The 576,716-nt window shown below is 41.0% G+C and overlaps 3 protein-coding genes and 1 long non-coding RNA gene across 8 annotated transcripts in view; 2 read left to right on the plus strand and 2 right to left on the minus strand.

Annotated features, from left to right (window-relative positions):
• Positions 1 to 126,639: 126,639 nt before the first annotated feature.
• Positions 126,640 to 199,478, plus strand: LOC126248375 (uncharacterized). Of its 3 annotated transcripts, none has more exons than XM_049949308.1 (7): positions 126,640 to 127,037; positions 138,303 to 138,554; positions 138,735 to 138,964; positions 187,993 to 188,034; positions 188,113 to 188,256; positions 195,937 to 195,969; positions 199,178 to 199,478. In XM_049949308.1, the coding sequence occupies exons 2-6, from the start codon at positions 138,341 to 138,343 to the stop codon at positions 195,949 to 195,951; spliced, it is 645 nt and encodes a 214-aa protein (XP_049805265.1). In that variant the 5' UTR covers positions 126,640 to 127,037; positions 138,303 to 138,340; the 3' UTR covers positions 195,952 to 195,969; positions 199,178 to 199,478. The 3 variants fall into 3 exon arrangements, with proteins under 3 accessions (XP_049805265.1, XP_049805264.1, XP_049805262.1); XM_049949307.1 differs by lacking the exon at positions 195,937 to 195,969 and adding an exon at positions 137,300 to 137,477 and having other exon boundaries at positions 126,644 to 127,037; XM_049949305.1 differs by lacking the exon at positions 195,937 to 195,969 and having other exon boundaries at positions 126,646 to 127,037.
• On the minus strand, positions 199,370 to 394,033 carry LOC126248374 (transmembrane protein 39A). Of its 3 annotated transcripts, none has more exons than XM_049949302.1 (13): positions 393,740 to 394,033; positions 392,780 to 392,907; positions 360,919 to 360,966; positions 357,152 to 357,262; positions 338,215 to 338,416; positions 304,318 to 304,457; positions 280,483 to 280,581; positions 262,796 to 262,902; positions 257,992 to 258,146; positions 249,806 to 249,903; positions 218,687 to 218,773; positions 216,830 to 216,950; positions 199,370 to 199,748 (listed from the first exon to the last, which is right to left on the minus strand). In XM_049949302.1, exons 1-13 carry the CDS (start codon positions 393,965 to 393,967, stop codon positions 199,515 to 199,517), a joined length of 1,758 nt encoding a protein of 585 aa, XP_049805259.1. In that variant the 5' UTR covers positions 393,968 to 394,033; the 3' UTR covers positions 199,370 to 199,514. The 3 variants fall into 3 exon arrangements, with proteins under 3 accessions (XP_049805259.1, XP_049805261.1, XP_049805260.1); XM_049949304.1 differs by lacking the exon at positions 393,740 to 394,033 and adding an exon at positions 392,997 to 393,170; XM_049949303.1 differs by having other exon boundaries at positions 199,514 to 199,748; positions 216,837 to 216,950.
• A 148-nt stretch (positions 394,034 to 394,181) lies between these two features.
• Positions 394,182 to 480,860, plus strand: LOC126249623 (uncharacterized). The gene is made up of 3 exons (XR_007545632.1): positions 394,182 to 394,415; positions 414,909 to 415,034; positions 480,179 to 480,860. It is a non-coding gene; the product is annotated as an uncharacterized LOC126249623 (long non-coding RNA).
• An 82,082-nt stretch (positions 480,861 to 562,942) lies between these two features.
• The window catches only part of LOC126248376 (oxygen-dependent coproporphyrinogen-III oxidase), a 94,135-nt gene continuing 80,361 nt past the window's right edge, over positions 562,943 to 576,716 (minus strand). Inside the window, exons 7-8 of the mRNA XM_049949309.1 lie at positions 571,772 to 571,941; positions 562,943 to 563,306 (exon numbers count right to left, since the gene is read on the minus strand). Coding sequence (XP_049805266.1) covers positions 563,220 to 563,306; positions 571,772 to 571,941 — 257 coding nt within the window. The 3' untranslated portion in view covers positions 562,943 to 563,219. The remainder of the gene's footprint in view (positions 563,307 to 571,771; positions 571,942 to 576,716) is intronic.

The following is a 576,716-nucleotide window of genomic DNA, read 5'->3' on the forward strand; positions in this document are numbered from 1 at the left end:
TACCTCATCCAGAAACGCACCCTCTCGAAACCTGGACAGCAAGCTACACCGCGATACAGAGCGCCTCTCTTGCAGAGTCTGCCACTTGAGTTTGCTAAACATCTCCGTAACGCTATCACGCTTACCAAATAACCCTGTGACGAAACGCACCGCTCTTCTTTGGATCTTCTCTGTCTCCTCTGTCAACCTGACCTGGTACGGATCCCACACTGATGAGCAATACTCAAGTATAGGTCGAACGAGTGTTTTGTAAGCCACCTCCTTTGTTGATAGACTAAATTTTCTAAGGACTCTGCCAATGAATCTCAACCTGGCACCCGCCTTACCAACGATTAATTTTATATGATCGTTCCATACTCATACTCCCAGATATTTTACAGACGTAACTGCTACCAGTGTTTGTTCCGCTATCATATAATCATACAATAAAAGATCCTTCTTTCTATGTATTCGCAATACACTACATTTGTCTATGTTAAAGGTCAGTTGCCACTCCCCGCACCAAGTGCCTATCCGCTGCAGATATTCCTGCATTTCGCTGCAACTTTCTAATGCTGCAACTTCTCTGTATACTACAGCATCATCCGCGAAAAGCCGTATGGAACTTTCGACACTATCTACTAGGTCATTTATATATATATTGTGAAAAGAAATGGTCCCATAACACTCCCCTGTGGCACGCCAGAGGTTACTTTAACGTCTCTAGACGTCTCTCCATTGAGAACAACATGTGTGTTCTGTTTGCTAAAAACTCTTCAATCCAGCAACACTGCTGGTCTGATATTCCGTAAGCTCTTACTTTGTTTATCAGGCGACGGTGCGGAACTGTATCGAACTCCTTTCGGAAGTCAAGGTAAATGGCATATACCTGGGAGCCTGTATCTAATATTTTCTGGGTCTCATGAACACATAGAGCGAGTTGGGTCTCATGCGATCGCTGTTTCCGGAACCCATGTTGATTCCTACAGAGTAGATTCTGGGTTTCCAGAAATGACATGATACGCAAGAAAAAACATGTTCTAAAATTCTACCACAGATCGATGTCAGAGATATAGGCCTACAGTTTTGCGCATCTGCTCGACGACCCTTCTTGAGAACTGGAACTACCTGTGCTCTTTTCCAATCATTTGGAACCTTCCGTTCCTCTAGAGACTTGCGGTACACGGCTGTTAGAAGGGGCGCAAGTTCTTTCGCGTACTCTGTGTAGAATCGAATTGGCATCCCGCCAGGTCCAGTCGACTTTCCTCTGTTGAGTGATTTCAGTTGCTTTTCTATCCCTTGGACATTTATTTCGATGTCAGCCATTTTTTCGTTCGTGCGAGGATTAAGAGAAGGAACTGCAGTGCGGTCTTCCTCTGTGAAACAATTTGGAAAAAGGTGTTTAGTATTTCAGCTTTACACGTGTCATCCTCTGTTTCAATGCCATTATCATCCCAGAGTGTCTGGATATGCTGTTTCGCTCCACTTACTGATTTAACGTAAGACCAGAACTTCCTAGGATTTTCTGCCAAGTCGGTACATAGAATTTTACTTTCGAATTCACTGAACGCTTCACGCATAGCCCTCCTTACGCTAACTTTGACATCGTTTAGCTTCTGTTTGTCTGAGAGGTTTTAGCTGCGTTTAAATTTGCAGTGAAGCTCTCTTTGCTTTCGCAGTAGTTTCCTAACTTTGTTGTTGAACCACGGTGGGTTTTTCCCGTCCCTCACATTTTTACTCGGCATGTACCTGTCTAAAACGCATTTTACGATTGCCTTGAACTTTTTCCATAAACAGTCAACATTGTCAGTGTCGGAACAGAAATTTTCGTTTTGCTCTGATAGGTAGTCTGAAATCTGCTTCCTATTACTATTGCCAAACAGATAAACCTTCCTACCTTTTTTTATATTCCTATTTACTTCCATATTCAGGGATGCTGCAACGGCCTTATGATCACTGATTCCCTGTTCTGCGCTTACAGAGTCGAAAAGTTCGGGTCTGTTTGTTATCAGTAGGTCCAAGATGTTATCTCCATGAGTCGGTTCTCTGTTTAATCGCTCGAGGTAATTTTCGGATAGTGCACTCAGTATAATGTCACTCGATGCTCTGTCCCTACCACCCGTCCTAAACATCTGAGTGTCCCAGTCTACAACTGGTAAATTGAAATCTCCACCTAAGACTATAACATTCTGAGGAAATTTATGTGAAATGTATTCCAGATTTTCTCTCAGTTGTTCTGCCACTAATACTGCTGAGTCGGGAGGTCGGTAAAAGGAGCCAATTACTAACCTAGCTCGGTTGTTGAGTATAACCTCCACCCATAATAATTCACAGGAACTATCCACTTCTACTTCACTACAGGATAAACTACTACTAACAGCGACAAAAACGCCACCACCGGTTGCATGCAATCTATCCTTTCTAAACACCGTCTGTGCCTTTGTAAAAATTTCGGCAGAATTTATCTCTGTCTTCAGCCAGCTTTCCGTGCCTATAACGATTTCAGCTTCGGTGCTTTCTATCAGTGCTTGATCCGGTACTTTACCAACGCAGTTTCGACAGTTTACAATTACAATACCGATTGCTGCTTGGTCCCCGCATGTCCTGACTTTGCCCCGCACCCTTTGATGCTGTTGCCCTTTCTGTACTTGCCCGAGCCCATCTAACCTAAAAAACCGACCAGTCCACGCCACACAACCCCTGCTACCCGTGTAGCCGCCTGCTGTGTGTAGTGGACTCCTGACCTATCCAGCGGAACCCGAAACCCCACCACCCTATAGCGCAAGTCGAGAAATCTGTAGCCCACACGGTCGCAAAACCGTCTCAGCCTCTGATTCAGACACTCCACTCGGCTCTGTGCCAAAGGTCCGCAGTCAGTCCTGTCGACGATGCTGCAGATGGTGAGCTCTGCTTTCATCCCGCTAGCGAGACTGGCAGTCTGCACCAAATCAGATAGCCGCCGGAAGCCAGAGAGGATTTCCTCCAATCCGTAGCGACATACATCATTGGTGCCGACATGAGCGACCATCTGCAGATGGGTGCACCCTGTACCCTTCATGGCGTCCGGAAGGACCCTTTCCACATCTGGAATGACTCCCCCCGGTATGCACACGGAGTGCGATTGCAACAATAACAGAGGAAATGTTACAAAGAACTTGGAAAGAAATTGAATATAGACTCGATATTCTTCTTGCTACAAATGGTTCACATGTAGACGTGTATTGATTATAAATAAATAAATTCTCTGAGATGCTCTACAATGTGGTGCATTTTTCATTGTCGTATCTACTGTGTTTTTTTTTCCCTGGGTCTTTGAAATCAGGGAGGTTTGAGTGGGACACCCTGTAGTTTCAAGTTCAATAAGCGCTTCAATATCTGTTGATGTGATTAGTTTGGATTTGTTTAAATTTTTGTTAATGAGGGCTAATGCTGACTTTTCTCTGATATAGGCATACAGATTTGCAATATTCAAAAATGTTAGTGTAGTTTTCCAGGGTACCTGGAAGTCCTGGACTGCCTGTGTGAATTCTTACTTGTTCTTAATGGCTCTGCTCCTTTTAAAATTTATGTTCTCTTCAGGATGTTGAACAGTTTCTTGTGTAGCTAGAACGCTGAACTTTTTCTTGAATTTACTACAGGTATGAGCAGGTATGTACTTTGGGTTGGGCTCTTAAAACATATGCTTGTTATTTCAACATGATTATGTTTTTAGTTTCTTATATTGTGAAGAGGAAATTACTGCTCTTCATTGCAACTTTAATCTGTCTTTGGAAACACTGAGTGGAATCTTTCTTAATATCACTGATGTAATTTTAGACAAAACTCATCTGGTTTTTGTACATAGTCATCTATTTTCATTACAATAGTGGCATTGCCTTTAACTGCTTTAAGAGCTATGGCCTCATTTTCTTTCAGTTTTTGACTGTTATTACGAGCTGCTTTTCTCTCGTTAAATGTGATATTCTGTTGCTGTTGGTCTTCCTCAAGTGTTTTTTTCTTTTTTTTTTCAGATTTAACCTGGACTTTTCAGGCTCTATTGTCTGTTCTGTTGGATGTTCGATTCCAAAATTTGCAGTTCTAATAATGTCACTGATCAGGTGATTCAATGATTGTTTGTTAAACTTGTGCCTAATGTTGTGATTGTATCATTTCTCAAGCAAACGTATTTCACGCTTTTCAAAGTGTATGTTGTCTTAATGGCTGGAGGCTGAAACGTATGTGTGGGAGATTTTTCATGAAATGTTGCTGAATTTCGTTGTTTCGAGTGCCGTCAGTTTTTGGAAATATCCTTGAAAACGGAGTTTCAGAATAGCCTCAATTAATATATCCCTAACTTTATTTCTAATTAAGTAAAATTGCCTTATGTTGTTCTGCTCTCCATCTTTACTCTGATCAGTTACATTGTGTATGAGATTTTTCCTCTGTTCCTCTGTGACATTATCAATGAGATTCCACAAGATGGTTTCAAATGGGTTGCATATGATACACAGCATCCTTATAAGATATTTGTGACACACTTGAGCCATTTTCCACCCAACTGGTGGTCGTGACAGAGCATGTGCAATTACATTCTCTTTGTCTGGTAAGTAACAGACCGAAAAATTGAACTCCTGCGAGGCCAGCAACCATAGCAGTAGGGATCCAAGAGTGAGTAATGTCTTTGTAAAGAATTCCATCGCCTTGTAGTCTGTCCAGACGTATATGTGTACCGATCTAATAAGAAAAACCTCAACAATTGCTAATGCTTCGGGCTCCTTTATTTAATGCTTTCTGACACACTTATTCAGTATCTGACTCACAGACACAGTCGAACTGTGTTCCTGAGCCTTTGCATCTTCCCCTTCCAAATGGAGGACCATTTCTATTCACCAAGAGGAGCTGTCAGCTGGAAGATGGAATGGCAGTGAAAGATTGGGGTGAGCTAAATCTTTCGCATTTCCCAACTAGTCCTTAATTCTATGAGACTCTTGTTTACATTGCTCCGCCCACTTCTAAGACGCATTCTTCACAACAATAATAAAACAGGTGGCGTATTGAAGGCATGGTGACTGATAACATTGCTGTAGTATCCCACAGGCCCCATAAAAGCACGCAGTTGCTATGCAGTAGTGGGTATTGGGACGTCTCATATTGAACTGAGCTTATCTGGATTAGGTATTGTCCCCCCCCCCCTCCCCATCTGATTATATTAGCGAGGAATTTCATTTTCTCTTACTTAAATACAGACTTCTTTAAGGTCACGATAACTCTATCTCCTAAAGCTTCAAATACGTGTCCTAGTAACTGGTGGTGTTCCTGCCACATTTTGGCAGCAATCAGAAAGTCGTCTATGAAGACTGTGACCTTAGTGTCAAAGCTGTAGCCCAAGGTGTCGCCCAAAACCCTTACCATTGTAGCAGTGGAGACACTAGGCCCAGCGGGTAATCTTGTAAAGTGACAAGCCTTGCCCCAGTGTGAAAATGTACGCCTTATCAGAAAGACGGTGCTTAATTTGTCGATACCTGTCCACATGTAACATCTATGCTAGTGACCCTAATCACTCTCCTCTATCAAAATATGGTTCAGATTCTGAGTGTCACACTGTTCCATCTCTCTTGGAGACAACCGCTATTGGGTTATTGTAATGGCTTACTGCCAGTTCTACGATGCCTCCATCCAGCATGCATTGAACTTCTCTGTCTAATAAATCTCTCTTTGTTAGAGGGATCGGATATATTTTAGCATAAACAAGCATGTGAAGTTTTATTTGTTTTGTAAATAAAAAACGCCTTCTCTTGCTGTACTGTCTTTTATTCTCCCTGACGCGTTTCGCCTTTTTTTCACTTTAAGGCATCATGATTATGTCTTAAAGCGAAAAAAGACGAAACGTATCTGGGAGAATAAAAGACAGTGCAACAAGAGAAGGCGTCTTTATTTACGAAACAAATATTTTTGTGCTTGCTGCGAAGGATGGCCACGCAAACAAACTTGTTTATATGAAGTTTTACTTGAAACTCGTGTTCAAACTACGTAATTTCTCCAGAATGTGGCGGAAGCACATGTCAGTAATGATACAGCAACTATCTTAACTGATTTTCCTCCTGGTATGTTTATCTCTTCCAGTTCCGCGATGTTTGCTTCTGTTTCATTGCTGAAACTGTTGCGAGTTACTGCCCATTTTCTTGATGATTCTGCGTGCGCTGCTTCTGTTAGTGAACACTGACTGTTGTATGTTGAACACACTTACAGTACCTTGGGATCTTGGCACTGTCAAGCAATGCCCTCTCTTTAAATTCCACTGTTACCTGTCTTCCGTCAGACTTAGCCGTGAAGAGTCCTTTCTCTAAATCCAAACTGACTCGTGCACTTCATAGCCAGTCCTATCCCAGTAGGATCGGAATGCACAAATAGGGGATGAAAATCATGTTTTGTCTAAACATCTAACAGCTCGTCGCAGCGCCAGCCAAATTTGTTTCCTTAAAGAGATAATAACCTCTCCCTCTACATATATGATACTGACACCTGATAGTGGTAGTATCGGTAACGAACCCTTTTCTATTAGTAATAAATTATTACCTTCTGAAAAAGTAGACAGGTCGTCCACAATCCAGATCAGTAACTAATTCCATATCTTGAATCATAACAGGCACCACTGGTAGTGCTTTGTGCACCTCTTCGCAATAACTCACCATCTGAGTTTGGTGCAGCCCTTTTTGTATTCGCGTTCCTAATCAGACCCCTCTAGAAACTAGTCCCTGTTTCCTTTGTACTGTGGTGTAAGTTATTGCACCTCTTCCAACGAACTGGGACATTCTACCTAACTCGATAACTCACGTACATCCATGAGTAGGTTTATTTCATCCTCTTAACAATAGTGGACCAAGGCAGGCTTCAGAACAAAGAGGACATTGTTCTCTTATGTAAACAAACCTGCCACTTGCCCTAGCTCCCCTTATGTAAACAAACCTCTCACTTGGGCTCTTGTATATTTAGGATTAATTAATCGACAGTAACTGTCATTAGAGGCGCAATTAATGGTCTATAACTGTCATTATAATTACCATAATTTATGGGCAAGATGGCGGCAGATTAACGCACTTGTGCACATGTTTACTCGGGCGTTAGTTGATGGTCAAATGCTTTTAACGTAAAGTGACAACTGTCATCATAAGCATGTTGATTTATGACCCAAAATGGCATCTCTCCTGCCCCCACTGGTACAGTGTGCTCCTCTTGGTCCTTCTCCCACCACCAGTATTACAGTGTGCTTCCATTGGTCCTCCTTCCCCCCGCCCCCTCCACACCACCGCCCTCTTAGTATCTCCAGCATCCTGGGAGATGACTTGTCATTCTTAGTCTGTACCTCACTTGAGCAACAGCATAAAATGTCTGCAATATCCGGCGCAGTAATGCATCTCAATGCTATTTACTGATCTGTTAAATAGTACAGATGTAAATATGGAACTTAACGCATCAGTGCACCAAAATATGCTCTTGCTACCCTGCATGAGAATACGGGATCTAGCAACAAAAATGGTAGTGCATAACGTTTAACTAATGTCACGCTGTATCAATAAAAGATACACTCTTGCTACTCTAACACTATAGTAAGCAGAACCTAGCAACTAATATCATGTGTAAAAATGTTATCTAACATCACACTGCACCAAAAAATTTGCTCTTGCTGCTTTGGCACTATAATATCATAGCAAATAACACAGGGATGCATTAGCTATGCACCTTATTATATATCTTCCACGCACTGACACCACGCTTGTCCAGAGAAAGATGGGTGATGGGGACACAGCTTCACATAAAGCTAGGTGGCTACTGGATTGAGCCTTGGTAGACAACACAGACAGGGGACTGTTCGCTGTGGGTAGCCATCCAGCATGTCCCTCTTCGTTTTCAGGAACTTAAATAAATACACAAACGCAAGGTCTGCTGTCTGACAGCAGCAGTCTGTCTCGCAGCATCTTATTCAAAGTGCTTAAAGATGTGTTGCTGGTTTAGCAGAGTCAGTATGGAAAAGGAAGTGTCCCACAGGCCAACTGCTTCTGCTAAATTAGTAGCAAGTTTTCTATGAAAAATAAGAAGACATTAAAAAACCATTTATTTTATTCGATCTCTTTTTACAACCTTCTCGGCACAGTTTAATAGGAGGTGGGCCATCATCCTCGCAATCTCCATGCAACTGAAATGGCTTGTCACGAAAGTCATACTTGGAAACAAACTTATCACTCTGAAACACTGGCTGCAGCTTGTTAAATTTGTGTGTACTATTACACAAACCAGGCATCAGTTCTTTAGTGAACAGATAGTAATCTATTGCATTCAAGTTATAGCACCTGTTCGTAAGATTTTTACAGATTTAAGAATCACCTTACACACATTTTTAGATTCAAGCCATTTAAATGTGTAATATACATCAACACTCTCTGTCCTGTTGAATAAATAGTCTTCTAGCTGCACCATTATCAAGTATTGCAGTATAATTTATTCCAGAATATTTAGAATGGCTGGTTTTAGGAGGTCCCCTGAAAACACCAATCTCCAGCAAACGTCGTTTTCCGTTAACAGCATCTTAGAAGTCGACTGCAGAGTGTTGAAGGATGCTTTGATGCTGAGAACTTGCACTATACACTCGTTGCCTGCATGTAAATTAATGACTAATACCATTACTCTCTTCTTACCGCATTTAGTGTCTAATATCATGCCCCTATTTATTGAGTCATGCAATGAACTGACTGTGGAGCTCTCTGCGTGCTTTTATACACACACACACACACACACACACACACACACACACACACACACACACACACACTTGAAACCAAAGATGATATACATGTAGTTGAACCATACACTGCAGCTCGCCCCCTCCTCAATGAAGGCAGAAAGTAAGTATTAATTATGCTGCAGTTAGTAACTAATACATTTCTTCCTCCTCTCACTTTTCCCACAGGTGAGGTGAAGCCACCAAATGTTAGAATTATATCATATAACACCATCTACAGTTTGAATGTCAGTGACAGAAAACTTGTTAGTGTGGCGATATCTCGGATTACGAGTTCTACCCAGTGCTGGTTTTCAAAGATCCTTGACAGAGTGGTACCAAAGCCATAATATCCCTAGATGAGTGGATTTGCCTTGTGAAACTCCAATGCAGATTGCCACCATGTTCAGCGACCTTAGTCAGGCGCAATCAGTGATAGTGAGTGACCATGCAGTTGCCTCAAAAAACATTCCAAGCACAATTAAAATTTATGACAAAGAGGAATGCACTCATCTACAGGAACAGACATTTAAAATCTTATATATTGTCAATTATGCAATTCAGACAAGAGGCTAAGCTTACAACCATATGTGTACAGATTTTTCGAGAAAATGTGGATCAATTGGCAGAAATGATTGCTCAACCTTATGACCTACGCTTTCCATCAATATGTAGGAATATATATGAACCAACCACTCATGATGTGGGCACCAAACTATGAGCATATTTGGGCACATACAGAATATCTATCCTCACATAAGTAAAAATTTATAACTGAATAAAGATATAAGAGTAATAAGTGTTTTTCTTTATCTATAAAATCTCCTGCATTCTAACTTAAAACTGTAGTCATATTCATGGGTGAGTGGACGAAACATCCTAATCACAGGACTTCGAAGGACGTCTACAGAGATGTGTATGGGCAAATAGAAGAATAAGTGTTGAACAACTGACTGCCCAGATCAACCTCGGGGTTACCAATAATGTCGCCTCAATGACCATTCAGCGAACGTTGCTGCTTATGAGCCTCTGCGACAGACACCTTGTTCATGCACCCACGCTGACAGCTGTTCGTTGGTAAGGAAGACTGAAATGTGCACACCAATATCGCAACTTGACGTAGTCTTTTCAAACGAATCTAGTTTTATGCTCCATCGGGCAGATGGCCGGTGTCATACACAGTGTGAAACATCTGAAAACAAACACTGCGCAACCAGGAGGGAGAAACATGGTCTGGGGAATGGTTTCATGATATTCCCTAGGTTATGTCGTCATTCTGGAAGGTATAGTGGCTCAACACAAGTATGTGTCTCTCCTTGGAGACCATATCCACACTTAAACGCAGTTTGTTTTTCCTTGACATGATGGCATCTACCAGTAGGAAAATGCAACATTTCATGCAGCTCACAGTGTACCTGCGTGGTTTGAAGAGCACCAGGATGAGCTTACCGTACTCCACTGGCCACTATCTCCCCGGATTTAAACCCAATCGAGAATCTGTGGGATCACCTCGATCGGACTGTTCCCACCATTGATACTCAACGGAGAAACCTAGCACAGCTGGCCGCAGCATTGGAGTTGGCATGGTTCCACAATCCTGCCAATACCTTCCAGAACATCACTGACTATCTCCCTGCACGTATCATGTTGCAAAAGTTGGTTATTCAGGCTTTTGACAGGTGGTCATATTAATGTGCCTGGACAGTGTACTATCTCCGGGTTCTGCCCTACAGTAGGACAAGAATATACGATTGTTCAGGTTCCACAAAGCCCCATATGTCTTCCACGGACAGTCCAGGCATTAGACCATCTCAAGATTAATATTCTAGATCAGGATAGAAATTTATTTGATTTTCGTTGTGAGGATATAGTTATATGTCTCCACCTGAACCAACATGGGAGTGACGTGTAAAGCAAAATCACACAGCTGTCAAGTACACCACTTAGAACCTGAACGCAGTGCGTTAACATTGGAGAAATGCAAGTTTCTAAAGCAATAGATTTGAAACTACACATTCACATCGCTTGATATAACAGCTCCACTTCAACATAATGTAGGAATCATCCATCAGCAATATATTTCCCACAAACCTTTTGCTTCAGCAACGTTTAATAGTAACGATGATAAGCGAACTCTGGTTCAACACCAGGATATATTGACAGTTCCTAGTAACAGTTTCCTTTATATAGTAGGGCAGTTTTTAAAGAAGAATGGAGACCCTACATCAACTTCACAACTCACATTAGCATTTTTACGTTTCTGTTTCAAGGAATAGAATATGAACTAAATGGCATCGAAATCGACCACACCCTTAATATGAGAATCACATCAACCTCAAAACATATGTTTCCACATCTGCTTCAGACACGATTTGTCTGCAGAACGCAGGATGGTTCCTAGATAGAGCGGTTAAATCAACCACTTCAGTTTATGCTTACCACTTAAGATGCTTATGGGATTCTTTGAAGATATGCAACGAGTCATTGTGAACTCGAAACAAGAACTGATTTTAGTGATACGTGTGATGGATAATAACTCTTATGTTCAGGGAGAACCTAATCCCGAAGAGTATATAATAGTGCTGGGGAAGGTCACATGAAAGATGGAGCAGATTTCAGTATCAGGTGCCGTGCGGTTAAAGGCGCTGCTGTCTGGAACCGCAAGACCGCTACGGTCGCAGGTTCGAATCCTGCCTCGGGCGTGGATGTTTGTGATGTCCTTAGGTTAGTTAGGTTTAACTAGTTCTAAGTTCTAGGGGACTAATGACCTCAGCAGTTGAGTCCCATAGTGCTCAGAGCCATTTGAACCATTTGAACCAGTATCAGGTAAAGAGCACCTACGATTCCTGAATGTACTGAATTCCTCTGCTCTGCTGCCATTACCTTTCTTTTCATGGAAACTGCGTGAATATCCACCCCTTTGAACCACCTCACGTATGTCTTGGTCGGTTAAGACAAGTGTTCAGGTAGATAAATCTTGATTCATTATATTGGCGCTGCAGACCAAGAGGAAAGGAACTTGAAGACATATTTGAACGTATTCGATAACTGTAATCTAACAAATGCTAAGTTTTTTTTAAATGATGAAGTATACCCATAAAATAACCGACATCTGAACTGGAATAATACAGTATACAGTCTGTTATATGACATGTGTTTTGTCCCTCCTATTATGAAATGGACAATGGATCCAGATGTATACTGAGAGTTTTAAATAAGTAACGTCTATCACCTTTATAGACACCTCAAAGCAAATCGAGCTCATTAAGGGTGTTGTGTTGATGTTCATACAGAATCTGAATCATGGCACGACTTTGTTAAAAAAAACAACCACAGAAAAATTGTTATTGGATATTGGGAAGCTGAATTACTGTCCATTGATTGGAATAGTCCAAGAAGTAATATGAATTAACGAGCAATGCGTCACATCTGTGGAATTTCACGAAGGAATCTCAGAGTGCGAACATTATCGTTATGCACACATGGTTTTATGAACGAATTCAGACAGTTTGTGTTTAAAAATCTGGCCTTTAGTGCTTTTACGAACGTTGGATGTGAAATAGCTACATTCTTTGTGAAAGGACGCATGGGACCTGGCATACCTCTGGAACATTTGCTAATGACATTTCGGAATTTCGATCACATCGATAGTGTAGTTTACGTCAAAGGTGGTGAGAGGGTGGCTTGGACGAGAAGAGTATTTCAGTGCACTTCAATACATGATCTTGAGTCATATGGCTGCCCAGTTATCTGACAGCTCAAGAAGATGTACAGAGGAGAAGAAGTATGAAACAATGCTTTTATTTCTGTTTCAAATGATATGAAATTAGTTATAAGTTGGGTGTCCAATAAATCATTTTTTAAACTAAATTATACATTCGACTTATTCTCTTACCCCTCGTGCACCAATAGATGGCGAGTATGCAAATTCTGCCACACACCTCCCATGTGGTTACGTTCCAGAATAGGAGACAGAATCTCACACAGTTTTCGAATGCATTTTTCAAAGCAGTGTTGATCAAATGCATATGTCTCCCACTTTCTGGCACAAGCTGCTCGGTAAGCATATTAATTATTATTATTATTATTAAATTACTTATTTGGTGCCATTTACAAATGACCTGCGACCTTGTTACTAAGACAGGTCGTATTTTCACAATACAAGATTGTACATGTACAGAATGTGATACTTATTTGTTATTTCTTATTTTTAAAAAGTATTAATAATATTGCAGCTTTAAATACTTATAAACGTAAAAGTAATTAAGAAAAGAAAATCTTAAAATTAGCGTTTTATGAATGGAAGATAGGAATTTATGAAGATAGAGAAGAGGTTATGACGTATTACAACTTCCAGACATCTTATGATTTTCGAAAAATTTTCTAAAATAAACAAGATTTATAAATTTAAGATGGATAGATAAAAGATATTAAACATTTATGAAATCAACAAAATTTTGGAAAATCGAATTATAAACCATAACCATATTTTTAGGAAGAATAAAATCAGAACAAATGAAAGATGATAGTGGAAGAACGTCCCTTCAGCAAGTATGTATGACGGTGAGTGTCTTCGGATTGTCTATCAAGCCACCGACCGCCAATCACAGCCTTTTTTATTTAGGCTATTGTGTTGCTTATTTACGGTATTTCTTCATTTTCATTTACGGTCATGTTGGGATCAGTGTCATCACCTGATTCCATGTTGGAATCAGTGCTGTTTTCCAACCTGTTGATTGCTTCCTGTCTGGCTCCGACATACTCTCTATAGGTCACTTTGGGTATATCGTCAGCGAGTGTGTTTAACATGGTCCATTGGTATTCGTCTCTGAGTATTGCGTATAGGGTGTCTTGAATATTGTTGAGGTTTAAGTGTGCTGCGCGTCTGATGTTGGTGTAATGTCCGCAGAAAAAGACGATGTGTTCTGGAGAGCCTTCTTCCCCACATGTGCATGTTGGTGGCTGCCTCAGACTCATGCTCTTTAAGTGCGTGGGATAAGGACCGTGTCCTGTTAAGAAGTGGACTATACCGCGGCTGGGATTGATATGTTTGAGTTTTAGTCTCTCGCTTACATTGGGAAAGAACTGGTGTAGCCTACGGGCCTTATCACTTGTGTCTCACTCACCTTGCCAGGTATCGATCCTCCAATTTTTTAGTTGGCGTTTCGTGTCAATTGCTACTCCAGTGATCATTCGTCCTGGTCGTGCCTTCCCACCTAAGCCAGTACAAAGTAGCTCTTTATCTTATCGTAATGTCTATTTGGTAGCTTCCGAGCACCACACAGAGTGATTCTACTGAAGTGGTGCCGAAAGCTCCCAATAGTCTAAGTAAGCCACTCCTTTGCCATCGTCTGACGAGGGTCCAGCTTGTTAGGCTCAAGCTGTAAGCCCATGTGCTGGGGCGAAGCTAAGTACCGATTCGAAGAGAGCACAATGGTACGTCCGTGTAACTGACAAGGGGAATTTAAGATGTTCTGAATTTTGTCTTGCCACTTTGTGTAGTATTTTTTCTACTTCGTTTGTGAATATGCGCATATGTTCATGGAAATTTTGCTTTTAGTCTATGTGTACCCCAAGATAGAGTGTGGTGACTACTCTTTTAATGTTTGTATCCCCTATTTTTACATGCATATGACCAAGCAATCATTAGGTGAACTGCGTTGCTTTCTTCCGCAAACCTCACATGCGGTTTACGTGAGCTCATCGTCTGGCCATACAAATGCTTGGCTCGCGCTCCCCTCTGCTTACACCAGTGGCTCAGCCGTCCACCATAGTGGTGGCCCATGTGTTCTTAGGATGGCTGGCTGAGGGCGTACTGTTTATGAGAGGTGTACAGACTGCTGAGGTGCTTCAGGCACACTGACCACTACCCTCTCTGTGCGGTTCATTTTTTCTTTAATTTTCCACGTCTAGTTTGGCATAACCAAATCGAGAAGCAATATCCCAAGGACATGTAACGTGTCAGTGCATGAAATTAAAACATAAAAGTAATATCAGATAAAAACAAAATTTTTATGAACCCGAAAATGTCAGTCTGTAAGTTTAAGTAAATGCGATCAAAAATACAACAAGAATCAGCTTAATTTTGCAAGGAATTCCTTGACAGAATAGAAGTAGTGACCCATGGGGAATCTCTTCAGTTTCGATTTGAAAGCGCGTGGATTACTGCTAAGATTTTTGAATTCGAGAGGTAGTTTACTGAAAATGGATGCTGCAGTATACTGTACACCTTTATGCACAGGAGTTAAGGAAGTCCGATCCAAATGCAGGTTTGATTTCTGTCGAGTATTAACTGAGTGAAAGCTGCTTATTCTTGGGAATAAGCTATTACTGTTAACAAGAAATGACAGTATGGAATGTATATATATTGAGAGACTAATGTCAAAATACGCAGACTCGTGAACAGGGGTCGACAAGAGGTTCGCGAACTTACATTCCTTATTGCCTGAAATGCCCGTTTCTGAGCCAAAAATATTCGTTGAGAATGAGAAGAGTTACCCCAGAATATAATTTCATACGACATAAGCGAAGTAGACAACTTTTCGTGTCGAACTGTCACTTACTTCAGATACTGTTCGAATAGTTAGAAATTGTAAAAACTGAGTCTTACTGTGATTTAGCGTTAGTTTATTTTCTATAGCCATGAACTTGTGTCACGAACTGCACCACTTGAAACAGAGCCAATGTTGCACACAACATCCTTTACTAACCAGCTAGTGTCATCAGCAAACGGAAAACTTTAAGATTATCTATAATACCAGAGAACATATCATTTATATAAATAAGGAACAGGAGTGGCTCCAGCAGTGATACCTGGCCACCCCCCATTTGACAGTGCCCCACTGAGACCGCACATCACAGCCATTCTCAACACTGTGAATGACCTATTTCTCCCTGTTGTTAAAGACAGCTGTTCCCCATATTCCATAAGGGTCCAACGTCTGGAGCAATATTCTGTGATCAAAACAATCAAACATCTTAGTTAAATCAATAAAGATGCCTAGTGTTCGAAACCTTTTGTTTAATCCATCCAGTGCCTTACAGAGGAAAGACAATATAGCATTTTCAGTTGTTAAACCACTTCTAAAGCCGAACTGTGCATCTGATAGCAAATTATGTAAAATAAAATGATCAATTATCCTTACAGCCTTTTCAATAACTTTAGCAAACACTGATGGCATAGAACTAGGTCTAAAATGGTCTGCGTTATCCTTTTCTCCCTTTTTATAAAGGATACTTTAATGGTTCAGGAAGCTGACTATTCTTAAAGTAAAAATTACAAATATGGCTAATTGCAGGGCTAACATGTGCAGCACAGTACTTTCATAATCTGATAGGCACTCCATCATATCCGTGGGAGTCCTTAGTCTTCAGTGATTTAATTATTGACTCAATCTCCCCCTTGTCATTATCACAGAGGAGTTCTTCAGACACGAATTTCGGAAAGGCATTTTCCAAGAGTGTTATATGATACCCTGTAGAAACTAAGTTGTTATTTAAATCACCATCAATGCTCAGAAAATGACTGTTAAATACTGTACATGTATCTCACTTATCAGTAGCAGAAATATTGTTACTACGGACTGATTTTATATCGTCTGCCTTGTGCTGCTGACCAGACACTTCCTTTACAACTGACGATATGGTTTTAATTTTATCCTGTGAATTAACTATTCTATTTGCATACCACATACTCCTTGCCTTCCTAATAACATTTTAAAGCACCTTACAATACTGTTTGTAATGGGCTACTGTAGCTTGATTGTGACTACTTTTAACATTTTATTATAATTCCCACTTTGTTGTACATGATATCCTTATCCCACTAGTCAGCCACCCAGGCTATCTTTTACTGCTAGTACCCTGTTCAAGGTGTTTGCATTTCATTAAAGAGAGAGAGTCAGTCATAGTGAATAATGACAGCACTGACTTTATCATCTCCGACAGAACCGAGTGTAACCAGTGCATTCGTTACGTTCACAGGCACGGCAAAGCGTTAAAGAATGACCTGCCTTAAGCAGAACTTAGCGCTAAGATGCACAGTTGCATAAATAGAAGGGAGATACAGCAGCTTGCTCTATGTAGCTTTGTCTGCTCTGGCAGATGGTGTTTGTGATGATGATGTTTGGTTTGTGGGGCGCTCAGATGCGCGGTCATCAGCGCCCGTACACAGTCCCAATTTTGACACAGTCCAATTTTTACACAGACCAATCTAGCCAATGTCACGAATGATGATTATGGTGATGAAATGATGAGGACAACACAAACACCCAATCCCTGGACAGCTAAAATCCCCAATCCAACCGGGGATTGAACACAGGACCTCGTAATCCAGAGGAAGCAGAGATGGTGTTTGCGTCTGGCACAAAAATTAACTGGAGGACCTTCCTCTGCTTGTATCACTGTGCTCTGGCGGATCTTGTCTTCCACAAAATTTATTAAATATACAGCACAGGACTCAGCTCTGGAGGTGCGTCCGCTATGGCAAACATTATATGGCACACATGTTTACCATATAGCGTACAGAACTCTACTCTCCCGCCTGCTTCTGGTACACAAATTTATTATATGGAGCCGAGGACTTTACTGTGGAGCCGCTATGAAATTTATTGTATACAACACACAGAACACACTGTTTCAGCATCAGAGTCTCCTAGACAGTATTTGTTTGGTACAGGACCCGCACTGCGCTAGCAGGTCCGTGGTGGAAGACGGCTTATGCGTGAATCTGGTCTACGAGCATATTACGTTATCACCATATAGGAGCAGCTTTGGTCCTGTCTCAGCTTGCAATAGCGTAGACGTCCACCTGATAGGTCGATGAATACGACGTGAGCATCCTCTGTTCTCAATGGTTGAAAAACTATGATGTCAGCGTTCTCTGCTCATATTGGTTGAAAATATGGTGGTGGGGCACTCTATTGGTCAGGTCTGTTGCTAGCTACTCCCAACCAGCGGACTATTAACAGAACACATTGTGGGACCACACCTCAGTCCTGATCAGACAGCCGTCAGAACCACTTGGAGTAATGAAGCCTCAGTCATTGAACTTATTCTTCCTCTGATGGAGTGACGCGCAAGCTAGCTCGTACTGATGTTGGTATGTATCGTGAACTTTTTGTGTCCAAGTACTCATTCGTTGCTGTATAGCTGATAATTAATTATGATGAGTCTGTTGTTGTAGATGGCAGTATACTTTAGACATTATCGGGATGCGACAAGACTGATATCCTATTCGCTGATTGTCCTGAGGGGGAGCGAGGTGTTTGGGATTTGTGGTTCCAGAAGAGCTGATGGGAGATTTTTGTGGAGGTAAGTGCACATCCTTATACACAGGGTGATCAGAAACAGTTTGAAAAGCTTGTAAGGGTGTCTCAGGGTAGTTTGTGCTGAGAAATAATTATTAACAAAGAAATTCGACAAATTGCTCCGTTTATGATTTAATTAGCATTCAGGTTAGCGAGCCAGGCTGTTGCACACACATATTCAAGTGGCCCACCAGAGACAGCGTCGCCAAACGTGTTGTTCGTTTGGTTTCCTAAGAGCAAATAAGATAGCATACAAACAATGGATATGGGATGGTAGTAAGGATCGAACCTGAGCCAAAGGCCAAGCAGTCCTGTGCACTACCATCTACAGTCTACACTATGAGAACAAGTGATACTAATTGTATCTGGAGGGCTACAGAAATTTGTACGTGCAATGGCCTGATTGGCTATCTTCAATGCTGATTAACTCAGAACAGCGCAAAGTATCGAATTTTTTCTTAATAGTTACTTCTCAGCACAACCTACCCTGCAACACAAGCTTTTCAGAATGTCTATGACCACCCTGTATATCTGTGTGTGTGTGTGTGTGTGTGTGTGTGTGTGTGTGTGTGTGTGTGTGTGTGAATACTACTACGATTATCTGACGTACTTGTTCTTCTTTGTAGGTTTTTTTTTTATGTTGCAGGGGCGAATGTGTCCCAGATTGAGCTCGGCACTCTTACAGTTGTGCACTCCCAGCACATGCTCATCCAACATGCTGACGCCTGGGGTGCAGGCAGTCTGCTGGCTCCACTACACGGTGAGTGGCAACATAATCTTGCTTCTGTGTGTTTGAGTTTCTTTCTTGTGCATGGTATGTATATGATATCATCTGTTCTCTTTTCAGGTCTGCGTTTCCAAGGCTTGACTCAGCCTTTCAGTGAGTGCATATACATGTAGTGATATATATTTCTTCTAGATCTATTATTACAACGACATCTGCATGCATTACTTATGGGTTCTTCTTCTTCTTCGTCCTCTCTCTAGATGCCAATGATACTCAGAATGAACCATCTCAGAGCATGGCCCCATTTTCATCCATTTCCTCACAGGGAGGGGCTCCAATAATAGATGAACACATCTGTATGTAGTAATAATTCATACTTATTCTATAATAATAACAATTCACACTTGCTTTCATTGCTTACGGGATGTTCTTTCTGTTTCTAGGTGCTATAGGTAATGATGAAGCCATGAGGAATGGGTCGAAGGTAATGCAGTCGTAAGCGAGCTGTCTTAGCCCCTGAACCCATGAAGAGGAGACCATTAGCTTGCAGATATGGATCTGCCCTACTGTAGACGACCAGATACGTGAGTAATGCTTTTTCTGCTTCTGCAATAACTTTTTGTCACTCTTACATACAACACTTCCGACACTTTTGTTTCCTAGGTGTCCTCAGCAACAATAACGATGTGGTGATGATTTGGAGATGCTGCTAAGAGGTGGACCACAAGTAGACGACAACGATATGAGGGCTATATTCGATGCAAATGAACTTATGAGTAAATACGATTAGTCATTATTGTTGGCATATGATATACTGTTTTGTTTCTGAAATCGTTGCATGTACAATATACTTATCAGTGTCCTTTTCTTTCGTGCAGAATACTTGAGGGAGCCAACCAGAGGTGGACTTGAGGCATCAGTAGCACCACCTCCTAGCCCATCAGTGATGCATCTGGCGCCACCATCACCCCATCCAGGCTCCTCACGGATGCTACAATTCTATCCTTGCATGTGGGGGCATCTACGGTGATATCACCACATCCAGGCCTGTCATGGCTGCAGTTTCTATGTGTGGGGCTTTCATTGATAGACCCCCATGTGTGGTGCCACCATGGTTGCAGTCCCTGTCTATAATCCCATCTACAACACCGCCACCTCACCTGAGACCACCATGGCTGTGTTTCCTATCTACGACTCAGTCTACAGGGTCATCGTAGTGTTGCTCTCTATCTCATTTCCTGGGATCACCTAATTATAGTCAGCAGCCTGTTAGCAGCAGCTCCTTCGCCCATCCTACTGCACTGGGACTGGCCCAGGTCACTCACACACCAGCATTACACTACTCAATGATTGCAGGAATATTTACGGAGTGGATCTCAAATGCCCACATAGATAATTCCACTGTGGGCTACATAGACCTAGCTAATTCCTTAACACGCGTTTACCCATTCCACAAAGGGAACTGCCTAAAATCTCAATAGATCCTTTGTATTCCACCGTAAAATGCGACATTATATCTTGCTGCAGGCTAACGTTCCTCCAGAAAGAAGACGGTGATGTGGAGGCGAAAGCCACCATCTGTATTTGAGGGGGGGGGGGGGGGGGGGGGCACTGGTGTGATATTACAGGATGACTCAATCGCTGAGTGGTTCCATGATTTCATCCCGACTGTCATGTTAGCCCAGTTTCCCAAAACGAAGGAAAGGGGGTCTAGTAAGGCACTCAGCCGTTTGGATGTGCACACCGATGTTTCGACCCATTACATGGGGAATCTACCTACATCGAACTCCCGAGGAATATTGCTAAGAAAAGGGGATGTATCAATGTTCAAAATTTCGAAGACGAATTATGATTCGCATGGTCAATACTTTCTTGTGAAATAAATGGTACTAATAACCGCATCATCCATAAGAATATGGGACAACTAATGTTTGTGGATTTTTTAAAATTTGATGGCATCTGATTCCCTGTGACACTCCAGGATGTAGCTAAGTTTGAGATGTGGAACTTGCACTATTCAATTCATGTTTCTAGCCTGAGAAAGGAGGAAAGCAAACCAATAGAGTACGATGTAAAGGCAAGGGTAGAAGTCTAGCATAAAGTTATTGGACCCCTCTACCTTTCCAAAGCAGCCACTCAGATTGCACAACATGCAGATTTGCTGTTATCCTCCAAGGCAGAGAAACAGCACTACGTATGGGTCAAGAACACATCCCACTTATTTTCTATACAAAAGAGTAAAAAGAAAGCTGCATCTCATTATTGCTCTAGACACCTTAATTCTTTTAATATGTGTAAGGTTCTGGGGAAGCATCTGATCGATTATCCCAGCCAGGAACCGGTACGTTTCGAAATACCATCTGAGAAAAAAAGTTTCTGAAGTTTAAGAGTTTCCAGCACCAGGAGCATTGTCCTTTCGTAGTTTAGGCTGATTTCGAATGGCTACTCGCTCCTGTAGTATGCTGTGAGGGGGATCCCACTGCCCCGTATACATCTCTCACAGAGCGTCACATACAATATGCAGCTGCATATCAAATTGTATACTCATATGACTCAAGTGAAAATCGTTTCAGATCATAAATCGGGAATAATCCAGTGAGTTGGTAGCTCATTGAGGTCGAAATACTTGCGCGGTTTGTTGGTCGCATTTATGGCACCAACATTCCCATGACCATTTCGCTGGAGAATGATGCTTTGTACGAGAAAGCCATGAAATGTCATATTTGTGGGCTGTTGTTAGACAGAAAAGCGGAAAATCCACGTAGAGACCACGGTCACCAAACGGAGAAGTTCTGCAGTGCAGCACATAACGCACGCGACTTAAATTATTAAGTGCCATGAACATGCCCATCTTCTTCCACAATTTGAGTGGGTATGACGCTCATTTCACCATTAATTTTGTGACATATTACAAGTTCCTAATCAGGAGCGAATTATTGAGTTTCACCTGAGTGCTTCGGTAGCTAAGTTTTTGAATCTCTGCGTATTAATCTAATTTATTAGGCACAGTTCCTGCGTTTTCGTCAGGATCTACAGTAGAGTTGCGCAGCACGTACCGATAGTCCGTTTATCTGCATAGTTCAGTTTTCCACGGTCTTTAGTATGGACAGGGACTGCGATTGTTGTGTGCGGATGGGAGCCGAGTTGGTGGCACTTCGCTCTCAGCTTCAGGTTGTGATGGCTTCGGTTACACAGCCTGAGGCTGCAGTGGATGGGAACCACTGTTGTGGGCCGGCTGTGAAGATCCAACGGACGTCCAGCACGTCTGAGTCCTCCGATCGGTCCTCACCGGTCACAAAGGGTGCAGGCCGAACACAGGAAGAACGTAGATACAGGAACCATCGGTATAACAGTTGTAAATTGCCGTAGCTGTGTTGGGAAAATACCAGAGCTCCAAGCCCTAATAGAAACTACTGATGCTCAAATCGTTATAGGCACTGAAAGCTGGCTAAAGCCGGAGATAAGCTCAGCCGAAATTTTTGCGAAGAATCTAGTGTTCCTAAAGGATAGGCTAAACACGGTTGGGGGTGGCGTGTTTGCTGCTGTTAGAAGTGGTTTATCTTGTCGGAAATTGAAGTAGATAATTCCTGTGAGTTAGTATAGGCAGAGATCATTATTGGCAACCGAAATAAAATAATAATTGGATCCTTTTACCGACCTCCCAATTCAGATGATACAGTTGCTGAGAAGTTCAAAGAAAACATGAGTTTGATTTCAAACACGTACCTGACTCATGCGGTGACTTTAATTTACCCTCGATATGTTGGCGAAAATACATGTTTAATTCCGGAGGTACGAATATAACATCATCCGAAATTGTGCTAAACGCATTCTCTGAAAAATTTTCGAGCAGTTAGTTCATGAGCCCACGCGAATAGTAAACGGTTGTGAAAACACACTTGACCTCTTAGCAACAAATAATCCTGAGTTAATAACGAGCATCAAAACGGATACAGGGATTAGTGAACACAGGGCTGTCGTAGCGACATTGAATATTGTAATCCCCAAATCCTCCAGAAATAAACGAAAAATATACCTGTTCAAAAAAGCAGATAAAAATTCACTTGACGCCTTCGTGAGAGACAATCTCCACTCCTTCCAAATTGATAATATAAGTATAGATCAGTTGTGGCTTGAATTAAAAAAAATAGTATCGCTAGCAATTGAGAGGCTTATACCAAATAAATTAACAAACTACGGAGCTGATCCTCCTTGGTACACAAAATGAGTCAGAACACTATTGCAAAAACAACGGAACAAACATGCCAAACTTAAATAGACGCAAAATCCCCAAGATTGGCGATCTTTTACAGAAGCTCGAAATTTAGCGGGGACTTCAATGGAAGATGCGTATAACAGTTTCCACAACGAAGCTTTGTCTCGAAACCTGGCACAAAATCCAAAGAGGTTCTAGTCGTATGTGAAGTATGTTAGCGACAAGAAACAATCAATGCCTTCTCTGCGCCATAGCAATGGAGATACTATCGAAGACAGTGCTGCCAAAGCAGAGTTACTAAACACAGCCTTCCGAAATGCCTTCACAAAAGAAGACGAATTAAATATTCCAGAATTCGAGTCGAGAACAGCTGTCAACACGAGTAACGTAGAAGTAAATATCCTTGGAGTAGTGAAGCAACTTAAATCACTTAATAAAAGCAAGTCTTCTGGTCCTGGCTGTATACAAATTAGGTTCCTTTCAGAGTATGTTGATGCATTAGCTCCATACTTAACAATCATATACAACCGTTCGCTCGACCTTACCCAACGGCTGTAAAGTTGCACAGGTCACACCAATATTCAAGAAAGCTAGTAGGAGTAATCTACTTAATTATAGGCCCACATCTTTAATGTCGATATGCAGCAGGATTCTGGAACATATATTGTGTTCGAACATTATGAATTACCGCGAAGAAAACTGTCTATTGACACACAGTCAACATAGTTTTACAAAACATCGTTCTTGTGAAACACAACCTGCTCCTTTTTCGCAAGAAGTGTTGAGTGCCTTCCCGGCGGGGTCAGGGATTTTCTCTGCCTCGTGATGACTGGGTGTTGTGTGATGTCCTTAGGTTAGTTAGGTTTAAGTAGTTCTAAGTTCTAGGGGACTGATGACCATAGATGTTAAGTCCAATAGTGCTCAGAGCCATTTGAACCATTTGTTGAGTGCTATTGATTTCCGGAAGGCTTTTGACACTGTACTGCACAAGCGGTTTGTAGTGAAATTGCGTGCTTATGGAATATCGTCCCAGTTATATGACCGGATTTGTGACTTCCGGTCAGGGAGGTCACAGTTCGTAGTAATTGACGGAAAGTCACCGAGGAAACCAGAAGTGATGTCTGGCGTTCCCCAAGGTAGAGTTATAGGCCCTTTGCTGTTCCTTATCTATATAAACGATTTGGGAGACAATCTGAGCAGCCGTCTTAGGTTGTTTACAAATGACGCTGTCGTTTATCGACTAATAAAGTCATCAGAAGATCAAAACAAATTGCAAAACAATTTAGAAAAGATATCTAAATGGTGCGAAAATTGGCAGTTGACCCTAAATAATGAAAAGTTTGAGGTCATCAACATGAGTGCTAAAAGGAATTCGTTAAACTTCGGTTACACGATAAATCAGTCAAATCTAAAGGCGGTAAATTCAACCAAAAACCTAGGAATTACAATTACGAACAAAAAAATGGCTCTGAGCACTATGAGACGTAATTTCTGAGGTCATCAGTCTCCTAGAACTTAGAACTACCTAAACCTAATTAACCTAAGGACATCACACACATCCATGCCCGAGGCAGGATTCGAACCTGCGACCGTAGTGCAATTATGAACAACTTAAATTGGAAGTAACACGTAGAAAATGTTGTGGAGAAGCCTAACCAAAGACTGCGTTTTATTGGCAGAGCACTTAGAAAATGTGACAGATCTACTAAGGAGACTGCCTACATTAAGCTTGTCCGTCCTCTTTTAGAATACTGCTGCGCGGTGTGGGCCCCTTACCAAATAGGACTGACGGAGAACATCGAAAAAGTTCAAAGAAAGGCAGCACGTTTTGTATTGTCGCGAAACATGGGAGAGAGTGTCACTGAAGTGATACAGGATTTGGGCTGGACATCATTAAAAGAAAGGCGTTTTTTGTTACGACGGAATCTTCTAACGACATTCCAGTCACCAACTTTCTCCTCCGAATGCGAAAATATTTTGTCGACGCCGACCTACATAGGGATAAACGATCATAATAATAAACTAAGGGAAATCAGAGCTCGCACGGAAAGATTGGAATAATAGAGAACTGTGAATGTGGTTCGATGAACCCTCTGCCAGGCACTTAAATGTGATTTGCAGAGTATCCATGTAGATGTAGATGTAGATTGAGCACTTGTGTGATTTCGGTTTTCATAATAATCAGATCAGTGTCCTGTCTGAGAGCGTTGAGAGAGACATTTCATTCTCTAAGTGGATGACGCTTAACATTACCTTAGGCTTCCTGTACTCACTGCGACTTATGGAAGCGCTACTTCAGAAACTTGCCGAGACAATGCGTCAGGAGGACATGCATCTCACTAGAACTGTATTTCCCGATGATGTCAAGTTTCAGCTCGTGACAAAGAAGGGGGTCATTCCTTATGAATACCTGGATTCGATGGAGAGACTCAATGAAACCACACTGCCCGACATAACCGCATTCACCAGTAACCTCACAGGCAATGCCATAACGAATGCGGAGTATGAGTGGGTGACGAATGTTTGGCAGGAATTCGACGTCTCTGATTTAAGTAAGTATGCAAATATATATATGGACACGAATGTACGATTACTTGCAGATATTTTAGAGAAATTCCGGAGTGTACGCATGGCCACATACACTCTGGATTCTGCATTCTGTTACACCACAATGTTGGAAAGGACACATGTCGACATTGAATTATTAACCGATGTCGACATGCTGCTCCTTTTCGAATGTAGGACTCAAGGAGGACTTCGTCAGTGTGTGCATAGGCACGCCAGACGAATAACCCATATGAGGAGGAGAGTTACGTCATGTACCTAAGGTTTTGATAGATTTCACGTAACCTGCTTATGTTGCTATGTGTGTATATGGATCTTTCCAAACCCCGCACGTACCGATTTCACTATGGCTTTGAGAAGGCAAACTTCGCTGATCCAAAGTTACTTTATACAGACAGTTTCATCTACTGTGTGAATGTCTGTGATAATATGAAGCAACTGGGTGCAATCCCAAAGAGTTCGAGACATCTGGATATATGGTCAATAATGATTATATAGTATTATGCCTCAAAACTGGAATGTGATACTGCAGTGGCTGTGTTGTTCAGAATTGCGATGCAAGGTTCCTACAGACATGTAAACACGTTCGAAGGCGCTGTGGCGACTACGGTCACTATGAAATACGTGAAATGTATCCGCAGTTGCGAATGTGGAGAACCATCAGCTGTGTAGTGGAACGACAATAATGTACGTTTGTGCTGGACCAGGGCTTGATCCCAGATTTCCGACTTATTGCGAGCGGTCGCCTTACCATTTTTTTTATATATCTTGTGGAATCAAATTATGTTTTTGTAACATCAAGTGCATATAGCATACTTGGCTGGGAGTCCCACTCTAGCGAGTTTGGCCGCCTGGTGCAAATCTTTTTATTTCACGCCACCTTTTTGTGTTTTCTTATTACCTGCCTTCTTTTGTAATTTAAGCTGTGGTGTTTTTCTTCCCAAAAAGGAATGTTCATGGGGACGCAGGTTCATACATTATGTGTGATCATTACCAAAATAACAAACAGTTAAGATCACATAGGAAACCCTCCAGGAGAAAAATAATTATGTGGAATTAGCATCAATAACAAGCGAAACATAAATGGAATTAAAAACGCCCTCCTGGCGAAAAAAACAAAATGGCATCCGCACGCCGCCAAACTGTGGGTAAATGCACTCTGAATCCCAAGTCAATCAGGCATGTGTAGAATATTCCATTTTGCCAGTACAATGGTCCGAGTGCAGGTATTACACCCTCACATTGAAATCACCTTCTCATATCCGGGACACCCGAGCTTCAGGGGAGGGGAGGGGCCTCGAAGAATGCACTACACAAAAAGTTAGCATAGTATTGACGGTATCTCAGATTGTGCATGAGAAAAGTAAAGCGATCTTGCAGCGACGTCTAAAAATCAAGAACACTCTTATCTCCTTGACGGAACAAGTAAGAGATCGATAGGCCTTTTATCCAGTTCACCGCGTTAGTCTTCATATGTGGGAAATAAGTCTCATCTGGGAACAGAAGTGGCTTCGGTGCAATGGCATGAGAAGCCATACTAAGAAGAAAGGCAAGCATTTTCTGAATCACCTGCAGAAAATCCGCACATCAGTCGATATTCATCCGTATCAATCGTGTGACAATGGGGGCAAAGCAGCGACTCTGTCATGTTAATGGCGTGTAGACGAAGTTGTGTCATCTATTTCCCATTAACAGCCAGATACCAGATCGCACGAGCGTTCCTGTCGAGGAGGATATGGTGCACAGAACGCCAGACCACGGGCCATGCAATCGTAGGATATCGGATTCCTACATTACGAGTATGATTTCTCATCATTAGACAATAAATATCACGTACCGCATTAGAGTTTCTGGTAGAAAGCAATCCGGTATGAACATATTCGATGAAAAAGATCCTGATATGTGAGCAGTAGGCAGAGATACCCGCTAGTGCAACGCGTGCCACTCGGGACAGAGGGGCCATGCGATCGTAGGATATTGGCTTCCCACATCATGCCGAGTATGGTTGCTCATCATTAGCCAATAAATCTCATGTGTCATAGGGTTTCTGGTACAACGCAAGTCGGCATGGACATATTCGACGAAAAAGGTTCTGACATGTGAGCGGCAGGCAGAAATATGTGCTACTGCAACGGGTGCCACTCGGGAGGGAGGGACCAGTTCATTAATCAGGCTTCCTGTTAATCCGCTTCGGCAGCGTGTCCACGATTTAACCATTGCACTTACATAAAGAATAGCCGTTCTCACATGGACGTTGACCAAACTGAGGCCGCTGTTTCGAGGGGGAAGAGTTAGCTTGTCGTACCGGGCTTAGATGGTAACACCAGCACTTGCAAAGTAGCCAATCGCCGCCTGCAGTCGGTGTGCTATTGCCTTTGGCATCGGTAAAATCTTTGACAAATGGAGTAGTCATAAAGCCACGTCCTCAAACCACGTAAAAATGGCTCAAGGGCAACGGCATAAAAGATCATCGACAGCGGGCATCCCTGGCTGACCGACTGCATCATAGTAATAGGGCCTGCCACGCAACCATTGACCAGTACTCGTGAGGTGGCACCTTAGAGAAGTCGCAAGGCGATGTGTATAAATGTGGGGGGGAAGGCCATCTATCGCAGCACTCTCCCTAAAAGCCATGACTCACTTCATCAAAGGCATGGTCGAAGTCCACCGTGGCTAAGGCACCGTGAAAGCGGCAGGTCGCTGCCAGGGCTATGATGTCACAGTAATCGCTGACCGCTGTCTGAATGTTACTATCACCACCAAAGCACGTTTGATCCATAGATATGACTTGGGGGAGGACCCGAGGGAGTAAATAATCCGGTAAAGGTCCTGAAGTCACGATTTAACATGGTCAACGGCCCATACTGTCTAACTCCCCGATCACTAGACGGCTTGAGACTGGGATAAGCATACCTTCTACGAATTGTGGTGGTAGGGGAAGAGCAGGGTTCATCAGTTCTTGGTACACTGCAGTCCAGCATCAAGCCGTGATGTCGTGGAATGGGCGGTAAAACTCCAGCAGTAAGTAATCAGGACCTCTGTTTGCTCCACCCTTATGAAGAGCATCAGTGACTTCGTCAGCCGTAATCGTCGCTGTGAGAATCTCCACAGCAGCCCTGTCGAGGGTTTCTGTCAACGAGTGGAGGACATCATTCATTACTCTGGTGTTCTGGTCCACTGCTGCATGGAACTATTTGTAGTGATCCGCAAAGGCACCTGCAGTATCATTCTGGGACATCAATCGGTGATCATTTGGCATGTCAAGGGTACTGACCAGCTTTCTCAGACACCGCTGCTTCTATTGGATAATATGATGCACGGACGGGGTTTGTTCTCGTACCCACTCATGAAATCTTGCACGTATTATTGTGCCTTCAGGTTAGCAACGCATTATAGAAATTATCTTCGCCTCAATCCGTTGAATTTCAACTTGTTGTTGAACAAAGGAGGCATGAGAGTTCGAGGAGAATTGTGAAATGATATTCCATAGTATGTCGTTGACACAGCATTTCGTCGCGACCAGAATTCATGAACGAACGATGTAAAACAGTCTTGGTGCAGTCGAGTCACCACCAGAGTGTTGAAGGATACGCTGAAAGGCGCCTCACACAGTTGTTCCATGTCGCATCTATGACCTGCCTGTATTCTGGATCCTTGAGATGGGCGACATTCAACTTCTCGCACCACAACTTCTGCAGATGTAGGGAAACAATGCAGATCTAGGCGATATGATCGGAGAAGAGCTTAGGCCATAACTCAGAGTCAAGCATGGCAGTTGCGAGTCCTTGGGAAACATAGACACGGTCAAGACGACTCTCTGAATGGCTGGTGACATAATTACATCCATGCCAATCACCATACCTGCGGCCCCAAGTATCAGTGAGATACAGTTCATGCACTGGCAGCTTCAGTTCTTGGCATGTGCTCAAATGGAGATTTGTTCCTTCTGGGATAACACACAATTGAAGTCGCCGCCAAGAATAATATGGTCATAACGGCCCACAAACAAAGGAGCGACCACTTCCGAATGGAATCGCAACAATTCCCGTCCCTTAGCCATGCCCGAGGGAGTGTAAACATTGATGATTCAGACATTATGGAAGGTCACAGCAAGACCCCTAATCGATTTTAGGTAAGCCTCTTCGCCTACCTCAATGCGTTCTTTTAAAATCATAGCCGTCCCACTACCAGTGTCAGCACATGGCGTGAGGCAAGAAACATAACCACAATAGTAGGAAACGCCGCTAGGTGAACTTCCTGCAGCAGGGCAACATCGAGGTCCGACGCCTTCGGCATTTGGTGGAACAGTTGTAGTTTGACAGGGGTGATGGAGCCAATCCTGTAAGTTGTCGCGGAATTGTGAGAACTGGGACGCTCATTGAGGCAAGAAGAGCAGCAGGGAACAGGAATTCGACCCAGCAGGCTGCCCACCCCATCCAGTACCAATGTTGATAAGCAGTCGTTGGTTGGAGGAGCAGCATTCGCTGCTGTCGCAACGATGGATATTTCGTCTTCTACATCATCAGACTACGCAAAGGTGAACGGATGCTGTGCATCCAGTGGAGTGCATATCGAGTCCGAAGGCGTTGTTATGTCTGTGGTGCTGGCTCAGCTGCTGTTCAGCGTCAATACACACAATGCCTGGTGCTTGCGATGATGGTTGTACCTCCAACTTGGGACAGGCTGGTGCTTCCACCACGCAATCAACCATCAGGAAATCATCTTGGTATGTGTTGTCTTGAGATCGTATCCTACAGGTGTCAGACGGGGCGATCAGCCGTTTCCGACGTCCCTTTGGCGACCATTGCTTATGCACATGATCTTCAGTGTCTGAAGACGCCTGGGGATATTGATGGTCAGGCACAAAAGCATCTGTAGGCACAACCATAAAATCAAGAGCCATCCCCTGCGCCAGAGATTACTCACCACTGCACAACACAGAAGCAGGGGGCAAGGGCATAGGCATCGTTTCGTCCACAACACCGTGAGGCGCTACTGAAGACGCCGATGTTTCAGTAGTAGGAACCAGCAAGGACTGTGGTCGAAGGTCCTTTTGGAGAACCTCGACAAACGTTAGTGGGAGAGTCGTTGGGGGGGTTATGGCCTGTTGGGTCCCAGATGGCAACTGTGTGATTCTGGGTTGCATACAGCTGGAACGGAGGTGTCTTTCTTGGCCATAGCCCAAGCAGATTTTCGCCTGGCCATAATAAATTATAGTGGAATAGCATTCGCCAATATGTAAGTAGGATGACACGTGTTTGGTTAGCTCTATGTGGATCTGTTGTACTCAATTAGGAACCAAGTATGTGGTGAACTGAACCCACTTCTCAGCTCTATAGCTAATCACCTTCCCATACGGGCAGAATGCAGATACCACCACATCTGAAGGCACCTCGAAAGGAAGTTCAAATACACAGATCATCCGCAGTCCAAACCCCGCATGTTCCACAGTTATGTCACCGATGCGTCCATCAGAGTGACGGTATTTAAGACCACTTCTAGTTGAACGTAGAATTCTGTCACATACTTCTTCATTTATCAGTTTCACGTGTACCACACTGCTCCCTACAGGCAGGTGGATGCCAACAAGACCGTTGCACTCAATCTTCACTTCATCTCTGATAAACTGTTCGATTTCAAGTGCTTTTGATCGACCATATGAAGTGGAAAAGCTGATCTTCAGTGTCGATTTTCTGTGGACATAAGCCATTCTCTTTCTAGGAAAATACAGCGCACTAAGATGGTAGAATCACTTAATCACTTCTGCGAGCGAGCTGTGCGGTGAGGACGTAAACAAGGCGTCCATGCCGCTAGCCTGCCGAAGGGTGACTGCTCATTAGGCTATCTGAGCATGCTCCATGGCCAGACACAAACTTCCATATATCGTCAATCATGTGTCTACAACCTGCACTTGTACCTTCATTATGTATATTCCCATACAGGGGAGACTTTTCAATTGCAGTGCTTGTGTTGGTCAGAATTACGATGCAATGTTCCTTGGGACATATGTGCCACCCTAAGGCTGGCTAAAGGTGCGTGTCGCATAGCCTGAATGGCTCTCATGAGTGATGATTACTTGGAGTGCCTGCTATCTGGTGGGGATTCTTCTCCGCATATGGTACGTCAAGAGAGCTTTCAATCATGAGATGATGGCTGTATACCTTTTCTAAACTTAAAGGCGTCATAATTATGTAAATAAATGTGTATACATGCATGTTTGTGTTGGACTGGCTGTACATCATGTGTGCATGTAAACTGTACATAATCTGTGTGTTTCTGTGTACATGTTTAACATGTGTGTGTGTGTTTTGGATATATACATTTTTTCTTCTCCTGCGGCTAGCCATTCTGGTAATACTAGTGTATACAGGGTGGTCAGAAACAGTCTGGGAGGCTTGTAAGTGTATTTCAGGGGAGATTGTGCTGATATATAATTGTTAAGAAAAATATCCATAGGTTGCGCCGTTTCTGAGTTTTGCATTTAAATTAGCCCACCAGGTCGTTGCGATCCAATTCAAGCACTTGCACTAGTTAAAATGCGGTAATGCACAGACATGCGTGGGTCAGTGAATTAGCAGTTGCCCAAATGCTCATTACCATTTAAAATGTGCCTTTTTCTGAAGTGGTACATTTACACTTGGTGAGAAACTGCTACATTTGTTCAACTTGAGGAAACCAGACGAAGAATAAGTTTGGTGACAATGTCTCTGGCGGGCTACTTGAATTTGCACGAGCAACGACCTGACTGGCTAACTTCAATGTTAAATAACTTGGCAATGGCGCAATGGAGCAAATTTTTCTCAACAATCATTTCCCAGCACAATCTCCCCTAAAACACCTTTACAAGCTTTTCAAATTGTTTCTGACCATCCAGGATATTTATCATATGTCCCCCATTAAAAAAAAGAAGTACCGAGTCTATTGTCAAAGACGATAACTGCATTACGCAAAATCTCTAATATTGTTACAAAGCAGTATTCTATCTAATACTATATTATCAAAGGCGTTAAGCATTATACTAAAATTCTCTTTAATATTGTATCAAAACAAGAAGATGACATTTATTTTAAACTGCCACAAGAGTTGTAGCAGTAGAGTTAATAAAGTCTCTAGTCACATGAAATGTATCTCTGTAACAACTAGTCATTAAGACATCCACCAAAGGAAAGTGCATCTCTGTAGTGTCTAGTTACTGAGACATCTAAAAGAAAAATATATCTCTGTAGTTTCTACTCATTGAGGTGTCTGCCAAGAAAAATCCATCTCTGTAGTTTCCAGTCGATGCTATGTATCTCTGCACAAAAGAATTACTGTATATCTACTGAATAGATCAGAAAGTTTCCATGTGTAACTCTCTCTTGATCTTTTTATTTACAACAAAAACCTAACATATATCTTAAGGTAGTTCAACTGCATGTAAAAATGCATAGCCTTTGTTTACCTTAGAATCAGTTTGTAGTGGGGGCACACTCATTTTTTTCTATCAGTGCAAGTAAACTACTGACTGAGCTACAACAGCCCTACATCGTTACTTGAAATAAATAACAAAAGTTACTTTTAATAGATCATTTATTTTCTCTTTTAATTTTGGATAACGTTGTGGGGAAGAGAAACATATGTAAGTATGCATGCATTTCTTTGCATACCTCAGGTAGCAGTGGCACACCATAGATGCTGCGATCAGTATCATAGCACATATCAAAGTTTTTCTGAATTCGTCCTCAGAAGTGTTCTCGTTAGTCAGCTTTGGAAGAGCACTCCAAATAATGACAAAAATTTCGTAAACATAAACCAGCTGACATGGTCATCCACTACACACTGAATTACAGAACTGGCACACACCAAGTTTCTGAATGTCGCCTCCTATAAATGGGTATACTTTAACATACCCTCATAACTGATAATTTTAATAGTGACAACCCAATAACATAAGGGGTGCAGTTTTACTGTTGAACAGGGAAGCTACCTTTGGGAAATTCCTACGTAACTGTCACCATAAATGAAAGTATAATATTCTTACCTCTACGTTGGGGATTTTCAGCACTATTAGAGAACTGAACTCATGACCAGAGGGTATGTACACGATTATACGCTCAAGAGCCAAAGAAACTGGTACACCTCCCTTATATCGTGTAGGACCCACGCGAACACGCAGAAGTGCCACAACACGACATGGCATGGACTCGACCAATGTCTGAAGTACTGCTGGAGGGAACTGACACCATGAATCCTGCAGGGCTATCCATAAATCCGTAACAGTACGAGGGGGTGGAGGTATCTTCCGAACAGCACGTTACAAGACGTCCCAGATATGCTCAATAATGTTATGTCTGGGGAGTTTGGTGGCCAGCGGAAGTGTTTAAATTCAGGTGAGTGTTCACGGAGCCACTCTGTAGCAATTCTGGACGTGTGGAGTGTCGCATTGTCCTGCTGGAATTACCGAAGTCCGCCGGAATGCACAATGGACGTATGCAGGTGATCAGACAGAATGCGTGCGTATGTGTCACCTGTCAGAGTCTTATCTCCACGTATCAGGGGTCCCATATCACTCCAACTGTACACGCTCCACATTATTACAGAGCATCCATGAGCTTGAACAGTCCCCTGTTGACATACAGGGTCCACGGATTCATGACGTAGTCTCCGTACCCGTACACGACCATCCGCTGTTCACAATTTGAAACGAGACTCGTCCGACCAGGCAACATTTCCAGTCATCAACAATCCAATGACGGTGTTGATGGGCCTAAGCGAGGCGTAAAGTTTTGTGTCGTGCAATCATTAATGATATACGAGTGGGCCTTCGGCTCCGAAAGCCCATATCGACAATGTTTCGTTGAATGGTTCGCACGCTGACACTTGTTGATGGCCCAGCATTGAATTCTGCGTAATTTGCGGAAGGGTTGCACTTCTGTCACGTTGAATGATTCTCTTCAGTCGTCGTTGGTCCCGTTCTTACAGGATCATTTTCCGGCCGCAACGATGTCGTAGATCTGATGTTTCACCGGATTCCTGATATTCACGGTACAGTCCTGAGATGCTGTGTCCCATCGCTCGTGCGCCGACTATAGCTCCACGTTCGAACTCACTTAAATCTTCAAAACCTGCCATTGTGCAGCAGTAACCGATCTAACAACTTATATAGGCGTTGCCGACCGCAGCTCCGTCTTCTGCCTTCTTACATATCTCTGTATTTAAATATGCATTCCTATACCAGCTTCTTTGGCGCTTCAGTGTATGTTTATTACCACTCACGTTTAAAATGGACATAACTGTGGATAGGAACACTTTAATGCATGTGTTATATCACTGTAACCACAGGATGGTGGTGCAGACGTAAGTGACAGTGCTAACTCATGATCATAGAAGAGTAGTTCTTTTATATCGTCCTACGAAATACCGCTATTGGACCACTGCTGCTGCTCCAGCTGCTGCTGCTACTACGTTGGAGGCTCACAATTGGACGAAACTGGCTGTGGGAACCTCGTCCATTGCTCTTTAGTAGAAAGAAAGTATTACTAAATGACGAATAATAATAATAATAATGGAAGAGATGTAGGAATTAACACTTACGCCACTCCGGCCGGCTGCGAAGCAGTGCCAGCTGGGTGCAATACAGCAACAGCTAACGCTGCAATACGCTAGTGGAAGGGCGGAAGCCTTTCCTCAATTGCACCACAGAAGCTTTTGGAGTATGTGCCTCAAGCCCTAAACAAACAGTCTGGAGCATATAAGTACTCAGCCATTCATGTACTAAAATATTCTCATCTCAGTATCACAGCCTACACCACAAGTCTGTGACGCCCGGAGCGATATCCTGCAATGCAGTATGGGGACCACTGTTCGACTGCGGGACAGGGCAGGCTGTCCTGAGTCACAAAAGCAGCCGCCGTCAGAGCAGAGAGCCGCCCGCTTGAAGGAGGTCACGGCCGCCCCCGTGGAATAGTCAGCTGCGCTGCCACGCTGTCAACACGGTTCCAGCCGCAGATGTCACTGACAGTCGCATTCGAGTGACACCGTGCTTGGCCCCGCTCTTTGTGCTTTCAGAGCAATGCCGGACGTCTGTTGTTTCGCGTAAGAGGTAACTGCACGACTCCAACAAGCAGTTCCTGATGTACTACGGCCGAGGACTGGAATAAAGAAGTTAATTAAACCAAATCTACTGTCGTCCTGACATCTCAATACACTCATTTCAAAATCAAAGTGTTATCTAATAATATTGATGGCGTGGAGGCGGGATCCGTGACTTCTTTATCGATAACTACCAGGTACCATGTTGTTCGTGTTTGTGTGTCAAGGGTGGTATGGTGAATTGTCTGCCATATCATCAGCAAGTGGATTGTTGGGTGTCATGCTCCCACAGAGTTGGCGGGCCACCTGCTCGTGAACATTCGGTAGATGTTGCGCTGTCACTAGTCTGTTGACCGGTAGGCCTGCCAGTATGCATCGATCGATCGTCTTCCTCATCGCAAGAATCTGTGCGTATGAACGCCAAGTAGGTATTTATGTAGGTGACCCATTGAATCGCGTCTAAGGTGCACAAGATATTCGTTCTCACACCATTCTGGACAGCTTGGACCAACCTCTTGAAGTTGATCTCTGTCGTGCGTCATACATCATTTGTGAACATCATACCCAGAACTTTATACTGTCCTGTATCTGCAAGCGGCAAAGCAGTCAACAGGTAGTCCAGTACCAGTATTCAGGGCGATCGATTTGTCTACGTTCATTGGGCTACCCATAGCAGCACTGTATCTATTGAATCAATCCAATGCCGCATTTGCGTCGTTGCCAGTCTGCACCATCAGTAAGAGAATCCGCATATGCCTTGCACAGAAAAATGTGTCTATGTATCGTTAGTCCCATCAAATTCGAGGAAAAAAATCTCTTATGTGATGAAATGGTTGGGACATGTTCTTCACCATTACTGGTGCAATTCCAGAACCTGGTGTCACTTTGTCAAGAGTCCCGACATACTCGGCTTTTGTCTACCACACATTTTCATCATCCCGCCGAGATAAAGAGCCACTGTACGATCGTGAACGTGCATGAGCCCGAGGCCTCCTTTACCAATGGTTGGGGTCAAGGCATCATATCAGATCTTGATAATTAATCCCATGCTGACCAACCAACCAACTGCTGCCAGTATGCATCGATCGATCGTCTTCCTCATCGCAAGAATCTGTGCGTATGAACGCCAAGTAGGTATGTATGTAGGTGACCCATTGAATCGCGTCTAAGGTGCACAAGATATTCGTTCTCACACCATTCTGGACAGCTTGGACCAACCTCTTGAAGTTGATCTCTGTCGTGCGTCATACATCATTTGTGAACATCATACCCAGAACTTTATACTGTCCTGTATCTGCAAGCGGCAAAGCAGTCAACAGGTAGTCCAGTACCAGTATTCAGGGCGATCGATTTGTCTACGTTCATTGGGCTACCCATAGCAGCACTGTATCTATTGAATCAATCCAATGCCGCATTTGCGTCGTTGCCAGTCTGCACCATCAGTAAGAGAATCCACATATGCCTTGCACAGAAAAATGTGTCTATGTATCGTTAGTCCCATCAAATGTTGGCAAAGGCTGCTCAGCAGTGCTTCAAGGGTCAGTGATTATATGATTATGGATAAGGGATATCCTTGTCGGATTGATCTCGTAATAGCCCTTTAGAGGTGGCCCCGTGTAGTAACCGCATGAGCGTGGCGATATAGGGCTGCCAGAACTTCATTTGTGTCAACACGTCCGTAATGTAGGTATGGCTGACCCCGTCAAAGGCTCGATCGAAGTCTATGGATACCAAAACACCCCGAAGTCGGCATGCTTTCGCCAGTGCGATCGAATCGCTCTATTTGCCGAGTGCCGTCAGGCTGTTACTGCCGCCGCCTAGGGATGTTTGGTTAAGTGACACCACGCAGTGTGGTACTCTTGTAAGCCGTGCCGCCAACAGTCTGGTAAAAATCTTAAAATCACAGTTGAGTAGTGTTAGTGGGTGGTAGTCTCACACTTTCGTGCTGCCTGAAGGTTTAGGTACTGGGATGATCAGCCCCCCTACAAAGGTAGGTGAAAGAGCACGTCGGGAGACATTAGATAGCGCAAATTTCAGTCCAAAAGGGAGCCATGAACTGTTGGAAGGTACGATAAAACTCCAAGCGTATTCTTTCCGGCCTCGGCAGCTTATTGGGTGCCCCCTTAGCTGTAGCTTCTGCCACCTCATCCAGTAGTACGGACTCCGCCTCTTTATGGAGCGTCCCAAAGACATGTGAGTATCGTCTTGTAGGACCGTCCTGTCGTGCTCTTCTTCGGTATATAATCGATTATAATCGCCAGCGAAGAATTTGCTATGTTTGCTATGTTTGTTTGTGTCGTCAGATGTGTGCCGTCCTCTTTGTCAGTGGTATGTATTAGGGCTCAGCGGCGCCGCTTATGTTCATTAATGACGTGGTGCATCGATGGGTGTTAGCCTGTGACTCGATCTAGTGTCCTCGAGTGAACAGCTGCTCCTTCCAGATGGGAACGTTTAATAGCAATGATTTTTTACTTGTCGTACGCTATATCTGCCGACGTCCTTCACAAGACTGCCAATCTTCTTCAATAACTTGGTGACAGTCTGCAGCTTTAAGGTGGGTCACATTCATTTCCCATTGGCTGCGGCTTCGCCACACCTACTGTCTTCTGAGGGCGATCGTGCAGATATATACCATGTGGTCAGTGAAGGCCGCTGACCATAGTTCTGTGGCATGCATGTCAGTTTGGAGGCGGCGCTTGGCGTAGACGCGATCGATGCGGCTGGCGGAGTGGCTAGTTACATATGTACGTCCAGTTGTGTCTCCGTGGACATGTTCCCACGAGTATGACAGCTGTAGAGCTCGTACCAATATTCTCAATTCTGGGCACGAGTTATATCGTGGGAACTGATCTTTCGACGCCAGCACACAACTGAAGTCGACCCCGAGGAGGTAATGAGCATGCCGTCGTAGAAAGAGCGGGACTATTTCTTCCGCGAAGAAGCGTGATCGTTCTATTCGTTTTGTAAGTAGGCTGTTTAGGTTTTTTTTATTGGTAACGCCACCTCTGTATGAAAATCACTGGCTGTGCTGTGTGCAGTCTGTGGCTGCTTTGCATTGTTGTAATACTCGCCATTGTAGCGTTAGGCAGCTGGCTGTGAACAGCGCGTTGCGTTGCGCAGTTGGAGGTGAGCCGCCTGCAGTGGTGGATGTGGGGAGAGAGATGGCGGAGTTTTGAAATTTGTCATGAACTGCTATATATATTATGACTATTGAGGTAAATACATTGGTTGTTCTCTATCAAAATCTTTCATTTGCTAACTATGCCTATCAGTAGTTAGTGCCTTCAGTAGTTTGAATCTTTTATTTAGCTGGCAGTAGTGGCGCTCTCTTTATTGCAGTAGCTTGAGTAGCGAAGATTTTTGTGAGGTAAGTGATTTGTGAAAGGTATAGTTTAATGTTAGTCATGGCCATTCTTTTGTAGGGATTTTTTGAAAGTCAGATTGCGTTGCGCTAAAAATACTGTGTGTCAGATTAAGCACAGTCAGGTATAATTTTTCAAAAGGGGACGTTTCAGTTTGTCCGTGCCTGAAGGTGCATAGATATTGATAAGCCGGACTACAAGCACTGTCACAGCCATTTCGCGTGACACGATGATAGGTAGATGACGTCCTCCGTGATGATACCTTCCTTAAGGAGTATCATTAAGCCACTACTGGTTTCTGAAGCTGGTGCCATCAACTATAGAGGGAATGGAATTCATCGGTGTAAAAGAACCATATCCACACTGAAGAGGCATAGAAACTGGTACACCTGCCTAATATCGTGTAGGGCCACCGCGAGCACGCAGAAGTGCCGCAACAAGATGTGGCATGGACTCGACTAATGTCTGAAGTGGTGCTGGAGGGAACTGATACCATGAATCCTACAGGGCTGTCCACGAATCTGTAAAAGTACGAGGGGGTGGACATCTCTGCTAAACAGCGCGTTGCAAGGCATCCCAAATATCCTCAACAATGTTCACGTCTGGGGAGTTTGGTGACCAGCGGAAGTGTTTTAAACTCAGGAGGGTGTTCCTGGAACCACTCTGAAACAATTCTGGACGTATGGAGCGTCACATTGTCCTGCTGGAATTGTCCAAGTCCGTCGGAATGCACAATGGACATGAATGGATGCAGGTTATCAGACAGGATGCTTACATACGTGTCACTTGTCAGAGTTGCATCTAGACGGATCAGGGGTCCCATATCACTCCCATTGCTCACGCCCAACACCATTACAGAGTCTCCACCAGTTTTCACAGTCATCTGCTGATATACGGTGTCCATAGATTCATGAGGCTGTCTCCATACCCGTACACGTCCATCCGCTCGACACAATTTCAAACGAGACGTGTCTGACCAGCCAACATGTTTCCAGTTATCAATTGTCCAACGTCGGTGTTGACGGATCCGATCTAACAACTCCACCAGACACTTCTCTTATGTAGGCGTTGCCGAACGCAGCACCGTATTACGCCTGTTTACAAATCTCTGTATTTGAATGCGCAGGCCTATACCAGTTTCTTTGGCGCTTCAGTGTATATCTGCCTCATGCAGCATATCTTTATCCGTGATCTTATGGTATTAGTATTAAAGGATGCGATGCGGAACACCCGTTGACGTCCTACTTGTTGTGGGGCGAGCATGTTAGGTCACATAGTCTTTGTCGGTGCGGCCTCCGTCGATGGCGTCAGTGATTCGGAAATCGGCAGTTATAATGCGGCGTCATCATCGTCTGCCTGTTCGCGTTCATCTTCTCCCGCACGGAGAAAACAATCGTCCGATGGTGTGCGACGTCTTTTCTTTCTTCGTTTTGGTGACTTCCGTTTGCGCTGTCGTACATCTATCTCCATATCTGAACGCTGTTTGGAAGTCCCGTCTTCGGGAACGTCGGGTGCAAAATCGGTCGTCGGTACCACCAGCCGGCCGATTTCTATTCGTCTCCGTTCCTGCGACATCGGACATCTTTGGCAGCTGCTCAGCGGTACATTCCTCACCTGACATGTCGGACACGTTGCCATACACCTGTGTTGACTGTGGCATGCGAGCTTAGTACTCGGGAACGTGCAAGGTTTCCTCTTTCCGGAAGGCGTCAGCATACTAAAGAGGCATGATGCTGTCGAGGTAGGGGCACAGCTCCGACCGCTTTGGTCGCACTCTGAGCGGACGTGACCTTCCTTATCACAATCCGAGCAGGTCTTTGGCTGCACGTTGTAAATAATTATCTCTCCACAGCCACCGATAAGAAGGTAAGACGGTGCATGCCTTGTAAGCTCGATCATCACAAGCGGGCCCATGGACGTCATTAGGCTGGTATGGGCTGACAACACCAGCACAGTTTTCATCGTCACCATCGCCGTGAACCAGCCCGCCAATGTCAATGTCCTGGTATGGACTGTCAACACCAGCACATTTGTCATCACCAACATCACTGTGAGTGGGTCAGTCGAAGTCATCATTCATTTACTGCAGTCTGATCTATCATAGCCACATTTCCCGCACCCTGGACCATCTCACCGTCATCATCCTGGACATAGAAGCAGACCAGTGGTGCTCCCTGTTAATTGTCATGAGGTAAATCACAGACCTGCATTGGAATGCTCTGTGTGTGCAGGCTGGCGCTTTTGGAAATCGCATCTCACAAGCCTGCAAAGACAATTCTAAGGTGGGCTACTAAGACCCCATTACTTTCCTTAACACATGCCTATCTGTGTTGGAAAGTGAGTGGCCCAAAATCGTAAACAACCTTTACTGTCCCACCATCAACACATTTCTGTGCTGCTAACTCACCCACTCCCAAAGCAAGGTAGTGACGGTCTTGAGGATAAGTTCATTGTCTACATTCAGGCGAAAATTGCGGTGATATTGTGAGGTGACCCATTTGCAGATTGGTTTGGAACCAAAAGAGCACACTGCACAGAACAAAAAAGATGTAAAGTGCAGGGTGTTTCAAAAATGACCGGTATATTTGAAACGGCAATAAAAACTAAACGAGCAGCGATAGAAATACACCGTTTGTTGCAATATGCTTGGGACAACAGTACATTTTCAGGCAGACAAACTTTCGAAATTACAGTAGTTATAATTTTCAACAACAGATGGCGCTGCGGTCTGGGAAACTCTATAGTACGATATTTTCCACATATCCACCATGCGTAGCAATAATATGGCGTAGTCTCTGAATGAAATTACCCGAAACCTTTGACAACGTGTCTGGCGGAATGGCTTCACATGCATATGAGATGTACTGCTTCAGCTGTTCAATTGTTTCTGGATTCTGGCGGTACACCTGGTCTTTCAAGTGTCCCCACAGAAAGACGTCACAGGGGTTCATGTCTGGCGAATAGGGAGGCCAATCCACGCCGCCTCCTGTATGTTTCGGATAGCCCAAAGCAATCACACGATCATCGAAATATTCATTCAGGAAATTAAAGACGTCGGCCGTGCGATGTGGCCGGGCACCGTCTTGCATAAACCACGAGGTGTTCGCAGTGTCGTCTAAGGCAGTTTGTACCGCCACAAATTCACGAAGAATGTCCAGATAGCGTGATGCAGTAATCGTTTCGGATCTGAAAAATGGGCCAATGATTCCTTTGGAAGAAATGGCGGCCCAGACCAGTACTTTTTGAGGATGCAGGGACGATGGGACTGCAACATGGGGCTTTTCGGTTCCCCATATGCGCCAGTTCTGTTTATTGACGAAGCCGTCCAGGTAAAAATAAGCTTCGTCAGTAAATCAAATGCTGCCCACATGCATATCGCCGTCATCAATCCTGTGCACTATATCGTTAGCGAATGTCTCTCGTGCAGCAATGGTAGCGGCGCTGAGGGGTTGCCGCGTTTGAATTTTGTATGGATAGAGGTGTAAACTCTGGCGCATGAGACGATACGTGGACCTTGGCGTCATTTGGACCGCAGCTGCAACACGGCGAACGGAAACCCGAGGCCGCTGTTGGATCACCTGCTGCACTAGCTGCGCGTTGCCCTCTGTGGTTGCCGTACGCGGTCGCCCTACCTTTCCAGCACGTTCATCCGTCACGTTCCCAGTCCGTTGAAATTTTTCAAACAGATCCTTTATTGTATCGCTTTTCGGTCCTTTGGTTACATTAAACCTCCGTTGAAAACTTCGTCTTGTTGCAACAACACTGTGTTCTAGGCGGTGGAATTCCAACACCAGAAAAATCCTCTGTTCTGAGGAATAAACCATGTTGTCTACAGCACACTTGCACGTTGTGAACAGCACACGCTTACAGCAGAAAGACGACGTACAGAATGGCGCACCCACAGACTGCGTTGTCTTCTATATCTTTCACATCACTTGCAGCGCCATCTGTTGTTGAAAATTGTAACTACTGTAATTTCGAAAGTTTGTCCGCCTGAAAATGTACTGTTGTCCCAAGCATATTGCAACAAACGGTGTATTTCTATCGCTGCTCATTTAGTTTTTATTGCCGTTTCAAATATACCGGTCATTTTTGAAACACCCTGTATAAACTGGTTGGAAGCCTCTATTTCTCAGAGGTAGCTATTCAGCGTCCAAAACAGGTAGATCTGTTGCTAAGCTCCGAGTGTGAGATGCAACACTATGTCTGGATCAAAAATATATACTGCCTACTCTCCCTGCAATTGTCAGAATGTCATGGTACACGCCATTTTTGTTGTAGATGTCTAAACTCGTTCACTAAGAGTGAGTATCTAGAAAAGCATCTAACAGGCTGCACTAGCCTCGAACTGGTAATTGTGGAAATATCTACTGAGGTAAACAAGTTCTTAAAGTTTAAGAATGCCCACCACCAGAAGTGCTGCCCATTTGTCATTTATGTGGATTTTGAGTACCTACTATCTCCTGTTGTGCTCTGCAAAGGCGACCCCACTGCCTCTCATACTACCTTCACTGAACGATATGTACTTTATACAGCTGCATATCAAGTTGTATGCTCATATGACTCCAGTCTTAACCAATTTGTATCACATGTGGGGGATAATCCTGTGAGATGGTTTACTACTGAACTCGAAAAACTTGCAGAAAGACTGTTGATGAGATTTGTTTCATCAACATACCCATGACGAAATTCCAGAAGAATGATGCCTTTTACAAGCAGGCAGTTGACTGTCATGAAAGTCTCTTTGGGTTTGTTGCCGGATCCTAAAATCAACTCGATTCAATATTTCGGCGATCCAAATGTTCAGGAGAGCGCTGCTTCTGCTGCTGAAGCAGCAGATGATGGCTTCCTGAAGATGGTGAGCAGTTGGATCGCCGAAATATTGAATTGAGTTGATTTTAGGATCCGGCAGCAAACCTGAAGAGACTTTCAAGACTTATTGCGCTGGGAAGGTCTACGAAGTCACATTTGACTGCCACATTTGTGGACTGATGCTCGGTAGAAATGTGGAAACTCCATGTGGAGACCATTAAAATCTGGCAGAGAAATTCCACAGTACTGAACACAATGCAAATACCTACTGCCACAACATACAGCCATTTTCTTTCACATTCTGAGTGGGTGTGAGGCCCACTTCCTTGTTGAGCACTTGAGTGATTTCAGTTTGATAGGTGATAAGGTTGGTGTCTGCATGATAACGTCATACATTCCTGTGCAGTGGTTCCATCCCAAAGTTGATGACTGCGCTGGAAGGTAAAAAGAAATACATTATGCATCGCAGAAACCTCAAGTAGTGACACAGCTTGGGATTAAAATTTATTGTAGTCACCCTCACCATCTCCTTCAAATAGTCGTGCTGGTTGAAGGCGTATCTAGATTAATACAGAAAAGAGGGCTCTCTTGACCTATGATTTTGAAAACAATTCAGTTTTCATTAAAACTATGAAAGATTAGAGAAAGCGCCTTGAAATTCGTTAACTTTACCATTAGGGTTGGCTTTATGGTGTTAGAGATTACATTGTCAGGCCAAATATTAAATGGGCCGCTGTCTTCCATCAAGGATTAATCGCTCTGAAGATGGTTAATGTTTTGTTAGAGTACACAAACTCTGTCTGTATTGGTAGATGTATATTGGACCTTTTCTAACTCCACATGCACCACTTCCACTATGATTTTGCCTGATATGCATACAGATAGTTTCATCTATTGGGTTAAGGACTGCAATTCGTATAAAGTAATAATGTCCCATCAAAATGCATTCGACATATCCGGCTATGTAGCTGATAATCCTTATTACACCTCAAAACAAGAAGCTTATCATCCTGATGAAAGACAAGGCTAATGGGTCGCAGATTATGGAGTTTGTAGGGCTAAGATGAAAATGCGTGTATACCACAGACATACAAATGCCATCCAAAGAGGTGCTAAGGGCATGAATCTTATGGCCTCAATGGCTCTAACGATTGATTAATACAAGGAGCGTCTCCTAGACTATTTCAGCAGTGTCCCACCACAGACTTCACATGTGGTGCGACAAGTAGCTTTTTGATCTCAATGCTATGTAGCATATACTGTAATGCAGCTGAAAGTCAGTCTTTAGGGCTATGACAACAAATGGTTCATCTGTGATGAAGTGTTCGACACCCTCCCATTCTCACAAATTCACCTAGGTGATACTGATGAGAGGGTGCCTGTATTTATAGTATATATATATATATATATATATATATATATATATATATATATATATATATATATATATATATATAAGTACTGGGACAACCTATGTGCCAGGCCACACTGCATTGTTGCCAAATTTATTCAAGATGATGTCATCCAAGTTGGCGGCATGTAGACTTGGCAACATCGCATGACGTCATCCAAGATGGCGGCATGTAGACTTGGCAACATCGCATGACTTCATCCAAGATGGCGGCTTTTGGCGGGAGAATAGGCCAATTGTGCTACGTCCACTAACCTAACATCAAGAAAAAATGGCGGGAATTTTGAATTTTGGCGGGGAAAATAGGCCAATTGTGCTATGTACACTAACCTAAGCCACCAGAAGAAAAAATGGCGGGAAGTTTGAATTCCAACAGGATAATGGATGCAAAGACCGTACTTGTCTTTATTATTATTGATTATCATTTATTAACATTCATTATCATTTATTATTATTTATTATACCAGGGTTAACGTTCGAAAGTGGATCCGCCGTGTGTTATATCGGGAGCGGTGTTCAGATGCGTATGTTGAAAGCTGGAGAGGTAGGAGGTGGGGAGCGCATTCAGTATTATTTTGGTGAACAAGTTCTGTTAGGGTAAGAATTGTGGGGGGAGAGAAGTGCTGGGATGTATGCGGACGGTGTATGTGTGAACTCGCTCTCGGCTATTCTGACTGCCGGTCAGTGTGGCTGTGCGGTTCTAAGCGCTTCAGTCTGGAACCGCGTGACCGCTACGGTCGTAGGTTCGAATCCTGCCTCGGGCATGGATGTGTGTGATGTCCTTAGGTTAGTTAGGCTTAAGTAGTTCTAAGTTCTAGGGGACTGATGACCACAGATGTTAAGTCCCATAGTGCTCAGAGCCATTTGAACCTATTCTGACAACATACGTGCAGGTGGAGATGTGTCGCATATAGGCCGGCAAGCAATGGAATGCGGCCTTAACATGTGTGTTGGACCGCACTGAGTTAGGACGATGACAGATGACTCACGTGGCCTGGCTTGGATAGTCATGTTCGGCGTGTAGGTGATATGAATTTCTCAGGTGTTAGGTGTGAATGCGGCTGTTATCAAGTCATGTTTGAAGGGTCGAACAGAGGCCTTTGAGCGAATTGAGAGCTGTCGGACGTGTGACTTAGCGTGGGACAGGTTGATTGCGCGCGTCTGTTGAGTTACTTTTCTGTGCGTTATTTGAACAGATTACGAGTACTAATGGTGCTTACAGTTATGTGTGCTGCATTATTTAGGAGCAGTTTGATATTGTGCACTGAAATTAGGAGCTGTTTGCGTGTCTGCCGACTGTGCAACATAACACCAGGTATATCAGGGCGAGTGTTTTTTGTATGAGAGTGATAGGTATACTCGATGCGTAAATAAAATGTACGTTAAGTATTTGTGGGACGATATAGAATATGAGAGAGTTCGAGTTGGTTGTTATTTTTTCTACTTGGAGGGTTTGTTAGATCGAATTGCTGAGGGGAGTAGCTACGAGAGCGCGAGGGATGTGATTGCAGCATATCTCTGTCTCTCAGCAGTTAACTAAAGATGGGGCGAGCAATGTTCTCGGCTTAGGTACTGGGGGTGTGCTCTGACCATGTGCTAGGCAGTGTGGATTGAACAAAAGTATTAGGGTCACAGTTTAGCTAGAATATTTATAGAGGAGTATGTCTGACGCGAGTATAAAGGTCCAGACTGTGATGTGGGCGATCTCGCTCTCGTGGTGTGTGAGAGAGGTAAAGCAGACGATTTTGTGTCATCATAGGTGACTTAGGTTAGTGGCTTCGTTTGCCTCAATTTTCTTGTGTTTGGTAGCGAAACACGAACTGACCATCAGAATTGAAGCTTGGCTCATTTGTATAGACAGAATGTGAAATAAGTTAGTGTAGGTTAGTACACATTAGTGCACGTTAGTAAATGGAAGCAAGCATTAGTACATGTTAGCCAACGAACATGGGTCGGTAAAAGGACGTGGTGGTCGGTAGGGACTTTAACTATTTCATTTCAAGTCCAGGTGGGTGTGGCAGTGGCGAAAACTGATTCCAAGTCTAGGTGAACGTGGCAGTTTTCCGCATCAGAGAGGTTAATTAATTTAACAGATTAATTAAATAGTCATGCGGACTTTGTTACATTCACTTGCGGAGGTACTAAGCTAGGTGCGCGCGATGGTTCATGTGTACGGACGTGTGTTTTCGCCAAATTCCTGAATTAAATAATCGAAGCATGTGGGCTGAATAATGAGAATCAGGTGATCAGTTAACTTAGTGAGAACGTTCTTTGTCCGACAGAGCCATGTGGTCGATCGAGCGTTGTGACGTCAAAGAAGCTTCCAACTCGGTAGAAAAAACATTCCAGTTCGAGCGTGTCGGTTCCTGTCTATCGGTCTTGAATTGCAAAGTTTATGGGGATGAGGGCGTCCTTTGTGCTCCATTACATGTGCTGGTGGGGCGGTATGTGGCGTGAGGGTGGTTTGGACAGAGAAAGCGTGTCGGTTCCTGTCCGTCGGTGCTGAGAATTTGCGAACTTTAGGACCAATATAGCTTTTAGCGTGTCACGTGATAGAACTTTCCAAACATATCGGGCGGTTATGTGAGGTAGGTATCAGCAGGTTCGAACCTGTTCAGAAAAATAAATTTGGGGTGGAACGTGTCCTTTGTCCAGCACGTGGTCGACAGGTTCCGTCCTGTCCAGCATTAATTGCTCGTGGGCGCGGAAAGATGTTTACGTAGTCGGACTCTGAGGCGAACACGGCTGACCATTAGTGGCTGGATGCTGAGGCGCCGCTCACCGCCTACCTGGCGCGCTGGCCGTGGGGCTGTGCGGGCACCGCTGGTCGCTTGACGTCAGCCGGCCAGGGAGCTGCCGATGGAGCGGGCTCAGCCGGCCGTGCGTACGTCAGCTGCGCTCTGGAGTTTCGCTGTGTGAGCATGGAGAAGTAACTTGGGACACAGCTGCATGACAGTAATGTCTGAAACAAAAAGTCATTTTCCAGGTATTTACAGAAGACTATGTCCGTCGCGTGCATGGAGGGTGTATGGCGTAAGCGTGGCGGCGGCGCAGCGATTGTACAGTTATTACGCGCGCGCGAGAGCGAGTCAATTAGCGAGCCTTCTAGAGCGGACAAAACGTGCTGTTATATAGTCATGGTCGAGCAAACTTTGCCGCCAAAAGTGTAGCACTGCGTTCTTTGTCCGAGAAATACACCTGGTGGATGGCGAACGGCTGTGTGGGGTTGGTATCTGCAGGTTCGGACTTGCACAGGGAACGGTCGACCATTGTGTGATTCAGCTCCGAGGCAAACAATTTTGGCGGGAAACGTGCGGAGGCGATGAATTCACGTGGTGAGCGGGCAAGTGGCCGCTGTGACGTCAAACTCGGCAAGTTCCAGCGTGTCCAGCGAAAACATGTTTACTACGTGGGGGCGATTGCTGGGGCTCGCCCTCAGCGAGAGTGGCCGGCCGCCTCACGTGACAGGTGTCGGCAGTGTCCCCGCGCGCTGGCTAGGGGGTGGCGAGGATTTGAACTAATTCAGTTGGAGCGTGGACATCGTGGTGACTGTACTGCGATATCAAAGATGTGTGTGCTGACTGTGTTGGAGAACAAGTGATGACCGTACTGCTTGAAATATAGTCTACAGTCCTTTCCCCCCTGCAAAATCAAAGGACGTGACTTACGTTACTATAAGTGCAGTTTATTATTTGACGCGATTATGATACGCTACCAGTGAAAAAAAAGATAAGTGATGGAGAAAGCTCGTGTGTGTGATCAATTATGGTGTTAGGATTTGAACTTGTGATAGATTTTTGTTATGGATGTAAGGAAAATGGCTTTCTCGCCGATAAAATTGGACATCTTGAATAAATAATAAATGATAATAATAAATAGAAGTACAGTTTTCTAGACATTATCGTGTTGGAATTTGAATTTGATGCAATTTTCTAGTGGAGGTAGGCCTATAATAATAAATAATAATAATAATAAATCATAATGAATGATAATAAATGACAATGAATGATAATGAATGGTAATAAATGACAATGAATAATAATGAATGTTAATAAATGATAATGAATAATAATAAACAAAAGTAAGGTTTTTCAGCCATTATCGTGTTGGAATTTGAATTTGGATGGAATTTTCTAGTGGAGGCAGGTCAATAATAATAAATAATAATAAATGATAATAAATAATAATAAATGATAATGAATGTTAATAAATGACAATCGGTAATAATAAAGACAAGTACGGTCTTTGCATGCATTATTCTGTTGGAATTCAAACTTACCGCCATTTTTTCTTCTGGTGGCTTAGGTTAGTGGATGTTGCACAATTGGCCTATTTTCCCCACCAAAATTCAAAATTCCCGCCATTTTTTCTTGAGGTTAGGTTGGTGGACTTAGCACAATTGGCCTATTCTCCCGCCAAAAGCCGCCATCTTGGATGACGTCATGCGATGTTGCCAAATCTATATGCCGCCATCTTGGATGACGTCATAGCCGCCGTCGTGAATAAATTTGGCAACAATGCTGTGTGGCCTGGCACATAGTATATATATATATATATATATATATATATATATATATATATATACACTCCTGGAAATTGAAATAAGAACACCGTGAATTCATTGTCCCAGGAAGGGGAAACTTTATTGACACATTCCTGGGGTCAGATACATCACATGATCACACTGACAGAACCACAGGCACATAGACACAGGCAACAGAGCATGCACAATGTCGGCACTAGTACAGTGTATATCCACCTTTCGCAGCAATGCAGGCTGCTATTCTCCCATGGAGACGATCGTAGAGATGCTGGATGTAGTCCTGTGGAACGGCTTGCCATGCCATTTCCACCTGGCGCCTCAGTTGGACCAGCGTTCGTGTTGGACGTGCAGACCGCGTGAGACGACGTTTCATCCAGTCCCAAACATGCTCAATGGGGGACATATCCGGAGATCTTGCTGGCCAGGGTAGTTGACTTACACCTTCTAGAGCACGTTGGGTGGCACGGGATACATGCGGACGTGCATTGTCCTGTTGGAACAGCAAGTTCCCTTGCCGGTCTAGGAATGGTAGAACGATGGGTTCGATGACGGTTTGGATGTACCGTGCACTATTCAGTGTCCCCTCGACGATCACCAGTGGTGTACGGCCAGTGTAGGAGATCGCTCCCCACACCATGGAGCCGGGTGTTGGCCCTGTGTGCCTCGGTCGTATGCAGTCCTGATTGTGGCGCTCACCTGCACGGCGCCAAACACGCATACGACCATCATTGGCACCAAGGCAGAAGCGACTCTCATCGCTGAAGACGACACGTCTCCATTCGTCCCTCCATTCACGCCTGTCGCGACACCACTGGAGGCGGGCTGCACGATGTTGGGGCGTGAGCGGAAGACGGCCTAACGGTGTGCGGGACCGTAGCCCAGCTTCATGGAGACGGTTGCGAATGGTCCTCGCCGATACCCCAGGAGCAACAGTGTCCCTAATTTGCTGGGAAGTGGCGGTGCGGTCCCCTACGGCACTGCGTAGGATCCTACGGTCTTGGCGTGCATCCGTGCGTCGCTGCGGTCCGGTCCCAGGTCGACGGGCACGTGCACCTTCCGCCGACCACTGGCGACAACATCGATGTACTGTGGAGACCTCACGCCCCACGTGTTGAGCAATTCGGCGGTACGTCCACCCGGCCTCCCGCATGCCCACTATACGCCCTCGCTCAAAGTCCGTCAACTGCACATACGGTTCACGTCCACGCTGTCGCGGCATGCTACCAGTGTTAAAGACTGCGATGGAGCTCCGTATGCCACGGCAAACTGGCTGACACTGACGGCGGCGGTGCACAAATGCTGCGCAGCTAGCGCCATTCGACGGCCAACACCGCGGGTCCTGGTGTGTCCGCTGTGCCGTGCGTGTGATCATTGCTTGTACAGCCCTCTCGCAGTGTCTGGAGCAAGTATGGTGGGTCTGACACACCGGTGTCAATGTGTTCTTTTTTCCATTTCCAGGAGTGTATATATATATATATATATATATATATATATATATATATATATATATATAGGGTGAGTCACCTAACGTTACCACTGGATATATTTCGTAAACCACATTAAATACTGACGAACCGATTCCACAGACCGAACGTGAGGAGAGGGGCTAGTGTAATTGTTTAATACAAACCATACAAAAATGCACGGAAGTATGTTTTTTAACACAAACCTACGTTTTTTAAATGGAACCAACTTAGTTTTGTTAGCACATCTGAACATAGAAACAAACATGTAATCAGTGCCGTTTGTTGCATTGTAAAATGTTAATTACATCCGGAGATATTGTAACCTAAAGTTGACGCTTGAAACCTCCGACGTTCAGTTGCGTGTTGTAGCAAACACGGGCCACGGTCGGCGAGCAGCATTTGCAGGGACATGTTTACGATTACGACCGTGTTTACGAGTGTGGCTGTAGTGCACTGTTGTGGTTTGGTCTAGCTGTCGCAGTGTCCGCATGTAGCGCTTGCTGCTATTGTTATTCTGCATTCGTCTCCGCACGCAGACCAACTGTAGTACACCGTGTTACCAGACGTCTGTGATAGTGTAGTGTTGTAGGAACTGTGACCATGGTGTATTAGAACTCTGAAAAGGCGGAGATGATACTCATCTATGGCGAGTGTCGACGAAATGCAGCTGAAGCCTGCAGGGTGTATGCAGAACGGTACCCGGACAGAGAGCATCCAACGTGCCGCACATAGCAAAACATCTACCGCCAACTGTTTGCAACAGGTAAAGTCGTAGCACGCAAACGGGTCTGTAACAGGCCCGTCACAGGAGAAGCGGGTGCAGTTGGTGTGTTAGCTGCTGTTGCCATGAACCCACACATGAGTACACAGGACATTGCGAGAGCCGGTGGACTGAGTCAAAGTAGTGTCATGCGCATACTGCATCGTCACCGCCTTCACCCGTTTCATGTGTCGCTACATCAGCAATTACATGGTGATGACTTTAATCATCGAGTGCAATTCTGTCAACGGGCATTAACAGAGAATGCGTTGCAGTTCTACCTGTTTACCGATGAAGCGGGTTTCACAAACCACGAGGCAGTGAATCTACGGAACATGCATTACTGCTCCGTGAACAATCCTCGCTGGCTCAGACAGGTAGAGCGACAGCGACCGTGGACTGTAAATGTATGGTGCGGAATGATTGGCGACCACCTCATTGGTCCTCACTTCATTGCAGGGGCCGAAAGAGCTGCAACATACATCGCGTTTCTACAGAATGATCTGCCAACGTTGCTCGAAAATGTCCCACTGGAAACGCGTCGACGTATGTGGTTCAAATGGTTCAAATGGCTCTGAGCACTATGGGACTTAACATCTGAGGTCATCAGTCCCCTAGAACTTAGAACTACTTAAACCTAACTAACCTAAGGACATCACACACATCCATGCCCGAGGCAGGATTCGAACCTGCGACCGTAGCGGTCGCGCGGTTCCAGACTGAAGTGCCTAGAACCGCTCGGCCACTCCGGCCGGCGACGTATGTGGCATCAGCATGAAGGTGCACCTGCACATTCCGCAATTAACACTAGGCTGACCCTTGACAGGATGTTCGACGGGCGTTTCATAGGACGTGGAGGACGCATAAATTAGCCAGCCCGTTCTCCTGATCTTACACCTCTGGACTTCTTTCTGTGGGGTACGTTAAAGGAGAATGTGTACCGTGATGTGCCTATAACCCCAGAGGATATGAAACAACGTATTGTGGCAGCCTGCGGCGACATTACACCAGATGTACTGCGGCGTGTACGACGTTCATTACGCCAGAGATTGCAATTGTGTGCAGCAAATGATGGCCACCACATTGAACATCTATTGGCCTGACATGTCGGACACACTCTATTCCACTCCATAATTGAAAACGGAAACCACGTGTGTACGTGTACCTCACCCCTCATGGTAATGTACATGTGCGTCAGTGAAAAAGACCAATAAAAAGGTGTTAGCATGTGGACGTAATGTGCTGTTCCAGTCTCTTCTGTACCTAAGGTCCATCACCGTTCCCTTTGGATCCCTACGTAATTCGGTGCTCTCCGATACACACGATCGAACAGCGGAGGAGTGGTACTCAAGCGTCAACTTTAGGTTACAATATCTCCGGATGTAATTAACATTTTACAATGCAACAAACGGCACTGATTACGTATTTGTTTATATGTTCAGATGTGCTAACAAAACTAACGGGGTTCCATTTAAAAAAACCTAGGTTTGTGTTAAAAATATATACTTCCGTGCATTTTTTTATGGTTTGTGTTAACCAATTACACTAGCCCGTCTCCTCACGTTCGGTCTGCGGAATCGATTCGTCAGTATTTGATGTGATTTACGAAATATATCCAGCGGTAATGTTAGGTGACTCACCCTGTATACAGGGTGTTACAAAATGGTACTGCCAAACTTTCAAGAAACATTCCTCACACACAAAGAAAGAAAATATGTTATGTGGACATGTATCCGGAAACGCTTACTTTCCATGTTAGAGCTTATTTTATTACTTCTCTTCTAATCACATTAGTCATGGAATGGAAACACACAGCAACAGAACGTACCAGCGTGACTTCAAACACTTTGTTACAGGAAATGTTCAAAATGTCCTCCGTTAGCGAGGATACATGCATCCACCTTCCGTCGCATGGAATCCCTGATGCGCTGATGCAGCCCTGGAGAATGGCGTATTGTATCACAGCCGTCCACAATACGAGCACGAAGAGTCTCTACATTTGGTACCGGGGTTGCGTAGACAAGAGCTTTCAAATGCCCCCATAAATGAAAGTCAAGAGCGTTGAGGTCAGGAGAGCGTGGAGGCCATGGAATTGGTCCGCCTCTACCAATCCATCGGTCACTGAATCTGTTGTTGAGAAGCGTACGAACACTTCTACTGAAACGTGCAGGAGCTCCATCGTGCATGAACCACATGTGTCGTACTTGTGAAGGCACATGTTCTAGCAGCACAGGTAGAGTATCCCGTATGAAGTCATGATAACGTGCTCCATTGAGCGTAGGTGGAAGAACATGGGGCCCAATCGAGACATCACCAACAATGCCTGCCCAAACGTTCACAGAAAATCTGTGTTGATGACGTGATTGCACAATTGCGTGCGGATTCTCGTCAGCCCACACATATTGATGGTGAAAATTTACAATTTGATCACGTTGGAATGTAGCCTCATCCGTAAAGAGAACATTTGCACTGAAATGAGGATTGACACATTGTTGGATGAACCATTCGCAGAAGTGTACCTGTGGAGGCCAATCAGCTGCTGATAGTGCCTGCACACGGTGTACATGGTACGGAAACAACTGGTTCTCCCGTAGCACTCTCCATACAGTGACGTGGTCAACGTTACCTTGTACAGCAGCAACTTCTCTGACGCTGACATTAGGGTTATCGTCAACTGCACGAATAATTGCCTCGTCCATTGCAGGTGTCCTCGTCGTCCTAGGTCTTCCCCAGTCCGCGAGTCATAGGCTGGAATGTTCCGTGCTCCCTAAGACGCCGATCAATTGCTTCGAACGTCTTCCTGTCGGGACACCTTCGTTCTGGAAATCTGTCTCGATACAAACGTACCGCGCCACGGGTATTGCCCCGTGCTAATCCATACATCAAATGGGCATATGCCAACTCCGCATTTGTAAACATTGCACTGACTGCAAAACCACGTTCGTGATGAACACTAACCTGTTGATGCTACATACTGATGTGCTTGATGCTAGTACTGTAGAGCAATGAGTCGCATGTCAACACAAGCACCGAAGTCAACATTACATTTCTTCAATTGGGCCAACTGGCGGTGAATCGAGGAAGTACAGTACATACTGACGAAACGAAAATGAGCTCTAACATGGAAATTAAGCTTTTCCGGAAACATGTCCACATAACATATTTTCTTTATTTGTGTGTGAGGGATATTTCCTGAAAGTTTGGCCGTACCTTTTTGTAACACCCTATATATATATATATATATATATATATATATATATATATATATATATATATATATGTGTGTGTGTGTGTGTAATATTAGTAGTAGTAGTATAAGCCATTTGTCACAGGTGTGTGTATGTGTGTGCTATGTACACCTCTGTGTATGTGGTTGTGTGTGCTAGTTGTATCAGTTTGTCTTGTTTCCCATGTATAAGAAGGTATGTAAACAGTATCTGTGTGCTGTATTTTTATTTTTACTTAAGTTTTCTACTCAGTTACGAAAAAAATATTATAAAGTGCTACATCTCCCACAGGCAGATGTCTGGTAAGAAATAAGAAGACACATGTAAACAAGAACAAGGGTTTATTATGACCACAGTAGAAAGATTTAATAACAAAATAAAAGTCATCTCGATAAAAAAAATGCAACTTCTCAGACACTAACGGGCATACACCTGGAACACACAATGAATAAACGTAGTGGGGCATGAAGGCTACGCCACTGATAATGCCTAACAATGGAGGTTGAGCTTTCGGCATAGTTGGCCGACAGGTATGTCTCAGGCTTTCGCTGGAATGTCATAGGTCCTGCTATGGTGGCTTCCAACTGGGCTCTCACTGAAGGGCTGCTAAGAGCTGGTGAATGAATTGGCACATACTTTCAGTAATGGAAATGAGCGTTTGGCGTCATTGGCTGGAAGGCCCCTTGTGGGGCAGGTCCGGCCACCTTTGTGCAGGCCTTATTACGTTTGACGCCACACTGGGCGACCTGCGCGCCGGATGGGGATGAAATGATGATGAAGACAACACAACACCCAGTCCCTGAGCGGAAAAAATCCCCAACCCAGCCGGAATTCCAACCTGGGCCCTTTAGGACGACAGTCTGTTACGTTGACCACTCAGCTATTGGGACAAACACAGAGTTCCTGTGAAGCGAACTGACAGCTTGTGGGCTTGCACCTCCCTATATAACAAGGGCACAGAGGAATTAATGCTGATCCAGTTCCCGTGGAGTACCTCTCATGGCGCTTGTCCTACCATCTGTTGTTCTTGTTGTGATTGACACAGTCCAGGTAGGCAACGCCTTGTGCATGTGCAAAGCTCTGATGCCCCTCCCCCGCAAGAGGATAAGAGGGACAGTAGTTGATTTCGACGTCAGGGTCGATTTCAGCAGGGCCCCCCGGCAGCTATGGGTCCCGAGCACTCTGGTCGACTTCCATTGGTGTTGGACCAGGGATGGCTGCTGGAAGACCATGCTCCACAGGGGACGAACAAGAAGCCACTGGAGGTGGTGCCTGTGCAATTGTGTCGCACTGTGGTGTAGATGAATCTGGAATGAGGGAGAGCCCTGAGTCTGTATTGGTTTCCAACAACAGATTCCTGGGCTGGACTTGTCTCAGATGTTTGCGACAGCATGAATCGTCTGGGAGTTGCAATTCGACCATCACCCGTTCCAACAGCTGTGTTACTACTGCTGGAGTCCAGCAGTAGCCTTGTCAAGAGAACATCAGGGCCGAGACATCATAACAGATAGAAAAGCAGTGTGGACGACCTCATGATGGTGTCTTCTTTGGATTCCATGTATTGAGGGGGAGAAGCGATCACTGTGGCCGTACATGGAGTCGTTCAGCTGGACTGATCCCCTCCTGTGGTATCGATCGATAGGAGGCAAAAAAGGTGGAGAGTGCATCGTCCAGAGAGTGGTGATGGTGAAGCTTCGATAGCTGATCCTTAAGTGTTCTAATGAACTGCTCCATGAGATCATTCAACACTGGGTGGAAAAGTGCTGTGTGGACAAGAGCAATTCCAATGAAGAGCAGAAAGATGTGAACACTATGGACGTTAACTGAGGCCCATTGTTTGTGACGGTTGTTTCTGGCAGACCTTCAATCACGTATGATTCTAGGCTTTAATCACATGCTGAGATAACATAGAAGACATCCAGGAGATTTAAGGAAAATCTGATCCGACGTCGACCATGATGAATCATGAATAGCCGAGAAAAGAGCCCACAATCTCTAAGTGGAATCATGGCCACATTGTTGAAGTCTCCGACAGAAAACAGCGGCTTGGTGGGGCTGCTTGTTTGCTTTGACAAGATGTTCAGGTGGTAACCGAGGTGGCAATGTCACTGTCTATCCCTTTCCAATAAACATGTTGCTGTGAAATGCATTTTGTCAGTACAACGCGCCAATGACCTACGTGAAGCAGGCGTATAACCTGGCGTTGAAGAGAGGATGGGATGTACATTCAAGTCCGGCCATTTTCACCCTGAAGCAACAATACACCACTGAGGGCAAAGAATTCACACCAGTGATGCCAGTAACCCTGAACGTCTGGGTTGACTATTTGCTGGTGGTCTAATGGGCATTCTTCAGCAGAATGCTGGGCCACAAGCTTAGCATCGATAGAGAGCTAGGCAACAGCTGCTTCATCTTCAGTATCCAAGTGGCCACAGAGTTCCTAATCAGAATCAAAAGAGGAGTCCTGATCCTCCAGCAACCATGAAAGTAGATTGGCGTTGGCATGGTGAATGATAGAATATTACTGAATGTTGTAGGAATAACTGGCGTGATACAGTTCCCATCGTTGAAGGCGGCGAGTCAGTTTTGTGGGGATGCTGGCGTCGGCACGAAATAGTGACAACAATGGTTTGCTGTCGGTCAGTAGAGTAAAATGACAACCACAGACAAAGTCAGGGAATTTTTTTTTTAAGTAAAGACAATGGCCTGCGCTTCTTTTTCTATTTGTCCATAGTTGCTCTGAGCCAATGTCAGTGTCTTCAAGACGAAGGCCACTGGTCGTTCCACCCCATCGATAATATGTGAGAGGATGGCCTCAGCAGCTTAATCGGATGCATCCGCCGTGATGACCACAGGAAGTGATGCATCGTAAATCATCAGACAGGTGGGCTGAAGCAACGCCTGCTTAAGAGCCTGGAAAGCGCGGTCGCAAGTCGTGTATCAACTCCATGCCACGTTCTTGCGTAAGAGACAGTCCAGCAGAGCAACGTTAGTTACAGCATGGGAAATGAACTTACGATAGTAATTCACATGGCCCAGTACAGAATGAAGTTGCTTGACATTCGTCGGTGGTAGCAAATCCTGCATAGCCTGGACATATTTCGGCCTCAGCAGGATTCCTGGGGCAGAAAGGATATGTTCCAGATATTCCACTTGACGGACGAAAAACTGGCCCTTCTCCAAGTTACAATGAAGATTTACAGCTTGAAGGACAGAGAAAAGAGCGTCTAGGTTATCAGGCACGTCTTGTGCGGGCCATCTCGCAACGATGATGTCATCTAGGTAGTTGACTGCGCAGCACATACCACTTCAGGTGTTCCAAACATCGCTGAAATATCGTTGTTGCGCCCTCAATCCCAAATGGGAGGCCGTTGTAATGGAAGAGACCGAAAGTTGTGTTCAAATCGCTCTGAGCACTATGGGACTTAACTTCTGAGGTCATCAGTCCCCTAGAACTTAGAACTACTTAAACCGAACTAACCCAAGGACATCACACACATCCATGCCCGTGGCAGGATTCGAACCTGCGACCGTAGCGGTCGCGCTGTCCCAGACTGTAGCGCTTAGAACCGCTCGGCCACTTCGGTCGGCCTAAAGCTGTGTTCATCGGCAGCAAATCACGCGACGCCTCATCCAGTGGAAGCTGTAGGTATGCTTCTCTGAGGTCAATTTTAGCGAATATCTTGCCTCCAGTCACTCGAGTAAGAATCTCGTCCATCGTCGGGATAGGATAAGCACCCACAATGTATTGTGCATTAATCGTGTTCTTGAAATCGTCCCATATGCGGAGGGAGCCGTCCTGTTTGTCAACCAGCGCGTTGGGTGTTGCCCACAGACTATTGCAAACAGCCGTTAAGATGCCAGCGTCTTGCAAACATTGCAGCTCTACCCATCATAACTTATCCCTCAGGGTGAATAGGATGTTCCGAGCCTTGAAAAATCGGGGAGTGGTCATTTGGAGGTGGGTGATATGTGCTTCAAATTTCACGATGGTCGTAGCAGAAGGCTCAAACACTGAATGATACTTCTCGAGAAGACTGTGAAAGTAAGGATTGTCAGTGCCTGGCTGGGCGCTATCACTCGATTCGTGCACTTCTAGTTCCAGGTCGGTGACAAGGTCAAGACCTAATATGTCCATCGCTCGTGGGGTATCGACGACAAGAAGGTGCACTTCACAGGCCATGTCCTCACATCGGAATGGGGCTTTCAACTGTCCTTTGACTGCCACTATATCATTGCTGTAACTGCAGAGGCGCTGGGAGAACGGTTGCAGTGGAGGAGAGCCTAACCGCTGGTAGTTGTCCCACACAATGATCGAGGTGCTAGAATCGGTATCCATCTGGAAGTCGACAAAGTGATCACTGGTGAACACCTGGAGGGACATTTGTCGACGCTGGACAGGGAGACAGGCGTGGACACGAAGCATCTCTGGAGCCGTCGTGTGCGATTCCTCTGTCGGGAAAGTGTCCCCTTAAACCAAATCCATGGGTATCTTGATGGCTGCCCAGCAGACCTACGCTTTGTGACCTGTCTTGCCGCAGGAGACACATTTTTCACAGCGAAACTGGCACTGGTGCTGAGGATGCGTAATGAAACAGTCAGTGCAGAAGGGCAACTGCCGGCCGCCGTGGCCAAGCGGTTCTAGGCGCTTCAGTTCGGAACCGCGCGACCGCTACGGTCGCAGGTTCGAATCCTGCCTCGGGCATGGATGTGTGTGATGTCTTTAGGTTAGTTAGGTTTAAGTAGTTCTAAGTTCTAGGGGACTGATGACCTCAGATGTTAAGTCCCATAGTGCTCAGAGCCATTTAGAAGGGCAACTGTTAGTGGGGACGGGCAGGAGGTAACTGAAAGAAATACACAATGACACGAACAGAAATGACACTTTTATTCAAAGACAAAACATTGAAGTCAGTGCATTCGTTATGGTCCCCTGAACATTACAAAAGGCGCGACATGGTTCTAGATAGGGTGTGTATTCATCATGGATGGGAATGCACGTTTTACAGTGTGCTCCCATGCGACCACAAGATTGATAAGCAGTTCTTGTGGTAAACTGTTCCATTCCTCCACCAGCGCAGCATGTCGTGGACATGCTGCAATACGTCTGTTCCCATACATACTCCATAGCATTTAAGTCGGGGAATCGGTCAGGCCAGTGCATTTGCCGAATATCCTTTCGTTCCAAGAGCTCCTTCACCTTTTGGATAGTCGTTGGTGCATGGCGTCATCCTGCAATACGTCTCCCCAATGCATCCCTTGTGTGCTCAATGGGATTTCAGTTGAGGGAATCGGCAGACCAGTCCATTCGCCAAATATCCTTTCATTTCCAAGAGATCCTCCACCTGCACTGTTCGAATGAGGTCGTGCATTGTCATCGACAAAAGTGAAGTAAGGATCGAATTCTCTCTTGAAAAGACCTACATGGGAAAGGAGTACTGTGTCGCAATAATTTTGAGCACTGAACCTCAATGCAACATTATGTCTCCCCATGCCATAACACATGGACCATCAAAACGATGATGTTCGACAATGTTAGACGTACCGTTATAGGGAGAGAGGTGGGAACACATAATGCACCCAGGAATATTGTTAAACGTGACAGATGACCATTTCCCACCCTGACCACTTTATTTCCTCCTTCCCCTATAATCAACAGCTGTTGCATTCCAATCAGTTTACATTTACATGTCTACGTTATCAGAACATAACATTCCCAGTGGGATATGTGTCCTGGTATTGATTTTTTATGAATGGGCTTTAGAAACAAACTCAGATACATTAAGGCCAGATTACATTTACGTGTCTCCACTATCAGATTGTCAGATTCCTGATCAATCCAAACTTCACAAATTGACCTGTACATTGTCATGCTATACCAAAATTGTAATAAATTGCCTCATACATCGACATGTCACAGTAATATAATAACAAATTACTCCATACATAAGCATTGTAGAACTGTAGCAAACTGCTCCACACATCACCATGAGTAAGTGCACATGGAAAGTTAATACAGATTTTGTACAGGAAGATACGTAATTTTATTCACTACCCTATGAGATGTGGGCTGGTTTCTTTTCTACCTAACTGTGATTTGGATTCCTAGCCCAACCTAAGTTCTTGCAGGGGCACTTATTCCTCCAAATATTTACTCACGAAAACCTTCATGAACACGTTGCTAGCTATCAAAACAGGCCTTTATATGCACTCTGATAAATAGATTGTAGCAGAAGCAGTGTGCTTTACAATGTTTGTTACCACATTGTAGATAGTTGTATTGACTTTACCTACCTTAAATACAGCTTCATGCTTACTGATCCTTACAAAATCCATCTCCCTGACACCATCATTGCTCTGACAAAATCTCCACCTGACAAAGGTGATATCCAATTTACTTTCTGTTGATGACACAGAATAATGATCAGTCTCAGCCTATAGATCCTAGATAATGGCACTTTGTTCAAGTGATTGCGATGTCATAGCTATACCCCTAAATTTAAAATACTGCTATGTGCTGTCCCCTAGTTTCATGGAGTTAAAAAAATTGATACATAGTGTATATGTAGGCAAAATTAATAAATTTTTAAAACACAACATTATTTTTTTAATGTTTACTTTAATAAATATACAAACCTAAATTTCCCCTAAGTGGATGCTTTGGTGTACTGAGTAATAGTACGAATGTGAATCAACATGAAGGTTGCTTCTTATTATAATATACAAGAATAATTATAGATCTCTGAAAAAATTCACTCCTGCATCTAAAAATAAAAATTGTCTGCATTATTTAACAAAATACATATGATTTCGAGTACAGAACACACATATATCACTATTGTTGTAACTGAATTCTTCTACATTAATAAAAAATACAGAGTTTCATCCTTTATGTCAGAACACTTTTATATCTATCACACTGTAATAATATAAAAGCAATACAGGGAAATATAGTAACATTCTTGACTGAGAATTAAACATATGTTGTCACTTCTTTTAAAAATACTATTCTTATTACTTCCATATATGCAAACTTATTAATATATAGTTCCTCTTCTTTCAACACAACCATTTGACATATGGCAATATTTAGCAAATAACTCTCTTTTCACATGCAGCTGTGCAACCACCAAATTCAATGCTCACATGAACTTTATATCACACTATCCATTTGACAATCTTATTGAATGCATTTACACTATCGTTAAATTCATTATTCTGTCCATGGCGAAACACACTCCAACATATACACTCCATATGTTTGTAACACTTTGATTTTTTATACATATGCTATCCATAATCTTTTGATCTAATAGTTTCAGTCCCATACCATCAAATACTGTTACAATGGAGGAGGAAACATGACTGCTGCTGGAGGAAATGTTGATGTTGATCTCATGTGAGCTGCATTCAGGGTGAGTTGACACTTGCTGTGTGACAGGTTTTTGCACTAGTGTATACACTCATTTTGACTGAACCAAACATTTCTACATTGTTGCATATTCTCTAGTTTGATTATGATAGCAAATTCGATGTCTGGCGGTATTCCAATATTGGTGAAATTCAATCTGCAAGCAGACAAATAAAATGTACCTGTGAACAGCAACATTGCTTTGACAGCAAATTAGGTGGATGAACTGGTGAGCTTATATACAAATGTGACTCCCATCCTCCCCTGACCCCCATCCCTCAGCCCTAGTTGCTGTGTACTAATTAGAATAGCCTGCACCAGAAGGGAGTGGTGAGGAGGCCCTATTTTGAATTTCCTAGATCAGGGAATGGTAGGTCGTAGGCTAAAAGGAGAATTGAAAGTAGGTCACCTAAGCCACCAATCTTTGGTCACTACCCCCTGACTTACTTTACTATCTCTCATTGCAAGGAACTTGCTTGCAGATGATACTGAACTGTGTAGTGCTAGCCTAAATGTCCAAACAATATTACTCTTCAAGGGATAAAACAATGCTAATGGATTTTTTTTAATCCTGTGCAAGACCTTCCATGTGTATTAAATTCCTATGAACAGTGGTACTGTGTTTATGTACCTCTGCTAATACTTGCTGTCACCTGTCTGACAAATCTATAAGTCTCCTACGTTTTGGCATTAGCACCATCTGGGGACACTTTCCCAGCCATCAATGATTCCTGTATGGGAGACACATGTATGAGTGGCAGTGGAACCTGATGCATTCACTACTCCCTCCACACATATGTTTAGTTCCTAATTGTTGCAAAGAGTGTGGTAAAGAAATCCTCCTGTGGTTGTGCAGTTAATATTATTATAGAGGTATCAATTACAACAAAGTTGTGTACACTGTCCATTTGTTACACTTTTTTAGGTACAGCAACTGCCCAATGAATAACATTTGTAATTAGACTTGGTTTTCAGAAACATTCACCATCGTTCTTGGACTATTAGTGCTTGTTTAGCCTTTATTTCTTTTATTACTTGCCTGTCAATGTGAGTGAGTGCGTCGTATCTGTGGAGTTTTAATGGGAAATCTATCATGGTTGTGAATTTTGTATGTAGTTATAGCGGTTTACTTTCTCGTTATGGCAGTGGTCTACATATTGAGTGACAGGTTGAGGCTGAAACAGTTTTCTGTCAAGATGGTTCTGTCGCATCATGATAGTATTCCAACACAATCATCAAGAATATGATGCTAGACCTCTTCAAAAACAAAACACTTAAACGGCAAGTAATACCATTTATAATGCAGAGGTGAGATATCAGCCATGAATTGAATATGCAGATGTCACAAAACACCCAAAACAACTTGTGAACCAGACAATTTGTTGCAAAACCTGTGCACATGTCTTGCCCTTGTTGACATCCTACAATACTTCCTCTCATCAAGTTAACACATGATGGTATAATTAGATCTTGTCTGCATCCTGCAGGCTTTAACCTGTAATTTGTTAACCATGAAGACTTTCTTCTGTTTTGGGAATGAAATGTAATTAATGGGTTTGTTTATAAAATTAAGTTTTTTGATACTGCCAGTCAAGGTTTTCTTAAAAAAATATGGCATACACTTCGATCAGTAGACACATCTCATATAAATGTCCACTAACAGATGGCCAGATACTTTTTTCTCAGACAGCGACTGTATGTACAATGTAGATCACACAGCACACAACAAGCAACAAAAAGGGAGCAAGTTCATACATGCGAACTGCCCAAGTGGCAGGATATATACACTACCACCCAACCGAAAACTGATCTGAAAGTCAGCTTTATCAACCAATCCAATCTCGAATAGCAAGCTGAAAAACGATCAATGCATGTATTAAGCACCTAAATCTTTCCATACTCTGAAACGTCCCCTTAGAAAAATTATAAATGACTGTGCTTAAACTGACACACATTATTTTTAGCGCAACGCAATCTGACTTTCAAAAATCCCTACAAAATAATGGCCCTGACTAACAATAACCTATCCTTTCATGAATCACTTACCTCACAAAAATCTTCGTTACTCAAACTACTGCAATACAGCGTGCGCCAATACTGCCAGCTGAATAAAAGATTCTCTACTACTGAAGACAATAACTACTGATAGGCATAGTTAGCAAATGAAAGATTTTGATAGAGAACAAACAATGTATTGTCCATATCGTCCGCTCTTAAAATTCTGCCATCTCTCTCCCCACATCCACCACTGCTGGCGGCTCACCTCCAACTGTGCAACGCTACACGCTGTTAACAGCCAACTGCCCAACACTACAATAGCAAATTCCTACAACGCAAACCAGCCACAGACTGCACACAGCACAGTCAGTGATTTTCATATAGAGCGCTACATGGCGTTACCAACATAAAAACCTAAACAGCCTACTTACAACTCTTAAAGTAACTCTACATTCTGCTACCACCTCATGCGAAATTTGCTGGTCCATGGCCTGTGAGATGAGAGAGGCAAATATGCAGCATTGGCGTGGGGTGTTGTGTGGGATGGAGCATGCTGAATGAGGTAACACAGCCAGCAGCTGCCTGCCCTTGAGCAGCACATGTCCAACCAGTGAGCTGTACACATAATACGTGACCGCTAGAGTGTTTCTCACTTGGTCCACTATATTTAAATACTGCTACATAACAGGAGTAGACGACATTCCGTCAGACCTACTGATAGCCTTGGGAGAGCCAGCAGTGACAAAACTCGTCCATCTGGTGAGCAAGATACATGAGATGGGCGAAATACTCTCAGACTTCAAGAAGAATGTAGTAATTCCACTTCCAAAGAAAGTAGGTGCTTACGGGTGTGAATACCATCGAACTATCAGTTTAGTAAGTCATGGTTGTAAAATAATATCGTGGATTCTTTACAGAAGAATGAAAAAACTTGTAGAAGCCAACCTCAGGGGAGATCAGTTTAGATCCATAGAAATGTGGGCACACGCGAGACAATACTGACTCTATGACGTATCTTGGAAGATAGATCAAGAAAAGACAATCCTATGTTTATATCATTTGTAGAGTTAAAGAAAGCTTTTGACAATATTGACTGGAATATGCTCTTTGAAATTATGAAGGTAGCAGAGGTAAAATACAGGGAACGAAAAGCTATTTACAACTTGTGCAGAAACCAGATGGCAGTTCGAGGGGCATAAAAAGGAAACAGTGCTTGAGAAGAGAGTGAGGTAAGGTCGTAACCTATCCCTGATGTTATTCACTCTGTAAATTGAGTAAGTAGTAAAGGAAACCAATGAACAATTTGGAGAAGGAATTAAAGTTCAAGGAACACAAATAAAAACATGGGGTTTGTTGATGACGTTGTAATCCTATCAGAGGCAGCAGATGACTTGGAAGAGCAGGTGAACAGAACGGACATTGTCTTGCACAAGAGGGTATCATATGAACATCAACAACAGAAAAACAGGATAAAGAAATATTGTTGAATTAAATCAGGTGATCCTGAGGGAATTAGATCAAGAAACGAGACAGCTGAAGTAGAAGAAGAGTTTTGCTATTTAGGCAATAAAATAACTGATGATGGTCGAAGTACAGAAGATATAAAATGTAGACTGGCATTGGCAAGAAAAGCATTTCTGAAGAAAGGTTCAAATGGTTCAAATGGCTCTGAGCACTATGGGACTTAACATCTGAGGTCATCAGTCCCCTGGAATTTAGAACTACTTAAACCTAACTAACCTAAGGCCATCACACACATCCACGCCCGAGGCAGGATTTGAACCTGCGACCTTAGCAGTTGCGCAGTTCCGGACTGAAGCGCCTAGAACCGCACGGCCACCAGGTCCGACCTGAAGAAAGGAAATCTGTTAACATCGCACATAGATTTAAATGTCAGGAAGTCTTTTCTGAAAGTATTAGTATGGAGTGTAGCTATTTATGGAAGTGAAACATGGACGACACAAAGTTTAGCCAAGAAGAGAATAGAATCTTTTGACATGTGGTGCTACAGAAGACTGCTGAAGATTATCTAGCTCACATAACTAATAAGGAGGTACTGAATAAAGTTGGGGAGAAAGGAAATTTGTAGCACAAACTGACTACAAGAAGGGATCGGTTGATGGAACACATTATGACACATCAAGGTATCACCAATTTAGTACTGGAGAAAAGAACGCAAAGTAATAGCCTAGAGTACACTGATCTTCGCCACGTTTAAACCTAAGAACTCACGCCGCCTACGCATCACAAGCCAGGTATGGAACAACTGAGTTAAGACTGGAATGCTGGAAGCAACCCTCTCCCATCGCGCTATTTGCCGCTAAGCCTCATAACGCAACGTTAAAGATAAGAACAGCTGTTACTTATGTGAAGTATGGCGTTCTTGGAGTCCAAAAATTTTCTGTCTCAGTGTATCGTCTTACATGAGAATTATGTATATAAGTCATCGAAATGGAAAGGGAATTCTTTCTAACGTTGCGTATTCTGTGCGGCAAACCACATCCATCATTCCAGTCCCCCAGGGTAACTGGTCATGCGCGTCGATACAAAGTAGGGATAGGAAAGCTCTTGCGAGTGAACGAAGAACAATGCTAATACACACATCAAAAAAAGTTTTGCATCATCCCGGTTCCCAGAACTTCTGAAGATAGACGTTGACTGTGAATATTGTATCACAGACACAGTTCCTTTGACTGTTCAGAGATGTTACTAAACCCGCCCACAAATGTAAACGATCATGCATGAGTTGCGCCAATTAGACGGAGGGGGTCCGACAGCCGATCAGTTCCAGTCATTCTACCAGGAAGGAGGTACACGGCTCGTGTTGTCTGTAGTTCAACCATGCCTAGACGGTCAATACTACAGCTCGATCGCGGCCGCATTGTTACCTTGTGCCAGGAAGGGCTCTCAACAAGGGAAGTGTCCAGGCGTCCAGGAGTGAACTTCAGTGATGGTTTTTGGACATGGAGGAGATACAGATAGACGGGAACTGTCGGTGAGATGCCTCGCTCAGGCCACCCAAGGGCTACTACTGCAGTCGATGACCACTGCCTACATATTATGCCTCAGAGGAACCCTGACAGCAACGCCACCATCTTGAATAATGCTCTTCGTGCAGCCACAGGACGTCGTTTTACGATTCAAACTGTGTTCAATAGGCCGCATGATGCGCAACTTCACTCCCGACGTCCATGCCGAGGTCCATCTATGCAGTGCAGTACAGCGGGCCCAACAATATGCCGAATGGACCACTCAGGATTCGCATCACGTTCTCCATACTGATGAGTGATGCATATGCCTTCAACCAGACAATCGTCGGAGACGTCTTTGGAGGCAACCCGGTCAGGCTGAACGCCTTAGACACAATGTCCAGTGAGTGCAGCAAGGTGGAGGTTCCCTGCTGTTTTTGGGTGTCATTATGTGGGGCCGATGTACGCTGCTGGTGGCCATGGAAGGCGCTATAACGGCTGTACATACGTGAATGCCATCCTCTGACCAATAATGCAACCAGATCGGCAGCATATTGGCGAGGCATTCGTTTTCATGGACGACAATTCACAGTCCCCAATGTGTACACCTTGTGAATGACTTCCTTCAGGATAAGGGCATCGCTCGACTAGAGTGGCCAATAGTAGGACAAAGTTTGTGTCACCCCACTTTGCATTGTTGCCAAATTTATTCAAGATGGCGGCGGTAGATATGGCAATGTCGCAATGACGTCATGGCGGGAAGTTCAAATTTTGGCGGGAAAATAGGTAAATTGGGCTACCTCCACTAACCTAACCCCCTCCATTCCCCCTCCCCTCTCCCATAAAATGGCGAGAAGTTTAAATTTTGGTGTTTAAAAGGTCACTTCGGCTACCTCCACTAACCTAAGAAAATGGCGGGAAGATAGGTCACCTGGGCCACCTCCACTAACCTAAGTCATCTGACCGCCACCTCTTCCTAAGAATTGATGGAAAAAGGACTCAGTCTGTGCTGGATAGGATGGATGTAGGGTCTTTGTTTTTCATGCAGTGCTTATTTAAACAATTTGAGGCAATAGCTCCATCCAGTGTGTTCATCATGAGGTCTGGAGTCCAACTGACTTAGTACACAGTACTGCCACCAGAGGGTGCTGTCGTCCCTTCCGTGACGTAATCCAAGATTGCGGTCTGGGAGGGGGGATAAATGGCAGGAAAAGGACTCAGCCTGTGCTAGGCTGCTGGAGAGAGGAAGGAGTGTACTTTATTTATTTTGGAATAATTTATTTAGGTATGGATTTCACGTAGTTCATTTATTACACTCATACAAAACACTCGCCCTGACATGTTTGGGGTCACACTACGTAGGCTAAAGACCTGCAAATGTGAAAGGCTCTGCAAGCACTCTCACAACGCTTAAACAGGCGAAAATAACGCAGTGCACAATCACTTATTGTGCATAAAAAACGCTTTCAAACTATCGTCAACAGCAACATATCAGAGGCACCAATGCGCCGACGCCACAGCGCGCCATCACTGGACAGACGAATGCAGGGACATGATTTATTGCTCTCAGGCCGCTATCGAATGCAGCCAGTAGGTGAAAGTCGCGTTTATTTTCGGGTATACAGTTAGAATTCTTCGGGTGTTATACTGACGTCACATGTCTATGTATATAAAAGTCAAGTCTACCTCTCGGAAATAGCAAATTGCTTTGTAGGAGCTTTCATGATATCTCAGCTTGTTTGTATGGAAATTCTTGTCCTAACAGGAGCTGTTCACGAAAATAGCCCAGAATAACAAATGGTTCAAATGGCTCTGAGCACCATGGGACTTAACATCTGAGGTCATCAGTCACCTAGAACTTAGAACTATTTAAACCTAACTAACCTAAGGACATCACACTCATCCATGCCCGAGGCAGGATTCGAACCTGCGACCATAGCGGTCGCGGGGCTCCAGACAGCAGCGCCTAGAACTGCTCGGCTACTCCGGCCGGCCCAGAATAACACTAATTGCATTCTTCCTGATGGTCCTAACGAGACACCCCATCCGTCATGTGTTACCCTTCCTGGAAATCGCGACGTCCTGCATTCAACACTCATGTCAGAAATGGCAAACGTTCTCGCCACTGTGTAGAGAGACCTGCGTTCCAGCACAAAGGATGTCTTGCGAATGAATGGAGCATTATTTTAGGCTCTTACAGTGTGGAAGCACTGTCCACCTTTTTCTTTCTTTCTGCAGGCGAGACTTTCAGCGGCAAAACTATTTTGTACAGATCACCATATTGCACTGATTAAACCCTGCAAAAGTGGCCTGCAGATCGACAAATGCGGAAAGACACTTACTCAATTACACTGGTCTGCCACTGACAATGGAAGCTTGAATATTAGAGCGTGAAACCAATCTCTAACCAAACAATATGTCACCGCGTACCATGTCGACATAGTAAACATACAATTCGTATTCTGCGCCATACAAAATCGCCCTTTTGCATCATGCATATATCTATCGAACGCCAGACACTCGTACCTATACCGCGAAGACAGACACCATAAGCACATGCACCATAGGTATACTTCCTGCTGCACTAGATATTTCCCATGAGGTGGGGCAGTCATCGACTGCAGTCGATGGTCACAAGTTATCCACTCCCAACACGTGACCAGAGCACTCTCAGCAGACCGAAGTCATTCTCAGAACTGTTGTGCAAAGTCGGGGTCAGCACAAAGGCGTTACTGTTTCTGGCCCCGACCTGCTTGCTTGCTTGCTTGCTTTCTACACCCATCTCCAGACTCTGGGATTACAAGAACATATGTAATTTCACATGGTTTGCCAGAATATCATGCCATTTTCGGGAGACACTCGTACATATGCCATCAAGACTGTTGTACAAAGGCTGGGACGGTTCCCCTCAGTACAAAGGTGTCACTGTTTCTGGTCCCAACCTGCTTGCTTGCTTGTTTTCTACAACAAGCTCCAGACTCTTGGATTACAAGAACATATGTATTTTCACATGGTTTGCCTGAATGTTACACTATTTACGCGATACATCTCGATATCAAGCACATAGCAATATCGCTTGCATAGCAGTATCGCTTGCACAATATAATTCCAAAGATATAGACTGGAAATTATTTCTCTAGAAACCCGAAACTTAAGCGAGGTGGAGCGTGCTGTAAACCAATGAGTAACTAGAAACTTATCCTGTCTGTGAAGACCTTTACGTGAAAACTCGAAAAAATAGAGGAACCTGATATTTCCACTCACGAATACCGATGTTGGTGATGCAACAGATTCCAAATCGTCCCTATAATTTACAAAGTCAAGGTGTTTATCATGTCTAGAGAACTACCAAACGTGTCTTCCACCTGACTTTCACCTGCTAGATACGCAAACCACAATCGATGTTCTCTCAACTAAATAAAGACGGGAAATATGAAGAAGCAGTCAGCCAGACAGTTTACATGGGACAGGATAATGGTCCAGTGCAAACACATGTCCATATTGAATCTTCTCAAATTTCCACGCGACATTAACAGATTCTGATCCACTGCCTCTGGCAGAAGACTAGACGTCACATGGTGTAAATCATGTTGTTACTGCTGCTAACATAACACACCACACACACTTGATGATTTTAAATAAAAGACAGTTACAACATAAGGAAACTGGAAGAGTTTGGTAGCGTTGGGGAGCGTTTCAAAACTGCAGTCAGAAAGTGACTGACGATCTCTACATTAAAACTCATCTCTCAGTGATGGAATAGCTGATGTCTCTGCATTCCATTCGACTGATTCCTCATATTGCAGTCATGTACGCAATCACTGTTTCGCTGCTAGCCATCCCCAGAAGGTGTTGCCCCTCCACCAAAACTCTTTCTCCATCTCAAACAAGCGATGTCATTCAGTCATTATGTGGTGACCAACAGCGTACCTGTGGACGGATGGGATGGAAAAGACATCGTCGATGTACTGTAATAATAAGCATCACAGTTGATAGTGCCAACAATTTTAGCAATTTTACAGTAATTTCAACACCGACCAATGACCAATAATCGCTAAACTATCCCCTCTCTACTTTGCGAGTATCATTGCAAATGTAGATAGATGACTGTACAGTACGTCCATTCATTGTTAATTCTCTAACATATACATCATCAAAGTATACCAGAGAGTGCTCTACGTATTTCTAGTATGTCGAGCATAGTGCTTAATTTATGATCTATCTCTATGCGAATGGGAGTCACAGAGCATTCTTGCACTATTAGGATAAAATTAAAGAATGAAAGACCCCCTCGTACTGTCTTTGACTAGCCCATCCTGCAGGACCATTACCAATGTAATCTGCAGCCGAACAGAAGTAGACCGCTACATTCCGCGACTCGTGAATGACTGGAGCTCGCCAAGTCCTCACATATCCAAGTACACAAGATTTCTCGAGATGCGTCCATGTCGAGGAGGTTAGCACTCCTTATCGGTGTGTAGTAACAAGATTAGAAAGTGTTGTGATATAATAGCAGACGGTTAAGAAGAATAAGAAATGGGTGATTTTTATGCATGATGGAGCTCCAGATGGATGGAGTTCGAAGCATTTCACATAAATCAACTACGCTATCAATTTCAAAGTTTTGTTCTAGTGTCTGGGAATAGTACCAGGAGGGTATTGGTAAGAGAAAACATCAACACACGCACTCCTAAGGCTACACAGTTCTGCACTTAAAACAGGCTATAATGTTAGATCCCTTCAGTTTCTGACCTATCAGTCATGTGGAATGCAGGGCTGTTAATATTCCAATGTAAGAAATATATTTCTGGCGCATGATATAGATCCTTCTTGCAGGTTTCTCTAGGATAAACTATGGTAACAGACTGTAAAACGAAAGTACTACTTCTTTAAAACATAGGCTCTGTGTGACACATGCACAATGTAGCTTTCCAGAGATGTATAGCGTCCACTGCTCACATCCGATCATGGTTCAGAAATTATACTATGCCCACATCAGTCCTATACAAAATGATTGTTAGTAACGGAGAATACTGCTTACAAGGAAACATATTAACGATAGCATCAGCGTCCAACATGTGAAATTACAAGTCATGCTTCCACTAACTTTGTAAACAGCACATCTGTCAAACAGATGTATACACGGGGATTGCAGTGTCTCACAAACACCTAATTCTAACATAGAATCATCTTAGTTATGAAACTGAAGTCTCGATTTTACACCCAAGATGCGACAGGGGGATGGAGTACATCGTATAAATCTTCATTCATTTAGAGGAATGTGTCGAAACAGGATGGTCACGTTTCATCACACCTGAGATGGAAGTCCTCTGATAACCGAGAGGTTTGGCATTAATGATCACAAGTAGACAGTGCTCTAAATCTCATACAGAACACGTGGTTGAATACGAGTCAAACGCAAGCTATGTCACACGACTGATGTATCCTGACAGCACAGTGGAAAAAATGGTCAAATGACCTGCAACAACATCTCCCTCTCTAGAATGCATCATCAGTCTGCCATTAAATCATACCTCATTATAGCTCTATTGAAATATTTCTGGCTTAATCAGCCATCATATTAGGCTCCAAGAAGCTGTTCCCAGAGCAGTGGAGATGCAAGAAGTATATAGATGACGAAATGTGGTGTGAGGAACCTATGACAGATATTAGATTCGGTACCATTCCCGTGAGAAAGACCGCCGGCATAATCCTACTGCTCTGCGATTGGCTGCTGTGTTCGGAGCAAGGGCGCCAAAACGTTAAAGTATAGTTATTATTATTAGTTAAGCTACTCATTGGAATGACTTTACTTTTTAATATAAATATCTCTCAACAGCTGACTATAAATCAGTCATTTTAGAATTATTGAAAACAATTTAAATCAAAAACAAAAGACTGACGAAATTGCAGACGAAGCACATCGAAAGCGTTCGGGTCACGTCTTTTCTGGTATGGCGCGCGAAGTGTTTCGGGCTGTTCGTCACTCTGGATTCGGCAGTCGTTAAGGACAGACATGTTGTCTACCGTAGGATGTGTTTCCAATTTTTAATTAAGTTCGTGTTTGTCACTCTGGATTAGGCAGTCGAGATGTACAGTCATGTTGTCTGTAGCAGGATGTGTTTGTCAGCATTCAGTATTAAAAGATTCACTCCGGTAGTCATGAGGCACAGACACGTGTCACAAATAGAGTAAAGATACATTTTCGTAAACATCGTGTTTGATCATGTACTTTGCTGTATCAGAAGGTGTTGTGTTAAGATCATGTAGTCTTCTTGTGTTGCTATATTAAAATACGCGAGTGGCATCCCAAAGAAGTGATACATTATTTCAGAACAGAACCTCGCTAAAAGTCAGTTTCAGCCTCAAGATACAGAACCTACGACCTGCGTACTGTTTTCTGCGCTGGGGACATCAGCTTGAAGACAGCAGGTCAGTGAACTATAACAGAACCTTCGTATTCCACACAGTGCAGTGGAAATAACTAGGCGCCTCACGTGTACTGCATGCACAGAACAAATGTGCTCAGTGACACGTCATCTGCAGTAATGCAGAGGAGGTAAAGGACGATGATCGTTATTAACACCAACAGTCAATTCATTCTTCCTATCTTGCCGTACCATCTCAATCGATCACCCCTTCCACTCTCTGTTATCCTTTAACGTAGATGCATGTAAGTTTAGAGGCAGATGGTTCTCTGTCTTCCTGAAAAGCATCAAATACAGTAGTCAACTCGCGTGCATCACTGTTGTCTCAATAGACATATAGTAGAATGCTGCCTCGACAGAAAAAAAGTGACTGTTTCCCTGGTTCCCTTCGCTTCAATGTCGACGTTTTCTCGGATTCCTCTTGCTGTCACATACTTGTTCCCATGTACAAATTGTTCTGTTCCAACCAGAAGACACACAAGTACTTCCACAATTTCCCCGCATTTTGGTGTATAGTCCCTCAACTTATACGTATTTTTCCGTCATTTTTCGTAATTCTATCGATTTTATGTCAGTTCTACCCATGCGATCATGACATAACCTCTCGTTCTGTGTTCTGAAATTGCTTGTAAATGTAATACAGCTGCCAATACCTAGCGCAAATGCGCTATTTTTCTGATCAGGAGGAATAGTATAGTACTGTACTCGACTGCATCCAGTCGCCTCCACCCCACATATTCCACATTTGCTGAGCATGTGCTCTGTTTTCTGTACATCTGTGTGTGTGCATGTGCCAAGGATGTGGAGGTAGCCTAGTTGACTTATTTTCCCGACAAAATTTGAACTTCCCGCCATGAGGGCATTGCGGCATTGCCATATCTACCGCTGCCGTCTTGGCTCTGCCATCTTGAATAAAGTTGGCAACAATGCAGAGTGGGGTGACATGAACTTTGTCCTACTACTGTGGCCAGCATGTTCTCCAGACATGAACCCTATCGAATGTGACTGGGATATATTGAAAAGGGCTGTTTACGGACGATGTAACATACTAACTGCTCTGAGGGATCTACGCCGAATCACCGTTGAGGAGTGGGACAATGTGGACCTACAGTGACTTGATGAACTTGTGGATAGTATGCCACTACGAATACAGGCAGGCATTAATGCAAGAGGACGTGCTACTAGGTATTAGAGGTACCGGTGTGTACAGCAATCTGGACCACCACCCCTGAAGGTCTCGCTTATGGTAATACAACATGCAATGTGTGGTTTTCATGAGCAGTAATAATGGCGGCAATGATGCTTATGTTGATCTGTTTTCCAATTTTCTGTACAGGTTCCGGAACTCTCGGAACTGAGGTGATGCAAAACTTTTTTTGACGTGTGTAGTTATAATAACAACTAAGAATGAATGACGTTTATTGCGTTGCAATATAATGTTTACAATTAAAAATAAAAATAGGCTGATGTTCAGTTGGCCCAGTGCAAAGGTTTTCTTAGCGTTTTTTTACTGAATTCCGTTCTGGCTATTTCCAGAGAAACAAGAAAAAACTGAACAGATATACATCGGTCATCCAACGAGATCTGATCCAGCAACTGCCCTTGCCTTTGATCTCAAGATGATCATAGTGCCAAGGAGCGAACATGACATTGCTTCGTTTAGTTCTCTGCCACTGCTCCAGTGGTAGTCACTGCAGACACTTCACAATATTAAATAGAAAACCAGATGAAATTTAAGCTTGGAATTACTTTCGTGGGGTTGAAAAATTGAGTTTACGATCTCGAGTTCATATAAATGAAGAACACAAATAAGTTATACACTTATCCTGTTTGGCTTACAGCGAAAACTTATTTTAACACAACTAAAAAGGTGTGCAAAACGACCTTGCCCAAAATGTCAATAAACATAAGATTCTACGTACAGTTGACCTCAAATGAACTGTAATCTAGTGTCAAACACAACTAGAATATCAGGAATACCACCAAAATGTGGAGATATTATGGATAATAGAAAAACACATCGAAGTAATAAATCAAACTGTGGCTTCACAGGGAAAACTTGAACATATGCTTGCTGAAGCAGAAACAAAACAGGCAGATGTGCAGTTCTCCACTTTCATACCTACGTTAGCTCCAGATTGCCACAGGCAATACATATTAACAAGCTTTTTTATTGCTCCCATGATTTAGCCATTGTTGTTTGGAACCGAAATGATAAGAAAAATACAGATTCGTGTCACTGACAGTTGCTTCGAATCTGTTCAGACACTTTCTCTTGATTTGTTGATGACAAAGTGACATTCATGATGCAGTCGACTATGGCTATTCCTGCTGGGTTGCCTGGAGACATATGAAATGAAGTGTTAAGATTCGCCACTAAACTTGTGACGGTTAGCAGCTCAATTAGCGAAAGGAAGTGAGAAGATACAGCTTTTACAGAAAAATTAGGGATGATTTCGGAAGGAGCTACCGCTTTAGAAAGAGAGCAGTTTATAACTACACAGGCAAAAGAAGCATTGCTGGAGTGAACACACTCTCATTGTGGGGTTCGTTGCTGAAGTAGCTCGTTCGCAATGTGAAAGATGAGAGTAGGAACAGCTTACGCACGAAATGATCATTTTGGAATCAAAAATGTTTACTTTACTCAGTGTAATATATTCAAATGGTTCAAATGGCTCTGAGCACTATGGGACTTAACATCGATGGTCATCAGTCCCCTAGAACTTAGAACTACTTAAGCCTAACTAACCTAAGGACATCACACAACACCCAGCCATCACGAGGCAGAGAAAAGCCCTGACCCCGCCGGGAATCGAACCCAGGAACCCGGGCGTGGGAAGCGAGAACGCTACCGCACGACCACGAGATGCGGGCAGTGTAATATATTAAGTTATTCAGAATATTTCATCGTGATCACAAAGAAAAACCATCGACTTTAACAGGATCAGTTAGTGCCACACTCGCAGATCACTGTTAAGACAACAAGAGTTGTCAAACAATACGTACGGCACTGCAAAGTCTTTACTACGCTAGAGGCAAGAAGAATGCATTTTACTAACTGGAATCGTGCAAGATCGGCTAAGGACATCCAACCTAGCACGTGACACTGTGCTCTACAAATTTCAGATATTCTTTATTTTCGAATAGCTGCGTGGAGCATCTACCAACTTAAACAACTTGATGACATACAACAATGAAAAGCTTTCTGCATTAGGTTCTGACTGCCAGACGAATTAACTCTATCCGAAATCAACGAGGCAGGCAACAAAATTAGATGAAATGACGTTGATGAAACAAATTAAACATTTCGAGATGAAACCTAAATAATTTCTTCCCTAAGTATTTCTGTTTTGAAATCAATCCTACACCGCAAACAAACACCAAATACGTGTAATTGAAGATCTCTTCGAGTCGTTTTTAGCACTCTGGTAACTCTAGGTGGCAGTGGGAGGGTCTGCCAGCCGATACTGTCGCCATCCCAGTACTTTAGCGATGCCCTCTCCAACTAACATCCTACGATTTCGTAGAATAGCTCAGGAATGATATGGTTTCAGGAAGACAGTGGGAAAGAGTACACAAATTGTAGGAAATGAAACATATCAGTTTCGATGGAATCAGTACTGTTTAATCTTACTCCAACATGCCTAATTACGTCATAGTAGTGGTGAAAGATACAGGATGTGGCGATCAACTGCGACAGTATATTAGTTTCTAGAGACTGGCGTATGAGGCCCATAGTGATTGGTGCAGTAAAACTGCAAGAACTCCACGGATTAACATCAACAGATCCCTGAAACTGCCTCTTACAAGGAGGAGCTGCAATAGGCAGAGGAGTACACATTACGCCCGGCGCTGTGGCCGAGCGGTTCTAGGCGCTTCATGTTGGAAACGCGCTGCTGCTATGGTCGCAGGTTCGAATCCTGCCTCGGGCATGGATGTGTGTGACGTCCTTAGGTTAGTTAGGTGTACGTAGTTCTAAGTCTAGGGGACTGATGACCTCAGATGTTAAGTTCCACAATGCTTAGAGCCATTTGAACCATTTGAGTACACATTCCGCTTTTAACCTGTCCATGCTGGCCTTTTAGCCAGGCAGGCAAGCCGCCGCGCGTTATGAATAGAATGGGCACGCTGCTTCACTTCCATCCAAGCGCTATGCCCAACCCAAGCAGACTACAGGAGTCTTGCTTGCCTGCCCGTCTTCTCGCTGTGCTACGCTATGTAGCAGTTCCTCTGCATGCTCTCATAGTAGTTTTATAAGTAAGGTTCGAAAGTTGATGAAAAGTCTTTTTTTTTTTACTCGACTATCACAATACGAGGGTCAATGATGTGTGTATTCATTTTTGCTGACTGTAGGTCGGAAAATGGTGGATTGCATTTGTGTTTTCTTTTTCAGTTCGAACCAGTATCGCGTCACTTCCAATACAGGTACTCTATGGTAAGCAGAACCATCTCTGAAAGTCGAGATCCTTTGTACCCTAACAACCTGAAGATGTCTATTATACTGCAATGCCAACTAAAGCTTTTGGAAATCTAGTTTTGTAAAATTAGTGTGTTTCAGCGAAATATGCTATTTTAATTACTTTTTCCAGGACGTGTATAGCGCGTTCGGTGAATTCCTTCTAAGTCACCGAAATACACTCCTGGAAATGGAAAAAAGAACACATTGACACCGGTGTGTCAGACCCACCATACTTGCTCCGGACACTGCGAGAGGGCTGTACAAGCAATGATCACACGCACGGCACAGCGGACATACCAGGAACCGCGGTGTTGGCCGTCGAATGGCGCTAGCTGCGCAGCATTTGTGCACCGCCGCCGTCAGTGTCAGCCAGTTTGCCGTGGCATACGGAGCTCCATCGCAGTCTTTAACACTGGTAGCATGCCGCGACAGCGTGGACGTGAACCGTATGTGCAGTTGACGGACTTTGAGCGAGGGCGTATAGTGGGCATGCGGGAGGCCGGGTGGACGTACCGCCGAATTGCTCAACACGTGGGGCGTGAGGTCTCCACAGTACATCGATGTTGTCGCCAGTGGTCGGCGGAAGGTGCACGTGCCCGTCGACCTGGGACCGGACCGCAGCGACGCACGGATGCACGCCAAGACCGTAGGATCCTACGCAGTGCCGTAGGGGACCGCACCGCCACTTCCCAGCAAATTAGGGACACTGTTGCTCCTGGGGTGTCGGCGAGGACCATTCGCAACCGTCTCCATGAAGCTGGGCTACGGTCCCGCACACCGTTAGGCCGTCTTCCGCTCACGCCCCAACATCGTGCAGCCCGCCTCCAGTGGTGTCGCGACAGGCGTGAATGGAGGGACGAATGGAGACGTGTCGTCTTCAGCGATGAGAGTCGCTTCTGCCTTGGTGCCAATGATGGTCGTATGCGTGTTTGGCGCCGTGCAGGTGAGCGCCACAATCAGGACTGCATACGACCGAGGCACACAGGGCCAACACCCGGCATCATGGTGTGGGGAGCGATCTCCTACACTGGCCGTACACCACTGGTGATCGTCGAGGGGACACTGAATAGTGCACGGTACATCCAAACCGTCATCGAACCCATCGTTCTACCATTCCTAGACCGGCAAGGAAACTTGCTGTTCCAACAGGACAATGCACGTCCGCGTGTATCCCGTGCCACCCAACGTGCTCTAGAAGGTGTAAGTCAACTACCCTGGCCAGCAAGATCTCCGGATCTGTCCCCCATTGAGCATGTTTGGGACTGGATGAAGCGTCGTCTCACGCGGTCTGCACGTCCAGCACGAACACTGGTCCAACTGAGGCGCCAGGTGGAAATGGCATGGCAAGCCGTTCCACAGGACTACATCCAGCATCTCTACGATCGTCTCCATGGGAGAATAGCAGCCTGCATTGCTGCGAAAGGTGGATATACACTGTACTAGTGCCGACATTGTGCATGCTCTGTTGCCTGTGTCTATGTGCCTGTGGTTCTGTCAGTGTGATCATGTGATGTATCTGACCCCAGGAATGTGTCAATAAAGTTTCCCCTTCCTGGGACAATGAATTCACGGTGTTCTTATTTCAATTTCCAGCAGTGTAGTTCGTTCTAAATTCTCCAAACGCAATTTAGCAAACACGAAGTTCGTTTTTCATATAATGTTAATTTAAAAAGTACATGTCTGAAAGAAGAAGCTTTTCTTCCATAGTAAGTTTCCTTCACACTACATTGAGAGGCACCCACATGCCTTGCTCATACTGTGGCATCAAGCAGTCAGGCCTGCAAAATGAGTGGTCTGCCAAGCGAGTGGATTCATTCTTATTTATCGAGTAACATGAACTCTAGTACTCACACTTAAGTTACAAGTTATCCTCCTAAATGATTAATACGCAACGGAAACATGCATCTGACTATCAGTAATTTACAGAACTCTGACTGTACACTACGCACTGGCAATACCACATTATTTTTCTTTTTTATTTAACGGCTCTTGTCAACACGTGGCCACCGCACTGAATATGAATGGCGCACACATTATAAATTCGGGACATTATGACAACATACAATTCGAAGGAAAAGTCCACCAATCTTTTTCTTTTCACTATCTTATTTATTCCGATAAATTCTCTAACCTAAACACACAAATTCTATAACCTACAACAATAACACATGAGAAATTCCGCCCAGTGGGCATGGCTTTACATTGGTGAATCTCTATATTATGGTCTCGTAATTATTTAACGCTACAGTGCACTTTCTGGATAGGATGGTGGATCTTTTATTATACCTCACACTTTGACTCCCACAATCATCATCACGAAACTTTCCTCCAGACCGAACGGTACCGAAGGAACAGGCATAACCCACTAATCTTTTGAAACTACCTTGCTACTCTCCCATGCAAACCACACATACCCAAATTACATGACATACACCACACTACGATATGAAACACTACACAGAGAATAGTCACAACATTATCACTTTCAGCTTTCCCACTTCAATTAATATTTACCCCAGTTTCACACGACACTGCCCCACTTCGTAATTCTACTTTCCTACTATGAACTCTGGAGATATATGCACGTCTTCCTGTGCAATACAAGCCAAGTGGCGTTGCTGGATAGACGGCCGACTCACCTTGCTTCTCTCTCAGAGTTTGAATCTAGCGTCACACGGAATCATATCACGCAAAGTAATATTAAGAACATATTCATCACACACGCGAGTCCTCAACTGATACCATGGACGAGTACTTCTCTTTATCCTTTGTCTCATACACAGATTGAGACTCACACAGTACTCACCACGTGGAAGTACTCGTCTCTAATTTCAAGTCCTGCACACGCCATTTCTTAAATATTTCAACTTATGGTACACACGCTATTTCTTAAATATTTCAACTTATTGTACACATGCTAGTAATTCAGCTTAACTTAAGCACACGGAAGTATTTCAACTTATTGCTACATGTGGTTTCATTGTGACCGTTGGTCACTTCCGAAGATTACTACAATCCCATTAATATTACCTGCCTGACATTTAATTCTCCCCACAAAAGTTCCTGAAATAGACAAATTAATATTTCAAACTACTCTTAAATATTTCACATGCATACCATGTCTCCACTCTTTTGTCATTACGGAGCACAACTAAAACAGGTCTTAACAGCACAAGATCCAGCGGCAGAGTGCTGAAACATGGCCGTTCTCTAGGTCCTCTCGCACCTCTGCTGAAGTGGGGGAGCACCTTGCTACCATATTGGTCAGCCACATTTCAGGCGCTCATAGCTCAGGTAAATTTCATCTCTTTGGTCCCACTGAAAGTGGCCAAAGGATCGTCTCAAAGATGATGATATATTCACATTCACTATCTGCAGTTAGCAGACGACCATACATTCATTCATTTCACAGATCTCACCAAACAGGATGTAGGTATTTACTTTGTGGGAGTGCACATGTGATCAATTAAATAAATAAATTGTCATTCTTTCCCACACTGGTATCCGGCTTCGCTGTATTAATTGAAATTGAGTTATTTTACAAAAGAAAGTGTTGTTCTGACAAAAATAATGAAGTATGTTGTACCTATTTTCAATGTCGGGCGGTACTGTACCCTTTCACCACCGGCTACCCATGCAGAAAAAAATGGCACGGTACTATCCTTGCAATGCAAGGGTAGTTCTGAACATTTTTTTAAGAAAGCTGTATTAGAACAAACGTAGCAAGTCATCAAAATAACCAGGAGGAGACCTTAGCCCCTGGTGACCTCAAATAGACGACCAAATGCTGTTACTTTACCAAATTATTGACACAGTTGTTGCATTATTGTACTCTCCACAATCCGGTGTAACGTACACATACATAATTACAACAATCCAAATGACAAATAAAACATCACATCATACAAATAAAAAATAATAGTGAGATAAAAATTGGCTTAGTTACCTGGATCTCCGTTATTTTTAGGAATAATCCAAACTTCAATAATTCTAAAACAAATAAAAAATACTAATTGTACTCATGAAATTTTAAATAGCTCGCCGTCCAAACACAGAGCAAGTAATCTGACATTCATAAATTGCGGGGTAAAACCCTTTACACAGCAAAGTCTAAATACAAAACAAAATCAACAAAAGAAAAAGATTGCATACACTAGTTACGTGTAGAATGTCAGGCTCCATACCATTACTCTAAAATATACATCAAACCAACAGAGAAATAAAACTGAGAAGAAAAACAATGAAAGATACCACAAGTTACATACTGGTTACGTAATATAGTCAACCTAAGACATCATGTCATACCTCATTAACTATCATCACTTAAGCAATTTCCACCACTACTCGACTGTGAGTTTAACCTTATCCTTGTCCACCAGTACAAATACCTGCTGCTGAGCCAGTCAGTCCATCAACTTTGATCAATACACGCAGTAAATAGTTTAGTAATAAGTGCTTGAATCCACCAGTAGCTCTCGTATCTTACACTACTGCTCATTTCTCTGTTGTTACACGTTTGGACGACAAGAACTTGCATTTCGACTAGCCTTCGTTACACTTTAATGTGAAATATCACCGCTGTGATAATGCAAATAAGTGGCTTCAGTCAACACACCAACAAGATTATTACTGTCCACGACATCAAAATACATCAGTTAATTCCGATATTTGTTGTGCAATGCAAACTCTTGTCCCCTGTGATAACCTTACTGATCAATGCAACAAGAGCCGCTACGTTAGTATTACGCCACTGGTTAATAATTAAAGCATCATTGTACCAAATATTCTAATAAACATGCTACGTGAACTTGATACCCAGAACAAACAAAAAACAAACACTAACTATTCTAAACACAAATGTTAATGAAATACAATTACACTTGCTTTCCCTTCAGGAATGAAACATATAAAAAAACATTTACACAATTACAAATACATTATTCCCTATCTTGCGAGTCACACGGAAACATTTCATTCTGTGATTTTTCTTGGGGTCAAAAAATTGCTGATAGTTTTCCTAGAAACACTGTCTCGGTGTCAAAGCTCTCCCATGGTTACCAGGACGAAAGTCTTTAAGTCACTCAAATCGACATTTTGAACACGCACTGAACAGTAAACTGTATCTCACTTTAAACACAAATGTCATAGTCACTCTCAGAGTACCATCCACATGAATCTGGTCGTCCAAAAATGGCCCTACAACTACTATTACCCACGGTTCTGTCCTTTCAGTTCATGGTGTAATTAAAAGTCGTAAGTTCCAACAAACAGCACTTATTCCCGCACCAATTCAAGAAATGTCTCCTACTACAGACGCAAATGTCAATGTCCCACTCTAGTTTCTTGCGTTCATACAATAATTAGTCACCAAACGACAACTGTCCTCTTTTAAGTATACCAAGCGTCCCACATGCAATTCACAAAGCACACTTAACAAGTAACTGCCAAAAGTTTATGGGTCCCACCGTTCAGTGGTCAAGACAAAACAAAACGATCGTCCTGTCTGCTAAAGACAAAATCTTTTCCACCACTCACAATGTGGAAGCACCAGTCCTTCACTTTCCACCTTATGGAGACATACGAGCAGTCATCTTGTTTCACGGCTCCACAGTCCAGCACTAGTTAATAGTTGCTGTTAAAAAATGCCCGCCGGACTCTGCCCCGCGTCGTTCATTCTGCTGTCGCTCCGGCGTTGAGCAGAAGAAACCACCCGCTGTTGCCTCCGCGGGATACTTTCCCCAGTCGTAAGGGTGGCGGAACTTATGAATGGCCAGTGGTACGTGCGTGTCACCCCAGGCCGTTGACCTGCGGTAGCGGGTGCGTGGAGTGTACCCCGACCGGCAGTGGAGTTGGGAGTGCACCGGCTCTGTTGCCGACGTCTGCTTGGCTTATGTGGTACGGGCGTGTTCGGCGTAGCCCCTCAGCGCTACGACACACAATCAGTCAGACCCTTCCGTGCATCTCGCAACATTACAGACAAAAGGATATTCTTACAGTATTTAAATACTCATTGATTACATGTATGATCTATTAGATACATTGGTAATAAAAGAATCTTTGTTCTAAAAAAACATAAAATCATACACCCTAGTTTTCTACACATACAACATCAACACTTATCCCTTTTCTATATACAGCCCACACTTGTGCTATTGATTGTACCTGTCGTCCCTCATACATAACATGAAAGTGTAAAAAAAAAAAAAAAAAAGGAATAAGAAACAATCTATACAGCTCATAATTACAATATCAAATAGTAGATTACTCTAAACATCCTATCACAGTGAAAATATTAGAAAATGTTGTTTCTAAAACTACAATATACAGTGAACCTTTGTGCTTGTGACAGACTGAAATTAATACCCCTTGAAAGTGTTCTAACAAAAAAATAAGAAATAATCTACACAGCTCACAATTACCTACCACATGTTATTAAATAGTAAACTACTTTAACATCCTAACACAATAAACATTTTAGAAACTGGTGACTCTAAATCTACAACATACAATGCACCTTTGTGCTTGTGACAGACTGAAATTAGTATCTCTCCTGACCTGCCATCGAGGTTCATCTCAATCAAACAATAAAACACAATAATGATTTGGTTATGGATCGGTAGCATCCCCTTTACAGGAGTGTGCGCATTGATCACACTACTCTACGACTCTCACTCACCAGACATCACATTTTCCTTCTCATTCAACCCATTAATACACTAACAGAATAGGTCTAGAAGTCAGCTAACCTTAACACCACCACACTCACGACAACATACCATACCTTTGCTCCCTTATACTCATAACACCACCACTCTCACGACAACATACCATACCTTTGCTCCCTTATACTCAACCACATAACACATGAAGCTGTTTCGGAGATAGCATTCCAGTCTCCGAATTCGTCCTTTCACTCTGGCACCTCTCTCCATCGGCTTACCTCTGCATTCACTTTACCGATTATTCATCCTGCTAAATATCAACTTAGAATTGCGACATTTCATCTAAGAACAAAAAATACACGAATTATTCATCCTGCAAAATAACTGTACACATTCTTGGTACCGTTTTGATTAGTTATACTGGTACCAGGCTTCAACAACAACAACAACAAAAATAATTTTTTTTATATTGCAAATGTTATGGTAAGAATTAGATTTACACTTATATTACATCTTACGTCAGTATTCCACAACGTTCACCATCTGGATCTCATGCTCCCTTTATGTCGCTTCACGTTGTGCAGTTGTCCTCATCTCTTCATTCGTATTTTGGCTCTCCGTCCGTCGATTACTCCATCATTTCCTGGTCTTCCTTCGCCATTCGCATCAATCTCGATTGCAGCATACACAGGCCTCTCTGTAACATACCTCTAAGACATCTCCACATTATTAGTTCTACTCACCTTTATTTACCACTGTTTCATCACGTCGAATCTCTCTTTGTTAATCACACTGCTTCACGTCGCTTCTCTCCTTAAATATCACCTTTATCCACTACTATTTATCACGTCGCTTCTCTATCTACCATCTTTATCCACTCATTAATCGTCACGTCGTTTCTGCTTGATCCTTATTCATATGATAAAAAATACGTACATACACCACTCTGTCGACTCCTGTTCATGACTCATTCGACCAGTCTATTCCGTCATACTTCCTGACATCCCGCCTGAAAATTGTTATGTTCGATTTGACCCCGCACAACGTTACACCACAAATAAATACACTGACTATCTACCATAAATTGCCTACTTTCGATCTATCCTTAACTTTTCCATAATTTGATGTTAGAAATGTGATGAAGCCCACGAGATTGTTTTCCCTTGATCGTCTCAATCAATACAGCATTTTCATGGACAATCCGCCTCACTCTGAATGGTCCACTATACACCGTAAAGAATTTGCTAGTTAGGAATCTGTGCTTCTTTGATAATCGATGAGTTTTTATTAGAACCTTGTCTCCTACTGCCAATTCGATCTTACGGATCATTCCTTTCTGCTTCTCCTGCCTATCCTTAGCTGCTTTCTTAATACGCTCTATCGCAACCTTGACAATTTCTGTGTGCCTCTTCTTTCCTGATCGCGGAAAATCTACCAGCTCCCTGACTCGATCTGGTGGTGGTTCATTCTTTAGTACCGTAATTGGTGATAAACCAGTTGCTCCACGTGGTAGCTCATTGAGGATGTCCTGAAAATCTTTGAGAAAAATACTTCAACTTCTGTGTTGCCTATGGCAATAGATCTTACACAATTTTCCCAGTTCTTTTACCACTCTTTCACTGGGGTTACTTGCAGCATGGTATCGGGATATGAACACCGGTTTTATCCTTCTTCTCTTCAGTGTGGTTAGCCATTGTCTGGATCTACATTGTGGTCCATTGTCAGCTATGAACTTTTCTACAGTTCCTACTTCTCGCAAAAAGTTTTTTAACGATCGCTGCTGCCACTGTCCTTCCCGTCGCACGTTTCAATGCGGTAAAAGTCACATACTTGGACACCAATTCCACTGCTACTAAAACATATCTATATCCCTGCACTGACTTAGGTAGCGGGCCAAACAAATCTGTTGCTCCGAATTCCCTCAATCTACCTGGCACTATCGGAAAAAGCGGTTCTTTGCATGAGATAGTTAACGATTTTGCCTTCTGGCACAATTTGCAACTACCGAGCACGTTCTTGATCCTCCTCTCCATACTAATGAAATAAACTGATTCCCTTAACTTCTTACAGCATTTCCTTGCCCCGTAATGCCCGTAACTTAGGTGCGTGTACCAGATCAACTTGTTGACTATTTCATTTGGTATACACAACACCCAGTCCTGTGTGTTCGGATTTCTACGGTAGAAAATGACCCCGTTCTGAATTGTATAAAAGCGCGCTATATTGGCATCTAAGTTCGCTCTAACTCTGTCCTTCACCATTCTCCATGACGCGTTTTTATCCTGCTCTTTCGCGATATTTGTGAGTACCGCCCCTATGTATTTCTCGAACGGCACGCCCTGCATATACAATATATCATATCTGTTCTCGTTTACTTCCTCATCAAAGCATTGACCATGACCTACTGGGTTCCTTGACAACGCATCTGCCACTATATTCTGTGGCCCAGGAATATACACTCCTGGAAATGGAAAAAAGAACACATTGACACCGGTGTGTCAGACCCACCATACTTGCTCCGGACACTGCGAGAGGGCTGTACAAGCAATGATCACACGCACGGCACAGCGGACACACCAGGAACCGCGGTGTTGGCCGTCGAATGGCGCTAGCTGCGCAGCATTTGTGCACCGCCGCCGTCAGTGTCAGCCAGTTTGCCGTGGCATACGGAGCTCCATCGCAGTCTTTAACACTGGTAGCATGCCGCGACAGCGTGGACGTGAACCGTATGTGCAGTTGACGGACTTTGAGCGAGGGCGTATAGTGGGCATGCGGGAGGCCGGGTGGACGTACCGCCGAATTGCTCAACACGTGGGGCGTGAGGTCTCCACAGTACATCGATGTTGTCGCCAGTGGTCGGCGGAAGGTGCACGTGCCCGTCGACCTGGGACCGGACCGCAGCGACGCACGGATGCACGCCAAGACCGTAGGATCCTACGCAGTGCCGTAGGGGACCGCACCGCCACTTCCCAGCAAATTAGGGACACTGTTGCTCCTGGGGTGTCGGCGAGGACCATTCGCAACCGTCTCCATGAAGCTGGGCTACGGTCCCGCACACCGTTAGGCCGTCTTCCGCTCACGCCCCAACATCGTGCAGCCCGCCTCCAGTGGTGTCGCGACAGGCGTGAATGGAGGGACGAATGGAGACGTGTCGTCTTCAGCGATGAGAGTCGCTTCTGCCTTGGTGCCAATGATGGTCGTATGCGTGTTTGGCGCCGTGCAGGTGAGCGCCACAATCAGGACTGCATACGACCGAGGCACACAGGGCCAACACCCGGCATCATGGTGTGGGGAGCGATCTCCTACACTGGCCGTACACCACTGGTGATCGTCGAGGGGACACTGAATAGTGCACGGTACATCCAAACCGTCATCGAACCCATCGTTCTACCATTCCTAGACCGGCAAGGGAACTTGCTGTTCCAACAGGACAATGCACGTCCGCATGTATCCCGTGCCACCCAACGTGCTCTAGAAGGTGTAAGTCAACTACCCTGGCCAGCAAGATCTCCGGATCTGTCCCCCATTGAGCATGTTTGGGACTGGATGAAGCGTCGTCTCACGCGGTCTGCACGTCCAGCACGAACGCTGGTCCAACTGAGGCGCCAGGTGGAAATGGCATGGCAAGCCGTTCCACAGGACTACATCCAGCATCTCTACGATCGTCTCCATGGGAGAATAGCAGCCTGCATTGCTGCGAAAGGTGGATATACACTGTACTAGTGCCGACATTGTGCATGCTCTGTTGCCTGTGTCTATGTGCCTGTGATTCTGTCAGTGTGATCATGTGATGTATCTGACCCCAGGAATGTGTCAATAAAGTTTCCCCTTCCTGGGACAATGAATTCACGGTGTTCTTATTTCAATTTCCAGGAGTGTATATGACCGTAAACTGAAACTCCTGTAAATAGAGTGCCCACCTAGCGAGTCGTCTATGGTTAAGTTTGGCCGACATCAGAAACTGTAGTGACTTGTGGTCAGTATAGATTTTAGTATGCCTCCCATACAAATAGTATCTAAACTTACTAAAACCCCATACTATTGCCAAAGCTTCAAGCTCAGTTACCGTGTAATTTCTCTCAGCTTTGCTAAGCACTCGGCTCGCAAATGCAATAGGTTGTTGTATTACTTCTCCTCCTTGCTCTTGCTCTTGGAACAATGTTACCCCAAGTCCACTACGGGAACTGTCCGTGGCCATACAAAACTCTTTCCCTAGGTCTGGATGCCCGAGAAGAGGTGCCGATAGCAGTGCCTTCTGTAACGCCTCATACTCTTCCTGTGCGACAGGGTCCCAATTCCATACCGTTTTCTTTCCAGTCAGCTGACATAGTCTGGGTGTCGCTGCACCCCCAATCTTAATGAACCTCCTGTAAAAATTGATTAATCCTAAATAACCCCGTAGCTGACGTTTTGTTCTTGGCACCGGAAAATCTCTGACTGCTTCGAGTTTGTCTGGATTTGGTCTCATTCCCTCTGGTGTCACAATGTGACCAAAAAACTCGATTTCTTTTCGTCCAAATTCTGACTTTCCCAAATTCACGGTTACCCCATGTCTCTCCAATGCACCGAGCAATATGCTTAACGTTCTATTGTGGTCTTCCCAGTTTCTTTCGGCTATCAGGACATCATCCACGTACTGTGTTACCTTATCTTTTATTTCATTAGGAATGACAGTATTTGGCACTCTGATAAATGCCGCGGATGATACATTTAACCCAAATGGTAGTTTCCGGAATTGATACGATTTCCCGTAGCACAAGAAAGCAGTGTATTTTCTACACCTCCTATCTAACTCCACCTGCCAGAAACTCACTGAACGAGGTGGCGCAGTGGTTAGACACTGGACTCGCATTCGGGAGGACGACGGTTCAATCCCGCGTCCGGCCATCCTGATTTAGGTTTTCCGTGATTTCCCTAAATCGCTCCAGGCAAATGCCGGGATGGTTCCTTTCAAAGGGCACGGCCGACTTCCTTCCCCATCCTTCCCTAATCCGATGAGACCGATGACCTCGCTGTCTGGTCTCCTTCCCCAAACCAACCAACCAACCAGAAACTCATTCTCAAATCAACTGAGCTGAGAACTCTGATCCCGTGGAACTTTTGTAGTAATTCGTCAAGTGTCAGCGGCCGATCTGTCTCTGACTCTATTATCTTATTAATCCTTCTTGCGTCCAAAACTAATCTAATTGACCCATCCTTTTTTTCAACACAAACTAAAGGGCTGTTGTACGGACTGGATGCTGGTTCGATAATCCCTTGTTGTAGCATGCTTTCGATCTCAGCTTCCACTCTTTCTTTGTACACAACAGGTATCGGGTACACTTGGGCCCTAAACTGTTTATGAGGCTTGACTTTGAATATATACACAAAATTTCCTATTGTACCCGCAGCATGTTTAAATACCTTTCTATTCTCGTATAAAATTTTCTGCAATTCCCCGTAGACCGTGGTCCCTCGTAAATGCCAGATTTTCTCCCTGATCTCCTCCTCCAAACATTTATGAACTTCCTTCTTCTCTTGTTCGAACCCCGTATTCTGTGCCTCTCTACCGGACTTTACCGCCAGACATAATGCTAAGTGTGCGTTATCTTTAGCATATAAGCAATCGTCGAATCTTAATGTAATTTCCTCCGAATCTCGTTTCAACTCCATCGAACCGTTTCTCATGTTAACGACTGCTTTATATTGGTTCAAAAAAATTAACGCCTAATATCCCTTCAACAGTTAGAGATGACACAATCATGAACACTGTACTAAACCTCTTCGCCTGGCACACAAAGTCTACCTGCAATTGTAACTTCACCTCAATTCCCTTTCCTGTAATTGCCCCTCTCACTGTTGTCCTTTGCAATGGCAACGTTGGCCATGGTTTTGTAAGACTACAACACTTAAACACATCTTCCCTAAAAACACTCATTACACTGCCTGTGTCGATGACACAAGGTACGATTATATTTTTTATTTCTACGCTAATTATTGGGTGGACTTCACTCCCCACATCTCCTACCTCCTCTAACAGATTCTCCCTTAGTTTTCCGTAATCGATATACCTAATATTTACATCATTAATAGTCCTGGTTTGTACCCGTCTGTCATGTAGTCACCTTCTTGTCCCTCCGTCATTGTGACAGTGATCGTCCTGTCGTGAACCCAATGACTGCCTATCCTCTCTTCGCCCATCATTTTCATTTTCCCTTCTTCTTCCATCTCTGTCCCATCTTCTATTTTCCCGGTTTGCTGGTCGATATCCCCATGAATTCTGCCCCCTATTTCCTCGCCATGTTCCATTCCCGCCATTCCTCTGATTCCATGCTCCCCTGTCATTCTGATAGTTTCTACCGTTCCTATCCTCAACTCTGTCTGACCTATGAGTCATGTCGCCGTTCACAATGTTGCTCTCATTACCCAGTTCCTGTAAGAAGTGCTGAAATGACGCAGAATCGTCTAAGCCTCTGCCTGCTATCATTATATCTCTGCGCAATCTCACTGGCAACTTCGTTATACAGATCCTAATGAGCGCCCCAGTTTCGTATGGCACATCCAAATACCTATTTCGTCTCAGCATTTCCTGATAGCACGACACTGGATCTCTTATACCACCTTCGTTACAATTTGGCATCATCAATATGCTTTGCGTAACCTGGTCCTGCTTACTTTTCGACCAGAATTCATTTAAAAACTTGTCACAAAATATCTTGTAGCTACGACAGTCTTTAATAACTTCCTGCATTTTCGCTCTAGCCTCGTCCCTTAAATGGTTACACACAAACTTCATTTTGAGGAGCGGTCCCCACTATGAAGGTAATGAATCTTGAAATTGAGACAGCCACAGGCATGGATGTTGGTAATTATCAGGATCCAGAAAACAAGTGTACGTGTGTACCGACACGAAGTGCCTCCTACATTCTTCTTCCGCATTTATGTTTTCCGACCTTGGACTATACCCAGTTGGGTTTGCCACCTGTTTTATCCGACACAACCGTTCTTCTAACTCTCTGAGTTCGTCTTCCTCTTTCTGCCTATTTTCGTTTTTTGAATTTATCTCACTCTCCCTCTGCAGTCTACCTGGTGGTGTTTCACCTTCACTTCTGCACGCTAATTGCAACTGTGCAAGTTCTTCCCTATGTTTCCTATTTGTTTCTAATTGTGCCTCTTTAAACTGTAATAGTGATTGTATCTCCTCCTGGTCGGCATAAACCTCTCGCTGCGTACTGTCAGAGCCTGTTTCGCCTCTCATACCGATCTTTTCTACATCTGCGCTAATCGTATTCATTCTGACCACTACATCCGCGACTTCATCCCTGTGTTTACTTAGCGCCACTTCCTTCCGGGTGACTTGAGCTTTCACGCTGTCCAATGCCCCTTGTTTATCTGCAAGTAAGTCCTCCACTATCTCTTTGATTCGCTCATCCGGCAACACGTCCCTACGTTCTGTAATATCGCTCTCTATTGCACTTATTCGTACCTCCAAATTATTGGCTTTTTCTTTCACGGCATCACATACTTGCTTCAACGCATCCAGATTCTTCTCCCCCTCATCTAACCGATTATTAACTGCGGACAGACACTCATCGATAACTGTGTGTAGCTTCCTCATTGCCTCTTTATTTCCCTTATCCATTGCCTCCAATCTTTCCTTATTTGCTTCCAATCTTTCCTTAGTCTCCCTATCTATCTCCTTATTATCTCTATCCATCACTTCCAGTCTTTCCTTATTTGCTTCCAATCTTTCCTTATTCTCCCTATCCATCGCTTCCAATCTTTCCTTATTATCTCTATCCATCGCTTCCAATCTTTCCTTATTTGCTTCCAATCTTTCCTTATTTGCTTCAAATCTTTCCTTATTCTCCCTATCTCTCACCTTATTATCTCTACTCATCGCTTCTAATCTTTCCTTATTATCTTTATTCATCGCTTCCAATCTATCCTTATTATCTCTATCCATCCTCTGTAAAAACTGCAGTAGCACACTGTCATTTGCTACTTTCGGTACGCTCACCTCGTTCGCCTGAGAAACCGTAGCTTCGCTAAGGGTAGCTGCACTTTCACTGCATACCTGACCTAGTCCCGGCTCGCCCGCGTCGTCGGGAAAAGCCCCCGATTGTGAACAAAGCCCGCCGCTCAAAGGATCACCTAGCCGCGGTCCACTGAACAATTCAGCACCTTCCGAGTGTTTGCCGTTCCCGCTCATTAGCCCATGGTCGACACCTACTTCCTGCTGCACTGCTACGTTCACCCCAGAATCGCTATTCTCCATGGTGACTACACTTTTCGACTGTGACCTAGTTACTACGGACATTACGCAAAAAAATTATACAACGATCTTCCAGCCTTGGACGATATAGCAATTAATTACATAAAAAAAATAAAAGATCCTCACCAATCCAGAAAGAAATTGCAAACAGAAAAAATTTTACTTCTTAGCGGTATCACAATATATTCCATCAAAAAATAAAAAAAATCTTAACAGCATACCCTAACAGCAAAATCCTGGCAAACTAATCCTGGTAGGGTCGAAATTATGAGAGGCACCCACATGCCTTGCTCATACTGTGGCATCAAGCAGTCAGGCCTGCAAGATGAGTGGTCTGCCAAGCGAGTGGATTCATTCTTATTTATCGAGTAACATGAACTCTAGTACTCACACTTAAGTTACAAGTTATCCTCCTATATGATTAATACGCAACGGAAACATGCATCTGACTATCAGTAATTTACAGAACTCTGACTGTACACTACGCACTGGCAATACCACATTTTTTTTCTTTTTTATTTAACGGCTCTTGTCAACACGTGGCCACCGCACTGAATATGAATGGCGCACACATTATAAATTCGGGACATTATGACAACATACAATTCGAAGGAAAAGTCCACCAATCTTTTTCTTTTCACTATCTTATTTATTCCGATAAATTCTCTAACCTAAACACACAAATTCTATAACCTACAACAATAACACATGAGAAATTCCGCCCAGTGGGCATGGCTTTACATTGGTGAATCTCTATATTATGGTCTCGTAATTATTTAACGCTACAGTGCACTTTCTGGATAGGATGGTGGATCTTTTATTATACCTCACACTTTGACTCCCACAATCATCATCACGAAACTTTCCTCCAGACCGAACGGTACCGAAGGAACAGGCATAACCCACTAATCTTTTGAAACTACCTTGCTACTCTCCCATGCAAACCACACATACCCAAATTACATGACATACACCACACTACGATATGAAATACTACACAGACCGAGCGAGGTGGCGCAGTGGTTAGACACTGGACTCGCATTCGGGAGGACGACGGTTCAATCCCGCGTCCGGCCATCCTGATTTAGGTTTTCCGTGATTTCCCTAAATCACTCCAGGCAAATGCCGGGATGGTTCCTCGGAAAGGGCACGGCCGACTTCCTTCCCCGTCCTTCCCTAATCCGATGAGACCGATGACCCCGCTGTCTGGTCTCCTTCCCCAAACCAACCAACCAACTACACAGAGAATAGTCACAACATTATCACTTTCAGCTTTCCCACTTCAATTAATATTTACCCCAGTTTCACACGACACTGCCCCACTTCGTAATTCTACTTTCCTACTATGAACTCTGGAGATATATGCACGTCTTCCTGTGCAATGCAAGCCAAGTGGCGTTGCTGGATAGACGGCCGACTCACCTTGCTTCTCTCTCAGAGTTTGAATCTAGTGTCACACGGAATCATATCACGCAAAGTAATATTAAGAACATATTCATCACACACGCGAGTCCTCAACTGATACCATGGACGAGTACTTCTCTTTATCCTTTGTCTCATACACAGATTGAGACTCACACAGTACTCACCACGTGGAAGTACTCGACTTTAATTTCAAGTCCTGCACACGCCATTTCTTAAATATTTCAACTTATGGTACACACGCTATTTCTTAAATATTTCAACTTATTGTACACATGCTAGTAATTCAGCTTAACTTAAGCACACGGAAGTATTTCAACTTATTACTACATGTGGTTTCATTGTGACCATTGGTCACTTCCGAAGATTACTACAATCCCATTAATATTACCTGCCTGACATTTAATTCTCCCCACAAAAGTTCCTGAAATAGACAAATTAATATTTCAAACTACTCTTAAATATTCCACATGCATACCATGTCTCCACTCTTTTGTCATTACGGAGCACAACTAAAACAGGTCTTAACAGCACAAGATCCAGCGGCAGAGTGCTGAAACATGGCCGTTCTCTAGGTCCTCTCGCACCTCTGCTGAAGTGGGGGAGCACCTTGCTACCGTATTGGTCAGCCACATTTCAGGCGCTCAAAGCTCAGGTAAATTTCATCTCTTTGGTCCCACTGAAGGTGGCCAAAGGATCGTCTCAAAGATGATGATATATTCACATTCACTATCTGCGGTTAGCAGACGACCATACATTCATTCATTTCACAGATCTCACCAAACTGGATGTAGGTATTTACTTTGTGGGAGTGCACATGTGATCAATTAAATAAATAAATTGTCATTCTTTCCCACACTGGTATCTGGCTTCGCTGTATTAATTGAAATTGAGTTATTTTACAAAAAAAATGTGTTGTTCTGACAAAAATAATGAAGTATGTTGTACCTATTTTCAATGTCGGGCGGTACTGTACCCTTTCAACATCACATATCACCGGAATCTGGTTTTTGTTATCTTCTTATTTCAAGCAATGTTTGCCCTAAATTTAGAAAGGCTGTATACTGCTAAACTGTCTAGAGCAAAGTCTTTAGCACACATTTCCATACACTCATCAGCCAATAAGTCTTTGTCCTCTTTCAAAATATTTATGGCATAAAGAAACTGCTAACATAATTTACAAACGTGCCGTAACATACTTGTGGTTCCCAAATGAGGCTTAAGTAACTTTTTACCCAATTACCATTGCGACACACTTACCAATTGTTTTGAAGCTGCCTCATAAACACACGAAAACGATTCCCCTGTTAGCCCTGGGCTCTGTTTCGCGACTGGTATGTACTATATTCCCACATTCCTAATTTCTCCTCAATCGCCTGTAAGTTTGGTTCGTTCATTTTGCTGCTCCCAAAGTTATGGGAAATGAACGGCAGTGAAACTACCTACGTAAACATATATCTGGCTATTCTGTAGTCATGTTAGATTGATAGCAAGGCTTGTTGGCAGGCGCAACATGCTGAACGGATCCCATGAAGTTGACCTATTTTAACCGCTGTGCCTCACTACCCACCTACCCTTGCAGGTTGAGCTGCTTTCAGAGAGGACGAGTCACTCTCTCACTTAATTTCATATTCAATGCTACGCTTTAATATTGTTATTACACACTAGACTTGATTTTTGTGAGACGACAGGAAGTCATCAATATGAGCAGGCATTTATGGGAGCATGTGCATTGTTAATGCATGCACGATCTTTATGGTGGCTCTACATCGAATAGTATTTTCTGGAGTTGAGAACAAGCAGGCAGTTTGGCTATCTAACAGTAAATCTTGCAGTGAACGTTTGTGGCTTGGAAACCACGTGTGGCTATTAGGGAGAGGAACATCTAGGAGCACTTAATGGGGACAGGATGCTGGCTACCTGAATCTATCTGTTAGGCGCCTTTGGCCACAGCAGGGACAGAGACGCATGAGAGAAGTAGGTTTTCTGGCCAAGGCGTTTCGACCGTGTCATAAATTCCCACTGTGCATAGGGAGGTGGCCATAAAAATTCGCAAGTTTCCATGTTCACTGTGGACCAGACACTATCAATGGAGCCATTAGGTGGTGTCGTCCCTCCATCTGCCAAGTTATTTGGGAAACCTCAGGCCTTTGGAAGAATTTTAGAATGGGATGCAACATTTATGGTGGCTCTGAAATGGTACACAAGAGCACTTCTCTTGGTTTAGCCGAGGCCCCTGGTCGGACATGCTGTAACATACGGCTCGCCTAGATAATGGTCTCTGTGATAAATGAGTTGTTCACTTTAGGCCTAAATGGAGACTCAAAACACGCTGCCTCAAGTGGCCATGGGAAAAACAATATGGGAGCGTAACGTCTTCTCATCTCTATGTGGGAATTTACGAGTCAGGGATTGACTGCTTCTCCAGCTGGGAAAAGAATATTATTAACTTTGATTAAGATTGGCCAGTGAGTAAAGCAGACAAGTTAGAGGGGAGACATTGAGTTTGTAGAGTCTTGTGATTGGCACAAAGCCCATGTGTGGGTGGTTGCATGAGTGGCTTTTTGAGTTTTCCAAGGTTTTATGGGAAAGGAGGAGTGGAGAAATGTGGTCTTCTGATTCAGACGCTAGTGTGGAGAGGAGATTCTGGTCTTGACTCTTTTTATGAGTGGGTTGCCCTGGGGACACTCATCCTGAGCATGGCATTGCACTAGCATTAGTCTTTACAGGGGTGCCTGTGGTGATGTCTTAGCTGCACTGAGAGATTAGACCTGTCATCTCAGACAACTCACTGTGTCAAGGGCAGCCTTATTCGTATTATGGCTGCCACTTTCACATTTGATCTCCTTGTGCATTGCCGTATGAGTGCATCAAATTGATCCATGGTATGACCAGCGAATGGGAGTGTCACATGCTGGAATCTGCTGAGATTTCAGGGCTCCATCAGAAACTAATTGCGATCTGTCTAACAGATCGCGAGCCTGCGACTTTTCATATTTCGTGCCCACAATAACGAATTACAGGTATTGAACATTGCCACTGCAGACGCTTGCACCAGGACCATCACCTCAGACAGTGCTACACATCGAGAAAGGGGTATAGTATTGCTGCTCTGTCTTGTTAGGGCGAACAGAATCACAGTCTCGCCACTTGTTCTGAGCTGCAGCAACGTAGTACAACTTCTGTATAGAATAAATCCATCAAAGTCTATTCAACATTAGATAATTTCAGATTGTGTTATCCTTGTTTTGATCCAGAGCAAACAGATTAAACAGGTAAACATTACTCTTTTTCCAACCAGTCATCACCCAGTGGACTGATCACTATTTTTTGCATCTATTTGTGTTGTCTACAGTTCATGATTTATTTCTCATATCACTTAACTTGTGTTGTTGTCCTATTTTGAGATCATTAAACTTTTGCCATAACTTTTATAAGAAAATTAATCCCATGTCGATATATTAATCTCCGATCAATAATCGACTAGAATAATGAGAGGGCCACCATTTTATTAAATTATTTCAACATTCAACTTTTATGTAGGAGTTTGATAAAAGTGATACCGTCCAATGCAGGTTAGCAACAGCAACCGCTGTCAAAGGGCACAATCAGTTTAGCAGATGAATGACCAGATAGACAAGTGGAAAGCTTGCAAGCTAAAGTGATTGCTGTCAGGGGACAAACTTACTTCTTCTTCTTCTTTTCCTGGTGCCTTTGTCCAACAGTATCGCAGGGTCGGCATGGTTATGGTCAGATTTGGTAGGGTTTATTTAAGGGGTGGCTGGATGCCCTTCCTGTCGCCATCCCATTATGCGAATGATGATGAGGATGATGAAATGATGAGGACAAGACAAGGAAAACACAAACACCCAGTCCCTGGGCAGAGAAAATCCGCAACCTGGCTGGTAATCTAACCCAGCACCCCATGATCCAGAGGCAACAACGCTAGCCACTACACCATGAGCTGCAGACAGGGCACAAACTTACTGTAGTCTTTCAAATCAAATTGCAAGATCAGTTTTGTGTCTCAGCTTTAATGGTTGCTATAGAGATAGGGACAAGCAGACTGGAAGGAGAATTTGTACATCTCTGGCAGTAGGTCGCTCTCTGACTCAGTCGAAACTTTGCTTGCTAAAAGAAGGTCTAAAATAAATACACAGTTATTTTTTCTGAGGAGCCAACACTCCATAGTTTTATGGAAAGTGACAGTCAATGTTTTGGTGCTACTTCATCAGTTAGCACACATTGTGTTATACCAAGTGAGATAGCAGTATTATGGCTAACAGAACAGCTTCGAATTTTTGCTTTCCGTGTTCAAATTCAATCTAATGATGTTATTCTTTCCTTTTGCTCCCACAGAATTATGTGACATCAGTGACATCATTATTTTCATGACAGGGAGAAATATAATCGAAGTATTTACCCCAAAATTTCAAATATTATTAAAATTAGGTTTTACCACCACATTTATTATGTAACCTTAAGTACCAAGCAGTAACTGAAAATGAAAGCACATAAATTCTAGTACACCAATTCTTGCTTTTATTTTTGCTTTTATGCAACCAGTGTATTCCCACAGGATCATATCAATCACAAAAACATCCAGAGCATGAAAAATCGTAGCACCACCAGCAAATTGCAAAGGCACATGTGACACATTCATGTTCATTAATTGATCATCATTAGGAAAAGCAACTTTGTCAGTGTTCTAAATACCTCGCAATCTGGCGATAATTTTGCAGCAAACCAAGCATATCAAAGCATTTTCTCGAAAGCTGGAGCCTGGAACTGATCTAGATGTATATTTTATAAATTTCATTACACCTGCTTCTGATTTCCATTTGCTATGCGGTGAGAACTGAGCACTTTTACAAAGGCGAATTTAATTTTTCAGCTGCTAGTAAAAGTATACATCATACTGAAGACAGAACAAGCCAGTTCTAGCTAGGAATAAATGTTAAGAAACATAAAAAAGTCTGAAAGATTTAAATTGTTGTTGTTTTGGCCCTCAGTCCTAGGACTGGTTTGGTGCAAGCCTCTTCATCTCTGAGTAACTACTGCAACCACTGCAAGCTACATCCCTCTGAATCTACTTACTGTATTCATCTCTTGTTCTCCCTTTACTATTTTTATTCCCCTCCTCCACACTTCCCCACAGTACTAAACTGGTGATCTCTTGATGTTTGATGCAGCTCTGCATGCTACTCTATCCTGTGCAAGTCTCTTCATCTCTGAGTAACTACTGCAACCACTGCAACCTACATCCCTCTCAATCTGCTTACTGTATTCATCTCTTAGTCTCCCTCTACTATTTTTACTCCCTCTACCCCACACTTGCCCACAGTACTGAACTGGTGATCTCTTGATGTCTCAGAATGCATCCTAGCAACCCATCTCTTCTTCTAATCAGATACTTAAACAAATTTCTTTGCTCCTCAATAGTTTTGTGGTTTACCCATCTAATCTTCAGTATTCTCCTGTGGCACCACATATCAAAAGCTTCAATTCTCTTCTTGGCTAATCTGTTTATCGTTCATGTTTCACTTCCATACATGGCTACACTACATACAAATGCTTTCAGAAAAGACTTCCTGACATTTAGACCTATACTCAATGTCTACAAATTTCTCTTCTTCAGAAGTGCTTTACTTGCCACTGTCAGTCTACACTTTATATCCCTTCTATTCAGGCCATCATCAGTTATTTTACTGCCCAAATAGCAAAAATCATCTGTTACTTTAAGTGTCTCATTTCCTAATCTAATTCCCTTAGCATCGCCAGACTTGACTACATTTCATTATCCTCTTTTTGCGTTTGTTGACATTAATCTTATATCCTCCTTTCAAGACATTGTCCATTCCATTCATATGCTATTCCAAGTCATTTTCTATCTCTGACAGCGTTGCAATGTCAGCAGCAAACCTAAAAGTTTTTATTTCTGCTCCCTGGATTTTAATTCCTTCTCCAAATTATTCTTTTGTTTCCTTTACAGCTTGCTCATTGCACAGATTGAATAACATCAATGATAGGCTACAACTCTGTCTCACTCCCTTCTCAACCATTGCTTCCTGCCCATGCCCCTTCACCCTTATAACTGTCACCTGGTTTCTTTACAAGTTGTAAATATAATTTTGCTCCCTGTGTTTTACCCCTGCTACCCTCAGAATTTCAAAGGGAGCTTTCTAATCAAAGATTTAAACTAAAAACTCAGTAACATGAAATGCATTTTATTCATGCCATTTCTTCATTCCTTTACATCTCAGTTTAATATTTCCAGTTTCAAAATAATCAGAATCATAACAATTAATTGATCTGTAATATCTATGTGGCAAAATAATTTTAAATTCATTATTGAACTCCATACAAATGTATTCCTCAAGCCTAGTATTGAAATAGTCACATCCAGTGTTGTTACATGAAATATTTAGTTCTAACTCACTATTTTTAATGTGTTAGAATAGCTTGCATTCTTCAGCTTCTAAAGTAGAGGCTCCATTTATATATAGAAAGTTTAATACCAGATTTAAAAAGGATTCAGTATATATTTCTAATATAAGATATTTGTTATTGAACAAAACAACTATTTTGAATGAAAAAAATGAGTTAAATTCAGAAAAAAGTGCTAAACGAGTCCCACAATGTCCTACACACTGATTTTGTTATGGATTTCTCTGACTATATGTGCTACAGAAGACTAACTTGAGAATTAACTGAAGTGCTTCAATCATTTGGTCTATTATTCAGCACATAAGTGAGGTTGAAGACCAGTTTGCTAAATGGCTAGCTCTCTCTCTTCTGGATTAACTTCCAGTATGACCATTCCCTTTGGTCAGCATGTGTACAGGGATTGTCTGATGTTCAGAATCTAGTACCTTGTATATATACTTGGTTTGAGAACATTTAATATATTATAAAGTAATTAGGGTATTATGCTAAATAATGAAATACATATGGAAATATACAAGGCGTGATTCAGAAGCGCACAGACCGGATCTGCAAGGTGGGGGAATAGTGGGGGTCCTCAGGGAATGAACTGACACTGCTTCAGTTGCCTCCATAAACCTGGCGAGTGCGCATCGCTTGCAGTGTGAGTGCATATCATTGACCTCGGTCGAAAAGTCGAAGAAGCGAAAATAGAGCAGCACGGGGAGCAGCATTATGCGATTAAGTTTTGCATGTGGCTGACCAAAACCACCACAGAGACTCTCGGTATGATTCAAGAGGCCTTTAAGGAAGAAGCCATGCCCCATGCAATGGTTTTCATGTGGCACAAACGTTTCAAAGATGGCCGCTGGAATGTTGTAGACGACGTCCGCTCTGGGAGGCCATCATCAAGGTAAACAGATCAAAATGTGGAGAGAATGCGGGAACATTTAAACAATGACCATTGTCTTAGCATTAGATTGCCGATGAACTGGGACTCAGTCAGAGTACGGTGTGGAGCATTGTGATGGAGAATTTGATGATGTGAAAAGTGTGTGCCAAACTGGTGCCAAAAGTTTTATCAGTGGATCAGAAGAAACGGCGCATGACTCTTTGCCAGGAAATGCTGCAATGGTTGAATGTTGATCTGAACCTTCTGGAGAAAGTGGTAACTGATGATGAGACCTGTGTCTACAAGTACAATCCTGAGTCGAAGCGTCAAACGTCAAAGCTCAGAATGGCACCTTACTTCCTCGCCGAAGACCAAGAAAGCTTGCATGAGCAAGTCGTGTGTGAAGTGCGTGCTGATTGTTTATTTGATGGTAAAGGAGTGATTCACAAGGAGTTTTTTGCTCATGGACAGACTGTCACAGGTGACTTTTACGCTGGAGTGCTTCGCTACTTGAGGGATCGAGTTCGCCGCGGCCGCCCGACGATTGAGGGCGATCGTATTCTCCACCACGAGAACGCGCCCGCTCACACGTCGCGCGCTGCCGCCGAAGTTTTAGTCAAGTTCAACGTGACAATACTACTGCAGCCACCCTACAGTCCCGACTTGGCTCCAAATGACTTTTTCCTCTTCCCCGAGTCAAGACAGGCCTAAAAGGGAACCGATTCGACTCCATCGACGCCATCCAGCAGGCTTCGACGAGAGCTCTTGACAACACGCCTCCCAAGACTTTCCAGAAGGGCTACAAACAGTGGAAGAAGCGCTGGCAGCACTGTGTTGATGCTGAAGGATCACATTTTGAAGAATTTTAGTCCACTGTACTTAAATGTCCAATAAATTTTTAGGTCTGCCTTAAGTCTTGAAACTTTTGACTCACACCTTGTATCATTCTTACTGATTCTCCAGAAGTGCAATACATATTAATGATGAAAACGCCATAAATTAAGATAAAACTGAATCTATAGTGTATATTTAATTCTCTATTTAGCTACTAGCAGGCAATAACAAATGTTAATTTATACTTCTTTTCACATTTGGCACAGTTTAAGCTTAGGTTCTCTCACTCAAGGATTTCACAGGATAATTATGTAAGTGGGGTTGACTAGTTTAAGGTACTTCAAATAAGTTTTTGTTATAACTTTTTAATTTTTCAGACAAATGAGTTATAGTTGTATTTGTGGATAGGGCCAATGCGCCTGAAAAACCGCTAATCACAATGCACACAACTAAGTTGAGTAGCCTAATTGTCAGAGGGAAGGAGAAAAAACTTTTTGTTAATTACTCAACTAAATATTAACTGACTTTAAACACAGCTATCAAAAAATTATTAAGAATAAAAACAGAAATATTCTTCTAATTGTCATACTAAAATGTTATCTTAAAACTCTCAGTTAATATTCTATGTTGTACATCATACGGTAGAGTTTTCTTTCCATACATAATTATGTAAGCAAATATATCATTTGGTATTTCATCATAAAAGGTATCACATAATTTCATTGTAGATTTTTTGTCGCTAGATAATTTTTTCCGTATATTAGATTAATTACATAAATAGGATAATTTTTTATTAAGTTATGTGAATTTACATCAACATCTCCTTTTAATTGTGTAACACTTTTTAAATCATGAGATGAATCCAAAAACTTACCAATAATTATTTTGCAGATGTAAATTCCATATTTCTTGAGGAAAAACTTCATTTCTTCCATTTTTCAAATAGATATTCTGAAGTTTAACATTATTAAATCATGATGAGCGAATCAACTGGTCATTTTTGCAGTTAATTTGAAAGACAACAAATATAAAATAAGGTATATCAAATACTGCTAAATTATAATAATTTGTAATGTTGATTTCTGTCACTTAAACCAGTTGTTCCTATGGTTTGTAACTGATAGAAAGATATGGATACTTTAGGATTTTTAAGTCTTTCTTGCTCTCATTGAAGTTCATATTCAGTTTGAAGTTTTAGAAACAGCTATTCAAATTTCCTTTTTTCTACTGAAATTTTACTTTCCTTTGAGAGTATCTTTTATTTCAATTTCAGCATCATTGCAATCACTCCATCTAAGAATAGAAACGTTTGCTCCCAAGCTATAAGTAAAACAAACAGAAAGATCATCTTCCGATATAACTTCTTTATAATCTTTAAAAAAAATTGTTACATTATATCTGTTGGATATAGTACATCATTATTTTTACTCTTCACTATACCATTGTTAACCATATGTACTTCCAAGTGTATTTTATCACCAAGTGACAAAGTTGAATTTAATAAAACTGATGAGGAACTAAAAGGACGTCTATTCTAGATAAAATATTATTTCCTTTCTTTAAGGCAGCAAAATCAAATAGCTTTTCTTCATAGTTATCAATTAAGATTTTATTAGATTTTCCTTCATCTGTTTCATCAGCTGTAACAGTTTTAAAACTCAAAAACAGTTGAGCTTAATTTGGATGCACACAACCATGACCAATATGAGTGTTAATTTTTGTATCCTTATGAGGCATATTTGGGTTATTTTAAGCTTTCTCATTCACAGGAAGAGAATAAAAATGATAGCTATCGGTCATTTATGAAGGATGACTATTTAATGGCAATCAAAGTATCATTTTCATCAGTAACAGTTATTTCTACTTCCAGAATAGCATCGAAAATTGAAATAAATACTGTATAATGTGAGTCATGGATGACAGGAGCAGCACATTAAGTATTAGTCTTAAATGGAGCAATAATATTAGTTTCACTTGAAAATACACATAATATTTTATGAACATTCCATGCTAAATTAAAATTAATGATAATTAATTCAAATCTTATAATTTTATGAACATTATTAGTAATAGCTTTTTCATTAGCTGGAATGATTTGATTATTAAACCTTAACAGACTTCCAGTACTAACTTTAATATCCATACGCATTTTAATGTCATTCTCAATGACAACTCTATTTAAACTTTCATCTGCTTTGATTTATATATTAGGGCTTCAGATATGAATAAATATTTCTAAGCTTTTTAAACTATTACAAAATCATTAAGGCTCTCATGGCCACTTGTTAACAAACTGCCTGTTGGCTTCTGTCTCAGGTTCTTTGGCCAACGTTTGTTTCATGATTTTTGTGACATTTCGCCAGCATGAGCGGCTGGGATTGGTAAAGCTTCACCCTCCATTGGTGGTGAAGGACCTTCAAAAAAATCATGAAACAAAAAACGTTGGCCAAAGATCCCAAGACAGAAACCAACAGGCAGTTTTTACACTATATGGAGCAGGAGGGATTTCTATTGTTTCTCCATCATAATACAGATCATTATTTATTGATGTGGCATTTGGAGTTAAAGATGATGTATAAAAACAAATTAATCCAAAGTTTTTATAGCTATCACTTACAGGTACAGTTAATCTTTTCTTTAGAACTGCTGAATTACCACTGAGTTCAAATAATTTACTCATTTATTATTGATAAATTATTATTAATTAAATAAAAACATACTGAGACCCTAAGATTCCAATACAGAAACAGAAACATGAAACTGATAAATTTTCATCTACCTCCATTCAGTGTGCAATAATAGGGCCACCTGAATGTGGAAAAAACATTGATGACTGATAAATATATTTTAGTTCCATCATTGTTAAAAATGTGATAAAATAAATCATTTTTGTGTTTACTGTAAAAGTTTATAGCCGGCCGCAGTGGCCGAGCGGTTAAAGGCGCTACAGTCTGGAACCGCACGACCGCTACGGTCGCAGGTTCGAATCCTGCCTCGGGCATGGATGTGTGTGATGTCCTTAGGTTAGTTAGGTTTAAGAAGTTCTAAGTTCTAGGGGACTTATGACCACAGCAGTTGAGTCCCATAGTGCTCAGAGCCATTTTTTAAAAGTTTATATCAACCAAAATATCAGGAATTAATGAAAATTTGTAAAAAGGTCCAAGAGAATATTGCTATTTTTATTGATAATTATGATCAAATTATACCATTTATATAGCATCAAGAATTGTAGACATTCAACAAGTTTTTGTGGGCCTGCCACTATGTGACTCTACCTTCACTTAGTGCTGGGTGAGGAACATCCCAGTATATTTGCTTGTCGGATCCTACATAATATTAAGACCATGTATTTGAAAAGATTAAGATGAGATGAGTGAACTATGCTATCTGCATTGAAATATAAAACGTTGATATCCTTTAAAGCAATTATGAAACATCGGGCCATGTATTACAAGCAAATAAAATATACTGACAAAGATCGAAATACAGCTTAACATGCAAAAAAATCATCTACAGAGGCACATAACAATCAATAATACACACTAAAACATAGGAGATAAAAGATAATGTAATCTTCCCTATATACTTTGTAGCTGTTAATTGTCGGGAACTTTGAAAAACTTGCATCATGACTTTGCAGTCTTCCCTGAAAAGAGCTCTTTGCTCATTTCATTTGTGTGGAAGAAAAAGCAGTACTCATGAAGTAGAAAATTAATTTACCAGCAAGGACAAGTTTATGTTTTACAACATCCTAAATCACACATTCCTAAAACAATTTCGTCACTTCTGTCTAAATGCTCATAAAATATATCAGCCAATACATTTGAGAAGTACTTCAACCTGTAAAAGAATGCTGAAAATGCTTTTGGATGGGTAAGCCAATTAAGAAAGGCCATTTATTTAGCTTAAGTCCTTTATGGTGGTGACGGTTGCAACTTTTGTGTCAGACGGCATTTCATTCACAACTGTTTGAGCACAATTCACAGAGCTGCTATGTTTATTAGGCTTTTAGAAAATGTAACCTGCAGAGTGATAAACTAAAAATTGTTTTGAAATGTTGTCCTTATATGGAATAGGAAGACCATTCTCGAATTCCGCTGTCACCATTTTGTCCTTAATTTTGTACTCAGCAGATAACTTAATCTGTTTGTTTCGTACTTCTACTTCTTCAGCACATAAACGCATCTGAATTCGGTTCCCAGTTTCCAGATGCAGATATAGCAATCTTAACAGCACTGTAACATATGTAATTGCAGAAAATCTACGGTTGATGGATGGTTGTCACAACTTATAGACCTCAAAACTCAGAAATCACATTCCAGAAGGTCTTGTTGAATTTCCCTATCATTACGTACTTAAAGCCTTTGGACCATAAGTACTGAGAAACTTCCAGTGTACTCTTTAGTGTCACAGAGATTCCATTGTTCTGTTTTAAAAAGTGTGTTGTTTTCTGGGCAGATGGGTTTCATAAAAGTCAGTTAGTATTTTGTATGATGGAGAATCCTTGTAGAGCGAGTTATTTGGTATTCTAGAGACGAGCACATCTGATACATTATGGTATTCATATCTCTCATAAATAATGCCATGTTTTCATTCCTGCTAAAATTCTTGAGATTAGTTTTGCGGAAAAAGTCTACAAACACACACAAAAATATTACTCCATTCTTAATGTCAGATAAAAAAAATTCTTGTGCATTACGAAATGTAACTAAACAAAAGAATTATCCATGTGTCATACAAGGTGCTCTTTTAGAAATCTATCTGAGCTAACCACAAGTGACCACTTTGCAGTTTGTTGGTGTGCGCAGAAACTACTGTTATAAAACATTTCATGAACTATGAAGTAATGGCACTTCTCCATCTAAGCGCTATGCCATTGGATTCGTGTGAAAATAATTCATTTGTCTCATTTTCATAATTTCATTCTTGAAAATTAGGAAGTAGTTAGAGAATGTTTTAGTACATATACACTCCCGGAAATTGAAATAAGAACACCGTGAATTCATTGTCCCAGGAAGGGGAAACTTTATTGACACATTCCTGGGGTCAGATACATCACATGATCACACTGACAGAACCACAGGCACATAGACACAGGCAACAGAGCATGCACAATGTCGGCACTAGTACAGTGTATATCCACCTTTCGCAGCAATGCAGGCTGCTATTCTCCCATGGAGACGATCGTAGAGATGCTGGATGTAGTCCTGTGGAACGGCTTGCCATGCCATTTCCACCTGGCGCCTCAGTTGGACCAGCGTTCGTGCTGGACGTGCAGACCGCGTGAGACGACGCTTCATCCAGTCCCAAACATGCTCAATGGGGGACAGATCCGGAGATCTTGCTGGCCAGGGTAGTTGACTTACACCTTCTAGAGCACGTTGGGTGGCACGGGATACATGCGGACGTGCATTGTCCTGTTGGAACAGCAAGTTCCCTTGCCGGTCTAGGAATGGTAGAACGATGGGTTCGATGACGGTTTGGATGTACCGTGCACTATTCAGTGTCCCCTCGACGATCACCAGTGGTGTACGGCCAGTGTAGGAGATCGCTCCCCACACCATGATGCCGGGTGTTGGCCCTGTGTGCCTCGGTCGTATGCAGTCTTGATTGTGGCGCTCACCTGCACGGCGCCAAACACGCATACGACCATCATTGGCACCAAGGCAGAAGCGACTCTCATCGCTGAAGACGACACGTCTCCATTCGTCCCTCCATTCACGCCTGTCGCGACACCACTGGAGGCGGGCTGCACGATGTTGGGGCGTGAGCGGAAGACGGCCTAACGGTGTGCAGGACCGTAGCCCAGCTTCATGGAGACGGTTGCGAATGGTCCTCGCCGATACCCCAGGAGCAACAGTGTCCCTAATTTGCTGGGAAGTGGCGGTGCGGTCCCCTACGGCACTGCGTAGGATCCTACGGTCTTGGCGTGCATCCGTGCGTCGCTGCGGTCCGGTCCCAGGTCGACGGGCACGTGCACCTTCCGCCGACCACTGGCGACAACATCGATGTACTGTGGAGACCTCACGCCCCACGTGTTGAGCAATTCGGCGGTACGTCCACCCGGCCTCCCGCATGCCCACTATACGCCCTCGCTCAAAGTCCGTCAACTGCACATACGGTTCACGTCCACGCTGTCGCGGCATGCTACCAGTGTTAAAGACTGCGATGGAGCTCCGTATGCCACGGCAAACTGGCTGACACTGACGGCGGCGGTGCACAAATGCTGCGCAGCTAGCGCCATTCGATGGCCAACACCGCGGGTCCTGGTGTGTCTGCTGTGCCGTGTGTGTGATCATTGCTTGTACAGCCCTCTCGCAGCGTCCGGAGCAAGTATGGTGGGTCTGACACACCGGTGTCAATGTGTTCTTTTTTCCATTTCTGGGAGTGTAGATATATAGGAATTGATTGCTTTTTATTTAGCTCTAATACACTCAAAAATACCTAAATAATTAGTGAGAGATAATATAAACTTTTAAATATATTTAGACAGGATGATAGAAATTTAAATCATATTTACCATGAATTGGTTGGTGGACAAATAATTTTGGTGATTTTAAAGAAAATTGTTGTAAATGTTAAAATGATAATTAGTTAAGGTTTTTTGAGCATAGATACAGCAAGAAAAATTGAGGAGGGGAAATATTGATATAAAATTAAATATTTTTAGGAACATGAATATGAACATGCACATGAACATTAAACATAAACATAAATGTACACATTAAATATGAATGTGACAAACATTAAACATGTGCATTGCACATTTTGACCACATTCAGTATAAACAGAGATGTTAACATAAATATTAAAAATAATTTGTTAATGCCTTATATCATACTTAACTGTTTACAAAATAAAATGTGTATGATCCAGATGTTGTTAAAAAAAGGAAGAATTTAAAGAAGCATTTTGAAAATGGAAGAAACAACAAGGAACTGAACATTAAAAATATAAAACAGAGGGTTAACCTGCTATTGATATAACTGAACCAGTAAGACAAGAAACTGAAGGTTTAGCTGATAATGTGTTGAAAGCTATTTAAGAAAACAGAGAAGTTGAAGAACAAATGATTTCTTATCACCATTAAGACGAATTTAATGAATTGAATAAATACGATGAAGGGATTAAGAGCAGGAAAACTTTAAATTATAATGTTGAAAATTAAATATCGATGAATGAACGACAGAGTATATTAACCAAAGCGAATATCAAGTTTTTGAATTGAGGCCTGTTTATGTTGAACTACAGTGGCAATTTGGCAGTAAAATTTCAAGGAGATAAATTAACAATTGGTGCAGGACGATATGCAGGAACAGATGGATTATTGAATCTAGTGATTATTCATTTCTCAAATTATGCAAATCTATATTCACGTCAAGAGCATTGTATACTGATAGAAACCCAAATAAGATAAAATCAAGCAAAGGTAGTAATACAATAATTTCGTAAAGTAAACTGTAAAAATGACTTTTCCAAATTTAAGAAAAGTAAGTGTTTTACATAAAAATATTGAGTCTTCACAAAATGAGAAAACAGGTGAAGGATGAATAAAAAATAAATGGAAAACCAGTTGAGTATGTTCAGGTGAATTATGTACATGAATTATCAATAGATTAGCAGTAGTTCAAGGTGAAGAATTAGCTGGAAATAAAAGTTATTATAATGAAAAAGTTAATGTCAGAAATGTTAAATAGTAAATAATATTGTTGTCAGCAATCCAAAAGGTATATGTTATTGAATTAGATTTTTGACAAAATTCACCACATACATAAACTTTTTATTAATTTTTTGATCTATATAAATCAATAACTTCAGCAGCCACTATACTTTCCTACCTAATGGCAAAATTAAACTAAAAGCAGTTTTAAATGAAACTCAATAATAAACAGTTACATAGGACTGATAATTTTTTAACTGATGCAAAAAACATACAAAAACTGGTGGAAATCCTCTTACAACATTAGGTACACTAATTATGAAAAAGATTATTTACTATCTGAGAAAAAGGAAACAATGATGAGGATTTTATAAATTAGAAGAAGGTTTCCCTACAATTTTATTAGCAGAATTAGGTCCAATTTGTTCATTAGCATGCAGAGCAGCTGTAGCAAAATCAGTTCATGACAAACAAAAGTATGATGCAAAATCATCAGAAAAATATGATATAATTAAAGCATTAAAAAGAGAGTTCAAGTTTAAAAAACGATGCAAAAGAAAACCCCTCTGTAACTGAATGCATTAAGTGATTTTAATATAAGAATACTTGCTACAAAATTGAAAATTAAATACTTTAATGGTGTTTTTATGATTGATGAACTACCTAATAAACCAAATAATGTTGAATTCGCAATAGTAAACTTTGATATCTATGTCTGATTCATTTTGAGGAAATGTTCCTGAAGAATTAGTCAAAGTGAGTTTTACAGTAATAGACATCAGATACAATAGTGTAGTAATATGTGGTGACTTGTGTATATTTGTGCTAAAGTTGTTGCCAAAAAATTATAATTTTAATGTTATTTTGAATCTAAGAATGTACATTTTTGTAAATAAAATAAGCGCGCCTGTCTCTGGAAAAATAAAATGTAGGGACTTAGAATAAGTAAAAAAAATTAGATTAAAAGAGGTTCAATCAAATACAAAATATTAGTTAAAAATTTCATATGGAAAAATAACTAAAGGCTATACTGATAGTAACATCACAACATTAGTAAATGTAAAAGACCCAACTAAAAGCTACACTGAGTGTAACGCCACAAGATTAGTAAATGTAAAAGACCCAATTGCCAAAACTATGTAGTGACCAAAAGATATTTACAAAATTAATTAAATAATATTCTCACAAAATCTAGACGAACAAGTATTCAAATACGATTTAGTAACTATTATTTAATAAAAGAAACACCAATTACGATAATGCTATAGAAAATTATAACATGAATACATCTAGCATTAGATAGGTGTAGTGCATTAGAAAATAAGATATTGACAAACAAAAATTGAATTTATGTTTATGACTGGGAATAAACAAAAATTCATGGTTTTGAGTATAATTTTTGACTCAAAAGAATCGTTGTAACTGATGGATATGAACAAAGATTTGAAATGTAATGATTTCGTTATTACAGCAAGTGTAGTTGACAAGTTATATGAATTAAATAATAACAATCAATCAGTAGTAGTGCATTAATGAATGTTCATAACTGTAAGATTTAAAGCTACAGATAAAACTACATCAGTAGATGTAAAATTTATTTTGTGTGGTGAAATAATTCATCACCAGAAGATGGATTTGGAGCTTAATAGTTTACATTTTAATCTATTTAGATGGCGACCCAAATCTTGTGTTTGAAATATAAAACATTTAGTGAAACTCATCTTCCTCAAACGGTAATAACTAAAAATGAAAAAAAAAAAAACAGAGAAATGAAGGTATTTGCACAATTTGTAAAAATAAATATGGAAATATGTTAAAAATTGTAAATGTTCATGAAGAAATTATTAACAAATTACATAAACCAATGGAAATAATTTTAAAATAAGGTATCTTGTTTCTCTTGGTTTAGATGATTTATGATAAGCTCACTTACTTTAAATTGATTGTAGGAACTTAAAAGCAATTTTAAAGATAAATAAAGAATATAAATATTTATTAACTGTAATTAATGTTCTTTAAAAATTTGCTTGGCCTATTCCAGTTCAAGATAAAATAGGTAAAAATGTTTCAAAAATTTTTGAAAAAAAATTATGTTAAGAATTCTGAGAAATCTAAAGCAGATAATGCAAAAGACTTTTGCAATAATTAGTTTCACAAACCTTTAAAAACATAACATGTTAACCACTCATCAGCTTGTACAGAATTAAGGGCAACTCTTGTTGACAGATTTAACAGAATTTTGAAGGGAAAAAGGGGAGTAATTTGCTCCTCAAGATAAATATAAGTGGACTTGCTTAGTTACAAAACAGGTTGATGAATTTAATAATACAAACCATTCAACAATGAAGTTAAAATCTAAAGATGTAGATAAATTTTATTTAATTCAGACTAAAATTGTACATGATGATCATAATCCCAAATTTAAAATAGAAGACAAAGTCAAATAATCCAATTGAAAGGAAGTTTTGAAAAATGTTATATTGAAAACTGGTCAACAGAAATTTGTGAAACAGGATATTCACTTAAATACAAATTGAAAGATATCAAAGGAAATTTTTGTGAACAAGTCCTAAAAATCAAAATATCCAGATGTATATCTCATAGAAAAAGTTATAAGAGAGAAAGGCAATAAAGTTCATGGTAAATGTTTAGGTTTCTCATAGTAAACTTATGATGTTCAAACTTTCTTTTATTCTTTGGTATAAACTTACTGTATGATAACAACTAAGTGTTAATATTTATTCACAGTTTGGTTGTCTATCTCCCACATTCTTCAACAGTTTATGCAAAGTTCTTTTCTGTTGTAATGACATAGTACTAAAATGCACAGTTATCATAAAATAATCTTAAAATACAAAAACTGATCATAAATTTTGATTAATTGTTTGAGGTACAATATGCGGTAATAATCCATTTATTTCTTCGTTTCTTTCATGTAACATTTCTTTTTCATTTGGTGTACATTAATCTTTTAATCTGATGATGTCATCATTTAAATTATTTATTGCGTGTAATTGTTGTTTCCTCGATTTTATGGTTTATTTGAGTTTTATATGAATCTGCTACTTTTTTGCTAATATTATATTTTCCATATTCATGAACGATAGGAAACGTTCATGTGCAAAACATTTTCTGAACAGCATGACTTCTTCCTTTTTGATTACGAAATTAAAGTGTATAACCCAGGTTCATTGAGAAATATCGTATTTTTGTGTGTATTATAAGGGTCATCTCCAAGACACCACCTATAGTGCATTCAGGATTGACAGTTCGGAAGTAGCACAGGTAAGCACAGAACTGAGTTGCCAAATCCCGCACGGAACGCACACATAATCTTATGTTTCATTCAACTCGCTCACACATGATAACTATTAAATTTCACTATGTGATGGTTTCAGTTTTATTTTTTTTTAAATGCTATTTAGACAATATAATGACAGTTTTCAAGAAACAACTTTCTGACGACGTTATCAAATTTTCGACAGACAAGAAAGTTTTTTGTTATTGAAGTTAGGTGTACACATTATCAGAATGAAATGTCAAGAAAACATGTCGAAGATCTCTAACACGAGATACAGGACTGTAAATAATATGTCGCACAATCGTCTGCTTGCATACAGTAGCGATAGGCAACAGACCTCTATATTTGTAAGGACGTGATACATTTCTGATATGCATCCTTATTTCCAACACAACAAAAAATAAAATAATGCTTGTTTGGTATCTTAAATTGGGCAACATCTATTCTGAGAAACAAAAAAATACAAAAACAGCCAATGTAGTGCAGACATTATTATGTGTACTGTAATATGTATGCACAGATTGAATTCTAGAAATGTACTTTCTTTGGAATTAATGTTTGATAATGCCACCATAGTAAAATTTCGAAACTTCGTGTGAATTAAATCTGTTATGCCAGAACTTACAAGTGCAAACTGTGAACTCCAAACATGTAGCTGAATCCGTTTGTGCTGCATCTGTATGTGGATAAGGGTAAAACTCCACTGATGTCACTCTCGTCGCTATTACAGACACTTGAAGTTTCGCTGTCACTATTGTAATTTACAGAGATAATCATCTCTTCCACTGAAGTTTCCAAGGCACCTTCATCCTGCCATGCTCTTTCCATAATGTTATGTGTGTGTTTGACGGCTTTCTTCCAGTCTTCAGAGGTAACATGAGTAACAGCTTCTTTAGTGCGTACTTCTACTGCGGAGAGCGTAAATGTTTCATTGTTCCTGGCAATGTAACCTTTAATTTGGGCCCATATTAACTCTATAGTGTTGAAGTGGCAGTGATGTGGTGGCAGCCTGACGACTGTATGCCTATATTTTTTTCAAAGTTCGTCGATTTAATATTTTGGAAATTGCGGTTTATGGAAATTTATTTTTTCAATAAGCTCGACCTTCTTAAGGTCATCAGCTACATTTACATTACGATTCTCAAGCCAATTGATCATTTCCTCCTTTCGCTTTGCCATGGTAGGTGCTTTATCAACAACTGAATGATATGGAGCATTGTCTAAAACAATTGTTGACAGTTTATCTAGATTGGTATCTATGAACCACTTTGTGAATGTAATGTGATTCATATCTTCATGATAATCTCCTGTCTTTTTCGATTTATAGAGAAGGAGACAGTTTGGTACGAAACCTTGCAAGGTATCTGCATGCAGTAGAATCAATCTGCCCCCCTTACCAGATGGCATCTGCATTGTTCCTTTAATCATGTTCTCCGTCCACCCATTATTATCTACATGACCAGAATTAAACCATGTTTCATCGAGCCAAACCACTTCAATAACATTTATGCTACATATTTGTCTTAAAAATCGGGATCGCCATGCAGCAGTATCCTCATTTTCCATCAATAGCTTACAGTCGCAAAATTGTCCGTAGTGAAATCCTACATTGTGCAAAACTGTGAATAATGATGTTCCACTGCACTGAAAAAGTCATGATTCTCTAAGTGTCACCAATAACTCTGAGAGTGTGGGACGTTCCTTACTGTGATAATAATCGTAAACATGTCGACGAATTGCATCCTCCGCAAATGAATCTAAATTCGTAACACACTTATCCTTAGAACGTTTCTTCCTGGGAGTACCAGCTGTAGATGGTTCTCCAACTTCCTTTTCTGTCTCAAACAGTTCCTTCCCAATTTTTACTACAGCGTTTTTGTTGATATTCAGGGCTGCTTCCATTCTATCTACTACCTTGCTAATGGAGAGTACTGGGCCTCTATTAAGCTTTTCACTATCAAAGTAAGATCTTACTAAACAAACCATTTCTCTACACTGTCCTCGTAAAGCAATCACCTGTCCACGAGAGCGACGTCGAATTTTTCCACTTCTAACTTTCGATGTACTTCGTTCTGACATGTTAAATAAGATACAACAAATTATTGCCAAAGAAACAATATGATAACTCCTAAACTCCAACGAAACAAAGACAGCATGCATCGATCGCACAGACTCACTCACTGCAAATTGCGGCACAAGTGGAAGTGTTGTGTACTGAGATTTGGCAACTCAGCCCACTGGGCTGCAGCTGCAGCCATCACAGGATTGGCTGAATCCAAGCCATGCCTCCGGCACGGCCTTCTCCCTACCACTTTGGTCGCAGCTGTCAATACTAAAGTAATTTTGAATAGACTATAGATTCAATAGATTATTTAATATAATACAATCGTAATCATCAAAAATTTTTCTAATAGCTTGTTTAGTATCTTTAGATTCCAACATTTTAGTAACATCTTTAACTTTAAGTTATTTTTAGCTTTGAATTACATATTTCATCTGAACAGTGAAGAAATGAGTATTGTCTATGTTTATTACAAAAATTACATTTAAATTAATTTGTACTGAAACTTAATGTGTAGGTTCTTAGAAAATAATTATTGATGGATTCTCTATATGCTTTTTTCTCTTAGATTCGTATCCTTTAGTTTCACACACCTGTAATAAATTATTCTTCTGACATTAACTTTATCATCTATTACACTGTACACAGAAAAAAATTGTTTCGAGTTCTTCTCTGTTCATATTATCTAGTACAGGTGATTCTCGTTTTTGGTGTTTCCTCGATTAAAATCTGATGAAATTCTCTAGTAGACTCATTCAAATTTCATAATACGTATTTTTCTCTTATCATTTACTTCATCAAAAGTATTGCTCGATTGATCACATAATTTCAAAACAAAATAAGACAAACTATTGATGTGAATACTGTATATTTCTTTACTTTTACCTACTTTGTGTACATCTAGATAAACATTAAGGGTATACTCTGCTATACTATAGTCAGAACATTAATATGTTCTGTATAAAATATTTTATCATTTTTAGGTCTTCCACTGTTATAAGTTGATAGTCTTCCAGAAAGATGTTTTTAGCAATATACCACTAGTCTTAAAATAATTAGCCTTAGCATAATTTTTGATGTAGCAATATAAATAATTTGATTATTATTCACCTCTACTACGTCAGGTATTATATTTTAAGGTTTTAAATGCTCATTGTCTTTTTCTTGCAGTTATTCATCTTTTGCTTCTATTACATTGTCTTCGATTCTTAGTTTATTTTCAAACTCGATTGTTGATATTTATAGTCTAATGTATAATTTATAAAGTCTGCTAATATTTTTTTCAATAGTCAAAGAATAATTTCGTACCTAAAGTGTTTTGTATTAAAAGCCATTACTGATTCTGTAAAGCTATCAAATGTTAATGCAATCCATCTCTTTTGTTTAAGATTATTTTGTTTTAAGGCTTTGACCTGATTTTGAATGTATTATTATGCTAAAGCAAGTGGTTCCTTATTTTCTATTTCAGTGAATGGAATATCATTTCCTTTAAGAAATTTAAATACTCCAGCATGAAATTTTCACTCTGCAGCATGGTGTAAAACCATAAAATATTCTTAGTTAACAACAGATTTTGTTTCAAACAAAAGAAACCAAATAATTTTTAAAAAGTTCCTAAATTTAATTGACAGTTATCATTTTTAAAGAATGTTAATACATTTAACATAGCTGTTGATTCTGATTTTTTGTGGCTTGGATACACTCCATTTATATAATACTTCTTCTAATTATATTTTGAATATAGTAAATGAAATGCTGCTGCTTATTTGGTTCACGCAGTGATAAAATTTTTCTATGAGTGATGTATATGTTCTCACTATGAGCCATCACCTGCACATTTCAAACCTCCATTGAACTCTAGCATAACAAAGAGATGCAGGTAAATGAAACTAATATATAGTTAGAAAAATTAAATGACTTCAAATTACCTGAGGCTAGAGCATAATGATCTGTCTTGTTTTATATGTAGTTTGGATACACTCCATTTACACACTCTCTCTCTCTCTCTCTCTCTCACACACACACACACACACACACACACAAACACACACACACACACACACACACACACACACACACATATATATATATATATATATATATATATATATATATATATATATATATATGCCTTTTTTCCCACACAATATTATGAACTGTCCATCTGGCCAATGAAATATTTGTTCTCTTCCTTTATATATATATATATATATATATATATATATATATATATATATATATATATATATATATATATATGGCCAATGAAAATATTGTGTGGGAAAAAGGCATATATATATATATATATATATATATATATATATATATATATATATATATATATATATATGTGTGTGTGTGTGTGTGTGTGTGTGTGTGTGTGTGTGTGTGTGTGTGTGTGTGCGAGAGAGAGAGAGAGAGTGTGTGTGTGTGTAAATATATATATATATAAAGGAAGAGAACAAATATTTCATTGGCCAGATGGACAGTTCATAATGTTGTGTGGGAAAAAAGGCATGTGAGAAGTTTGAACATATATATATATATATAAATTTATAAGAAAATAAGAACCTTATATATATATATATATATATATATATATATATATATATATATATATATATATATATATAAGGTTCTTATTTTCTTATAAATTTTTATATTAAATAGATGTAACTAAAAAATTGTAAAACTTGTTATTTGGAGTAGCCATTTTATAACCATAATTGCCAGAAATATATAAAAGAAGGTCATAGCACAATATGTAGCAAATATTTAAATGGATATCAAAACATACAATGTTACAAATGAATTCTTTGTGTTTGTGGGAAATATGTTTTTAAATATTATTACAAGGAGCATTTAAGAACGACTTTCCAGTGATCAGAATTCTAAACTTAATTTATCGATGAATAATGATGATAAATAACCAACACTGTGTAAAAAATGTGTCAGCTGTCAAGAAATTAAAGATTTAGATTGTTATTATCCAAAGTCTGTCATGTAAAGACGAACATACAAGTAAATGTAAGAAATGGATCCCAGAACATATCAAAACTACCAAATGTGTAAAAAAATTTTAAAAATTTTCTTTGCATTCCATGCTGTTTTGCTCCAGTTACAAAATATCCAGCTAAATGAAAAAACTTTCACCATAACATAAATAATTTTCATGTCCTTTTTCTCAAAATTTATTATATTCTGTATATCGTTTACACATTATTTTGATAATTAATTAATATATATCCATTTTCAAATGTCCTAATTTTTTGTGAAAATGCTATCTAATTTTTCATTCTTTGATAACATAATGATGCTTTTGTAATTTATATCCTCTTAAATTTTGCTTCACCAGTTGTAACAATTTTAGTGATTCCATGATATTTATTATATGACAGTTTTAATTATCATAAAAAATTTTGGGGCATGTATGAATGTATATGAAGTCACTCCCAAGGAAATGATGAGAACAGTAGTTTGTCACATAAGCTGCAACAAATGAATGCACCAGTTTTCTCTGTGTTCTGTCAAAGCATATGTTTGTATCGTTTTTGAGCTTGCTTTCGGTTTTGGAAGTTTTGGCTCTGGAATTCCTTTGTTGTAACAGAGTTCACACTAGTTTATTTGTTGTTTTCATTTCTGTTAGACATCTATGTGGTATCTCACCTGCTCTCACTGTTCTTCACATTTACATGTGACAATGATGTATTCTTACAACATGACTCATATTCTATAACTAATGTATAGTATGACAACTATCGAGACTAAAGAAAGAGAACAGATATTTAATTGGCCAGATGGACAGTTCATAATGTTGTCTGAGAAAAAAAGGCATGTGAGAGGTTTGAACATGGTTTGCCCACTTCGTGGCCCAGTACCGTGACCACAAAACCATGGCACCATTGCTCTTGTAGGCTGCACAATGTTGCACTTGTTGTGCTTGGACTGTTCACTCTTTCTACTTCGCCTTTTTTCACAGTTCAGTAAACATTCCTGTTTTCATGCTTGATATGTGTTCAGTTTTTGATTGGCTGTCCTAAAACAGAGGGATGTCAATAGAGAGTTTCCCTTGTGAGTGATTCCGCCAAACTCTCGTAGTATTCTCTTTTCATACTGATGAAGTAATCTTAACAGTCATCTCATTTATATGAGATCCAGATCGCAAACTTAATCTTTCGACCATAGAAAAGTAATTCCATGCTTAAATTTCGACTGGTTTTGTATTTCGGTTTTATATTTTATGTTGTGAACTGTCTGCATTAACTATTACCAGAGCAGTGGCAGAGAACTAAACGAAGCACTGTCATGTTCCCTCCTTGGTGATATGCTCGTCTTGTGATCAAAGGCATGGGTAGTTGCTGAATCAAATCTCGTTGAACTATGGTTGTCCATCAGTTCAGTTTTTTATTTTTTCTCTGGAAAACCGAGCGAGGTGGTGCAGTGGTTAGACACTGGACTCGCATTCGGGAGGACGACGGTTCAATCCCGCATCCGGCCATCCTGATTTAGGTTTTCCGTGATTTCCCTAAATCGCTCCAGGCAAATGCCGGGATGATTCCTCTGAAAGGGCACAGCCGACTTCCTTCCCCATCCTTCCCTAATCCGATGAGACCGATGACCTAGCTGTCTGGTCTCCTTCCCCAAACAACCCAAACCAACCCCTTTCTCTGGAAATAGCCAGAATTGAATTAAGTAACAGAATGCTAAGGAAAACCTTGCATAGAGCGAACTGAACATCAGCCTATTTTATTTTTGTTTTTAACTGTCAGCATTCCTTGTAATGCAATAAATACCATTCATTATTAATTGTCATTGTTACTGTTACAACTGTTTTTCGTTCACTCGAAATATCTTTCCTATCCCTTCTTGCTACTGATACACATGACCAGTGAATCTGAAAGACTGGAACGTTGGATGTTTTGCCAGGCAGAATACGTGATGTTAGAAAGGCTTGCAGCTCCCCTTTGAGCACCCATATATGATGAATGTGACAAACATTTCGCTACATAGCTGTCCTTAACACAGCTGGAAAATGGCAACATCGCTGCTAATATTTGGCAACCTTGTGACAGGGCACTTACTCCCCAATGTGGTGCTGAATCTTTCTGGTAACTTCGCTTGGAATGCTCTTTTCATTTCAATGATGTCTACTACGTAATCCTCATGTAAGACAGAAAATGTACTTTTTTTACTCTAGGAATGCCATACTTCACATTAGTAACAAGTGTTTTCATTCTAAGCGTTGTGTTATGAAGATCGGCGGCAAATATTGAAATGAGACAGCCCTGATTGCAACAGTGTCTTGTTATCTCAATTTTTCGACACCTCTCTCATGATGGGAGGGCGATGTGAGTTCTTAGTTCTAATTGCGTCACAGAGCAGTGCACTCTAGGTTATTATTTTTCCTTTTATTTAATGCACTTACAAATTGGTAGAAGTAATTCTTCAACAAATTCTGAACAAAAGCTTTACACATTAAGTCTTCTCATAAGTTCGACTTAGTAAACTGTCTCAATGGTCATAGACATCTGTTTTATGAATACTAATCTTCTTCACAATAGAAATATCTCTGAAGAACTTCCACTCGACCGTCTAGCATATGAATTTGCGTTTTTTGTCACGTAGCACCGAAATGTGAGGAGAATAGTTATGAGATTAATACATACAGTTCCTCTGTACTGAATCTGTAAAAGAGCATTTATGCACCCATGAACATGTTTGCTGACAGCGATGCTGGCAACTCCATTCCACTTTGTGTAGCTTCAAAAATGGACAATTTTCTCGGTTTAAATCTGATTGAATACCATAAATTTTTCTATAAATCAATATATGGACCTCAGAATGTGTAGTGTACCAGCTTTGCCATAGATCATGCACTGCAAGATATTCACACAGATTATTGAATACATTTACAATAAGAAATCAAACCATGACAATAAAATTCCACAGTTACTGACTGTGGCTTCACAAAAACATATGACTTTCCAACAAAAAGTTGCATTAAGAATCGCTTGTAATAGGTAAAGAAACGAGGTCTAAAGCATTAAGAACAACATTAACCAATGTAGTAACGTAAAATATTGGGTCATACGCTATAAAATTAATTTTGAGGCGTACTCATGTATTGCATAATAGTGTAACACACTACTAATCACAAAAAAACACGTTGTCTGCTTCCCTTGCTATCGAGCTTCAAATGCAAAGACATTTCTTTGTGGAGTGTCACTGGGCAAAATAATGCATTTTATACTCTCCAAAGCAATGAGCGGTTGCTGACAGTATCGACAAACTGCAAGGGAGTGGAGCGCCGCCTTGGCAGCAGCAGGCGTGCACCAACAAATGGGCTGCAGAAAACCTTGATGCATGCGACTTTCAGAGGTAAACAGTCTCCCAAGAAATCTTTTGTAAAAATGTTATCGGATGTAACTGTTATTACCAAGTCTCACAAAGTGGAATACACTGTAGCTGTGCTACTATTACACTAAATACTTCACCATACACATGAAAATCGCTATAAAAATTTAGGCAACAATTGGTTTTGATCTCGAGACGTTGAGTTTAGGTTATGCGCTATTTATCACTTTACCAAAGGCGTAGACGCAGAAAAGCAACTCGAACTGAAGAAGGAACTGCCGAAGCTTAAGGCGGGTCCACACTGAGCGCGCCGCGCCGCGCCACACTGCGCAAAACGGCCTTGCGCGGCTCTGCGCGCTCAGTGTGGACGGTTAACCGCGCTGCGCCGCGTCGGGCCGCGCAGTTTTCCGGCTGTTATCGGTACATCACAGGAAGTTGCGCGTTTGCTCGCGCTCAGTTTTGACGGGGCTTCGGCTCGCCCCATCTTCAGACCATGCGCGCGCTCCAACTGGAACACAGTGCGCGCCTCGGAGCGGCGTGGCGGGGCGCGGACGGCGCACACCCCTCTGTTATTACAGCTGTGCGCGGGATGCAGCAGCGCGGCGCAGCACGGCGCTCAGTGTGGACCCGCCTTACAGTGTTGCAAGATTGTGGAGATAGTGGGACTTAGCCCATTATCTGCGTAGACAGTTAATATGTCCCATGCCGCGATCGGCGCGAACTTAGACTGTATGGCGGCCTGCTGTCAGTCAGGTTTTGTGTCAAAGAGTATACATGTCCAGATAATTCTTCAATTCGATAAGAGCAGTTTAGCTCAACAAATTAAGATGATGTGTAATGCCTGGTGGCTGAGCACAATGAACAAAGTTGTTTCATGTTGGTACATATTGTATTATGGAAGTTTAACTGTTAATTATACCTTGTTATATTTCACCTCTTATATGCAATTTTCTGTTTTTAGATATGAATATGGCTCATCAGTGAGCTGAAACAAGTTGTAAATAAAGATATTGTTGTGATCACCACCACCTAGGGTTTTTAATCCATACTTTTTAACATACCAGATCGTTTGTTTCCCTATGTGACACAGTCCAATTACAACTTCTGCATCTCTTGACGACTCTCTACCTGAGTTAATCAAAAAACCCTCAGTCCATCCACAAATTTCACTGATGCCCCATAAGATCATACTTTTGATAATAAGCATAGATGTGGTTCTGAGTCAAATAAGTTTTGTAAAATCAAGAAATACTGCATCTACCTGACTGCCTAGATCCAAAGCTTCAGCAAGTCATATGAGAAAAGCGAGATTTGAGTTTCACATGGTCGATGCTTTTGAAATCCATGCTGCTTGCCATGGATTAGGTCATTCTGTTCTAAACACCTCATTGTCCTTGATCTCAGAATATGTTCTAAGATTCTACAACAAGTCGATGCCAAGAAAATTGTACAGTAGTTTGTGATCACTTCTATCACCCTTCTTGTAAATGTGTGACCTGTGCTTTCTTCCAACTACTGGACATGGTTTCTGGTTTTAGGGGTCTACAATAGATTATAGTTAAAAGAGCGGCTAATTCAGCCACTAATTCAGTACAGAATCTGAATGAATTTCATCATACTCTGGAGCTTTGTGCTTTGTTCAGTTTTGACGATTACAGCTTCTTCTCAGTGCCACTGACACTAATGTCTACTTCGCTAATCTTTTCTGTGATATGAGAATTAAATTAGGGAAGCTCTCCTGTGTATTCCCATATAATGGAACATTTGAAAACGACGTTATAAATTTTTGGTTTGCTACTCTCACATTCAGTTCCTCTCATCTATGAGATAGTGAACTCAACGAGTGAAGCCTGCTCATTATCTTTTAATCCCTTATGAACTGAAGCAATTAGTACACAAAACGAGATTTCTATTAACGCAACAGAAAGAACGTCGTGCAAATTACTAATTTCCTAAAACTTTCTGAGATTGTAGTTGCTAAAGAAACTCGAAAATAGCCTTAATTTATGATAAATGTAGATAATGTACATTCCTCTTGAGAGAAAGGTAAACGTATCACAGTATTTTTGTTACAATATATGCTATAGTAACTAAAGACCAAACGCCATGATATCACATAACACATCATCGTTACATGATGCACCAAAGATGAGGCCCAATATCATACATTTCAGATGATCCAAAATGTTGTTTAGTGAAAACTGCATCATCAATTGGTGTTGTTATTTGTAGACAGTGTAACCTTTCTCATTGTAGTGTTATTGTACATCTTGAATCATTTTTCGCTCTCAGATACCTTGGTGCTCTCGTGGAAGAGCACTCAATGGAAAAAATATCCAAATTACATGGAACATTTGTAGTGTCTCACTAAAACAAAGAAAAATAATTAATTAAAGATTTAAGGTAGGTTCACATTTGATGACCGAGCGATGTGGCGCAGTGGTTAGCACACTGGACTCGCATTCGGGAGAACAACGGTTCGATCCCGCGCCCAGCCATCCTGATTTAAGTTTTCTGTGATTTCCCTAAATCGATCCAGGCAAATACCATGATGGTTCCTCTAAAAGGGCACGGCCGACTTACTTCCCCATCCTTCCCAAATCCGATGAGACCGATGAACTCGCTGTTTGGTCTTTTCCCCCAAACAACCCAACAGTTGATGAAAAGCGACAGAACGTCACGTCAAAACATTCCACAAAGCATTTCAAATGACAGCGTTCACACAGGCCATCAAAGGAAGAGAGCAGAACAGGACGGAACAGGATGTCATGGTTTCTAGGGAAGAATGTTTCGACGTTGACGCTGGTGTCGTTGATGGTGTCGTCGTCTCTTAATGGCAAACGTTAACCTAACATCACCGCGCTCACTTATATTATAGTCGTGGATATCGTGCTTTAACATCCTTAGTCTTTATTTTTTATTATTTTTCTTGTTTTTGTGCAAATGTTCCATGATGACTTGCATATTTTTTTTCCATTGAGTGTTCTTCTGCCGATGAGCTCAGATATCTGAAAGCAAAAAATAATTCAGTTTTAATAACAACTGAACAGAACTGATGGCTACACTGGGTGTGAATAAGAACATAAATTGATTATGCAATTTTCATTAACTCTCACAATACCAAGGATGGGGGGGGGGGCTGTACTTTATTCCCAGAATTTGAAAATATTGTAATCTAGTTAGTTACCCTATATTTTAAAACTTTGAAACAAAAATTATTTATTCTTTTAATGAACTCTGCTACTGGACTCCACAAATGGTTTAAATTTTTCACTTAAACTTAACCCAAAAATACTAGTAGTTCTCACTTTCGCCAGTGGTTGTCATATTCAATAATTTCAGGTTCAGGACCTTATTTACACATTAGTATCGCTTTAAAAATTATGTTGTTGGTAAAGGTCAACAACAATTTGGGAAATTTGCATTTTACATTTTTAAAAATTCTTTAGGGCTGCCATAAAGTGCTCACCCCCCCCCCCCCCCCCCCCCCCGGTAGTACATGTTACATGTTACTGAAAGCTTGTTGATGTTAAGCATGTGCTAAAAGATATTTTCATACTTTGGACCCTAGTAATACATCAGTATCTCTTTAAAAAGTATGTTATGAATATAAGTTAATAACGGTTGACGAAATTCTCTTTATTTTTTTAGGGGACATAAATTACCCACCCCCTGCTAATGCTAATGCAGGTTATGGGAATGCATTGCTAGGGTTAAATAACTTCCTCTTAAGTAAAACAATCAGCTCTATTGAAAGAGAAAACTACAGTTGTTTCTGACATTATTTGCTACAGGGGAAAAAACAATGGATAAGACAAAAAGACTATATGCATTCACTTAGAAATATTGTTTAATTTGTTTCTGTGTATATATTATCACCATCAAATGAATCTCAATGTTTTGAAATGTTGTTTCACTTCTCAGTAGTTCATCATACTAAATTGATAAAGAACTTCCATTATGAAATTTGGTTTGGCAATTTAAAATTAAGAAACTTTGTTATTGCTAGTATTATACTATGTTCTGATTTTTATATCACAAGTGGTACCTCTTAATCTCACTTTCACCGTTCGGTTCTGGGTCAAGCGATAATGTGAACACAACATTTGACGTTGGCGTTACCTGATATTCAGTTGAAGTTTCGTTATATCTTGTGTGAATCTGCCTTACGAAGACCGAAAGGTATGAAATCGAGGCGAAAATGGGTTAAGTTCATATCCAAGCAGACGACCATATCCTTTCTTCCTCATTGTCGACATCTAAGCTTGTTTCTTTAACAACCTTGGTCTTCACGTCCGGTACCGTTCCCTCGAGGGCCTGTGTGAATGTCGCTTTTCAAATGCATTGTAGAATGTTGTGACGTTAAATTCCGGTGTGCATCGATCTTAATTGAAACGTAACTCGTAGTCGAATGGTGCAAGTTCAGTCTCGCAAGACCTGTGGACTATCTTCCAATACAAATTCGTGGCGAGATGTTCAAATGTCCTGTTTTTGAAGTGTGGAGGTGTGGAATTAGTGGGAATATGTTAGTGAACGCTGTAGATCAGCTTGTATTGTGAAAATGAGAGGACACAGCTGAGGTGCAAAATTCATGAAACTACAAGCCGCGGCGACTAAATAATGCCATTACGTTGTTGCTAATATGTCAGTTCGTATTCAGTATGATTTCGGCTTGCCAGTGCACAAGTGTAGCAGAATAAAACGAGCAGGTACACGAGAGTCTCATATGCATTTCACGCACTGGAGAAAAAATAATGTTCGATAACATGATGCCCATTGGTAGTTAGCGTGAAACATATGTACTAAAAATTATTTCACTTTAACCCAGTGTATTTCAGTTCATGTTTAATATATTCTGCGTAAACGATTTGTGTTTCATTTAAAAGTTCCCCGTTCCCCACCAAGTGCCATAGAAAAACGGTGTCCCGAATTTTTGTTTTTGTCAGGGATAATGTTTTGTTTTGTGTGTCGGCCAATAAATGAGAACAGTTGATAATTGTTGTCGCGTGTGTGTTCAAAGGTTGTGTAGAACAAGCCATTTGCATCGTTGTGCAGATTAGGATGTGAAGGTTCAAGAAAAGCAATATTACCGATAACATTCGCAAATTATTGCCGTTGCAGGTCGATAGGAAATAGAGCTAAATTGAGCGTTAAAAAGTTGAGGGATCCCACCCTTCTTTAGCTACTGTTTGCCATTTCATAAATGTAGGTTGTGGTATAAAGCCCATACTGTTTACTTCTGGAAAGAACTTACCCTTGTATGCACTGTCAGTGTTTAAATTTAGTGATACACGCCCTTCCCAAGAAACAAATTTATTTTTGAACAACAAATTTCCAGTACAGCCTTTGTTGTTTGAGATTCGTAGCACCAGAACATGGTTAGATAAATTATTTCTCATGTAGGGATATTATGGAGGGTGATCACTTTTTTGAGAGATTGTTCTGGTAGCTTACCATTCTACTAACAATGGAATTATGGCCTCTAGGGTCATTCCATGTCAAGTCACCCAGGCCTTGACACCAACCATGTCAGATTTTGATGAAACTTGGTACAATTACTTCTTTTATCATCCTGAAAGCACTTGTAAAATTCTTTTGCTCTATCTCTTATAGTTTTTTTAATAAATTTTTGAAGTTTTTAGATTTTGCGTTGTTTCAGCGGTCGGAAACTGTAACTTAAACGTGTCCTCACAACTAAAAGAATTTGTATATTAAAGAATACTCAAGATATCAGTACGAAATTTTGGAATAAGTTTGTGTATTATATCTAAATGTTAAAAAAATTACCATAAAGATATATTAAATTTGTCCAAATGAAAAACAATTTTCAAGTTTTTTATTTATTTATTTTTTTTTTAGCTAACAGATGTTTAGTTTTATAAAAACTGCAATATCTAGAGTCTCAGACCTGATAGAAAGCTCAAATTTGTTTTAAAATACTCTTAATTGTATAGGCTATTAGATAAAAGAAAAATTATGTTGGGTTTTTAACCTGTTTAATAGTTATCTAATTTTTAAAATAATATTAATTATATTTTAAAAATAAAAAATACCAAGTGACTTAGACACCGAAAATAAGTTTTTGTCTTCTTGGAGTACCAATGTACACTTGGATTTTGTATTGTTACTCCTGTGTTTTGAAGTAAAAAATTATTACAGTGTTAAATAGTGCTTGGATAGTATTTTATTAAGTTTATTCGAACTCTCATTAAGTACTGTTACTTAGTTTACAGAGATTCTTTTCCAATATCCTATAAAAGTAACCAGAACAGTAATCAGACCAAAAGTGAAATCAGTATGTCAGATATTCAAACCTGCAGTGTAGGGTTATTTAAAAAATCTGACTGTTTCCAAACAACCTACACACCTTCAAAAAAGTTACAACCAGTATCAGAATTGAGTGAGGAAGAAAAAGATTTGATCCACTTACGATCTGGAATTAATCTGTGTGAATTTAAGAATATATGTTCACACCACAGCTACTACTTTTTAAATGTTTTTGAAAAGTATCAAACATCATGTGTAGACCCACTAAAAAAACACAAAAAGCCCATCAAAAACTCGTTGAGAAGTGTAGGCTTGGATCTTTCTAAACAATTACTGACAAAAAATATTAGCATAAAACCTGGAAAAAAGCTTTGCTCAACATTCCGTAACTTTTGTGAGGAAAAATTAAGAGTTGAAGTCAATGAAAGTGAAACAGATGATGAAGTCATGATTAAATTAGAATCATTGGAATCCAGAAATGAGTCCCTCGTACAAACAAACATTGCTCTTGATTATTTAGGTTTAACACCGATAAAGCTTCATGGCTTGTCAGAACAAAGTAAAGGGTCTTATTTTAAAAGGAAGGTTAGCAGTATTGAAAAGACTGCAAAAAAGGCGGTTTCAAAAGCATTAAAATATGATGCACCAAGTTCTGATGATGACGAAGAAGATAAAAGTGTGGTTGAGAAAGCAAAGGATTTTGATGTAATGATTTCTCTTATGAAAGAGAAGATTTCATCTGTTGGGAGGTCTAGAAAAATCCAGATTCTGACCTTGGCTCCAGATTCTTGGACTCGAAATAAAGTGATGAAAGAATTTAATGTAAGTGAGTACATGGTGCGACAAGCTAGAAAGCTAAAATCTGAAAAGGGTATTTTGGAAACTCATGGTCCAAAAAAAGGTAAAACTCTTTCTGAAAATACAGTAAGACTTGTAACAGATTTTTATGAAAAGGATGCAAGTTCCAGAGTGCTACCTGGAACAAAAGACAAAGTAAGTGTTCAAAAAAATGTGTACATGGAAAAAAGACTCATTTTGTGTAACTTGAGAGAACTCTTATTATTCTTTCAAATGGGAGAATCCCGAGGTTGAAGTAGGATTTTCAAAATTTTGTTTCTTGAGACCTAAATGGTGTATCTTTGCTGGTGCTGCAGGCACACACATTGTATGTGTATGCAGTATTCACCAGAATGTTAAACTATTACTGGATGCTGTGAAAATTGAAGAATCTTATAAAGACCTAATTAAGATGCTTGTGTGCAACACGGAAAACCAAAACTGCATGCTACATCATTGCGACAGCTGTCCTGCAAATACTGCACTGACTGAGTACTTGACTGAAAAACTAAGTGAAGATTATGATTTAGAAGAAGAAATTGTAATCAGTCAGTGGGTTAACACAGACAGGGCAGAAATGATCAAACAGTCTATCAGTGTTGAAGACTACATTTCTTTATTGGTTAGGTCATTGGAAAAGCTCACCCCGCACTCGTTCATAGCAAAATCCCAATCAGCAGCCTTTAAAAGATTGAAAGAAGACCCACCACCCAAAACAGCAATTATTGTGATGGATTTCAGTGAAAATTATTCCTTTGTTATACAAAATGAGATCCAAAGTTACCACTGGAATAGAGGTGGTTGTACTCTACACCCAGTTGGAGTTTTTCTAAGAAATGAGGAAAACAATGTTTTTGTTTCCAACCACTGTTTTATTAGTGATGACCAAGAACATGACACTGGTTTTGTTAACTTTGTACAAAAAGAAATTACAAAGTGGCTGTCATTACATCATACTGACATTGACTCAGTTCACTACTTTACTGATGGTTGTGCTGGGCAGTACAAAAATAGAAACAGTTGTAAAAATTTGACTGAACACTTTAGAGACTTTAATTTGAAGGCCCAACACTCTTTTTTTGCAACAAGTCATGGGAAGTCAATTTGTGATGGCCTAGGAGGAACTATTAAAAGAATTTTAAGGAAAGCCAGTCTACAGCTTTCAGACAAAGAACAAATAATGACAGCAATCGATGTGTATAAGTTTTGTGAAAAAAATATTGAGAACATTCATTTTCACTTTATTGACAAAAAAGAAGCTGATTTGCTACGGTTAAAACTAGAAAAACGTTTTTCAGCAACCCGAACCATTCCTGGAACTAGAAGTTTTCATAACTTCAAACCACTTCCAACAAACAACCTTGAAATTAGAAGGACTACAGATAGTGTAAAACCCTCCTTAGTCTTTTCTTTCCATTCTTCCTCTGATTGGGTTCGTGTTGAACCATCCATAAATTGCTATGTGGCTGCAAATTATGATGGTAACTGGTACTTTGGACTGGTAAAAACAATATTCAATGATGAAGAAGATGCAGAAATTCTATTTCTACATCCTTCAGGACCCGCTGCATCATTTTATTGGCCTGAAAGAGAAGATTCCTGCATAGTGCCTTTGGAGCACATAGTCTGTGTAGTAGACGCACCTCAATCAAGCGGCACTGGGAGAATGTATTACTTCAAAAAAGACTGTATCAAAAGAACTGAAAGATCTTGGATGAAGTGGAAAAACAGTTTGAATCAGCATTAATGTTTATTAAAAAGACAAAATTACTCAAAAAATTCAATGTTTCAAGCAATCAGTTGGGTTATACGTAAGTGTCGTAAGTAAACTATATTCGTACATAATTCTAATGTAATCTACTATAATTAATAAACATGTTAAAAAGCCATCATTATTTTTGTTTTATCAAGTAGCCTATATGTTTAAGAGTAAATTAAAACAAATTTGAGCATTCTATCAGGTCTGAGACTCTAGATATTGCAATTCTTATAAAACAAAACATCTGTAAAAAAAAAAAGAAAGAAAAAAATACATATATATATTTTTTTTCATAGAAAATATTAATATATTTTAATAGCATCATTTTTATCTTCAAATACGTATAATAAATAAACTTGCTGCAAAAATTCATGGTGTTATCTAAAAGAGTTTTTAAGATAAGCAAATTTAAAGTTTTGAATACAAATTAAATTGACCATTTCCGAAGGTTCAGAAAATGCAAAACATAAAAACTTTAAAAATTTATAAAAAAAACTGTAAGAGATACAGCAAAAAAAAAAATTGCAGGTGTTGTCAGGATGGTATTAGAACCATTTGAGCCAAATTTCATGAAAATCTAAGGAGGTGGGTGTAAAATTTATTTTTTATAGGGTGATTTGATATGGAATGACCCTCTAGGCAATAAGGATATTCCCAGAAATCCATATTGCTTACTCCTCCACAGCAAAAGTGGCACAAGTTATAGTTGTGAATGTGGTTACTTTGATGTGGTACAATACTTTGTTGAATTTAATCAACACACCTGCAAGCGAAGTTTTGATTGTGTTGCCGCAGAAAGCCTGAGGTGTAGGTTTGGTTGGAAAGTGACTATTGTGTTGAAAGGTTGCAAAGCCAATGAGTGTGAATGTGAAATAAAGTTTGTGGTAAGAGGCTGAAATGTAGCTGTGTCTGATGACTGTTTTCATGCCATGTTTAATACACATTTCCATATCTAGCTCAGTTTTTTCATTTATAAAAACTAAAATTGAACTGTAAATTCAGAAAACCTGTATTAGAGAGTAGTGTCTTGGTTTTTGATATATATAATGTATGTCATACATAAATTATGAACAATGAATAGGGGAGAGGGGGCATGGTGTTAATTTTACCAGCATTTCAGAAAAGAATTTGTATTGTGCAACAAACTGGAGTGTGGAGATGGAAGCAGCAGTGTGACATGTTTTTCTTTGCAAAAAGCATTTGATGCTTATCCGCTCACTTTTTCATGTGAGTTGTTACTAGAAGCCTGCTCAGATGTGCAATTTACTGAAGATTTGAAGCAGGGTGATGGAGCAGTTAAGTTACTGGACTTGGATGTTCGTCCAGAATGACACATTGCACATACATTTTTTTTAAGCCCCATTCCTTTATACCTTCTCTGACCATTTTGATATAGAGTTTATGTAGTTTCTGTAAATCAGTTCAAGCAAATGCCAAGATGAATCTTCAAAGGCTCGCAGCTGGATCCTTCATTGAACACCATGAGCTAACACTCAAGATCTAAAAATCTTGAGACAAGCAGTTTTTTGGTATGCAACCTTTCATTTTCACAAGGGATTTTTGTTAGCTAAATCCCAGTTTGTAGATAGGCTTGGGAAATTGCCACTGGAAAACAACATAACATTGGGTTTATCTTGAGAAAGCAACAGCAGAAATTATCACTGTAATATTACATTTAAGCTATAGCATTCCTCTATGGGGTAATTATCCAGGGACCAGGAAAATTTTTATTTGGCAAAAAAAACAAAGCCATCAGCATCATCTCCGGGGTTACCAAAAATACCATAAAATGTAGGCCTTATTTCAAAAATTTACAGATAATGAAAATCACATCTCTCTTTATGTACAACTGCCTTTTGTACCTTTAAACGTTAGACATCACGTATATAATCATAATGCTAATCACGCATTAAAGGTAGAAATACCTACACCTCAACTTAAAAACACAAGGCAGTTGCAAATGCATAGGAATAAAGCACACACACATTACGGGTGCAGGAACATGCTGGCGCTCATATCTCTAAAAAAAAAATAAGACCTAAAAATGGTTGAAAGACAGGGCTTCCTACACTCTTAAGGAACCTTAAAACTCTTTAAAAGTAGACATAATTGACTAAATAACTTGTAATACTGTTCGTCGCTACCTTCTTTATTTTCTTTTTTCTCTCCTGTGGGATCTTGTATTAGATCTATAACAAACGTGCAATTAATTAAATAATGTTCAGCTCTCATTTTACATTTAACCACCTTGGGAATTTTTGTGTATGTCCTCTATTCTTTTATTATGTGAAACTTAGTAAGTAACTTACGTGTTTAGGTCCGCATTTAACTATTAAACATGTGGAGAAATCTCTTGTGTATCACACATGTTTTATCATGTATGTTCTTTTATTGTGTACTTTAATTGTATGTAGTACCAGTATCATGGTGTGTCTTTAACATGTCAATCATACTTTATAATACCTCTTGTACATTACTCATGACAGTAGTGTTTGTGTGCCAATGCTTAAAGATGAATGTGTAAGTAAACAAACAAACATGTAGTGCACAAAATACACAAGCAACATATATCCAGACCCATGTAAAAAATTAAAAAAATCGTCTATGCCAAACCAATAAAATATGACGTTGCACTTCAAAGAGTATACCATTGACATGCATTGGGCACTGGTTTCAGGTTTTTCTGTTTGTAAAAAATGCCTCCTACCGTAGCCTAAAATAATTTACTACATTTCACGGTGCAAAGGGGGGGGGCAGCAACAAATGAGTCTGAAACTATACGATTATCTTGACAAATTATTGCCTTTAATATCTGCATGTACATATTGCAGACAGTGATATGTAGTAAGGTGTAGTCTCTTTCAAGAAAAGTTTATGTACTAGGGTGGTTTGTTAAGCCTGGTAAATTTCCCTGAAACAACAGAATGTTTTTGTTGTGCCTTCATGGTTGGTAAGCTTGATTATTGCAAGGATCATGTAAATGAATGCTGTCCAAATTTGTCAATGAGTTGACTTCAATTGAAAATAAAGAAAACAGTTTTGTGCTGTTACTAAACATTTTTATTTTAAGAGTTGGACTGCTGCACAAATCTAAACAGAATTGGATGAAGTTCATGCAAACAATGCACCATCATTGAAGACTGTTTACTTTGGGATTAATTACTTTAATCTTGGTCAGACAAGCACCAAAGGTGAAGCTGCTCTGCCCATCCAATTGAAGTCACCACAAAGGAAACCAGTGACAAAATCAATGATACAGTAGTGCAAGGTCACCAAATAAAACTTCATGAGATTGCTGGGACTGTAGGCATTGCAACTAGTAAGTGCATAGTATACTGCACAGAGAAATGGCTACGAAGAAGCCATGTGCAAGGTGGGTGTTGCAGCTGCTCACAGTTGACCAATAGTGCATCTGGTAAAACATTTCAGCACATTGTCTGGCGATGTGTAATCGCAATCTGCAAGACCTTTTGTGTCGATTTGTGACTGTTGATGTACCCTGGATTCATCATTACATATCAGTGAAAACTATGGACAAAGGCTTCTGAAAAAAAAATGGCATTTTGTCCAGCTGTGATGGCCACTGTGGATTGTTCCCCCCCCCCCCCCCCCCCAGTCCCCCAAAGAAATAATCATTATAGAGTACTTGGAGAAAGGCAGAATCATAACTAGACCCTATTGTGCTTCATTGTTGGATTGTCTGAAACCTGCATGGCCTGAAAAAAGACAAATGTTGGCATGTACAAAAGTGTTCTTTCACCAGGATAATGCACCATCTCACACATTGCGAAAGTGCATGAATTTGGCTTTGAATTGGTTCCTCATCCACCCTGTTCACCAGACTTAGCCTCACGTGACTTCTTCCTGTTGCCTGAGTTGAAGCTTTAGCTTGCTGCGAAGACATTTTCATCAAATGAGGAAGTGATAGTTGCAGTTGACAGGTGTTTTGCAGAGTTTGACAGAACCTACTTTTCCAATGGGGTGGAAAAGCTGCAGGATCACTGGACAAGAGTATATCCATCAAAGGAGACTATAGAGAAATAAGGTGCATTGTTTACAAAACAAACATTTTTTACCAGACTTATTGGACCACCCTTGTATTCTAGAAAGGATGCGGCAAATTAGTTGGTGCAGGTACTGGCAAATTATTGTAGGTCTAAGTGTATTACAACTGATGTATCACACATAAAAGGGGGGGAATCTTATTTCTCTTTTAAACAACGGTGTGAATCTGATGCTTTGCATGGAAACTGTTGGACAGGAGTTCATCATAAGCTTCATCTTTGAACAAATAGTGGTTTAAATGGGTCGACAGAAGCGTCCGATCCCACGCGTCGGCTTTGACCCATGACGTAAGGGTGTTGTCGTGTGTGACGTCATGACGGCGCGGAGTTTGGTTTGAGTGTGGCTGTCTCCAGTTCTATTTTATTTTATTTACTTTTCTGATCTGTTCGTTCTATCTCGTGAGATTTTTTTTTTAATTTAAAAACACTTATTACTTATTTTAATTATCTGTTTCCTCCAATTTCTGTTTTAGTTTATTTTATTTATCTTTCTGATCTGTTCGTTCTATCCCGTGAGATTTTTTTTAAAAAAAGACAAAAAACACTAATCAGCTACTGAAGCATCTTTATCTTATATGGGTTGCAGGGGTTACGACCCCTGGGGAGGTGGGTGGGTATTCATGCATGGCTGTCTTCACTTACACGTTGTAGCTATGCAAGGCGTCTAAATTTGTTTATATTTAGTTTGCCCCCCCCCCCCCCCAAAAAAAAAAACACCCCATTTCCCGCACTTATCCCGTTAGTGTCATTAGGCTTCTTGTGGAAAGTGTGTGTGTTTGTTTTTGTTTCCGCCATATTTGTGACGTCATGGGTTGAAGCAGACGGGCAGGATCGGACGCTTCCGTATTAACGTCTAAACGCCGGCCGTGTGGTTATAGGCGCTGCAGTCTGGAGCCGAGCGACCGCTACGGTCGCAGGTTCGAATCCTGCCTCAGGCATGGATGTGTGTGATGTCCTTAGGTTGGTTAGGTTTAATTAGTTCTAAGTTCTAGGCGACTGATGACCTCAGAAGTTAAGTCGCATAGCGCTCAGAGGCATTTGAACCCATAGTGGTTTCATATTTTTATGTGGCTCGTGGTTGAATATTGAATCATTTGTTTAGGACGCTTATTTGCTGAAGCTTGAAAAGAAGTATGAAACATTTAATTGGCTGTGTATTTTTCTGATTTTAGATGCTCAACTCTCTCCAGTGGGAATCTCTATACAAAACACCTTGTGTACCCCGACTAGGTGTTCTCAATATAAGTAGAGCATATCTTGATTTTGTGTTACTCCCCCCCCCCCCTCCCAAAAAAAAGAAGAAAAAACACACACACACACACACACAAATTAAAGTCTCTAGAGATGGAGCACAAGCCTAGGTTGGGGAAGTAAATTGGTTGTATCCTTTACAAAGGAACCATACCGACATTTGCATTAGCACTAAAGCCATGCATAAACTGAAATGTGGTTGGCCAGATGAGGATGAAAACTATCATCATCACCTAAATGAGAATGATATCTCTTACCACTGCAACATGTCACATAATAAAGTATAAGATCTTAACATGTATGAGGGATTGGTGGCCCATCCATTTATTAGTGCTGGGCACTAGAGCTACACGGTTGGTGGCTCACAGGAAGTGCAGGCAGGTCAGTTGCTATAAGAACACTATGTGGCTAGTGTTTGGGAAAATCTTCTGCAGCTGTCACAGGTAGAAGACGTACAGTGTATTTCTGGTATTTCATGCTAGAGACCAACTTCTTTCGATGTTTTTCTTGCCAGACTGGAGACCAGTCATTGGAAGAGCCCCCCACCTATTTTGACTGACAAAACTATTTCCCAACGGCAGCTATGTTTGTCAATTTGTTTACTAAACTAGAAAATGTCATTGACTGCAAATGTTGTGTATTGGGACAAGATCTTCTATCATGTTGAACTGTGTGTCAGCAGCTACTACTCACAGTAATTTCAACAACATCAGTTACTTTAGTGCTTTTGCCAAATAAAAATGGAAATAAAAAAACAAATCTTTATTCCTGTCCCTTAATTCTTCTTCCACAGAATTTGCTGTTTCAGCAGTACATCTACAGCAAACTGTTCTTTCTGAAAGAGGAACCATTTCGAAGAGATAATTTTCTGCTGGAATAGAATTGTTGTGACATTCACAACACGTTCTTTTATAAATTCTCTACCATTGAAAGGACACGCCGCTTTTGCTATTCCAAGAGTTATTTGACAGGTTAGCTTCATCACAACTTCATTGTATACCACAAGATTTTTCTTACTCTAAATATTTTGTGACTAATAGTAATTAAAAAATTGATATAGCCTACCTATTTACAGGAACACTTACTTCTTTGTTATGTCTTAGCTCAAAATTTCACTTTACTGTCTTCAGTATTCATATTGATGACTAATTTCATATGAAGCAGTTGGAAATGTCACTTCTCATAATACTTGTTTAAGGATTTATTAGATTCTTGATAGTCTTAACTATTACTGACCCATTTTCTTCCCACTAACTTTTTTGTTATTACTAAAAATGAAAACTTAACGGAAACAATACTAATGATGCAAGGTCAACACACTGTGCTGTTGTATTCGTGTTAGTTTGGAAGAATTGATGCTTGAAGTCTTACAGTGGGTGGAGAGGGGTTAACACTAGCTGACTGTGGGAGCATGTTGAAGCTGTGCTGTCCCTGTGTCTGTAGTACTGTTGCATTTGTCCATCCCTGATTTATTATGTAACTGATTACCCAGTCACAGTTACCTGAACTGTCTGGGTAAATACTTTTCACAAAACATTTTTACACTATGACTGAAATAGAAGTTTGTTTCTACATGCTCGATTTACTGTGTAAGTGTGATAAATTGGCATTTGTGTCACATTTTATACCAAAATTCTTTAAATTTTGAGTATTTTGACTACATTCATATCTTAATATGTCAGAGTGCCAATAACAACACTGTTGAATAGCCTAAATAACCCAAACAAATTATGTTCAACACTTTTTTACTACCATATGAGGTTATGAGGCTTTTAATGTGACATTTTTCTTTGCAGGTCATGTGCTGAAAGATTGATCTCCCACTGGTTTCAAAATGCCTTTCAGAAATCGTGAAATTTTTCAGCTTGGATTGTTATTTCTGTGTGTTCCTGTTCAGTACCTGTTTTCCTCATATTTAAGCAGTACAACAGGTAGAACACAAGCATTATTTGATATTATCAATGACTTTAAAGAAGTAACTGATTTACTGTTCAGTGCAGGAGCTTGGAAACAACGATGGGATGGTCTTGTTTCATCTCTTGTCCAAGGTATATCTCGTGATTTACATGTATGTGAATGTAATTCTTTGCCCTGTGAAAATAACTGATATTACACATTTAGAAAAATAAAAATGCCACATAATAGTAAATAGGGAAGTGACAAGAGCAGCACACTACAATAATTTTGTTTTCTTGTTTGTAAAAAAAAAAAATTTTTTTTCATTCCAGTTTATTTTCCGGAACTGAGCAGTTATACAAGAAGCTATGTCTACAATGAACACAATACATCCCCTGCAGTTGAAGTTATGCGGTATGATAGAAATGCGGGTTACTTTGGGATGGGCACAGAAATAAGATATGAGCGCCCTTCACATTTAAGATACAGGATTGGACAAGTTGTTCGTCATCGAAAGAGAGGTTATAGGGCTGTGATTGTAGGATGGGATCTTATTGCAAAGGTAAGAGAGAGAGAGAGAGAGAGAGAGAGAGAGAGAGAGAGAGAGAGAGAGGTTGTAGATGTAGGTTGTGATTTGGCAATACTTTGACAGTTTGTTGACTAATTTAGTCTATAAATATGCCTTGTGTGCAAGGTAACATGTAAGGTGTTAACTCTTTGATTACACAGTACTTTGAAATAAATTTGGTGGGAGTTCATTTCACATACATTAGCATTCATATAGTATAATCATATCCAATATAATTATATACATCACTTCTATCCGAGACTGGTAAATCTTATTGACACTGTTATATTCTAAAGAAACAAAACAGCTCAAAAAAAGGTCACAAGCACAATATCAGTACACAGATAGATGATAACTGCATTGAAAAACTTGTAGCTGAGTTGGAAAACACTCACATACAGCAAACTATAAATAAAATGAGTGAGTAACTTTGGTCTAACAAAAGCTAGTAAGCAATAAAATCAAAAACATAATGCAGATGAAAATAAACACTGGAAACCAAATTAATATACTCCATAACACTGACAAAACACAAAAAGGAACTACAGAAACATACCACAATCTTTACCAAAGCAGTTAAAGGAAACACAGTGTACACAAGAGTTCATCGCAAAATATAAAATTACGAAATTAAAATTAGATCCAACTATGGGTTCCAGAAAAAGTTGCGAAACACACTGAAAGGCATAGAAGACACAGAAGAAGAAAATGAAAAAAGAAAACTGTTGTAAACAAATACCAGTGCACAGCCCCAGTCAGACCTAGTACAGACTATAGAAGTGCTCCCACATACCCACTTGTGAGATACGTTTTGAAAGTGTGTTTTCAGAATTGCAAATTACAAGAGGATAGAACTACAAGAAGCGCTACACAATTGATTCAGTAAATGAGACATACAGACAGAACCTTCCTCCTTTCCTTTGATGTAGAGAACATGTATTCTATTATACCAGTAATACACAATAAATTTTATAGAAGAAAATCTTAAGATACACAGTAAACATCCACGTGAATACATTGAAGAAATAGTCAAGCTGCTAGAGACAGAAAAATATTATTTCCAGCTCAATAATGAATTCTATTTACAAATTAAAGGATTAACCAATGGAATCGGCAGTGTCTGAACCATACCAAACATAGTATGAACCTGTAGAACTGCTGATATTGAACAAAATAGTCCCAAAAAGGTATTACATCCTGTGCTGGATTATATATGTGCATGACATCCTGTTCCTGATAGATGAACCAAGCAGTAAAATTGACCAACTACATGCAGACTTGAATTCTGTTCATGGTAAGGTAGATTTTGCAGCAGGAAAAGAGCAAAGTAGACAGTTAAATTTCTTGGACTTAACCATAAAGTTTAAAAACAATATTTGATATGTACTGATAAAACACAACAGATACAATAATACATCAAATCGCCCAGAATTACACAAATAAACAGCACTTAGAAACATGCTCCACAAACTAAACACTGCCCACATCTCGTGGTCGTGCGGTAGCGTTCTCGCTTCCCACGCCCGGGTTCGATTCCCGGCGGGGTCAGGGATTTTCTCTGCCTCGTGATGGCTGGGTGTTGTGTGCTGTCCTTAGGTTAGTTAGGTTTAAGTAGTTCTAAGTTCTAGGGGACTTATGACCACAGCAGTTGAGTCCCATAGTGCTCAGAGCCATTTGAACCATTTTGAAACTAAACACTGTATCATTAGACACGAACAACTACAAAGTAGCAGTGAATACCATAGTAAAAATAGGCACGAACAGTGTATAGAAAGAAAACCTAGTAACAAAGCTGAACTGTAAAATAAAGAAACAGAAAAGAGCAAACCCCTGCTATCACCAACACAAATATAAACTCGCACATGAACATAAGACACCCAAGACCAGGAAAAACACTGTGAGAGAAAATAAAATAAAAGATGGTATACAGTGATATACAGTCATAAATACACACAAAAGATCTACTGTTTTCAGAAAACGTGGCATGAAAACAGCTCACCAAACCAGTAATTCATTTCAAAATTATTTTCAGAAAGCAGTGGAAAATACAGATTCATATCAGAAATACATCAACTAAAATGTAATACATGTAATGGAAGGTACATAGGTGAAACTAATAGAACATATGACACTAGATACAAAGAGAATGGATGTACAGGAGAAATCATTCGGCTTTTGCCAAACACACCGTCAACATAAAATTACTACCAAGGACACATGGAAATGATAAGAATAAACAATGAAAAACATCTTCTCACCCCGCAAGAAAACTGCCACATCCAGAAAATCAGAATAGAAAAGAAACAGCTTGTAAATCATCAGACAATCGCTCAAATCACACACTTTATAAACTATTAACCCACATATAGTTTGTTTAAAATAAGTTGTGGTGTTTGACATTTTTCTCACTGGAGGAGACATGACACAGTTGCGCAGGTAACACAAATGGTGGGCTGGCTTTTCCTACCATGCCATCAACAGTTCAGTTGGTAAAGGGCCCCTGTTGCCACACCATAGATAAATAGTACCACTTGATGTCCTGCATTAGATGCATCTATGTTTGTAAATAAATTATACACAGCTGCAACCAGTCACTTTTTTCATTAATAATGCTTTATTACATTAACCGGTTTTCGAACCCTTTCAGGTTCATCTTCAGATGATTTCGGGAGAATCCGGGAAGCTACATCATTATTGGTAGTAGCATAATGCTGGGTGCTGGTTCTATGGCAGAAAGATGGGTCACACTTTAATGTATCACCATGACTAAAGATTATCTGTCGATATGGGTGTGAATTTAGTTTTTACTTACTGCGACAGTATAGGCGGCTTTTTTCGTATCTGTCTGCATCCATTTTGAAGTCCAGAACACTTTCACACAAACTATATTAGTTCACACTTTAACAGTGACACTTCACCAGCATCCAGCATGCGCTTTACAACTGTTGCTTATAACAAAGATCTTGACAGAGAGATATGGCATAAGCCTACTTTGTACAGAGATGAAATTTGTTGTTCTTTACATGTGTTAAAGTCGATATAAGGGCAAGTTTTTTCATCAGAATGGTGATAACATGAGAGCACTAGAGAAACTAATAATAAATTACTACAAGAATAAATTTCGGTGATCTGTTATGTTATTTCTATTTGTATGTTACAGGCAGTTTTTTTTTTTTTATTAAAAAACATGAACAAAATTCTTTAGCTGTTGACTAATTTTATTCTAATATTAGAGTGATCTGGGATATTGGTAAAGGCAGCTTATGTTTGTTCCAGCTAGAATTAATATGTATAAAGTACTGATTTATGTTAGCAATGGGGGGCTTTAACATTTAGAGATATGGTACATGTCTTATTCTGTGGTAGTATATTACATTGACACCAGTGTGGTTAGGATGTAAGGAGAGGCAGGGGGGGGGGGGGGGAGCTGGTGTATGTTTTATTGGGTGGTTACTTGTTTTGAACTAGTAGATCTTCAAAGTTCTGAAGGAAAAATTTGTTTCTCAGTTCAGTTTGATCATTAAGTAGGCAGTCAGGTGCTGTATTTGTGTAGACAAATATTTCAATTTCTTCAAGAAGGTCAAGTATTGTGCCTTTGTTGGCAAAATGTAGTATTCGGAGATTCTGTTCTATGTTGTTTGCAGAATGATTGTGTTGGGCAAGATGTGAGGCAAAGCTGGACTTGTTCAGGTTGTTAAGACGGAGTGCATCCATGTGTTATTTATATCTTGTTGTGAAGCTTCTACCAGTTTGTCCAATGTAGAAGCTTGGACATGAGTTGCAAGTGAGCTTGTACACACCTGACTTTTGATATTTTTGTATAGTGGTTTTGGTGGTGTGTATGATTTGATTTTGTACTTTGTTGGTGGTGAAGAAACTTATTTTTATGTTGTATGTCTTGAAGAGGTTGGCAATTTGGTGAGAAATCTTCCCTAGGAAAGGCAGGCTAACAAATGTGGTTTTCTTGTTTGTGGGTGGTTGTTCAGCAGTTGGTTGATTTAGTTTTGCTGTATGGATTAGTTTATCTATTATTGCAGGGTTGTACCCATTGGTGGAGGCAATTGATTTAATAATTTCTGTTTCTTTTTGTCTTTCATTTGTGTCCATTGGGATTTTCAGCATGCGATTAACCATTGTTCTGAAGAATGCTTTTTTATGTTGGTCTGGATGGCAAGAGGATTTGTGTATGGTAACATTGGTGGTTGTTGGCTTTCTGAAAATTTGAAATTTATGCTTCTGATTTTTATTTGAGATTGTTAGATCAAGATAGTTAATGCCTTCTGGTGTTTCATGTTCTACTGTGAATTGGATTTTATTGTGTATTTTATTAAGTTCTTTGGCTAGATTATTTATTTCTTCTGTTGCTCCATTGAACAGAATGAGTGTCATCAACATAGCGTTTGTAATAAAGCAGCTTATCTTTTAGTTGTGTTTGGGACCTGAAAAAGTTATTTTCAAGGTTATTGATATATATGTCTGCTAGCAAGCCTGCAAGACTACTACCCATTGCCAGTCCGTCTTCCTGAATGTAAAACTTGTTGTTGAACAGGAAGTAGTTGTGTGACAATATGAGTTCCAGGATCTCTATGGTTCATAGATTTCAGCTCTCCCCATTGTCCCATGTTTCAGTAAGTTATTTCTTATTAAACTAATTGTTTCCTTGACGGGTATGTTTGTATATAGGTTTACCATGTCAAGAGATGCAAATTTAGCTGTGACTGGGATGGGGATATCTTTTATACTATTGATGAGCTCATAACTGTTTTTAATGGAGTAGTTATTTTCAAATACATATGCCTTGCGGATAATATCATTAAGTTTTTTGGTGATTTTATAGCTTGGGCTATTGATAGAGTTCACAATGGGACGTATCGGACATTCTGGTTTGTGGATCTTAGGCTGTGATCTCAGTTTTGGTGCTGAAGGGTTCATCACTATACAGTGCTTTGCTTCTAATGGTGTCAACAAGAAGTTGCAGTTTTTAAGTAACTTTTTAATTTTATCATGGAATTTGGGAGTAGGGTCATATGCTATTTCCTTTATATTATTATTTCTGAAGAATTCACAAGTTTTGCTAATATAGTCTAATTCATACATGACAACAGCTGTGTTACCTTTGTCTGCTCTGACAATGAGGGCATTTTGAACTGAAAGTTTCTTATTTATGTCACATAATATCTTATGTTCAGTATTCATCTTATTGTACATTTTGTTCTGGTGAATGTTTCTCATAATGATGTTGTTTGCCTTATGAGCTACAGCATTTTGTTCATTGTGTTTTAGTTTAGCTGCTGTACATGCAATTTTTGTGTTAACTATGAGGTCTTTAATGTTGCTTTTATTTAGTGAGGGGGCAATGTTGTGCTTAAGGCCTTTGTTTAACAGCTTTAATTCATTACTACTGAAGCATATTTCTGTAGTATTTATCACTTTATCAAAAAACTTATGTTCTGTTTCGGAAGAGATACTGGGGGACTTCACTGCATGTAATAAAGCATTATTAATGAAAAAAGTGACTGGTTGCAGTTGTGTATAATTTATTTACATTAATATACAGTCACGGTTCTAAAATATCCGTAATGGATAAGCAGCATCTACGTTTGTCAGTTCTCATTGTGAAGCGGTCTTCTTTTTGTGTTAGTGTCCTGCAGTTGTCAGGTCCTGTGAATAATTGTTTTGTATTGACATTGCATTAATAACAACAGAGCAGCATCTCTGAAAATGAAATTCACAATAGAAGAGGTTGTCTAAAAATAAGTTACTGGCTGCAAAGATATTGAGCATTGGAAGCAGAATTCTGATCCATGTGCTTACTTATTACCAATGCAAGAAATACTATGCTTCAAAGAAACTTCTTTTCAGCCTGAAAGAAGCAGAGCTGTTCAATGTGAGTAGGTTGTCACTTTGAAATTGTCTTCACAAGCTTGGTTTCCGGTACGAAAAGTTTTTGCCTCGGACATCTATCATTGACAGAAGAGACACAGTGTGCTGGAGATGCAGATATCTCCATTCCCGGATGAGCATGACATTTGAAGACATAGTGTGGCTGGATGAGATGTGCATTAATGTTTGTCACACATTAACAAAGGGGTGGACAGGTTGCATAACACAAGGAATAGTGAAAGCACAAGCAGGCAAGGGTGGCAGGACAGTCGTCCTTCGCCCTGGATCTGCTCATAGCTTCGTTCCGAACTGTTTATTGCTGTTCCATTCGAGGAAGCAAGGCATCTATCATGAGGAAATGAATGCCACAGTTTTCATGAGGTGGTTTTCTCATGATTTTCTGCAAAATATTTCTCCAAAATTGTGCAGTAGTGATGCACAATGCGCCATACCACTTTGTTGTGATGGATAACACTACAATAATGCAATGGGGGAAAGATTATATTTTGCTCTGGGTACAAAGAAATGATCCATTGGATAAAGTTGAGCCTGGCATGAAGGAGGAGTAGTTAGTAACACTGTGCAAGCCAAAAACTCCATGCTGCAGTGTCGACGAACAGGCTAATACTAACGGGCGTAGTGTTATCAGGCTTCCTCTGTATCGTGCTCATTTGTATCTGATTGAGCGTAAATGGGTCAGGGTGAAAGGTAATGTGGCAAGAAGTTTACATTCATTGATGTTGAAATGTTGACAAAAGAAGTAAATGAAAATATTATCCAATAAGGCAGTTCTTGAATTGTCAGCAAGAAGGTAGTTGAGGAGACATGTATTTGTGAAGGGGTGCTGCAAGAATCGATGTCAACAGTCACAACTTTTCATGTGTACTACAGTATAATATCAAATATAGATGTATGACCACACCTCTACATATGTCAACCGTTTATTACCTCCACCAACCACAGTGTTTGTTGCTACCTAAACAAGACCTTCAAGTTAAACTATGAAATCACACACTCCAGACGAGTATGTTAGCATCAACTCTACCTTTTGCAAAATTGATGCACTAAGACCGTTTTGGAAACCGAAAAAAATACCAGTCACTAAAACGTGTTATTGTGATTGAGCTGATGATAAATGAAATTACTGCAAATTAATTTTTAATTTCCTGTAAACAAAGAGTAAGCATCTTTCTTTCTTTTTTAAGTTGCAGAATAATGTATATGATATCTTAAACTGGAGGTGACAGAAAAAAGTGGTAACCCACATTGGAATTATTGTATGCTATGTTTCATCAAAGTCTAAGACAAGATCATCAGAAAGATAGAAGAACTTACATAGTAGACAATATTTTCTGATAGTACCACTGAAACTACTAATACCCAGCACGTGGTGCAGTGGTACATTTGGAAACGTAACAGATAACATCATCAGACTAATTCTTACTAAACTGGGGGCTAATACTTTCTTTTGCCAACCCCTTCAGATGTGCAAAGTTTTATTTACACTGATAGAAAGTTATTCTTGTAACACTGAAAAACAACCAAAATTGAAAAAATACAGTTTGTATATCTAAACAATTATGAAATTCAACTAAGGTAATTTGAAAACATAAGAGACTGTGGCAGTGCGAGGCTTCATTACACAATTAAAAAATGTGTACATGTGTGTGTTCACCTGCGCTTTTTTCCAGTCGCTCGGGACTTTACGTTGAGCAAGAGATTTTCGATAAATGCAAGCTAAGTAAAGAGCCAATGCAGTAGAGTACTGTCTGTAAATCCGAATTGGAATCCCATCAGGTCCTGGTGATTTATTTATTTTCAACCCATTCAGCTGCTTCACAACCCCAGGGATGTCTTATCACTATGTCCTCCATACGGGAATCTGTACGAGAATAAAACGGCGGTATGTTTGTACGATCCTCCTGCGTGAAAGATTTCTCAAATGCTAAATTTAAAATTTCAGCTTTCATTTTGCTGTCTTCCGATGCCAGGCCAGACTGATCAGTGAGTGACTGGATGGAAGCCTTCAACCCACTTATCGATTTTACGTAAGACCAGAATTTCCTTGGGTTTTGAGCAAAATCTTTTGTTAAGGTATGATGGTGGTAGTGGTTGAACGCGTCGTGCATCGCTCTTTTTACAGCAGCACGAATCTCTACTAACTTTTGCCTGTCGTCATTCTTCCGATCTTTCTTGTACCGCGAGTGCAACTGCCTTTGCTTCCTGAGCATTCTCCGAATTGCGCTGTTAAACCACGGTGGGTCTTTTCCATCCGTAACCCACTTTTTCGGCACACACTTGTCCAATGCATGATTTACAATGTGTTTAAAATTTGCCCATAATTCTTCCACGTCCATCGTACCGGAAGTAAATGAAATCGATTCATTTACTAAGTGGGATGCTAACAACTGCTTATCTGCTCTTTCTAGTAAGAATACTCTCCTAGCCTTCTTGACCGACTTTTTAACTTTCATAACCATAGTCTAATGACATCATCATGATCACTAATCCCTGTCTCAACACTGACACCGTCGATGAGGTCTGGTCTGTTCATGGCTACCAGATCCAAAATATTTCCATTATGCGTTGGCTGTCGATTTAGCTGCTCAAGACAGTTTTCGGAAAATGTGTTCAAAAGTAATTCACACGATGGCTTGTCTGTACCACCTGTAATGAATCCATAGACATCCCAGTCTATACTAGGTAGGATGAAGTCGCCTCCGACTAATATAGCATGATCCGGGTACTTCTGCCATACAGAATGTAGACTCCCTTTGAATGATTCTAGAACCTTCACGGTGGAACCTTGTGGCCGGTAATAACACCCAACAGTTAACTTTATTTCCTCTAGCCCTGTTAAATGTGTCCAGATAACGTCACAATCACACTCTACTTCGACCTCAGTAGACACAATATTTTTGTCAACTGCAATGAAGACACCACCTCCTACGGTGTCTAATCTGTCTTTCCGATACACTATCCAACCATCACTAAATATTTCAGAACTTCCTATCTCAGGGTTCAGCCAGGTCTCGGTCCCGAGAATAATTTGCACGCCACACGCTTCCTGGAGGGCAGTAAATTCAGGAACTTTATTCCGAACACTCTGAAAATTTACTGCTAATATCTTGATAGCTGAAGTGTCTTTACACAGAGTGCGCCCAGATTTCCCTGCCTGCACGTCGACTGGTGAGTGTTCATCAGGACACCTCGCACTACTGCCTAGCATAAAAAAACCGCATGTGCACGCCCCAAGTACTCTGCTACCCGAGTAGCTGCTTTCTTTATGTAGTGCACCCCTGACCTATCTAGGGGCGTCCTACAATTCCCCACCGAATAGCGCAAGTCTATAAATCTGCAACCAGGCCCGTCACAGTGTCAACAAAGCCTCTGGTTGAGACTCTCCACTCGGCTCCAAACCAAAGGACCCCGATCCACTCTGGGAACAATGCTGCAAACAGAGAGCTCTGCTTGCACCCCGCGTGCGAGGCCAGCGGTCTTCACCAAATCCGCCAGCTGCCTGTACGAACTGAGGATCGCCTCAGAACCCAAGCAACAGGCATCATTGGTGCCGACGTGAGCAACTACTTGCAGACGACGGCACCCCGTACGCTCGATAGCCGCAGGCAAGGTCGCCTCCACATCTTGGATGAGGTCCCCCGGCAGGCGAGGCAGACAAACCGAGTGCACGTTGGAATTCTTTCCAGCCCTGTACGCTATTTCCCTAAGGGGCTCCATCACCCGCCTAATGTTGGAGCGCCCAATAACCAGCAAGCCTTTGCCCCCGTGTGCCTGCTCGGGCCCTGCTGAAGGAGTGGCCACCTGCCCACTGACAGGATGAATGGGCGAGGCCAGCCGGATGGCCTCCACATTGACCCTCCGCCTCTAGCGTCGCGAACACGATGCAGCCCACCACTCACCCTGAGGTGAGGGCGGCCCCAACGCGCCGGGTACACTAGAAGGTGCCTCGGCGGCTGAGTCAGCAGACGCAGCAAGCGACACCTGGGGTGTCTCAAGCGATGCGCCAGACCCTCCGCCGTCGCTGCACCTTGAGGCAGCATCCTGGAGGCGGCTGACCGTGGCCAACAGCACGCTCAGCTGCTCGCAGACTGTGGCCAGTTCCTCCTGCGCCCGCACACAGCACGCACACACCCTATCCATCCTACTGCTAATATCTAACGACTCCGCAAATTTATACTCTACAGCTATCAATAAGTAATATTACTCCTCTCAAATACAAGAATACGCAAGGATTTTATGTAATTAAATATGCAAGTGCAGAAACACTCTGAAAGAAATTACGAATCAAACTACAAAACGAATATGAAAGCTATATATGCAACTCGCTACTGCACTGCTGCTGCACTGATATTTCACCAGCGGCTGCTCAAGGCTCACTTTCCCCTTAATGTTCCAGTACTGGACCTTGTGCGTCCCAAAAAACCATAAGCATGTTTCCTGCGGACAGTTGGGTCTTGAACTTTTTCTTGCACAGCGAATTTGGATGTTTCCATTTCATACTCTGCCGTTTACTCTCCGGCTCATAATGATGGACCCACCTTTCGTCACCAGTAATTATCCTGTCTAAGAAGTTGTCCCCTTCGTTACCATAGCGATCCAAATGTTTTTTGCAGATGTCCAATCATGTTTGTTTATGCAGCTGTATTAGTTGTTTTGGGGCCCATCTTGCACAAACTTTATGAAACGCAAGTCTGTTTTGGATGATTTCGTAGGCAGAACCGTGACTAATTTGCAGGCGATGTGCCACTTCATCAATAGTTAATTGTCCAAGAGAATCATTTCACGTGAACACTCAATGGTTTCTTCATTTGTGGTGGTAAATGGTCGTCTGGCTCCTTCATCGTGCATAACACTTGTGCGACCATTTCGGAATTTTTCAATCCATTCATAGACACTCCGTAGTAGCAAAACACTGTTCCCGTGTTTCAGCCCCTGATACAACTTCCGACCACAAAAAACAGATCACTGACTGTTGCTCTTCTTTGGTGCAAATAGACAGCGGAGCAGCCATGATTAACAGCATGGCAGTGATAACGAAACTAACCTAGCAGCTTGAAAATTGCAAAGATATAAGAGCAAATAAACAAAGCATGTGTCATCAATGTAAAATTACAATACTACCAAAATAAACAAAAATAGAACTAAATTGTGCGTAATAATTTACTTACCCCTCATATAGTAACCATTCTTTTTCCGACATGTGGTTTGAAGTGAACTGTAAACAATAAAACCAATAACTTGATTAGCAATAACTCTGTTACTGAATCTGCGAGCACAACCAAAATACATTCCAACATCAGTGCCTGCCTTTTGAGATCTCCTAAATATTACATTAAACAGCCCAGCATTGCACTAATAAAGAAAAATAATGGAGTATTCAGTCTGTATTACATTTGTAGAAATGTTGCACAGTCAGAAAGTAGCAATCCTCATAAGAAATGAATAGATCTAAAATAAAGGAATCTCATTTTCTTTTCCCATGTTCATTAAATGGGTGTAATGACTGATGCCAAACTCTCTTGATAGCTAATACATGGATAGAAAGTAAAAATTACTAACAGTGTATCAAATTTACATTTTTAATAGTGAAGTTTCTTTTACAAAAAGCTCTTACTCATTAACAGTGCAGTTCTCATTTGTGCTAATGGACAAAGCAGAATATGTAGATAAAGTAATAGATTTCATTCGTCAATGGTGTAATCAGATCCCACTGACAGATTTCAGAAGACACAATGAAACACACAAAAATAACATTTTCAGACAAATAAAAAGGAAGAATAACATAAGAATCCAAATGCAAGACATGTGAAGAAAAACACAAACATAGCATCCCTGTCAGACCAAAAGGCCCTTTCAGAGCAGCACCCACTCAGCACCTGGTCAAAGACATGGAAATATTTCTCACCCAAATCTGGAAGATGATATTGAGGCAAGGAGTGTTACATAGGTAATAACCTGGTGAATATCAGAAACCAAATATTTTTAAAATGCGTTCAGAATAACAGAGGCAATAAGGCAAGCCATTGCAAGAACACACACATATCTGCCCTCCCTCTTACCACCAATCACAGCAGCTGACACCTATTTTATAGATAGTAGATTATGTACGCTTTTTTCTTTTTAATATATGTCCTGCAAAACTTCAGTTTTCTTTTCTTTAACTCCTTGGACCATCTGCTATCTCCTGATTGCTAAGGCCATAGTAAATAAGGTCTGTCACGTGTTGACCCATTGAACTGTTCACCACGTGCTCGAACCTGTGCAAAATGTATACATTGTATGATGTATATTTTAATGTAACATAAGGAATTGTGAAATAATAAACAATGTTTGGGCACAACTAATAATTTTAAGATGTCTGAGAAGTACTGATCAATTCACTGGTGAATAAAATTGATTTACTTGCAAGTGAGTAATGTACCAGTAACAGTTTGTAAATAATACTTAGTGTAACTTAATTATTTGTTTGAGAACAATAGTAATTTCTAATCCTCAGCTGTGTGATATTTTTTGAAACAGTGAGGTACAAGTAACCAACTAGATAGTTTTTAAATTCCTATGTCATTTCACCCCATTTCTAATTTTTTGTACAGTCATTGCAAGTTCTCGTTGGATTATTTTTCTATGGCATGGCATCTATAAGTTTTGGAAAGTTACCCTAATGTTGAGCGTGTAGTCTCATTGGTATATTTCTGTTCACTAATTATCCTCGTCTTTTATAAACTTGTGATGGCAAGTTTTGTAATAATGCTTCTGCTATTATTTGAAGTCTGTACTTGAGCAATTCTGTTTCTTTGTCATATTAGTTTTTGTTGTAGAGAATATATGAATTATAAAGTGCCATATCAGACGTGTAAGGAAAAGCTATTTCATTACCCTTTCAAGTATTTCCTAATAACAGGGAAAGCCACCAATATCTGATCTTGGTGGTCAATACCATTCATTCTCCTGTTGTTATCAACAGTACATTTTGGTTTGAAAGTAGAGTTTTATTGACTTCTGTTTTTTTAATTTTTGCACTTTCGTGCTTCATAGAAGTAATATGGATTGTACAGATTCCTTTTCTTAAATTTTGCTGTAACAAAATCTCCCAGCATATTATATTTTTTCTATTAAATCTTACTGTCTCAACATTTGTTCAATTTTTCAACTAGTCACAAACAGTTTCAACAAAGAGTACAAATTATCCATACACATAGTGTCCTTTATTGAGAATTGACTTTGGTAGCTCCATCACAACAGTTTCTGATTCACTGTAATTAAGATCTGTTTTATCATTGTGTGAATATATTTAAAAATTATAGCAATAGCCAAATGCTGACTCTCACAGTTTATAAAATTTTATCCCAAATCTTGCACTCTTCACGAGATCAGATTGTTTAAAACATGTGCATACCTTAACCCTAGATACAAAGAATATTCATATAGTACATAAACACAAATCCCATAAATCGTAATACTTTTTATTATATTCGTAAAAACAAATACAGTAAATTTAAGATACAATAAAAACGGTGTAACTTAAAACAAAAACACCTCATTTAATTTTTATTTGTCTTCTACAGTTTTTATTGCTTCATTTACAGCAGTTTGTGCATGGGTTTACTCAATGTTCTTTGCAGTAAGTGTGATGACATTTTCTGCATTGTGCAACTGCTCTCCTCCTTTTTTTGGATGGGCAGTGGTAGGTTGTTCGTACCTTTGTAATGGTGACTCTTTTAGTTAGAACATCTTGTATGGCTACTCGAAGGTGTGTTTGTAGACTGAGAGTTTCTGGCCTCGTAGTCATCAGAGTTTTAGCGAGACTTCACTTTCAGCATATAAGAAAGTTTCCGTTTAGCAATTTGTTGGCTCACTGGTGCCATTAATTGTGGGTATGGATAACCCAAGCATTCACACACCCAATGTTTATCATGATATAAAACACACACTGTGGCTGTCTCCTGGTTTTCCAGGTACATAAATAGGTGCTGTTCATCTGATCCAACACATCTATTCCAAATCTTGTAGCATTGTAATCCTCTGTAATGTGTAGTTTTGTACTGACGCCACTGATAGTTGGCTGGCCATTTCTTTGTTTATCAAAGCAAAACAGAGACATACCTATATTTCCATATTTTGTGGATATTATGTAACATAACTGTATGTACCTGTGCAAATATGCCCTTTATAGGTGTGCCTCTGTCAAATCTGGCTGAAAAGTGGTTGTCTAAAGTAGACTGTTTTAAATCGTGTGTGTCATACCAGGTTTGCAGTCCAAACACTTTAATTGCACTTTGATGTTGAATAACCTACAGTTTATGGGCAGGTAGTCTCACTTAAAGTTTATGCACAGATAAACAATTAGCCACATACTATGCATGAAGTCCTACAACATGACTGTTAGAGTACAGTAACCTAAGACTGAAGTGACACAAAAGTTTGTGTGTGGCAAATGTATAACTAACACAGTCACTGAATAAAGTTTTTTAAATCACTGTCCTTGAAATCTGATAGTCAGATCATTACAAAAGTAAAGTGCAGAGTAAGTACTTATAATTTGGAAGTAACACAGTTCATGATCACTGCTATCATCACAGCAAACATTATTGAAGTTTGGCACAGTCCAATACACTAATTGTATATCCACTGTCCAATTAACCATTAAAACAGATTTTCCAAATAGATAATTAACTAAAAAAATATGAGTTTTTTTCTACATATGAAGTTTAAAATGTAACAGCTCATTCATTTTTTCATAAATTAAATAAATTCTAGAATTTCATACACCTGTAAGTATGGTTTGTATGCTGTGCAAAATTCATCGAAGAATTTCTCTTACTTGTGAAGAAAAGTGTACCTATAGCAACAAATGCGGTCAGAAGTAAGTGAAAAAATGATGAAATTTCACTTGTAAAAAAAATATTTTGTTATGTTTTCAAACTTCCACTGCTATGAGTGTGAATCCTGAATCCTTCCTGGTTATACTGACAAAGTTTTATGAATTTATTAGTAAAAGTATAGGCAGTGGAAATTAAAATGTCCTGTGGTGCCTCTCCTGCTCCAAGTCAGCCCATTTAACGTCCTACCCCCCCTTAAGGGAGGATGTAACGGAAAATGTAAACATTTATTTAAAAATTGTTACAGCCATATTTATTACTGTACAAATGTAAGATGTTGCATGTGTAAAGCAAAAGAGCTGTGTTTTAAGGGAAAAATAATATGCAGGTTTAATATTTTGCCAGAAATTTGAATTTTTAATTTTTTATTGTCTTTTGTATAAAAAGCCATCACTCAAATTCTAATCATGCAGTTAATGTGAAAATTTTATTGTAGTGTCCTGAGTAGGTAATAAGACTACTGAACTACAGTTATTAATTTATGGTACAAGTTATATCATTAACAGTGTTAATCAGAATGTAATTGCAGGATCTTGTATTTTTTAGTTCCAGGGAGACAGTAACACATTGTGAACAATTCCTGAAAATTTCATAGCATTAGCACACATATGTTTTTAGAAAAGGCTTCTAATAAGGTAAAAAATGTAAAACAGAGAAAATGAGATTCAAAGATTTTCTTCTCATACTTCTACATGTCATAAGCTTACCTCAATTTTAAAATCATCCATTCTGATACTCCTCATCCTCTGGGTTTCTCTTCTCTCCTCTTCGAATCTGTGTGGACTGTATTTGCAGGTAAGACACCGATCTGTTAGCTTTCTTGACGCTGCTCTCGTCTATAGTTTAAAATGCTTTTGTTGTAAACACACCAGGATCTATACCCACTCTCTTCAGCACTTCAGTTCTGCCATTATTTCCGTTATTGTAACATAAAACTGCATCACAGACACCTTGTTTTAGTACTTCCAAGTTCACAGAATGTCCTTTTTGAGCATCTGATCCAAATTAAATTATTGAGGCTATCATTTACATTTTGTGTCTTTCCATGAAGACGCTTCCTCAATAAATCAGGATTTTCAAGAAACCTGAATGTGGCCTTAATTGCATTCATAATGTGTGACCCATTTTCATCCTGGTCCCATCTACAGACACATACAGGTCAGTAACATGTGTAGGAGATTCACTGTTATGAATATCTACCCCAGGATCTATTTCTTTTTGGTTTATTTCCACCAATTCCTGCACTGCTTTCTTCATAGAAACTTTGGCAGTATTGCATACAGCATCAGATACTTTTTTTAGTCATTTGTTTTTTCAAACCTTGCACAAGGTGGAGGCATGTTCAGAAAACCACATAATAAATTACCTCCTTTCCTGCCCTGTCCAAAGTATCTCAGAGCATATGCTAACCTAAAATTGCTTTCATAGGTGTCGGTGTCTTTTGAGGAAAATGATAATTCATAGCCACATGAATTACAAATAAATTTAAAATCACAAGCTATTTCCACTCTTCTTTCTTCAACAACAATCATGCATTCCATATTTTTAGAGCTAGCACATGAAAATGAAAACTTTATAGCCTGGCAGAGAAGCTCTAAATCAATAAGTCTGAATCCAGTGGAATCCATCACCATCATCATCATCATCATCCATGCACCTGTACAGTTCTCCTGTTCCAAGTTTCAATGCTGGAGCTGAGAGCTTATATTATTCATTTCAAGCTGCTTCCTCTTTTTTTGTTGGTAAACTGATTTCCATGACATCTCCATTTCCTAAACACAGTTTTTCCACCACCCATTATGCATAAAACTTGACTTCCACATAAAGGTTTGCGAATTCAACCTTCCACCCACTAATGTGTGTTAATATTGTCAAAATGTAAATAAACCACATGCAAGAAAGTTTTCAGCCAGAGATACAGATATCCCACTAATGTGTGTTAATATTGTCAAAATGTAAATAAACCACATGCAAGAAAGTTTTCAGCCAGAGATACAGATATCAGCCAGAGATATAGATGTGAGCCAAAGATATCGAAAGAAAATAGCCTTCACACTGACAAGAATTCTGCTGAAGCAAGCAGTTTCCCAAATGTCGGAAAATGTGGGAGTGGACGTTAGTGCAGAGTTAATCAGTTTACCAATGTAAAGGCATTTCTAAAGCTGCTATCAGAATAAAATTCACACACAGCATGAATTAAACTGTGTAGATCAAGAAAAAAACATTTTTGAAAAATCACTTTTTTGGATCAAAATCTATTACACCCCCCCTTCAATGGACTACAGCAGGCTCTCTTATAAGATTTCAATAATTGAAATTGAATTTACCTGTTGTTTACTAACTTTTTACAAATTACAATTAAAGATTGAAGTTTCTGAGTAAATAAACAGCAGAATAGTATATTTCCGAATGAGAACTTTTAGGTAAAGCAATAATTTCTATTGAATTGTGTTGTATATTTTGCCAAAACATGAGATTCTATTTCAGTAACAGTGTTTTAATTAAGAATGCTAATTATGCTGGAATTAAAAGTGCTACAGTCCTTACATAGCTTTTCCATCTACTTTATCAGAAAGTTAGCATTCATGTATGAACAATGAGAACGAAGTTTTATATTACTGGTATTTCATAATTAGCACATCTTTTAGTAAACTAGTCACACTAATGGATTCAATTAACAAAACGAACAAAATAGATAATAAAGTTAAATTGGATAAACCCTCAGTTAATATTAAAGATTTTCGATGCCATGCACATGCCATATAAATGATCACATTGACAATATTTGCAAAAGGAAGGAAAAAAATTGGGTTGGGGGGGGGGGGGGGGGGGCACAACAGGAGGAAGGAATCCACCTGCTTTGTTACAAGTAGCTCAAGGGGTATATCAGATTTTCCGGAGTACGATAGTGCCAACCAGTTTGAGTTTAGTCTTAAAACGATTACCTACTAGTCGTGGTCATTTCCTTTACATGAAATCCACAAAGAGGCATTCCATTTGTCTGCGCGTTTTCCTAAATAGGGAGATGCGTTGACCATGCACTTTTCGAAGTAAGGAGATGCATCGACCATGTAATTTGTTTTTGTGTTACTGGCCTTTACTATTTTTATCCCATTTTATTTGCTATATACGTGCAGAAAGGACAGTGTCCACAAAAACTCATTAGTTGATCATCTACTGTAACAAATGGGTCTGGTTTATAACAGGTTCTGCAGTTACGAACAAACTGTTTCCCATATTTCATGTATTGGTGTGAAATAATTGTTTTTTCTTCTAGCTTGACAAGTTTCTTTGTTATCAAATCTCAAGCAAGACTGAAGAATACGAACTGTCCACAGCTCATTGTGGCATTGTATAGAGAACAGCATAAACCTGTATTGATCATTTCTCTTACAGACAGATGATTGTTTTTCAAAGCTGCTGTTATTACAGAGATTCCGAGAAGGGCTTTTATGTCTGCTATGCAAGTTTGATTTTGTGTGTGTTGTTGTTGCTTTGTATCTTTATCTCCTCAGTCTGTTTTTTCGTTGCTATATGCCACTACAGTGTTTATCATATCATCTGTGAAAAACAACAAACATGTCAGCTGATGAGTTGTCACTGCCTTAGCTGCCCAGTGGGCGCCTGAATTAAGTGGATTATGTTTCTGCTTGGAATGAACAACTAGGAACAACTGGCAGATACCTTGTAGCAGTGGTAATTATTGTTACAGTTTAGATCCTTTCTTGGTGGCAACAAAATATGTTTCTTTCTTAATGATGAGGAAATTCTATCACCACCTTCACTCTCAGGTGTGGATTCATTAGAATTTTCAGATATAAGCTGCTTTAGTTTCCATCCACATTGCCTAAGCCCAGGAGAGTCTCTGGGACTGCTCGAATATTTTGCCCTGGAATATCTTCACAATCTGTATCAGACATTATTATTTTGTCAGTGTCTTCATTCGAACTAAGCCCACTGTCAGATCTGTTTTCATCTAGTTTTTCTTCAAGCATTTTCATAAGCTTTTCTTCAAATCTTGGTCATCTCCGTGCAGAGTAAGGATCATAAATAATATAAAATAAAAATTCAAATATTTGCCAGCACATATTATTTGTGTTATACTATTGCATATGCTTATTGAACCAATATTATTTTTTAAAAAATAATTACTCTTGTTGCACTTACCATGTGTCATTCTGGATACATAAACACAAAGCCTCATAAAATTTGCAACATTGTGCTCAGTGCTGCTGAATGAAACAAACGAATTTCAACAGTGCACACTCACTGATCAACCACTTTGAAAGGTAGGAAGCTACCATGAAGTACAGGAGTGGGGCATGAAAACCATAACAGAAGTAATTGTGTTACCAACCATTCATCGTCAAAATGACTAGGCTTTGTGATTTAGGGTTAAATTTCATTAACAGTTCATTGGTCGCAATATATTCTCTTCCATTACATATCCTACTTTGAATTTTTTATTAAGATAGTTTATTACAGGTGTGACTTTACCTAATTTATCCATCTTGTCAGTCATATCATTATTTGCAAAATCTAAAAACTCAGTGATTTGCAAAAATCTTTAGTGGCATATGGGGTTGCCAGGTTTTCTAATAGAAAATACAGGAGATTCTGAAAATTGCCAATACATTATACACTGTAGGATGTAACACTGCACTATAGATGTTTTTCATAGTATTTCAGTTTTTAGCTTTGATGAGTGACGTTTTCACACAGGAAACGTAATACCACTATCGTTATGGGCAAGATCTATCAAATCACTGTCTGACCACTATTATTATTATTATTATTATTATTATTATTATTGTTGTTATTATTATGTAGTATTCTGCCTAATGGCAGGTCCATGTCTTTGTACGGAGAATTTCTGATTCCACTGTTCCCTGTCTTCAGCTTCTTCCTTCAGTCTGTTGTATCTCATTACATCTTTCATGTCGTCCAGATGTTGAATTCTTCTTCTTCCTCGTCCTGTGTTTACTCAGAGTTTCCCTTCGATTACATCATGTATGAGTCCCTTGTTCTAAGTACATGTCCAATCCAGTTGGCCTTTCTCTGAAGAATTGTATGCAGAATACTTCTCTTCTCTCCTACTCTTCGCCGTACATTGTTATTTTTTATGCGATCTTTCCACTTGATCTTTTCCATTCTCCTCCAGCACCACATTTCAAAGCTCTCTAAGTATTTTTTTCTCCTTCTTTCTCATGGTCCATGTCTCTGCTTCATACAGTGCAATGCTCCAAATGTAGCACTTTATCAGTTTTATCCTCAATGCCAAACTCAACTTGCTCGTCAGCAGAGTCCTCTTCTTGTTGAAAGCAGCTTTGGCCATGGCCATTCTTGCTCGGATTTCGTTGGTGCAGTGGGCATCCTTTGTGATAAAACTTCCCAGGTACTTGAACTGATTCACATTTTCCAGTTCCTGGTTGTCAACAGTTATCTTCAAGTGTTTCTCGTGTTTTTATATGTTTTTTTACTGACGTGATAGTTATATAGGTAGTTTAATTCCATTAGGGAATTATAATAGACGTGTGAACACAACGAAGGTGTACCTTTAACTGAAGTGGAAGACTGTTGAGAACCATTGACCCACGAGTCCAACCCTGTTGTTATTTTTTATTTGTGTTGTTGTCATTTGTTCCAAACGACATATCTTAAGCCAGGTTCATCTTACTTACATATGGTCTGCACAAAGTACCATGAGGCAGGCTCATGCTTACTGTTTACAGCCCAAGTTCCTGACCATGAGTATCAATTGTGGTTGTAGGCCAAGGGCTTAATAACATCTGCACCTCATCATTTTGTGTTTGGAAATAGTATTAAGCAAAATAATACTTGGCCATACAACAGATTTGTTCTTGAATATGAAACCAATGTTTTTTGCAGAAAAAATGGAAGAAGTACAGTGATGTGAAATCAGGTTGCCTCAGGAGAGTATAAAATGGCTTTGAAACCCACTTCAGTCAAATCAGTGCATGGATCCAGGACAGAGAGGGTGCATAGTGATATTGAGAAGTGGGCTCGTGCTGCCAAGTTTTTGTAAATTAGACTCAATTTTACAGTCGCACAGGTAACGTTATGTACACTTTCAACCTGTGAGGTTTCATTTTGTTTCCCCTTCCCCTTCCCCTTCTGAGTGCTTCAAGCTTTCGCCAGGCAGTGTATTTTTCATCTGGTGGCACAAAGAGGGTATTGTGTACTATAGACTGCTCCCCAATAATGTGTTCATTGTAAATGGCAGTTGTTGCCAACAACTGAGAAGCCTTTTGATCGTAGTATAAGAAGAATGACCAACACTGCATCAAGTGTTGCTACTGTATGAAAATGTCTACTGACACTGCTGAGATTATAAAACAAGTTATCTAGGAATTTGGGTGGGAAGTCATTCCTCTTGCACTCCTAGATACTGATCATTCGCAAACCTTGTCTTACAGCCATCAAAAAAATTCCCTTCTAGACCAAAATGTACTTTAGATGTGGTTAAAGTTAGATGTAGTGGGAATTAGTGAAGTTCAGTGGCACGAGGAACAAGACTTCTGGTCAGGTGAATGCAGGGTTATAAATACAAAATCAAATAGGGGTAACGCAGGAGTAGGTTTAATAATGAATAGGAAAATCGGAATGCGGGTAAGCTACTACGAACAGCATAGTGAACACATTATTGTGGCCAAGATAGATACGAAGCCCACGCCTACCACAATAGTACAAGTTTATATGCCAACTAGCTCCACATATGACGAAGAGATTGATGAAATGTATGATGAGATAAAAGAAATTATTCAGATAGTGAAGGGAGATGAAAATTTAATAGTCATGGGTCACTGGAATTCGATAGTAGGAAAAGGGAGACGAGGAAACGTAGTAGGTGAATATGAATTGGGGGGAAGAAATGAAAGAGGAGGCTGCCTGGTAGAATTTTGCACAGAGCATAACTTAATCATAGCTAACACTTGGTTCAAGAATCATGAAAGAAGGTTGTATAGATGGAAGAAGCCTGGAGATACTAGAAGGTATCAGATAGATTATATAATGGTAAGACAGAGATTCAGGAACCAGGTTTTAAATTGTAGGACATTATGAACTGTAGATTAAAATTGAAGAAAATGCAAAAGGGTTGGAATTTGAGGAGATGGGACCTGGATAAACTGAAAGAACCAGAGGTTGTACAGAGCTTCACGGAGAGCATTAGGGAATGATTGACTAGAATGGGGGGAAAGAAATACAGTAGAAGAAGAATGGGTAGCTTTGAGGGACGAAATAGTGAAGGTAACAGAGGACAGAGTAGGTAAAAAGATGAGGGCTAATAGAAATCCTTGGGTAACAGAAGAGATATTGAATTTAATTGACGAAAGGAGAAAATATAAAAATGCAGTAAATGAAGCATGTTGTTGTTGTGGTCTTCAGTCCTGAGACTGGTTTGATGCAACTCTCCATGCTACTCTATCCTGTGCAAGCTTCTTCATCTCCCAGTACCTACTGCAACCTACATCCTTCTGAATCTGCTTAGTGTATTGATCTCTTGGTCTCCCTCTACGATTTTTACCCTCCACGCTGCCCTCCAATACTAAATTTGTGATCCCTTGATGCCTTAAAACATGTCCTACCAACCGATCCCTTCTTCTAGTCAAGTTGTGCCACAAACTTCTCTTCTCCCCAATCCTATTCAATACCTCCTCATTAGTTACGTGATCTACCCACCTTATCTTCAGCATTCTTCTGTAGCACCACATTTCGAAAGCTTCTATTCTCTTCTTGTCCAAACTGGTTATCGTCCATGTTTCACTTCCATACATGGCTACACTCCATACAAATATTTTTAGAAACGACTTCCTGACACTTAAATCAATACTCGATGTTAACAAATTTCTCTTCTTCAGAAACGATTTCCTTGCCATTGCCAGTCTACATTTTATATCCTCTCTACTTCGACCATCATCAGTTATTTTACTCCCTAAATAGCAAAACTCCTTTACTACTTTAAGTGTCTCATTTCCTAATCTAATCCCCTCAGCATCACCCGATTTAATTTGACTACATTCCATTATCCTCGTTTTGCTTTTGTTGATATTCATCTTATATCCTCCTTTCAAGACACTGTCCATTCCGTTCAACTGCTCTTCCAAGTCCTTTGCTGTCTCTGACAGAATTACAATGTCATCGGCGAACCTCAAAGTTTTTACTTCTTCTCCATGAATTTTAATACCTACTCCGAATTTTTCTTTTGTTTCCTTTACTGCTTGCTCAGTATACAGATTGAATAACATTGGGGATAGGCCACAACCCTGTCTCACTCCCTTCCCAACCACTGCTTCTCTTTCATGTCCCTCGACTCTTGTAAATGCCATCTGGTTTCTGTACAAATTGTAAATAGCCTTTCGCTCCCTGTATTTTACCCCTGCCACCTTCAGAATTTGAAAGAGAGTATTCCAGTTAACGTTGTCAAAAGCTTTCTCTAAGTCTACAAATGCTAGAAATGTAGGTTTGCCTTTTCTTAATCTTTCTTCTAAGATAAGTCATAAGGTTAGTATTGCCTCTCGTGTTCCAATATTTCTACGGAATCCAAACTGATCTTCCCCGAGGTCCGCTTCTACCAGTTTTTCCATTCGTCTGTAAAGAATTCGCGTTAGTATTTTGCAGCTGTGACTTATTAAACTGATAGTTCGGTAATTTTCACATCTGTCAACACCTGCCTTCTTTGGGATTGGAATTATTATATTCTTCTTGAAGTCTGTGGGTATTTCGCCTGTCTCATACATCTTGCTCACCAGATGGTAGAGTTTTGTCATGACTGGCAAAAGGAATACAAACGTCTCAAAAATAAGATCGACAGGAAGTGCAAAATGGCTGAGCTTGGATGGCTAGAGGACAAATGTAAGGATGTAGAGGCATATATCACTAGGGGTAAGATAGATACTGCCTACAGGAAAATTAGAGAGACCTTTGGAGAAAAGAGAACCACCTGCATGAATATCACGAGCTCAGATGGAAACCCAGTTCTAAACAAAGAAGGGAAAGCAAAACGGTGGAAGGAGTATACAGAGGGTCTATACAAGGGCGATGTGCTTGAGGACAATATTATAGAAATGGAAGAGAATGTAGATGAAGGTGAAATAGGAGATATGATGCTGCGTGAAGAGTATGACAGAGCACTGAAAGACCTAAGTCGAAACAAGGCTCCGGGAGTAGATGACATTCCATTAGAACTACTGACAGCCTTGGGAGAGCCAGGCCTAACAAAACTCTACCATCTGGTGAGCAAGATGTATGAGACAGGCGAAATACCCTCAGACTTCAAGAAGAATATAATAATTCCAATCCCAAAGAAAGCAGGTGTTGGCAGGTATGAAAATTACCGAACTATCAGTTTAATAAGCAACTGCTGCAAAATACTAACACGAATTCTTTACAGACGAATGGAAAAACTGGTAGAAGCCGACCTCGGGGAAGATTAGTTTGGATTCGGTAGAAATGTTGGAACACGTGAGGCAATACTGACCCTACGACTTATCTTTGAAAATAGATTGAGGAAAGGCAAGCCTATGTTTCTAGCATTTGTAGACTTAGAGGAAGCTTTTGACAATGTTGACTGGAATACTCTCTTTCAAATTCTGAAGGTGGCAGGAGTAAAATAGAGGGAGCGAATGGCTATTTACAATTTGTACAGAAACCAGATGGTTGTTATAAGAGTCGAGGGGTATGAAAGGGAAGCAGTGGTTGGGAAGGGAGTGAGACAGGGTTGTAGCCTATCCCTGATGTTATTCAATCTGTATATTGAGCAAGCAGTAAAGGAAACAAAAGAAAAATTCAGAGTAGGAATTAAAATCCATGGAGAAGAAATAAAAACTTTGAGGTTCACCAATGACATTGTAATTCTGTCAGAGACAGCAAAGGACCTGGAATAGCAGCTGAACAGAATGGACAGGGTCTTGAAAGGAGGATATAAGATGAACATCAACAAAAGCAAAACGAGATAGATGAACATCAACGAAAGCAAAACGAGATTAGTAGAATTAAATCGGGTGATGCTGCGGGAATTAGATTAGGAAATGAGTCGCTTAAAGTAGTAAATGAGTTTTGCTATTTGGGGAGCAAAATAACTGATCATGGTCAAAATAGAGAGGATATAAAATGTAGACTGGCAATGGCAAGGGAAGCATTTCTGAAGAAGAGAAATTTGTTAACATCGAGTATAGATTTAAGTGTCAGGAAGTCGTTTCTGAAAGTATTTGTATGGAGTGTAGCCATGTATTGATGTGAAACGTGGATGATAAATAGTTTAGACAAGAAGAGAATAGAAGCTTTCGAAATGTGGTGCTACAGAAGAATGCTGAAGATAAGGTGGGTAGATCACATAACTAATGGGAGGTATTGAATAGAATTGGGGAGAAGAGATATTTGTGGCACAACTTGACTAGAAGAAGGGATCAGCTGGCAGGGCATATTCTGAGGCATCAGGGGATCACCAATTTAGTATTGGAGGGTAAAAATCGTAGAGGGAGACCAAGAGATGAATACACTAAGCAGATTCAGAAGGATGTAGGTTGCGGTAGGTACTGGGAGATGAAGAGGCTTGCACAGGATAGAGTAGCATGGAGAGCTGCATCAAACCAGTCTCAGTACTGAAGACTACAACAGCAACAACAACAACAACATGTGGTGTGACAATATCTTTAACTCTGAACTGGTTGGCTTTTGCAAGCGTGAAATCAGGGAAACTATATTTGCAGTGTTAGACTGTTTAGATAATGTTAGAGAAATGTCTCTCTATGCTTATCTGCTGCGCGCGTGCGTTTGTGTGTGTGTGTGTGTGTGTGTGTGTGTGCAAGGCCGATTTCCTCCCCCAATCCGATGGGACCAACAATCTCATGATTTGGTCCCCTCCCTCCAAACCAACTAACCAACAAAAAAAACCTTCTGTAAATATGTGCACTCTATTAACACAGATTAATTAAAACTTGTCGTGATAACTGTATGATGAAAGTCTATGTGAATAAAACAGAGTATCATTAACAAGAATATGGCCAAATCGAATTGATTTAATAGGATATTACACACTTCTCACATCTAAACAGTCAGTGTTTATGCGCAGTGCTGTGTCATATGCTCAAGTAGTATAGAAATGAGCCAGTGGGGGTATACACCAAAAGAAATGCAGTTACCAAATTATTCAGTTCCATATACATGAATAAAATTGTGTGTTCACAAACACTGAAAGCCCCAACGTTAAGTTGGAGAAGCAAGGAAATATATTAAAAATGTCATTTTGCAAAACTTTATGCAACTTATATTTTTGCAACTGATAATAATACCAATATCTTTCACTGAAATTAATACAGTTATAAAAGTTCTTTACAACAACAGCTCATATGGTGTTGATATAACTTGAAAGAGAATTCTGAAGATTTTGTCTATCTTGCTAGGTAATGAATGTCCTTAGTGATACACATAATGCATCACTGGCTCAAGGAATTTTTCCAGGCAGTTTACAATATCCCAGTGTTAAACTTCTTTATAAAAACGATGACAAAAGTACATAATTATTTATCATTTAATTTCCTTCTTGAAGGCTTTTTACAAAATATTCGAGGAAGTAAATCACTCCAAGGTAATGTTATTTAAATAGAAACAATTTACTAAGTGCATCACGGTTAGGGCTCCAGAAGGGTTGCTCGACTAAGAATACATTCACTGATCTAACATGAAAAGCCTTAAATAATAAAATATCATAAATTGGTAGTTTCTTGTGTTCTTTCTTAGGTGTTTGATTGCTTAGATAATAGTACTCTGTTAGAAAAGTTAATTTTTATGGAGTTGATGGCTTTACAAACAACTGGTTTGAATCATCCATAACAAACAGAACGGAAAAAGTTGTACTGAATAATTCAAACTCTGTTGGAAAGGAAGAAAATTTTAGTAAATGGGGAGAAATCAGGGAGGGAGTCCCACGGGGTTCAATTTAGTCTACTTCTATTTCTTATGTATGTGAAATACCATCCATTTAACTTTCGTCAGGCAGAATTGGCACTTTTTGCAGATAATAATAATGTAATAATAAAACCCTTTAGAGAGAAAGCAATGAAAAATTATTAATAACATTTTTCAAGGAATTTAGTGATTCTCTGAAAATGGATTCTCTCTTATTTTTGGGGAAAAAATGTATTTAGTAGTGAGCCGCAAACAGTGATCCAACAATTGATGTTGCACATGAACAGGAGTCATTAAGCAGGGTAGAATATGCCAACTTTTTGGGTGAACATATTGATGAAATTTGAACTGAAAAATCTGTAATATTGAGCTGCTCAAACAATTAAGTTTAAGAGTCAGGAATTTTAAATGCACCTTCACAGTATACCATATTTATCTTACTATAAGATGAAATAAAATAATGGAAACTCCATAGTAGAATATCGACAATATAAGGAGAAGGTAGATTGCTACTCTCCATAAAGATGACTTGTTGTGTTGCACACAAGCATAACAAAACGATACTTACACATTAGTTTTAGTTGTTCAGTGTGTGCTTGTATTATCAGCATTGTAAGAACTGTAAATTGGAACACTTGATAAACAAGGATTCAGTGTTCATATTTGGTTCAGGGAGACAGTATGACACTAATCTGAAGTTAATGGTGATTCATGAAGCAGAAGGCCACAAACAACTGTGCACCAGGAAGAAAATTTGCTGCCATAGAAGTGAATGTTTGTAAACAGTGTAAGGTGAAGAATAAATTACAGAACACCAGTCCTGTATCCCAGACCTTCAGGAGACTGGAGCAAGGATGGTTTCACGAATTGGAGCAGCAGCAGCTTGTTCTGTACATGCAAGAGAAATGCAGTGAAAGTTGTGTGATTACACAAGAAATTATAGAAGGGAAGGTGCTGGAGATAGAAGAATTTTCCAATTGTATGTGTTGCAGAATTCAAAGCAAGTACTGGCTTGTGTGTGATTATGATGAAGAGGGCAGGGATTAGCTCAGCGACTTACCATGGTGTTTAAAGAAAAACTTGTGTATCAGGAGGAGTGAAGAAAAAGTACTAGTGAGGTTTTCTACCCCTTTCCGTAAAACTCACCAGTTCTTTCCCTTCACTCGTCTTCCTTCCCCTTCAACCCTTCCGCCAGGAGGAGGAACAACTTGCTCCAAAACTTTAAAATTTAATACCTTTATATGTGTGTTCTCCTGCCACTGCTTGACGAGTAGATTTTTTATTGATCCATTTACATTATATTTTCAAAAATGGGTTATTTTCAGTGATATACTTGGGTATCAGCATCACGTAATCTAAGAAAACAGTATAACTATTTGCTAGGCCATATAGGAATGCTGATCACATGTCCATTTATTTTGACATGCCATGAAATGTTACTTTTGACATGGAGGGTGTTAAAATGTTACTATAAGAAGTTCTGGCAATTAAAAGGCAAGAATAACAGTAGCACTGGGTGCATTAGTTTTGATCATTTGCCCAATAAAGTAAGATGTCTGACAAGTTGCAAAGCAAGTTTTAAATATATCCTAACATCATTTCTTCTGGGCAACTCCTTCTGTTCCATAGATGAATTTTTATTTAAAAACTCTTTGCCAGTAGGAAATAAGTGTAAGTATTATAATTAATCATGTATACATTCATTAAAAACTGACTCATTCCACATCATTTGAGTAAAAAAGGAAAAAAAAAAAAAACACGAACTATGGAACATATAACTAAGAGAGAGAGACCTCGTTCAGAGCGCACAGCACCAAGGTGCAGTGAAAAGACCAAAGCTTTTAGCCAATGGCCATGAGGCTCTGGCAGTCTTTCAGACGAACTTGGATTCTTTGAGCAGATCATTATGACCCTAAGAACTTTACCTTTTTAGCTACATCGTGGAAGGAAAAGAGAACCAAGCGAACTGCAGAAACTTACTCCCCCCAGTTCCTCATTACCTCACGGACTGATGAAGGGTGTTTTCTATCTACTAAGCTGATGCCCTTTGTGGAGAATATTGCAGATATATTTAAGGAAATCTGTTTCCTTAGTAAATTATGAAACTGTTTCACCGCAATTAAAACAGTGAGACCTATCTGGTCTTGAACATTACTCTCTCATAAAAAACATTAAGTGTTGGACCTTTTGCAGTAACATTTCATAAGAACCTTTCACCAGGACTTCAGCCAGATGAGGAACCGTGCGAAAACTTGAAGTAGTGAGGAGTCTAATTTGTACATTGTGTATGTTGAGACATGCCAGACAACAGGATTAACACCGGGACATTCATCCTCACTTTTGATTGGGATTTGCTTCCTGGGAAAGTTAAAATCATGGGTACCGTTTTGATGTGAAGCCATATTCCCCGAAGTGTGCTACCCTAATTAATGAATGTTAATCCAGGAACATGAAGCTGCCTATCACCTCTCATATTTTGAAGCTTGGAAAAAGTATGTTCAGTGATACCTTGTCTCAGTTGTGTCCACTTCTGCCACTTCTGTGATAAGTCTTTGGCACTACCTTGAGTATTTACTCCCTCCATTCCCTCATTGCTGACTTCTGGTAGACATGCAAGTAAATCAGCCCATGAGGGAGCAAGGACATGACCTCTTGTTGTTCATGTACCACTGTCTTCAGGGTCCTCTAGTTCCAGCACCCAACTCGAGAAGCAGCATCCTTCTCCTCCGTTATGGAACCCTCTACCCAGAAATCAACAGACCAGTGATCCAACTAGCCAGTGGCTAAAGGAGCCACAGTCTATGGGTCCCAGAGCTGCCGACTCCTCTACAGTTCTTGGCAGTTAACCATCTGATTAGGTTGGAAACAATAATACAATGGGCCTTTTCTAAATGCCAACACCTTGTTCAAGGCTTTTTTCTATCTACATGAGGTGTACACTTTCACTGCTGAAGAAGCTATTGAAGACATGTTTGACGAAGTGGACTCTCTGAGTAAGGTTCAGTCACAGTTAAAACATCTGCCACCCAGTCTTTGGTCCATCATGCCTGTGACCATCTTGGTGACATCCTGGTAACCATTACTCATCGCCAGTCTTTGTATATGGCTCAGTGTGTCATTTTTCATAGGGACATCATCCTTCAAACTGATGAGGAACTCCGGGCATTCATTTTTTTTTTTTTTGGTGTGTTTGGAAGGGCCATCAGGACAACCACAATGATACTGGTGCGTTTATCCTGGGACTTGAGGGGGATACCCTGCAGGGAAGATCAAGGTTATGGTTTATTGGTGTGATGTGAAGCCGTATGTCCTGCCACCCATGAGGTGTTTCCATTGTTTGTGTTTCAGGCACGTCTACCTGCTGTACAGTGAACCCTCAGGATGGTGAATGTGGATGTCCCCTCCATGAGGAGAGTTCCTGTCTTTTTGCCACCTATGTGTGTGAATTATCATGACTGTAACTGTCCATGCTCGCAGGATTGCCCGGTTCATAAGATGGAAAAAAAGGTACAGGGGTATAAGTCTCTTGATAGTTTATCCTACTCTGAGGCACATCAGAAATACAATTATCTTCACCCTGTGCCTATCACATCTAACTTTGCCTCTTTCATTCTTTTCCCTCTTCTACCTCCTCCTTATCCCAATTGTGCCCCCTCTCCTCTCCCCCTCCCTTGTGGTTCCCATGCCCTTCACTGTGTGTATGCCCCCCCCCCCCCCCGCCCCCCCCCCCCCCATCTACCAGGCCAGAGAAGTTTCCTCCTCCTTCGTTTCGGCTTCTGCTGGTGATGGAGCCCCCTTCCGGTGCCACTGTCACTAGTGTCTATCAGTGGAGGTCTGCTGCCATACATTAGCTGCAGGACCCACAGTCTGTGCGCCTCCTCTCTCTACAGGTCTTCACCTCCTCGACCTTCAAAAGGAGGAGGAGGAGGAGGAAGAAGTCCAGAGACAAGGCCCCTCCGGTGGCCCTAGAGGTGCTGACTACTCCTTGCAACATCATATGGATGTAACCCTATCTTTGTTGATGACGATTGGTGACACGGTAGCATACCAGCTTTGACCCATTCACCTCCCATTTGGGTCTCTGTTCCATGTTTATTCAATGGAATTGTAATGGCTACTGCTATCATTTTCTGGAATTGCAATCCCTTATTTTCTTTTACTTCACAGCTTATGTTGTTCTACAGGACTCTCATTTTACTGATACTTACTCACCAACCCTTCATGGATGGTGTGCTGCTTTGGAACTGGGTCGACCCTTTGAGGGCTTCTGGTGGCGTTTGCACGTTGGTACATACAGCAGAAAGTGCTGTTGTCTAGGTCCACTTGGACTCTGCAGTCACAGTTTGCAATCTGTCTCTCCCTCCTGACAGGTCAAATATGCCCGCTACCCTAACAGCCCTCCTTTAACAACTTTCCCTCCCTTCCTGCCCCTTGTGGATTTCAATCAAGGTATGTAGAAAAGGATGTAGGCCATTCTGGCTGCTGATGAGCAATAAATTCCGAGATGTTATTGCACTCCTTGTCATCACTTTGAGGACACTCATGTCTATGCATCTGGCAGAACACAGAAGTGGTGGTGTGCATCCAAAGAAAATAACTCATTTCGAGTCAATCATGAGCAAAGCTCACTACAATTATGCTGTCTTACAATGTATTAATATTGCTTGAAATATGACAGATGTTATTTATCATAGTTTTCTAAAAAGATGAGCACTTGCAGCATGAATGGATAGTTTGATGCAAATGCAAAGACAAAGTGAATCTGAAAATTGCACGTGTGTATTCAGTTCATATTCAACTTGGAGATCATGAACGAAATTTGAGAAGCAAACTTTTAGGATCACCTTGAAGCTTTTGCTCCCAAATACTGTAGCATCATTTCTCATGGAATTAGCCAGTATTTTTTTTTTCTGTTATCAAGATGTGTTAACGATCTCTGTTTAAGAATATAGTATGACTGGCAACTGAGCTGTTATACCTGCACATTTGGCATGCTGCCCTAATGCCTCAACATTAACAGTGTAAGTCCCATTTGATAAGGCGTGTGGCTGAAATGATGAAGGCTATGAATTTGAAACCTGTCGACCACTTGATATTTTTATCAAAGTAAGCTATGGCAGCAATTTATGTCACCGATATTTATCATTTTTGTTTATTATTTATTTAATTATTAATGAGAAGTTAATGTGGTTGTGTAGTACTTAGTAAATAATTCCAGGAATAATAAAAGTAAATTAATTTCTTAGAGATCTGGAAGTCACGCACAACACTGGGAAACAAGAATTTTGCAGAAATGAGCCTTGATGACCTTAGAAACTGTCACTCAAAAAAAAGTTAAGGAACTGAGGACTGAGATTGAACTTTTTAAGAAAACTAAATGCACAGAAAGGAGCCACGCCAAAGAGATGTGATATTGTCTTATGAAGTAAAACAAATGCTCAAAACTATGTTCTCTCGCTAATGCAGAAAAAAGGACATATGACATGAAAGAAAAAAAGAAAAAAAAAATATTGACATGGAAGTGTGAACAATGTGTTTTCAAAACATTCTACACTGCCGCAAATACAATGTCTGTTGATCAAAAGCAAAAGAGTAAAGTGGAATTCAAAGGACATTACCCATGCATTGCTCAAACATCAAAAACAGATGCTTATTTGCAAAAGTGAAAAATGCCTTAGCTGTGCAGGCAACACTTCAGAAATGGACTAAGGAATTTAGATGCAGACCAGATCCTCTCAAAGATATCCTACGTTTATTGAAGGCTAAATCAAACACTTCTAGTACTCGAGAGGGACTAGTAGTGGTGATGTTCGCTTGTGTTAAGATTCATTTGAGGATGTTGTAGTTGGTCCACAAACGTTCAAGTTTGTGTGGGTTTTGTAAGCTGTGAAAGTAACCAGTTTATTATGACTTTGACACATATTGTAGCTGTGTCACGTTATATGGATGAAAAAAATAAAAAAGGTTGGAAGGAATTGTGTGTCGATACAGATAAAATAGACTTTTTAAACCCCTTAGACAATACCAGGAATGCATGGATTTTATTCAATGTATCACATCTGTTAAATTTATTGAGGCACCATTTCATTATGCTACCTAATAACTAAGGCAGCTATACAAGAAATTTTTAAACATGAAAAAGTGACCTAAAAACAACAAACCGCATTACCGAAGCACACTTAAATGTAACTTGATGAGTGCAGACACATTTTCACAACAAACAGCTTAGGCCTGGTAGTATGTACTTCACAAAGACATTAAAAGTAAGTTTATTGAACTTGTTAATGATGTCTTTGACATCTTGAACTTTAGAGTTCTGGAAGAAAAATGTTCATGTGGATTTGGAATGAATCTCACAGTTCAGGAGATTACACTAAAGAGATTCCCAGACATTATTTCAGCAGTGCAAGTTGGTGATTGAGACAGATTGTTGCCTTTCAAAAAGTGTTTCATGAAGTCAGCAAAATCTCTCTCTCATCTTTTCAAAAGTATGAAAGACACACCAAATAAAGATTGCTTGGATTTTTTTTCCCCTAGGATACAAGGCTTAGGTACATTGTATAATAACTGTACACCATTTGAAGAAAGGAACAGGATGTGTCTCATTACTCTGAGGGGGAAGGTAAACCAAGTGATATTTCTTTCTCTGGAAACATGCCAGTTACTGAAGAATTAAATGAAGAATCTTCTCTGAGTGAAGTCGGCTCAGATTCTGTGCCCCTAAGTTTCATTACCATTGAGCTCTGTGTTGATGATGAATTGTTAATATGAGAATTCCCAGATGCTGTGAATGTAGAAGAAAATTCATTAACAGATGCGGTAACAGTGTGTGATAACTCTGAAATCTCAGATGTTCTTCCAGTTGCGGTAAATGCATTGCACATTATATTGCATTTAGGTGCCAAAACATTGTTAAATCGTTAGGTTTTGCAGCAGCAAAAAGTGAAGCATCTGAATAAAAATTTGCTGCTTTTCGTGGAAATGGCTTGTGTACCCAAAAGTCATAAAGTCCCTGTGCTCTATTTTGAAACAATTTTTCCTGAATTTCATGACACAGTTATTTCTCATTACTTAAGAACAAAAACATTTATAAGGATTAGGTATCTGAATCAAGTGGCAAAGTTGAAAGCCATGAAGAAATGTCTGTTAAACAGCAGCAGAAACCTGGAACAGGACACATCAAAATATGCTTCTTCATCAAACAAGTGAGCTATTTTTCATCTTAATTATCATTTACTTGGTCCTAACGTGTAATGCATCTGACATGCCACTTGATTTGATTTATCCAACTGTGTACTGAATCAAACTAAAAGTAAAATGGATGATTAATCTGCCATAGCATCTCTGGTGAGGCACGTTTACCATATAATCGCACTGCTGCGTTGCAATAATGCAGCCTCAGCATGACGTCTGGGGCCTCCAGCCAATAGCAAGCATTTTTGCTAGAATGTCGCCCCCCCCCCCCCCCCCCGTCCCCAATTTTAATGCTCATTACCCCATGTGGGGCAGTGCTTCTGCATCTAGTTGAGGTCTCCTCATAGAAAAGTTTCTTGCAGACCGTGACCTGTGCCTTCTTAATTATGGTTCCTCTACCCATTGTAGTGCTGCTTATGACACTTTTTCTGCCATTGATATTTCTCTCACTTCCACTCCCCTTTTCCCTTAGTTACATGCCATCCAGGCACTTGGCGGGGCAGGGCCTTTGCCATCGAGCCTTGGAACACCTTACGTGGCACCCATCCTCTGCCAGACTCATTACTTTTAAACACCTTCATGCCTAAGCCCATTACTTAATCTAACAGAGCTATCAGGTGTGTTGGGAACACTTAGTCACCTGCCTAGGTTCTTCTGACCCTTCTTCACATGTGTGATGCCTACAGCTGTCTTCCATTGTGTCTCACACTCCCAGATGGCCTTCATGTGGAGCAGTTGGTTCTTGTGGAACGTCTTGTAACCCATTCTGCAACGGCTTCAGCATCAGCTCCCAACCCAGCTGCCTTCCTCTTCCAGAAACAGCAGGCTGAAGCTTACCCCTTGTCAGGTGGAATCCTACCGTGAACCTTGTACTGAATGGGAACTTCTTATGGCCCTGTCCTCTTCACACGATTCAGCCCCTGGCCCCAATTCCACCCATGACCAGTTGCGTCAATGACTCAATCCTCCACAACAATAATAATTCGTCCAGTTGTTTAACCGTATTTGGCTCCAAGTTGTGTTCCTCTCTTAATGGAGGGACAGTATTGTGGTTCCTGTCCTTAAACCCAATAAGGATCCATCGTTCCTCAGTAGTTACCAGCCAATCAGTCTGACCAACATACCTTGTAAGTTATTCGAGCGGCTGGTGGCTCATCAGCTGTGTTTGGTCCTCAAGTCTTTGGGGGCCTTTTGTCTCCTTATCAGTGTGGCTTTCAGGAGGGATGGTATCCAATCAATCATCTGCTTCAGTATGAAACCCAAGTTTGGCAGGGTTTTTCTCAGCATCGCCATCTTGTCACAGTTTCCTTCAACTTTTGTAATGCACATGACATGGCTTGGCACCATGACATCTTTCTTACACTTCATGAGTGTGGGTCTTCGGGGCCCTTCCCAATGTTTATTCACCAGTTCCTGTAACACTACAGTGTTTCCACAGGTTCTGGATATCAAGGAATTTCAGACACATAAGGGAAATCAGGGAAATGGTTTGTTTGCTGATATGTCGTGCATCGTCGCTGGCCGGGTGCAGCCGAGCACCTGCGCTGCTTCCCTACTCCCTCATTCTTACTGCTTCTCCTCTTTCTATCACTCCCATCAGCTTGCAGTCAGTGCTGCCACCACTTTTGCCACTAGAGTTGTGTCTGAGTGATTGTGTGAATGCGTGTGTGCGCTCATTTTCTGACAAAAGCTACAGCTGAAAATTTGGTTGTGAGTGTGTGATTGTCTTTCTCTACATGCCTGCCTGTGGCTCAGCAGTCATCTTAACAGTGAGTTGCTACCTATCCTCATTATTATGGATTCTCAAAGTATTTGAACAAGTTATCTGTTGCTTGATTGATTACCTTGGTCTCATTTCAACCACATGCTGTCTGTGGCTCATGAATAGCTGACCGTACGAGTGGATTTCCATGACAGGCCAAAACTGCAGGCCATTTCTGTGGGTATCTGTAATGGATCAGGCCTACTGATCTGAAGCCATTCGGTTCCCACTAATGTGCAGGCCCTGCCCATTCGATCTAGTCTCACTAACGTGCCTACAGGTTGGGTCTGTCTGTCTGGGTGTGGCATAATGTAGCGGATTTTCATTGTTTATCCTTGGACCCAGGACAGTGCTCCTCAGCAGACCAGAGGCCATGGGCGATGAATTTCAGGAATTGTGACTGTCGTGCCGCAAGTACATTGTACAGTGTGGAATTTATATACATGTTATTTGTTTTAGTACATTTTGGCATTTCAAAAGTAGTTTATATATGGAAAAGTATGGACAATAAGAAGAAAAAAATTGTGTCAGTTGCTGGCGGTTTGTACACTATGTACTCATATATTTCTCAAAAGAAAAATCACAAAATATGTGTAAAATAACAGATATACCACAACAGGTAATAACTGGCAATAACAAACATAGTAGGACCAACATTTTATTGGCGGTCATGTACAGTTTTGGTTTACACAATTCTTCGCCGCCTTATACTTCTTTCAGGAGGCCTGCTTTTTTCTGGGGTTATTTCCAAAATCAGTGAAGGTATTTAAAATCTGCCTTGCAACTTCATGGAAATGCATATTTTTGTCTCCAAACATGTTTTGTTTTGTTGAAATAAAATAATGTCAGTGGTCTTAATGAAACACATATTCCATTTGACTTGCTTTCTCCATCTGAAAACAGTTCATCACAAAACATGTGGATGCTGGTACTGAAGATTTTTTCTCACATCAGGAAATGCCATTTGCTCAGAAGTTTTTTTTTAGATATTTCCTTGTTTGCACTGCTGTTTCTTGTACTGTAACTGACAAGACAGATTGTCAACTTACGTTTTAACTTACCCTTGAGACCTCAAAATTTGTCAGGGAAAAATTCTAAAACTTATCTGGAAATCGGGGAATTTCACTTCTGGAAACTTGTGGCAACGCTGCACTATTCATTCAAAGCTCAGGTTGGAGCAATTCTCAGGTTTCCACACACTCGGGGGAATGATGTTCTGCAGGGTTCCGTATTAAGTGTCCTTCATCATTATTAGTGCGCTCTTGGCCTCCATTGGGCGATGTCAGCACCTGCTCTGTATGTGGATGATTTCTGCATCTGAATTAGTTCCTACTCGGTGGCCTTTGCAGGGTGCCATACTGTATACTTCTGTGTATAATCTCTCTCACAATTTTCAGTTCTCTCCCTTGAAATCATGGGTAGTGTATTTCTGTCACTGGACTATGGTTCGTCATGACCTGGAGCTCTACCTCGACACACAGTGTATGACCATTGTCCCACAGTTCTGTTTCTTGGGCCCTCTTTTTGACAACAAGCTTACTTCGATAACCTATATCCTCCTCCCAAAGATTGGCTATTTCCATAAACTCAATGTCCCTCACTTCCTTGCCCACACCTTTTGGGGTGCAGATCGTTCGACTCTTCTCTGCCTCTATCAGACGATAGTCCTGTATCATCTGGACTTCGGTTGTAAAGCTTGTGGCTCGGCTGCCCCTTTCACACTGCACCTCTTGTACCCAGTCTACCATCATAGTACCGTCATGGTATCCTTTTGGCCACCGGTGCCTTTCGCACTAGCCCTGTAGATATTCTTCTGTTAATGCTGGGATGCCCCCCCCCCCCCCCCCCCCCCCCCCCCGTGGTTCAACAGTCACAGCTCCAGATTTCCTATGCCATCACTATCTGCTCTTTCCCTGCTCACCCATCCCCCTTTTCCTGTCTGCCTTTCAGTGGGTTTACCAGTTGGGCTCCACCTTACTTCTCTTTGCCAAGATTTCCATCTTAGCTGTTAGACCTGTTCCCCACTTTCTTGACTGATGACCATAGCTGTTAAGTCCCATAGTGCTCAGAGCCATTTGAACCTTTGAACCCACTTTCTTTCCAGAATACCCTTCCTTGGTTAGTTCCTCGGCCCATGATTTGGATGGACCACTCCAGGTGTCCAAAACCCTGCATCTCTCTGACCATGTTCCATTGTTTGTTCCACTCACTTTTACAATAATTTTGGATACTATTTTTTTTACTCCAGTGGCTCTAAATCTGCCAGTTGTGTGGGCTATGCCTTCATGTCCTCTGTTGGCACAGAACACCATGTCTTGCTAGCCATGTGTGGGGTGGTGACTGCAGAAGTGACAGCTGTTTACCTGGCCCTTTGCTTCATTAAACGGTCCTCCCTCACCCGAGTTTTGTTGTGTATGGACTAGATGAGTATCCTTCAGGCTATTATGTGGTGGTTTTTGCTCCACCCCTTGGTCTCTGCCATCCATGGCCTTCTCACTGATCTTGACTGTGCTGCTTCTTCAGTTAATTTCCTGTGGGTTCCTGGCCACAAGGGTACACTGGGCTTGCTGATTGTCTGGCTGGAAGGGGGTGGGGGGGAGGCAGCCACCTATCCACCTTTCTCCGTGTCGAGGGGATGAAGTTGCGGTATCATGTCATTTTCCTTTGCACTCAGTCATGGGCCGACTCGTGGGGGCCACACCATCTAATAAACTTTGTGCAATTAAGGCGACTTCTATCCTGGTGGTAACCTACCATCCTCTGCCACTGTCTTATCAGCCATATCAGGTTAACCCATGTTTTTTACTTTTAATTAGTCCCCCCTCCTCCCCCTTTATAGTTGTGAGGCCCCACCTCACAGTGATCCATATTTTAGTGGACTACCCCTGCCATTTGGCTCTACATACTAAATATGTCCTCCCACTCTCCATGTCATGGGTGTTAGATGACCCTTGCATGGTTATGTCCATCCTCAGTTTCTTTTATGAAAGTGGTTTTTCCTCCCAGATTTAAGTTCTTGAAAATCCTGCTGGAATTGGAATCCCCCAGTTAGTATTGGCATTGGTTTCTTGTCTTGGCCAGATCATCCCCTCCCCCTTTTTCCTTATGCTTTGTTGGGTCTTTTGTGCCATTTTGTTCCCATTTTTATTGCATCTTCTTCCTCTGGTGTTGTCACCGTTTTGTCACAATCATGGTATGGTGTGAGGACTGGGAAAGGTTGGCAGTGCTGACGCCCCATCACACTTCCTGGTGCGCCCTTGCTCTTGCCCCTCCCCACCTCTTGCCCTCATACGCTTTACTCTTACTGCCTCCCTGACAATCCTTCTGTCTCTTTGTTTGCCCAATTTTCTTGCCTATCGACTGGAGACTGCTGTTGGTGTTGTTCCTCCCTTAATTTCTGTCAGTTTGGATCGTGGGACCATTGACCTCACTGTTTGATCCCCCCACCCAACCAGCCAACAAGGATCCTGGGGGAACACTCGATATCAAAAATGACCAGCTATCTACAAACTTGATGTTGTGGAGGACAGCTTGGTGACATAGGAAATTTCATAATGCATCGATCACCAACCAGCACATGCTTCCCAAAAGACAACCTGCGAAGTCAATGTGCACACTGCCCCAAGGTTGCTCCTGATTTTGTGCACAGGTCATGCAAACCCTTCCAAGGCGTTTGATGTTTTGATCAATTGCTGGCCAGTAGACGACCATAAGAGTCATACCCCAGTGTGACACATGCAGCAGCTGGTGTACGTAATGATGCAACACTGGAGGGACGAAAACTCAACAGCTTTGCTCTCCCATGGTGAGAATGAGCACTCCCTGGACAACATTGAGTTGATCACCTAGGCGAAGAGACTGATGACCTCAGAAGTTAAGTCCCATAGTGCTCAGAGCCATTTGAATGTAGGGGAAGAAATGTATGCCATGCTGAGTCCATCCTGAAAGACTGTTTCGGAAAAACAGGTCAGCGGCCGCAACCTCCCACGCCGTCAAAGTAAAATCCAGCCAGGTCTACAGTAAGACACTGTACAATGCGAAAATGGTCAGTCAAACTCTGAATCTGGTCCTACTGGCAATTGCTGTAGTGCATTTGTGTTTTCATGCTGATTGGTAGACCAGTACTGAATGACTGTCATAAGAATAGTTCCAGAATGAGATTTTTCACTCTGCAGTGGAGAGTGCGCTGATATGAAACTTCCTGGCAGATTAAAACTGTGTGCCAGACCAAGACTCGAACTCAGGACCTTTGCCTACCTAAGCACGACTCACGCCCCGTCCTCACAGCTTTATTTCTGCCAGTACCTCGTCTCCTATCTTACAAACTTTAAAGAAGCTCTACTGCGAACCTTGCAGAACTAGCAATCCTGAAAGAAAGGATATTGCAGAGACATGGCTTAGCCACAGCCTGAGGGATGTTTCCAGAATGGTTTGCAAGAGAGCTTCTGTAAAGTTTGGAAGGTAGGAGTCGAGGTACTGACAGAAGTAAAGCTGTGAGGATGGGGCATGAGTTGTGCTTGGGTAGCTCAGTTGGTAGAGCACTTGCCTGCGAAAGGCAAAGGTCCCGAGTTTGAGTCTCGGTCCGGCACACAGTTTTAATCTGCCAGGAAGTTTCATAAGAATAGTTACTGAGAAAAAGTACCCACCTGTGCCGTTGGTGAGCAGTGGTAGTTTGGAAAGCAAGCTAAATGAGAAAACCAGTAAGTTATGGTCAGTGATCAGTAGGAACTTCACCCCATACCAGAAAACGTGAAACTTTTTCTTTCTGAAATTGATAGACATACCTCCTTTTCCACCCGTGAATAATGACACTGTGCAGTGGAAAGAATCTTCGATGCGCATAAGCAGTGGGCTGCTCAGTGCCGTATGGGTTCGGATGCAACAGGACCACACCAAGGCCATACTGCATTGTGTCACAGGTCAGGATTAAAGGTTTATCAGGTGCAAAAGAATCCAATCAGGGAGCAGAACACAGACACTGCTTGAGGGACTAAAAAGCCCATTGACAATCTGCAGACCAGACAAATTTAACACCCTGTTGGCAAAGCTGGTTAAGAGGATGGCAGATGTGCGAGGCCTGATGAGTGAATTTGCCGTAATACGAAATCTTGCCCAAGAAGGACTTGGGCTCATTCTGGTTATTGGGTGCTGGGAGGCTGATTGATCACTAGTAGGGATGAGGCAATCTTTACCAAGCAAATGACCCAAAAAATGCACCTTTCAGGGGGGGGGGGGGGGGGAACTACATTTTTCTGATTTACAACAAAGGCCATTCTCCAGCAGACATTCGAAAACCCTGTGCAGATTTCACAGATGCTCCTCTCGCTTTGGAGCCCATGACCCAGATGTCATCAAGGTAGTTCATGCGACAAGGAATGTCGTGAGTCAGTCTCTCCAAATTTTGTTGATAAGTTCTGGGTATGGACAGGATTACAAACGGCAGGTGATTAAATTGATAAAGCCCAAAGAGGGTGATGAGCACTAAGAAACTCCAGGTATGCATCATGCAAGCGAATGCACGAGAATTACTGGCCCCCTCACAATTTTGCCAACAGCACTTCTGGCCAAGGGATGAGATACGGGTCTGAGCATTGATCGTCTGTTAAAAATTGCTGTAAAGGTGCATTGTGCCATCTGGCTTCCGAATCACCACCAAAGAAACAACGCCGAGGTCCTGCCAATTCCTCAATTTGACCTTGATCTTATCATGAATGGCGAAGGGAGTTGGTCGATGGTGACAAAATTTAGGTATTTTGTATGGCTTAAGGGAGATTTGTGCCTTGAAATTCTCTGGCCAACGAAGGTATTCTTGAATAGAGACTTGTACGACCATAGTAAAGAGTCAGCATCTTGGTCGAGGACTGACTGAGACACTAAATATACTTTGTCAGCTATCTGAAAGCCACAAACAGATAAAGCATCTAACCCAAAAATATTTTGAGCCAAAAGTGAATTAACCACTAATAATGTAAGCTTCCATTCCACATTCTTATAACATGCAGAGATAGAGAATTATCCCCTGAAAGGGATATATTGTTTACTATAAGGCAGAGACTGATAGTGGCTGTTGCAATGCAGGGCAGCCCAACAGCCAATATGTATCTAAATTAATTAGGCTCACCAATGCTGCTGTGTCTGTCTGAAATTCAGTTGGTTGCCTATCCACTACCAATGACAGCAGAATACATTGTAGCACTGTTTGTAAGATGTTGGAGACAGTCTCTGAGTCCAGGGAAAGCACTGGGGCCTCCGACATCTGCTCTGTGCCTTGCCATTTGTCACAAACTGTTGCTAAATGGCCTATTTTGTGACAGACCCCCCATATGATCTCTCTACATGTGAGCAGTTTTGTTGAACATGCACCAAAAGACAGTCGGGGCACAGCCACCAGCTTTCCCAATGATCAGAATGAGAGCAATACAAAGAATCCAAATAAAGTTACGAGTAGGGATTATGACACTTTGAATGACACGTACCCGCCCACGTAGGAGAAGGTAGGCAGCGCTGTGATGTCACTGCTCTAGAATCGGTATGGCGTCAGCACATGGCAGCTCACCGGAAGACAAGGTCGCCTTGCTCATTCCACAGGGCAGCAACAACTGTGTACCATGTGTGTCTGACTTTGACAGCTCTTAATTGTTGGCAAGCATGTCCCTTGCTGCTACTGTACAGAGTTCATTAAGGGTAAGTTTCTCAGGGTTGGTAGACTGCTTCAAATTCCGAACAATTTTGTAGAAACCCGCACTACTGAATACTATCAAGACAGCCTTATCAGCTGGAAAATTTTACCAGTAGTTGGCAGAAGCATCTTAACATGAATGGGGGTCTGCTACAAATGACAGATGGATCACAATATGATGACTATGGTTTGAGTTTCACATTGCACCAACCATACTGTACAGTGTGCTCGACTGCTCAAGTTCAGCTGTCAACTAGTTGTGGCACTGTTAGGTAAGCACATTCACCACGGTCAGGTTGTACGACATTGGAGGGGGAAATTGCTTTCTAATTGTCCTGAGACAAAAACCACATTTAAAAGCAAAATGGCATCATTTTTTAATTATTCTGAGGCAAAAAACTGCATAAAAAACAAAATGACATTGCTTTTTAATTGTCCTGGCGTCAAAAACCATATAAAAAGCAAAATGACATCAGTTTCTAATTGTCACGAGAGTGACGCAAGACATGTTCAATATGTTGTCCACTGTTCTGTGCCGCAAGTTGAAATAAAAAAACATTATGTTTCACAACAGATCGGAGTGTCTTGCGGGTCACGTTCAGAATGTGTTGTGCAGTGTGTGCCTTCAATTCAGATACATTCGTAAATGTAGCACTAAATACTTCTTTCAGATAAACCCACAGCCAGAAGTCACACAGAGTAAGACCAGGTGATCTGGATGGCCAGGCTGTAGGGAAATGATGGCAGATAATTATAGCATTTCCAAAATGCCTCTGCAATGCGCAGAGGAGTGCCGTCTTGCATAAAAATGATCCTACCCACACACCCATGGTGTCAAAGGGTTGTAATGATGTTTGTGCATGAAAAACTCTTAATAGCGTTTACCGGTGACAGTACAGGTAACAGGACCCCCCAAGACTCATCTCCACGAAATAATATTGCCTTACAATAAACGATGTGCCATCAACCCACACCACACAGTCACCTTTGCAGAATGAAGTGGTACCAGTTGATCTTCTGTTGCCCATGTTCTGCAACTCTGCATATTGACATGTTCTTGGAGATGGAAATTGGTTTTGTCTGTGCACAAAATGTACCATGGCCACACATTGTCCAATTCCATCGAGCAAGAAATTCCAGAGCAAACGTTTGTCTTGCTGGCAGGTCAAGCAGGTAGCAACTCCTGAACATAGGTGATTTTGTATGGGTAGCAGTGTAGGATGTTGCATAGGATTTTATGAAGCATGTCAAACGGTCAGCAATTCCCTGTGCACTGAATGATTTTACACCAAGGCTCAACCCCCCTTGCAATGCTGTGGCCACATCTTCGACAGATGTTGGATCAGTTGCTTTCCTCCTGTTGCATTGCACTTCAAAAGAACCTGTCTTTTTGAATTTTGTTATCATTTCTCCAGACCCTTAGCAGACATCGGAACAATTCAATTTTTCGTATCCTTCAGTGTCTGAAACTTCTGCAGCACTATTGGCGCGCAGTCACCATTCTTGTAAAGGAGCTGTACCAGCAGCATGCGATCCTTCATAGATACAGTCATTTGGGCATCTCAGTTGCAAACTGAAGAACAGCTGTGTGTCACACGTCTGTTTGTGTACATATAATATGCTGCTCAAATTTGGTGTCATTCTGAGCGGTGTTTCTCTTTCTACAGAGTTTCTAAATTGCTACTTTAATTATGGACACACTGTATATGCAATCACCCATTCAAAGTATCTATATACTGCCTCATTCAAAAGTATCAAGACACCTGTATGTGCAATTGACTGCTAGATATAATTAGACATGGATCCCTGTGAGTGTAAAAGGTGGTGGGGAGTGTTGTGTTGTGTTAGTAGAGAAGCAGTAACAGCAGAGTGTGTTAGGCAGGAGAGTTCAGTTGCTCTGAATATAGACTAGTCATTTGATGTCACCTGAATAACATATCCATCATAAACATTTCAATCTCTCTAAAGCTCCCCAAGTCGACTGTTGGTGATATGATTATGAAGTGAAATTTGGAGGAACCACTACAGCTAAACTAAGACCAGGCAGAGATCTAGTACTGATGAACAGGGGCTGTCTAGCATTATGGGGGGTAATTGTTAAAAATCATATGAAATCAGTGGAAAAGATCACACCTGAGTTTGAGCATTACCAGCAGTCCAGCTAGCACAATGACTTGTACTAAGGGAGTAAAAATAGTGGGGTAGAATGGCCGAGCAACTCCTCGTAAACCACATGTTTCTGTAGTCATTGCTAAGCGACACTTTATTTGGTGTAAAGAGCGAAGCCACCAGGCCATGGATGACTGGAAACGAGTGCTGAATCACTCTATACCCTGTGACAATCCAATGGAAGGGTTTGGCTTTAGCAAATGCATGGGGAGTGTTACCTGCCATCATGCGTAGTGCCAGCAGTGAAGTACAGAAGAGTTTATGTTACGATATGTGGGGGGTGTTTCTCAAGGTTAGGAAGTGATCCCCTTACTGTGCTTGGGAAAATGCTAAATGTGAGAGGATATGAACACACATTACAGCATTGTGTACTGCATACAGTAGAGGAACAGTTCAGAGACAGTGATCATTTGTATCAGCAGACAGTGTGTCCTATCAAAGCAGCATCTGTGAGGCTATGGCTTGTGGACAGTAATAATCCTGAAATGGATTGGTCTGTCCAGAGTCTCGACATGAACCCAATGGAACATTTTTGGGATGAGTTAGAGCATAGACTTCACTCCAGATTCCAGCATCCAATGTCACTTACCTTCTGTGGTTTCAGCTGTTGAGGAAGAATGGGCTGCCATTTCTCTGCGGACTTTCAGACACCTCATTGAAAGTGCCCCTGCAGAGTTCAAGTCATAATAAAAGTGAAGGGTGGACACACCACATATTAATATCTACTAATAGGTGTTCGAATACTTTTGATCAAGTAGTCTAAAGTCTCAGCACAAGTGGGAAATCTGAAAATAAGATACTCCTATAAAAATCATTGCTGGTGGTGGTGGTGGTGATGTTTATACTAACATATTACTTAATAAAGTGTTTTAAACATGACATATGGCTCTTCTAACACTGTGCTGATAGATGTTTAATACCACCAAGAAACTAGCATCATCAGTGTGAATTTATTTTAGTCTTGATTGGTCCCCCATTTTTCACTACTGACTCATGAATCAAGTTTTCTTCAGTGGGACTTAGTGATTCACTAATTTTACTGCAAGACCACTGAAAAACGTTCATCTTGAGCCAGCCTTAGGTTTTGCAGTTGGGGCAACTGGTCAACATTACTGTTAATTAATTACTGTAAGCTCTGAGAATGTTTCAGTGATCATCAGTATGTATGGTCATGAAATGTTGTGTGTTCATAGCACAGCAATCTTGTTTAACTGCATCAATTGACAGAATATGGTAAATACCCTGACATAAACAATATTTTTCCACTTCATTTAAAATGAGTTTTAGTTATGAGACATTTAGTGGATAGACTTAATTAATTTGTGATGAAAAAATTAAAATGCTAATGCAGAGCACAGATGTGTCCAAGTACAAATCCTGACCGATGTGAGGACGAGAGTGGGGTAGGAGCGCGTTTAAAAGTCACATTATTTTTCTTGAATATCTTGAAAACGGCTGCTTCTAGCGCAAAGAATTCTCAGCGTGAAATTAAACTATATTGAATCTCCTACAAAAGAGGTCCTATTCATTTTTTCTCTAGGACTAATAGTTTCCGTGTTGCAGGGATGGAAAAATCATTTATTATTAAGAATAGTCTTTCAGTGGTATAAAACTGATGTTTATTGTTAAATGAAGTGGATAAAGAAAAAAATATTGAATATGTGTACTACATGTAAGTGCTGTAGAACTATATTATGGGATAAATTGTGTTCCGGGATTGTGTCACTACATTAAATACAGATATGAGTTACTAATAGTATTTCAACATAGGAAAAGCACATATCAACAGATTCATCATTACTCTCTGCACACTATTCTATACTACTAGGGAGAAACTGATTCTTAGTCATCTAGTACAGCAGTTGTAGCGGTCCTCCAGAAAAGATGACTTGCTCCACTGTAAGGGCTGCTCAGTTTCTTGTTCACAGGCAGACTTTACCTCCCCTGCATTTCCTGTCCAGTTGTTTATGTAAATAAGCAGAATAACTTCACTGAACTCATATTTATATAGTTGAGATATTTACAGTTTATTATATAAGTACTCATTTTTAGTTGTTAGTGAGGTTATATGTAAAATATTTTCCTACAAGCAATTGGTGAGAACTGATTAATTTGTAAATGTGATGATGTCAGTTACCTATGTGGCGTTGGTGGGAAAGGGATTGGATTGGTAAATGCATCTTGCTGCCCTTTGCCGTTGGCAGCATGTTTTAAAGCCATGTAAGTGTGTTGTATTCATTTGGTGGTGAATTACTGAAAGACCAGAAAACTACTGCACATCTCTCACCATTGTGTTATTAGTAGGCTGCATAAATCTCTTTTATTCAGGGATACCTGGCACTTTGCAGAATGGGCTGCAATGAGTGAAGCCGCTTACCACACATCCACAGTGTATCTTGCAAGTTGAGTGTCAGTGTCTCTGATGGAATAGGGCTGATCATATTCAGATCTATAACAGTAATCTGCTGTAATGCATATCTTAAGTTTCATCTCAACTAGGTGACCTACCTCTGCTAAACAGGAAGCCAATTTAAGCCTTAGGGACTCTTCAGATTTTGGGAGAGCCTGGGCTGTGGTGATGCATTTGATGATACCAGTCATGTTGCAAAAAGTACTCCAGCCATTGATAGTGGAGAAATGGAAATCAAAATTGCTGAGTACATATTGCCAGAATGCTACACTTGGGCCAGTGGTATAAAGTTGACAGCTCCAGCTGTGGAGGCTTTTTACCAAATAGCTGACATAATAACTGCAAATAAGTGCTTACTTAGTAAACTAAAATTGATTCTGTCATATAAACATGAAATAAGTGAATTTATTTTGACTACCTTGCATGAGAGAACCGAACAAGAAATGTTAGGGAGGTGTAGTTTGTCTGTAAGCTCAAAAGTTAGCAGCCCTCGTGTTATTACTGGAAAAGCACAACAACTGCCTTACACAGTAACTAGGAATCTAGTAGTGTCGAAAACTGTGCAGAGAGTTTTGTAGATTTGTGTCCACATGGATTTCGTGAGTTAGTATTGTTAGTAACTCATATCTGTGTTCCGTGTAGTGTTAACGCACTTTTTGGAACACATCACCTAGCACACTGTGTTGTCAGTGATATATAAGATGAGCTGTGGAAAGGTCAATATAACTTCGTGAAACACACTGCAGTTGCATTTTTTGACCTAGTATGGTATAGAGAGTGGGGAATCGCCTGTTTACTCTTCGGTTTGCAGACCTATGAAGGAGGGAAGTTGGCAACCTATCTTTTCTCATGTTTCTAACATCAGTCCCTTCCCACCCCTGTTCCACCCTCTTGCACCCCCAGAATACCATTTATCCCTTAATATGGTTCTTCTGCACTTAGGCGTAGTAGACAAATTCAATATTTGCTTTTAACCCACTTCATTAACAATAAATATTGATTTATTCCGTTAACACAATTTTTAATAATCTGTGTGTTTGTCATCCCCTGCAACACAGAAACCATTAGTCCTACAGAAAAAAATTAATAGCATCTTTCTTGTAGGAAATTTAATGTAGTTTAATTTTTTTACTGCGAATCATTTTCAATAGAAGCTGCGGTTTTCAATATATTAAAGAGAAACATAAATTGACCTCTAAACTCACTCACACTCCACCATTCAGAATTTTAGTATTTTGTTTTATGACACTCCCTCCTGCCGCTGTACAAAAATTTGTGACTACTCAATTTTTTCCCTAATTTTCCTTCATTGATTGGAGTAATTATTGATACTTTATTTATAGTAAAGATTTATGTCCACAAATCCACATAGCATACATCATGAAGAATTGAACTTGTCGGTTTTAAGAAGAAAGTTCAAACGTTTCTGTTCTCAGGAAATTCCAACAGTATTAGTATAGTTTCAAATTTTCACAAATTTGTGTTTTTGGAATAGACTGCAGTTTCCATTTGTTCCATCGAAAGTTTTATGTCATTGTTGTATGCTATTTTCAGTTCTGCACAGTTCTTGGAGATAAAAGTATTTTAACTCTTTGTAACATTGAGTAATGGTTTTCAGTTGACAGTGATTCATGTAATGAATCAGCATCTGTGAACAAGATTTTCTCATGTTGGCAGAAACCTAATTTGGCCTCACAAAAACGGCCCCCAGATTTTAGTTACATAGTATATCTAATTCTGGCTAACTACATTGCATTATAATTTCCTGTTGAAACACAAATATGACTGGAATAAAATTACTGGATGCATAATGAACTCTATGAATTGCCTTTATGGCATTTTGTGAGATATCAAAGTCATTATTTGCCTTTCACTATACCCTGTAAACGACAGTGCTCTTTACCTTGATTGTAGCAGTGTACAAATGTTTACTTGCAAAAGTGCCTAAAATTTTGATGCTCATTCATATTTTAGGGCAACTTAAAATACTTTGGTAACTATTAGAAAGCTTGATGTGCCAAATAAAAATAGTGTGTTTTTATATTTGTGCATGTTTAGTCTATAGTTCATTATGAACTTAAATATTTTACATTTCAGGCTCCGCAAAGCTGGCTTAAGAAAATATATGGCGAAAGCATGGTAAGTACCTTAAACAGATTGGAGTTATTCTGTTTAAATGTGTTAAGAGTTTTAGACCAACGTGTAATTTGTTCATAGGTTATTAGAGACTGGCCTCATTATGCACTTCTCATTGACAACCAAGATGTTACGCTACTATATGAGGAGGATTATATAAGATTTTCCAATGTACCTACCACATATGTTGTACAGGAAGACCTGGAATTATTGAAAAGTACTGAAGTAAGTAGTGTGCACAAATTTCAAATACATATATGTGTGTGTGTGTAAACAACCGATTCATTACGATGAGAGGCAGCATGTTTATACCCCATATTTTCACTTAATATATGTATGATCTGTGTGTTTTAAACAATTCATAGTTCTGCTATTTCAGTGGAAATACACTATAGCTGGATCAATTGTCAGGCCTGCTGACCTAGTGGTAAAGCACATGGCTGGAAACTGAAATTTCATGGGATTGAATCCCAGTTCAACCAAGAAATGTTTATCTACCTGTTACATAGCCTTCACCTCTCAATGATGTGAAGATTCCCTAGGAACAAAATGTGGTTCAGATTCAGTGTTAAACTGTAAGGTTACTGGAGTAGTTAGGGCTCTGCTAGTCACTGAAGTGGCATTCAGTTGAAAGATTTATAGCAGGCTGTTGAGCCATGCACAGTTACTATTACTATTATTATTATTATTATTATTATTATATCAGTCAGCTTTAAATTTTCTTAATAAGAAAAAGCTGCAATATTATTATCAAAGTGCTTTGGCATGCAACAGGCGGGAGGTGTAAAAAAGACTTCATGACTCAATCACATTGTTCAGTACCACGCTGGTGAACTACACGATGGAATGTTGATCGAGATACACCAAGTTGCCTAGATGCTTCACGAATTGACTTACGTGGGCTTCTGAGAAACGTTTGTCTATGTCCTCCACTGTCTCTTCTGAAACTCCTTAACATGCACTGCCAGAATGTTCCAGAACATTTCCTGTTGCCAGAAACTTCCTATACCATTCCTTAATTGTTTTCACATCAGGTGGATCACATTCATACACAAAACGATAATTTCTTTGCACAGTAGTTAGCAATTTTGTTTCTGCAAACCACACTACTGCTTGCGCACACTGCTGTGGAGTCGCCATTTTCACTTCATCAACCATGCTGCACTCTGGCGACGATATTCGGTACTTCTGATGTGGGAATATAAATTCTTTGAGATGCACTACAGTGGGGTGCATTTTTCATTGTCATATCTACTGTGGTTTTTCTCTCCTGGGTCCTTGAAATCAGGGAGGTATGAGTGGGATACCCTGTATATTGATACGGGTTGAGGGGAAAGAGACCATTGAAGAAAACAAAGTCAAGTACAAATCAGATGCAACACAAGATGAAATTGATTTTTAGGAAACCACTACCACATAAATACAACATTCTGTCTCCATGTTTGATTCTCCACAAAGATTTGTGCTATGGAATACATTGTGGGGAGTCAGAGGTGGAGAGGAGAAGACAGAAAGCAATAAAGAAAGAAAGAAACCACTAATAAGTCTCATATTGAAATTGTATGATAAAGATTCTGTAAAATCTGCAAATCATTTGCAGCCCTAGAACAGTTAAAGCCCCAATTCTAACATTTTTGTCAACATATTGTATCATAGGATCATTGTTTGCATCATGTATAGAAAAGATGAGTCAGATATATAACAAGGCTAAAGCTGGCCGTTAAACACAAATTACCACCATGTACCACAGCACAATAATCATTTTATCAAGCTGCAGTATATGCAGACTGATATCTTAGGGTCTATATATTGTAATATTCCATCCTCTAGACCAGAGCCCAGCAAAGATTTTTTGTAAAAGACCAAACATTACAGATCTTGAAACTTCCTGGCAGATTAAAACTGTGTGCCCGACTGAGACTCGAACTCGAGTTCGAGTCTCGGTCGGGCACACAGTTTTAATCTGCCAGGAAGTTTCATATCAGTGCACACTCCGCTGCAGAGTGGAAATCTCATTCTGGAAACATCCCTCAGGCTGTGGCTAAGCCATGTCTCCGCAGTATCCTTTCTTTCAGGAGTGCTAGTTCTGCAAGTTTCGCAGGAGAGCTTCTGTAAAGTTTGGAAGGTAGGAGACGAGATACTGGCAGAAGTAAAGCTGTGAGGACCGGGCGTGAGTCGTGCTTCGGTAGCTCAGATGGTAGAGCACTTGCCCGCGAAAGGCAAAGGTCCCGAGTTCGAGTCTCGGTCGGGCACACAGTTTTAATCTGCCAGGAAGTTTCATATCAGCGTACACTCCGCTGCAGAGTGAAAATCTCATTCTGGATTACAGATTTTATACTCTGTAGGCCATACCCAAGTTTTTTTCAGGCAGCTCTACTAAAAACAGGTAAAACAAGTTTGCACAAAGAGAGTGATAAAAATCTAATACAATAAAAATACTTAGTAGACACAGTTGTTTGATACACAATTTTACTAGTGTGATTAATGAAGTGCCTAATATTTCAACAAATTGGGGGCAAAGTTAATGCAATCATAAAAACTGATTGCGATAAAAATACTCTATAGAAATAGTTGCTGTCATCTGAATACAACTTCACTAATGATACGAATAATTTTTTTGTATTTGTGGATAACATTTCACTAGATGGGATCAAAGTTAGTGCTCCCTGTCATCAAAATTGATTGCAAATTTTCATTTGTTAATGCTAATTTATATTATTATTTTACATATTTCATCTCTGAAAACGTTTTTTCACACAAATACGTACTTGATATAGAGATCAAACCCTGATCGTATGATCTTAGTTCACCATATTCATAACTTTGAAGACACTTACAGAATTCTGTTAAGATTCTGATCTTGAAATTTGCCCTCTAGCATGTTGTCACATTACAGGTTAAATTACTTCCATCTGAATGTTAGTTGGAAATTTCTCAGTGGTACAGTAAAATGGATTTTAAAATGTGGAAATGTCTTCTGAACTTACATCAAGATCTGAAAAACATTGCTGGAACTGTTGTTTGAGCCTGGAAAATATGCCACTTGCAACTTTGTGAGGGAATGGACAGTTCAACTCCTCTTGCAGTTTTTGACAGCATGGGAAATGCACGAAGTGCCAGTTGTCACCGAAATGCCTTAATTGCAGTATAGGTTTCACTTATTGGCACTGATTTGCTGTGTAATTTCAGAATGAATCCATTAAGAAATCCAACTATGTCTGCAGCAAAAGCTAATTTCCAGGGCCATTCTTTATTCAGTATGGTGGTTTAGGGCAGTTTTTCTCATGTAGTAAAATTCGCCTCTGCCCCGAGTTCAAAAAATCTTAATAAAACTTTGCTACTGCCAAGCCATTGAACTAGTGTATTATACGGCAAGTCACAAAATTCAGCTTCCCCTTCCAACAGGAAATCATAGAACTGATGGTGGATCAGTCCGCAAAGATAAATGTTCACCTTTAACACAAATGGTTGTATGTTACATGATACATTCAAATATATGCCAAAGAGTACCTGCTGATGAATAATGCAATGAATAACCATAGGCTTTGGACACCCTTTATTTTCACAAGCCTTGTAAATGTGTCCAACTAAGCTTTTGTCCATTCAACACACATTTTTACCACCACCAGTTGTGACACATCTTACCTGATCCCATTGCAGGTTGTACTTTGCTAATGTTTTCTCGACTTATTTGAAAATATTTTCACCTGTAGTTGTTCCACACAGATTACTCATACATGTTAATTCTTCATTCATTTCAACATTAACCTCGACTATTTGAACAAACAGCAGCAACTGAGCAATATCTGTGACATCTGTTGACTCATCAAGAGCCTAGGAAAACCACTCGAAATCATTTGCATTGTTAATTAATTGCTTACCAATGTTGCTGCCAGTATTCTCAACACTTTGAGCAACTGTTTTCAGGAACAGTGTGATTGAATTAAATAAATCCATTTTCTGAGGACACATTTCTTCAGCTGCTAGAATCAGACTTGATTTAATTAACGCACCATCAGTAAACAGTTTTCCCTCCTTAGCTAGCAAATGAGCAGTTTGGAAACTTACTTTCAAAGTTTTTAGTTTTTCCAGTTCTTTTCCAGTGAGTTGGGAATATTGGGCCGGCACATATTGTACTTCTTCAGTGCAGCTGTAGTGTCACTGCACAATATACACAATGCTTTGCCATCTGATTCAGTTACAAAATAATTGTCAGCTCACTCGCCTTAAAAGTAGGATGTTGAAAGTCCATTTTTCTTTTCTTTTGTGGTTTTTAAAGCAACATGATAGAAATACACTTGTATTAGAATCAAGAAGAGAATGTTGCACAACAGTGATCCACGTTACTGGTAGAACTGCATGTTACCACAGTGGCAGTGCAGAGGCCTGGTGTCCTCAGTTGGCTTCCTGCATGTAGAAATGCCACACAATTTTTCTTGCAGCTGCCAGCTCCCAGATCGACCGATAGAACTAGTTACCAGTCAGTGGCAATATGTATCCAAAAACGTAAGACCGACACTGAAATATCACTTTGCATAATTTTCACATTTTATTCAGTATTATCCCATTTACATTTTTTTAAGAATTTTGACATTTAAAATCCATTCTAAGCTTGCTGGCCATAGGAAAAAGAAGCAGCAGGCTGGATGTAGCACCCCCAGCTGTACTTTGCCAATGCCTGCTGTAGACCTTATTTGTCATGTAATTTGATTCAGTCTCTGATCAAATAGTTCACTGCACAAACTTAAACTTTATCTCTGTGGAAAGGGAAAAATAAAATTCCACACTGGATATACTTAATTTTTGTCTTAATGAATTTTGGCTTTTCAACATTCAGCCCATGAGAGTAAGATCTCTCTGCTTTCAGAGTGGCACATTGTGTCTGTTAACCACTCATTTCTTCTTTGAAAAAAGAAATGTGCTAATTTATCTCAGCTCGTTTAAGAGCTTTCCTTACTAAAGGCAGTGAGGGATTGATTTACACCTTCAGTATGTTCAAGTTCTATAACTATTGTATTTAACTGTTCAGATTCCAAGTAGTCACACCACAAACTCGGGAAGGCCCACATCATTGCCTTCCTCTTGAAGATGCCTAGAGATGGGTTTGGAATGAACAGGTTCATATCAACCTTTTGATGCAGTTGATTAGTAATTTGAATAAAGAAGCCTGGAATCATATTTGAGGGGAAGCACCAAATTTTTCACATCACACACAAATTGCATTTGTAAGCAGTCACTGGCTATAAGCCTGTTTTACAGTCATATGTTCGAATGTTAGCTGGTGCAGACAGTATAGTTTTATGAAGTTTGATTTCACTACATATGAGGGTGTGCGGAAAAGTAATGCCCCAGATTCTTTTATGTGCCTTTAAAATAAAACAAACATTATTAACATTCTGCATCTTTATTTTTCATGTCTACATATTTAGTCGTCTGCCACTAGAGGGCTCCAAAATTTAGTGTGTAACATGGCGGTGTGTAACGTAGCTCTGTTGGTGCATGAGAAACAGCATGCTGTAATCAAGATTCAAAGAGTTCATCCACACATGGAGCACCCTCTCCTTCAGCATGGCAGTGCCAGACCACACGTGAGTGTTGTCACATCTGACTGTTATCCTCCACACAGTCCCAACTTGGCAGAGGTGAGGTTATAGCTCTTTCAACAAAGCCCAAACCATATACAGCAGTGGTCGTCAAACTTTTGGGCAAGGGCCAAAACTAAAAATATGATGTGGCACCTTGGGTCACAGATTTCCAGGTCTTTTTATTAACTAGCAAACCACATAAATGGTGTGCTATGAACCTCCAATTGACTAGCCATAGTAAAGAAGCAAGAGGTTTACCACTGACTTTCTAGCACTTATCATTAAAGTCAATACCATTCGGACCATTACGTGTAGAATGTTCTGTTTCAGATTGTTGCCACCCTCAATGACCCATAAATTGTAACACTGTAATGGACTGACGAAATGTTGCTGCGGTGTCTTTGTGAACAGATGGTTAATAACAGCAAATTATTAAATGTATTATGTAACATGAGACACAATCACAACTGTTTTCTACAGGTTTTGAAAGTCATTTTTCTTCAACTCACTTGACTGAACAACAACAGCCTTAATTTTATTTCATACTAGATGAGGTACCTGGCATTGGCTAGATATGTATTTATTCCAATCTTACGTTAATCTGTCTCTTCCTTCCCTCACTCTCTGTCGTCCATCTCGAATTTCCCCTCTCTCACCATCTCTTAACCCCCTTTGTCTGTCCATTTCGCACTCCCCCTGTATGTGTCCATGTCCTTCTCCCCCCTCTCCCTCCACTTTACCATCCCCCGCCCCAATAAGACGTTGCCTTTGCGTACCCCACAATATTTCTTTACAGATTGAAAATAATGTGTGTATCAGTGTGGTTGAAATCGATCCAAGGGTTTAGGAGGAGAAGTGGAGGATAAACGCGCACACACACACACACATTCATTTTTAAGAGCTAATGACTAATTATTTCTTTTAACAAATATGTACCGCATATGACCGTCTCTATAATGCATATTCATGAATCCAATGCACTTTCATTTAAGGTTGATACAATAGCAGATAATTGGTATGAGGCACACACTTCCATTTGTTGTCAGCACTGAGAAACAAACAAGAAAACATTTCCATTATTACGTCCCCTCCCACCGCAATGACAAATCTATCTGCCCCTGTACCAAGTGGCACCTGTAAAGGTGATAGAACAACTTTATGTGCTCCTGCTTATGATTCTTCCGGTATATTTTTCATTTGACGAAGGAGACAGGTACAGCCGACATCTGCAAACCGTTTATTCTTTACCGGATTTGGATATATATCATTCATCGTTCTTCAGAAACTGTAAACATTAGCACCTGTTAAAATGAAATAGTGCTTTCGGAAACAAACCACTCACAACCATTGGATGTATGTGATTCCGCCAAATAACATTGCTATGCAGTTGCTGAAAACAATAAGCCATGTTTATGACACCGAAATTCTGCAATACATGGAAAAAGATTTTTAAATATTCATCCGCCGGTTTGACAACTATTAGATTATGAGGGATATATTCGTAGGAGACATAAGAGTTGTTGTTGTCACATTGTCAATAATTATATTTTTAGTCAGTCTTCACAGGAGTCGAGTGTTGAGACCGACCGGAATAATAACTGTGGTAGCATAAGTCAATGATGACGTGCCATTCACAGACTTTCACAGAATGACTGTCACCATGTTTACAAGTGCTGAAAACTGCATAAAATGCTGCTGATCAAATTTCAATAAACTGGTAAAAAGCATACAGTGCATCTGACAAATTCATTCCAGTTTAATTATCTCTGTGAAAATAAAATTCACATGACTTGCATAATCTTACAGTATTCATGTAGCTAGGCAGGAGCATATAAAGGGTGAAGGGAAGGAAGGGAATCATTAGTAATTTTGAGCCACTACCAAAAACAAATTTGGGATCAGTGTATCTTGTTCCTGAAATTTATTTTAAAGTACTTTCATGCAGTATGATATAGATGTATTATTAAAATATTATATTACATTATTCAAATTGCCACAAAAACTTCATTATAATTCCATTAATCTCAAACTTTCAAAAAATGTAGAAATAAATAAGAAATTTAAAAAATAAGAAAAGGGCAGATGCACTGCACATGCAACAGGCTATATAAGAAAGCTACAGGTCTCTTATTGAGTCTGGTTCTTATTCATTATAATTGCAAAACAAACATAAATACAAATATATAATTTTCCATTACTGTGACTTGTGATGTTGAACTTTTTTGGATATGTCGTCTATATCTGCATCGTGTGGGCTGCATGCAATCCTCATTGCGTCTTCTAAATGATTGGACAACCGATTATGATGTTTATTTTTCAGGTACTTCATTTTTGAAAATGAAGCTTCACAAAGGTAAGTTGAAGGAAATAGTGTTAAAATGAACTGTGCACAGTCTCATAAATTTTTATAATTGTTAGGTACACATTTCCAAAATCCAGTGTACTGTTGTGTTTCATGATGTTCTATAAACAGAGCTTTAAGTTGTGTGTCCTGCTGAAGTTCGATTATTTCATTTAGCAAATTAGTTTTAGGAAATCTAAATTTGCAGAATAATTTGAGATCATCATGTCCAACATGCCAGGGTTTTCTATGAGAATGAAACAGCTTCAAATATTTCTAACGTCTGCAAATCTGATAGTTAAGCCTGATCGGAACATAGGAACAGTTGGAAAATTAGACAGATCTTTTACTTAGAGTTCATTTATATATAATTGCAGTTTGGCTTCAAATGCAAGTATTTTGTTAGTCATTTGCCCAATTATCTTGTTTGGTCCTTGTAATTTTAAGTTAAGTGTGTTGAATTTTTGTGTAATATCGGTAAAAAAAGCTTTAAGTGTCCACCAATCATCATCATCAAGTTCCGGATAATTTTTGCCACTTTGTTGTAAGAATAAAATAATTTCAAATTGACAAACCGTTCCTTTGCTTAGCCATTTGACAGCAGTATGTAGGAGAACATCACTGTAACAAGCTTGCAATTCCTGCAGAATTTCTTTAAATGCTCGGTAATTAAATTCCAGGGACGAAAGAAATTTATAACACTTATAACTGTTTGCATAACATTCTTCAATTTGGTATTTGAAATTTGACATGCCAAACTTTCTTGATGCAGTAAGCAGTGAATGGAGAGTAAATTTGGCAAATTCCATTCCTCCTCAATCAGTGCTATCAAACCATTGTTGACGCCCGTCATTGATGGACAACCATCTGTACATACTGATATTAATTTGCTCATAGATAAGTCTTTCTTTTTTACAAATTCTTTAATTGCATCCACAAAGTCACATCCTTTTGTGTGACCTTTCATGACTATAATTGCTAAAAAATCTTCCTCTATTACCCCATCATTTGTGCAGTAACACACAAATAATGAAAACTGAGCCATCAAAGTGAAATCTGTACTGGAGTCACATGTGCAAGACTGAAGTATTTGCATAGTTTGACTTTATTAATTACTGCCTCAAACACATATTTTGAAATATCTTCAATACGACATTGACAAGGTAGATTCTGCAAGTGTGAGCTTATTTATTTCAGCTGATATTTGTTTACTGTTGGAGAAATTTTGAAACAAAGTTTCAGAAACAGTCCTCATACATTGCTTCACTAATTCAGCATCAGTGAAAGCTTTCATATTTTTTGCCAGACTACTACGTACTTGGTATGATACTCTTGTGACAGCCTCACTTTGACCAACTGCTGGTAACATAACATTTTGTTGACAACGAATGATAGATTTTAGATGAGCAATTTTTTCCTTTCTTTCTTTCTTTTGAATTTAAAGGAAAAGCTACTGTAAATGAATTTTGCTTACTTGTGTAGTGGTGAAATAAATTTTCTCTCTTCAGTCCCACAATTGTATCCTGGCATATTAAGCAAGTAGCAGTACCTTCTTTGTGTCCACTTATAAAACAAAACTCTTCTTCCCATATTTCTTGGAAACTTCTTTTCTCTTCACATATTTTCCTCTTAGTCACTGTTCTTGAGGGTACATCAGACATTATTTATTGCACTAATAATTATATCACCAAATATGAGCACAAATACACTCAATATGCGACGAATGCTCAGGGGCACCGAAACTTAGTTCACAACTGACACGACAAAGCTAACAATGAGGCGGCTGCAGGACAAACCCGCCGCCAACAAACGAGCAGCCGTGGGCATGCACGGCATGTTTGATGCACGGCTCACATTGTTGGCTAGCAGGCCACTCACGCCTCTAGCGCTGCAGAACACTGGCAAGTGGCGTTAAATGAATGTGGTGGATGGTTTTCAGTTACCTAATTACTACCCCAACTTTAATCAAAATTCTACGCAGTTTTCGTAAACAAAACGCTGCTATGCCAGACAAGTTGATAACTAATGCTACCTGTGCAAAGCCGAGGAGGGTCGCTGGCCACATGAAAACATGATCTGGGCCGCAGTTTGACGACCACTGGTCTACAGTTATTGTATAAGCAAACTGGTCTCTCGTTGGCAGAAATGTTCGTTGTCAGGATGGCTGTGTTGAGAAATAAATATGTAGACTAAAGATGTAGAATGTTAATACTTTGTTTTATTTGTAAAGCTTTAAGAGTTCTCCCATAAAAAAAATTTGGAGGCATTACTTTTCAATACGCCTTCATACATTATTTCCATGTTCTTCTGTATTACCTTTTGAGCTTTCACCTCATTTACACTTAATTTTGTAAATGTGATTATTTTTTCTTGACTCATTCACATATTTTTAAGCAGTGTAATCTTTGTAATGACCAGATAAAATCATGCTTACTTCACATGTATTGCTCAATTAATATTTCGACATTAATAATATATCACAGAAAGTACTTCAATCCATGGAATGCATCTGTAGCAAATGAATTAATGCATGACAAGCTATAAGATGCTACTATTAGCTTGCTTGAAATAAATGATATTGTAGTTTGTCAGTGTAAAGAAATGGAGAGAAAAATCTTAAAATACAAATAGTGCAGAGCTTGCAGACAATTATGGCTTTGTCATGTGTAAGGATTGTAGGGTGAAAGTCTATGAAAGAATGCATTTTTTGTGACTTGACAGTATGTCAGTAGGCGTGGTCTCTCTCATTTTGCAGTGACTGACTGTCGGTAACAATCTCAGGTGTCCAGAATAACGTGTTTTGTTGAATTAGGTAAGTATGACTCTTACCCATAGAATCATTTTCATAAATAATACTGATGCATGGCAGCCGGTGATTGGCGATAAATTCTTTAGAATACTGAAATTTGTAACATGAGCGAGATTTCTTAAAAATCCACAAATAGTGTTTTATTTCTATGTAACAATATTTACAGTGTCAGTAAATTTACCAACACATGCTATAGCAGTATATTACAAATACTGTGATGTTAAAATGTTAGAGGTAAAATTGAAACTTGGTGTATGTCTTGGTAAGACAGACCATGCAATCCAAAGTTGTATGGTCTGTGTTGAACTGAACTTGTGCACTTTGCTGAATTGTACATAGAGAATGTTAGATTAAGTACTTTAAGTTTTCCACTTTCTTGACTAATACTGCAAAATCTTTTATCTCTTGCAGATACAGAATGCAGATGTTGACAGTAAATTTGAGTATTTTGATGGAGCACAGTACATACCAGGGCCAAACTTAAAAGCTATCTATCCAAAGGATTAACATGGAGGCGTTCATTTCAGGCAGTGCTAAGTTATTGCTTGTAGTTTTACATTACATGTTTGTATTAAAAGGCTGTGTTTACATAACACATCAGTATAATTTTCTTATTCCATAGGAATAATATATTTTTTATAAAAATAGTGTTGTCTGTTGTTAAACACCTCACAATGTAAAAGGTGATAGAAATACAATTTTCTAAAGGAAGCATGAGATCATTATGAGATGATTCTGTTGACAAACGTCAACTTCCTAATTTATCCTGTATCATTTGTTCAGCCTTGTAAACTTTCCAACATACAAAATAGTCTCTTGCCAGTTTAAAAAGAGAATAGTAATTTGCAAATAACAAAAGTGCAAGTGACATAACTTGGTACCATTCTGAACACCTAATTAACACCATAAGTTGTATTGCAATAAGGAGTAGCTGAAGTCCCAACAGGATGCATAGAAGAACAGATGGGTTGTTGAATATGGCCTGTAACAATAACAAAATTCACTGTCAGTTCAAAACACATTCAGGTTTGTTTAAAGTTACTCTGCAAGTATTAGTTCAATTTGCTAAAGTACTGTTGCCTGATTATACACTATCATGCCAAAAATGTTCAGTCAATCATCTATGAGTCTTTTCAGCAAACTCAAATTATTTCAGATTTGAAAAAAAAACAATGATTTTTTTTCCTTCTAGATGTTTTATTATATCAATAGAATATTGATAACCTCTTTGTAGGTTATAGGTGTAGGTATGCCTAATGATGACAATAAGGCACTCATTGTCTGGGAGTGAATGGTTTTTTAAACATTCTTTTGACTGTGTTACCATAAGTATGGTGTGGATTAGTAGCTTTGTGATTACTTCTTTAATTACACTCCTAATCTCGCTTCATGTACACTATGTGTAAAAGGTATTCCAAATTCCAGCATCTGTGTTTTTTTTTTTTTTTTTTTTTTTTTTTTTTTTTTTTTTTTTTGCTTTGGAACTTGTTTATGAGGCAAATCACTTAAGAACATGCACCACAGACTGTACATGTTAATAGTTAAGGCAAGCACTCCTTGTTAATAGTTTGTGCTAACAATGATGGAATGTATCAGAAACATAATGTTCTGGCAAGAAGGAAATTTGATGTTTAATGTTTTGTGGGAATAAATTACTGCAACAATGTGAACATACATAGAAGGCTCCATAGGCTGCCCGCATGTGCTAGCCCTGTTCAGTATTGCAGTCACCTTGGCCAATTTCTGGGTGCAGGGAAGGGGGGGGGGGGGTGCTGTTCAGCCTAAACCTTGTAAATGAGTTGTGGCACCGGTCTTTTCGGTGGACTTATTACAGGGAGAGTAATTTCCCCATGATAGCCAATGTTTCCAACATCTGTTGCAGAAAAAGGTCTTAGTCTTGCAAGGAGGTAGCACCCTACAAAAATGCTGTAAGCAGGAGCAGGAAATGGCCAATGAAAATGTGTACATTCCACTCCTGATTCTGATTGGCCATGAGGCCTATAAGTTAAATAATTCCATGGAGTGATTGGCAGCTCATAAAGTTGAGAAGTTGCTCAGCAGCTCCCAAGTGGGGTTGAAGTGGAAAGTTGTGGGCCCTCTGGGGTGGAGTTTGATTTTAACCCTTAAGTGCATATTGTAAAATTATTTTGTGCTCAGTACGGAAATTTAATGAACATACGCAAAAAAGTTCTTAGAAAGTATCTGATACTAAACATGTAGTAGTTGGTTGCACTGTGTACTTCTGGTAACCTCTTTGGGTGAGTGCAGAGAAAGTCATGGAGGATGAATTTTACTTCATTTCACATTGTAACACAGTCAATGCCTTCATGGGAAAAAATGTTTGCACTTGCCTAGGGAACCATGATAGTACCTAGGAGTGCACCTCTTTGTCTGAAGCAAATTGATGGCCATGAATATCTTTCTTCAAGGCTTCAAAAAATATGTAAATCGCATGGAGAGAAAGAAATCAGGACAGTATGCAGAACATGTAAGAGCTTCCCAGCAATACTTCTGAATTGTAGTTGAAACAACATCTGGGCAAAAATATGACAAACTGTTACCATATTTGTCAGCAAGTACACCACAAAGGGTTGAGAATAAATGTTTCTTGTTATGTACACTACTAACTGACCACAACAGCAAAACCAATGACTGTGCTCACAAGCTGTTGCATAAGAATGGTGAACCTGAAAGTGCCAAAGCAACTAAACAAAAACAATCCCATGTACATGGAAAAGAAAATCTTTACGTCACTGAGGAATGAAAGAAATTTAAAGGAAACTTCAATAATTCAGATGAAAAAACAATTTTGGGCTGTTTTACCATTTGCTTCATCTTTCAAACATAAATTCTTGGATCCTTTAGCAAGGAAGCTGCACTGAAGGAGAAACCTTCTGAGCAACCCTTGTATCAGAAGCAGTTCAGAATCAAGATGGTGCATTGTCTTTGCAATTTAGCTATAAGATTCATCCAAAACTATAGATGATAAAGAACAAGTGTCTCAGCGTTATTGTCTCACCTCAAGATGTACCAAGTAACTCCACTGACTACTGGCCCAAGGGGAATGCCTAAAAAAATTCAATGCAAATATCCTGGGTGTGGTGGATGTACACATTTGTTTCAACAGAGACAAGAACCATTACACCAATTTCCACCAATGGCTAGAAAATTTATCTTAGTGTTCTTATTTTTATTAGAACATTGGTCAAAATTCAGACACAGAATTGGGAGTACACAGAATGGAAATTTGGCTGCAATCCATGCATCAAAAGTTAGTGCACATGTGCAAAGTCTGCCATATTGAAATGGAGAAAACAGCCGTGTCTGAAGCCAAAGGCAAATAGATGTGTGTTGTTTATTTTATTAATTGCACATTTTAACTGCTAGGCCTACCTACAAGTGACTAGTTGTTCGGTATACTGTCAAAGTTAGAAATATCTAATGAGCAGTAGTAAGAGGAGAGACCACACAGAAAATTAATGAGCAATTTGCACACAGCAGCGAATTGAAATATATGCAAAAAAATGTGTGTTCAGATTTTCTTACTGTAAAAAAAATACTGCATGTAATTTAAGCAAAGCTACATCAGTTCCTGGAGTAGATTTTCAGTAGAGGTTCTTGTTTTCCTTTAAAAAATTAAACTGACTTGTTTTGCATTTGTATGTTTTCTTTACAACTGTATATTAATAGCTCTCATTTGATGCTGAGGGAACTAATTGGGGCACAAAATTGAATTTCTTTCGTATCTTATAGTTTCGTATCGCAGCTCAATGGTGAAGTGTCTTTTTAATACTGATCACAGTTATACTTTATTTCCAGATATTCATTCATTTAGTGATATGGTCCTTTTTATGAAATGTTGTGAACACATCCCACTACAACATGGAGAAAATAGAATATTTTGTTAGAGTGCACTGGCGCCATGTGCAAGTAGCCTTCAGCTCAGCAGTGAACAGTTCGTGAAAGTACACACACGTTCTCAAATTAGTGATTGCAATTTGGTGTAAATATTGCTGGACAAAGACATTTCACACTAACAGACACATAATGGAAATGCTGAAACACATCTCATATTTAGGGCAAAGTTTGAAAAAAGTTTGTGACATTCATCAATCGTCACTTATTAAACGAATGATACGTTAGTGAACTTATGGGTCTGCACCTAACTCAAAATATTTGTATAAACAAAATTTTAATGCAGCCTACTGTTTAAGTTAAAGTAATACCTATGTGTTACTTTCAGGTTGAAAACATGAAAATTCCAGCACTGATACAAACATTGAAACTCCTGGACAGTATCCCCAAACTGCTGTTTCTGTTCGAAGTGAAGTTGATTTATCAGCTCGAAGTCCCAGAAAAGAAAAATTAAGAAGTAAAATTAAATTGCTGCAAGGAAAAAACACTATTTACAAAACAAAATAGCTCCATTGTCACCTGAAGCTTAAAGCAGTGGCATTTCACAACTTACACGTGTGAACAGTAATGAATTTAAAAGATTATGTGAGAAATTTTTAACTAAAGATTTATCACAACTTGTTTCATAAGCATTTCCTTTTGTGAAAGTTTTCATTTACAAAAGTTTCATAAGAATGTCCATTTCAAGCCATACTAGTAAGCTGCTGCTGTTCAATGTTCACTCAGTTTCAATAGGGCATCAAGTGCAACTCTTGACTTCATACAAATCAATAGAGCACCCCTGTGTTTTCCTTTCTCTATTCTGTGATATTACCATAGAATATTCATGAAAATGTCAAGAGTATATGCATGTGAGTTGATCTTAATAAATATCTTAGGAACAAAAATTACAACAGATTTTTTTCCATATAGCTATATGTGGTTTGGCAACTGTATATTTACACATCATGTTGCATGTGTGCGACACCTACAAGGTACCCTCTTTCTATGAACTGCTTAAGGACTTCAAAAATATAATTTCTAAAAAATAAAAAAGTAAGAGTTAAAGTGGATGTCATTTTGGAAGTCTGGAGTCCTGCTTAGGCACTTCACTATTTTTCTTCACAAGTGTTGCAGATCAGTGAGTGTAGACACCTTTGGTACAAAAAGACCTCTGAGCAGTTGGCTATCTGGAGATGGTACCACATAAATTTCATTTGTTTCTGTGGAAATTAGAGAGATGTTTTTGTGTGATTATTTTCCTACTGGTTTTGAATTATATCCCTGACCTTTTTTGCAATTATCAGCACGAGTCGCTAGTGGTCACTTTGAGGTGGCAAGTGAACTGTTAACATAGTACACTGTTCTGATCTTGGAATCTTTCTGAAAGTAGTTTGACTACTACGGTGTTTCAGTTAACGACTTTAGAGTTATGAGAAGTTTAACCCTGATCAGATAATGTGACAGTGCAGCAAATTAATCAGGGTCCGCCAATAAGCATTTCCAAATAAATCCACTGAGCATTATAGCATGTAGTTTCTCATGTGCTGCACATTGCCAAGAGTGTGTGAATTCTTGTTGTGGCCAAGTGTGACTTTGTGCAATGTCCCAGAAGCTCTGAGGAATGGATGAACATTTCAGGCTGAAAATTCAAAAATTTGATGCAGAAAACTATGTAGCTTACATTGTAAATAACTGAAAGTTTGATTATTCTGTAAGTCCTATTTATTCTACAAGTTTTAATGAGACCTACATCCATTTTTGAACCATGCCTCCTCCTAAAAATGTTACACCCACCTCAACTACTAATTTATTTATGACTCGATGCTTCTGGATGTGCCCTTTCAACCTATCCATTCTTTTAGTTAAGTTATCCCATAAATCTCCCCCCCCCCCACCCCAAAAAAAAAAAAAAATAAAATAAAATAAAATATTGGTATCTCCTCACTAGTTACCCAATCTGCAACATCCCATTTCATATCCACATGTTTTCTTCCTGTCTAAACAGTTCATCATCCATGTTTAACTCATAACAAATACTCCCTTACACTTACATTTATATTTTATGTTACCAAGTTTCTCTTTTTCATAAACAATTTTCTCAGTATTGTCAGCCTGCAATTTGTATCATCCGTTGTCAGTTATTTCACTGCCTAATAGCAACACTTCTGCTACTTTTTCATTTCTCATTCTATTTATCTCAGCATCGCCTCGTTGAATTAATCTTTCAAGACCTTTGTTGTCTCAGACAGAATTACTGGCCCATCATCAAACTTGACTCCAATTATTATGAGTGCAGTCTGGTTTCTGTACAAGTTTCGGAGTTTCAGAGTGTATTTTAATCAACATTACATGGTATAAAACTATCTACACTGTACAACAGAATTAAAGGATCACTTTTTCAAAACCCTGTACTTGCCTCCCATTGTGAAGCTCACCCTCGGGCTTAGCGATGCTTCAAACATCGTGTTGTCAACAAGTGAAAAAAGACAACAACTCAGAAGTTCATGTGAGCTGTAAGGTGGGTTTAATGATGTCACATTGACATCAAATTCACAATGCCAGTGGTGCCATATATGTGTCAATGATGAGAAGGCTGTTCTTACCCACACTTTGTGACCGAAAACAACAGTTCACAGTGTGGTGAGCGACAGGATGATGTTCTTGAACACCTTTGACATTGTTGACACCCTTGGAGGTTGCAACCCTTCTATAAGGATAATGTGGGGCTTCATCCCCATTGGACATGATCACACCCTTTAGAGTGCACTGTGACTGGAATTTTTGCTCTCATGTACACATTAGAACCAGAAGGGACCATTCAAAACCATTCAATGAAATTTGAATATGATCCAAAGCCGCAGAGGATACTGCTGCTTTTATGGCCCTCCTGTGGCGTGATCACACTGGAGTGCAACATTAACATGTGCTAGACTAAAACGGCAAAGGGTCGATCTAAGACCCTCAGTTCGCCAACACCCTTGGTGCCACCCACGCAACTTTGTTGAGCACATTACAAATGTACCTGTCGGAAACTTCGAAACCAGTACCGCCTGGCAGCCACTCTAGTGCTTGAAAACAGGCAAACCACACCCTTCGGGTGTTGAAGGAGTTCCCTAACGCCCAGTTGCTAGAGCAGCCGCCAGACAGAATTGGTGTCAAAATTTCTGAAAATAAATTTCCAATGTGCTCAACAAAGGTGCGTGGGTGACAGCGACAGTGTGCCGAACTGGGGGGTCATAGCTTGTGTCAGGGCTTGAAAAACCTTAAGTACCTTAAGCTGCTTTGGATCATGTTCAAATTTTGTCAATTTTGAATGGTTCCTAGTGGTTCCAACGTGTAAACAAGAGCAAAAACTGTGGTCGCGCTGCATTGTCAGCAGTGTCAAATGTTGTGAAGAAAATCTGCCGGTATCAACACCTCAGGAAAAGGGGTGGTGTAACTGACACGCTTCTTGCCATGTCAATTCCAAGTAGTGGTGTGTCTGAACTATTTTTCCCTCGGCTGTCCACAAGAAAACCTCATGATTTCAGCACTGAGTGTTGCAGTTTCTGACCTCCATTACAGACACATCAAAAGAAGAGGTGAAATGTGCATAAGTTGTCCTCATCATGTGACAAGGCTATGGTGGCACTGAACAGAATAATGGTGAAAATTTGTACCAATGTGACATCATTAACCCACCTTATAGTTCATATTCACTTCCAAAGCTGTGGCCTTTTATCACGTGTCAACACCTTGCTGTTTAAAGTATGGCCAAGCTCAAAGGTGATGTCATAGGGTGCCACGCTTTTGCACCATTATAGAGGAAGGTTGTTGGCACCTTTGAGCCAAATTTGGAACTTCAGCATCACAATGGGAGGTAAGTACAGGCTTTCAAAAATTAATCCTTCAATTCTGTTGCACAGTGTACAAATGCCATAAACTGGTTTATTCAGTCTATCTTCTAACATAGCCATAAGGTGAGTATTGCCTTTTGTGTACCTAAATTTCTCTGGAACACAAACTTATCTTCCCCAAGATCAGCTTCTACCAGTCGCTCCATCCTTACATAAAGAATTTGTCAGTATTTTAAAACACCAAGTTCTTATGGAATGTCGTCTACTCCGGGTGACTTGTTTTGACATAAGTCTTTCTGTGAAATATATCCTCTTCCTGTTTCTTAACAATGTCTAAAATTTGTTTCAATGGTACAGCTTTTTAATGTACTGCATCCACCTTTCTTTGCTCAGTACTGGCTTGCAATCTTCAGTTCTTAATATTTATAAAGCTGCTTTTCTTATATCCAAATGTTTCTTTAATTTTTCTGTAGGCAACATATATATTTCCTATAGTTACGTGTGTTTCTAGAGCTTTGTGTTTGTCCTCTAGCCATTCCTGATTTGCCATTTAGCATTTTCTGTCAGCCTCATTTTTTTAGACATCTGCATCCCATTCCTACATTTTTTCTCCTTTCCTCAATTAAATTCAATACCTTGTGTATTATCCAACGATTTCTACTGGGCCATTGCTATTTTCCTATTTGATCCTCTGCTCCCTTCACCATTCCATCTCACAATGCTACACATCATGTTGCAAAAGCAAACCTTTTCATTACTACGGATGGAAAATTGCATAAAATGTGTTGATATTAGGTTGGTGCATAAGCTCATAGCCTTTTCATTTTGCATGTTTGTATTCCAGTTGCTATGCATTTCTTTATTGATTGACATTTTTTATCTGTAAGTTCACTTTTGTCATTTGGAGATAGTGACTGGAGCTGTGGATGCTAGGAAATGGTATGTCAAGGGGAGAAATTGGAAAATTTCCAACATATTCTTTTGTTTGGAGTTTAGTAGAGGGACAACAGCAGTGGAGGCATCCAGAAACCTTTGCACTGTGTCTGGGGATAATGCCGTTGGACGGAACACGGCAGGAAAATGACTTTCTCATTTTAAGGAGGATCATTTTGACATTAGTGACTCCATGTTCAGGAAGACCTTTGATATTCGATGAAGATCATTTAAACATAGTAATCCACAATCATCCAAGTCAGTGACTTGATAACTGTCAAATGTGATGAACTGTGACATTTGCATGTGATGACAAGGTTCAAAAAATGAGTGTACGGGTACCACATGCTTTAAACCAAAATCCCAAAAATCTGTGGATAGCCATATGTGCATCTCTGCTTGCTCATCATCAATTGGCCCTTGAACAACACTGACCATTCGTATAGTTACCGGTGCCTATGCTAACATGAGGAAAACAAACGAATGGTTGAACCCAAACAAAGCAGCAACTCCCTGTACAAATACCTGCATGCATCCACAAAAGATAACTTTATGCATCTGGTGGAAGAGTGACAGTGTGGTGTACTACAAAGTGCTTCCCCGAGGGTTAACCATCCCTGCTGACATTTATTGTGAACAACTGAGACATCTTGCAGGCGCAATCTAAGAACAGTGACCAGGAAGACAGCATGAAGTGATGCTACTCCACAATAATGCCTGCTCGACTCACAAAGTGCACTATACAGGAGTTCTGTTGTGACGTCATTTCATACCCACTTTATTCACATGATGTTGCACTCTCAGATTTTCACCTTTTCTGCTCTCTATCAATCAATCTACAAGGAACTTCCTTTCTGAATGAAAATGTGCTCTGAAAATGGCTCAATGAGTTCTCAAAACCATGTGATTTCTATAGTAGTGGAATGGAAAAGTTGCCCCCAGCATTGGCAGACAGTTGTAAATGATGAAGGGCAATACATTATTGATGACCAAAGTCTCTTATGAGAAAATGCACCAACCCAATAGCCAAATTCTGGAATAAAAGTGTACCCTGCATGAGAAACACAGTCAAAATGAGATGACGCTCCACAAAGGAAGTATCAAAATGGGGCAGAAACCAGTAGATGTGACATACATGTACAGACAAATAATTGTAACTTCAGAAAAATGGGATGATTTATTTGAGAGAGAGAGCTTAATAAATTGAGCAGGGCAATAATATGTTCTCTCTTTATTATTAATCCAGCCTCGAAACTTTTTGGACTGGTGAGTTGTGCTACTAGTAACTTACACAGTTCACTCAAAAATTCTGTATGTATAATTATTTTCAGATATGCAAGTATTTCAGCTGTAAAATGTCAGTGTGAAAGAGACTTATTAAATAGTAGTAGCTGCCAACTATAAAATATAGCTCGTACTGCTAACAGGGTGAATTAAGATTCTTTTAATTTGTGTCCTTAATGTCTAATAGTTATAGACTTTTATTATTATTATTACTATTACACACTTTTTTGTCCGAAATTCAGTGGTACATTTTGAGGTCCCTACAAATGGTGCACATGATATTTACCATTAGGGTTGTTCAGAATTTTTATCCTTTTGTGACGCATAACGGAAATTAGTCCCAGTCCAAAAAGTTTCGAGGCTGGATTAATAATAAAGAGAGAACATATTATTGCCCTGCTCAATTATTGAGAGTTGACAAATTTTGTAGTAAGAGTGGGAGGGAAGAGAGGTGGGGGAGTACCATACAACTGGGATGCAAGATGATGACAAAACAAAGGTGAATTATCAGATAAAAGTGGATTCATATTACTTAAGCTTCTGAACCCAAAATTTCAAGATGCTGCTATCAGATTGTAACTGTTGCCTGCCCTGAAAATATTTTGAACTACTATTGTTTATTCAAAACACAATTGAAATAACATTTTGATATGGTAATGGTGGGTCCTAGGTGGAGTACAAGTAGTGGAAGGAGTGAAGGTAATTGCTCACCATAGTTAACTGTAACAAAACCACACAGCTACATTTTCCTGGCTGGCTACATTATCCTAATGCTGCAGCCTGACAGAGGGAGTGGGTGAGAGGAACAAAGGCTGATGGCTGGGAATGAGGGGCTACAAGGGTAAAGGGTAGGAATGTGGCACACAACTGAGACGATACCCCATAGGCCCGCAGCTTGATTAGAATCAACTTGAGATCCCCTCTCGATAGCAGCCATTACTTCGTGCGAATAAAGAGCTAACTGCGTTGCACAAGAACAATGTTTTCTGAAACCATGCTGATTACGAATCAATAGATCGTTCCCTTCGAGGTAATTCATAATGTTTGAATACAGTATATGCTCCAAAATCCTACTGCAAACCGACGTCAATGATATAGATCTGTAGTTCGATGGATTAGTCCTACTACCCTTCTTAAACACTGGTGCGACCTGCACAATTTTCCAATCTGTAGGTACAGATCTATCGGTGAGCGAGCGGTTGTATATGATTGCTAAGTAGGGAGCTACTGTATCAGCGTAATCTGAAAGGAACCTAATCGGTATACAATCTGGACCTAAAGACTTGCCCGTATCAAGCGATTTAAGTTGCTTCGCAACCCCTAATGTATCTACTTCTAAGAAACTCATGCTAGCAGCTGTTTGTATTTCAAATTCTGGAATATTCCATTCGTCTTCCCTGGTGAAGGAATTTCCGAAAACTGCGTTCAATAGCTCCGGTTTAGCGGCACAGTCGTCGGTAACAGTACCATCGGCACTGCACAGAGAAGGTATTGACTGCGTCTTGCCGCTTGTGTACTTTACATACGACCAGAATTTCTTTGGATTTTCTACCAAATTTCGAGACAATGTTTCGTTGTGGAACCTATTAAAGGCATCTCGCATTGAAGTCCGTGCCAAATTTCGCGCGTCGGTAATTTATGAGGTATGAATCTCTCGATTGATGTTGCTACTGTATCTTTGAATTTGAGCCACATCTCGTCTACATTTGCATAGTCGGTTCGGAAGGTATGGAGATTGTCTCTTAGGAAGGCTTCTAGTGACACTTTATCCACTTTTTTAAATAAAATTATTTTACGTTTGTTTCTGGTTGATTTGGAAGAAACGGTATTAGCTACAACGACCATGTGATCACTAATCCCTGTATCTGTCATGATGCTCTCTATTAGCTCTGGATTGTTTGTGGCTAAGAGGTCAAGTGTGTTTTCGTAACCATTTACAATTCGCGTGGGTTCGTGGACTAACTGCTCGAAATAATTTTCGAAGAAAGCATTTAGGACAATCTCGAAAGATGTTTTCTGCCTACCACCAGTTTTGAACAAGTATTTTTGCCAACATATCGAGGGAAGGTTGAAGTCCCCACCAACTATAACTGTATGAGTGGGGTATTTATTTGTTACGAAACTCAAATTTTCTATGAACTGTTCAGCAACTATATCATTGGAGTCAGGGGGTCGGTAGAAGGAGCCAATTATTAACTTAGTTCGGCTGTTAAGTATAACCTCCACCCATACCAATTCGCACAGAGTATCTACTTCGACTTCACTACAAGATAAACCACTGCTGACAGACACAAACACTCCACCACCAATTCTACCACTACTACTTCACAATAATCACCACCTCACATAAACATTTATGTAACCGCTGCAATTCTTAGTATGAGATTTGAAGTAGTGTTTATTTTTGTGATATCTTCCAGTGGAAGTATATCAGATTTATTTCTGAATGGAACACTAATGGTGAAATGTGGTGCAGCTGTCGTGGCATTATTTGCTATAATATAAAACTGCTACTATTATTTAAATTAATCCCTAGCTGTGAACCATTAAATGTATGGATGTTTCTGAGGGCTGTTCTCTTGTGCATTCCAAGTTCTGTTAATTGAAGTTTTACATGTGTTTCTCTCTCAGTCTTACTTGCCTGCAAAATTATACATGAACTGTGCACTGAAATGTTTTCCATGTAGTGGATATTAACTAAAACTATCTCTAACCCCCCTCCCCTACTCTTCCTATGAGGTATAAACTAAGTTTGTCTTTCAGATTTGCAATTTCCATGAAAGCGTATTTTTTAAACAACTGATACTTTCTTTACATCCATAAAACTAAACTAAACTCTGTCCAAATAGACCATGAAGGCCCAACAGTACCAACCAGCTGCTGCGTCATCCTCAGTCCACAGGCGTCACTGGATGCGGATACGGAGGGGCATGTGGTCAGCACAACCACTCTCCCGACCGTATGTCAGTTTACATCTTTACTTCCATGACTGCTTTTAATTATAGCAGTTTCTCACTGTGGAATGTAAAATATAAATGACAAGAAAGTAGTGTCTATCCATTTATACCATGAGATTGAAGTACACAAGTTCACCTTTCTGAAGAGTGACCACTGAATTTGTGCACCCCCCCCCCCTCCCCACCTTTTTAAGGAAATGACAGAAATTTACATGTCTAATAACTGTCCAATGTTAGATAGTCTCAACAAATTAAGCAACATAAACAAATTCTGAATTCTGCTCTCTCCTTGGAAATTTTTGCAGAGATTGTAAGACAGTACTTAGAATTTTGCTGTGACTGGAGACAGGTCCTCCTTTATTTCCAGTCTCCTTTTAATTTTGGCAAGTTTTTTGTGCCTCTGTATCTGTGAGGAGGGGAGTGGGAAGGTCATGGTCACTAAAGAATGATTTTTATGGATGGATTCAGCATGATTCCCATTGCACTTGTGGGGGAGGGGAGGAGAAGGGCAGCCTAATGATTTGTTTTGAGTTCAGTTACTCCCACAGCCATATCCTTAAAAAAGGTTGGAACACTACTACTGCAGAATATGCCAGTCTTATTAGGTACAGATTTTTTAACCCATCCACTGAAAGCACTAAAATATTGCTAGGCATGTTACTCGTCCAGTAATTAAACTTCTGATTACAGCAGTATCTATTTTTTTCTTCTTTTTTAAACATTCCTCAAGGATGAATTTAGACCTGTTGTATTATTACAGATCATGTGCATAATATTAACTTATTGCTCAGTTTATTTAATTCATTATGTTGTGGTTTTTATAAATTCACTAGTCCTATTCATTTAGAAGCTAATTTTGAATTGAATAATATCAGAACTTTTCCCGAAAAGGGTAAAACGTAAGTATTCTTAAGGACACAACTGACTGTTGGAAAGTTAAGCGTCAAACAAAATTAGATGGGAAGGCAAAACAGTTTTGTTTGTGTCTTTTAAAAGTATTTTTTTCCCAAATTTACTGCAAATATAGTTGGTGGTAATGTTTTGTGTCTGAATCTATTATGCTGAGGTTGCTTTGAGAGAAATTTCTGATTTTAATGTTGGGACGACTTGTACACCAATTGTAAATTGAACGGATCTGCTAGTTTACAGCCATTTCTTTGTCAGAACAGCAATGAATCACAACAACAGAATAATTAATATCAGTTCACTTAGTGATGTACATCATAGTGAAATATTCTGTGCTTGGTTAACTCATCTCAGTACACTTCTAGCCTGTACTGTGACTGGACACATCAATCAATAGTCTGCGAGTGTTGGCAAGGTAATTTTTGTGTCAGAATGGCACATTCAAAACTGGGCATAATTGTGGAGGCTCTCTTTAGAGATATTTCACAAGAATTACTTACGCTAACCAATTTTTAGTTGTCACTGTGAAATAAAGATCAGAGACCATGTAAGCACCCTATCATCACTCTATTGGAAGTTATGCACAAATATAGTTGAACACACACATAATCTGATTCACACAACATCTTATTCCAAAGATAAATACTTCACTGTTATAACAAGAGAGGAAGTGTTTGATCTGCAGGAACTTCCCCCACTCTAGCCAACTTCCAAAACCATGTCCTGGTGATCTCACTATTCCATCAGCATACACACTGAGAACCACTATTTGATTTATCTCTTTTCTGTGAAGCTGCCATTGGTCTCCTGACCTTTCACCTGGACTGGGCAACTTAAGTCTGCATATTTCAACTTCATTCCAGACATTGCTTCCCATATAGTCTTTTATCTCAGTATCATCTTCTTTGTGTCACCAAGAATCAGAAATAAGTCCACAATTTTAAATTACAGCTGTGGCAAGTTCTTGCAACACTGTGGATGCAGCAGATACTAGTAAATCACTTTCTAGTTTCTTTTTCATTTGTTGAGCAAAATTATAACTGCTCTCTTAAACATCTGCTTTGTTAGTCACAGATAATGCCTGAGCATTAAAGGCCGCTGCACCATAGTGTACACGACAGTTCTGCACAGGCCAAATGCACACTGGCAGAGTTGGCTAAGTGGCTTGCATGTCATAGGGCTGTCTGGTGGGTAGCCTATACTAGCTGCGCAGTGCCCAGCATAGTCTGTGCCCTATGGGGCAGCATTAAAATACAATTGGAACAGTATGTCTTCCACAGTCCTCCAATTTTCCATCAAATGGAGATGTCACTTACAAAGGAAAGAGAAAAAAAACCATAACAGTTGGCTAAACTTGAAAATTTGAAAAATAAATAAAATAACATTTTCCAGTAAGTTAACTTCATAACATGCTTATTCTGGAGACTACAACATCTTGTAAGCCCAAAGCTGGAGGTTGTGGATGTGTCAGCAGTATATTGTGCATTAAATTGGTATGCAAGTGTGAGACTGGAATCACCTGTTGTATTATTCAGCACAGTGCTGTAATTTAGTGTGTGAGGCCTGCAGTGCCTCACAGAATTTTTTTTTAAGAGAAATCACTGAGTCAAGCAATTTATGGAAAGGCAAAATAACTGTGGTAAAGAATTATTATACTTTCTGTGATGATCAGACATAAGAAGGAACAAGTATAATGTAACACACTTTCAATTTTGTTCCAAGAGAACTTTAATCCCAAAGGGAATGATCCTTAACTACAAGGCCAAGCAGAAGAAATGAATTAAAGTTTGTGCTGCGGCCGGGAATCAAACCTGGGTCTTCTTGCTTGCTAGGCAGAAATGCTAACCATTACACCACACAGCACGATGGTCAACATTGCTGCACAAACTACCCAAACTGAGTGCCCTCCCCAACACAAACTTCAATTCATATCTTCTGCTTATTTTCCCTTATTGTCACTACTGCCAGGGCGCTCTGACATTGGAATAGCACCCCAGCATTGGACGTAATGGGAAAGTCCTGTACCATAGGAGATCTTATAATTAAATGTTTCCCTAAGACATTTAAGTCTCTTCATTACCTACGATAATGATCGAAGCAGAAGAAATGAATTAAAATTTGTGCCTGTGGTACAGGACTTCCCCATTACGTCCAATGCTAGGGTGCTATTCCAATGTCGGAGAGCCCTGGCAATGTAAGGAAAAATAAGCAGAAGATATAAATTGAAGTTTGTGTTGGGGAGGGCATTCAACTTGGGTAGTTCGGTGCAGCAATGTTGTAGTGGTGTAATGGTTAGCATTTCTGCTTAGCAAGCAAGATGACCTGGGTTCAAGTCTCAGCCACAGCACAAATTTCAATTCATTTCCTCTGCTTCAATCATTATCGTAGATAATGAAGAGACTTAAATGTCTCGGGGAAACATTTAATTATAATATCTACAAGGGCAAGTGTCATTTGAAAAATGCAAGCTATGGTAAATATAATACTCTGGTTGTCTCTGTCAAACTCTGAAGTGAATTGTTCAAATTATTCATCAGATATTGGACACACAGTGTTCTGACAAGAGACAATTGATTTCAGTTTTCATGGTCATATTGTTGTCTAAGTCACCAATGACATTTGTTTTTGTGACATTGCCAAAGTAGTGTAAGCAATACCATTGATGTTTGGTGGAAGAAGGAAGATAGTGACATGAAACCATATTCACGAGAGAAATCAAACAATGGAAACTCCACCTAGGAATATCAACAATATAGGAGAAGACAGATTTCTGCTTACCGTATAGAAGACGAAGTTGCAGACAGACGCGATTAAAAGACACTCACAAATAGCTTTCAGTCACAGCCTTCATCAGTAAAGACAAAGACAGACACACACACACCTCCAGCTTCTCAGGCTGGAATGCAACATCGTGTGGGATGCAAGCAGCAATTTGGAGGGGGAAGGGATAGTAGTGTATGGGTGGGGAGAGAGACTAACACTGTCCAGTGGAGTGTGCAGGGACCAGACTGCGAACAGGTGCAGCGTCAGGAGGTTGTGGGGCAATGAGGTGTGTGTGCATGTGTGTTTCATGGTCGAAAGGAATACATGAGTCTTTTCATTGTGCCTGTCTTCAACTTGACATCTTTTCCTACATTATTCATATTGATGACACAGTCGTAAAAAATGTAGCACTAGCTCCAATTGGAAACTGTCAGAAGAAAATTGATCATATCCTTTGTAAAGAACAATTGTGGAATTTGCCTTTGGCAATACGTTCTGATGGGCTATCAAAATAGGTTTTACCGAGTGATTAATAATGGTATATGACATGGCACTAAAATGTGAAAGGCACTTAACGAAGTATGTTGCTCAAGTTGAACATGATTAGCTGAGGCTATTTTTGCTAGTTTGGACTTAGCCATTATTTTTTGTCCTTGTCTAAATGAAAGTGTGCCAACAATTTTGAAGGAAATTTCTCTACATTACTGTGATGGCACTTCAGTCTAAAAAATGAGAGCCATTACATTACTCTTTGAAATCTGAGTATCCCTCAAATGTCCAGATCTATTCACTCCAAATTTATAATATAGCACACAAACTGAAGTTAACACATAGTGGACAGATAAAACAATGAGAAGATAAAAACCACTAATAGTTTGTTGTATTTTTCCATATAACTTACTGAAGAGAGATAAACACTATGGCCTAAAAAAGTCTTCTCACCAAGTGTTGGCAGGAGAACATGAACCATGAACACGAACGCACGCACACACACACACACCACACGTACGTTTGGAAAAGTCACCCTGTACCCTGGGTCAGGAGAGACTTACCAGATGGGGTGAGAAAGAGAGACTGGTATCAGTCTTTCCTTCTCACCCCACCCAATAAGTCTCTCCTAATACTATAGTCTGATTAAAATTAATTGTTAGATGACACTTCACACTTTGAAACTTAAATCTTCCAATCAAAGCCCTCACGATCACATGCAAACTGTCATCCACTGCCAAAGTGCAACAACAAAGCATCAATTCACTATCACTTGCAGTGTTCAAGTTGTGATCTGTTCTTGTGCTCTGCTGGCAACCCATTTATTTGCGGCCTGCCACAGCAGGCAACAGCACATTCTGCTTGGTTTGGCAGTCTGCCGTACATTGTTCATCACAGGTGACAATGCTGTAGTGCCACATAACAAATGTCAAATAACACGTAGCTTTAATCAGAGTGTTGTTGCTTATTGTTTAGTTACTTTTCTGTATACATCTTACATAGAACCTTGCATGTGTCTGGTTTCCTGGTTCCGCTGCATTTGATATTCCATCAGCTCTGTAGATTTCTTTGCAATGTTTCACCAATGCCCCATGATGCCACACTGTTGACTCGGCCCATCTAAAAAACAAATTACCTCAAATCAATAATTTAGGCGCAAGTCAAAAAGTTGGATTTGCAAATACCATATACACCGCATTAAAACATCACACATTTCCATAGGTGTGTGCAGGGGGAGGGAGCAACCAAAATATATGAAATTCTACCAACAGAATGAATGTCAACAAAATACAAGAAGCTGGATGCCCGAAACTTAAGGCAGAAATAAAAGCCAAAAAGTGCATGCTAAATGTGAACTGAAACCGTATTTCATTAACAATGGTTATTAGTCTGTTATTTCTAGAAGCTCTTGTCTCTAAGATGAAAAAAGTATGCATATGAATGCAAAGAGCAGTTGCTGGAAATGGGGAATGAAACACACTACATACAATATTGTTATTCTATTACCACTCAAGAGAAAATGTGGAAATGCATAACTAACATCCCTCTTTAGTCAGTCTTACAATCATTCTGTAGCATATTCTTAATCGACAACAAACCCACATTTGTTCTTTAAAAAATTTATTGGACTTCAGTAATAACCATGAAAGTTACACTCAGGGGGGTTTCCTACATAAACGAAATCCTCATCAACCACAACAGAATGTATATTATTCCACTGACATCAAACAAAATAGCTAGGTCACATTCATTGTCTAAATAAAAATTTGACCACTTAAGGCTATAACTAAATGACACAAGCATTTAACACACTGACTGCCATGAGGCTGCCAGAGGTGACAGCAGAGCCTTAAACCTGACACCAAGGCCTGGCCTGACACTGAAACATCCATCATTATGTGTGCATCAGTCATAAATGACTTTTTTCTGGAAGTTCTATCCTCCTTGGATCCATCACATGCCCCAATAACACAGCAGTCTGACATCAAGCACGAAGGGATATAGGTGTCCTACAGTAATTTTCACACAGTGCACAGCAGTCCAGGTGCATTCAGTTACTGCTACCAGTCCACTGAAGCCCAGCCTGCATCTGTGGAACAGTGCACCATTCAAACAGCCATTTGCCCACAAACATTCACTTGGTGTCACAAGAAGTGCAATTTGTCTGACTATTCGGCATGTTTCCATTGATCAGTGGTCCAGTCTTGATGATCCTGTGGACACTGCTATCTTAGTTGAGGTCAATGTGGCAACACACAGGGGTTGTCTTTTCTGGAGCCCCGTGTTCCAACAATCTGCGCAGTAAGGTGTTCTCTGAAACATCTGTGTGTGCATCTGGATTCTACATTGTTGTCAGATCTCACACAGATCAGTGCTTATCTTGCTTTACTGACTGGGCAAGCCTCTGGCCACATCTTGTAATTAGACATGAATGTCCAGTCCCTTGTCACTTACTTGTGGTATCACTGTCCTTCAACCACTTTCCTTAGGTGTCACAAAAGCTTGTAAGCTGACCAGCTACATCATTTTCGAGACACTTGTCCCCATGCACTGTGCAACAATAATCCCACCCCCCTTTCTTTAAAGTCAGTAATATCAGTGGATTTTCCCAGCTGCAGCTCATATTGTCAATAGAATGAGTTCCCATTAGTCTCTGCTCTACTCACATACTTTCCTTACTGCATCATGTGTACTTTCCTTACTGCATCATGTGCTTGGTGGTTATAATGTTTTGGCACATTAGTGTATCATTTAGTTACACTGAACTTTAACTTATAGTAAACCCATTAATTAAATGTTCTCTCATATATGACTATCATTATTAATTATCATAAAAGTTGGCTAATTTCTCTTACACGTGTGTTGGTACATGAGTAGATCTCCCTTCAATCCTCGACCAGCATCCCAGGTGCAAGGCTGCACGATGCAGAATATCACAGTATCTGGAATAGTAACAGGATACAGCAACTAAACTGGCCACAAATGTCACAAACCAGTATCACAAGAAACTACCATTAGTCCATTGGCTGTTCTCCTATAAAAAGTAAAAGAAATAACCCAGTTTTAATGTTATATTTATGTATTATTTTTACAATAGTGCACAATATTATATTAAGATATGAGGGTTGTGCATTTTTAAATATTGGAAGAAACCAACCATGCTCTTCATTTCTGATGAAAATAAGTATCTTTTACATCTCATCAATTTTTGGTGGATTTTGTACTTAAGCTTTGGGTTTTCTTTATGTATAAGGAGCAGTCAAATGAAAACAAGACAGATGGAAAAAGTAAGTAAATTGTTCATTATTTCAATAGTAATCACCACAACTGTTAATATATTTCTCCCATTGTAAGTCAAGATGGTCAGTGCCTTCATGGAAAAATGTTTGCAGTTGCCTACAGAATCATGATCGCACCCAGGCATGCCCCTCTTCATCCTGAGCAAATTGATGGTCATGAATATATTTCTTCAGGGCTCAAAATAGATAGAAATCACGTGGAGGTACTGAAACAACTGGAGCAACATGTGGGCCCAAGGTGTTGCCAAGGTTGTTTCAGCTAAACTGCAGAAGTTTCACTGGGAAGCCCTTACACATACTCCCCATGCAATTTTCATATTTTTTGTGTCCTGAAGAAAGACATTCATGGCCATCAATTTGCTTCAAATAAAGAGGTGTGGATGGGTACAATTGCATCAAGTCAACCACTTAACCTTTGTGTGACATTTGCATTCAATAGCAAGGTTTAGATCTTGAGTATAGGAGTACTTGTTGCTCTAATTCTAACCAACAGAACTCCAAGGGGGGTGACTACTACTGCATTTTTGCTTGACTAACATCATCAGTTTATTCAGTGAGCATTCTTATGCAATACTGTTGCTGGTGATGAGCTGTGATGCCTTTATCGTACAAACTTATGTTTTAACTTCTTAATTAGTAATTAAGGGCTGAACCCAAGCAGAAAACTTGTTATTAAAAATTCGGCAGTGTAAACACATACTATTTAGCATTTGGCAGCAGAAAAATGGTATTGCGGACTATGAACTCCTTGCCAGAAAGGTGTCCATTAGAGCTCTGCTGGCTTTGTGGGTCTGTATGCAGCTGTGGTACATCAGACAGAGTGGATACACTTCGCATAACTTGGTGGAAGTTGCTGAATATGACCGATGCTCCCTCACCTAATAACTCAGTTGAGTGAACACTTAATGGCCACATGGATATAACACACTTGTTCACAGCCATGCAGATGCTTTGTACTCACACTCATTAGCACAGAGGCTGTGAGTTAGCAGTATGTGCATATGCGCTGAGCTTCCCTTACCTCCCAAAATCGGGCAAAATTTATTTGAATGAGGAATAACAAAAATATTTAGTCATGGCATTATTTATTATCATGAATAAAAACATTAGCCATTTGTGAATAAAAACACTATGAATAACAGATGAATTTGAAATCCAATGACAGTTTCACTGCTCCAGCTCTTTATCATTCATTAAACAAATGTACTTTTCGTTACTTTAGAATAAGTCCTCAGCAAACATCTCATCAGAACATTTGATTTTTGAAGATTTGTCATTGTAACACACTCAAGAAAATATATTCAGCACATGCAAAGGAGATACTGGTGTGTTATATCTCCAGAAATCACTTATTTCAGGATAATGATGTAAGACCTCTCTTCTGCAAAAATTGAGATATCATCAATTCTGCTGTATATTTTGAAAATATATTTCATTGTGATTCCATTTTAGTTTCAGCTCCCGAATCATGTTCAAAATAAATTTTCTGTTTGCGTCATAACATCATTTGAAACTAACAATTCAATTTCTTTGACATGCCTTGGGCTATTACAATTACGTCTGCAGTTTGTTGTAAGACTTCCCTTGGTTACGGACAGCAATACAGGAGAACTATATGTTTATAAATTGTGGGTAAGGCAGTGCTGCAGTAATTACAGTTGGTGTAGAAAGGCGAAAAAAAGTCTCCAAAAAGTCTCTTGACACTTTCTCGGTAACAATGTTGCAGTGTGCTGCAATATTATGATCTCTCTATGTTCTCAAACCCAGTGGGGCTGCAACAGCAGTGTACAGCTAATGCCGTCTCCCTATGAAGTATTTTTTTGTTGCAATGGTTACCCGCTGCAATGCACGTAAAGCTGTGCTCAACCCAAATGTTGCTCTGAACACTGCAGTGCTTCACTCGGCATCATGTGTGTACTTGCCTTCCTCCCACTTCTGAACAGACTTATACAGCCAGTCAGAGGGGGACCTACAGTTCAACATGTACTCCAAAACAATGTTTAACTTTACTTGGCATTTTTCTCATTGTTAAAGATGAAAGAAGTGATAAATAACATAAAAAAATTGTAGGAACAAAAGGGGCCTCCCTCCCTCTCCCTCTCTCTCCCGCCCTCCCTCCCTCTCCCTATAGCTCCTCTTAGTGTTCGATATGGTGACTTCATTGGCTAGCTTCTTTAGCTTTACAAACTGCAAGAATTTTCTTTGATGCTTGTGTGTCCACTGAGCTGCCAAGACACATTTCATACCAACCATTAAAAATTTATTTATCAAATATAAAGCACTGAGCCAAGGAACAAACACTAATTATAGAACAAACACTAATTATAGAAAGCTGTGCTCAACCCAAATGTTGCTCTGAACACTGCAGTGCTTCACTCGGCATCATGTGTGTACTTGCCTTCCTCCCACTTCTGAACAGACTTATACAGCCAGTCAGAGGGGGACCTACAGTTCAACATGTACTCCAAAACAATGTTTAACTTTACTTGGCATTTTTCTCATTGTTAAAGATGAAAGAAGTGATAAATAACATAAAAAAATTGTAGGAACAAAAGGGGCCTCCCTCCCTCTCCCTCTCTCTCCCGCCCTCCCTCCCTCTCCCTATAGCTCCTCTTAGTGTTCGATATGGTGACTTCATTGGCTAGCTTCTTTAGCTTTACAAACTGCAAGAATTTTCTTTGATGCTTGTGTGTCCACTGAGCTGCCAAGACACATTTCATACCAACCATTAAAAATTTATTTATCAAATATAAAGCACTGAGCCAAGGAACAAACACTAATTATAGAATCCTGTACAAGAAGTAAACAAAGAAAATGTGGTGGCATGCTACATTATTCGAAGTAACAAATAATTATTTGTATTCACAGTGAGTAGTAGTCGCTTTACTGGTGAATATTTTATTATTGAATGGATTTGGCAGAATGTATACTACTCGGATAATTATCCAGACAGAAATTCATTCCAATAATGCCCATCTTTGCTTACCACTACATAGTCCTATTAGATAAATTGCCCAATTGAGTCACCAAAGTCTACAATGTAGCTGGAGTGCTCATGAGATTTTCTACTTGCAATGTGGTCTAGACAGAGACAGAGAGAGAAATCAAAACAACAATAGATTCACCACACTGAGTGTGGTGCGGAATTTCTATGCAGCTCTCACATTGGCACTGAGTGATGTTAATATACTGGGTGGTTATAATTAAACTTTCTCTATTTAACATGTTATAAGACAGAAATTAATTACCGGACAAGTACTAAATGAGGTAGCATTAATGTCCAGAGTATGGGGTGCATGATTTCCATGTGTCACAGCACCAATGTCCAGTTCCATCTATGGCCACCAGGAGCCATGATCAGTCATCGTGATTCATACTCTCTCACACCTGACCAGTCACAGTGCACTTGTTGACATGTCAACATGAGATTGGACAGAAGGAGCAGGGCTTTATTAGCAAAACTCCATCATCAAAACAACAGTAATGCTGCAGCTACACTTCAAGAATATCAGTGGCTGAAAGGATTATGGAAGGGTCCGCTTTCTCCACATGCTGTGCGGAGCAAGATGAAGTGCAAATCAACTGGAGAACTGGGCGTCGCTCCAGGCGGAGGCCGATGGCTGGTTGAACCACAGGTGGTTGATGAAATCGCTGTTGCTATGGCAAACACCGCCGTGTGCAATTCCAGATCATCAGGCTGTGTGCATGCTGTGTCATGACAGTTGAACGTCCTGTGGTCTACTGTACAGAATGTGCTTCGAATCTGTCTCAAATGGTATCTGTACAAGATCCATATCATACAGCAACTTGCACCACAGGATGCACAACAACGTGTTGACTTCGCTTTCCACTTTCTCACTCGGATTGAAGTTGACGAAGCTTATTTTTCTCTGACAGGTAAGGTGAACACACAGAATTGCCGAGTGTGTGGATCTTCACCTCCAGTCACTGTGCATGAAGTTCCTCTGTATGGTGTGGCTTCATGGCTACGTTCATCATTGGAGCATTCTTTTTTGAAAAGACTGGCACTCAAGGACCAAAGATGTGCAGTGTGACTGGCCAGTGTTAATGCAATGTGCTTTGGCCCAACAGGAGAGAGATGCATTGAACTCAGAAGTTTTCATGCAAGATGGGGCCCCATTGCACATAACTTGTGAAGTTCACCTGCTTCTCCAGAATATATTTGGAAACGATTGAAGTATCAGCCGATCTTTTCCAAATGCTTGGTAGACATGTTCACCTGATCTCACTCCCTGTGATTTCAGGTTGTGGGGCTACCTGAAGGACAGAGTTCACCAGGGGAACATTCATCCATGTGCTGATCTGAAGCACAGCGTATCAAAAGAGGTAGCCAGCATACCTACAGACATGCTTCATTCTGCTGTGCACCATACTGAGTCCCTTTTGTAGCAGTATTGGTACCGGTATGTAGTACCTAGCAGCACATTAAAAATGTTTCAGTTGAATTGATTCTACACTATTTCCCTTCCCCATGTCCTTGACATTAATACTACCAAGTTTGGTACTTCATATGGTAATTAGTTTTCATGTTATAACGTGTCAAATAAGAAAAGTTATGATCACCTGGTAGTACCTCTAGCCTACCACCATAATCATATGAGAATTAAAAAGGTGGCTACCACTACATTATTTAGCTGTAGTCATCGTTATCCAGATTATAGCCAATACAATTTCTGCTTGTGGAAGAATTGCTCAATAGTGTGTGTGATTAGCATCCCACACACAACAGACCCATTACATGCCATTTAATCACAGCAAAATGCTCTATGCGTACATATTTATGCCAGTGACTTAATTTATTTTGCAGTATGTGTCACCTCATAGTGGAGGCTACAAAACTAGCAACAGTCTGTGACACCATCATTCACACCCATTCCTCATTGCCTCCACCTCCAAGCCTATTCCAATTCATCCCCACCCACTGTGGATGTCTCAAATTGTGACACTGTGCAGATTTATATGTACATTTCTGACATTTTGTTATCAGATTTATGGACTAGATATTCTGCTGTTGCCCCAAAGATGATTACTTAAGACAAATATGTCTATTCCGTATAGGGATCATCCGATATTTTGATTCGTCCAGCTCTACCATCCAAAAAGTAGTGACAATAGGTGACAGACAAGTGTGTATCAACTAGTAAATAATAATACAGTGCGATGGGGCGGAAAATAAAGAAGTAGTGCGGTTGCAGAGAGTTCACACGAATGTGTAAATACAAATGTTGCTTAAAAAATGTTATTGCAAATTTTGGCTCTCACATAAGTCTCAGGGGATCATTTCCACACTTGGTGCATTAGTACACTTCCACACCCGCGCATTTGTTATAATTTTTGAATTAATTATTCTCTCAGACATAAGTACAGTTTATGCTAGGGAACAAGAATTAGGCGATTATTATACTAAAATCACTTTTTCACGACACAGTTCAATCACTATTTATTGGCGTTGTCCTTTTCTTTCACACAATGAAATTAGCTCTGGTGAGACGGTTTACAGTTTTACTTTAATAATAATTTGACTCTGAGACCCCAATAGCAGTAATGTAGGCTGCTATAAACGAAAATTATTCAAATAATTCGAACAGAGCCACAAGTCCCACTGTCCTCTTTGTTCTAGAAGTTTTGGCGCGAAACCACAGATCGCCATATGTTCACTTACGCCAATGCATACCTCGTAATTGGCACTCTCGCACAAATAATCGTAGCACTTCCAGTTCACCAGATATATGCTTGCACTATTAAACAATACTCTTTGTCAGAATAAATCGGCGTGAGAAGAAATTCTCAAACGACCACTTGGGCCACCCTCAAGTGGGGCTTGCTCGCCACCCACCCTCCAAGACGACTGACCAATGACCTTTCTTCTTCTGCTCCCCCTCATTCCTTCCCCGTATGGGGGAAGGCAGGCGCATGGAGAGCCTAGTGCTCTTTGGTGCCTTAGCTTAGCTTATGTTGTTCTGTTTGGACACCATTTATTTGTTGAGATGGGGAAATTTCTTTTTAGTTTCCTGTTGATTCTTTTGTTTTCTGGTGAGAGGATGTGACAACCCTGGCATTTGCCCAAGTGCTAAAGCAAACCTCTCAAAAATCTTAGCAAGGGTCCTTGTGTTTGATGTTGTTATCTTCTGCCTTTGTTGTTCTACTTTTCTTTGAGTGTTAATCTTCTATGAGGTGGCTGATTAAGTTGGATCTGTTGTTATTGTCACTACTGTCTTCAGTGTATGCGATGCATTCTTTTATTGTTTTGGGTGGAAAAGCATATTTGTGTTCTGGAAAGTTGAATTCCATTGGTGTGTACTTAAGTAGTTCAGTCGTTAGTGTTCTGTTGGTTTCTCTGTTTTTTCCAATTTTTGCCATCAGTTGGATCCATCTCTCTTTTATTGGGGTACCTTCATGCTTTGGTAGACTGTGTTGTTGTCTGTTCTCCTGTCAAGTCTTCCTGCGATGCGAAGGATTTTCCTCTCTAGATCTTGTAGTTTCTGCGTGTTATTTTTGTTTGTCATCCAAACTGGGGTGGCATACTCGAGGACTGGCCATATAAACGCCTTATACGTGTGGATTAGAGTGTCGTTGTTGGCAACATTTGCTCTGCCCCTTACAAGTTTGATGATGAGATTACATCAGTTGTTTGCTTTATGGGTTATTTTATGAGTGTGCGGAATCCATGACATCGTGTAATCAAGGGTCGTTCCTAGGTACGTAGCTGTGCCTTGTGGTTGGATGGTCTCTCCACATAGTCTTATGTTGAGTTATTGTAGTAGTTGTTCTCTCCGTCTTGAGAATTGTTTGTGGTTGAATAATACCAGCTGCGTTTTTTGGGCGTTTGGTTTTATTCGCCATTTTCTTATCCATGTTTCTAGTTGGGTGATGTAATTGTTATTCTTCCGGTTGATCTGCTCTATCGTTTGTGCTTGGCACCAGTAGGCTGTATCATCAGCGTAGAGTGCCAGCCTTTCATTCCAACTTGTCGGGTGAGGTATATAGGCTGTATAGGAGAGACAACAGAATTGCTCCTTGTGGCACGCCTGCTTCTGGGAAATATGCTTGTGAGTGGGATTCGTTTACATATAATCGAGATGGCCTGTTGTCTAAGATGTGGGTCAGTAGCAAGGTTAGCTGGGTTGGCACCCCCATCTGGTGGAGTTTATAGTAAAGTCCCTTGTGCCACACTTTATCAAAAGCTCTTTCTATGTCTAAGAAGAGAGCTGAGGCATAGTTCGTCAGGTTTAAACCTTCTCTGATACTGCTGCAGATTCGGATTATAGGATCTATGGTTGAATGATGTTTCCTGAAACCTGCCTGGGTTTTCAGAATGATGTTTTTCTCAGCAAATTTGGAGAGCCTGTTGTTGATTATGTTTTCAAATCCTTTTCCTATTACCGACAGTAGTGTAACAGGCCTGTACGATTTAGGGTTGTTTGGTGATTTTCCTCGTTTCGGAATCATTATAATTTTGGCTTCCTTCCACATTGTCGGAATGGTTTGTAGTTTTAGGGCAGCATTGTAAATGATGTTAAGGCAGTCTAGTATTTGTTTTCGCGGTGCTAGCCGAAGTTGCTGTTGTGTGATTTTGTCAAGACCAGGTGCACTGTTTTTCGGTTTTAGTAGTGACTGTTCGATCTCTTCTTCAGTTACTGTGGCTGTGAGTTTGGATTCCTCCTGGCCAAGATAGCTGCTCGCTTATATAGGCTCAGATGTCCAACCCCCCTGGTTATTTAAGCACCAGTCACACCAGTTAAGGTTACAAATTTTGATACATACATCCCTCGACAGAAATAAGTACACCATCGGAACCGTGCTAAAAAGTACCTCTTATTTACTATGTTACATTAATTTATAGGATTATTCTATCGACCGTAAATCAAGTTTTAGTTTTTGCAAAATTTCGCCACTTAGCGCAAATTTGTTTGTTTACAGCTGTGCTGCAAAGTTTTAACATGGAACTGCATATAGCACTATTTTTAGGCGTAATCTATAGTGATTGCACTGCTCAAAATCTTCATATCTATAATAATTAATTATGGGTGATAAATGTTAATAATAGTTTGCAAACAATGAAAACTATTGCAAGTTACATGTATAGTATAACATAACGAGTTTAAAATACATGTGATGCCACCCCAAATATTATATAGTGTCGTTCTTTACGTCATGAATTTTCTATTGAATTTTATACACAATTTCCCCTCAAACTTCGTTTATTGCTCTTTACGGGCTTAATTATTTATGAATCTTAACATATGACTACGGCACTTGATCCACTATGACGAGACTTTTTAATGAGTGCTCGCTCATCCCTGTAAGTTGTTATTTACTATAATTGCGAGGGTTCTGCGGCCAGAGTCAGTCGACATAAAAGTTTTCTGGGTATGGTACCACGTCATAATGTAAAAACTACTGCTGCTGGAGAAAAACCAACATTTCGGCCACAATTGCAGCAGCCTTCTTCTGGGTCTAATGGTTATTTACTATTTTTATTAATTTTTCAGTATTCATGATATCACTCGATTTTGAGGTTACTATAACTTTTGCGTCTCACGACTTGAAATAAAGATCGATCTTTCAGAAGGTGCATGTTGCTGACCACAATCCACTGCCACATTGCTCTTCACCGTAAGTTACATGGTTTTCGCGTAATGCGCGAAAAACCAAACAATGCCCCAAGCTGCAGGCCACGTGGCCGCCGGAGACCATCCCACCGACCGTTGCAAATCTCGTGCGGGTGCGCCATGCACTTCCGTGAAACACGCACTATGTAGCGCGCTCCACAAAGCAATCCTTGCATACTATAAATATTCATCTAGTAACTGGGGTTTGTACCACCACAACAGTAATAATTACTGTAGTTTGGCTGGCAAATTCCATCAATCATGAAAAGCTTTTTTTTTTTTTTTTTTTTTTTGTCTACAAACTACTGCAGTATGAACTCTAGTGTTCCTTAGGATTCCATTACTTAAATTTTTTTGGTTGTTTTCCGTTACATGAGACAGAGAAAAAGCATCAGACCTCAAACATACTTTTACAGCCAGATTTGAATCCATGGCTACAACTGCCGTAACACACAGTTCACAGGTGATACCATAATTTGCATAACACATAAATTAGAACTAAGTAGCTTATGTGCACTTGAAAGTAGTACACAAGTAAATAAGTTCTCAGAAGGATATAATTAATTTTCCACTAGAGTGCTGGTTTTAGTATGGATTGAGGAAATAAATATTTTAAGATTTTTCAATATAGTGCAACACCAAATTCTTATCGTAGTCGGCATCAGGTACATTCCTATTCAAGGACTTGCTGAAACCGCGTTTATAAAGTAGAATGAGCCTTGTTATTTTACTAATTAAGATGTGGAGAACATGCAGCAAAGAAGAGTGAAGATATTTGTGTACAGGTGTATTCAGCACTGACTTACAAATTTTATGTGGCAGATAACATAACAGTCAGATAATTTCAGGAATCCTTTAGTAATTACTCAGGAAATCGACTGAAGCAAATTATTGTTGCTTTCAGAGTCATATTCAACCCCAAATGGATTAATACTTAAGATGGCAGCGCAGTCCAGCAATTACGCTTTGATAATTCCCATACAGATATCCTCACAGCCTGAAGGAGCAGTTACTGCATGAAACTATCAGGAACTAAATTAAGATCAAACTGGAAGAACTCAAGGAAATGCACAGAAGCTGTCCTTGACTTTGTTTGATAAACCTCTTATTACTACACTCCTGGAAATGGAAAAAAGAACACATTGACACCGGTGTGTCAGACCCACCATACTTGCTCCTGACACTGCGAGAGGGCTGTACAAGCAATGATCACACGCACGGCACAGCGGACACACCAGGAACCGTGGTGTTGGCCGTCGAATGGCGCTAGCTGCGCAGCATTTGTGCACCGCCGCCGTCAGTGTCAGCCAGTTTGCCGTGGCATACGGAGCTCCATCGCAGTCTTTAACACTGGTAGCATGCCGCGACAGCGTGGACGTGAACCGTATGTGCAGTTGATGGACTTTGAGCGAGGGCGTGTAGTGGGCATGCGGGAGGCCGGGTGGACGTACCGCCGAATTGCTCAACACGTGGGGCGTGAGGTTTCCACAGTACATCGATGTTGTCGCCAGTGGTCGGCGGACGGTGCACGTGCCCGTCGACCTGGGACCGGACCGCAGCGACGCACGGATGCACGCCAAGACCGTGGGATCCTACGCAGTGCCGTAGGGGACTGCACCGCCACTTCCCAGCAAATTAGGGACACTGTTGCTCCTGGGGTATCGGCGAGGACCATTCGCAACTGTCTCCATGAAGCTGGGCTACGGTCCCGCACACCGTTAGGCCGTCTTCCGCTCACGCCCCAACATCGTGCAGCCCGCCTCCAGTGGTGTCGCGACAGGCGTGAATGGAGGGATGAATGGAGACGTGTCGTCTTCAGCGATGAGAGTCGCTTCTGCCTTGGTGCCAATGATGGTCGTATGCGTGTTTGGCGCCGTGCAGGTGAGCGCCACAATCAGGACTGCATACGACCGAGGCACACAGGGCCAACACCCGGCATCATGGTGTGAGGAGCGATCTCCTACACTGGCCGTACACCACTGGTGATCGTCGAGGGGACGCTGAATAGTGCACGGTACATCCAAACCGTCATCGAACCCATCGTTCTACCATTCCTAGACCGGCAAGGGAACTTGCTGTTCCAACAGGACAATGCACGTCCACATGTATCCCGTGCCACCCAACGTGCTCTAGAAGGTGTAAGTCAACTACCCTGGCCAGCAAGATCTCCGGATCTGTCCCCCATTGAGCATATTTGGGACTGGATGAAGCGTCGTCTCACGCGGTCTGCACGTCCAGCACGAACGCTGGTCCAACTGAGGCGCCAGGTGGAAATGGCATGGCAAGCCGTTCCACAGGACTACATCCAGCATCTCTACGATCGTCTCCATGGGAGAATAGCAGCCTGCATTGCTGCGAAAGGTGGATATACACTGTACTAGTGCCGACATTGTGCATGCTCTGTTGCCTGTGTCTATGTGCCTGTGGTTCTGTCAGTGTGATCATGTGATGTATCTGACCCCAGGAATGTGTCAATAAAGTTTCCCCTTCCTGGGACAATGAATTCACGGTGTTCTTATTTCAATTTCCAGGAGTGTATTTTGGATTTTCTCTATTTTATGCACACTAGAAATACAAAATTTGATTCATGAGGCACATTTTGCTTTTCTTGGCAAAGCATCAGCAACAATTATAATGTAATCACTGTGTGTAGATTATACTAACTGTACGATCAAAATGGCACGGGTACTATGTGAATGATGTGTGTTATTCTGGCCAACTGCTCTGAATGAGGTTAATGGTAACACATTCAATCTAGTGCTGTCTACTTAAGTAAAGACAGCATGGTGGTGTCACTGCTTTTTATGAACAACAACTCTGACTGAACTCTACCCTCTTTCATCCTGCTCCACCAGCTAGTATCCACTATGCACCTGCCCTGTTACATCGCCTCATGCTTCTCTCAAGATTTCAAATGGCTCTGAGCACTATGGGACTTAACTTCTCAGGTCATCAGTCCCCTAGAACTTAGAACTACTTAAACCTAACTAACCTAAGGACATCACACACATCCATGCCCGAAGCAGGATTCGAACCTGCGACCGTAGCGGTCACGCGGTTCCAGACTGTAGCGCCTAGAACCGCTCGGCCACTCCGGCCGGCTTCTCTCAAGAACAAGAACAGACTGAAACAAAAGAACTCATAACACTTGAAGAGAAACACCTGTCGATCTGCTCAATGCAATACACAAATAATGTCTCATTAGCACCAAGCAGGCAAGGCACGTATGCTGCTCAAGATGGTGAGTTGCAATAAACTTCTTGAAGGAAGGGAAAAAGATATGAAAACTGAGTAAGCTACAAATAAATTTTTGTCTAACATGAACCATGCTGTGAATCGAACATACGCTTGAGTGCCATGACGTATTCCTTTTCAAATGAAATTGTTGTTTTTATTATGTTACAGCATGTGATTGCAAGGCAATGCCAAATGCCAGTTATATTCATCACCAACATTATTTATTTTTCCTCCACTGCCATTTAATGATTGTTTTGATATTATTGATGCAATATGTGTACTGTTATGAACAATTAAAAGCAAGCTTCTGTTTAAAAGAGTACAGTTAAATTTTTGGCTATAGCCCTGAGCTGTTTATCGCTTCTGGCAAATTGATAATCTATTATCACTACTATCCAACTTTCTGCCAAGTATACGTGTGAGTGTCATTTGACAGCTTTTACAAGTTGCCAAATGAATAATTATAGATACATGTATCACCTCTGTAATGACACAAACTTTTGTGTGTCAGTTTGCGAGAAACTGCAAAATAAAGTTTGTGTTACACTTTTACAAAGGGGTAATAGTAGAAAATAATAAAATTAAAGTTGTCTCATGTAGATGCAACACATTTTTACTGTAGGTTAATCAAAGGCATATTTATGGATCATAGCTGCAACTTTTCATGAAATAAGTAATTACTGAAATAATGCTACTCAACACAGCTTGCTTCACACTTCATTTTGCCGGTTTTAGCACTGCTTTAGCAATTTAATAAATCTTTAACGCACCTCATTTTGCAAAAAACATTTTTATGGACTGTATCACACATTAAATGTTGCTTACACTGCAGTTTGCCTCAAGATCGATTTGAAAAATGACTTTCTTCTATTTGACATCAATTTGAATAATCTGACTTAATGAACATAGCCCTCAATTCATGAGCTGCTAATGATACAAATATGATGAGAGAGTTCACTTTTGTGGTAATTACACTTGCTTAACATTATTATCATCTGCTAAGCAATTGAAATGACAGTCGCTACACAGGTTCTATACATTAAAGTTAGTTATGTAATAACCTCCATGCAATCCTACTTCCAATTATCTGAAATATTTTGTCAATTAGTTATTTGAATAAATAGCCACGGCCCTCTGATTCATCTTATTTCACATGGATTAGTGGGTCAACAGAAAAGAAAGGATACCATGAAGGTTCTACTAAACAGATAGTAAGACAGCTGTTAGCAAAAAATAATGTGTCATCTAGAAATTGGCAACTTTGTGGAGGTCAACTTACTTCCTGGACTGGAGCTGAATTACCCTACTACATTTAACAGGCATGTACTTGTAATATTGATGAGATATTCTGAACAATTCTTGTGTACTACAAGAGAGAGTGTATGAAAAAAAAAAATACTGTAAGGAGGTTATTTTAAGAGTAAATTACAATTTCTCTGATCTTTTACTTTGTGAGAAAACTGCCTCATTCTGCCTCAGCCACTACAACACCAAAGAGAGACTGTTCACACGATCGATGCCTCACTAGTTGTGTGATACTGCACCTGTAGCTGTAGATTTAAATATTGCTGGATGATTTTCCTCGTGTAATTGAAAACAACCACAAAAAAAGTTTGGTAATGCTATCCTAAGGAACACAAGAGTTCATACCGCAGTGTGCTGTGTAGACGAAAAAAGTAGCTTTTCATAATAGTCGAATGATAGATGGAATTTGTCAAACTACACTATTACTGTATTATTATTATTTACTAGTTGATACACACTTTCCTGTCACCTACTTTCACTACTTTTTGAATGGTGGAGCTGGAAGAATCAAGATATTGGATGTTCCCTACACAGAATACACACATTTATCTTAAGCATCAGCAGAATATCTAGTCCATAAAGCTGATAAACTGTCAGAAATGTAGGTATAAATCTGCATCTAGTGTCACAATTTGAGATATTCACAATGGGTAGGGGTGAACTGGAGTGGGGGTGGGGGTGGGGGGGGGGGCAGTGAGAAGTGGGTGGGAATGATGGTGTCACCTCCACAAAAAGGTGACACACTCCAGCAAAAGAAATTAAGCCACTGGCATAAATATGCAAGTACAGTGAGTGCATTTTGCTGTGATTAACTGGCATATAATGGGTCTGAGTTGTGTGTATAGTGTAGGGGTGTTAGTGGTAACCACACACTATTGAGCAATTCTTCCACAGGTAGAAATTGTCAGGGCTATAATCCAGCTAACTATGACTACAGCTAAATTACTGTACTGGTAGTTTGGCATCATGAATCAGCAGTGCATGGATAGTATCTTAAATTACAGAACCTTCAACTCACCTGTGCCATCACATTACACCTTGATATATCTAATATGAATAATTTGGTAGGCTAGAGGCGTTGTTTGTATGTAACAATAAATAATTAAATTAGCCCCCTGAATGGCAAGGTGACAGCCTATTACACGCACCTTGCCCCCTATCCCCTGCCCTACTGATGCCAGTACTGTCAGAGAGCTGATTCATCAGTACTCCATTTAGTTTCGTTTAGCCTATAAAATTCACCACTACATGGTGCTAGTGTGCTCAGTATTGATGCTTAATGTTTCAGTTGATGTTGTTGACTTTTGAGCACTGCTGCAGCGAAATATAGACAATCTGTAACTCTGATACTGTGTTGTTCGTTTGTTGACCTCATGCTTCATAGCACTTGTTTGCATTCTGTTATTTCAGCCTATGTCATTTTGTGCATATTGTTATTTAGTACTGCCTCTGTGCTATTTTTCTTTGTTTTTGTTTGCAGTTTCTGTATTTCATCTGCCTTTGTTTTTTTTTTTTTTTTTTTTTTTTTTGTTTTTTTTTTTTTTTTTTTTTTTTTTAATGAGTCCTAAATCTGGCCCAAGTAGAGGACTTGCTGACTATGAAATTGGCGAGTTATTCGAAAATAGTACTGATAGAGAATATTTTAGTGAAAGTAGTAACAATTCAGAAAGTGAAAGTGATGTTCTTGCTTATATATTGAATTAAGTGAAGACCAAATGGAAGAAGCACATTTCACAGGCTGCATGGACCAAAGCACATACTGTCAGTGGAATCTTCTGCAATTGATTATTAAATTTATTTTGCCCTGCAGCATTTCTTCAACTGACTGATTTAAATAGCTATGCAGGTTATATTGAAACAGGCTGCTACTTTCTCCAATTCATATGAAAAATGGAAGAAAGTCACAATAACTGAGAAAAGAACTTTTATATCATGCTTACTCAGGCACTCTACAAAAGACCTACAATGCTTTCATACTGGAACACAAAAACCATCCCAGGCATTTCCATGGTTTGGCAAAATATAATCTGCTCGCTGATTTAGACATCTTATGAAATTCTTTCATCTTGTTGACAGTGAGAAGTTTCCAGCACCAAGTCATCCTGATTAGGACCTGTGTATCAGACACCAGCCTTTGGTTGATTGTGCCAGTAATGTATTCATACATTACTCGCCACATGAAGAGCTTAGCACTGATGAAATGGTAGTTGATACTAAATGTCACATTACCCTTTTACAGAATTTGCAAACAAACAACACCACTGCTGAGGAATTAAATTCTGGATGCTTTGCGACTCCATAACACACTACTGTCTTGTGTTTGTGATTCAAAAGGTGGCTTAGGATTCTGTGTTGTTCAGAAGTTACTATGTTTAGGTATTTTTTTGAACAAAGGATATCATGTTTTTGTAGGTTACTTTTTTATTTTTTATGTCTGTACTACTTGTGAAAAGCCAAGCCTTTTCAAATTAATTAATTACTTGCACTTATGGAAAAAGAAAATTTTATCCACACAAATTTAAAAATAAATTTGGTGTTGGGAGAAAGATGCACTGCAGGTCAGGTCCAGTACTGCCCTGTGCATGCACAGAGAAAAACTCTAAGCAAACATCCTATCTTATCATTGTCTAGTACAGTTGCTATTGGTGATATTGAAGTCCAACATAAAAACAAAATAGGGAAAAAGGCACAAATAATACTCCAATACAAACAGTACATGGGTGTAATGGACCAACACACACATCTGATATGATGCTGAATGCTTATTTGGATGAGAGGAGATTACTCTGTTACTGGAAGAATGTAGCTGTCAACATTATGTCACGAATGGTGTTAAACTCATACCGTACAAAGAGCACAAAAAAGGAATAGAAACTTATTTCAAATATCTTTTTACTGTATTGGCAATCTAACCTTTGTCATCTGAAATGGTTTTTAGAGAGGGGTGAAAAAATAACGATGATGATGATGATGATTATTTGGGTTGAGGGGGCACTCGACATCATGGTCATCAGCACCCTGACGAAAAGTCAACATGAAATCTCATGGGTGGGGATGAAGGCTGTCCCCACATGCAGAGCACTTTATAACGTACTAAAGTCTTCCGCCCTTCCTCACCATTTTCGGGATGAGGCCTGACAGTTCACAAAATTTCACCACTCTTAACACTAGTATCGGTATCTGTGAGGATGGTGGGGCAGATCTCCAGCGTGACCGAGGGCTGCCCTAATATCAGTATATAGGACACACGTAGCCACAATATGCTGAACTGAAAGCGGCACGCCACAAACTTCACAGAATGATGGATCCTCCCACCAGAGGAGGAAGCCATGTGTGAAAGGGCTATGCCCGATGTGCAGTTTGGTAAGCAAAACCTCCTTCCAGCAGCGAGGCTGGGGGTGAAAAGAAACCACAACCAAAATGCAAATTGTGATCCTTATGGTTCTCCAGGTTTGAGAAAAACTTCCAGACAAGAGAGAGTCAAGATGCTGTGTGCGTACTACTGAAGGATAAACAGGTTGTATATACGGACAAGGAAAAAAAAAAAAAGAATCCCGTATTTTTCCCCGTTAAAAATACACGTTTTCCTGGGCAAAAATGCACTTTTTCCATGTTAAGGGACAGTATTCTTTCTCTCAGAGCTATAAAATTTATCAATGCTGTGAATGGTAAAGGCTTTATACACCAGAATAGAACTTCCCAGCACTTTTGGAGGGGGGGAAAAAAAATGTACAGCAACATGTACCGCGCACATTTTTGTATTATGAAAGTATAAATATGAATTCCATCATACACAGCATGTTAGTTTCTGAAGCACTGAAATCAAGATTGTTATGTGCTTTTGTCAGCCAATCATAGCTTACGTCACATTATCTCGCCAGCAAATGACAGCAGATATTCTGAGCATTGGACACATGATGTAATCAGCCAATACCGACATCACTGTTAAGTAGCGTGAACAAACAACTAGGAAAAGTTCATAGTTTAAATTAATATACACATAGCATAGCAACAAGAAAAGTTAAGCTTTCACATATAATACTGGTCTTTCTTTGCACGTGTTACAGTTTAAGATATCTCAAACACAAATGTGTCAGTAAACTTTTAAATGATGACATAAATGTCTTATCTACGAGGCCATAAGTTTTCTAAATGGTTCATTCTCAAAGTGTTAAGTTTTGAATAAGAGTCAAATGGTCTGTGATTTAAGAAATTTTCTCATATGTAACACAATTCATCTTGTGTAAAAGGAAATTTACTTTGAAAGTAACGCTTTTCAAACCACCATTTTCCCACGACGTGTTAGAGGTTCGTTTGGGAGCAGTTGCCAAACAGAGCAAGAACACAAGTGTTACTTTGCATGCGCAGCTACAATGATGTAGCAAGACTGTGCTCTTATACCTATTGTCACATGTGCTTTTGGAATTTAGTGTGTAGTGGAGTATCACATGACCATGTGTGGCAATGCAGTACGTTTTTCGGAGGGGACATAAAGCAGTTAATATACTTAGGGGCAACTGTTTTATCGTATCCTCAACAGGTAAGGAAGGCAAAATTAGGAAGCAGTTCTTGGCACAATATTTGTTTCAAAAGTTGACTCTACAACTCAAAGTACCCTAATATATTTCTTTCTTTCTTTCTTTCTCTTTTTTAACGTAGATTTTTTTATTCGTAGTCTGCAATACTGTTACGTAGCATTTCCCATCAAGTTTACATCCACACAGCAATGCAAAAAGCTAGTATGAAGGAATATAAATTTCTTGCAAAAAGAAAAAGAAATACCATCGTTTGTATATACCAGAACTAAGAAGAGTAAGCTTTTAATGACTTTTCAAACTGTATAAAAGTTAACAAGATACTGTACAACTGGCTGTTCATATTCTACTCCAGGAGTAAATATAAAGCCTTGTAAGAAGTTACATCAGGGTGTATATGCGGACAAGGAAAAAAAATTCCCGTATTTCTACCGGATTTTCCGGTTAAAAATACACTTTTTCCTGAGTGAAAAAATACTTTTTCCCTGTTAACTGACAGTATATTTTCTCTCGGAACTGTATAACTTATCAATCCTTTGAATGGTTATGGTTTTGTACACAGGTGTAGAATTTCCCGGCGCTTTAGAAAACCAAACACAGGGGAAAAAACACGTTTTGGAAAGATCTTTGATGAGCAGCAACATGTATGCTGCATATTTTCATATTACGAAAGTATAAATTCGATTACCACCAAACACCGCATGTCACTTTACGAAGCATTGAAACCAAGATTGCGATGCACTATTGTAAGCCAGGCATAGCTCATGTCACGTGATCTCGCCAGCCGATGACAGCGGGTATTCAGAGCTGAGGACACGTGATGTAGTCAGCCAATAGCAATGTAACTGTTAAGAAGCATGAACACACAAACAGAAAAAGCTAATGGTTTAAATTAATATACATAGCGTTGCTGCACGAAAAGCAAAGCTTTCACATATAATATTGGTCTATAAGATTAATACCCTGCAAGAGAAGCTAAGCTTTCACATATAATGTTGTGTCTTTTATGCGCATATTAAAATGTAAGATATATCATACAAATGTGCCAGTAAATTTTTAATAACGACATAAATGCTGATCTTCTGGGCTCGAAATTGATCTAAATGGCTGGCTCGTCATTAAAGAGTTGATTTTTAAATGAGAGTCAAATGCTCTGTGATTTAAGAAATTCATCGTACAGTCTTACACATAGTTCAACTTGCGTAAAAGGAAATTTACTTTGATAGCAACGCTTTTCAAACCACCATTTGGAATATTTTTCCGCGACCTGTTAGAAACACGTTCGTTTCAGCACTTGCCAGAGAGCACCAGATGACAGGCGAAACCGTGCTTGTGCAGCTACGATGTTGGAGGGAGCCCGTATGTTCGTACGTGTAAAACATTAAAAGATCTTACATTATGTCATAAAAGAAACAAGACATCAGAGGATACTCAAAGAGCATCGGAATTTCGTGAACCATACTAAAATGTGCACATTTAAAGTGCATATTTAAAGTGCACATTTGTATGTCCAGATTCCCAGTGAAGTAAGCCACGACCTGACATTAAGCTTTTCAATTTAGTGTTCAGGATGTAAATTTTCTTGGAATACCAGTACTATATTATCTCATGTTTGGTTCTTTTTATGGCATAATGCCATATGTGCTAGAAGCTGAAAACGTGCATTTGAAATGCAGCGAACAATGTGTGGAATTAAACACTTCGTTTCAAATATATTTCTGCATCAGCGGAAAAGATTAAAAAAAAAAATTCTTTACCAAACTGACAAAAATAACTTCATTGTTCTGCAAGGCAATTAATGCTTGACTGTCAGAAAAGTGGAATTAAGATAAAATCTGCAACTAACAACACATTTTAGCCTTCTGTAATTATGTGAATGTATTTTAATTCACTTGGTAGCCCTCGGCCACAGAAATCTGTTTTGTTTTCATTTGACATGACAGCAGTAAACAAAGAGGAAATAGTAAAATCACTAAATGTAAACATGGGTCACGTGGAGACTACTCACTTCTCCACTATAACTCAGACTGCTCTGCGCATCTACAATATTTCCGAACTGGGGCAATACCCCGCCACTCCCTCGAGCGTTTGAGATAAGACGTCAAAAATTAGAGAAAATCGAATTTTCAAAAATTTATTCATTTTGTAGTGCACATCTTTTTGAAGAGTCTATTGCATTAAACATGTGTGTTCAAGGAAATATAAGGCATGTTATTTGGTCGTAAGTCTGCCAAAATGCAGTGCCACATCTCTTCACACATCTTTCTCCTATCGTATGTCACTGTGTTTCACTCGGTGGAATTGAAACGTGTATATTTTGTAGTGGATGCCATCAAACCATATTCAAGACAGTGGAAATTAAAATGTCCTGTGGTGCCTCTCATGCTTACAGTTGGCCAGTTTGACATCCAGTCCTTTTTTTTTTAAAAAAATAACTCTTCAGAAAATTTGCACTTTTTATTCCCCATCAGATAACAACTTGCTGCTTTCTGCGACATAAAATTAAATGTAGGATACATAAAACCAGTAAAGACATGAGACAAGCAGGACAATACACATTTCTTCAATCCTTAGCTCCTAGAATGTTTTTCTCTCTAATCTTGCTACAGCTTTACATGGCGTGCTTTCCTTTCTGGGAAAGAATCTGTTACATCATCGAAGTTCGTCAAACGTTTTGCTATGTGAAAAATCGAAATGTCGTCATCTAATACTGAGAAAGCTGTTAATACAAATAGGACCCAAGACTGGTGTGGTTTCTCGATCTGATTATGTCTATTTTGTCACTCTCTGTAGATAAAACAAAATAGGCCTTTGTAACAATGCAACAATTGTAACACACATCAAATAAACGAGACTGCTTTGGCACAAAAGGCCTACTACAAGCAAAAAGCTTTACTTTAGGAAATAGTTTCACACTTCATTCATACACCCCAGTTTTTCAAGCATAAGATCGAAAAGTAGTAGTACGAAATTTTTATACAAACTTGGAATCGTCATATTGTTCCATAATTTGTGTGATGTCCCCGTTTCTTCTCCTTCATCGTTCTAACAAAGAGTCTTGCTATCACTAATTCTGTAACTATTCCTGTCAATGTCAAAGCTTATTTGCTGGTTAACTTCACTAACTCAGCCAGAATCACCGGTTTAGTTGTTCCGCGATTGTTCTCCGGTTAGGCGTTGTTACGTGATCGTACAACGCGTTTTGCGTGCTACTTCCAGAATAGAACTTAAAGTGGCTGCTAGCCAGGGACTGTACAACTGGCCCTTACTAGTATAGTGATCTGACCAAAACAATTTTGTCAAAATTAAATTTTCTTGGATACACCGAGAAGGTAATACGTAATCGTCGGCCGCAGTGGCAGACTGGTTCTAGGTGCTTCAGTCTGGAACCGCGGGACCCCTACGGTCGCAGGTTCGAATCCTGCCTCAGGTATGGATGTGTGTGATGTTCTTAGGTTAGTCAGGTTTAAGTAGTTCTAATTCTAGGGAGCTGGTGACTTCAGGTGTTAAGTCCCATAGTGTTCAGAGCCATTTTAATACGCGTAATCTTTCTTACCTGTTATTCGTTTATTTCTACTCTGGTAGTCTGAATCTATGGATTTCACTAGTAATTATAACAACCCTCATCATTCACAAACCCAATCAACCACACAGTCAGCAGTTTGCATTCATCCACTCGGCCTTACTCCGCTCAGCTCTTAAAACCCCTTTTGTCTGTAGGAAAGTTTTGTTTCTACATGCGACGAGGATTCCCCTGACAGAAGAGACATCATGTACACCAGGGCTTAACAACTGGCCGGTTTTGAGCGCGAGTACTCGCGTCTGCTCAGGCAGGTGCTCGCGAGCAGCTGCAAGGTCGTGGAGTATGGGGGAGGGGAAATGCGCGCGCACGTTTGAATAGGGCCGCAGCGTGCCTATTGAATTCGCGCCGACTGTGTAACGTTTAAAGTACTACGATCAGCTCTTAACAGTCACTTCGCTGGTTAAGAATCGTGTGAAGTCGCCGTTGTGTAACCCCAACCATGCTTTCGCAGTTCAACCCCCATTGAGAGAAATTGTATCTGTTTACTGAAAAAGATGGTGTTGCAAAATGTTTAGTATGTCACAAAACGCTGAATTCTTTTACGAAATTTAATTTGCAGCGACATTATATGTCGTACCACGCGAAAGACTACGGACGTGGAAAATGTGATTGACCAGATCGTGCACAGGAAGTTATTAAACATAAAAGGAAGCTATCCGAAGAAGATCTGGACGACGAAGAAAAATCAACTGAGGCAGCTCTCAGAGTGGGTTACAAAATTGCTTTGCTTTTAGCAAAATCCCTGCGCCCCTTAACTGATGGCGATTTAATAAAAGAATGTTTGGTAGTTGCAGCGGAACATTTGTGTCCATCTCAAGTTGAACAGTTTCGGATTGTGCCATTATCTAACATGACCATTATACGTCGCATACAGGACATGGCAGACGACGTCCAGAGCCAGCTTGCAAATATCTGTTAAGATTTTATGGCGTATTCTCTAGCTCTGGACGAAAGTGTTGATATCACTGGAACAGCGCAGCTTGCCATATTTATTAGAGGTGTTAACAGAGATCTTCAGGTGAGGGAAGAGCTCCTCATAGTAGTAGCCATGAAGAACACTACAACCGGAGGTGATATTTTAAGTAGTGTTGAAGAAAGTGTTGAAAATATAGGATTGTCGTGGAATTCTTTAGTTTCAGTGTCTACAGATGGTAGAGGCATACACTAAGCTAATAAAATTACGTGGCACGTGTACATTCTCCTTTATTTGTTTCATTTGTCGCAGTAATAATTCGTGAGTGATATCCCTGCAGGTGGCCGCGGATTTACATCGACTGGCGGCAGCTGTTGTGTACCCCACGTGACTCTCCCCACTCTCCGCTCTGGTCCGGTAGGAGGGGGGGGGGGGGGGGTACCGTGCTCGCACTGCTCCGTGCTCGCGCCTTGCTGCTCACAGCTTGGTCCGCGAGCACGTATGTTGTGAAGCCCTGATGTACACTATGCACGCATTCACAAATCAACTTACGATTCATTCAGAAATCAACTTAGAGTGTGTTCAAAAACCGACAGGGGTGCATTTCAAAGTCATATGAATAACCGATAGACTAACGTGCGCTGGATGCTAGGCGCTATGTGAAACAAGGTGTTTTTCCCCCGAAGAATATGAATACCCCCCCCCCCCCCCCGTCGATCTGAGCCTGCTGCACATGCATGAATCTGGCAGCATGGGTGCTCCAATAAAAATTTTCCCAGTAGCATCTAGCTGCTTGCTGTGACTGCTTACACAGCCAACAGCCACAGTTCTGTAGCGAGAAGCGGGCGAAGCTATTACTCAACTGGACATACTCATCATCCCGCTCGTAACTGCTAAAACGAACCTAATATAAACAGTTGTGATGTCACGCTCATTTGAGGCAATTTGTTGTTACGAAGCATTGCATAGTCTTCCTAAAGTCTTTGATATATTTTGCTGTTGGCAGACGGTTGTATGGGCACTGTGTTTTGTTGTTGTATATGGTTCAAATGGTTCAAATGGCTCTGAGCACTATGGGACTCAACTGCTGAGGTCATTAGTCCCCTAGAACTTAGAACTAGTTAAACCTAACTAACCTAAGGACATCACAAACATCCATGCCCGAGGCAGGATTCGAACCTGCGACCGTAGCAGTCTTGCGGTTCCAGACTGCAGCGCCTTTAACCGCACGGCCACTTCGGCCGGCTGTTGTATATGGCACGTTTCCTTTGCATATTAAGTTTTATTTTCGTTTTTTCTCTCGTTCATGTTTTATTGCTGCAGTATTACTCTGCAGTAGTGGGATACCCTACCCCCATGAACCATGGACCTTGCCGTTGGTGGGGAGGCTTGCATGCCTCAGCGATACAGATGGCCGTACCGTAGGTGCAACCACAACGGAGGGGTATCTGTTGAGAGGCCAGACAAATGTGTGGTTCCTGAAGAGGGGCAGCAGCCTTTTCAGTAGTTGCAGGGGCAACAGTCTGGATGATTGACTGATCTGGCCTTGCAACACTAACCAAAACGGCCTTGCTGTGCTGGTACTGCCAACGGCTGAAAGCAAGGGGAAACTACAGCCGTAATTTTTCCCGAGGGCATGCAGCTTTACTGTATGGTTAAATGATGATGGTGTCCTCTTGGGTAAAATATTCCGGAGGTAAAATAGTCCCCCATTCGGATCTCCAGGCGGGGACTACTCAAGAGGACGTCGTTATCAGGAGAAAGAAAACTGGCGTTCTACGGAATGGAGCGTGGAATGTCAGATCCCTTAATCGGGCAGGTAGGTTAGAAAATTTAAAAAGGGAAATGGATAGATTGAAGTTAGATATAGTGGGAATTAGTGAAGTTCGGTGGCAGGAGGAACAAGACTTCTGGTCAGGTGACTACAGGGTTATAAATACAAAATCAAATAGGGGTAATGCAGGAGTAGGTTTAATAATAAATAAAAAAGTAGGAGTGCGGGTAAGCTACTACCAACAGCATAGTGAACGCATTATTCTGCCCAAGATAGACACGAAGCCCATGCCTACTACAGTAGTACAAGTTTATATGCCAACTAGCTCTGCAGATGATGAAGAAATTGATGAAATGTATGATGAGATAAAAGAAATTATTCAGGTAGTGAAGGGAGACGAAAATTTAATAGTCATGGGTGACTGGGATTCGAGAGTAGGAAAAGGGAGAGAAGGAAACATAGTGGTTGAATATGGATTGGGGGAGAGAAATGAAAGACGAAGCCGTCTGGTAGAATTTTGCACAGAGCATAACTAAATCATAACTAACACTTGGTTCAAGAATCATAAAAGAAGATTGTATACATGGAAGAATCCTGGAGATACTAGAAGGTATCAGATAGATTCTATAATGGTAAGACAGAGATTTAGGAACCAGGTTTTAAATTGTAAGAAATTTCCAAGGGCAGATGTGGACTCTGACCACAATCTATTGGTTATGAACTGTAAATTAAAACTGAAGAAACTGCAAAAAAGTGGGAATTAAACGAGATGGGACCAGGGTAAACTGACTAAACCAGAGGTTTTACAGAGTTTCAGGTAGAGCATAAAGAAACAATTGACAGAAATTGGGGAAAGAAATACAGTAGAAGAAGAATGGGTAGCTTTGAGGGATGAAATAGTGAAGGCAGCAGAGGATCAAGTAGGTAAAAAGACGAGGGCTGGTAGAAATCCTTGGGTAACAGAAGAAATATTGAATTTAATTGATGAAAGGAGAAAATATAAAAATGCAGTAAATAAAGCAGGCAAAAGGGAATACAAACATCTCAAAAATGAGATCGACAGGAAGTGCAAAATGGCTAAGCAGGGATGGCTAGAGGACAAATGTAATGATTTTGAGGCTTATCTCACTAGGGGTAAGATAGATACTGCCTACAGGAAAATTAAAGAGACCTTTGGAGAAAAGAGAGCCACTTGTATGAATACCAAGAGCTCAGATGGAAACCCAGTTCTAAGCAAAGAGGGGAAAGCAGAAAGGTGGGAGGAGTATATAGAGGGTCTATACAAGGGTGATGTACTTGAGGACAATGTTATGGAAATGGAAGAGGATGTAGATGAAGATGAAATGGGAGATACGATACTGGGTGAAGAGTTTGACAGAGCACTGAAAGACCTGAGTCGAACAAGGCCCCGGGAGTAGACAACATTCCATTCGAACTACTGACGGCCTTGGGAGAGCCAGTCCTGACAAAACTCTACCATCTGGTGAGCAAGATGTATGAGACAGGCGAAATACCCTCAGACTTCAAGAAGAATGTAATAATTCCAATACCAAAGAAAGCAGGTGTTGACAGATGTGAAAATTACCGAACTATCAGTTTAAGAAGTCACAGCTGCAAAATGCTAACGCGAATTCTTTACAGACGAATGAAAAAACTGGTAGAAGCCGACCTCGGGGAAGATCAGTTGGATTCCGTACAAATGTTGGAACACGTGAGGCAATACTGACTTTACGACTTATCTTAGAAGAAAGATTAAGGAAAGGCAAACCTACATTTCTAGCATTTGTAGACTTAGAGAAAGCTTTTGACAATGTTGACTGGAAAATCTCTTTCAAATTATGAAGGTGACAGGGGTAAAATACATGGAGCGAAAGGCTATTTACAATTTGTACAGAAACCAGATAGTTGTTATAAGAGTCGAGGGACATGAAAGGGAAGCAGCAGTTGGGAATTCAATCTGTATATTGCGCAAGCAGTAAAGGAAACAAAAGAAAAATTCGGAGTAGGTATAAATACATGGAGAAGAAATAAAAACTTTGTGGTTCGCCGATGACATTGTAATTCTGTCAGAGACAGCAAAGGACTTGGAAGAGCAGTTGAACAGAATGGACAGTGTCTTGAAAGAAGGATATAAGATGAAAATCAACAAAAGCAAAACGAGGATAATGGAATGTAGTCAAATTAAATCGGGTGATGCTGAGGGAATTAGATTAGGAAATGAGACACTTAAAGTAGTGAAGGAGTTTTGCTATTTGGGGAGCAAAATAACTGATGATGGTCGAAGTAGAGAGGATATAAAATGTAGACTGGCAATGGCACGGAAAGCGTTTCTGAAGAAGAGAAATTTGTTAACATCGAGTATAGATTAAGTGTCAGGAAGTCGTTTCTGAAAGTATTTTTATGGAGTGTAGCCATGTATGGAAGTGAAACATGGACAATAAATTTCCGGGTTTTTCCCGGTTTTCTCCCGGATGAAAAAAGTCCCGGGTTTTTCCCAGATCTCCCGGTTGTCCCGGGTCGTATACACCCTGTACAATGATAAAACACCGGGTACTGCCAATCTATAATTTACTTAAGAATGGCGTTCTATAAATTTACGATGCAAAGAACACAAATTAAGAAATAATAGCAAGGGTAGAGGAAGTAGCAGACAAGTGTTGAAATATGTCTTGTGATCGAAAAACGTTGTTTCACAGACGGCAGATATGTAAAATTCTGCTAAAGCTTTTCAGTGTGGTTTCCAGTAACCCAATTTACTTGGTGTACTAGTACTGTATTATCTCACGTTGTGACATAATGCCATAGATGCCAGAAGATGAAAATATGCACTTGAAATTCAGTGGACTGTTGAAACTAGCTAATGGTGTGGAATAATACACTTCTTTTCAAATAAATTGACTGCTTCTGTGAAAAAGTTTAATAAAAGCCACATTTATTTAGCAAACTGACAAAAATAAATTCATTGTTCTGCAAAGCTATTAATGTACGATTGCCAATAACGTGGAAATAAAATAAAATCAGAAAACTGAAACTAACAACAATTTTAGTTTTCTGTAATTATGTGAATGTATTTCAATTCATTTGGTAGTTCCCAGCCACAAAAATCCATTTTGTTTTCATGTGGCATGAGAGCTGTAAACGAAGAGAGAACAGCAGAATCGTGAGATGTAAATCTGGGCCACGTGAAGGCTACACCCACTACAACTCCGACTGCTCTGCTCATACGCGAATCTGGCAGCTTGGGCATGCCAGAAACATTTTTCCAGATAGTATCTCGCTGTGTGTAGCTACTGTTTATACATCTAATAGCCACACTTCAAGGTAGCAAGAAGCAGGAGAAGACGCTACTCAGATGCAACTTTAGTACTGTGCATGCCCAAGAGCTCACTGGAAACTACCCAAACCAATCTAATAATCGTTTTGATGCCACACTCATCGAAAGCAGTTTGTTGTTACAAAGTATTGCATAGCCTTTGTCCAAAAGCCTTTGACACATTTTGCTGCAAGTGAATGCCTGTTTTCTTTGGAACTTAAATTTTATATAGGTGTTTTTCTCTTTTTTACATTTTGTTGCTAAAGCATTATTCTGCAGTAGTGGCTAAAGTAAAATTCTCTGTTAGAATGACGGTTTTTACCAATCAAAATTACAAAAATTTAGCTCAAAAAAAAAAAAAAAAAAAAAAAAAATGTCACATTTATCCTGGTTTTCTCCTACATGAAAAGAATTACGGGGTTTTCCCAGTTATCCCAGGGCATATAAATCTTGATAAAACACAAGGTTCAGATCTGTTTGTACAAGGTGTAACAAGGGGTTACATGGTGAATTTCTTCACTAAACGCAAATGTTAAGTAATACAGAACGGCATACATTGAACAGACTGTAATGTACTGTCTATTATTAATATTACCACCTCTGTAAATAATAATGAAAATTTCATTTTTCCTATGTTATTTTTCTCATAAATTGGTACAGATTTTATGGACACTAGTGAACTTTCATTAAATCATAAAAAATACTTTTTATTTGGTCACTCATACACAATATAAACTGAAAAAGTATTAAAATATGAAAAGCATAATAAACTACATGCTACTGTGGATAAGAGAAACTCATTTCTCATTTTTAAATTGAATACAGCACAATATATGGCAATTTAAATAGAACACTGCATGACGTACGACATTTTTAGCATTCTACACACACAATGGCTAACTGCAAATGGGTATTAAGACACTGTGCAGACTGTGCACAGAAAATCAGCACCATCCTCAGTGGTGACCCTATTGCTACTCTGGTTTCTCTTTGCCTTACACATATAGCAAGTAGAACAGCTTCTCAACACCTCTGCTTTTTGCTTTTATTGACAAAAAATTAACAGAGGTTGTAGATGACACTTATTGTTCATTCTGTATCTATACAATGAATGCCTATTGATTACTCTAGATATTACTGTCTACTTATCTCATCCACATCTGTCGAAACCTAGTAGCTCGGAGTTACAATGTCAGCAACCAGGTTTGAAAGTTCATTTTTGTCTGCAACAGGGCTTGCTTGACACTTTTCAATAAGGAGCATGAAAGATAAACATTTGAGACCCAGAAGAATAGGTGGGTGAAGGATGACTTCCAGGGGGGGAACCTCCTTGATAGTTGCATAATGCTGGTGGGCATTCTATGGAGTAGCAACACTTGATCCAGTTTTCTTCGTCATTCTTCTTACACTGTGACCAAAGATGTATTAGTTATTGGCAACAAATGCCAGCTGCAATGGACATCCCCTTTGGGAGTAGTTTGCAGTGCACAAAATACTTTTTGGGTCACCAGATGCAAAATATTATGTTCACATTGCGCAATGCTCGAAGAGATGTCTTTTGCTGGGGTCCAGCCATTACTTTCTTCCTAGGAATTTAACAATGGCATAATGACTCATTACTTGTAACAATGCTGTATACGAATGCTTACTAAGGAAGCAGGTGATGTTCAACCAAAAAATGTAACACTAGTCAACTAGTTGAGTTTTGTAGCTTTAAATTAGAATATGCAGTACTCCTATACCTGACTTCTGAACCTGGCCTCCTGAATGCAAACATCAGTAATTTGTGACAGAGCAATCTTTCTCAAAACAAGAAAATCCTATACTGATGCGAACTGTCTGATAGCGCTCACCCCACACACGATACATATGTTTTGAGCTGCCTTAAGGACAAAGCCAACAATATTTCACAAATGTTAAACCTTTTTCCACTTGTGGCTACTTTGTAACACTTTAACAACATTCATATGACTCAATTACGTTAAATCTAACATATATCTGCATGATAAGTATTAGAACCTCAAATAAGAAAGGACAGTAGATAAGTACACTCATAGCAGACTACACATGTTGTTACTGCGTGGTTTTCACTCAGTTTAGCGAAGTTATTTTGTTCCAAAAGCCAAACTACAATAATAAACAATTTTACAGTATCCAATGTGAGAGCAGAAACATGCCCACAGGGCACCGCACTGTAATAATGTGGACATTACTGGCATCAAGTGGTCAGATTACTGGCAAGTAAGAAAGTGAAGCAAATTACCTTTGAGGTTTCATCAGACTAACACGTTAGCAGACGGGAAATGTGATAATACACAAAGGAATGAACTCTGACTTGGCATCTACATTTCGTGATGTTTATCACTTGACCATGAGCAGATACATCTTTATAACAGCTCAAGTGGAAGGTAATATCTCCTCCAGAAAGTTTCACTCTATCAAATGTACAATTTTCTTCCATAGGCAAGCGCAGGTGGCGCAGCAACCTGCCAGATGGCCTGACTGTGTGCGTTCTGCACACAGGCAGCCTACTCAACCACCCCTGGCCACCTGAGCTCGACCAGTGGACTAAGATCATGCAAATTATGATACAGCTGCAAGACTGCCTGTGTGTCAGCCATTTGAGCACCCCTGCCTGCCCCGCTGCTCTCGGGTGTGTGCACAAACTGGAATGGTCTGACTTAGTGGATGAGTACAATATTTTTCATATTGTCAGCAAAATACAGAAACAACCACATCAAAAAATTAAAGAAGTAAAAATCTGATGTATATTTCAATTAATTCCTTCTGTCTTCTTATCGGTACTATAACTGTGAGTCTAAATTTGTTTCCAACTGGAAACCTGTTCTAGAATTTAAATTGTGTGGTTCAGTGTAATTAATGCCAACATGGGAATGATGCTGCATATTTCATACTCATGGCACAACAAGAAATCCCTTTGTAACAATCAGTTTTATGAATTGCTAAAGAATCACTAAAATGATTTCATTGCCCCCAGTTCAAGTGATTAATTTAACCATCAAACAACTTGCAATGTAAAATATCTGTATGAGGACAGACCACTACTCACACAATAAGAGAGGCACTGAGCAGCAGAAATGTCCACAGAAAAGTATTAAAGCTAGGAAAGCTCCACTTGCCCATCTGCTGCTTAACACCCCCTCCTATTATATGAGTGATGATCTATAATCAACCATTTTTGAAGTGCATCCGAAGTTTCCAGTGCACACAGCCAACAACACAAACACAACGTGAGATTTATCTTTCAGCAAATAATTAAACAAGCATTGGTAAGGAAATGTGTGCATAGATAAGGTTGAGCATACATTAAACTACATTGACACGTTGTACTAATATTACTCCAAATAATTGTGCATCTTACCTCACTGGATAGCAGTGTACAATATACATCATAAAGCACCCAAGCCAAACAAATGCTAGATGCTGTGTTGCCCAGTAGACATCGTAATAAAGGAAACTCTAAAATCACAGAGAAAAGTGGTTTTCAGGGTTTTCAAAATTTGTGCATTATATTATGCTAACTATTAATAATTTCAAACAGGTGTATGCCTGTTCTATCACAAAGGAAAACTAAGTGTCAGAATATGGCACTTGGTTTTTACAAACTGAAATGTGTTAGAAAAATTTAATACAATGCACAGTGTGCAGCGTTTTTTTTTTTTTTTTTTTTTTTTTTTTTTTTTTTTTTTTTTTTTTTTTTAACTATGTGCACACCAAAAGGACAGAGTAACAGGGCAAATTAAGTAATAAGACTGAATAATAGTTGTTGTTGTTGTTGTTGTTGTTGTTGTATGTAAAATGAAATAAAAAGCTGGACAAAGACAGGCTGAACTAAGATAGTGAAGGTGCTCAGAGTTCATCCCTCAGTCATCTGAAGGATTTGTAAGGGCATGTCCTATGTAAGAGACAGAAACGACCAACAGCATATGAAATCTGGATATGAGACACACCAGCTACAAGCGGCAGCATTGGGCGATATGCTCGGGTGTCCTGCGTGTGGACGGTGAACTCTTGCTACAAGATGGCTACTGTAGCTGACCAGCTGTTTCTACAAAACAGCAACCATAAACTGTAGAATATTGTATCTCAAGAGCAAGGCAGTAAAATTAGCTTTACTTACGAAAAGAAGGTGATAAAGGAAATCTACGAAGGGAGGAATCTTCATGGAGAATTTCAAAATTTATATCATTAACTATGAATATCACCAGACAAATTCTTCAAATATACACAGGTGACTAGAGATATGTTTGACTATCTCAACAATGAATTAAACGCCAGTGTTTATTATGTAACACAAACTTTCAACGGCTGAAAAATGACTGACTAACATAAATACAGAAAAATGAGTGACTTATTCCACGAGCTGTCTATGGTGCAACTTTGGCTAGTAATCCAAAACGTTGTGGGTCTCAGGTTCAGACCTGACTACTGCTTATATTTTAACTGAGAACTACAATCCTGATATCTGTTCTGTGTATTAAATTTTAGCTATGCTCTTCACACTGCATCTCAAAATATATTTTTAAGGTCCTGTTAAAGTACTTGATTTTTAAGTGTGTACATACCTATCCCAAAATATCACACAGACTAAATTCATTATAAAACACAATGACCAACCATAAAATTTTACTGATATTTGATTGCTGGAAACACAATTCATCAGTAATCAATGTTAATGGCAAGTGTTTCAATTAATCGAGTCTGCATGAATAATTCATACAAAATAATTGCAGAAAGGCTCAAATGTTTTGTGAAATGATTTGTCTAAAACTAAGAAATAAAACAAATTAGAGAAGCATCTAATGCACCTCATTTGCTGTTCACGATTTCAGCACGATTCAAACGCACATCAAATGTTTCTCTAATCTATTTGATCTTTTTTAAACCAATAATTTCACAAAATATTTGACTGATTTCTTTTTCATTTTTTAATTTTCAGGTTTTATTCCAAAAGCAGGATCTTACTGCACCTAATTTGTCTTCTTACCATCTTACATTTTCAAAATGTCCCAAATTTAATACTTGGTTCAAAGAGAACCTTTTTGACAGTGAAATGTCACATCATAGTGTCTTTTTATCTGCAAAATAGCTAGGCCTTGAAGAGATGAACTTTTTGACACTTCATTTACATAACTAGCAGCAGCTGTCTATGAAATATTTCTATTTTCCCTTAACTTAATTTTCTCAATTACCCTATTACTTTCAAGCAGTCAAATATTTGTTTGCAAAACTAGAACTCACACTAGTCAATTTAATACCCTGCTTGTCCATTTTTTTACTCTTCATTTGGCTATGAATATTCAGATAAAAACCCACTGTGTAATTTATAGTGAGTTGTCTTTTTGCTCCACTTAAACATTTGACCAAATCATTTCAAGCATTAATCATGCGACAAAATATGTTGTCTTCGGGTGCTGTCACTAGCAAAAAACCTCACTTCAATATCTTGAACCTTTTATGAAATATAACAATTTTTATGACCACATGATTACCTATGCACAGGGGAAGAATTGTATATGCCGTGCATGACCCTTCTGCCAGGTATAAAAGCCAATATCTTAAGACTGAAAAGAGATATCATTCTGCTCTCAACTTTAAATACAATTTCAATATGTTGGTTACATTTCATATGGAATAATGTATACAATTAGGGAGACGGACATCTCAAACCTAGGACACTTCTGTAGCTATACTTGCGGTCATGTTTCCTCATCTGAAGCTGTTGCACACTTTTGGTCACTTCTGTAAGACAGTGGGATTTAATTTCGTTGTTCTGCAAATCTAACTGTTGAAAAATAATTGCATTATTTACTAGGAACTCTCATACATGACCCTAAGTTCAGAAATCCATCTCCAGAAAATGATGGAGCTTTAGCAACATCAGTCACATTCAGATGCCTTGTATCTGTTTAAATAGCACAACTTCTTTTTTGATATTTGTGAACAGGTAACTCTTATACAGAAACTTAATCCCAATTATTTTAAAGAGGTGATGACTTACAGCTTCTACAAATTTTGGAAAATCATGGATTGCACACAGCTGTGTTGTCACTATATTAAACAACCAGTTTCAGTCATAAAAAGACCATTCTCACATGACATCATAATCAGATGTATGATATATCAGAACTATTAACAAGCATTATATCATAAATCACTGTGTTAATTCAGGGCTTCCCAACGTGTGGTCTGCCGACCCCTTAGGGGTCCGCCAGCTCTTTCTAGGGAGTCCGCGGCCACCTTTCACCAAATTGTGTAAAATAATGAGTAAAATCATTGAATAAAAATGTGAAAATCAAATTCATCACTTTTTTTTGTGAAAAATTCATACTTTTACTTCAGGTCGTATTCCCAAGCAGCCTTTGCTGTTGCTAAGTGAGAACGCATACACAGTTTAGTGCCAGAGAATGCGGCTTCTCTGATCGACTGTTTCGCAACAATATAGGCGTCGTTTGTGCACCAGCTCATGGCGCTAGATGTGCTGAAACCTTTTACGCGTGTTCGGAGCAGGCTTTGTCACCCAATCACAGCGCTCGCTGGCACGTATGTGGCCCCAGGAATCATTAAATGTTAAACTTGCTTTGTCAGTGCACTACCTATTTCTAACATGGATCGGTGGCTGAAGTCAGTATCATTGAAGAAGGGTGCAGTTTCTCCATCACCTTACAACAAGGGAAGTTTCCAGTTGAAATGAATGAAGAGGAAGGACGACCAAAGGAAGAACAATCAAAAGAAGCTTCACACCTGGATTTATTATGTGAAAACGCTGCAAGTACTCCATTGGTAGCAATATCCCGTGGAAGTGGAATAACCAAGAAGAGTAAGTACAACGAAAGCTATTTAGAAATGAGCTTTATGGAGACAAAGGAGGATGAAGCTCAGTGTGTAATTTGTGCACGAGTCCTTCTGAACAGTTCAATGGTTCCAGTTAAATTGCACCGTCATTTTGAAGGTACTCACTCAGATTTCCAGGCTAAAGACATCGATTTTTTCAAAAGGAAGAGTGCTGAACTAACTGCTTCTCAGCATTGCATTAAAACTCATGCAAAAACAATTAATGAAAATTCATTAAAAGCTTCTTTCTTGGTTAGATATTGAGTGGCAAAAGCAGGCAAAGCTCATACCATTGCAGAAAATCTCATAAAGCCGTGTGTTAATGATATTGTTTCTAGCATGCTAGACGAAAAGCCAGTGTAGCCATTATCAAACAATACTGTCATGAGACGCATTGTTGACATGTCAAATGAAGTGAAAGACACTCTTGTTTCTCGCATCCAACACAATTCATTTTCTCTGCAGATAGATGAATCCACTGATGTTGCAGGATTAGTGATTTTATTGGCTTTTGTCTGTTATGAATATTCTGGATGTTTTGAGGAGGACCTCTTATTGTGCAGACCACTACCTGCAATATTCTGGATGTTTTGAGGAGGACCTCTTATTGTGCAGACCACTACCTGCCAACACAACAGGTGCTGAAATATTCCATCTATTGGATGATTTTTTAAGGACTAACAAAGTTTCATGGTCTAATTGCACAGACGTGTGCACAGATGGAGCAAAAGCTATGACGGGTCCTATAGTTGGAGCAATAACCAAAATAAAAGAAAACGTCAAGAATTGCCGAAGTAGTCATTGTGCTCTCCACAGGTACGCTTTAGCTACTAAACAAATGCCTGTTTCGTTCAAGAAAGTTTTAGACAAATCCATTCAAATCATTAACTACATAAAATCAAGGTCGTTGAAGTCAAGACTTTTTACAATACTGTGTGAAGATTTGGGAAGCCTTCATCGTTCCCTGCTTCTCCACACAGAAGTGAGGTGGCTCTCACGTGGGAATGCACTCTCTCGGTTGTACGAATTAAGATTGGAAGTCTTAGCTTTCCTTTTGAAACATAACAACAAATTAGCAGACCTTATTAATGACGAAAATTGGCAGTGTATACTTGCCTATTTGTCAGACATTTTCTCCAAAATGAATGAAATGAATATTTCACTCCAAGGACAAAGTGAAACAGAGGTCACTGCTATCAACAAAGTTCGAGCATTCAAGAGGAAAATCAATATTTGGGCAGAGAGTGTCAAGGAGGTGGAGGTCGTGTGTTTTCCTCTTCACAAGGAGTTTTTGAAAAACAAAACACTGGCACTTGGGAAGAATTTGTTTCATCAAATCCTGTAACATCTCCGAAGCTTGATGACATTGTTGGAGCATTATTTCCCAACAGCTGAAGATGAGAAGCTGCAGAAATACAAATGGGTGGTCAACCCATTCACTGTATCCAAAAAGCCGAACATTCTATCATCAAATGAATATGAGTTGTTGATAGAAATTGCCACAGACCCTACCTTGAAATCAAGTTTTGACATTAATGGTTACTCACACTTTTGGATCTGTTTGGATAGCAAGAAATACTACCCCCTTGTTGAAAAGGGAAAACATGTACTTCTTCCGTTTGCCACAACATACATGTGTGAATCTGGATTCTCAATCTATGCTGCCCACAAAACTAAGTACTGAAGCTGTCTAGATGTGGAACCAGACATCCGTCTCCAGTTGTCAAGAACTGAACCCAACTTTTCAAAATTGTGTCAGCAGAAGCACCCTCATCCATCACATTAGGATTCCATTATTATTCCTACAGACTCATCTATATTAAAGAAGAAAGCATTTATCTTCGTAGATGCTCAGTGAATGTACCTCAACTATTAACTCTGTAAGAATTTTGTTTCTGTCTTCTATCATTTACAAAATAATTATTAATTGAATTCTGTTGGTATTGATATTTTTGTTACGAAAATTAAAATGATCTCTAAAGCTAAGTTCTTTTCCTTTTAATATATTCTGTCCTCTCAGTTAAAAATATGGCCTGCCTATACTTCAATTATAATTACTTGCTATTACTCTGACACTATACTGTGGCAACTGGCTGTGAGCGTAAACAAATGAGAACTTTTCACGTGCCACCTAATAAAAGGTAAACCTCCTCTGCCAGAATTGTTTCCTTTGAGAAAAAAAGTCTTATGTTCTGTGAAATGCTTTGTCTTCTTATATAGAAATAAGAGAGTCAGTTTGTTTGTTTTCCTAATCTGTTTACAGTCGAGGCTGACTACCACGATATAGTATCCAAGTAGTAGTTGAAGTTGTCAGCTGTGACTAAACTGTTGCCACGCCGCCTGCCAGTTACCAGCTACCAACTGACAGTACACTGTTGCCACGCCACCTGCCAGTTACCAGCTACCAACTGATAGTACACTGTTGCAACGCCGCCTGCTAGCTGCCGGCTATGGACTGACAGCTGCCGTTCAGTATATACGCAAAGACGTAAAAATAACTAGACTTTCCGAGCTGTTTACATGGGCACGAAAATCGATTGTGGAACTGGAAAACGGCTTTATAAAAGCAGATTTCCAGAATTTATTTTGAATTGTTTACCTGACCAACCAAAAGCAGAACTGGGACATCGGCTTACGAAATCCAGTTTTGGAAATGCATGTAAACTGGGTGAATGTATTCCTACACATTGCCCAACAGATGTCACAATAGTCCTTTAAAGGCAATTCCTTGGCCTCTTTTCTTTCGTGACATGTTTGTATCCCGAATCATGGGTCTGCCTCTTTTCTTTACAGCCGCGCAGTATAAGGCACCATGTCGTCGTGGATTGCACAGCCGCCCAGTCTAAGGCACCATGTCGTCGTGGATTGCACAGCCGCCCCACCGGAGGTTTGAGTCCTCCCCCCATGCATATGTGTGTGTGTGTGTGTGTGTGTGTGTGTGTGTGTTGTCCTTAGCGGAAGTTAAACTTGGGTTAATAGTGTGTAAGACTAGGGACTGATGACCTCAGCAGTTAAGTCCCATAGACTTTACATATATTTGAACATTTTTCTTCAGATTTAACAAACACACACACACACACACACACACACACACACACACACACACAACTGTTACGAAATATGCATGGTCCTTACAAAACAGTGGCCTAACAGCGGAAGTGAACAGACCACAAGTGGCAGCTTGTCAACAGCGAACAGTTTGGATGTGACGTTGATTGCTCTTGGAGGAAGGCAGCTCCTACGTGTGAAATGTCAATTACCAAGTAATTTTAATCAGGCTATAGTGTGTTGAACAAAGGGACTAAATCCGCTAGTAAGTGTCTAGATACAGCGGGAATTCAAATTGTGGGGGGGGGGGGGGGGGGGGGGCATTGGGAACATGGCACTTGCATTAAGAAGCTTTCAATTCCCATGGGTTTCGCTCTGAAATTTAAAGTTACTGTGCTCTTGCCTGACTAGGGGTCCGCCATGGATTTTCGACTGAAGAAGCGGTCCGCCAGCTGAAAAGGTTGGGAAGCCCTGTGCGAATTCAATTATAAACCTGTAGCACAGGTAGATCTGTGGCAAAGCTCATGCTGAGACACACTAGTCTAGGACTGAAACATTATAGGGTTGATTTCTATTTTTTTGGTACACAGACTGACAAAAGTTTTTTTTTCTGATTTGTTTGAGTTCTGGGTTTTTTGGGACATGAGGAGAAGCTCTGCAACATGTGGTACATGCAAAAGGCGAGCAAGACAAGGTATGGGTGGTAAGAGGGGTTTAATGAAGGAACAAAAGGAGACTGAGGTTTAACTTCTCGTGACCTCAAGATCATTAGAGACAGATCACAAGCTCTGTCTGTTTCAAGATGGTGGATGGAAATCAGCTGTGCCCTTTCAAATGATCCATCCTAGCATTTGCCTGCAGTTACATAGAGAAATCACAGAAGACCTAAATCTAGTCCCAAAAGTGAGTCCAGTGGCTAACCATTGTGTCACCTTGTTCGGTCAGTTTTCATGAGGGGTTCACTGGGGGTAGGATAGGATTTGTTGGGCAGTGGTATCCCGAGGCAGGAGCAGGGTATCACTAAATGGAAAATTTGGAGGTAGTGTCTGGAATGGTCTTATAAGCATTGGACAACAAGGGTTTCAAATTGGGAGATACATTGTAGGTAGTTAGGGTTTCATTGTAACAGTATTTGCACAGGTGGTTCAGGGATACCCGAGTATTAGGTTACTGGCAGATACCATTACCAATACACTTTACAATAATGTATATGGTGCCTGTATTGTGCCTTGATTCTAGGGGATAGATATTATTTTAATCTCATATCATCATTATCCTTACAGTTCAATATGTCTACGGAAATTTCTAAGTAAAAGAGGCAGCAGTCTATAATTGGGTACAATAGAAAGCTAGTACTGTTTATAAGAGAAATACAGTTATTTGTGTAACTTCCTTCTGACAAATAAGTGGTATTTAAGCTTAGGTTTTACACATTCTGTATTAATCAGAATGAAAAAAGTTCTGAATGCACCGCACGCATTAATTTTCTGTGAGAGAACATTATCATGTCAGCTATACCTGTATAAATTTATCTTTGTGCTCCCTGACAATGCAATTTAAATACACTACAAGAGTAAAAATATAATCAGCAATTACACATGCCATTTAAGAATTATTACACAGTAACTTAACATAAAATCTAAATAAGTGCTTCTTTCACAGTACCTGGGCAAAGCAACAAGGCACAAATCCTGCATAATAGGCATTAAGTACAGAGCTAAACAGCACTTGTTTCATTCTATTATTAAAATCAGTCTTCAGTGCTTCTATTTCATCCCTTATGATGTATGGTGACATTGAACAACTATGCATTGGCTTCCCTGAAAAAGAAGAGAAGAAGAAACACAATTAAATAAAATGAAATACATTAAGTAGAAGGTAACAAATGAACAGATACCATTACACACACTCCATAAAAATTAAAGAAATTTACAGAACCATTTAGGTTGATGCCTGCAGTTTTGAAACGTGCCATTGCACTGAAATGAAGAGCTGAACATGCATTACTACAAATTTGCATCTTTGTCAAATTACATATGGAGTTTGAATTAAGCAAATACTTCTAAATCGCAATATACAGCCTAAACCTGAAAACAACTGTGTTTTTCTGTAGTCATCAACTTGGATATGCTTACATCTTTTTCATATCTTGAGATTTCTTACAAAGTGAATATTTCCTGTACAGAGTGGTTGGAAACAGCCTGAAAAGCTTGTAAGTGTGTTACAGGACAAGTTGTGCTTCGAAATAATTGTCAAGAAAAAAATTCAATATACTGCACCGTTATTGAGTTAATTATCATTAATTTTGCCAACCAGGCAGTTGCACACACAAATTCAAGTGGCCCCTCAGAGACAGTGCTGCCACACATGTTCTTTGAATGGCTTCCTAAAACCAAATGAAAGAGCAATACAAAGATTGGACACGGGACAGTACTAAGAATCGAACCTGAGCCAAAGGCTGAGTAGTCAAGTGCACTATCATCTACGCCATGAGAACAACTCACACTAATTGTATCTGGTGGGTCACTTGAATTTGTGCATGCAATGGTCTGACTGCCTAATTGCAATACTAATGAACTCGGAAATGGCACAACATATCTAATTTTTTTCTTAACAATTATTTCTCAGCACAGCCTACCCAGCAACACCCTTAAAAGTTTCTCAGACTGTTTCTGACTACCATGTACATAAAATCCACATGATGTTGCAGCTCTCTTCAGTTACTAGAGAGTACTGGGCCATTCTACATCAAGTGGACCAATTTTAGGAAGCATCCCCACTGGACAATCTCCAATTTGAATGGAATTTTGCACACATATTCCCTGTAAAACAAAACTGAACTGAGCAAAATCTGAACTCAAGCTACACAAAATTCATGGTTTTACAGGGCTTTCGGTGATGGGCTGCAAAATGTCCTGCGAGCTTTTTGCCACATTTAAAACTGATTAATATTACACTCAAAGAAGATCTTTTGATCAGATGCACAACTTTGTGTGTTAAAAATGCTGTTAAATTACAAGGCTGAATCATTCACACTACATTTAGTCAAACTTGATGAAGGGAGAGGGTGATCCATTAGAGCAATTTTTCAACCATTTTGATACTGCAGTAATTTTTTAACAAAGAAGGTATATCACAAAAAGAGCATTTAGGCACGGAAAATTTTTTGCTGTCAGGCTCAGTTACACCCTGGTTTTGTGTGAGGTAGGGACTTCATGGCTTATCATAATTCTTCTCATTTTTCTCATACTTCCAGCATTTATAACCATTATAAGAATATGGTCATTCCACTACTAAGACGACCATTGGTCCCCCCCCCCCCCCCCCCCCACCTCACCATCTCCAACTTCAATGCAATGTTTTCCCAGACGTCCCCTATACAATAAAACTAAGCTGTGGAAAATTTGTATTAAAATTACAAAAAATTCACGCCTTTCAGTAGGGTCTACAATAAGTTGTGTGAGGTGTATGACAGTTTTTGCCAAACCAAGACACCTTAACATTGAATCGAGTAGTAATCCAAACAAGCTAGTTTGATCAGATTTACAATTCACACTGTTAAATTTTAAAGTTCGTATTCTTTATCATTTCAATGAAACACAAGGTCAAAGTTGGGCGCAAAATCAATCGTGACAATTTTTCAAACATTTTGTGCATACAGTATTTTCTGGACACAGAAAGTACATTGAATTCATTTTAATTCAGTGGAGAACCTGCCATTAAAAATTTTAGAACCAATTTTGTGCATACTTTTTATGTCATATTGTTAAAGATTAATACCGACTTTCTTTACTTTTGATTCACTAGTAAGAGCAGATGTTTCTGGGCGAGAAAAGTTGTGTTTGTTTCGAAGATCATCTGACAGAGTTAAAAGAATGAGTTTGAAAATACCACTGTCAAACATTCACTAAGTGTTGTTAAATTTAATGCTTAATTATTTTTTGTACTTTTAAGGTGCTGTCATCTTCAAGATTTGCAGAAGTGGAGTCAAAAGATGTGACTGACAGAGTATAAGGCAGCCAGAATACGTGCCTAACACTTTTCAGCACATACAGCAGAAACTGAAGAAAATACAAAAAATTATGCAACCTGGTCTGTAAAACATAAATTTAATATGTATGACCAGATATTATGTTTAAGACAAGTGATATACACACCGAACAAAATTTTCCGTGACTAACATGCCATTTTAGTGACATTCTCAATTACTTCCAGCCAGTGGAAAAAACTGCAGCTGAGGTCATGATCAATAAAGAAATACATTTTTGGGATGCAAATATAAAATGCAACTGAATGACCCAGCTCAGACAAATTGCTACAGAAAACTTGCACTGAAGCACAATGCGGACTCAATATTACAAATTAAATTAACAATAAAACTATTAAACACCAGACAATCTTATTGATAACTATAAGGGAAATGCTGACACAAAGAACCTAATTTTATAGAAGATTCTCACAGTTTTGGTTCTCAAATATGCTGACTTCTTAATGGAAAGTAAATACTGAACTAGAATATAACTGACATCCATGCAATTTAAGTTGTCAAAATTCTGCAACTGCAGTGTACTCAAAATGGTTACTCAATTAAATACACACTGTATATACCTCACCTCTAACATTTTTCCATTCTGTTTTGAGTGCCCATAATTCTAAGTCGCTGAGACGCTTCTCAAACCAGCACCTGCAATGTGCCTTCTCTCTTCTGTATGACTAGACAGTTCTGCATAGCCTGTAGCATTTCAGCTACTAGAGGGACCGGAAAGTAACACTGTTTCGAAAGTAATGTTTCTATGCATGTTAATATTTGTTTGTTTATCAGCTCATTGTGTACTTCAAAGTCATTCCAAGAACATTTTAAGGTTAGAGTGACTTGTTTACTTGTAAATCATAAAATGTTATTATATTTATAGCTATTTATGGTGAAATAGCCAGCCAAAAACCACAAGAGGTACATATATGGGATCGTATGCTTTTTGAGTTTCACAAGAGTAGTAACACAACAGTTGCTACCAATTACATTTTCGATGTTTACCGAAGTGCATCAGACATTCACAAGAAGGTTTTCTAATGTCAAATTCAGTGATTCTTATCTGTCTGACTCATATTGATAAGAAAAACAAACAACTTTGGACGATGACATGTTAAGGGCAGCAGTGGAAGGAAATCCATGTCAGACAATCGAGGAACTGCTGAACACTCTTAATCAACCTTGGTCAACCATCCAAGAACATTTGCAGCAGATTGGTAAAGACAAACAACAAACAGATCCATCACATGCACCTTTTTGTTTCAGCAGCACAATACAGAAGCCTTTTTTGAATGCTTGATCACTGGAGATGAAAAATCAAAGTACAGCTAAGCCATGTTTACACCCCAAAAAGGTGCTTTTGTGTGTGTGGTTGAGTATTTGTGGGGCCATTCACTTTGCTTACACCTGGACAAACTGTGACTCCAGGCCTTAACTGCGAACAATTGTATTGAGCAAATCATTCTTTAATTGAAAAGTACCCAGCAATTGTCAACAGGCATTATTCTTCAACACAATAATGCAAGATCACACTGCACAAGACGGACCCTGGAAAAAATTAATGAATTAGTGTGAAAGATATACTCACACATATTGCACCATAAGATTTCCCTTTATTCCTACTGCTACATTTTCTAATCGGTAGAAAAAATATGAAAATGTGGATGATGTCCAAACTGCCTTCTCCAGGTGTTCTGCTCAAAAGCCAACTGATTTTTATTGATCTGCCATTGAAAATTTGCTCACTAGATGGCAGAAGGTTGTTGATAATGAGGATGATTACATCACTGATTAAAGGCAGTAAGTTGTGAGCAAACAATGGAACAGCCAGAGCTTCAATTGCTTGAATCTGTGTATGTATATTGTCTAATTCAGAAGGAGGCCATCTTTTTGATATGTCTGTCTGTGACTCAACATGTCCACTATATGGCAAGTAGCAGTCTTTCCTTTTCATAATATTATAAAAATTTATTAACAATTTATGAGTTGGAATTTAATGTAAAAAAAAAAAAAAAAAAAGGCATTACTTTCCGGTCCCCGTTTTACACTGCCATGAACACTGCGTGCTCTTGACTGAAAGAGACTTGATGTGTTTTTCATATCATTACCCCAATTTCTTTTTTGATGGAAGATACTGTCTATACAGAAACATTGTCTATTAATTTACGGTAATACACAGAGAACTATAGCAAAGCAGCTTTAGTATTTTACCACTATGATATCTAAACACACACACTACATATTCATTTGCAAGATGACAACTACAGTCCAGACATGCGATAAAAGCATACAATTTCTGTCTACCTACCTTCAACTGTATAGTTATTGCATAACCAGTTCCAAATCAAGCTGCCTGCATGAAACATCTATATTTACAAAATTACAAGGTATTCGTCAAAACTTCTTAGTAGTATGTAACACTTATTTCACTCAGCATACCTACAATTGGACGTCCTTTGCATTCCTCTTTTGATACCGCGGATAATGAGGTAACATCAAAAAATGGGCTTATGCTGAGCCCAAACAGGATAAAATAAACAGAAATCCTAAAAGAAATAAAATAAAGTCATGGTTTAATACAGGCATAACTGGTGAAATAGAAAAGTCATTATACCGTTATCATCATTAAAATCATTAGTATCAAATTTCGTGCACTATTCTGGATTGTACTCATAAGGAAAAACAGTTGCAGTATTCCACAGTAGTGAGAAATCAGTTTTCTCCAACTGCAGCTTATTGCTACTATTACCATAGTTACTAAATGACAAGATTAACATCAAGTTAAACTAAAGATTAGTATTTTTTATTATACCTTAACATTCATATAATAAAATTACAAACTTAGCAATAAATTGCACACTGCATGTTTTCTCCTTATAGTAAAAGCAGAAGTTGCAGAGTATTTAATTGGTTACAAGAAAAAAATATACAAAAACAACTTAACTATTCAAGTAATTATCTTCTGTCTTTAAATTCACGAACTAAAAAAAGGGTTTAACAGTAATATTTCATTTTTCACTAAAAGAACTCTGAAATCATAATTCAGAATTTCACATTTCAGTTGGTTACCAACCATTTTGCTGCAAGACTTACCATCTGTTATGCTTTTTCTCAAACACACCATTGATTGGTTAAGCATGTTACTCAAACTTCTTTCCGCATAAATATCAAAGATCAAGAATTTCCTCAAATTTTAGCTAAAAGCTTCTAACATTTAATAGCTTCCAACACGCTGGAATAATTGCAGGTCAGCAGCTTCTGTTAATTAGTACTATGGAAAACCAGCCTAAGTTGTAAATTTATTTATTTATTTTATTTACTCAATGACTAGTTTCAGGCCAGGACTCATTTTCATATCATCCAGATAGTCAAAATGGTATTTCCAAAAATATAAGAGCCATATAGGGCTATTCAAAAAGAAGTAATAGATTTCAAACATTTATTGCTTCCAAACAACAAATGATAAAACACAATTCCTGGAAAAAGAAAAGTTCAAATTTTTATGCATTCAATGTGAGCACCATGTGTAACACAGCAAATATCAAAATGGTGGTTCATTTTCTGCCACACATGAAGCAACTGGTCTCTCATTTTCAGATTCACAGCTTCAACAATCCAGTGCAGACTTTCAAGACTGTCAGGCATAGGGGGGATAAAAATGCCATCTTTTACATAACCTCACAGATAAAATTTACAAAGTGTGAGGTCTGGGATATTGGATTACAACAGGAGGAGCAGAAAATGAACATCACCGGTGGCCTCCCAGGTCTCCCACACCTCACAACTTGTGACTTTTTCTGTGGAGTTATGTAAAAGACTGTGTTTCTATCACCCCTACGCCCGACACTTTTGAAAGTCTGCGACATCGCATTGTCAAAGCTGTGAATTCGATAACGAGAGACGAGCTACTTCGTGTGTGGCAAGAAATGAGCCATCGTATTGTTATTTGTGTGTAATGCATGGTGCTCACATTTAATGAATAAAAGTTTGAACTTTCCTCTTTCCATTAATGTTAGAATCGTATTTTTTTTATCTTTTATAGTTTGAAAGCAATAAATGTTTGCATGTATTATGAAATGCAAATGAACAGTTAAGCACATATCTGTATGTGCTGTAACTGTTCATTTGCACTTCACAATAATAATAATAATAATAATAATAATAATGTGTGTGTGTGTGTGTGTGTGTGTGTTTCTTGTATTTTTGGAAATACCATTTTGACTATCTGGATGATTTGAAAGAGAAACTAGAATTATTGCAACTTTGGCTGGTTTTCTGTTGTACAGCTTCTAACATTGTTTTACGTCTACCTACACTTTGACTTGAAACTTATTCTGATTCTGCACTGCTGTCTCTCCATTCCTAGCAGCTTTAGTGGAGCTTTCTTTTTCACTGTTGCAAAGGATGGGTAAGACGTTATTCACAGTACTGATGGAGTATTTACTCATTTGCCCTGGACACTCTCAAAAGGATTGAGAAAGGTTTGGTTGGACGGTAACACCAGATTCTGTACCCAGCTTCTGTTGCAAGTCCTCAAGACTTAAAGAGTAATGATAATCACACAAGCCGCTAGAATGCCTAACACCAAATTAATTTGCTGTTGTATAAAGTGAGTTTTCTCTCATGGGTATAAAATTACTGCTAATCCAAAATGTAAGTGTGGAAGCTGCTAGTACTGATTGACTGTTCTTAAGACATTTGAGTCAACTTGAAGAACATATTACTTCCTCCCATATACACATGCACAATGATCACAATGGCATTATTAGATAAATTTTTTCTTTTATAGATGGGAGCATCAACAAGTTTTCTTGCTTCATACCATCCATTATTGGATTAGAATGGGGGAGAGAGTTGGAGGACGATTCTGATACAGCATTTACCCTTCACCAATCATCATAAGTGACTTTCAGAGTACTGATGAAGATTTCAAAGGCCAAAAATAAGATACAACTAAATGGTCAAATCATGTGGTACGTACAGTAAATGAGGAAAATTTGAATAATTTTCATTATTTCCCAGTCATTAGATTCACTGTACAACCTCAAATTTAACAAAATGGTTCAAATGGCTCTGAGCACTATGGGACTTAACGTCTGTGGTCATCAGTCCCCTAGAACTTAGAACTACTTAAACCTAACTAACCGAAGGACATCACACACATCCATGCCCGAGGCAGGATTCGAACCTGCGACCTTAGCAGTCGCGCGGTTCCGGACTGAGCGCCTAGAACCGCTAGACCACCGCGGCTGGCTCAAATTTAACAGACAGATGAAATTTGTCTGAAGTTATTTAGGGGAACAAAAGAAAACCTACACCAGGATAGTAAAACTGGGATTTTTACCTAACTTCTCCTAAATATAAATCTAGTCACAAGTCATTTGTATTCCACGAGTTTACTTTTACGTGGATGAAGTCTGCTGTTATTCTGAGGTGAGGTGGCACATTCCACAATTACTTAAAATTTTGTACATTGAGATAATAGGCACTTTACATTTCTCGTGCTCACACAACCGAAATATATCTTATTCATGGTACTATATCATGTTACCTTCAGTCTCTAATTATTTTTTGTGATTCAAAGTAAAATCCTGCTATGCTGCAACTTTGATCACAATGAGGAACATGAGAACACAGAAAGGTTTTGGCTAATAAAATGCCAAGTTGCAGCATTAGCTGATATACTATCAATTGCAACATTAAGCGAGGGGGGGGGGGGGGAATGGAACTTACTGGACATTCAATGCAGAGAGCATGGCAAACAAAGGAAGACACAGAATGACAGCATTAGCACAGGCTTGCAATGAATGGAATGGAAGAAACTGGGGAGGGAGGCGCACACCAAATAAACAGTGGTAAACCAAGCAGTGATCCATGGCATAAATTTGCCATCAATATGAGATTTGGCACAACACCAGAAAAATGTTCCATTGTATGCTACCCCAGTCCACTGGCACCTAATCTGGAATGGACTGTGTGTACGTATCTCTCAGTGCAGGGTACCCCAAGTCTAAAACAAATATACCTCTGGAAACAAATAGTTCATTGATATGAACTGTACAGCACCTGGAAACAGATTTTTTCTCCATTCCATTTAGACTACAGTGCTTAGTGAGTATCCACTTTCTCAGTACATGGGAAGGCAAAGAAATCAGCTATAATTAATCACCTCAGCATTCATCTACAGTTTTTCAAGGAAACTTACACCATGATGGCAGGAAAGCAATTTAAACTTCATTCAAGAGTCCAGTGCATTAACCACTGTCCCAATGTTCAGTTTTAAGACACTGTGTCCATAGGTATGCCTACATTACATAGTCTACATTAATGACACTATTCCTAACCTATATTGTTAAACTACAATTTTCAAGAGGGTAGGTGATGTCTGAAAGACATTCCACAATGGTTCTATGACTTATAGAACAAATATGGTTGGCTAATCTTAATTTCCAGTAAATATCTGACTGAAACAGGATTTTCACTATAGCATTCTATAAGCTGACGACACACATCTGTATGTTAAACTCATAATTACATGAAAGAACTCGTTGTTGGCTTTGAGAAAACAAAAAAAAATCTGCCTGTGTCCATTCATGTGAATGAACAGTTTGTTGCTGGTCATTCCCACATAGAAAGCGTCACAGTGTAGGCAGGTCAGTTGGTAAATCACGTGGGTGCTTTCACACATGGCTCTGCCTTTGATCGTGTACACCTTCCGGGTTACAGGACTGGAGTAGGTGGTGGTGGGAGGGTGCATGGGACAGGTTTTACGCCGGGGGCGGTTACAAGGGTAGGGAAGGTGGTTTGGGGATTTCATAGGGATGAACCAAGAGGTTACGAAGGTTAGGTGGACGTCGGAAAGACACTCTTGGTGGAGTGGGGAGGATTTCATGAAGGATGGATCTCATTTCGGGGCAGGATTTGAGGAAGTCGTATCCCTGCTGGAGAGTCACATTCAGAGTCTGATCCAGTCCCGGGAAGTATCCTGTCACAAGTGGGGCACTTTTGTGGTTCTTCTGTGAGAGGTTCTGGGTTTGAGGGGCTGAGGAAGTGGCTCTGGTTATTTGCTTCTGTACCAGGTCGGGAGGGTAGTTGCGGGATGCGAAAGCTGTTTTCAGGTTGTTGGTGTAATGGTTCAGGGATTGAGGAATGGAGCAGATTCGTTTGCCACGAAGGCCTAGGCTGTAGGGAAGGGACCGTTTGATATGGAATGGGTGGCAGCTGTCATAATGGAGGTACTGTTGCTTGTTGGTGGGTTTGACGTGGACGGATGTGTGAAGCTGGCCATTGGACAGATGGAGGTCAACGTCAAGGAAAGTGGCATGGGATTTGGAGTAGGACTAGGTGAATCTGATGGAACCAAAGGAGTTGAGGTTGGAGAGGAAATTCTGGAGTTGTTCTTCACTGTGAGTCCAGATCATGAAGATGGCATCAATAAATCTGTACCAAACTTTGGGTTGGCAGGCTTGGGTAACCAAGAAGGCTTCCTCTAAGCGACCCATAAATAGGTTGGCATACGAGGGGGCCATCCTGGTACCCATGGCTGTTCCCTTTAATTGTTGGTATGTCTGGCCTTCAAAAGTGAAGAAGTTGTGAGTCAGGATGAAGCTGGCTAAGGTGATGAGGAAAGAGGTTTTAGGTAGGGTGGCAGGTGATCGGCGTGAAAGGAAGTGCTCCATTGCAGCGAGGCCCTGGACGTGCGGGATATTTGTGTATAGGGAGGTGGCATCAATGGTTACAAGGATGGTTTCCGGGGGTAACAGACTGGGTAAGGATTCCAGGCGTTCGAGAAAGTGGTTGGTGTCTTTGATGAAGGATGGGAGACTGTGTGCAGTGGGTTGAAGGTGTTGATCTACGTAGGCAGAGATACGTTCTGTGGGGGCTTGGTAACCAGCTACAATGGGGCGGCCGGGATGTTTGGGTTTGTGAATTTTAGGAAGTAGGTAGAATGCCATGAGGAGATGGTATAATGACCCAATACAAATCTCCATTCCACTTGCTGTCTGTAATAATCTACATGAACAGCTCCTGCCACTGAGTCAATTCTAGACCTAAATGCTCAATTACAACCTCCACTGGTCTACCAAGTCAAGACTAGTTTTCCATGTTTGTTAGACCATTGAAGCACTTTTTATCCACAAGTACCTCACTACATTTGTTTTTGCTAAAACAGTCTGTATATATTTAACAGAATTTTAGTCAGTACAACAGCTCTAGCATTCAAGAAACAAGTCACTTCCTCACATTTATTTACACCCACTGCACAAAGATCAATGCAGAGGACATTTTATGACAGTCATTTTGTGATTTTCCCCTTTTTTTATGGATTAGTGGTGATACAATGCACAATGTTATTTACAATCAGAATATTTTTAATGTGTCAGTAAAATGTTCCCAATGAAATTTAATAACGGAAACATCATCACTGTGCAATATTCCAATATAACAGCCTTGAAGAATGTTCACCTCTCCTTTTCAGTGAAGTTAATAGTAAATAATTGCACACTTTAAAAGCAATAATAAAGGAAGTTAAGGTTTACTCTTGCAAGCAATAAAAGAAATGCTGAATAGCATTAATCAAGTAAAACAAAATGTTTCGTAAACACAATGATAAGTTGTATTAGCTTAATAATATACATTATGCAGCCTAAACAAAGCCAAGACAGAGTACCTCGTTATGGCGTGTGGTCATTGTCAGACTGCTGATCATCTACAATCACTGCAGGTTGGGGACCAGTCCTACAAGAGAGTGCAAGAATTCAAATACCTAGGGGCACTTTTCACTGAGGACTCGTCAAGTGAAGCAGAGATCAATGCCAGAATACAAGCAGGAAACCTATCTTACCACAGACTAGCACAACTGCTTCGGTCCAGACATCTCTCCAGACAGTTCAAGACTCGACTTTACAAAACCCTGATCCAGCCTGTTGTTCTATATGGCTGGGAGACATGGAGTATCCGGAAACAGGACTTCCATAAGCTCCTTGTTTTTTTAGAGAAAAGTGCTTTGGAAGGTCTTCGGTCCAGTTCTGGATGCAGCCCAACATAGTAGGAACTGTCAAAGACAAATGAATGCAGTGGGCCGGCAATGTGGCCTGGATGGAGGATCACAGATGGCCTCGGAAGCTCCTGGATTTCACACCTACAGGAAAGAGACCACCAGGGAGACCCAAGAAGTGCTGGAGGGATGGACTCTATGAAGATTCAAACCAAGTGTCAATAGATGTGAACGGATGGCGGATAGCAGCAATGGACAGAATACAGTGGAGGAGGAAACTTGTAGATGCGTGCGGTCCACTGGACCTGATCATGTAGTAGTAGTAGTAGTAGTAGTAGTAGTAGTAGTAGTAGCCTAAAGTCTCCAGGCACCCATACCCTTTGTTTAATTCTTTGAAGGGAAGGCATCACTGTAACCTACCACATATGTAGGCAGACTGTTTTGAAAGGGCTGTGGTCACTGTGGCTCTCTCGACTAACTAACTGTTGACTGAAGTTTCACTGGATGGCAGGAGAATCACAGTGCAGTTCTTTTGACGCATATTTACGACACGAGCTGATATTTCATACATTTTTTATGTTGTTTGTGGAAGTGTCATACCTTTATCTCTGTAGCTCTTCTTTATGGAGCTATTTGGGTAACTAACTTTATCTTTGTGTGTTGACCTTCCATAAATCTAAAAGTAATATTACTTTTTATTCAAATATAATTTTCTATACTTCACAGACAGATTTCTGTGTGGTTAATGGTGCTAACCATTGTCCGTCTTTTCCATCCAGTATGTCTTGTCGAAAGAGAACAACATAGGAAGAATGTTACCGAATATTATTTGATGAATTTCTTCAAGTGACAACAGTGTTGACTATGATGAAACTGATGTCAATGACCTGACATTTACAACAGATTGTGCAACTTCTGCTTTTGTTTACAGTCACATGTCGAGCAGTAGCGATTCTGAGGATGAAAGTGAAAGTGACGAGACAACTGAAAACAATGTGATATCGCTAACTGTTCTATCAATGGCCATGAAAAACTGTGGCTAAGAAACAAGTGTTGACCAAGTGCCATTATTTGCTGCGTAAGGTGGTATGGATGAAGAAATAAAGAACAAATTGAACCTAAACGCAGTTGACTTACTATGCAAGTTTTTGTTGAAACACTTACAAACCATATATTGTTTCAAACCAATTTATATGCAACACAAATAGGTAAATCTTTCGTCCTCACCAACGAACGTGAAATAAAAACTTTTTTTGTCGGAATAAATTTTTAAATGGGAATCACCAAAAACCTAGCTACAGAGATTACTGCAGCATTGATACAGACCTTAGTGAAAGTCATATATTGAAGTTTATGACAGTAAAAACATTGGTTACTGAGTAACTTGCACCTCAATGATAATTCTGTGGCTCCTGATACAAACAGTCAGAATTATGACAAACTATGAAACTACTTATAAGAGTCCACACATTGGTATAACTGATTTGCCTCAATGGGCAATGGATCCACCACATTCAGTGCGGATGCACAATTACATCCGACCTCCAATTAGCGAGCATCGAGGACATGGACAGGGGAGTGGCACTCGGTGGGAATTTGGGCCGGCCAAGAAGTATGCTGAGTTGGTCTGCACAGCTGCGATAAACATTGTGTCCGGGTGGCACAGTGGTTAACACAACTGTGTAGTATGCAGAGATCCCAGGTTCGAATCCTGATCTGGCACATATTTTCAATTTGATTTTTATGCAGTAGAAGTTTCCCAGTCTCCAGTAGTAGGGTTAGGACCGAAAGTGGTTCTAAATTTAACCAGTGATCTTCATGGGAAGAGTCATATTATTTTTAGGGACAATTATTTTACATCATATGATCTGTTCAAGAACCTAAAGTTCAATAGTCTGCACACTTGTGGAACAATAAATTCCAGACGGAAAAAATGCCAAATCTCAGTGAGGAAAAGGAACTTGAGAGAAGTGAATTCTATTACAAAATTAGTGATGATGAAGTGGTTATCTATAGATGGAATGATAAAATGGCAGTCAACATTATTTCTACCGTCGTGCACCATCAGGTGTGTCCAAAGTAAGTCGCAGGATGAAAGACAGATTGGTTGGTTGGTTGGTTGGTTGGTTGGTTGCTTGGTTTAAATGGGGGGGGGGGGGGGGGAGGAGGAGGAAGGGACCAAACTATGAGGTCATTGGTCCCTTGTCCCTAATAAAACAATGTCACAAGTGTGAAAGTAATACAGACGAGACATACAACACAAAATGGAAAGGAAAAACCACAAGAACAAAGTAAAAGCAACGAACACTAAAAGGAACAAAAGAGGACAAGAAAACAACAGGGAGATGCTAGAACCAAAGAGAGTAAAACAAGAAAGCAGATTACAGTGGGTGGTCGACCACGACAATAAAAATGAAAAACCAGCCACTCTGCAACACATTAAAACCACCGCCCTAAAAGCATCAGGGTGGAGGACACAGGGGGACACGCGCTAAAACTTAGATTAAATGATAAAACCCACCCTCACGAATAAAACATAAAACTAAATCAGCCAATAAGGCATTGTCAGATAAAATGAGCAGCAACAAGTCCAGTAACCCAAGATTTCCTCGCTGGGCAGTCAAAGTGGGACAGTGCACCACAATATGGGCCACTGTCAACCGGGCGCCTCACTGACACTGAGGCATGTTTTCACGCCACAAGAGGTAACCGTGGGTCGCCCAAGCATGGCCAATGCGGAGCCGGCAGAGGACAACAGATCCCCTAAAAGAGGCCCGCATGGAAGACTTCCACACATTCGTAGTCTCCTTAATGACACGAAGTTTGTTGTGCATACTGTTATACCATTCTGTCTCCCAAAGCTGAAAAACCCTACGGCATAAGTCAGAACGTAGATCAGGTTCAGAGGAAGTTTTGGATAAAAATCAGGAGCAGGCGCCGCACACCCCACTCATACAATGTGGCAAGGATATGATGTCGCCAGGTCATGTTGTACGCTTTACGTAAGCCAAAAAGATGGCAACCAGGTGTTGGCATCTGGAAAAAGTTGTTCGGATGGAAGACTCAAGGGGCACAAGATTATCAGTGGTAAAACGACCCTGGCGGAAGTCACCCTGACATGGAGCCAGTAGGCCACGTGACTCCAGAACCCAAACCAACCGCCGACACACCATACATTATAGCAGCTTACAAACAACATTGGTGAGGCTGATGGGCTGATAGCTATCCACATCAAGTGGGTTTTTACCGGGTTTGAGCAACAGAATGATGGTGCTCTCCCACCACTGCGACGGAAAGACGCCATCAGACCAGATCCAGTTGAAGGTGACGAGGATATGTCACTTTTGGTCAGATGAGACATGTTTACTCGTCTGCCTGTGGATCCAATGAGGCCCTGGAGCTGTGTCGGGGCAATGTGCAAGGGCACTGAGGAGCTCCCACTCTGTAAATGGGGCATTATAGGATTCACTGTGGCATGTAATGAATGAGAGGACTTTCCCTTTCAGCCGCCGTTTGAGTGCAAAAGGCTGGGGGGGGGGGGTAATTCTTCGACGCAGAGCCTCGAGCAAAGTGCTCAGCAATCGCATTTGCATCAGTAGATAACTCCCCATTTATGGTAACACCGGGAACACCTGTTGGGGTCTGGTACCCGAAAAGACATTTGATCTTTGCCCAGACTTGAGAAGGTGACGTATGGCACCCAATGGTCGAGATGTATTTCTCCCAACACTCCTGTTTCCATTGTTTGGTAAGTTGGCAAACGCGGGCAAGGAGCCGTTTAAATGCTATGAGGTGCTCCAGGGAAGGGTGCCGTATATGCCACTGTAGAGCTCGCCGACGCTCCTCAATTGCTTCAGCAACTTCCAGCAAGCACCAAGGGACTGCCTTACACCGGGGGCACCCTAAAGAGCGAAGGACTGCGTTTTCTGCTGCAGAAACAATTGTTGTAGTCACCTGCTCAACCATCACATCGATTAATATCGATATGTAGGGGAGATTCAACAGTGACAGCATAGGTGAAAGTTTCCCAGTCCGCCTTGTTTAAAGCCCATCTGGGCAGGTGTCCCTGGGCCTGACACCTGGGCAGTGACAGGAAGATGGGGAAGTGGTCACTACCACACAGGTCATCATATGACCTTCAGTGGATAGAAGGGAGAAGTCCTGGCCTGCAGATTCATAAATCAATGGCCGAGTAACTACCATGAGCCACACTGAACTGTGTGGCGGCCTCAGTATTTAAGAGGCAGAGGTCGAACTGATACAGTAAAGCTTTGACATCTCTGCCTCGGCCAGTAAGCATGATGCCACCCCACAAGGGGTGATGGGTGTTAAAATTTCCCAAAAGTAGGAAAGCTTTAGGGAATCAGTGCAGCTAATACATTCAGGGGTACTGCACCATCTGGAGGAAGATATACATTGCACACAGTTATTTCCTGCGTCATCCCTATTCTGACAGCCATAGCTTCAAGAGGGGTTTGAAGGGGCACAGTGTCACTACAGACTGAGTTTAGGACATAAATGCAAACTCCACCTGACACTCAATTATAGTCACTACGGTTCCTGTAATATCCCTTATAGCTGAGGGGGGCAGGGGTCCGCATTGCCGGGAACCAGGATTCCTGGAGGGCAATGCAGATAGCAGGTTAAAGCTTAACAGTTGCTGTAGCTTAGCCAGGCGGTGGAAAAAACCACCGCAATTCCACTGGAGGATGATGTCATCATGATACTGGGAAGACAAGGAACATTCAATGAGGCAGTTTATGCCTCAGTCATCTGCTGCCACCAACTTATTGCCTGAGCAGTCTATATCCATTGTGTCCGAGGGTCTGGCGAGATCTACGTCCTCAGCGGACGCCAGAATCTCCACCTCATCCTCAGACACAGAGCTTGTAAGTAGCAGTGGTGTGGGTGCCACCGCAATTTCCTTGGTCTTACGGGTCTTTTTTTTTTTATTTCTCTCACTGCTCCTTGGATTTCCCTGGCTGCGAGGGCTTCAATGGCTCAGTCTCTGGGATTGAAGATGAGCGTGAAGCCTTACGACCAGCTGCTTTTGAGCTCTTCAGCGACTGGCAGGTGTCATCTTTCCCACTAGCAGAAACCTGGGAAGGGAGTGACCCAAGGGACCCCTTCCTAGTGAGAGAAGCCGAAGAAGACTAACGCTTCTCCAGCTTAAAAGTGGGAACGGATGTCCCCGACAGTTCGGGGGGTGTTGCTCGCTAAGTAGGTGGTGCGGAAGCAACAGGGGGGTACATGCCGCCCCCCCCCCCCCATCATCAAGGAGGCAGGTGTAGTCTTCCGGCTTTGAGAGGTGACTGGGGTTGGCGGAGCTGTTGGTGCCAGAACTGTTGTAGTGGCGGCGTAAGACGATGGCATATGTACAGGATGCAAGCATTCAAATTTTCTCTTAGCCTCGGTGTAGGTCAGTCGGTCCAGGGTCTTGTATTCCATGATTTTCCTTTCTCTCTGGAGAATCCTGCAGTCTGGCGAGCAAGGCGAATGGTGCTCTCTGCAGTTGACACACATGGGAGGCAGGGCACATTGAGTATTGGGATGTGATGGGCGTCCGCAATCTCGACATATGGTGCTGGAAGTACAGCAGGAAGACATATGGCTGTACTTCCAGCACTTAAAGCACCACATTGGGGGAGGGATATAGGGCTTTACATCGCAGCAGTAGACCATCACCTTGAACTTCTCGGGCAATGTATCACCCTCAAAGGCCAAGATGAAGGCACTGGTGGCAACCTGATTATCTCTCCGACCCTGGTGGACGTGCCGGACGAAATTTACACCTCAACGCTCTAAACTGGCACGCAGCTCATCGTCAGACTGCAAATGAAGGTCCCTGTGAAATACGATACACTGGACTATATTTAAGCTCTTATGGGGCGTGATGCTTACAGAAACATCCCCCAACTTATCACAAGTGAGTAATGCCCGTGGCTGGGCCGAGGATGCTGTTTTTATCAAGACGGACCCTGATCTCATTTTGGACAATCCCCCCATCTCCCCAAAGTTGTCCTCCAAATGCTCAACAAAAACTGAGGCTTCAATGTCATGAAAGATTCCCCGTCAGCTCTCGAACATACAAGGTACCGGGGTGAATAATATCCACTGCCATTATCAGCCTGACGTTCCTCCCATGGTGTGGCCAGGGAGGAGAACAAGTTGGGGTCGTACTTCTGTGCACTGAATTGAGCTCGTGAATGCTTTGAGACTGCTGGTGTTTCACCACCAGCAAGAGATGATGGACTACGCTTCATCACGTGTCATCCATCCCGATGCCACCCTCTCTGACCAGGGGCTCTCCCCAAGGGCGCCACCAGCCGCAGCTAAGGGCGCCTTGCAGGATGGCCATTGTCAGGAGTTCAGATGCCCCAGGGGGTTGGGCATCTACCCCTTGGCATATGTGGGAGGTTAACGGCGCAGGCATCAGCAGAGCGATCCCTGTGTGGTCGGGGGGGGGGGGGGGGGGGGGGGGGCTACAACCAACAGGTTACATGGTGGCCCCACAACAACGGACTGGCTATTGTGCTGGATATCAGGTGCAAAGAAGTCCATGGTCATCGTCGACGCAGAAAGCAACACTGCACAGTGCATGGTGGAAAACGCACCCAGGAAGGTTTCCTTGCCCAAGAGATGGAGAATGAGCGGGACTGAAATGTGATTATGAGAAAGTCGGCTAAAGATCTCAATGCACGATGGATACGATGCACCATGTAAGGCACCCTTCCCCAATTGGCTCACTCTTCGGGAAAATTTTGAAGAATGGAGGTCAAACCGTACAGGGGACCATCACATAAAGGCCAAAACATGTGAAACTCCTTTTAGTTGCCTCTTACAACAGGCAGGAATACCTCGGGCCTATTCTTACCCCAGCACCAGCAGGGGGCAATGAAAGACAGGACAATAACCAATATATTTTCGGTAAATGGCAGCACTGGTCATCAATATTGAAATCCTTTATATTACAGATCGATTTAGGTCACTGTGACCATCTTCAGTGCAAATTATTTGAACCTTGTAGGCCCATACCATTAGTAGCACAATACTTTCTACGAGTCGTAACATGTACTGTGATGATTACTTCCAACTGATATATTCATTTTACTGCATATAATAATTTTTAAATTACAGTACAGTCCACTGTACATTGGATCAGCAACTGGTAAGGTTACAAGATAGGCTCTTCTGTAAATTTAAAAATTATTATATGCAGCAAAAGTGAAGATATCGGTTGGAAGTAATCATAACAGTACATGTTACACCTCATGCAAATTTTGTGCTATTATGATATGGGGCTACAAGGTTCGAATAATTTGCACTGAAGATGATCACACAGTGACCAACATTGACCTGTAAAATAAAGGATTCCAATATTTATAACCGATGCTGCCATTTATCCAAAATACACTATGTGACGAAAAGTATCCGGACACCCCAAAAAACATATGTTTTTCATATTAGGTGCATTGTGCTGCCACCTACTGCCAGGTACTAAGTATCAGTGACTTCAGTAGTCATTAGACATGATGAGAGAGCAGAATGGGGCACTCTGCGGAACTCACAGACTCCGAACGTGGTCAGGTGATTAGGTGTCACTTGTGTCATACATTTGTACGCGAGATTTCCACACTCCTAAACATCCCTAGGACCATTGTTTCCAATGTGATACTGAAGCGGACAGGTGAAGGGACACATACAGTACAAAAGCCTACAAGCCTATCTCGTCTGCTGACTGACAGAGACCGTTGACAGTTGAAGAGGGTCGTAACGTGTAATAGGCAGACATCTATCCACACCATCACACAGGAATTCCAAACTGCATCAGGATCCACTGCAAGTACTATGACAGTTAGGTGGGAGGTGAGAAAACTTTGATTTCATGGTCGAGCGACTACTCATAAGCCTCACATCACATCGGTTAATGCCAAACGATGCCTCGCTTGCTGTAAGGAGCGTAAACATCGTACGACCAAACAGTGGAAAAAGCGTTGTGTAGTGACGAATCGAGGTACACAATCTGGCGATTCGATGGCAGGTTGTGAGTATGGTGAATGCCCGGTGAATGTCACCTGTCAGCGTGTGTCGTGCCAACAGTAAAATTTGGAGGTGGTGGTGGTGTTATGGTGTGGTCATGTTTTTCATGGAGGTGGCTTGCACCCCTTGTTGTTTTGCGTGGCACTATCACAGCACAGGCCTACGTTAATGTTTTAGGGACCTTCTTGTTTCGCACTGTTGAAGAGCAATTCGGGGATGGTGACAGCATATCTTAACACGATCGAGCACTTGTTCATAATGCACGGCCTGTGGCAAAGTGGTTACATGACAATAACGTGCCAGTAATGAACTGGCCTGCACACAGTCCTGACCAGAATCCTATAGAATGCTTTTGGGATGTTTTGGAACGCCGACTTCATTCCACGCCTCACCGACCAACATCAATACCTCTCCTCAGTGCAGCACTCCGTGAAGAATGGGCTGCCATACCCCAAGAAACCTTCCAGCACCTGGCTGAACATATGCCTGCGAGAGTGGAAGCTGTCATCAAGGCTAAGGGTGGACCAACACCATACTGAATACCAATATTACCAATGGAGGGCGCCACAAACTTGTAAGTCATTTTCAGCCTGGTGTCCGGATACTTTTGATCACATAGTATATATTGACAATAATACGGTCATGCTGCACACGGTTCCCAATGGAATTAGAAATGAACAATAACCAATATCACTTGCCCCACTTGTGTTGAAAGATTACAATTCCAGTATGAACTATCTGGATAATTTTGATCGAATGAAAGACTATGCTACACACAGGAAGAGCAAGAAACAGTAGATCAGATTGTTTTTTCACTTTGTAGACGACTATGTAAGAAATTCATTCATTATGTGCAAGGAGACTGGAATGGACAAATTCTCCAATAGAAGATGTGCAATCTGCAGTTCAAGAAAAAGCCCAATACAAACTGTGTGTATGCATTCAGCGTGCAAAGTACCTGTTTGCCCGAGAGCAGGCAAGAACTGTTTTAAGAGATAGCATTAAAATAAAAAGAAAGTTACACCAAAGTTCATCCACCAACTATCAAACTTGTATACCGTAATGGGGTGGTGGTTAGCTGCGATGACCACATTTAATGCTAATATTTTGTTATTTTTAAGGTGAATTTTTACATACCTACAGTAGAAACCTACCCTCTAGGGTAAATTTTTATGGCATTTATCTGCCCCTCAGAGTTAAAAGATGTAGCTGGGTAACAAATAGCCTGCAGAACCTCCTTTTGCTAATATTACAGTGTTCAACTCCAATTATTTTCTTTGAACTACAATGCAATGGCTCATGTACTACAGAGTAGATGATTAAAATGCTAGTACAACATCCAATTGCAAACCATTGCCACAGTGTGGGAAAGCATGCAACTTGTCACATGTTATGAATATTCATTTTGGCATAGCTGAGACTATAGTCAAAAGCCTCCAGACCACTGCATCACTACGACTGATTTTCATGTTTCCACAACACACCAAGGAAGACCACCCGAATGCCAATTCAAATTAACAAGACACATCAATCAACAGAATCTACAGCCAGTTCTCTGCTGATCAGAAACAGCATTTTCGCCCTATCCTATGTGACACTGCATACTCCTCCTTGCGTCAATGGCTGCTTTCTGAGAAGAAGTACACCCACGTAATCTGGATCTTATTGTTTATCAACACATCATGTAGACCCTGATTTATGCACTTGGGATGCAATGGATCTCTGCAGTAACTGCAAATATGTTGGCGATTGTTTAACACAAATTGCTTTACAGTTAAGTGGTCTGTATGAGGTTATATAATAGGCCTTGCCAAGGTATGGTGAGCTCAGTGCTTCCCTGACATTTCTACGTCAAAATAACACATGTAAAAATAGTCTTGGGCACATTTAACTCGCATGAAGTACTCTCAACTGAAATGCAACTATGTGTGGGCCCCTACAATTGTGCCCCATTCAAAAACAGGAAGTTCTCTCTGTTCACTCATTCTGAATTCACTCATTTCTATTTTATTGTGTTTCAATGGGAGAAGCAAACTGGGTGGTGGGGGAGGCTGGGAAGGAGACAGGTAGCAGCATATGAATAAGAGACAGTAAGATGCTGCTTGTGGGAGCATACAGGGCGAGGTGCAGAGAGGGTAGGGCAGCTGGGTGCGCCTGGGAGGTTAGACGGGGAGAGGTGGGTGGTAAAAGAGAGAAGTAAAAAGATTGTGGGCGTGTTGGTGGAATAGCAATACATATAGTGCAACAGTGAGAACAGGGAAGGGGATAGGTGGGTAGAGGACAATGACTAATGAAGGTTGAGACCAGGAGAATTATAGAAACATAGGATGTATTGCAGGGAGAGTTCCCACCCGTGCAATTCCCTGTTCACATTCCAGCACTACACTGCCTTCTATTCCATCAACTCATCCACAGTTTTTTTATTTCTTTACTTTCCCGACCCCTCCCATTCCCCCCTGCCCTCCGTCTAACCTCCCTACCGCACATATCTGCCCTACCCTCTCTCCACCTTGTCCATGTATGCTTCCAGAAACAGCACTTTACCGTGCCCCACCACTATGCTGCTATCCCTCCCCCTCCCAGCCTCATCCTTATGCCCACCACCTAGAATGCTTCTCCCCTCACGAACAGCAGCCCGCAGTCTGGCCCTGATAGACAGAGACAGTGGTTGTGTGTGTGTGTGTGTGTGTGTGTGTGTGTGTGTGTGTGTGTGTGTGTGTATGAAGAAGGCTTTTTTTTTTAGCACAAAAGCTTACTTGTTTAGCAGTATTTTTGTTGCGCCTGTCAGCAATTCAACATTTCCACTATGTGGTGAGTAACGATCTATCCCTTTCATAATATTGTCATTATTCCATCCTGGATTTTCCATTGTTTAATACTGTGTTTTCATTTTTACCCTACATACTCTGATAACCCTCAGCATATGTCCAGTTGGGTGTATGAAGTCTTTTGGCCATATAACAAATCTGATCATACATAATTAATTTGCATAGCACACAGAGTACTGCAGTGCCATTTTTGAAGGGGTTATTGTTCACAAGCTTAAACAAGAATTAATAAAAATTACATAAGTAAAATGAGTACTTACGGATAGCATAAATAGAAAATATTTACTATTGGATGATTTTGCAAAATGTGGTATGCAGACCAAACCAGGGAAGACATCACCAGGCATAACAGAATTAACCTGTAAGTATTTAAATTCTCTTTACATTGTTTTGGTAATGGCACACAGATATTTTAAAGAAACAAACAAACACTAAGCATAGACTCTGACATAACTATAATAACACTACAAATTATCATTGTACCAAAACATTCTCTCACCTCTGCCTTCCCCCAACGCCTTTCATACTGAAAGGACTACAGACAGGATATTACAGGCACTACACATAGATTGATTAAGAACAAAGGGGGATGGGTTGACAGTGGTACTAGGTACGATTAAGAACAAAGGGGGACGGGCTGGACAGTGGTACTAGGTACAAATTTATAACAAAACTGTTACGGCTTTCATGGCCACTTGTTGACAAACTGCCTGTTGGCTTCTGTCTCAGTTTCTCCAGCCGACATTCGTCTGACGATTTTCCTGACGTCTCACCAGCACGAGTGGCTGGCAAAACGTCAGAAAAATCATCAAACGAACATCAGCCGTAGAACCAGAGATAGAAGCCAACAGACAAATATATAAACCGATGTGGCCCATAATTGTGAAACATAGAAGTGGACATCATTAACAATTGCTATAAATGTATGTGAAGTATAATACAGCACTATGCAAGATAGTACAAGCTTGGGCACACAGTGTGTATTGTTATGTACGGTTTCCTGGTACCATTTACTTATTTGGACATGTACAATGTTTTATTAAACACACACACATTAGTTTTTATGTCTCTCAAACTAACTGAAAAGTTAACATTACCTATGACCTAAAATCACATGATGAGCAGCAGAAGCTCTTACATGTATTTTATTTCTTGTGCCTCAAATAGAAGTTTGTTCTTATTGACTTTGTTCTAATATAAAGAGAATGTTTGACTTCAGGGGCTTTTACTCTGTACTTTTACATCAAAACAAATATTTCTCTGAAACTTCAATGATACATTTCAAGTACAAGATATAGAATGTATCTGTATTCTGCTTTCACATTGTTCCAAATACCTGAATGAAATTTATGGTTCCCTTATATATTATGAAACTAAAATATCACTCATTATTGTTTTCCCTTTCCAAGCAAACAAACATTTGAAAAGATCACTGATCATTTGTCACAAAGATTTCTGATTTAGATTGCTACCTGTGGTGATATTATAAGAAACTGTCAAAATATAAAATCTATTTTTATCAACTGTGTAGACCATTTTATAGAAATACCAGGCAGATGATTCTACATATGCCAATTTATTCATTGGTCATGTTAGGTAAATCACAACATTGGGGAGACAACTTCAGGTTCAGGTAAGCTAACCTATGCATGAACAACACATAGATATGAACAACACCCATCTAAATAATCCACTGTACAGTTGAGTTACTGAGCTATCGAGAGTCAAATAAATAAGACAGAACGTTGCTAGCTTTCGGACAAATTCTTCTTCAAAGCTACATTATAAATAAATAAATGCGCGCGCACACACACACACACACACACACACACACACACACACACGGTTCCAGTTACCCCCTGGCTCAGCACATTGTGCTGATATTACCAATCAACTGGAATGACAAGTTGCATCAGGTGGAGTGGGCAGAAAGGTGGGGAGAAAGAAGGCAGGAGTGGAGGGAGGGTTTGTGGAAGGATGGCTAATGACATGGAGGGAGAGGGTGGGATAAGAACATGCAACCAGTTAGCTCCTTCTGATTTCAGACGGGGGGAGTTGTGCACAGTGGAGAACAATGAGGACGAGTCAACTGGGAGGAGAAAACAGAACAAAGGAAGAGGGAGACTGCCGAGATTCTGAATGAGTGCAGGATAAAAGAAATTCAGGTCATGAGGAAGAAGGGAATGTGGCTATGGTCACAAAGCCTCGCAGAGCTAGAGGCCATGAAAACATGACTGGAGTGTGTGTGGCAATGACAACTCCCATCTGCATAACTCACAAAATCTGGTATTGGATATAGGATCCAGAGGGCATGGATTGTGAAGCAGACATTGAAATCAAGCATGTTGTGTTTGGTATTGTGTTCTTTCAAACTTCTGTTCTTGGTACCATTTGGCAGTGGCATTCATTCAGGCTGACAACTGTGACAACAGGTTGGTGGTCATGCCCACTTATGATGTTGCGCATCAATTAAAGAACAGGTGGTATACAATATTGGCACAAGCTGTGGTGCATGGATTGTAACGTAGCAGTTAGCATTGATCGTTGGCACGCTGTGGGTCACCAGTTCAAACCTGACCACCAGATGTTATTAGTTATCTGGCATTTATCATTTCTGGAAGGTTCTCGAAATTTCTTATGTTTGTTATGTTTGTATATTCTGGAATATTCTATGTTGTATAAACAGCAGCACTATCCGTCCAGGACCTCAGTTCTGTTCTGGCTGTACGTTGGTAATAAACGTGCTTTGTAGTAGTGTTTCATATCACAGCCTCAACTCTCTCATATGTCAGGTAGCAAGAGAAGAGATACAGTGTTTTATGGCAAAGAGAACTGCCAGACCAAGTAAGCAAGAGATAGCAGACACAAATATCCACCCTATATGCCAGGGATAATAGAAAATGTTGAAGAGGTGTGTCAGTCATTAGTATCAACCTCTGCCACTAGTCGAATGTATAAGGAAGAATGGACTCTGCCAATACAGAACTATGCCTGAGCCATCAAACAACCACTCAGCACCCAACCAATGCACATACAACTTACTCCTCCACCAAGTGTAGCACATCACGGACGAACAGACATTTGGAAGACAGAGGACAACATGCCAGTGCGTTTCCACTGTGGATGCCCTGAACAAGTTGTGTATTACTGTGGAGAAAAATGGCAAGTTTCTGATGACCACTATGCCACTAGATGGCAACTGTTATAACAGTTCTGTTGGTGCCAGTCATCTATAGAAAATTATGGTTCACCTGTGGGGAAAAAAAAAAACATTGGCATAATCTGAATGAGGTTACTTTCCAGCACTCCCTAACCATTCCTGGTTGCAGTTTGCCTAGCCGTTTAATACAAGAGAGCTAAGTGAGTTAGCTATCTACAGAGATGAGACTGCCATAGATGAAAATCCTTCATGGAAAACAGTCATCAAGGTTTCAGGAAATTCACTGGTGTCATCATTGTTGGTCAACTTATCTGGGCACAAATCAACTCAAGGGCTAAAGAAGACTACAATCCAGGATACGAAAGTGATTGTACAGAAGGTTGCAAACGGGAAACACGTCCAGCTTACTGGAACATGTACTGCACAAATAACTGTCAATGATATATGCAGAAACAATACGGAATTGTGGGTCTGCCTTGATGCAAAACACTTTTGTTTTATATCCTTTACCAGACTAGGTTCAGCAATAATATCGCCATCATCAGTGAATTTTTCTTTACTCTATAACATGCAAAATTAGCATCATTATAAACATTACAAAATGTTATTACATGTGTATTGTTTGTTTCCAGGTAGTGTAGTGTGTGAATAGTTTCATAGTACCTTATTCATACAATACAGCACCTGGAACCAAACAAGACATTTGTAATAATATTTTGTAATGTTTTTAACAATGCTAATTTAGCTTATTTTATGATACAGAAAAAAAAACTTACTGATGATGGTGATATTGTCACTGAAACTAGGTTGGGAAAGAACATAAACAAAATAGTTTTGCATCAATGCAGAACAACAACTCCATGATTTCTTTATGCAAACATGGACCAAAAAGATACAATGATATACTGCAGCTCTTCAAATTTGTCGTTTTAACAGAATGGAGTCAAAGTTATTCTTGGATGAGGACTTCCTGCAGACATCACAAGCAGTCAGACTGTGGAAGATCAAAGCTCCAGACTGACAAAGCCATTCCAACAAGAACACACTGCAAAGCCTGCTCTGGGCAGTTGTCTGCCACTGCAGATGATGTTACCTTGCTGTTATCAATGAGACAAGTTCCCGTCATCGATCAAGATGCACAGTTAAACTGTGAAGCTTTCATTGATTGCAAAAGGCTCACAAAAGAAATCCACATTTCAGTGACAATCATCAGTATTGTAGGTGGCTAAGAAAACTTCAGATCACCAATTATCACGAGCAGTCACAACTCATCCCTATATGTATGCAGAAGGGCAGCCGAACCAGTCCAGGAAAAGCACCTTAATGTCATTGACAAAGAATTGTGCTCTGCTAGCATCACAGATAACAGAGGGGAGGAAGCTACTATCGAATTGCCAGTAGAATCTGAGCTGACCACAGAACAATATTGACAAATGTTAGCCATTCTTTACAAATTTTTGGGTTCCTTCCTATGCAGAACAGAGAAGAGAGACCAAGTGATTCATGGTAAAATACAGTATCAACATTTGGGATCATCCACCAATTAGCCACGACTCAGACTGCCACCAGCTGAATGATAGATAATCCTGGAGATGGAGAAGGTCCTGTGAGATGAAGACACTAAACCTTCAGAGAGTCTTTCATCCTCTCCTGTCATCTTTGTGAAGAAGGATGGCATGTGGTATTTTCGCACCAACTTTCGACTACTTAATAAAATCACAAAACAATGTGTGTGCACAATGCAGTGCACTAATGATACCCTAGACTGCTTGAAAGGAGCAAAATATTTATCAACAATGAACATGCAAACAGCTTAATTACAAATCTAGATTGATGACGCTGGCCAGAAAAAGACTACCTTCATAACACAAAGACTGCCTCCATAACACCAATTGGTCTCTACGAGTTCAAAGCCATAGTGTTTGGACTGTGGAATGCTCCAGCCACATTTCAACATATGATGGACAGCTGGCTTTTGGTATCTAGATGATACTGTCATTTTTTCAAAGACATCTGAAGAACAGCTAAGCCGTCTGACAACCATGTTAAAGGGTGTTCAGATCGCAGGCCAAAAAACAGCCAACCAGGTGCATAGCACAAGTTTATTAGAACCCTTCACCTAGGTTTCAGTAATTACAAAATTATCTTCTTCTGAAGGAGACTGTAACACTTAGATATTACACATTGGTTACAAAATGTTCAATTAAAAAAGAAATAGTAAATGTGGGTACACAGTTACATTTTACATAATGTGTTAAAAAGGTACATTAGAATAAAGCCACAGGTTTTTGTCAAGTAAAAATTCACATCAAAATCAATAAAATAACAAGTCACAGTAATCAGTAACATCAGTGTGAACTTCACTGATAAAACTTCTCAACTGACTAACGTACTAGACCCTTAAGTTAAGGCAACTTACATACGGAAGACACTACGTGCATCTGCATAAAAAATGCACAGATAAGTATATCCAGTGCCTTACATGTAATCAACTGACAATTAATATTGTAATTTGTAAGAAATATATAATTTCTATGCATTAAATCTCCTTCTGAAGAAAATAATTTTACAATTACTGAAACATAGATCAATGAATGTAATAAACCTGTGTTACATAGCTGTTTGGCTGAGTTTTTCAGCCTTTCCAAGATTATAGTTTTACAGTTGCTGTTTACGGCCATGTTCAAGATTTTAAATCTTGAATAGGCTATTTTCCTATGTTAAAAATATGATTCGGATTGTTATTATTTTGATTGACAATACCATATAAATAGCATCTGCTGTCAATATTCTCACACAATGTCTGTTATTTTTGTGTAATTGAAGCTTAGAAATCATTAAATATTAAGATCGGGTCACATGATCAAAAACACTCTGTTACTAGCTGATGCTCTGGTGACAGAGACTAGGAATAAGATGAGGCTCTACGTGTGTTATGGGAGTATTAGCTGATGTTACGAGGTTTTTACATACTTTTACTGCAAACAGTTTAGCTACTTAGTGATGCAAAACACAATTACAACCTTTAAGTCACAATAGAAAGGAATTCTGTGAATACTGATAGCAGAAGCCTTGCAAAAGTTGATGTGTTTATGCTCCACCCAAATAGAGCAGTGATATGAGTAACAATGGGCATTCTTTTCCCTGTTCCCTGCAACATCATTAATCTCGCTCAGAACTAAGGAATTGCAGATCTTTTGCAAATGAGTCCACATATTATACCTACATAACATTTGACAACAACTGAGCTACTGAATAACTGAGGTGTAGTTGAAAAAACAACAATTTTCAAGTGTTTAATTTCACTGAATGACGCTATCTTTCGTTGTAACAGTTGGACAGCATATCTCAGAGGTAAGTTAATTTTAACTTCAAAGTGCAACACATTTTTAATTAAGTTCGTGAACTTGTGCGTCGACATGGTGGCAAGTTGCTAGTTCAGTGCAACCACGTTTTACGCATCTTCTCATTCTCTGGAACACTCAAAAACAACTTTTCAGGGATTTTTGTAGATTTGTTTGTACAGTATGGTACTACACACCATTTGTAACTCATTTTCCACAACATAAATTCCAAAACATGCATTAATGTGAATTAGCATTGTGACAGTAAGAGCGGCGAGCCAGCCAGTACTGCCACAGGCAGCACATGACTCAAATGGAGCATTTTAGCGAGCTTTCAAATTATCTGAATTTCATTTCAATTTTTATACAAGAATACTGACATTCAAGAGGAAATAAATGTGTTAGGAGCATAAAATAACATATTTAATCATTTAAGACAATTTCCACGAAACAGTCAAATACCCTATTGTCCTTAAGGAAGTGCTAAAATCTTCTCCAGTCTTCGCATTGTATGACGAACAAAACTTCCACATCAATGCTAGCTGTTATGGTATAGGTGCAGTTCCAGTGCATATTCAAGTAAGGTGCTGGAGAAGTTATAGATTACGCTTCGAGAGTACTCTCCAAGTCTGAGATGAACAACTCTACAACTAAGAAATATTGCCTTGCAGTTTGTTTGACCATCAACAAGTTCCATCCATATTTAATTGGCAAACCTTTCACGGTCAGGATTGGTAACCATTTGCTATGCTTGCTGACTAGCCTGAAGGGTCTGTTGAAGTCTACAATTTTGATGGGCACTGATGCTTCAGTAGTGTGACATCACGGTTGTATACAAATGCAGATGCAAAACTCACGGATGCTGACTGCCTTTCAAGGAATCCTCTGGAAGAACACAGCAGTCATTGCTACCTTGTTGATCATCCCAGCTCATCTATGGCCAGATAATATCAAGTATTTCTATGATGCTCCTACATCTGGTCAGCTGGAATTAGTGAAGATTCCAGACAGAGTCAGAGGCAAGTATCACTGGCAAGGTCTCTACCGAACGGGTAGACACTATGTGAGCCACTGTAAAGAATGGCAGTGATGGCAGCCCATGCCAAAATTATCTCCAGAACATCTGATACCAATTCCACCAGTAACAACACCATTCCTACAAATTGTAATCAATATCTTGGGGAGGTTTCCAAAATCAACAACAGTCACCAAACCTGTGCTGACTGCTGAAACTCTGATAATGGTTGGTTGGTTGGTTGGTTGGTTGGTTGGTTGGGGGTTAAAGGACTAAACAGCAAGACCATCAGTCCTTTGGTTCATCTGGAATTAGAGAAATACTCCAGGACATGTCTGATCATATAAGTCCATAGGAGTAGTAAGATGAGGGCACTGAAGGCAATATTGATTCCAGAGCTCAGAAATAATTTGTAGAGAAGTATATGCATTGGGAAAGTATGTAGTTCAGAGAAAATGAGGGTTCTTCCATGGCTGATCCCTGCTAAACACATTAAGAACAAAGGCAGTTACAGAGCAAAGAATCTCCTCTAGTCAGGAGATTCAGAACAGTAAAAGCGAGAAGGCTAAACAAGTGATGTATATCAGTTGGACTATCAATAATAAAAACAAGATGAGAGAAATTGGTAAGGCAGCAGGTGGTTGTCCTCAGGGCTCTACATGTGATTGGAGCTATCCAACCCACAGCTGTCCCATCCCTGGTCCATTGCAGTCAAGGCACTAAAGAGCATCAATTACTCAACAGAGTGCTACACCTATAATGGAAAATAGGGTTCAGCAGAAAAAGATGCAAACCACACCTCAAAGCAGTTTTTACAGGGTGTTTCAAAAATGACCGGTATATTTGAAACGGCAATAAAACCTAAACGAGCAGCGATAGAAATACACCGTTTGTTGCAATATGCTTGGGACAACAGTACATTTTCAGGCGGACAAACTTTCGAAATTACAGTAGTTACAATTTTCAACAACAGATGGCGCTGCAAGTGATGTGAAAGATATAGAAGACAACGCAGTCTGTGGGTGCGCCATTCTGTACGTCATCTCTCTGCTGTAAGCGTGTGCTGTTCACAACGTGCACGTGTGCTGTAGACAACATGGTTTATTCCTTAGAACAGAGGATTTTTCTGGTGTTGGAATTCCACCGCCTAGAACACAGTGTTGTTGCAACAAGACGAAGTTTTCAACGGAGGTTTAATGTAACCAAAGGACCGAAAAGCGATACAATAAAGGATCTGTTTGAAAAATTTCAACGGACTGGGAACGTGACGGATGAACGTGCTGGAAAGGTAGGGCGACCGCGTACGGCAACCACAGAGGGCAACGTGCAGCTAGTGCAGCAGGTGATCCAACAGCGGCCTCGGGTTTCCGTTCGCCGTGTTGCAGCTGCGGTCCAAATGACACCAACGTCCACGTATCGTCTCATGCGCCAGAGTTTACACCTCTATCCATACAAAATTCAAACGCGGCAACCCCTCAGCGCCGCTACCATTGCTGCACGAGAGACATTCGCTAACGATATAGTGCACAGGATTGATGACGGCGATATGCATGTGGGCAGCATTTGGTTTACTGACGAAGCTTATTTTTACCTGGACGGCTTCGTCAATAAACAGAACTGGCGCATATGGGGAACCGAAAAGCCCCATGTTGCAGTCCCATCGTCCCTGCATCCTCAAAAAGTACTGGTCTGGGCCGCCATTTCTTCCAAAGGAATCATTGGCCCATTTTTCAGATCCGAAACGATTACTGCATCACGCTATCTGGACATTCTTCGTGAATTTGTGGCGGTACAAACTGCCTTAGATGACACTGCGAACACCTCGTGGTTTATGCAAGATGGTGCCCGGCCACATCGCACGGCCAACGTCTTTAATTTCCTGAATGAATATTTCGATGATCGTGTGATTGCTTTGGGCTATCCAAAACATACAGGAGGCGGCGTGGATTGGCCTCCCTATTCGCCAGACATGAACCCCTGTGACTTCTTTCTGTGGGGACACTTGAAAGACCAGGTGTACCGCCAGAATCCAGAAACAATTGAACAGCTGAAGCAGTACATCTCATCTGCATGTGAAGCCATTCCGCCAGACACGTTGTCAAAGGTTTCGGGTAATTTCATTCAGAGACTACGCCATATTATTGCTACGCATGGTGGATATGTGGAAAATATCGTACTATAGAGTTTCCCAGACCGCAGCGCCATCTGTTGTTGAAAATTGTAACTACTGTAATTTCGAAAGTCTGTCTGCCTGAAAATGTACTGTTGTCCCAAGCATATTGCAACAAACGGTGTATTTCTATCGCTGCTCGTTTAGTTTTTATTGCCGTTTCAAATATACCGGTCATTTTTGAAACACCCTGTACAAGAGTAAAATAGGTATTAAGGAGGCAAGTGGAAAAGGAAGTAGGGTCAACAGTCCCCAGTCCAAGCATGCATGGAGAGATGCCCCAGCCCCAACCACCCCACCCCACCCCACCCCACTCTGAAGGGAGTTTAAAACCTTATATCTGAGATTAAAAACAAATTTTATTGAGAAAACAGAGAACCAGTGCCCATGTCCCAGCCACCAATATTAGGGGCAAAGAATTTGGAAGACAATGCTTAGCAAAAGGAGGCACCATTCCACCAGGAAATGAGCTACTACATGTAATGCTCCACAAACAGAACCAGAGTGGCTCGTTACATAAAATAAAACTGCAGGTTAGTCCAGTATGCCTGATGCAGAGACAACATAGGACTGCAGATTCCCTGCAGGAGGAACGGAAGGAGGAGCGCCATGCAGTGGTAGCCTTCTCGATAGTGCGGAGTTTATTAGAGAAGGCACTAGCCCAGCATATGTTGTTCTACCTCCAAGTTCACAGAAGGCTTATTTGCATAAACAGATCTGCACCTTGGACTGTCGAAGCTTGAAGCGTATGGGAGGCAAGTAATCACTTCTCTAGCCAAATGGTGAGCCAGTTCATTCTCTGGGATACCAACATGACCTGCAACCCAGAGAAAGACAACTTATTACGGCAGTGTGACTAAGGTAAAAGGGAAGGTCATAAATAGAAGATATCACATGGTGACAAGAGCAGCAGTGATCAACAGACTGGAAACTGCTCATTGAATCACTGCAAATAAAAATGCAGTCAAGTGAGGCTTTTTTAATAAAATGTATAGCTCTGTTAATGGCTATCAGCTCCACCATAAAAACACTGCACGTCACCAGTGACAAATGTTGTTTCTGATGAGTAGGATACGTAAAAAGCGTATCCCGTCCTATCCACCGTTAGAGCCATGACAGTAGCACCTTGATATTCTTACAGAAGTGAATGGAACAGAAGCCAAAAGATCATGGGGATGACAAACTTTAGAATCATTGAATAGATCGCTTTAAACTCGTAGCTTGAGTACCAGTTAAAGAGGGTTGTGTGAGAAAAAACAGGAATTACATTCTAGGGACATTAGGCAGAGGTCCCAGCAGAGGGCTACAAGATGCTTTCCAATTAGTGATCCCAACTGAGGGTCAGGGGATCAGTCCCCCTCGTGCGCATAAATAATTTGGTAAATTGGCTGGTTATTGCGTAACAGAACAACAGTTGGTACCACTGGAGATGAAGAAGGAAGATTCCCACTTGCACAAGAGGACAGTCTATGGGGCACGTCCGTGGAGTACCAGTGTCCAGTCTAACTCCACAATGATGAACTATGTCTAACAATTTCAATAATTAAGGTATTGCTGAGCCATAGCCCTGGCAACCATAGTCCACTCCGGACAAGAACAGTGCCCAGTAAATAACAAGAGTAGCACAATCCACACCCCAAGAGGTGTGGGCAGTGAAACAGCGAGTGTTAAGCTTCTGCGTGTAGCTAGTCTGTAACTGACAAATATGGGGCAGCTATGCCAGCTTTTTATCAAAGTGGAGAGCCAAAAGACAAGACTGCAACAATGTCCAAGTGCTGGGTACCCAAATAGAGTTTTGGGTCAAGGTGAACCATGGTACGATGAGAGAAATGCATGACCTGTATTTTTGCATGAGCATATTGAAAACCTTGGGAAAGGATCTCGAGTGGGGGCCATTCAGATGGCGCCTTGGTGCTGGCATTCAGCCAAGTCTACAGAGTGGGAGCTGTACCAAATGCAAAAATCACTGGGATACAGTGTGGGGGTAACCCGCTGCCCGACTGAGGTCACAAGCCCATTGATGGAGATGAGGAAGTGTGTGACAAGCACAAATTCCTGTGGGATGCCATTCTCATGGACCCATTGAGAGCTGAGTGGAGGACCAGATCTAACCTGGAGTACACACAAAAACTGGTAGAGAGGCTCAAAATCTCTAGTCATAGAGGGTAAGTAAAATGTAATGTTGTCAAGGAATATCACATGCCTTACATAGGTCAAAAAAAAGACTGATGAGATGTTGGTGTTGAAGCTTTGTGGACTGCCATTTCCAACCTGGCCAGATGGTCAGTTATCGGTCACCCCTCCTGGAAACCACACTGATAAGGGAAACAAAAGGTGCAGAGATTCGAGAACCCAGCATAATCTGTGGACAACCATTCTTCCAAACAGTTTGCAGATCACATTGCTGAGGCTACATAATCTGTAGCTGTCAATGGATGTGGGATATTTGTGCGGTAGGATTGGTATGATGATACTATCTCTCAATTGTGAAGAGAGCCAAATACTGTGACACTTTCAGCACTGGAACTGTTAGACCCAGTCCATCACTGTGGCATTTGACTGGCTACCAGTGCCCTCCACACTAGTCCTATAGACTGTCTACGTTTCTTCTAAGAAATTTGTTTTTATTTTCGGGTATAAGGTTTTAAACTACAAGTAGATGGAGTCTTTGAGTAACATTCAGGTTTTGGATCATCTGATCACACTATGCTGCATCTTAAAACTTTTGGAATGATGTTTTATGGCTGTAAGGTGATATTTAAATATTTTTCATTCCAATTTCAAATCTGATTTTGATGTTTCTTTATCACATCGATTTTTGTACAAATCAAGTCTAAAGTTTTAGCCGAAATTACAGTTTTTTGTAACAGGAATTTTTTTAATTGTATTAAAAATAAATGATTTATTTTGTAATCTTTTACAGAATCACTACATACTGCATTTGAGTAGACAATAGCATATGTTCATTTAAAAATGTTAATTATTATTACAAAAACACATGTAAGAGAACTTAATTTCCCTTTGCTGATTTCACTGCATCACGTTCTTTCTGACATTAAGCGAAACTTCTCTTCCTTGATTGTCTCCCTTCACCAGTGCCATCTCTCATTGGCACAAAACAGTAGTCAGCCATCAATGTTTGCAATCGACCTTCCCTGGTAACTCTTTTCCATCTCCATCTACATACATATTCTGCAAGACACTGTATGGTGCTTGGCGGAGGGTACCCTGTGCCACTACTAGTCATTTCCTTTCCTGTTTCACTTGCACACAGAACGAGAGAAAAACAACTATCTATATGCCTCCATATCAGCCTTAATCTGTCTAATCTTATCTTCATGGTCCTTACGTAAAATGTACACTGGCGACGATGGAATCATTCTGCAGTCAGCCTAAAATACCGGTTCTCCAAATTTTCTCAGCAGTGCTCCTCGAAATTAATGTCCCTTTCCCTCCAGTGAAGCCCATTTGAATTCTCGAGACATCTCCGTAATACTTGCGTGTTGTTTGAGCACTACTGGTAACAAATCTAGCAGCACACCACTGAACTGCTCAATGTCTTCCTTTAATCCAACCTGGTGCAGATGCCAACCACTCAAACAGTACTCAACAATGGGTTGCACTAGCTTCCCACATGCAGTCTCCTTCACAGATGAACCATACTTTCCTAAAATCCTCCCAATAAACTGAAGTCGACCAATCCCTTTCCCACAATCCTAACATGCTCGTTCCATTTCACATCACTTTCCGATGTTATTCCTGATGACGATGATGATTATTATTATGCTTTTAAAGGGACTAAACTACTGAGTCACTAGTCCCTCCATTTCATGAGAGAAAAAGGTAAAAGGGTGAAAAAGTGGGGACTTAGCTGCTGCAACTATATAAGCAAGTCAAAGAGTTCGAAAAAGGGCATGACAGTAGTTGTAACATGACAGGTAAAAGAAAATAGAGACAACCCAGGCAGCACTTTGCACAAGAGGGTCCAAAGGCACAACAAGGGGGGGGGGGGGGGGGGGGGGTGGGGAGGAAGATGAGTAACCTGTGATAACATGAGGGGGTACCCACTGCAGGGGGAGGCTCTCATACTGACCACAACCCCTAACACTGAAAGTGGGGGGAGTATTATAGTTTAGTGAAAGCCTGCTCTCTCTCAGGAAATTCAACACTTTGGTAGTAGCTGTCTCGTCATCTGCAAGCACCCAAGGTAGTGAGGTGGGCAAGCTGAGAGCATGCCACAGATTGGCCAGGCATGCACGCTCAATGAAGACATGTGCTATCATCAGTAAACTACCACAGCTGCAGTAATGAGGATTCTCCCAACGCAGAAGGAACTCATGGGTGAGTCTCATGTGGCCCATTCATAGTCAGCACAATTCAATGTCATCTTTCTGAGAGGCCTGGAAAGATGTATGCCACACCTTAGAGGACCCCTTAATCGCTCTTAACTTGTTGTAGCCTGCCATTCCAATTCCCAGAGTCTCAAAACATTGCGTTGCAGTTGTAATCTTACGTCTGTGCCTCGTATTCAAGATGGTCCCCTGCAGTTGTGTCTTTGGCTAGATGGTTTTGCAAGTTCATTTCCTGGAATGCCTATGTAGCTCGGTGTCCAGAGGAACGTCACTGACTTTCCAGAGCTGTAGCGGTCAACCAGTAGGTTCTGGATATTAGAGACCAAAAGACTTTTGGGATAACACAGGGATGTGCCTTTTAAGCAACTCACGGAATCGCTACAAGTTAGAAAGTTCTTCATGGCCAGGGATTTGACGAACCACACAACCTGAGATGCGGCAACCAACTCTGCAGTGTATACACTGCAGGCACTAGGCAGAGAAAGCCTCTCATGTCCCCTTGCATTTGCAAATACGAAACCAACCCTGTCACTGACTTTCGAGCCATCCATGTACATGCATACCGAATTAGAATAATTGTGGATGATCGAACGAAACAGGTGTTGCAAAAGGGTAGGATCAGTGTTTTTCTTGAGGCCACAAAAGACATCCATCCGTATCACACGGCAGGGTACAGACCACAGGGGGTGTCAAGAGGAAGCCCTAGGAACACAAACTAAAGGAGGCTGTTGGAGATCCTTCAGTACAGTATCAAAGTGGATTCCTGCTCATCTACCCAGTTTTGGGCAATGCACCAAGAGTCTGAACTGTTGGTTATTGAACAGAGTTGAGTGACATGGGTGAGTAGGCATCTGACAGATTGTGACTGCGTAATTATCCAGAAACTGCTGTCGTTTAACCTACAGTGGTAGGGCACCCGCTTCCACCAGGAGGCTGTCAACAGGTCTCGTACAGAAGGGCCCCCCCCCCCCCCCCCATCGCCAACTGCATGTCAGTGTGGTGAACAGGGTCTGAACAGGATCCAGCACACTCAGTACAGACAGTGCTGCCGACCCATTGGCAGGATCAAACCAGTGCTTCGTAAAATCTCAGAACTATGTGGTTTACAACCCACAAGGAGTTACTAACAAAACAGAGAGCATTTAGCTTCTTTATGCAAGCTGCCTTGAGCTGGCAGACATGTGGAAGCCGAGTTACCTTGTTGTCATATAAAATACCTAAGAATGGAAAATTTTCCACGACTTCAAATAACTGGTTAAAAACATAAATTTCTGGGTGTGGGTACACAGTCCGCAGTCAGAAAAAATGCACAACTCATGATTTTGCAGGAGAAAATTGAGAGCCGTAACTCAGGGTCCAGTCATGTACTCTCCAGACAGTCCCATGAAGTTGGCACTCAGCAGTGTACAGTGATGCAGAGGTATAGCACAGGCAAAGATCATCCACATACAGAGACGGAGAGACTATGGAGTCCACTGCATTTACAATAGCCCTGATAGCGATAGCGAACAGCATTACAATCAGAACCAATCCCTGAGGAACTCCAGTTTCCTGTACATATTGGTTGCCGAGAGTCGAACCTGCCCAGACCCAAGAAAGTTGAACAGCTAGGAAATTCTGGATAGGAATGGGTAAAATGCCCCAGAGATCCCTCTCATGCAGTGTAGATAGGATCTGATGTCGCCTGGTGGCATCGTATGCCTTCTGTAAGTCAAAGGACACAGCAATCAGATGTTGTTGATTCGCAAAAGCATCGTGCATTGCAGATTCCAGATGAACCAGATGATCTGTTGTGGACTGGAAAGCCCGAAAGCCACTTTGCAATTATGATATATGCCCTCCAGCTTCAAGGCACCAACAAAGATGGTGATTGACTATTCATTCAAATAGCTTACACAAACCACTCATCAGAGAGATTGGGCGGCAGCTAGTTAAAATATGTGAGTCCTTTCCAAGTTTCAGGGCAGGAATAATAATACCTTCCCATCACGGAGCGGAAAATTCTCCTTCCAGCCAAATACGATCAAAGAGCCCAAGGATATCTTTCGTGCTGTCAGCACAAAAATGTTTCAGCATTTGGTTATGGATTTTGCCAGGTCTAGGGGCCATATCTCCACACACTGCCAAAGTGCTGCAAAGTTTCCATTTGCTAAAAGGGGCATTCTATGAGAGAGAGCTCTGTGCATGGAAGGATAGCAGGTGGCACTCGGTGAGGTTTTTCTGGGCCAGGAAATGAAGATGGTAATTACTGCAAGTGGACACTCAGTGAAGTGTGCCACAAAACACTTGGCAAATACCATAGGATCAGTGATGTTACCATTGACATGGTTGCCAGGAACCACTGTGGGTGGTGGATGGCTGCAAATGCAGTGGAGTTTAGTCCACACTTGGGATATACAGACAACAAGCTTCGGGCCTTAAAACCTCTTCCCGTGGCTTGGACGTCCTCCTCACGCCCTTCTCGGCGGGAGGAGGTAGTTTTGGCCCGGTTACGAATTGGACACTGCCGGTTCAGCCATCGCCATCTGCTGACGGCTGTGCCGGCGCCGTTCTGCCCATGTGGGCAATTGCTGACGGTCCGCCACATTTTAACGTCCTGTCTGGATTTTAACACCCTGCGTCTTGATCTTGGCCTGCCCTGTACTGTAGAAGCCATTTTAGCGGATGACCCATGAGCAGCTGCTCGTGTTCTTCATTTTATCAATTTGACAACCCTCTCGAAGGACATTTGATTATGCTGTTTTCTTTTTTAATCCTATGCCTGTCAGTCTGTCTTTTATCGTGTTTTCCGTTTCGTTGCTGTTTTAAACTTGTGACTCGCGGTGCATTCCTAACGTAGTCTGGGCGCTAATGACCGTTGAAGTTGTGCGCCCTAAAAAAAAAAAACCCACTCGGGATCATGGGGTGTGGGATTGCATGGATGACACATATTTCTCCCAACACTCCTGCTTTCTTTTCTGCCCTTCGCCTGGAGTCTCTTGAATGCTATTAAATTTTCCATAGAGGTATGGCACTTATGACGTCAGAGTGCACTGAGGCATTCCCTGATGGCTGTGGCTATATCAGAGCATATGAGGGTACAACCCCCAATGGATGCCCTCTCAACATTAATGCATTTGTATAGTAGGGTTTGTAGTATTTCAGAGCAGCAAGATGTATTACCGTAAACTGTGTTTTCTGAAGTGCTATGCCAACTAAGGAATAAGTGGCCAGTAAACAACGGAGTTCAGTCACGTGGAGATAGTAGCTGTTACAGTTCCACTGAAGGAACATTGGAGTCAGGCCTTGACAAAGTGCCAAATGGAAAATATGGGTTTGACTATTTCGCTATCAGGTCACAGTCCACCTGATTGTTTGATACACTGTCAAGGTGCATAGGCTCAACCTCATCAGGGATGGGTAGCGGAACATCCGAAGTCTCAGGAAGTAGTTTATCTTTCTGCTCATCCTTCTCATCCTTGTGAAACTTCAATTTCTGTGAAGCTTTCTCCAGTTCATCTTCTGGGAGCAAAGAGGATTGTATTTTTCTTCAGCCCACAGCCTGTTACTGCTGGCCCTTGCCTTGTGAGGGGGGCACCTTGACAGGTGTCCTCGTCCCTGATTGATGCCAGAGATGACTAGGCATCTCTGGCAGCACCGATGGTGTGGAATATGACCAGGGCCAGGAGGTATCGTTCATGACCTTGTCATCGTGTGAGGTATGGACTGTGAGACAATAGTCACAAAATTTGAGGCCTATCAGTTGGTGAAGTCTTTTAAACTTTTTCTTTGCAGCTTGATACGATAGGTGATCAAGTGTTTTATACTCTTGAATTTTCTTCACCTTCTTAACCACTGAGACTGCGATGAACAAGGAGGGTGCAGTTTGTGACAGTTGACACGTTGAGGAGGTTGGTCACAAGGGCTGCCCTCATGGGATGCCCAGCCACATGCCAGACAGATAGCCTCATTAGAACAGTGGGAGGACATGTGTCTGAACGTCTGGCGCCTAAAGGATCTCATCAGAGGTGGAAAATAAGCCCTGACATCACACCTATAAACCATGACCTTAACCTTCTCATGCAAAATGTTGCTGTCGAAAACCAGGATAAAAGCTCCAGTGTCCATCACTTCTGGATGAGACAAACAAAATGGACTCCACACCATGCCAGATTATTATGCAGCTCTTCATCAGTTGGTAGCATTAGGTCCTGACGGAAGATAACGCCTTGAATTCTATTGAGCTTGTTACGAGGAGAAATAGCGACTGGTATATCTTGTATCTTTACACAGGCCTGAAGTGCCCATGATTCATTGGTGTTTGACGTTTTGATCAAGCAAAGATCGATTTCTCACCTTTTCTATTGCTGCAAGCTCTCCAAACTGATCTTTAATATTCTCAACTAAAAACATTGGCTTTGTTGTAGTGAAAGTTCTGCCATCAATTTGGGAACAAAAAAAAAAAAAAAAAAAAAACTGCAAACTGTCCATTTCCATTTCCCTTGTCTTAATGCATGGTTGGAGCCGGAAATGTCATAGGAGTGTAAACTTATGCATTAAAGCCACTGTTTCTAGCTGTTAACGTGGCTGTGTTGGCACGGCCACCATTAAATTTGATCTGCTTCACTGTGCATCATCCACCACGATGCCACTCAGTCCAAACAGAGCCTCTCCTGGTGGGTGCCACCCTGCCAAGGCAAAGGCCACCTGGCACAGCAGCCGTTGTCCAGAGTCCCTGTACCCCGAAGTTGATAGGCACCTACTCCTTGGCTGACATGGGGAGGTTGCAGTTCAGGCATTAGCAGTGCAATCCCTGTGTTGTCAGGGGGGCTACCACCAATAGGGTACATGACAAACCCACCACAATGGACTGGCTACCGTGTTGGATTTCAGATGCAGAGGTAGATCAACTTGATTGGTAGATGCAGAATATAACAGCACACAGTGAAGAGTTAATGTACCACAGTAAGGCATCCTTCCCCAAACCGCCCGCACTTCTGTAAAATTTGGAAAGTGGACATCAAATCCAAAATGAGGACCAGAATTTAAAAATCCAAAAAAGGTGAGGGATCCACCAGTGGTGCCATACAGAGGGCCATTGACAAGATCTAGATCCAACATGCTGTAGCCAGCCGTAATGAGAACTTCTGAAACAATAGGTTGCTGTTTCTCTAGAAGAGGGAGTAATCCAGCAACCTGTTCTGCATGCTGTGCGGAACAGTGGTTAACATCACTGGATGGTGCGCTGCAGATCTCTAGTTCAAACTTGTCCACCATCAATTATTCGTTATTTAGTATTTATCATTTCTGGAAGTTTCTCGAAATATCTTATGCTTATAAAGTTCGTATATCTTGAATATTCAATGTTTGTATAAAAAGCAGCACTATGTGCAGGAGTTTTGGCAGTACGTTGGTGTTCATAATAAACATACCTTCAGTGCTAGGTGTTGTGCTTCAACAACAACCCTGCTTTCAGATTTTGATGAGTGCGGTTACGACATGACAATATGACTGCTTTTACACATTGCCCCACTTCAAACAGGATATGATAAATTTGTACTGCATTGGAGTAGGACATGCTGGGTGTGTGTATTGGACAGGTCTTATACGTGGGTCACCCATGAGTATGACTCGTTTGGCAAGGGGTTGAGAATAGATGCGTCATAAGGGCGTACTAGGGTATTGTGTTGACTGGGTTTATGGCAGAATATGACTTTGGGAGGGGTGAAGTTTGTGGGCTGTGTGTTCCTCACTTCTGGGTATGACAGTAAGCAGTCAAGGATATAGTGAAGGATATGGTTAAACTGTTCAATCTGGGATGCTGCTGGGTGATGAGAGGAGTGATGCTTTGCAGCTGGTTCCTGGGTGTGCTCAGAGGATTATGGGCTTGTGTGGATACAGCAATGAAAACCTATTTGCAAACTAGGTTTCGGGAGTTATGCCTGTTTGTGTAGGCCTTATTAAGATCTTCATCATACTGGACAAGGGATTACTTGCCACTGCAGATGTGCCATCCACAGATGGCCAGATTATTATTTACATCCCACCTATGAGTTTTAATTATCATATCAATAACAGTTCAATTTACTCACACACACAGTAAGTTCCTTTAAACTTAGTGACCAGATGTGGCTCATAATTAAAGGTTCTGATGTGGTGTTACCCCAAAACATATGTTTCAATAAATTTCTCAGCAATGTATTACACAAATTATCAGTATGCATTTCACATATTTCCCATATGGATTTAAATGATGCTGTTCAACATTTTTGGGACTGTTTTTACGTCATAGTAAGTAATGTTTTTGTAGTAGCTAGTCTTAAGGCCATGCCTCGAAATGCTGCTTAGCTCTATGTACCACAGGTTTGGGGGGGGGGGGGGGGGGGCATGACTTCTATTGAGAACAGCTCTTACAGCTGTCCTGAAGACTCTGGACTTCCAGCTTAAGGATATCTTACCAACCTCCACACAATTTTCACGTTCCACTGCTTACATCAAAAAGGTGTAAACAGAGTTGCTGAAACTTTGCTACTGAATCCCTGTCTCTGCATATCTGTATTATACTTTAATGCATCTTTAATCAACATTTAGCATTACTGTTTTGAAAGTGTTTTCGATAGTTTTTTTGTTTCTGCCACTGGCTATTTTATCCACTGTTAAAAGAAGTTTGCAGATGTCTTGTCAAAGTGTACTGGTCTCACCATCTAGTGACAGTTTTCACAAACAATTAACTTCCTTGCTTCTGACTGTGTTTGCAGGTAATGCGAGCCATCAGCACATTCTTTTTTGGAGTGTATTGTGCCCGAATTTAGTGAGTTTTACTTTCTTACAATTAACTGCAGCATACCACAAGGTCAGAAACAGCACAACATGAATTCAGTATGCATTTTATCAGGTAAAAATTTGGAACATGCAGTTAGGATGAAAGCGAAGGAACGTGGTGCGCCCAGACACGATCTAAACATCAATCAAGAAAAAAACAGTGTCAAATCGAAGCAAAAGTATACATGCAATTTTAACAGAGCAATGTACAATGCAGCTCAGTGATTGCATTGTAGTGAAGTGAAAAACATATTGTTCTGTTTCACCTGTCTTGTGATACAGAGTAGTTACGGAGCCTGGACTGAGAATGGTACCACAGACTTAAAAAAATTTCACACAAAGGTGAAAAAAACACAATTTCAGTGAGAAACATTTAAATGGTTTTACTGAATTTTAAATGCTAGGAAAAGGGGACATGATGTGCCAACTAGACAGTGTTTAATATAAAGACATACAACGAAAATGTGTCAAGAAACTGGTGTATCATGAGTAAACTGACAGTCTGCATTAAATTTTGTGGCAAATTCGAGGTTGCTTCAAGGGACAATGACGGAACTAAAAATTCCAAGCACACAGGAATGTTTAAAGGTCTAGTTATTCTGATGTCAGAACTGGACGGCATCTTGAAGAAGCAGCACCCCCCCCCCCCCCAAAAAAAAAAAAAATAAATAAATAAATAAATAAAAATAAAAGAAAGCTGGTTTTTTTAGGCCTATCCAAAACAATTTAAAATGAACAGCTGGAATCAATTTCATCAAGGTGGCACTGTCAAAGTCAGATTTCCTTGTTATCAAAGTTGACGAAACAACTGACTGTGCAAATTTGGCAAGCCAGGGAAAATAAATAAGATTTATTTCCCTTGTATGACCAAAGAATCACAATGCATACGATGTAACTGCAGCTGTTCTCTGTGAGCTAGAGCAAATGAACATAAATGAAACATCTGAGAAATGGATGGCTCAGTGTTACAGTGGTGCTCCTGATATGGGTGACTGCAAAAAATGGAGTTCAGATCACAATTAAGGAGGTGTATGAAAATGCTCACTTCATCCAGTGTTATAGACATCAGTTAAATTTTATTGTTGAGCCTTGTGTGACAAGTAATAAACAAGTGCAGGTCTTCTCCAGTGACTTAGAAGGAACTTCTAAGTTATAGTCAAGGAACATATTCCTAACTTTCCTCAGTCAATCAGACGGAATTTCAAAGCATGGGGAGTAACCACAATACACAAATGCCAAAAGGAAATTGTTGAGTGCATGAAAAAAACTACTGATGATAACACTTATGATTATAGAACAATAAACAAGGCTATGAGACAGAACAGTTTCCTGCAAGATGAAGATTTTCTATTCTGGATATATGAAGCCATGTCTCATTGTAACATTCTGTTCAATCAACTACAACAAAGGAATATTGATGCAGTGAAAGATGTTTAATACGTATCTCACTTTGCAGCTTCTGTCCCAGTCACTGGGAACAGGAAGAACCAACTGCAAAACAGGGACATTTCACTGAATCAAAAATGGTATGTGCACAAGATGTCTGCAACTGGATCATTACGCAGATCAGTGTTCAAGTTCAATTTTAACGATCGCTTGTCAACAGCACAACTCTTTTTTTAAACATAAAACGGTTTTCCCTGAAAAAGCACTGAAAGTAACTGTTAATTTGTTCAAATTACAGTCTTCACACTTAGGTCAGGAACTGCACGTGTTATACAGCCGAAATGATTTTATGAATGTGTCAGATGCTTTGACCTTGTTGAACTTACTTCCCTGAAAGTGAAACTTCTGTAGATAACAGTAACCTTCCCTAGGACAATAGGCTGGGCAGAAGGCTTCTTCCCTATGTCAAAGTGATTGAAAACACACAGGCATAATACTGCGAATGAGGACAGACTTTGTCCGCTTGTGACGTGATCTCTCAAAAATGAACTACCAAATCAGCCAAGTTTCAATGAAATGGTCATAGATCGTTTTGCACCGCTGAAGGGACTCCAAACTGATTTCATCTATAAATAAATGAATTATGTAAGCAAAAGTGCATCAACAGGTGATAAGAAGCAATTACTTTGTTGTGACTATCAATTTAGTTTAGGGTAGTGACATTTTTAGCTACTGACATCACATTTTCCAAAATGCATTGTTTATAGTACAGTTTGTTGCGCTAAAGTGTCACATTTTCTGACACTAGCACAAGAAACCATACTAAAAGCAACATCTTTTGGATACATCTTTAATGCACTATATCCACTTAAAATTCATATTTTTGTAATACATGAGTATACATACGATGAATACGGTATGTAAAAATTAACATAGTGGTTGTTCGGGTTGCTCATGTCAACTTATCACAGTACAAGACCTATGATGTCACAGAAACATTAATGTTTTGTCACGCAAACTCACAAATGCCGTGGTTTGAGCACTCAAAACATTAAACATCTGAAGTTTAAAAATGAAAACAGTAAAAACATTAAACGCATAGTGAAGTCAACATATACTGCATTAAAGATCTCTCCTAAATACGTCTTTTAGACAACCTGTTGCGGTAAACTTTTGGGAAATGTGACATTTGGGGATAAATAAGCTACCTGTGGATTTTATCTTGGAGTTACCTTTTGATGTTATTTAGCAGTTGATTATGAAAAGGAAACAAGATACAGTATGTAAACGTTTGGCTGGAGTGTGATTTTTGTCCCCCCTCCCTGCACTTAAAATTTGTTGAACAGTAAATGTTGCGGACTTCCCCAGTATGGAAACCACGAGCTGCCCCTGATAATGACCATAACAAGACATGCACTTTACTCCCAGTATTAAGTCTATCAACATGGGCTCTGGACTGTCGTCTGTTTTTGTGAATTAGTGCATTATGTAAGGTTATTAACATTTTCAGTTGCTTGAATGAAGTTACTGCACTAACATCACATACTACTTAGGACTGACTGCTGCTCAAACACATGCACCTTATGTAAAATTCTCTTAAATTTTATTGAAACTAAACATCTCACAGACAGTAAAGTCATCAGAGATCACATACTTGTGCAGACTGGATAAATATTAGGTAATGAATCAGTACAAAGAAATCACATCAACACATGGCTAGATTTATTTAGAAGAAAAGAAGGAAAATAATCAAAGTTTCCTGCACTGAAATTCAAAGTCCTCCCAATTACACATCAGTTTCTTCCCCAACTAGGCCACCTCACCTCATAATGCTTTTCGATGAATATGTGTACAGAGATGAACTCACCTGAGAAGCTGTTGCACTAAGGGCCACAGCTGTGCTGGGCACCAAGTTATCACAAAATGAGTTAAGGCACAATATACAAGGCGTCGACCCAAAATGGTAACAATAAATCCTACCAGGTATGGATCAATAAGATAGAAGTTCTGTAACAAATAAAAAGTGACATATCAGCAGAACACTGCTAAAAAACTCAAATATATATACATATATACACATACACATACATAAACCCCCAGAACTGAAGAACACATTTACAACACTTTCAGGGCATCAGTTATAGATCAGCATCTGTTTACATTCATTAGATATGTAATAATTGGACCTCATAACCATGTCACCTCACTTAGTCATTCACTGATGAGACGAAACATGATGACCACCTGCTCAATAATGTGTTGGTCCAACTTCAGACTGCAATACAACAAGGATTCAACTTCACATTAATTCAAGAAGTCCTTGGTTGGTTTCTGGAGGTATGAAGCATCAGATGTCCACATGCAGGTCAATCAATTCTTGTAAATTACAGACCAGTGGTTTGTGAGCACAGTGTTGATGCCTGATAGTTTCCCCTGTGTGTTCAATCAGGTTCAGATCAAGCAAACGTCACATCCAAGACATCATCAATGTGAGTTCACTATCACATTCTCCAAACCACTGCAGCATGATTGTGTTCTTTTCAAACAGAAAATTGTGCTGCTGAAAGATACTGTCGCAATTGGGGAAGACATCAAGCATGAAGGGATGCAGATGGTCTGCAATAATGTTCGTGTACGTAGTTTGATTACTACCACAGGTCCCATGGAAGTCCATGTGAATGTCCCCCATCGCAGAATCTGTACTCAACAGCCAGCGTCCATGGTTGGTGCACATTTTGAGTAGCCATCCAACTGGTTGACAGCATGGCGTATCTTGACACTGCCACTGACCTAATGTAAGATGAAACACAAATCATCTGACCAGGCACCATGTTTCTATTGGTCCACAGTCCAATGTTGATGATCCAACGTCCACTGCAATCACAGCTGATGACATCATTGGGTCAACATGGGAACACACAGGGCTCATCTGTCATGGAGACCAACGTTCAAAAATTTGTAATGAATGGCGTATTCCATAACTTACATCAGCAATGTACACTGTTGTCAGATCTGTTTGTCACCTATCATCTTGCTTTACAGAGCAGACATGCCTCTCTTTTTGATATTCTTGGACGAGGTGTGGACGTCCAACACCTTGTCGCGAACTCATGGTTTCACTGTCCTCAAACCACTTTTCACAGACGTTCACGACAGTAGGAAAGAACCGTTTCTGAAATGCTCATTCCCAGGCACCAGGCCGTAACAATCTGTTTTTTTGTCAAAGACGCTTATGTTAGCAGATTTTACCAATTGCAGCATGTATTGTTGCTACAATGTTACCCCATTTGACTCTACTTTGCTTCTACACTTTCCCTACCTCATTCACACGTCTGTAATGCCACCAAGTGGCATTCAGTAGCGGTGCGCAGTGATCATAATGTTTGGGTCATCGGTGTATGTAGGCTACACATTCAACGCTCCATGCACAATGTGCAATTTTTTTTTTTTAAGCTAGATACAATTAAGTTACATTCCTCACATAAAATAAAGCATCCCTGCTTATATTCTAAGTGTACTGAACTGTAAACATGATCATAAATTACATCTGGAAAGAGATTTGTTTCGGGCGGTGTCCACACTCAGCAAAGCACAATTTTATCTTTTCTTCTATAACCCAGACATGTTTTGCTGAGGTTTCAGCATTGTTAGTGGGCTTTTGTTTTCTTTCTTGATACCCTATGCTGTGATTTTCCTGGTTATTTTCTGATCACTGCAGTTGTTTTCTTTCACAGCTCCAGTTTGCATTTTTTCAGGTTTCCTCTTTATTTTCACTATGAATACCTGCACTATGTAAGTTTCACTGTCATTGTTTACGAACTATGAAAACAAGATGTGGACAGTCGTACAGTTGAATGTGTTCTGGGCGGGAGGTTTGTATCTTTGTGAGGTGATCTGCCATTTTTTATTTAATTATTATTTTTTATAACTATCTCTCTCTCTCTCTCTCTCTCTGTCACACACACACACACACACACACACACACACACACACACACACACACACAAATAACAGCAATAATAAATTAAACAAATAAATAAAAACACACACAAAATCTTCCAGATTGAATTACTTAATGTTAGGCCTAACCATAACATCCCTAGTCATAAAATTTTCAAGTAAATAACTTTTCTACTTTAAACTCTAAATGGTTGCAGATAACAAACTGTGGGGGGAAAAAACAAAGCCTATGGGAGCAAGGTCCATATACAAAGCTTTGTCTGTTTTAAAGAGCCTGTTTCCTGTTGTTTAATAGAAAGCAAATAAAAGCCCAATGACGATGCTGAAACTTCATCGAAACATGTCTGGAAAATACAAGAAAAGATAAAATTGTGTTTTGCTCAATGCAGACCACCCTTCAAAAACAAATCTATTAGTAAGCAAACACAGGAGAGCTTCAACCTCAAGTTTATTATTTCAATGCTCTGCCAGGCATTTCCGGGCAAGCTCTACAACAAATTACGAAACACCACAGCAAAATTACAAAAAACTATTCTAAACATAACATTCAACAGAATGTGTCTTCCACATAATTTAAAGCTTAAGGGGCCTGGACGGCATTAGGGGCCAAAAACTGGAAATTTTTTTATTTAATATAATTCTGTTATTCTTCCTCATTCTAAAAATAAATATTTTATGTATAGTACCTCATCATTTTTGTGTTTAAATGCCTTGGTAAAACAGATGCAGTTCATGACTGCGTAGCTGTTACACTACCATCAAACACAAAACCTTGCCTCCAATGCCTTGTTATTTCATAATAATGGCACTACTTCCATAGAAAACTCGTTTGTGTAATAGCCTTGAAGAACATACAGACTGTATTATGAGCAGGGATTTATTGCAATCAATGTTTCTGTTGACACAAGTAAATTACTTGGGTTGACTTATGTTCTTCGCATGTGTTGTGAATGTGCATTTAACCACTTTACATTCTAAAATTCCAAAATCTATGAAGTTTAATTGCAGTCGTAAATTTTATGGTGAGAAGGGAAGAAAAGCAGCCCAGATATTCTGTGCTATGATGGAATCTCCCACTGCGACCAGTCAAATTTAAGAGATATTATTAAGGTTTGCATAATGCCCTAACAGAAGTCTGTGAAGCCTCTATACAAAGGGCAGTGAAAGTAATTGTACATATTTGTCAGTCTATTGATATTGGATGGTTTCCGGCAAAAGACGGGCCACACATTGCTGAATGGAGTTGTCACAGTTATTCCTGAAGATATAGGGAAGGTGCTGGACTATGCATGTTTCACGAAATACTGCCAAGGTTGTGCCAGTAACATAAATGAACACAAATGTGACAAGAGCTTTAAAGGTTTCAATGGTGGTATTGAATGAAAGGTAGCACACACTATTTTTAGTACATCAATTGCAAGACGTGGTGTGCAATATACTCACTACCTTGATGATGTTGACTCTAGAAGACTTTAATAGTGTCATGGTTGCTAAACCATATGGTGAAACTGAAATTTTTTTAAAAATGTAATGTATAGGATATGAAGAAGCCAATGGGGACAAGACAGAAAACTCTGCAAGGGCAGGAGAGGATAAAACTCTCAAATGACAAAGCAACTGATGGGCAAGGCAGACTCACCAAATCATAAATAGAAAACCTCACAGAGTATCATGGTCTAGCCATCAGGAGAAACAGCAAAATGGCAGGGGGATGGGAAAAACAATTTAGACAACATAGTTTCACAGAACATCCACTGATGAGCATACGCAACATGGCCTCCACCTAAAATGAAACACTTCATGAAGCAAGTGTAATAGGTGTGAATCTAATGGGCAAAACCACACACATGTACACCCCATGCCAGAAACTAGTAGAACTGAAGTTAATATGGGTGTGGTGGACACCATAATATGTTTTAATGCTGGAGTAATACTCAGATTAAAAACCATGGGCAGACTAGGTATCAAAACTGGTGATAATGTGAAAAGCAGACTGCTGTGAACTGGACAAGCAACATGTCACCGAAGCTGAAAAAGCTGCAGGACAAAGGAGGTCAGAATAACAAAGAAATGAAAGAAAACTAAAGAAGACGAAAAGGACACTCAGAATCAACAAGACTGTGGAAATGGAATGTTTTGACATGTTATTGTTGAGAAGAAAATAAAATGCAAACCTTTAGTTTCAATTTCCCATAATCAACGTTTTTGTATACTTAGGTGTCATCATCTCGCCCAACATTAAAGCTACAAAAACAAAATTTTGCATGAAAAATAACCCAATCACATTATTCAACACTATATTAAATATTTCAAGCTGGAGCATGTCATATGATCTTAAATTATTAGAAGAAAAAATTGACTTCTAAAAAACATTTTTTTTTAAATAAACAAAACAATGATTTGGTAAATATTCCTGCTTTACTGTTTCAACAAGTTAATAATTAAAGGAATGACATTTGTTTTGACTTCATATTTTGAACAGTGTGGAAGTTCAGTGTACCTAAACTAAAAATTACATGTAATTCTCTGAGCAAGGAAAAAAATCAATATTCACTTCACTGTATATTCCACAGTTTTTAATTTTTTTTCACACAGAGGTCACAATATACTAATTATTTGGTTAAAGTTTCATTCCAATACCTTTTAAAGTTTTTGGGTTATTAAATTTCAAAATACTAGTAAAAACTACAGCATATCACGTCCAGGTCCCTTTAATGATACACTGAGGTGACCAAAGTCATGGGATAGCGATGCGCACATAAACATCTGGCGGTAGTACTGAGTACACAAGGTATACAAGGGGGTAATGCACTGGCAGAGCTGTCACTTGTATTCAGGTGATTCATGTGAAAAGATTTCTGATGTATTTATAGTCACACAACAGGAATTGAGAGACTTTAAATGCGGAATGGTAGCTGGAGCTAGACACATGAGGCATTCCATTTCAGATATCATTATGGAATTCAATACTCCGAGATCAACAGTGTCAAGAACATGCTGAGAGTACCAAATTTCAGGCATTACCTCTCACCACAGACAACGCAGTGGCCAACAGCCTTCACTTAACAACCGAGTGCAGCGACATTTGCCTAGAGTTGTCACTGCTAAAGGACAAGCAACATTGCATGAAATAATCACAGAAATCAATGTGAGACATATCCGTTATGTCAGTGGGGCAAAATTTGGTGTTAATGGGCTACAGCAGCAGACAACCAATGCAAGTGTGCCTTTGCTAACAGCATGACATCGCCTGCAGCACCTCTTCTGGGCTCAAGACCATATCGGTTGGACCATAGACATCTGGAAAACTGTGGCATAGTCAAATGAGTCGTGATTTCAGTTAGTAAGAGCCGACGGTAGGGTTCGAGTGTGACAGAGACCCCACAAAGCCATGGACCTAAGTTGTCAACAAGGCACTGTGCAAGCTGGTGGTGGCTCAATAGTGGTGTGGGCTGTGATTACATGTAATGGGCCGAGTCCTCTGGTCCAACTGAAAAGATCATTGACTGGAAATGGTTAAATTTGTCTACCTAAAGACCATTTGCAGCCATTCATGGACTTCATGTTCCCAAACAATGATGTGCCATGTCAGCAGGACACAGCTGTTCGCAATCAGTTTGAAGGACATTCTGGACAATTCAAGTGATTGATCTGGGTACCCAGGTTACCCGACATGAATCCCACTTAACATTTATGAGACTTAATCAAGAGGTCAGTTCATGCAAAAACTCCTGCACTGACAACACTTTCACAATTATGGATGGCTATAGAAGCAGCATAGCTCAATATTTCTGTGTACGGGACTTCCAACAACACATTGAGTCCATGCCACATCAAGTTGCTGCACTACACCAGTCAAAAGTAAGTCTGACACAATATTAAGACGTATCCCACAACTTTTGTCACCTCAGTGTATACATGTCAATGTAGCAGTATGTCTCCTGCAGCCAAACATGCCAAACACAAAGCCAAAATTGGCTGGCTGAAACAAGAAATTAGATGTCTAAATACAAAGAAGCAGCAACTCACTGTAGAACTATCCAAAATTCATCTGGAACAAGAAAAACACATTAAAATCTGTGAAATAGTTAATGACATCATGAATACAGTCAAACAAAACACAGGAACACTAATAAAAATAAAATTGAGAACAATAATAAAAACTAAACACACTTTTGAAACAAAATAAAATCATTACAAAAAAAAAAAAAAAACAGAAGGCAAACAAACCACACTTTCTACAAACACATGGTCAACCTTACTGACATACAACTAACTAACCACATAATAAATTTGCTAGGACCTAAATACATCATCAGCACACACATTACATACAAGACAGTGGAGAATCTTATCACAAAAACTGAATACATAATAAAACAACAAGAAAGAAACAATAACTCAAACTTCAATGCAGGTCTAACAAGAGAGTTAGTTGCAGAAGAAATCAGGTGCATAACAAAGGAAAACAAAAACAACATACTAACAGGAACAAAAAGTGAAGAAGAAAAAACTCCCAGAAAAATAATGAACAAGCTTACAAACAACGGGGTTCACGTCACGAGATCAGACAAGGACAACACCATGATGGTAACAAAACAGGAGGAATACAAAATAAAACCTTAAAATTTCTAGATGACAACATAATAAAGCTAACCAGTGACCCAACACAAAGATAGCAGAAAAATACACAGATGTGTCTAAAAAACATCTCACACATATTCACAAAACAGAAAGTGAAATGGCTAAAACAAAAGAACCCCAAGGCACCCACACTGAACAGCCTACTAAAGCTCCACAAGCAGGATATTCTGGTACGCACAGTTGGAAATTGCAGAAGTGCACCCACATATCACCTAGCCAGAGAATTACACACATACTTACAGAGACATAATTTATACACAAACAACAGAAGCATACACAACAGCAAAGAGCCGATACAAAATATCAAAGACATCAACATACCCACAACAGCCATACTCACATCATTCGACATCACATCCATGTACACGAATATCCCCAGCACTGAAACCATCAACATCATCAAACAACAATTAGATCAACAGAAAGATATTCCCAAAATATCTGAAACAATAGTAAGACCCAAACAATACAGGGCTATATATTGGTATCACTACGTAGATGACAACATACGCCTTTTAGATGAAACACCCAGTCACATCCAACAACTCTACATTGACACAAACACAGTTCACCCAAAAATTAAAAACAGAAAATGACAAAATGTTAAATTTCCTTGACCTTACAATACATAGACCCAACAACCAACACCAATTCTTCACATTCAGAAAAGTCACCACCACCAACACACCATCACTCTAATCACCCAATTGCACACAAACTAGTCGTTTCCAAAATATGCTGCACAAACTGAACAAAACTCCACTCAGTGAAGACAACTACAAAAATGAATTACAGATAATCAAACAAATAGCTATAGAGAATGGATATGATATAAACATTATAGAGAAACTGAATTACAAAATTAAAACAGAAATGAAGGGGATATCTAATACACAACAGCTCATCACCAGCTTACACACACACACACACACACACACACACACACACAAAACAAGAAACATCCACCCCAACAACAAGCAAATGGTACACTGTCACTTACAATAACAAAGCAGCCCACAGGATAGGCAACATAAAAAATAAAACCAAGGGGTACAAATTGCCTACAGAACACATAACTCAATACCAACCAGACAAACACAACATGTCTGTTATTTATGAACAGACGTGCCAGGACTGCAAATCAATTTCTATAGGACAGACAATTTGAAACTTTAATACCAGATATACGGAATACAGAAGAGCATTAAGAAGTGACAGCTATCATTCTCCATTTGGTGAACAGGGACATAAAACACAGCCCAACAGACATCAACACCAACTTAAAAATTCTCAAATGGAGCAACAGCCCCCACAAAAACTAATAATTGAAGAAAAAAACCACAGAAACCCCACAGTCAAAGGAAAACAAATAATAAATACACAGCTCTCTGCAACAGAGCAAAGAACTATCAGACCCTCCTCCTCCTCCCCCCCCCCCCAAACACACACTAAAAAAAATTATTTAAATAAATAAAACGAACGCACGCACACACACACACACACACACACACACACACACACACACACACACACACACAATATCGCAAATCAGATACACCTCCAAGTTCCCACTCAGAACACATTCAACTGTCTGCCACATTGTTTCCATAGTTTGTAAACCTTATTTTCATAGTCTGTAAAATGGCAGTGAAAGTTAAATAGTACAGGTTTTCACAATGAAGGTAATGGGGAAATCAGAAAAAATGACAAACAACTAAAGAAAACAAGTGCAATAAAAGTATTAAAAAAAAAAAACAGGAAAAGCACAGCATATGGTAACAAGGATGAAAATAAAATCCTACTGACGAAGCTGAAACTTCAGCAAAACATGTATGGAAAATAGAAAAAAAAAGATATAATTGTGTTTTGCTCAACGTGGATCCTCTCCAAAAAGAACTTATTAGTAAGCAAACATGGACAGAAGAGCTCCAACCTCAACCCCAGTTTTTAAGAAGGACCATAGGACAGATGCACATAATTATAGACCCCTATTGTTGACATCAAGCTGTTGTACAATTATGGAACATGTTTTATGCTCAAGAATTATGACATTCTTGGATAAGGAAAATCTCCTCTATAAAAATCAACATGGATTCTGCAAACAGAAAGCCTGCAAAAATGAACTCGCTCTGTTCCTCCATGAGATCCACAGCGTTGCAGACAATGGCGCTCAGGTTGATGCCGTGGTCCTCGACTTCAGGAAGGCATTTGACACCACCCCATGCTGCCATTTAGTGAAGAAAAAATGAGCTTATCGAGTATTGGGGCAGATTTGCAACTGGATTCAAGACTTACTTGCAGATAGAACTCAGCAAGTCGTTCTTAATGGAACAAAATCAACATATGTAAAGGTATTCCAGTGTACCCCAAGGAAGTGTGACAGGACTATTACTGTTTGCAATATATATAAATTATCTAGTAGAAAGTGTTGGATGCTCTCTAAGGCTGTTCGCAGATGATGCAGTTGTCTATAATAAAGTAGCAACACCAGGAGATGGTAACGATTTGCAGAATGACCTCCAGAGAATTGATGGATGGTGCAGGCTCCGACAGTTGACCCTGAAGGTAAATAACTGTAACATACAGCGCATACAGAGGGAAAAAAATCCACTACTGTATAGCTACACTACTGATGACAAACCGCTGGAAATAGTTTTTGCCGCAACATATCTAGGAGTAACTATCCAGAGTGACAAAGTGGAATGATCACATAAAACAAGTACTAGGAAAAGCACATGCCATACTCAGATTCATTGGAAAAATCTTAAGAACATGTAACTCATCCATGATGGAAATCGCTTATAAGGGGGCTTGTTCAACCGACTCTTGAGTATTGTTCATTTAGCTGGGCTCCCTACCAGATAGGACTGATAGAAGAGATAGAGAAGATCAAATGAAGAGCGACATGTTTCATCACGGGACCGTTCAGTTGGCACAAGAGCATTACAAGTTGCTCAACAAACTCAACTGGCAGACATTACAAAAGAGGTGTTGTGCATCGCGGAGAGATTTACTAACGAAATTTGTAGAGAGCACTTTCTGGGAAGAATCGGACAACATATTACTTACCCCACATACGTCTCGCGTAATGACCATGAGGGGAAAATTCAAGAAAGTAGAGCCAATACAGAGGCTTACCGAAATCATTCTTCCCACATGCTATTCGTGAGTGGAACAGCATTATTGGAGGGCTCAGTTAGTGGTACAGAAAGTACCCTCTACCACACACCATTAGGTAGCTTGTGGAATATGATGTACATGTAGATGAAGATGATTATAACTGTAAATGTTAATTATCTTCCAAATTATCAACAAAATAAACACAGGGTGGCAAAATACAGCAAAACATCATATGGAGTATAGAAAATGACATGAAGCAAATATGAAGGCAAGTTTAAACATACAGCCATGGACTATGGCCAATTTGAGTTCACTACATGCAGATATGTGACTATTTGCTGTACCCACGAATATCAAATAGCTGAATGAAGAATCAAGGCAAAAGAAAGACGGAAGATTAGGGTTTAACATACTACTGACAATGTCGTTCGTGTGAGAACAACTTTGCATTAGGAAAGGAAATCTGAGGTCTTTTTCAGTAACTGTCCCAGCATTCTACTTCAGTGATATAGGAAAATCACAAAAAACCTAAATCTAGATAGCTGGATAGGAATTTGAATCACAATCCTTAAAAATGTGGAACCTGTGTCTTATCAAGTCAATAGCCTTGCTGTAGTGGCAACACCAGTTCCCATCAGATCACCAAAATTAAGCACTGCCGGGCTGGGCTAGCACTTGGATGGGTGACCATCAGCTGAGCGCCGATGGCAAGCAGGGTGCACTCGGGTCTTGTGAGGTATACTGGCGACCTGAGGGGCTCCTTGATTGAGAAGTAACGACTCTGGTCACATAAACTGGCATACGGCTGGGAGAGTGGTGTGCTGACCACATGCCTCTCCATATCTGCATCCAGTGACGCCTGTGATCTGAGAATAACATGGCAGCCGGTCGGCCTCCATGGCCTGTTTGGGCGGTGTTTAGTTTAGTTATAGTGTCTTATCAAACAAACCAACAGATTTTGTTTCAGCAATGCAAGGGCCATATTAGAGGGTGTCCTAGGAGGAATGGTCAATATTCAGGGATAGGACAAGAATGTTCATTTGAAGCAAAAAACTTCATATGGACATATGCCCTATTCCAAACAGTTTCTGAGGTAGAACACATTTAATGTATGTTTGCTTTGAGTTAGTAGTGTGCATGTATGTGCCTTACGCCAATCACTGGATTGGTCATTGTAGTACAATTAACTGGCCATCAGTATTGCCAGATCTTAAGCCATTAGATTTTTGTTTATGGGGTTGGATGAAGTTAGAGGTGTACAAATAAAAGGTAAATATGTGAGATCAACTGCTTGGTTCCTTCATGGATGCTGTTGCCCTCATCAGGGAACACACAGAGGCACTCAGACAAGCAACACAACATGTTCTTCCAGGAGTTCACAAATGCACTGAAGTTGATGGTGGGATATTTGAACATTTATTGTGAACTGTGCAACAGCTGTAATCCGTGATGTGTACGATAATGCTTTGAGGTGAATGTGTTAAAAAGGCTTTTTTTTCAATTGATACTTTGTAAAAAGCATACTGTAATGTTTACTCACTGTTATACATGTGTGAACCTGACAATATATTGAACAATACACAAAACAAACAACAATGTAGTTAAATTTGTTCTATTTCAGAAACCATTTGGAATGGGGCATACATCCACATGAAGCTTTTGGTTCAAATGACTGTTTTTTTTTTCCCCTGAATATTGACCATTACTCCTGGGACATCCAGTACACAAACAGAATAAAAACACTTTATTTCACATCCAGCATCTGTCTTACAACCAGGAACAATATGCACATTCATTTCTAGTACACTGTGATATTCAATATGCACTAGAGAACATTGCATTGACAAACACTAAGAGGAAACATTGAATTCATTCTCATTAATGAAAACATGCATCATGACCTGCTGACTTCTAGTGTCACTGAAAGACTGAGGAGCATGTTTAGTCTTGTAATCTCATGGGACCTATCAATGGATTATGTCATTCAATTGATACACCTCTTTACACCTATCTGCAACGGTGTCAATGCAAGAGGAGAGCAGCACAGCATTTCTAGCCAGCAGGTCAAGTGCACCCATCAGCTGGCCGATGTAAGGCCAAGTGGCAGGAAGCCAATTCTCACTTCTGTTCTATAGCTCGTCTGTTCCTCTCCATGGCTGACTAAAGTATGGACAACAACTCTGCACTGGATATTCTTTGGACCGGACATGTTATTTTTTCATTACAACTGGGCCTGTTTGTGATCCTTGTATGGCTATGTCCACCCACCACTACTGAATTCTATTTTGGTATTCTATGATACCATTTTGGCCAAGTGATCGATTTCAACCCCACCTATAAGTGATTACCACCACCATAATGCAGGTTGTGTTAATTTTGATAATTTTCATTTGCAATCCTGGTGAATTAACACTAACAGTGACTCTTATGAGCCATGCATCATTTATTCTGCGGTTCAGTGTATTCAGTAAAGTGTTAATAAATGACTTTTTAAATCTTAATTAGGGATTACAAAACTTTTGGCAAAGGAGGTTTCAGATCAATCAGATAGCACAGCTACCACGGATGTGAAATTTTTTGACTTTTGACAACAGTAACTTAATCAACGTCACGAGTTGTTGAAACAATGGACCAGCTAGGCTCACTGGCAGCCGCAATCTCTGTCAGCTATTCTGGCTTTCCAACTGTAACAGTGCACAAAAGGACTGGGATGTTTACCAGACTAAGTGACCAGGCAAGTGACATTCCGTGGTGCACTCAATGGCAGCAAACTTTTTTGCTGTCCATCAACCCCTGGTTATGTTATTTCTTGCAGAAATTGGGATCCCTGTCCAAAAACTTAGAATTACTCCACTTTGTTGTGGTCATAGCTTCATTAGAATTTTTGCATCATCATAAATCACACTCCGAAATCTATGCTTCGCGAATTGCAGAGCTTCAAAAATTGAGTAGGAAGTGTAAACTTGCATATGCTTGCAACCTACTGCACACAAATTTCAATTAGGGATGTCTTAATTTGTCTCTTCCCAGATAGATGTACCTGGACAGGCTTTATTTAAGTCAGGTCTGTCGTTAGCAGGGGAGCTACATATAATTTTTCTTTCGAAATTTCTCAAGTCATCCAGGAAACATTTTCCATTAACTCTGAAGAGTCTATGATGGCCCTGGTAAGGACCAATGGAATCCAATAGAATTTTCCTTCAGATTATAATGTGGCAAACATGTCTCATCAGGTGGCATCCTGCCAGCCCTGTCCTACACCACACAGTGCGTTTCAGAGGGGATGTTTTTGGTTATTGCCTAGCTGTCCTTACTGTCACACTGACTGCCGACAGTGTTTTCATAAGGGGCACACAGCAGAAAAATGACAAAGTCCAATAGGTGCCTAGTCACACATTTCTATGATCCAGCTCGACAACATTACAGGATGTCATCATGCAGTGGATTCATGAAAAATACTGTTATGCATGGAAATGAGAAATGTACCTGTTACATTCTTATTTGATACAGGTACGTCTGTCACTATGATCAATCAATCAATCAACATACTTTAGTACTGGTGTTCTGCCTTTGGACAGTATGCATACCAAATTTTGGGATTATGATGATCATGAAATTCTGTTGTTAGGTCAAATGAAGCTCTGTTTAAAGTATAAACAAGTGATCAGGACATTGCCTTTTCTCATAGTTACCGATCCTTTTACAGGAAATATTTCTGGACCTGATGCCTATTTGGCTTTTGATTTTTCTATTCAGCATACTGTTAATACTACCAAAATCTGCAACATTATTTAAGTCTGACCTAGAGGCAGCCTGGACTTTTCAGACAAACATTGTTTTGAAACCTTCCACAGACTAATGATTTCTTTAATGCCCATCTGACTCCTTTGGTCCTTTGCAATGATGTGAAACTGAGATTTGACAGGCCAAATAACAGCAAGTGCTTTCATCTATTCCTTTTAGTCAATGAGCCTCTCTTCCTTAGCGGTTGAATGAAAAACCCGAGGGCACCGTACCCTGTGTGGCAACTCTGAACTTACTGTCAATGCCGATGTGGTAGCGGGTAGTCCTCAATGCATCAGTTATCTTGACAAAATACTGGTTGGGGCCATACAAATGAGGAACATTGAACATTTTACATCAGTTTTTTGTAGCTCTTTATAAAAGGGGTCATGGGAGCAGTTTTTCTACACGTTAATTTTTTCAAGCTCCCAGAAATTACCTGGGACACATCCTTAGTAAAACATCCAGGTGTTTCTCAGAAATATTGTTTAATGATGTATCAGCCTCGGTTGCCATTGATTTTGGCAATGGATGCAGATTCTCGTGGCACTGGGGCAGTCCTTTCCCAGAAGTTCCCAGATATTTTGTTTCCAAAATTTTAACTAAGGCTCAATAACATTGTCTGTAAACAAAGAAGGAAGTGCTGGAAAATTTTAACTACGGCTCAATAACATTGTCTGTAAACATAGAAGGAAGTGCTGGCTACCGTTTTTGAAGTGCATGAATTTTGCATTATTCTGTACAGAAATAGATTCATTTAGTTACCGACCACAAGCCTTTCCAGTCTCTGTTTGGGTCCAAAGCTGAACTGCTAGAACAAATAGCTCACAGTCTTTATCATTTGGCTTCGTACTTACCCAATTACCAGTACTACACACGTTATTGCCCTTCCCATAAAAGTCCTAATGCAGATACCCTCTCCACGCACACTATGGCTTCATACTTGGAATCTGACAGACAGGAAACCATCTGTTTTCAGATAGAAGGTTGAGCAGTCTTTGAAGGACTTCCCCATAAATTCTAGGAGTGTCACAGTGGCAGCCTGGTAGAATTCTGTATTGCAGCATGTTTTCCAGTATGTCAATGCTGGATGGCTTGCCAAACATTTTTTAAAATGTGTGCAGTTACCAGGAGATAGCACAGAGAAATGACAGGCATTTTATTTTTTTTTTTTTTTTTGTATTTTGTGAAAATTAAAATTACAGCCTTAGAACTTGAATACACATTGTACACCACATATCAGTGTTGGCTTTCAACAACGAGAGCCAACTGAAATTTTTAGACTTTTTCAACAACTGAATGGAACTTATTGCATTCACAGTGGAGAATAGCATGTATCAGGATGCCATACTACAGAAAGATCCATTGCAGATGAGACTTGAGTTAGTCTGTGAAGTACACCCACATGTACGTACGTAACTGGCAATACAATATCTGAAAAATGTGGGGATCAAGTTTCAAATTCCAGTCCAGCAAAATGTTTTATGTTAAAGCATATAATCATCACAGCATATACTTTGTCCAGAATAAGATAATTCCTGGTAACACTGTATCAGACTGTTTTAAAATTAGAGTCGTGGGACTTTTTATATACCTAAAACTGCAGCAGTGCTTAAAGTGACCACATTGGCACTTAACATATTGCTTAAAAAAACTTATTTATGAAAAGAACATTTGAACTGAAGTCCTATATTACTTTAATTTGTAGTTTACATTTTTATTTGCGATTGTACTTAGTCTGAGATAACACAACAAAGGAAAATAAATTCACTGTAACTACACCAATTGATACATGGTTACTCATATATAAAAACTCAAAAAGTTTTGTATTGTTGCAGCTGCACTTCAGATTTCCACCACAAAAGAGTAGCAGTGGACATTTAGGCAAGATGATGACAGCTGCCAAGAAAGCATTACAGGAGACACGTATGTAGACATGCTGGAGAATTGGCTCATGCTTAAACTGGACACTTACAGTGTGGACTTCATCCACAAATAGGATGGTGCTTCACTCCACTTCCATCATGATGTTCGTGAATTCTTAATCAGGAAATTGATAAACTGATGGATCAGTCATGGTGAGGTTGATGATCAGCAATTCACGCTCTCCCGACCTAGCCCCTTTGCAATTTTTTTTGTGTGGGGTTATGTGAAAGATTCAGTGTTTACGCCTTCTCTACCAACAAACATACCAGAAGTGCGAGCTCACATCAACAGTGCTTTTGAACAGATTGTTAGGGATATGCAGTGCCAAACGTGGGAAGAACTTTATTATCGTCTTGATATCTGCGGAATCAGTAGGGGGCACATATGGAGCACTTGTGATATGCAAAAAACTTTGAGTTTTTTATGTGTGTGCAAAGCCCTGTGACAATATGTCAAATAACATAGCTACAGCAAATCTGTGAAATCCCTTCAATCATTTAAAGTAACCCTGTATGTTTTCTTACTATCATGAGTCCTGAATGCAAACAATTAACTGCTTCAAGACTAATTTCATAAATTTCCCACAAAGATTTCTTACATCAATCATCTTATTCTTTCATGAAGACACTCTGCACTACCGTCTACATTTCTTACTTGCTTTTTACTAATTATCTGACTCACATCTACACCCATCTTTCCCCATTTTTCATGTCTTAGTTCTCTGCTAAGATGCTGCAGAAACTACTTACAGTTCATTACTTTCCCTGTAAGTCCTCTGTAAATAATCAAAATATTTACTTCAGTGAAGTCCAATATATAGGGCAGGTTTTATAACTTGAGACAACGAAATCTTTCAAAAAAATATGCTTCATATTAAAAAATGGAAAAATGTGTGTTTATTGCTTTTAAAAGTGCTATCCAGCAACAGTGAGGTGTAACACCCTGCCCCTAACCCCTGGGGTAGGGTAGAGTGGGGGACAATTTTGCAATCTTAAATAGGAGCATCCATCTTTCATCATAGTATCGGATGCTACAGAAAAAATACGTAGCTTTTGTACCTAACACTTTTTTCATTGGGAGATAGACGGCAAAGCAATCGACAATTTAACACAACTGAGTTCCAAAACGGTATTAGTTTAAAAAGCAGTGAACATGATTCAAAACATAAAAGCAGATGTGTTTGGGAAATAACTCCATGTTTGACAGTTTTTCTGTTTAGTGGTTTTGAAACATTAATTCATCCATTACTTGATTTGATCTCATTGTGTGCAAGTCGTCCCTTGTTTCTTAAATACACTCCTTATAAACAGACTATGTTACTAGTTAGAATACAAGCTATTATGATACAAGAGAAATTTGAAATGCTTTACATTTATGGAGAAATGTGGCAGGAATGTTGATAATGCTATAACCCTTTATGCTCAATGTCTTTCAAACAGGGTGCAACCACATGCTTTTTTTGTGTTATTTGACAGTTCACCCATATAAACTGTAGTAGCCACCAGAAAGATCGCGGGAGGCGCACATTGGCACGGCGCGTCACAGACGGTAGTTGCCGCAAGTAGAGTCCCGTCCACCAGAGGGCACGCGAGAATTCGGACGTGACCTCTGCCGGCGTAACAACAACAACAACAACAACAACAACTCCGGCAGCATGGGCCGTGCCCAGTCAGTTAACATCGGGCATGCCTAGGACACAGTCCCGGTCTACGCTAAGTGAAGTGCGACGTAACGTGAACAGTGTTACTACACAATTGGCGACGAGTAGGGTCGTTCTTTCGCGTGTTGCGTCGTCGTTCCGGTTTCGCAGCTTCTCCATGACATGGAGGATTTGGTGCGGGTTTTGGTGGCGCAGCAGACTGAGCTCATGGCCACCATGAAACAAGTGCTTCCGGCATTGCTCTCCACGCCGTCTGCTCCAGCGCAGTTCCCTCCTCCCTTTCCCCCGTATGACGAGACGGCGGAGGATTGGGACGCATATGAATATCACCTTCGGCAGCATTTCCAGGCGTTTCATGTTGCCGATGCGGAGGTATGTCGTGCTCTCTTCTTGTCTTGGATATCTCCCTCACTGTATCAAGTTTTGCGGCAGCTAGCGCCGTTGCAGGAACCCTCGTCCTTGTCTTTTGACTCATTGTGTTCCTTGCTGTCTTCATATTATCGCCGCCGCACGCATGTTGTGGCGGCTAGGGTCGAGTTCTATCAATGCAAGAAACAGCCCCATCAGTCTTACCGGGCGTGGGCCGCCACCCTGCACGGTCTTAGCCGCAAGTGTCATTTTGTCACGGAGCAGTGTCGGGAGTCGTATGCCCACGTTATGGTATGCGACGTCATTGTTCGTTCGGCCCCTGATAGGGAGGTCCGGCAATGGGCCCTGCAGTTAGAAGACCCTTCCCTCGAGGAAGTCCTGTCCATTGCTCAATAGTATGAAGTCTCTCACGCAGCAGGTCAAAAGCTGGTAGCGTGGTGCGACGTCGCGGAGGTTCAGGGCGGCGCGGCCGCGTCCACTGCGTCCGGGGTGGACGACGTGCGAGCGGTACAATCCGGCCATTACGGCCGCCCCCGCACGGCGCGTAAACAGACTTCCGGCCGCCGGCCCCTGTGGCCGTCCTGTGCGTCGTGCTATATACATCATGATCGGTCAGAGTGCCCCCAGCGTTGGGCAGTTTGTCGCAAATGTAATAAAAAAGGTCACACTGCTAAAGTTTGCCGCTCAGCCTCAAATGAATCGAAGGAAGCACGTACAGAGGACATGGACGTTGACATTCAGTAAGTTTCATCGGGTCAGGCTCCCGACGCATCGGCACGCAAACTCTTTATCGAGGTGTCGGTTCGGTCTGCCGGCTACAACTGCAAGTAGATACGGGCGCGGCAGTTTCGTTGTTGAATGCACAAACTTATTCCGACCTTGGATCGCCTCCGTTGGCGCCAGTTTACCGGCATCTACGCGGTTATGGTAAACAGTTCATTCCCCTACTGGGTCAATTCACTACCGACGTGACTTACAAATCAGTCACTCGGCCTATTACTTTTATTGTTGTCAGTGATGCGAGCTCCGCTAACCTTTTTGGCCTGGATGCCTTTCAAGCTTTCGGTTTTTCTATCGCTGACACCATACAGTTGGTCTCCGAAGACGTTCCCTATCACTCATTGGAATCTTTGATCTCAGACTTTCCAGATATTTTTGAGGAGGGCCTGGGGCGTGTTTCCTATTTTGAAGCTCACTTAACGTTGAAGGCGTCGGCTCGCCCGCGTTTTCAACGCACGAGACAGATCCCATTTGGCTCTCCGCCCTCAGGTCAAGGAAGAGCTAGACCGGCTGACAGCCCTAGGGGTCGTTCTTCCCGTTTCTTCCAGTGAGTGGGCTTCGCCCCTCGTTATTGTCAAGAAGCCCTCGGGAAACTTACGTCTTTGTGGCGATTTCAAGGCCACCATTAATTCCCAATTGGTGGTGGACACCTATCCTTTGCCTCGTGCTGACGAATTGTTCTCCGCCGTGACGGGAGGCCAATATTTTTCGAAAATCGATCTGTCGGAGGCTTATCATCAGATACCACTTGATGAGGACTCCAAACGGCTGGCGGTCGTCAACACCCCGTTTGGCCTTTACCAATACCAGCGGTTGGCCTTTGGAATATCCAGTGCCCCGGCGATATTCCAGCGTTATCTTGAGCATGTCACGTCGCCAATTCCTCATTGTATTAATTACCTGGATGACATAATTGTCACAGGCCGCAGCACGAAGGAACACTTGCACAACCTTCGCACCCTCTTTCTCAAATTCAGGTCTGTGGGCTTGCGTTGCAACCTGCATAAGTCAACCTTCTTCCAACCGTCCATTGAGTATGTGGGCTACACCATATCTCGGCATGGCATCCAGCCACTAGGAAGTTTGGTCCAAGGTATCGTCAACCTTCCTCGGCCCACTTCGCTGAAAGAGTTACAAGCTTTTTTAGGCAAGATAGCCTATTACCACCGGTTCATTCCCAGGGCTTCCACTATAGCCCACCCCCTGTACTGCCTTCTGCACAAGGGTGTTCCTTTTGATTGGTCGCCTGCATGCGAGTGAGCGTTCACCTCGTTGAAGGGCCTCCTCACGTCAGCCCCTTGTTTGGCTACTTTTGATCCCCATAAGCCGTTGGTCCTGGCTACAGATGCTTCGCAGTATGGGGTGGGGGCAGTCCTGGCCCATCGCAACGCAGATGGTTCCGAGCAACCACTGGCGTTTGCGTCGAAAACGCTTAGTCCCGCGCAGGCCCATTACTCCCAGGTGGAAAAAGAGGCTTTGGCCATTGTCTACGCTGTTACCAAGTTTCACCCTTTCTTGTATGGCACGAAGTTTCAGTTAATCACTGACCATAAGCCGTTAATATCGTTATTTGGCCCCGCCTCTCAGATTCCGGATAGGGCGGCCCACAGACTACAGCGCTGGGCCTTGTTCCTCTCTAAGTACCATTATGACATTCATTTTCGCCCTACAGGACAACATGCCAACGCCGACGCTCTTTCCCGTCTTCCGGTGGGCCCGGATCCTATGTTCGATCGAGAGGAGATTATGTGTTTTCATTTGGATGTGGCGTCCCACCAAGCGGTTGATGGCTTCCCGATCACTAGTTCTCGAGTCGCCAGGGAAACGGCGGCTGACCCGGTTCTACGGCAAGTAGTTCGCCTCATTCAGCAGGGGTGGTCATCCCGCCCTCCGGGCCGGGCCTCGGACCCTCTTCGTAATTATTTTCTTCTACGAGACCCCCTCTCGGTCTTGGAAGGAGTTCTCCTTCTGGCTACCGATGATACAGCTCCTCGCGTGGTTGTTCCTGCAAGTTTACGAAGGGAGGTCCTCACGTTATTACATGCGGGGCACTGGGGTGTTTCCTGTACTAAAACCTTGGCTCGCAGACATGTGTACTGGCCCGGTATTGACAGAGAAATTGAGCACTTAGTGGCCGCCTGTTCCCAGTGTGCGAGCCAACAAGCACCTCCCAGGGCAGCGTTCTCTTCATGGCCGCCGGCAACCCAAGCACGGGAATGTGTTCACATCGATTTTGCGGGCCCGTTTCTCAATGGCTTTTGGCTCATTGTCATTGATGCTTATTCCCGATTCCCATATGTGGTTCGCTGCTCCTCAACCACTTCAGAAGTTGCAATCCAGGCACTAGCAAAAATCTTTTCAGCGGAAGGTCTGCCAATCACTCTGGTCTCGGACAATGGACCGCAGTTTATTTCGCAGACCTTCCAGGATTTTTGTAGGCGCTTCGAAATTCGGCAAGTTTGCTCTCCCCCCTTCCATCCACAATCGAATGGGGAAGCCGAGCGCATGGTGCGCACATTTAAGACGCAGATGAAAAAGTATGTACACGAACTTCCTCCAGAGGAAGCATTGACGTTTTTCTTGACGGCATACCGGACCACACCAATGGGAGAACGCAGCCCTGCAGAGCTCCTCCATGGGCGTCAACCTAGGACTCTTGCTGCACCTCCTCCGGCCTGGTCCTCGCCAGTCTTCACAAAACGGAGTACCTGGCTTTCCACTGGGTATGTCGGTCTGGGCCCGTGGGTTTGGTCGCAATCCACATTGGATACCGGCGGTGGTCCTGCGCCGAAATGGCCGCCGGCTCTATACCTTGCAGGCGGGGGATCGGGTGGTACGTCGTCACCAAAATCAGCTACGTCCACGTTCGGGCACCCACCCTCCGACCTCTCGGACACCAGCTTCCCCATTGCCGGCACCTGTACTGGTTTCACAGGGGACGTTACCTCCTCTCCCCGCTGTGACTCTGCCGCACTGCTATGGTTCTCAGCCTTGGCAGCCTCCAGTAGCTCCAGCACCGGCATCGCCATCATTCGAGATGCCCCAGCGAGAGCCGGCCCCCCTAGCAGGCCCGGTTTCTCAGGGGGTTAGTTCACCTGTGGTCGTCCCTTCCCCTTCGTCCCCGCCACTGGGTCTTGCCCCTCCCGAGGTGGAACAGGATCCAGAGTTCGACAGCTTGTCGCCCGTTCTGTCCCGGGCTCCGGTTGTGGGACGACGGGGGCCTCTTCATGTGGGTCACTTCCAGCCGTATTCGAAGGTTCCAGCTCGAGGGTTGGCAGATCCCCTCGACTCCAGCCATCCAATGGATGTGGAGGTCATCGCTCTTGCCCGACGCTCCACCTTCCGACGCAGTGGATCACAGTGGCTTCATCCCCCGAAGGAGGAGGAGTGTAGTAGCCACCAGAAAGATCGCGGGAGGCGCACATTGGCACGGCGCGTCACGGATGGTAGTTGCCGCAAGTAGAGTCCCGTCCACCAGAGGGCACGCGAGAATTCGGACGCAACCTCTGCCGGCGTGACAACAAGAACAACAACAACAACTCCGGCAGCACGGGCCGTGCCCAGTCAGTTAACATCGGGCATGCCTAGGACACAGTCCCGGTCTACGCTAAGTGAAGTGCGACGTAACGTGAACAGTGCTACTACATAAACACTCGCCAATTATGTCGTGAATAGGGAGTTAGTCAGACAACTGTTTGCTAAATTTTGAAACACACAAAATATCATCTGCTTCATATTTCCCTCCACCAGGAACCTCACAACAACGATTTCCAGAACTGAGTAACATTTTGCCAATGGTAGCTTCAGCAAATATGGACACATTCCAATTTCTCCGCTCCGATATTGTTATCTGATGAGTCAGCCTTCATGAACCATAATAAGATTAACAGACACAACATGCATTATTGGGATGTGGAAAACTCAACATTGGTTACACTGCTTTGAACATCAGCATCCGTAGAATGTGAGTTTGCTGTGGAATAATTGGTGTCAAAATCATTGGTCCATTCTTTATCAATGACACTTTAACTGGTGATAAATACAGAACATTCTTGGATGACGCTCTTTCATTATTGCTTGCAGACCTTCCCTTGGACTTGCAACAGACACTGTTGTTTCAACATGATAGTTGTCCACCACATTATTCTACAGCAGCACTAAGTATTAGATGACATGTACAATTGTCGGTGGATTGGAAGAGGCCAGTATCTTTGTGTGCAAGTTGCCAGATCTCACTTCATCTGACTTTTGTTTGTGGGATTACTTGAAGAATGAAGTTTATAATGAAATGCCAACAATTAGCAACAACATGATTCAACGTATCACCAATGCATGCACCTTGTACTGACCTTCTGACTCAAATGATACTTTTGCTGAAGAGTTCAAAGACAAATCAAGTCGCATATCAAATAGGTACCTGACGCATACGTTTGTTCTTGGCGACTTCAATCTATCCTCGATATGTCGGCGAAAAATCGTCCAAAATCATACTAAATGCATTCTCAGAAAATTACAGTTAGAGAGAAAAAAATGAAACAACACAAAACAATTATCCAAATTGGACAGGAATTGGTAGATTTGATGTACATATACAGACAAAAAAAGATCACAATTTCAAAAAAATTGGATGATTTACTCAAGAGAAAGAGCTTCACAAACTGGCAAGTCAATAACATGCCGGTCCACTTCTGGAAATTATGCAAGCCATTATTTGGCTTGGCACTGATTGATAGTGCTGTTGAATGTCCTCTCGAGGTATACTGTGCAAAATTCTGTCCAATTGGCATGTCATATCATCAAATGTCTTGAGATGGTTGAAGGACTCTACCCACAATATTCCAAATGTTCTCAATTGGGGAGAGATCTGGTGACCTTGCTGGTCAAGGTACAGTTTGGCAAGCAGGAAGACAAGCAGTAGAAACACTTACTAAGTGCGGGTGGGCATTATCCTACTGATATGTAAGCCCAGGATAGCTCGCAATGAGGGGTGACAAAACAGGTTGTAGAATATTGTCGATGTACAGCTGTGCTTTATGGGCTAAGAAAAGAAATGGCAGGCCATGCAATCACTCCTGACTGTAGGGCCATACAGCAGGTGACATTCACACTGGTAACCCACTGCTGTCCAGTGTGTATCCAGGCACGTCTTCGGCCTGGAATCTCACTGAATAGAGTACAATTGTCTTCCATGATGAGCCCCTCTTCAAACTGATCCCCAATGACCAGTGAAGGGTATTACAATGCTTCATTATAAAACACTGAAGCAACCAAATTGCTAGTCTTTTGACCAACTTTACAGTGGTCGTCTTCGGGGTGGTTAAGTGCTGGATACTGATGAATGTCTTTCTTTATACAGTGCCTATTTCAGTTATCTGGTGGCTACTGATTTCGTGTACCTGAGATGCTGTTGGATAATTTGAAGAGAGATTGCTGTGGAGAGGAATGGCTGTATAGTAGGCTATTGCCAGTGCTATTCTGGTAAGTGAAAGGTGGACCTAGTAGATTATTGGTACACAATAGTGAATTGGCAGGTTATTACCAGTGCTGCTGTAGATGTTTTGCCATATAATATGTGGGCAAGTTCACCCTCGGCCCACAAATTACATAGCCTGGCTGGTCACACAGTGTCTTATGTTAAGGATTCCAAACATTTCATCCAGCTCATACAGGAATAGCAAGTACTAGCTACAGATGTTATTGTTAGCTCTGACATAAAATCTCTGTTTACCAATTGGGTATTGCTGAAATCATAAACATCCCACAGGAGCAAATATCACCAGACATCTCCGACCTGGTGGACTTGTGCTTGTGATAAACATATTTGACACAACAAATTTTATGAGCAGACAGATGGAATGGCAATGGGCTTCCTCCTTTCACCTGTATCTGCTAAAACGTTCATAGAAGCTTTCAGAAAGAGATACATTCCACATTGCTGTGCCCACACTGCTGGCTGAGGTGTGTGGATGATATGTTTGTCACAATGCCCACATGGGGAAGCAGAACTACACAGATATTACCAACACCTCAACACCTTACATCAGAATCACAGTTCACACTAGAAATTAATAATAATAGAACAATTCCTTTTCTGGATGTGGAGGCATATAGAACATCTACCAGCAAAATAGGACATAAAGTCTACAGGAAACCAAAGCACACCAATAGGTGCTTGCATGTGGAGCTGCACCACCCTCAAGCACAAAAGAACACTGTGCTCCATATGTTAACAGCCCAAGCTCACTGGATTAGTGATGCTAACCACATACAACTTGAACTGAAAAATCTCAAGACAACATTCTGTGTGAATGGACATAGCAACAGAAACATAATGAGCTATGGGGCACAATGAAGACAAAGGTAAAGATGAAACTCTTCCTGTTGCTCACTTACCTTATAAGAGAGGTGTCAGTGACTACACAGGTAAGGTTCTGCATCAAGAAGGAACTAAATCCATATTCCACAGTAGACGCAAAATCTGAGATCTGCTGAGGAACACAAAGGATCCCTCAGATCCTCTGCACATGGCAGGCATCTACAAACTTCAATGTGAATGTGGTGAAGTCTATGTTGGTGAAACTGGCAGATGCATTAGCACTGATGTGTCAGAGCATTAACATTACATATGACCGGGGCAGCTGTAGCTGACCACCACCAGAAACTTGGCTGTTCTATTAATTTTCAAGAACCTCACATGCTTTCCCGGCAGCCATGGATGCTGCAGTGGAAAATAGGAGGACTATCTAAACAATTAAAAGCCCCAGTAGCATGGACAGAGAGGATGATACAAGTTATCTGCAACCTGGTTACAAGCAATTACAGTCCAGTGGACCCCGTGTTTTAGCCAGCCAGCACCTCCACTTGACCCAGGTTTAACAGGATAAACAGTGGTCATGCGAGAACTGCCGTGCACCTTCCAACACTTCACTGCAGGAAAACACCATCCCTGAGTACAAACTGCTGATTTATTGTTGCTTACCAATCACCTACGAGAGTAGCTTACCAACCACTTACTAGAGTAGCGCAGGCAATATTCTGCATATTCAGTATTGCCTATCAATCACCTACCAAAGCAGTACAGGTAATAACCTACCGTACAGCCATCAACCTCTCTTCAACTCATCCACAGACATCCCAAATATGTGATGTCAGTAGCCACCAGATTAAAGCCGTCGGCACACGGACCGTGCTGTGGAACGTCAATGTTGAGCGTGCTAAGTTCAACGACTGCTGAACGCTCAGGAACGATGCGACTTGTGCAAACGGTACGTGGGCTCCAACGTGGTATACGTGATCGCAACGCACTCGGGCGGCAGTTAAGGGATGTTTCTAGTTCGTAAATCACACTGTTTACTCAACGGGCGTGCGTAAAATTCCCACGCTAGTTCTATTAAAACTCACATTTCCTCCATCGTCTACGAAAAGGAACGTATCATGTCCAATCAATAAGGACACAGGCTTATAAAAGTTCCATTACAAACAGTGCGTTACAAATTTGGAACACTTCCCCACATAAGATAAACATTATTTCATCATTCCCACATTTTAGTAAAACCCCAAGGTCAGTCTTACTTGATCACTGTTCCTACCCAGTAGCAGAATCTTTGCAATATGTGAATTACGAAGGGTAAAAGAAAAAGGAGCAAAATATCTTTTTTATACAAGCAGCGCAAGCTGTCCTGTAGATTAAGCCAATCGACCAGTCACCCCTCAAAAAAAGGTGAACTTATATTTACATAACATCAAATATTATAGTATATATTTATATTAAACTAATAATAAAATACCAGAACCCAATAAAAACAGGAATGTTAGGAAAAAAATTTGAAAGCGTCAAGACGCAAACCACCGCCCGAAGTAACATCTCATTACAGGATAGTGGCGCTACTCATTACGCTAAATGAACTTCGCAGCTTTTGTAGCTAATGATATCATGTTACCCCTTGCTGAAAACCTTAATCGTAGCTATGTTACTAATTGAAACTTAATTATAACAAATTGTGCCAAGAACAATATGTTTTGGGTGGATCATCAGTGTGTCACTGCCTGCAAATAGCCTACTCTCATAATACGCAAGTTACAATAATTCTTTTGCCAGTTAACGACGGGTTTTCCAGTGATTCTCAATTTGCTGGTGCTCAGAAATGGCATATATACATATAGGCTTGAAATGAATGCCAATATGTACCGAAGGGAGATGGTGTGCTTGTGACGTAGGTGGCGTTGTGCCATCTCATTGGTCAACGCTCAGATGCACACTCATAATAGCTGACATGCCAGATATTGCTCTGCACGTTCGGAAAGACTCCTGAGTGTGTTATTCAACACTATGACGTCAGAAACTCGGCACGCTCAACGTTTGGATGCAAGATCCGTGTGCCAACGGCTTAACGAGACAGACAGTATATGGAACAAAACATTCAACAGTAACCAGCAATTAACAGCCCAGAAGACAAACATCCCCAATTTAGTTGCTTTAGTGTTTTATAACATTGTAGACTAGCATTCAAAATTATTTTATTCACAGTGAATTTGCCTGCTTTGAATCATGTTAACCTTTGTTTCTTAGTATCATTTCATAAAGTCTTTAAATCAACACCCACTGTTGTTTCAAAGGTGCCTATGTCCATTGTTTCATGCACACTGCTTCACCAAATAAAAATTAAAGCACCCAGAAGAGGAGGACACATAACTTCATGAAGCCATTGTATCCTCTGAGGCAAGGTGGCCCACTACTGTTTTAACTGTTAATTGATATCCTGAATACTGACATTGGAACGGAGCTGACGTCCGAGCTGCTCTCACACTTGTTCTATTAAGTGGCAGATCTGAGGACCTTGCTGCCCACTGGATTATCTCAACGGCATCGTGGAGAGTGGATGTAAAAAATAGCATGAAATCTGTGGAAACAAGCACTCAAATTTTAAAGTGGAACCAGCAGTTCAGCTAGCATAATGACTGTGCATGAGGAGTAAAATGAATGGGGCCCAATGATTGAGGAGTTCTCAAAAGCCTCTCATTTCTGTAGTCAATGCTAAATGACACCTGTCCTGGCATAAAGTGTGCTGCCACTGGACAGTGGATGACTGGAAACAATGGAGTTGGAATAATGAATCGCGCTGTACCTTGTGGCAATCTGATGGAAAGCTTTGGGTTGGCAAATGCATGGAGAACATTATCCACCATTAGGTTTATTGTCAATAGTGAAGTACAGAGTTGGTTGTGTTATGGTAAGGACCTGTTTTTTGTGGTTAGGGTGTGGTCCCTTTATTGTGCTTAAGAAAATGCTATGTGCGGAAGGATACGAACACATTTTACAGCACTGTATACAGCATACAGAAGAGAAACCGGTCAGAGGTGTTGACTTACTGTATGAGCATGACTCAACGCACCCTGTCATAAAACAGTCTCCGTGAGGCAATGGTTCCTGGACAATAATATTAATGAGATGAACTGGCCTGCACACAGTCTCGACGTGAACCCAATGGAACACCTTTGCGATAAGTTAGATTGTCGACTTCACTCCAGACCTCATCATCCAACATCACTAACTTCTCTGGTTTTGGCTTTAGAGGAAGAATGGGATGCCATTCCTCCACAGACAATCAGTGTCATAACAGAATTTGAGCCATCATAAAGGTGAAGGGTGGACACATCCCATCTTAACATCCACTAATACGTCTCGAGATACTTTTTATCAGTGTTATGTTTCTCAAGCAGCATTTGTCAGTTGTCAGCCTTTGTTGGTGGAGCACCAGGAGCCTAGCAATTCACATATTTACCTTTTCTTTTTGTTTTCATAGTTTAATTCTTAAGCTAGTAGTATTAGAATGGACAGGGGGTGTGTATGGCATGTGCAGACTCAAGAGCAGCAGGCCACAGTTTGTAATCAGCCGAAGACACTTATGGCCACTGTCAGCCGTCTGCAGACTGCCGCCTCTGGGCCTAGCAGTGGCAGAGCATTTAGGACAACACATGGGGAACCTCCGGTGTCACTCGTTTCCTCCAAAGGTACCTTGCAGCTCGTCTGTCATGGAAGATCGATACTCACCGCAGTTGAATCGTGGAGTAGTAAGTAACATATTCGCATTGGTCAAGACAGAAAGTTAATATGGATGCTGGCTGTCTTGCCTCAGCCATTCATCTTGTGAACAGACAAGTTGTCGCTCCTTTAGCAGGGTCCAAGCAGGCACACGGCAGAAGGTGCAGGTTTTGGAGCAGGTGCGTGTGGTGTGTGCAGACGCAGGAGGAGCAGGCTGCAGTTCACGACCAGCCGAATATGCTGATGGTCATTGTCAGCCATCTGCAGGATGCTGCCTAGAGGTGGCGGAGCATCTAACACGTTGTGTGGCTCACCTCAGGTGTCACTTGTTTCCCCCACAAGCTCTGCTGTAGAGGCACCTTGCACCATGGCCGTTCCAGAGAATCTGCACTCACCACAGGATGAGTGGTGGGGTTGTAACACATCTGCATAGTTCAAGACAGAAAGTCAATGTGGAGGCTGGTCATCTGGCCTCGCCCATTCTTCACCTTGCGAGGAGGACAGGTGGTCACTACTTTAGTAGGGTCTGAGCAGGCTTGCAGGAGAGGGGAGGGGGGGGGGTGGCAGTGGAGTAAATGGGTAGTGGCAGTTTACTAGTTATTGGGAGCTCTAACATGAAGCGTGACATGGAACCCCTTAGGGAAATAGTGTCCAGGGCTGGGAAGACTCAATTTGTATGGGCGCAGGCGGAAGTGGTGAAGGCTGCTGCCCTCACATGCGGCGTGCAAGCAGAGCTTGAGGATCATTCTCAGAGTTGATTAGAGTCCTTTGGTTTGGAGCTGAGGGTCTTAACCAAAAGCTATGCCGATTCTGTGACTGTCTTGGTTGCAGATTTCTAGGCCTCAGTTATGGGGTGGAGGATTCCCCTTGACAGGTCACAGGTGGACTGCAAAAAGGAAGCAGCTACTCGGGTTGCAGAGTAATTGTGAAGTGCATGTAGGTGTTTTGTAGGCTAGGTGGTAGTTTGAGGTCCTCTGATGAATGCTTGTCAATTTATACACAGGAGAAAAAAATCAGACCACATACAAGGTAATGCCACTTTAACTGTCAAAATTTTAACAGTAAGCTGTCAAAGAATTTGTAAGAAAGTTCCTAATTTACTGCTCATCAGAAGAGTTGTCATGCTCAAATTATTCTCTGAACCAAGAGCTGTGTAAAACCCGAAGTAGAAAGCTCCAAAATATTTAACGAGCCATGAAACATTTACCGAAAAGAAAGGTTAGACACCATAGGTGGAGGAGGATTCATTGTTGTCAACAAAAATATTCTGTCCATTGAGATTGAAATTGAGTCTGACTGTTAAGTTATCTGGACATGAATAGCAGGCCTACGTCAACTCAGGTTAATAATAGTATGTTTTTACTAGTCACCCAATTCCACCGTAAAAGTTGTATGATCATTCGAGGAAAGTCAACACTCAGTAGCACAAAAATACCCAGATCATGCAGTGTTAGCTGGAGGCAACTTTAATCTACTGAGTATACTGGAACATTTATAGATTCATTGCAGATGTTACAGACAAGACAGTCTTCTAAAAGACTTTTGAAACATTTTCTGAAAACTGCCTTGAACAACTAGTTATACAACCCATACGCAATGGAAATATTTTAAACCTTGTAGCTATGAACAGCAACAGGCATGACCTTATTGACAGTGTCAATATAGACACAGGAATTAGTGACCAGGATGTCACCATAGTGACTACAGATACTGAAGTTAATAAATCACTCAAGGCGGCTAGAAGAACACTTACGCTAGGAAAAGCAGATAAACAGTTGTTAGCATCCCACTTAGACAATGAATGGACATAATTTAGTTTCAATATGAAGGGCATAGAGGAATTATGGGCAAAGTTTAAACTGATTGTAAATCGTGTTCTGGAGATGTATTTGCCAACCAAGTGAATTAAGGAAGGACAAGACCCCCGTGGTTTAAGAATCAAAACTGGAAAATGCTGAGCATACAGAGATTGTTACACTCTCATTTCAGGAAACAACATATAAATGACAACAGGCAAAAGTACGTCAAAATTTTTGTGTCTGTGCATAGATCAAGGCACAAAGCATATAACATATACTGATGTCAAACCTTAGTAAAAGACCTTGCCGAGAACCCAAGAAAATTCTGATCAAAGAATTCACGAAGTGGGTCAGAGGCTTCTATCCAGTCACTCATTAGCCAGTCTGGGGTGGCAATAGAAAGACAGCAAAAGGAAAGCTGAAGTTCTAAATTTCACAATTAAGAAATCAGTCACAAAGGATGATCGTACAAAAATATAGTCATTTGACTGCCATACAAACTCCTGCATGGAGGACATAGAAATAGGCATCCCTGGCAAAGAGGGGCCACTAGAGGAGTTCAAAACAAATGAATCGTCAGGTCCAGATGGAGATCCAATCAGTTTTCCAGAGAGTACCCTGTGGCACTGGCACCATACTTAGCCTGCATTTATTGCGAATTTCTCACCCAGCGCAAAGTCCAAAGTGACTGAAATACACATGGAGACTTCTGTATATAAGAAGACTAAAAGAGTGGACCCACATATTTGCAGACCAATATCCTTAATGTTGGTTTGCTGCAGAATTCTTGAAAATTCTCAATTCACATATAATAAATTTCTGACACACTAAGCTTCTGTCCACAAATCAGTATGGATTTAGAAAGCATCATTTGTGTGAAACTTGGCTTGCCCTTTTCTCACATGATGGAAGAGGAAAGGTGGATTCCATATTCCAAGATTTCTGGAAAGTGTTTGACACCGTTCCCCACTGCAGACTGTTGAAGGCCCAAGCGTATGGAATAGGTTCTCAGATATGCGAGTGGCTCAGATACTTCTTAAGTAACATAACTCACTATGTTGCCCACAACAGCAAGTGTTTGTCAGAGACAAGGGTATCGCCAGGAATGCTCCAAGGATCTGTGATAGAGCCGCTGTTATTTTCTACATACATTAAGGACCTCACGGACAGGATGAGTAGCAATCTGTGGCTATATGCTGATGGTACTGTGGTGCACAGGAGGGTGTCATGTTTGAGTGACTGTAGGAGGACACAGACAAAATTTCTAGTTGGTGTGATCGATGGGAAATAGCTCTAAGCGTAGAAAAATGTAGTTTAATGTAGACGAGTAGGAAAAACAAACCCGTTATGTTCAAATGCAGCACTAGTAGCGTGCTGCTTGACAAGAGTCACATCAATGAAATATCTATCCATAATGTTGCAAAGTGACATGAAATGGAATGAGCATGTAAGGATTGTAGTAGGGTAGGCGAATGGTTGACTCCGGTTTATTGGGAAAATTTTCAGGGAGTGTGGTTCAGCTATAAAGGAGACAGGATATAGGACACTAGTGCGACCGATTCTTGAGTACTGCTCAAGTGTTTGGAATCTGCACCAGGTCGAATTAAATAAAGATATTGAAGAAATTTGCAGGCAGGCTGCTACATTTGTTACCAGTAGGTTAGAACAACATGCAAGTAGTATGGTGATGCTTCAGTAGCTCAAATGGGAATCACTGAAGGGAAGACAACATTCTTTTCAAGGAGCAATGTTGAGAAAATTTAGAAAACTGGCATTTGAGGTCGACGTCAGGACGATTCTACTGCCGCCATGCATTTTGTGTAAGGACCACAAAGATAAGACAAATCAGGACTCATACAGGGGCATATAGGCAGTCATTTTTCACTCGTTCTAGCTGTGAGTGGAAGAGGAAAGGAAATGACTAGTAGTGGTACAGGGAACCCTATGCCATACACCATATGGTGGTTTGCAGAGTATGCATGTAGCTTTAGATGTATATGCAGATGTAGATGTCCACATAGAAAATATCAAAGAATGGACAACCAATCCCCAGGAGACAGGATCTTACAATCTACTAATGAATCACGCAAGAAAAGATGGGTAGAATCTATAAATAATCTAAATTTCACTAACAGCAGTAGGAAAGCATGGTCCCTCCTGTGGAAACTAGGTGTAGCAAGAGTTGTCCTGAATCAAGAATTTGACATAACACCTTGCCAAGCCACGTAGGCTTACACATAAAGAAACACACAGGAAATTTCCATTTTGATTCAGTTTTTGAAAAAGAAATAAAGCAAAATTTAGTGACAAGAGGGGAAAAAACAGAAGATCCCAATCTCTTCCTTCGCGCCCAAGAAAATTACATGGCATAGCATTCAAATCTCTCAAAAACAGGTAAACAGCTGGACTAGATGGCATATGTCCCAAGCTCATTAAACAACTAGGAAGGAAAGCATGACAGTGGTTACTACAATTTTACAATGAAATACTGGACATCAGAAAAATCCCTCAGCAATTTAAAATTGCAAAAACTATTGCTATACTCAAGCCATAAAAACCCAAAGACGATCCAGTGAGCTATTAACTAACCACACTACTACACATTTGCTACAACATGTTTGAAGGATTACCATATAACCTAATGTATTCAATAATTGATGACATAACCCCTCAACACCAAGCAGGATTTCATGCAAACTGAAGTTGCTGTAAGCAAGTTCTTGCCCTAACATCATTTATAGAAGCAAGCTAAACACTGGAGAAACTATAAGTAAATCCTATACCACAAAAAACGGTCTCCCACAGGGTTCAATTCTAGCCCCACCTTTATTTAACTTTTACACCAGCGACATAGTCACCACTGATTTTGTATTGTTCAGCCACTGATTTTGTAATGTTCAGCTATACCGACGACATAGCGATAGGAATAAATGTGTGGGGGAGGGGGAGATGTGATTCTCTCTTAGCAAGGAACAGCTTTAATGCTGACATTATAGCTGATTACAAGGCGTACAGCAGAATACGGAAAAATTAATTCAGATATCTAAGCAGATACATTATGAGAAGATACATCTTGTAATGAAATTAAAAAATAATGGCCTATCATGAAGGAGGAGACTTGTACAACCAGAAAAGGCAGAGGAGCATATTACTCTGAGGAGCAAATGACAGACTCCTATCAATACAGGTGGTCTTAGATGGCTTTCCAACTTAGGGCCATTGACTTTCCTTGTCAATGGGTTTAGTTAACAACCCTAAGAGGAACCTCAAGATATTACTGTTGGTCAACTTCCGCAAACCCACTGACAATTTTCCTAGTAAAACTATTGATGTATATAAAATAATACACATTGTGAATGCTATGTAACATTTGGCTTCTGCCCATTTCGAAGTGCAGTGCCATGTATAAATGTGAGTAAGCATTCAAAATTTATGCTTGATCATAATACTATAGAAATTATGTTATTACTGTTTTACTCTGTAAATGGAAATTACCCTCCTCCTCCTCCTCCCCCCCCCCTCCCAAAATCTGGAGAATGTCTTCAATATGGATCTGCGGGATGAACTGTTATTCTACATTGCATTTTTAATATGTTCCGTATCCACAAGAATCTCCTCACACTACATGTTTCTGGAATTAATGATGTATTTAGTATAATCTGAGATCAATTTCAAACTTACCATAGTATACTTCGTATGTGATTGTGGCAGCCACCAAACTGTTCGATACAAGTGGAGGAACTGTAAAAATGATGAGGCCACCGTGAAAATAAACATCAGCATTTCAAATATCATACTTCCATCTTGAGGTATGCTTGGAACTGGAATGTGTTTTGGAACTATTAACCTCGATGAAGTATTTTCTCCGTATTGTCCTGGAGATCTGCAACAAAACAGATGTTAAGATCATAACAACATTGCGACGAGATTTTATTGTATCTTGCTACTAGTGTGTGTGAGCATGAGTGCACCAAGTGTAGTGTCGCCGAGCGTGTTTACTTAAATCAACTGCCAACTTAATCAGTGCGGGCTGGGCACTAGAGGCTGTGTGTAGGAAGTGTGCACACAGCACGGTCTCCACCAGGCCACCTACCAGCAACTCATGTCTATATACATGTGGAGAAGCTGACACTCACTATGTTCTTTTAGTTTGTACTGTTCACATCAGTTGTTCTGTGCATCACATATGTTGCACCTTCTGTGTGATTCTTTTGTCTTGTTATATGTGGAGTCACAACAGGCTATTTTCTGTTATTATTTAGAGGTTTATGAATAAAGCCATATTTGTGTTACTTGGATCGGTTTCATATATTACCCAGTTACCACATGATTGGAGGGTGAGTCAGCACTACTTTGCGCGTATATAGATGCAAGTCACTAGTAGGTGGCACGGCAGAGACCATGCAGTGTGCAAGCTTCCTACGGGTGGCATCTAGTGGCTGGCCCCTGATGATATGGTTGGCAATTAATTTAAGTACACATGCACAGCAACACTACAATCGGTGTGCGTGCGCCCACACACACACACACACACACACACACACACACACACACACACACACAAATTATAGTCCGATTCACAAATGGTGGCAGTTCGCACAGGTTGAGGCATGGGTGGAGATTATACAGTTGCTGGTTCCAAGCGACAGTTGCAGTATATTCATACACTTGCTTTACACTTGAAGAAAGCATGTATCCTGCAAATTATGTCTCATGCTTACTTACATAGAATTTGTCACTTTCCACCACCATCAGTGATGACAACAAGCAACAAATAGAATTAAAATTCAGTAAATAACTTGCTATGATCAAGTTTTATGCTCGCATTGGCCATGATATTCATAGCAGAGTGCTCATAACACTGCTGAATGCTCATTGGCTGTGAGAGAATGTGTGACATAGGTGCGCAGAACAAGACTGAACTCGACTACCATCATTCACGAGTGCAGCTATAATAGCAGGATATAGCAGTTTCAATATTATAATTAATCATCACACTATTTATATGGGAACTTCTTTGTACAGAACATCCGTATAAGGCACTGAGAACTGTAATGGCCCAAAGCACAGGCACAAACTTTTGGGAAAAATAAATATTTGTGAAAATCAAAATGTAGGCAAACCACCAGTCTCACAAGTCTGACTAGCTTTTTTAACCAAATCTCAAAATCCTACACTTCCTATATAAAAAAAAAGTATCCAATTCATGTAACAAAATTTCAATTAATATTTAGGATTATTATTATTATTATTATTATTATTATTATTATTATTCTTTCTTTTCTCAGACGTTATGTCTGGTCAAAAATGGAAAGTGACGCGGACCTTGATCAAGCGTGACTTCCTTTTAACTGTACGGTATATGTTACATTGCATTTACGAACTTTCGGGTAGTCAATAATTACTGATTTCTGTAGTTGTATATATAAGTTTGGATGTAGCTGTATTGTGTTTATGTACTGGAGGATATTGTGTGGCATGACTCCTGTAGTTGATAGTATAATTGGTATAATGTCAACTTTATCCTGATGCCACATGTCCTTGACTTCCTCAGCCAGTTGGATGTATTTTTCAATTTTTTCTCCTGTTTTCTTCTGTATATTTGTTGTATTGGGTATGGATATTTCGATTGGTTGTGTTGATTTCTTCTTTTTATTGGTGAGTATGATGTCAGGTTTTTTATGTGGTGTTGTTTTATCTGTTATAATGGTTCTGTTCCAGTATAATTTGTATTCATCATTCTCCAGTACATTTTGTGGTGCATACTTGTATGTGGAAACATGTTGTTTTATTAGTTTATGTTGTATGGCAAGTTGTTGATGTATTATTTTTGCTACATTGTCATGTCTTCTGGGGTATTCTGTATTTGCTAGTATTGTACATCTGCTTGTTATGTGATCTACTGTTTCTATTTGTTGTTTGCAAAGTCTGCATTTATCTGTTGTGGTATTGGGATCTTTAATAATATGCTTGCTGTAATATCTGGTGTTTATTCTTTGATCCTGTATTGCAATCATGAATCCTTCCGTCTCACTGTATATATTGCCTTTTCTTAGCCATGTGTTGGATGTGTCTTGATCGATATATGGCTGTGTTAGATGATACGGGTGCTTGCTATGTAGTGTTTTCTTTTTCCAATTTACTTTTTTCGTATCTGTTGATGTTATGTGATCTAAAGGGTTGTAAAAGTGGTTATGAAATTGCAGTGGTGTAGCCGATGTACACTCCTGGAAATGGAAAAAAGAACACATTGACACCGGTGTGTCAGACCCACCATACTTGCTCCGGACACTGCGAGAGGGCTGTACAAGCAATGATCACACGCACGACACAGCGGACACACCAGGAACCGCGGTGTTGGCCGTCGAATGGCGCTAGCTGCGCAGCATTTGTGCACCGCCACCGTCAGTGTCAGCCAGTTTGCCGTGGCATACGGAGCTCCATCGCAGTCTTTAACACTGGTAGCATGCCGTGACAGCGTGGACGTGAACCGTATGTGCAGTTGACGGACTTTGAGCGAGGGCGTATAGTGGGCATGCGGGAGGCCGGGTGGACGTACCGCCGAATTGCTCAACACGTGGGGCGTGAGGTCTCCACAGTACATCGATGTTGTCGCCAGTGGTCGGCGGAAGGTGCACGTGCCCGTCGACCTGGGACCGGACCGCAGCGACGCACGGATGCACGCCAAGACCATAGGATCCTACGCAGTGCCGTAGGGGACCGCACCGCCACTTCCCAGCAAATTAGGGACACTGTTGCTCCTGGGGTATCGGCGAGGACCATTCGCAACCGTCTCCATGAAGCTGGGCTACGGTCCCGCACACCGTTAGGCCGTCTTCCGCTCACGCCCCAACATCGTGCAGCCCGCCTCCAGTGGTGTCGCGACAGGCGTGAATGGAGGGACGAATGGAGACGTGTCGTCTTCAGCGATGAGAGTCGCTTCTGCCTTGGTGCCAATGATGGTCGTATGCGTGTTTGGCGCCGTGCAGGTGAGCGCCACAATCAGGACTGCATACGACCAAGGCACACAGGGCCAACACCCGGCATCATGGTGTGAGGAGCGATCTCCTACACTGGCCGTACACCACTGGTGATCGTCGAGGGGACGCTGAATAGTGCACGGTACATCCAAACCGTCATCGAACCCATCGTTCTACCATTCCTAGACTGGCAAGGGAACTTGCTGTTCCAACAGGACAATGCACGTCCGCATGTATCCCGTGCCACCCAACGTGCTCTAGAAGGTGTAAGTCAACTACCCTGGCCAGCAAGATCTCCGGATCTGTCCCCCATTGAGCATGTTTGGGACTGGATGAAGCGTCGTCTCACGCGGTCTGCACGTCCAGCACGAACGCTGGTCCAACTGAGGCGCCAGGTGGAAATGGCATGGCAAGCCGTTCCACAGGACTACATCCAGCATCTCTACGATCGTCTCCATGGGAGAATAGCAGCCTGCATTGCTGCGAAAGGTGGATATACACTGTACTAGTGCCGACATTGTGCATGCTCTGTTGCCTGTGTCTATGTGCCCGTGGTTCTGTCAGTGTGATCATGTGATGTATCTGACCCCAGGAATGTGTCAATAAAGTTTCCCCTTCCTGGGACAATGAATTCACGGTGTTCTTATTTCAATTTCCAGGAGTGTATTTATATGAGTGATTGCTTTGTGTATTTTGCTAGTTTCTGCTCGTCCTAGAAAGAATTTTCTTAAATTGTCTACCTGTCCATAATGTAGGTTTTTTATGTCAATAAATCCCCTTCCTTTCTGCTTAATGTGAATCTTTCTGTTGCTGAATGTATGTGATGTATTCTATATTTGTGGCATTGGGATCGTGTAAGTGTATTGAGTGCTTCTAAGTCTGTGTTACTCCATTTCACTATTCCAAATGAGTAGGTCAATATTGGTATAGCATAAGTATTTATAGCTTTTGTCTTGTTTCTTGCCGTCAATTCTGTTTTCAGTATTTTTGTTAGTCTTTGTCTATATTTTTCTTTTAGTTCTTCTTTAATATTTGTATTATCTATTCCTATTTTTGTCTGTATCCTAGATATTTATAGGCATCTGTTTTTTCCATCGCTTCTATGCAGTCGCTGTGGTTATCCAATATGTAATCTTCCTGTTTAGTGTGTTTTCCCTTGACTATGCTATTTTCTTACATTTTTCTGTTCCAAATGCCATATTCATATCATTGCTGAATACTTCTGTTATCTTTAGTAATTGGTTGAGTTGTTGATTTGTTGCTGCCAGTAGTTTTAGATCATCCATGTATAACAAATGTGTGATTTTGTGTTGGTATGTTCCAGTAATATTGTATCCATAATTTGTATTGTTTAGCATGTTGGATAGTGGGTTCAGAGCAAGGCAGAACCAGAAAGGACTTAATGAGTCTCCTTGGTATATTCCACGCTTAATCTGTATTGGCTGTGATGTGATATTATTTGAATTTGTTTGGATATTAAGTGTGGTTTTCCAATTTTTCATTACTATGTTTAGGAACTGTATCAATTTAGGATCTACTTTGTATATTTCCAATATTTGTAGTACCCATGAATGGGGTACACTATCAAAAGCTTTTTGGTAATCAATGTATGCGTAGTGCAGCGACCTTTGTTTATTATTATTTCTTCACTTTCTCAGACGTTAAGTCTGGTTAAAAACGGAGTGACACGGACCTTGATCAAGCGTCACTTCCTTTTAACAGTACGGTATATGTTATATTGCATTTAGGAACTTTCGGGTAATTGAACATGTATCAATAATTACTGATTTCTGTAGTTGTATATATAAGTTTGGATGTAGCTGTATTGCATTGATGTACTGGTGGATATTGTGTGGCATGACTCCTGTAGTTGATAGTATAATTGGTATAATGTCAACTTTATCCTGATGCCACATATCCTTGACTTCCTCAGCCAGTTGGATGTATTTTTCAATTTTTTCTCCTGTTTTCTTCTGTATATTTGTTGTATTGGGTATGGATATTTCGATTAGTTGTGTTAATTTCTTCTTTTTATTGGTGAGTATGATGTCAGGTTTGTTATGTGGTGTTGTTTTATCTGTTATAATGGTTCTGTTCCAGTATAATTGGAATTCATCATTCTCCAGTACACTTTGTGGTGCATACTTGTATGTGGGAACGTGTTGTTTTATAAGTTTATGTTGTAAGGCAAGCTGTTGATGTATTATTTTTGCTACATTGTCATGTCTTCTGGGGTATTCTGTATTTGCTAGTATTGTACATCCGCTTGTTATGTGATCTACTGTTTCTATTTGTTGTTTGCAAAGTCTGCATTTATCTGTTGTGGTATTGGGATCTTTAATAATATGCTTGCTGTAATATCTGGTGTTTATTCTTTGATCCTGTATTGCAATCATGAATCCTTCCGTCTCACTGTATATATTGCCTTTTCTTAGCCATGTGTTGGATGCGTCTTGATCGATGTGTGGCTGTGTTAAATGATACGGGTGCTTGCCATGTAGTGTTTTCTTTTTCCAATTTATTTTCTTCGTGTCTGTTGATGTTATGTGATCTAAAGGGTTGTAGAAGTGGTTATGAAATTGCAATGGTGTAGCCGATGTATTTATATGAGTGATTGCTTTGTGTATTTTGCTAGTTTCTGCTCGTTCTATAAAGAATTTTCTTAAATTGTCTACCTGTCGATAATGTAGGTTTTTTATGTCGATAAATCCCCTTCCTCCTTCCTTTCTGCTTAATGTGAATCTTTCTGTTGCTGAATGTATGTGATGTATTCTATATTTATGGTATTGTGTTCGTGTAAGTGTATTGAGTGCTTCTAGGTCTGTGTTACTCCATTTCACTACTCCAAATGAGTAGGTCAATATTGGTATAGCATAAGTATGTATAGCTTTTGTCTTGTTTCTTGCTGTCAATTCTGTTTTCAGTATTTTTGTTAGTCTTTGTCTATATTTTTCTTTTAGTTCTTCTTTAATATTTGTATTATCTATTCCTATTTTTTGTCTGTATCCTAGATATTTATAGGCATCTGTTTTTTCCATCGCTTCTATGCAGTCGCTGTGGTTATCCAGTATGTAATCTTCTTGTTTAGTGTGTTTTCCCTTGACTATGCTATTTTTCTTACATTTGTCTGTAATTCACCAAATTTTCATATATAGGGTATCAGTAGTCCCCTTTGCCTACAATCACGAGCGCGGCACGTGGTAAAGAAATTGAACCATAAACAACATGCATGATCCTGCCTCATGCTATTTCATGTGGACCACACATAAACGAGACAAGCCTGGTTCGATATATGCATACAGAATTAACGAAACCAACACAAGTCAGACTCATCGTTCAACAGTTCTCAATAGTCTCTTACTTTAGTTATATGTACATCTTCATTGCATTCATGTGTGTTTGTTACAATTCCCTAAAAAAATTACATAACCAATATATCTATCATGTCAGTAAAAAAATCTAATACCGATGGTAATATTGTTTAGATACTGTATTGTGGCAGTTTGAGGTGGGGGTATTGTGATCTATGGGTGCTGATGTTACCAGTACATGTTGGGTCTGTCCCACCACTTTTCCAGCACTGCCAATGATTACCAAATGCCTTGTGTATTCTCCATTTTGTTTTGCTTTGTGCTGTGCATTGCTTATTGCTCATCTCTTATTTTGAAATGAGCAAAGACACTACTCCAAGCCCATCATGAGGTTTGAGTACGACTCCTGCAACCTCTAAAAGGGAAAGGGAGATCCCTAGTACAAATTGGTGCCTGTAAAATGGTGCATAATATGTTGAAGCGCTGTGAGGTGGAAAAGGAAAGCAAAAAATTCCTACAACCTTTCATTTAGGCCCATAAGAGAGCTGTAAAAACTGTATGAACCACAGACAGGATTAGATAGTTTGCAAGCTCTCATCCAGGTGAATCATCTAGTACTCCAGGAAAGGAAAGGTCCATTTTAATTCTAATTTGTACTGTACACAAGTACAGCTGTATATTTGATAGACCATGGTGGCATTGTTCTTCGGAGGTCTCACATCCTTGCACACAGCAGGAGCATTAGGGAACCTCAACAAAACATTTTTTTTATCTTTATGAGGCATGGATTGACAGCAATCTCACGTGTGGCAGATGTTAGCAGAGACCACAAGATGTATTGGGTGTTAGGTCATGGGGAAGAGCCCCCAGAAGGATGATGGTGGCAAGTGTTGGCTCAAAAACTGGCTTTATGAAGCAAGTGGAGCTCAAGTCCTGCACAAAATCGACACAAGGAGATTATCATGGCCAGATGAACTCTGCGAATTTTGAGACAAGGTTTTCAGAGACCGTGCTCCCAAATCTTACACAAAATTCTCTCATTGTCATGGACAATGCATTGTATCACTGCTGGCAGGTGGACGAAACACCATCAAAATACTGCCCAAGGGTGGCAATGGTAGAATAGCTGCAAAAAAAGGAGTGCAATAACAGCATGACAAAGGTTGAGCTGTAAAGCTCTGGTGCAGGCAAATTAACTAAGTGAAAATATGTATGTAACAGACAAACTAGCTAAGAGTGTAGGCCACACTGTGATTCGCTTGTTGTCCGACAATTACAATCTGAATGCAAATGAACTAGCGTGAGGGAGCACAACGCTCTGGCAACATGTCTGCAGCCAATCTCAAGAAATTTACAGACGATGCCCTCAATTCTGTCACTCCAAATGACTGGAAAGGGTACAACAGGAAAGTGCAAAAGGTGCTACCCAATTATAAGAGGCATGATGGTGTAATGAAAATTGTAGCTGATGACATTCTAATTCATACTAACACCTCTAGTGATGACTCCTTTAATACAGAGACTGTGTGACACGAAAGCTCATCCTGCACAGGCTTAGCTGACACTGAATCTCAAAGTACCGACACAGCCGAAATTGAAAGTGACAGTGAATTATACAGGATGATTTTTTCCACTGTGTACAAACTCTATGGAGTGATCAATGAGAGGATATGAAACAAAAAAGAATATGAAACAAAAAATGTATAATGAACTTGTGTCAGAAAATGCATGGTTTCCATGCTAGACACCATTTATTCAATCATACTTTGTTACAGAGATGGTGGTCTAAAATGCGCTGTACCATGCAGCCACAGTTACAGTATGCATTGTTTTCTCCTAGAGGGCGATACTATTCCCCATACATCATGCCCTAGAGCACCCTCCTGCCATAGTAATTGGTAGTGTTGTGTCCAAGTCACTCCTCTTGCCAACTCACCTTGTAGTGGATGTGATACAGAGTTGTACACAATGGTTCCGTATTCAAATCAAGAGTGCTAACGTGGTGTTTACTTAAGGAAAGGCAGGTGGCAATGGGCAGCCGCCAGCAAGGCTGTATCAGAGACCTATCCCTGCCGACAACAACCGCAGCATTCACTGTTTGCAACAGTGTTCCGTCGTTTGGCTGAGACAGGGTCATTTCAAGAAGCAGGAACTAATGAAGGACGTACCCAAAATGTTTGGACACCAGACTTTGAGGAAAATGTGATTAACACTGTGGAAGATGACCTCCACATCAGTACCAGGTAGCTGGCCCGCCAGAGCAGGGTAAGCCAGACGACTGTTTGGAACATTCTCCACGACAATTGTTACTACCCTTACCACTGACAGTGTGTGCATGGCTTACTAGCGACAGACCTTCCACATTGGCAGCTGTTTTGTCACTGGTTTCTTCACCAGGAAACCACAATTCTGGGATTTGTGTCATCCATCCTATTCACAGATGAGGCCACCTTTATGCAGAATGGTATCTTTAACTTTCATAACAGGCATCTGTGGGATAGTGTGCATAACCCCCATAGTATGGTGACAGCGAATCATCAGCATCGGTGCAGCCGGAATGTGTGGACCAGGATAATTGGCAACTGTATACTGGGACTAGTCTTCCTTCCATGTCACATAACAGGCCAGAACTATCAGTGTTTCTTGTGGGTGACTTTGCCTCCCCTAATGGAAGAAGCACAATTGATGATTTGAAGAGTTATGTGGCTGCTACATGATGGTGCTCCAGCCCACTTCACCACTAATGTTCAGATGGATCTCAATCGTGTTTTCCCTGGTCAATGGATCGGACAAGGAAGTCCAGTTGCATGGCCTGCTCATTCACCGGATCTCAACCTGTGCAATTTCTGGTTCATGGGCCACCTCTGAAGTATCATGTATGCACAGGCCATTCCAGATGTGAAGACACTGGAGCAGTGTATTCATGCTGCCTTTGACAATGTTTGGATGCATTTGAGTGTATGTGACAGAATATGCTACAGCACATACAAGCTTCAACACACACTATAAATGTGGCTGCATGGTACAGCCCGTATTAGACCACAGTCTCTGTACAGGGTGTATACGTGGACAAGGAAAAAAAATTCCCAGATTTCCTGGTTAAAAATACACTTTCTCCCAGATGAAAGTACACTTTTTCCGCGTTAAGTGACAGTATACTCTTCCTTGCCACTGTAAAAGTCATCAATCCTTTGAATGTTTATGGTTTTATATACCAACGTAGAATTTCCCAGCACTTGAGAAAACGAAACTCAGGGAAAAACACGTTTGGAAGACCTTTGATGTGCAGCAACATGTACAATGCATATTTTCGTATTACGAAGGTATAAATTTGAATTCCACCAGATAACGCATGTCACTTTGCGAAGCATTGAAATTGCGATGTGCTTTTGTAAGCGTCATAGCTCATTCACGTGATCTCGCCAACTGATGACAGCAATAGGACACGTGATGTAGTCAGCCAATAGCAAGATCACTCTTAAGTAGCGCGAATACACAAATAAGAAAAGTTAATGGCTTAAATTAATATACATAGCATTCACATATAATATTGGTCTCGAAGGTTAATAAGTTGGAAGAGAAGCTAAGATTCCACATATAATGTTGATCTTTTTTGCATGGGTTGCACTTTAAGATACACACACAAATGTGCCAGTAAAAATTTTATTAACGATGCAAATGTCTCATCTTCTGGGCTCGAAATACTTCTAAATGGTCATCCTCAAAGAACTGATTTTTAAATGAGAGTCAAACGCTTTGTGATTTAAGAAAGTCATCGTACCTTCTCGCACATAATTCATCTTGCGTAAAAGGAAATCTGCTTTGAATGTAATGCTTTTCAAACCACCATTCACAATATTTTCCAGCGACCTGTTAGAAATAGATTCGTTTCAGCAGTTGCAAGAAAGCGCCAGATAACTGGCGTCAGTGGGCTTGCGCAGCTACGATGACGCAGGAAGCCCATATGTTCGTACGTGTAAAACATTAAAAGATCTTACATTATGTCATAAAAGAAACAAGACATTAAAGGATACTTCAAGAGCGTCGGGATTTTGCGAACAATACTAAAGTTGGTCTCGAAGGTTAATAAGTCGGAAGAGAAGCTAAGATTCCACATATAATGTTGATCTTTTTTGCATGTGTTGCACTTTAAGATACACACACAAATGTGCCAGTAAAATTTTTAATAACGATGCAAATATCTCACTCCGCTGCAGAGTGAAAATCTCATTCTGGAATACTAAAGTACATAATTCGGTTTAAAACGCACATCCGTATGTAAATTTTCTTGGAGTACCAATACTCATGTTTGGTTCTTTATTATAGCATAATGCCATACGTGCACTTGAAATGCAGCGAACAGTTGAAACTAGCCAATAGGGTGAAATTAAACACTTCGTTTCAAATAAATTGACTGCCTCAGTAGAAAGGATTAATAAAAGCCAAATCTCTTTAGCAAAAATAACTTCACTGTTCTGTAAGGCGATTAATGTTTGACTGTCAAAGGTGGAAATAAAATCTGAAACTATTAACATATTTTAGCCTGCCCTAATTATGTGAACATACTTTAATTCATTTGATAGCTCCCAGCCACAAAAATCCGTTTTGCTATCATTTAACGTGAGAGCAATAAATGAAGAGGAAACAACAAAATCACTTAACGTAAACACAGGTCACGTGGAGACGACCCACCTCCCCACAACAACTCTGACTGCTCTGTGCATCAGCCCCGGATCTATGATAGTTCCGAACCGGGGCAATATTAAGTAGTGGTGTCCAGCCACACTTCCGTAACCAGAAGCGGGGGATGGTACTACTAATACGTGACTAACTGCGCATGCACAAGAGCCCGCCCGCAACTGCTCAAACGAATCTAATTTAAACAGTTGTCACGTCACACTCATCTGAGGCAATTTGTTGTTATAAAGCATTGCATTGTGTTCCTAAAGCATTTGACACACTTTACTGTTGGCAGACGCTTGTATGAGCACTGTTTTGTTGTTGTATATGGCGCATTTTTTTTCCCCCTCCCATTCATGTTTTGTTGCTGCAGTATTATTCTGCAGTAGCGGGATACAATAATATCCTTTGTTAGAGTATTGGTTCTTACCAGTCAAAATCACAAAAATTTAACTGAAAACTAAAACAATGAAAAATTCCCGGAATTCTAAATAATTCCCGGGTTTTTCCCGGATCTCCTGGTTGTCCCAGGTTGTATACACCCTGCTGTAACAATGTATGATTGAATAAATGGTCTCTAGCATGGAAACCATGTATTTCCGCATGTAAGTTCATTAGACCTCTCTTGTTCTGGATCCTCTCATCAATCAATCCCTTGAGTTTGTACACAGTGGAAAAAACCACCCTGTATAAACCGTCAAACTTTTTCATGGTCCTTGTTATCATCATTTTCATTACACACATTCTGTGGCTTGAGGTTCAGATAAAACAGTCTGGCCACTTACGCATGAAATATAGTAGTTTTGTTAAGTCTTTGTGTTTCAAGGTTGCTATTTGCCTTCCACCTATGTACGTGGTCACTTTGCAGGACATCTACAAACTGGCAAATCCTTGTGCCCCCCCCCCCCCCATGTCCATCAACCAATCCCTTCATTTAATCAAGTTGTGCCACAATCTCTCTCTCTCTCTCTCTCTCTCTCTCTCCCCCCCCCCCCCCCCCCCTTCCACCATTATTTACATGATCTAACCATCTAATCTTCAGCATTCTTCTGCAGCGCCACATTTCAAAAGCTCTAGTCTCTTCTTGTATGAACTGTTTATTATCCACATTTTACATCCATAAATAGCTACACTCCAAACAAATACCTTCAGAAAAGACAACCCTAACACTTAAATCTATATTCGGTGTTAATAAATCTCTCTTCTTCAGAAATGCTTTTCTTGTTTTATATCCTCTCTACTTTGACCATCATTTGTTCTTTTACTGCCCAAACAGGAAAACTCATTACTACTTTTAGTGCCCCATTTCCTAATCTAATTCATTCAGAATTGCCTGACATAATTTCACTACATTCCATTATCCTTGTTTTGCTTTTGTTAATGTTCATCTTATATCCTCTTTTTCAAGAGACTGTCCATTCCATTCAATTGCTCTTCCAACTCCTTTGCTGTCCCCGACAAAATGACAATGTCATTGGCAAACAATGTTTTTATTTCTTCTCCCTGAACTTTAATTCCTTCACCAAATTTTTGTTTTGGTTCCTTTTCTGTTTGCTCAATGTACAGACTGAATAACATTAGGGATAGGCTACAACCCTGTCTCATTCCCTTCTCAACCACTGCTTTCCTTTGGTGCCCCTTGACTCTTACAACTGCCGTCTGTCCATATGAAAATGAATATTGGAAACAGTGAGAGAGTGTTTCATGAATGTTTATAAACAATGTGGACCTACAGCACAGATAAAGCCAATTCACCATAAAATTAACACATATCAGAAGCATGCAATCTCAAAATTGATAACAGTGTTCTTTAGGCCTTTATGGTTCTCACTGCATCATATGGTATGATTTTCTTTTCTTTTCTCCAAGATTCACTACCAAAAATTTTTGTATTATCATCCCAGATACGCAGATCCCATCCTGCAAATTGCTGAAAATTCAACTCACTATCAGGAAATAATCTAGCAACTATCACAATAATAGGTCATGTACACAACACAAATGCTTAATACGGAACATTACCAATCACCTCCACAATGTAACGCTGAAATAGGAATACATATGTAATTACATTTTCCTGGAGACATATTGAGTCTCAACTTAGTCTTCAATAAGGATAAAAGCTGAAGTAATGAATTAAAATTTGTGCCAATTCCACTTCCAACTCCTTTGCTGACCCTGTCAGAATGACAAGTCCCGGCATTGGCACAAATTTTATTTCATTACTTCAGCTTCTATCCTTATGAGGAATACATACCTTGAAAATAACTGACTTTCAACCTACACAGCAGTTGCCTATCCTTTTGGACAAAACACAATGGTAGAGCCACTGTTTGGTTTCAAGAACAGTCCATCAGTTGACCAATCAATTTATTCCTGATTGGATGGGATGGTGGAAGCAATTAATAAAAATAAATAAAAAAATAAATAACAATGACATGTTCCCATCAAGTATATTCTGTGGTTCAAACTAAGCTCACAGGAAAAAATATCAGTCACCCCTTGTCAATTTGGACAACTGCAGATGGTGTAGAACTGGTACTGGACTGTCAGGTGGACCTCCACTGACAACTTATGTCACAGAGTGAAGCTGTGTGTATGTGTCAGTTGTTTGTATGAGATCAGCACAGTAATTTCAGTCAACATGGAGATGTAACATATTGGCAGAAAAAGGCTGTCATGTTCAGATGTCCCCACCACCAAACCATGAATGAAGTTGCCATATATGTTGCTGTGCCACTGGGGACTGTCCAGTTTGTGGGGAGTATCCAATTTGTCCACAAGGAATGGTGTACCAGTCACTATCACATAATATGGCATAAGAGCAGCAGTAGTAATAAAAAGATTCTAACCAACAAGGACAGACAATGAGTGTCATGCATTGTCAATGACAATCAGTTTCTAACTCAGTATGAATCGCTGCTTTCAATGAATGCAGATTCATCTCATCCAGATCCTGAGTGAACATCTTCAAGAAAAATACTTGCAATGGATGTCGGAAGTTGATTACCTCACTAAAGGCCATTGCTGTCGTGGCACAGACAGAAGCCCCTGAACAGAAGCTGAGTGGAGGCATCCAGTGTGATCTAATGAGTCACAATTTTGCCTCTTTTGAAATAACAGTAAGGTGTCAAATTGCACTGACAGCCCAATGAAACATTTAATCCACGAAGTGTGGAGCGTGTAGTTCACGTTGGGCACAGTTATGAGATATTTTAGGCATATGTCTGGTAATATCACTTGAACCTACACATTTACTTTATTGTACACATGAATCAGGGTGTTTATTCCAACATTTTCTATAACAAAATGTCTTCATCTTTTACATCTTCACAATCAGTTATGTTGTGGACACTCCTGTCTTCCAAGGTATCAGCTATGTTCAAAGATTTGCATGTAAAGGGTCCTTGTTTGACGAACACTTAGGCACCTTACGCCATCTCTTATGTCCCACTAAATCACCCATCTTAATCCCACAAAAATGCCTGCTGGAACTACTTGGAACAGAGGTTGAAATGTAGCAACCAACAGCCCTGCAATTTAGTAGCTCTACAGTGTCTTATTATTGAGTGGCTTCAGCTAAATATGGCATATCAGCATAAACTTGTGGACTCTCTTCCTTGCCGAATTGAGGCCATTATAAAGACCAGAGGACTGCTCATGTAGATCATGATATATCAGTAGGTAAATTAGGGTATTATAGGATTAGAGGAGTGGCATGAGGTTTTACTGAGGACTCCACTCTAGGTGCACTACTTTTTCTGATTTGCATTTTTCAATTGCATTCTATTGCAGCAGTCAACTCTGAAACTCTTTTGTTTGTAGACAAAACAAGCATAACTGTTACAGATTCATGATAGGAAATACCACTGTAACAAATAATGTTCTGGAGAGAAGCCACTGTTGGTTTGCTGCTAGCTGGTTAATTCATAATTACAAAGGAACACAGTATCACCAGTTTCTTATACAAAATTATGCTCTCTCTTATAATGGTGGCTTCATCATAAGAAACCATATTTCTAAGACGCAGTAAATGTAAGCTATGTAGGAAGGCATGTACCCATGACCTATGCAGAAGCTGACTGAAGCTACACTGAAGAGCCAAAGAAACCGGTATAGGCATGCATATTCAAATACAGAGATATGTAAACAGGCAGGATATGGCGCTGCAGTTGGCAATGCCTATATAAGACAACAAGTGTCTGGCACAGTTGATAGATCGATTACTGCTGCTGCGATGGTAGGTTATAAGGATTTAAGTGAGTTTGAATGTGGTGTTATAGCCAGCACACAAGCGATGGGACACAGTATCTCCCAGGTAGGGATAAAGCGAGGATTTTCCTGCACGACTATTCCACGAGTGTACCGTATCAGGAATCCAGTAAAACATCAAATCTCCAACATCTTTGCAGCTGGAAAAAGATCCTGCAACAACAGGATCAACACCGACTGAAGAGAATCGTTCAACGTGACAGAAGTGCAACCCTTCTGCAAATTGCTGCAGACTTCAATGCTGGGCCATCAACAAGTGTCAACATGTGAACCATTCAACAGAACATCATCAATATGGGCTTTTGGAGCCAAAGGCCCACTTGTGTACCCTTGACTGCATGACACAAAGCTTTACGCCTCGCCTTGGCCTGTCAACACCGACATTGGACTGTTGATGACTGGAAGTATGTTGCCTGGTTGGATGAGTTTCGTTTCAAACTGTATCAAGCGGATGGATGTGTACAGATATAGAGACAAACTCGTGAACATATGGACCCCGCATGTCAGCAAGGGGCTGTTCAAGCTCATGGAGGCTCTGTAATGGTGTGAGGCATGTGCAGTTGGAGTGATATGGGACCCCTGATATGTCTAGATACAACTCTGACAGTTTACATGTAGGTAAGCATCTTGTCTTATCACCTGCATCCATTCATGTCCATTGTGCATTCCGACCGACTTGGGCAATTCCAACAGGACAATGTGACACCCCACAAATCCAGAATTGCTACAGTGGCTCCACGAACACTCTTCTGAGTTTAAACACTTCCACTGATGACCAAGCTCCTCAGACGTGAACATTATTCAGCATATCAGGGATGCCTTGTAATGTGCTGTTCAGAAGAGATCTCCATCTCATCATACTCTTAGGTATTTATGGACAGACCTGCACAATTCGTGGTGTCAATTCCTCCAGCACTAATTCAGACATTAGTCGAGTCCATGCCACGCCATGTTGTGGCACTTCTGCATGCTCGCAGGGGGCCTACATGATATTGGCAGGTGTACCAGTTTCTTTGGCTCTTCAGTGTATCTACCTAATGCACATCTGTTTACATTCACATAACTAGAAGCTGTATTAAGCCTCTATATTTCAGAGGGAAATTATATGGGTCTTGACATGGAATAAGATGCCAGTAACTCAAAAGAAAACTAGAACAGAGGACATCTTTCATTACACAGTGACACCGAAAAGAAAGCACAACCAAAAAAGCTGTGATGAGTTCCTGCTCAACATAAGAAACAGCATGAAACACGCTGCTGTTGTCTGACGTGCATAACAGCTGGCTCTTTCTGTAAAAGATTATATAAAACCTATCGTCAATAAAAAGGATGTGTGTTGACTGACATTGATGACTCAATGTATACATTTTATGTCTAATTTTGAATTTGTGTAACAATTACAGCTATTCTGAATTGGATTTTCTGCAGTTTCTATGGCAGATCCAAGGAAATGATGAGGTGGTTTCTTCTAATGGGCCACCATGGTTGAAATCTTACCTTTCACTAGCTCATTATTAAGATTTGTAAAATGAAGTAAATTCTTATATTGTATTATTATCACCACCACCACTTTTGTTGTTGTTGTTGTTGTTGTTGCTGCTGCTGCTGCTGCTGCTACTGCTGCTACTGCTGCTTGCCACCACCGTTACCAGCATTTCATAATGCCATATTTTACTATTCAATTTTGTTTTCATTCAATAGGTTATGTGCATGTTTTGACCTATCCCATGCCCTGTGTCACTAAAAAAGTAGATAAATAAAAATCATTCCAACAGTATCTTCAAATCTCAAGTCTTCCTACACTCACTACTTTTGCTGCCATCACTTAAATTTTCACACAGCCACACTTTCTTATAATGTTCTTGAACTAACTTTACATACTTGCTTAGTATTCTAAAGTGAATGGTGTTGGCCTTATCACAGACACCAGACTATTGAAAAAAAGACAAATTGTTTGAATTTAATTTCCCCCAAACTTCATTTCTTGAAGACATATTTTGGGATTCATTTGTATTTGTTATTTCAAGCCATAATTAAAACTAATTCATGATGAGCACAGTCTAGAATGAGAACATATTCAAACACAGTAATTTAAAACTAGCATGATTTTCCTAAATCTCATGATATTCATACTTCATTGTTCCCATGAACTACTGAGTCATTCAGCAGGGGAAACCACATGATCTAAGTCAAAGACCTAAAGTAGGAAAATATTAAATAAAACTTTAAAACCGTTAAAAGTATTTACCATGTGCAGTATATTATCATCCTACATGATGCTGCTATTGCTTCTTGGCATTTCTGCACTCACCACCCAAAAGTTATCTCTATACAGAAATAGGATTTCACCTCACAAAATCAATCAACACTCTTACCATCAACCGTCTAACTTAGATTGTTCCAGTTGAAGTGCCCACCCACAGGCAGCTGGATGGCTATTATCAGTGGTGCACAGAGACAGGCAACCAGCTGATGTGCATAGCTTATTCCAGCCTACTGTTCTGGCCACGCACCTGCTAGCAGAAGTAGTGGCCACGTGGTACATATATGCGCATAACACATCCAACAGAGCTGCCTGGCAGGTAGGTTATACTACCTGCACCTGCCCACGAGCAATCTGATGGGAGGTGATGCTCAATGGGGAACTGTTGGAACAGCCTTGCCTAATTAATGCTAAGTACATCCAATTAATATACCTCCAACACCACTAAACTGTAGAAGACCACTAGAAAGAGAAACTTATCTTTTTGAAGCCTTCAGAAATTCTCTAAAAAGAACAAAAATTAAAATTGCAGCACCAAATTTCACATATTTGTTTCTATTACTACAAGCATGCTACTGTGAATTTCATTTCAAAACCACAGAACCTCACAAATCTGATATGCGCCAGAAAATGCAGCACACAATAATTCAACCAAGAAAAGCAGGCTGATATACTGAACAGTACTAGTGACGCCATATGGTAAGTTTTGTGTGTCATCAATTAATAACAACAGCTGTCTTTAAAGTGCTGCCAATATGGAATAAAAATTGTGAATAACTACAAGAACGTAATATCTATAAATTAATGATTTCACTGTTAGTGTTCCTCATCGTCAATATTATGATGGCAGAATTACTGTTGTCAATCTTGTCATGTGTTATGTTCCAAATCAACATCCAATTGTGTGTGAATCTATTACTTTACCTCTGAATATTTAAATAAGAAACAATATGTCAGCCTCATCTGTACATAAGTACACAAAATATAACGGAAATGAGACATATATTTTTGTAAAGAGATACTGTATGCTACGGTTGATAATCCACATTTAAAATGTTAAGTTTCTGTGAAAAACATATAAAACATGAACACTAAATCTTAAAAACACATACCCATTCTGTCTTGCTCTGAATGAAAGTCCATCCATGCAGAAGTGAAGTGGTTGCTCAATGAGATAGAGTCGTATGCTTCCAATTGCTCCCCTATACAAGTTATCATGTGACCTGAAAATATGAGGAGTTACTTCCTAGATGCTACAAACAGTTATACCACTTTGTACTACATTGAGAGTGAATCAATATATACAAACAAACTATTCGCTGACAGAATGCAATTTGGTGGGCTTTTTCAGTTATCTAAAAGAGAAATGGGATATCTGTGTGATTATTTTTTCATTTAAATGAAATATTTACAGAAAAATTAAGTTTACTTGAAAAAAGGGGAAAAAAACAGTGACAGTCTGTTTTCATTGAAGATGAAATCAAAATAAACTGGAATAAAGCTTTTACGAAATCAGCTACTTGCCTTTGTCAATTTTATTTTATATAAATGTTATCAAACAAATCAAATCTAATGGGTTTTCCTCATAAGTAATAAATTTCAATTTGGCATCAAACATTTCACATGTTATGAAACACAATATCTTTACATAAAATCACTTTAAACTCTCTGTGCTTGCCACTGACTGAGTATCATTATTTGGATGAGAAGCCAACCCAAGGTACTTACCAAAAGTTCTTCAACAATTCATTAATTAATTTCACTACCTCAGGAAAATGATAATCTGCTAGCCACAAGTGTGACAACAATAACTGACAGGTCAAGTAGGGTTGTTATGTGGCTTAATAAATATACATGATTACAACACATGGTTAATTGGTTCAACAGTTATTCTGAGTGTCTAGCACCAAGAAAGCTTGCAGTTTCCTGCCATTGCCTGGTGAAAAGGTGTGAACTATATGACTGGCACATCCTAGCACTGGGTTGAAGTGCATACACAACTGACATTGGATAGCTGCTTCACTTTTATCTGTGATGGCAATGACAATTTCATTATAACACAGTACTAGATTTTGAGAGTCAATTAATTATGAACAACAGGAGGAGATTTGCTAATGAAAATCAAAGAACACAATGACAATAGGGGCCTTTCATGGGGAATGGTGAGTTTTGCTAGTTATGGATCATTGAATTTATCCACTAATAATGTTAGCCATCTTAACAGAATTCAGCAAACTGTACAAGAAACATGCCCAGAACACAAAATCACATTTATTCATAGTATTACACTACAGGAAGCACTGAAATGGTAGGTATTACACACGAGCCAAGTTGTGGATATTAAGATAAAAATCATGAACTTTATTACAGCAAGAGGTCTCTGTCAACAGTAGTTTATCTTGTTTTGAGGGGATATTGAAGCACATCATAAATATATTCCTATCATGCAAACATATGGTAGCTCAACTCAGAAAAACCTGTTAAACAAATGTGGGAACTCAGAGCTACAGTTCAGTTTCCAGTAATGAAGCAAGAGGGTAACACTTTGCACTAAGTTTCTTGTCTCCAATAGCAACTAATTTTGGTTTTCCTGTTGGAATTATGGATTATTTGAGTATGGTGAATTCGATTATGCAAAGAAAAAACAAAATCTTACCCTCAAATTATATTTCAACTTGAACACACTTACAATGAATCTTTACCTCTTTTCAAAACACCTGGATGAAATTAAATTTCAACATTTCCCCACTCTGAATTCAATAACAGTCAATGTCTATAAAGCAGTCCAGTGCAGCACGAAGTCGAGTTATCTATGAAATGAGTTTTCACGATGTTTCAAAGTTTCAAAAAATGGAAAAGTATGTTCAAAAATATTTTAAAATCCATTTGACATAATGTGGAATGTGTGGTGGACAGTTTGCAACTTCATGTGATTGATTTACAGTGCAATAATATGTTGAAGGACTCATTAATTACAAAAACATGATTGATTTCTACAAACTGCTACAGAAGGACACATTTCTGAATTTAAAGGCTTTTGGCTAAGGAATGTTTCAATTTATGTGATGGTGAACAATTTGTTAGCCTCACATTGAAAAGTAATTTTGTGAGGACATGGATCTGTAATATTATCTAGCACATTGAGGTAATTAATCACATATGTTAAACATAAATAATGCACCTAAGTGTTACATTTTCAAGAAAAGGAAATGAAGTGAAAGGATCAAACGCGCCAGCTGCAGTAATGTGTTGAAAGTACATTAAAACTACTTTTATTTTCACACAATTTATGTATTTTGAACCATGGCTAGATTGGTGTTAGTTACCCTTTGATTAACTAAAAACTCACTCTGATGTTATTAAATCAAAACAACTGTAATTTTCCAATATATACTAAGATTTACAATTATACATCCATTTACTAATGATAATCTCAGAGTCACTTCCCTGGATGTTAGTTATTACTTGGAGACAACTAGAACATTGGCAGGCATATCTTTGTTTGAATCCATTAGTGCACTTCATAATAATGCATTGTACGAGTGGTGTATGGTGGCCTTAATTAGTTCAGCTTTCACACTGTGTTTAAGAAATTGCAGCCCTGCCAGGCACTGACTGTTGCTTACAGGTGTATGCACCTAGGTTTGACTGCGCAAAGTGTTTTACAGTACTTACTAAGAGACAGCCATAGTTTACTCTCATTATCAAATTATTGAGCGATCATCCAGCAGATGCTGAAATGCCTCACACAGAGACACAGCAAAACATTGTTTCCCAAATATTTTGTCTCTCCTGGTAGTCTGCAAAATTTTGGCCTGGGCATGTCCTTACTCCTGATTCAGCAGCTGAGGTTCTTCAATCCACTGATCAAATTATTTGTTAGTAATTTTGTTTGTCATCTTTTCCACAGTAAACAAATAAGTATCTGCCACAAAATTTTCCTTCTAAAGGCATTCCATAATAATATTTTGTTTGGTTCAGTAGCAGCTACAGTTGCTTAAAAATATAACTCTTGTCCAAACTGGTTTTAGCTCATTCATAGGCTTATAACACAATTGTGTTGTTAATAACTGCTGATGACTCGGAAATGGTCTAAGGGTTGAAACCAGTTAACACAACAAATCAATTTTTACACAACTGGGTCTGCTATTGACACATATCGATACCAACAGTTGTGTATGCCCCATGTACAAGATGAGAAGCCCACTGGACAAAATGACAATGCTTCGTTTGCTGATATCTCTCACTCTATCTGTGAACTCCATTTCCTACTGAATCGAAAGTTGTAAGGATCCTTCAATCCGAGCTCAAGCTTGTGCACTATTGTTGCTGACCTACAGACCAAACAAGTAAGAAGTCCACCACGTAATGCCATTTAAAAAAAAGGGACTATGATTGACAATGGTAAATGACAAACATTCATTTAGCCATATTTCTCAGAACTGCCAAACTGGAGATAAAATCAACTTTGTTAGTATGCATCATTACTTACAAGCATACTTCCACGGGTTCACTTTAGATTTGTTCTGTGTTCACTTAGCATGGTGTTTTGGTAGGCCATGGACATGAGTGTACATAGCAGAAAGCAGAGGAGGTGGCAGAGGGGGCGGGGGAGGACGAGGAAGAGGGTGGGAGGCAGCTGACCATGCCCGCCTCCCGTATCAGTCACATCTTGACGTTTTCTTTAACATAATCTGAACAGGATCTAAACTTAACCCCCCCCCCCCCCCCCCACACACACACACACACTATACTGATATAGTACAACAGTACAAGACAGAATTTGCCAGTGATCACCAAAATGTCATTTACAATTATATTATTCATGGAAGGTACATATCTATTCCTACAATAACCACAGCATATTTGCACAACTTACTGCACTTTTGTCTCCTTTTTCCCTGATTCGCTGTCAGAATCAACATCCCTGCAAAAATTTAAAAAAAAAAGTAAAAATAATTGAGATTAGTAGTATTGTGTACTGACATAAAAATTAAGCATAATAAAAGAAACCAAATTTCTACAGGAAGATTATTAAGCAAGTGAGCAAAACTATAAATCAGGTCAAAATATGTAGCCCAGCAATGCATCAAGGATAGAAATTCAGAATCTCATTTGCCATAAGCAACAAGGTAAGTAAAAATGGAGTAAAAGCTCAGATTGTAGAATGATGGGGGAGGAAATTAGCAAAACTTCCTGGCAGATTAAAATGTGTGCCAGACAGACTCGAACTCGCAACCTTCGCCTTCTTCAGGCAAGTGCTCTGCCAAAACAAGACTCACAACTTGTCCTCACAGGTTTACTTCCGTCAGTACCTCGTCTCCTGGAAAGAAATTAGGCTTATTGTTTCTCATCAAACCATCCCAACATTTCTCTTAAGAGAGAGATTTAAATAAACCCCAGAAATCCTAAACCTAGATGGCAATTTTAACAGTTTCCTCTTTCATCCATTACAATTAATGGGTACTACAGCTTTTAACAGTCAATATAAAACGGTGCCACAAACATAGAGGTGATTGGTTGGTTGGGTGGTTGAATGATTGTTTGTTAGAGTTAAAGGGCACAACCTGTGAGGTTGGTTGGTTGGTTTGTAGATCAAAGGGACTAAACTGCATGGTTATCAGTCTCTTTTTCCATAGTCACTCAGGTCTTGGATTGAAACCATATCCCAAAAGAATCCTATCACCTGAAATCCAGGGAAAAGCAAAATGCATACAACTGTGTAACTACACAGAAGAAAAGAAATGAAAGTTAAAAGCCAAAATTGAAAACATTAACTACAAGGGAAAAATTGGTGGAAGGTGTTAAAACAATTTAGCACATGGCCTTGGCTGGCTGAGCACAAGAATAAACAGGATGAGCCAGCCACCCTGCAACACACTAAAATCTCTAGCCTAAAAACACAAGACAAGAGAAAAATAGATAGTGAAAAGACAAAAATCAAGTCGAAGAAACAGCACCATGTTCAGCTGTTGAGGCATTGTCACCTAACACTACAGGTACAGCGTCAGGAAAGTTAAGCATCCACCTCAGGACACCTAGGTTGGGATAGTCCTACAAGATATGGGCTTCTGTCAATCGAGAAGTGCATCGACAGTGGGGTCAGTCCTCACGATGGAGGAGATGACCATGAGTCAGCCAAGTATGGCCGATGTGGAGCTGGCAAAGAGCAATGGAGTCCCTGCAAGTGGCTCGCACGGATGACCCTCCACATATTCACTGTCTCCTTTATAGGACGTAATTTATTTAGCGTAATTAGGGTATGCCCTTCGGTATTCCAGATCCCAGAAACTTTATGGCGTAAGGTCGATCTGAGATCAGTTTATGGTGTGTCAATCTCCACAGTCAGTTTACCGATAGCCTATTTGGTCAGCCTGTCAGCAAGTTCATTTCCCGGGTGCTGATATGTCCTGAGTTACATATAAAGGCCACTGAATATCCATGGTGCTCAAAATCATTATCAAAGGATGGCGAGGGAAGCACTAGTCGAGAGCTTGTAGGCTCCTTTAGAAGTCACTAAGGATGAGGAAGGACTCCCCAGTGCAGGAGCTGAAATGCTCAAGAGTGCGAGAGATGGATGCCAACTCTGCAATGAAAACACTGCAGCCATCAGACAAGTCCAGCCTAAGCATAAGCCAAGCGACTGTGACCATCTATCTGAGCCCTGGAAGTCACCAAGAAGAGATAAAAATTGGTGGCAGAGTGTGTCATGATGAACTAAGTCTTTTGGGCCTTGTGATATGTCCAGACAAAGCTGTGGCAGTGGTACGGACCATGGATGTGTACGTGAGTAGACTCGGAGGAAAGGTGGTAGAGGGAAAAAGTTCTGAAACCAGGGACCAAATGTAGGTTGCTATCATAATACCTGACCTGGACTGCTGTTGTGGGAGATGGAGTACCCTGGTTGGGAAGAGGAGGCAGTAATTTGGGTGCTCAGGTGAACTACAGACATATGTAGCATAATTAACCAGCAGTTGGTGGCACCTGATCCGCAATGGGTGGACCCCAGCCTCCACGAGTAGGGTGTTCACAGGGCTTAATCGAAAAGCTCCTGTCACAAGCCAAACCCTGTAGTGGTGTATTAGGTCCAGTATCCACAATGCTGAGGGCGATGCTGAACCATATGCCAGACTCTCATAATCAAGGTGGAACTGTATTAGAGCTTTATACAGCTGCACAAGAGTAGAGTGATCTGCACCCCAGCTAGTGTTACTCACGCAATGAAGAGTGTTAAGATGCCACCAGCAGTTTTGCTTATCTGATGAATATGGGGAAGCCAAGTTAGCTGGGCAACGATGACCAATTCTATCAATCAATAAGTCTCCACTATGTTAAGTAGCTGGTCATCGAAGTAAAGTTCTTCATGTGGGTGGACAGTACGACGATGGGGAACTGCATGATGTAAGTCTTGGCAGCTGAATACTGAAAGTCAAGGATGAGAGCCAATGATAGCACCTTTAGTATGGCTCCTTGCAGTCGTCATTCAGCACAGCCAATACTAGAGGAGGAAAGGGAATGCAAAGATCATCAGCAGATAGGGAATGTGATACTGAGGACCCTACAGCTGCTGCCAGACCATTAATGGCCACTAAAAGCAGAGGAACACTCAATACAGAACCCTGCGAGACCCCATTCTGTTCGATAAAGGCTGAACTGTGGAAAGCTCTGATCTGAACCCGGACAATACGGAGCGTCAAAAAATTCCGTATGAATATCAGGAGCGGGCATCAGAGACCCCACTCGTGTAACGTAGTGAGGACATGATGTCTCCTTGTTGTGTCATAGGTCTTTTTTTTTTTTTTTTAAGTAAAAAAAGATGGCAATAAAGTGTTGACATTGGACAAAGGCTGTACGGACAGCAGACTCTAGGCATACCAAATTATCTGTGATGGAGTAGCCTTGGTGGAAACTACCCAGGACCAGAGCAAGAAGGCCCCAAGACCAACACAGTTGCCAGCTCACCATGCATTCGAGTAACTTACACAGAGCATTGGTGAGGCTAATGGTGCGGTAGCTGTCCATCTCTAGGGCGTTTTAGCAGGTTTTAACAATGGGATGATGGGTTTCCCACCACTGCGATGAGAATGCACCCTCACTTCAGATGCGGTTGAAGATGGCAAGGAGGTGATGCTGGTAACCCACTGAGAAATATTTAAGCATTTAATAGTGAATATGGTCTAGTTCTGGAGCTGCATCAGGGCAATGGGCAAGGGCACCGAGGAATTCCCACTCATTGAACGGAGCTTGTGTGGCTCAAGGTGGCGGGCAGTAAAACGTAAGCGCTTTCATACCACTCTGGGTTGGTATATACAAGGTGGTCCATTGATCGTGACCGGGCCAAATATCTCACGAAACAAGCATCAAATGAAAAAACTATAAATAACGAAATTTGTCTAGCTTGAAGGGGGGAACCAGATGGCGCTATGGTTGGCCCGCTAGATGGCACTGCCACAGGTCAAACGGATATCAACTGCATTTTTTTAAATAGAAACCCCCATTTTTTATTACATATTCGTGTGGTACGTAGAGAAATATGAGTGTTTTAGTAGGACCACTTTTTTCGCTTTGTGATAGATGGCACTGTAATAGTCACAAACATATGGCTCACAGTTTTAGACGAACAGTTGGTAACAGGTAGGTTATTTAAATTAAAATACAGGTACATTTGAACATTTTATTTCGGTTGTTCCAATGTGATGCATGTACCTTTGTGAACTTATGATTTCTGAGAACGCATGCTGTTACAGCGTGATTACCTGTAAATACCACATTAATGCAATAAATGCTCAAAATGATGTCCGTCAACCTCAATGCATTTGGAATAGGTGTAACGACATTCCTCTCAACAGCGAGTAGTTCGCCTTCCGTAATGTTCGCACATGCATTAAAAATGCGCTGAAACATTTTGTCAGGCATTGTCGGTGCATCACAATAGCAAGTATCCTTCAACTTTCCCCACAGAAAGAAATCCGGGGACGTCAGATCCAGTGAACATGCAGGCCATGGTATGGTGCTTCGACAACCAATCCACCTGTCATGAAATATGTTATTCAGTACCGCTTCAACCGCACGCCCAGTCACAATCAATGGACCACCCTGTATAGCTCCATTCGTGGAAATCCCAGGTACACCTGCAGGGGTCTGGAATCTGTAAAGACGTCTGATCTTAGTCCAAACCTGATGAGGAGAGGTACAGGATCCAACGGTTGAAACAAACAGTTCCCAACACTCCTGCTTCGGCCTCTATATCAGTTGACAGGCCCAGGCACAGAGTAATTTAAAGGCAATTACATCCTCCAGCCATGTGTGCCACTTATGATGTTGGAGAGCCCACCTATGATCTCTAATGGCCTCGGCGTTTTCTGGTGACCACCAAGCCACTGTCTTCCACCGAGGGGATCCTGAGGAACAGGGGATTGTTAAGTAGGCAGCTGAAACAATGGTCGCAGCTGTGTTTTGGATCACCAAACTGATATTGCCATGCGGTGGAGATCCAACAATGACAGCGGCGATGAAAGTAACGCAGTCAACCTTGTCAAGAGCCCATCTGGGCAGGCAACCAGTGGAGTGACGCTGGGGTAGGAACAGGAAAATCGGAAAGTGATCACTCCAACACAGGTCGTCATGAACTCTCCAGTGAATAGATGGTAGAAGGCCAGGGCTGCAGACTGAAAGCTCAATGGCCAACTAGGTGCAATGTGGCATACTGAAATGTGTGGGTGCCCCAGTATTTAAGAGAGAATGATCGAGGTGTGCCAGTAAATTTTCAAAATCTTTACCTCAGCCAGTGCTCATGTTCCACCCCACAGAGGGTTATGGGAATGGAAATCACCCAGAATAAGGACAGGTGGGGGTGGGGGTGTTGAAAACCAGTGCAGCCTATACATTTTGAGATACTTCACCATCTGAGGAAAGATAGACATTGCAGATGGTAAGATCCTGCATTGTCCTTACCCTGTTAACCACAGCCTCCAAAGTTGTTTGGAGACACACAGGTTCACCATATATAGAGTCAAGGACATATATACATCACCTGACACCCTGTCATAGACAGTACAGCTCTTGTAATATCCCCAACAGCCGTGGAGGTTGGGGGTCCGCTTTGCTGGAAAGTAAGTTTCGTGAAGGGCAATGCCTAAAGCAGGTGAAGCGCTTAAGAGTTGTAGTAACAGATGGAGGATCCACGGGAGGATCAAGCTTTCAGTGTGCTGGAAGGGCACGAAGGGACTGAGGGGGCAGTTTATGTTACTGGTTGAGTGCTTGTGGTAGTTGTTTCCATTGGTTCTGAGGCTTTGGGGAGGTCTATGTCCTCTGGAGCCACTAGGATCTCCACCGAATCCTCACAATTGGAGGATGGCGGTAGTAGTGATGTGGGGGCCATCAGGATCTCTTTCTTCTTTATAAGCTTCCTTTTTTTCTCTTCTCACGTCTCCTTAGGCTTAACTGTCCGGGAGGGCTTCCATGAGTTGATCTCAGGAACTGATGATGAACATGAAGCCCTACAACCAGCAACATGTGGCTTCTTCAGCCACTGCCAGATGTATGGCCTCACAGCAGCAGAAACCTGGTAAGGTAGTGTCCCAAGGGACTGCTTCCCAGCAAGAGAAACTAGAGAAGGTTCGTGCTTCTCCAGCTGAGGGATAGGGATTGACGTCCCCAATGGCTGGGAGGGGGGGGGGGGGGGGAAGCATTGCTCCCATAGTAGGTGGGAAGGAAGCAATGGGAGGAGGACAGCCCCCAACCATCAAGGGGCAGGCATAGTCTGGAGGCTCTGAGGGCCCACTTTAAGGGGTGTAGCTGATAGGGATGCTGTTTCCAGAAAGGACGATGTCGTCATAGCCATAGAATATGACGGTGTCATGCATACAGAGTTGAGACAGTCAGACTTCTGTTGTGCCTCTGCATAGGTGAGCTTGTCCAGTGTCTTATATTCCACCATCTTCCCCTCTTCCTGATAAATGGTGCAGTCTGGCGTACAGGGGGAATGGTGCTCTTTGCAGTTGACACAAATGGCACAAGGAATGGTCACGTGTGATGGACGTGCATACTACCAATATGTGGGACTGGCATTACATTGAGAGGACATGTGCCCAAACACCACAGAGGGGGAGGAACACAGGGTTAAATGTCACATTGGTACACCATCACCCTGCCTTTTTCAGGCAACATATTGCTCTCTTAGGCCAAGATGAAGGCACCGGTAGCATCCCTGGTGTCCTTTGGTCTCTCTATTCACATGCCTGACAAAGTGTACACCTCGTAGCTGTAGGTTGGTGCACAACTCGTCATGGGACTGCACGAGGATATCTCTATGGAATATAACCCCTTGCACCACGTTTAAGCCCTTATGTGGAGTGGTGGAAACTAGGACATCACCCAGCTTGTCACAGGCAAGCAATGCCTGTGACTGGGCAGGAGAGGCTGTTTTTATCAGAACTGACCCATTCCTCATTCTGGACATTCCTGCCACTGCCCCGAACCTGCCCTCTAAGTGCTCTCTGGGAATATGATGCATTGTTGTTAAAAAGGATTCCCCATCACACCTTGTGCAAACTAAAAAATGGGGAGAGTATGTCTCTCCTTGATGCTTAGCCCTGCATTCCTACCGGGGTGCAGACAGGGAAGGGAATGATTTGGGGTCATATCTAGTCAGCATTATACTGGCCTTTTCCTTGCTTAGAAACTGCTGGGGCTGTTGGACCACCAGCAATGGGCAACTTCATCCCTTTTATTGCGTGTCACTCGCCCTGATACCAACCACTCCGATCAGGGGCATCACCCAGCCACAACAAAGGCCACCTGGCACGATGGCTGTGGCTGACAGTCCTGATGCCCCCAACAAAAAACGGGCATCTACTCCTTGGCACACATGGGGAGTTGCAACTCCGGTAACATCAACAGTGTGATCTCTGTGTTGTCAGGGGGCTACAACCTAGAGGGTACATGATGACCTACCCCCCCCCCCCACTCACACACACACACACACACACACACACACACACAAAATGGATGTAAAGTATGCAACCCGCAAAACGTCCTCGCCCAAAAGGCTGGATGACAGGTGCAATTACATTTCCATTACAATACTAAGTGCAGAAGATCTTAGGGCACAATGGACACATGACGCACCACATAGGATGTCCCCCAAATGGCCCGCACTTCTGTAGAATTTGGGAAGGTGGAGGTCAAACCCAAAAGGGAGACCATACATCATTAAGCCACAACATAGGAGATTCCTTTTAGTTGCCTCTTATGACAGATAGGAACACCTTGGGCCTATTTTAACACCCGAACCTGAATTGGGGAGGGGGGGGGGGCAGTATGCAAGGTCATCAGCCCCTTCATCCCACATCTATCAAACCAGGACTAATCCTCAGTAGAAGGATACAAAAGGCAAATCCGGGGAAGCCTGAGTGTATGTAAGATACAGTAAGACAGAGACAAAATCAAGGAGAAATAGGAGGGGAGTGAGAGGCGTAAGATGGGCAAGCCGCTCTGCCCAGAATGCAGTTGGAGGCCCCTAGAGCACACTGTGCGGTAGGAGAGAGACCCTCTGCATCCCACCAGTGCCACCTCACTGTCCATTACCCCACTAAAATGTGTACCACAGACAAGATAACATTTTAGAAAAGATAAAACATTAAAAATGTCAAACACAAGAAAGAATAAGGAGAATTAAAAGGTGGGAAGAAGAATAGGGTCAGGCGAGACCTCTGAACAAGGGTCGCTGAGGGTCCCCTGGGCCAGAGCAGGCAAGGGGTGCCCCTCCAACCCTCATGCAATCAATGAGGTCACAGTACCCCACCTCACAGAGATGAGTAGAAACCATGTTAGTGGTGAAATGTAAAATCAGATCAGCTGCTTTGGCATTGTCTGTTAGCACCAGAGGGAGCACAGCAGGGAGCTTAAGATACCAACACAAAGCAGCCAAATTTGGGCAGCTGAGCAGGATGCGAACCACCGTCAGGGGAGCACCACATCGGCACTGAGGTGGGTCCTCACGTCTGAGAATGTGGCCATAGGTCAGCAAAGTGTGACCAATGGTTAGCCAACACAGAGTACGCGAAGGAATTTGCCCCCCTCCTTGCAGCGGTGTACCGTACGTCTCTAGAAGAGCATAGCGTTCCAAAGGATTGGAAAAGGGCACAGGTCATCCCCATTTTCAAGAAGGGATGTCGAACAGATGTGCAGAACTATAGACCTATATCTCTCATGTCGATCAGTTGTAGGACTTTGGAACACTTATTATGTTCAAGTATAATGACTTTCCTGGAGACTACAAATCTACTCTGTAGGAATCAGCATGGGTTCCGAAAAAGACGATCGTGTGAAACCCAGGTCACGCTATTCGTCCACGAGACTCAGAGGGCCACAGACACGGGTTCCCAGGTAGATGCCATGTTTCTTGACTTCTGCAAGGTGTTTGATACAGTTCCCCACAGTTGTTTAAAGAACAAAGTAAGAGCACATGGACTATCAGACCAATTGTGTGATTGGATTGAAGAGTTCCTAGATAACAGAACGCAGCATGTCATTCTCAATGGAGAGAAGTCTTCCGAAGTAAGAGATGATTTCAGGTGTGCCGCAGGGGAGTGTCGTAGGACCGTTGCTATTCACAACGTATATAAATGACCTTGTGGATAACATCGGAAGTTCACTGAGGCTTTTTGTGGATGATGATGCAGTATACCTAGAGGTTGTAACAATGGAAAATTGTACTGAAATGCAGGAGGATCTGCAACGAATTGACACATGGTGCAGGGAATGGCAATTGAATCTCAATGTAGACAAGTGTAATGGGCTGCGAGTACATAGAAAGAAAGATCCTTTATCATTTAACTACAATATAGCAGGTCAGCAATTGGAAGCAGTTAATTCCATAAATTATCTGGGAGTAGGCATTAGGAGTGATTTAAAATGGAATGAATATATAAAGTTGATCATCGGTAAAGCAGATTCCAGACAGATTCATTGGAAGAAAACAAAGGAAGTAGGTTACAGTACACTTGTTCCCCCACTTCTTGAATATTGATCACCAGTGTGGGATCCGTACCAGAGAGGGTTGATAGAAGAGAGAGAGAGAAGATCCCACGGAGAGCAGCACGCTTCGTTACAGGATCATTTAGTAATCTCAAAAGCATTACAGAGATGTTAGATAAACTCCAGTAGAAGACTATGCAGGAGAGATGCTCAGTAGCTCGGTACGGGCTTTTGATGAAGTTTCGAGAACATACCTTCACCGAGGAGTCAAGCAGTATATTGCTCCCTCCTACGTATATCTCGTGAAGAGATCCTGAGGATAAAATCAGAGAGATTAGATACCACACAGAGGCATACAGACAATCTTTCTTTCCACGAACAATACGAGACTGGAATAGAAGGGAGAACCGATAGAGGTACTCAAAGTACCCTCCACCACACACCGTCAGGTGGCTTGCGGAGTACGGATGTAGATGTAGAACAAAGGACAGTCAATTCCCTGCAAGAGAGGTGAAGGGAACACTGCCACATGGTCGTGGTCTCCTTTATTGCCCTCAGTTTGTTTGGAGAGTCCAGTGTGCTGGCATACACCTTCGCCAGCACACCGGTCAGCACTAGGAAACATTGTATAGCAGGCACTCAACTAAACACGCCTACGACAAGAGAAGATCAAGACACACCCACAGGCTACATGCCGATAATGCCCACTGGGCCGCATGCATACAGGCCGCCACCGCTGACTGAGCTGGCTCAATCTCTCAATCTCGGTACCCGAATAATATGTCGCATTAGGACTCAGTTCGCATTTGACCTCAATACATTGCACTGTGCTCTAGTCTTCCATAGTGATAGTTGTCACCTCACATCTTAGCTAGTTGTGAGGGAACATATAGTTGTGATATGGACATGGACAAGATTCAAGGATCAGTACATGCTATTTGATTGCCGTTAAACACTGAAATTCAGACTGTTAAAGTCTGGTAACCAACTTTGCCAAGTGGTCGGCATATCCATTCCCTGAGATCCCAACACTTCCAGAGGTTCAAACAAAGATTATTGCCCATCCAACTTCATGGAGGTCAGAAAGAAGATCCCACAGAGTCGTGACTAACAGAAGACAAGAGTAGCACTGGTTTATAACCTGAAGGCTGCACAGGGAGTCGCTGCAGATTAGAAGTATCTTTCCAGTCCAATGAAGAGTATGGCTAAGGGCTCATTTGATGCCCACAAATTCAGCAGTGAACACACTGCTTCTATTCATCAGGGAGCATAGTTAACTGAGTCCTGCATGTATGTATGCAAAACCGGTTCATCCATCGACTGCTGAACCATCAGTGTATACCACTCCCAAAACCAGAAATGCATTGAATACAGCTGGAAACAGGTGGCAAAACACCAGGGGTCAACTGAATCTTTTGGTCCAAAGGATAAATCGAGACAGGTCCGACATCGGGCAATAACTCCCTGACAAGAGGCAACTGTGGGGAAGTTGGAGTTCAGAGCAGACTCTCTATAGTCGAACTGCACTTGTGAACCCAATTCTGAGTCTCTGTCACTGGAGGTGGATCTCCCTACTAGGAAAAAGGACACAGTAGTTTGGAGGCTTACGGGAGCTGCAAATATATATAGCATAATTGAGTAGCTGTTGCTGATGCCTGTTCCATAATAAAGGGACCCCAGTCTCCACAAGTAGGCTTTCACAGGGCTAGCTCGAAAGGCTCCTGCTGCAAGTTTGACGCCACAGTGGCGTATCGGCACCAGTGACCGCAATGCTGAGGGCAATGTCGAATCATATGCCAGACTCCCATAATCTAGACTGAACAGGAATAGGGCTTTGTAAAGCCACAGAAGGATAGTGAAGTCTGCACCCAAACTAGTGTTCCTGAAGCAGCAAAATGTATGAAGGTGTAGCCAGCATCTTTGCTTAAGCTGGTGAAGATGGGCAAGCCATGTCAGCCGGGCATCGAAGAGCAGTTCCGAAAAGCAGTAAGTCTCCACCACACTGAATAATTGGTCATTGAGGTCATGTCCTGGTTGTGGATTAACAGTATGATGGTGATAGAATTTCATCTGAAGCGCATGACACAAGTCTCGGTGGCTGAAAACTGAAAGATGTGGGTGAGGGCCTTTTGAATGGCGCCTGCAGTTGGCATTCAGCAACACCCACACTAGAGGAGCAACAGTAAAAGCAAAAACCATTGGCATATGAGGAGGGTGATACGGAAGATCTCACAGCTGCTGCTAGAACATTGAGGGCTACTTGGAGGAGAGGGACACTCAATACCGAGCACTCTGGGAACCCATTCTCTTTCAATATGGAGGTACAGGTTGACAAGAAGTTCTGGACAAAAATTGGAACTGGGCCTCCGAGAACTCACATCAGATAGCGAGTGTGTGGTGTTGCCATGTGATGTCACAAGCCTTTTGCAGGTTGAAGACAGCAATACGGTGTTGATGCCAGTCAAAAGCAATCTGGATGGCAGACTCCAGGCAAACCAAATTATCAGCAGTGCAACGACCTTGGAGAAAACCACACTAGGAGGGAGCCAGAAGGCTTTGAGACTCATGGAGTCAAAACTGCCACTGGCTCACCACATGTTCAAGCAAGTTGTCCATCTCTAGGCGGTGCTTACCTAGCTCCAGTACTGGGACGATGGTGCTTTCTCACCCTTGAGATGGGAACTCACCCTCACTCCTGATACCCAAGACCAAGAAGCTATGTCCATGAATCAGCATGTTTTTAAAAAGCATCATTTCTGTGAAACTCAACTTGCCCTTTTCTCACAAGAAAAATAAACTATGAATGAAGGGCAACTGGCTGATTCCATATTTCTAGATTTCTGGAAAGCATTTGACACGGTGCCCCATCACAGGCTGTTAAAAAAAGGTATGAGCATACGGAATAGGTTCACACATATGTGAGTGGCTTGAAGACTTCTTAAGTTATAAAACCAAGCTTGTTGTCCTGCACAGCAAGTGGCCATCAGAGACAAAGGTATTGGCAGGAGAGGCCCAGGGAAGTGCGATAGGACCACTATGATTCTCTATATACATAAGTGATTTGGCAGACAAGGTGGACAGCGATCTGTGGTTTTTTACTGATAATGCCGTGGTGTAAAGTAAGGTGTCTAAGTTCAGTGACTGTAGAGGAATACGAGACATCTTAGACAAAATTTCTGGTTGGTGTGACGAAGTTAATGTGGATGAGTATGAAGAACAAACCTGTAATGGTCAGATACAGTATTACTTGTGTCCTGCTTGACACAGTCAAGTCGTTTAAATATCTGGATGTAACGTTGCGCTGGTGCGATGTATTCTTGAGTACAGCTTGAGTGGTCGGGATCAGTACCACATTGGATTGAAGGAAGGCATTGAAGCAATTCAGAGGTGGGCTGCTAGATTCATACCAGTAGGTTTGAACAATACAAGAGTGTTACAGAGAGGCTTCGGGAACTCAAATGGGAATCCCTGCAGGGAAGTCGACATTCTTTTCAAGAAACACTGTTGAGGAAATTTAGAGAACTGGCATTTGAAGCTGACTGCCAAATGATTCTACTGCTGCCAACATACATTGCGTGTTAGGAACATGCAGATAAGATACGAGAAATTAGAGCTTGTACAGAGGCACACAGGCAGTCATTTTTTCCTCTTTCTATTTGGAAGTGGAAAAGGAATGAAAATGAATAATAGTGGTATAGGATACCTTCCTAGCCCTAACGTGGACTGCAGTATCAATGAAAATGTAGACTGGTGATCCACTTTTCATTTTGGAGATGACTGCAAGTTCCCCAAACTTGTCCTTTACAGTCTTTATAAAGAATAGAGACTTTGTGGCCAAAAATGAATCCCCATCTGTCTTTGTGCAAACCAGGTATTGCTTGGGAGGGAGGGAGGGAGGGAGGGACGGAGGGTGGGAGAGGGGAAGGAATTTCTCTTCTGATCTCTTAGCTTTATGTTCCCCCCACAGCGTAGCCAGGGAAGGAAACATTTTGGGGTTGTATCTCTCTGCAATGAACAAGTTCTTTCCTTCTGAAGAGGTAACTGGGGCTGGATAACCATCTGCAGGAGAAAGCTTCATCAGCTTCATTTGTGTCACCCGCCATGGTGCCACCCACTGCGAAAGGGGTCTCTCATCATGGGCACCACCCAGCCTCAGCAACAGCTACTTGGCCAGTAATCCATTGCTCGGAGTCCACATGCCCCAGTCATTATGGGCACGTACTCCGTGGTATACATAGGGCAGTTTCAGCTCGGGCTCTAACAGTGTGATCCCCAAGTTGTCAGGGAGCTACCACTGTGCAGGTACTTGATGCCCCGATATAAAGGCAGAGAGGGAAAGGGAAAGTGGAAGTATAGGCTTGGAGCACAGAAAGTGAAGTAATGCTGCAAAGGCTGGGTCCCTGTGGTAGCCAAGCACATACTCACAAGAATTGTGAGTCCTTGGGGCACGTGCTTTAGTTTGGAGCACTCTTAAACAGCGAAGAAGCTCAGATAACACTAGGTACAGAAAGCTGGTTAAAACCCAGAATTGATAGCAGTGAGACTTATGGGGAAAGTTTAAGATTATATCAAAAGCACAGGCTAATAGTTAATGGAGATGGTGTATTTGCCACTGCAGACAAGAAACTCAAATCCACAGAGATGGAAATTGAAAATGCATAAAAAAAATATCTGTGCAAGACTCAGTATCAATGGTTGGCAACATCTGATCCCTCTATCAACCACCAGATTCATGTCCAGATATACCAGAAAACTTTACAGAAATCTTAAGTTCACCAGTGCCTAAGCTCCCCAATCATACTGTCTACATTAGAGGAGTCTTTCATCATCCAAAAATCCATTGGAAAAATAACAGTTTCATAAGTGGTGAGTATGACGAGACATCCAGCGAAACATTAGTAACCACTTATGCTCATGACAGAAATATATTGGATCTAATAACAACAGACAGACATGTTATACATTTTTCGTGAAAGCCAAAATCGTTTGATTTAAAGACCTTTATTCCAATTACTAGTTTCGACAAAATCGTGTTGACATCTTCAGTTTACTCCACGTGAGGTTGTCAGCGTGGTGTGTAGTTTTAACTCTATAGGTGCTTTGGATGTTGTGCTTTTACCTTCTATTCATCTGATAATCCATCTTGGGGGCATTCTGTTTTATAAATGACAAACCATGTCGAGGTTTTTAATGTATTTACACTTTGTTCTAAAAATGTCGACAACATGTATGTGAACATATATGCAAAGTGTAATACCAATCTGAATATTACAGCACGATTCTTTTGAAACTAGTAATTGGAATAAAGGTCTTTAAATCAAGTGATCTTGGCTTTCACAAAAAATTTATATAAATAGAGATCACCCCAACAACATGTGAAAGTTATAAACAGACATGACCTCTGAGGATTTACACGTAGAAACTTTTATCAGTGACCACAAGGCAGTTGGAGCAACAATGATTACCAAAGTACAATGAAAACACTTAGCAGAATTTATATGTTCAGCAAACTAGATAAAGAGGCAGTATACTCTTATAGAGTAATGCAAGAAAGTCATTTGGTCAGAAGAATCATGTTTCACTCTGTTTCCAACTTCTAGCCTAGTTTATGCCCAAGAGTGAAACAAGACAGGGGTTCAGTGATGATTTAGGCAGCCATATCGTGATATTCCATATGGCTCATGATTAGTCAGTGCATTATTGCCAAGTATTATGTGACCATTTTGGCTGTCATGTCTATCCCATGGTAAAATGTCTGTTCCCCAATGGTAATGCTGTGTTTCAAGACAAGAAGTCCCCTATTTCCACAGCTCACATCATCCAGGACTGGTTTCGTGAGCACAAGGATGTGTGTATCTCCCCTGGCCACCACAGTCACTGGATCTTGACATTATTGGGCCTTTGTGGTCTACTGTGGAGGGAACGAAGCATGACTGCCATCCACCTCCATCAACATTACCTGAAATTGCCGTTATTTTGCAGGAAGTATGGTATAAAAGTCCCTTGAAAACCATACAGGACCTGTATTTGTTTATTAAGAGATGACTAGAAGCTGTTTATTAGTGACAACAGTTTTCCCATGTCATACTAGGCATGGAGATGTGTCGTGTTTTTGGTGTTTCCATATTTTTGTCCACTCCCTGTAGGTGCAAACAGTTCAGAGAAAGCCTAATTACCAAATTTCAAGAACCAGCTTTAAATGATGCATCTAGGAACACACACTCCCGATAAAAAAAAGTAAAGTACCCAGAGAGGGACGAGGAAATGAATGAAACTTCACAGGTTGAAAAGACATGTGATGTTATTTCAGCGATTAAATTATCGAGTCAAATTTACAAAGAGTTTCACAGTATGAGCCCACTTATCAGTATGATGCATACTCTCTGGCCTGCCTGCATGCAATGATTCAATTGGAAACATTGTTATAAGGCCACTATATCCTCTCCCGAGGCAAGCTGGACCACAACTGTTTTAACTGGTCCTTGATATCCTCGCTACTGGCACTGGGACAGAGCTGATGTCCAAGCTGGTCCCACACACGTTATACCATGGACAGAATTGGGGATCTTCCTAGCTACAGCAGTGTCTCAACATCACACAGCCAGTTCATAGACCCATGTTCCATGTGTGAACAAACATTGTCCTATTGAAAAATTGCACGAGACTGTTTCACAATAGGTAACACAGGAGTGTGCAGGATGTCCGTGACATACCATTTTACCATTAGAGTTCTTTCAGTCATTAGTTACCGTGATATGAAGTCATACCCGGTGGCTCCCCTCACTATGGCATCACTGCGCCTCTCCAACATAGTGGAAATTCGGCACATCTCCCCATGCCGATGCCATACCCACTGGCTACAGTCAACCAGAGTAGTGCGGAACTGTGATTAATCACTGAACACAATATGATGGCAGTCATCATCAATCCATGCTTCACAATCACAGCACCACTCAGAAAACAGCTGTTTTTGGTTGTCTGAATGGCAGTCTAAACACGAGACAGCAACTGTCTAGCCCAAATGCTGCTTGTCCTCGACAAATGGTACAAGATGAAACAGTGTGTCCATTGCTTGTACTCAGGTGGCAGATGCCGATGTGACAGGGTTACGCCATGCTTGGTTCACAACAGGGTAACATTCCCTTATGATAATCAGTGCCCTCACATCCCACGCTGTCCAACATCAGGCCATTGTCACATTCAAATGTCCCACAAATCTGGATATTGCACTACTTGACTAGTCAGCCAAACAGAGGCCCACGGTGAGGCCACTTTCAAGCTGTCATGTGCTGATAATGTTGTCTCATACAAATATGCCGGATCCCAATGCCCTTCACAGTGATCGCTCACCATCTGATGCTGTTCACACCTCTTATATATCCCACCAGGCCTGGAAACGTTATTAAACATGAACAGCATTAATGCACTCTGGTAGCCATTCCACCAGTCACTCTTATCATTTACATACCCGATGATGGGGATGTATTTGTACAATGTAAGATTGACATCCGACCATGTTTTCTGGGTGCTTCACTTTTTGTCAGGCAGTGTGTTTACTATGTATCACTCCCATAGGGACCATGAAGGGATAATTAGATTACATACAGGGCGCAGGAACGGATTTAAACAGCCATTATCTGCATGCTCCGTATGTGAACAGAATGGAAAAAACCCCTAGTAACTGGTACAAAGGGAAGTACCCCTCAGCAAGCACTTCACAGTGGTTTGCAGAGTGGGTGGTAGTAGATTTAAATACAGACGTAGAAAACTAATCCGGTTCTAGAAATAAGAAGCAAGCATGGTTTGCGAACAAACGAAAAGCAATGGCTCACAAGACTGCATATCTATCGCCAAGAGGGAAGCTGTCCAATCAAAAGAACCCCACACTGAGAATGAACAGATCGATAATTGGTTTGGTTTTGTTTTGCTTTAGGGCGCAAAAACATTTCTGGGGTCATATGCGCCCAAGTCAAAACTATAGAACACGAAGACAGACAGGAGTTAAAAAACGACTATATGTCAGTACCAACTGACTTAATAGAAGACAGCTAGAAACAGGCACATGGAAAGAGGGTTAGACACCATGCAGAAATGATAAAAAGTAAAATGTGATCGACAGCCCGCACGTCATTTGCTAAAACGGCTGAAAACTCAGACGGCAAACCCAAGTGTGAACGTAAATGGTTAAAAAATGGGCATTCCATCAGGAAGTGGTGAACAGTTAAAACTCGGGCGCAATGTGTACAAAGTGGTGGGGTAGCACCACTTATCAAATGACGATGGCTAAAAAGGCAGTGCCCAATATGCAGCCTACTTAAAATGACCTCCTCCCAGCGGGAGGGCCAGTAGGAGGTCGTCCAAGCCGCTGGGAGAGGCTTAATAAACCAGAGCTTATTCCCGTGAAGGAAGGACCATTGGCAATGCCAAAGGGACACCACCTTCTGACAGACGGCAACACAGGGATCATCGGAGGGAATACAGGAACTCAAGGGCTGAGGTACGAGGACTGCAGCCTCGGCAGCAGCATCAGCAGCCTCGTTTCCTGGCAGACTGACATGACCAGGAACCCACAGAAACATCACTCTGGCTCAACCAAGAGTGAGCAAGTGACAGTTTTCATGGACCCGCTGCACTAAGGGATGGGTGGTGTACAGCGTACACAACACTTTGAAGGGCGCCGAGTGAGTCTGAGCAGAAGACACAACTGCAAAGGCTGTGTCGCCAGATGTACTCCATGGCCTGATACAGGGCGAAGAGCTCAGCTATATATATACTGAGCAGTGTGCCAGAAGCCAATATCGAAATACAGGTGCCAATCATGAAGGCATATGCGACCTCACGATCAGTCCAAGAGCCATCAATGTAAACAAAGGTACTATCGCAAAGTTCCACGCGAATGCTGTGAAACAAAAGGTGATAGACCGAAGCTGGAGTAGTGTCTTTAGGAAGCGAATGAAGGCCAAGGTAAACATGGGCCGCTTCATGAAGCCAAGGTGGTGAAGGGTTCACACCCAGCGGAACAGTTGCAGGTAGTGTGAAGTTAAGCTGCCATAGCTAGTGCTGAAAGTGGACTCCACGAGGTAATGGAGAAGAGGGATGCTCCCCATACTGGCAATCAAATGGCATGCATACCTGCTGAGGAGAAAGTCACGGCCGTAGGACAGTGGTAGTTCAGCAGCTTCAGCATAAAAACTCTCAACCGGACTAGTGTAAACGGCGCCCGTGGCCAACCAGACGCCATGACGGTGGATAGTGTTGAGACGGCGTAAGAGGGATGGACATGCACATGCATAAACAAAACAACCATAGTTATATTTCGAACAGAGAAGGGATCGGTACAAATGGTGGAGGGTGGTTCGATAGGCACCCCAGGAAGTACCATTGAGGACACATAAGACACTGAGGAGCCGCATACAGTGGGCTGCCAGGTAAGACACATGGGAGGACCAAGAGAGTTTCCTATCAAGCATGAGCCCCAGGAATTTCATAGTTCAACGAATGGAAGGGCAACAGGCCCAAGGTGTAAAGATGATGGGAGAAACCAACTGCGTCGCCAGAAATTCATACAGACGGTTTTGTCAGTGGAAAAGCGTAAACCATTTTCGATGCTCCAGGAGTAAAGACAATCAAGACAACTCTGAAGGCACCACTCAGTGAGACAGGTCAATGGAGATCTGCAATAGATGGCAAAACCGTCGACAAAAAGAGAGCCAGAGATGCCCGGCGGGAGACAGGCCATTATAGGGTTAATCACGATAGCAAAGAGGACGCCGCTCACGACATAACACTGAGGCACACCGTTTTCCTGGATAAAGCTGTCCGAAAAGGCAGAACCCACATGCGCCTTGAAACTCGGTCTTTTAAAAATGCTTCAAGGAAACAGGGCAGTCGATAACGGAAGCCCCACATGTAAAGAATACGGAGGATACCAGTTCTCCAGCAGGTGACGTAGGCCTTCTCCAAATCAAAAAACACGGCCACAGTCTGGGACTTCTGCAGAAAACCATTCATGGCATGAGTAGACAAAGTAACGAGATGGTCAACTGCAGAACACCGCACTCGAAATCCACACTGTGCATTCGTCAGTAAATTGCGAGACTCAAGCCACCATATCAGCTAGGCATGAATCATATGTTCCATCACCTTGCAAACGCAGCTGGTAAGAGAGATGGGGCAGTAGCTAGAAGGAAGGTTTCAACCCTTCCCGGGCTTGCTTATAGGTATAGCGGTAGCTTCACACCAGTGTCCAGGAAATGTGCTCTCGGCCCAGATGCGGTTGTACGTGTTAAGCAGAAACTGCTTGCCTGCAACAGAAAGGTGCTGCAACATCTGAATGTGGATGGCATCTGGCCCTGGGGTGGAGGATCGGGATGAACAGAGTGCATGATCTAGCTCCCTCATAGTAAAGGCGACATTGTAGCACTCACAATTCGGAGAAGAGAAGGGAATCGCCCAAGCCTCCTCCGCTTGTTTACGATGGAGGAAGGCAGGGCGATAGTGGGAAGGGCTCGAAATGTCCACAAAATGGCGGCCCAAGGTGTGGGAAATCGCAATAGTGTCCATGATGACATCATCTGTTACTGTCAGGCCAGAAATTGGGGAATAGATCTTGGTCCCAGAGGTTGGCCCACATGACAGAGGAAGGGGAACTGTTAAAAGAACTAGTGAAGAAGTAGAGCTAGCTCTTTTGCTATGCTGAAGAACACGATGACACATGGCACACACCCGTTTATACTGAATGCAGTTTGCCATGTAGGATGACGTTTAGAAACATGGAGAGCACGTCTCCGTGCGCAAATTGCATCACAACATGTCTCAGTCCACCAAGAGACTGGCACACAATGTAGTAAAGAGGAAGTGCAAGGAGTGGAATGTTCTGCAGCAGTAAGGATAATGTTTGTAAGATATTCCACCTGGTCATCACAACTGGGGAAATCTTGTTCTTCGAAGGTTGCCAAGGAGGAGTAAAGCTGCCAGTCAGCCCTAGTAAGCTGCCATTTGGGCATGCAGGTGGATGGGGTAGGAGTCAGCAAACAGATAGCTCATGGGAAATGGTCGCTCGAGTAGGTGTCAGAAAGAACGGACCACTCAAGACAACGGGCAAGCTGGGCAGTGCAGAAGGATAGGTCCAAATGGAAACAGGTGTGCGAGGAGTTTGAAAGGAAAGTGGGTGCCCCAGTGTAAAGGCCTTGCAAATGACTGGGTAAGGCACTTTTTCCTTTACCCGGATCTCTTGGACAGCCCGCTCATGAAGACACACAGGGCAATTCCGAGAGGTGGCGGCACGGCCGCCATTGCAGTTGATACAGTGGGGGAAAGGAGGCGGACAATCGCCCTCGTGCGCATCACTACCACAGATTACACATTTGGCTGGGTGCCGACAAGACGTTCTAGTGTGGTTGAAATGATGATACTGGTAGCAGCGCATCAGGTTTGGAATGTAAGGCTGGACTGTGGTAATTTCATAGCCTGCTTTGATCTTGGACGGGAGCACCACTCTATCAAAGGTCAGAAAAAGAGTGCTGGTGGGCACTAAGGAGGAATCTACCTTTTTCATTACACGATGGACGGCAATGACACCCTGATCAGAGAGGTAATTGCACCACGGGAAGAATTCAAAGTTCTATGGGCCTCGACACGAGCAGGTTAGCTGTGCAGAAGCAAGGCAGCAAGCAGTTGTCGTGCTTGAGAATCAGGAGTAGTCTCCAAGTAAAAGAGAGCAGGGTTTCACAGGGCCGGCAATTGCATCAGCACCTTTCTGAATAATAAACGGATTTACCGTGGTGAAGGACTGACCGTCTTCAGTACGAGAGACCACGAGGAACCATGGTGCAGCGGGAAGGGTCTTTGAATCATTAGCTTCACTACGTTTACATTTTGTAAATGTTGATTGGGAAGATGATTGACTCATTGCGAGAAAATCCCCATGATTGCCAGTGTCTCTGATGGCACACTCCTTCCAACTGGGGACGCCCTTCACAAGGGGGCGCACCCGCCTTAAGTGACTGTTCACACCTCTCAAACACCTGACAAGAGGGATCAATCAGCAATTTGGAAGGTTGCAGCTCAGGCAATCACCCCTGGGCCTGGCCTGTATCAGGGGGTACTTGCAAACCCTACCTGTCAACTGGGGCTGGGAGTTCCGCATTAACCAGTCACCTACTACGCGTCAGATGCATGGGTGGGCCTTCAGGAGTGCACAGGGAGGAAGAAGAAAAAGAGGAACCTCAAATGCTGAAGTGGAGGAACCAGAGGAGAAGAGAAACAAAGGCGAGACTGTTCTTACATCAGCGACAGACAATGCAGAACATTCCCAATAACACCCCAGACGTTTTCCCCAAGGGAGGGGAAAAAGAATAGCAAGAGGATAGACACACAGCACAGAAGCTAAAAAATGCTGCAAAGGCTGGGGCCCCATGGCAGCCAAGCACAAACCCACCAAAGAGTGGTGACCCCCCTGGGGGGAGATCAATCATGATTAGGTAGTAAGAGTTATGAGATCATGGCTTTACTCTGAGCAATGAAACAAAATTTTCAGAACTGTACAAACAAAACCTATGAGATAGCAGCCAAATTCGTTACTGAACTTTCAAATATTATTGTGAATAAATTCCTGTCACCAAAGAACCCTATTAAGAGAGTATGGTGGTGGTGGTGGTGGTGGTGGTGGTGGTGGTGGTGGTTGTTTCAGGGAACTCAGCTGCAGGGTTGTAAGAGTCCTTACAGAATATAATGTAAATGCTTGATGAAAATGAAGTCTTTACCAATCAGCAATCTTCTTGTGGTGATGATCCATGGACACGTAATAGGGACTATAAAGACTGTCAGGCAAATGACAACAGACAGTGGTTGCCGACCATATAAAAATTACAAATGGCAATGAGCTTTTCTACACACACATTCCTCACATCTGAATGGCCATGACACAAAATATAAACTGAAACCAGAGTTAGCTGAAAAAATTGCACTACATCATTCCCTGGTATCTGTAGCTGACCAACCACTAATAAAAATGGGCAGGCTGGCTAGGTAGTAGATTGAGGTGCTCTGATAAACACTCACCAGTTGATACGCAGCAAGGAAAGCAAAGGCATTAAGGATAAAGACACTTCAACTGTCACAATTTTATCAGTAAACCGTTGAAGTATTCGTAATATAGTTCCTGAATTAACTGCCCTCCAGGAAATTTCTCACGCTCAGATTATTCATGGGACCTAGATCTGGCTGAAGCCCGAAGTGGAAAGCTCCAAGATATTTTGACAGTCATGGAATGTATATTGGGAACAAACATTAGGGGCCACAGGAGTTGAAGTGTATATTGCAGTTTACCGATAATGCCGTGTTGTACAGTGAGGTGTCCAGGTTCAGTGACTGTAGGGGAATACGAGACATCTTAGACAAAATTTCTGGTTGGTGTGATGAAGTTAATGTGGATGAGTAGGAAGAACAAACCTGTAATGGTCAGATACAGTATTACTTGTGTCCGGCTTGACACAGTCAAGTCGTTTAAATACCTGGGTGTAACGTTACAAAGAGATATGAGATGGAACAAGCATGTGAGAACTGTGGTAGGGAAGGCAAATGATCGAGTTCGGTTTATTGGGAGAATTTTAGGATAGAGTGGTTCACCTGTAAAGGGGACCTCATATAGGACGCTGGTGCGATGTATTCATGAGTACTGCTTGAGTGTTTGGGATCAGTACCACATCGGATTGAAGGAAGGCATTGAAGCAATTCAGAGGCGGGCTGCTAGATTCATACCAGTAGGTTTGAACAACACAAGAGTGTTACAGAGATGCTTCGGGAACTCAAATGGGAATCCCTGGAGGCAAGCTGATGTTCTTTTCAAGAAACACTGTTGAGGAAATTTAGAGAATCGGCATTTGAAGCTGACTGCCGAATGATTCTACTGCCACCAACATACATTGCGAATAAGGACCACGCAGATAAGATACGAGAAATTAGAGCTCATAAGGAGGCACATTTTCCCCTCTTTCTATTTGCGAATGGCACAGGAAAGGAAATGACTAGTAGTGGTGTGGTATACCCTCCGCTACACACCGTACGGTGGCTTGCGGAGTATCTATGTAGATGTAGATGTACATAAGAGCAAAAACTGTGAGAATAATTAAATGTTGTAGTCTCTTACACTTTCCTGGTGACAAGTTGTCATCTCGTTTTGATGGGTATTCTGCCGGCTGTCTGTGTCTTCCCAACACACTATTTCGATGATGTAACTAAACATATATATCAGGTCTTACTTGATACTGGCTGCATGGCTGATCAAGACCCATATTTATGCCTAGATGGTGTCTGAACTTGTAACTGCCATCTGCTAAGGATCCGGTGTTCCCTCTTTGGTCCGCCCCCACAAGGTGCGCTTTCACACTTCTCCACGTTTCCCTATGCTGTCGGAACTCACTGTGGCTGTCTCCTGCAGTGAAGACCACCTACTGGTGTTTTGCTCCGCATCCGCAAGTCAAGTTCCCTGCAGTATCGCATCACTGCAGGCATTCACTATGCCATCCATGTCTACTATGATTGTCTTTCATAGAGGTGTCAGTCTCCTGGTGTTTCGTACTCAGTCCACACCTGCAAGATGTACTTCCTGGAATCCTACACCGCTCCGGTAGTCCTGTATTACATCCACTTCCACTGCAGCAACCTCTCGCAGCAGAGACCACCATCTAGTGTTGCTCCAATGAGGCGTGATCGCTGAAGTCTAAGGTTGTTGATGTTTTTCCATTTCTTGTCCATGCCCACTGTGGCAGTCTCCCAAAGTGGTGACTGCTGCCTGGTTTCCATATGTGACCTGATCCTGTCATTTACACCTGCAATTGTCTGAGGTTCATTATTGGAGCTGGCACTACTTTTCGGTGGTTCTGTAGCAGCTCACATGCTGGATTCCACGCAGTGCTGAGTTGGTATCCTGCTTCCTAAATGATTCGGGTTTCTGCCATCTTGATTTCAATTGATTCACTGCTGACACTATCTCAGAACCTGCAGGTTTGGGTCAGGATTCTGGTTTTATCATAATCGTAGTGTGTTCATGCTCTAGGCACTGTTCTACTATTCCTGATTTTGTGGCCTCCCCTAGCGTAGTATATCTTTGGCATTCCTTACATCTTATGTCCACTGTTATGGTGATGTGACCAATATGAGACATATAACATGCACAAGATATGTGGTAAATATCAGTTTTTCTTAACCCCACGTCATCTTCAACCGTTCCAAGCAGAGCCCTGATTTTGTTGGTGTACCACACTTTTCATTTCGTGTTTCTTCAGGATTCTACTGATCTTGGAATGGTCAAGGATGATCTGAGGTTAAGAAACCTGGTATTCACAACATAACCCAGGCATGCATGATGTCTTATATTGGGCAAACCACCAGAGCAGTTGACATAAGTTTTAAGGAACACCAAAGACATACTAGTGTAGGGCAGGCCAAAAATCACCAATAGCAGAACACTGCCTGGAGCATGAACACACCATGGATTGTCATAAAACCAGGATCCTGGCAGGATACCAACTCTGCACTACGTGGATTCCAGTGTTTCAACTGCTATGGTAACTCTGGAAAATAAGACTCCAGCTCAAGTATGAACTTTGACAATGGTAGGTGTAACTGACAGGATCACACCATATACAGAGCACCAGGTAACGGCCAATGCCGCAGGAGATGGTCACAGTGTGCGCAGAGGAGATATGTAACAACATCGACAACCTGAGACTTCAGTGATCGCACACCTCACTGGAGCAGACCTGATACAGAACATTGGATGACAGTCTCCACAGCAAAAGAGTGCTGCAGTGCCAACAAATGAAATATGTAACTCCAGCAGCAGTGCGAGACTGCAAGGAGTGCAATGCACAGGTGTGTCACTGCAGGAGGCAGCCGCAGCGGACACGGACAGAATAGGGAACATCAGGAGCAGTGAGGCCCGAACAGAAACACCAGATCGACAGCAGATGGCAGATAGAACTTCAGAAACCTCCCATGCATAAATAATATGGGACCCAGTCGGCCAGTCTTTGTGTTGGGAAGATGCGGGAGACCAGCAGAACACCCGATCTCAACGAGTTGAAAATGAATCGCCAGGTAAGTCTGAGGATTACATCAAAAGACTCTACAGGGAGGAAATATACCTGAAGATCAATTAACAGCACAGAGGTTGGTAAGCTCACTCAACTTCCTCCTCAGATGCAGAGAAGACGACATGGTTGCTGTATTCGCCAAAATTAAACACCATGTCACATGACCGGTGGCTACCAGGACCCAGCGGCATGCCAGTATTGCCCTGGTAAGGGAATGTGGATGATACATTCACATCCAACACAAAGTTCACCGTGGAGCTATGGAGCTAGAGAAACATGGTCAACTTCCATTCCTGGATCTGCTGGTGAAGAAGAAGATAGATGGTGCCTTCGGCCACAGTGTGTATCGCGCACGCCACACACACACACACACACACACACACACACACACACACACACACACACTTATATCTACAGCCTGAGAGCTGAAATAACCCAGCATGGAAGATTGGGGTGCTTAGAATAGTTGTACACCGAGCCAAGACAGTTTCCAACTGACAGCTCGACAATGGAATTAGAACATCTTCCACGAGAATTCACTGACAACGGATATTCAACCAGGGACATCTAAATAGCATTACATCCCACCAGATGACCTGATACACTGGGAGAGAAACAAGAAGAAGAGACCAGGAAGTTAGCTTTTCTACCATATGCAGGTCCTATCTCTGCAGAGATCAGCAGAATCCTGAAGAAATACGAAATCAAAAGTGTTTTCCACTCACCCAAAAAAACCAAGGCTCTTCCACAGATTATTTGGGTTTAAGAAAACCCGGCATTTACCACGTAGCTTGTGAATGCAGCATGTCTTATATCAGTCAAACCACCAGAACAGTTGACATAATATATAAGGAACACCAAAGAGACAATAGGTTAGGGTAATCCACAAAATCAACAATAGCAGAACACTGCCTGGTCCAGGAACACACCACAGATTATGAGAAAAAGAGTATCCTGGCCCAAAACCCCAGATCCTGGGATAGTGTCATGAATGAATCAACTGAAAACAAGAATCTGGCATTTGAACTGCAACGGAAACACCAGAAAGAAGTTCCCAGCTCCAGTAATGAACCTCAGATAACTGCAGGTGTAAGTGACAGGATCAGACCACATACAGAGCAACATGTGACTGTCACTGCTGTGGGAAAGGGCCACAGCAGTCATGGACAAGATACAGAACAACAACAACCTGACTCCTTAGGGATCACACCTCACAAGAGCAGACCTAATATGGAACACCGGAGGGTGATCTGCACCACAAGATGTTGATGTATCGATAACAGACATAAAATGGAACTCAAACAGCAGCGTGAGATTGCAGGGAGTGTGCCTTGTGGGGTGCGCCTTACAGACACAGTCCAAAGAGGTAACACCCAGTCCAGAGAAGTGAACAGCAGGCGGAAATTCAGGCACCACCCAGTCATAAATATGGAATCCAGGCAGCCAGTCTCGGGAACCACCTGATGAAGACATCAAGTTACAGCATCAAAATATCGTGTCTGAAAGATGCGGACCACTAGCTGAACAGCCAATCTGAATGAGTTGACAAGTCAATGTTGGTTATTAGTTCTGTATGTGGAAATTAAAAATACTTAAACAAAAAGCTGAGGTTCAGTGTAATTATATATGTTGTTCTTGTTGTGGTCTTCAGCCCAAAGATTGGTTTGATGCAGCTCTCCATGCTTCCCTATCCTATGCAAGCCTCTTCATCTCTGAGTAACAACTGCAATGTACATCCTTCTGAATCTGTTTACTGTATTCATCTCTTGGTCTCCCTTTATGATTTTTACCCCTCACAGTTCCCTCCAGCACTAAATAGGTGATCTTTTGATGTCTCAGAGTGTCCTACCAACCGATCCCTTCTTATCATCAGGTTGAGCCACAAATCTTTTCTCTCCAATTCTATTCAGTAGCTCCTCATTAGTTATGTGATGTACCCATCTATTCTTCAACATTCTTTTGTAGCACCATATTTCAAAAGCTTCTACTCTTTTCTTGTCTAAACTGTTTATTGTCCACATTTCACTTCCCTACACGACTACACTCCATCCACATACTTTCAGAAAAGACTTCCCGAGACTTAAATCTTTCTTCAGAAATGCTTTTCTTGCCATCCTCTCTACTTCAACCATCATCAGTTATTTTGCTGCCCACACTGAAAAACTCTTCTACTACTTCAGATGTCTCATTTCCGCATCTAATTCCCTCAGCATCACCTTCTTTAATTAAGACTACATTTCACTATCCTGGTTTTGCTTTTGCTGATGTCCATCTTATATCCTCTTTCCAAGAGACTGTCCATTCCGTTCAATTGCTCTTCCAATTCCTTTGCTGTCCCTGACAGAATTACAATGTCATTAGCAAACCTCAAAGTTTTTGCTTCTTCTCCCTGGACTTTAATTTCTACTCCCATTTTTTTCTTTTGTTTCCTTTACTGCTTGCTCAATATACAGATTGACTAACATCAGGGACAGGTTATAACCCTGCCTCACTCCCTTCTCAATCACTGCCTGCCATTCATGCCCCTCAATTCTTACAACTGTCGTCTAATTTCTGAACTAATCGTAAATAGCCTTCCACTCCCTGTATTTTACTCCTGCCACCTTTAAAATTAGAAATAAAGTATTACAGACAACACTGTCAAAAGCCTTCTCCAAGTCTGCAAATGCTATAAACATAGGTGGACCTTCCTGTAACCTACTTTTCATGAGAAGTCGTAGGGTCAGTATTGACTCGCATGTTCCTACATTCCCCCGGAATCCAAATTAATCTTCCCCAAGGTCAGCTTCTACCAGTTTTTCCATTCTTATGTAAAGAATTTGTATTAGTATTTTGCAACCATGATTTATTAAACTGATAGTCTGGTAATTTCACACAGTCAGCACCTGCTTTCTATGTAATTGGAATTATCATATTCTTCTTGAAGTCTGAGGGTATTTTGCCTGTCTCAAACACCTTGGTCAACAGATGGAAGGCTATCAGTAGTGCTGACGGAATGTTGTCTACTCTTTGGGGCCTCGTCTTGACTCCGTCAAATTCCTCACACAGTATCATATCTCCCATCTCATCTTCATCTTGATGTATCAAAAGATAAATGGACACAGTCAAAACCATAAAACTATGATTCAGATAAAAGAGAGAGAAGCCGCCACTCTGAGATGCATTTTTCATTGCTTGTTAATTTTATAATTAATTTGTAAATAATTTAGAGACTCATTGATTTCAGTATGCTTGACAATGACCATGTGTCGAAATTGTAATCGCAATATATAATATTTTAACAGTCTAAAGGGGAAAGACTACATTCAAAATTAGCCAATGATTTGGGCAGGAGTCTGGACAGCACAAAAACTGTAAAACTCCCTACACTTGGTTCGCTGTTCTTTAAGACAGTGAGCAAACAATTATGAAGACAATTTTTAGCTCTTCTCAGAATATAAAATGTAATCAAGAATAATGTGGTGCAAACAATACTGTTACACCACAAGCACAGCCTACTGGTGGGTCCTGTGGCTGGAAGGGGTACCTATGTACCCAATTCTCAGTTGTGTTAAAGCCACTTCTTTCATCTGTTTGGCTGAAACAATATTCAACATGCAAAACTGTAGGATTCACCAGCCATAAGTTGTGCCTTTTATCTTCATCTGCACAGCCTCCCACTGACCTAACTCTCCTCCTCAATCAGGCAATAGCACTCAAGGGGTCAGCACAGGACGGTAAATCACTTTCCTTATATGCATCCATCACTGCCATGTCAGTTTGCTCACTTTCTCATATTCCCACATAGCCTGGTACCCGGTATAATTATAATTCCTTCCCTTGACATATCATCATTTCCTGTAGTGCCATGCACTCTTTCAATTTAAAAAAGTAATTCTATCTCATGCTGTCTAGGCAAAAAGACTCTTGTATCACTGCATCGAGCAATATTAGACTGTCAAGTGTAAAGTGGTACCCACAGAAACCACAATAAAGGCAGCTGAGAAGTTTTCTGGTTTCTAGATTCCAATGTCTTCCCTATACAACTGGTAAGTGCTAGACTGCGATCACTCAGTTGTGAAAGGTCATATGCCAATGGAACTATCCACATATCTCATGGCACAGGTACTTCAATGTGTGATGCTGCCAGCACAACTTGCCACTAGGGATGGTGCAGTCATTTAATTTGTGGCTCGTGCTGACACCAATGGTGCCTGTGACTTGGGTTCTGAGACCATCCACAGTTCTTATGGGTGGCTGGAGAAAGTGGTGAAGACTGCTCATTTCACTTGCAGAGTACAAGCCGAGCTCAAAATTTGCAGTATCATTCCCACAATTGATCAAAGTCCTTTGGTTAGGAGCCATATACCATAAAGACAGGTTCTACGCCATAGGAGAGAAGGTGTTCATAGGAACTGACAAGAATATTGTGTCTATATGCATAGATATTGAGTCCAACTGTAAAGTTATGTAGATGCGAGTTACAGCCACAGTCAAATCAAGATAATCAATGGATGTTTTTACAAATTTCCACTGTAACAGTAATAGAACCATTCACAAAGTCTACGATCAGTAGCACTGATCATGCAGTATTAGCTGGAGGTGATTTTAACCTACCGAATATAGACTAGCACATCCATGAATTCAATGCAGGTGGTACAGACAGTCAGTCTTGTCAAGTAGTTCAGAACACATTTTGCAAAAACTGTGTTGAGCGGCTACTTTGACAAACCACGCGCAATGGAAATATTTTAGACATCATAGCTACAAAAAGGCCTGACTTGATCAACAGTGTCAGTATAGAAACAGGGATTAGTTATCATGGTGTCTCAACAACGATAGTCATAAATCCATCAAAAAGACAAGGAGAGTTTTTATGCTGGAAAGAGAGGATAAGCTGTTGTTAAGACGCAAGTGAGACAATGAATGGACATCACTTAGGTCACATATGATGGACATGGAGAAATTAAGAGCCAAGTATAAAATGATTGTGAATCCTGCTCTGGTGAAGTATGTGCCAATTTAGTGTATTAAGGATGGAGAGAACTCACTGTGTTTTAATAACAAAATTAAGAAAATGCTGATGAAGAGGAGACTATTGAACTCCTGGATCAACAAAGGACACTGCAATGTCAACAGAAAAAGTCAGCAGAAAATTGTGTATCCATAAGAAGACTGATGCACAAAGCAGTCCAAATCTTGCACCGTCATTCATTAGTGAATTATCTTGCTGAAAAACATAAGAAAATTCTGGCCCTATGTAAAATCACAAAGTGGGTCAAAGGATTCTACCCAGACACTCGATCATTCTGGTGCGGCAATAGAAGAAAAGGAAAGCGGAAGTTTCAAATTTCATGTGTAAAGAATCACTTGCACAGGAGGATCATACAGGCATACCATCATGTTACTGTCGCACAGACTCCTGTATGGAGAACATAGAAATAGGTATCCCTGGCATTGAGAAGCAACTGAAAAAGTTGGAAACAAATAAGTCACCTGGTCTTGATAGAATCCCAATTTGGTTTTACACAGAGTAATCTTCGGCAACGGGCACCTTACTTGCATTTGTCACAAATCTCTCGTTCAGCACAAAGTCCCACACAACTGGAAAGTGCAGCTGACCCCTTTATGTGGAAGGGTAAAAGAATGGACACACAATATTACAGACCAATATTGTTAATGTATATAGGTATTTCTCCTTAACTCTGACAGCGTTGCAGAGGCTCTTCAAGTTTATTGGAATAGCACCTCAGTTTCAAATCAATTCCAGATGCCTTTTCAAGTCACAAACATCGATGATGTATATATTCTTAACATCAGTTTACTGCAGAATTCTTGAGCATATTTTGAGACTGAACATATTTACTTGAGGCAAGAAAGAATCTGTCTACAGATCAGAACAGATTTAAAAAGCATCCCTCTTGCAAAATTCAGCTTATCCTTTTTTCACATGAAATCCTGCGAACCATGGATGATGGGCTGCAGCTATAATAACAAAAGACAGAATTAGGAAAGATGGAAAACCAACATAGGTTTTTCTTTGAGGAACCACAAACACTTTTGTATGGAGTTAAACAATCCAAAATTTAGATTAGGTTCTCCAGACCAAGATAAGTACCTAGCTGTCTCCTACTGCAAGTCCAGAGAACTGTTAATAGCTCTGTCTCCCTTCGTGCAACAGTGGAGACTGACTGATGCAACATACATACACCAATCACAGTTATAAAGCATTGAACTCTTCGTCATCGTTATCATCAGCAGCAGCAGCAGCAGCAGCAGCAGCAGCCACATTCACTACTGGGTTAAAATCTCCTTCACGCATAACATTCCTTGCACACTACATTAATTGATAACTGAATAGTATCTCAAAAGCTTTGCAGCAAACTAAAACTTGAAAGTCACTACAATCATTGCATGACAGAGAAATGGAAAGGCGGCCATGAATCGTATTTAAATCTTAAACCCATAATTTAACAAAAATAGGCCATGAAGTACAAGCAGTTACCCCGTTTTTCTTAATACGTACATAATTTGTGATCAAGAGGCCGGATTCTCCCAGCAAATATTATGGTAGTAACATTTTCTTAAAGCTATGTTTTATTCAAATTTTATGCACGTAAAAGGTGTACCGCAGTAATTTTGTCTACAGTAAAGTTCTATCACATAATAATGATGCAGACTTACCTAGATTTCTGCACGTCATCGCAGGACGGAAGGCCTAACGGCAGAGCTGGCGGTCGCCCAGAAGACGGTCTTGTTACATTTCGCCTGCTACCTGGCATCACAAGGAAATAATCCGATTTTCCTCCCTTCTGTAAACACGACAAACAATTATCTGTGAGTAAATATTACGCGAGATCATCAACAAAGCATACCGTATTCACAAATGTAAAGAAACTACCTCCCGTATCTTCTTCGTCAGGTTTAAACCGATATCTATTAATATATTCATTAATCCTGCATTCGTTTCACAGGCGCCGATTAAATAATAAAAACAACCAGCTACCGTCGATGACTCCAAATTGTACGCAGTGTTATTACTCTTTAGATGCCAAGATATGTATCGACAGATATTTCGAACACTTGTAGCAGGTGTACCAACATCTGCAACCTACGCATATTTAAGCTTGACATAACAATTCCTCAAATCATAAAGCTAGGCATTACGATTTACGTTTAGGAAAATAGTCAGCATATTATTCCAATCGACTTGGAACGATTAAAACTCTTCAATGAGAGTACGAGACGTAATGAACATTATTACGTCACTTTAAAAATCTCATGAGCATTTTTTTATCTTCTTTCCCTCACCAATGTGTATGTTCTACGAACAATTTCTGTGTGTTAATAGTACAGTGCAAAGTAAATGTAACCAGTTAAAGTCGCAAAAGAGTCTACGTGTTTACGATGTTTAAATTTGCCGCCTTTATCTTAGCGCGAAAACGTCACGTGGCGAGTTTACAACCTTAACCAGCTGCTCCAGCCCTGCATCAATCAATGCAGTTCGTGCTGAAATCAGGCGTTAATGGCACTTACTGAGGAGCCGTTAATTTACAACACTGTCAACACTCACTTGCAAATTAAGATTCACATGCACATTTCCTTCATGTATCTTCCATTTAATCACGCAAAATCCAGGTTCACCTGCAATCGATCCCTTATTGCAACGGGAAGAGGTGGTGGGCGCCTTCCATCTGCTGGATCCCGGGTAAATTTTCTCCTTCGACTGACAGCAGTAGAATGGAAATGAGGCGTGTTGTTCCACCAGCGGCGTAAACTCCACAGTACTGCTATACACAACACAAATGTAAAAAACACACATGATGATGATGTCTCCCGTTCTACCCTAGAACCTTTATTTCTGGAGCTCATTGTAAACACTTGTTACTCTCAGTTCTGACAACAACATTGTATCCACTATCCAGCTATCCACGTTGCTCCAGGAAACAAAATAAAACAAAATAATTGACGTAAGCTGGATGTTGCCAACATATGAATTGATACAAGTGGCGATTGACATTTGAACATCGCCAGTTTGAAAGAGAAACAAACAGAAGACAGAAGAAACCAGTTCCATTGATTTACTTAAAGATCACAAGGAAAGAAAGTATCTTGTAAAAGTTTTGCGAAGCATCATTTATGTCATAACAGAGTAACTGCACTGTGTTAAACATTTGTTGAAATTGTTATCCAGTATATTGTCGTACTTCTTTTTATCGTTCCTCTGTATAGGCATATCTGATTTGTAATGTTGTCTAGGAAGGTTGGGCATTTAGCATATTACAGTTACACATAAATCTTCCGGTTATCTCACACATCGGTAAGTGTCAAACTTTTCAAATGTTAGTCATCTGTGAAGGAAAAAGGGGTAGGAATTATAGTGTAATACTGCCTCCAGTGTTTAAAATGGCCCCGTTAAGGACAGAAAAATATTCTGAGTATAGAAAGAATCAGTCTTCAGCCATTCAGTGAGTAATTGTTTTTATCAGCACTCGTAAATGTCAACCTTTTAGTACTCAACGTGTGTTGGGGACAATATCGTACCATATTAACACGCAAATTTTGGATTCAGTGGTATATCCTTGATCATTCTTGTTCACTACTTAAGCAGATTCTATTTGTAAGTGAATGAAACAAATTAGATGCTCAGTTTTTATTGTTTGGCGTGTTTGTTTAACGCAGAAGCAGAACCTTCTGTAGTTCGGAGAGAAGGTATCACAGTTTAACCGCATGGATTGCAATTGGCGATACAATTAGCGATAAAAAGATTTTAAAAAACTCAAGGCGAGCTCAGTGCCAATGAGGTGTTTGGCTATTGAGTCAAAAAAAGTCAATTGCAGCCTGTCTTCGGGTACCTGTTCCACTTCAGTTATATGGACCATCTCCAGACATTTTGAGCTCCACATGAATCACTTTGTTTTCCTAGGTCTGTGTGAGACTCATATCACACATCTATCTTTTCTTAGCAGCTTCCAAAGATGCAAACAGAAAGATGAATGAATAAACTCAGTAGTATATTTGATGATTCGAATTTGAATGCCCTCAGAACTTTTTCTGAGGACCTGTATCCTGTGGATCAGGCTAAACTTAACGCATTCAATATATTTTGAGCATAATGATGCCGCTGTGCCACAGAGCTGTCACCTCCACAGGAATAACGACTATTGGAGAGAGGGCGAGGGGTATCACGGCTACGTTAGACAGTGATGGCATTTTTCCTCATTTGTTTCACTGGTCACCAGGGTAACAGTTGCTGTTGCAGCACATGGATCTTACTAGATAAGTAATAAGTTTACGTGCCACAATGAGGCAAACATTATAGGCACTCTTACAACTGACCATCCACTTACTCCACCATTTTTATCGGGAAATGTTTCAGTGCACATAATGTGTTATCAGACAGCATTTCCATCTGCCCAGGAGTTCTACTGATTGAGTCTTTCTATATCCAGAGAATATATGCCTACTTAATAGAGAAAAGGACCATTTCCCATTCAGTCCATTTTATACATTGGCTATAATTAACAAGACGACAGTGTTCAGGCTTGGGTTGATCACATTATTGATGTGATCATCTCAGCCTCAGATATAATGGTAAGGGTGAATACATTTCAGATTATAATTTTTTTCTCAGCAAATAATAAACTTCATATTTTTATAATTAGCATTATTAGCTTCTATGGTATGTTGGGCAACTTGTAAATTTGTATCACATTTCCCATTAATAAAAAAAAAAGGCCAAGTTTTACATTTCAGTTAAGCATACCGTTGTTGAAATGTACCTGTACCATTGGGCACTTATCAGAACGGGTTGGTGTACTTTTCCATACCTTAATAAAAACAGTTGTTTTATTTAATAATCAATTAAATATATGGTTTATTAATGTAAGAGGCCTGTAAATTTGCAATACTTGCCTTCTTTCTTTTACAAATAGGATGTTGTTGCTCATTCTGTAAACTCCACAGTCACAAAATCATTTATTTGTATATCTTAAATCATCAACAACGAGCTGAAAGTAGTAAATGATTTCATACCAGTGGCGTTTTCAGAAAAGAACAAAGTCTTATCAGATATATTGTAGATTCAAGTGGAGACAGGTTGCAGTAGTTATTCAGAGATGAACAGGCTGGCACAGGATAGAATAGAGTGGAGAGCTGCATCAAACCACTGATTGAACTGACAACCACCACAATAAATCATCATCATCATTTAAAGTCCATATTTTAATAATCAGGCTTATCTTGCAAAAGAGCTTCACTTTGTTTACTATCATAAGCTTGATCCAATATAACTTTCTTCCATCCTTGCATTTAAATTTTTTGTGTGTTTTTTTCATATTTGATTTTCTTGAAATCCACTGTTCAGTTTTTCCATTCTTTTAATGGTGTCCAACTCAGTATTTGTTAAGGTATCAGTTAATATTGATTATTTCCTATCTTTTCTTTACCAGGTTTACTTTTTGGTTCTGCCTTTGGAAAAAGCCAAATATCTTTGTCTTTAAGTGTCCTTTGCTTGTGCTAACTAAATCATTGCTTTTTGTGTTGTAGACCTAGGACTGCAGTTAGGTTATCTTTGCTTTTGCTAGTTTTGTTTTCAGTTGTGCAGTTCATTTCAACATGCAAAGAACCAACTACAACATCCAGGGTGTGAATCAGTCTCCTATGAAATCACTTGAATGAATAGCTCAGCCATAACATTCAACAAATTCCATAACAGTTGCTTTATTAAAAGCCGTTGTTCTTGATGAGCTAGTGTTTTTAGGTTTTTATAAGATGAACTGTTGATACTGGCTCATGAAACAGTTGAGTTACTCAGTTCCAGCTATTTTATTTACATCCCAACTATTTTGTATGCTTGAGATCAGCTCTTTTGCATATTCATATGCAAGCTATCATATTTGTTTGTCAGTCCATAGTTCATATTATTAAATTTAATATGTAACCTTAAAACTTAGATTCTTCATCTGCAGTAATAACTGGATATGTATATTTTGAATGATGGCAATTTGGTGATGTTGATGTGTGATTACTATCACTCAGCTTAATATCAACTTCTTTAATGTTCATTAATTTGTCAACTAAAGAAACCCCGCAGTGGGCTCTAAAATCTTTTGTGTGTATGTGCATGGCTACCACAGCGCCTCAGCCTTTGCAGCATTACTACCTTTCTGTGCTGCAAGCTTATACTTCCACTATCCCTTTCTCCCTCTGCCTTTCCATTGGTTGGTTTTCTTGGTGCAGGCCCTGCTTGGACCTGGTTTATGATTTGGAACTCAAGTTTCAACTTCCATCATTTTCTACAACTTTTCATTAAAGAAAGACATGCTCCACATTATTGGTTATTGGGTTTGACCTGCCACCGATTTTCAAAATTCTCCAGAAGTGTGGATCGTGCAGGGAACGTCACCCAATGCTGTGTATGCTCCACCTTTGTGCCTTTCAGCCTTGGCACCCTTCCTGTTAATAAGGTAGTACACTCAAAACCCAGCACGGTAGCCATCCTGTTGTGGGGGCCATTGTCAAGTACCTGCACTGTGGTAGCCTCCCTCCCCCCTCCGTCTCCTGTCCATGCAGGGATTGAACGTTAGTGCCTGAGCTGAAAACTCACCAGGTATGCCAAGCAGTATGTACCCGTCATGACTTGGGCACAGGGACTCTGAGCAACAGATTACTGACCAGGTAGCCGTTGCTGAGGCTGGGTGGCACCTATGGGGAGAGCCCCTGTTCAGAGTATGTGGTACCATGGTGGATGAGCCACAAGCGAAGCGGATGAAGTTATCTCCCAATGGTGTCCATATGGCCCTAGTAGTCTCTATGGACAAAAAGTCAACATTTAATTCAGAGAGATACGACTCCAAAATGTTCCCTTCCCTGCATACACCACGGGAGGAATGTAGGGCTAAGCAGCAAGCAGTGTAATACCCCCCCCCTCCCCACCCCTCCAATACTTTGTTTGCACAAGGACTGATAGGGATTCCTTCTAGGCTACAAAGCTCATATTCTTTGTGGAGAACATAGAAGATAAGTTTGGGGAACTTACAGCCATCTCTAAAATGTAAAGTGAGTCAATTTTGATCAAAACAGCATCCCCTTCCCAGTCACAGGTGCTGCTCACTTGTAACAAGCTGGGTGACATACTGGTGACTGTCACTCGCCATAATAAATATGGTTCAGGGCATCATTTTTCACAGAGGCCTCTTCTTGCAATCTGATGATAAGCTGCACTCCAACTTGGAGAGATATGTCCCTTGGGGGACAAAGGACTATATGGGTGCTACTGGGGTCTTCATCTTGGCATTTGAAGGTGATTTGTTGCCTGAAAAGGTCAAGATGATAGTATAACGATGCAATGTGAAACTGTATGTCTCTCCCACCCCCTCCCTCCCACTCATGAGGTGCTTCAAGGTCTAAAATTCAGGCACATGTCTTTCAGGTTGCAATGGTAGCTCCATCTGTAGGGATTGTGGACAACTGCTGTATGCAAACACTCCTCCTCCTCCTCCTCCTCCTCCCCCTCTCCCCCTCCCCCTCCCCCTCCCCCCCCCCCCTCCAAATCTGTGCCAACTGTGGAAAGCACCATTCTCCCTGCTCACCAGATTGCACTGTTTTCCAGTTACGGAAGAAAACACAAGAATAGACTCTGGACAAACTAACTTATCAAGCGGCTAAGAAGAAGTATGAGCAGTTGCACCTAGCGTATATAACAGCATCATATGCTACAACAATGGCAGTGTGATCTCACATTGGCGACGGTACTCCCACACATTACACCTCCTACAGAGGGCCCTCAGGGTTCTAACGGTGTTCTTATTAATGAAGCTTGCCATAAAAGTGTGTAGGGAGTGTTTGCTAAAGTCATTACTTTAATTGAAAATTACAGTGAAGAAGAAAAATTAACTCAACCTGCAAGTACCATGAAATTAAATACTTCAAGAAATTTCATCACCTTTTTGGCTAGTCTTGCTTGGGCTCTTGTAAGAAACATTAGAAGCCTGCAACAAAAGGTCTGAGGAAAACAATGATAGATCATTATTCTAAAAATGAAAGCTCTTTTATCATTACAATACCAGGAAAGTCATTGTATCCAGCATGTTATTGTACAGTATTTGTCATTTACAAAGAAAGAGATGGTGATAGTTCAGATAAAGAATTGTGTTACTCATCAGAAACTATAAAAAAAGTGGATTTAGCTTGTGAAATTCTAGGCTTATGACATCACATCCTTGCTACGTTACACGAGTGGGGTCTCCAGGGCCCATGCCCCCTGCAGGTCTGGGGGTTAGAATAGGCCTGAGGTATCCCTGCCTGTCGTAAGAGGTGACTAAAAGGAGTCTCACACTTTTCGGCACTGTAAGTTCAGGTCTCATTTTATGGTTTGACCTGTTACTTTCCAAATTCTGCAGAAGTGGGGGCCATATGGGGAAGGACGCCTTACATGGTGAATGAGTTATCCATAGTGCCCTTAGATCCGATCTCCTGAACCTTTTGTCATGGCTTTTCATTTCCACCTGCAATTCAACTATTTGGGTAAGGACACACTCTGGGGTATGTCACCTTCTTCCGTTGTCTCCTGTACTCTTTCGCCCCCATGACAATATTGGATTTCTCTGCACCCAATATCCAGCACGGTAGCCAGCCTGTTGTGGTGGGGCCGTCATGTACCCATTTGGTGGTAGCACCCTGACAACATAGGGATCGCACTGCTGATGCCTGGGCTGTAAACTCCCCACATATGCCAAGGAGTAGATGCCTGTCCTCCTGGGGCATCAGGACACATGCAGGACATCAGGCAACTGTTAAGCTTTACATCTGCTTTCTGTATTGCCCCTCAGGAAACATGGTTCCCAGCAACGCGGACCTCTGCCCTCCATGGCTATAGGGGATATTACAAGAACCGTAGTGACTATAATAGTGTCAGGTGGCCTTTGCTGTGGCTGGGTGGCGCCCATGGGGAGAGCCCCTGATCAGAGTGGGTGGCATCAGGGCAGATAACGCGCAATGAAGCGGACTAAGCCATCTCTTGCTGGTGACCGTATGGCGCCAGCAATCTCTAAGAAGGGCAAGATCGAATATAAAGCTAACAGATATGACCCTAAACCATTTCCCTCCCTTGCTACACCCTGGGAGGAACGTAGGACTACAGAAAGAAGATATCCATATTCACTTCGGTATTTAGTCTGTAGCAGAATCGACGGGGACTCCTTTCTGCCTACAAAGTCTCAAGTTTTTGTTGAGCATTTTGAGGATAAGTTTGGGGAAGTGACAGGGCTGTCCAAGATGAGAAGCGGAACAGTCTTGATTCAGACAGCATCCGCAGCCCAATCTGTTGAGTTACTCCTGTTTCCATCACTCTCCGTAAAAGTCTCAACATGATCTAGAGAATTATTTTCCATCGTGACCTCCCCTTGCAGTCTGACGAAGAACTCTGCACCAGTCTGGAATGGTGGGGTGTTCATCTCATCTGGTGCATTTACAGGGGACCCAAAGACAAAAGGGTTGCTACCGGTGCCTTGATCTTGGCCTTTGAGGGTGATTCATTGCCTGAAAAGGTCAAGGTGATGGTTTACCACTGTGATGTTAAACCATACGTCCCTCCCCCTATGCGGTGCTTTAAGTGCTGGAAATTTGGGCACATGTATTCCCACTGCACTTCCAGCACCACATGTCGAGACTGCGGACATCCACTGCATCCAGATACTCCATTTGCACCTCCTCTTACTTGTTTCAACTGTGGAGACTGCTCACTAGACTGCACTGTACTCCAAAAGGAGCAGAAAATCATGGAGTACAAGACACTGATATGGTTGACTTTTCAAGAAACTAAACGTAAATTTGAATGATTACACCCCGTTTGGTTGATGTCCACATATGCTGCAGCTACATTACCATTCCCATCACAAGTACCAATCATACCACGCTCTGTGCCAGGAACAGTGGGCCCTCCGGGCCTCTGGAATGCATACACCCCCTTGGTGGTAGGGGGGAAAATCTCCTTCCGTTGCTCCCAAAGTACCTACTTCAGGAGCAAGCGCCCCCCCCCCCCCCCCACACACACACACACACACACACAAACGCAGGGGACATCGATTCCCTCCCCCAACCGGAGAAGCAACATCCTCCTCCAGCTCCTCTCATGCGGAAGGGGTTCCTTGGGACCCTCTCTCCCAAGGTCTCCACTAATGCCACAGCAGACACTCGTCAGTGGCTAAAAGAGCCAAAAGCTGCTGGACAAAGAGCTTCACGGTCTTCCTCTGTGCCTGAAGCCACTTCGTAGAAGTCCTCCCAGCAAGGCCCTAAAGAGAAGTGAGAGGGTAAGCAAACGAAATCTGCTAAGAAAAAGGACCTCTCTGGTGGCCCCAACAGCACCACTCCCCACCAAATCTGCACCTGAGGATGAGGTGGAGATCTTAGCATCCCCTGAGGACCTGGATCTCACTGATGCCTCATCCACAATAGGAATGGATACAAATACTCAATCAGTGGCAGCAGGTGACTCTGAGGCGTAACCTGCTTCATGCCTTCCCAGCCTCACGATAATGTCATCCTCCAGTGGAATTGCTGAGGTTTTATCCATTACCTGGCTGAGCTGCGGCAACTGTTAAGCTTTACATCTGCTTTCTGTATTGCCCCCCAGGAAACATGGTTCCCGGCAACGCGGACCTCTGCCCTCCATGGCTATAGGGGATATTACAAGAACCGTAGTGACTATAATAGTGTCAGATCGAGTTTGTGTCTATGTCCTGAACTCAGTATGCAGTGAACCTGTGTCCCTTCAAACCCCTCTTGAAGCTGTGGCTGTCAGGATAAGGACGATGCAGGAAAATCTTCCTCCAGATGGTGCAGTACCACTGAACACATTGGCTGCACTGATACATCAACTTCCTAAGCCTCTCCTACTTTCAGGAGATTTTAACGCCCATAACCCATTGTGGGGTGGCACTGTGTGTACTGGTTGAGGTAGAAATGCCAAAACTTTCCTGTGTCAACTCGACCTCTGCCTCTTGAATACTGGGGCCCCCACACATTTCAGTGTGGCTCATGGCACTTACTTGGCTATTGATTTATCCCTCTGCAGTCCAGGACTTCTCCCATCTGTCCACTGGAGGGCTTACAATGACTTGGGTGGTAGTGACCACTTTCCCATCTTCCTGTCACTCCCCCAGCACCTTTCCCCCAGTTGTCTACCAAGATGGGCTTTATCAAGGCAGACTGGGAAGCTTTAACATCTGCTGTCACCGTTGACTCTCCCCCACATGGTACCATCGATGTGGTAGTTGAGCGGGTCACTAGAACAATCATTTCTGCAGCAGAAAACATGAGCCCTTGTTCCTTAGGGTGCTCCCGATGAAAGTCAGTACCTTGGTGGTCGCCTGAAATTGCTGGGGCCATAAAAGAGGGTTGGCCAGCTCTACAGTGATATAAGTGGCACCCTTCCCTAAAGTCCCTAATAGCTTTTAAATGGCTCCATGCCCACGTTTGCCAGCTTATAAAAAGATGGAAACAGGTATGTTGGGAGAGTTACGTCTCAACCATTGGGTACCATACATCACCTTCCCTAGTCTGGACAAAGATCAGACCTGTTTGTTGGTACCAGACTCCGAGAAGTATCACTGGCATTAACATCGATGGTGTGTTATCTACAGATGCAAATGCAATTGCCGAGCACTTTGCTGAGCACTATACTTGAGCATCCACATAGGAGAATTATCACCCAGCATTTCGCACCCTCAAACAGGGGATGGAAAGGAAAGCCCTCTCATTCACTGAATGTCACAGTGACCCCTATAATGCTCCATTTACAGAGCAGGAGTTCCTCAGTGTCCTTGCACATTGCCCCAACAGAGCTCCTGGGCCAGATCGGATCCAAAGTCAGCTGATAAAACACCTCTCTCCCGACTATAAGTGACATCTCCTCATCATCTTCAACCGGAGCTGGTGCAGTGGCATCTTCCCATTGCAATAGTGAGAGAGCACCATCATTCCAGTGCTCAAACCCAACAAATACCCACTTGATGTGGTTAGCTATTGGCCCATCAGCCTCACAAACGTTCTTTGTAAGCTGTTAGAATGTATGGTAAGTTGGCAGTTTTGTTGGCCCCTGGAGTCATGTGACCTACTGGCTCCATGCCAGGGCGGTTTCCACCAGGGTCGCTCTACCACTGATAATATAGTTTCCCTCGAGTCTGCCATCTGAACAGTCTTTTCCAGATGCCAACACCAGGTTGCCGTCTTTTTTTATTTATGAACAGCTTACAACATGACCTAGCGACATCATATCCTTGCCACATTATATGAGTGGGGTCTCCGGGGCCCACTCCAGATTTTTATCCAAAATTTCCTATCTCCCCCTGTGGGTTCAGGGGTTAGAATAGGCCCGAGATATTCCTGACTGTCATAAGAGGTGACTAAAAGGAATCTCGCACGTTTCAGCCTTTATGTGATGGTCCCCTGTAGGGTTTGACCTCCATTTTTCAAAATATTCCCGAAGAGCGAGCCAATTGGAGAAGGGTACCTTTTATGCTGCATCGTGTCCATCGTGCCTTGAGATGTGTAGCCCACTTTCTCTTTGTCACATTTCAGTCCAGCTCATTCTACATCTCTTGGACGAGGATGCCTTCCTAGGTGTGTTCTCCATCATGCACTATGCAGTGTCACTTGTTGCGCCAATGATGACCGTAGACTTCTTTGCACCTCATATCCAGCACGGTAGGCAGTCCGTTGTGGTGGGGCCACCATGCGTCCTGTTGGTTGTTGTAGCCCCCTGACAACACACGAATCGCTCTGCTGATGCCTGCACCGTTAACTTCCGGTGTATGCCACGGAGTAGATGCCTGTCACTCTGGGGCATCGGGACACCCGGCAATGGCCATCCTGCCAGGTGGCCCTTGCTGAGGCTGGGTGGCTGCCGTGGGAAGGGCCCTTGGTCGGAGTGGGTGGCATCAGGACAGATGACGCGTGATGAAGCATACCACATCATCCCTTGCTGGTGATCAAACACCAACAGTCTCTAAGTGTTCCAAGTCTCAGTACAACGCAAGTTGGTATGATCCTAAATTGTACCTCTCCCTGGCCACACCATGGGAGGAACGCCAGGCTAAGAATGGCAGCAAACCTTATTCACCCCAGTACCTCGTATGTACAAGAACTGATGGGTACTCCTTTGTTTCCGTGAGGCCACAGTTTTTTGTCATTTAGAGGACAAGTTTGGGGAGGTGGAGGGCCTGTCCAAAATGCAATCTGGGTCAGTCTTGATAAAAACAGCATCCTCTACCCAGTCACGGGCATTACTCGTTTGTAACAAGTTGGAAGATGTTTCTACATCTACATTTATACTCCGCGAACCACCCAACGGTGTGTGGAGGAGGGCACCTTACGTGCCACTGTCATTACCTCCGTTTCCTGTTCCAGTTGCGTATGGTTCGCGGGAAGAACGACTGCCGGAAAGCCTCCGTGCACACTCGAATCTCTCTAATTTTACATTCGTGATCTCCTCTGGAGGTATAAGTAGGGGGAAGCAATATATTCGATACCTCATCCAGAAATGCATCCTCTCGAAACCTGGACAGCAAGCTACACCACGATGCAGAGCACCTCTCTTGCAAAGTTTGCCACTTGAGTTTGCTAAATATCTCCGTAACACTATCACGCTTACCAAATAACCCTGTGACGAAACGCACCGCTCTTCTTTGGCTCTTCTCTATCTCCTCTGTCAACCCTACCTGGTACGGATCCCACACTGATGAGCAATTCTCAAGTATAGGTCGAACGAGTGTTTTGGAAGCCACCTCCTTTGTTGATGGATTACATTTTCTAAGGACTCTCCCAATGAATCTCAACCTGGCACCCGCCTTACCAACAATTAATTTTATACGTTCATTCCACTTCAAATCGTTCCGTACGCATACTCCCAGATATTTTACAGAAGTAACTGCTGCCAGTGTTTGTTCCGCTATCATATAACCATACAGTAAAGGATCCTTCTTTCTGTGTATTCACAATACATTACATTTGTCTATGTTGAGGGTCAATTGCCACTCCCTGCACCAAGTGCCTATCTGCTGCAGATCTTCCTGCATTTCGCTGCAATTTTCTAATGCTGCAACTTCTCTGTATACTACAGCATCATCTGCGAAAAGCCACATGGAACTTCCAACACTATCTGTTAGGTCATTTATATATATTGTGAAAAGCAATGGTCCCATAACACTCCCCTGTGGCACGCCAGAGGTTACTTTAACATCTCTAGACGTCTCTCCATTGAGAACAACATGCTGTGTTCTGTTTGCTAAAAACTCTTCAATCCAGCCACACAGCTGGTCTGATATTCCGTAGGCTCTTACTTTGTTTATCAGGCGACAGTGCAGAACTGTATTGAACGCTTTCCGGAAGCATCTACGTGGGAGCCTGTATCTAATATTTTTTGGGTCTCATGAACAAATAAAGCGAGTTGGGTCTCACACGATCGCTATTTCCGGAATCCATGTTGATTCCTACAGAGTAGATTCTGGGTTTCCAGAAATGACATGATACGCGAGCAAAAAACATGTTCTAAAATTCTACAACAGATCGATGTCAGAGATAAAGGCCTATAGTTTCGCACATCTGTTCGACGACCCTTCTTGAAAACTGGACTACCTGTGCTTTTTTCCAATCATTTGGAACCTTCTGTTCCTCTAGAGACTTGCGGTACACGGCTGTTAGAAGGGGGGCAAGTTCTTTCGTGTACTCTGTGTAGAATCTAATTGATATCCCGTCAGGTCCAATGGACTTTCCTCTGTTGAGTGATTTCAGTTGCTTTTCTAATCCTTGGACACTTATTTCAATGTCAGCCAATTTTTCATTCGTGCGAGGATTTAGAGAAGGAACTGCAGTGCGGTCTTCCTCTGTGAAACAGCTTTGGAAATAGGTGTTTAGTATTTCAGCTTTACGCGTGTCATCCACTGTTTCAATGCCATTATCATCCCAGAGTGTCTGGATATGCTGTTTAGATCCACTTCCTGAAAAACCAGAACTTCCTAGGATTTTCTGTCAAGTCGGTACATAGAATTTTACTTTAGAATTCACTGAACGCTTCACACATAGCCCTCCTTACGCTAACTTTGACATCGTTTAGCTTCTGTTTGTCTGAGAGGTTTTGGCTGCATTTAAATTTGCAGTGAAGCTCTCTTTGCTTTCGCAGTAGTTTCCTAACTTTGTTGTTGAACCACGGTGGGTTTTTCCCGTCTCTCACAGTTTTACTCGGCACATACTTGTCTAAAACGCATTTTATGATTGCCTTGAACTTTTTCCATAAACAGTCAACATTGTCAGTGTCGGAACAGAAATTTTCGTTTTGATCTGTTAGGCAGTCTGAAATCTGCCTCCTATTACTCTTGCTAAACAGATAAACCTTCCTCCCTTTTTTTATATTCCTATTTACTTCCATATTCAGGGATGCTGCAACGGCCTTATGATCACTGATTCCCTGTTCTGCGCTTACAGATTCAAAAAGTTCGGGTCTATTTGTTATCAGTAGGTCCAAGATGTTATCTCCACGAGTTGGTTCTCTGTTTAATTGCTCGAGTTAATTTTCGGATACTGCACTCAGTATAATGTCACTCGATGCTCTGTCCCTATCACCCATCCTAAACATCTGAGTGTCCCAGTCTATATCTGGTAAACTGAAATCTCCACCTAAGACTATAACATGCTGAGGAAATTTATGTGAAATGTATTCCAGATTTTCTCTCAGTTGCTCTGCCACTAATGCTGCTGAGTCAGGAGGGCGGTAAAAGGAGCCAATTATTAACCTAGCTCGGTTGTTGAGTATAACCTCCACCCATAATAATTCACAGGAACTATCTATCCCCTTCTATTTCACTACAGGATAAAGTACTACTAACAGCGACAAACACGCCAACACCGGTTGCATGCAATCTATCCTTTCTAAACACCATCTGTGCCTTTATAAAAATTTTCGCAGAATTTATCTCTGGCTTCAGCCAGCTTTCCGTACCTGTAACGATTTCAGCTTCGGTGCTTTCTGTTGCCATCACAACACATAAGAGGTTAAATATGGTCCAGGGTATTATCTTCCACAGGGACCTTCTTTTGCAGTCTGACGATGAGCTGCGTGCCAATTTAGAGCGGTGAGATGATCATTTCATGTGGCATGTCCATCGGGGTCCGAGGGATAATCAGGTTGCCACCAGTGCCTTCATCTTGGCCTTGAGGGTGATACCTTACCTGAGAAGGTCAAGGTCATGGTCTACTGCTGTGATGTCAAGCCATATATCCCTCCCCCAATGCAGTGCTTCAAGTGCTGGAAGTTCGGCCATATGTCTTCCCGCTGTACTTCCAGCATCACATGTTGAGATCGTGGACATCCATCAAGTCCCAATAATCCATGTGCCCCACCTCCCATCTGTGTCAACTGCGGCTTGCATCATTCACCTTGCTTGCCAGACTGCAGGATTTTACAGAAAGAGAGGAAAATAATGGAATACAAGACCCTGGACCGACTTACCCACACTGAGGCTAAGAGAAAATATGAGCACCTACATCCTGTGGCTATGACCTCCTCATATGCCGCTGCTATGAAAACAGTTGTAGCCCCATCAGTTCTGCGAATTTCAGTCGGCTCTCAGAGCCAGAAGGCTACACCTGCCCCCTTGATGGTGGGGGACTTCCCCTCTGTTGCTCCTGCACCACCTACCTCGGGAGCACTGCCCCCCCCCCCCCCCCCCCAACCATCGGGGACACCAGTCTCCACTTCTCAGCCAGAGAAGTATAAGTCTTATTTGGCTCCTCTTGCTAGGAAGGGGTCCCTTGGGTCACTCCCTTCCCAGGTTTCTGCTAATGGGAAAGATGACACCTGCCAGTGGCTGAAGAGCCCAAAAGCAGCTGGTCATAGGGCTTCACAGCCATCCTCAGTTCTGGAGACTGAATCAGTGAAACCCTCCCAGCCAGAGAAACCCAAGGAGCAGCGAGAAAAGTCCAAAAAGAAGACCCCTAATACCAAGAAAATTGTGGTGGCACCCACATCACCACTACCGCTATGTTAGAGTATAATGACGTTTCTGGAGACGAGAAATCTACTCTGTAGGAATCAGCATGGGTTTCGAAAAAGACGATCGTGTGAAACCCAGGTCGCGCTATTCGTCCACGAGACTCAGAGGGCCATAGACACAGGTTCCCAGGTAGATACCGTGTTTCTTGACTTCCGCAGGGCGTTTGATACAGTTCCCCACAGTCGTTCAATGAACAGAGTGAGAGCATATGGACTATCAGACCAATTGTGTGATTGGATTGAAGAGTTGCTAGATAACAGAATGCAGCATGTCATTCTCAATGGAGAGAAGTCTTCCAAAGTAAGAGTGATTTCAGGTGTGCTGCAGGGGAGTTTCGTAGGACCATTGCTATTCATAATATATATAAATGACCTTGTGGATAACATCAGAAGTTCACTGAGGCTTTTGCAGATGATGCTGTAGTATACCGAGAGGTTGTAACAATGGAAAATTGTACTGAAATGCAGAAGGATCTGCAACGAATTGACACATGGTGCAGGGAATGGCAATTGAATCTAAATGTAGACAAGTCTAATGTGCTGCGAATACATAGAAAGAAAGATCCTTTATCATTTAGCTACAATACAGCAGGTCAGCAACTGGAAGCAGTTAATTCCATAAATTATCTGGGAGTAGGCATTAGGAGTGATTTAAAATGGAATGACCAAATAAAATTAATCGTTGTCAAGGCAGATGCCAGCCTGAGATTCATTGGAAGAATCTTAAGGAAATGCAGTCCAAAAACAAAGGAAGCAGGTTACAGTACACTTGTTCGCCCACTGCTTGAATACTGCTCACCAGTGTGGTATCCGTACCAGATGGGGTTGATAGAAGAGATAGAGAAGATCCAACGGAGAGCAGCATGCTTCATTACAGGATCATTTAGTAACCTCAAAAGCATTATGGAGATGATAGATAAACTCCAGTGGAAGACTCTGCAAGAGAGATGCTCAGTAGCTTGGTACGGGCTTTTGTTGAAGTTTCGAGAACATACCTTCACCGAGGAGTCGAGCAGTATATTGCTCCCTCCTACGTATATCTTGTGAAGAGACCATGAGGATAAAATCAGAGAGATTAGAGCTCACACAGAGGCATATCGACAATCTTTCTTTCCACGAACAATACGAGACTGGAATAGAAGGGAGAACCAATAGAGCTACTCAAGGTACCCTCCGTCACACACCGTCAGGTGACTTGCGGAGTATGGATGTAGATGTAGATGTACCTACAAGCTGTGCGTCTGGGGATAAGGTGGAGATTCTGGTGTCTGCTGAGGACCTAGATCTCGCCAGACCCTCAGACACAATGGATATAGACTGCTCTGGCAAAAAGCCAGTGGCAGCAGGTGACCCTGAGGTGTAAACTGCCTCACTGAATGTTCCATGCCTTCCCAGTCTCACGATGACTTCATCCTTCAGTGGAATTGCGGCAGTTTTTCCCACCGCCTGGCTGAGCTTCGGCAGCTGTTAAGCTTTACACCTGCTTTCTGCATTGCCCTCCAGGAAACCTGGTTCCTGGCAGTATGGCCCCCTGCCCTCCGCGGCTGTAGGGGATATTACAGGAACCGTAGCAACTATAATCGAGTGTCAGGTGGAGTTTGCATTTATGACCTAAACTCGGTCTGTAGTGAAACTGTGCTCCTTCAAACCCCTCTTGAAGCTGTGCCTGTCAGAATAAGAACGATGCAGGAAATAACTGTCTGAAATGTATATCTTCCTCCAGATGGTGCAGTACCCCTGAATGTATTAGCTGCACTGATTGATCAACTCCCTAAAGCTTTCCTACTTTTGGGAGATTTTAACACCCATAACCCCATGTGGGGTGGCACCATGCTTACTGGCCAAGGCAGAGATATATCGAAACTTTACTGTCTCAGTTCGACCTCTGCCCCTTAAATACTGGGGCTGCCACACAATTCAGTGTGTCTCATGGTAGTTACACGGCCATTGATTTATCCATTTCCAGCCCAGGACCTGTGTGGTAGCAACCACTTCCCAATCTTCCTGTCACTGCCCCGGGGTCACGTCCACGGACGCCTGTCCAGATGGGCTTTAAACAAGACAGACTGGAAAACTTTCACTTCTGCGGTCACCATTGACTCTCCCCCACATGGTAACATCGATGTGATGGTTGAGCAGGTGACTACAACAATCTTTATTGCATTGGAAAACACGATCCCTCGCACTTTAGGGTGCGCCCGGCGAAAGGCGATTCCTTGGTGGTCACCAGAAGTTGCTCAGGCAAATAAGGAGCGTCAGCGAGCTCTACAGCGGCATAAGCGGGCGCCCTTCCCTCTAGCATCTCATAGCCTTTAAGCGGCTCCGTGCCCACGTTCGCAGCTTATCGAAAGATGGAAGCAGGAGTGTTGGGAGAGGTACGTCTTGACCATTGGGTGCCATACATCACCTTCCCAAGTCTGGATGAAAATCAGATATCTTTTTGGGTACCAGACCACAATAGGTGTCTCTGGCATTAACATAAATGGTGTGTTATCTACCGACGCAAACGCGATTGCTGAGCACTCTGCTCTATGCTCTGCATCAGAGAACTACACCTCAGCCTTTCGCACCCTCAAACAGCAGATGGAAAGGAAAGTCCTCTACTTTGCTACATGCCACAGTGAATCCTATAATGCCCCATTTACAGAGTGGGAGCTTCTCAGTGCCCTAGCACATTGCCCCGACACAGCTCCTGGGCCAGATCGGATCAACAGTCAGATGGTTAAGCATTTGTCACCTTACTGCAAGCGACATCGCCTTGTCATCTTCAACTGGATCTGGTATGATGGCGTCTTTCCATCACAATGGCGGGAGAGCACCACCATTCCAGTGCTTAAACCCGGTAAAAACCTGCTCGATGTGGATAGCTATCGGCCCATCGGCCTCACCAACATTCTTTGTAAGCTGCTGGAACGTATGGTGTGTCGACGGTTGGGTGGGTTTGGTCCTGGAGTCACATGGCCTACTGGCTCCATGTCAGGGCAGCTTCCGCCAGGTCACTCTGCCACTGATAATCTTGTGTCCCTCAAGTCTGCCATCCGAACAGTCTTTTTCAGATGCCTGATTGCCATCTTTTTTGATTTACGAAAAGCATATGACACAACCTGGGGCCATAATATCCTTGCCACATTATATGAGTGGAGTCTCCAAGGCCCACTCCCGATTTTTATCCACAGTTCCCTGTCGCTTCGTACTTTCCGTATCCAAGTTGATGCCTCGCGTAGTCCCCCCCCCCCTCCTCCCCCCCATATCCAGGAGAATGGAGTCCTGCAGGGCTCCGTATTGAGTGTATCTCTATCTTTAGTGACCATTAACGGTCTAGCAGCAGCTGTAGGGCCATCCGTCTCACCTTCTCTGTATGCAGACGAGTTCTGCATTTCGTGCTGCTCCACCAGTTCTGGTGTTGCTGAGGGCGCCTGCAGGGAGCCATCCACAAGGCGCAGTCATGGGCTCTAGCCCACGGTTTCCAGTTTTCGGCCGCAAAGTCGTGTGTTATGCACTTCTGTCAGAGGCGTACCATTCATCCAGAACCATAACTTTACTTTAATGATGATCCACTCACCGTAGTGGAGACATACCGATTCTTAGGACTGGTTTTTTATGCCCGATTGACTTGGCTTCCTCACCTCTGTCAACTTAAGCGGAAGTGCTGGCAGCACCGCAATACCCTCCGCTTCCTGAGCAACACCAACTGAGGTGCAGACCGCTCTATGCTGCTGCAGCTCTACAGAGCCCTTGTTCAGTTCCGCCTTGACTATGGGAGTCTGGTTTATGGTTCGGCAACATCCTCAGCGTTGCGTTTACTTGACCCAGTGCACCACTGTGGCATTCACCTAGTGACAGGAGCTTTTAGAACGAGTCCGGTGACCAGCGTCCTGGTGGAGGCCAGAGTCCCTAGGCGTGTCCAATTGCTCTCCAGTTACGTTGCACATGTTCATAGTTCTCATGCATATCCAAATTACCATCTCCTATTCCTGCCCACGGAGGTTCATCTCCCACATCAGCAGCCCAGGTCAGGGCTTACAATTGCAATTCGTGTGCAATTCCTTCTCTCCGATCTGGAGTTCTTTCCTTTGTCACTTATACTTGAGGTTCATTCATGAACACCTCCATGGTGTACACCTAGGCCGCAGCTTCGCCTGGACCGTTCACATGGCCCTAAGGACTCAATTAACCCTGCGACCATTGTAAAGCTAACAAGTAGACCTTTACATTGATATGTTACAGGGCAAATTTCTGAGAATTTTCATTCTAAGGGTCATCGACCTTACCTTTCACCTTGAATACCTCAAAACACCCTTTCTTCAGTTTTTTTGAAAAAAATATGTTTAATTGTTCCAGTAAATGGTAAATATTAAGATGGCACACCAAAGGCAACATGCACTAAAAATTATTTTGTCAGCATCAATACACTCCGAAATGAAGAAGGTAACACACATATATGAAACACAAATTATGATAAAGTACAACCCATAAGTAATATTGTACAAAAATATGGTTTACATTATTATAGTGGTATTATGAATTATTTACATTACATTACATTATTTACATTACAGTTGTAATGAAAAGGCAATGAAAAGTTATTAGATCTCTCCTCACAATTCTCCAACTAAATTGTTAATGTTTGCCAGGTCTGATGCAGGGAGATTGTATGTCCTTCCAGTTGGTGTCACTGGATCCACTCTTGTGATAATGTCACATTTTCAGATGACACAAGTGTCTGGTTTGGCAGGAAACACAAATGACGGAGATGGTCCATGTAGATGCAAGAAGTTGACCTTCACTTCATCTGTTTCTTCACATGTTTGTAAGACATATGCAACCCACCAATGACTGTCATACTACAGGCAACAAATCCATGTATATTTGTTAACAGCATTTCATTCGCCATAGCAATCACTGACTCTTCTCTACTCACTAAAGAAGCAGAATATGTCTTTGTCTTTACTAAACCTTTGTTAACAGGTATTACACAATGAAGCTTATAGGTACCTGGAATCATCCTTGTATTTTTGAAACATTGTTTCAGCTTTGCCATATCTTCATCATGATGGGAAACCGATGTATAATGGAAGACACACGAAGGAATATTTTCCTTGCATCACTCAAACAACTGTCGTGATGTCAAAATATGATTTTCGTAAGGTCACTTGAGGCTGGCAAGCCTTGCTAATCTCTTTACAGTCACTGCTACCCTGTCACAAGGTCCTTTACCATGCACTGTAGCAAAAAAATGCCATTCTGCTGTAACATCAAAATCTTATTGATGGTAGGACGGATTCATAAAGTTCTTTCTGTTTTTGTATTGGGCAGCACATCCATCCAAAAAGTAATAAATGTGCTTTGAATTTGAAAACTGACATTTTAAGAAATTGATGAAATTTGTCTGGAAAGAATAAACACACACTGTCAGATATTTCCACGTATGTTACATATCATATTTCATTAGTGCTTGAGTCTCTGTAGTAAGCTACAAATGGGTGAATTGTAGCCTGTGAATTATTCCAGTGGAATCCTTGTATCTCATCCTGAATGGTGAAGGAGTAATTTTCTGCAAAGTCACAAAGAACAAGAAACTCATTTACTTTGAGACCTTCTTTAGCAATTTTATAGAAATGTGACTGCTGCTGGGAGATAAGAGTGCAGTAGGAGCTGTTGTAACCTCTATGCAAACACCTCAATGAAATCATCTATTGACTTTGTTATAGCCTCTAGAACTACCCTGTCTGTAGTTAACCAACTCTTATATGCAATTTTGTCAATGCAATTCTTACCAAACAGACTATACCGATAATCAGTTAGTCTTGTCACGCCTGGACAATAGGGACACGAACCTAAGAAACATGCTGGTAGTGCAGGATTACATGTAATAAATGCTACACAGTGCTTGTATGATGGTAATGTGTATTCTTCAGTCTTTGTTAGTGCTTTAAGTTTACAACCTTCAATCATTAACTTGAAATTCTGGTGCAAGACACACACACAAACAGCATGGGTTCCACTGACATTGGCAAGAATACAGTGCTTTGGCCGCAACTCACGACATTTGGAGAATCCAATATTTTTATCTGGGTATTTATCTTTGGGATATGCATACAGTTCCTTAAGGTTATCCAACACTAGCTGCTTTTGTTTATGTACTGTAATTCCATTCTCTTTCACAGACACGAAGTCTTTTCTTCCTGGCATCATACGGCTCACGTCATCACAGTAAAAATCATACACAGACTGAACAGTGGTGTCACTAATATACCATGTTCTGCTACTAACTCTATTGCTCTCTGTACCATGTAATCTGAAGCAGAAAATTCTTTCATAGTTTTCCTTATACTCCAACTCTTTGGAAGTAAAGTCTTTTCTTCCTAGCATCATATGGCTCATGTCATGATCACAGTAAAAATCACGCACACACTGAACAGTTTTCTCACATGTCTTACCTGGCTTTGGATTTGGTGTCACGAATATACCATGTTCTGCTACTAACTGTATTGCTCCCCATACCATGTAATCTGAAGCAGAAAATTCTTTCATAGTTTTCGTTATACTCCAACTCTTTGGAAATGCGGTTACAATTTGTTTTGTTGCACATACGGTTTGAATTGTGAAACTTACCTTTCAGCTGAGTGATAATTTCACTTTCTCCATTATCACTCTCTTCTTTTTCCGGTTGTGCCACGTACGTATGCTCCAACGCAGAGGTTATTTTTTTCAGTTTTTGCTTTGGGTACTTTTTCTCATTCTGAAGCCTCTTTTTCTTCACAGGAGATCCACCGAAATACTGAAGGCTACTATTTAAAGCATCAAGTGCCAGATCTGATGCTACTTAATCTTTACTTAAATCTTCTCTGGAAGTACCTGGCACAACTGTGGCAACATCTGCAGTGATTGGTGGGTTTGCGATATTTATTTTCTACATTTACTGCAAATTTTTCCACCTAACAATACATTAGGATATTTGTTTATCACCCACTCCTGAACATTCCTTAAATTCTTCTGCACTCTTGCATTACCTTCTTCCCTAAACGGATTGCAACAATACAGTTTTGACTTGAAATCCATTTTTTACTAAATATTACTTTACGACACATTTACACTGCACTTTGTTAAACAAGCCACAGCCATAAAACAAAATTTGCATAATACATGGAGATCAGTGGACTAATGGTGACTAGTTGAAATAAGAGTCTCTCTGATTAGCTGTTCACTAAAACAGGCTAATGTTGATTGGTTGAAATAAGTGTATCATTGGCTGTTGACAGCTAGAAATATTAAAGAACTGGATACATAACTGCTTACTGCATGTTGATGGTGTACTTAAGTTGACAAAATAATTTTTTGTGCATGATGCCTTTGGTATGCCATCTTGATATTTACTATATTTAAAGTAACATACTGGAGCAATTAAATATATTTTTTTCAACAAAATTGAAGATCAGGTGTTTTGAGATATCAAAGGTCAAGGTCAGTGACCGTTAGTGTGAAAATTCTCAGACACCTGCCATGTAGCATATCAATGTAAAGGTCTATTCGTTAGCTTTCCAATGGTACCATTTTCATTGCTGTAACAGAATTAGAACCAGAATTGCAGTTGTTTATGCTGTGACATACGCATGTAAATTTAGGATAAATTCTAAACTTTCAGACCTGTAACTTTCTTCAATGTTGTAATATACATCTGCAAATTGGATTTGTCCATCTCTTACCTGAGTCATTGAATGCACCAAATTTGAAAGAAATCTGAGAGGGTCAGGTTGAGAGGTGCGTTGAATTGACATGAAATGACCCCTCAATCACTTTCCCTCACCATCCTGTGGTTTTGGCTATCCAGGATTCAGGGAATCCTGCCTTTCCCTTGAACAGTGTGGATGCTCAGTGACCACATTGGGACCCCAGGAAATGAATCCACTGATAGCCCAGCCATACTGACTACCAGTAAGCCGACTTTTGAGATTGGTATTCTGGAAACAGATGTCTGATCAGTATTATGCTGTCAAGTTTTAGGAATTTGGAATGGGTAACTCTGACTCCACTTAACAAACTACAAATTATAAAGGAGACTACAAAGCTATGGAGGTCCTCCATGCAGGCCTCTCACAAGGACTCTACTGCCGTTTGCTTGCTTTGCATCAGCAAAACTTGACTGACTTATGGTCATCTCCTCTGCCGTGAGGACCCACCCCACTGTCATTGTGGTTACCTTTTGATGGTGGTCTACATTTTGCTGGACTGCCCCAACCTAGCCACTCTGCAGCAGACTCTTAATCTCACAGACTCGCTATCCCTGGTGTTAGGAGACAATGCCTCAGTGGCAGACTTAGTTTCACATTTTAATCATGAAGTTGGCCTTTACCACTCACTTGAAGGGATGGCTTCTTATCCTTATCAGCCCATCGAGGGGATCGCAGAATACACTGTTGCCTCATTTGGGTGGACCGGGCTGCATCTGTCTGGTCCCAGTGGTCCAACGTGGCACTCATTCTACCTGCTCATTTGCTCTTTCTCCCCCCTCAGATATGGTCTGTTTGAATTGTTTGTCTTTTGTCTATCTGTGCTCCTCTTGCGATGTCTGTGTTGCTAGTCTTTCCTAGGCAATTTTGGACTGGGGTAACTCTGGTAAGGGGAGGGGTGCGGGGTGGGAGGAGGGGGGGGGGCAATGTGTGTCCCTTCATTGCACTCTGCTTTCAGGGGTTTCCAGCTGGTCCCTAGGTGGGCAGACCACCTGTGATGTACAGTCATGTAGACCTGTCTGTTCGCGGACAAAGGGACTTATGACCTATTAGTTTGGTCCCTTTCTTAAATCACCCAATCAACCAATGAACCAACACCAACTAAAGGAGAGTAGTACATCCCATATAGATCTGCAGCAGTTCTTGAGTCATGTTACTTTTTACTGCTTTTTGGCCTTCAGAATTTTTCTGTCACTCACTTTTAGTTTAATATGTTCTTTTTGCAAGTTCACTCCCTGTTACCCAAGTCTAAGAGAAAATAAATTACTTTACACTTATTATTTGATATAGTAATATGTTATTGGGGAATAAATTATTGATATTGGCTGGAGGCAAATTTTGATTGTACTGAAATATGTTCTCAAGGGTTTGTTGAAATTTGCACCATGTGCAGCCATTTAGGTTAAAGTGCTGTTACTTTATTTAGAAAAGATGTTTCAAGTGGTTTATAGTATATTTAGATGTAGAATCTCCAAATTAATTGGGCAAATAAATCTCATTTACCTCAATTGATATTAAGCAACAAAAATGCACTAGTAAAAATAGAATTGAGCTCTTACTTTGCACATCACAAAACAAATTTATTGAAAAGCAATCGTGTTATGGGTAATAATGGATGGGAACTCATTGTCAGTTATTATCCTGTTGTGGAATTTTATTCTTTACCTTTTGGCCAATTAAACTATTGGAAGCTGTAAATGACCCAATCTTAATAACTCGTGCCTTTATGGAGAAGAAATTAAAGTATCATGGATCTGGAAATGCAGTATTTCATGTTACAGCTTCTTGTCTACAGTTCTTTGTAGTACAATAACACAGAGAATGCACAAAAATAGAACACAGAGAATGAAATGTTCAAAATGCCTTCTGTTAGGCTTTGATATATGCACCAACGCACTGAATCTCAGATGCACTGATGCGAGGAGGGGGGGGGGGGTTAACCCTACAGCAAATGAGCAACACTACGTGCAATGTGCAGCAGGAAATTTTATATGTAGTGAATTGTATAAATGTGATGCCCTATCAATTGGAAACCTATTCAGTAGACATCTACTGCCTACATAAGAATCCATGGATTCATGAAAAGAATAGAAAACTCAAAATCACTTATTATGCCTGGTATGAATAGGTGAAAGATGTTTGGTTAGAAACAAAATAAGCATCCACTTGTGAATCAGTCCCGCATCCGGCCATCCTGATATAGGTTTTCTGTGATTTCCCTAAATCGCTCCAGGCAAATGCCGGGATGGTTCCTTTGAAAGGGCACGGCCGACTTCCTTCCTCTTCCTTCCCTAATCCGATGAGACCGATGATCTCGCTGTCTAGTCTCCTCCCCCAAAAACAACCCAACCACTTGTGAAAGACAAAAATTTTCTTTTATATATGATAAACATTTTTTACTGCACAACACCCCTGGACTGTCATATGCAAATAGTGCCTTGCACTTATTCGTTCATACAAACAATGTGGACAGTGTACAAACATTTTGATGTTATGGTAGGACATATGTGGATGGCTTGATAGTCGACTAAAGTCCGAAACTTGTCACCATTTAAATAAAAACAAACTTCTTGTGCACCTTGATGTTTCGCAATTTCATTGAATCGTAGTAAATTGCTGCCTATTGCCATCCAGCATACTGGAAGTGAGTAAATATAATAAGAATTTTATCTTTCCAGGCATAACCAAGATTACATTTTGAACATTTTGTGTAAGAAAGTTTCGTATGGTTTGCTGCAATGTGTACTTGTATGTTTCACATTATTTACGTTTTATGAAGAATTGTGCAAATTAAATTATTATATGGGACTAAAGCATTCACAAACTTGTGTCTAAATAAGATACTTTTTTCTGCTTGGTGTGAGGAATGTTTCCTATAAGTTGGGCCATACCTTTTTATTTTACACCCTGTATACATAGGTCAGCAAGGAAAAACACTGCATAGATCACCAAAGGGAAAACAAGAATGTTGCTTTACAGTAACGAATTTGTAGAAAGAGCTGAAAAGATTCAGGCATAGTCTACCTAAAGATAATTGTGCCATTTTTAAGTGGTAATGGGCAGTAGACCGATGGACAACCCAATAAGAGAAGAATGGATAGTGGCATGAGGTTTTATAGTCCATCACCCCGCACCTCCTTGGGGCTCACGCCTTTTTTGTGAGTTCATGAGTAGTGCACATGGGTCCCTGAGCTATTGCGGTATTGTGGCCCATTCTTCCTTCCCAGGCTGAATTTCCTTCGGGTGTGGATTCCTCTCCTAACCTCCCACCCCTCTTCCTCAAGCTCCAAAAAACTGATCATTCTTCTACGTCCATCTCTTCAGTTGGCAGCGGATCATTTAATGCTGCTCTTTTTACGACCCCTGGCCTTCCCTTCGTTGGCCACGCCCTAGGAGGGGGGGGGCAGGCTCGCCAGCTTGGGGTGAAACACGTTCTCCGCTACCTGGTCTGCACTGGGAGTGACAGGGACACATTAATCGCCACCAAGCCATTATTTTTTGTGGAAAATATCAAAGACAAGTTAGGCGAACTGAAGTGTCTCAGTAAGACGTGGTCGGGTTTGCTGTTGATCAAATTTACTTCTGCCATCCAATATGGCAGCCCTTCATGCTCGGGACCATCTTGGTGACATCCCAGTGTCCATTACTCTTCACCAGTCTTTGAATATGATTCAGGGAATCATTTCTCATAGGGACCTCTCTGGGCCAAACTTGAATGACAAGACATTCATTTTGTTCTGCATGTTCAGAAAGATCATAAGCGTAATCATATAGATACCAGTACCTTTATTCTAGCATTTGAGGGAGATACCCTCCCAGAGAAAAGGTCAAGGTTATGATTTATTAGTGTGACTTGAAGCCATATGTCCTGCCACTCATGAAGTGTTTTCCGATGTTCGCATTACAGGCACATCTTCCCTCTGTATGGAGGACCATGTATGCAGTGAATGTGGACACCCACTTCATCAGGGGAGACACATAGTTCCACCACCTGTGTTATTAATTGTCATGACAATCACCTCCTTCACTTAGGTTTGTCAGAAATATGACCGTTTTCACCCTGTGTCGTTGACATCTGACTTCGCCTCTGTTACATCTTTTCCCTCCTCCTCCCTCCTTCTTACCCCAGTCCTGCCCCTCTCCCCTGTGGTTTCCATGCCCTCCACTCTGGGTGTCACTCCCCATCCTCATGGGGAGAAATGTTCCCCTTCTTCATTACTTGCCAGTGATGGGGCTCCCTCCCGTGACACCCCCCCCCCCTCGCCCCCTATGTCCCCCAGGCCAGAGGTATGCTGCCACAACTTGGCTGCAGAACCCACAGTCCGTGCATCACAAGGCTGCCTACTTCCTCTTGGTTCCGGATCTTGCAGAAGCCTGCTCTCCTTCCATGTCCTGCCTCCTCAACCTATGAAAGAGGAAAAGAAGAAGAAGAAATATAAATCGCAGGATAAGTCCCTTCCGGTGCCCCAGGAGGTGCCGTCTTGCCCCCCTCACAACCTGACCTCTTATTAATGGATGTCATCTCATCCACATTGGTGATGGATCCAGTCTGTTTGCCTCCCAATTATATCCCCATTTTGTGCTTCTTCAATGGAACTTTAATGGCTACTTATATCACTTCCCAGAGTTGCAACCCCTTATTTCCTTATATTCGGCAGCTTGTGTCATTCTACAGGAATCTCATTTTACTGATGCTCTCTCAGTGACCCTTGGTGGGTTCTGTGCTTTGTCTGAACCTGGTCAGCCATTTGAGGGTTTCCAGTGGCATTTGCACGTTGGTCGGTTTGAACGTTGTTAGTATATGGATCCCCCTTTGTACCACATTGGAAGCAGTTGACGTCTGGGCCCACTTGGACTCCGTGGTCATTGTTTGCAATCTTACCTCCCACCTGACAGGCCAAATACACCCGCTGCCCTAACTTGCCCCCTTCACCAATTCACCTCACCATTTCTTCACCTTGGATATTTTAATGCCCATTACTCTTTGTGGGGCAGTAGTTTTTGGTCTATTTGGGGCCTCCTCAGTGACCAACTCCTTGTGAACCACTTGTGAACCATGACCTGTGCCTTCTTAATGATTGTTCCCCTACTCATCCTAGTGCCGCCATCAGAAATTTCTCTGCCATTGATCTTTTGCATACTTCCCCTCCCCTTCTTCCTTCCTAATACCAATCGCCACATGATGACCTATGTGATAGTGACAGCTTTTCATTGATTCTCTCATTCCCTTCCCATCCCCCAATGGCCAGGTTAGTCCGCTGGGCTTTCAATCACGTTGATTGGCCTCAGGTCATGTTTACACCTTCTTTGTCAGTCATAGTTATTCGTGATCTATCCAATAAGATAATTTCCATCACTGGTTTTGCCAATCCCCACACGATGAGCGCCGTCGGCGAGTTCGATGGTAGAGCACAGCCATTGCCACCGCTACCTGTGATCACTGTCCTGCCTTGCAACATCTTACGTGGTGCCCATCCTCCACCAGCCTTATTACTTAATCAATCAGAGAAAGTGTGTGTTGGGAATGTTTGTCTCCTCCCTACAGTCTTCTGTCCCTTTGTTGTGGTTGTGGGCTCAAATCCGCACCCTCCAAAATTGTCAGTGACAGTCTTCCATTCTGGACCTTGCCATTCCAGGAGGCCTCTGTACAGATCCATCAGTTATTGTGGAACACTTCATTGCCCATTTTGCAATGGCATTGGTGTCAGCCTCCAATCCAGCTGCCTGCCTTGTTTGGAAATAGTAGGCGGAAGCTTCCCACTTGTATTGTACTGCTTGTCAGGTGGAATTCTACAATGAACCATTTACTGAATAGGAATTGCTTCTGGACCTCTCTTCCCACAATTCAGCTCTTGTCCCTGATTACATCCATCATCAATTGCTTAAACATCTCAGTCCTCAGCTACGATATCTCCTCCAGGTATTTAATTGTATTTGGCTCCAAGGCATTTTTTGCTCTCAGTGAAGAGACAGTATTGTGAATCGTGTCATTAAGCCTGGCAAGTATCTGTCGTCCTTTGATAGTTACTGGCCAGTCAGTCTGACCAGCGTTCCTTGCAAGTTACTAGAACAGATGGTGGCTTGTTGGCTCAGTTAGGTCCTCGAATCTCAGGACTCTTTATGTCCTTACCAGTGTGGCTTTTGGGAGGGACAGTCTGTGATCGGTCATTTTCTTAGATTGAAAACTGAAGTTTGGCAGGCCTTTTCTCAGCACTGCCATCTTGTCGCAGATTTCTTCGATTTTTGTGAGGACTATGACACAGCTTGCTGCCATCACATCCTACTTAGGTACACTCTATGAGTTGGGTCATCGGGACCTCCACCCAGTTTTTATTCACCAGTTCTTGTCCCATCCATCATTCAGAGTTCATGTTGACACCGTTCTCAGCTCGCCGCAGACCCAAGAAACTAACATTCCACAGGGCTCCGTATTAAGTCTCCTCCTTTCTCTCATCACTATTAATGGGCCTGTGGTCCCTGCTGGACCATTGATCACCCCTGATTTGTATGTGGATAGTTTCTGTACTTGGGCTAGCTCCCATTCGGTGGCCTCGACAGAGTGACAGCACCAGGGTGCCATCCAGCACATTTCCATATGGACACTCTCGCACAGTTTTTCAGTTCTCTCCCTCAAGTTGAGAGTGGTGCATTTCTGTCGCCGTATTATGCTCCATCGTGATCTGGAGCTCTGCCTTGGTGCCCAACACCTGACCGTGGTCCCCCAGTTCCATTCCTTGGATTTTCTTTTTGACAACAATCTTGCTTGGTTGCCCCACATCCAACTTCTGAAGGCTGGTTGTTTTTGTAAACTCAGTGGCCTTCACTTCCTTGGCTCCACCTCTTGGGACAGGGATTGTGCAACTCTTTTGCACCTTTATCGGACAATAGTTCTGCCTCATCTGGACTATTGTTGTCAAGTGTATGGTTCAGCATCTTCTTCTACACTGCTCCTCTTGGACCAGGTTCACCATTGTGGTATCCCTTTAGCCACTGGTGCCTGTCACACTAGCCTTGTCAACAGTCATCTGGTTGATGCTGGGCTCCCTCACCTTTTGGTTTGGCAGTCCCAGCTCCTGGTTTCCTATGCCATTGCTATCTGCACTTCCTCTGCACATCCCTTCTATTCTATTCTATTATTTTCTTTTCACAGCTTCTGGACATTGCCCACCAGCTGCCCACCCTTGGGTCGGTTTACCAGTTGGGCTCCGCCTCACTTCTCTCCACCATGATTTCCATCTCCCCTCTTTATCCTTTTCCCCATGTTTTCTTCCAACCAACTCCCGGATTCAGATGGATCTCTTCCCGGGTCCGAAAACATACATTGCTCCAACACTGTTACGTTGTGTGTTGCACTCTCTTACATATGTTTCAGGATGCTATTGTTTTTCACACTGATAACTCTAAATCCACCTGTCATGTGGGATATGACTTCATGTCTTCTGTTGGCATGGAAAACCATCTCTTGTCTGCCATATGTGGTGTGTTTATCACAGAAAGATGGCCATCTATCGGGCTCTCTGCTTTATTAAACGGTCTTCCCTATCCCTAGTTTTGTTATGTGCAGTCTCAATGAGTGACCTTCAGGCTATCGCTATGTGTTTTTCCTGCCACCCCTTGGTCTCTGCCATCCACGACCTTCTCGCCAATCATGGCGATGCTGCTTGTTCGGTTGATTTACTTTGGGTTCCTGGCCACATGGATATCCCGCATAATGAACTTGCTGATCATCTGGCTGGGGCAGAGGCCACCTACCCTGCGTTCTCTGTGACCCTCCCGGGGGCAGATTTGCAGCTTTATGTGAAATCCCCATTTGTTCAATCGTGGGCTGACTCTTGAGGGGCTAATGCCTGTCTAATAAACTTCGTGCAATGGAGGAGACTCACACCATGTGGTGTTCTTCCCTCCGCCTCTCCTGGTGGGAATCTATCATCTTCTACCATTTTTGTTTATCAGGTTGACCCATGGATTTTTATTCCACTGTGAACTGTCCCCCTTTGTAGTTGTAGGCCCGTCCCTCACAGTGACTCATATTTTGCTGGACTGCCCCTGCCTTTCGGCCCTTTGCACTAAGTATATCCACCCACATTCCTTGCCCAGGGTGTTAGCAGACATGGTTACGTCTGTCCTCGGTTTTCTTCGTGAAAGAGGCTTGTTAAAGTACCGGAATTACCCTCTGGAACTGCAGTCCCTGAGTTAGCATTGGCTTTGGTTATGGAGGCCTTGGTATTGACTCTGCACCGACCAAATTCTCCCCTGTTTTCCCTACATTTTGTCTGTTTTTTGTGCCATTTTGTTCCTCCTCTTCTTATGTCTTCATCCTTTGATGTGTCTGTTGTATCGTGATAGTGGTATGGTGTGGGGATTGGCAAGGATCATTAACGGTGCTGGTACCCCAAGGCGCATAGTATCTCTGGGGTGACTCTGCTCTTGATGCCCCCCCCCCCCTCCACCTGGTTTTCCTGTTCTTCTCTGTTCCTTCTGCCCCAACATTCCTTTTACCTCTTTTTTTTTTCCCATTTTCCCTTCCCCTTGTCTGGACTGTGTTGTTTGTGTTGTTCCTTCCTTGGTTTCTGCCACTGTAGATCACGGGACCAATGACTTTGCTGTTTGGTCCCCTCCCCCAACCCACCAACTAACCATTTCATTCGGTAACCATTTATAGTCCATCAACATTTCATAATCTGCCACTAGTATAGAATCGGTAAGGAGGGCTCCGAAGGCAAATACTCAGTGTCCGTTAACTGACTTTCTTGACTCCAGAATCCCCTCCCCTTCATGCAAGTGCACTAGTTTTCCCATAATGCAGTGTTGTGGAAAGGTTTTTGTTTTGTGGCAGGCTTTGTGCATATCTCTTCTAGTCTATCCCCTTCTACTGCTTCCTGACTGTCTACCAGGGTACCATGTGGTAGCTTTACTTTCTCCTCGGTGAGCACTATAAGTCTGAATCCTCTCACAGAGTATAGTATACACTCCTGTGCACAAAACATTTTCTCCTGTCCAAGTCCTCTTTCTGGTTCCTCTAGACGTGAATAATGCATATGCTGGCTGTTCAGTGCTGACAGCCATCCACAGTATGTTGCCTGTGAAATTTTATCTAGAGAGTCAATGTTAAGACACCAAGCTTTCAATTTAGCCGACTTTCCGAGGCCTATGGAAATGCCTCACAGCAGTTTGTAATCTCGACCGTGGCACCTAGACGTAACTGCTGTCCATTCAGTGGAACAATGTGTCAATCCAAATCAACTGTCAGGACAAGACAATACAAAATCTACTCTAAGAATTGCATTATAACTGCTATCTCCTCATGGAAATACATTCTTCCATGCATGCATCGAAGCTATTTCCATTTTAAAAATACTAATAAGGAACCCAGTATACATATTGTACTTCCACCCATTGTGTATATCTCTCATCACAGCGGACTCATTTTCACAAGCCTGAGCACCCCACTACTAATTAGAACACCCCTGTTCCTATTCAACTAGCTTAGGTGTGTTGTGCACCTATCCTGACCCCTTCTTCTGTTGTCCCATCCACAGAAATACTGTCACTTCTCCTCCCAGCATTCATGTTTTGTATGTTTTAATCTCCCATATCTATTGTAATAGAGAGTGTTACAGTCTCTCTGTGTCTGTCCCAAATGTCTTGGCATATAGTGTGCCACTTCAGTACAGAAAACATTCTTTCTTTCCTTAGGCCATGTCAAAGACTCAATCTCTGCTAACACTGTAGCAATCAGTACAGGGTCTTGTTATGTTTCCAGGAATTCTGCCCTTACTTTCAGCAAGGTAGCGGCTGGTGGCCATCTCAGAAAAATGCATCAGGAGAATGCTGCTCTGCTTTGTGAGTGATTGCATCATTCACACTTAATAGGTCTTTTCATTTATTGTGCATCTCAAATCCATGGACTCTTCAAGACCCTCACTGTTTTTCTGTCTGCTATTGTTCCCAGTAATAACATTTCGTATTCGTGGTTTAGTAGTGCTCTAACAACCACTCCTGTAGTGTGTCGAAGGTTCCTGCCTTCCCCAGTTTCTTGTAGCACCTGATAAAGTTGTGCACCTGTCCTCATCTACCAATTTAAAATATGTTGCCCTTAATAGTTGTTCTTTATGCAGGTTTTCCATAGCTGCTGCCATTTACAGATGTAAAAACACTTGATGAGTGAAGATCAGTTGTATTGTGGTCGGCTTACTTCAGCAGCATCAGTACAATTGTATATGGATGGTGCAGTTGTGTATGGCTGATGCTGTTGCAGCTTGGCCCAGTTCAATGGTGGACTCTCGGAAGCAGTGATGTTCTGATAGTACCCCCGACTTTCTGTAGTTGCAGTTGAAATTTGTTATTCATTTTAGTCAAACTAGGGTTCCACTGCTCTAATAACCATTGAAACTTAATAGTTTTTTACTCATGTCTTGGTGACATACCAACAAGAATCCTATCAGCTTCCACAACATATTATGGTTCTTTACTATTAATTTTTTTATACTTTCAACCTCCTTTCATTTTTCTACATTGGCACGTTCTGTAATATTTCTGGCTTTGCAGCCATCGTATTTGACTACAAGAATGTCTTCTTACAGCAGTTAAGAACGCAGCAGTGGCAAGATGACGAAATGTGGTGTGAAGTACCGATGACAGATGGTCTGTTCAGTACGGGTATTGTGAGAAAGCCACCTAAATTGTGGTCCTTCTCTGCGATTGGCTGCTGGATTTGAAGATGTGTGCCTAAATCATAATCTTCTGTTATTAATATTAGACAAACTAAACAGCGTATTTACTTACAGTTCAAGTTAAAGGATCTCTCAATTGCATGCTATCATTCCATTATTTCACAAGTATTAATAACCAGCAGAGTAATAAACACCTGCTAAACCAAAAGGCAGATGAAGCACTTCAGTGATCTTCGGATCGCACCTAACTTGGATGGTGGGCAAAGTGGTTCGGCTGTAAGATCATAGCTGATTCAGCAGTCTTGGAGGACAGACATGTTGTCTGCCATAGTCAGCATCAGGTTAAGACTTTATTAGCAATTTATGGTTATTTGGACATGTAGTTGAGAACAGTGTGACTGTAATTACAGAGATACGCAGTTCATTATTTTGTCAAAGAATGGAAATTATTTGTGACTCTAAAGTGGAATGTAATTGTGCAGTTACTCATGGTCTGCCAATAAAAAGCAAGTGGCAGTCTATATAAACAAACTAATTGGAAATTTAATTATTCTGTTAAAATCAATTCCTCACTAAGTTTTTTGAAGTCTCAAGATAATGAATTCACAACCTGTGTGTTGTTTTCTGCACAAGGGACAACAACTGTAGAAGACTGCAGGTTGGTGAACATTTATTAGAACTTATGCATTCTACTCAGGGTAGTGGAAGCAAATAGACACCTCACGTGAACTGCAATCTTAGTACAAATGAGATCTGTGACACGTCATCTATGGTAACACAGAGGTGGTATGAAGGAGAGGAAGTTTTCGAGGGAAGGAGTTTTATCTCTCTCTCTCTCTCTCTCTCTCTCTCTCTCTCTCTCTCTCTCTCTCTCTCTCTCTCAACTTGCTGTTGTTCATCACCTGTGTTGTTTTCCCGTAAGTGTCGGCTGGTCACGTATGTCATCCATCCACTCGGGGCCATTAACACACAAAAAACACTTTCACTTGTTGTTGTTGTTGCTGCTGCTGCTGCTGCTGCTGCTGCTGCTGGCCTTAAAAATGTAATTTCTGACATACAAAACAGCTATTTCTCACTCTCGGCAATCATACTGGGTATACTTGACAGAATAGTAGTGCCAGAAAACCAATCTTGACTTCTTCACAGAAGCCCAACTTGTAGAATAAGACTCAAAACTACTTATAGTTTCTAGCAGTGTTTAAACTATTAGTAATACTAAGAAAAAGACTAATGAGTGCAGTGATGACTTCAGCAACAATCCACATTAGAAACAGATTTTTCCGAGTGAAAGGACATGGCTGTAGTTACAATTAATGTTAATGTTCACTTACTTTTTACTAGCTTGTTGATGCAATTCTTGATGCAGTGATGTCACGCTGTGTCCTACATGTTCCTGTCTCATGCCACAAGGAGAGTTCCACTAGAAAGTATTGCCCAAGTTTAGATTTAGGAACATTTAAGGCTACAGTGAAATAAAATTCAGCAGTTCAGGAATTCAGTTCTGAAGACTATATTCCCCATTCATTAACAAAACTGTGTTGAACCCCTGTGTTGCACTGTTCTTGCTATTAGTTTGACTGCCAGAAAATCTCTGAAGGCACTGCCCTTTCCCCCAATGACTGGAAGATATGTTGCAATCAATTGCTGGCAGCTTTATGAATGGGACTCTTCCCTGTACAGCCTATATGCCACGAGCTGATTTTTCTCATATTTCTGATCACTGGCTGTTGAGGGCATGCTGAACCAAGTGATCTCCCATCGGTTAGTTTTTGTTGGCCTCCTGTTTCTTTAATATATTTAACATTTGATTGATTCAGAAAGTGATTTACATTCTGTATTTACAATTTTAGATTAGTCTCTACCCTTCTCCTTTTTGTCATTATTAAAGTGGACATTATAAGTACACCTTAATTAGTTTATAAACATGCTATTTTAACCTCACTCCCTTCCCACAAATGACTGCTTCTTGCTTGTTACCAGGGTGGCTTTCCCCTCCCAGCATTGGTTTGGTACACCACAGCAAATGGAGTGTCCATTTTTGGTCTCCCGATGCCTCATTGCACAATGTTACTAATTTTTTAAATTCTTTTGACCATAAAGCATAACCATTACAAGGTCTGCTGCAGAGTGTTGATTATAACTGTAATCTTTACTATTTTAACCTACCTAACCTGAAACTGACGGATATTTTTCAGATTTTAAGGATTAGGTGATGTCCCTGAGTGTTATTATTTGACTGACAACCCACTAGCTGGGATGACCTATCTCATAAGGGATCTGAAATGGGTCACATGAAGGAGTTAAGACTTGCTGTTAACCACTGCTCGTTTCCTTACTCAGGTCTAAATTTACTACCAACGCCCTTTATTGCCTCTGCTGTATCGTGGTAAAGATGGAAACTGTGTAAGAACATGTTAAATAAAAGTGTGCCTAATCCTTATAGAAGTGCTTATAAATTGGTTATAGCCTACACAAAACCGCTATTAAATGCTTGCCATTTTCTAAATAAATGCAAGGCCATCTGTTATGGTGGAATATTCTAGGTTTGAAATTAGCAGTTATACGGCTGCTAACACCACAGTACATTTGTTTCAGACAGTGACCCAACTCTAACTTTCTGCAACTGCCCTCACTATATTGCACTCTCATATGCTGTTTTAAGCATACCTTACTACTTACATGCTAATGGACCCCTCTCTCTACTGCTGAAATCATTAGTTAACAAAGTTAATCAGCATGGTCAGAAACAGTCTGCAAAGCTTGTAAGGGTCTTGCAAGGTAGGATGTGCTGAGAAATAATTATTAAGGAAAAAATTTGATACATTGCACCATTTACGAGTTAATTAGGATTGAAATTAGTCAGTCAAGCCTTTGTGCGCCCAAATTCGAGTTGCCCGCCAGAGGCGGTGTCACCAAATGTGTTCTTTGTTTGGTTTCCCAAGACCAAGCAGCAGAGTGATACAAAAATTGGACATGTGATGGTAATTTAGAATGCCAGGGGAAGAGTGAGTGGAGGTGACAAGCTGTGGGACCCAGGGCAAACACTGTTAGCAGTTACAAAGAGCTTTTTATCATGGTACATGGTGTTGTGAGGCAGGTATGCCTCTCCCCACTGACCCTGGCTGAGTCTGATGAATAGGCGACAGCTTCAGCCTCATGCTGCGGGGCTGGCACCTCACACTGCTGAGGCCACAACCTCTGTAGGCCATGGTTGTTGACGTAAGTGGTGCATCGTGTTGTGCTATGATGATGCTCCACATGGGAGGCAGTCCCTCGGCTCCGAATGCAGCTACAGTGGCGGCATAAGGAGACTGAAGTGCTCTGTCTCCCTTGGGGGCTTGTAGGCCTGGCGAGCCCTTACCCTGTTCCCATCACTGTGCTCTCGGGCAGTAGTTGGTATCTGGTGAGTTTGCGCACGCAATGGCCTGACTGGCTAACTTCAATATTAATTAACTCAGAAACAGCACAACATATCAAATTTTTCTGAGCAATTATGTCGCAGCACAACCCACCCTGTACACCCTTACAAGCTTTTCGTGCTTTTCCTGACCACTCTGTACTCGAGCCAATGCACTCATCAAAATGTACTGTGCCATATCTCAAATATAATTTTAGAATGAAAACTACTGCCTAAATCATTAGTTATTTTTTTATGAAATTACAAGAAGTCTTAATATTTGGCCCTTGAAACACGGACCTTTTCAAGGTGGACAGCTAGTGTGCCTCACCGATACATATATCTGTACCATAGGTGCAACTGCAATGAGAGGGATATCTGTGGAGAGGCCAGACAAACCTGTGGCTCCTAATGATCAGCAGCAGACTTTTCAGTAGTTGCAACCGCAACAATGTGGATGATTGAGCTTGCCTTACGGCATTAGCTAATGTGTCCATTCTGTGATGGTACCAGCAAGCCACTGAAAGCAAGGAGAAACCACAGTTGTTTATTTATTCATTGTGATATATTTCATAGATCTATTACTGTGTGATAGTGTGTAGATGTGGAACAAATCAAAAAATTTAATTCATTTTTATGTTCATGTCATTAAATCACAAAAAGAGGTTAGAAAAACAGTTAACGATCATAAATACAAATTGGCACTCACACATTGCTGTTAAAAATACAAATTTCAGATATTATGTAAACATAGTTTGATTTACAATGTACAAAGATCATTTTTGTGACTTACATGACACAAAAAATGTGATTTTAAAGGTGTAATTAAAATAGCAAGAGATATTAAAATAGTAAGACACAGAAAGATATCAGAAATAGTCTTACCTGTCTGTATTAAAGAATTCGTCTAGAGAACGGAAACTTTTAACAAAAGCTCCTTTAACTTAGTTTTAAATAATTCATTATCTCACAGGGACTAAAATGACTTGGAAGTGAGTTGAAGATTTGTGCACTACTGTATTTTGCACCAGAGACAAATTCTTCAGGTTCCAGTGTGTGTCATATTTCCTTCTTGTGTTATGATGGTGGTACAACTCATTTGCTTCATATTGAGAAGGATTGTAAAGCATGAATGTCGCAATTGAAGAGAGAGAGTGTGAGGTAGTGATTAATATCTCTAATTAAAAAGATAACACCATGAGGTTCTTAGAGGCACTCCACTCACAACTCGAACAAATTTATATGATTGACAAAGACTCTTTTTGATTGCCGTAAAATGCCTCTGAAGGTGATTCCATACCACCACCAGTGAATGAAAATAGGCAAATTTTGGATATTATTCTGATGATAAACATTACTCCATTAAGCCTTTTCAAGTGTGTCATGCATGAAGGTGCACCTGTTGTCTGTATGGACACCTAAGAATTTTAAGCAGTATATCAATTGTATCCTCTGGCTCCTCTATGCAAAAACTATCTCTTGTGGCCTTTTGTAATCAGAATTGAACTGAACTGAATCTAATTCGCTTTAGTAAGATTTAGTGCTGGAGTGTTTACTATGAACTAGTTCTGAATTTATGCGAGTAAATGGTTGGCATTAAACTCAGCTGGTGGATGTCTTATTGTCTATGACAGTGTTTGTGTCATCTGGAAATATTGTGGAGTTAGATGACAGAGTTAGGTCATTGATGATGTATGTAAGAAATAGAAGGGGACCAAGGACAGAATCTTGTGGGACTGCATAATATATCTTTTCCCAATCAAACTTTGCCCCTCCTACCCACATGCTATTTCCATCTAACAGTGCTTTCTGTTGCCTGTCCTGTAGGTTGGATTTCTGCTGTTGTCCAGTTGTGCATGGATTCCATGTTGGCATGTTTTGTCTTTAAGTATCCTATGATCAGCACTGTCAAAAAGCCTAAGACAGTTCCTAACATATGCCAACTGGAAATGTTTTCTTGTGAAGACATTCCAAAATGCTATTTGTAAATGAAAATAGGACTTCAATTATCAAGATACCTATTCCCAAACCAAATTTTCACCTATTGTGTCAAGGTGATGAACTATCATGGCACACGTTATTTTTTCACAGACTTCAGAAAATGCAGTCAAAAGGGAGATAAGATGATTAATTTGTAACATTTTTTGGTATCACCGTTTTTGTAGATGTTCTACACTACTGCATGTTTTGTCCTGTTAGTAGAGGTTCTTGATTGAGGGAGGTGTTAAATATGTCAGCCAGAAGTTTACTCAACTGATTACAGTAGGCTTTCAGCAGTTAGTTCAAAAAATTATTGATGCCCGTTAAGTGTTTGCTGTTTGGGGAAGTGGTGGTTTTCCTTACTTCCTGTGCTGTTATGAGGGCTGCACAGAACTGCTCTATAAAATTAGGGAAATGTTCTTTCAGTATTCTAATTGCCTTTCCTGAAGATCTGTCGCATCCTGTTTCGTCAGTAACACTTAAAAAGTGCCCATTAAAGATTTTTGACAGTCTCTTGATGGTGTACTTGCTTATCTTCAGTGTCTAGAAATGTTCTTGGCCCTACTGGGAAAATCTGCATCAGTATCACTCCATATCACTTCCCTAAGAGTTGATTTTGTTATTAGACTTATTAATTCTTGAGTTAAAGTTTAAACTTTTTGACTTCCGAATAACTTTGCTGAGGATTTTACAATATTTTTATATTGATTTAACTGGGTGGGTTAACTGAATTTTTGATGCAGTGTACAGTTCTCAATATTTTTTGCATTAAATCTTTATAACAGTAGTGACCTTTTGGTGGATTCTTCAGTTTGAGCATTAAGCAGTGTGTAAAAAGCTATATATACAAATTAGAAGATATGGCAAAAAATACTACTTATTTGGGCAAGTGCACTGTTTCCTCACTAGGTTCCTTTTATATCTACATAAATAATTTCCAGGCCACCATATGATGTATGGTGAGGATACCGTGTACCACTGCCAGTTATTCCTTTTCCTCTTCCTCTCGCAAATGGAGTGAGAGGAAATAATCACTGTGTATATGCCTCCACATAAGCCCTAATTTCTCTTACTTTTTCTTCATGGCCCTTACACAAAAAAATACTTTTTCGGCAGTAGAACCATTTTGCAGTCAGTTGCAACTGCCGGGTCTCTAAATTTTTTCGATAGTGTTTCATGAAAGAATGTCGTTTTCCCTCCAGGGATTCCCATTTGAGTTCACAAAGCATTTGCATAACACTCACATGTTGATCGAACTTAGCGGTAACAAATCTAGCAGCTTCCATGTCTGCCTTTAATCTGACTTCCTGGGGATCCCAAACACTTGAGCAGTACTCAAGAATGGATTGCGCAAGTGTTCTATATGAGGTATCCTTTCTAGATACGCTACACCTTTCTAAAATTCTCCCAATAAACCAGAGTTGGCTGTTTGTGTTCCCTACTACCTTCCTTACATGCTTATTCCATTTCACATTGCTTCAGAACATTACACTTAGATACATAACCGATGTGACTATATCAAGCAGCACAACTAATACTGTATTAAACATAAAAGGGTTTTGACTTAGATTTTTTCTACATTTAGGACAAACTGCCATTCATGACACCAAATAGAATTTCTGCGAAGTCATCCTGCATGCTTCTGTGATCTTTTTGAGCCAGTGGCTCCTTCAGGCAGATGGTTGAAAGGGAAGGACAAGGAATGAAGGAAATGGACTGGCAAAGTTTAGGAAATGGGGAAAGTTATGGAAAAGTTGCCCAGAACTCGGGGTCAGGGAAGACTTACTGAATGGGATGAGAAGGAAGACTGTTGGGGACTGCATCACATGAGATTTGAAAACCTGAGGGGCTTAAAAGTGGAAAATAGGGCAGTGAGCAAGACAGAGATTACTGTCAAAACATCGTGAAAGAGTTAGCAAGGCTGGAAAGCTAAGTGCATTGTATGTGGTAGACAAGTGATGTGAGGGCAGAAAAAATAGACTAATCAGAAAATAAGAGAGATAGAAAAGTAAAAGCAACTACGAGCAACATGCGCACTTGTTGTTTGTTGTTGTGGTCTTCAGTCCTGAGACTGGTTTGATGCAGCTCTCCATGCTACTCTATCCTGTACAAGCTTCTTCACCTCCCAGTACTTACTGCAACCTATATCCTTCTGAATCTGCTTAGTGTATTCATCTCTTGGTCTCCTTCTACGACTTTTACCCTCCATGCTGCCCTCCAATGCTAAATTTGTGATCCCTTGATGCCTCAAAACATGTCCTACCAACCGGTCCCTTCTTTTTGTCAAGTTGTGCCACAAACTCCTCTTCTCCCCAATTCTATTCAATACCTCCTCATTAGTTATGTGATCTACCCATCTAATCTTCAGCATTCTTCTGTAGCACCACATTTCAAAAGCTTCTATTCTCTTCTTGTCCAAACTATTTATCGTCCATGTTTCACTTCCATACATGGCTACACTCCATACAAATACTTTCAGAAACGACTTCCTGACACTCAAATCTATACTCGATGTTAACAAATTTCTCTTCTTCAGAAATGCTTCCCTTCCCATTGCCAGTCTACATTTTATATCCTCTCTACTTCGACCATCATCAGTTATTTTACTCCCTAAATAACAAACTCCTTTACTACTTTAAGTGTCTCATTTCCTAATCTACTTCCCTCAGCATCACCCGATTTAATTTGACTACATTCCATTATCCTCGTTTTGCTTTTGTTGATTTTTCATCTTATATCCTCCTTTCAAGACACTGTCCATTCTGTTCAACTGCTCTTCCAAGTCCTTTGCTGTCTCTGACAGAATTACAATGTCATCGGCGAACCACAAAGTTTGCATTTCTTCTCCATGTATTTATACCTACTCTGAATTTTTCTTTTGTTTCCTTTACTGCTTGCTCAATATACAGATTGAATAACATCGGTGAGAGGCTACAACCCTGTCTCACTCCCTTCCCAACCACTGCTTCCCTTTCATGCCCCTCCACTCTTATAGCTGCCATCTGGTTTCTGTACAAATTGTAAATAGCCTTTTGCTCCCTGTATTTTACCCCTGCCACCTTCAGAATTTGAAAGAGAGTATTCCAGTTAACGTTGTTAACTTAGCACACCAAAACCACATTCTTAGCGGTGTATACTTATTGAAGTATCTGTCCTGATTATAAAAAAAGTTCGAAATACAGCTCCCATGTCTCACAAAAATATGGAAGAACATGATAATGCTACTCTGGCATGGAGGGTCGTCACAATATATATGGATGACTTTGATATCATCTCAAGTAGAACTAAACGTGTATTTTGATAAAATAATATACATTATCTAAGACTTTGGCCCTCAGTCCAGCGCTTATGCACCCTCTGTAGTAGTAGGAAACGGCTCAGAGTACATTATTTTTATTTGTACGACCACACACCAGCAGCACGATTTTACGTAATTGATTTACATGCTAAATAATTAAAATTATAGACAGAGAGATAAAATTTTGCACGAGTCAAACACCATTAGTCGATGATTGGCTCAAATGGCTCTGAGGACTATGGGACTTAATATCTGACGTTATCAGTCCCCTAGAACTTAGAACAACTAAAACCTAACTAACCGAAGGACGTCACACACATCCATGCCCTGAGGCAGGATTCTAACCTGCGACCATAGCAGTCGCGCGGTTCCACACTGAAGCGCCTAGAACCACTCAGCCACACCGTCCAGCCTTCGATGACTGGTAAAGGTTTAAAATCCCCCTGTCATACCTTCTAAATGTGATTGTAATTACACTATGTAATATGCATGCTGTGACACAGAAGTAGGGGGGCTACACCAGTGCGGCCCCACATTCCATTGTTGCCAAATTTATTCAAGATGGCGGCGATGACTTCATCCAAGATGGCGGATTTTGGTGGGAAGTTTGAATTTTGGCAGGAAGATAGGTCAATTGGTCTACCACCAATAATCTAACCCTCCAGAAAAAAAAATGGTGGGAAATTCAGTTTCCAGCAGGATAATGCATCACACCACGAAAATGGCGGGAAAATAGACCAGTTGGGCTATGTCCACTAACCTAACCTCCAACCCCCTAGAAAATGGCGGCAAGTTCAAGTTCCATCATGATAATGGCGGGAAAACCGGACTTGTCTTTATTATCATTTAAACAATATCATGCAGGTGTGTTCGCCATGAGCTCCAGACTCCAACTGGCATAGTTCATATTCTCATCAACAGAGGGAGCCACCCTTATGTCAGATCATCACACAACTACCGTTATTCAAGATGGCTGCACCCGATGTATCCACCATGTGGTCCAGAGTCTACTTCATATCGTCGCCACAAGAGAGCCCCACCATAACATATGGTTATGACGCAAGTACCATCATTCAAGATGGCTGCACCCACTGTATCCACCATGTGGTGTAAGATTGTACACTTGGCCTACCTCCCCTAACCTAACCCCCCTCAATAAAAATCTCACGAAGTTCAAATTCCAACATGATAATGCGGCACACCTATGATAATGGCGGGAAAAACGGACTTGTCTTTATTAATTAACCCATTTCAAGCAGATGTGTTCTCCACTGGGTCTGGACTCCAACTGGCTTAGTTCATATCGGTGCCACCAGAGGGCACTCTCCTGACGTCAGATCATGACACAAGTACCGTTATTCAAGATGGGTGCACCCAATGTATCCAACACGAGCTCCAGAGCTCAAGTGGCTTAGTTCAAATCATGACCACCAGAGGACGCTACCATGACGTCTTACGCACGTTATACGAGGACACTCACCACGACACCGGCCCACGGGCTTCCGGCCGCCTACATCACACGCCCTCGGCCGCCACCTCCATATACGCATAATCATCTGTAAATATGCAAACACCCACATCGCGCATCTGATCTATCAATTACCTAAGTACTTAATTCCATTTCAATTTTAATCATATTAAATAATTCAGTTTACAATTTCATATAGGTATCAAAAATGTGTTCACTATACTCTCAACTACATAGTTTCAACAACTTTTCAAGGTCCAGACCGCCACCTCTTCCTAGGAACCGTCGCTGAGTTTGAATTCTGGCAGTAAAGAAACGTCACTTGCGCTTTCGCTACCAACCTAAGAAAATTGGGGGGAAAGAAAGGACACTTGTACTAACCTCACCCACCCGACCACCACTTCGTCCTAGGATCAGGCGCCAAGTGTGAAATCTTTCTGTAAACAAGGCCCACTTGCATTTTCGCTACCATTGTAAGAAAATTGCTGCAAATGAAGGTCACCAACACCACTAACCGAAGTCGCCAGACCACCACCTCTTCCTAGGGGCGGGTGGTAAAATGACTCAGCCTGCACTAGGCTGATGGAAAGAGGAAGGAGTGTACTTCATCTATTTGCGAGCAATGTATTTAGGGATGGAGTATATGTATTACGGAACACACGCTCTGACACGTCCCACAGCATACACACTTGCAAACCACTCCTACCTAACTCAAGTATAAAGCTCTACACATACTCTTGCTAATTGTAAACCGTCAAAAATAACACATTGCACAGCCTACAGACATGTGAACCACTCATAAACAATGCAGAGCATTTACGTCCAGATAGCCAAACAACTTCTAAATTGTCAAATTATAATCCATGAAAAAGACTCTGCTTGCTAATTGTCAAATGTCAAAATCATACAACAGCCTTTATTTAAACAATTAGAGGCAGCACCACCACCAAGTGTATTCGACATTGAGTCAATAGCCCGACTGATTTAGTTCATATCGATGCCACTAGAGGATGCTGTAGTGACGCAAGTATTGTAATTTAAGATGGCGCCACCTATGGGTTGACCACGAGCTCCAGACCCCAACTGGCTTAGTACATTTCCTCACCATCAGATGAAGCCACAGTGACACCAACTGATGACGCAAGTACAGTTATCCATGATGGCGGCATACAGTGTGTTCTCGACGAGGTCTAATAGTACCACCAGCAAGAGGACGCCGTCATCTGTTTCCTGATGTAAACCAAGATGGTGAGGGTAAACAACTCAGCCTGGTCTGTGCTGCTGGGGAGAGCATCGAATGACTGCACTCTATTTATTTTCGAACATTTTATTTAGGCATGGATTAGATTTATCACACTGTCACAAAACAACCATCCAGATGTGCCTGGAGTCATGTTGCACAGCCCACAGACGCGCAAACAACTACTAATTTCAGTACACAATAGCAAACTGCTCCTAAATAATGCAGTACGTATATAAACAAACACGCTCAGTACCCGTAAACTGTCCAAATAACGCATAGAACAGACCACAGAGCCGCTCGCAAAGTAACACAACAGACGCATGCAAGCACCCACCATCACACCCTGTCCCCCACAAAGCCACACGCCCGTCAACTGTCAAACCGCGCACAGGTCCCTGTCCGGCTTCCGCAAACATGAGGTGACAACAGCCGCATTCATACTTCACGCCTGTGAAATTCCTATCCAAATACGTGTTCACCTAGACGCCTACGATGACGCAAGCGAAGCTGGTCCACGCGCGCCCAAACCCTCACGAAGTGAGGCAGCCGCAGCTCGGGTCCTGCGTCGTCGTCGAACACCAGTGAAAGTTGCATACCTATATACAGTCACCGTTACACATACGTCATAGCATTCCAAAGCGCGTTCACACCAGTCACATATTCGCGGCATCTCCATATGTCACTTGGCTTTACCATTGAATGCCGAATAGCACAGAGCGTGTTGACACATGCATTCAACTGCACGTACCCGGCCCACCATGACCGACACAACACCTCCAAGTGCACGCGCATAATTACAAACTCATCTAACAACATTCCAAATCTTATTCTTACGTCACATTGCTTTGTAAAAAAAAAAAAAAATTAAGAGCCAAGTCAACCTCTCGGGAATTGTATACTGTCCCAAAAATAGTTAACGCTCGCTTTCTTGATGCCTCAGCTTGTATGCACGGAAATTCTTACCCTAACACAACCTGTTTACGAAAAATAATGCCGAATGCAGTCTCCCCAGCGTTCCTAACATATTACGCTTCCAGATTTCAACATACGTAAACGTTTCCTCCGCTATGTAGAGACTCCTATATCACAGCACAACTGATTTCAATGAATCGAGCATTCTGATTGGCTCTTACCGAATTTACACGCCGAATTACTTATGCCGCCGATATCGAAGCACCAATCACCTATTCTTTTTCGGACTTCCAGCGGTTATTTTACACAGATCGCTAAATTGCATTCACAGTTAAACCCACAAAATTGTCTCCACCTTCTCAAATACATACCAGACTGACAAAAATATTCAAAGACCGGAATATATTTACCAATGTAACTAGAATTGAATATCACCATTGCTGCTACAGTCTGATACCAATCATTGTACACGTAATGTCTCCTCTTGACGACTGTGCTTCAGTATCAATAGCGCTTATAATTTTCCACCTAAAAACTCTCTCTCATACCCTACTCTTTATCCTTGTGCTCAATCTATACGTCCCTCACAATAGGACACACAGCCATCCTCTCTAGTCATGCCATAACATAAACAATATTAACTTTACAATGCAATATATACACATTTTAAACAATGTAAGCCACACTAACTTTACAAAACAATATATACCCATTTTACATCCTTGTAGGATGTATCCCCACTAGTAACTATCATCTAATGTATCCCTTATGCATGCATGGTATAATTTCTGAACAGTGGGCGGATGTGAACAGTGGACACAATATGTCTCCGCAAAGCTATATTGCATTCCTGTCATGCAAAGCAACTCTTTTTACTATTAGATAAGACAGTTCAGGGTAGAGAAACTGTGAAGAAGGATGTATGTCTGATAGGCCGGAAAGGTATTCGGTCTAACATTATAGCCCGTTATTAAGTGCAGAACGTTGTAGTCTTAGGAGTGTGTGTGTTTATGTTCCATGTCTTACAAGTACCTTCCAGGTCCAGATCCTAGACTCTAGAACAATAATTTAGAGTTGATAGCTTCGTTGATTTAGGTAAAAATGTGTCCAACTCAATTCGTTAATTGGTGTGCTGAGCAGTGATCTATCCATGTTCGCAGTGATACTCGCACCGTGGAGAGGGCATTGTTTAGCTACGATACTGAAATTGGGGAAACATGCTGTCACATTATTGGTCGGTGCTGAACTTAGCGTAAAATTCTTTGTGCTGTCAATTCTGTTGCTTAATATTACAGTACATTGACGATGTCTTTTCCACCACATCTGCGCATTGTTTAACATCTGCGCATTGTTTACCACATAATGATTGAGTGACATAGCTTGTTTGAGTTGGGGAAGAAGTTTTGTGGATGGGTGACAACTTCCGAGGGTTGCTAGCAGCTAAACAGCGATCGCGTACATGAGGGCAAAATTACGAATAACTCGAAATGGAATGCCGAGCCGCCATCTATTCCATCATGGTGACATATGAATTTAAATGTAGAGGTCATGAAACACTTTTGGACGGTGGTTTGTAAACTCTCCACAACACAGCCAAAGTCTTCTACTTTCCTTATGCTTTAAATGTCTTGTATTTAAAATCATCCACCGTGTGTCGCGTATTATCGTAGTTACAGTAACAAAATTATTTACACCATGCGATGTCTAGTTTTCTGTGAGAGGCCGTCGATCATGGCGTCTTAATGTCAGTTTAGAAGGTGACACAGGCATCGAAGTCGCGGCAGAAAAAAAGGAAATGTTTGGTATTGTACAAAAACATGTTAGAAAAAAGTGTTTCAAACAGCTAAACAGGACCTGAGGGAGCATCTCATACGATCATTCATCTAGAGTATAGGTGAACAAAATTTAAAGTGGTCTATGTAGTATTTGTATATTTAATATGACCCTCTTCACATTGGCAAATGCGGTTTGATGTGTCAGACTTGGTGAACCATTAGGAATGCCATGGTGGCTGCACGCTACGCTATTCTGGGGAAGTATTGTGAAATTTCTTTCTCCGCAGCTATATGTAACTGCACCTGCATCGGTGCCTAGGCGACTTGTAAATAGGATGAGCTTTTATAGTTGCTAATTTTTCTATGTTGGAGGGGTAGAGAATAATGATGATATCATGTCTGGCTGATTGATTTGAATGGACGTGAATGTGTTTAGTACTTGTATCTAGTTTGCGGACATAGGACATTGCACGCATTTCTGTCGAATCTACAAAACACACTCCTCTGGTCGTTCTGTTTCAACATGGAGTGCAGAATGTCTTGGTTATGTGTTTCATCGACTTCTGCACAGTTCCGAGTTAAATACTAACGAGCACTTGTGGAAAGCTGTAGAAATGGGTGCGTCTGCAAGATGTATAGGGTGTGACTAAAAAGAGGCTGTAATTTTACTGTGGCAGACAGGTTCGAGGAAGTTTACTCGTTTAGAGATATGAGAGTGCGTGAAATATGATTCACATGTGGGTGTGAGATTATGCAAGTATGTGCTTGAATGGAAGACCTCATTCCAAATGATGGACATAATTTCTAACATATATCGTAACACTAGAGATCTGAGAAGCTAGTCTACATTTTCCCCCTTTAGGACCTCAATCGGCACATCATCTACTACTACTGTTTGTGCTCCTTGTCAATCAGTCATCGCCTATAACTCAGTGGATATATCGTGGAACGTCTGATATGGTCTCGAGACAGAATGCGATGGAAATAGCATAGAATTATACGTTTGAGGGAGTCGCAAATACGTCTTACATACCTTCGCCGAATCACTTCCAAAGTTCATTGATTGTATAACAAAGTTGCATCGTAGGCTGGTAATACGTATTCGAACGAGCACTGTCACGGTATTTGCCCGAAAAACACAACCTCATTCATCGTTAATGTCGTACCTCGATTTGTAAAGTGGGTATAGCATTTAACAAGGGTACTTGTGTGCACCTGTAGAACGAAGACCGCTTGTGACAGTAACATGCAGTAGCTGTTGGGATAGAGTTTTTTGCTTTATAACTGGTCGATTACGTGTATGTCATGGTGGTAGGACTCGCAAGAAGAACGTAAGACACATGCACACAAATCATTGATTTTGGGTCAGTATTATTTCGTATCGTAGGCAAACACTTATTCAATAAATGTATGATTTTTTCTGGTGCTATAGAGGTATAAAAGATAACTGCACTCTTTCTTTAAAATGGGTATGTATTGTTTTGTAAAGTTAGTGTGGCTTACATTGTTTAAAATGTGTATATATTGCATTGTAAAGTTAATATCGTTTATGTTATGGCATGACTAGAGAGGATGGCTGTGTGTCCTATTGTGAGGGACGTATAGATTGAGCACAAGGATAAAGAGTAGCGTATGAGAGAGAGTTTTTAGGTGGAAAATTATAAGCGCTATTGATACTGAAGCACAGTCGTCAAGAGGAGACATTACGTGTACAATGATTGGTGTCAGACTGTAGCAGCAGTGGTGATATTTAATTCTAGTTACATTGGTAAATATATTCCGGTCTTTGAATATTCTTGTCAGTCTGGTATGTATTTGATAAGGTGGAGACAATTTTGTGGGTTTAACTGTGAATGCAATTTAGCGATCTGTGTAAAATAACCGCTGGAAGTCCGAAAAAGAATAGGTGGATGGTGCTTCGATATCGGCGGCATAAGTAATTCGGCGTGTAAACTCGGTAAGAGCCAATCAGAGTGCTCGATTCATTGACATCAGTTGTGCTGTGATATAGGAATCCCTACATAGCGGAGGGAACGTTTGCGTATGTTGAAATCTGGAAGCGTAATACGTTAGGAGCGCTGGGGAGACTGCATTCGGCATTATTTTTCGTAAACAGGTTGTGTTAGAGTAAGAATTTCCATGCATACTGAAATTAGGAGTTGTTTGCGCGTCTGTGGGCTGTGCAACATGACTCCAGGCACATCTGGATGGGTGTATTGTGATAGTGTGATAAATATAGTGCATGCCTAAATAAAATGTTCGAAAATAAATAGAGTGCAGTCATTCGTTGCTCTCCCCAGCAGCACAGACCAGGCTGAGTCGTTGTCCCTCATCATCTTGGTTTACGTCAGGAAACGATGACAGCGTCCTCTGCTGGTGGTACTATTAGACCTCGTCGAGAACACACTGTTTGCCGCCATCATGGATAACTGTACTTGCGTCATCAGTTGGTGTCACTGTGGCTTCATCTGATGGTGAGGAAATGTACTAAGTCAGTTGGGGTCTGGAGCTCGTGGTGAGCACACTAGGTGGCGCCATCTTGGATTACAGTTCTTGCGTCACTACAGCGTCCTCTTACAATGGTAGAGAAATTGCAAGTGAGCTTTGTATACTGGCAGATCTCACACTTGGCGCTCGATCCTAGGACGAAGTGGCGGTTGGGTGGATGAGGTTAGTACAAGTGTCCTTTCTCTCCCCCCAATTTTCTTAGGTTGGTAGCGAAAGCACAAGCGACCTTTCTTTACTGCCAGAATTCAAACTCAGCGACGGTTCCTAGGAAGAGGTGGCGGTCTGGACCTTGAAAAGTAGTGGAAACTAGGTAGTTGAAAGTATAGTGAACACGTTTTTGATACCTATATGAAATTGTAAATTGAATTTTTTAATATGATTAAAATTGAAATGGAGTTAAGTACTTAGGTGATTGATAGGTTAGATGCGCGATGTGGGTGTTTGCATATTTACGGATGACTATGTCCGACGTGTGTATGGAGGGGGCGGCTGAGGGCATGTGACGTAAGCGGTCAGACGCCCGTGGGCCGGTGTGTGGCGCGTGTCCAGTTATAACGTGCACAAGAGAGAGCAGACGATCTTGTCATCACGCGATGTCACGGTAGCGTCCTCTGGTGGTCACGATATGAATTAAGCCACTTGAGCTCTGGAGCTCATGGTGGATACAATTGGTGCAGTCATCTTGAATAAAGGTACTTGCGTCATGATCTGACGTCAGGAGAGCGCCCTCTGGTGGCACCGGTATGAACTAAGCCAGTTGGAGTCCAGACCCAGTGGAGAACACATCTGCTTGAAATTGGTTAAATAATAAAGAAAAGTCCTTTTTTCCCGCCATTATCGTAGGTGTGCCGCATTATTATGTTGGAATTTGAACTTCACGAGATTTTCATTGGGGAGGGGGTTAGGTATCGTATATTTAACCCTAAGATTGTTCTCCAGTTTGTCTACTGGGGAAATAATACTAGCTCAGACTGTGTTGATCATGACGTCTGTTCTGTTTATCACACGTAAAATTCGAATACATAAGTGCTATATATCTTTTTAACTTGATATAGATAGTGGTGTCTTCAATTTACCCTCAATATGTTGGCGAAAATGTATGTTTAAATCCGAAGATACGCATAAAACGTCACTCGAAATTTTGCTAAAGGCTCTCTCTGAAAATTATTTCGAGCTATTAGTTCACCAACCCACTCGAATAGTAAACGGTTGTGAAAACACACTTGATCTCTTAGCAACAAAGAATCCTGAGCTAATAACTAGCATGAAAACGAAGACAGGGATTAGCGAACACAGGGTTGTTGTTGCGAGATTGAATATTGTAAACCCCAAATTCTCCAAAAATAAACGCTTGACGCTTTCCTGCGAGACAATATCTATTCCTTCCAAATTAACAATGTAAGTGTAGACCATATGTGGCAGGTTTGAATCCTGCCTCGGGCATGGATGTGTGTGATGTCCTTAGGTTAGTTAGGTTTAAGTAGTTCTAAGTTCTAGGGGACTGATAACCACAGATGTTAAGTCCCATAGTGCTCAGAGCCATTTGAACCAGATGTGGCTAGAATTCAAAAAAATACTATCGACAGCAATTGAGAGATTTACACGAAAGTAAGTAACAAATGACGGAGCTGATCCCCTATGGTACACAAAACAGGTCAGAATACTGGTGCAGAAGCAACGAAAAAGAGCATGCCAAATTTAAATGAACGCTAAATCCCCAAGATTGATGATCTTTTACAGAAGCTCGAAATTGAACGCGGACTTCAATGCGTAATTCTTATGATAGTTTCCACAATGAAACTCTGTCTCGAGACCTGGCAGAAAATTCTAAGAGATTCTGGTCGTATGTAAAGTATGCTTGCGGCAAGACAAAATCAACGCCTTCTCTGCGTGATAGCAGTGGAAATATTGTAGACAACAGGGCTGCTAAAGAAGATTTACTAAACACAGCCTTTTGATATTCTTTCACCAAAGAAGACGAAGCAAATATTCCAGAATTCGAATCAAGAACACCTGCCAACATGAGTAACTTGGAGGTAGAAATCCTCAGAGTAGTGAAGCAACTTAAATCATTTAATAAAAGCAAGTCTTCCTTTCAGAGTGTGCTGATGCAATAGCTCCATACTTAGCAGTCATATACAGCCGCTCACTCGACGAAAGATCCGTGCCCGAAGACTGGAAAGTTGCACTGGTCACAACAGTATTCAAGAGGGGCAACAGGAGTAATCCACTAAATTACAGGCAACATACTTAACGTCGATATGGAGCAGTATTTTGAAACATCAATTGTGTTCGAACGTTATGAATTATCTCGAAAACAACAGTCTGTTGACACAGAGAGAACACGGATTTAGAAAACCTCGTTCTTGTGAAACTCAGCTAACTCTTGCCTCACACGAAGTGTTGAGTGCTATCGACAAACGATTTCAAATTGAATCCGCAATTGTACATTTCCAGAAGGTTTTTGACACCGTACCTCACAAGTGGCTTGTAATCCAATTGCGTGCTTATGGAATATCGTCTCAGTTATGTGACTGGATTCGTGAGTAGTAGGAACTGAAGGAAACGCATCGAGTAAAATAAGTGATTTCTGGCGTTCCTCGGTGTTACAGGCCCTTTGCTGTTTCTTATCTACATAAACGATTTAGGAGACAATCTGAGCAGCCGTCTTAGGTTGTTTGCAGATGTTGTTGCCGTTTATCGTCTAGTAAAGTCATCAGCGGATAAAAATAGATTGCAAAAAGATTCAGAAAAGATACCTATATGGTGCGAAAATTGGCAATTGACCCTAAATAATGAAAAGTGTAAGGTCATCCACTTAAGTGCTAACAGGAATCTGTTATCAATCAGTGAAATCTAAGTGCCGTAAATTCAACTAAATACGTAGGAATTACGGTTACGAACAACTTAAATTGGAAATAACACAGAAAATGATGTGGAGTAGGTGAACCAAAGACTGCGCTTTATTGGCAGAAAACTTAGAAGGTGAAACAGATATACTGAAGAGACTGCCTACGTTACATCTGTCCATCCTCTTATGGAGTACTGCTGTGCGGTGTGGGATCCTTACCAGATAGGATTAATAAAGCACATCGAGGATGTTCAAAGAAGGGCAGCACGATTTTGTATTATCGAGAAAGAGGGGAGAGAGTGTCACGGACACGATACAGGATTTGAGGTGGACATCATTAAAACAAAGGCAGGATCATCTCACAAAACTTAAATCACCAACTTTCTTCTCCAAATGCGACAATATTTTGTTGACGCCGACCTACACAGGGAGAAACGAACATCGTAATAAAATAAGGGAAATCAAACCTCGCACGGAAACATATTGCTGTTCGGTTTTTCGTGCGCTGTTCGGGAGTGGAATAATAGAGGATTATTGTGAACGTAGTTCCATGAACCCTCTGCCAGACAGTTAAGTGTGATTTGCAGAGTATCCATGTAGATGTAGATACAGACGATATGTACATGCAGTGGGAGACTGTAGTTTGAATGGATTATTCGATAATGGCAGGATGCAATACGTTGATACTCTGCTCAAAAGAAGACAGTCATGAAATAATTATATGCTAACGGCGGAGGGACGTGGATGCCTATTCATGTAATCATTTGGTCAGCCAATGGTGTCGAAAACCTGTTGTTACTTGCCATTAGTGTGACTTTCGAATGAACACCGCTTCACAGTGGTTTTTGTTAGTGTATTAAGAATATAGAGAACAAATCTAGTGCAATAATTCTGATAATGCAAAAGTGAGACAGTCAGGACCTATAAAGGTTTATGAAACTATTCGAAGTATACCTATAGTTTTTAACGTGGAATCCGATTACACAAAAACAGCTGTGCTGACAGATGTTTTGTAGCCAATCTGATGGTGGCATTCAGAGTTACTGTACCAGATGATTGAAATCATCTCATCTGACCACGTTACACCCTATAGAATCAAGACTGGGTAATTAGCTTTCTTATGCCCTGACAGCTATGGCTGCCAGAGTCATCGTCTTTCTAGATGTGTCACGATTCCACTACACAGTGCTACTGTCAGTATGGTGTTACCTACAATTGGTCTTCGAATGATTAATTGTTTATCACATACATAAAATGTTTAGGATTTTCATGGTGTGTTAAGGCAGAATCCAAGATTTGATTGACAGTCTAAGAAACTTAACGGCGAGAACTACACCCATAGAAGCCTGTTTTACTGACAGTCCAGTGCTTACATATACAGGGTGAGTCACCTAACGTTACCGCTGGATATATTTCGTAAACCACATCAAATACTGACGAACCGATTCCACAGAACGAACGTGAGGAGAGGGGCTAGTGTAATTGTTTAATACAAACCATACAAAAATGCACGGAAGTATGTGTTTTAACACAAACCTACGTTTTTTTAAATGGAACCAACTTAGTTTTGTTAGCACATCTGAACATATAAACAAATACGTAATCAGTGCCGTTTGTTGCACTGTAAAATGTTAATTACATCCAAAGATATTGTAACCTAAAGTTGACGCTTGAAACCTCCGACGTTCAGTTGCGTGTTGTAACAAACACGGGCCACGGTCGGCGAGCAGCATCTGCAGGGACATGTTTACGATGACGACCGTGTTTACGAGTGTGGCTGTAGTGCACTGTTGTGGTTTGGTCTAGCTGTCGCAGTGTCCGCATGTAGCGCTTGCTGCTATTGTTATTCTGCATTCGTCTCCGCACGCAAACCAACTGTAGTACACCGTGTTACCAGACGTCTGTGATAGTGTAGTGTTGTAGGAACTGTGACCATGGTGTATTCGAACTCTGAAAATGCTGAGATGAAACTCATCTATGGCGAGTGTCGACGAAATGCAGCTGAAGCCTGCAGGGTGTATGTAGAACGGTACCCGGACAGAGAGCATCCAACGTGCCGCACATTGCAAAACATCTACCGCCAACTGTATGCAACAGGTATGGTCGTAGCACGCAAACGGGTCTGTAACAGGCCCGTCACAGGAGAAGCGGGTGCAGTTGGTGTGTTAGCTGCTGTTGCCATGAACCCACACATAAGTACACAGGACATTGCGAGAGCCGATGGACTGAGTCAAAGTAGTGTCATGCACATACTGCATCGTCACCGCTTTCACCCGTTTCATGTGTCGCTACATCAGCAATTACATGGTGATGACTTTAATCATCGAGTGCAATTCTGTCAGTGGGCATTAACAGAGAATGCGTTGCAGTTCTACCTGTTTATCGATGAAGCGGGTTCCACAAACAACGGGGCAGTGAATCTACGGAACATGCATTACTGGTCCGTGGACAATCCTCGCTGGCTCAGACAGGTAGAGCGACAGCGACCGTGGACTGTAAATGTATGGTGCGGAATCATTGGTGACCACCTCATTGGTCCTCACTTCATTGCAGGGGCCCAAACAGCTGCAACATACATCGCGTTTCTACAGAATGATCTGCCAACGTTGCTCGAAAATGTCCCACTGGAAACGCGTCGACGTATGTGGTTCAAATGGCTCTGAGCACTATGGGACCCTGTGGTGGACAGGACGTACACAAGTCTTTCTTAACCTATTGTTCTGTTAAGTGGTTTACCATGTCACCCCCATTTCCTTAAAGTATTGTACCACCTTTGATGCTAAATTAAGTAATCAGTTATGTCCTCCCACCATTTTCTGGTACACTTTTCGTATTTCACAAGCTATTGAACGCCGTTTCTAGCGCGTTCTTATTTGTCACCCACCCCCTTACACTATTGTACTGCGTTTTACATAAAAATTATGCAAATTAACCTAGTGCTATGCACTTAACCTGCTGTTCTGCTCCATGTCACCTACTCACGCACCCCCCCCCCCCTTAACTATTGTACAGCTAACACCACTATAATATAAAAAATTTATGCAAATTAAATAAATTGATAGTTTTCACATGTATGGAGTAGATTTTTTTAAAATTCGCAGCATCCTATTGGTCGGTAAAATCGATGGAATACAGTTTAAACAAAATATCGCTAATAAAAGACACAAGTCCCCCACCGTCCCCGCCGCCGCCTCCGCCACCGCCAGCTTCCAAGCGACGCGTAGGTGTCAGTTCGGGTCCCGCAAGGATGAGGCGGTGACATCTCTTTCATACATGACGCCCAAGAAATTCCTGTCGAAACACGTGTTCACCTAGGTACTGTTGCTGGTGCGATGACACACAGCTGCGGTGCAGGTCTAGCGCCGAGACAGATGCCCCAATGCTTCCCAGAATAGCACAGGGTGCAGTCTTCCTAGCGATCGTCACTAAATTTACCCGTCAAACTGCTGCTGCTACCAGTGTGGAAGCACCGTCTCAAATGACATTAGTTTTTGCTGAAGATGAGTGCTATTAAGGAGGTGAAGTTAAAGGTGGAAGAACCTTCAACATTGCAGCGCGTCAGCAATCGTTGGTTAATATATTAAAAAACTAAAAACCCGCCTAAATTGCGAAAAAAAGCACCTACTGTTAAGTGGTAACCCAGGTTTCGGCGTAGATAACTACACCTTCTTCAGAACAACAATAAAACCCACAAGTGCCTAAGAAGACCTTTGTCAATGGTGTTCTTTTAATCATTGACAAAGGTCTTGTTAGGCACTTGTGGGTTTTACTGTTGTTCTGAAGAAGGTGTAGTTGTCTACTCTGAAACCTGGGTTAACACTAGTTGCTTTTTTTCGCAATCGAGATGGGTTTTTAGTTTTTTCATAATTTAAGATGGAAGATAACAAAATATATATAATGATTGCAGGGAATTACGCCTACCGTGCAGCACGAATTTGGTTATGGGAGCGGGAGGCACATGACCGTGTCCGTTCCCAACGATATATAGTAGACATGTCTAAAATTGTATCTCCTGTACCGGAAGAAAACCACAGACATAGCATGTGCTTAAAAAACTGTACACTGTCACAACAGGAGCAGGGTTGAGAAAAAAGAACACAGAGATTGTGAGGTAAACATTCATTTATTTCTGATCCAACTTTAAAGTAATTTTACATTTTCATAAGCAGGCACAGCAACACTTTTTTCATATATGGTCTTGAGTCTATGGAGGGAAGAACACCCATAGAATTCCAGGTCTTGAATATCAGAAAACTTAGCAGGGTAAGCATTAGCCAACAGGAATACAGTATTCTCAGGAGAGATGCAAATGTCTGTCTGCATGTTTCGGGACGTTGGTGCATACAGACAAGCAGGGAATGGCCTCTGGAGAAAGACAGAGACAGAAAGTGAATCTGGAATTTCCCGATCAACCGAATGCCACCACTTGACGCTTTGTTTGGGAATTGCGAGATCAGAGGAGACCGATTTGTGGGTTGTGGTCGGTGGTATTTAATAACATGATCTGTAATTAGGACACTGGGCGGTTTTGACCTTCGCTGCGGCGCCCTGACGATACAGAAACACACAGGAGACCCCAATGGCAGCTACTATACCGCACATCATTCCATTCATGACCTGTGGACCACTTTTGCAGGGTTTAACTGTCAGTGCAATATGACTGCTGGTTGTTTCTCGATCTGTACAAAACAGTTTATCGCTGAGATTCTAATAATTTTCTAGTAAGTTTCATTCTAGTAATTTGTCTGACTGCAGAAAGTGACTGTTGGTTTGTAAATATGTCATGAACCTTCAGATATTTAATTGTACTTGCCTCTGAGGGTCTAGTAATTTGTCCATCTGCAGAAAGTGACAGTGCGTTTCAAAATATGTCATGAACTTTTAGATATTTAGTTGTTCCGATTTTCTCGTCTGTGCTTGGACACCAGTGTGCTTCGGAAAGTGTGGAAAATAAGAACATTAACATCCCTGACTCCGACAGCAGATATAAAGTAAGCCACCTCAGCGTTTCCAAGAGTGCTCAGAATAAAAAAAGAGCGCCGCAATTGTTTAAATATTCACTGCTGCTATCGATTTCCCGAGAAATTCTTTAAATAAACTACATTCCATAAGCCATCCTATGTCCTGTAAACTGTTTAAATAAACTGTATTTCATACACTGCAGTCAGTTTCCCGACAAATTCTTAAAGTAAATAAATAAACTATATTCCAACCACCACCTTGAATCGAGTAAATTGTTTAAATAAACAATATTCCACACACTGTCTACATTCTTTAAACAATATTCCATACACTGTAATCGATTTCATGACAAATTCTTTAACTAAATAAATCAGCTATATTCCATACACCGCCGTAAATAAATAAACAATATTCCACACATTGTCTAAATTGTTTAAAGAATATTCCATACACTGCAATCGAATTCCCTCCAAATGACCGATCAACTGAATCTTTTTCCCGCCAATTTCCGGGAGGGGAATGGGAGGGGGAGGGGTGGGGGGGCTTAACAGAAGGGGAGGAGTTAATTATTTGATCCATTTAATTAATTAGTCAATAAAATTTATATCAAAAGTGTGCTTGTATCGACGAGGGGGAGGGCAGATGGTTTGGAGGTTTCCTGAGGGGTTGAGAGGAGGAGGAGGGAGGAATGGGGAACAATAGGTTAATGACCTGTTGTCAAAAGGGTGGATTGTCCCCAGGGGGTCATGACCACCTTGTAGCGTTGCGCGAGTCGATAGTCGTTTGTTTACTTGTTTTGAAAACTAGTGTGACAGATTGTTGGCGTTAGTCGGCCAGTCAGGCAGGCAGCAGTAGCCGACTGAGACAGACCCAGCAACAGGCAAGTAACCGCGTTTGTCATTTACGAGTTCCTAGCCAGGAGCGAATTTTATTATATCATCTGTGTGCTTTAATAGTATAGTTTCTTGAGTTTCTGCGTGTAAATTTAATGTCTAATAGTCACAGTTGTCGCGTTGTTCGTTTGCGTCGGAAAGTAAACCGATTTTGTGACATACTACAAGTTCCAAATCAGGGTCAAATTATTTAGTTTCACCTGAGTGCTTCGGTAGTTAGGTTTTTGAATATCTGCGTATTACTAGACACAGTTCGTGTGTTTTCGTCAGGTTCTACACTAGAGTTGCGCAGCACGTGCTGATAGTCCGTTTATCTGCATAGTTTAGTTTTCCATGGTCTTTAGTATGGACAGGGACTGCGATTGTTGTGTGCGGATGCGAGCCGAGTTGGTGACACTTCGCTCTCAGCGTGGATGGGCACCACTGTTGTGGGCCAGTCGTGGGTATCCAACGGACGTCCAGCACCTCCGAGTCGTCCGATCGCTCCTCACCGGTAGCCAACCCAGTTACTGCTCGCACTGAGTCTGACCCCTCACCTGTGGTCGAGTGGGAGGTCGCCCCAGGGCGAAGCATGTGGCGAAAGACTTCCCAGGCAGCCGCACATAAGGTTTGTCTGACAAACAGGTTCCAGGTGCTGTCTGTGGCTGACACTGCCGCTGAGCCAGATACGGTCGCCTCTTTTGTTTCAGAGGAAACCACTCAGCCTGCAAGATGCGGGCAATTGCAGAGGGTGGGATTATTGGTAGTTGGGAGCTCCAACGTTAGGTGCGTTATGGGGCCCCTTAGGGACTTGGCTGACAAGAAGGGTAAGAAATCCATGTGCATACTGGGTGGAGTCATTCCAGATGTGGAAAGGGTCCTCCCAGATGCCATGAAGAGCACAGGGTGCAGCCAACTTCAGGTGGTGGCTCACGTCGGTACCAATGATGTGTGTCACTTTGGATCAGAAGAGATTCTTTCTGGTTTCGAGCGGCTAACAGAAGTGGTAAAGGCTGCCAGTCTTGCTTGCAAGATGAAAGCAGAGCTGACCATTTACAGCATAGTCGACGGGACCGATTGCGGACCTCTGGCACAGAGCCGAGTGGAGGGTCTGAATCAGAGCTCAGACGGTTCTGCGACCATGTAGGCTGCAGATTCTTCGACTTACGCCAAAGGGTGGTTGGGTTTTGGGTTCCGCTGAATAGGTCAGGTGTCCACTATATGGAGGAGGCGGCTACACGGGTAGCAGGGCTGTGTGGCGTGGACTGGGCGTTTTTTTAGGTTAGAGGGTCTCGGGAAAAGACAAGAACGGCTTCAGTCACAAAGGGCGCAGGCTGAACACAGGAAAAACGTAGATACAGGAGCGATTGGTATAACAGTTGTAAATTGTCGTAGCTGTGTTGGGAAAGTACCAGAGCTCCAATCGCTAATAGAAAGCCCTGATGCTCAAATCGTTATCGGCACTGAAAGCTGGCTAAAGCCGGATGTAAGCTCAGGCGAAATTTTTGCAAAGAACCTAACAGTGTTCCGAAAGGATAGGCTAAACACGGTTGGCGGAGGCGTATTTGTTGCTGTCAGAAGTAGTTTAACTTGTCGCGAAATTGAAGTAGATACTTCCTGTGAGTTAGTATGGGCAGAGGTCATTGTTGGCAACCGGAATAAAATAATAATTGGATCCTTTTACTGACCTCCCAATTCAGATGATACAGTTGCTGAAAGGTTGAAAGGAAACTTGAGTTCGATTTCAAACACGTACCCGACTCATACGATAATAGTTGGTGGTGACTTTAATTTACCCTCGATATGTTGGCGAAAATACGTGTTTAATTCCGGAGGTACGCATAAAATATCATCCGAAATTGTGCTAAACGCATTCTCTGAAAATGATTTCGAGCAGTTAGTTCATGAGCCCACGCGAATAGTAAACGGTTGTGAAAACACACTTGACCTCTTAGCAACAAATAATCCTGAGTTAATAACGAGCATGAAAACCGATTCATGGATTAGTGAACACAGGGCTGTCGTAGCAAGATTGAATATTGTAATCCCCAAATCCTCGAAAAAATAAGCGAAAAATATACCTATTCAAAAAAGCGGATAAAAATTCACCCGACGCCTTCCTGAGAGACATTCTCCACTCATTCCAAATTAATAATATAAATGTAGACCAGATATGGCTTAAATTCAAAGAAATAGTATCGGCAGCAATTGAGAGATTTATGCCAAATAAATTAACAAACGACGGAGCTTATCCTCCTTGGTACACAAAACGGCTTAGAACACTGTTGCAGAAACAACGAAACAAACATGCCAAATTTAAACAGACGCAAAATCCCCAAGATTGGCGATCTTTTACAGTAGCTCGAAATTTAGCGCGGACTTCAATGCGCGATGCTTATAACAGTTTCCACAACGAAACTTTGTCTCGAAACCTGGCAGAAAATCCAAAGAGATTCTGGTCGTATGTGAAGTATGTTAGCGGCAAGAAACAATCAATGCTTTCTCTGCACGATAGCAATAGAGATACTATCGAAGACATTGCTGCCAAAGCAGAGTTACTGAACACAGCCTTCCGAAATACCTTCACAAAAGAAGACGAAGTAAATATTCCAGAATTTGAATCGAGAACAGCTGCCAACATGAGTAACATAGAAGTAAATATCCTTGGAGTAGTGAAGCAACTTAAATCACTTAATGAAAGCAAGTCTTCTGGTCCAGACCGTATACCAATTACGTTCCTTTCGGAGTATGCTGATGCATTAGCTCCATACTTAACAATCATATACAACCGTTCGCTCGACGAAAGATCCGTACCCAAAGACTGGAAAGTTGCACAGATCACACCAATATTCAAGAAATGTAGTGGGAGTAATCCACTAAATTACAGACCCATATCGTTAACGTCGATATGCAGCAGGATTTTAGAACATACATTGTGTTCGAACATAATGAATTACCTCGAAGAAAACGGTCTATTGACACACAGTCAACATGGGTTTAGAAAACATCGTTCTTTTGAAACACAACTAGCTCTTTATTCACATGAAGTGCTCAGTGCTATTGACAAGGGATTTCAGATCGATTCCGTATTTCTGGATTTGTGGAAGGCTTTTGACACTGTACCACACAAGCGGCTCGTAGTGAAATTGCGTGCTTATGGAATATCGTCTCAGTTATGTATTGGGTTTGTGATTTCCTGTCATAGAGGTCACAGTTCGTTGTAATTGACGGAAAGTCATCGAGTAAAACGGAAGTGATTTCTGGCGTTCCCCAAGGTAGTGTTATATGTCCTTTGCTGTTCCTTAGCTATATAAACGATTTGGGAGACAATCTGAGCAGCAGTCTTAGGTTGTTTGCAGATGACGCTGTCGTTTATCGACTAATAAAGTCATCAGGAGATCAAAACAAACTGCAAAACGATTCAGAAGAAATATCGGAATGACCTTAATTAACGAAAAGTGTGAGGTCATCCACATGAGTCCTAAAAGGAACACGTTAAACTTCGGTTACACGATAAATCAGTCTAATCTAAAAGCCGTAAATTCAACTAAATACCTAGGTATTACAATTACGAACAATTTAAATTGGAAGGAACACACAGAAAATGTTGTGGGGAAGGCTAACCAAAGACTGCGTTTTATTGGCAGGACACTTAGAAAATGTAACAGACCTACTAAGGAGACTGCCTACACTACGCTTGTCCATTCTCTTTTAGAATACTGTTGCACGGTTTGGAATCCTTACCTGATAGGACTGACTGAGTACATCGAAAAAGTTCAAAGAAAGGCAGCACGTCTTGTATTATCGCGAAATAAGGGAGAGAGTGTCACAGAAATGATACAGGATTTGGGATGGACATAATTAAAAGAAAGGCGTTTTTCGTTGCGACGGAATCTTATCACGAAATTCCAATCACCAACATTCTCCTCCGAATACGAAAATATTTTGTTGACATCGACTTACATGGGGAAGAACGATCACCAAGATAAAATAAGGGAAGTCAGAGCTTGTACGGAAAGATATAGGTGTTCATTCTTCCGTGGGCTATACGAGATTGGGATAATAGAGAATTGTGAAGGTGGTTCGATGAACTCTCTGCTAGGCACATAAATGTGATTTGCAGAGTATCCATGTAGATGTACATGAACCTGTCAATCAAAAAGGATTGATTATCCCCAGGGGGTCTTCATCCTCTTGGCAGAACAATAGGTTAAGGACCTGTCAATCAAAGGAAAACAATAGGTTTACCCCTGAGTGCATGCTCTTCCCTGAATCTAGGCAACCTGCACTAACAAAACGCGCTTGTGCTGTCTTTGTCCCACTACTGATGTGCAAGTACAGATCGGAATGCATAGGTTTCCTATAGATGCTGTGGGTACAGCACCCATCTCGTCTGCATTGGATGCGGACATCGAGGAAATGCAACACATTGTCTTTTTCTACCTCCATGGTGAACTGAATGTTACTATTAATGTTGTTGAGGCCTTCCATAAACTTGTCAAGTTTCTCACGTACATGGGGCCAAATGACGAAAGTAAAGTCAATATATCGAAAAAAGCAACTAGACTTTATGGCGCTGTGTCTAAAGCTATACCCTCAACATTCACAACGAAAAGGTGGAACCAACTGGCTAAGCATTCCAACGCCCTCCATCTGATGGTAATACTGGTCATTGTACAGAAAAATAAAATAGTGTAACAGTGTGCCTAAGTAGCTCGACCACATCACCTACAAAGAACTGGGATAGTAGGTCCAAAGAGTCCTTGATAACCACATTTTTAAACAGCATCAGCACATGAAAACTGACCACAATTTCACCCTCATTAAGTTGAATACGATTAATTCTGCTGATAAAATCTGCTGAGTTTTTAATATGATGTTCGGAGTGTCAAAAGTATGGAGTGAGGAGATTTGCCAAGTACATTTCAGCTTGTATGTTGGTGAAGTAATGCTGGATGAGACGGAATAGCGTCCCATCCTTGTGGATCTTTGAAAAATCAAAAGCAGTAGGTGGTCTAGGTGCCTGTAGGAGAAGATTCGTGACCTCACTGTCTTCCACTAAAGAGCGCTTGAGAAGTTCCGGTGCCTTTGTTACCATTTTCTATGTTGGGTCGTATGGGAGTTTCCGGTAAGTATCTTCGTCCAGTAGTGCGCAGATCTTTGTGTCATAGTTTGTGTATTCCATAACTATGGATGCACTGCCTTTGTCAACAGGAAGGATAACAATACTTTCATCATTGTGTAGCGCTCACAGGCCATTGCACTCAGCCCTGTCATGCTGGTTTCTGGTAACCTTGTTTTCGTGAGAACACGGGTCGTTTCATGTCATATTTTGTCTGCTGTTTCATCGACCCAATCCCAGTCCGAAGCTGTGAGTGTCCTTGATAGTTGCAGATGCAAGGCCATAAGAGCACAACGATTTGTATGCAGTTGTTGCCTGGTGTTGTGTATCTTTTCTCGTACTACTATGAAACTGGCATGACGAAATATCCTCCTGGAGGCGGCGGTGTTAATATGATGGGATACCATAGCAAATCTTGGAACAGTCTTCTCATCACGGCAGTGCAGTAGGAACGCTAGCAAACTCAATAAATTAGCCTCCTTGACGTACAGCTTCCCTAGATGTTTCAAGCTGCATCATGTTTCCACCCTGTAGAGGTACGTAATGTAAGAATGCAGAGTCTCGCGGCAGTAATATTGAATAAAAACTTACCAGGTTGCCAGTTGTATCAAGGGATTAAAATTAGACAAGCTTTCAGCCAAGTACTCCTTAGCCATTGTCAAGTGGTATGACTGACAGTGGGCTGCTGGTACGCCCCTTATATTAACTAGCTGCTGGCTGTGACGTCAGTATGCTCACAACATCGCCTTATATGGGCACACGTTGGCACTGCGTTTGATGTGCCCACTTCAACTGCGCAGTTGCTGGTTGTGCTGAGCTGCAAGCCACCATCTATATTTAGGGTGTTATCGGTGATTTTTATTTCAATGGCTTCCTTAATTACACAATCACAGAAGCAGTTAGTGTGAGCCACGACGGAGGTTTCGTCAAATTTTATCTGCTGTCTATTTTCCAAAGCATGCTTGGCTAAGACAGATTATTCAGGGTAGTTTAGGCATAGGAATTTCCTGTCCGTTAACTGGACTGGTGATTTCCCCTATTTATCAGCTTAGCATAGGCCGCTTCCCACGCTTTCCGTCAGCCAACGTTCGCACTTTGAGGTTCTGCACCTCGGGACTAGCGAGAGAGGCGTTGCACTGCCTAGGTATGGTCAGTATTCGAGCTCCGTCTTCCTCAGGAGTCGCGGCCCTGGATGGACAAGGACGCACATCTTCTCGCCATAAATATGGCGATGAGTGTCTTGTTGTGAGGTACGTGCAGCATGTTTTTTATCATCTGTCACTATGCATGAGTTGTTCTCATTTTTTAATCGCATTGGTGGTTGGTTAACTGGTCTTTGGAGGATATAATTTTCGACAGATGGTACTCGAACTCTAAGGTCGCATTTTTTTCTCATACAGCGAGTCTTTGATTTTGTATGAAGGAAGAGTTTTTTTTTTTCTGCAGTGTATTGTTTACTCAGTCTCGTTTGCATGTAGTGATGACTTACATACTTGGGACTCTTTCCATATCTATTTACAAGTTTTATAGTGACTTCACACAGTAATATTGTGTGAGTTACATGTCTCGGAAAGATGGCAGATCCAGCCCACTGTCGAAGTGATTCAAGGATTGTATTTTGCCGCTACATTTTTTCCCAATGTACCTGGTATGGCTCATGTGTAGTGGGGGATATGTCCCTCCCATGTTCGAAGGTTATTGATTATTAATGCATAGATAAGTTTCTGCAGTAATAATTTTTTAAGCTCTGCAGTGTGCTAACTGTCCAGTTTGTATCTTTGGAATTCTATGGATCAGTCGAAATTACTTTCGTAGCGATGAGCATACCCTGATTTTCCTGTAGTTCATATACAAGACAAGGGAAGGGGATTGCCTCCATTTTTATTCGTCGTGATACAATTGCCTGGGTGATTTCCCGGATGGCCTTGGTCAATTCCCAGTGGTTCTCTGGGGGATAGAGTGGGGATGACCTTGAATATAAGTCGCTCAAGAATGTAACAAGACACTGAATGTGTAATCTGACACCTGACGTGATGAGGTCGTTATCTTGGTCACAACACACATTGATATTCTACTGACATCACCCCAGAAAATGTGAGTGCAGTGCATTGTGTGAAGGGCTGGGAGGATGAGAGTGGAGTGACATTGTCTAATCACAGTATCGTACACTATATCACCACTGGAAGTAAAACACAAGACACCTCATAAAACGAATATATGAGGGCTAAGTACAACGTTAAGAAAGCTAACTGAGAAGGGTGTTTGAGTCTTGAAAGTCCATTGCTGGATGATGATGTAGACTTTAAAGCACAAGAACTGGCAATAGCTATAAGCAATTTAGGCAACAATACTTACCATGACCGAGAGAGGTGGCGCAGTGGTTAGCACACTGGACTCGCATTCGGGAGGACGACGGTTCAAACACGCGTCCAGCCATCCTAATTTGGATTTTCCGTGATTTCCCTAAATCGCCTCACGCAAATGCCCTGATGGTTCCTCTAAAAGGGCGCGGCCGATTTCCTTCCCTAATCCAGTGGGACCAATGACCTCGCTGTTTGGTTCCCTCCCCACAAATCAATCAACCAACCAACCAATACTTATCATGAGAAGTCCTGCCAGGGAGAGCTGGAACGCTCTGCCAGAGTAGCATGACCAAAGAACAAAGAATCGAAAGGCTGTACAGATACATACATGCCCAACAACGTTTTAAGGAAGAGCTATGGAAAACAAAAATGGAACGATAGAGACAATTCGAGGAAAGCAACTTAGAAACCGATCCCTGGGGAATTCCATACAAAGTAGTCTGTTAGAAAACAGGTCACCAACAGTCTTGTCCACGCTCAAAACAACTGATGGGACGATAACAGGAAGTTGAGAACACCTAGCTGCCCTGCTAATGGAAACACAGCTACCCAACGATGAAAAAGAAGACAAGACAGAAAATCAGTGCAGAATTCGAGCATTGTTATGGGAGACTACAGAAATAAGAATCGTGTGACCCCCCTCACACAAGAAAAAATAAGGACGATTATTTAAGATTAAAAAAGAAAAAAATATCTCCAGGACCAGATGGCATCCCTGCTGAAATGACACAAGCCTTAAGCCTTATGTCACCAATCAAACGTCTATTTTTTTTTTTTTTACTTTTTTTACAGCCCTACGGAGTTGGAGTGTTCAGATGCGCTGAACGACCGCCTAAGGGAATCTTGTAGTGTGACACATGCATCTTTAATATGTCCAGGAAAGAAAATGACTAAGACTGCATTGAAAGGCTGTCCGCAGGGATCAGTGTGTGGTCCAGAATTTTGGCATGTAGAATTGAAACCCATACTACAGATGCAAACTGGTAGAAGTCTGCAGATAATGTGTTGTTTTTTTGTAAACAGTGACTCGGGAAAATATATGGCACATGTAATGCTGTACTCCATGAACTCGAAGGGAATCTTCAGTAGCATCTCACAAAACTAAGTGCCTTGTTCTGAAAAGGAACATTTCTAGAAATCTGAAAATAAATTTAACGATGTAACAATTCGAAGAAGTGCACTGAGGAAATATCTAGGAGTATAAGTTGATGAGCATCGCAATTTCACACATTATACAGGGTGTTACAAAAAGGTACGGCCAAACTTTCAGGAAACATTCCTCACACACAAAGAAAGAAAATATGTCATGTGGACATGTGTCCGGAAACGCTTACTTTCCGTGTTAGAACTCATTTTATTACTTCTCTTCAAATCACATTAATCATGGAATGGAAACACACAACAACAGAACGTACCAGCGTGACTCCAAACACTTTGTTACAGGAAATGTTCAAAATGTCCTCCTTTAGCGAGGATACATGCATCCACCCTCCGTCGCATGGAATCCCTGATGCGCTGATGCAGCCCTGGAGAATGGCGTATTGTATCACAGCCGTCCACAATACGAGCACGAAGAGTCTCTGCATTTGGTACCGGGGTTGCGTAGACAAGAGCTTTCTATTGTCCCCATAAATGAAAGTCAAGAGGGTTGAGGTCAGGAGAGCGTGGAGGCCATGGAATTGGTCCGCCTCTACCAATCCATCGGTCACCGAATCTGTTGTTGAGAAGCGTACGAACACTTCGACTGAAATGTGCAGGAGCTCCATCGTGCATGAACCACATGTTGTGTCGTACTTGTAAAGGCACACGTTCTAGCAGTACAGGTAGAGTATCCCGTATGAAATCATGATAACGTGCTCCATTGAGCGTAGGTGGAAGAACATGGGGCCCAATCAAGACATCATCAACAATGCCTGCCCAAACGTTCACAGAAAATCTGTGTTGATGACGTGATTGCACAGTTGCGTGCGGATTGTCGTCAGCCCACACATGTTATTGTGAAAATTTACAATTTGATCACGTTGGAATCAAGCCTCATCCGTAAAGAGAACATTTGCACTGAAATGAGGATTGACACATTGTAGGATGAACCATTCGCAGAAGTGTACCTGTGGAGGCCAATCAGCTGCTGATAGTGCCTGCACATGCTGTACATGGTACGGAAACAACTGGTTCTCCCGTAGCACTCTCCATACAGTGACGTGGTCAACGTTACCTTGTACAGCAGCAACTTCTCTGACGCTGACATTAGGGTTATCGTCAACTGCACGAAGAATTGCCTCGTCCATTGCAGGTATCCTCGTCGTTCTAGGTCTTCCCCAGTCGCGAGTCATAGGCTGGAATGTTCCGTGCTCCCTAAGACACCGATCAATTGCTTCGAACGTCTTCCTGTCGGGACACCTTCGTTCTGGAAATCTGTCTCGATACAAACGTACCGCGCCACTGCTATTGCCCCGTGCTAATCCATACTTCAAATGGGCATCTGCCAACTCCGCATTTGTAAACACTGCACTGATGCAAAACCACGTTCGTGATGAACACTAACCTGTTGATGCTACGTACTAATGTGCTTGATGCTAGTACTGTAGAGCAATGAGTCGCATGTCAACACAAGCACCGAAGTCAACATTACCTTCCTTCAATTGGGCCAACTGGCGGTGAATCGAGGAAGTACAGTACATACTGACGAAACTAAAATGAGCTCTAAAATGGAAATTAAGCGTTTCCGGCCACATGTCCACATAACATCTTTTCTTTATTTGTGTGTGAGGAATGTTTCCTGAAAGTTTAGCCGTACCTTTTTGTAACACCCTGTGTAAAGGAGGCAGGCAGGAAGGTACAAGCGCGGGTTACAAATTTTTAAACATCGCAGATACTCAGTTTCAGTTTCCTTGAAAACTATCGAGGCGTACCACCAACTTATATTAGCGTCAGTAGGAGGATATGGTGCGACCATCGGGGCTCGTATATTACCGCTTGTAAAGCCAGCTTCATAAGTCAAGAAGAGTTCAAAGAGGCATCCTACTGTGATTAGGGGGGAGTGGGGCACATTGAACCATAAAAAATATTTGTCCGTGTTACTCATCCAATAATTTTATTACAGTGTTGTGATTTACAGATATTACAGTTTAATCATTCAAGTATCAAATGGCCTTATATGATTGCATTGTCATTAATTGTTTTTTTTAGCTGCACGCCTTTGAAGAAAATTTGGTAAATGGTTCATTGCGCCCTACATCTGTAGGCACACAATCATGTAACTTATTTTGGAAATACCGAACATCAAAGGACTCAAAGCTGATTCCAAATTTGAAATACACTCCTGGAAATGGAAAAAAGAACACATTGACACCGGTGTGTCAGACCCACCATACTTGCTCCGGACACTGCGAGAGGGCTGTACAAGCAATGATCACACGCACGGCACAGCGGACACACCAGGAACCGCGGTGTTGGCCGTCGAATGGCGCTAGCTGCGCAGCATTTGTGCACCGCCGCCGTCAGTGTCAGCCAGTTTGCCGTGGCATACGGAGCTCCATCGCAGTCTTTAACACTGGTAGCATGCCGCGACAGCGTAGACGTGAACCGTATGTGCAGTTGACGGACTTTGAGCGAGGGCGTATAGTGGGCATGCGGGAGGCCGGGTGGACGTACCGCCGAATTGCTCAACACGTGGGGCGTGAGGTCTCCACAGTACATCAATGTTGTCGCCAGTGGTCGGCGGAAGGTGCACGTGCCCGTCGACCTGGGACCGGACCGCAGCGACGCACGGATGCACGCCAAGACCGTAGGATCCTACGCAGTGCCGTAGGGGACCGCACCGCCACTTCCCAGCAAATTAGGGACACTGTTGCTCCTGGGGTATCGGCGAGGACCATTCGCAACCGTCTCCATGAAGCTGGGCTACGGTCCCGCACACCGTTAGGCCGTCTTCCGCTCACGCCCCAACATCGTGCAGCCCGCCTCCAGTGGTGTCGCGACAGGCGTGAATGGAGGGACGAATGGAGACGTGTCGTCTTCAGCGATGAGAGTCGCTTCTGCCTTGGTGCCAATGATGGTCGTATGCGTGTTTGGCGCCGTGCAGGTGAGCGCCACAATCAGGACTGCATACGACCGAGGCACACAGGGCCAACACCCGGCATCATGGTGTGGGGAGCGATCTCCTACACTGGCCGTACACCACTGGTGATCGTTTTGGGGACACTGAATAGTGCACGGTACATCCAAACCGTCATCGAACCCATCGTTCTACCATTCCTAGACCGGCAAGGGAACTTGCTGTTCCAACAGGACAATGCACGTCCGCATGTATCCCGTGCCACCCAACGTGCTCTAGAAGGTGTAAGTCAACTACCCTGGCCAGCAAGATCTCCGGATCTGTCCCCCATTGAGCATGTTTGGGACTGGATGAAGCGTCGTCTCACGCGGTCTGCACGTCCAGCACGAACGCTGGTCCAACTGAGGCGCCAGGTGGAAATGGCATGGCAAGCCGTTCCACAGGACTACATCCAGCATCTCTACGATCGTCTCCATGGGAGAATAGCAGCCTGCATTGCTGCGAAAGGTGGATATACACTGTACTAGTGCCGACATTGTGCATGCTCTGTTGCCTGTGTCTATGTGCCTGTGGTTCTGTCAGTGTGATCATGTGATGTATCTGACCCCAGGAATGTGTCAATAAAGTTTCCCCTTCCTGGGACAATGAATTCACGGTGTTCTTATTTCAATTTCCAGGAGTGTATGATTTCAGTCTCTTTATCGCACCAACAGTAGCAGGTCGTGGGAGCACGTAAAGTATGTTGCGAGCTGGAACAAAAGTTTCATGTTTTACCCGAGGAAAATAAAACTTCCCTCCGATTTTTTAACTTTTTTCTCAAAAATGATACTTGATAGTATCCTGCGTCATCCTTCAGTTTCAAAATCTTCCTCACATAGTAAACTGTTGTTTTGTTTTTCAGTTCAAATTTGGTCAAAACGAAATCATCTGTTTCTGGTAATGTGTCCAAGTCTTCAAAGTTGTACTCGGATTCACCAGACACATCCACGTTGGCATCGTTCTCTTCATAATGCGCCTCACTAATGTCATCGTCTGATTCCTGCTCATAAAGCTTCCGGTTGACCTTTTTATTGGGATGTTTTGTGGCTTGCAACAAATCTTTCTCCGGTGTATCAGTTGCAATTAAACTTCGTCCTCTCTTACATTTATTGCTCTTCTTTCTGTTCTCTGCTTTATGATATCCTTGAATTATTTCAGGAGAAATTCCATTAGGAAAAACTGTTTGGATGTTAAGCACTGCAGATGGTCCTACTTGCTGCAGATCTTGTGACTGGATGACATCGACTGAGGCTTGTCCTGCAGATTGTGGATCCTTGATATGATGGAGAGAGTTAACATCTGAAGTTGTTCTGTTTGCCTCCACGACCCTGTCTGTTACTTCGCTGACCATAAAGTCTTCATCAGTGAAGATGTCTTCATCAAATGGAAATATTCCACATTTCTTGAAAGCCGAACATATGTTAGTGGGTGTCATTGATCTGTCATAAGCAATTTTGACACATCCAGCTACATCATAAAGAGTGAGAGGAGTGCCTTTCCTGTGTAAGAGTTTTGAATTTAATGCTAAGTAGTAAGTCCCTTTGAATGAAGAGAACACTCCTACATCTAGAGACTGCAGTTTGTTTGAGGTATGTGGGGGTATAGTTAGCATAACCACCCCACTGGTTTTTGCTACATCTATTACCTCAATTGACAGATGGCTTTCATGATTGTCTAAAATTAGAAGCGCAGGATTGTCTTTGCTACTACTGGATTTGTGTATGAAATCTTTCATGACATAAAAAAAAGTTCACTATTCATCCAGCTAGTCTTTGCTGCTAACCCAGGGTGCCTGTTGGTGCATTACTTATCACATGTTGTTTAAAATGTACTTGAGGAATTATCATAGCTGGGGGCAGGAAAGTACCACCTGCACTGATTATGCAACAGGTGGTCACTAAGACGCCACGTTCTCCACTAGTAGCTTGAGAAATCTGTTTACTTCCCTTTTGTGCCACTACCTTTGGAAGCCTATCTGGTACAGTTGAGGTACTGGTTTCATCCAGATTGAAAACCCTTGTACCATCAGCAAAAGTAGGGTATCTCCGGTAAAGGTCTTTCAAGTTTTTGAAGAAATTCAAAACAGTACACCGATTAAAGGATGTTACTCCGGATAAGCTGCAGCCCTCTGGCGTTCGGATACTTAAACTGGGATTTCGTTTCTTGAACCCATAGAACCAGGTTACACCAGCCATTCCCGCCGTCCAATTCTCAGGACATTTCAGACCATTTTTCAAAGCCAGCTTACTTGCTAAGTGCCTGCATGTTTTAGTGTCAACACCAAAGCACATCTTAGAAGAATGCAACAAATACTCCACTAATTCTTTCTCCCGCTCAACAGAAAGTACCTTACAATTGTCATAGTTTGGTGTCAATCTTTCACTGGAACCACATTTAATGTTTTGAACATATTGTCGAAGAGTAGGGTAAGGTATTGAATGAGATTTAGCTGCTTGGTGAACTGCCATGCCCTTATTAAGAACATCCTGTACAGCTTCTTGCCTAACGTCGTGGTTGGTTTTACTTCTGTCCATCTTCCTGCGGTATGAACGAACCATCTTCAAACCTAATAATATAAAAGAGGACTGCTGGCCGTCTGTAATTTAAAAGCCTTAAATACCTACGCATATGTTTTTACCCATGCTAAGGAAACAAAGTACAGAGTGCTTGTATTGGACAATTAAAAGATTCCTGGGGCACAATTTTTTGATGTTCTCCGTCAATCGCATCTACTAAGCATCCCGTACAAAACTAGTCTTTTTAGTAGACTTGTTCCATCTTCTACAATGAGGCGACGAAAGTCATGTGGTAGTGATATGCACATATACCGGTAATGATAGTATCGCGTACAGAAGGTATGAAAGGCTAATGCATTGGCGGAGCCGTCATTTGTACTCAGGCGATTCGTGTGAAAAACTTTCCGACGTGATTATTGCCGCATGACAGGAATTAACAGACTGAATGCGGAATTTTGGTTGGAGCTACGCGCATGTGACATTCCATTTCGGAAATCGTTAGGGAATTCAATATTCCGAGATCCAGAGTGTCAAGAGTGTGCCGAGAATACCAGATTTCGGGCATTACCTATCACCATGGACAATGCAGTGGCGACGGCATTCACATAACCACCGAGAACAGTAGCATTTTCTTAGAGTTGTCAGTACTAACAGACAAGCAACACTGCATGAAACAACCACAGAAACTAATGTGGGACGTACGACGAACGTAATCCTTAGACTGTGAGGTGAAAACTGGCGTCAATGGGCTATGGTAGCGGATGACCGATGCGAATGTCTTTGCTAGCAGCACGACATTGTCTGCAGCGCCTCGCCTGGGCTCGTCATCTTATCAGTTGGACCCTAGATGACTGAAAGCCCGCAGAGTGGTCAGATGAGTCCCAATTTCAGTTGGTAAGAGTTGATGGTAGGGTTCAAGTGTGGCGCAGACCGCATGAAGCCGTGGACCTAAGTTGTCAACAATGTATAGTATAAGCTACTGAAGGCTCCAGGATGGTGTGAGCTGTATTTACATGGAATGGACTGGGTCCTTTTGTCCAACTGAATCGACCATCGACTGGAAATGGTTATGTTTGGCTACTTGGAGACCATTTGCAGCCATTCATGGCTGGGCCACAATTGTTCCCCACTGGTATGAAGAACAGTCTGGACAATTCAAGTTAATGATTTGGCCACCCAGATCGCCCGACATTAACCCCATAGAACATTTATGCGACCTAATCAAGAGGTCGGTTCATGCATAAAATGCTGCACCGGTAACACTTTCGCAGCTATGGACGGCTATAGAGGCAGCATGGCTCAATATTTGTGCAGGGGGAATTACAACGACGTATTGAGTCCATGTCAGGTCGAGTTGCTGCAGTAAGCCAGGCAAAAGGAGGCCCGATACAATATTAGGAGGTATCCCATGGCTTTTGTCAGCTCAATGTAAGCGTTCTGTCAATAAAACGTAGTTTCTGCTTTTCCTTCCCCACAACATCTGTGATCTTTACAATTTAAGTTGTTCATAATTGTTATTCCTGTGTATTTAGTCGAATTGACAGCCTTTAAATTTGTGTGATACGTCGTGTAACTGAAATGTAACAAATTTCTTTTTGAGCTCATATGAATGACATCGCACTTTTCCTTATTCAGAGACAATTGCCACTTTCCACACCATACAGATATTTTGTCTAAATCATTTTGTAATTGGTTTTGATCTTCTCAAGACTTTACTAGATGGTAAATGTACCATCAGCTGCAAACAATCGAAGAAGGCTGCTCATATTGTCTCCTAAATCGTTTATGCAAAGTAGGAACAGCAGAGGACCTATAACACTTCCTCAGGGAACGCTGGATATCACTCATATTTTACTTGATCAGAAAATGATTACTGTGTACTGGGGCCTTTCTGACAGGAAATCACGAATCCAGTCGCACAACTGAAGCGACAAAAATGGTTTAAATGGCTCTGAGCACTATGGGACTTAACATCTGTGGTCATCAGTCCCCTAGAACTTAGAACTACTTAAACCTAACTAACCTAAGGACATCACACACATCCATGCCAACCTGTGAGTAGGGGGACGAGGGGCGCGCCAGCTCACACTGCATTGTTGCCAAATTTAAGCAAAATGCGGTGATTACGTCATCCAAGATGCCGGCATGTAGATTTGGCAACAGCGCATGACGTCATCCAAGATGGCGGATTTTGACGGGAAAATAGGCCAATTGTGCTATGTCCACTAACCTAACCTCCAGAAAAAATGGCGCTAATTTTGAATTTTGGCGGGAAAATAGACCAATTGTGCGATGTGCACTAACCTAAGCCTCCAGAAGAAAAAATGGCAGGAAGTTTGAATTCCAACAGGATAATGCATGCAAAAATGTACTTATCTTTACTATTATTGATTATCATTTATTAACATTAATTATCATTTATTATTATTTATTATCATTTATTATTATTTATTATCATTTATTATTATTTATTATTATTGACCTGCCTCCACTAGAAAACTCCCTCCAAATTCAAATTCCAACCTGATAATGGCTGCAAAACCTTACTTTTGTTTATTATTATTCATTATCATTTATTATCATTCATTATCAGCTATTATTATTATTATTTGTTGTTATAGGCCTACCTCCTCTAGAAAATTGCCTCAAATTCAAATTCCAGCACGATAATGTCTCGAAAACTGTACTTCTATTTATTATTATCATTTATTATTTATTCAAGATGTCCGATTTTCTCGGCGAGATAGCCATTTTCCTTACATCCATAACAAAAATCTGTCACAAGTTCAAATCCCAATACCATAATTGATCACACGTACGAACTTTCTCCGTCACTTATCTTTTTTCACTGCTAGCCTATCATAATCGCGTCAAATAATATACTGCACTTATAGTAATGTAAGCCACGTCCTTTGATTTTGCATGGGGGAAGGGACTGAAGACTTTATTTCAAGCAGTACGGTCATCACTTGTTCTCCAACACAGCACACACATCTTTGATATCTCAGTGCAGTCACCACTGCGTCCGCGCTCCAACTGAATTAGTTCATATCCTCGCCACCCCCTGGCCAGTGCGTAGAGATACTGCCGATGCAGGGTACAACATTGCGCGCATTTCCGGCGAATGGTCAAAACAAGGTCCTGTTGTAGTACCTGAGATCGTTCTGTTTATAGACAGATTGCAGAAGGTAATAGATATGTCTTTCTCCGAATTAAATTGCAGAGATCAGATGGGTGAAGATAAATGCATTTTCATCTATGCTTAGAAAGGGAGAATGCTTTTTTATAATTAAGTGAGTTTCGGCAGGGGTGAATATGGTTTTATATATGCGAGTGTTTAAGATTTGTGAGTGGAAATTGTCAGCGATGGGTGAATGATGTCGGGTTCGCTGGCTGGGGGAGAGACTGTTTACATGTCCTGTTGGAGATGCAAGAGGGAGATAGATATCTGCGCTATTCAGGAATCTATTTGTGCACTGTATGTCGTTAGACAATAGCTGGAGAGCAGGGGCAGTGTGCTACAGTGTCATAGGAGGTAAAGACATGTGTTGCTATGATGTGTCTAGCGTATGGAGGTTGCGCTTTGGAATTATGCTACGTTGATATAAAATTGACTTTCATCCGCGTTCGGTGGTCGCGGCTCGGGATTGTGACGGATCACAGTCCTGGGCAGACGTATTTGTGTGCTGTGACCACTGACGAGCGCGTTGACCGCGCCAACTCACGCTTGCGGAAGCCGAGCAGGGGCTGTGCAAGGTCTGAAATCAGACGGATGGGTGACTTCACGATCCTGTGTGCAGGGTGCGGAGTGGGGGGTACCTGCGCACGTCTGCTGCGTTATTTTGCGAGCGGATCTGCAGGCTCTGCTATGCGTTATTCGTATACTTTACGAGTACTGAGCGTATCTACACATCTGTGTGAGGAATTATTTAGTAGAAGTTTACTATAGTGTGTACTGATATTATGATTGGGTGCATGTCTGTGGGCTGTGCAACATGGTCCAGGGCACATCTGGGTGGGTGTTTTGTGATAGCATGATAGATATACTGTATGGTTAAATAAGTTGTTCGAAAAAATAAATAGAGTGTTCTCAATGACCACACGCGCCTGCAGCGCAGATCAGAGTGATTGGTTTTCCGTCACCATCTTGGTTGCATGCGAGTAGTAAATGTTTTCCCGGCCACGTTAATTGTGTGTGTCAACAAGCTATGAGCTATTCTGACAGTAGACGTGAAGGCAGGTCCAGACCTGAGACGCCGGTGGTATACATGAGAAGAACAATGCAGCTTTCACACGTGTGAGAGGAGAGTGCCCTTTCTGTTCGGCTGTCATGAGCACTCAGAAGCTGAACTTGGCTGGAGACTCTGGAATCCCCTTCCCCGCCGAAAGCACGCGCGCGTGGCCTGCCTTGCAGCATAATCTAAGGCGCATAGGCGATATCAGTTTCTCCGGTGTTAGGTGCGAATGTGACTCTGTTGAGGTCATGTTTGGGGGAGCCCGAGCAAAGACTTTTGGTCGGTTTGGCAGCTGGGCGTGTTTGTGCACGTCTGTTGCACTATTTTGCGAGCATGTCTGTGCACTGTGCGGTGCTTTATTTGGAGAGTTTAAGAGTACAGAGCTCGTCTGCTGATATTGTGTACTGCATTATTTAAGAGCTGATTGCTATTGTGTGGTGAAATTAGGAGTTGTTTACGTGTTTGTGGCCTGTGTCAGATGACCACAGTCGGATCAGTGTGGGTGTTTTGTGACAAATATACTCCACGACTAAATAAAAGGACTCCAAGTAAATAGAGTGCAGCCCTTCCTTACTTCCCCGAGCAGCACAGCGCAGTCTGAGTGGTTTTTGCGCAAAAACTGCAATCTGGTCAGACTGTGAGTGAGTCAACAAATAACTGGACAAATTTATCTGTAGAGTAGTTAGAGGTCTGGATTGGAATGAATATCTTGGTGGGTGTGGTTGTGTTGCCACGTGTAGCGCACTACTGGAGTTCAGAAACTGCCTTATGTCAGCCGTACATATCGAAACCTATGAGGTGCAAAAGTTTCAAAAAGATATGTCCCAAATAAATAAAGTACACTCGTTCCTCCTTCCATCAGCCTATGCACTGAAATTATTGCGGAAAATTAGCAGTTGTTTGGCTATTTGGACGTAAATGTTTTGCATTATTTACGAGCGGTTTGCATGTCTGTAGGCTGTGCTATGAGTTGTTTTTAACTGTTTACAATTAGTAAGCGTGTGTCTAGAGCATTATAAATGAGTTATGTAGGAGTGTTTTGCAGGTCTGTATGGTGTGGAACATGTCGGTGTGATACATACACTCCATTCCTAAAGAAAGTAAATTGGTTCCTCCATCCATGGGCCTAGTGCCAGGTGAGTCCTTTTAGTCGAAACGTGTAGGAAAAGGTTGTGTGCTGGTGGCTTAGTTTAGTGGTGATGAGCTTCGTTTGCAACAATTTTCTTAGCTCGGTGGCGGGAGCGCAAGTGAGCTTTGTTTACTGGAAGATTTCAAACTTGGCGCTGGTTCCTAGGAGGGTGTGGCGGTCGGGTGCCTGAGGTTTGTACAAGTGCCCTTTCTTTCCAACAATTTTGTTAGGTTGGTAGAGAAAGTAGAAGTGACCTTTCCTTACTGCCAAAATTCAAACTCAGCGCTGGTTCCTAGGAAGAGGTGGCTGTCTGGTCCTCGAAAAGTAGTAGAAATTAGGTAGTTGAACACCTTTGCATACGTATATGAAATTGTAAATTGAATTATTTAATATGATTAAAATCGAAATGGAATTAAGTACTTTGGTATTTACAGAAGACTATGTCCGTCACGTGTATGGAGGGTGTGTGACGTAAGCGGGGCAGAGGCGCAGCAATTGTACAGTTATTACACGCGCACGAGAGAGAGTCAATTAGCGAGCGTTCTAGTGCGGACCAAACGTGCTGTTATATAGTCATGGCGGATTCCACTGTCGAGCAAACTTAGCCACCAAAAGTGTAGCACTGCGTACTCACTCGCACAAGGACACGTGGTGGACGGTGAGCGGTCGGCATCGACAGGTTTGAGCGTGCCCAGGAAAACAACTTTGGCGCCAAAAGTGTGGCAGGGAACGGCCGAGGCAAACAATTTTGGCGGGAAACGTGCAGAGGCGACGAATACACGTGGTGAGCGGACAAGGGACTTCTGTGACGTCAAACTCGGCAAGTTCTAGCGTGTCCAGCGAAAACATGTTTACGACATGGGAGTGATCGCTGGGTTCGCCCCCCCAGCGTACCGCCAGTCCAGCGCGAGTGGCTGGCTGCCTCACGTGACAGGCGTCGGCAGTGTCTCCGTGCGTGGCCAGGGGGTGGCGAGGATATGAACTAATTCAGTTGGAGCACGGACGCAGTGGCGACTGCACTGCGATATCAAAGATGTGTGTGTTGGAGAACAAGTGATGACCGTACTGCTTGAAATAAAGTCTTCAGTCCCTTCCCCCCTGCAAAATCAAAGGACGTGACTTACATTACTATAAGTGCAGTATATTATTTGATGCGATTATGATAGGCTAGCAGTGAAAAAAGATAAGTGAAAGAGAAAGTTCATACGTGTGATCAATTATGGTGTTGGGATTTGAACTTGTGATAGATTTTTGTTATGGATGTAAGGAAAATAGCTTTCTCGCCGAGAAAATCGGACATCTTGAATAAATAATAAATGATAATAATACATGGAAGTACAGTTTTCGAGACATTATCGTGCTGGAATTTGAATTTGAGGCAATTTTCTAGAGGAGGTAGGCCTATAATAACAAATAATAATAATAATAATAATAATAATAAATGATAATGAATGATAATAAATGATAATAAATGACAATGAATGATAATGAATGACAATGAATGATAATGAATGTTAATAAATGATAATGAATAATAATAAACAAAAAGTAAGGTTTTGCAGCCATTATCAGGTTGGAATTTGAATTTGGAGGGAGTTTTCTAGTGGAGGCAGATCAATAATTATAAATAATAATAAATGATAATAAATAATAATAAATCATAATGAATGTTAATAAGTGATGAATAATAATAAACAAAAAGTAAGGTTTTGCAGCCATTATCAGGTTGGAATTTGAATTTGGAGGGAGTTTTCTAGTGGAGGCAGATCAATAATTATAAATAATAATAAATGATAATAAATAATAATAAATCATAATGAATGTTAATAAATGATAATCAATAATAATAAAGATAAGTACGTTTTTGCATGCATTATCCTGATGGAATTCAAACTTCCTGCCATTTTTTCTTCTGGAGGCTTAGGTTAGTGCACATCGCACAATTGGTCTATTTTCCCGTCAAATTCCGCCATCTTGGATGACGTCATGCGCTGTTGCCAAGTCTACATGCCAGCATCTTCGATGACGTCATCACCGCCATCTTGAATAAATTTGGCAACAATGCAGCGTGAGCTGGAACCCCCTTTGTCCCCCTACTCCTGCAACCGTAGCAGTTGCACGGTTCCAGACTGATGTGCCTAGAACCGCTCGGCCACACTGGCAGGCCTGTAGCGACACACCAAAGACACACAATTCGATTAGAAGTCTCTTGTGAGGGACGGCGTTAAAAGCCTTATGGGAATCTAGAAATATGGAATCAATTTGGGATCCCCTGTCGATAGCGTTCATTACTTCATACGAAAAAAGAGCTAGTTGTGTTTCACAAGAATGATATTGTCTGAATCTGAGCTGACTGTGTGCCAATAAACCGTTACCTTTGAGGTGATTCACAGTATATGTACCAAAATCATACTGAAAATCGACGTATGCTGCTGTACTCAGTTCGATTTCAGTGCGTTTCTAGGGTCCACTTTCGCAGCTTGTGGAATTACAAGAACAACAATCCACGTTTAATTTTCTATAACAGTGTGTGTCTGTGTATGTGAATCTTGAAAGGTTTTTAGATGAATACATAAATAAAATCAATCTGTAACCAAAAAAGCGAGTCGTATAAACTTCGTGATTTCTGAGACCAATCACTGTATAAATTGTGGTTTACGTGCGGGAAACAGCTCCGGAGTATTTTGTGGCAGCTGTTAAACTGAAAATTAGTTATTCAAAATGGTTACATCAACGAATAAAATAAGATCTTAAAATCTTGGAAACCTGGCGTGTCTGCAAATGATGGTTAGTTTGGCACAGCAGATGGTATTTTCGTCTTCGACTGTTATTTCTTTTATAAATCTGTTTGAGGCCTCCAGTTTATCCCTACACGAAATGTATTTTCGAATCCAACATTTTGGTTCGTTTTCCTTGTATTTCACTCTTGGCACACTTTGAAAGGTGTGACTGAAAATTTTGGTAGGAATGTTTGTTTTCTACGTCTGGACTCGGACTCTCAAGGTCTGAATTGTTTAGACATGAACATACCGTCTCGGCAGAGAAACTGCGCTGCACAGAGATGAGTTAGAGGTGAGATGTGCTCTGAGAAGATGGGCGCCAGATTTTTCTGTTGTCGCGGGCAGCAGAGAGATAGACAGTTGTGCTTTCGTGTTAGATGGGAACAGACGAGTTTTGGTTTAGTAGCAGTAAGTAACAAACAATGGAGGGTTTTAGGAATTATGTTATGGATGAATGGAAGACTTATTGTGGAGAGAAAAAGAATCAATTTTTACATTTGGTACGATTATACCCTTTGTGAAGACTGGATTTGGTAATGATTAAGTTTGTTTTATTTACGGCAGCAGTTAGATAATGCAGCATTCTTAGTTTGTCAGACATCCAGATCAGGAATCTCCTTGCTTTTCATCCTTTTTGTCAGAATTTGTCAATTAATAATTAGATTTTGGAATTTTGTTGTGGGAAATATTATACATGTGAAGTTTAATTTTTGTAATTCTCGGATTATATTTCATGATTTCAGAGAAAGCTTAACTGTTACTGAAGTTTCATTAAATTTTATTAAGTCAAATGATATGAGACTCCTACTGAGTTCATTTAATACAGTCATTGCCCATATCGTAAGAGCCAATTAATTTTCGTTTTATTTAAAACAATCATCAAAAATTATGGACCAAGAATGATAGCAATGTTATCAGAAAACGCATTGCACCTTTCTGTATCTCAGCACAGTTGTTAAATTTTTGCAGCTCTGTTATCGAGACGTGCTGTAGCTACGAGAGCGCTTTGCACAGCGTTATCCCCTACGACCCAGATAAGCCAAATAGTGTAGAAAAGAGTTTTTCTTTAATTCAATTTCACATGGACCTACTTCAGTTTCAAAGCAATCAGTCTTTCATCAAATTCCATAGTCAGATGTTGTGATAACAATGGGTTTCAGACGGAACACAATTTTCTTAGATTTCTCGCAGTTAGACCTGTGTACGCATTCTCACAGCTGAATTTTGTCACCAACTGTTAGCGTTACGCAAGCTACCAGCTTTAAGGTCAGATATCCACCATTCAAAACAGGAACCCCAAAGTTCAGTATCTAATCGACAATTAACATTGCAGTTACACTTAAACTAAAATAAATGTAAGCAGGTAACTCTAAGCTGTAACGTCATTACGTGCACTATAATATTAACACCTGCCCAAATAATTTCAGTTGACGCCATATTGAAAACTATGTAAGTACGTTGAATCTGTGGAATCCTGTGTGAACGGTAGCTCTCGGTGCCATTACAGCAAGCCCCAACCTATGGCGTCTCATTAGTTACGTGCATGAACCCAGCTATGCTGCAGCTAAAGTATTCAAGAAGGCCAAGGCGGACATCACGAGGCATCAAACCACACGTTGGTATGCTGCCATTCCGGTAATACAGCTTTCCTTACTGATAGTGAGAAGGCAGCTGAGGCTGTCGACCTCCAAATAAAATGGTTTTCAAGAGATTACATTGCATTGGTGCAAGTGGTTTTGGAAATGTGGATAAATGGCTCTGAGCACTATGGGACTTAACTGCTGAGGTCATCAGTCCCCTAGAACTTAGAACCACTTAAACCTAGCTAACCTAAGGACAACACACACATCCATGCCCGAGGCAGGATTCTAAACTGCGACCGTAGCGGTCGCGCGGCACCAGACTGTAGCGCCTAGAACCGCTCGGCTACTACGGCCGGCGGAAATGTGGATACTAATAAGTTACAGTCAAACGGGAAGTCGACTGTCATAGTGAAAATACTACTGGCTTGCTGCCCTATGTCCAATTGTCATAATGAAAACGTTGTTGGCATGCTGCCCTATGTGCAAGGAATCCAACAGGTAATGCCTGTTGATTGTAGTTTGAGGAACTTTCTACAGTTTAGATTTACAATAATAAATGAGTAAACACAGCAGTGTACCGATTTTGATCACAGATTCTATAGCACGAACAGTAGCATTAGTAGTTGAGTAATTGGTTAAGGGGTTAATAGCAGTTAATAGTGGTTTTCTTTCTATCCTCCTTTGTTGCTTCTTCGTTGCACAATTAGGTTTTTTTTCTAGTGTTATAGTATTATGATTCTTCATTATTCGTAAAGTCTCCAAGCACCAGGTATAAATTATTATGATGAACACTTTTTACAGTACCAGTACTATAACCAAAAATGTGTGTTGTATGGCGTACCTTAGCTTTCCAGATAATGGGTTGTAATTGCGAAGAATAAATAAATAAATATAAGTACCTTATTTCTTTTACTTCTTCGCGTCTGACATAGCATTGTACTCTGAATATGTGGTCGGTGATCACGTTAAGTAATACGAGCTGCGGTGATGACCTCGCGCACATGTAGGGCACCCCAGTCATCCTTTACCACTAACATTATTAAATCCAATACTTAACATGCCGATCCCACTCAGATACGGAATAAAAGTGAGCAAAAAGAAGGTGGGAAACCAGAAAACTGCTCTAACCGATGCCATACCAATTGCTTCTAAAGAGATCGTGTATCTCTCCCGTGTAATACCTACGCAATGTATCTGTGACATAACATTAATAAGAGAGACAGTGTGACCAAACATGTCCTTCGTTTGGTTTCATGAAACCGAACAAGAGACCGACACAAAAACTGGACATGTGACGGTAAAAGAGCATCGAACCCGAGCCAAAGGCTGATCAATCTCTTGCACGGTCATCTACGCTGTGAGAACAACTGACAAAACTGTTTCAGGCGGGCCCCTCGAATCTGCCTGTGTAACGACCTGATTGGGTAACTTCAATGCTAATTAACTTGGAAATGGCGCAATGTATCGAATTTCATAACAATTATTTCTCAGCACGTCCTATGCTGCAACACCCTTACAAACTTTACAGACTATTTCTGACCGACCTGTATATACAGTGAAGTGACAAAAGTCATGGTATAGCAATATGCACATATAGAGATGCCGGTAGTATCGCGTACACAAGCAATAAAAGGGCAGTGCATTAGCAGAGCTGTCATTTGTACTCAGGTGATTCATGTGAAAAGGTTTCTAATGTGATTACAGCCGCACAATGGGAATTAAAAGACTTTGAGCGCAGAATGTTAGTTCGAGTTACACACATGAGAGATTCCATTTCAGAGATCGTTAGGGAATTCAATATTCTGAGATCCACAGTGTCATGAATGTGTCGAGAATACCAGATTTCAGGCATTACCTCCCACCACACATAACGCAGTGACCGATGGTGTTCACTTAACGACCAAGTGCAGCAGTGTTTGCGTAGAGTTGTCAGTGCTAACACAAAAGCAAGTGTATTGATTAGGACAGTGCGGCGAAATTTGACATTAGTGGGTTATGGCAGCAGGCGACGAAAGGGAGTGCCTTTGCTAACAGCACAATGCCTGCAGTGCCTCTCCTGGATTCGTGACCATATTGGTTGGACCCTAGACGATTGAAAAACCGTGGCCTGGTCAGATTACTCCAAATTTCAGTTAGTAAAAGCTGATGGTAAGGTTCGAGGGTGGTTCAGACCCCACGAAACCATGGACCCAAGTTGTCAACAAGGCAATGTGCAAGCTGTGGGTGGCTCCATAATGGTGTGGGCTGTGTTTACATGGAATGAACTGTGTCCTGGTTATGTTTGGCTACTTGGAGACCGTTTGCAGCCATTCATGAACTTCAAGTTCCCAAACAATGTTGGAATTTTTATGGATGATGATGCACCATGTCAGTGGGTCACAGTTGTTCGTTATAGCTTTTCAGAAAATTTTGGATGATTGGAGCAAATGATCTGGTCGCCCAGATTGCCCGACATGAACCCCATCGAACATTTATGGGATATAATTGAGAGGTCAGTTCATGTACAAAATCCTGCACCGGATACACCTCCGCAATTATGGACAGCTGTAGAGGCCGCATGGCTCAGTATTACTGCAGGGGATTCCCAACGACTTGTTGAGTCCATGCCATGTCGAGTTGCTTCACTATGCCAGGCAAAAGGAGGTTCGACTCAGTATTAGGAGGTATTCCATGACGTTTGTCATCTCAGTGTATGGTGTTTGCTTTAACTTCGAAGATCTAAATATCTCGAAAAATACGAATCGTGCGAAAAAAAAAAGTTCCACATGAAAAGTTAATATTTTCGAAGAGAACAACTGCGTGTGCTAAAACGGGCCACCCACCAATCCCCTGCCCCCACGTGGGGGGTCAACTCTTCATTTTTTAATAGAGGCTGCCCTTTTGTATTGCAGATGCGTATTTTTCGAAAAATAACACCTAGCGTTTATCTGAAACAATTTTTTTCCATTCATGGTAGATGGCACTGTAATCGATATGAGAGTTACGGTGGTTAGGCGGAAGAACATACAGAAGTCAGTCAGCCTGATGGTGAGACTCGATGGGCTCACCAAAATCAAGCATATTGATGGTGTGGGGACTTAGATCAACCCCAAACGGAACAGAAAACTACGTTACGTTAAATGCAGCTTATTTGCCAGGTTTTAAACGTCTAAAGGTAAAGGATGAAATTTGCAAAATTAAATTTTAATTATATCAACTGTTTAGAATAAAATAGTTTACATTTCTATCGAAAATGTAAAGTAGAATCAGATGAATCGGTTCTTAATTCCAAAAACCGGAAAAATTGAAATTTATCTACTATAGTGTCATCTACCATCAATGGAAAAGACGTTTCTGGCAAACAGCAGGTATTTTTTGGCGTCGAATCCGAATTTGCAGTAAAGATGTGTGTTTCCATTTGAAAATAGAAAGTTCACCGCCTCGGGGGGGGGGGGGGGGGGGAGAGGGAGGGGGGAGCGGGGAGTGGCTGGTAGGGTGTGGCCCGTATCAGTACAGACAGATGTCATCCTTGAAAATATTAACTTTTCATCTGGAATATTTTTTTTCGTACGCTGCTTGTTTTTTTGATATATATAGTTGTTCCAAGTTAAACACCCAGTGCAACTGTTTTCTCAAATTTATGTGTTTTGCTTTTTTATATTTATACTTAATGTTATTATGAAGTTTATGTTCTTTCACATGTTAAATTATTAAATTACTCTGTAATATAACTTATTCATTCTTAAGAATTAAAATTGTAATTGTCAGTTAAAGATGGAGGGAAGTCCCTTTATGCCTGGGAGGTAAACACATCAACTAAAAAGGTGGAAAGGAGTACAGTTATCGCGCCAATACTGGAGAAAAGAGCAGTCTGGGGCCAGCCTTTGATGTGGAAGCAACTGGAAGAAACAGCAAAGCGAAATTATAGCCAAAGTATATTAAATGAGACTCGGATGGATTGGCATTTGTTCATGTCAGCGTGCCAAATACTGTTATGCTCTGATTTATGATTCCAAACCAAGAAGAGGTCTTGAGGTTTCGCAAAGCATGTTATATGAAGAATCATGGTTGCATAATTCTGGCATGTGCCTGCCCCTCAGAACTCAACTCTTCAGTTACGTCCAGCCTACGTAATGAGTTAGAATTACATTATTACGCTTGAACCAGTGTTTTGTGACATTTACGCGATATAAGTTTATTGAAATTGTGTGTGTCAGACATACATCTTTCACTGGCGTCATGTAACTTATGTTAGGACCCTATTCCTAACCCACAATCAGTTCCAAGTGATCCTAAAAGTAAAAGTAGTTATTCACACAGTTAATCAATTTCTTTGGCAAAGTGTGTTAATCATTAAGTGCAGTTAGTTTTCTAATCTGAACGATAATGCTATTTCAAGTGCTCCACGTGCTCATCAAAGTGAATAAGTTCATTTAATACCAAATTACATTTACTTACTTTTGCTTAAAGAAGTAATACTCAGTATATTTTATTTGCAACGTTTTCAGAGTACATTGTGTGCGTCTGTAATGCAAGTTTGTAATCAGTGAAATTTAATTACAGATGCAGTTTGTCCCAGAGTCAAACACTGGATTAGTGACTGGAGATCAGCGGAGGGTGACTGGCGAGCTCAAGGGCATGGAGCTTCAAGGATCCCATTTTGTGCCTCAGACCATGATGTGGCCACAATATCCCAGCGACGTAGAGCAGCGGAGGTGGCAGAGTGCAGAGCTGCTAAGTGCCTCGGTAGTCAGGTAGCAGGCCACTGCTCAAAGCCTGGTGAAGATCGTGGTGACCGCGTCATCGGTACGATGTTGACCTCGTGGCAGCAACTGTAACAGCTATCCTCAGTGATGAGTGGCTGGCCTCAGAACTTTTAAATATAACTGTCTGGCGGACCCGGCACAAGGGATACCACTGCTGCATTCCTCTGTGTCAGTGAACCCTCTGTCTACAGTGAATCTTCATCTTTACGTATCCCTTTCTTTTGCATAAGTACAGTGTCTCAAAGATATAGTTTTTAGTTCCATGTTTTGCCCTGTCCTGTGTTCTTTATCGCCGAGTAGCTACTGGCTCCACCATGTGGGAAGGGGTGGGTATCAGACAGGCATCTTGTCAGCACAACCTCAGTAGTCTTTCCCACTTAGTAACATTTACAAGCTAATACTACTAAATTTTGTCTCTGAATCATTGGAATTAACAACCAAAAGCCCCTCCACAAATGCATCACATACTAAAATTCGAATCTCACACATTCTTATAATATATAAATTGCATATGCCTAATGTGGGTGGGTGGGTGGTCACGTGCGCGCCAAAGCATGCATTATATGACAAAAACATGATTATGCCTTCTCCGGTACTCAAAATCATACCAGGTACTTCATTATCTGTACAATTTTACCTCTATGCAGACTTCCTTGTTGCCTCATCACTGTTATATAACAAACAAGAAAAGCAATATTATGTAAAGAATAAAAGAGTTACATTTTGGCATCCCGCCATTCACCCTCATTGTGACGCAGAAGTTCGAAATATGGCTCAAAGGTTTCTACAATTTCCCCCCTTAATGGCGCAAAAGGGTGACGTCGTAGGGCTCGTCAACGCTTCAAACAGCAAAGTGTCAATACGTATGAAAGAAACTTCAGAGATCAGAAGTTTATATGAGGTGTAAGGTGGTTGATTAGGTTACACTTTCACCAAATTTCACCACCGTTCTGCCCAACGCCACCGTGGACGTGTCATATGATGAGAAGGTAGTCACACACCCTCTTCACAATATCTCACGTCTTGACAGCTCTGCGATGGTCATAAACACAACACCCAGTGTTGAATTCACACAGTTTTCTTATATCACCCCTTCCCTTGGGGCGTTCATTTACATACATTTTGCGCCAAAAGCGACACTTTGGTACTGCTGACATCCCCTCCCCCCCCCCCCCAAACGATTCGACCCTGCTCTAAGGACATTGTGGGGCTGTAACCTTCCTGAATGTGATCCAATCCCTCTGGACTGAAACATAACCGTTGTTGTCGCTCTGGTATTCAGGGTAAAACCAATAGGGACTGTTCAAAACCATTCTAGAATGCAATTTGAGCCTGATCGAAAACAGCAAATGGTGTTTATATTTCTCAGCGCTTCTGTTTCGCGCCTTGCTGTGGTGTAATCATGAGGGTTGGTGGGCCGGGGGGAGGCCGTGACGTGAGGGGTCGACATAAATGAATAAATTGGCATGGGATCCATCTAAGACCCCATAGTTCGGCGACACACTAAATGTCATCCTCACATCTTTGATGAGCACTTTAAAAATGTCCCTGTACGCAGACAACCCTCAATCGATTCCTGGGCACCTGTGGCAGGCAACCCCTTCGTCACTTCTCAGATTCCACATACAACAAGCAGGTGATACAGCAACCTAGCAGCGCCTCTCAGCTGTAGAGTATCGAAAGGGATGCCTGCCCACAGGTGCCTAGGGACCGATCAAGGGATTTATCTTTACAGATAAATTTTTAAAGTGTGCGACAAAGGTGCTTGGGTGGCACTGAGGGTGTTGCCGAATTGGGGGGTCTTAGAGGGCTCATTTGCTGTCTTATACGTATGTCAATGCATCACACACTATAATAACACCACAAGAGGGTCGCAAAAGCATAAACACCATTTGCTGCTTTAGTTCATGAATGTTTTTCAACAACCCCTACTGTCTCCACCCTCTATAACAGAACAAAAGCTGCAGTTGCACAATACTCCAAAGAGGTCAGATCACATTAAAAGTATAGGTATGTACTACTTCACCCATATAGATTTGTCATAGTCCTACCCCTTATGAGTAACATCATCATTCTTATCAGTGGTAATCCAGAGTCACTTTTTCCCTTCCCTCCCCATCTCCAGCCAGTCATTGCACAGTATTAAAATGAAACAACCAATGAAAAATAAATTCCAAGGCTCAATAAATAACCGAATTGTGTTAGTGAAATATTAAAAACCATGTCCACCAACCTTCCCCTCCTCTCCTCGCTTATCTCAAACCAATCACAGTGTAGTATGAAAAATGAAAGAGCCAATCAAAAATTCATGATTGTGGAACTAACACACTTGAGTTAATGGAAAATTAAAAATTCCTCCCCCACCCCTCCCTCCTCCCTATCTCCAACCACTCACAGCACAGTATTAAAAATGAAATAGCTGATGGTGGAACTGACCCAATTGTGTTAATGTGGAAATTAAAAACTCTCTTCCCCTCTCCGCTACTCTTCAACTAATGACAGCGCAGTGTTAAAATGAAAGGGCCAATCAAAAAATTCAAGATATTGCAGATAGCCCCATTGTGTTAGTGCGAAATTAATAACGCTGTCTTCCTCCTCCTCCTCCCCTCCCCACCCCTCCGCCATCTACAGCAGGTACAGCATAGTATTAAAAATGATACACCCAGCTCTATTGTGCTTTATATCTCCACGACCTCTAGTTTCCAACCAGAATACAATGTTAAAATGATGCATAAAAATGGCTCAACACTCAAAGATATACATCATTCAAATTAACAAACACAGCATAATGTACCATCTCCCTCGCTAGTCAAGTACTTTAGGCGTTATTTTCCACTCACACACACTTAGCCGTGGTATTGGCAATTAGTTTCCACATGTATGGAGCTTATCAAATGTCACAATATTCTAATAGGTCTGCAGAAATACTTCTGCAGCACAAACAATCGAAATGGTTCAAATGGCTTTGAGCACTATGGGACTCAACTTCTGTGGTCATTAGTCCCCTAGAACTTAGAACTAGTTAAACCTAACTAACCTAAGGACATCACACACATCCATGCCCGAGGCAGGATTCGAACCTGCGACCGTAGCGGTCTCGCGGTTCCAGACTGCAGCGCCTAGAACCGCACGGCCACTACGGCCGGCAAACAATCGAAATGTTTACATCAAATACTGTAATGTTATTTTCCATGTACACACATAGCCGTCCAATCAGTACCTAAAACATGATTGGTAGTTATTTTCCACATCTATAATGCTTATCAAATGTCACAATATTCCATAATTCCTGCAAAAATAGGTTCACAACAACGGCAGGTGCTGTGTAAGAGCACATGAACTTCCTAACTTTCGACACCTTGCGGATTTATTGGTTATTTTTCTTTGAATACCGTTGCACGTAACATAGACGCTGCAGTCTGAAAGATACGGCACGTAAATCTACCGAGCTACTGCTACTCAAAGCTCCGTGAAAATTGGCACCAGGGTCGCAAAGTGCCAGTGGGTGGTAGCACATTGTGACAGACTTTTGTCCCCTTTCCCTGGGCATAAATCTTGCTGGATCATAGCACACTCCTCAGATATGCTAATTCACTCACTATATACCGTAGGAAAATTAGATCGGATGTCAGTATATGTTAAAGCTGTGGGTTTTATATTAAGTAATGAATTTAATCATGCAGTAATCCATTTAAGACGCTGAGAATCGTAAGGCCTTAAAGCACATCACCGTCGATTGTGAGATTGTAGCATTTATTCATGCTTCCGAAATCTGTTTATCTTTTAGTGAGTCAGGTTTATCTGTGCTGTAGACCCTCGAAAAGCAGTATCAGTGGTTTCTCTGATATCCACTTCAACGTGGGATCGACGACGGCGTGTTTTAGGGCCTTATGGATCTCAGCGCCTGATTTGTATTATAGTCAAGTGATCACGTTGGTAGACATTACTGCTTGAGTTTAATCGCTTCCACAGATGGCACTTTGTGTTTGGAGTTGGTTGTTTACTGTGCGGGGATTGACTTTTGTGTATAGCGTAAACATGAACTATGTTGAATCTATTTTCAGTGCTAACAGAAAAGTAAAGCTGTGAGGACAGGTCGTGAGTAGCGCTTAGGTAGCTCAGTCGGTAGAACACTTGCCCACGAAAGGTAATGAGCCAGAGTTCGAGTCTCGGTCCAGCACATAGCATTAATCTGTCAGGAAGTTTCATATCAGCGCACACTCCGCTGCAGAGTGAAAGTCTCATTCCGGTATCATAAAAGTAAATTACTGGGAAAAGTTAGCCGCAAAGGAACTAGAGCCTCCGAGAACAGATCCTTTGATTGAGAGAGTGACTACAAGCGAACATTTAACAAGGAGGTGTACATTTAGCACAAGTTGTTGTGTGGGTGCAGCGTAAGAATATCTGGTTTTGAGCCGGGAAGTAAATTGGTGAACTAATACACCTGTTAGGGATCTTATACATTTGTCCGAAAAAACGGAAAAGCACAGAAACTACAACTTACACAAAAATGCGAAATGGAGAGAGGCGAAAGCTTACACATGACGTCGTTGTTGCCCTAAACTGTAATTAATTACGTACGAAACAACAAAATTCCCCAAAAACAATTATTTCTTTTGTCAGATAAGTTATGCATATTATTATTATTATTATTATTAGTGTTATTGTAATTATTATTGGCCGTGGCTGTAGTTGCATACACTTTTTGATAAGCATAACTGTTATACAGCAAATGCTATTAATATCTCACTCTCAATTTTTTTATGAATTTAAAAATTTGTAAACGCCGAGAATGTATACTCGCGAGCTACCACTGATTCACAGCGCAAAAAACTACAATGGCGTCAAGTATCTCAATGTTATTTTCCACATGCACACATAGCCGTCAAATTAGTGCCTACAACATGACTGTCAGCTCTAAAGTAACTACTCCAAAGCTAGCCCCATGCATAAATAGTTACAAACAACAGTTGAATTTATAAGATAGGCCTACGGTATCGATATTGTAAAACAAACCTAAACAGACTTATAACTGCAGAATGCACCTGGCATACTATTCTGGGGCACAACATCTCCCCATCCTTCAAAAAATTCGCCTCAAATTTTTCAGCTTAGAGTATTTATATGGCAATTTGTTCAAAAATGTTCAAATGTGTGTGAAATCTTATGGGACTCAACTGCTGAGGTCATCAGTCCCTAAGTTTACACACTACTTAACCTAAATTATCCTGAGGACAAACACACACACACACACACACACACCCAAGTCCGAGGGAGGACTCGAACCTCCGCCGGGATCAGCCGCACAGTCCATGACCGCAGCGCCTGAGACCGCTCGGCTAATCCCGCGCGGCTATGGCAATTTCATTATACAAATTTCACACATTGAATAATTTAATTATCCTTCCATACCCATGGAGATGAATCACAAAATTTCTTGGATTAACCCTTACTCTAAAGCATTACACGCTATGACCAACACATTGAGTTAATCATTTTGATTTTTATCGAAACTATTTCCTACTCACTAATACAAACTTTCCGTATAATTACAAGTTCATTTAAAACTTTATACGTAATCTCTTACTATTACTTTGCTTTATTTACAAACCAATCAGTGGGTATTTGGTACACAAGTAGATCTGTGCAATGTACTGACTTTCTTACACTTATAGTTGTGATACTGTGACATTGCCTATCGCGATATTCCTGCTTGTGCCAGAGAATTTGCCCTGCTGTAATTCTGCCTTTGCTATTAGTTCATCAAGTGAGCATAGAATGTCCAGGTTTGGGGTATTGTTTAGGAATGTTCAGTTTTGGATAGGAGCACCTCTTGCAGCTTCTCAGGCCAGTGCGACATAGGTTGTGTCCACTTGACTATAGTTCTACCAGTGCCTGCAACTGGTAGACGAAATTTCGTGCCTGCTATGTCCCAAGCTGTACCATTTCTTAGTATTCCACTGTTCCACAGTCCAGTTTTGGTCATGCCCTTCAGTTTCACATGTTCATAACAATTTACAATTACTATCTCCAGTGGAACTACTAAGTAGACCCAGTGGATGCCTACTCTCTGGAAATAGCACGACATTTACACTTCCCTTTGACATTCATTCGCTTAAGCTTGTCCCAGGCACAAATGTATCTCGTATGTTCTTACATATGTCTGTACTATCCTATTTGGGCAGATCGTAATACTTTCCCTCTGACACACTCGTAAGTCTTCCAATGACATCAGACTGTGGTTCTCTCTTTGCTCCAAAATTATTAACTCTGTACCTTACCCATTTCCCTGCAGTTTCCCCATCTCAGTAAAGCACTGATGTCTCGCGTTTATGCCTGCTATTGGGAATCGAATTAACACTTGTAGATTTGCACTGTCAGTACTTATTTCAAAGGCAGACACGTGGTAGAATAGTACCAAATTTCCTTTGGTTGGTTCCACTATGTGCCTTAACTCTGCTGTGAATTCCTTTGGCACTTTGCACAGTCCAGTTAAGAGTTGCTGTGGTGGCAATAATGTAGAACTGAGTTGTTTGTGGATGGCATGATGTACTGCCTCTCACAGCAACCAGGTAACAGCCATTCTTCCGTATGATGTGTTCAGTCGATTTTGCACTGCGTCTAAGTTGCTGTTCTGGTATCTCGCGTACGTTGCGCTAGTTTGGAAGTTAATTCTCGCACTACCGTTACATTATTCAGCACAAGCTACTCAGGTTTGATCAGATTTTCCATTAGTTTTCCATACAAGAATTGTAAACCTCAGTATTCCCCCTGCACTTCGGTTAATACACCTTCCTTCTGGACCTCTTGATGTAACTCCACAAACGCATCCTGCAGATTATACATTTCATTCCTAACGTCCCATACATTGAAATTCAATCTAAATACTCACTGATGCTTTGCCAATAGTACGTCCATTTGTTTACAGTACAGTACTCCAGACTCCAGAGGCTGGTTCTGTAATGCGATTGCCCCTCCCCTTCAGGTGAGGTGCTGGATCAGCAGGATTACGACATTCCTCCAGCATCCCTGTCCTGTTATGTCTTCTGAGAGAAAGTAAACGTTATCTCTTCCGCTCCCTCCTGTGACAGGTGATGACACTCGGACAAAGTATAGAACCCTCATGTACAAAACTAATACTGATCTATCCCTTACCATAAATTATGAAAAATAATGAAAAGCAAACAAACACTTCAAAACATAGCTATAAATAGAACAAAAAGATCACAGTACTCCCCAATAACCTATGTAAAAACAAATACAGGTAAAACACAATCAGAATAGTAATATCAAATCCTGTCTGTTGTCGTGGCCAAAGTGCATGAGAGTTATTGAACACACTTCATTTACAAGGCATTTGTTCCTCTTTGCTTTCCTAGATTTCGTATTCCATACTGTAAATGAGGATCATCTACATCTACATTTATACTCCGCAAGCCACCCAACGGTGTGTGGCGGAGGGCACTTGACGTGCCACTGTCATTACCTCCCTTTTCTGTTCCAGTCGCGTATGGTTCGCGGGAAGAACGACTGTCTGAAAGCCTCCGTGCGCGCTCGAATCTCTCTAATTTTACATTCGTGATCTCCTCGGGAGGTATAAGTAGGGGGAAGTAATATATTCGATACCTCATCCAGAAACGCACCCTCTCGAAACCTGGCGAGCAAGCTACACCGCGATGCAGAGCGCCTCTCTTGCAGAGCCTGCCACTTGAGTTTGCTAAACATCTCCGTAACGCTATCACGGTTACCAAATAACCCTATGACGAAACGCGCCGCTCTTCTTTGGATCTTCTCTATCTCCTCCGTCAAGTCGATCTGGTACTCGAGTATAGGTAGAACGAGTGTTTTGGAAGCCACCTCCTTTGTTGATGGACTACATTTTCTAAGGACTCTCCCAATTAATCTCAACCTGGTACCCGCCTTACCAACAATTAATTTTATATGATCATTCCACTTCAAATCGTTCCGCACGCATACTCCCAGATATTTTACAGAAGTAACTGTTAGCAGTGTTTGTTCCGCTATCATGTAATCATGCAATAAAGGATCCTTCTTTCTATGTATTCGCAATACATTACATTTTTCTATGTTAAGGGTCAGTTGCCACTCCCTGCACCAAGTGCCTATCCGCTGCAGATCTTCCTGCATTTCGCTACAATTTTCTAATGATGCAACTTCTCTGTATACTACAGCATCATCCGCGACAAGCCGCATGGAACTTCCGACACTATCTACTAGGTCATTTATATATATTGTGAAGAGTAATGGTCCCATAACACTCCCCTGTGGCACGCCAGAGGTTACTTTAACGTCTGTGGACGTCTCTCCATTGATAAAAGCATGCTGTGTTCTGTTTGCTAAAAATTCTTCAATCCAGCCACACAGCTGGTCTGATATTCCGTAGGCTCTTACTTTGTTTATCAGGCGACAGTGCGGAACTGTATTGAACGCTTTCCGGAAGCATCTACCTGGGAGCCTGTATCTAATATTTTCTGGGTCTCATGAACAAATAAAGCGAGTTGGGTCTCACACGATCGCTATTTCCGGAATCCATGTTGATTCCTACAGAGTAGATTCTGGGTTTCCAAAAACGACATGATACTCGAGCAAAAAACATGTTCTAAAATTCTACAACAGATCGATGTCAGAGATATAGGTCTATAGTTTTGCGCATCTGCTCGACGACCCTTGCATCAATGCATCCACAACCCCCTTAAATGGCTTAGTGCTCCCCCACATAAATAATCGAAGTTTTTGTTAGCATTTGTATCTTAACATTGACAGGTGATGTCATTTCCAACACTTGGTACAGTCCATGGTATCAAGTCAGAATTTTTTTTGTTTTGCCTTTGGGTGTGTATTGATGTGCTAACAATTACCCACTGCCCAACCCTATATTGTGGTAACTTCCCCATACATTGTCCTATCCACTCCTGACGTTCTAAATCTTTCGTATTTGCGCGTTTCACTTATTGCAAAACATCTCTCAACCTTTTCGCGAATTTTTTCACCAGTTCAGCGTCACTTCCAAGTTTCGCTTTTATTATTTCGAAAGGTAAAGGCATTTTTCTCCCATATATTACCTTATGTACAGGAAAAGCAGTGGCCATGTGTATTTTGGAATTGTATGCAGCAGTGATATAATTTAGGTACACATCATAGTTTTCGTGTTTACTATTGACATAATAGCTCAATATCTTCGAAATCATGCACTGAACTAATTCTGTTCTCCCATTGGCATGAGGGTGAAAGGGGCTTGTCCTCAGCCAGAAAATGTGGAGCAGATGGCACAATTGCTTCATCAAATCTGACATAAAATTTGCACTGTGATCTGTGGTTTGAGTATCTGGAACACGAGATGGGAGCAACCGATTGTTTACCATTACTGAGGCTATTGTACTCGCTTGTTGGTCGTGGACTGCAGCCATCATGATACACCGTGAGAAATGGTTTATTATAGTCAGTAAGTACATATTTCCTGCTGATGTCCTATTAAATGGATATAAAATATCCATAAATATCATTTGAAATGGTTGAGACGTTTTAATAGCCTTTTTAATGGATAAGATCAGCCTGTTGCACACATGGTACACAGCTCCTGACATATTGTTCAACATCCCGTTTCCTGGTCCTCCACCAAAATTTCTCACCAGCCTGTCTATTAGTTACTTTCCATCCACCATGTGCTTGTTTCAAAACTTGCTCCCAGAATGTTGCACGTCGTATCACTCATAGTATACACCTTGTCGTTTTGCACAATAAGCCGTCATGCACAATGAAGTGTGGTTGCGACTTGAATATCTGACAGTCAGTGTTAGCTGGTTGGGTCTTTTGCCACTCAGCAGTTTTACACCCCACTGCTTGTAGGACTGCAATTTTTGTACTCAAACAATCTGTGTTGATATGCCTCTTCTCTGGCTTGTGCACTACTTCATAACTAAATTCACCTAATCGTAGGCCCCACACTGTCAGTCTGCCGCAAGGGTCCTTCAGTCCCAGTAACCATTCTAATGTAATATGGTCTGTCCCTATTTTAAACTGTTGGCCACATAAATAAGTGCAGAAGTTAGAAATAGTATAAATAATTGCCAACATGTCCTTCTCAGTCATGGAACAATTTCGCTCTGCTTTGTTCAGCTGTTGGAGCACGTATGGTATTGGATTATTTTCTACACTCTGACTAAGGAAAACCTACTGCCATACTGCTTGCCTCACAAGTCACAATAAATTCTTTTTCAGAGTTGGGAAACATGAAAACTGGACCTGATGTCAACACTTGTTTCAATGTATCAAATGCTGTTTGACATTTGGTAGACCATTCAAACTTTGCTCCTTTACGTAAAAAACAGTTCAATGTATTCACCGAAATTCATTACAAATTTATGATAATAATTACAGTGACCCAAAAAAGATTGTAATTGTCTAGCTGTGTGCAGTGACGAGAAGTTTCGAACTGTTGAGCTGTTCTCACTCATTCCTGACTAATGACGTGACCAAGATAATTTACCTCCATTGCTGCAAAATGACATTTATCAATTCTTCCTCCAGCAGTCTTACATGTTCATGCATGCCCTTTGGAAACACTATGATGTCAAGATAAACCATACATTATCTTGGTTTTAGTCCGCTAAGTTCACCATCTGATGATCTTTGAAAAGTGGAAGGTGGATTCTTGAGTGCAAATGCCATTCAACAGTATTGAAAATGGCCCCAGAGTGTCATAAAAGATGTCTTTGGCCAATCTTCCAGCGCCATCTCCAGTTGATGATAGCTCCTCCTCAAATCCATAGTGGATAAATGTGTACACTGACCCAAGTTCTCCAGAGTCTTCGTTATGTACGCTATGAGGTATACATTGGTGATAATTCATGCGTTAAAGTATCGGTAGTCACAGCTAAATCTATATCTCTTAGTGCTATCTGGTGACTTCTTCAGGACCAAAATGACAGGTGCTCTCCGTTGGCTATCATTACAATCAACAATAACATCTGCTAGCAGTTAGTCGATAAATTATTTCATTATCGGTTGCATACATTTCAGAATTCTGTATGGTTTCTTATGCACTGGAGAATTATACCCTGTTGGTATTTTGTGCTGCGTGACTTGTGTTGCTGGTAAAGGACCACCCAGACTAAATAAATCTATGGACTGTAGTAACAAGGTTTCTTTAACTTTCGTATCATTCCTTTGTAAATGTTTTACTTTTTCACATAATGCAGGTGTATTGACATTTGCAGAGGTCCTCACTTTACCTGTCTATATCATCTTCCTCCAAGACATCCCAATTAGCAATCAACATATCCTTTGATAGACTCGCTTTGTCCATGTCAAACTATTCAAGACTGACTGGAATCATAAAATCTCAATCTGTGATGCATACTATACTTCTGCGTACGAAACAGTGTGACTTATCCCATTCTTTGTTAGTTTCCAACGGCTCTATAACGTATAACAAACCAATGGGTAAGTCCATATGTACTCTAACCCTGATCAACTGCCCTGTACTTTGTGATATTGTATCAAGCAAACTGGCCTTTAGTGCCTGTGTCTGCAGTTTATTTGGTACCACATGCATGACTGGTAAAACTTGCGACATCCGAACACATGCAGCTGTTGCCCCTAGAGGAAACAATGCCTCACAAAGTTGAGTTGTACATTTCGGACGGTCAGTTTTTACGAGACGTTTAACAAGAAAGTCGACTGCTAGGATCGCACAGTACCCTTCCTCAACGTGTGGTAATACTTTCACATGCTCCCAAAAACGCTTAGTTACCACGCTAAAACTGAACAGTGTTGTCACCAATGACCTCACATCATTATTACCGACTCCAAGCAACCTTTACTAGGGAGACCTCAATCTTTTTCTGTCCAGTAGGTCCAGACTGATGACCAACACCTGAGCCCCTGTGTCCACTAGAAATTTATATTCCTTACTGTCCACTTTGCCTAGCAAGCAGCGCTCTGTCTCTCAGTTTCCTGTTCTACTGGGGATGCTGTCCTACCGATGAGGCACTCCATTCCAGTTTAGTGACCAATTATTTCGATACTGCTTGTCCTGTGTTTTCTTCTGGAAGTCACGTGCCTTATGGCCAACCCTGTCAGTTTCTTAATATTTTAGATGACTAAATTGTTTTCTGATGTGGCCGATAACATACACACATATAACACTTCACCTCAGAAGAGAAAACACCGTGGTCACACTGCCTCCATGCAGCAGTGTCTACTTCTTCTAGTGCATCACGATCTTATGGTGGCAGATAAATCACTTAGGTTCTCTACGCTGACTCTCCTTAACATGTCAGAACAAATACCTCTTGGAGGATGCTCTGTTGGCCTCCGCATTGTTTGTTAGCTCTTATGTTTGTGCATTCAGTTTCCTAATCCTATCAGAGAGAAACTCTACAGACTCGCCGTGTTTCTTCGATAGTTCACTGAGTTTCTCTGTGAAAAACCTTGTGCTATACTGTTTATGATAACACTGGGTGGGACCATTAGTCAGCTCATCAAATTTTGAGGCCTTACTAAGAGTCTAGTGATACATAATGTACATTTTTGCATCACCAACTAATCGCAATTTAGCCATATTCAGGGATTGTTTCCTCTGACCTAGTTCCCAATTTGGCGGCAGGCTTCACACCAGCAATAATGGTTGCAGTTCCCAAAAGTGGCGCTACAAGGTTACCTGCTGTGGATCAGTGGAAAGGCAGGTGCATTCAGCATAGTTTTGGTGTCCCCATGCAGAGACACCAACGATACAGCGTTATTTGTAAATACATTTATCAGTCGAACATAGTTTACAAGGGTAGAGGCTCTTCACAACTGCTGGCTGCAGACAGGCATGGTTGCATGTGCTGGGAAGAAGTGCTGATGCCTTGCCAGCCAATCATGCTGCTACTGCTGTAGGTCAGTAACTCAGATGTGTGTGTTGCTGGCGACAGTGGCAGGTGGGCAGGCACAGCCTCCCCGACATGTTATGGTGACCCACCACCTCAGCATTCTCCATGATCGCCCTGTCATGCACTCAGGTGAAGTATGCCGACTGTGGTCCAGGATGCTAGTTGTCATGCAGAGAGGCCCTGCTCACCCACCATGGATCAACTAAGGCTGCCACAGACACTCATAAGGCCAGGAGGCTGTGCAGACGCCCATCCACTTTTCACTTTGGATATGACAGCTTGTAGATCTTCTGCGATGAGCCAGAGGTGGAATATGGCTGGCCATTCACCTGTTTCCTCATCCACGGTGACACAGTAGACAGGAAAGGAAGACCACAGCTGTGGTATGCATCATGCTCAGTTGCCTCAGTGTTGAATTCTGTAATCAGGTAGCAGGCTGGCCATCATCAGACAGCTCATAGTAGTTTCACTCAAAATTCAATAGACTGTCGTTTTCTCTGGTTCTTCGACACAGACAGAATGGCAGTATGACAGAATGTGTCTTGTGCGCTGAAAGCTGTGTTGTTGTAGGAGCCAAGCCCCTGCAGATGATTCAGTGGCTCTAGATGTATTTGTCCCCATTTATCGGAACTGACAGCACTTCTTGCTTTGCTGTGGTATTTGCAATAATGACTCTGGGTCGTCGAGCTCAGTATTTTTCTCGACATGTGATTTTGTTGCGGTGCTCGGAAGTGAATTTAAATAATGTTACCTCACAGTGCCTTGTTAAGTTTGTACATCAGTGCTTGCATTTCTGCCTGTTCTTATGTCTGTTGCATTGGCACTACCCCGTTTTGACATAAAGATTGGTACATCAGTTCAGCTCTGACTTATTATGTTCTGAGCTTGGTTGATGAAAACCTAACAAAAATTTTAAGCCTACACAATAAAATTATTTTGCTGTGCGGCATTCCTCTCTTTTTTTCAAAACATTCATCTCGAATTTTGCATCTGCTTAGCTTCAACACTATTTCGTAAGCATAGTTACATAACTCTACTTGGTGCAAACTCCATTGCTCTCTAAAGTTGGTTGCATAGATTGTTTCGCTATTATAGATTATGATTCTAAATTTGGAGCTTTTCTTCACAGTTGTCTCGAAAACTGACAAAACGGCCAGGCCCTCCATGTCTACATCCAGCGATGCCTGTGCACTGAGGTGACATGGCGGCCGAGCGGTGCCGTTGGGCCTTCATCGTCTGTTTGGGTGGAGTTTAGTTTAGTTTTTTTGTGCTCCATTATCCTTGTACAAAATGGCTATCAGTAACACAACAACGCTAGTCGTCGTACCTCTTATGGTTACTATGTTTCATCGTTGGTTCTTCTGGTATTGCTGATTATGTTCCCACATTTGCCCCGTGGAGATTTCGCCCTACTGAGGTACTATCAGTGTGTCTTGGAAATATATGAGATCAACATTCACGGTGTTATTAGAGCAAGTCAAATTTCTGGTTGCCAGTACCTCAAATGATTTCTCTGGCCAATACAGTGCAGAAGGAGTGAATTGGAGTAAATTCATACCCATGAGTGTAGTTCTGAGACAGAAGTTTTTCCCAGGTATTTTTCATTTTTGTAAGTATCAAGTATTGGACTAAAACGAATTCATAAATGAACACCAGGTGTAACAAACTGAATGAACTAAAGCAGAAACAGGAGTAGTAGAAAAAGGAATTTCAGAGTAGTAGGGAGATGGGGCTAATGGCGCAATTTTGACATCAAATTGATATTCAAATCAATTAAATTGATCAATCAATTACCCCCACAACCAGATGACATCATTGTTTTCCCCAGCTGGCACATGGGTCCTCACCCCCTCCCAACCCCTCCCCCTCCCTCTCCACCTCCCCCACCTACCCTGTTGCCGAGAATTTCGAATTTTAGCGGTAATTCTGAAATTTAGCGGGAACTTCGAATTCTGGCGGGAATTTCTTTGTCCAAAGGCTTTGCTGACATCCCACCCCATCCACTATCCGGGAATTGGTGGGAAATTCAAAATGGAGGATGCCCTTACTGGGACTCAAAACCCGATCCTCGTCAATGAAAAGTACAAGTGCACCCCTCAGCACATGGAAACTGTCCACATGTCGGAGAGGATGGTTAGGTTAATGTACTTTACTTATTTTCCTTGGGAAACTAAAGTAAGGACCATCCCTAATTAAATAATTAATGCCGGTTGAGGTGGCCGAGCGGTTCTAGGCGCTACAGTCTGGAACCGCGCGACCGCTACGGTCGCAGGTTCGAATCCTGCCTCGTGCATGGATGTGCGTGATGTCCTTAGGTTAGTTAGGTTTAAGTAGTTCTAAGTTCTAGGGGACGGATGACCTTAGCAGTTAAGTCCCATAGTGTTCAGAGCCATAAATAATTAATGATAAAGATTGGTGCTAATTACACATCTATATGCTTAGCGGCTATACAAGGACTAAAATCACAGTACAGCTCAAAAATTTACGATGTCAACAACTGGTGTTCTACTGCTGGGAAAAAATTTCACAATACCACTCGAAACTAGTGGCAGAGGTATTCAAATTCTACATAGGATGATTCCTTCACCTACAATCTGGCGGGAAAAAGGCTGGAGTGGGAGGTACTATCGTTATTTTTGGGGGGAATTGTGATCAACTGACGAGATGTAGGTGTTGGACAGAGAGGTGTTTAATAAGTTATTATCTGTAAGCATATGGCTCAGGACTGTGTCTATCACTGATTGATGTTAGAGTACACTACAGACGCCTCTCGCTGCATAGCTCGACAATCACCCTACAGCCCTAGTAATCGACATTCAGGAAAGCAATACACACTACCACAATTGTTGGAAAAAGGCTTCACTGTTCTAATTAAACATCGAAAGTTTCATGAAAAAAACCAGCACTCATAATCACTGGGTCATAATGCAACACGTTTACTGGGGATTGGGGAAAATCGTCCAATTAATTGCATCAGGACAGACGGGTGACAGTTGCAAGTGTGTTCTCATCAATATGTGGTCACGAACTAACCAACTTAGAGACACTCGTACCTCACCTCATCCCTCCCTCTCCCTCTCTCTCCGCACCATAGGTAGGCATACAGGCCTGTTCTACATATTTTGTCAGCGATGCTCCATAATGAGATCCATCTGGTGGCACTGAAATACTCTCTCTGGTCTGTGAAACTCAGTCACTGATGGATACTTCCTACAATCTGTTAAACGTATTTTTCGGAAAGAATGGAACAGCAACTAAATTTCAGAGAACTGCCTAGATTATTTTTTCAAATGGACAGCTGCTACTGCTCCTGCACGCTGTCTATGCTGAGTGCAGCCTCCTCACCATATCAGGAAGCAGAATGTCCAGTCCAATGCATCCCAGATCGAGCATGTGGCTGGACCGACATACACAATAGGTCCCATGCCAGCTGCCTACAGCACAAAGCGAGATAAATGATGGCTACTCTGAGCACGACTTGTTTGTCTACACCACACTGTCCACCACACCACTCCCGCAAGTGCCTGCCATTCTGCAATAAAGAACACTTGTATTTAACGTCAACGAATCTCTTATAAGTGAGCGTCTGTTCAAAAAAGTAAACACAATCACGACAATAATAAACGTCCTGTTTCCAAGAAAATAGGCGCAGTCCGTTTTCTTTAAGTTTTATGAGCAAAATTGGTGTAGTTTGAGAGCATTATCATGTTCAAATTATAAATTGTCATGCACAAGGGCATTACATTATTTTCAGATGGGTGAATATTAATATAGAATGGCATCTATATTGTCATTCTTGTATGTTCGACTGCTGGATGCAATTTGCACTCTCTCTCTCCCCCTGCCATCGTTTATTTTACGACATCCAGTGATTGAAAAAAGAAAAAAAAAACAGCAGCCCTGCCACCAGTTACAGGTGATCAAACGACAGAGGTCGAAGCTAGACATCTGACAGATGTATTAACTTATCTCAGATTTCCTATACATGTTCACCCTGTGGAAAATAGAAAAAGCTTCCACTGTTTTGCTGCAAAAACTACCGATCACAACTGCAGAATGCCCATCTTATTTCGAAACTGTAATTGGAGTAAACAAAAAGCGATAGTTTAAACTCTAGAGAAGAAACATTTATGTGAAGTGATTTCTTTCAGCTGGATAGACAAAATTACCTGTTTTGAGAACGTCTCTCGCGTTCAAATCAGTGTCTATAAATAAATTGTCATGCACGTGTTTATTACAATCACATCAGACATGTGAAATAACGTTACAGAATAGGCTTTCACACCATTCGTTCACAAGTCGGAAAAAAAAACACAATCATTTTACATTGAACAAGAACAAGCTACAATTCAAGAGGACATTGTTGTTTGGCACAATATGGAAAGTCCCATCTTACCATTGCATTGCTATATTGCACTGGCGTTTAGAAACATAAGAAAAATAAATCGTAAGAGTGTGTCTTGTAAGAGAACCTCCTAATGCCACCTAGCAGAGAACCCTACAAAATTCCTCCGATACATCGAAAACAGATACCATATGTGTGCTGACATCTGACATTTTTGCTCCATAGCTCCCCTCTACCGACCTGTGTGTAAAGTTTCAGCCACCTGTATTTGAAGAAGAAGTCCAAATCCAGTAGACTATCATTCACAATAGCAGCAGATTCTTGCACTGTAGTTTCATAAGCAAATTGATCATCACATAACAGCCTGTTTCACACAATCTACTCACATGCCAGGGAAACCACTATCATTTCTAGGTTCCACAACGAGGTATAGTTCAAATACTGTCTACTGCATAATTAGACATTATGAAGTATAAAATAACACAAGGCTTGCAGTGATACGTATTTTTAAACATGCAATCATGACAATAATAATAAAAGCAGTCATGATATCATAAGAATAGGTACAGTCGATTTCCGTTAGTTTTATGAGCGAAATCGGTGGAGTTTGAGAGCATTCTGCACATTCAAATTACTAATTTTCATTACATTCATTTCAGATGTACTAAATACCGACACAAATCAGCATTTATACAGTCATTTATTAAGTTAGTTTGTAATATCCAGAGGAGATAAAAAACTACAAAATACCTGCATCCATACTTTAACCCATCATACCACTCCTTGTAATAGACCATCCTATAAGGTTTTACTGCATATCTCTCAATCCCAAAATATTGAAAAAATACCGACTGCACAGAGGTACTCTATTCTTATCTTATTTGTGAAAAGAAAAAATTGTGTAGCACCTCATAGCATATGGAAATAGGACGAATAAATGTCGTGTGGCTAGGGCCTCCCGTCGGGTAAACCGTTCGCCTGGTGCAGGTCTTTCGAGTTGACGCCACTTAGGCGACCTGCGCGTCGATGGGGATGAAATGATGATGATTATAACAAAACAACACAACACAACACCCAGTCCCTGAGCGGAGAAAATCTCCGACCCAGCCGGGAATCGAACCCGGGACCTTAGGATTGACATTCTACATCTACATTTATACTCCGCAAGCCACCCAACGGTGTGTGGCGGAGGGCACTTTACGTGCCACTGTCATTACCTCCCTTTCCTGTTCCAGTCGCGTATGGTTCGCGGGAAGAACGACTGTCTGAAAGCCTCCGTGCGCGCTCGAATCTCTCTAATTTTACATTCGTGATCTCCTCGGGAGGTATAAGTAGGGGGAAGCAATATATTCGATACCTCATCCAGAAACGCACCCTCTCGAAACCTGGCGAGCAAGCTACACCGCGATGCAGAGACATTCCGTCACGCTGACCACTCAGCTACCGGGGCCGGACGGAAATAGGACGAGTCTGCAGCATAGAAGAACGCCTTCAAACAACTGTCTGAAGGTGATGAATTCTACATTTAATCCCATGTTCCACAGTGACAAGAAGTAGATGTCCAGTGTTCCACCACAGCTCTCTCCATCTCAAACAAGTGGTGTCAGTCAATCATTATGTGGTAATGAACAATGTACCAGTGGATGGATGGCATGGAAAAGACACCGTCAATATGGTACAATGTACTGTTATAAGCACTGCAGTTGATAGTGAGATCAGTTTTAGCAATTTTACCAGCTGTTACGTAATTTCAATGCCAGCCAGTGACACAGCAATAGTACCATAAACTAGACTTCAGATGCACATAGATGACTCTAGTACATCCATTTGGTCACTTACTGCAAACTATACCAGACGGCATCCTACACTTACGCAGTTAGGTTATCTACACTTTTCTAGCACATTGATCACACAGCAGAATTTACGATTACAACTGGTCATCCTTACCTGTGTGGATGGGAGTCACACAGTATTCTCACAATCATAGGATAAAGTCTGATCATAGGAGTCACTGACAGATACCCCCACATCATCCTTGACCAACCCTCCATGCAACACAGACGCCAATTTAAACAGCAGCTGACCAGAAGAACGAGGGTATTACACCTATTACATTCCATGTCTTACGAAGGAACAGACCGAGCTGGGTCCATAAATGCTGCTCAGGGAAGACTGTTCCGCACCACTTTTACTCACTGCATCCACCCAAGTGCACAAGAGCTCTCCAGATGCGTGCATGTCGAGAAGATAAGCACCCGTTATTGGTGTATAGTAGACATAAGAGTATTGTGGTGATGTAACAGATGGTTAATCAGAAACATGTGGTTTATACATCATGGATCTCCAGACAGATGGAGTTTGACACATTTTACATAAATCAACTTTGCTATCAATTCTGGAGTATAATTCCAGTGTCTGGAGTCACTACCAGGAGCTACCACCGACACAAGAGAAATGATTTTTGAGCATAAACACACACTCCTGCTGTGGCTACACGATTCTGCCCCTTAAAATGCTGTATTGTTAAAGCCACATGGTTTCTTAAGTATTAGTTGTGTGGAATGCAACACTTTTAATACTCTAATGCACGACGTATATGTCCAACATCAGACATACAACCACCCTGAAAGTTTTCTACCTCTATCACTACGGTAACAAACTTTAAAAGGGTAAAACTATTTCCTTCTACACTATTCTGGTGTCCTAGAAAGTGACGGAGCTGTTCCTCATCACGAAGGCGTTGTCAGTGTATTTCTGCCACTCGTACTGCTTATAAACCAACTAGAGTGAAGTCTGGTGACTGCAGTTCTGTCTCTTAGGAAACTGATGGATTTTATATGTATTTTTACGTCGGAAACGTACGTACCCTCAGTCACGTTTCACGTATTAGTCATGCTTATTAGTAATAGTAGCTGTTTTGACGAATGTGGCTATGCTTCACTGGGAAATACAGCGAGGAAAACACGACATGAATATTTTCGGTGCTCGATACATTGAGTTACCACCAACGGCCTGCTGCACGAAAATGCACACGAAGAAACAGTGACCTCTTATGATGAAGTATGCAACACAATCAGTAGCCAAAGGAGATGTAACAGTCTTAATGCTGTTGACAATAGCATCACCACCCCCATGGTAGCATTCCTCTTGCACACAGAAGTCATGGTCTCATGTTAGGTAGTTTTACTTATGTGTAAGATAATATAGAAATTTCCTCCTAACACCACATCTCCTGAGTACACCCTACTCAAACTACTAAGTCTGATATATGTGGCATCAGTCCACTCTCCTACAGAACATGATACGGAATGGCTTAAGTCTGATACACATATTGATTCCTCTCCTTAATACTTATGTAATAACATTGCTTGTGAGAACCAACTGTGGTTTGGTAATATCTATATTCGACTGCATGTCTGAGAAAACTGTCCTGGATTGGATTAAATATGTTTCACCTGCTGCAATGTAGCGCTTCTGTTTTACGAAAACCCACGTAGTTTACGGGGGAGGGGTAGGGTTAAAACTGAATACAGACAGACCATAATTTTTAAGTTTTTCTACATCTTGAGTGTCTGGTACCCCCAACCGCCTCAGTTCCCCCTATTTCATGGTACTTTTTCTCTAATCTTATGTATTCTCTTTTAATTTACGCAATTTTGCGATTTTACATATTTCGCCTTAGTTTCCTCAATTTTAGGTATTCCCATCAATTTATCGTAATTATACCGGGTTTTCCTCGATTTTTACCGATTTTATGTAATTTTTCCAATTCCTTCGATAGTTTTCCATTATGTGTATGGTCATATTACTGGCATAGCTGTGTTTTGCTTCATTTTATACAAGGATATTTTCGTGTCTTATACACCAGCCTACTAAAAATTCCTAAAAGTTCACCTTTTCCCAATGATATACTTGCATTCATTTTGGATAGGACGATCATAAAAAGTTTAATAACACTCGCTTCGTACCTAGATGAGGGGCAACGAGTGATGCAGATTGGAAACTTGAAGTCTGGGAACAATTCTGTGTACTGCCATGGCACATCAGAGAGCTTGTCTGCAGACTCACTAGATGGAAACTCAAAGTCTGGCACAGTTCAACATGTTCATTTCACTTTCACTCTACCGTTTAGCGTTCTGCAACTGTGAGTTGACATGTGTACAGAGTTGGTTTCTGCTGCTGCTCGGATATTTTTCCCATAAGTATATGCTCTTATTGCTTACCAGATGAGCTTCACTACTTTTGTTTATGTCTTCCAAACCTGATACATCTCCACAACCCTGTCAGAATCTCTACGAACTATAGATTTCGATTATATTTTTTATGCTAGTTATTCGCTAGTTGACAGTGTGTCAACTGCACTTAGAATCCTGGAACATGAAAGTTTCAATTCTCCCTACCTACAGAGTAAGTCTCCTGGGCAGCGTAATTTATAGATGATCAATGAGCAAGTTATACATTCTAACCACAACCATCCGCCGCTGACAGATCTACACACATACATATAGAGACTATGTATGGATTTTGCCGATCGCGAAGTCTCGATTTCAATCACTTGTAAATTATTTTTGACAGTGCTACAGCAATGTAAATAGCGAAAATCTCTTCACAAAACAATACTGTAGGAGATGTAAGCACATTTGAATTCATGCTGCTGCTAAAGAATCAATATGTGTATCAGACTTAAGCCATTCCGTATCGTGTTCTGTAGGAGAGTGGACTGATGCCATATATATCAGACTTAGTAGTTTGAGTAGGGTGTACTCAGGAGATGTGGTGTTAGGAGGAAATTTCTATATTATCTTACACATAAGTAAAACTACCTAACATGAGACCATGACTTCTGTGTGCAAGAGGAATGCTACCATGGGGGTGGTGATGCTATTGTCAACAGCATTAAGACTATTACATCTCCTTTGGCTACTGATTGTGTTGCATACTTCATCATAAGAGGTCACTGTTTCTTCGTGTGCATTTTCGTGCAGCAGGCCGTTGGTGGTAACTCAATGTATCGACCACCGAAAATATTCATGTCGTGTTTTCCTCGCTGTATTTCCCAGTGAAGCATAGCCACATTCGTCAAAACAGCTACTATTACTAATAAGCATGACTAATACGTGAAACGTGACTGAGGGTACGTACGTTTCCGACGTAAAAATACATATAAAATCCATCAGTTTCCTAAGAGACAGAACTGCAGTCACCAGACTTCACTCTAGTTGGTTTATAAGCAGTACGAGTGGCAGAAATACACTGACAACGCCTTCGTGATGAGGAACAGCTCCGTCACTTTCTAGGACACCAGAATAGTGTAGAAGGAAATAGTTTTACCCTTTTAAAGTTTGTTACCGTAGTGATAGAGGTAGAAAACTTTCAGGGTGGTTGTATGTCTGATGTTGGACATATACGTCGTGCATTAGAGTATTAAAAGTGTTGCATTCCACACAACTAATACTTAAGAAACCATGTGGCTTTAACAATACAGCATTTTAAGGGGCAGAATCGTGTAGCCACAGCAGGAGTGTGTGTTTATGCTCAAAAATCATTTCTCTTGTGTCGGTGGTAGCTCCTGGTAGTGACTCCAGACACTGGAATTATACTCCAGAATTGATAGCAAAGTTGATTTATGTAAAATGTGTCAAACTCCATCTGTCTGGAGATCCATGATGTATAAACCACATGTTTCTGATTAACCATCTGTTACATCACCACAATACTCTTATGTCTACTATACACCAATAACGGGTGCTTATCTTCTCGACATGCACGCATCTGGAGAGCTCTTGTGCACTTGGGTGGATGCAGTGAGTAAAAGTGGTGCGGAACAGTCTTCCCTGAGCAGCATTTATGGACCCAGCTCGGTCTGTTCCTTCGTAAGACATGGAATGTAATAGGTGTAATACCCTCGTTCTTCTGGTCAGCTGCTGTTTAAATTGGCGTCTGTGTTGCATGGAGGGTTGGTCAAGGATGATGTGGGGGTATCTGTCAGTGACTCCTATGATCAGACTTTATCCTATGATTGTGAGAATACTGTGTGACTCCCATCCACACAGGTAAGGATGACCAGTTGTAATCGTAAATTCTGCTGTGTGATCAATGTGCTAGAAAAGTGTAGATAACCTAACTGCGTAAGTGTAGGATGCCGTCTGGTATAGTTTGCAGTAAGTGACCAAATGGATGTACTAGAGTCATCTATGTGCATCTGAAGTCTAGTTTATGGTACTATTGCTGTGTCACTGGCTGGCATTGAAATTACGTAACAGCTGGTAAAATTGCTAAAACTGATCTCACTATCAACTGCAGTGCTTATAACAGTACATTGTACCATATTGACGGTGTCTTTTCCATGCCATCCATCCACTGGTACATTGTTCATTACCACATAATGATTGACTGACACCACTTGTTTGAGATGGAGAGAGCTGTGGTGGAACACTGGACATCTACTTCTTGTCACTGTGGAACATGGGATTAAACGTAGAATTCATCACCTTCAGTCAGTTGTTTGAAGGCGTTCTTCAATGCTGCAGACTCGTCCTATTTCCATATGCTGTGAGGTCCTAAACAATTTTTTCTCTTCACGAATAAGATAAAAGTAGGGGGTGCTCATCTCCTCAACATCCACACATCTGGAGACATCTTCTGCACTTGGATGAGTGCTATAAAATCGGTGTGGAACAGCGTCCGTCCGGGAATGGGGGTGGAGGTGGGAGCTTAGCTATTCAGTTTAATTAATTTGTATATTAATTGGATATCAAAAGTGTCCTTGTGCTGCCCTTATCCTACTACTTTCCAGTTACCATAGTTACAGCCACCAAAACAATTAATATAGTAAGAAGCTTTATCTCAAAGGAATTAGAAACAAAATCACAATAGTAAATATAAAATTTAGTACTTGCATCAACAGAAATTTAAACAGCAACATCACCGCTACAAATTCACAGAGTAGTTAATACTGCTGGTCTACAAGAGATTACAGCGTGATAATAAGTAATCAAACAATAAGAAACCAACCCTAATTTTTCGCAATCCAAAAAATTCTAATTATATTTGTACTAATAATTAAACTACCTATTGATAGAATAAACATTAATACAGTAATAATAATATTGTTTATATTCTTTTCACCAGATATATTATCCTCTGTATGATAAATAATTAAAGAACATAACAAAAGATTAAAAATAGGAGATATTCAATCCAACATTAAAGTTCCTGCCACCATAAAACAATTCAAATTAAAAACTTCTGACTCAACAAAACCTACATAGGCAATTATTAAATGTCATAAGAATTAAAGCCCACAGTAAAAATAAAGGAAAAATTACAAGTAAACTGTTCAGTAGAACATAAACAATTTACTTGTTGTTCAGTCTTAAATATATAGAATTTTGCTATCAAAAAGTGACCAGAATCCATAAATAAGACAAAGGAAAAATTAATGAACAAATAGAAAAACAAACACGTGGCCTAAGATGAAAAACTTGGTATCACTGATCCCACAAAATATATTTTTATTAAAATACTAAGTAAAGAACTATTTACCCTCAAATATTCATTGTTTGCAGGACACACACACACACACACACACACACACACACACACACACACACACACACACACACACACACACACACACACACACACACACACACACACACACACACACACACACACACACACACACACACACACACACGTGTGTGTGTGTGTGTGTGTGTGTGTGTGTGTGTGTGTGTGTGTGTGTGTGTGTGTGTGTGTGTGTGTGTGTGTGTGTGTGTGTGTGTGTGTGTAAAAACAGCACTACAAATAAATAAAAAACTAATGCCCTAACTCTAAAGGAATAAGGAGTTATAATTTTATTTACCAAACTCAATTCACCTAGCAAATTTAAAGGAGAAGGAACAGCTACATGTGATGAGCTGGAAGGAAATCGTCACAGTGATGTACTAGCTATGAAGTTTACTATACCTCTGTTAATTCATAATCTACATCAGTCTTAATTTCCATAAATAATATTTGCTAAACAAAATAAACCAGAAAAACATGAACCAAAACCAATAACTACAAAAGTGAATCCATATGACCCCATCGATTCACAGTTATTAAATCACCAATAACAATGCTTTTACTCATGTTAGCACAGAAGAATAAGCCGCTAAAGGCAAAAACAGGTAAATCTAACAATAACACCAGCCGATACACCTAAAGGCAATCATAATTAATTAAAACTTAAACTGGCATAATTATTAACCCTTATGGCACAAAAAATGCCATATCTGCCTAATTTTAATAAAACACCAGCAAGAATTATTCTATGAGATGTAATGATATTTACGAGTTCATGACCCTTATGAATTCAAAGATCAGTTAAAAATATTGACAGTTTAACAAAAAATTATAATTATGAAAATGTAAACCAAAATAACAAGAAACTCAAACAATAATAGAAAATAAAGTGTATTAGCAAAATATTAAACGCAAGATAAAACTAATAATAAAAATAATCTAGCAAATACCATATAAAAAATTTAATAAACACTTGCCTATAAATGTTCAGGTTGATAACCAAATCTATACTAAAACTAAAGTAGGAACCAATCAAACCTAAAAACATTGTGCAAAATGATAACAAATTTCATCTACCAAATAAATGATATAACGTAATTATCGACCTGAAAACAAAGAAAATTTAAAAATTAGAGTGATAAGAGGATAAGTAAACTAAGCCTCTAACAGTATTTATCAATGAACAAATCCAAAAACTCAACAAAATCAAATTGAAACAAAGTTAATACCAACACAAGATTTAATTAAATTCAAATCAACATAAGAATACATACAAATCATAAGAATAAAACTTGACAGTATCACCTAACCATAAACCAATTATCAACAATGATTCAGTTATCAATAATGGATCAAAAAAGTAATTTAAATAAATACTTTAACATAAAGACACTGTATAAGAATTATAGAAATCATTATAGTGAGAACGAATTATAGATACTAAAATAGAAACACCTAAAGTCCCTTCGAACACAGAAAAGACATAATAAATACCAGAAAAACCGTAATCAAATTCACTAAGAAAAAATAATTAATATAAATAAAGAAAGAAAATTATAAATATCAGTTTTAACAGTTTAAAAAATATCGGTTTTTTAAGCCAGAAATAAGTTTGTTCCTAGTGTTAGAACTTTGGTGGTAGGAAAAGTTTCCTATCCGTAGTCCCCTAAAACGATATTTTAATAAACTAACCTCTGACGTTATTAAAATAATAATTATAGCAATATTAAATTTAATAAATAATGATTTCACTAAATTAAGTTACCCTTTAACAATTGAACTGTTTATTACTTTATCAATCTCCCTTATTGGTTAAATAACAGCAACAAGAATAGAAAGCTTTTGATTTTTCAATACTTCATTTGTAACTTTCCTTTTTGATGCATTAGTTTTGATTATTTATTTTACAAGAATTGCAAGAAATGAAATATTTCAAACAAAATCAGTTACTATCATCTTTACTTTAACAATATGAATTGGTATTGTATTTACCCTCGTTGTCCTAGATATAACAATATATACAGACCTCTGTAAATATACTGAAGCTATACATATAAATAATCCTATTAATAATTAAGAAATAACAATACCTTAACAAAAATGTATAACAACTGAAGAGCCATTATTACAACGATATTAATTATTATTATTTATTTTTCTAGCATTAGTAGCACTAGGTAAAATTCTAATATTAATCAAGGACCAATCCATAAACCAGGATAATTATAGTAATGAATAAACCCTTTCTATCAAGCACCCTTCAATTAAAATTATTAGTAACTTTCATTAAAATTATTAACCAGCACCAAAAAACATTTCATTTTGATGACACTTTAGAACATTACTAAAGTCATGTTTAGTAATTCAAATTGTAGTTATATTAATATGAACTATACATTACACTTCAAATACAGCATTTAGAAGTGTAGTCCATATTTTTTAGATGTAAATAATGGTTGAAGTATTCGTATATATCATGCAAATTTTGCTTTATATTTTTCATCTGTATTTATTCGTATGTAGGGCATGGAATTTATTATGGCTCGCAGAAATATACACAGGAATAATTGGGACAGCAACTGTATTTCTAGTTATAGCAGCTGAATTTATAGAATATATTCTAACTTGCAGTCAAATATCGTTAATTACAAATTTATTATCAGCAATTCAGTACTTAGCTACAGGAATCCTGTATTCACCTGACTTGAAGTCCTATTCCTCCTTCAACTGAACTTCACTAATTCCGACTGTATCCAATTTTAACCTATCCATTTCCCTTTTTAAGTTTTTAACATACCTGCCCAATTAAGGGATCTGACACTCCAGACTCCTATCCATAGAACGCCAGTTTTGTTTGTCCTGATAACGACTTCTTCCTGAGCAGTCCCCACCTGGAGATCCAAATGGGGCACTATTTTACCTTTGGAATCTTTTACCCAAGAGGATACCATCATCGTTTAACCATACAGTAGAGCTGCATTCCCTTGGGAAGAATTATGGCTGTAGTTTACCCTTGCTTTCAGCCATTCACAGTTCCAGCCGTTTTGGTTGCTGTTACAAGGCCAGAACAGTCAATCATCCAGACTGTTGCTCCTGCGACTACTGAAAATACTGCTGCCGCTCTTCAGAAACCACATGTTTGTCTAGCCTGTCAACAGATACTCCTCCATTGTAGTTACATCTACCATACAGCTATCAGTATCACTGAGGCATGCAAGCCTCCACACCAACAGCAAGATCTATGGTTCTTGCAGCTAAAGTCAAATTAAGAAATAATGAACTAGAATGTAACGTTTAAGATAGCTGGATTATAACCTACTATTACAGTACATTTTAAGTTTTTATTTCTAACTAGAGCTTGACTCATGAGCCGAACCCACACTAGACATTGAGATTGATGCCACACCTGGACTATGAAACCAGGGAACATTTACGATAAACCGACCTTGATTATTCTTTGGTAAATTTTCAGAAATTTTTAGAACAAATCGTAGATTTATGATGGATTTTTCAGATATTTGTGGATCATAATAAATTAGGATCTGTTGAATAAATTTGTGTAGCTAAACACATATTTCATAATGTACATTATCTGCTGTGTATTGTATTGTCGATAAATTCTGTAAGAATACATTTCATCAATTTCAGTACATGAAAATTTTTAACTGTAAACTTCTCCTTGACATGAAAGTAACTACCCACAAAAATTTCGTATCTTAAATACCTCAACATCCAAAATATTGCGATTCTTATAGGCTACCACAAAAAACTGAACTATTGAAAGAACTGTCTTTTATACAAAAAAAGAAAAAAAATAGGAAGACGGATTTTAAAAAAATCGGAATTACTTTAGCTGAAGAACGCTGCACAAGATAGGAATTGTATGTATTGCACTAAATCAGAGCAAATCACAAAGCTAAATAGCAACTAACAGTTTGGAGCAGTTTGAGGTAAATCTTTGGACGAGTTCTGGTAGTTGCCATCCGTTTAGTCCTCGTTTGTATCCACTCCTCGAACAGATTACTGCTTGTCAAGAATAATTGGAAGTAATCAGCGACGCTGCTTTCGCACTGTTCACGCGTGTGACGGTTTTGCTGCTCGAAGAGACCCCTGTTCTTTTAAGATTATGATAGAGGAGAGACATTCCTAGTATGTAGTATGAACATTGTGCTGCATATCGATGTCTCTACAGACATCATGAACAATCCATTAAACTTGTAAATCAGTGGGAATAAGGCACTGATTGAGACAGCTGAAGTCTAGGTCAGGGCCAGCGCCAGTCGTGGCATTGTTTGTCCTCTGCTCGTAGGTTGGCAATGCTTCCACTTCGTGTAGTTCTTGGGATGATACATTCACGTAACCAACGAAAGGTGAGAAAACAGGAAATGAATTTCTGGCGCCAAAACTGAAACCATTTTTTCTTCACTGTTGTCACAAGTATTTTACTGTTTTCCCCAAATATGTAAAAAATTACGAGGTTACGGCTAGGTTGGGCCCTAAAGCACACCTAAAATTTCTGGGGCAAAAATGGAAATGCCGGGTGGCTAGGGCATCCCGTCGGATAGACCGTTCACCTGGTGCAAGTATTTCGAGTAGATGCCACTTCGGTGACTTTCGTGTCGATAGGAATGAAATGATGATGATAAGGACAACACAACACCTAGTCCCTCAGCAGAGAATATCTCCGACCCAGCCAGGAATCGAACCCGGGCCGTTAGGTATAACATTCCGTCGCGCTGACCACTCAGCTACCAGAGGCGGACACAGCTGGGGTAATCTTGGTTACCAAAATATTTGACTTTTTTCAGAATATGTGACGAATTACGAGATTATGCTTAGGCTAGGTTTTAAATGAGTAGCAATTACATTGAAATCTTGGTTGTAACATATATGTCACTGTTTCCTCCGAATGTGATATGATTTCCGAGGTTTTGGTACAACGACGTGCGAATGACACATCTTTCTCTGCTTCGAATCACGCCGTTTGTCCACCGCTCTCTCATTGGTTATGTAGAACTAACTGGTGACAAACCCCCTCTCGTTCCTGGGAGAAGATTTCACACACTCTGCTTACTCAGAAGCGACGTCAAAATGACATGTAAGTGTTCAGCAGCACACTTCAAGTAAGCCAAATGTGACACTAATCCTAGACTTTTACCGGTTGAGACTATTGTGGTATCAACCAGGAGAAGATCGACAGTCACTTGGTTCGGTTCATAAATGTTACCATTATTCAGGAACATATTTTAGATAACTTGCCAGCAGCCCAAAATGTTTAGCTCCTAATAAACTTCGTTGAAGAGGAGCTGAAAGTATTTACTGGTTGTCAGCTACTTCTACTCAGTTGACGAATTTCTTAATAGAACCAACTAATGTATATATTATTGATGAAATCAAATAATGCGACTCTTACATAAAATGAAATTTCTGCCCATCGACAGTGCAGTAACGTAATCACTAAATAAATGTTGTAAACTGATTTTCGTTTTATGACGTGTGTCTACAGTAAACTGAAAAATATCGTATGAATGTCTGTGTATACATTTGCATGTTTGAGTTATTATCTTTTAAATGGAAATATATTTACAATTTCTTGACTTATTCCACATATGTGAGAACCATTTCACTCAAGATCTGTGAGAAGAACATAAGAAGATCTCTCTTTTTCACGAATGAATTACATATTCTGGTTTTATGGCACATTCTACATCCTTGAGGGTCTCCTTACTATGGATCTACGAAACAGAAAGTATATACAATCTAAGCTATTATACACTATATAAAGTTAAAATTGTAATTTCTTTTAAACACTGGGTGACTTGGAGCAAAATAAAAGGTAAAGTTTCATAATTTGGGAACTTTACTTTTATCATAACACAGCACTCACAGAAAAGAATATGGTTTTCAGTAAAATGGTGAAATTTACTTTTTCATTGTGGGAATGCTTCATATGAGTCAGTAGTTTGCGTAACACAGTTGTGGGTGGTAATGTTCATTGTGATGGCCCTGAATTATGAGAACATACAATGCATCACATTTTGCAATTGTATATAACTAAAGCAATATACAGGAGCTATATTTATGCCCCTTCAATCTGGAAGTGATGCTTATGATATTTGCCTTTTATTACCATTTGGTACCTACTGAGTTTATTGTGACTGTCATATCCTCTTGCTCCAGTCCTGTGTCGTCATGTACAGGGGATAGGCAAAATAATGTGAATGTGAACACCTGTACTTACTTGGGAATGGGCTGGACCCCCATTTGCCCATAATACAGTTGCGATTCTTCTTGGAGTACTGGCATATAACGATTGTATAGTCTCCAGTGGAATGTTTATGCCACTCTTCGATCAGAACCTCTTCTAACTCTTGTAGTGATGAGGGAGGCGGAAATCTGCTCCCAAGTCTGCACTCCAACACCACCCAGAACGGTTCGATAATCTTCAAGTCCGGGGACTGTACTGACCAGGGAAGACGCTGAAGTTCAGATGCGTGCTCCTCATACATGATTGTACTGTCCTGGCTGTGTGAATGGGTGCATTATCGACCTGAAATACGGCATTATTGTTGAGGAACAACATTTGAATCATGGGATACACCTGATCGCCTAAAATGTTCACACAATCATTGCCTGTAACACAGACTTTGAGAGTTATGATGGGACCAGCAGAATACCATGATGTGGCTGCCCACAGCATCATACTCCCACCTCCATACTTGACCACTGGAATCAAGCAATCAAGACTGTAGGCGTCTTTTGGTGTTCTCCAGACATAAACCCGGCCCAGTGTTGGGAATAACGAAAACGTGGACTAGTCGGACCATTAGTGACTACAACCAACGCAAAGAAGCGTAAAACATGATGACAGGAGCATAAATCCTGGACGGCTGACCAGTGGAAAAAAAGTCATATTTGACGTATTAAAGAAAAATTTAACCTCGCACCACAAAATAAAGTAGGTCCATCAATAAGAACAAATTGAGTAGTCTTACCAACTTCTCTTATTTCGTTCTTTTTACCCTTCGCAGAAGATGTCGGAGCACCAAGAGTGCCGTCCACATTGACAAGTGATTTGTAAACCAGCATTCGCCGGCGACGACGAAAACAACGTTTACGCATCATTGTAAGAAGCAGTGCCTCAGTGGCTATTCACTCAAACCAAGTGAATGCGCTAGACAGAACAGTGTGCTATTTATAGCATCAGTCCTGGCGCACGCAGCTTACGCAATCACACCGGAAGTGAATTTTCCAGCAACACACCATCAAGTAATACTAGTGGCGTGTTGCTCCAACGTAATTTGAATCGCGCGCCAAAAACAAGACAACCAATCAGAGACTGTGCTCGTCATATTTGACGTGTTTCCACTGGTCAGCCGTCCAGAGTTTATGCTCCTGTCGTCATGTTTTACGCTTCTTTGCGTTGGTTGTAGTCACTAATGGTCTCGGTATAACAGCTCGTCCATGAATATTCTCTTTATGGAGTTCTCAGCGTACAGTATCGATAGATACGGGGTCTCGAAGATGGCTATTGAGCTCAGCAGTCACTTTAGCCACTGTAGTTTTGTGTTGTTTTGACACAATTCGTGTTAGCATACAACGATCTCTGTCAGTTAGTTTTGATTTGCGCCCATTATTACGTTTACACGACGATGTCTTTCCTTGTTTTGTGTAGGCTGCCATGACTGTTGAAACAGTTGCTCTTGAAACATTCGATAAGTTGGCTGTCTTGTTTACTGATGCTCCAATTAATCAGGCCCCCACAATCTGCCCTCTTTGGAACTCTGTTAGGTCTTACGTTGCATGTCGACCACGGCCTCTGAATGCAAATACGAAGTATGCACTGGTCGTTAACAACCGGCACTGATGCGTAGTCCATATTCAACATGCACAGTCCAGCATGACAGATGCCTTGTCTGCCTTGTTGACTGTCAAACACAACCATCCCATTACTATCACTGTTCACATTCTTTTGCCTATCCCCTGTACATCACAGTCCTATATGTCATTTTAATAACTATATTTTCTTCATACTGCTATTGCAAAAGAATAACTTATTTTCCTTTCATCCACCTAATACTTATCTTCACCAACTAATCTGTTCTTTATAAAACTAATTTATTCAATTTTAGATTTGTTTGCTGCTACTGGACTTTCATTTCATCAACCATCATAGTATTATAAGTGGCTTTGGAGAAGTGTGGCACAGCAAAAGTGTTTCCTTTGTTACAATCAATATTATGATTTACTGTACAATCTCCAGAGCAAATTTCTAGGAATAATTTAGTACTCACTCAATGCAGATTTTTTTTGTGTAGATCTTTATAATTCAGTTTACAGATCGGCAGTACACTCTACTTTTATGGGAAATCGATATTGACCGTTTGAAGTATTGACAATGTCGAAAATCTCATATGTTCCTCTTCCACTTGCTTCGCCAATATGGCACATTAAGTACATCCATTCAACTCCCAATCGCCTAGATGTTTTGTTATCACGATTCTTCTTACTATAGTAATACTTAATAGCTCAGTGACACTTTCCCGTTAGTTCACAAAAGATGGCACTATTCTTTTTCCTCTATACCACTCCTTGAATTGTTATATACAATGAATAATAAATCTTCATCATTCACCATCAGCCCATCAACATTCATGCTCTCATACAGCTTCTGTTTTATGGCCAAATTTCTGAATCATGGGCTGATTTCTGAAGCTACCATTTCGAGATTGAAAGGAAAGGAAACTTTACGATCAGGCCCTGAAGACGACGTGATATTCGCCAGACCCTCATCTCATGCTCAGTCATTTATCACTGGATGCAGTATGGAGGGATGTGGGAACAGCACGGTACACTGCCAACCACTGTCAATGTGTCGACCTTGGAGCTCCTATCTCTCTATTGGGTACCTCCTCAATTGGCATAACTAGGCTGAGTGCATCCCGGTCCAGTTATCCCACAAAGAAAAAAATCCCTGCCACTACCAGGAGTCAAGGTCAGGTCCCACATATGAGGGCCTGTTGTGTTGATCACTCAACTATGAAGGCCTGTGCCAATGCCTGGGCTGGTTATGTTGATGACGCTTGTCTACCACAACTGTAATATCCTACAAAGGATAACCTGGTGACCGAATATTTTCAAAAGTGTCCGTAATATGAACCACCACTGTTAACAAGTGTGTGTATGTAGATTTAGCATTGTAAGTTAGATCGACTTACTTATTGACTTTTGTATTAATTTATCTCTCTCAAAACTTTGCAGGACTCATGATGATACGAGTTATTACAGGTGGTGATATGACAGTTGTATTTTAGTCACAAGAGTTGTGGGCCATCTTGTCTCAGGAGAGGATTCAACATCTTTAGGACACCCTTACCAACAGAATTAGTGCTTGCATTTGGACCAGAGCTGGTGCAAAATCATACTGATAAGTAGGCTCATAATACGAAGTTCTTTGTAAGTTTGCTCGTTTTTGTAATCACAGAAATAACATATATCTTATCACAAGGTGAAATTTCATGCCGGCCGGAGTGGCCGTGCAGTTCTAGGCGCTACAGGAGTGCATGGACTCTCTTCTCGATAGCTACACTGTTTACTCATATTACAGCTTGTCAAATGACAGCATGGATGTCGTACCGTCATACAGTGTACAGTGCAAGATTTGCACCTGATGGCTACTGTTGGAACTAATTCGTTTTCCAGCATAAATCTGTTCTACATTAACGCATTACTTTACATGCCAAGTTCCGTCACCATATGATAATTATAGCCACACTGGACCTCTGTGAATAGCTCCACTTTAATTACTATCACCCGGTACTAAACATAGTGGAGCATGTGCCCACTGGCTTGGCACACAGCGTCAGGTATTAACCTCTGCTGGCAGATTTGGGGTCATCAACGTGTTAAACAGTTCATTATGGCTGTGAAACCATATGACAAGAAAATGTATAGAAAATACTACAATGATATAATAGCCTCTCCACATTAGCGTATTCTCCTGTAATTTATAACCTATATTCCAACAATTCTGTCATTTATAAAGCTATTCCAATTTTGATTATGTGAACATTAAGCATTCCTTAACTTAGCGTATTATTTTTAATTTCGGAACAAAGCAGAAAGCCTGGGTCTTCTGCTCTCCACAAATAACATCGAAAAACATGCAAGCACAGGCAGAGCACACGTGGTGGCCATTGTGCTTCATACTAATAAATTTTTGGGAGGATAAAGAAATGGGAAGACGACAGGAACAGTATTCACTGCCTTGGGGAGGAAAAGAAACGAGAAACATAACATTTATTACCATTTATTACTTTTTTTAATTGTTCTGTTCTGAAGAATTATGTGCACCCGAAAACTCACTTCAAGAAGAGTTTTCTGAAACAATGATAATTCTCAGCGAAATTTTATCACGTGTTTAATAGACAATCGTTTTCATATGAATTTTCAGCATGGCGTACGCACTCAATCAAGTCTTCCATCATGACATCATCATTGACTTTCTTATGTAAATTCTAAAAATATTCCATTTTGGATCTGCAGTTTCTGTATTCGACCACTGTCGTCTATACATTTCTGTTGGGTTGTACTGGCACTCATAACGGTGCAACCTCACAACCACATGGCACATTTGTGCTCCTAAGTTGTCAAGTTCATATTAATTCTAAAGGTGCTTGTGATGTCTCACTCTCTTCATCATCGCTTTTCGTATAGCAGCCCAAAATTGAAATACTTTTATCTTCAGACCATTGCTTAATTTCTTCCTTCTTTCTATTTGAATTAGGAATTTTATCCCTTTTTTCCTGATTACTGGTGTTATGCATGACGATGGCACAACCCTCATCTAAACCAAGTAATAAATCTAAAAACCACTGTTTAAATACATAACTATGCATTTCATCATGATAATCACTGGATTTACTGAATGTAAATATTAGCTTTGCACTTGTGATAAACCCATATTCAGATGATCCTGCATGACAGACATTGGGCCATATGAATAAAACTGACCCACAAGCTTGGAGCAAAAGGTAACAGTAAGAGCATTCACTTGGAAGCAAAAGGTAAAAGCAGAAGCATTAGCTTCTGATTGTACGAATAACCTTTTGCTTTTCCTCTCTTTCTTTTACTTCTAACACGGTAACAAAAGCCCCTAGCCGCCTGCTTGGTACGCATTGTCAGCGAACCATTGTTGAGCAAGAGCAGGCTTCATCACTGTTTCCTTTGTCGTGCAACTGCGTTTCGCTTCATTTATTTTCAGTGAGTACTGTCACTTATCGACTGAAGATGTCCTCGTCCGATTCAAATGAAAGCTCGTCATGTGCAGAAAGTACGATGTTGTTTTTAGTTACGGCTTTAGGAAATCATCCTTAGTTACTAGAGAAGTCACAACTTCCAGAAGCAAAAAGAAAGGAAGAAGAAGCAATCCTAAATGTTATACATTCATTTGAAACTAATATCGGAATTAAAATTGACAGGAAACAATTGCTAAGGAAAGTTAGTAACATGAAAACGAGATTTAACAGGAAAACGGATAAGAACAGAACGGGAAATAAACCGTTTGTTTTAAATGTTTGGGAGAAAAAGTTTTACAGCCTGCTACAAGGAGATGGGAATCCTACAATGAACGAGATACCAGGTAAGATAAATTATAAGCTGGTATGATGTTAATATTTATTTATTTTCATTCGGTTAAAAATTTACACAGTCTGTAAATGTTAAAATGAGTTTTTTTTTCCAAATCGTTAACTTTCAGGGGCAGTGACACTAAGGGTTGCATCGCCCATATGTATACTATCGGCAGTAGAGCACTCGGAGTCATCTGGTAAGATTCAGTTCTAGTTTTTGTTAGTCAAACAAAATTGATTACTGCTACTTATAAAGATACTAGGGGAAATTTGTTTTTCGCGAGAGTAGCGAAATGTTCTTATTACTGTACCGTAAGTACTACTACTACTATTACTATTATTTGTGGTGCTAGAAGTAATATGATACGTAAGAGCCATGTTTGCTATTCAGTTTCATTAAGTGCCATGGCTAGAGTTAACTTGGGCCGCCAACTTTTCGTAACCCTTTGCGAAGGAAAGTTTCCGCTGTTATCTTTGTAAAGTAAATCTTCATAAAAATGCAAACACGCGTTGTGCTCTACCGTTATAAACATTACATACACATTATATACATATATGTTTCTAGGAACAGATGCTACACCTTGTGCTGACCCACCATCCTCTTTGTCTAGAGCAAGTCCATATGCCAAGTCTCCACCCTTGAAGAAAGGAGCATTGCCAGTAACAGACGAGACGAAGATGCTCAGTACCACAGGATTACATAGGCTGGTGCTGCTGGAGCAACGGAAACTCACTCGACTGCAAATGGAAAAAGAAGCTATGTTGATGAACTTTCTTAAAATAAAGATGAATAATGTAAACAATTTGCAACAGGAGGAAAATGAAAATAGTTTTAATGTATATACCGTTCTGTAGACTGTGTTATTCCTTTTGGTTGTAGACGATCAGTAGTTTTGTATCTTTTCATAAATAAAAAATTCAGAATCCTGCATTTTGTATTAGAGCTGCAATTTCTTGCCTTCTTTGATGTCCTCTCTGAAGAATATCTGCTTCAGTTAAAGGCTCCTCCTCCTCATTAACACCATCTTCATGTAAATCCTGTTCTGTGTCTTCAAAATCTTCATCTTGTAGATGTTTCGCAACATTATGCAGAATAAAGCAGCAAGCTATTATTGTTGGAACATTTGGTAAGGCAACTCTACGCATATACTGCGAAACAGGAAACCGCCTCTTCAGCTGACCAAAGCAACGCTCTATCACAGCTCTTTCTTTTTTTAAAAGGTTATTGACTGACTTGTGACTGTCCTCAGTTAGATTACGAAAGGGGTTACCAGCAAGGGCTCTATGCCATACCCTTCATCACCAAAAAGAACAGTGTTCTTACATTCACTCAGCACTTTCCAGACACTTGAATTTCTCCATATTCGATTGTCATGTACTGACCTGGGCCAGCTAGCCCCGATTCTAGTGAACTGTTCATTCACATTGCATGTAGCCTACACATTTATACTAGCAAAACCCTTTCCGTTGATATATTCGTCGCCAAATTGCACTGGTTTTGGAATTCGCACGTGTGTACAGCCAATTACACAAACAGCACTTGGAAATTTACATTTTTGTAGCCACTCATTTTTAGCCACAGTAATATCATGTGTTGATGACGGAAACTTGATCCACAAATCATCTTTTTCCGTTATCATTTTAGAAACACTACTCACTGTTTTACTCACTGTAGTTTGATTAATTCCCATTTCTTCTGCTATTCCAGTCTGGAATCCTGGATCAGCTACATACCGAAGGAAAATCTTCATCTTCTGTTCCGCCGAGAGTGCTCCACCTCTTCTTTCCCCTGTCTCTGTCAGAAAATGCTTTGCAATCCACTTTACATTTTCTTCGTTGAAACGATACAGTTTCATAATGCTCTCCAAGTGGACATCGACGTGGTCTGTAGCATTTTCCGCGGCGTAAACGTGCTGCTATTTGAGCCATATCTGCACTCCGCAAACGTCAGCCTGCTATTGACCAGCCTTCAAGTTTCACAAGCAATTTCTTCCAGAATGAAGTCAGAGCTTCTCTTTATTCTTACAGTTCATCTTATACTGAAGCAAGAGCTCAAGGGGGAAAGCGAAAGCTTTCATTGTTCTTTTCGTTCCCACAAGCAAGAGCTCTAGCTTCACATTTTATTCATAAATTCCGAAGCTTTAGCTTCGAAATTCGAAGGAAAAGCATTTGCTTCACTTTATTCTTACGGCCCAATAAGTGTATTTCTTTAGCCCTTCAGCACTTTGATGACACGATTGCCTTTCGAATACTTTTTCTCAGAAACGTTGTCCTAGCTGCTACAATATACAATCTCTCCATCAGAATATGCTTCCATCATTAGATTTTCTGTATCTAATACCTAGAGATTTCCTAATTCGTCAATTAGAATCGCGCCCACCTGTAAAAGCAATCTTTTGATGTAAAATATCCACTTAGTTTTGTGGGATACTCTTCACAGACGTAAAATTGCAATAGAGTATGATGATCAATGTCTTCATGGAAATCGTCCAAATAAGTGACAGCTTGTCTTCCACTAATACCTCATAGATTGTCCGCCTGCTTAGCTGAGTGGTTAAGTGCTTGCCGCCCATGCAAGCGGGCCCAGGTTCGATTCCCGGCCGAGTTGGAGATTTTCTCCGCTCGTGGACTGGGTGTTGTGTTGTCCTCATCATCATTTCATCCTCATCACCGGCGTGCAAGTCGCCCAAAGTGGCGTCAAATGAAATAAGACTTGCAATGGGCGGTCGAACTTCCCCGAATGGGGCCTCCCAGCCAACGATGCCATACGCTCATTTCCATTTTTTACCTCAGAGATTGAAACTTCTGGCAATGTCATGGAGAAATTCGTACATTATTACCATTACTCTTTATCAATATGTCTGCATCATTCACCAGTCATGGCTGGACAGATTACACCAAATTTACAATATTAATAAATTCAAACACAAATAACATGCGACAATGCAGCTAGTTTGAACAAGTGAAACATTTTATCATAGACTACATTATTTGTCAACATGTATTTCATAAACAAATTTGATAAGTATAGAGAAATGTCAGTAGATCCATTAACTGTCTTCAAAGCCCAAAATTTCCTGTACTGAGTATAACAGGTGTAGTTTTAGGTCTCTTACAATTTTTTTCTTTAACTTCTCCAGCAGTAAGATCTAACCTTCCAAGGGCAGTGAACCAAACATTCTTGTGGCAATTGTCGAAAAAGCTTCTGTTGTTCTCAGCAGTTAGACTGAGGGTGTTCCAACACAGAGTGCATTGTCATCAGATTTCTGATGACATCATCAATGATGGCATGCACTGATGCTGAATTTCTGACAAAGGTCGATTGCCCTATGTATAAAATGGCAAAAAATTCGAACTTCGCTGGGAAATTCATAAATTGCAGGAGGAAATTCACAAACAGGTGAGAAGTTAAAAAATAGCCTAACTGTGCTACTGAGTGTCTCCCACTCGTATGATGTCACTGAGGAAGTAGGGCTGTTGTGCTACATACAAATTTGTGGAAAATTCAAAAATAAAAGATGGCGCATTGTTATGCTGGTGTAGTAGGTAAAAAAAAAGTGGTTCAAATGGCTCTGAGCACTATGGGACTCAACTGCTGTGGTCATAAGTCCCCTAGAACTTAGAACTACTTAAACCTAACTAACCTAAGGACAGCACACAACACCCAGCCATCACGAGGCAGAGAAAATCCCTGACCCCGCCGGGAATCGAACCCGGGAACCCGGGCGTGGGAAGCGAGAACGCTACCGCACGACCACGAGATGCGGGCGGTGTAGTAGGTCACTTGTGCTAAGTATGAATCCAAGTTGGCTGACCTGGAATACTGGCACAGCTCTACAATGTCAGAAACCGAGATGCTAGGACAAAGGGAAGTAGCTTACCTGCTAGAAACCGGCCAGTCCAGTAAAGATGTGTAGAGTTATTTATAGCAATAAGGTCACTTGTTGTAAGTGTGGAATTTCACACTGCCTGTCCTAAGTTAAGCAGTCCCCGTGGTGTGGCATCACAGTTTAAACAATTGTCGCCCTAGGTTCAAAAGGGGCAGCTACTCACCACCTGCATCAAGTTAAAGTACAAATGTCCAAAGTTTAAACAGTTCCCCCATCCCCACCCCTCTGACATCATAGTTTAAACAATTAAATTTGAGGCTGACTTGCCTTAAGTTTAATTCCAGTCGGCATGCCACTACCGCTTCATAGTTGGCGCAACATCAACTGGGAGTCATACCACCTTCAGCCAGCCATGTTCACACTGAGGTGTGCAGGGCCAGATTGCGCCGAAGGCACTGAGTCGCACACGCCCTGTTGTCATGCGAGTGTTCACGAGTCACAGCTCCATTCACACAAACTTCACACACATACTGTGTCTCACACAATGTGAGGGATCTGCAGGGGGAATTTAAAAGCCAGAGGGTGATGCACAATGGTCCTGTGAACAGAGCTTGTGCAGTATTAGGTTAGGCACCATGCTTGAAAAATCACCACGAAAAATGAATGTGCCTGATGGTTGACAGCTATTAAAACAAGCAATGAGCTGCACTGTTCATAGAAAACCCACAGTTCTGCCATGAACCCTTCGTTCTTACATGCAGTCAGTCAGACACAGAATAAAACATGCTTATACTTATTTACAAGTCGACTCATAACCATAAAAACTGTGACAAATACATAGGACGGAAAATTGCGATATTTTTTTATGAGAGTAGTGGTCAATAGCCTATGTGTTCACCACATTTCAAGACGATAAACCTTAACTTCCATCAGCAGCAGAACATATCACCATATAGTAGACGTAAGATATAATCGAGAGCCCACAACACCACCTATGTGAGGGAGGCTGATGCAGCCCCAGCATGGGAGAAAGTTGTATACATCGCAGCCATATGATTCACATGGTGTACTGCGACGTACAACCACTGCCAGCTCACACACTATCAGCCACAGCCAGCCACTGTTATCGATTGTGCACATAAGCGATTGGCATGGAGTGGTACTTCCACACATTCCAGACACATTAATGTGACCACTGCTTCTGTTTGACATCAACGTGCAGTAACCACTCACAGACGGCAGGTGACAGCAATAGCAGCGGAGGCCTTCACTTACTTGTCAGATGGCTTATTTGCTACAGTCAGTTTGGCACTGGTTCTCTTCGAATAGACAATGGCACTGTCAAATATGCCTGCATGAGATGAGATCTGTGTTATATTCAGTCTATGTGCTCACTTTCACGAGCCTTTTACTAAAGTCTGTTTTAAATGTAAGTATGATATTAATTGTAAAAACTGAAAATTATGTATACTGATCACTAATATGCATACTTATGTATATACTTGCTATAGTTAATTTCTTTGTACCAGAGCTTCTGCCTGGTGATGAAATTTTGAAATATGTATAGCTTAACAAAGAACTGTGTGATCAAGATCTTTCCATATTTCCAAGTTGTGCCAAATCTGAATCTTCATCTACCTCTACAATAGATGTATTTCTCCATCAAGAAATGGTCGTAGTACTCTGATATTAGTACATGAAAAACACTCTAGGCTAAATGACATAATTTTATAACAGTTTAGGATGCCAAAGTTAAGCCAGCCTAATTCAGAATGTCAAAATAATGACTAGAACTTTCACTTGACTTAGGAACTGCGACACAAGTTTCATTGGACCTTTTTTGTGCAGCCTTTTGTGCTGCATACCCACAAACATAAACAAAAGCAGGCTTATTATATGTTTCAATGGTTACATACCTCTGCAGAATGTTCTGTAGCTGTGACCATCCAGTTGCTTTCTAATTTAGAGGCACCCTGGGCACTTAAGAATATTATACCTAACACGTACTTGAGCCCACATACACTATGCGACCAAAAGTATCCAGACACCCCCCCCCCCCAAAAAAAAAAAACATGCGTTCTTCGTATTAGGTGCATTATGCTGCCACCTACTGCCAAGTACTCCATATCAGCAACCTCAGTAGTCATTAGACATCGTGAGAGAGCAGAATGGGGCGTTCCGTGGAACTCACAGACTTTGAACATCGTCAGGTGATTGGGTGTCACTTGTGTCATACGTCTGTACCCGAGATTTACACTCTCCTAAACATCCCTAGGTCCACTGTTTCCGATGTGATAGTGAAGTGGAAACGTGAAGGGACACGTACTGCACAAAAGTGTACAGGCAGACCTCGTCTGTTGACCGAAAGAGACTGCCGACAGTAGAAGAGGGTCGTAATGTTTAATAGGCAGACATCTATTCAGACCATCACACAGGAATTCCAAACTGTATCAGGATCCACTGCAAGTACTATGACAGTTAGGCAGGAAGTGAGAAAACTTGGATTTCATGGTCGAGCGGCTGCTCATAAGCCACGCATCATGCTGGTAAATCCTAAACAATGCCTCGCTTTGTGTAAGGAGCGTAAACATTGGACGACTGACCAGTGGAAAAACATCGTGTGGGGTAACGAATCGCGGTACACAATGTGGCGATCCGATGGCAGGGTGTGGGTATGGCGAATGCCTGGTGAACGTCATCTGTCAGCGTGGGTAGTGCCAACAGTAAAGTTCGGAGGCAGTGGTGTTATGGTGTGGTCGTGTTTTTCACGGAGGGGGTTTGCACCCCTTGTTGTTTTGCGTGGCACTATCACAGCACAGACCTACATTGATGTTTTAGGCACCTTCTTGCTTCCCACTGTTGAAGAGCAATTCGGGGATGGTGACTGCATATCTCAACACGATCGAGCACTTGTTCGTAATTCACGGCCTGTGGCAAAGTGGTTACACGACAATAACATCCCTGTAATGGACTGGCCTGCACAGAGTCTTTACCTGAATCCTGTAGAACACCTTAGGGATGTTTTGGAACACCGACCTCTTGCCAGGCCTCACCGACAGACATCGATACCTCTGCTCACTGCAGCACTCCAAGAAGAATGGGCTGTCATTCCCCAAGAAACCTTCCAGCAACTGACTGTACGTATGCCTGCGACAGTGGAAGCTGTCATCAAGGCTACGGGTGGGCCAACACCATATTGAATACCAGCACTGCCGATGGAGGGCGCTACGAACCTGTAAGTCATTCTCAGCTCAGTGTCCGGACACTTTTGATCATGTAATGTACAAACTGCAGTCTTTATAGTAACTAGAATTTTTGGAATTCCTTCCACTGATAACTTACAGAAGAAACATATTGAATCCCTAATTACCATATGACGCCACATGTCACTTTGCACAACCCCCTCTACATTTTCACACAAGTGCATAAGACTTTTAAACACAAATTCCACAACTCACTCTCCTTTCCTCCCATAAAGATCTTCATCTCATTTCAGTCTTCCTTCATTTGGATCTTTCCTACAGTCAGATTTAGATGGTTTGCTTAAATAATGAGGTAGATTGGCGAAAATTCTTGGCATTGTGCCATGTTTAAATGTTTCTCGAGCTCATGGGTATTTCTCTTGGAGCGATGATAGCGTGACATTCTGTGACACAACACCTGTTTGGCATCCAAAAAAATCACTGCAGATGGCACTCTGCTCTTTACAGCCATGTTTACTAGGTGACTTCACTCTCTTACGTTACTTTTAAATTTAAATTTGGTTTCTATAAGCACGTATCAGTTAGAAAACTCGCCTTTATAGACAGACCAGCGATGTTTGGACGTCAAGAGAAATGTTTAACAACTGCAGAAGATCTCCCAGGAAACGAAAATCAAACATTCACAACTTCTCTGTCTCATAACACAGAACTGCTTCAGTTTAGTAGGCTGTCGTCACAACATTGTCGCTTTTCATGAATCTGCCTTGTGTACAGTAGGCTATGCTATTAAGGTCCATGTCCACTAGCAAGTGAACTTCCGCAAGTCTCTTGCAGAAGCTCTTTTGCTAGTCCTTTGGGAATGGAAATACCATCTACAAGTTGACTTCTGCAAGTTCCCACAAGTTTTGTCAACTTCCAGAAGTACTTCGCATGTTAATGTAAACACTTCGTTAAAGATTGTTGCAATTATTATTTGAACTTGGCAGTTTTTGTAAACTTGCAGAAGTACTGTATATACAATATGAAATGTCAGTGTTGTAATCAAGAATCAAGAATTTTATTCAACATAGATCATTTTACAGTGATATTGGCTTCGTCATACAGGATGTACTAGTACATATAGAATAATAAAATAAACAAGTGTCAGTACATTATAGAATACATTTCAAGCATGGCAGTGTATCAAATCAAATTAAATAGTGGTTGCTGGTGATTTCAATGTAGATTTCCTTAAAGACTCTCCCAATAAGAACTTGTTTGAGTTAGTAACACTATCATTCAACTTAATTCCCACAGTAAAGTTCCCCACTAGGATAGCCACTTGCTCACAAACAGCCATTGATAATATCTTTATAGAAAAGTCCAATGAACAAAATTATATTACAAAACCAATAGTCAATGGCCTCTCAGACCATGACATGCAGTTCCTTCTGTTAAATGTTAATACTGAACAGGATATAAAATCTGTTAAATCTGAGCTCAAAAGGGTAATCAGTAAGCCAAAAATTGATTATTTTAGGACACTCCTCAGAGACATTCACTGGACTGATGTTTACAGCGTTCATGGCATGAATGAAAAATATAACATTTTTGCTAATAAAGTGCTTACCTTATTCGAACACTGCTTTCCCCCAAAACTTACCAAGGTTAGAGCAAAGTCTACAAAGAAGCCATGGATTACTCGAGGAATAGGGGTATCTTGTAAAACAAAAAGAAAACTGTATCTGTCACTCCGAAACATTTCCAATGTTGATGCTATAGCACATTATAAGAAATACTGCAAAATATTAAAGACTGTAATACGGATGTCAAAGCAAATATATTACAAGGAAAAGATAGTCATATCAGATAACAAAATAAAGACAATATGGGATATAGTGAAGGAGGAGACCGGTAGAACCAGACATGAAGAGAAACAAATAGCATTAAGAGTAAATGATACATTGGTGACAGATGTGTGTAGTGTTGCAGAACTTTTTAACAAACATTTTATAACTGTTACTGAAAATATGGGGTTGTCAGGTTCGGTAGATGCTGCTATGGATTACCTTAGACCAGACATTTCAAGTAACTTCCTTAATATGAATTTGACCCTCACTACCCCAACAGAAACAATGTCCATCATAAAATCTTTAAAATCAAAAACATCTAGTGGGTATGATGAAATATCAACAAAGTTAATTAAAGAATGTGATTCTGAGCTAAGTAACATATTAAGCTATCTATGTAACCAGTCGTTTATTAGTGGAATATTTCCTGAATGGCTGAAATATGCTGAAGTTAAGCCACTGTTTAAGAAGGGAGATAAAGAAATAGCATCAAATTTCCGTCCAATTTCATTGTTGCCAGCATTCTCAAAAATTTTCGAAAAAGTAATGTACAGTCGTCTTTATAGCCATCTTATCTCAAATAACATACTGTCAAAGTCACAGTTTGGATTTCTAAAAGGTTCTGATATTGAGAAGGCTATCTACACTTACAGTGAAAATGTGCTTAATTCATTAGACAAAAAATTGCAGGCAACTGGTATATTTTGTGATCTGTCAAAGGCATTTGACTGTGTAAATCACAATATCCTTTTAAGTAAACTAGAATATTATAGTATAACAGGAAATGCTGCAAAATGGTTCAAATCTTATATCTCTGGCAGGAAACAAAGGGTGTTATTAGGAAAGAGACATGTATCAAGCTATCAGGCCTCATCCAACTGGGAACTAATTACATGTGGGGTCCCACAAGGTTCCATTTTGGGGCCCTTACTTTTTCTTGTGTATATCAATGACCTTTCATCAGTAACATTACCAGATGCCAAGTTTGTTTTGTTTGCCGATGATACAAACATTGCAATAAATAGCAAGTCAAATGTAGTCTTAGAAAGATCAGCCAATAAAATATTTGTGGACATTAATCACTGGTTCCTAGCCAATTCTTTGTCACTAAACTTTGAAAAAACACACTACATGCAGTTCAGAACTTATAAGGGGTGTCCCAAGAGTATATGTCTAACATACGATGACAAGAAGATAGAAGAAGTGGACAGTGTTAAATTCTTGGGATTACAGCTTGATAATAAATTCAACTGGGAGGAGCACACCACAGAACTGCTGAAGCGTCTTAACAAATCTCTGTTTGCAATGCGAATTTTGTCAGACATAGGGGATATAAAAATGAAAAAGCTGGCATACTATGCTTACTTTCATTCCATAATGTCATATGGGATTATTTTTTGGGGTAATTCATCAAGCCAAGCTAAAGTTTTCCGGGCACAAAAACGTGCAGTGAGAATTATATGTGGTGTGAACTCAAGAACATCCTGCAGAAGCCTGTTTAGGGAACTAGGGATACTAACTACTGCTTCCCAATATATTTATTCCTTAATGAAATTTGTCATTAAAAATATATCACTTTTTCAAACCAACAGCTCAATTCATGGAATCAATACTAGAAATAAGAATAATCTTCACAAGGATTTAAAGTCACTTAGTCTTGTACAAAAAGGTGTGCATTATTCAGGAACACACATTTTCAATAACTTGCCAGCAGCCATAAAAAGCTTAACAACCAATGAAATTCAGTTTAAGAGAAGCCTAAAGGATTTATTGGTGGCCAACTACTTCTACTCCATTGATGAATTTCTTAGTAAAACCAACTGATTTGTATATAAGTACAACATAACTTCTGCACAATCTCAGTGCAGTAATGTGTTCATTGAAAATTTGTGTGTGTGTGTGTGTGTGTGTGTTAGTATAATCTAACTTCTGCACCATTTCAGTGCAGTAATGTGTTCATTGTAAATAAGTATTACAGTAGTTGTATTACCTTATAAATAAATAAAAAACTTTTTTATTTTAAATTCAGTGCATTAGTATTTGTAAAATGACTCTTAGTGTTCATTAAAAAATGACGATCATTCCACTTGGGACCTGTGGAACGGTACATTAGCTTATTTGTTTTAGTTGTAAATATTTGTCATGTATTGTTGTTTTTCTGACATGTTCCACATCCTGGAGGACCTCCTCACTACGGATCAATTGGAATGAAAGTAAATCTAATCTAATCTAATCTAAACATCAGGATAGCTTCTAAAAATTAATGCAATAAGCTATACTATAATCTAATATAATATAGTATTGTATTGTTTATTGTATACACTATGTAATTACACACGATTAACCACAGCACACAATAATATGTTTAACTACAGACAACTTTTAAATGTTAATATCCTCCTCAGGCATCTCAAAGAATTCTTTAATGTCATAGAATGGATGATCTGACAGCCAGCTGTACCACTTCATTTTTAAAAAAAATTATATCCATAGACTGAACATGAATTGGCAGTTTATTGAACATTTTGAGTGGGTTTACTTTGTGAAAATTTCCTGTTCTTGCTCATCTGTGGTGTGGTATGTCTAATTTACCCTTAGCCCTGATGTTTTGTTCATGTATTTCCCCTCTGGCAATAAATTCTGAAATATTATTTTTAATATAGAGTACAGACACATAAGTGTATAAATTTATAATTGTGAGTATTCTGAGTCTGGGAAAAAGGGTACGACAGTGCTCCCTATGACCTCTTTTAAATATTGTGCATAAGACTTTTTTTTGTAATTTCAAGATGTTCTTGATGTGAGAGGAGTGCCCCCATATAATCAGACCATATGAAATATGTGACTGGAATAGCACAAAGTATGTCACCCTAAGGTACTCCAAGCTCACTACCTCCCTTAGTTTCAACATAAGGTATGTCACCCGAGATATTTTTTCATACCAGTATATGTGCTTGACTTGTTCCTCCCAATAGATTTTTGAGTCAATGTGAATGCCTAAGAGTTTTGCCGACTTATTGCCTACTTCATTTGATGTTACCATTAAAAGTTGTTGGGTTTTATCAGGATTGCACAGGAGCTTATTGGCTGCAAACCAGTCCAGGGCCGTATCAAGTGTTTCTTTTGTTAGTTTATTCAGATCTGAAATGTTCTGATGTGTAGTAAATAGTGTTGTATCGTCAGCATAACACACGACAGAGTGGACTATGTTTTTAGGTAAATCATTAATAGCTACAATGAAGAAGAAGGGTCCAAGGATAGATCCTTGTAATACACCTGTGCTGATTTCCACTATCCAAGAATTTACACTTCTGACTGAAACGAATTGTTTTCGGTTACTTAAATAAGAATTTATCACAGCTAAAGTGCTCCCTCTCACCCCATAAAACTCTAGTTTCCCCAGTAGTACGTCAACAGGAATGCAGTCGAAAGCTTTGCTTAGGTCACAAAATACCAGTGATACCATGTTATTGTTTTCAAAAGCTGTTGAGGTTTGGCCAATGATTTCCAAGATGGCCCCTGTTGGGTTTGTCCCTTTGCAAAAACCAAACTGATTACTACATAGGATATTGTGTTTTTCAAAGAAGCTGCTTATTTGTGTGTGCATCAGTGCCTCAAATATCTTTGAGAATATTGGAACAATGGAGACTGGTCTTTAGCTTTGGGGAAGATGTTTGTCCCCTTTTTTAAAAACTGGGACAAATTTGATACCTTAAATGCATCTGGAAAAACTCCAAATTCTAGACATTTATTAAAAATAAAAGCTAATGGTTTGGCGATTGAGTGTATTGTCTTTTTAATTATGTTACTTGATAACCAATAACAGCCCATACTTTTAGAACCTGAAAATTTGGATACAGCTTTTATAACATCAGCAGGTGTGACAGCCCTCCATTGAAATACCGGGTTAACAGGCAGTGATGTTCTAACAAGGTCCATTGGAGATGAATTTGTTGCTTTAATACTGTTACTTATTTCTTTAACTGAAGTTAAAAAGTACTGATTTAATTCCTCACGTTAAAGCAGAGCTAAATGGCTCTAAGCATTATGGGACTCAACTGCTGTGGTCATAAGTCCCCTAGAACTTAGAACTACTTAAACCTAACTAACCTAAGGACAGCACAAAACACCCAGCTATCACGAGGCAGAGAAAATCCCTGACCCCGCCGGGAATCGAACCCGGGAACCCGGGCGTGGGAAGCGAGAACGCTACCGCACGACCACGAGATGCGGGCTAAAGCAGAGCTCTTTCTGTGCATTTTGGTGTATTCTCTTGTTTTATTATTTGCCATGCTGCCTTGAATTTATTGGGAGCCCTTTCTATATAGTTTTCCACTGCTTGCTTTTTGCCAGAAGAAGTTTAGCTTTGTAGTATTTTTTGCATTTCAGATATGACCTATGAATGTTTACGCTCTGTTCTGCTCCTTGGTTAGCTGCTTGCTGATGCATCTGGTACAGCATATGCATGTTTCCTCTAATTTCTGCTAGCTCATCTGTAAACCAGTTTAGACTTTTCTTTTTCAATTCACTTGGATATCAAATTTTTTTACTGGTGAGCAAGCATACCATAAAGCTGTGTACTTTTTAAAAAAGTTATCAAAGGTAATTTCAGCTTCCCTTGTTTCCAGATTGACAATTACATACAAAGTCCCACCTGCACTTCCTAATCTATCAACAAACATACTTATGTATTCTTTCTTTTGTTCTCGTACCATTACTACTTTAGATTCTTCAGTTTTAACTGGCAGCTTCTTACAGAGTGTAAGCAGTAGTGGCCTATGATCTCCAAGTCCACTTCCTGCAAGTCTGATTGTAAAATCTTAACGATGGAAATTCACAATATTGTCTATGCAGGCATTCTTACATGTGGCACCATTATTTGTATAGTAGATGTCTAATGATCTTAGCATATTCAAAATTGTCCTAGCAACTGGCCTCTGTGTGTTTACCATTTCTATGTTGAAATCACCACATATAGCAATTCTTGTTTTACTCTTCAATATCATTTTAACTATTAAATCACATTTTTCAATAAACAAATTTACATGACCATCTGGCGAAATATATAGACTAACTACCACTGTATTTCCATTCATAGGTGTTACACAATTAAACTCCCCATCTAGTTCTGAGGAGTACATAGATACATCAATTCTGGAAAACTTTATTCCTTCTTTGACATAAATTCCAGCACCACCATTCTTTCTCTGTTTTTACATATCATGTCTCCCACAACATACCCTTGGGGAACAAACATATTTACTTGTTCTTGGGTTAACCAGTGCTCAGATACACATATAACATCTACATGCTCAGTGTTACATAAATGTTCTAATTCTAAAATCATATTTCTGATACAACATATGTTAGCTTGTAGAAAAGTAAGTAGTTTGTCTCTGTCTGTATTCCTCTGAGAGCAATTTGACTATATATTTGAAGATGTTGGTTCAGTTAATGTCTTTAATCTTGATGCACTGTGATCTTTGCTATGATAGTCACATACCTGTTCATCCACTTGATGACTCACTTTGTTAACTGCTTCCTTCTGTGAAACTACCGCTGATCTCACCAAAAATCCTGGTCCCTTGGTTGTGGTTTCTTTCTTTGGGTTGACTGCTGCATTCCACCTGTTGGTATTCTCATTCCTTGAGCTTGAGTTGTTATTCTTCCTTTTGCAAGTAGTTCTCTCTTCTTATATGGTATCTTCTTTCCTGCCACATCATTTGCTGCTTCTTCTAACTTTTGCACTGATCTCTTAGGTATATTTATTTCTTGAGTAATTGTCCTCTCACTTTTAAGGATTCTGCTGTTACTTGTGCTGAAGTTGAGTCAGTAACAATTCTCACTGATTCTTTATCTGAGACTGCAGTATCATTCCATTTAAGTTCTATTACTGTTTTGTACACTTCCCTGTTTGTTTCCACTTATTCATAAATTCTTGTGGCAATTAGTTCTTTAGCAGTTGCATTTAGGTGCTGTCCATGTGCTGTATATAGCTCCTTGTTAGTAGGAGTATTAACAAAACAGGTGTTATGGAAGCCTTACACTATTTTTTTCAGTTTTCTGTTTGCAGATTGAACTTCTTGGTTTACACAAGACCATTCAGGCAGGTCATGCCTGTTTGGTACACCAACTACAATCACATTTGTATTTTGTAATGCTGACAAGGTTTTATGTAGTGAACGAAATGCCAAGTTGGCTTAATCCTTTGGTACATCATTAGCCCCTGCCCAAATAACTGCAAAATCTTCATTTATCAGCTTATGCAGGTCATTGTATTTTTTTAATATTACACTAGTGGTTGCCCTTGATATTACCTTCCCTTCAACATCATATTTATTTGAAGCTAAGTTTAAAATGTTTCTTGCACAGTCTCTGCCATGGCTATCAGAGGCAACGAATATTTTGGGTCTCCTACTTACTGACTCACTCTCAGGAGCAAAGGTTTCATTTTCATTGCTGCACCCTTAGATTGATTTCCTTTTTGAACTGCGTTCTTTGTTGTGGTATGCACGCTGTGTTGTGAATCGTGTTTTATGTTGGATGCCTTGGCTGATTATACCTTCTGTAGTTCGTTTGTTAGTACATATATAATTGTTTCCGAATACTTAAGTTCGTTTCTTACTATTCTGAGTTCATTATTTAACTTTTCGCACACAAACGTTTTTAACAGGTCTGTTTTGATTTCGTCCATATCGTCACATTCAGTACGAAAACAATCACTACATTTCCAGCTTTTCACTCTATTCGTTGCATTTACACACGAGTAATGGCATTTCCTCTTACACTTTGCACAACTCACGCCTTTTTTGTTGTTTTGTTACAGGAACACTGTTTATTCCACGCTTCCTCACTTATTTCGGAAATAGTATTCAAATTTTCCGAACTGGTCGGGGCCATTGTGCACGAGTTAGTAACGAAACACAATATGTCCCTGTTCTTTCAATAGATCGCCGTGTTTTTAGTTCCTCGCAGAGAACAGTTACTAATCCACATGTACACACCATAATATGTTTAGCTTAAGCTCTAAATTATCTAAGTAACTTATTTTACGCATAACATTATCAGTACACAGCCAGTCCAAAGACAGTCAGTCGCTTGGACCAGTGAAAAAACGCAATTGTTAATTCAGATATTCGACTGCTCTCTCATGTTGTGGAACACACAAAACATGTGTTGCAAAAATAGGCTTAAAAACAGGATGTTGTTCGAAAATATCGCAGCAACGTTTGAAATTCGTAAAAAAAACACAACTTGAGGACAAAGTATGGTCAAAAAATTAATAAAGCAGAGAAACGAAAAAGTGAACAAAGGGCAGGCGACTTATGCAAAAGCAAATGGAAGTTTTTCGAATCTTTTAAATTTATGCTCCACTCCTGCGCAACAAAGGAAGCAGAAAATAATTTGTAAAGTGAAATAAATGTAATATTCTTCCAGCAGCACCTGGTGGCAGGGGCGCTGACTTATAAAAAATATTGGGGGGGGGGGGCAAACTGGTGGTCTTAACCCCAGGAAATTTTCTAAATTTTAGATGAAAAATAGTGAGTTTTAAAGTTTTTTAAACATTTTCGACTCATATGATCAACATTAGAATCCTAAAAACTTGACTCTCCATAACTCGACACTCCAAGAAACTCGACACTCTGGGAAACTCGACAGGCCTGACATATTTTTTGGCTTTGAAAAAAGAAACAAATCATAAACACGCACGGTATTTTTGTAAAACGTTAATTTAATTTACAGTAATAATCATGCTTATAGACTATTACAGAGCAGTGAATATAGCTCTGAAAAGACTGAAATTATATTTAAATAAATCCTAAGCTATCATCAAAAGAATAAAACATAAAATATTGCTGTCACACAGTAACAGCACTTTGATTACTAAGTGAAATAGCTAATTTAAGCTTACTTTGAATAAGGCTCACAGTTCATTAAATAAAAACATGCTTTAATACAGTTAAAAAAGTTAATACAGTATGCGTAATACATTCAGTCAAATAGTATGTAAATAGCGGGATTTAATTGGGTATTACAACATAAAAATATTTAAGTATTTGAAAATAACTAATACAGTACTATAGTAATATAGTAGTGCAGTACTAAAATAGTACTAATATTTAGAAACTAAAATTTTAACATTATGTATGTATTTAATTCTCTATTTTATAAAGATTTTTAATATTGCTCTAAATGCCATTATTAGGCCTAGAGTGTCTTTAGAAAGGTGCAAATGTCGACCGTCTGACTGGATTACTGAATATGAAGTCGTTAATGACTGGTCGGCTATCCAATTCATCCAAAACATCTCAGTGGGCATGAAGAACAGCTAAGTTGTTCAATCGCTTCTGTCCCATTGTTGATTGGAGATATAACTTCAAACGTCTAAGGGCTCTAAATGACTGTTCTGCCATTGCTGTCGTCATTGAACTACTTGGAGAAGCTTAATGAAATTCACTACTTCACATAACATTTCCCAAACTGCAGGCTCTTGTGTAATGTACTTTCTTACATCACGCATGTTTTTTTAAGAACAGTTTTTTTTTTCGCCGGCCGCGGTGGTCTAGCGGTTCTAGGCGCTCAGTCCGGAGCCGCGCTACTGCTACGGTCGCAGGTTCGAATCCTGCCTTGGGCATGGATGTGTGTGATGTCCTTAGGTTAATTAGGTTTAAGTAGTTCTAAGTTCTAGGGGACTGATGACCATAGATGTTAAGTCCCATAGTGCTCAGAGCCATTTTTTTGTTTTTTATTAGCGATATCGGCTAACATATTCAAGTGTAAGCGCAGTCTCTCAATGTCTAGGTCGTTTTTGAAAAACTCAGTTGATTTTTCCAAATTTCTTTAGCCTCTGTTTACTAAAAGAAAGCACTCTCGTTCAACTACAATGACCTGTGTGAGTCCAGTTGAAGCAAACCGCCCAGTAATGCAAGATTGCACAGTTTGACAAACTTCAACGTAAATAGCTTTGTAGTATTCCTATGGTGTTTTGAAAGTATGCAGTTGGCTGGCTTCATTGTTTTCACACTTCTTTGGTATACTTGGATTCTGAGGAAGCAAAGGATCATCAACTTGCGAAGGTTTTTCTTTTCAACACAATTCCCAAAAGTGTACAAAACTGTCACGCCTTCCAGTCCATATACAAACCAAGCCCTCATATATTTTTTCCAGATCAGCAACACTTGGATCAGAGCATTGAATTTTTTCATTGACATCCTCTACTGGGTTCATTGCATGGCAATAAAGACATAAAAATAAGTAAGTCTTGAATTGTACCATTGACTCAAGGTAGCCTGCACATTTGTAACCTGCCTCTGTTTTGTGCTCTGCAGAAAATGTTTCAAAAAACTCTAGAAATTCTTCAAAGTTTTTCAATATTCTCAATATACTAGAAGCTCGCATAGGCCATCGAGTCGGGTAAACGGGTTGTAGACCAGCTTGGTCGATGGCGCTCTCACAGCATATGCTTCTGAAAAGTCCCATCCTTTCGTTGGATTCCCTTAGAGTGTTTATTAAGTCCTTGGCTAAAGCCATAATATCCATCATAGACGCGAGACAACAGAGACTATCTACAACTGCCAAGTCTAAACTGTGAGCAGTGAAGTGCACATAATGTGCTTTTGGTTACATTTCCAAAACTAACTTTTTTAGTCCTTTAGACTTACCTTCTTCGTTGATGATTAAGGAATCATCGACAGTACGAATACAAAATAACACTTGTTTGTGAATCGAAGAATCACTTGTTTCGTCAACCATAACAGAAAAATGTTCAGTCTTCTTGACTTAAGCCAATACCTTTCTCAACACAGACTTTCCTAGTAGATCAATGATCTTGTTTTGAATGTCGTGTGACGTCCAGTCATACCCAAAACGCCCTAACCAATCGTTAAACTCAGGTATTTCAATCTTTCGGAGTTCCAACAATTGAAAAAAAAATTGAGTTTACGTCTTCGTGCCCTCTAATTGCTAGTCCTTGTCGGCATAGAAATTGCACAGTAGTAAAAATTGTCTCAAGAGCTAAACGGCCTTTCTTCATATTACTATCTAACTGTTCATTCAGTTGGGAGGCCACACTTTGGTTAGTGATAGAATTTAGTTTCAGAGCACCTTCTTTATGCATAAACGTATTTTCATGAAGACGGAATTTTTCCAAAGCCCTTTTCCAGTTAGAAAACCCTGCAGGAGTAAATGCATCATCTTTTTTTTTGAAGAAAATTGTAATAGATTCTTAGCGTTTGCCTCTTTGCAGGTTTTGCAAAAAAAGGTTTTTGGTAGATGCTTCATATTCTAGCCCTGTATATCTGATCAACCAAGACTTCTGAAATGATCTTTCCTTACCGGACTGTCCAGGTTTCAACTGTGAATGGTTCTCGCCTGAAGATGATGAAGCAGTTGATGACACAATAATTGTTGGATGTTGACTTGCAGTATCATCAACTTCCAAGTGCGCCTTTTTGGTAACAAATTTATCCATTGCAAACTTAATTCACAATACACTAAGAGACTAACGTAAACGAATAAAATATAGTCATGTAAAATAGTCCACTAGACACTAAAGTCTGAACACTAAACATGTCTGCAGCATGCACTGAACGAAACTATCCATACTGAATGACTGTGACAGCAGGGTGGGCTTTATATAGCCGTGGCGTCGTGATGTCTCGAAGCATCAAGGCGATGCGAGGTAGAGGGTTCCAGGTGCTTCTGCTCCAGTCCTTTTGATGTCAGCGTGGCCACAGTGCTGGCCCACTGGCGCCAGACTTTACACGAAGGTTCGTGCATCAGGACCAATTCTAAGTGTGCCCGCAGCACCATAACACTATCATGATTCACACCACTCGTTTTCAGTTAACCTGCTTACTACCATAATAATTATTTGTTTTAACTCATTACCGAATGTATTTTAAAACGCAACTATCGTCAAACAAGGAAAATAAAAAATTCCAACATAACTTTGTGATTTTACAAAGCATAACATAACTAATAATTTTCTTAAATTATTGGAGAGGGGGGGGGGCCTCCGCTACCCCAAACAAATTTCTGCGGGGGCTCGGGCACCGTAAAGCCCCATGGAGTCGGCGCCTGTGCCTGGTGGTTATAATTGAACTAACAGTGTTCCGAGTACTGCAGAGTGGGCTGTATGCATCGCAGGACACTGAAACATTGTAGATATACTCATTAATCAGTGCATTTGTGGAGTATGCTCAAAAAATAATAGTTCCACTTCCTATCACCATGTGAAAATATGGCGCTCTAAACAATCAGAATGTGGTGTAGATACAAGAAAAGGGGAAGAAAGGTCAAAAACTTGATAATGGTTGTTCTGGCACATTTATTAGTGTGGGGTCACAAAATTCAACTTGTGTTCATTATGGTATCCTGACTCGGCAACATGCTGCATCTGTAAAACGCCACAGTCGACATTTTCTTTCAACATATCTGGTGCAATTAAGAGTGATATGTCATCACATGCCATCATTCAGATCAGAGGGTACATTCCTAATAGATACAGTCATTCAGATATCCCCACAACCAGAAGTCAAATGTATTTAGGTCAGAGGATCTGGAATGCTGTACATCTTGAAACTGCCTGAAGATGATGCAGTCATTACTCAAAGTTTCTCAAAGTAAATCATTCACCTAACAAGCGACATGTGGTGTCACCCCATCTTGAGTGAAAATAATTGTGTGGGGACAGTAGCCTTCTTTCAAAGGTGGAATCATGTGTTGCACAATAAGGTTCTTATAAGGTGCAAATGTCATTGTATATCTTACAGGGCCATGAAGTGTCATCTCTCAAAGGAAAACAGATCAAGACTGAAGGACCTTGTAAACCAACATCACACTGTCAGTCACATAAGCTGAGTGTAATGGGTATTCCCACACATTATGTGGCAGAGTAGAACCCCAAATGCGACAGTTCTGTGCCTTCATGACATCATGTAGAGTAAAATGTGCCCCATAAATCCAAAGAATATTCCCCGGCCACATGTCACCCATTTCCATGTACGGCAAAAACTGAAGGCCAACGTCATGTTGTTGTAGCTTATTTTAGAGCTTCATTTGGAGCGCATTCTGAATTCTGTAGTGATACGAGTGTCAAATTCACTGTAAATTTTTTTGTATGTTGCCCAGGGGAGAGAAAGTGCCTGTGAAATAGGTCAGGCACTGGCTGTAGAATTTGATGCATGTGCTGCACGGTCGGCCATAGCTACAGCAACATCATCAACAAGTGCCACAGGAATGGGACACATTCCTCTCTCTGCTGTACCAACTATATTTCAATTCATTTATCTTGGCGGTTCGCGCATGCCCGCCCAGACGCGGGAGATTGCTGCGTTGCCAGTTGTACGCGCCAAGAGAAGCAGCGCCATAGTATAGTTAGTATAGTTCCCAAAGTTACGTTTAGGGGGGGGGGTGGAGCACGCAGTTTATGAAGTAAAGCCACCACGGCCGCATTAACCCTTTCGCTGCTACAGAGACGTGCTCCCCGCATTCCGCGATGTGCGCGATTTTGTCATCACTGCACTGGTCGCCTGTGCAGACACATGGTGTTTCCACTGCTTTGACACACTTTATCATTCGATTTCACAAAAACTATTTGGCCCGAAAATTTGATTTTTACACATCTTCTTGACTGATACCTTCCCCCCATAAATGACTTAATTTTGTTTCGAAGTTCAATGCAGTTATTGTGCAGCATTAGATGTAGTAAACTATTGCACAAAATTTTGGAGGTTTGCAGAGGTAAAAGCCCATAGCGTATACTTTTCGTATAGTCGATTTTAGTTGTCACTAAAAATTTCACAAAATTACATTCAAACGAATAACATTCATGAAGTAAGACACTTCGATATTGTTTTAAATAAAGAAAATATTAAGCACTGAACAAGGCTTGAACTCAGAACCATTCGCTTAACATCCATACACGTTAACCATTACGCTATTTTTTATTTTTTTTATTTTGTTCTAGAATGTTCGTTGAATTTGTTCGGGGCGGACGTCCGATGACGCCTGTTCAGGTTCGTTCACTCAGTTTTGTTGTTACAGAGGGTAGATAAACCCTCTGACCGAACACGCTGAGCTACCGTGCCGGCACGCTAAGGCAGCTCGTCATTCAATACATCTACCGGAGGACTTTAAAACATCACGCAAAATACCGACAAACGCTGTTGGTATGACTATGAATTATTCACGTTTCGTCGAAGTATAATAGGAAATAAACAATTACCGCTGTTCTTTATTGCGAAAAAGCGTTTTGTGAGAATGATACAAAAACCTTTCCTTGCTATCGCCTGAATTAGGAGGCTTATTGCTTGTTTGGTTTAATTAATTAATAAAATATGAAGCAATTGGTTAAAAGAATGCTTTTTCCAAACTTTCTATAAAAGAAAGTCTGCTATCAAGACACTGCTTTTGTTCAATTACTTTATTTATGACTGAAGGTTTCTAAAACTGAAGACACTCGTCCGTGCTCTGCACTGCAATCGAGCTCTGGCAACGTCGTTCTCTGTTCATTGGTTGACTGTGTTTTGTGACGTCAGATGCGCAGAACGAACCTAAATTCGGCCGCCGTCATAAATGACGCGCACTTTAATTCACCTGTTTCTTCAATTTTCATTATCATATTCCTTAGCCCATTTGTTGAGATAGGGGCCTCTTCGCACCTGTTTCTGTCAGCAATATTCCAACAATGCAGCGCTGCTATTGCTGCCACTCTTATAAAGCAACTTTACCAGGAGTGCACAGTCTTACTTCTCTACAGCCATTGCGTTTCATACTGAAAATTTCAACCTTCTTAACCCTATACACCAACATTTACTTCACAAAAGAAATCAACATTAGTCATGAAACTAAACAGCACCTTTTTCATACGATTTCGAAGCTAATATGGATTGCATGATTAATAGTTATGTAACTATGTAGGACCCATGTAAGTAATTTCGCCTTAATGTCGTGTCAGAATACTAACATTAACTCCATCCATTGGTAGAAACATGTATTGTCAATTCGTTCAGTTGCAGTTAGGCCTTTTCATTTACAAGTAAAGTAATAAATGAGATACCAAATATACATCAATTATAATGTTTGAAACCTGTAACGATTCTGTCTATCGCACTGTCAGCTTGCTATGTTACTAATATAACAACATCTAATTACCTCATAAATACCGTAATTCATAAAACGAAAGTAAACAAATTGTTTATCTGGGCTGGTACATTATATATTGAAATTCTATTCACATTAAAAGATAATGTACTCACACTTGGTACAGGAAACATGGTAGGAAAGCTCAGGATAATGTAGTCTCAGTGGTGCAATTAACAAAATTGTAATTAGCATTGTTTATTCATATAATTTCACTAATTTTTCCATGAAAACAAGAGATATGTAATCGTCTTTGTACCACACCAGATAATAACATTTTCTTTAATTACCAACAACTTCTGTATTTGTAATTAGGAAATATACTATATGCACAAATATATGTCAGTTGTTAACAAGACACGCGAGAAATTGTATGGGAGGCCCAGTAGGATGTAAGGTCTAGAGCAGCACTCTGTGACGTAATAAATTGTACAGCTGAAACAGTAACTGACTTTTCACATCTTTTGAGAACCATGGTCCTCTCTGACCCATTTTCACTTAAGAAACTTACATGAAACATCAACTATAGGGAAGCAACAATATGAAGGTAAGTTATGGACCACATTTATTATTTTGAACAAACTGAGATTTATCCACCAGATTTCGAGAACATTTATTTCAGCTACCACTGACAAAATTAATATTCATAAAAATGTTTACTTTGAATTATTTTCAGTTGACATCTGTTCCCAGCAAGGTAGTTGCACTGTAGTCATCAAGCATCAAATAGCATACTGGCATCAAAACAGGAAACATTTCACATTCAGACTGCTTACAGCGCTATATTTTCAACTGGTGACCAAAAGTGGAACTATCATTTTTACAGCATACCCCACGAGTTTCCCATGATGTATGCATCCTACACTGCAGCACTCAGTGCACCTTCAATTTAATTACAACCACCTGGTATTTATTACTTTTGTTACAAATGTATATATGTTTAAACCAACATAAAAAATCAGCTGAAATTTAAAGGTATCTGTATTGCTACACTCTCAAACAGCCCACCCTCTCCCCCTCAGGGATGTGAATGAAAAGATTTTTTTAAAAAAATTAGAAGAATTCTGTTTCCCCTTCTGGTGAAACAAGGTAATCAGGAAATTCATTTCACACTTACTCATCTGACTGTGGTCAATGATGTATGTTTATGGGTTCCAACGGTGTATTTACTTCTGTACATGTGTATTTTCAGCATTCTCCTTGAATTTGTAAATCCTGAGAATCAAATTTTCCATGTGGGATATAAATGGAATTGCTACTCTCCCCTATTACTAAAATATTGTGGAAAGTGGAAATCGCTTTGACAATTTGCCTTGTTTTTCTGGGCTTAGAGAAACACTCGAAAAAATGCACATATAAGTCCAAAAAATGTTTTCAGGCACATTTACTGCTGTAGAGGACCATAGATAAACACTCAGTTTTGCACTGATTGACCTCTGAAAGGATACCGGAACCTCTTCATAATGCATCTTTTTAGAGCAAATGCGTCATCACTAACAACGACATATGGTGTCTGAACAGTTCTATCCATTAAAGTTAGACTCAAGATATTCTGAGAGCTTACAATTATTAAAAGCTCCACCATAACATATTTTATCATTAGAGCCTACACCGAAGTATACAACTCTATAGACTGGTCCAGGCAGTTCTAATAGCACAACACTATGCATGCCTTTTTAATTAAAGTACATATTGCCTTCTTTCTTGGGAGCCTCTAAGACAATGTTTTCCAGCCATAGCACCAATGCACTTCGAAAAACCTCATCTATTTTCAAAACTATTGGCGATTTGTAAACATTCTTCTTCTGTTGAAGGTCCCTAACTTATAAAAAAAAGAATTATATCTGAAATGTATCCCTTTGAAGATACATACAACATCATGACATTTATTTTAGGTATCAGGAAATGTCATACATGAAAATGAGTGAGAGACAAATTCTTTTCTGAAAAACACTCTCAGTGACATAGAAAAAACAAGAAGTACTGTGGAAAAAGAAAACAGAAAATAAGCAGGGAAATACCAATACTATTCTCAGCAGGTCAACTGGAGCAGTGCAGAAGCCTGTTGATCAGCATCAGATGTTTGCAGATAACGTAGCATTTGAGCTGCTTTCATTACTGCAACCTTCAAGTAATATATCGCTATAGATATTCGGATTTAGGTTATGACATGCTCGAGATGCCTGCCATCATTGGCGATGATGTGCCACGGATGGATGGTGAAATTCTGCATGATGTGCTGAAGTGTTGGAACATCAATGCCGTCCATCACCTCCTCAATAGCTATTTTTAGCTCAGCAGTGATTTTGAGGTTATTTCTGAACATTTTGTCTTCAATATAGCCCCACAAAAAAAGGAGTCACATGTTTTCAGATTCGGAGAATATGGCGGCCAATCAATGACCATCCCAGTGGCTTCTGGGTACCCCAGAGCAAGAACGCGGTCCCCAAAGTTCTCTTCCAGGACATCAAACACTCCTGCTTCGATGTGGTCGACTTTCGTCTTGCATGAACCACATCTTGTCGAAATCAGTGTCATTTGGATAATGGGGATGGAATCATCTTCCAAAACTTTCACGTACCATTCAGTAGTCACCATGCCATCAAGGAATATCACACTGATTATTTGAACATTGCACACCACAGAGTCATCTGTTGACGGTGAAGAGACTGTCTCGATCGCGAAATGCGGATTCGCAGTCCCCCAAACGCACCAATTTTGCTTATTGATGAACCCATCCAAATGAAAGTGGGCTTCATTGATAAACCAAACCATGCATGCGCATACTAAATCCTATCATGTACCATGGCCAGCCATGCAGTTTGAATGTCCTAACGCAAACCGTTCAGAAGTTATGACGATTTCATTTCATATAGTTCAATAATTATCGTGGGTGCCAACAATTTTTTTATTATGTGCACACCATCTGAGAAAGTTATTATTTTTTTCTGATACTGCCGAAGTGCATCACCCAAAAGGTAATTGTTTTGTAAATTTTCTGCTTAAGTGTATTGAAATACCAAAATTCTAGCTTTCAGATATTCTCTTTTCAAACATTTAAGCAGAAATACACAGCTGTCCATACCACTTGGAGAAAATGTGCACTCTGAGACTTAGAAAATATACATCAGCAAGTTGAAACTATCGTCTAGAAATAATTTAGTTAAGTAAGTATAAATGTGTAGTTATATCTTTCATTTGATATTTAAGTGTTTTATTCTTTACTTGTGGCTAAATTCTGAAGAGTAATTAAAATATGATCTTTTTTGTGATGTAACTTGTCGCATTTTTAATCCTGTTTTCGAATACTTAAGTCTATGATTGACAAGAGATTTTCAAAACTTGCATACAACATTCTCACGACGTTTTTAATCTGAGCAAAGTTCTCTGATTTTATTTCGTTCAGTTGTGTTTCTTGAAAACTTAAACATGTCCACCTCTGTATGCACTTTTTCATCCAAACATTTCTTTTTTCCTTATTTTTTGTGACTTTTTCCTTAGCAACACAGTGAAACAATGGTGACAGATACTCTGATTTGTGCGTACGGCACTGTAAACTACAACTTGCCTGTCTCACGACAGCAGTTGTGGTGGAAACACTTCCGCAAGCACTTGCAACAATTCCCTGAAACTAACTTGCTCAGTGACTTGCAGAAGTAAACACCTCAACAAGTACTTGCAAAAGTTACTTGCTAGTGGACACACGCTTTTATGCTGCTTGTCCAGTTTTTAGCACCAAATTTCTTGCTAGTGACCTACCGCTAGCAAATGTCTGGGGGGATACGTCTTTCGATGTTTTCACACTGTCTGGGTTTCTGCAGTGCATTTTCATACGGCTGTTTGTGTTCTGCAGGTGCTCTTACTGTAATCCTCGTATTATGATATGTTTGTTCAGCAGTCGTGAATGGATATTTCTTAGCAGAGAAATATACCTTATTTCCCTTCCTGTAATGCAGTCAGTGCACTGCGTATCTTGAGGTTCTGTGTTTACTCTTGGTTTTCCTGGGTTTTCCACAATGGCTCTAATGTTGCTTTTGTGCGATTTTGTTTCGTTGCTGCACCTTTTATTTGTTTGGTTCCATGTGTTTTATAACTCAGTCATCTTAACTCGCAAACATGAACAGAAATAGAACATAAACAAAATCATAGCTCCCTTTTCAAACTTATGACACTTCAATACAGCGAACACATAGCCTACGCGAATCGTGGGTAAAGACCGAAAACATTCTGCAGTATAATTTAAATGGCGGCACCCACACTGGCAGTGCCGTCACTGCACGGTACCGTCAAGGTTTCTTGGGAAACAAGTTTTGGTCGCTGAAGTCATCTGTTCACTTGACATCCAAGCTCTTTCAAATGGTTCAAATGGCTCTGAGCACTATGGGACTTAACATCTGTGGTCATCAGTCCCCTAGAACTTAGAACTACTTAAACCTAACTAACCTAAGGACATCACACACATCCATGCCCGAGGCAGGATTCGAGCCTGCGACCGTAGCAGTCCCGCGGTTCCGGACTAGGCGCCTAGAACCGCTAGACCACCGCGGCCGGCCCCAAGCTCTTTCCTCCTGATACATGGCCATGCGCAGATCTACATATTTCGTTTCATCGCGGTTTTTGTGCTTAATTTCAGTTGTTTTTTGTTCGTAATTGGTTATAAATTGTTCCGTTTCGTTACTTCTTTTATTAAAATTTATAATAAATGATGAAAGATTAATTGAAGCATTGAGGTGGCAATCTGAAATATACAACATGAGCATACAAAATAACTTGCCTTCAGCTACATTTATTAAGCGGATTTTCCTTCGTACCGGTACGATATTTAATATTTTATAATGAAATGCATTTCAGTACAGCTGCAACTAAATGTATTGTGAAGAGAATCAAATTGATTAGTAGGTTGAAGATATTTTATGTTGTCAGGCATTTGCATCGTTTCGTAAAGAAATGGACTCAAACCTTCAGACATTGCTAGTTGTTTGTTTAAATATGTGTTTGTCGCGGGCTTATTTATTATTAAGTAACTCTCTGGATTGTGTGTGAAACAGTTTTGCAAGCATTAGTGATCAATATTTATATGGTTTCACCAGCTATTCCCAATACAAATGAGACACTTGGAACTGTTAAAAGCCAACTACAAAACTTAAAGAAAAACTACAAATCTTGAAGGGAAAGGCATTGAGGGAGATAAGACTACTGCACACAAATATGCACTGGACTAGCAACTAAATTTTACCTTAAAAAAAATCAATTTTTCATGGGATTTGATGGCAGCTCGTAACACTGAGTTCCTTTGAGTGATTCTGGATGCAGTTTGACGCTGGCCGGGGTGGTCGAGCGGTTCTAGGCGCTACAGTCTGGAACCGCGCGGCCGCTACGGTCGCAGGTTCGAATCCTGCCTCGGGCATGGATGTGTGTGATATCCTTAGGTTACTTAGGCTTAAGTAGTTCTAAGTTCTAGGGGACTGATGACCTCAGAAGTTAAGTCCCATTGTGCTCAGAGCCATTTGAACCATTTGAACACTTCCGTCTTCCTTCCCTACTATACACGCCATACCTGCAAATTATAAGCCATTTGAGTCCAATAAATGTCATTTTCGTACAGTTGTGGACTCAAGCATCCACATTCTGTATGTCCACTTCGCGCGTAAAAACAGTTGAAAATCACCTTGGGAAGATCGCAATTTCCGCCGAAAAAAAAAAAAAAAAAAGTTACGGAGAGCCCGTGCGAGTTGATATCACGTGAATTGAAAGGACTTGACGTGAAGTTGCCGTAATATGATGGTGCCATGACGGCCAGTGTGAATTTGCCTTAATTTGGTAGCAACAATGTTGCAAAGAAGTGCCAGCGGTAGTACGAACGAAGCACAGTGTTACCACATAAACGCTGCCACTGGACGGCACCTGTGGCAGTGAATAGTGTGCCGTTAGTGTCATGGGGCAATACAGTTCAATTTACTGCTATAAATTTTAGACCTGTCATCCTGAAACTCTAAACAGGTCGTATACATTCAATACTCAAGTCGAAACAAGGCCCCCGGAGTAGACAACATTCCATTGGAACTACTGTCAGCCTAGGGAGAGCCTTCCTGACAAAACTGTACCATCTGGTGAGCAAGATGTATGAAACAGGCGAAATACCCTCAGACTTCAAGAAGTATATAATAATTCCAATCCCAAAGAAAGCAGGTGTTGACAGATGTGAAAATTACCGAACTATCAGTTTAGTAAGTCACAGCTGCAAAATACTAACGCGAATTCTTTACAGAAGAATGGAAAAACTAGTAGAAGCCGACCTCGGGGAAGATCAGTTTGGATTCCGTAGAAATGTTGGAACATGTGAAGCAATACTGACCCTACGACTCATCTTAGAAGCTAGATTAAGGAAGGGCAAACCTACGTTTCTAGCATTTGTAGACTTAGAGAAAGCTTTTGACAATGTTGACTGGAATACTCTCTTTCAAATTCTGAAGGTGGCAGGGGTAAAATACAGGGAGCGAAGGGCTATTTACAATTTGTACAGAAACCAGATGGCAGTTATAAGAATCGAGGGGCATGAGAGGGAAGCAGTGGTTGGGAAGGGAGTGAGACAGGGCTGTAGCCTATCCTTGATGTTATTCAATCTGCATATTGAGCAAACAGTGAAGAAAACAAAAGAAAAATTCGGAGTAGGTATTAAAATCCATGGAGAAGAAATAAAAACTTTGTGGTTCGCCGATGACATTGTAATTCTGTCAGAGACAGCAAAGGACTTGGAAGAGCAGTTGAATGGAATGGATAGTGTCTTGAAAGGAGGATATAAGATGAACATCAACAAAAGCAAAACGTGGATAATGGAATGTAGTCGAATTAAGTCGGGTGATGCTGAGGGAATTAGATTAGGAAATGAGACACTTAAAGTAGTAAAGGAGTTTTGCTATTTTGGGAGCAAAATAACTGATGATGGTCGAAGTAGAGAGGATATAAAATGTAGACTGGCAATGGCAAGGAAAGCATTTCTGAAGAAGAGAAATTTGTTAACATCGAGAATAGATGTGTCAGGAAGTCGTTTCTGAAAGTATTTGTATGGAGTGTAGCCATGTATGGAAGTGAAACATGGACGATAAATAGTTTGGACAAGAAGAGAATAGAAGCTTTCGAAATGTGGTGCTAAAGAAGAATGCTGAAGATTAGATGGGTAGATCACGTAACTATGAGGAAGTATTGAATAGGATTGGGGAGAAGAGAAGTTTGTGGCACAACTTGACAAGAAGGAAGGATCGGTTGGTAGGACATGTTCTGAGGCATCAAGGGATCACCAATTTAGTACTGGAGGGCAGCGTGGAGGGTAAAAATCGTAGAGGGAGACCAAGAGATGAATACACTAAGCAGATTCAGAAGGATGTAGGTTGCGGTAGGTACAGGGAGATGAAGAGGCTTGCACAGGATAGAGTAGCATGGAGAGCTGCATCAAACCAGTCTCAGGACTGAAGACGACAACAACAACAACAACAACAACAACATCAACAACAAAATGGTCCAAATGGCTCTGAGCACTATGGGACTCAACTGCTGTGGTCGTAAGTCCCCTAGAACTTAGAACTACTTAAACCTAACTAACCTAAGGACACCACACACATCCATGCCCAAGGCAGGATTCGAACCTGCGGCCGTAGCGGTCGTGCGGTTCCAGACTGCAGCGCCTTTAACCGCTCGGCCAACAACAACAAGAATATACATAGCTATACTATGTTAGCAACTCTATTGATAGTAATAATGTAGACATAAAACACAATATACCGTAATAAAATAAAAACAACATAAAATAAAGGAAATTTAATTAAATTTCTAAGTGAATAACTTCCAGCTTAAATTACTACACCTGTTACTGGTAGCCTCGAAAGAGCTCGAGGCCTGCCAACTTACTACAACTATACCTACCCCTATTCCTACACCATTCTACTTTGCTTCCACTAGTAAGTGCATGCCTCAGCTATCCTCAAGTGTACACACACTCATGTGGACTGCCATTGCACTTTTTTTTTATAGTTTCTCGTACTTATATTTTATCCACGCCTGACATTCTGTGTTAGGGAGGAAACAATTCTTGTTATTCTTTTACATTGTTGTTCTGATCTGATGACGTCATTTTGATTTCAGAACATCTGTTTAATCTTTAAAGACTGAAAGGTACATCAGTTGCTTTTTAGACATTTGATGTGCACCCATATTGACCGTGGTCCGTAAGTTTTCGCCATTTACAAATTATTCTTTGCAGATCACAGTACAACTATCTGCATTCCCTCTCGACCTGGGAATGAGGGCAACCAAAAACAACATGATCAGGAGAGCCTTCTTCTGGACATTCATAGACTGGTGTGGTCCTACATCCCACTTGACATAGATGTTTTGGATACGAACCACCACATGTTAATAGGTGCACCATCCCTCGAGTAGTGCCAATATCATACATACTGGCAGTAAGCTTGTTCTTAATGCTTGGGAATTTGCTGTATACTCACGTTGCAATGCTTCTAGTATCCCAATTCTTCTTCTTCTTCTTCCGTATCCGGATGCACCAATTATATCTTCCCTTCCCAGTCCTTACAACGTAGGTTGCTTTGTCATTGACTTTCAAAATATCGTCTTTAATGCATGTTATAGACATATCTGGGCAAATCAATAGGTGGTCCAAGTCCTGTATTGCTCCGCATTCACACCTATCGCTATCACTGTAGCCCCATTTAAATAGGTTTGATTTGCATCCAGTTATTCCAGTGCGCAGCCGGTTTAATGACCTCCAAGTTGTAAAAAAATAGTTGAAATCCTGCAGATCCCTCCTCAAGCAGTTCCATTGTGGAATGTGGCACCATTTCTTCCCAAAGAGATAGCCGCCTTGCGACGGGCTTGGTGGCGAGCTCTTCAGTAGTTTCAATGAAACTCCTACGGGATTTCAGCCGGACACGTTGTTTTCGGTGAATATGCATCGGGTGTCGAGGATCATTCTTTTGTTTTTATCTTTCGATCTCGGCGGCTACTTGTCTGCGGATAGTGGGTGGTGCTATGCCTACGATGGGATAAATTTTGTCTTTGGGAATTGGTTTGAGGCATCGTGTGGCAATATGTACAGTTTCGTTTACGGCGACGTCGACTTGCTTAGTGTGAGCAGAGTTCCTCCAAACTGGCGCCGCGTATTCCGCTGCTAAGATACTCAGCGCCAGACACGTGGTGCGCAAAACGTGTGGTTGAGCTCCCCACGATGAACCTGTTAGCTTCCGCAGTATGTTGTTCCTGGCACAGACCTTTTTTTTTTAGTGTTGTGACAATGCTGCTTAAAAGTAAGCGCTCTGTCCAATGTTACTCCTAGGTATTTTGGGCTGTTTGTATGCTTCAGCTCTTCCCCTTGCCACATGACTCGGAGTTTCCGTTTGGCTTGTTTGTTCCTAAGATGGAAGGCGGACACTTGAGATTTACTAGGGTTTGGTTTGAAATTATTGCCTTCGCAATAGGTAGAAAGTTCCGTTAAGGCTCCAGTGAGGTTCTCCTCCACTTGTTCAAAGGTTTTATCCTGTGTGGCCACTGCTGCATCATCAGCATAAATGAACATTCGTGTCTGGTGGCTGATGGGAAGGTCATTCATATAGATGTTAAATAATATTGGAGCCAAGACACTACCCTGTGCAAGTCCATTTTTCTGTGTCCTCCATCGGCTGTTTTTAGATTGTAAGGTTACACAGTAGCGTCTGTTCTGTAGCATGCATTGCACGAACATAGAAAGGGTGTGGTCCTTTGTGACATTATACACTTTCTGGGTAAGCAACTTATGGTTAACTGTGTCATATATGGCACTGAGATCCAGAAATGTGACCCCCGTTACTTCTCCTCTCTGATAGCCGTCTTCGATATACTGTGTGAGATTAAGTATCTGGCCACAGCATGATTTTCCTGGTCGAAATCCAGCTTGTTCGTTAATGAGGGCTTTGTCCACATAATCAGCTATGCGTTTGAGGATCATTCGCTCCAGCACTTTAAATAGATGACAAAGCATGGGGCAGGCCGGAAATTTTTAGCTTCAGCTGGGTCTTGCCCTGGTTTTAGCAACGCAACAACCTGAGCTTTCCTCCACAGTTTAGGAATTTGCATTGTTATAATACAGTTATTCATTAGCTCTAGGATCCATGCTTGTACTCTCGGTCCAAAATATTTAATTTGCCCAGATCTCAGATCGTCGAGGCCAGCGTTCTTATTGTTTTTCAAATCGTTGATGGCGTCTTGTAGCTCCTGAATGAAGAACGGGCGAGCTAGGAAGCTAGTCTCCTCATTCAATTTTCTTTTGATTTTGCCATTCCTGATCTTCCTTTTAGTTTTTCCGTTCATGAGCAGTTGGTGAGCTATCTGATCAGGTGTAACTTCACTGTAATTTGGTTGTGGTTCTGTTGGGTCGTTGCTGAGACTTTTGAGCAGTTTCCATGCCTTCCTACTGCTATGCTTCATGTCCATCTCTTGTAGGAGGTTGCACCACTTTTCCTTTCTTGCTTCGGAGATACCAGACATCAGTACCTCACCTGCCTGGATCGTTTCCTCTGAGAGGGGGTCCTTATTGTAAAGTTGTTCATACTTTTTCAGAGCTTCCTTGCTGCTACCATTGAGTCCAACGATATACTGAGTGCGACACCCTCTAGGTATGCGCCATCGAGAGATTTTTTTTACGAGGTCTATAAAAGTTTCATATGATTGTACTTCTGGTTTAATTTGCAAGATATCCTTATCAAGGTCCTCTGTGAAGAGTTCCCAATGAGAATTTATGAAGTTGAAGCGTCTCTTGAAGGGCATTACATCTGATTTGATTAGTGTCGTAATGCAGCAAGTTATTGCTCTGTGTTGCGATCTTGGAATTGGGTCCTCGATTTGCTTTACAGTTTGCGGGGATACCTTCTCAGAGACAAAGATGTTATCTGGATTATGTCCTCGTTTCCATCTTCCGCTGTTAAATGATGCAGGCAACTTTGGGTCATGTACCAATTTCAGTTTAGACTGGTCTGCCCAAATTTCCAGCATTTCGCCATCATCATTTGTCTCTTTATAGCCCCATGTGAGACCGTGACAGTTAAAATCTCCTAGCAGAACTTTAATGTTTTTTGAATGGGAATTTCCAGGCTCCGTAAATTTGAACCTCGCACTGGGTGGTTTGTACACGGATGCTACACTACATGACTGTAGCTCAATAGTTAAAATTTCTATATTTTCTTCACAGGTCAAAGCACAGGAGCAAACGTCTAAGTTCGGTTTCACAAATATAGGACTTCCGTACCTTTCGTGTGGTCTCTCAAAAACTAATTTCATGCCCTATATTTTTGGTCTATGGATAAATGGTGCTCTATGTGTTTCTTGTAACACTAAAACATCACAGTTGTTTCGTTTGCACAAGTCAGACAACAAAATTTCTTTATATACAGATAAGTCTTCAATATTGCAGGAAGTTGTCACTAGTGATGGTCTTGATAAAGGCCTTTTTTTTGCGGTTCTTCGGAGAGCTGTTTTGGCATCTTAGGTTTTGGTGCTCCGGTGTTTGCAGGATTGGCCGACTACGTCGTTTCCAGGGGACACCCAATTGCTTGTTGTTTGTGTGGTGAATGCAATCTTCGTGGAGGCTCCTGCAGTGTCCCCCAGTATCCCAATCAGACTGCCACTCATACACTTGATCATATTGTCCATAATCCAGTCAGTACAGTGCTACCCTGTAACTTACCAACTTCAAGTGTATGTTCCAGTGTAATCATTAGAATGTCGTTACTGTTCTGAGGCTCTCCAGTTGAAGGCAATGCACCCGGACGTTGGTAGACAAGTCTGCAATGACACTGACTATACAACATGCAGGGGTAATTTATCAGTTGTGGCAGCACAGGCAGTTTGCACTGCTTTCAGGGTAACATGTCCTATGAAGTTCCTTTTCTCATCTAGAAGAATGCCTAGATACTAGCGAACTGTGCTGCAGGTCACAGGGATTCTCTCAAACCTCTGGAAATGATTATTGGTGTGAGACATTGTCACTTCAGATGTATGTAGTTTGTTTTAGGGGCAGCCATAGCCAGTTTGTTATCCATACACCAATACTACTTCTGAAGAAGCACATCATTCGTCTTTTCCTTAAGTCTCGCCCTGGAGTCTGCAGACCAGCTACTACATTATCCATGTGGGCAACACCTTCAACTGAATTTCTCCCACCTAAAAAATGTAACAGGGCTTAATTATTAAGATTCCAGAAAAAATGGCCCAGTTATGGAGCTTTCCTTACTCTGCCGTGCAAGTCAATGGATGCTAATATCCACTACAATAACTGACAAAATCTTGTACAGATATCTGGGAACCTGAGTTCTCCGAAGAGTGCAAACATCACAAAGAATGTGCGATACCTGGTACATCTGTGATGTCAGTTGCTAATGCAATTGCATATTTTGAGACTGAATTTTCTAGAACCTCGAGAGCTCTAGTAACCACATCAGCTAGAGACTTACCTTTCCTAAATCCATATTGGCACTGTTACAAAACTCTAAAGCTCCCTGTGTGGTTGCCACCAGTCATAAAACAGACACTCCTGCACCATGACCAAGACATATAATAAGCGGATCTGTAGCTTTTCCGCAATACCAGGTATTTACCATTTCATTTTCTGATAATTACTGCCCTTGCTGCTTTCCAGATCACCAGGACCCTACCTGTTCACAATGCCTCATTTAGAAATACTGTCAAATAAGGCATTGTCAGTGGATCTGACATCCATACGATGTCAGGGTGGGTGCCTCGGACTTGGTGCCTTTCCCATTTTGAGCACCGAAATTGTGATAGCAAGTTCCTGAAAAAAACACCAACATTTGACTTTGTATTTGTCATGTAGTTTGCTTTGAAGTTGTGTGTGTATTTCAGTACCTGTGTTGGTGTTATCAGGATGTAGTACCTGTGTTTGTGTTATCATCAGGACATACAGCAGTTAGCAGGTATTCTGCTGACACCCTCCATCAAACTGTCATTGAGCCATCATCTCTACAAATTGTGGACATGACAGTACGCCTTTCCACCTACGCAGTCAACGCCTTATACAGTCTTCCCCATATGTCAAACTGCAGTTGCCTTCCATGAAACTACTGGTGTTTTCCTTTGGTTTCCTGAAGCACTGTTTCATAGAGCATCTTAAGTGACCTGTATTCATGGAGCCTCACTATGTGCTCTGGTTGGCGCAAGGCACATTGATAAGCTCTTCATCTTGATCTTACCATTTCCCACAACATGGAAACTTCTGGGCTCCATGGGATTGTAGCATGACTGTCTTTTTCTTACGGGTGTAAATGTCCTGTGCTCTTTGAAAGAGTTTAGTTAATGTCAGTGCACCCAAGTCTACATCTACATCCTCCGCACGCCACCATACGGTGTGTGGCAGAAGGTATCCTGTACCACTACTATTCATTTCCTTTTCCACTTGCAAATAGAGTGAGGGAAAAACTACTGTCTGCATGGCACTGTACATTTTGTTGGCAATGTTCCTCGAAAAGAATGTCACCTTCCTTCTAGGGATCCCCATTTGAGGTCCCGAAGCATCTCCACAATACTTGAATGTTACCAACCGATAACAAATTTCTAAGCCTGCCTCTGAACTGATTCAATGTCCTCCTTCAATCTAACACGATGAGCATCACAAACACATTAGCAGTACTCAATAATGGGTCACACTAGTGTCCTAATGTCATCTCGTTTACAGATGAACCACATTTTCTTAAAATTCTCCCAATAATCCAAAGTCAACCATTCACCTTTCCTACTACAGTCCTTACATGCTTTTTCCATAGCATATCGCTTTGCATCACTACATCTAGATATAGAATCAATGTGACTTTGTCCACCAACACTATTAATGCTGTATTCAAACATTATGGGTTTGTTTTTCCTACACATCTGCATTCACTTACATTTTCTTCAACATTTAGAGCTAGCTGCTATTCATTGCACCAATTCAAAATTTTCTCTAGGTCATTTTGTATCCTCCTACAATCACTCGACAATTAAATCTTCCCTTACACCATAACATCATCGTCAAACAGCTGCAGATTGCTGCTCCCCTTGTCTGCCAGATCACTTGTACATATAAAAAGACAGTGGCCCCACAACACTTCCTTGAGGCACTCCTGACAATATCCTTGTCTCTAATGAACACTCGCTGGCAAGGACAATGCATTGGGTTCTGTTACTTAAGAACTCTTCAAGCCACTCGCATACTTGGGAACCTATTCCATATGTTTGCACCTTCATTAACAGTCCAGGGGAGGGCAACATGTCAAATGCTTTTCAGAAACCTAGGAATATGGAATCCACCTGCTGGCCTTCATCCATGGTTTGCTGGATATTGTGTGAGAAAAGGGCAAGCTGGCAGCACTGGCAGTGGAGAGTAAATAAAGCATGTTGTGGGGATGTCAAAAACAGTGCACTTATTACAGTAATATGGAAACGGAGTGATTTATCTGACATCGAAATGGGCACGATCATTGGCTTTCAGGTCAGGGGTGGAAGCATTTCCAAATGGCTAAGTTTGCAAACTGTTCGCATGTCGCATGTCACTATCGTTAAAGTATACTGCGCATGATAAAATAGTGCTATCCAAAACTGGCGCCAGTGTAAATGTGGTGCACCACGGGCCATAGATTACAGGGGTGAATGACAGCTGCGAAGATGTGTACAGGCGAATAGACATACAACTGTTCAGAAACTGGCTACCCAGATGAACCAACCAGCTACCAAGAGTGTCTCCTCCTCAATGACCATTGCTGCAGATGGGCGTTTGCAGCAGGCACCACATTCATGTACCCATGCTGACTGCTGTTCACTGGCAACTGAGGCTGGAGTTTACACTGAGCATCCACTGAGTGGCAACAGGTGGCCTTTACAGATTAATCATGTTTCATGCTCTATCATACAGACTGTCAATGATGTGTACGGCATGAAATGTCGTAAAGCAAACACCCTGCAACAGTCGGCAGAAGGGTTCAGGCCAGGAGGTATTCCCTGGGTGATCTCATAACTCTGGAAGTCATGAAGCACAAATACAAGTATGCATCTATCCTTAGGGACCATGTCTATACATGCATGCAGTTTGTTTTTCCTCAGCATGATGGCATCTACCAGTACGACAATGCAGCGTTGGCATTGTATGTGTGTGTTTCAAAAAGAACCGGGGTGAGTTTAACATGCTCCCATAGCCACCAAAGTGCCCCCCCCCCCCCCCAACTGAAACCCAATTGAGAATCTGTCAGAGGACTTTCACTAGGTTGTTCCCACCATGGACCCTCAACTGTGGAACATAGCACAGCTGCCCACAGCACTGAAATTGGCATGGCTCCAGATGCCTGTTGGTGCTTTCCAGAACCTCACTGACTCTTTTACTGCACGTCTGGGCTGCAAGAGTTGGTTACTCAGATTTTTGAAATGTGGTCACATTAATGTTACTGGACTGTGTATAAGTAAATGACCTGGCAGACAGTGTCTACAAAATTAAGAGGCTGTTCACAGATGATACAGTTGTGTATTGGAAAGTAACATGTTTTACAATTCACAGATACTTGCAGATGAACAACACCTAGTGCAAAGGTTGGCAGCCGATTTAAACTTAAAACAAATTTTAATATAATGCATGAAGTGGCTTGATGATTTCAGTGCATAATCTGTGTTTGCACATACTCTCGGCAACAAACTGATCCCTTTACCACTTTCCTAACTTTTAACTGCCAGCTTGAATAAGGGAATGTCCCACCAAGTTAAAGCCTTTTATCTTTCTAGTGTGAGTTTCTGTACTACATCACTGTTTCTGATTTACACCTGGCAGCTGCAGCTCAAACCAAGACAGTTCTACAGGGGTGGCATGTATTTGTTAAGGCCCTGGTCTCACATTCAGGAGAATAGAGCTCAGATCCCCTTCTGGCCATCCAAGTCCAAACCTACACACTGTTTCTAATGACCTTGTCATCAACAGTAGGTTAAATTATAATCTTCCTTGCAACCATCTATTTTTGTTCTTATCCACTCAAGTACCATCCCAGGCATACTGTATGGCTCACTAACCAGATGTGTGTAGTTTTTAAAATGTGTTAACAGCCTAATGTCTACCAAGTAAAATGTCCCATCACTAGCCAAAAATAAATGTCCCATCATTAGCCAAAAATAAATGTCCCATCATTAGCCAAAAATAAATGTCCCCTCAGACTCATTATTGTAGGAGTGTTATAACATCTCTCAGTTATTTCTGTGGGACATGCATCCCTGTTTTTCTTTTCTTTTATGAAGATTTATCAGGTAATTTGACATGCTTGATAGTATTAATTAACAGGCATTTTCCAACAAGTCACTGTTCAAATGCTAGAGAATCAGTGCTGTTGATTACAGTTATGTACTTGTATTTTGCAAACATAAGACTAATGCTGTCATAAACTAATTGTTCCATTTGTTTGTGGACTAGAGGCAATCTATATTACTATATAAAAACAAGTCATCTTTTAATGTTACCAAAAATCTCAAAAAGTTCTTTACTGACGTACTTCAAATTCTTTCATGATACTGTAATATACAGGGTGACTCAAAAGAATGGGAAATTTTGGAATGGAGATTAATAGATGAGCACAGTTACTTTAAACATATTTATTTATGTCAATGTATACTATGTAGTATGCCATTATTGAGATTCACAAGCATTTTTATTTCTTGAATGGCACATCTAGTAGATGAGCTTCCCCTCAGCACACACATTCCTGCAGTCGGATAAGAACATTATACATGGGTCAAGCTAACATTTCAGTAATAATCCTAGAGATTTCCTCTTCTATTCTTGCTTTAAGTTCCTCAGTGGTTGAAGGTGAAGTATAGTAAACTTTGCTCTTAAGGTGGCCCCACAAGAAAAAATCACACGCTGTCATGTCAGAGCCAGTGGCTCCTTCTTCCAACAGAAAAGTTGGAGGGGAAGGAAGAGGGGTGAAGTGAAAGGAACTAGAGAGGTTTAGGAAAAGGCATAGAGTTTAGAAAAGTCACACAGAACCCTGGGTTAGGGGAGACTGTTGGAGACTGCAGCAGATGAGATTTGAAAACCTGAGAACTTAAAGGTGGAAGACAGGGTAACATGCAAGACAGCAATTACTGCTAAAACATTGTGCACGAGTTAACAAGAGTGAAAAGCATTGTATGTAATGAAGGTGGGAGAGAGACAGTGAAAAATAGACAGGTCAGAAAATGAAAGATGCAGAAATCTAAAACAGAGTGAAGAAAGGAGTAGTTACTGTGAAGAAATGCTGAGACGGAAGACGTTAACGTAAATTAAGTCCAGGTGGATGTCAAGAACCAAGGACACGTTGTAGTGTTGGTTCCCACCTGTGAAGTTATGAGAAACTGCTGTCTGGGGGAAGAATCCAGATGGCGTGTGTGGTGAAACAGGCACCAATGTTGGAGACCATGCTCTGCAACAGGATATTGTGTGTTGCCAGTACACACCCTCTGCCTATGCCCATTGATTCTAACTGATATACGAAAGGGTGTATACCAGCAACACACACTATCCTATTGCAGAGCATGCTGTACATCATGACAGTCATGACCTCGGTGCCTGTTTCACCATATGCACCATCTGGATTCTTCCCCCAGACACCTGTTTCTCAGAACTGCACAGGTGGGAACTGGCATTAAAACATGTCCTTGGTTTTCAACAGACACCTGGCCTTAATTTCTTCCATCCAAGCATTTCTTCACAATAACTACTACTTTCTTCACTCCATTTCATTTCAGTTTTCTACATCTTTCATTTTCTGACCTGTCTATTTTTCACCATCCCCATCACACCTCTGTTACATACAATGCACATAGCTTTTCATTCTTATCAATTCTCCCCTGCCCCAGGGTTGTGGGTGACTTTTTCACTCTATCCCTTTTCCTAAACCTCATTTCCTTTCCCTTCACCCCTCATCCTTCTCCTTCAACCAGAAGGCAAGATAGATCAAATGTCAGTGGAAGGTTGAGGGCATAATATATTATTTTTATAATAATAATTATTATTATTATTATTGTGTGTGTATGGACCCTGTCGGATCATGCATTACATTTATGATTCGCCTTTCTAATAGCCCACATAGCTTTCATTCTTTTGCTATGTGCTTTCTTCCTTTCTTCTGACCACTTGGTTCCTGCCCTTTTAGGGACTTAATTCTCTGGCTTTACTACCCATCTATTTATCTTCTGATGGTAAAGTTTCCTGTCTAGTATGTCCAATGTTCCTGTCTGTGACTTTTCCAAGTCATATCTGACTTCTTCTATCCATGGAATGTTCTTCAGTTTTGTAGTGTATGTCAAAATCTTGTGAGATAACCTTGAAGATGGGAGTCTATGAATGTGTCCACAGAATTTCAGCCTTCGTTTCCTGATATCTGCAGCGAGGTTGAACAGTTCTTCTGTTGCTTTGCGCAATTTGAGTCTATATCCCTCTTCTGTTTTATCTGGTCCCAGCATTTTCCTCATGATCTTTCTTTCTTCCTTCCTTCCTTCAAGATGTTCTCCACATCACCTTTTCTATTAAGTACCAGGTTTTCGCTTGTGTACAGCACTTCAGCTTTAATCACTGTATTATAATGCTTGATCTTTCTATGGATGGACATACATTTCTTGTTGTAGATTTCACGCGTTCTCCCATATGCTCATTTGCATTTGAGCTTTTGTAACCGAACTTTCTGTGCTTCCTTTTCCAACCCTGTATTCAGTATTATACAAAATGTGATAATAAATATCGCATACCAATGTCAACTCGAGAGGATCGGGTATTATTACTAACTGAAAAGGTTTTCTGCTGGACTCTATACAGCAAAAATTATATACATAGAAAGCTTTCGGAACTGCAATCTGGTTAAGTGCTAAAAATGTAACAGAAAACTATTTCGTTACATAAGCTACTCTGTGTCATTCAATAGTAACCTTATGCGAAGCACACTGAAGTTCTAATATTTATTTTTACGTTTGAAAAGACAGTATGAGATAGTCAAAACTTGTAATGTGGTAATATGAATGTGATGGTTTCTCACAATTAAAATGGTTTCAACAATTTCAGTAGTACAACCACAGTCAGAGTTAATTAGTGTTATCCACATCATTTGTATGAAAGGGGTCTCCTTTTATTTTCACAAGTCTGTCTTGATCACACAGATTTCTTTACACTTTATCACCGGTTTTGGCTTGCTGCCATCTTCAGATCATTAAATAAAAAATCACTGTTAAGGTAAACATGTGAGTACATGGTACCGGTAATAAAGTGTAAAGAAATCTGTGTGGTCAAGATGGACTTGTGAAAATAAAAGTGCCAAAAATAAAATGATTGCGGACTCATTTACAGACTTCATGTCTTCAATTGATAAAAGGGGTCTCCATTGCAACTTTAAATTTTAACAGCTAACAGACCACCCACAGTGCTGCAGTTCATTCAATAGCCTCTTTCTGAACAAGAACAATGACACATGAGTAGCCATAAAATCCATAACCATATTCTGCCTCTCATAAGTGTGCATTACAGGACATACAGATTATCAAGATGGCTATTCGACAAATCCTTACCTGGTCTAAAGAGATGTGGGGTGCTTGCTGTCAAATACCAATGGCATGGCATCACCACCACCAGCTGTTTGACATCCACTGCTGGATAAAGACCACCTCTAGACATGACCCCATGTTGCGTCTGCTTGTCTTCTACCCACACTCCATTAGGTTATTGTCTCCTCCTTTCTCATCTGTTAGGATCCAGTAACAAGCCTCCCTCGCTTGCCATTACAATCACCATAATCATCCATCCAGTTGGCTCAAAGTCCTGTCCACCTCCATATAATTTTGATTATAGTTATAATTATTATCTATTCCAGTCCATTACCAGATACATTTGTTTGTTCCACTGTATCTGGTAGTAATTCTCAACATGCATCTCTTCACTGCTTGCTCGCTAATCCTCAATTTTCAAATGATTTTCATATTACAAGTCCAGGTGTCATTGCCATATGTCAGAAGAGGTAACACACACTGATTGTGAACTTTTCACTTCACACATTTGTAGAACAGTTTTGAAAATCCTATTTAATTTATCAAAGTACAACAGATTGTTTTTATTCATCTGTTTATTTCTTTTACTCTCTATCCAGTTGTTGGTTCAACTGCCCTAAATACAAAACTGAACAAATGATTCAAAGGAATTATTGTAATTTTGTACCATTTTCAGTGTGTGTTTCACACATAATTTTACTTTTATTGTAATTGATTTTAAGGCTTACTTTCAAACCTGATATATCAAGTTCTTCCACATGCTGTATTAATTTGTGTGTACTAGAAGCAAACAGTCATTAGCAAAACAATGGAGGTTCATATATGGTCCATCAGTACATATTACCTCTTCATTTTCCCCAATTAAAGGATCTAAAAACTTCCACTAATGCTGTTGAAGGTAGTTTTCATGATATAGAATCTCTCTGTCTGCTTCATCTTCCAGTTCTGAATTTCTCATTATCCTGATGAAGTTTCACAGTAGCAATTGAAAACAAATTTTCCAGTAAACTTAACAAACATTGAATCAATACCTCATATTTCTCCCAGATTGCCAAAACAGATTTTGTGGAAACCGAATCAAAAACTTTATCAAAATTTACGGTTTGTTGGGGTTGAAGGGATCAGATATCAATATTTATGAATCATGGTCAAATTGGTAATTTATATTCATTGTTCATTTCCGTAATTTTGTTCAAGATTTCAAAACTGTCATTCTGCTACATCCCTTTCCAAAGCATATTTAATTCTTTATCTGATTGAAACCTTGTTGTTGTTTTTTTTTGTGGTTAGTGATAAGTTTGGTGAATATTCCGTACATTACAGAACAGAGGCTAGTTGCCCTGGCTGACAACACAAAGACAATGGTATCATCAGGAGTGCTCCATAAACTATATACATAAACTATCTGATGGATAGGCTGAGCAGTTAATGGCAGCTGTTTGTTGATTACTCTATAATGCATAGGAAAAGTGTCACTGAGTAACTTTAGCAGAATAGAGGATGACTTCACCAGAATTTCTATTTGACGAGATGAACAACAGCTTGCTCTAAATGTGAAAAAATGTAAACTAATGCAGATGAGTAGGAAACACAAGTCTGTAATGTTTGAGTTCAGTATTAGTGGTGTGCTATTTGACACAGTCACATCAATTCAGTATTTACCCATAACACTGTCAAGTGACACAAAATGGAACAAGCACGAAAGACTGGGTGTAAGAAAGGCGAATGGTCAATTTCTGTTTATTGGGAGAATTCTGGGAAAGTGTGGCTCATCTATAATAAAGACCACATATAGAACATTCATGCAATCCATTCCTGGGTGCTACTCGAATGTTTGGGATCCCTAACAGCTGAGATTAAACGATGAAATCAAAGCAATTCAAGGTGCTGCTAGATTTGTTACCAATAAATTCAGTCAATGAGAGAGTATTGTGGAAATGCTACATAAACTCAAATGGGAACCCCCTGGAAAGAAGGCAATGTTCAATTTTCTGTTCGCAGCACACTACTGAGAAAGTTTAGAGAACCAGCATTTGCGACTGACAGCAGAACGATTCTACGGCCACCAACACACATTTTGTGCACGGACTGTGAAGACAAGAAAAGATAAATTAGGGTTCATACAGTGGTTCATCATCATCTATTTTTCCCTTGTCCCATTTATGAGTGGGACAAAAAATTATAAGCAGTTGAAAAGGTACCTTTCACCATGCACCATATGACAACAGAGAGAGAACATATAGTTATTTCAGTATTTTGTGTCTTCTTCCTTGTGAAGGGGAGTAGTTAGAACATTGTTCAAGTTTTGGGGAATCATCATCTTTTGTCAATATTCTGTAAATAAATTTTCAAGTTCCATTTGTATACCTTTTCCTGCAGCCTTAATCAGTTCTACTTTTCCCTTTCTTCACACCTCAAATAGCTATATACATCTTATCTGACATTACTTCCAGAATGATATTTTCATTGGCTCTGTTTCAAAATAATTTCTTGAATTAGACAAATATTCAAAAACTCATGAAAAACTTGTATAATTTCCTCTCTCTGTCTAATTATTCTGCCATCCTTTTATTGTTTTATTTAATTCAGCACATTCTATCATGTTCCTATTATCACTAACCTTTTCCTTGATGGTTATTTTACTTCATTTGAGATTTCCCCCCTTTTCTTCATACCTGCAACATCTTTTGCCTTTTTCTTATATGTGGCTTTGTTAACCAATTGGCCCTTTTGTCAACGTCTATATCACATTCATTTTCTAAGCTGCTGAACTTATTAATTCAGTCCAGTTTCCATCCCTATTCATAAAACAGTATAAAAATAAATATTTCCAACTTTCTGCCTGCAGAGTTTGTTTCTTTAATGGTGATCGGGATCATCCCTTACACACGAATGGCATAGGGAACTGCTGAGTAGTGTGTGCTGGTACAATAACTGATACAGACTTGTTCATTCTGCAAGGCAATGCACAATCTCATTCCTCCTGCTAAGAGTGGCATAATGAACACTCCATGAACACTTGCCCCAGCCCCATGACCACTTCACATTAATGCTGCTGAGCACATATGAGTTACTGCTGATGAGGTGGAATAATGAATACAAATTCTACTTGAATCACATTTTCAACCTCTGTGAGATATAGCCACCTATTGAATGCCATAAGTTAATACGGCTGTCCAAAACTTCCAGCATGCTAAGCCCTTGCAATTACTTGTCACAATAATCATAGTGGTCTCAGGCAGTGTGTCAATTCAGATACTCATTAGAGTATGGGTAATTGTATTGTATGATAATGGGAAGTTCTGTTGGACACCAAATAATAGGGATTTCATCCAAAAGTTAGCTAACTTCTTAGTTCTGTTTATGTGCCTTCAAATGACTCAATGCTTCTACTATCTGGTAATAGTATTGTATGAATGACTTGGTGTCGAATATAGCAGATATTGGCACTTACATTTTCAGGTATAAAAATGAACTGATTTTTTTAATAAAAAGTGAAGGCAGCTGAATAAGATTGGTGTGCATTATACAACCTTGCATAAAAAGGAAGAATCAAGTGTAATTAATAGTAAGTACATACCACAATCTTTCCAATCGTGGAATTAAAGTTCACATGAAAAATACATACAATTTTTTTAAGGACTTATGAATCACTATTTCTCACCCGCACATCAACACTATATAAAACAACTATGACTTTGAAACAACTATATAAAAGTTTCACAATTCTTATATTTACAAAACCAGCACACAGTTGAATACTGTTATTACAAAAATATACTCTTCAGTTTTTAGGTCATGATTCTGCTTACAAAATTATACCCAGTTCTTTGGATTTCTGAGCACTTCCATCAATTTTGCTTCTGGAGAATCTGGATCTGGTTCATGCATGTACTCCCATCGCTAAAACAAAATTACATTACTTCTTAGTGAGATGACCTCAACACGAAGTAAATATTTTACTGCAATAAATTAATGTTACAGCAGATGACACAATTTTTCAGTTATTCACGGGCATAAGGGGTCAATGATGTCATAAATATGGCAAAATATAAAGCAGCATCCTTTACTTTGTTGCTATCCTTTTTTTGTATTAATGGAATTATCCAATCTAAATATGAAAAAGACTGGAGCTCCATCTTCGAATAACACAGCAGGCAAATGGTGCAATCTTTAATTCCCTATGTAGTCCCTTACAAGAGCAGATCAATCAAAAAATGTATGATCCAGGGACATTTATCAAAATGCTGGAAATCATCAACAGCTGCCATTATAGAAAAAGGGAGAAGATAAAGATCTCTCACTCCCCAAGTCATACCAGCCTATCTGCCTAAGGAAAGTAATGGGTAAAATTTTGGAAGAAAAGGCTATCCAGCAGATTAAAATACCACATGATGAAATAGTATCAAATATAGATTCAGCATGGAAAATGTAAAGAGGATGAAATTAATGATTCAAGAAAACTACACTCCTGGAAATGGAAAAAAGAACACATTGACACCGGTGTGTCAGACCCACCATACTTGCTCCGGACACTGCGAGAGGGCTGTACAAGCAATGATCACACGCACGGCACAGCGGACACACCAGGAACCACGGTGTTGGCTGTCGAATGGCGCTAGCTGCGCAGCATTTGTGCACCGCCGCCGTCAGTGTCAGCCAGTTTGCCGTAGCATACGGAGCTCCATCGCAGTCTTTAACACTGGTAGCATGCCGCGACAGCGTGGACGTGAACCGTATGTGCAGTTGACGGACTTTGAGCGAGGGCGTATAGTGGGCATGCGGGAGGCCAGGTGGACGTACCGCCGAATTGCTCAACACATGGGGCGTGAGGTCTCCACAGTACATCGATGTTGTCGCCAGTGGTCGGCGGAAGGTGCACGTGCCCGTCGACCTGGGACCGGACCGCAGCGATGCACGGATGCACGCCAAGACCGTAGGATCCTACGCAGTGCCGTAGGGGACCGCACCGCCACTTCCCAGCAAATTAGGGACACTGTTGCTCCTGGGGTATCGGCGAGGACCATTCGCAACCGTCTCCATGAAGCTGGGCTACGGTCCCGCACACCATTAGGCCGTCTTCCGCTCACGCCCCAACATCGTGCAGCCCGCCTCCAGTGGTGTCGCGACAGGCGTGAATGGAGGGACGAATGGAGACGTGTCGTCTTCAGCGATGAGAGTCGCTTCTGCCTTGGTGCCAATGATGGTCGTATGCGTGTTTGGCGCCGTGCAGGTGAGCGCCACAATCAGGACTGCATACGACCGAGGCACACAGGGCCAACACCCGGCATCATGGTGTGGGGAGCGATCTCCTACACTGGCCGTACACCACTGGTGATCGTCGAGGGGACACTGAATAGTGCACGGTACATCCAAACCGTCATCGAACCCATCGTTCTACCATTCCTAGACCGGCAAGGGAACTTGCTGTTCCAACAGGACAATGCACGTCCGCATGTATCCCGTGCCACCCAACGTGCTCTAGAAGGTGTAAGTCAACTACCCTGGCCAGCAAGATCTCCGGATCTGTCCCCCATTGAGCATGTTTGGGACTGGATGAAGCGTCGCCTCACGCGGTCTGCACGTCCAGCACGAACGCTGGTCCAACTGAGGCGCCAGGTGGAAATGGCATGGCAAGCCGTTCCACAGGACTACATCCAGCATCTCTACGATCGTCTCCATGGGAGAATAGCAGCCTGCATTGCTGCGAAAGGTGGATATACACTGTACTAGTGCCGACATTGTGCATGCTCTGTTGCCTGTGTCTATGTGCCTGTGGTTCTGTCAGTGTGATCATGTGATGTATCTGACCCCAGGAATGTGTCAATAAAGTTTCCCCTTCCTGGGACAATGAATTCACGGTGTTCTTATTTCAATTTCCAGGAGTGTATTATACACTATTGACACAAATATGTAGTAGATATGAATGATAGACATTTCTGGGATTTTCGGTAACTTACGGTATCCTTTATTCTTTAGAAGACTGAAGGAAATGAGCTCCCAAGAATGTTATACTACTGTTTCTTGGGTACCTGTAGAGTGTTATGTGACACCATCATGTCCTACATTAACAGTCACTGAACCTATAATGAAGGAATGTCCAAAGGGTTCTATTTTCAGTCCTAAATTCTGGGATGTTAACTTAGAAACACTCCTGGAAAGGTTATAAAAGATCCAGGAACTATTATGAGCTGTAGTGTACACTGACAAATTGCTACATCTTGTAATTGACAGTAATTGAGATTTGCTGGTAAATAACTGTAGCGAACACCTTAACATTATTCATACATGGTGCTCACAGGCACGACTCCAGGTCGCACTTCAAAAATCAATATATCTCTTACTTAAAGGAAGACTTATGAGAGACCCATAAATCAAAGTAAATCAGACAATAATTCAATGGGATGTGGTCAACAGGTAGGTAGGTGCGGACCTAGATGAACAATGTACTTCCCATGCCTACTGTATTTACTCGAATCTAAGCTGGACTTTTTTTCCGGTTATTATAATCCAAAAAACCGCCTGCGGCTTAGAATCGAGTGCAAAGCAAGTGGAAGTTCTGAAAAATGTTGGTAGGTGCTGCCACAACTAACTTCTGCCGTCGAATATATGTAGCGCTACACAGGCATGCTTTGTAGGCACAAAGATAAATACTGGCGCCAAAACCTCTGCGTCAGTAAAAAAAGGAAGACGAGCTTTTTTTTCTCCACCCCGAGTTTCGACCACTGCATTTTCATACATTATCCAACGAAGTAAATACAAATTCCATATTGTTCAACTTCCAATGTAGCAGAATTTCAATGTACTACGAAAATCTGACTGGCAAGACTGTTTGGGATGTTTGTCAATATGGCCAACTCTACGTTCTGAATTTTTTTCTACCTGTGAGAAGCGATGGTTGCTAATAGGAACCTGAAGAAATGTGAATCACATGCCGTATTCTCTTCACCATAAGAATAATACGAATATAAACATTTTGCCATGTATTCTTTCGTGTTTGCTGCTAATACCGTGCCGTGTTTATATTCGTATTATTCTTATGCCTAATAGTGATACAGTCAGAAATGAAGCACAGCAACTGACTAGATTTTTAAATCTAAGATGACTAATTTCTGTGCAGAATTTGATGTCCTAAAGAAGCGGCCGCAAAGATTTTCAAACGGAGAAAAATTTTCGTTTAACTCTCGTTCAGAACATGTTCTATCATACGCAGTCTATTATTTGGTTCTTGTTAATCATTATCAAAGAAAGCAGCAGTGTAAGTAACAACAAATAGCAGTCTCCTGCCATTGTTTAGCTAATGAGACAATTCCTCTCCTTTTTTTAATTGTAGGCGGCAGTAGCACGCACAAAAGCAAGTCATGCCGCGAGCGGCGACAGGCCATAAGCACGCACTATCAGAATGTGACAAACAATGCATGACACAGTACAGTAATGCATTTTCAGCTTAGAGTGACGTAAACACCTGTAACAAAGAAAATGGCACTTATCAGATCAAAGCAAAATAAGCAATCGATTGAAACCAGACGAAGCACGTGAAAAAGATAGGGTACCCGTATAAATACGGACGGAGCGCCTGACGCATAGCAATGGCTACCTGGTAAAGCTGAACTGCTAAGCTTACGACTCGAACCAAACTACTGTAGCTGTATCGTCATTCATTCAACCTAAATTGTGTCTCGTATTAAAATGGACCAACTTTCTTTCGATTTGGAGGTGCGGCCTAAAACTTTTCTCTCCCCTTGAATTTCGAGTCTCAAATTTCACGTGCGGCTTAGATTCGGGAATTTTTTTTTTTTCCTCTATTTCGAGTCTCATTTTTCAGGTGCGGATTAGATTCGAGTGCAGCTTAGATTCGAGTATATACGGTACATAGATTATGGAGCAAGAAAAGATAATGAATAAAATTATTGATATGGGACAAATGAGATTTTGTTTGCCCCTGAATATAAATCCAAATGTTAGAGCAATAGTAGAAGACACAAACAGATCTAAGGAAAAGTAGTGTGCTCAATACTGTGAACTTAGTTAAATATTCACATAAATGTAATTTGATATGTAATGGTCCATTGCTGTATTTAGAAAATCGACTAGAATGAATAGAAAGTGGAGTAAGTAACTAGTAAATATTATAGAAAGGGAATGACAAGTTGCATTATGAAGTAACTCTCATTCATACAAATGTTTTAACAAAATGATCTGAAAATTTTGCAATCTTACTCTGTTTTATATGTACATAAAAGTTTTCCTCCAATGGCAGTGTGTACGTGACCAAAATGCAGTAAAAACAACAGTGCAAAATATTAAACCAAATAATTGTGTGTAACACGCTTTGTTTCAAAAACAAACAGAACAAAGTTTCTCAAATTTGTAAAACTTTCAAAGTTTGCTGGTGGTGGGTCCATTAAGTCAGGTAATTAAAACAGAAAAAGAAGACTGTAGAAAATTTATTATATCACTAACTGTCTGATAATGATAAATCAACAAGATTTTTACTCTCCCAGTTCATGGGTACATTTTGTGTTATTGCTCACATTGGTATTCATAAGGTCAGCAGAGCTTCTATACAGACAACAGATTCTTCATTCACCAACAGAGGAAGTCTGAAGTATTAAGATTCAACAATGAGTTGACTATGTTAGATGGCTCCATAAATCAACCGAACATTCAAAAAGAGCTGTGAACTAAAATTCTTTAATATATGAAGAGCTCTTGTTGTGAATTGAAAATTCTTGGATAAGAAATACAGCGTATATTATGTTATCTGATATATGTGCATGAACAATGTACTGCTGGAAAGAACAAACTCTCGAGTTTTACATGGCTCCCACTAGGTAGCAGCAGTGTGCACCCACTTCAGTTCTAGTAAAAGTGGTGTCGGGACAACAGAAAGCGTTTTGGTGTCGGGACACCAGAAAGTGTTTTGTGCCCTACATTTTGTGCAGGGTGATTCAGTAATAACTGTTCAGCATGACTTTCATACGAGGAATGGTGTGGATCCTCCTGCAGTACAGATCATTAGACAACAGCATGAACAATTCTGAGAAACAGGTTGTTTGTGTAACAGGAAATCACTGGGCCATCCCCGAGTGTCTGACACAAACATCAAATGCATCCGCTATAGTTTCACAAGGAGTCCGCAGAAATCCATTTGCCGTGCACCTCAACAGCTCAACATGCCCCCGATGTCCATCTGGTGTGTGTTGCGTCAATGTTTACACATGAAACCATACAAAATTCAGCTACTGCAAGCACTTAGTGACGGTGACAAACAACAATGTGTAGAGTTCTGTAATTTTGTTCTTGGCAAGATGGAGGATGACAGTTTTCTTCCAAGCTTAGTGTTTAATGAGAAGGAAACATTCCATTTAAATAGAAAGGTGAACCATCATAATGTGAGATTTGGAGTACAGAACAACCACATGAAGTTATACAACATGAGAGGGACTCTACAAAATTTAATGTTTTTTGTGCAGTTTCATGGGAAATGGTGTATGGTCTATTTTTCATTGCCGAGAACACTGTTACAGGAAGCACATATCTTGATATGCTTGAGAACTTTATTTTCCCACTGTTCAAGACCGATTCGAACAACTGTGTTTACCAGCAGGATGGGGCACTGCCACACTAACATCTGGGAGTGCGGGAATTTTTAAATCAAAGGATTACTGAATGATGGATCAGTCACACTGAACCAAATGATTCAACCTTAGATTTCTGGCCTCCAAGGTCAGCAGACCTGACTGTATCTGATTATTTCTTGTGGGGGTTTATAAAAGACTCTGTTTATGTGCCTCCGTTACCAACAACAATAAATGAACTGAGACATCGCAGAACAGCAGCTGTGGAAGCTGTAACTCAAGACATGCTTGCTGCAGTGTGGAAACAATTTGAATACTGCACCGACATATACTGTGCATCTCAAGGGGGGCATATTGAACACCTATGAAGAGGTATGTAAAAAAAAAAAAAAAAAAACACACACACCACAGAGTTTCCCATTCATCAAAGAACAAAATTAATTACCGTATTTACTCGAATCTAAGCCACACTCGAATCTAAGCCACACTCGAATCTAATCCGCACCTGAAAAATGAGACTCGAAATAGAGGAAAAAAAAATTTCCCGAATCTATGCCACACGTGAAATTTGAGACTCGAAATTCAAGGGGAGAGAAAAGTTTTAGGCCGCACCTCCAAATCGAAAGAAAGTTGGTCCATTGTAATACGAGACACAATTTAGGTCGAATGAATGACGATACAGCTACAGTAGTTTGGTTCGAGTCGTAAGCTTAGCAGTTCAGCTTTACCAGGTAGCCATTGCTATGCGTCAGGCGCTCCGTCCGTATTTATACGGGTACCCTATCTTTTTCACGTGCTTCGTCTGGTTTGAATAGATTGCTTATTTTGCTTTGATCTGGTAAGTGCCGTTTTCTTTGTTATAGGTGTTTACGTCACTCTAAGCTGAAAATGCATTACTGTACTGTGTAATGCATTGTTTGTCGCATTTTGATAGTGCGTGTTTACGGCCTGTCGCCGCTCGCGGCATGACTTGCTTTTGTGCGCGCTACCGCAGCTTAAAAAAAAAGAGGAATCGTCTCATTAGCGAAACAATAGCAAGAGACTGCTATTTGTTGTTACTTACACTGCTGCTTTCTTTGATAATGATCAACAAGAACCAAATGCGTATGATAGAACATGCGTATGGTAGAACATGTTCTGAACGAGAGTTTTGCGAAAATTTTCCTCCGTTTGAAAATCTTTGCGGCCGCTTCTTAAGTACATCAAATTCTGCACAGAAATTAGTCATCTTACATTTAAAATCTAGTCAGTTGCTGTGCTTCATTTCTGACTGTATCACTATTAGGCATAAGAATAATACGAATATAAACATGACACGATACGTATATTCTTCCGCGTTTACTGTTGTCTCACTCTAGTTTCGTAGTTTATTATGCAGACAGGATTTAAATGAGATAGCAACAAACACGAAAGAATACACGGCAAAATGTTTATATTCGTATTATTCTTATGGTGAAGAGAATACTGCATGTGATTCACAGTTCATCAGGTTCCTATTAGCAACCATCTCTTCTCACAGGTAGGAAAAAACTCTGAACGTAGAGTTGGCCATATTGACAAACATCCCTAACAGTCTTGCCAGTCAGATTTTTGTAGTACATTGAAATTCTGCTACATTGGAAGTTGAACAATACGGAATTTGTATTTACTTCGTTGGATAATGTATGAAAAAGTAGTGGTCGAAACTCGGGGCGGAGAAAAAAAAAAAGCTCGTCTTCTACCTTTTTTTTAAAATTTATTTACTGATGCAGAGGTTTTGGCGCCAGTATTTATCTTTGTGCCCACAAAGCATGCTTGTGTAGCGCTACATATATTCGACGGCAGAAGTTAGTTGTGGCGGCACCTATCAACATTTTTCATAACTTCCGCTTGCTTTGCACTCGATTCTAAGCCGCAGGCGGTTTTTTGGATTACAAAAACCGGAAAAAAAGTGTGGCTTAGATTCGAGTAAGTACGGTATATATGTTTACTAGTTTCAGAAATATAAATCGGATGATTCTTTTTTTATACACACCATGCAGTATAAAATGGCACCTTAAGCCATGGAAAAGCACATTAAGCATCATTGTGTTACCTTCAAATGACAACAACTGCACATTTTTAATGTGGGAATGAACACTCCTCAATTAATTTCTGACCGAAGAGCAATAACATTTTAAGTATTTCAGAAACACGTAAGCTTAGTACACATGTAATATATAGCTCATGCCACTGAATCATCACATGATATAATGAACAACTTGTGCACCAAAGCAAGCAGTAGCTGTGTGTGTGCGCGTATGTTTCTTTATATCGAAACTATCAACACTAAGTAAATGGACAAAATTCTGCTAACATAGGATTTGATGCATCCTAGTAAATTACAACAGAATACCTCACTTTATAAATGATGCTACATATTAATGTCTAATTACATTCTGATGAAAAATGATGAATAAATAACACATTTCAAGTGTAATAGATGATTATCATTCAAAATACCATAATTTGCTCACACACACACACACACACACACACACACACACACACACACACACACACAATCTCTCTCTCTCTCTCTCTCTCTACCTGTAATATAAAGTGGAAAAACAACAGACCATTTTAAAAGCATTCTATAATAGGGCTATTAATAACTTCCTCCACTGTGTGTCTATCACAAGCAACAACATAAATTTTTATTTTTGAAATTATGCTAAAAAAAAGAAGCTCAGGAATCAAATTAGAAAAACACTGGGGTGCACTATTAGTGTTAATCTTTGACTTTACTTTCTTAAATAACATACTTACAGCTACAAGTGGTAGAGACATAAGTATGCTTTCATAGCGAGCTCCAGGTGTGTAAAGACCAAATTTTGTTCCTCTGTCATATATCAGGTTGAATTCCACGTAACGGCCTCTACGAAGCAACTGCCAGGTTCTTTCTCTGTACCCGTAACCATCATCTTTGTGTTTCTTGACTGTAATGACATGAACATTAACTATATATTTAAGTTTTGTCCAGCATCACAGACGAGTAATACTATCAGAAAAAACGTGTATCATCCTTTGATTAACTAACACTTAAAACATGGTTAATACCTTCATGTTGGTATACTCTAATTACAATCTGGAATAACTACTTCAATTTAAAATATATTCTAAAACTACAACAAGAGTGACAACAGGATGCTCACAGTAGGAAATAGACAGCAGTAAAACCCAGTAAGACAATGACTTTTAAATTAAAACATATATCATTTTCGTTGATTTGCACAAATACTACAATTAGTTAGTCTTACAGTATTTTATATCTTTCCTTCTGAGTTTTGTAACTAAAAAATTCATGTGGTGCTTAAGGGGCCATGGATGTCATGAGGGCCAAAAAAATGGAATTTTTTATTTAATAAAATTTTTTGATTCTTCCCATTTCTAAAAAATTATACTTTATGTACAGCCCTTCATCATTTTCATTTTTAAGTGCAGATGTGATGCATGAAAGCTTAGCTGTCACACTACTGTCAAACACAAAACCTTGCCTATAATGTCTTGTAATTTAAGTCTGGCATCATCATTTCTCCAGCAACTCATTTGTGTGATATCCTTGAAAAACACATCAAAAGTACAATGGGCAGGGACCTATTGCAATAAATCTTTCTGGCAATACAAGTAGATTACTTGAGTTCACTTATGTTTTTAGCGCGTGCTCGGGTTGTAAACTTGTTGTTGTGACTGCATATTTTAACCATTTTGCATTGTAAAATGACATAAACGAAGAAGTAAAATTGCGGTCATAAATTTTAAGGTAATCAACACAGGCATGTCATTGGAAATCGTGAAAATGAAGAAATCATTATGCCGCAGTGAAGTGAGATTAGGCCTAAAAGTTTGCCAGGTAATGCTTCAAAATGCAGGTTGAAACATATCACCAAAAAATGAACAAGATGTTGGTGTTGCAAATAGTGAAAATAACATTTACATTAGTAAGTGCAAGCTTTCATAATTGATTTTGTCTGATACTAAATGTAAACACTGTAACAGTGCAAAATCCTTTACATTTAGTGAGGATGTAAGTAAGAGAAGAGTCCTATCCAGCAAAATTGTGGTGGAATGGCAAGAGTGTAAAGTAACAAAATGTACAATGACATCTCCTGTAATATGTACAAAATACGGTATAGACAAGTGAATATTCACTTTGCTTATGTTGTGAGGTGTATTGGGAAGGGAAGAAAAGCAGCCTAGATATTCCGTCTATGATGGATTTCCCACTGTCACCTATCACATTTGAGAGGCATTGTAAATGTTTCCATAATGCCGTAATAGAAGTCAGTGAAGCATCTATGCAAAGGGCAGCAAAAGAAACTGTAGATACTTGTCAATTGACTGATATTGTTGCTGCACTATATGGTCTGTGGCAGACGAGAGACCATACATCGTTGAATGGAATTTCCACAGTTACCTCTTAGATACAGGGAAGGTGCTGGACCATGAATGGTGACAAAACACTGCCAAGTTTGTGCCAATAAGGTAAATGAACAGAAATGTGATAGAAACTTTGCAGGTTTCAATGGTGATATGGAACGCAAGGAGAAGTCTCTATTTTTAGCATGTCATTTGCTAGACGCGATGTCTGATACACTCACAACCTTGGTGATGGTGACTCTAAAGGCTTTAGGAGTGTTGTGGCTGCTAAACCATATAGTGAAACTGAAATAAAAAAATAGAATGTATGGAACATGTGCAGAAGAGAATGGGGGCAAGACTTAGGAAACTCTGCAAGGACATGAGAGGAAAAAAAAAAAACTTCACTGATGACAAAGAAATTGGTAGACAAGGCAGACTCACTGAACCAGAGATAGAAAACCTCACAGAATATCATGGTCTAGCCATCAGGAGAAACATAAAAACTGTCAAAGAGATGAGAAAAGCAATTTTGACAACTCTGTTTCACAGAACATCCACTGGTGAGTATTCACAGCATGGCCTCTGCCCAAAAGGAAAAACTTCATGGTGGAAGTATAATGGGTGTAAAGCAAATGGAGAAAGACACACATGCAAACACCATGCCAGAAACCATTACGGTAGAACTAACACAAATATACATAGAGATCTTTCAGATTCTAAATTCCTGGAAAAATGTTTACATGGCTAAACACAGAATCCGAATGAAAGCTTCAATAGTTGCAATTGGGAAAGCTTGGCAGAAACTGTCTTTGTTGGCACGTCAGCTTTTCATGTGTTTTAATGGAGTGACAAGCAGATTAAAAACCATAAGCAGACTAGGAACGCATCAAAACTTGGGACAACATGAAAAGTGGGCTGCTATAAGTGGACAGGCAATGTGTCAATGAAGCTGAAAAAGCTACTGGAGCATGGCAATGAAGGCCAGAATAACATAGACAAGAAAGAAAACTAAAGATGATGAAAAGGACACTTAGAATCAACAAGATTATAGAGCTGGAATGTTCTGAAATGTTATCAAACAAAATATCATATGAATAATAATATAGTACTTGCCTGCCAAGTAAACCACATTATTGAACAATGCATTAACTATTTTAAGCTGGAGCATGTCATATGTTCTTAAATAATTAGCGGAAAAACTGACTTTTAAAAAACTTTTTTTTTTAATACACAAAACAACAAATTGATAAATATTCCTGGTTTACTTTTTCAACAAGTTACTAAGTAAAACAAATAAATTTGTTTTGACGTTTTATTTTAAATAGTGAGGAAGTGCAGCGTACCTAAAATAAAAATTACATGTTAATTCAATATGTAAGATAAAAATCAATGTTCACTTCACAATTTATTCCACAGTTTTTAAATTTTTTTTCATATAGAGGTCATAATATACTAATTATTTGGTTAAAGTTTCATTCCAATGTCAGTTAAAGTTTTTGAGTTATTAAATTTCTAAATACTAATGAAAACTACAGGCCATGATGCCCAGGTCCCCTTACTGAGGATTATTTATAACAGTCACCACATGTTACTTTCTGTTTTTATTTCTTATTATCTATGTTAAATTTATTAAATGCAGCATTGTGGAAAACTGTTTTAAACAGATTAAAAGTGCGTGAACTTCAATGATTAATTTTTATGATCTCGAAATATGCCAATTGCAACACTACATTATATACTCAGACACTAGGTTTACTCCAGATTTTTAAGTGATAATTATCTTTCAAAGACAAACTGCACTTTAATGTCAAATGTTTAAAGAATAATAATAATGTGATATTGGCGTAACACAGTGCAAACCTTTAACCCAGCGAGTACTTCTGCAACTTATTAGTTAATTTATTTCAGAAGCAGTCATTGTTCTTTCGGACATGTCCGATCGGTGACCATGCAGCTCGTTAGAATGCAATTACAATGAAATTAATACCCCTAGCTGCATACAGGCATTGATATAAGTCAACGGGGACAGTTGACAATGTATGCCCCGACTGGGACTCAAACCCAGGCTCTCCCACTTACATGGTAGACGCTCTATCCATCTGAGCCAACGAGGACACAGAGGATAGTGTTACTGCAGGGACTTATCTCTGGCATGCCTCCTGTGAGACCCACATTCCCAACTTATTGTCCCGCACTGTTGTTACGGTTGAGACAGACCCATAGCAATCACATGCTGTCACTGTAACTTTTTGTTATGTAAATGTCAGGGTTTTGTAAAGGCAGTCAATGCCCCTACTCTCAATACAACACCATTTCGCAGCTCCTGATAAGCTACTGGCACAGTCCTACCACACCAACTTACATTTGTTCCTTGGAAAAAAATTAATTACTAGGTCACGCCAACTTCTCAAGCAGCAAAAATGTTACACTTGCTTAACGAAATTTATGAGGAAGAGATCACTTTTCTCATGATCACTGTTGCTGGTTGCTGATGTATCATTCTGTGGGTCAGGTATTCCTTCTAAAGAGGCCTAAAGGAACAAGCACAAAGATAACAGTTGTCGAAAAGTAGATACCCAACAGATTCATTAGAAGAATCAGTAGAAAATAAAATTCATCTATGACAGATGTAATTTACAAAACACTGGTTTGAAATATTCCTGAGTATTACTCATGAGTCTGGGACCATTACCAGCTATAATTAACAGACTAGTCAGAGAAGATATAAATACAAGGGGAACATTTGTTCACGGTTTCCTTTAGTATGAGAGAGAGAGAGAGAGACAGATATGTTCATCGAACTCCAGCAGCTGATGCTACAAGAGTGGCACTGTACTAGACAGAAAGGTTTATTGTTAAAATACAAAGTGCATTCCAGAAACAGTCACACAACATAATATTTCCTCCAACTTATATATTGTATAGCATACATTATGAGTTTCTGAGTCACAAAAAAAGCTATACATGTACAACAATGACTAAACAACTGCATGTCAACTTTTCAACATAGTTCTCCAGCATAATATAATACAAATCACAACAGCAATAGGTGAACACTGAGGTCTTCTATGTAGTTTATCACAACACTCATAGCTGTCAGGAAATCTTCAAAAGGACCCTTGTAGTGATGTGCAGGATATGCTGACACAACATGAGCAACTGCCTGTCATTCTGCACCACAGACACAAGATGGTGATGAGGATTTGCCGCACTTGGGGAGAGTGTCTGCACATCTTCCATGACCCATTCAAATGCACTTCAAGATATTCCAAATTGTCAGAGGCTGACCAAATCCAGGGGGTTCTCCTGGGTGCAAGGCAGATCAGACATTGTGTTACCAACAGTGTTTCCA

This window comes from Schistocerca nitens, chromosome 3 (genome assembly GCF_023898315.1).
Source record: "Schistocerca nitens isolate TAMUIC-IGC-003100 chromosome 3, iqSchNite1.1, whole genome shotgun sequence".
NCBI classification, from domain to species: domain Eukaryota; kingdom Metazoa; phylum Arthropoda; class Insecta; order Orthoptera; family Acrididae; genus Schistocerca; species Schistocerca nitens.

Coding starts and splice junctions, on each gene's coding strand:
- LOC126248375 (XM_049949307.1), top strand. CDS start 138,341: ATGCCTTTCAGAAATCGTGAAATTTTTCAGCTTGGATTGTTATTTCTG. Junction 138,965..187,992: donor GATGGGATCTTATTGCAAAG/GTAAGAGAGAGA, acceptor TTTACATTTCAG/GCTCCGCAAAGCTGGCTTAA. Junction 188,035..188,112: donor AAATATATGGCGAAAGCATG/GTAAGTACCTTA, acceptor ATTTGTTCATAG/GTTATTAGAGACTGGCCTCA.
- LOC126248374 (XM_049949302.1), bottom strand. CDS start 393,967: ATGAGCTCCAGAAATAAAGGTTCTAGGGTAGAACGGGAGACATCATCA. Junction 304,458..338,214: donor CACATACGAAGTATACTATG/GTAAGTTTGAAA, acceptor TATTTGTTACAG/AACTTCTATCTTATTGATCC. Junction 262,903..280,482: donor ATTTTCTATTTATGCTATCC/GTAAGTACTCAT, acceptor TATTTCTTTTAG/GATTTCTGTTTATTTTATCC.